Source organism: Callorhinus ursinus, unplaced genomic scaffold (genome assembly GCF_003265705.2).
Source record: "Callorhinus ursinus isolate GAN/ISIS: 27379988/994484 unplaced genomic scaffold, GSC_fseal_2.0 scaffold1, whole genome shotgun sequence".
NCBI classification, from domain to species: Eukaryota; Metazoa; Chordata; class Mammalia; order Carnivora; family Otariidae; genus Callorhinus; species Callorhinus ursinus.
The window spans coordinates 142,146,500-142,621,730 of NW_027397063.1; the positions used below are offsets into that span (position 1 = coordinate 142,146,500).

Consider the following 475,231-nt stretch of genomic DNA (forward strand, 5'->3'; position numbering starts at 1 on the left):
TTTGTCTGATATAAGGATTGCCACCCCAGCTTTCTTTTGGTGTCCATTAGCATGGTAAATGGTTTTCCACCCCCTCACTTTCAATCTGGGGGTGTCTTTGGGTCTAAAATGAGTCTCTTGCAGACAGCACATTGATGGGTCTTGTTTTTTAATCCAATCTGATAGCCTGTGTCTTTTGATTGGGGCATTTAGCCCATTTACATTCAGGGGAACTATTGAAAGATATGAATTTAGTGCCATTGTATTGCCTGTAAGGTGACTGTGACTGTATATTGTCTGTGTTCCTTTCTGATCTTTGCTGCTTTTAGGCTCTCTCTTTGCTTAGAGGACCCCTTTCAATATTTCTTGTAGGGCTGGTTTCGTGTTTGCAAATTCCTTTAGCTTTTGTTTGTCCTGGAAGATTTTTATCTCTCCTTCTATTTTCAATGACAACCTAGCTGGATATAGTATTCTTGGCTGCATATTTTTCTTGTTTAGTGCTCTGAAGATATCATGCCAGTCCTTTCTGGCCTGCCAGGTCTCTGTGGATAGGTCTGTTGCCAATCTAATGTTTCTACCATTGTAGGTTACATATCTCTTCTCCTGAGCTGCTTTCAGGATTTTCTCTTTGTCTCAGAGACTCGTAAGTTTTACTCTTAGATGTCGGGGTGTTGACCTATTTTTATTGATTTTGAGAGGGGTTCTCTGTGCCTCCTGGATTTTGCTGCCTGTTTCCTTCCCCACATTAGGGAAGTTCTCTGCTATAATGTGCTCCAATATACCTTCTGCCCATCTCTCTTTTTCTTCTTCTTCTTCTTCTGGGATCCCAATTATTCTAATGTTGTTTCCATCTTATGCTATCACTTATCTCTCAAATTCTGCCCTCATGATCCAGTAGTTGTTTATCTCTCTTTTTCTCAGCTTCTTTATTTTCCATCATTTGGTCTTCTATATGGCTGATTCTCTCTTCTGCCTCATTTATCCTAGCAGTTAGCGCCCCCATTTTTTATTGCACCTCATTAATAGCCTTTTTGATTTCGACTTGGTTAGATTTTAGGTCTTTTATTTCTCCAGAAAGTGTTTCTCTAATAACTTCCATGCTTTTTTCAAGCCCAGCTAGTATCTTTTAAAATCATCATTCTGAACTCTAGTTCTGATGTCGTACTAATGTCAGTATTGATTAGGTCCCTGGCAGTCAGTACTGCCTCTTGTTCTTTTTGTTGAGGTGATTTTTTCCATCTTGTCATTTTGTCCAGAGGAGAATAGATGAATGAGAGAACAAACTGCTAACAGGGTAACAACGTCCCCAGAAAATATGCACTAAACAAATCAGAAAAGACCTGAAACCGGGGAAAAAGAAAGGGAAAGAAAGAAAAAAGAAAAAAAAAGATAAAAAAAAAACAAAAACAAAACCAGAATATGATCAAATATGATCAGGCTAGTGCATAGATCAGTGCCACACACTAGATTTTGGGTGTATTTTGGTCTGTTAGAAGAAAGTGCCCCCCAAAATTTTAAAGAAAGACTTATATATGTACAAAAATAAGGGTTAATATGATGAAGGGATGGAATATGACTGTAAAGATGAAAAGTATAAAAGATTTTATAAAAGGAATTGATAAGAAGCTGGTTGAAAAACGAAAGAAGAGGATTTAAAAAAAAAGAAAAAAAAGGGAGAGAATGTGATCAGGCAGGAGACTAGAACAAAGCCATACACTAGAGATTTAGGGTATATTTTGATCTGTTAGAAGAAACTGTATCTCAAAATTTTAAAGAGAGAACAACTTATATATATATACTAAAAATAAAGGTAACTACTATGAAGGGATAGAATATGGCTCTAAAAATGAAAAATAAAAAAGTTTTTTTTAAAAAAGGGATTGATAAGATGTTGGTTGAAAAAGGGGAAAAATTTTTAAAAAAAAGAAAAGACGTTTAAAAAATTAACTTTGAAAGAGTAAAGAATCATGGAAAAAAAGCCATGAATTCTGTGTGCAGTATTCCCCTAGCGCTGGAGTTCTCCCGTTCTCATTGATCGGTAAACTTGGTCTTGGCTGGCTGTTCTTGCTGATCTTCTGGGGGAGGGGCCTGTTGCCGTGGTTCCCAAATGTCTTTGCCGGAGGCAGAATTGCCCCGCCCTTGCAGGTCGGGGCTAAGTAATCTGCTCGGGTTTGATCTCGGCAGCTTTTGTTCCCTGCAAGCTTTCCGTCCAGCTTTGGAGGACGAGAGTGCAAAAGGTGGCCTCCCAATCTCCACCCTGGAGGAGCTGAGAACTCGGGCCCCGCTCCTCAGTGCGCCCCCAGAGAAAAGCAGTCAGTCACTCCCATCTCCCCAGTCTCCGGCCGCACTCTGTGCTCACCCGGCCTGTGACCGAGCGTTTCTATCTCTGGCACCCGACCGGGTGTGGAGTCTCCAAACCCAGCAGATCACTGCAGTGCGCTCCCGCGCCGCTCCTCCAGAGGAAGGAAGGGGAGTCTCCCCAGCTCTGCCGCTTGTCGGGTCCCTGCTGGAGGAGCAGTGGCCCGACTGTGCTGCGGATCACGGTTTATGGCAACCCCGAGCTGAGAGCCCGCGCCTCGGCTCCGTCTCTGCAGCCGGCTTCCCCGCTCTGGTACCTGGGAGCTCTGCTGCACTCAGGCACCCCTGGTCTTTCTGTGACCCCGAGGGTCCTGAGACCACACTGTTCCATGAGGGTTCCACCCCCCGCTTAGCCATTGGAGCGATGTTCCTCAGCGGAGCCGACTTCTAAAAGTTCCGATTTTGTGCTCCGCAGCTCTATCACTTGCCAGAAGCAGCGGACAGAGGCCCCCCTCCCCCGCTATCTATCCTCCCGAATATCACCTCGGATTCACCTCTCTGCACATCCTACCTTCCAGAAAGTGGTCGCTTTTTGTTCAGAGAGTTGTTGCTACTCTCTTCTTCGATCTCCTGTTGAGTTTGTGGGTGTTCAGAATGGTTTGATCCCTATTCAGCTGAATTCCCGAGACCAGACGAAATCCAGGTCTCCTACTCCTCCACCGTCTTGCTCCTGAGTTTCCAGGCCCTATCTTGAGCCATACCTTTGCCCAGGATCTCTTTTCCCAGAATGTAGCTCCTTGGTCTCTGAGGGGAAATGCTGATTCCTTCCAGCCAGAGTGACCCAAACAGGACTCTGGAACCTCTCCCTTAGCCCCTCTTGGTGCTCTCCGTTCTCATGTACCTCAGCAAGGTGCTAAGGCCTTGGGGGGGAGGGTCCAGCCCACAGCAGGGACTATGCGTGCTAGTTTGCAAAGAACTGATGGGAGTGTGGACAATGAGGAGGACAGGCACTGCTGTAAGCTGATTGCCTGGCCAGCCACAAAGCAGGTGCATTTACTATGCAGCTAACACTGCACCAAGCATTTCACTGACCATTTTGTCTCACTTAAACCACCTAGTGATCTGATTAGGAAGATGCAGGCTAAGACTTGATCTCAGTTACCAAGAACCGTGTAAACTGAAGACTGCCTCTATTACCAGTTCATAATCCTTGCCCAAAACCGTTGGGGCCAGGTATATTTCTGAATTCAGATTTTTTTTTCAGAGTTTATAAGATAATATAGTATATTCACCACATATTACACACCTAGCCCCCAAATATAACTAGGCAGCAAAATGTGTAAATATTCGCACTGTGATTGGCAGAATGATGGCCCCGAGGCTGTCTATGCCCTAGTTCCCAAAATCTGTGAATATCCTACCTCACATGGCAAAAGGGACTTTGCAGATGTGATTAAGTTCAGGATTTTTTTAAAGATTTTATTTATTTATTTGAGAGAGAGAGAGAGAGAGTGCAAACAAGCATGGGGAAGGGGAGAGGGAGAAGCCAACTCCAGGCTGAGCAGGGAGCCCAATGCGGGACTCGATCTCAGGACCCTGGGATCATGACCTGAGCTGAAGGCAGACACTTAACTGACTGAACCACCCAGGTGCCCTAACTTCAGGATCTTGAGAGGGAGAGGATCTCTAGATTATCCAGGTGGGCCCAATATAATCCCAAGAGTCTTTTTAAGAGGAAGAAGGAGAAGCAGAGCCCAAGAAAATGATGTGACGGCAGAAGCAGTGGGTGGGATGATGTGGCCACCAACCCAGGGAAGCAGGCAGCCTTAGAAGCCGGAAAAGAGAGCAGAGAAATGAGTCTCCTTTAGAGACTCCAGATGGAAGGCAGCCTTGCTGACCCATTTTACACTTCTGACCTCCCAAACTGTAAGATTATAAATCTGCATTCTGGTAAGCCACTAGATTTGTGGTAATTTGTTACAGCAGCAACAAGAAACTGATACACTGTAGTATTATATCAGTTTGGGTGTGGTTTTGACACCAAATTATTTTTGAGAAACTTTCAGTTTTCCAAGCTTTTTCTGTTTTAGAATTGTGAATCTTCTCTCCCACCCCATCCTCATTTTACACATGGGAAAAATAAGGCAGAAAGAGGTTAAGGAGGGACACCTGGGTGGCTCAGTCGGTTAAGCGTCTGCCTTCAGCTCAGGTCCTGATCCCAGAGTCCTGGGATTGAGTCCCGTGATGGGCTCCTTGCTCAGCAGGGGGTCTGCTTCTTCCTTTGTCTCCTGCTCCCCCTGGTTGTGCTTTCTCTCTCTCTCTCTCTGACAAATAAATTAATAAAATCTCTTAAAAAAAAAAAGAAAGAGGTTAAGGAAAATATAGATATTAGTAACACTCTAAGTTTTCTATTAAATGAGATAATGCACAGAATAGTATGTGGCACATAGGAAATGCTCTGTAAGTATGAGCTGGTTCTCATTCATTCTTTTGACAAATATTTATTAGTACCTATAGTGTGTAAGACACTGTTCAAGGTTCTGGGGATTTAAGAATGAACAAAATACTAAAAAGTATAAGGGCGCCTGGGTGGCTCAGTCCTTAAGCGTTTGCCTTCGGCTCAGGTCATGACCCCGGGGTCCTGGGGTCGAGCCCCACATCGGGCTCCCTGCTCCTCGGGAAGCCTGCTTCTCCCTCTCCCACTCCTCATGCTTCTGTTCCTTCTCTCACTGTGTCTCTCTCTGTCAAATAAATAAAATCTTAAAAAAAAAATACTAAAAAGTATTCTCTCATCAAGCATACTTTCTTCCTGATAAACAATAAATAAGGTATGTAAGTAAACATAGAAAATATGAGATGGTGTTAAATACTATGGGAAAAAATAAAGCAGGAAAGAGAGAGTGGAGACAAGAGTAGTAATTTTAAATAGGATGGTCCAGGGGCGCCTGGGTGGCTCAGTCAGTTAAGCGTCTGCCTTCGGCTCAGGTCACGATCCCAGGGTCCTGGGATCGAGCCCCACATGGGGCTCCCTGCTCAGCGGGGAGTCTGCTTCTCCCTCTGCCTGCTGCTCCCCCTGCTTGTGCTCTGTCTCTCTCTGTTAAGTAAATAAGTAAAATCTTTAAAAAAATAAATAAATACATAGGATGGTCCGGAAGGAGCCATTGAGAGGGTGATAGTTTAAGGTGACTATTTTAGTTATTGTTATTATAATAAGACATACATAAATGCACGCCAAGAAAGGATTTTGTATATTTCTCAGTAACCCTTTTATCCTGCTTAGAATTCACCAGTCCTCCCGCCTTTGAAGACTGGCCTCTTTCCTCAGTTCTAGAAAGGTCTCAGTTATTACTCTTTGAATGTGACCTCTTCAGTTTTCTGTATCCTCTCCTTCCGGAACTCTAATTTGCTATATTTGTTTTAGGCCTTCTTTCTCTATCACCCATGGGTATAAGCCTTCATATTTGCCATCTTTTTGCCCCTTTGGCTGCATTCTGAGTAATTTCCTTAGCTCTGTTTTCTGGGTCACTCATTCTCATTTCAGGTATAATCTGTTGTTTTACCAGTCCTTTAAATTTGTAATTTTATTATTTTCTTTTAACCTTAAACATTCCAAAAAAAAAGAAAAGAAAAAAGAAAATAAATAAAATTAAAAGTTCTCCGTGGTCCTTTGAAAAACTGCCTTGTCATTTTGATGGTGTCTTGCTCCTTAATTGTACTTCCAACATCTTCCTTCATTTCTTTAAATAAATTAAACTTGTTTATTTTATATTCTGTTTCTGATAATTCTAATATCTGCATTCTGTACATTTGCTTCTGCAGTCTGCTTATTCTCTCTCATGGTGGCTTGTTTCCTTGTGCATTATGTAATCTTTGCTGTGAGCTCAGGTTCCTTGGAAATTTATCTTTGTTTAGAATATCTTCCTCCATGAATGATTTGTGTTTGCTCCTGCACGTTGCCTGGGATGCTGCTGCTTCACCACTATTTTCACCTAAATTTCTGCTGGGATTTTTTTCTGCTACATGTAGCATAGCACAGGCTATGGTTCACTGGGCTCAGCGGATAGTTTTTCCTCTTCCTTTTTTCATTCCACCAAAAGCCAAGGAGGCCAAGACAGGAAAGACTTCCTATAATCCCCGTCTGTGGGCAGGTGTTATCCTAGTTTACCCACTAAAGGGGTTCAGCTTGACTTGAGGTCTCCAATCTGACTATACCCAGGCTTGGGTTCCAGACTTGGTTTGCTGTCACTGGCATGTGTGAGAGCCACTTAAATCCAGATCTACTCAGGGTGAATGCTGACATCAGCACTCACTTTTTCCCCTACATTAGAAAAATTTCTTTCATTATTTCTGGCCTCTGAACATTTATTTCTTGCCAGCTTAGCAGACCATTATTCATTTTTATATGTTGTTCAGCAATTTTAGGTGTTTGGTACCAGGAAAGATCCCAATGTCTACCATTTATCCTACCATATTGCCAAAAAGGAAACCTCACTAATTTTTAAGTCAGTAAACAATAATTTAATAATAAGTCACTAAGAATGATGACCTAATCATGTTTTTGAACCTTTTATTCTACTAAGAGTTTTCATGTTGTTTCAAATCCTTAAAGAGGAGCCAGGATAAGTGTAGGGTCTTGGAATTTGAGGGTCAGTACAGTGTAAAGACAGGCCTTTGCCACTCGGGCAAGACGCTCTGGAATGAAATGACTGACTTGGCATCCTTGCCCTTTAGTGCTCCAGAATCAGCTGTAACAAGAGCAGGACACTTACCAGAGGACAGAAGAGGAGAACAGGTAAAGGCTTTTATGTGTGTGGCTGTTTACTTATTTGTTTCCTCAAATGTATTTGAATTATGCATTCATTAGTTTCAACTTTTTCAAACAGGAAAAAGAGTGACAAACAAGCCTCACTTCCACTCCTTTACTGCAAGCCTGCTGTTCCTAGAGACAAGCACTGCAGCCAGTTTCTCAGCGTACTTCTAGAACTATTTTGTGCATCTTCAAGGAAAAGGCTTTTTTACATGCACTTAGCACACCCCACACATTGTGTTGTGCCTTCACTTTTTAAATTTAGCAGTATGTTAGAAACATCCCATACTGATACTATTTATTTTTCTAATGGCTGCATGGATTGCCATCGTATGGATGAACTATAATTTATTTTTTTTAAGATTTTTATTTATTGAAAGAGAATGAGAGAGAGCATGAGAGGGAGGAGGGTCAGAGGGAGAAGCAGACTCCCCGCTGAGCAGGGAGCCTGATGTGGGACTCGATCCCGGGACTCCAGGATCATGACCTGAGCCGAAGGCAGTTGCTTAACCAACTGAACCACTCAGGCGCCCCGAACTATAATTGATTTAAACAACCTCTCCTCCTGCCAGCTGATGGACATTGCTGACTTCAGACATGTTGCGGCTGGGAACATTCTGGCATGTAGACCCTGTGACCATGGGTTAAGTATTTCCATAGAACAAATTCCTAAAGGTGAATTCCTTCCTCAAGGGGGGTGTATGTTTATATTGTGATGTATATCATCAAATCACCCTGCAAACAAGCTGAGCCCAATGGAATCCAGTGAGAATACCTGCTTCTGAGGGCTCTTTTGAAATCTCCTTCATATGTTCTCACTCTCTTAATATGCTAACAGTTTGTCCAGCTAATTGAATTCACCCAGAAAGCCCCTATATGAATGTGCAGTATATATTATGCCTATTTTTATTATTATGCCTATTATTGAACATACGAATACCTCTTCATAGGTATGTAGCTGGAAAATTGCATTTAAATTAATATGTAAAAGTAATAATGTTTTATTTTTAAATTACTTTCTGATTTTAATACCTTACTGATTGCTAGTCAATTGGAAATGGATCCTTAGACATTAAATCTGAGTTTATATATTTCCTCTTCCCCACTCTACCTCTTCTCTGAGCCACAAACTAAACCTCACATATTAACAATCTGATTATATTGTAAAGTCCTATCCTCCCTAGCAGTCACCTCTTAGGAATTTATTAGAAAAAAAATAATGGTATATAAGATTTTTAAATGTTTGGGGGCACCTGGGCAGCTCAGTTGGTTAAGCATCTGCCTTCAGCTCAGGTCATGATACCAAGGTCCTGGGATGGAGCCCCACATCGGGCTCCCTGCTCAGCAGGGAATCTGCCTTTCCCTCTCCATCTGCCTCCCCCTGCTCATACTCTCTCTCTTGCTCTCTCACTCTCTCTCTCTCCCTTGCTGTCCCTCACTCTCTCTCTCTCAAATAATAAAATCTTCTTTTAAAAAAGACTTTTAAATGTTTGCATAAAGATTTTTAGGGCAGTTTAGGGGAGTCTGGGTAGCTCAGTGGGTTAAGCATCCCACCCTTAGGTTTCAGCTCAGGTCATGATCTCAGGGTCGTGGGATCAAGACCCACATTAGGCTCTGTGTGGAATCTGCTTGAGATCCTCTCTCTCCCTCTCCCTGTGCCCCTCCCCCTGCTTTCACACACTCTTTCTCTAAAATAAATAAATAAATAAATAAATAAAATCTTTTAAAAAAAGATTTTCATGGCAGTTTTGCAATAGTGAAAATCAGAAATTACTAAATGACTGAATTCTATAAGAAAGATACTGGCTTATACTTTATGGACAGCCAGAGAATATAAAACTATGCAACTATCATAAAAAATGAAAAGGGTCTGTTTCATCTCAGCATGTCTATACGCATGAAATGGCTTTACCGTGTAATCACTACTACCATAGCCCACGATGCAGCAGCCTCTCCTGATAACATCCCAGTACAAATCCATAACCCTTCGGGCAGTTTGTCCATAGTCTCCTCCTCTCAGGAGGACTTTGTCTTGTTAATTTAAAAGCTCAAATTCAGGGGCACCTGGGTGGTTCCATTAAGCATCCAACTCTTGATTTTGGCTCAGGTTATGATCTTAGGGTTTTGAGATCAAGCCCGGTGTTGGGCTCTGAGTGATGGGCATGGAGCTGGCTTGAGATTCTCTCTCTCCTTCTCTCTCTGCCCCTCCACCCACCCCCTAGCTCAAGCACTCTCGCTTCCACTCCCCCCGCAAAAAAAGCAAAACAAAACCTCAAATGCATGTGTTTCAAAACAGTCATCTTAATCCCAGCTCAATGGCTATGAGGACTTGGAAGCTGAGTATGTGTGCGTGCGTGCGTGCGTGTGCCCACACTTGGGGGATACCTACTCCCTCACACACGCCCTTGTCCCCGTGCTTACCCCTCTAGTGTTGGAGTGGAGGTGAGGGAGAATAAAAAGGAGCCTCCTTACTCGACTGCCTGGGAAAGTTGGTGTTTGCTGCCCACTTTCTGTTGGTAAGCACACTCACACAGTGAGACGGCACACTCACTGCAGACGGGACAGATGGGTGGGACCCCAGTACACCTTGCTGCTGAGGGGCTTAATCCCAAGCAGGCCTGCAGGCACTGGCAATTCTCTGTGAGACCTGGCTCTGTTGTCACCCAGCTGGTGGCTTCGCTCCACAGTCTCTGATGCAGGCACTTCCTGTGCCCATGCCACAGTGGTCTCCCGTGAGCCCCCACTACACATTCCGACTGCCTTCTGCAAGGTGACAGAGACACCCATAAGTCTCAGGGAGTGAAACTCAAAGGGGCGATTATTGCCCCTCTCCAGTGCATGCCCATTCCTTCCCTACCATTGCTCTCAGCTCTAAGCTGGTAGCTTAGCATAACCAAGGGATAGGATACCAGCTACTCCTTATAATCACCTAGAAATTTTATGACCAGTTATATTGAGCGCCCCTTCCATAGATTTGAGGGAGAAAAATCTGGTAAGCCTCCCTCCCTCAGTCCTCCCCCCCATGGGTAAGAGAAGAAGAAAGACTATCTCCATGGACACTCAACTCAGTGCCCCCCAGAAACGTAAGGCCCACAGAGTTCACCGTCCCTAGCTCTTGGGGCACGTGGCATCTCATGCTAACAATCAGGTCTTCCTTGGAAGTTAGTCCTAAAGAACTTCACTTGGTTCTTCATAAGGCACAATCTAGGCTCTACTCTTGCCATTATTGGGTTGAATCTGCACTCACACAAGCCTGTAACAAAAGGATATTGGACAAGTGTATGTACTGACAAGGAAAGACATCCAGAGTACATGAAGGGAGAAACTCAGGCTCCTAACACCTGCCCAGTGTGGTCTGAAATAGGTAGATTTTCATGTATCTAAATGTGTACCCACACATCAAAGGAGGCCTGAAAGTTTATGTCAGGTGTTGGTAATGTGTATAGTTGAGATCATGGTCTGTTCTTGCTGATCCATCTACCTACCTGTCCTTTCGTACTCTTCGAGTTGTCTAAGAGAACCAGCGTGGATGTAGAAGACGCTATGCCCGAAGGCCAAAGTTACTAATCAAAAGAGAAAATCTGTTAGAGACAGAAAAGTGGATCAGAAGCCGTGCGCATGAAACTGTCGCTCTTCCAGATAAGAAGGAAACTTGACCTTCACTCAACAGGGGACCAAAGCAGAGCCAGAGGCAGCCCTCCTCACCTAACTATTGACGAGCCTCTGCTACGTAGGGGGCAGGTCTGGAGACGGCTGACCTCCCACGAAGGGGCTTTGCCAGCAGAGGCGGGGAGGAGACCGGCCAGCATGCAGAAGGAAGCGGTCAAAGCCAGATGCCTCCTTACGGTATTTTCAAAGGAGGGAGAGAGAAATAAAAAGGGCCTAGATCATTCGCACACGAGAGAATCATTCTCTAAGTGGTTGACACTTCGCTAAATGCACTTCTTAGTGTCAGTTCTTCAAAACTCGCCTGGCCTTATTTTTTTATACAAGACAAACTACACTTCCACATGGTTTTCAAATTCAGAAAGTTCAGGGGAAGGGCAATTACTATCACAAACCTTCAACTATAATAACAGGCAGAGACTGAAGCAAATACTTTCCCACTGAAGTATTTCACAAGCCGAAAGTCCAACCATTATTATTGGGTGCAACATTTCCAACCTGCTTCCACGCTCAAAAAAATTATTTTTCCAGAGATCCAAATTTAGCCAAAGTGCTTCAGGCAGCCACATCAATGTTAGAATACATCTGTCCACCATAGCACCAAGTTTTTAAAACATTTCTCACCTGAATTGAAATATTAAAACTAGCATGACCCTTGCCAAAACATAAAAATTTTAAATGATGATACTTCTAGGAGGCAGTTGAGGGCAAAGAGCGAAGGCTCGGGAGCTTGTGATCCCGGTGCAGTGGGCTGTCCGGTGTCTTCGTCAGGTGGGGCCATGACCACATACCACAGACTGGGCGGTTGCAACAACAGAAACATGTTTCCTCACGGTTCTGCAGAGCGGAGGCCCAATCTCAAGGTGCAGGCAGGGCTGACCCCTGGAGAGAGCTCTCCCCTCGGGTTGCAGACAGCCGCTTTCTCCCTGGGCGCTCATGTGACCTCTTCCCCGTGCTCATGCGCAGTGAGCGAGCTCACAGGCGTCCCTTCTTGTAAGGACACGAATCAGTTCGGGCCCCACCCTTCCACCTCATTTCCCCTTCATTGCTCCAAATACAGCCACGCCAGGGTTAGGACTTCAACATATGAATTTGGGTGGACACATATATTCAGTCCATAATATCAGGTATGCGACCTTGAGGCATTATCTAACCTCTCAAAGCCTCAGTTTCTCCGTTTGTAAAAAGGAGATCATTCCCAGAGGTTTGTTGTGAAGATTAAATGAGCTAAGCCACGTAAAGCCCATTACAGAGTATCTGGCCCATGGGAAGAAATTGATACATGTTAAGCAATTTAATACCATTATTACTGTGCTATTTATTTCACTCTTTTAATAATATGTATTTTTGTTTGGAGTAAAAGAGAAAACATTCGAAACCCTATTCTTAAGGTGGCTTCATTTTTTTAAGAAGATTTATTTATTTTAGAGAGAGCACTTGCCCTCACATGCACATGCATGTTTGGGGAGGGGCAGGAGGAGCGGGAGAGTATCTCAAGCAGCCTCCCGGCTGAGCGTGGAGCCTGATTGGGGCTCGATCTCATGACCCACAAGATCATGACCTGAGAGGAAACCAAGAGTTGGCTATTCAACCTTCTGAGCCACCCAGGCGCCCCTAGGTGGCTTCATTTTTAAGTGGGTTATCTTACAGCCTTCTTTGGCTTAAAAGTTCAAGACCTTGGGGCACTTGATGGCTCAGTCAATTAAGTCTGCTTTCCGCTCAGGTCACGATCCCAGGGTCCTGGGATCGAGTGCCACGTAGAGCTCTCAATCCCTGCTCAGCGGGAAGTCTGCTTCTCCCTCTCCCTCTGCCTCTCCCCTCTGCTCCTGCTCTTTCTCTCTCTCAGAAATTAATAAATTAAATCTTAAAAAAAAAAAGTTCAAGACCTCATGCTCCCAGTGTTTCAGGGGCACCTTGTGAAGAGCTGTGAAGTAAATGACCCCTGAAAAGCCACAACCTCATCCTTCATGTCAGTGGCCCACGCCAGCTGGGCTCCTTCCTCAGGGCTCGCTCTACAATCACTTTGGTGAGTTGTCAAAGCCGCATCTCACCAGTTTCCAGATGTGAACCATCAGTGGAAACTCCTGAAATGTCTTCCTTAGCAATTTCCTCAAGTTCCTACCCACCGTTTTCCTGGTTTAAATGCAGTGGCGTGGTAAGATGTTGCCCTTAGTGTGTGCGTGTGTGTGTGTGGGTGTGTGTGTGTGTGTGTGTGAGAGAGAGAGAGAGAGAGAGAGAGAGTTTCACTGCAATATCATTTGGTTCTGATGGGACATCCACAAACTGTGTCCAGAAGTGACCGTATCAGAAGTTGGCTAAAATCTAGTGGAGGGTGTCTAAAAACTAGGAATGGAGACTTGGGAGTGAGGGAGGGGGAGGGTGAAGCTTCCAGAGAAATAGAAGGGCACTTCTAGCCCCTTCTGTGTCTTCTTTCAGGCAGCCTCAGCTTACCCCAAAGTCTAGGTGGATGAGAATATCTTCAGGGAAGGGCAGGTTGTTGGACAAGGATTCTAGCAGTCATTTTCAGAGCCTACGACTTTGTGATGGAAGTGTTTATAGCTGCAAAATAGACATGTTATATCTTCTGAGTGCATCAATTTTTTCAGTGATGTGAAGGGGAAATAAATAAGAGGTAGTGAGGCTGGGATGACCCTGAGCTGAACCCAGGGACCTGTCATAAAAGCAAGGTGACCAGCCCATGTACAGTGTTGTGGTGAGCAGGGAACAGTGATTCTGAGTCCATGGGGTGAGAAGCAGGCTTACTCCCTGGACTAGGGCCAGGGGGAATATGTCTGCATTGATGACACCATAAGCTGGGCCACACTTGTTGAGGTGCACAGGGGGATAGAAGATAGGTCCCCAAACTCCAGGGACCACTGCCCCTATGAAAGAGTCAGTGCCAGCAGCTGTGAGGACAGCAGGAACAGTCCACTAAGCCCTTGTCCCAGTACCTGGGGTACCCATGGGGAGGTGTTCACGCAGGCATATGGCATCCCCTGGCCTCAAGGCCGGGGTTCTGACTCCGGTTTCCCTTCACAAGCCCCGGAACGGGACCCTGGTACCTACCCCAGGTACGTTGACTAAATGTGGGACAGCAGATGAGCCTCCAGAAGAAAACTCTATTGCTATTACCCCATACTGGTAACCAAAAGTCAACGCACATAAAACCATGTGTATGCATTTACCCAGTGAACACTTCAGATAATGAACACTTGTAAGATAGGATGTGTGCCATGCACTGGAGATGCAGTGATAAATAATGGTGGGCCTGGGCCCCACCGTAGGTTAACAAGATCGTCAGTTGAGAAGAATATCAGGTCAGCGAGAGGAGAGCAAGGACAAATGAAACCCACCAGTGTCCCTGCATCTGTCTGTCATCACATCCAACGACAACAACCTTCAGAGAGTGCTGGCCACTGCTTCTCTTTTGCCTTGCAAAGCTTGTGTGAATTCCTCTTTTGGCGACCTCCAGCTTGAAAATATAGAGGGAAGGAAGCTCTGGGAAACATACCTCCAGCTTAACCATGTTGATGGAGAACAAGCCGCAACAGAATCTCTTCACCACTATCGCCACAGTTGAACTATCTACTCTTCTGGAAAAAAAAAAAAAGATAGGCTTGTCAACGTTGCATCTGGCAAATACTTAAATTAGTGCTCCATATGAACTCACAACATGACTTTGGGATCATCTTCAACCTAAATACCCAGATCGATCTTAGCCACCAAATACTTGCTATTTGGTGCCTACTCATGGTTGTATGTGCAACGACTTTTGGTTACTCAGTATGGGGTGATAGCAATACAGTTTTTCTCTGGAGGCTCATCTGCTGTCCCACATTTACTCAATTACCAATTCACAACCACCTATAATTATAAGTTAGAATCTATAAAAATAAAAAGTATGGAAAGAACCTAAAAGTCTGTTGTGAACTAAGTAGCTCTTATAGGCCCAGATATAGAACTTGTTAACAATTACCTACAAATAGTGTTTCCCCCTTACTGATGTGAAATAATAATTATTAATAACAATTTTAATATATTATGTTTTGTTTTTATTTCTAAACTTTTGATGAGTTTTTAAAAACATGTACCTAGAAGTGCCTGGGTGGCTCAGTCAGTTAAGCATCTGACTTGAGCCCAAGGGCTCAGGTCATGATCTCAGGGTCCTGAGATTGAGTCCTGCATCAGGCTGTCTGCTCGGTGGGGAGTCTGCTTCTCCCTCTGCCTCTCCCCACACTCATGCTCTTTCTCTCTGTCTCTCTCTCTCTCTCTCTAATAAATAAATAAAATCTTAAAAAAAAAAAAAACATGTACTTAAACTTGGGGGTCTGCTCGCTCCTGGAACACCAGTTCCATTGCCCGTGGCTACTGAGGCCCCGAGAAATACTGGCCGGAAGGGCCTATCCAATGCTGAGAAAACTGGCCAGGTCTTTGTTTCTGTATTTTAAGGTGTAAATAGGCTGTGTGTCCTCCAGAAACTAACTTGCCATCCTCCTTCTGTGTGTTGTTGTTTGCCTTTGCTTTCTTTTTCTTCTTCCTTTTGTTGTGGTTGTTTCACTTGGTTTGAATTTGTTTTTGTCTTTTGAAGGGAATGTTTTCTTTTGTCATACTCGATCCAGCCACTCTGGTTCAGACGGAGGCACGTCCATCGGAAGCCTGGGCTCCCTGTCCACAAAGCAATGAGAGCCGAATGTCAGGAATGCACAGTCAGCTCATGAGGCAACTGTTGCTCAGATACACCCCTCCTGCCCAGAGCTGACTTCTTTCTGCGGGGTGCTGCGGGTGTCTGTGGTGAGGAAAGGTGACAGGGAGGGTGGGAGTGCTTGACGCAGCAGGACATCCATGTGTGGAGCTGGGGGCACTCCTGAGCCACCAAGATGCCAACAGTCACATTTGGGAGAGAGAGCTTAGGGAAGGAGAGCAACCTGCACATATAAGACTCATTTCTTGGTCAAAATAAAAGACAACATAAGTCAAAGCCCAAAGCTGATGTCTCTCCTAGTCACTGACCCAGGAGTCAGCTTCCTGAGTTTGAATCTGAGCTCCAACACTTACCAGTAGTCAAAACAAAACAAAACAAAACAAAAAAACACCCAAGTTACTTAATCTCCTGAAAAATACAATGTAAAACGGTAATAGTAAGTACCTACTCGTGGAATTATTGGAAGATTCGTGTAGCGTGGTTAAAACAATTCCTGGCATATAGGAAGCCTCCGCCATATTGGTGGTGGTAGTAGAAGTTGTCTGCGTGTGTGAGGGAGGCCTCAGAGATCAATGTCTCCATACCCAAGACTGCTAAGTGCTTAAGCATACCCATGAACTTGGCATGCCTTTCCGGACAGCAGTCTGGTGAAGGGAGGCTGATGGCCAACTGCTTAGTTACAACCATGGAGATGGTGGGTAGAGAGTGTTTAGGATACAGAGGAAGGGTCCTTGGTGGGGGTCCCTAATGGCTTCCCTCAAATGGCTTCTCAGTTGAGACCTGATGTGCTGAGAGTGGGCCAGGTAAAGAGGGGTGTGGTGCAGGCGGGACAGGGGATAAATGAGATGGTCATCAGAGGAATAAGGGAGGTCAAGGGAAGGTATTTAAAATTGTAGGGGAAGACTCGGGCAAGTCCCAACAATGGAGGGAAGAAGAAAGGACAAAGAAAGAGAGGAAATACCATACAGATGAAGGTTGCAAAGAAGCCCTGGGTGGAATATGAGGGCAACACACTGTGTAGCTGTGTCAGAAACAGGACGTGCCTTTGGAAAGTTTCTGTTTAGTTTTAAAATGGGGAGAATGGTGCCCAGGTTGCAGACTCAGTATCACCCAAGGAGATGGTGGCAGAGGTAGAATTAGAAGTGGTTTGAGGGGGAACTCTGGGTCTGGCTCAGTTGGTTAAGTGTCCAACTCTTGATTTCGGCTCAGGTCACGATCTCAAGGTTGTAAGATCGAGCCTGAGCTGAATGTGGAGTCTGCTTGGGATTCTCTCTCCCTCTTCCTCTGCCCCTCCCCTGCCTCTCTCTCTCTCTCTTTAAAAAAAAAAATAAGTGGTTTGAGGGCTGTTTGGTGTCGTGTCCTCTATGCAGAAGGACAAAAATTAACACGGACTCACAGGAGGTTTTCAGATGAAGACCTACTGTACAAGAGAGGGGGAAGTAAGTCCCAGTTGCCAGGGAATCATGTGCTGGAGGAGAAAGTCAGAGAAGGTGGGGTCAGGGCGATAGTCTCCCAAACCAGGCCACTTTTACATATTTCTCATGGCAAATGGAATTTCACATCAGAATACTCTGGCTCATATTTATTGAGCATTTATTATGTGCCAAGCATTTTGATCATCTATTGCTGCCTAACAAACTGCCCCAGAACTTAGTGGTTTAAAAAATATCAATTGTATTGGGACACCTGGGTGACTCAGTCGGTTAAGCATCTGCCTTCGGCTCAGGTCATGATGCCAGGGTCCTGGGATCAAGTCCCGCATTGGGCTCCTTGTTTAGCGGGGAGCCTGCTTCTCCCTCTGCCTGCCACTCCTCCTGCTCGTGTTCTCTCTCTCACTCATGCTCTCTCTCTCTGATAAATAAATAAAATCTTTTTTAAAAAAATAAATAAATAAAACAGTCATTGTGTTGTATCTCACATTTTTGTGGATCAGGAATTTGGACGGGGCTGAGCTGGGCAATTTTTTGCTTCTGTTTCATGTGACATCAACTGAGTTGAGTCAGTGCTACTCAGCTGGTGGCTGGGCTTCTCTGGAGGGTCCCAGATGGCTTTGCTCACATGTCCAGCACCTTCGTGGGAGTGACTGAATGGCTGGGCCTGGCTGGCACTGTCAATTACAGCACAGACCCATGGCCTCTCTGGTGTAACACTCTCATAAGGCAGAGAAATGTTCAGATTTTCGTTTCTAAAAATGGTCATTCTTTCCCCTCTACAGGTGGGCCCTAGTAAACTTTCCCAAAAGAAATGCAGATACCAAAGTTGCAACCAACTGTCACGACATTTGGCATATGTGGTCTGAGTTCATGGGCCTTCAAATATCAAGAGATTCTTCCACAGATGTGAATATTGTCCACAGGTTCAGTTCAGGATGGCGGACGGAGCATCAGTTACAGCCTTCCTTTCCACTACAAGCCTCTAAAAATGAGATGAAATGGCGTTTGATCTATAACAATGTTGAGAAATTAGAAGAGGTTTTCTTATGGATAATAAATCTTGCAAAATCCCTGAAATATGGAAGGTAGTCTAATCAGATTTTTAAAGGATCCCTAGACTGAGGCACACATGGGAGAGGACTCTTGCATAAAAGTGGAGAGTGGATATGGCTCCAAGGATGCTTAAAGCCTGAAGGTACCAGAGAGCAGGAGAGGAGCAGCTCTGAGTGCCTGATGGGGAATCAGCGGGGGCCCCAGAATAGGAGCTGTCAGGTCAACAGTCCCTGTACCCATAGCCCTTTGGACTAGGCAGCAGCTACAGAGGTATCTGCCTCCATGTAGGAAGAAAGAGTATGAGCCTTTTTTTTTTTTTGGAAGATTTTTTATTTATTTTTGACAGAGAGAGACACAGTGAGAGAGGGAACACAAGCAGGGGAGTGGGAGAGGGAGAAGCAGGCTCCCCGCAGAGCAGGGAGCCTGATGTGGGGCTCGATCCCAGGACTCTGGGATCATGACCCGAGCCAAAGGCAGACGCTTAACGACTGAGCCACCCAGGCGCCCGGAGTATGAGCCTTTAAACAGAGAGCCAGGACAGAATCCTACAGCCTGGCAACACCACGGAGGAATGAGGAGTTTCTGCCCCAAGAAAGCCTCTCCTGGTCAGACTATGTCTGACTCTCACCCCTTACCCTGAAAGGGCAGACTGCAATAAACAAAGACCAGCCAACAGAGGTCCTCAAATAAATGATCCCTCAGCTAAGAGTCACCAAGCAACTGCGAAAAATCGAGCACTGTGCAAGAAATTTGCCCTCTGACCCTCTTAACAACGTTACCAACATTACCCTCTTACTAAGTGCAGAACTTACACCCAGGGAAATAGAGCTCATAGACTGAATTGTACTGAATAATTGATATTCTCAGGGAGATGCAATATTGTCATAGTGCAAACTTTATGGGTGATTTTTATTTTAAAAATCTGATAATTGAAAGTAATTCAACATATGGGCTGAATAGAATAGGTTGCCGAAGACCGATTTTTTTTAGTTGTAAAATCAATCCAAAGGAATCTTCCAGAATGTAGTGAAGATTTTAAAAAATATGAAATAGAAGTGAAGACATGTGGAATATTTATTAGACTTCACCAGAATTAAAAACATGTTTTTCAAGAGACATTGTTAGGAAAATAAAAATACAAAACCAGACTTGGAGAAAATCTTTGCAAAACATATATTTATTAAAAGATTTGTATCCAGGGGCACCTCAGTTGGTTAGGCGTCTGCCTTTGTCTTGGGTCATGGTACCAAGGTCCTGGGATCGGCACATCAGGCTCCCTGCTGAGTGGGGAGCCTGCTTCTCCCTCTCCCTCTGCCTGCCACTCCCCCAGCTTGTGCTCTCTCTCTCTCTGTCAAATAAATAAAATCTTAAAAAAAAAAAGATTTGTAACCAGAATACATTAAGAACTCAAAATTCAATGATAGGAAGAGAAACAAATCAATTAAAAATATGCAAAGCATTTGAAGAAACACTTAATGAAGAAGATACATAGATGGTAACCAAGCACATGAAAACATACTCAAAATCATTGGTTATTAGAGAAATGCAAATTAAAACCACAGGAAAAGTTGATACCACTACATACTATTAGGATGGCAAAACTTTAAAAAGACTGACTGCCAAATTATAGAAGCAGCCCAAGTGTCCATTGATAGATGAATGGATAAAGAAGAGGTGGTATAGAGATATACAATGGAACATTACTCAGCTATAAAAAAATGAAATCTTGCCATTTGCAATGACCCGAAAGGAGCTAGAGAGTATAATGCTAAACGAAATAAGTCAGTCAGAGAAAGACAAATACCATATGATTTCACTCATGTGGAATTTAAGAAACAAAACAAACAAGCAAAGGAAAAAGAGAAACCAACAAACAGACTCTTAACTATAGAGAACTGAGGGTTGATGGAGGGGAGGTGGGTGGGGGGATGGGTTAAATGGGTGATGGGAATTAAGGAGGCCACGTGATGTGATGAGCACTGCGTATTGTATGTCAGTGATCAATCACCAAATTCTACACCTGAAACTAATATAACACCGTATGTTAATTATACTAGAATTAAAATTAAAACTTTCTTAAATTCCACATACGAGTGAAACCATATGATAATTGTCTTTCTCTGATTGACTCATTTCCCTCAGCATAATACCCTCCAGTTCCATCCATGTCAATGTAAATGGTTAGACTTCATCCTTCTGATGGCTGAGTAATATTCCATTGTATATATGAACCACATCTTCTTTATCCACTCATCTGTCAATGGACATCTTGGCTCTTTCCACAGTTTGGCTGTTGTGGACATTGCGCTATAAACTAATGATACACTATATGTTAACTAACTGAATTTAGATAAAAATAAGTTCAAAAAATAAAAAAAATTAAAACACTAAAAAATAAAGTAAAATAAAATTAAAAAACTGGCTATACAGTGCTGGTGAAGAGGAAATAGAACCCTATTACACTGCTGATAGGAATATAAGATGCAACCACTTTGGAAAACAGTTTGGCAGTTTCTTTAAAAGTTAAACATATACTCACCATACAGCCTAGCCATTCCACCCTTAGGTATTTATCCAAGAGAAAAGAGAGCTTATGTCTCAGGAAGACTTGACCACAAATGTACATAGCAGTTTTATTTGTATTAGCCCCAAACTGGAAACAGTGTAAATGTCCATCTATAGGTGAATAGACAAAGTGGGGCATATTCATACAATGGAATACTACTCAGTAAGATAAAGGAACAAACATGTAATAATGGGAATGAATCTCAAAATTATCATGCTGAGTGAAAGAAGACAGGCAAAAGAGAATATGTACTGCATGATTCCATTTATATAAAACTCTAGAAAATGCAGCTAATCTAGAGTGACAGATCAGTGGTTGTCTGGGATTAAGGGTGGGAGGGACAGATGGAAGGAATTACAAAGGGGCATGAGGAAACTTTTGAGAGTAATGGATATGCTCACTATCTTGACTGTGGTGATGGTTTCATAGGTTATAAACATATGTCAAAACATACCATATTGTATAGTTTAATTATGTATAATTTATTATACAGCAATTATACCTCAATAAGACTGTTACTATATAAATATGTATTAGATATATGAAGATAGCATATATGTATGTCTCTATATAGAAAGATATTATGTATAAATAAATATATATGTATCTCAGTGTTTCCCAAATTTATCTGACCAGGACCCTTTTTTCCTGCTCAACTATTACCCTAGTTTGCAGAAACACGACATATGCAGAGACAGACCTCAGACTGATCAGGGCTTCACTCTCTTACTGGCTGTATGCCCTTCAGTAAGTAATTTACACTTTCAAAGCCTCAATTTTCTTGTCTATAAAATGGAGCTGTGGTCAGGATTTGAGTAGTGAATTTCGAAGGCCTGCCACATTGTAGGTTCTTAACAACTTTAGTCCACCAGCCATCCTAGAAACCAAGCCAGCTATATTTATGGGTTTCCCCAACTGCATTAACTTTATTTTCAACTAAAGAAACCAGCATCAGTCATCTTGAGTCCAAAGGTCCGAGGGGAAAGATGTTGAAATGCTTAGCATTGCCCTGCAGGCCCATCTGCTCTGCATTAGCTGGTCTTCCTCTGTTTATTATTCCTGGTGTTAAATCTCCTCCAATTCTTGTGTGAAAAGTTCGGACACACAATAACCTCTTTATCACATTTTCAAACTCTGGGCTTGTTCTGGAAAGTTTACACCTTTTCCTTGTTGCCATTGTTTTCATGTGGATTCAGATTTCTGAAAAAGACATTTGGAGCACTTTACTGGAAACATTTATGTGTAAGCTGGATACAGACAAATATCATCAAAGAATGAAAATGGGATGTCAGAGGAATTAGAACTGCACTGTGTGGGCTCTGTGTTGTTCACTGAGGCTCAAGATGGTAGTCAGGAGCTGGAGCTGGTCAGCCCCCTCCCTCAGCTTCTCTCCTTTGGGGGTAGAAATTGAATAATACCAAAAAGATAAATAGAAACAAGCCAATGTTAGGGTATAGAATAAAAAGTGCACATAACTATAAAAATAAATACATCATAATAACAATACTGGTTACCATTCATTGAGAATTATTTGTGCTCCATGCTTTACTAAATGCTATTTTTTTGAAGTAATCTCTACACCCAACACGGGGCTCGAACTCATGACCCCAAGATCAAGAGTCACATGCTTTATGTACTGAGCCAGCCCTGCACACCTAAATGCTGTTTTACTTAAACCTCAAAACAAACCTGTATGTCAGGTGTAGAATCAGTGAGATTTCTTTCAGTCAAAAGGGACAGAAAATTCACCTCACACTGACTCATAATATAAAGGAATTTTTATTGGGTATGTCAATTAAAAACCTAGATTTAATCTTAGCTTCAAGTGATGACTTGATCCAGCAGCTCCAAAAGATGTCTCCAGAGACTTAGATTCTCCCTGCTTTCTTATGGGCTTTCTCTTTGGCCTTCATGAAGTCAGTCCAGAAGTTCCTGGCTTTCCCATGGTGGCAAAATGGCTGCAGTTGTCCCAGACCTCACACCTTTACACCACACATTACTCAAAGAAAGAGAGAGGGAGCCCTGGAATTCACTCTCACACTGGTCCCAAATGAGGTGTGTGTCTGTCCCTGAACAGATCACTGTGGGGGGGAGCAAAAGAAGTGAGTAAGAGCAGTTGACTGGATTAAGCCTTTGGGGTGGGGGAGTGGCCCATACCCAGGAACTAGTGGTGAGGACAATCCCAACCAAAGCTCCAGGCTAAGAAATTGGGAGAAGAGGTCTCTCAAAGGAAAATAGAAAAGAAGTTGATAAGTGAAATTGGGTGCTGGGGACATACTCACAAGGGTCTACTCTAGTATTCATTCATTTATTACAAAAAATTTAGGTGATGATACATTAGGGAATAAAAAACCAAAAATTCCTATGGTTGATGCTGTGGATGCTCACCCCTGCCCCCCACTACCACCATGCCCCCTTGACCCACCTGCAACGGTGGTGGACCATTCCCCCTCAGGGAGACTGTGTGCATCTTTCTGCTTCTCCCCCTGAAGACTTTTTCTGGCACTGGAAGCTTGTTCAGCCTGTTCACACGGCTGCCTCGATGTACTAGAGGTTTTGGGCCCTCCGGGCAGCCTGAAGCCAACAACGGACAGGAGCGGGGGGACAAATGCTCCAGTTTTTTGTTTGTTTGTTTTTGTTTTTGTTTTTACCTCTAGGAATGAGCAGATTAATGCATCCCTTAGTGGTTTTGCCCCCTTCCTTGTCTCTTCCCCAAACATCTCTCCTGGGCTCCTCGGGGTCACCTCCAAAATGAACAACTGGCACCAAAGCCTTTACCTCACAGTCTGCTTCCAGTGGAACCCAAAATCAGACTACCCCTGCCTTCATGGGCTCACATTCTGATGGTGGAAAGAGACACATAGTAAACAGAATAACTGAGCAAACTCTAATGTTTGATGGAGATGGTCATTATGGAGAAATATAAAGTGGGGAAGAGGGTAGAGCACCAGGATGCATATGGGGCTGCTATTTTATACTAGCATCCAGGAAGGCCTGGAGGAAAATGTGGCGTGTGAGTCAAGAACTGAGAAAGGGGTATCAGGTCAAGCTGCGTTATCTAAGTTAACGAGTAACCCCCAGATCATCGTTGCTTAGAGGTTCATTGCCCACTGAAACTATGTGCAGTGACCTTGCTCCACCCACCTTCACTTAGTAGCCGACTGAGGAGACATTGCTGGTTGTCATGGAAGGCAGAAAAATAATTCTGGAAGGTCTCACATCATCAAGGAAAAGTTCAGATCTGGGCTTTTGGGTTCTACTCACAACTCATGTGTAGAACTGGTCATGTGACCCACCAACCACAGAGGATGAAGGAATACAATTTACCAAGTGTCTGGGTGGTAGAGAGCTAAAAATGGTGTGAGGAACAAACCTAATAACACACAGTCCATCTTTCCGATCATCCAATAGTCAGACAAAATATACTTGCCCTCTCCCCAAGGTGGAAAAAGTCAATCATGGCATCAAACTCAAGGTCCATCTATGGATGACTTGTCTCTGTATCAGGAGTATTATGGTTTCTCTTGATCCGGAGACCTATGAACCAAAAAGACAAGTTGTCTGAACCCACCAGGCAATACCTGCCTGGCTTTCAACACAAATTACAAAGCATACTAAAAGGCAAATTACACAGTTTGGAGAGATAGGGCGAGCATCAGAACCAGACTCAGATATGGCAGGGATGTTAACGATCAGACCAGGAGTTTAAATAAGTCTGACTACTATGCTAAGGGCTTCAAATGGAAAAAGTGGACAGCAAACAACTACAGGTGGGTAAGGTAAGCAGAGAGATGGAAATTCTAAGAAATAGGTTTTTTTTAATGCTAGAGATCAAAACTACTGTAACAGAAATGAACAATGGCTCTGACGGGCTCATTTAGTAGATGGGACATGGCTGAGGAAAGACTCTGAGCTTGTGGTTATGTCAGTAGAAACTCCCCACACTGAAAAGCAAAGAGAACAAAGACGGGAAAAAATGGAACAGAATATCCAGGAACCGTGGCACAACTACAAAAGGTGTAACATACGCATACTGGGAACACCAGAAGAAGAAAGGAACAGAAGAAATATTGGAAGGAATAATGACTGAGATGTTCCCCCCAATTTATGTCAGATACAAAACCACAGATCCAGGAAGCTCAGAGAACACCAAGCACGATCAGTGCCCCAAACCCTACACCCAGGCATATCATATTCAAACTGCAGAAAAATCAAAAGAGAGAAATAGGTGAATCCACTATTGTAGTTGGAGACATCAACATCCCTTTATCAGAAACAGACAGGGGCACCTGGATGGCTCAGTCGTTAAGCGTCTGCCTTCAGCTCGGGTCGTGATCCCAGGTCCTGAGATCGAGCCCCACGTCGTGCTCCCTGCTCAAGCCTGCTTCTCCCTCTCTCTCTGCCCCTGCTTGTGTTCCCTCTCTCGATGTCTCTCTCTCTGTCAAATAAATAAATAAAATACTTAAAGAAAAAAAGAAAAGAAACAGATTCACCAGGCTGAACGAAAGTCAGTAAGGACACAGCTGAACTCCACAACACCAAGAGGCCAATTCTAAAAGGGAACAATAGAAGACACAGAGCAGGCGCCACTCCATAGCAATTCAGAAACCCTGATGAGCAGCCAAGACAAGGGCCTCCCTGCCAGGAAGTAGGGAGTGCTCCGTGAGTAGGTCCTGGTTCTGCTCCTTGGGGTATTGGTTTTTGTGTCCCTTGGCCCCCTGCTCTGGGAGATTCTTCTTTCTCCATTCTTCTTCTTGGCCAGATCTAAGTTGGGCATTGGAGAATATGCCCTCCCTGAGGGCTGCTGTAACACACAAACCTTTGCAACTTCCCAGATTCTGTTGATGGCTTCCTCCAACCACCATCCCAAAAATCCACCCTGAAGATATCCTTCCAAAGCACAAAATGACATATGCACAAGGTCATTAATTGCAGCCACATTTGTAATAACCAAAGACTGGGAACAACTCAGATGTTCATCAGCCGGGGTCTGGTTCAACAAATTACATCCATACAATGAAATTCTGATGCAGCTGTACTAAGAATGAGGAAGTTCTCTGTGAACTGGAATGATCCCCAGAATATACCATTAAATAGGGGGAAAAAAAGCAAAATACAGAACAATGCATTACAGTATGCCAACTTCTGTTTAAGAAAAAGGGGGAAATAAATATTTTTTGCTTATTTTTGCCAAAAGAAATACTGAAAATGGGGTAAAGAATATAGGGAGGGCAGGGAGGCCCCTGTAAGGATGCCTTTTAATACTGTTTTGACTTTGAACCAGATCATGCTTTACATATTCAAAAATAAAGTTAACACAGAAAGGGAAAAGTGAAAACCCCCAAACTGAAGGTAGTGTTAGGAGGGTTCAGTGACCGTAAGATGCAGTGGGCAAGTGGCAAGAAGCAGAAAGGCACACAAGAAATGGGAAAGATGACACTGCTTTAGCTGATTTGGGGGCAGCAGCAGGAGGACCAGGCCTGGGGGTACCATCGGGACCCCGTCTTGAATGTGCTAAGTTGGAGATGCTCATGAAGCATCCAGGCCGAGACACTGAACAGGCGCTTTGTGCAAGCCTGGGGACCGGCGGGGAGGTCTGGCTACAGATAGAAACACGAGTGTCACCAGCTTATAGCTGGTGTTTCAAGTCACGAGACAGGATGAGATCACCGAGGGGATGTAGATAAGAGAGGAAAAGCCTGTAGTCTGAACCTTAGGGCCCCACGTTGTCGGGGTCAGGGAAACGAGGATGCACCAGCCAGCCAGGTGGGAGAATAAGCAGGGGCCAGACACCCTGGAAGCCAAGCAAGGAGGGGGCGGATTTCTCAGAGGAGAAAGGGATCACCTGTGGCCTTTCAGATAGAGACCTAGATCGACCGCTGGTCATAGCAGCTGACCGGGCGGAGAGCAGCTCCCGGGGATGGGTGAGTATAGTTAACATACAGTGTTATATTAGTTTCAGGTGTACAGTGATCTCTTTTTGAAGAGTTCTCTAAAGAGTAGAGCAATGGAGTAACAGGTGGTGGGGGGATGTGGAGTCCCGACAGCCTTGCATTTTAAGGTCAGAGGCATAAAGCATGTTTGTCTGCAGATGGTCATGATCCGGTAGAGAGGGAGAAACATGATGGCAAGAGAGAGAGGCATTATTAGATAATTTATAAGATGAAGGAAATGACACTTTGGGGCGCAGTTGGCAGAAGCTGGAACACGGTGACTTGCCGGGGTCACCGGGCAGGATGTGCCCCATACCCCCAAGCCCATTGTGTTCCCCCATGAGCATCTCAGGGCTCTGGCTCTGCCCATAAATGGCCACAGACCTGCGAACAGCTTCTGCCCGGGGCCACCAGGAGACAGGCTGCTTCAGAGGGACAATTAAAGTGAAACCACCTCCATTAATCAGTGCACGGGATTAGATATGAATGTCTGAAGCCTTGCCAACAACTCTGACAGCTGACCAGGAAAGCCAGGAGGCTCTTAAGCACTAGCATGCCTCGGAGGACTTCCACGAAGCCTATCAGAGACAGCGGTCACATGGCTCACAGACGCAGCCATGGAGCCCAAGGTCAGAGGAGAGAGGACCCCCACAGAACCCGTCAGCCCCTGCAATCAGAGCAGCGCACCAAGGGCCTACAGAAACCAGAAAATGTGATGGTCTAGGAATGAAGGGACATCGCTTCCTTTTCTCGCACACACTTGTGGGATCTGCCCACTGGCCCTCTGTGGTCCAGAGTTTATAAACATGGCCAAAGTTTGCCACCCCGCCACAATGTCACTTTGCAACTCCTCTCATGAAGGGGTGGCGTCTGTCACACAGATCAGTGGAACAGAATTAGAGCTCAGAAATAAACTCATGCTTATATGGCCAAATAACCTATGACAGGAAGGAAGACGATCCAATGGACAAAAGACAGTCATTTCAACAAATGGTGTTGGGAAAATTGGACAGCTCTATGCAAAAAAAAAAAAAAAAGAAAAGAAACTGGACCACTGTCTTACATCATTCACCAAAATAAACTCAAAATGGATTAAAGACCTAAATGTGAGACCTGAAACCATACAAATCCTTTAAAAAGCAAAGGCAATAATTCCTTTGACATCAGCTGTAGCAACATTTTTTCTAGATAATGTCTCTGAAGGCAAGGGAAACAAAAGCAAAAATAAGCCATCAGGACTACATCAAATTAAAAAGCTTTTGCACAGCAAAGGAAACCATCATTAAGATAAAAGATAACCTACTGAATAGAAGAAAATATTTGCAAATGACATAGCCAATAAAAGGTTAATATCCAAAATTATAAAGAACTCATACAACTCAACACCAAAAACACAAACCATCTGATTAAAAAATGGGCAGAGGATCAGAATAGATATTTCTCCAAAGAAGACAACCAGATGGCCAGCAGACACATGAAAAGATGCTGCACATCACTGATCATCAGAGAAATACAAATCAAAACTACAATGAGTTATCACCTCACCCTGTCAGAATGGCGAAAACCAAAAAAACAAAAATAATAACTGTGGGTGAGGATGTGGAGAAAAAGGAATACACGCACACTGTTGATGGGAATGCAAACTGGTGCAGCCACTGTGGAAAACAGCATAGAGTTTCCTCAAAAAATTAAAAATAGAGCTACCCTATGATCCAGTAATTCCACTACTGGGTATTTCCCCACAGAAAACAAAAACACAAATTTCTAGCAGCATTACTTACAAGACCCAAGATATGGACGCAAACTAAGTGTTCACCAATAGACAAGCAGATAAGGAAGCCACAAACACACACACACACATGCACACAAACACACACACACAGAGGAATATTATACAGCCATAAAAAAGGATGAGATTGTGCCATTTGAGAAAACATGGATGGACCTAGAGGGTATTACGCTAAGTGAAAAAAGTCACACTGAGAAAGACAAATACCATTTGATTTCACTCACATGTGGAACATTAAAAAAAAAAATGAACAAACAAAAAGCGGAATGAGACCTGTAAGTCCAGAGAACTGACAATGGCTGGAGGGGAGGGGGAGGGGCATATGGGTGAGGGGAGGGGGAGCAGAGGGGGAAGTACAGGCCTCCAGTTACGGAATGTGTAAGTTACAGGGATGAAAGAGCACAGGGGATCTAGTCAATGGTATTGTAATCATGCTGTATGGTGACAGATGGGAGCTACACTTGTGAGCACAGGATAACATAGAGACTTGTTGAATCACTATGTCATGCACCTGAAACTAATGGAACATTGTATGTCAACTCTACTCAAAAAAAAAAGAAAGAAGTGGAGTCTGTGTACCCAACACTTGAATCTGGCCTGGCCTTGTTTTGCTTTGACTGACAGAATGTAGTAGGAGCAATGGAGTCCAACTCTGAGTCCAGGCATCAAGAAGCTCTACATGCTTGTACTTGCCCTCTCTCCACCCCTGCCACGTGAAGGAACAAGCCCAGGCTAGCCTATGGACGCTGGGGACCACACAGAGACCAGTCACCCTGGCCCCTGCAACAGCCAGACTCAGCCGACCCAGCACTTAACTCTGGTTGCATGAGTGAGCTAGCTGAGATCAGAAGACTTTCCCATTGATCCCAGCCCAAATGGCCCATCCACAGAGTTGTGAGCTCAATAAGTGGTTGCTATTTTAAGCAGTAAACAGTGACTTGTGCATCCAACTAATTGGTTCACAGGTGACCAAGTGGAATTCAGTCCTTGTTGGTTTACAACATATCTTTGGTGAAGAATTCTTCAGTGAGACCTTAAACCTCAATTTTTGGTATTGTCACAAGCGAGTCTGGGCTGTGGCCAGGTGTGGGAATGATAGGCAAAGCCCTAAGGAAAGAAACAGGAAGATGGGAGTGTGCCCAGAGGGGCGCATTTAGGATGGCACACCCACGCAGCCCTCTCTGCCACACCCTGAGTTAGGCCTATGGCCCATTCTTCTGCCCACCAGCCCCATCACATACAGACCAGGCCTCATAGGCCTTGAGGCAGGACCTCCCAATGCAACCCCAGATTACCCCTCCTCAAGAGGTCACAGGCCGCCAATCCACCAGAGTCTAGCCAGCATGGTCCCACTTCCATCCACAAAGACTCACAACCATGGGCATATTTTGCTTCTGCGCAGAACGCATTCCAAGGCTGTGGGCCAAGGAAGAGGGTCCAGAAGTCAACATGACTCCCTTACATTTTGGCAAACAGCCTGAGCTATTTACCCAACATCATTCTGCCCTTCTCCCCTACCCATAGGGTAACCATGCATGTGGAGTGGACATGTGTCCGTGAAAAGACTACATATCCCAACCTTCCTTGCAGCAAGGATCGTCATTCATTCATTCATTCATTCCTCTAGGACTCATTGAATACCTAAGTAAGTCCTGGAAACTCATTTTCAGGCAAGTTCTGGGTTCTGAAGATATCCCAGTGAACAAAACAGGGACTAAGTCCCTGTCCTCATTGAGCCACAGTCTGGTGAGGAAAGATGACAATAAACGAATGCCCAAGAAAAAAATCTAGAGAGAGAGTCATACGGGGTTGACTGCTGTGGGAATACACAGAGCAGAGTGAGGGAGACAGAATTTGCCCAGCAGGAGTGGGAACCCTATTTTTTGTAAGATACTCAAAGACGACCCCTCTGAAAATTCAAGTTTGAGCAGACACCAGATGAAGACGAGGGAAACATAACATATAATAACCAGTGGAATAACATTTCAACTGGAAAGAACAGCAAATGTAAAGACCCTGAGGTAGGAACAGGTCTCAAGGAAAAGCAAGGAAGGCAGTGGGACTGAGGCAGAAGGAGTATGCAGCAGAATGTTAAGAGATCACAGTGGTGATCATGTAGGGCCTCGCTGGCCACTGGAGGGACACTTTCCCTAGAGTGCTACAGGATCTGTTGGGAGAAGAGAGTTAAGCAGAGAGTGAAATGGTCTGACTTCTATTTTAGGAGAACTGTTCTGGCTGCCATGTTGAAAAAGGATGTTAGAGGCCAACGGCCCAGACAGGAGGCAGTGTAGGAGGCCACTGTCGTAATTCTGTTTAAAAATGATGATGATTTAGATCAGAGTAATGGCAGTGGGGATGAGCAAAGGTAGTTTAGAATCTGGACACATTCTGAAAGTAGAGAGAACAGGATTTGCTGATGGATTGAAATGTGCAATGTGAGTGAAAGAGAGGAGTCAAGGGTCATGGTGAGGTCTGGGGCTGAGCAATTAGGACAGAGTTTCCATTCACCAAAAAGGGGAAGGCTGCAATGGAGAACAGGTTTTGGAGGAAAGAGTAAGAGCTTAGTAATGGATACGTTAAGTCCGAGATGTCCACTACACATCTGCTACGGACTGAATTGTGTCCCTTCCAAATTCGTGTGTTGAAGCCTTAACTCCCAGTGTGACCGTATTTGGAGATAGGACCTGTGAGGACATAATTAAGGTTAAATGAGGTCATTAGGATGGGGCCCTAACCTGATAGCACTGGTGTCCTTATAAGAAGAAGAGGAGACACCAGAATTCTCTCCCTCCCTACACACGTGCAGAGGAAAGGTCATGTGAGGACACAGTGAGAAGGCAGCCATCTGCAAGCCAGGGAGACAGGTGTCAGGAGAAACCCACCCTGCTTCCAGAACCCTGAGAAAATAATTTCTGTTGTTGAAGCCTCCTGTCTGTGGTATTTTATGATGGTGGCCTGATACAACATCTAAGTGGGGATGTTGAATGAGCAGTTAGATCTACAAGTCTGGAGTTTGGTGGCAAAGTGCTGGGCTGGAGAGGTATGTTCTGGAGTTGTCAAGCACTTGAATGATGTCTGAAGCCACGACACCAAATGAGATCAGCTAGGGAATGAGTACGGGTGGAGAAGGAAAGTGGTTGCAGCAACAATCCTTGGGGCCTTTAAAAGGCTGGGGAATGAGACTGAGGAGAGAGGTGGCCAGTGGGGTGAGGTGAGAAACAAGAGAGGAATGTCCCAGAAGCCAAGAGGAGAGAATGGCCAACATCACATGCTGTTTGACAGTTTGAGCAAGATAAGTACTGAGAATCAACCATCGGATTGGACTCTTTGGAGGCCACTCATGACCTTGGAAAGAGTCATCCTAGTGCAATGGTGGAGCAAATCCCTGATTTCAGTCGTTTGGACAGAAACAAGGTGAGGGGCTTCTGGGTGGCTCTGTTGGTTGAGCATCTGCCTGTAGTTCAGGTCATGATCCTGACGTCCTGGGATTGAGCCCTGCGTTGGACTCTCAGCAGGGAGCCTGCCTCTCTCTCCCCCTCTGCCCCTCCCTGCACTCATGCGCGCTCTCTCTCTCTCTCTCATAAATAAATAAAATCTTTAAAAAGAGAGAGAGAGGGCACCTGGGTGGCTCAGTTGTTAAGCATCTGCCTTCGGCTCAGGTCATGATCCCAGGGTCCTGGGATCGAGTCCCACATCGGGCTCCCTGCTCGGCAGGAAGCCTGCTTCTCCCTCTCCCACTCCCCCTGCTTGTGTTCCTGCTCTCACTATCTCTCTTTCTGTCAAATAAATAAAATCTTTAAAAAAATAAAAATAAAAAGAGAGAGAGACACGTGAGGACATAGCAGTGATTTGTTGACATTCATTTGTATTGTTTCTGAAGAGGGGAGCTGCTACAGCATGGTCAAGGGCTGATGGGATGGGAGGGATCCGGCAGAGAGGAGCCACCCTTTTCAGTAGGGGGAGCTTTATCCTTGAGGAGGTGTGAGGGCACGGGCTCCACGGAAAAGTGGAGGTGTTGGCTTCAGATGAGAGAATTGGGCTCAACCACCATGAGGGGAACAAAAGCAGAATTGGTGGGGCGGATGGAATTGGGTTGTCGAAGTGGTGGGAAGAACGAGGCAGCTCTGCGGTTGCTCGCTTCTTCTTGGTGAAGCAGGAAGCTCAGGCCTCAGCAGAGTGAGGAGGGGGATGTGCCAGGTAGGGCCGTGGACTGACAAGGGAATGAGATGGGACCCAAAGAGCACAAAGGATCCCATTTGAAGTGGGTGGTCCTGACTCTCAAAAGAGCAAGTGAGCGTGGCTCAGCATGTTTCCCCAGCCACCTCCAGCTGCCAGGGTGCAGACCCGGAGTGGGTGGAAATCCACGGAACCAGGGGTTTGCCAGGTGAGTTTAATGAAGAGAACGAGATGGGTGCTGATAATGCATGACCATCATGCTAGGCCATACATCCCGGGCTGGTAGGACGAAGAGTGAGGGAAGAAATGATGGGGATGAGGTTGGGGGAAGAAGAGAGGTAGAATCAATCAGTGGGTCTTAGGCTGGGCGTTTAGTTTGGAATAATCATGGAGGTGTGCCAACAGAGGTAGCAGTTGATGGAAGAATGGGAGGCCTGAAAAATGACACCATGGGTACAGATGGCAAGGGGTGTCAGGGAGGGGGAGGGTCACGGGCTGGAGAGTACAAGGAGGGACGAGGTGGACAGTGATGCAAGGGGCATGAGGAAAAATGCCCCCCTGCCTCCACACACACAAGCTGGAGAAAGCTGCTGGGGAGTCAGAGTCCCCACAGGAGAGTAAGAGTTTCACTTACCCAAGAAAGCAGAAGGAGAGTTCAGAGCAGGTTAGGGTCCTGGGGATTTTGCTACTGATGGAGCGTGAATTGGCAAGGGCCCAGTGGAAGGTCTGGGATCACTAACCAGAGCTCAGAGTTCAGATCCTACCTTCTGGGTTAATGGCCACGTAGCTTTTGTCATACTTCTTGACTTCACTGGCCCTGTGAGCAGCCTGTGCCTCATGGTCAGTTTGGGCCTGGGAAAAACTGACTGTACTGGGGACGCCTGGGTGGCTCAGTCGGTTAAGCGACTGCCTTCGGCTCAGGTCATGATCCCCGGGTCCTGGGATCGAGCCCTGCATCGGGCTCCCTGCTCAGTGAGGAGTCTGCTTTTCCCTCTCCCGCTCCCCCTGCTTGTGCGCTCTCTCTCTCAAATAAATAAATAAAATCTTTTAAAAAAATGCAAAGGGAAACTCATTCCAGCCATGGGAGTGACCTCTCTTGTCCCTGTCTTTCACTAACCGACCAAGGACTGCCAGGCATCAGGGAACACCAGTAATGTAAAGAAAAACTAACAAACACAACTTACCCCAAGATTTAAGAGAAAGTTTCATCAGAAGACTACCTTAGTTCAGTATGGAACCTGGACTGGATCACCCAGCGGAAGAACCAAGCGGCACTCGGAGATCTTGGAGGGTCCGAGGTTTATTTAACCCCGGCAGGCTTAGCAGAGAGTGGTCTCCAAAGGTCTGAGCCCCGAGCACAAACAAAGCAGGTAATTTATACACTTCTACTTCTGCATACTTGGCGCTTTTGGCACGTGCGCGAAGCGGGGCAGAGAGAAGAACCCGGAAGAGCCGCGGGACAAGGACTGGGACTCTCTCACTGGCTCGGTCGGCCATCTTAGGACACAGATTTTCACTTATCCAAATGAAGAAAAACTAGTATTGAATTTATTAACATCACAAATGTAGAACTTTGTAAAGCTTAAGTTCGGCTAGTAAATCTCACTATTCTAATGACAAATCTAGCAAAATCCAAGCAATTATTTTAAGGAGGTTTTTATAACCTCATTGAATTCCCTTTAATAAACTTAAAATTGCTGCATTAATGAATGTATCAAACCTGATTTCTTTTATGAATATTTCACGTATTTACCTGACTCAAAAAAACTTCCAAGTACTTAAGTAATTCCTCATTTATCTGATGTTGATAAATCTAACCCATTAAACTTATAAATAACATATTCCTTAAGTTATCTTAAATATTCCAAAATTTAATAAAGTTTCAGTTTAAAATCACAAATCTAAATCAATTCTTCAGTCACAGCTTTTTAAAATGAATCCAAGGTTAATTTGTTAGTAACTTAACATGCTATCTTAAAAATACAAATAACCTCAAAAGATTAGGACCATGGATTTGTTTTACTTCAACATTTATATTTGGTTCTAAATTCAAAATCATCCTAGAGAATGATCATGTCCTTCTAAACAATTTTTGGCCAAGACTGAATACTGAATTAGCCTAAATTTAAGGGGTGCCCAAGGGATGAAAGATTTCAGTGTGGAGCCCCGTGTGAGCAGGTACTCAGGATGCTGCAGGGGACAGGGTGGGCTGTGGCCCTGTCTCAGCCTGGGTCCTGCTTCTCTGAGAGTCCAAGAGTGTTTTGGCTCCTGGCCCTTAGGCCCAGACCCGCCACCAGATCAGGCCTCCCCCTGGACTGCTGGCTGGAGAAACCACGCCTGGATTCACAACCCCACAGCCTTGGAGGGCCCTGGTGCCTCCACCCCCTTCTCTGCTGAGGATCTATCTGCCCGTCTCCGGCTGGGCACTGCCTTAACTGGCCCTGTGAGCAGCCTGTACCTCATGCTCAGTTTGGGCCTAGGAAAAACTGACTGTATCGGGGGCACCTGGGTGGCTCAGTCGGTTAAGCGTCTGCCTTCGGCTCAGGTCATGATCCCAGGGTCGTGGGATCAAGCCCCGCCTCGGGTTCCCTGCTCAGTGAGGAGTCTGCTTCTCCCTCTGCTGCTGTCTCTCTCTCCCTCTCTGTCAAATAAATAAATAAAATCTTTAAAAAAAAAAATTGACTGTATTGTACAAAAGAACAATCCGAGCTAGAGTATGCATATAGCAGAATCAGAAGGCAAGTCCAGGATAGAGGAAGAGAAGAGAAACAATGAAGCCATCAGGGGCAGCCCAGTGGTTCAGGCTGAAACAGAATCCCTGCAGTTGAAGCCTTGGAATCTGTATTTTAAAAGCTCCTTGGGCCATTCTAGTTTTAAGAGTTGTTTAAACTCATGATCCAAATTTGGCACCCAGCTTCCAGGTGGCCGAGGTGTAAAAGGATTCTACGTGATCCATAAAATAGTCGTCACTGTGGAGGAGAGAAAATATACCAAAATTTTAACTGGCGCTTGGCTGTGAAATAAATACTTTGCATACAGCGGACTCTCATAAAAGAGTTGTAAAGAACATACAACCGTTGATTCCCTGAGGTTCTTTCTCCCAGTGGCCTTTGAGGAGAGCCTAGGGTGCCATGGAGCAAGATGTTGGTTCTTCAGGGACCAAGGAACTCTGTGCTAAGCATGCTCTTCCTGTTGGTCTGAATACATTCAAGGAGAGGACACTTTTTAAAACCTTTTGATGGCAGAAACTTAAAAATTTTTTTTTTCATGTAGAACCCCAATATCTAAACCAAATCAAAGTGGAGCGGCTCTGAGCAGCGAAGGAGGGCCCAGAGCCCTGCCTTTTTGTCCGCCCCTGGCCCCTGCAGAGTTCCCTGAAGCCGCCCACCCCCGCCCCCGTTTGAAAGCGAAGGGCTCCACGATACCCTAGCTTGGAGACCGTGCATCCACAGTTGTGACGGCGAACAGGTTTGAGGTCATGTATGAACACAGATGATGGATGGGGGGAGGGCCTGGGGAATACAGAGTTCGGCAGTGTTCCCATCAATTGTTTGCATTAAGGGCCCCTTAACGCACGCCCTTAACTCCATTCAGTACACCCGCTTAGAATGTGACTTTCTGACTCCTCCTCTCAAGAGATGGTATTTCTCCACCCCTTAATTCTGAGTTTGGCCCCAGGTCGTGATACCTGCATAAGGTCCCAAAGCATCTGCAGGTGGCCATTTCCGCTCTAGCCTCTGCACCTACACGGGAGAACATGACCTGCCCGCGCGGCTGGGAGGAGCACAGGAGCAGAGGGAGCGGAGCTGAGTTTCTCCAGGCTGAGCCGCTAGCCGACAGGTTGCGCACCCCCGCCTCTCCGAGGGGGGGCGAGCCAACGCCAGCACCATCCAGCCTGAATCACTGATCTGCACGGGCCCTCGAGCTAAATAGAGGCGGAGGTTAAGCCACTGCATTCTGTGGGGTTTGCTCTCCAGCATGATTGTGTGTTGCTAGTTGTGTCTGGCAGGGCGCAGGAAGGGGCTTCCGTGCATGATCTGCACTCCCACCATCCCTGGTCTTCCCAACCCTCACCCGCCAGGGGGAATACCCTGCGTCAGACATTCAGCCGAGACGCCCTGCCCCGAGGCAGAGCCTGAACGCGAGTCCACTCCTGGCCACACTGTGAGATGCTGGGGAAGTCGGGGGCGCAGCTGAGGCTGGGCTAGGCACCTGCTTCTCAGCAGTCGTTCTGTAGTCCAGAACTGGGGCGGGGAGGAATATGCTCTTGAAAGGCACAACAATTCCCTCCTTCCCTTTAGATCATTCTCTAGTCATTCAGCTGGCTTGCTTTTAGTCATTCACACCTTCAGCTGGATGTGGACCAGGCTCCCCATCTTGAGAGTGGGATCCACGGAGCCAGCTGAGCGGTGGGCCAAGGGGCCAGGAGTCTGGTCTAAATCTTTGCCTGTGAAGCTGTTCAGACTGGGGGCCTTGGTGACAAAGGCCAGCTGGCTGTAGCCTCATTCTCCTGGGCCCAGACAGCGAGCAGTTGGGTGCCCGTAGCACCAGTAAACAGACCTGACTTCAAACAGCTCCTCCCCCCGCGCAGATCCCTCAGTGCATTGCATTCGGCTTGCGCAATGGAACACCCCATGTGCATTTCATTTTTTAGGGCCCACACTGGCAAAAGCTGCTTTTGCAAGATTCCTGGCAGCAGCCTTGGCCTTGAACTTTCAAGGAGGAAGATAAATGGCTTTGAGCTGAAAATATCAACACTGTCATGCAGCTCTCGCTCGTTACTGCTTGGGATGAAGTCTAAGAACTGAGCACGGAGTATGCAGCCTTCAGCGCCCCCCCCCCCCCCCGTCTGCCTCCAGCCTCGTCCCCATGCTGGCTCACACCTTGCTGTGGTGTCACACCCGCCCCCATGGTCCCTGACCCCTGCGCTTCCACTGTCCTGCCTTGGAGGCCTCCCCACCTTCCCTGCCTTATTCCTGCAGCTCCCCTTGGGACCCAAGCCAGCTGTCATCCTTGCAGGGCTCAGTTTGGGGTTTTCTCATCTCGCTCAGGGGTGCAGTTCTGTGTGTCTGCTGCTGTCCCCTCTCAGGGACCTGTTCCTCCTGCTCATTCTCTGTGGGTGTTCCAGCACCTGGCGTGTGCCAGCCTCCCTGCCAAGCAGCTCCTCGATGGCTGGTGCTGGGGCTCCCAAGGCTCCGGAGCTGTGTTACTGTTCCTTTCGTTGCTCGGGGTTCTGGCCTGACCCTGTTCTGGCATCATTTGAATGGTGGCAATCTGACCATCACATGCTCACATCGTGCAGGCTTGGCCTCGAGTCACTCTCAGAGAACATTTCTCCTGGGCAGCTCCAGCCCTGCTCCCCCGGGCCACAGAGCAGGCTTTTCCTACTTCTAGCTCAATGGACAGGCGGTCTTCAGTGGCTCCCAGCTTTATGCAGGAAGTTCAGGTTGAACCCCCCTATCTCACAGGGGTCTGGGGCCCACTCACGTCCTCCTGGGCTCACACCTGATTCAGCCATGGCTGAACTAGACAGTTCTATGTGGACTTAGGTTCATTTTATAGCTAAGTATATAAGCCAGGCCCCGAGAGCCAGTTCGTTCCCTCTCTGGGAGCCTCCCAGACCTGTGATGGGGCAGGGCCCAGGGGCCAGGTCTGGACCACATAGGATGATTTCCTGGGGCTGCTGGTATCAGGCCCCAGGGGCAGTTGGGAGTGGTATCGAGGAGCCCTGGAGGCCAGAATTAGGGTTAGCTCTGAGAATATAATCAAGGGTCTGGACAGAAGGGCAAGTGTGAGACTGAGCAGAGTTGAGGCGAAAAGAAAGGGTAGTCCCAGTGGCTAGGGCTGCAAACCTGGTCACCATCGACACAGATGGGAACAAGGTAAATACTGGCAGTAGGTTTCCTGGGCAGATGGTCACCTTGAAGACCTCAGGCAGAGCTGTACAGACCCTGATTGGCCCAGGAAGTTGGTCACCTCCAGAACAAATAGAACACCTGATGGTAATACTGGTTTGTAGGCCCAGGAAATCCTGAGTCTTCAACAGATGTGGAGCCAAAGTTAAAGGAGGGGTTGGCTCCCTCCTGAGCTCCCCTCCGGGCCAGAACCCAGAGAATTCCTGGCCTCTCCAAGTGACAAAGATCCTCAAAGATCCCTGCAGGATGAGGGCAAGGAGGGTGCAGTAGAGACCCAACCAACCCCGGGGGGTTGGAAAGGAAGGGAAAGAAAAGGAAACGTTGCTCTTGAGGCTGGGCAGCTCGTGAGGAGAGCAGGCACTGGTGAAACCACCCAGATCAGGAACACCCCTCCTCATGGTCTTTGCTGGGATTCCTCTTTGCCTACTTCCAGGCAGGATTTGGGCACCTGTTTTGCTTGAGCCCATTCTCTTTGAGGTCTTCCTGACGTGGGCAGGGATTGGTTCTGGGCGGTGTCGACCACAGTCATTAGCATCTTGCCTATCATGATAGACATATACAAGGACGCGTGGCTTCTGTTTTTTTCAGCTTGTATCTTCCCAGGCACCCTTGCCTGTTGATGGTTAATTTCAGTGTCATAAGCTATTTACTAAAGACCAGCAATAGCCAATTGTTCTCTAGCTCTTACCGTGTTTGAAATACCATTCTAGGCTTTTTTAAAATTTTTATTGTTATGTTAATAACATTAACTTATTTAATTAACATAATTAATAACAATACACTACACCATCAGTTTTTGATGTAGTGTTTCATGATTCATTGTTTGTGCATAACACCCAGTGCTCCACACAGAATGTGCCCTCTTTAATACCCATCACCAGGCTAACCCATCCCCCCACCCCCCTCCCCTCTAGAACCCTGTTTGCTTTTCAGAGTCCATCGTCTCTCATGGTTTGTCTCCCCCTCCGACTTACTCCCCTTCATTCTTTCCCTCCTGCTATCTTCTTCTTCTTTTTTTGTTCCTTAACATATGTTGCATTATTTGTTTCAGAAGTACAGATCTGTGATTCGACAGTCTTGCACAATTCACAGCACCACTCCAGCAACCCTCAGTTTGTTTCCTGAGATTAAGAATTCCTCATATCAGTGAGGTCATATGATACATGTCTTTTTCTGATTGACTTATTTCACTCAATATAACACCCTCCAGTTCCATCCACATCATTGTAAATGGCAAGATCTCATTCCTTTTGATGGCAGCATAATATTCCATTGTGTATATATACCACATCTTCTTTATCCATTCATCTATCGATGGACATCTTTCCACAGTTTGGCTATTGTGGACATTGCTGCTATAAACATTGGGGTGCACGTACCCCTTTGGATCCCTACATTTGTATCTTTGTGGTAAATACCCAGTAGTGCAATTGCTGGATCATATGGTAGCTCTATTTTCAACTGTTTGAGGAACCTCCATGCTGTTTTCCAGAGGGGCTGCACCAGCTTGCATTCCCAAAAACAGTGTAGGAGGGTTCCCCTTTCTCCGCATCCCCGCCAACATCTGTTGTTTCCTGACTTGTTAATTTTAGCCATTCTGACTGGTGTGACGTGGTATCTCATTGAGGTTTTGATTTGGATTTCCCTGATGCCGAGCGATGTGGAGCACTTTTTCATCTGTCTGTTGGCCATTTGGATGTCTTCTTTGGAAAAATGTCTGTTCATGTCTTCTGCCCATTTCTTGATTGGATTATTTGTTCTTTGGGTGTTGAGTTTGATAAGTTCTTTATAGGTTTTGGATACTAGCCCTTTATCTGATATGTCATTTGCAAATATCTTCTCCCATTCTGTCGGTTGTCTTTTGGTTTTGTGGACTGTTTCTTTTGCTGTGCAAAAGCTTTTTATCTTGATGAAATCCCAATAGTTCATTTTTGCCCTGGCTTCCCGTGCCTTTGGCAATGTTTCTAGGAAGAAGTTGCTGTGGCTGAGGTCGAAGAGGTTGCTACCTGTGTTCTCCTTTAGGATTTTGATGGACTCCTGTCTCACGTTTAGGTCTTTCAACCATTTGGAGTCTATTTTTGTGTGTGGTGTAAGGAAATGGTCCAGATTCATTCTTCTGCATGTGGCTGTCCAATTTTCCCAACACCATTTGTTGAAGAGACTGTCTTTTTGCCATTGGACATTCTTTCCTGCTTTGTCAAAGATGAGTTGACCATAGAGTTGAGGGTCCATTTCTGGGCTCTCGATTCTGTTCCATTGATCTATGTGTCTGTTTTTGTGCCAGTACCATACTGTCTTGATGATGACAGCTTTGTAATAGAGCTGGAAGTCCAGAATTGTGATGCGGCCAGCTTTGCTTTTCTTTTTCAAGATTCCTCTGGCTATTCGGGGTCTCTTCTGGTTCCATACAAATTTTAGGATTATTTGTTCCATTTCTTTGAAAAAAGTGGTTGGTATTTTGATGGGGATTGCATTGAATGTGTAGATTGCTCTAGGTAGCATTGACATCTTCACAATGTTTGTTCTTCCAATCCATGAGCATGGAACATTTTTCCATTTCTTTGTGTCTTCTTCAATTTCTTTCATGAGTATTTTATAGTTTTCTGAGTACAGATCCTTTGCCTCTTTGGTTAAATTTATTCCTAGGTATCTTATGGTTTTGGGTGCAATTGTAAATGGGATCGACTCCTTGATTTGTCTCTCTTCTGTCTTGTTGTTGGTGTATAGGAATGCCACTGATTTCTGTGCATTGATTTTATATCCTGGTACTTTACTGAATTCCTGTATGAGTTCTAGCAGTTTTGGGGTGGAGTCTTTTGGGTTTTCCACACAAAGGATCATATCATCTGCAAAGAGTGAGAGTTTGACTTCATCCTTGCTGATTTGGATGCCTTTGATTTCTTTTTGTTGTCTGATTGCTGTGGCTAGGACTTCTACTACTATGATGAATAGCAGTGGTGATAGTGGACATCCCTGCCGTGTTCCTGACCTTAGGGGGAAAGCGCTCAGCTTTTCCCCATTGAGAATGATATTCGCTGTAGGTTTTTCATAGATAGCTTTTATGATATTGAGGTATGTACCCTCTATCCCTATACTCTGAAGAGTTTTGATCAAGAAAGGATGCTGTACTTTGTCAAATGCTTTTTCCGCATCTATTGAGAGGATCATATTGTTCTTGTTCTTTCTTTTGTTAATGTATTGTATCACGTTGATTGATTTGGGGATGTTGAACCAGCCTTGCAGCCCAGGGATAAATCCCACTTGGTCATGGTGAATAATCCTTTTAATGTACTGTTGGATCCTACTGGCTAGTATTTTGGTGAGAATTTTTGCATCCATGTTCATCAAGGATATTGGTCTGTAATTCTCCTTTTTGATGGGGTCTTTGTCTGGTTTGGGGATCAAGGTAATGCTGGCCTCATAAAATGAGTTTGGAAGTTTTCCTTCCATTTCTATTTTTTGGAACAGTTTCAGAAGAATAGGTATTAATTCTTCTTTAAATGTTTGGTAGAATTCCCCTGGGAAGCCATCTGGCCCTGGGCTTTTGTTTCTTGGGAGATTTTTGATGACTGCTTCAATTTCCTTAGTGATTATAGGTCTGTTCAGGTTTTCTATTTCTTCCTGGTTCAATTTTGGTAGTTGATACATCTCTAGGAATGCACCCATTTCTTCCAGGTTATCTAATTTGCTGGCATAGAGTTGCTCATAATATGTTCTTATCATTGTTTGTATGTCTTTGATGTTGGTTGTGATCTCTCCTCTTTCATTCATGATTTTGTTGATTTGGGTCATTTCTCTTTTCTTTTGGATAAGTCTGGCCAGGAGTTTATCAATCTTGTGAATTCTTTCAAAGAACCAGCTCCTAGTTTCGTTGATCTGTTCTACTGTTCTTTTAGTTTCTGTTTCATTAATTTCTGCTCTGATCTTTATTATTTCTCTTCTCCTCCTGGGTTTAGGCTTTATTTGCTGTTTTTTCTCTAGCTCCTTTAGGTGTAGGGTTAGGTTGTGTATTTGAGACCTTTCTTGTTTCTTGAGAAAGGCTTGTATTGCATATATACGTTCCTCTTAGGACTGCCTTTGCTGTATCCCAAAGATTTTGAACAGTTGTGTTTTCATTTTCATTGGTTTCCATGAATTTTTTTAATTCTTCTTTAATTTCCTGGTTGACCCATTCATTCTTTAGTAGGATGCTCTTTAGCCTCCATATATTTGAGTTCTTTCCGACTTTCCTCTTGTGACTGAGTTCTAGTTTCAAAGCATTGTGGTCTGAATATGCAGGGAATAATACCAATCTTTTGGTAATGGTTGAGACCTGATTTGTGACCTAGGATGTGATCAGTTCTGGAGAATGTTCCATGGGCACTAGAGAAGAATGTGTATTCTGTTGCTTTGGGATGGAATGTTCTGAATATGTCTGTCAAGTCCATTTGCTCCAGTGTTTCATTTAAAGTCTTTATTTCCTTGTTGATCTTTTGCTTAGATGATCTGTCCATTTCAGTGAGGGGGATGTTAAAGTCCCCCACTATTATTGTATAGTTGTCAATGTGTTTCTTTGCTTTTGTTATTAATTGCCTTATATAATTGGCTGCTCCCATGTTAGGGGCATAGATATTTACAATTGTTAGATCTTCTTGTTGAATAGACCCTTTAAGTAGGATATGGTGTCCTTCCTCATCTCTTATTATAGTCCTTGTTTTAAAATCTAATTTGTCTGATATAAGAATTGCCATCCCAGCTTTCTTTTGGTGTCCATTAGCATGGTAAATGGTTTTCCACCCCCTCACTTTCAATCTGGGGGTGTCTTTGGGTCTAAAATGAGTCTCTTGCAGACAGCACATTGTTTTTTAATCCAATCTGATAGCCTGTGTCTTTTGATTGGGGCATTTAGCCCATTTACATTCAGGGGAACTATTGAAAGATATGAATTTAGTGCCATTGTATTGCCTGTAAGGTGACTGTGACTGTATATTGTCTGTGTTCCTTTCTGATCTATGCTGCTTTTAGGCTCTCTCTTTGCTTAGAGGACCCCTTTCAATATTTCTTGTAGGGCTGGTTTCGTGTTTGCAAATTCCTTTAGCTTTTGTTTGTCCTGGAAGATTTTTATCTCTCCTTCTATTTTCAATGACAACCTAGCTGGATATAGTATTCTTGGCTGCATATTTTTCTTGTTTAGTGCTCTGAAGATATCATGCCAGTCCTTTCTGGCCTGCCAGGTCTCTGTGGATAGGTCTGTTGCCAATCTAATGTTTCTACCATTGTAGGTTACATATCTCTTCTCCTGAGCTGCTTTCAGGATTTTCTCTTTGTCTCAGAGACTCGTAAGTTTTACTCTTAGATGTCGGGGTGTTGACCTATTTTTATTGATTTTGAGAGGGGTTCTCTGTGCCTCCTGGATTTTGCTGCCTGTTTCCTTCCCATTAGGGAAGTTCTCTGCTATAATTTGCTTCAATATACCTTTTGCCCCTCTCTCTCTTCTTCTTCTGGGATCCCAATTATTCTAATGTTGTTTCGTCTTATCTTTTCGCTTATCTCTCCAATTCTGCCCTCGTGATCCTGTAGTTGTTTCTCTCTCTTTTTCTCAGCCTTTTTATTTTCCATCATTTGGTCTTCTATATCACTGATTCTCTCTTCTGCCTCATTTATCCTAGAAGTTAGTGCCCCCATTTTTTATTGCACCTCATTAATAGCCTTTTTGATTTCGACTTGGTTAGATTTTAGTTCTTTTATTTCTCCAGAAAGGGTTTCTCTAATAACTTCCACGCTTTTTTCATGCCCAGCTAGTATCTTTAAAGTCATGATTCTGAACTCTAGGTCCAACATCGTACTAATGTCCGTACTGAGTAGGTCCCTGGCAGACGGTACTACTTCTTGTTCTTTTTGCTGAGGTGATTTTTTTCATCTTGTCATTTTGTCCAGAGGAGAGTAGATGAATGAGAGAACAAAATGCTAACAGGTTTACAACGTCCCCAGCAAATATACTCTACACAAATCAGAAAAGACCTGAAACCAGGGGAAAAGAAAGGGAAGAAAGAAAAAAGAAAGAGGAAAAAAAAAAAGAAAAGAAAGAAAAAGAAAAAAAAAACAAACAAAAACAGAATAAAAAAAACAGAATATGATCAAATATGATCAGGTTAGTGCATAGATCAGTGCCACACACACTAGAGTTTGGGCGTATTTTGGTCTGTTAGAAGAACGTGCCTCCTCAAATTTTAAAGGAAGAAAGACATATATGTACAAAATAAGGGTTGATACAATGAAGGGATGGAATATGACTGTAAAGATGAAAATTATAAAAGATTTTATAAAAGGAATTGATAAGATAAGAAGTTGTTTGAAAAAAGAAAGAAGATTTAAAAAAAAGAAAAGAAAAAAAAAGGGAGAGACTGTGATCAGGCAGGAGACTAGAACAAAGCCATACACTAGTGATTTATGGTATATTTTGATCTGTTAGAAGAAATTGTATCTCAAAATTTTAAAGAGAGAACAACTTATATATATATGCCAAAAATAAGGGTAACTACTATGAAGGGATAAAATATGACTCTAAAAATGAAAAATAAAAAATGTTTTTTTAAAAAAGGGATTGATAAGATGTTGGTTGAAAAGGGGAAAAGAAAAATTCAAAAAAAAACAAAACAAAACAGTTAAAAAATTAACTTTGAAAAACTAATGAATCATGGTAAAAAAAGCCATGAATTCTATGTGCAATATTCCCCTAGCGCTGGAGTTCTCCCGTTCTCCTTGATTGGTAAACTTGGTCTTGGCTTGCGGGCTGTTGGTGCTGATCTTCTGGGGGAGGGGCCTGTTGCCTTGGTTCCCAAATGTCTTTGCCGGAGGCGGAATTGCCCCGCCCTTGTAGGTCCGGGCTAAGCAAGCTGCTGGGGTTTGCTCTCGGGAGCTTTTGTTCCCTGCAAGCTCTCAGTGCAGCTTTGGAGGACCAGAGTGAAAATGGTGGACTCCCAATCTCTGCCCCGGAGGAGCCGAGAACTTGGGTCCCCGCTCCTCAGTGCGCCCCCAGAGAAAAGCAGTCAGGCACTCCCGTGTCCCCAGTCTCCGGCCGCACTCCGTGCTCACCTGGCCTGTGACCGAGCATTTCTATCTCTGGCACCTGATCCGGTGTGGAGTCTCCAAACCCAGCAGATCCCTGCGGTGCGCTCCCGCGCCGCTCCTCCCGGGGGAGGAAGGGGAGTCTCCCCAGCTCTGCCGCTTGTCGGGTCCCTGATGGAGGAGCAGTGGCCCGACTGGGCCGCGGATCACAGTTTATGGCAACCCCGAGCTGAGAGCCCGCGCCTCGGCTCCGTCTCTGCAGCCGGTTTCCCCGCTCCGATACCTGGGAGCTCTGCCACACTCAGGCACCCCTGGTCTTTCTGTGACCCCGAGGGTCCTGAGACCACACTGTCCCGCGAGGGTTCCACCCCCCGCTTAGCCACTGGAGCGACGTCCCTCAGTGGAGCCGACTTCTAAAAGTTCCGATTTTGTGCTCTGTGGCTCTATCACTTGCCAGAAGCAGCCAATGGAGGCCCCCCTCCCCCACCGTCTATCCTCCCGAATATCGCCTTGGATTCACTTCTCCGCACGTCCTACCTTCCAGTAAGTGGTCGCTTCTCTGTTCAGAGAGTTGTTGCTACTCTCTTCTTTGATCTGTTGCGTTCGTAGGTGTTCAGAATGGTTTGATCCCTATCCAGCTGAATTCCTGAGACCAGACAAAATCCAGGTCTCCTACTCCTCCGCCATCTTGCTCCGCCCCCCCATTCTAGGCATTTTATAAGTATTAATTCAATTTGAGACATAGATGCTATCATTATTATTATTATGCCCATTTTACAGATGAAGAAACTGAGGTCTACAGGTTAGGTCCCTTGCGTAGTGAGTGAATGGCCAAGCCAGGCCTGGAACCCTGGTCGTCTGGTCCCAGAGTCTGCACTCCTAGCCATCATGCAATGTTTCCTCCCCCAGAGATGAGGAAAAATTAATCTGTTTGGACAGATTCTTACCCTGGGCCTAACCTAATCTTCGAATCCTACATGGCTCAGTCTTGAAAGAAAAACATCTAGGAAATTAGGAATGAAAACACCAGGGAGGGGATTCTTTCCAGCAGTCTTCATTTCCACTGATAGGTCCTCAGGTGTTACCAGGATTTGGTTCCTTAAAATATCAGTCTTTGTAACTAACTGACTTGCAAAACAAGTGAAGGCAAAGTCCAGGTTCGGCCACGATTGTGACCCTCTTGCTCCCCGGCATTCCCATGTGCCTTCTCAGTGCGCAGAAAAAGAGGTCTTTAAAGAATGTTCCAGTCTTTTTCAAAAATTGTTTTTAATCTCAGATAAAGTGCTGGTACATTTTATCCTTTCTTAATTTACTTGTTCGTTCATTCATTCATTCATTCATTCATGCTTATTGAGTATTTACTACATATTCTAGATCCTAACAATACAACAGTGAAAAAGATAATGCAACTGCCCCCTTAGAGCTTTTATTCTAGTACAAGGAAAAGGACCATGTTTACTGAGGGCAGGCAATGCTAAATGCCAATGAAGAAAGCTAAAGAAGGCGAGAAATAGAGACAGGGTAGGAAGTGATCAGGGAAGACTAGTTTTAGCCACTATTGTGAATGAACTGTATGCCCCTCTCATTTATATATTTTATATAAATATAAATATATTATATATCATATATTTATTAAAAGTATGTGCATCTGTAAAAATACATAGAATTCTTTAAATTGAATAAATAATACATAATAGATACCTGCATAAAATCACATTGTGTAGGAGACTTTCACTTCTAGGAGCATGGATAGATGCACTCCTCCCTGTTCCTCCCACTAAGTACAACTAAAAACCCTGAACATTACATAGAAGACAAACTTGAGAAGACCCTGAAGGTGGGGGGAAGATGGCAGACTGGCTGGGGGCCTTGGGGGCCTGAGGAATGGCATGCTGTGAGTTCCTGAGGGTTTCTCAGCCTCATGCACATAGGCGGACCTGGGGCTGAAGGAGCTGGCTGCCTGGAAATGCTCAATGCTCTCTCTGGCTGGAGGATTGGGAAAGGAGCAGCCTGGCAAGACAGCTTTTAGACAACTGCCACTGTATTCTACCCAAACACCGCAGAAAACACCATGGCCCTACCCTCACCCCTGCCAGCAAAGGCCCAGTGGGGAGCCTAGACCTCTAACATTGCCACGCTGTAAGGAGGCACCCCAAACTCATGCCAGGGTGCTGTTGGAGAAGATTGAACAGGTAGCAAGGACTTTCATCCCTGGTGGATAGCAATGGGCCTTCCCCATCCCACCTCATCCCCACATCAGTGGAGAAGCCTGGACTTCCACCCCTGCCAGCAGCAAAAGTCCCCTCCCTCTCCCTGCTGGGGTGGGGGTGGGGGGTGGTAAGAGGAGACCTAGTGGAGAGTCAAGGACTTTCACTACTACCCAAAGGTAAAGAGGTCACTCTTCCCATTGCTCCTCCTGGGGGTCAGTGGGGGCTACATGGGGAAGAGTAAAGAGGCACTCATACCCTTCCTAGCCCAGGTGGTATCCAGTTGGGATCTGTAATTCTACACCCCTCCCCACCTTGGGTGTCAGTGAAGGCCAAGTAAGAGAATCTGGACTTCTATCCCCACCTGGCACTGCCCCAGCCCTTCCCCTGCCAGAGCAGTCTCAGAGGAGACCAGCTAAACAGGTTTAAATGTTTGAGTCTCGTAACATAATATCCTAAACGTCCAGGCTTCCATTGAAAGTCACTAGACATACCAAGAATCAGGAAAATCTCAAATTGAGTAAAAAAAGATAATAAATGTTAGCATCACAATCACAGCAATGTTAGAATTATCTGATAAAGATTTGAAAGCGCCTGTCATACATACATTGCTTCAATGAGCGATTACAAACATGCTTGAAACAAACAAGAAAACAAAATTTCAGCAAGGAAACAGAAAATCTCAGGAAAGAAATTGAAGAAATAAAGACCCAAGTGGGAATTTTAGTACTGAAAAATACAATGGCTGAAATTAAAAACTCAATGGATGGGTTCAACAGCAGAATGGAGGGGACAGTGGGAAGAGTCAATGAACTTGAGATAGAACAACAGAAATTAGTCTGAGTAAGAGAGAGAAAACAGGCTGAAAAAAGAAATGAACAGAGCCTCAGGGACTTATGGGACTATAAAAAAAGATCTAACATTGTGACACTGGAGTCCTGGACAGAGAGGAGGAAGTGGAGAAAGAGGGTATGGCTGAAAAGATACTCAAAGAAATAATGGCTGAAAACTTCCCAAATTTGGCAAAAGACAAACCTGTAGATTCAAGAAACTGGGAAAACCCCAAATAGGATAAACTGAAGAAATCTACACCAAGAAATAGAGTCAAACCTCTAAAAACCGAGCACACTATCCTGCAACTTGCTTTGCTTTTTTTCCTCCTTCACAATATACTAGTCAGCTTTCGCTAGGTTATGCTACAATAACCAGTGATCCCCAAATCTCAGTGACTTATAACAATAAATGTTTGTTTCTCACTCATGTTACAAGTCTAGTTGATGTGTCTTCACTATCCCAGGGCCCACGTTGAAGGAGCAACCACATCTCAAACTCATGGCAGAGGTCAAGAGCAATGGCTGACCTACGTGAGAGCTCTTAAAACCGCTGCTCAGATGTGGCATATATCATGTCCACTCAAAACCCACGGACAAGTCACGCAGCCACACTCAGTGTTGGTGGAGAAATGCACTGCGCCCACTCTGCTAGAAGGTACTATAAAGTCAGATGACAAAGTGTGTGAAGACTTGGAAACAGTCATCCAATCTGCTTACTGGATCATAAATATTCATTTCCTTCCTGGCTGCCCATAACATACACTCAGCCTTCTCCCAAAGGCATCCCAAAAGTCTCATCCAATCATTGCATCAGACATTATGGCCAGGCTCTCAGGATCCACACCAGACCTTGTGTCAACAGCTCCTGGAAACTGTGAATGAAAAGACAAATCATCTGTCTACCCACTCTCAACAGATAGCAGTGAAAGAGCAAGAGGGACATGGAAACACAAAATAGTCCCCGTTTAAAAGGGGAAGGCAGCCTAATCCGGGTGTGGGGTAACCAAGAGGCAGTCTTCCTGAAGCGGGGGGATGAGCAATTGGGGAAGTGTAAGAGATGTACCCATAGCTGCGTTTTAGGCTGATTTAGGGGAAAATATTTAAATTTTAAAGTGGCTGTACTGTTTACTGTGTCATTGAGGAAATTGTTTATATATGTTTGGTGTTTGAACACTTCTGAAGAACATAACAACAAAACCTAACTAAAGAGGACCCCAAATTGAGGCCCGAGAAATTGTTACTACTATAGAAACAGAGGGCTCGAGGACGGAAGGAAAGCCACCCGCTGCCATTTCATCTTTGATATTTCAAATCTGGGTGAAGCTCAGTTTTGAAATGTACTATTCTAAGAGTGTACAGACTCAGAATGTTCCCCCGTGCGTCACATTGTCGGAATGTTAGGGGAAGCGATGCCAGACAAATGGGGCATACAGTAATGTAAAATGTGTCCACTTGTTTGGAAACCAAAGGCTGTTGAGAGAAAGACAGGTTGGTCCTGGATTGTTTCTTTCAAGTGTGCTTACAATATGGACAGGAAGATCACCTTGGAGGTACTAAATGAAAGTGACTAATTACAAATAACCCAAATGTTCAACAGGAGAAAAAGGGATTAAACAATGATGTATCCACTGGGTAAAATAAGGAGCAACTGGAAATAGTTTCAAAGAAATTTTAATGGCCCCAAATGTAAATAGACATATAAATGTAGGTTACACACACACACACACACACACACACACACACACACACACACACACGGCCTGTTCTTCCATACATCCATTCACACATTAGAAAAATATTCATTTCCTTTGATTAAAGGCACCAAAAAATAAATAAATAAATAAAAATAAAGGTACCAAAGTAGTAATGGTGATGTTTCCTTTCAAGACTTTATTTATTCACGTGAGAGAGAGAGAGCGCGCGCGAACATGAGGGACAGCAGCAGGGGCAGAGGGAGAAGCAGGCTTCCCGCTGAGCAGGGAGCCCGATGCGGGGCTCGATCCCAGGGACCCCGGGATCATGACCTGAGCCAAAGGCAGACGCTTAACCGACTGAGCCCCCCAGGCGCCCCATGGTGGTGTTTTCTTGGTGGGGGATTCTGGAAGATTATTTTCTTCTTCAAATGTACTCTCCAAATTGTCTACAATGAACCTAAATTTTTTCCAGAATCAGACAGAAAATAAAATGAAAAGGTCTTTCCTGTTTAAAGGAACTTCAGTCCCAACACATTATTTTGTCCTTCAGCCTCGGACCCCTGCTTGCTGTGGAGGGCCAGGAAGCTACAAGGAAGCCATCCCTATCTTCTGGGGCCTGCAGCAAGAGAAAGGCATGAGCACCCTTCTAGCATCTGTGCCCTCCTTACTCCACGGGCAGTTTTTGCGGCCAGTGAATTTTTGCAAGAAGAAAACACACATCAGAAGATCATGAATGATGTTCTAGTCCTTTAATTTAGAAATGCCCAAGTCAAAAATGTTCAAGTTGCTATAGATTGAATGTTTGTGTCCCCCCAAAACTCATGGGAAAACCTATCCCCCAAGGCGATGGTATGAGGAGGTGGGGCCTCTGGGAGGTGATCAGATTGATCAGATCATCAAGGTGGAGCCCTCATGAATGGGATAAATGCCCTCATAAAAGAGGCCAGAGAAAAAAAGCTCCTGCTTTCCTACCACATGAGGTCAGAGCAAAAAGGCATCTATGAACTAGGAACCGGGCCCTCACCAGACACCAGATCTGCCGGTGCCATGATCTTGGATTTCTCAGACTATGGACCTGTGAGAAATAAATGTTCCATGTTTACAAGCCACCTGGTTTGTGGTATTTTTGTTATAGCAGCATAAACAGACAAAGACACAAGTCAACAAAAAGGTAGTTGTCTACCAAAAGTCGCATGCAGCTGACCTGAACAAAGTGACTATAAAATTAATTCCTGTAGCTACAAGTGAAATTTTTACCAAAAACTTGCTAATGTAACATCTTACTAGCATCTAACACCTGCAAAGTGAAATGCTGGTTTCTTGGCAGTAAATTTATCCCATCAACCTTTGTGTGCACTGCAGTCATGATGTCTTAGAGAACGCCTTGGGTTCGGAGCCCTAGCGTCTGCAATTCAAGTGCTGTGATCACAGCTCTCTCTGTGGCAAAGTACGCAGTGGTCTGTATTCTATGATGTAAGCATGTCCTGTAATATTTTTTGGAAAAACTCTTGTCATTTCCCAGGCATCGATCAGGGACAGTTATAGGGGGCTCTTCAAGAAAAGGTCCCAGGTGGGTCTGAGACCCTGACACTGAGTCCACCGTAAGACTTGATCCTTCTTGCTGAAGCAAGTCATTGAGAAAATGTCACCATCATTCTTTTTTTTTTAATTTTTTTATTGTTATGTTAATCACCATATATTACATCATTAGTTTTTGGTGCAGTGTTCCATGATTCATTGTTTGTTCATAACACCCAGTGCTCCATGCAGAACGTGCCCTCCTCAATACCCATCACCAGGATAACCCATCCCCCTCCCCCCTCCCCTCTAGAACCCTCAGTTTGTTTTTCAGAGTCCATCATCTCTCATGGTTCGTCTCCCCCTCTGTCACCATCATTCTTAATCAAGGCGAACTGAATTTGCTGTACTTTTTTCTGAAAGAGAGGCTGTAAGCCTGCACTGAGGAAAAAGAAGCAACCCCTGATGTTAACTGATTAGCACCCTTCCCCCAACTCGATGTTTAAGATCCAGCTTATTCACTTTCTCAGGGGCTGGCAAACCACAGCCTGTGAGCCAAATCCAGCCTGCCACCTGCTTTTATAAATGAAGTTTTATTGGAACATAGCTATGATCATTAATTTATGTATTACCTATGATCGTATTTGTACTCCAGTGACAGGGGTGAGGGGGTAGATTGTAGCCGAGACTGTATGGCCTGTAAAGCAGATAATATTTACTATCTGACCCTGACCCTTTCTAGAAAAAGTGTGCTGACCCCCGACACACTTTTTGATATGCTTGTCTCTGTAAGTAGTGAGTAGGAAGTTGTATATAAATTTTACTAGGAGTCCACAATTTCTACCTCAGGAAAAGATATATTAAAAAGTAAGAAGTTGGGGCGCTTGGGTGGCTCAGTCAGTTAAGCATCTGCCTTCAGTTCAGGTCGTGATTCTGGTGTCCTGCGATGGAGTCCCACATCGGGCTCCCTGCTCAATGGGGAGCCTGCTTCTCCCACCTCCTCTGCCTGCCTGTCTACTTGTGATCTCTCTCTGTGTCAAATAAATAAATAAAATCTTAAAAAAAAAAAAAGTAAGAGATGGTCATGTCTGTTGTCAGAAACCCTTCGGTGGCACAAAATTTTGCCCCCTAAGTGAATCCTAATTTTAAAAAAGGGGGGGTGGTAAGAAGACCCTCTTCCCTTGCTGAAACAGTAGTCCTCAAAGGAATCAGCTGTGGGTTATATAGGAAGACCCACTGGTCATTATCCCTCTGAGCTCCCCATTCTTGATCACACTATAGGATACACCAGCAATGCGAAGGTCCACACTGTCTGGATAATCGAGATGCCACCTTGAGGCAGAGGTTAGGCAATACCTACATACTGAATACTGTATTTGCTAGAATATAAAGGGTATGTGAAGCCCTCTTGAACAGTTCCCATCTCTTGCTGTCCAAGAGATGCTCTCTCTCATTAAGTTTAAAAAGAATCAAAGTATGGTCTACTCCAGAGAGAGGAGGCATCCCCAAGTTGGCAGACTCCTAAAACACACATCATGAAGTATTTTTTGTTTCCATACTTCTTCTAACTTGGTCATGCTAATTTTGAACATAAAAGATCTTCCCAAATGGTTAGCATTTAGCTATCTTGACAAACAGTTCCTCAAAATATTCACCCAGATAGAACATCATTTCTTAACTATATTGAAATAAGATTTCAACATAGTAAAAAAGCACAATAAGCAAATTTTATATAGTAAATAAACTTTATTTATCTGTTCTTCCAAGATGACATTGCCAACAGTCACAGATCTGCATACAATACAGTATGCATACAATACAATATTGATTATTTACAATTTACAGTAGTATTTTTTCCTCTGAAAAATATAAGTACAAAAGCTAAGTAAACAATGAGGTACTGCTGTTTGGATTTATCATATGTATAGCTTAAAGAACTAGTCTTTAGCAAATTTTCAACAAATCAATCTGGATAAAATACTCAATTTAAATGCTCTAATTTATCAGAAAAAATCTACTAAGTTTCACCTCAAAATGTATTGCACAAGTCTTTAAAAGAAATCACCCTAAAAATAAATAGGAAAGGCAAGCAGTTCTTCAAAAAGAGGGACAAAAAGAATGGAAGAAAGGAACATTAAATGAGCCCGTAAGTCAGGTTGAGTTATTCAAAATATCTTTTAAAACAACATAAAACTCCTCCCAACAAAAAAGAAAAAAACTATCACCATTTCTCCACTGATATAATCGATCTGAAAGGCAGTCTGCAATATATCTGCGGGCCAATGTCAGGTTTCTCTTGGTCTTTGGCTCCATATCGGGCCCTGAATAACAGCTTGCTTCTCAAAGAGGCAAACACAGACAGGGCTCCATGCCTGCCCAACACCACCACCCCGTTTCTTCAAGACGACGATCGGAGCCATGACTGGAAAAGAAGAAGGGAAAAGGGATAAAGAAAAAAAATTTTAAGCCAACTTTTTGGGAGATTTGTTTTTTCAAGTTAAAATAAAATTATATTCTATGGTCTAGGGATTAAAGTAGAAATATTCTCTAAATATTAAATCCTAAAAAAAATCTTCTAAAAATTCTTGGAATGATCTGACCTATAGATCCTACAGGTCAGCGATCCTGAAAGACAGGACGTTTCAGTGACATCTGGAACTGCCACCTTTCACATGTCCTGAATGCTACTGATCATAGCTGGAGAAGCCAGGAGTACGTGTGCTGACTTGGCAGAACCTCACAAGGATGCAGTTATTCAGATTTAAAGGGGACAGAGAGTTCTTCCCTTTTCTCTAATGTGTTGATTTTTCTACATATTGCAATTCTCCTAGGATGATACGCATGGCAGCAAAGGACAAACAGCATTTTGGTGTAAAAAAGCTATGCCTCATTGGAAATTAACAAACTCAATTTTAAAAACCCTAAAATGCTAAGAGAAATGACGCTAATGATTCCTAATAAGGCTTCTCTGATTAAAATGCTAAAAGCCAGTAGCTAGATTAAGTTAAAATGCCACAAAAATAAATTACCAAATAAAATTAATAGAGATAAACTTTTTATACATATTTAGTGGAAAGAGAAAGTTTTAAAGTCTTCACAATTTGTAAGTGAAAAATATAATCCACTGATACTCATGATGTATTCCCAATAGTGTATTATTTATAAAACTTGCTCAACAATCAGGTTGGTCCTAGAAACCTAGAGAAGATGAGAAAAAGATCTTCTGTCATATTTAAATTCCTATGTCAGTTATTATTTTGAAGCCTTAGCTTATACTGTTGTGGGAAAAGAAATTCACATATGATTTAATAATGCTGCTCAATGTCAATGTCATGAAAAACCAAAAAAAAAAAAAAAAGGCTGGGAGAACTTTTCTAGTGTAAAAGAAACTAGAAAAACATGACAATGACATGTGATGTGCAATCTCTGAGTGGATCCTGGAATTTAAAAAATTATGAAAGACATTATTTGAAAAATGGAAAAATGTGAATATTTACAATATACTAGGTAACAGTATGTTAATATTAAATTTCCTGAGAGTGATAATTGTATTGTTGAGTTTGTAGGAAAATGCCCTTGTTCTTAAAGATATTTTCTAAAGTATTTATTTTGCAAGTTTGTAAGTAAGTGTCAAATGCTTGTAAGCGCAAGTGTTTGCAAGCAATGGTCAAGTGTTAGGGAGGGGAAGATATATATGGAGAAAGAGCAAGAGTAAGACAGCAAGTGAGAAAATTCTGCAAAAGGTTAAGAATTGGTGAATATCGGTGAAGGGTATATAGGTGTTCACTGCACTATTTTTACAAATCTTATGTTTGAAATTTTTCAAAATAAAAGCTGAAAAGACAATCAATCGATAAAATGCTACATAGTACACACTTCCAGTGATAAATGATAGTATTTAAATGATACAAAGACAAGCATAATGGAGTATTTATAATACCATGAACAAAGGAAAATGTTAAGGGATTTACAAGACTAAAGATAGTTCTAGATAATCACTAAGGGAGGTTAACTGATGTACACTAAAATCAAAGTGAGACTCAAATGTAGGCATAAATGATTTTTAAAGCTAAAAGATTAAAAAAGAAAAGCTATACATTTGGCATTTTAAACCTTGATACCATTAGCTGAATACTAGCGGAATTAAGAATCACAGAGAATCTTTATCTTAATTCGATTAAGCTCTATTAATTGCAATCTAGCTTATTTGTCATTTGTAAAAATTGCAGCGAAGTCAGAGGTAAAGATGTACCGTAAATGTTAGGTGGTGCCAAGTCAAGCCACTAGCATGACTAATACACAGAGCTGATGGCGGGGTGTTTAAATGGTGAGGACAGTTAACTGTGTCCAAACAGTTTAGATGCCTTCACTTCCTAATATAACTACAAACAGCTGCATTCAGTCGAAGCAGGCTGCCTTAGGGTCTCCTCGGGATAGATGTTATACCGTATGCGCCCAGGAACTAATAAAATTACATTTGTTTTAAAATCAACTTTACTAGTTTTCATTATTTCAGATGGGCCCTGATAAGTGGGCCTTACAATATTTTAAATTCTGGTTTCGTGAAATATATCGTTTCACCTCTACCTAGAAAATGATTTTTCACTTCTAACAATCTTTATTAATTGCCAAGACTAATCTTGGGAAATAAAAACTAAAAAGATGATAAAATACATAAATTTTTTTGAATTAATAAAATTTTAAAGAGCAATTTTTTAACTTTCAATTATTATTTAAAGAAGCAAAATTTCCTAAGATTATGTAACTCTTACTGGTGGTGGTGATTATTAATCTATATATTATTAATCTATAAAACAGAATTAACAGAAAATACCTATATTAACCCACAGCATAATCATATATTCATTAAACAAAAGAGCAAAAGAATTCCAGCGAAATGGTTAGTATCATGCAATACATTTGATTTTTGCACAAAAGACACAAGACATTATTCTTCACTCACCACATGCTAACTAAGCACAGACTGATGGTTTACTCAGAAGATACCACTGCGAGGTGAAGTATACTACAAGCCAGGAAGAAAAAAAGCTTATTGGGTTAGTTTTAAGACTTAATATAACACAGAGATCATATGTGTATATGAATTTCAAAGGATTAAACAGAATGTACTTAACATTTTCTCAAATCTCCCCAAATCAAGGGAGCATAGGCAAAGTATAAGGAGTCTGTAACACCTCCCTCCCATTCTAAGTATAGTATTATGTAGCTTTCATTTGCAACTTTAAAAATTTGAACAACATAATTAAAGATACTTCACACTTTAAGTAAATATTTATACAGAAGATTAACTGGGTATGATTATTTGCTTTATAAAAAGATTTCTTTCATAGTTCCATTAAAGTACACATTAAACTTTGATTTATATAATCTCAATTTACCATCAAAAATTTGGGGGAAAATGTTGATGGATGTGAATACAGTATGTCTCTATGTTGAATTGTCCTTCCTAATATATGTCAGTTTTATCACTGAATAACCCTCTTGTAATTCAACAGTATATTGTCAGGAATGGTTTCAGGAATGATGACCCAAACTGAAAATTTCCAGTCAAGGGGACCCAATCTCAAACATACTTTTTACCGTTAACAACCTTCTTAAATAAATTCTTTGTCCTATCTAAAATGGCCATAATCTAAGATTATTAATGAGCTTTCTGGTTTGCTTCAAAATAGCATCAGTAAAAAGGGTTATTTATAAAATCTGAGTCTGTTCTTAGTGTAACCATCAGAAGAATCACTTTACTTTTCTATTATATTTAATGGTGCAGTTAGTAAGAAGCAGCAAAATCAAAAGACAAACTAGAAAATAATATTTGCAACACACAACACAATAAGGCCAGTATCCTATTGAAAAACTTGCAGAAGTGGGCAAACTATATATAAAGGGACACTCCCTGTGTGTATGCTTTGTAAGCACTGAAAACTGGAAATGGCTTACATGTCTATCAATGGGAAATTGGTGAACTAAATTGTAGGACATCCATATAATCATACAATCAGCCAGTAAAAAGATTAAGGTACATCAATTTGTAATGAGGTGGAATAAAATAAAAATAAATATGTTAAGTGAAAAAAGCAAGCTGTTGCATTCTGCCACTTTTATAAAATACTTAGGTGATTAAAAACATAATTATAAATATATATTTATAAATCTTATTAGAAAGCCTGGGGATATTCAACAAACTATTAAGAGAGATGATCATGACATGATAGAAAGTGTTGGGAAGCTGAAAACATGAAGGTCTCCCTCTCTATGTAATATGATTCTGAATTGTTTGCAATGTTTTCTTTTGCAATGACCACATATTATACAATTCTAAGAAAATCAAGAGTCAAAACCACTTTGAGACAACAAATAAGCACTTTGTACAGTATTTTTCACTTTGCATCAGTATCTATCTCTTTTTTTTATTTTTTTTAAAGATCTTACCTATTTTTTGACAGAGAGAGACAGCGAGAGAGGGAACACAAGCAGGGGGAGTGGGGGAGGGAGAAGCAGGCTTCCCGAGGAGCAGGGAGCCCAATGCGGGGCTCGATCCCAGGACCCTGGGATCACGACCTGAGCGGAAGGCAAACACCCAAAGACGGAGCCACCCAGGCACCCCTGCCTCTGTTTCTTGATCCACCTTCCATGCATCTACTGAGCCCACACAAAAGCAAAGGTAAGCCTCTTTTGGGATGGAAAACTTCTGTATCTAACAATGCTTGAAAAGTTCAGATGAATTATTAACTCAGAGGAGATTCTTAAAATTCCAACCAAAGGGAAAAAGTGAGAAACATTAACTTAAGTACAAGACTGGTCGGGCAAGAATCAATTTTTAAAAATGACAAGAGTGGATGGGGAATGAAAATAAGCCAAATCTTCTTCAATAGAAGAGAAAAAAATTTTCCTTCAATGGGAGTCCTCAAAAAAATAGCCATCTAGGTGAAACATGTCAGTTTGCTAGTACCCTAAAAAGAAAAATGCATTGCTAAGAACACTTTAAAAGAGATGTCTATATAACAAAAGAACCTCTCAATTCCAAGAGATGAGTTAGCACCTGATTGAAATAAACTTTAATAAAATTATCCTAAATAATAACACTCTCCTTAAAAAAAAAAGCTGATGGTGTACTCGTAGGGCAGTTTTATCCAGCAAAAAAATAGACAAGTCAAAGACTTTTGTACTCACTCTTGCTCTTACCCTGTTACTCAAAGTATCTAGTGTACTGTAGCCATCTAAGTTGCCTAAACCATCACAAAATGAAGTATCAGGCACAGTAAGCTGGAAAGCTAAGAGAAAGAAAAAGGCTGTTCTCACCAAAAACAGCACGCGCATTTGGTGTGAGTTTTCTTCTGATCTTCTGTTATACATAAGGCAATTTTTTTCCACTGGAAACAAATCTAAAACTTGAAAATCTACAAATATTTCAGTGCAGCCTATGGCTGGCACTCCAAGGCACTGGCATGGACACAGGGACATTTTCTGAGCTGCTATCATTCCTGCAAAATGACTTGGCTGTCCTCCTGACATCTGTAATGACTGATCTTACACACATCAAGATTAACTGACCATTTTAAGTCTCCTTTGCTAGGAAAGACATTCTACACACACGTATTGCTGTGTGGCGGCTAAGTGATCATCACCGCCCCCTCTACCATCATCTCAGAAACCCAATGCAAGCACTATATACTCTGGTCTTCTGACAACCTAATAAGGGGATGTTTGTTTTGTGAAGAAACAGAGGCTCTGACACTTGTCAGTGAAGGACTAGGATTCCTTCTCTACACATCACAGCCCTCAAATAAGCCAGCATTTAATTATGCTGTACAATTTAATCTTGACTGGTAACAATTTCTCATCTATGAAATATAATCCTGAAATTAGGTTAAACTCTGAAACCACTTATTAAGTAATAATCGTTGTTTTCTATAATGGGGTTTTCAAATACAGAGTGTAAAACTCACTGAGGGGAGGGGAGGTAAAGCAAAAAGAGGTATATTGAGAAATACCTTACCAGCAGTCACAGAAATTCTTTGATCAAGGCCAAAAAGCAAATACACAATCATCAGGGTCATGAAGCAAAGTTTTAGACTGCATTCCTCTTACAACACCCACTAAATAATGCAAATGCTGGCATGGCTACACATTGTCAGCACAAAGCGCGGTCCACACTCTCTCGAGCATCCCCGAAATTAATGGATGGGAAGGCAGCTCTGTAATGTGCTTGGGTTTGTTTTGGTTTACTTTTACCAGCTTTTTAGCGTCCAAAGTTATAATAACAAAGCATTCAAGGTGCTGATTTTAAATACAAGGGAAACTGTGCTGCTTATTTATAACAAATTACAGAGTAGATCCATCTGGAACACACATTTAAAGCTAATGTCAAAAATAAATAAATAAATAAAGCTAATGTCACTAAACAGTTTTTAAGTGCTCATTTAATAAACTCCTAAAAAAGCCCGTATTCTATACAGTTATATATCAAATGTAAAAACAACCATGAATCACTCTCAAGTACCAAGAATCTCAAACTAACAAAAGGTGACTCAAATTGACTTATAAGCCATCTTTGAGCCTCACTTCATGCTCATTAGACATTATTTCATATTTCCTAAGCATCTATTCTTATTACTTGATTTATATTACTAGAAATACCTTTTATTTGTGCACAATGAATGGGTGCTACCTCTTACCCCTAAAATTAAAGGCGCCCACAAGGTCAACAACCATTATCTTCCATGTCTTCAATTTTCCTATACCCACCACAACAAACAGAAGAGTAGGTGATTGCTGACTGAACTCATTCATTAAGCAAAAGCTAATGATGGATAAGACTCTGCTTGAAGTAGTAGTGGAAAGAGTGGGACTTTCTTCCTGGGCAGGTCAGCCTCTGGGACAAGGGAGAATTATTTCAAGAAGGAACGAACAGTCACCATTTCATCCCTATCTAGAATGAATACCACTTTATTCAGGAATAAAGAGTGTAATATTTTTCAAAGATTTCTTTTTAGTTAAAAAAATTTTTTTTCCATCTGCTTTAAAAGGTTTTTCTTTACATGGTTCACTATTTACACTATCAACTCACCATTTCCTTCAAGACAAACAAATCCAAGACTGCATGTGTGTATGGGGTAAAGGGGAATATTTCCCACCCTATTGCCAAAGCCATGATAAAATGTAGCCCAAGAGTAAGAGGAGAGTTTGCCATACCCCAATATCAAGATGATAAAGAGGCCATGGGAGAATGAACAAAGGTGTATTAGATCATTTAAAAATATTTTCTTAAACTGGGCCATAATGACAGAATCATGTCGACAGGTTCCAATTACATTGGAGAGTTTTATTTTCACAAAGACACAGCTGTTTTATACAGTGAGGAGGAAAACTACTCTGAGTAACTACATGGTTTTAGAATTAAAGTTTGCTATAATTTAAAACATTCTATTGACCAAGGGCATACATTATAGTGATATACTTCTTATAAAAAATATTTATCACCCGAAATAACTACAGAGGTATAACAATGTTTTTCAGGCCATTAGATACAGGGAGGAATGCTTTCCAAAAAACACTTAAATGCTAACCAAAATAATTGCAACTGTCTCAGAAAATATACAATAGGTAAATGATACAATGTGCAATGGAGTAATGGGACAAAGGTCAGGGATGCTGGGATGACTTTAGAGAAAGCAAGGAAGAGGAGATCAGGATGTGCCTGATACACTGGGGTTCCTTCACAATTGGCCCTGCGCAATGCGTCAGTGGAGAGAAGCATCACGCCTGGCTGGCTCAGTTGGTAGGGATGCAACTTTTTCTCTTTCTTGTAAGTATGCTCCACACCCAACAGGGGACTTGAACTCACGACCCTGAGATCAAGAGTCGCATGCTCTACCAACTGAGCCAGCCAGGAGCTCCAGGGTGCAACTCTTGATCTCAGGGCTATGAGTTCAAGCCCCACATTGTGCATGGAGCCTAACTTAAAAAGAAAATAAATAAAATGGGCAAATTAAAAAAAGAAAGAAAGAAATGGCTGACAGGTGCAGGGTGTCTGGCCTGGAGAGGAAAAGTCCTCCACTCAGGCTATCCACAAATTTTTGGTTGAGTTCCATGGGTTAGAACCAGAACAAACTGGTAACCACTACAGGAAGGAAGATTGGGGCTCAAGATAAGCAAGAGCTTTTGTAAGAGACACACTCTGTCGAGATCAGATGGGATGCTTCGGGAGGTTTATTGGCTTAGTCCTTCTTACTAGAGATACTCAGACATAGGCTAACCCATCATAAAGGAGATCTTTGCTTGCTTTAGTGAGAAGAGAACAGTGGTGCTGGGATCATGAAGCAAGTAAAGAAACGGAGAAGGATGTGAACGGTGCTGCAGGCTACCAGCAAGACAAGAAAAGGAAGCAGAAAGAGAAAGCTAGGGCAGGACCTGAGACTTCACAAATTTCACACTCTGCTTAGAATGGATCTTCTTAGTGAATTACTGGCCCAGGGCAAAAAGAAGTTAGGCTGGGGAATAATTCTGCATAATTTATGAAGTGTGTATTTGTTTCATTTCAATTACAGCTAACTTCACACAAAGGTTTCTAATAATACAATTATCTACATTTCCCTTGCTGGGTATGTCAAAAACTAAAAAATGCTTAAATTTTTCACTCAGAATTATTATATTTGAAAATAACTAAAGTGGGAAAGAGAGATGTAATCTATAGAACACCAAAATTCATGGCATAAACTGGTTTTAAAAAATTATTACTAGAGATACCAGAACAAATGCCTTTTCTGTACTTCCCAGAAATAGCCCAAGTTCTGGAAATCCCATATACAGCATATATGGGTGTCAACCTCATATATGCTATTGAAGAAGACTGCTCTTTCCTTGAGGACACCATTTCATATTTGCCCTTGGTTAAACTTTCTTAATGTAGATTCACTCTCATTTTTTAGGCTACGGTATAATAAAAACTAAACATTTAAAATATCTTCCATTAACTCAAAGTCTTTGTAAATTAAACAGGATATAAAAAGATGGGATAAAGTCATCTTCTATCTGTAGCCTACTTTTAAAGCTTACCATTAGCCGAGCATCTTCTCTTTCCAAAATTTTCTGAGTCTGATCATCAGGGAACTTCAGTACAGTGGTTATAACCTTTGCCATGGTCTACAAGAAAAACAAGAGATGATCACTAATAGACGGTGAAGCAGATGAAGTCTCACCCCATTCTGACATGTTCTGCTGGTGGGATTCTTTAGTGCTCTCAATGGAAGCCACGACCAAAGAAGTATGATGTGAAGGTATCAGTCAAGGAAATAACAGCCAACACTAGAATTTCAATTTAAAAGGACTCCTCACAATGTCTGTTGATATTATTTCAAGACGATGCAATTACAATAGCATGAAGCTATATAAAGTTCTAATGCTCTTGGCCCTTTGTCTTAATTAAGATGAAACTTTATTACTCATTCATTTTATTAGGTTTTTTATTTGTAGAAATCTATCTAGTAAGTGATGTATTGCCAAACATATGCTCTAGATAATCAGAATTAGATACTCTCAAGTTCAGCTTTAACTAAATCACATCATATATCTCATAAACATGGGCTACTGCATGAACATGAACATGCTTAGTAGGTATTTTTTACAACATGCAGCACATCAGCCTAATAGAAATACAAATTACATTTTAAATAAACACAAGATGTTTTGTTTGGTAGAAAACATGATGAATCAAAACATTACACATGGTGGCTTGCAAAACAAGATCATAAATTGTGCAGATCTAAATGAATATACCGTAAGTCAGACTGTCACCCAAAAGCTCGTGGAAAATTCTCCTCAAAGGTGGAAATTCCCTATTTTGTATCAAGATGAGATGTTTTGAGGGAGACAGAGAGGAAAGAAGATACCTTATGAAATAAGATACACTTACGAAATAAGTAGGATAACAAGTTCAGTGCTTACATACAAATTCAGGTGCTAGTGCTCTCCCCTGAGGATTCCTACAGAGGATGGCAGGGTCACCTAGAGAACTCACTCTAACATTCTTGGTTCACAGTTACACAGATTCTGTGTGTGTGTGTGTGTGTGTGTGTGTGTGTGTGTGTGTACGGGAGGGGGCCGGGGACTAGGGAAGGCCACTAAGGAAAATATGACATAATAGAGTTAACCAAAAATTTTACAAACTCACATCATATATAATGTATATGTATAATTATCTCCAGGAAGGAAAGAAACTAATGTTTTTTAAAATTCCTATTATGTGCCAAGCCCAGGCAAGGCACTTTACATACTTCTAATACTTATTTCAACTAATTCTGTTCTTCCACCACAAACCCCATACGCAGCAAGATGTCAGCCCCCTTCCTTCCTTTCATCTTTACCTCTGCCATTTTGAGGATCAAAAAAATACCATTTAAGGGGCACCTGGGTGGCTCAGTCGTTAAGCGTCTGCCTTCGGCTCAGGTCATGATCCCGGGGTCCTGGGATTGAGCCCCACATCGGGCTCCCTGCTCCGCGGGAAGCCTGCTTCTCCCTCTCCCACCCCCCCTGCTTGTGTTCCCTCTCTCGTTGTGTCTCTCTCTTTCAAATAAATAAATAAAATCTTTAAAAAAAATACCATTTAAAATAACGCAGTTCTTGGAGAATTCCAAAGGCATTTTACAAAACCCTCATCCTTTAAATTGTATTGCCTAGATAGAACAGAATCTTCCATGCTAAACCAGTCTAGAAACTAAGCATATGTGGCATGAAATGACAAGAGGAATATGAAGTAGAGACTATATCAGTATCTTTTTCATTAACACTCTGAAGCAATTTTTAATGGTTTTTGGTATATTGTCTAAGAAGACTGTTTTTAGGAATTAATTTCAATAGCTGGTAAGATTCAAAGTACCGAAAAGTCCACTTATATTCACTCTGAAACCACATACACGCACACACAAACATGTCTGTCAAAAAACCCCCAAACTGTCGCTAGTTGTCTCCACGTTTCTAGACAATGTTAATGAGAAACCCACCTCTAGATTCATCAGCAATCCTGAAATTGCAGCAGATTACCCAGTAAAGACTTAAAGCTCTTCCCTGGCTTGCCAAAAAATTTAAATGGAGAAGCCCAGGCTCTTTGCCATACCATGGGAGAAAACTCAGTCGGTCTATTCTATATACAGTAATATCCTCAGTCCCTGGGAGGTAAGGCAAAGTTCAAATGAGCCACCTGGTTTAGAGGTGGCATCTCCTGCCAGGTTTTCTTGAGGGAGAAGCTTTAATAAAAATTAGGGTGAGAAACACTTTCTACTGAAAAGGAAAACAGGCTGAATTTAGCATGGAGGATCAAAACCCAAGACAAAGAAAGTGAAGGACAGAAGAAAGAAGGGACACTTACTTAGCTTCATACTATAAGAATGAGTGTCCTACATGTGGTCTTCTTAAATAAATCATTTGCCTCATAAAATAAGGAACACTGTGTGCAAAAGCAGATGAAGAAACACAGGTGGGATGACATACATATCCTGCTGGACAAGATACAACTTCAGATGAGGATCAAATCCCAAAGGCCACAATATACTCTGGCTCACTCTAAAACCACAGCCTGGTCTCCATTTCAAATTCTTTAATGTGTAGAAATGAAGCAAATCCGTAAAAGATAAGTCTAAAACCAGCTCTGAGCTTGTCAATCTCTGCTCAAGGGCTAACTAACCCCCAGTCCCTACAGGTAAAACTCTGAAAACATTCCATGCCTTCCACACCCTGTGCAGCCCTAAAAGGAGTCACCACCACCATAGATCCAGTGTTTCAGTTGGACCAGACTACTTGTCATTCCAAAACCCACACTCAATTTCCTGCCTTGGACCTCCTGTCTAGGCTTTCCCTCACATCTGAGTTCATCTATTCAAATCTAACCACCCCCACATACCCCCCCACCCGGCTTTAAAGCCCAGCAGATACAACTGCTTCTCCACAATGTCCTCCTTGACCTTCCCACAAGTCAACAGGAGAACTCTGTGCCTCTCTTAATGACATTTTGTATCATGTTATGCTTAACTGGGAACAGGTCCACTTTCCTACTATATAGTAAACTCCTTAAAATTAGGGATGGGGTAAAAAAAAATTAGGGATAGTGTCAAATTTCATCTTTCTACCCATCGTGGTGATAAACAAAAGGCCGCATGTAGCAAGTGCTCAATAAATAAGTAGTAAATTAAGCTGAATATCTGCTACCAATTTTCTGTATTTACCTGTAAAATGTGATGGCAGAATGACAGACTCATCATTAACCAGATGCATTGAATGCTGACGATAAAAGACCAGAGAGAGCACTCTGCCACATGGATTCCCAGTCAGGTATTAGACGGGGCTGCCTGTGTCCTGAGGACACCCCTTCCAGCTGTTTCCTAAGTCACAGCCTAAAACAAGCTGCACAACCCTGGAAGCACAAGCTTGCACTTGGCAGCCTGGCACTGCCCCTGAACACATCTATGCTTGGGCTGGCTCTTTCTTCAGGATTCAAACTCTGTAGAGATCTCAGCCTCCACAGTTCCCAACCTCCAGAAGACACAGTTTGAGGCAGTTAGTCTCTTCATTCCACAGATCAAGAAAAGGTCAAATAATTTATTTAGCACACTGGATCACAGCTTTAGATTCAACAAATGAACCAATAGAGCTACAGTTCTGAGAAGCCTTTTTTTTTTTTTTAAAGATATACCCTTCTCCCTTCCCTGCAGTAACAAGGTAACATTAAATTATCTACCCCACCTCAGATACAGGCTACTATCCAATAAAGACTTAATAAGAGATTGTTATATTTCATTAGCTTTATTTTTAAAAAGCAGAAAATTCGCTTTAGCTATTCTTTGAATTTAAAAAAAAATTCCTTTAAGAAAAAAACTGAATTACTATGAATTAACATACCCTTCCTGTGTTACATGCTCAGGATCACACTAGATACTACTTTAATTTGAAACTATTTGATAAAATGAAATGAGATTTCTATAGATATTAAGGATTCAAATGACTTAGAGCCCTATAACTCCTAGTGTTTAGCTAATCTATAATCCATAAATTCATAATATTTTTTTAAGAGATTTTCTTATGCCCTTACTTTTTAGGCTTCAAATATATCTGCCAAATTAATCTCTGAACTGGTTTAGCCCTCTTTGACTCAGTAACCCCCAAAGACCCATTAATTAAAACACTGATTGCTTCTAAAAATGGAAAACTCATAATCCCATTCTCAGCCAACGTATATGGACAATGTAAAAGTTTATGAAGGTAAAAAGTTGAAGCAATGTCAGAAAAGAAATTGCTTTAAATGAAAAATTTTGAGGAAAGGCTCATGAATTTCCCTAAATATATTCAATTCAAGATACATTTATCAAAAGTCCAATATAAGGCTCTTTTAAGAACACTGCAGGGGATACAAACAAGAAAAAGACAAGACTATATACTCAAGAACCTTACAATAAATTTAACATTCCAGAAAACAAATTTAGCCAAGCACTATTACTTATATTATGTGGTGATTTTAATGATCGATATTCCATATGTATAGGAATGATTTTCTCACAGTGACTAAACTAAAATATTTCTAAATATCTCTAAGCAACTGCTTAATTATGTAGTCTACTACTTAATTCTTAATTATGACCATTTCCAATACTTCCACATTACCCTAAAGTTTCCATGAAAATGAAATCTATTCTCCTAACTTTAAGACTTGAGGTCAAAAGTAAAAATAGCCACATGTTTCACAAAGTATCAGTTAATGAAATGTCAATTTTTAGTACTCAGCATCAACCAACAGTATTTTTTAATTAATATTTTATAACTATAACAAATATAAGCAAGATCTGCCAATTCATTTTTGTAAACTAAGAACAATAACACAATTACCTATTATCTATTATTAGCATGTATGGTCTGCCAACAGTAAAAATACAGCATCAATATGTGTATTAAAGTATTAAAAATGCACACATTTCCTTTTAAATTAAGCCACATGCCAAATCATCAGAAATGATTTATACCTTAGTCTCACGACCCATCATATACTCAAAAAGCACTTTTCTCAAATACTCAAACTCGGTAGGTTCTCCAAAGAGCGAGACATCAGTATGGTACAAACTGCCACCTGTCAAATAAAAAAAAAAACAGATCACATTGTAAAGCAAAACCAGATAAGCTACTTATTACTTAGACACCAGACAAACTAAAGAACAATCCAAAGAATAAAGGGAGGCATCATTCTTGTATTAATTATATTGTACTGTATAGTACTGTACATACATACACAAAACATTCCAATTGGTATTTTTCCACTGGAAGAAAAAAATAAGAATTATCATAGCAATTTTATTTCTCATATCTTTTCCTCCTCCTCCTTTTGGCATGGCAATTTTAAAAGACTATACTTAGGGAATATAAAGATTCCTTAAATCCGGTATTTCTCTTCTCAGTATTATGTGGTTGGCTTCAGATATTCCACAATGACTAAAATTAATAATCATTTGTATTTATTAAGAACTTAGTATCTCAGAACAGAATTCTAGTTTTTCTCATATTCCAAATCTAAAAGCACCTAAGTTTAAATCAAGTTTTCAAAACTCTTTGGATACACAGGACAGATAAAATAACTTGAAAATGCATGAAATATTAATGCCATTTTAGTGGTTTTCAAATATTTTGGTTCAACATCTTAAAGCCTGTCATAAAAAGTTATAGTCCATCTGTTAACCAAGCCCCATTTCAACCTAAAAGTAAACAATAAATACAGATCAGGTATATGAAGTCACACTGAATATTATGTGTAAATTTATACCCTGGATTTTTAAAAAACTGAATATACGAAATCACACTGTGCAGCAAGATAATACATCAAGGCTTCAAATATTGTACGATGAACAATACGTGAGCCTCTAAATGTCAAAGTTGAAAGTGGCCTTTCATTGTAACTTTACATTTCTTTTGGTTGAGAATTTAAACCACCATTTGTTCAGTAAAAAGAAACAAATAAAACCTCATGGAGTATTATTGACACATATGAGATTAGTAAAATCCTGAAAGTCAGATAATGCCAAGAACTGGTGAGTGTGCAGGACAATGGAAATGGCTGTGCACCGACTGTGTAATGTGAATGGATGCGACCACCCTAGACAACTAAGCATTGCTTTGCAGAGCTTCATAAAGTGGAAGACAAGCATACTCTATGATGCCAAAATTCAATGCCTACCAAAACATCCTAGAGAAACGCTTCACATGTACACCAGAAGTCAATGTTCACAGTTACAGTGTTTATAAAAGCAAAACTGAGACAATTCAAAGGTCCACCAACAGGAGAATAAATAAAATATGGTATACAGATGGAATGTATTATTACTAAACTCAGCATTCAAAATGGTTAAACAACTATAGCTTCTAGAATGAAATTCAAAATCATAATGCTAGGTGAAAAAAGGGCAGGAATATGCAGAATATATACAGTATATCATTTCTATACAGCCCAAAACATGTAACACGTTAAAGTCAACTGTTTTAGAGAACTGTACATATGCTGTAGCATGTTACCAGTGGTTACCGATGGGAGAACAGGGAGATAGGAGACTGAAGAGCAGCACAAGGAGCACTGGCAATGTTCTGGAGGGCGAATTCATAAGTGCTAACCAGTCTTCGTACTTGGTATTTACTTTGCATGCATTTGTATGTTTGGAATATTTCATTTTTTAAAAGTGTACACCTTTAAAGTCCCAACTCACTCAAACCACACCTTCAGCTGCGCTCCCCTGCTAGAACCTCCAAACAAGCTCTCAAACCACGCTTTGTAAATACATAGCAACCAGAACTCAATAATGATAATGCACTACTTCCTCTTCAAAAGCCATTTATATATCATACTTAAGTGTTTCATTCCTCTAGATTGATGCAAAATGCAAGAGTTTACAATGTTGTACCCTTTTCAGAAAATAATTGATTTTATTATTATAAACACGTGGATTACTTAGGTATAGCCATTTTCCGGGACAAGTAATTAATATTGTTTTTCAATGCATATACCCCCCTTTCTTGTCTTTTCCCTAACAGTAGCATATAAAAGAAATTTCTTCCTCTCCTCATAATTCTTACTTTCGGTTTTAAGCAATGAGAGTGGAAATTAGTTATTCAAATAAAGATGCCTGCCAGGTTGTCTACCCACTGCTTCTTGTAAGTCTTTCCAAATAACTTTATCTGAGTACTACTCAGCATTTTTAATACAATACTTTACCTGGGCCCAATTCCAAAATGTACAACTGGAAAATCCATTTAACTACACTTGAAACAATCTTAATCAACTAAGTGTATTGCAGATAATTTTAGTTAACAGCAGGCTTGGCTCAGATTTTCTTTAAAAGTGTACATGCATTTATTTAATTGGAAGATAAAAATAAAAAACTAATTTTACTTTTACAATCACACCTAAGAATAAATGTAATAAAAGAGGTGCAAGAGAACTACTCAGGACAATAGCGACAGAAATCAAAGAAGACCTAAGTAAATGCTGAAAGATATCATGATTATGGGTTGGATACTCAATACCATAGAGGTACCAATTCTCTTCAATCTTTCTGTAAATTCAAAGCAATCCTAATCAAAATCCTCTCAGGTCTGGGTGTGTGTTGTGAGTGTAACTTGATAATCTCATTCTAAAACTTAAATGGACATTCAAAGAGCTAAGGATAGCTAAGACGCTTTTGAAAAACAAAGTGGGAGGGCTTCCCCAGCTAAACAACAAGAAAGGCTATGAAGTCATCATAATTAATAGAGTGAAGTGTTAGAGCAGGCATAGACAAATTCATCACTGGAACAGACTACTGGTGTTAAAAGAGACCCTCAAAAATGTGGAATAACTAAACTGGGTAAAAAGAACTTATCCTGCTTTCCCTGTATGAGCTTTACCTCAAGGTAACCACATAGATAATGTGGGAATGTTTCCATTTACAGAAGAATTCCAGTTAACATCTGCACAAGAAATGGGAGAATGTGAATATCACCACTACACAATAACTAGTGAAAAAGATCTTGGAAAACAGTCCCCACTGGGTGCTAAAATCAAGGTGAAAGGTGATGAGTCAAACTGATGACACCTGGAACTGTGTGAAAGCAGTTACAAAAGAGACATGTGTCGGGGCGCCTGGGTGGCTCAGTTGGTTAAGCGACTGCCTTCGGCTCAGGTCATGATCCTGGAGTCCCGGAACTGAGTCCCACATCGGCCTTCCTGCTCAGCGGGGAGTCTGCTTCTCCCTCTGACCCTCTTCCCTCTCGTGCTTTCTATCTCTCATTCTCTCTCCCTCTCAAATAAATAAATAAAATCTTAAAAAAAAAAAAAAAGACACGTGTCTTTTGATGTGAAACAACATACAGTTTGGCTCCCTTTGGGAGGTACTATTGCCAATAACACAAATCTAAATCTGACCAAGCCCCTCATTCTAACTACTAGGGGATGGAGGACCAAGAATTCAGAATGCCTTAAACTTACGCACAAGTAATTTGGTTTCTTTAACAAATAAACAACAAAAGGAGAGACAAAGGGAGAGGGAGAAAGACAAGGAATCTAGAGTTTTAAAAACAGACTTAAGTGATTTCTCAATCAAAGTAGTATGGGTACTACTTGGCTGATTCAAATAAATCAACTGTCTCCCACCATCACTGCCAGAAAACATTTATGAAACTACACGTGTCTGAACATTGACCAGTTATTTGATTAAGGAATTACTGTGAAATTTTTAAGTGTGATATTAGTACCATGGTTATTTCAAAGGAATCCTCTGTATAGATACATACTGAAATATTTACATATGAAATAAGATATAATACCTACCTTACTTTAAAATAATCCAATGGACTAAGGATAGGAAAGGTTGGGGTACAAATGAACCAAGATTAGATATGTCTTGATAATTCTGGAGGGTGGCTGATGTGTACATGTGTGTTCATTATATGCCATATTCATTATTTTTCTATATGTCTAAAAAAAATCCATAATAAAAAATTCAAAAGGAAGACAATAAAGAAAGAAAATACCAACTAGTACAATATCTTTATGATATATATAAATATTATACTATATAAATACTACATATATATATATACTACATAGTATATGTATTATATTCTGAATATTAATCCTTGTTTTTATAATGTGTAAACAAGGATTAATATTCAGAATTTTTAAAAAACTCTTACAGATCAATAAGAAAATGATAGATGATCTTAGAAAACAAAAAAGAAATGGAGAGGAACTTCACAAAAGAAATATACACAGCTAAAATGAATGAATAAAAAAAAGAACAATTGGGGCGCCTGGGTGGCTCAGTCGGTTGAGAGTCCAATTCTTGGTTTCAGCTCAGGTCATGATCTCAGGTCCTGGGATTGATCCCCACATCGGGCTCCATGCTTGGCACAGAATTTGCTTGAGAGTCTCTTCTTCTCCCTCCCTCTCTGCCCCTCCCCCTGTCCATGCACACTTGCTCTGTCTCTCAAATAAATAAAATCTTTAAAGAAAAAAGATCAAATAAGATGTTCAACCTGATTACTAATAAGAGAGATGTAATTAAAATTACAAGTCACAGCACAGAATTTAATCAGTGAAGCATTAAAAGGGCTTTAATAAATCCAGGACTGCTGAGGAGCTGGAGTGATGAGAGCTCTTATCCAATGCTGGTGAAAATGAAAATTAGTACAAAAATATAGAAAACAGTTTCCTACATTATCTTCAAATTGTATCTAGTTTGGCCAACCTAGGATAGGATGTGCACAAAAATGTTCATATCCTATGACTCAGCAAATCCAGTCTTAGTTGCATAGAGAAAATCTTTCACATGAGACATGTACAATATACAAAATTAATAAATGGAAATGAGTGAACCAGAGCTACACACAACATGGATGCACCTCAAAACTTATGTTAAGCAAAAGAAAAAATACAAGCTTATAGTATGATTCTATTACATGAAGTTCCAAAACAAGCAAAATTTAAACAAAGTATTACTTAGAAATACATACATAGGTGGTAAACAATAAAGAACAAGAGAATGGTTAACATAAAGTCAGGGGAAAAAAAGTCAGTAGAGGGGAGGAATAAAGCTATTATTGCAGAGGCCTACAGAGAGGTTTTGAAGAACTAGTACTTTTTATTTCTTCCTGCCTGGTGGATGCTCATTCTACTCTACTCTTTAAAGAGATAGCATGGTGAAGAGATTAACGTGCATATTCAACTAGACTGACCAGGCTGGTGAGAGAATTAAATGAGTTGATATGCAAAACAGTGCCCAGCACTTAGTGTTATTCTGGTATTCCCTGCCTTTCGAAAATTCATGTTACGCCACTTCGCTTTTACAAAAACCTACACTAGTACCTGTCTTTGCTAACGAAAAAAATCTAAAGAGTTTTTTGCTTTTATGAAAAAGGCGAGAAGTGAAAATAGTGTTCAGCATTTGTTTTGCAGTGAGCCATTACAGAGGCAGCCCGCACCCCCAGCAGAAGGGTGACTCTATCGAGCTCCTGCCCCCAGGAACTACGCTCGGCATCAAGCCGCCATAGCTCTGAACTGTGTCTGTGAGCATCTGTGCTTTATCTTGGTTTATTTGTGCATCTGTTAGCAAGATGTGTCCTAAGGTATCAGAAAAGCCTAAGAGAGGATATTTTTTGGGTCTGGGAATGCTAAAAATTTTTTCCATATAAACTAACTGTAATTGCTTCTTTGCTTTACACCATTTCGGCTTATGAAAGGTATCAAAGGAATGCTCTACTTTTGGATGGTAGAGGAGACTGGTATATGTGTTAGTTATTAAATACCCTGTACATGTGTGTTCAGTTTTACAATTCAAAACTGAGAAAAAAAGAAAATTATAAAAATCTTAAGTTGAAACTAATGAAAAGAATCAATATTATTCTCTATGCACTGCTGAGCACCAAGTCAGCAGTTGAGCTGACAATCATATGTGTTGACTTAGATATGGCAAACAATCCTTGTAGCAGGAATCTTTTCTGCAATGAGCCATGAGACACTTCCAAGCTGGTTTTCTCTTGTTTTTGAAGAGCATTTTGGAGAGAATCCAAAGCAAGTCCTTGTTTAATTTAATTGAAAATTATATAATATCTTGTGTTATTTCATTGCAGTAAGTAAGAGCTTTCAATAACACAAAGGGATGTAAAATGGTTTAGATTTATGCCCAAGTGCTTCCCTGAAAAAGCAAAAAGCTTTATAAGACATTTAGCAAAATAAAACTATTCTTAATGAAATGAGGCAGCAAAACAGATGGGGAAATTGTTATGAGATTATTCAAAGGTCATAGTTATCTCAAGGGAAACACTATGTAAACACTCAAGTTCATCTTTAAAATCCTTTGTAAGTGGCATATATTATTTCAATCAAGAGAATGTTTCCAAATCACCCTCTCCTACCTTGAGTATAAGAATTTTTATGAAATTATTTTCTCCTTAAATCAGAGTTTAAAATTAGTAAATATAACACTATGGTAATAGTAAAAAACAGTATCATAGAGGCGCCTGGGTAGCTCAGTTGTTAAGCATCTGCCTTCGGCTCAGGTCATGATCCCAGGGTCCTGGGATCGAGCCCTGCATCAGGCTTCCTGCTCAGTCGGGAGTCTGCTTCTCCCTCTCCCACTCCCCCTGCTTGTGTTCCCTCTCTCACTGTGTCTGTCAAATAAATAAATAAAATCTTAAAAAAAAAAAAAAGAATCATAGAGCTGTGTCTGTATGAGTACATGTAGTAGATTACATAAATGTTTGCATACATACAGAAGATACATACAGAAGAGTCTGGGAAAATATACATAAATTACCACTAGGTTGGTTCCATCTGGAGAGCGTAGAATAAAGTGGGAACCTGCAGTTCCACTTACACACGGCAGCTGTTTGATTTTTTTTTTGCAACAAATATGCATTATTTTTGTTTTAGATTACTATCATTCTTTCCTTAAAACTAGCTGTCATTGGTGAATTACAAAGGTAAAATATATTCATTGTAAAGAGCAGATTAGCAAAGACAAAAATAAAACTCCTCCATAAATCCAGCAATAAGAGATAACTGTGGAAAGCATAAGAGATCATTCCTACCTTTGTAAGGTGTTCCCACAGTTGTTGCATATACATTCTTTTCATATTTCTTCAAACGGTCTTCTAAATTGTGAATCTAAAAGTAACAAATACTTAAATCATATCATAAGATTCGTATGGAAACCATATGTAAAAGAAAGGACTGCTATAGCTACTAGATTCTTTAATACTTAGGACAGAATATAGGCAAATACAATTAATACAAATGGTTTCTTAGATATGACACCAAAAGCACAAACAAAAGAGAAAACATATAAAATGGTCTTATCAAAAGTAAAACTTTTGTGCCTCAAAGGACATTATCACAAAGTGAAAAGACCACCCACAAAATGGAGAAAATACTTGCAAATCACGTATCTCTTAAGGGACTTGTATTCAGAATAAAGAATACAACTGACCAAGAAACCAAATAACCCAACTAAAAAATTAGCAAAGGACTTAGACATTGCTCCAAATAAGACATACCCATGGCCAACAAACAGAATATAAGATGTCCAATCATTAGTCATTAGAAAAATGCAAATTAAAACCAAAATGAGATACTACTTCATACCAACTACTATGGCTATAATCAAAAACTTGTTGGTGAGGATGTGGAAAAATTGGAATCCTTATATAACTTTGTTGGTGGGAATGTAAAATGGTGCCACAATGTATTTTGGTGGTTCATCAAAAAGCTGAACATATAATTACCAAATGATCTAGCAATTTCACTTCTGGGTATATACCCCAAAGAACTGGAAATAGGTGCTCAAATAAAAACTTGTACACAATGTTCCTGACAGCACTATACGTAATAGCCAAAAGGTAGAAATAACCCAAACATTCATAAATTAGTGAATGAAGTATGATATATCCATATAACTAAATAATATTCAGCCATAAAAAAGAATAAAGTACTGATACATGCTACACTGAAGAACCTTAAAAACACTGTGCTAAGTAAAATAAGCCAGATAAGAAAGGCTATGTTTTATGTGATTGTATTTATATAAAATACAATAGGCAAATTTACAGACACAGGAGTAGAGTAGTGGTTGCCAGGAGGTAATGGGGAGTAACAGCTTCATGGGTATAAGGTTTCCTTATGGGGAGATGAAATGTTCTCGAACTAGATAATGGTGATGGTTTCACAACATTGTGAATGAACTACATGTCAATGAATTGTGCACTTTAAACCGGTTAAAATGGTCAATTTTATGTTATGTGTATTTTACCACCATAAAAATAACTAATACAAAAATTGCTATGCTAGCACAGTTTGAAGATTTGAGGATGCTATAAGAAGAGAGTTTTAAAGCAACAACCTTGAGAATAGATGAGAAAAGATAAACCACTGGGAAGTAGAAAAAAAAAGTAGCATTGGGACTTAGCATCTATTTTTATGATTTAAAAAAAATATATTGTGAAAGTTTTCAAACATAACCACAGAGAATATAGTACAATCAATGCCCATATATATCAATCCGTCACCTAATTTCAACAATTGTCAAGATTCTTGTATGTATGACTTTTAAGAAAACTGGAAAATTGGGGTGCCTGTGTGGCTCAGTCGGTTAAGCATCTGACTCTAGATTTCAGCTCTGCTCATGATCTCAGGGTCGTGAGATCGAGCCCCATGTTGGGCTTTGCGCTAAGTGGGGAGTCTGCTTGAGATTGCCCCCCTTTGTCCCTCCCCCACTTGCATGTGCACTCTCTCTCTCCCTCTCTCAAATAATTTTTAAAACAAAGCAAAAACTGGAAAATCCCTGAAGATATAGCCTTCAAACAGCCTGCTGACTTGTACACTATCCCTCTAGAATTTGGGAGAAAAGACTACTAAAGATGATGCACCACAGATACGCATATACTGGTATTTTCATGCTTATGCATGCTTGTAGACATATATACACAGTCCTATTTAAACCTAATTACTGGATAATATATGGACAAAATTTACAAGGCAATTTACTAGGAAAAAGTAGTAAAGATTGATGTCAACATATTTTCCCTCTGATAAAAGCAAAAACATTTTTTTTAAAACTTGTTATTACAAATAAAGACAAATTCTTATCCAAGATGTTAAACACTAGAAAGAATAAGATACAAATGTTCTTGTTTAAATACATGTGATCATGAATTTAAGAGATAAACTCCAGCACCTTCAGATTTGGAAATAAAATTTCCTGTGTAAGACAAAATTGCAAAGCCAGCTATTAAATCAGTATTATATCAGTTCGTTTTTAAAAGTGAGCTAAATGAGATCCAAGTACAAAAGAACATAAATTAAGGCAGTCAGTTCAAAATAAAAGGCACCAATTAAACCTTACCTGTTCTCTGAACTCTTGTTCTTTCAACTTTGAATCACTGATTAGAGTAGTCTTCTGTGCTAGTTGTGTCTAAAAAAACATAAAGTCAGATCTGAAATGCATATGGGTTTCATCACTGCCTGGATATACATTGTACTGCTTGGTAAATTATCTTTATGTTTTAACTTTTAAAACACAAAATACTCCTGGGGCACCTGGGTGGCTCAGTTGGTGGAGCACCTGACTTCAGATCACGTCATGATCTCAGGATCCTGGGATCGAGTCCCGTGTTGGGCTCCCCGCTCAGTGGAGAGTCTGCTTGAACCTCTGCCTCTGCCCCTCCCCCGACTCGTGCTCTCTCTCAAATAAACTCTTAAACACACACACACACACACACACACACACAATACTCCTGAAAATATACTGTCTTCAGTCAAATTCAATGAAGAACTAGTCTTACCTGTAACTCCATAATTGTTATCTGTAAATGGAAAAGAAAAAAATGAGTATATAATACACTAAAATCGATAAGAAGCAATAAAATGGAATATGAACTCACAAGAAAATAAAAATTTAGTATTTTAGTCTTAAGAGAGTGGTAAGATTTAAGAGTCTAGTTCCTCTCACTTTGTCATTGCCAGGGCTCTCCTCCTGCTGCAGCCTTTCCTGGTACTTATTCCGTAGCTCCTCCAGTTGAGTCTGCAGGTCCATTACTTTAGCAGTCATTTCTTCTTCACGAGCCTTTAAGATTAAAGAAAAAAGTGCTAATGAACATACCAAAAAGAACATCGTAGAGGCAACACAGTGTAAACTCCTCAGAAGGAGAAACAAATACCTAAATATTTCTGGAGACACAAACCATTGTTTCTATCGTCATTCGTGACTACACTCTAAATACCTTCCTTCATGTCCCACTTTTAACGTCAACCTTGCTATTCATGCCATATTACTGTTCCCTCTCTCACTCCCTCTGTCCCCACTCCATAAAGCCCATCAAGCAGTTTCTTTCCCTGTAAGCTTCCCAGGCTTGAATGACCATCAGGTATGTAATAATGTGGTGACAGAACTTGAACACAGAGCCTGTGTGTTAGGGACTCTGCCCTTTTCCACATTAGGATCTGATTTCCAGAAAACATCCATTAATACAAATACAAATAATACAGTAGATACAGTGAGGCACAGCACTGATCAACCAGCTGGCAACTTACTGATCACAAGAAGTTGTGGAGGTTTTTCCTAGCCCTTTGGATAGCTGTGTAAATCGAGAAATGATTTTTTGTCCTGGTTCAGCAAACCTCCATCTATACATCTGTCCCTAAACCACACCAGTGGTTCTCTGGGGTAAAATATTCAACTAAAGTCTATTAAAAAAAAAATTATTGTCCAATGTATTAGTAACCATGTAATGTCTCCATTTGCCCTGAACTTTGTAAAAAAATAGACAAGGCTGTAAAAGTATATGTGACTTATTGGTCCAAAAATCCTAACTTAGAAAATTTGGTATACAAATCATTTCTCTCTTCTGTTTTGATTGCCCTAGTAAAGGCTATTGCCCATTCTACATTTCTTCACTTGTCTTGATAACTGCCATCATTTATTGTACAGAGCAGTCCAGACCTCTTCTTGCTCTTATAAATCTTGTAATAACATCTTTACTAAAAGAACATTTGCAATTGAAATATTGATCAGATTGAGTAATGAAGACAAGTGTTTGCTGACTAAGAGACTGAACAGGAAAAACAGCAACAAATGGATATCTGATTTAACAGATGCTGACTTGACAGAACCAAGAAACATCATCCTCAAAAACAAACAAAAAAAAGAGAGGCCCCATGGCACAAAATAAGGCAATGAACCATAAGGACACTTGGAAAATCTACTTTGAAATACCCCACTGGTCATGAAACTTAGACCAACTGAAAAAGAACAAACTTCTTCTGGCAACATAAGCAAAGCAGGGATGTCTAGTAACCAGCCTCCTTAGGTATCTCCCCACTGAGGCTCACTTGAACCTAGCCTCCATCCCTAAAACACCATCAACCACAAACTCTTGCAAATATTTTACTGCCCACAGTTTACTGTTTTTAGTCTACCACAGCATATCCTGTGTGGATGTCTGTGTCAATGTGGTTTAGGCACCTTTGAAAGGATCACCTCTACAGCTACTTATTCAGTTAGGCCCCAATTTTTATTTTATTTTATTTTATTTTACTAATTTATTTATTTATTTGGTGAGAGAGTCGGCGGGGGGGCAGAGGGAGAGAGAAAATCTTAAGCAGACTCCGCACTGAGCATGGAGCCCGACGTGAGTTTCAATCTCATATCCCTGAGATCATGACCTTAGCCAAAATCAAGAGGCAGACGCTTAACCAAATGAACCACCCGCTGCCCCCAGGCCCAGATTTTAATATGACAATCAGCTATGTCTGACATTTCCTTTGACAGTCGTGGGATACTATCTAAATCAAGCCCACTAAGAATTAGGAAAAAATCCCTTCTGTGTTATTTCTAATTTAAGAAACAATTTTGTAAATTCCTTTTTAAGAGCTTTCTAGTATTGAAGGAGGAAAAAAAACAGTACTACTTACTTCAAAGTAAGAACAATAAGGAAAACCAGTTAAACTGAATGTTAATGCACATCCATGGAAATCATGTTTGAGAGTCTAGTTATTATTCCAAAGCCAAATCACTAAAATATAGTCAATGTCAAAAGGAAACCAGTTTTGTATCTAATGTAGCCAAGCTACCTCCTCCCAGTGGGACTGCTCTGAGTTGGGACCAGGCTATTACTTAAGCTCACTTACATGAGTACTCAGCTCTTCCTCTGAGATGTCATCAGTCCCTCTTCCCAAATGGGTTCTTCCCTGCCCTAGCACATGTCACCTCCTTCAAATTTACCAAGTGTCTAGTATGTGCCAAGTATCTGGCTAAGTCTTCAAGACTAGAGATGAGTAACAAAATCCCTGCCCACCAGATGCTTATAATCTAGGAGAGAGGACATACACATTAATATTCCCCTACACACATATGTATGTATGACAAAAATTCATGTTATAAGTGAAGTAATGAATACAGATGAGTACCAAAAGAACACTGATGCAATGAATTATATTTAAGGGGTTCTAAAAAAAACTATGTTAAAACAATATGATGCAGAAAAGAATATTCAAAAAGCAAACTTTTGAGTAGAAAAGGGAAAAAACATATTTCATTTTTGTTTCTGTTTACACAAAACACTGCAATATTATGAAAGAAACTAATCATTGATCTCTGGCTCAAGGTGGCAATACAGGAAGATCCTGAACTCACTTCCTCCCATGGACACACTGAGTGTACAGCTACATAGGGAACAATTTCCTCTTAAAAATAAAAAACAAAAAAGCCTGGCTGAGTGATGGCTACACATCAGGCAAATGAGGAAAAAAACCACACTGGAGTGGGTAGGAGAGGCTAAGACACAACCTGGTCATAAATCCCATCCCCAGCATGACAACCAACAACTGGGAGGAACCTCAAAACCCAGAATTTTTCCCTGAGGACTGAGCATTCCAACTTTTAAGATATATACTTGAGAGACAAGCCCCCAAAACATCTAACTTTGAAAGCCAACAAGGTTCACATCCTGAGACTCACAAAACTAGTGATCTGAGAAACCACTCTTAAAGGGTTCCTGTGCCTGCACTCACCCACCTCAGGGCCCAGCTCAGAGGTAGCCAGTTCCATCCAGACTTAAAGTGAAGGAGACTCACCTGCTTCTATTAAAGCACTGGCCTGAAGGGCAGACATCTAATTTAACACACACACCTAGGAGCCTGCTGGAATACTCTCTGGGCACACAGACTGGCAGGTGCCATCTTTCCATGCTCCTTTTGACATGTTCCAGAACACCAGTATCTCCCAGAAGGGTGCTTTTACAGGCATCTGGTGCCCTGATTTTTGCAGCTGCCACCTAGGGGGACACCTCTTGATCACATGGCTCTGGAGGCCAAGGGAGCTTGTGTTCCTGGTCCCATGAGACTGTAATAATCAGTATCACCCAGAAAGGAGCTCATATCTCCATTTGGTGCCCCAATTTTTGCAGCTGCTGCCAGGGAACACAGCTATACTGGCTCTGGTGGACAGTGCCCATGGATCCCACAGGGCTATAACAGAGGAAAAGTTCTTAAATAGCTAACCATCCCCAAGGGCACAGCAAAAGACAACAGACACAGGAGCTCAGACTGTGTGTGAAAGAGGCCTATTGGTTAATCATCATGACTGTGGCCTAAGGGGAAGGCTTCTACTTAAACATGCACCTAAAGGCAGAATGTAATCCCTTCCTCAAGTCATCTTTGAGCTCACCCTCTGCCATACTCCAGAGCACCAGTGTCTTCAGGAGGGGAACTTTACATGTGTCTGGTGTCCTGATTTTTGCCACTACTACCCAAAGACACCCCTTGATCACCTGGCTTTGGTGGCCAAGATGGCTTGCATTCCTGGATCCCATAGCACTATGGCAATTGGAGAGATGGTTCTTGGCAGACTACCCACCCCTGGGGCACTGTGCAAACAGTGGATTGAAGTATAACCCCCAATCTTTCTGTGAAGGAGGCCTCTTTGCTTGTCCTGGAGCTCTGGTCTAAGGGGCAGGCTTCAGATTTGGGACACATTTTGTGGCTTATGGACCTGCTCTCAGGGAACACAGGCTATGGATGCTACCATGGTGCTCTCCCTCCTTCTGCCTTGCTCTAGCTTGCCAATATCACCCAGAAAAGAGCTTATACACTCATTTGGAATCCTGATTTTTGTGACTGCCACTCAAGGTACACTTTCAGATGGCCTGCCTCTGGTGGCCTGCAGGGCTTACACTTGCTTGCAGTCCCACAGGACTATATATGTTTGCATATTTTTAAAAACTGATGCCTGAGGGTCTGGCTTCCAATCAGCATGAATCTAAGTGCTGAGAGCCTTCCTTCTGAAATACTGACAGGTTGGTAGCACATCCTCAACTATTGAGAACTATTAAAAATATAATAAGCTGCTCGGACAAGCACAAAGGTTTAAGAGACAACCAAGAGCTGAGGCAGGGCTGAACAATAAAGGCTCATCTCCTGCATGATGCCAATCCTTCAAGACTGAGAGAGGTGGTTGTTTCATCTACTGTATAATCATTTATAAAGCTAGTCTGAAGTTAAAAAGACAAAAGTAGTAAAAATAATTATGTTTACAATAATGAATTAAGGAATACACAAGACAGGGGCGCCTGGATGGCTCTGTCATTAAGCGGCTGCCTTTAGCTCAGGTCATGATCCCAGGGTCCTGGGATTGAGCCCCATGTCGGGCTCCCTGCTCAGCGGGGAGCCTGCCTCTCCCTCTCCCCCTGCTTGTGCGCTCTCTCTCTCTCAATAAATAAATAAATAAAAATCTTTAAAAAAAAATAAAAGGAATACACAAGATAAAAAGATGTAGAATGTGACATCAAAAACATAGAATGTCAAGGAGTAATTATAATGTTGAGCTTTATGATGGGATCAAACTCAAATTGTTATCAACTTAAAACAGACTGTTATAAGTTGTTCTATGTAAGCCCCATGGTAAACACAAAGCAAAAACTATAATAAATACACAAAAGATAAAGATAAGCATACCATCAAAGAAAGTCATCAGAATATAAAGAAAACAGGGAAAGAAGCATCAAACAGAGAGGAAGTACAAAAACAGCCAGAAAACAATGAACAAAATGGCAATAAGCACATATTTATCAATAACTACTTTAAACATAAATGGACTAAATTTTCCAATCAAAAGACTCAGAATGGCTAAATAAATTGAAAACAAGACCCATCTATATGCTGCCTGCAAGAGAATCTCTTTAGATGTAAGGACACACACACTAAAAGTAAAATGATGAAAAAAGATATCCATGCAAATGGAAACAAACAAAAAAGCCAGGGTAGCAAAACTTATATCAGATAAAATAAAACTTTAAAACAAAGACTATAAGAGACAAAGAAGGATATTACATAATGTAAAGGGGTCAACCCTACAAAAAAGACAAAATATTTACAAATATTTATGCACCCAACATACGAGCACCTAAATATATAAAGCAAATATTAACAGACCTAAAAGGAGTAACAGACAGCAATACAATAATAGTAGGGGACTTTAAACCCTACTTACATCAATGAATAGATCATCCAGGCAGAAAATCAATAAGAAAATAATGGCCTTAACTGACATATTAGACCAAATGAACTAAACAGAAATATACAGAACATTCCATCCAAAAGCAACAGAATACACATTCTTCTCGTGTGCACACAGAATATTTTCCAAGACAGATCATATATTAGGCCACAAAACAAGTCTTAATAAAGTTAGAAGACTGAAATCATATCAAGCATCTTTTCCAACCACAGCAGTATGAAACTAGAAATTAATTACACAAAGAAAACTGGAAGGCACAGATAGCACCAGGAATAGAGTCAGTGATACTGTAATAGCGTTGGATGTTGATAGATGGTAGCTACACTATGGTGGATGTAGCATAACATATAGAGAAGCTGAATCACTATGTTGTATACGTGAAACTAATGAAGCATTATGTGTCAACTGTACTTAAATTAAAAAATTAAACACACACACACACACACACACACACACACACACACACACACAAAGAAAACTGGAAAATTCACAAATATGTGGAGATTAAACAACATGCTACTGAACAACCAATGGGTCAAAGTAGAAATCAAAGGAAAAATTTTTAAAGATCCTGAGACAAATAAAAATGGAAATAGAACATACTAAAATTTATAGGATGCAGCAAAAGCAGTTCTAAAAGGGAAGTTCATAGTGACAAATGCCTACTTCAGGAAACATGAACATTCTCAAATAAACAAACTAACTTTACACACACCTCAAGGAACTAGAAAAAGAACGAAAGAATAAGAAAGGAAATAACAGATTAGAACTAAATGATATAAAGATTAAAAACACAATAGAAAATTGATCAATGAAACTAAGAGCTGGTTCTCTAAAAAGATACACAAAACTGACAAATCTTTTTCTAGACTCACTGGGAAAAAAAGAAAGGGGATTCAAATAAATTATATCAGAAATCAAAAAAGTTATAACTGATACCACAGAAATACAAGAATCATAAGACACTATAATGAAAAATTATACATTAACAAATTGGGGAACCTAGCAGAAACATTCCTAGAAACATTCAATCTACCAACACTAAATCATGATGAAGTAGAAAATCTGAACAGACCAATTACTGGTAATGAAATTGAATCAGTAATCAAAAACCTCCCAATAAACAAAAGTCCAGGACCAGACACCCTCACTTTGATTGTACTGCACATTCAAAGAAAAATCGTTCTCAAACTCTTCCAAAAAATAGAGGAAGGAACTTTTCCAAACTCCTTTTAAGAGTCCAGCATCACCCTGATACCAAAATCAGACAAAGACACCACACAAATATGCAAAAATTATAGGCCAAAACTCTAATGAACATAAAAGGAAAAATCCTCAACAAGGTATTAGCAAACCAAATTCAACAATACATTAAAAGGATCATATACCATGATCAAGCTGGATTTATTCCAGGGATTAAGGATGTTTCAACATTTGCAGATCAGTCAATGTCACATTAACAAAATGAAGGCTAGAAATCATACGGTTATCTCAATACATGCCGAAAAAAACATCTGACAAAATTCCACATCCATTTATAATAAAAACTCTCAACAAAGTGGGTACAGAGGGAATGTACCTCAACACAAAAAAGGCCAAATATGACAAGCCCACAGCTAACATCATACTTAATGGTGAAAAGCTGAAAGCTTTTCTTCTAAGATCAGGAACAAGATAAGGATGTCCACTCTCACCACTTTTATTCAACATAGTATTAGAAGTCCTGGCCAGAGCAATTAGGCAAGAAAAATAAATAAAAGCCATCCAAATTGGAAAGAAAAGGAAAATACTATTTGCAGAGTACATATTATATACAGAAAATCCTAAAGACTCCATCAAAAACCTGTTAGAACCAATAAAAGAATTAAGTAAAGTTGTAGGATACAAAAATCAATACACAAAAATCTACTGCATTCCTATACACTAATAAATAAACTAAAAATTTAAGAAAACAATCCCACTTACAATTGCATCAAAAATAATAAAATACTAGGGTGCCTGGTGGCTCAGTCGGTTGAGCATCCAACTCTTGATTTTCGGCTCAGGTCATGATCTCAGGGTCATGAGATTGGGCCCCACGTCAGGTTCTGTGTTCAGTGAAGAGTCTGCTTGGGGTTCTCTTTCTCTCTCTCTTTCTGCCCCTCTCCCTGTTTGTGCACTATCTCTCTCTCAAATGAATAAATAAATCTTTAAAAAACAAAAAAATATGTAGGAATAAATTTAACCAAGGAGGTGGAAGACATGTACTCTGAAAACTATGAGACATTGATGAAAGAAATAGAAAAATACATAAATAAATGTAAAGAGACTCTGTGCTTATGGACTGGAAGAATTAATATTGTCACATGTCCATACTACCCAAAGCAATCTAAAATTCAAGATAATTCCTACCAAAATTCCAATGGCATTTTTCACAGAACTATACAAATAATTCTAAAATTTGTATGGAACCACAAAAGACCCCAAATAGCCAAAGCAATCATGAGAAAGAACAAAGCTGGAGGCATCCCTGATTTCAAACTATTTTTGCAAAGCTATAGTAATTAAAACAGTATGGTCTTGGCATAAAAACAGACATGGAGATCAATGGAATAGGATAAAGCCCAGAAATAAATCCATGCATATATGGTAAATTAATTTATAACAAATGAGCCAAGAACATACAATGGGGTAGAGGATAGTCTCTTCATTTAATTACGTGGAGAAGACTGGACAGCCACATACAAAAGAATGAAACTGGACTACCATCTCACACCATCTACAAATTAACTCAAAATGGGGCACCTAGGTGGCTCAGATGTTTAAGCGTCTGCCTATGGCTCAGGTCATGATCCTGGTTCCTGGGATCGAGCCCTGCATCACATTGGGCTCCCTGCTCCACAGGGAACCTGCTGCTACCCCTCCCACTTCTGTTCCCCCTGCTTGTGCTCTCCCTCTAAAATAAATAAATAAAATCTTTTTTAAAAAAATGGATTAAAAACTTGAATGTAAGATCTAAAACCATAAAATTCCTAGAAGAAAACAAAGGCAGTAAGCTCTTTGAAACAGGCCTTGGTGATGGTTTTGAATCTGACACCAAAAGCAAAAATAACCAAGTGGCACCCCATCAAACTAAAAAGCTTCTGGATAGCAAAGGAAACCATTAACTGGAAAGACAACCTACTAAATGAGAGAAAACATTGACCTGGTATTTTGATAAGGGCTAATATCTGATAAAGGGCTAATATCCAAAATATATAAAAAATTCATATAACTCAACAGCAAAAAGAAAAAAAATCCAATTTAAAAATGGGCACAAGACCTAAATAAACATTTTTCCAAAGACACACAGATGGCCAACAGGTCCATAAAAAGATGCTCTACATCATTAATCACCAGAAAAATGCAAATCAAAACCTTAATGAGATATCCCCTCACAAATATTAAAATAACTATTATTAAAAAAAAAAACTAGAAATAATGAGTGCTGATAAAAATGTGGAGAAAAGGGAACCCTTGTGCACTGTTGGTGGGAATGTAAACTGGTGCAGCCACTCTGGAAAACAGTGTGGAAGTTCCTCAAAATATTAAAAATAGAACTACCATATGATCCAGCCAATTCCACTTGTGGGTTATTTATCCAAAGAAAACAAAAACACTAACTCAAAAAGTTAGTGTTCACTGCAGCATTATTTATAATAAATAGCCAAGATATGGAAACAACTTAAGTGTCCATCAGTAGATGAATGGATAATGAAACTATCACATACACACACACACACACACACACACACGAATGGATAAAGAAATTGTTACACACATACACAGAGGAATATCATTCAGCCATAAAAAAGAATGAAACCTTGCTATTTGTGACAACATGGAGAGGGCTTCAAGGGCATTACGCTGAATGAAAGAAGTGAGAGGGAAAAACAAATACCATAATAATCTTACTTATGTGGAATCTAAAAATAAGTAAAAATTTAAAAACCAAACTCAAAGACACAGAAAACAGACTGGTGACTGCCAGAGGTAGGGTATGGGGAGGTAGGAGAAATGGATCAACTCTTTTTGTTTGGGTTTTTACTTACTTAAATAAATTGAATTTTTTTAAAAAAGAAAAGAACAGGGGCGCCTGGGTGGCTCAGTGGGTTAAGTGTCCGACTCGTGATTTTGGCTCAGGTCATCATCTCAGGGTCCTGGGATTAAGCATTGCATCAGACTCCATGCTCAGTGCACAGTTTGCTTGAAATTCTCTCTCCCCCCCTCTGCCCTTCCCCCTGCTCATGCACCCTTGCTCTCTTTCTCAAATAAATAAATAAAATCTTTAAAAAAGAAAAAAAAAGAGAGAGAGAAAAGAAGAATGGTTACCTGTGGAGAGAAAAGGGGCAAGATGTAGAATAGAGCGAACAGGAATGGGTTTTCATTATAGACCATTCTCTATATTTTTTATATTATTTTGATTTTTGTGTGAAAAGATTTGATTCAAAAATTTTTTTCTAAATAAAAGCTAAGTTGAAAACTTATTTTTTAAAGCCAAATTTGAGAGATGGTAATAACTCACTAATTCACAAAGCTTGAGAAAGTGATCTTTAGGCACACAGAAAAGCATGACCAAAGGTAAAATATGATGAAGAACAAGATAAAGTTGAGTTCATCTAGCACAGGATGAACTGGAGGAGGTGTCACTGGGATAATGGGAAGCCACTGAAGGTATTTAAGAAAGTGATATATCACATCCTCATTTCAAGACAGAAAATAACTGACAAGAAGAGATGAATACCTTAGAAAAAAGACCAGTAGCAAAGACATCAGTTGGGTAATACAAAAGACCAGACCGAATGGAAGATGGCAGTCAGACGGTGGTAATAGCGTTGGCGTTGAGAGGAGAGGAACATGCAGTATGACTCAATGAAAATCTATGTGCTGAGAGTCTACTATACGTTGGTTATTGTGCTGGAGGTATACAATTAATGGGAAACAGATGATTTCTATGCCTAGTAAATCAGGGAAGATAAGCAGATTTCATGCCCTAACAGGTGTGGGGATACATATGTGTGAGGGGCTGAGAAAGACAGAAGGTCTTTCTGTCAAGGATGACAAAAGTTCCCAGCATCTTCAAATAGGGGAAAGAATAGTAAGAATGACTTAAGACTAAAGTAAAGGCAGGAAAATGAAAACGTCTCTGTGCACCACTTTGCTATTAACAAATCACAGAATTGTTCTAAAGGATGAATGAAAATGAAAATGAAAATACAACATTCTTCAATGCCATCATTCAGACACATCATCAATCTGATAATAGCTTTCCAGAGGGGGAAAATACACCACTACATAAAACATACAAATCCCATATAAAACTCTAATTCTGGATATTTTAAAAGGGGAGAATGGTAGAGAATATGTCTCAGAATCAAAGGAATATAGTATTTGCTAAGAACTGTTAATATCTCTTTTAGTAATATTTGTACTTTTTTTTTTTTTAAGTAGGCTCCATGCCCAGTGTGGAGCCCACTGTGGGGCTCAAGCTCACGACCCTGAGATCAAGACCTGAGCTGAGATGGAGTTGGACACTTAACCGACTGAGCCACCCAGGCACCCCGGTAATACCTGTACTTTTAAAAAGAAATTCTTCAAGACAGAGTTTGTATTTGGAGAGGTCAGATGGGAACTGCCTATTTGTCAAAGTCAGCCCTAGATCTGGCAGTTAAAAGTCTGAGGCCACACTGTCCAACAGAGTAGCCATAAGCTACCCAGAACTGTGGCTACGAGCACCTGAAATGTAGCTAATCCACACTGATGTGGGAGCTGCAAACAGAAAAACACACAGAATCTTAAATAATACATATGTAATTTTTATATTGACCACATACTGAAATGATAATATTTTGGATATAATGGGTTAACATATTACTATTAAAATTAAGTTCACCTAGTAAAAGTCAGAGAAAGACAAATACCATATGATTTCACTCATATGTGGAATTTAAGAAACAAAACAAATGAGCAGAGGAGAAAAGGAGGGAGGGAGGGCAGGAGAAAGGGACAGGGAGGGGGAGAGAGAGAAACCAAGAAACAGACTCTTAACTATAGAGAACAAATGGCTGGTTCCCAGAGGGGAGGTGGGTGGGTGGGGATGGGTGAAATAGGTGATGGGGATGAAGGAGTACACTATCCGTGATGAGCACTGGGTGTTGTACGGAAGCGCTGAATCACTGTATTGTACACCTGAAACTATTATTACACTGTATGTTAACTAACTGGAATTTGAATAAAAACTTTTTAAAAAATTAAGTTCACCTGTTTCTTTTTCCTTTCTTAATGTAGGTACTAGAAAATGTTAGATTACACGTATGGCTCCCATTTGTGGTCTACATTCTATTTCTAATGGACAGTGCTGGTCTGAGGCACAGGAAGGGGTTTTAGAGAAGAATCCACCCAACTCCTTCCCTCACTCTCCAATTCCTGTCTGCAAGCCTGAAACTTAGAGGATCAATCCTTTAATTTCCCAAATAAACACCAGATTTTCAAGAAGAACCATACCACAGGTTAACTTTCTTACCTGCCTTTCTGTTCCCTCACCCCTCTACCTACAGAGGTCTGTCATGACCTTGGAAAGTCTTCTGTCTGCTACCCCATACATCCAGAGACAGAGAAGTAATTCACAAAAGGGAACATTCTAGCTGCGGCACAGTTCGTCCCCTGCAAGTGAAGCTCCCTGACTTACTTATCCATGATGAATAACTAGTGCCTTCCCCAAGTTCCTTTCTTAGAGAGAAGTCTTTATAAATATATGAAGCTAATGAAGGGTCAATGCTCTCCCACTCACTGAAGTTTTAGGTAAATCACTTAACTATGCTGAACTTGCTTTGCCTTCTGCAAAAAAAAAAAAAAAAAAAAGATGAAACTAAACTGACTTTAATGTATCTTCCAATTCCAACATTCTCTAAGCATTCAAGAAACAACAGCTTTTTTAAAGCTTCGCACATATACACTCTACAGAAGTATAAGAAAATGAGTAAAATTATTCAAGCCTTTTCATAATAAAATCTAAAGTTCAAAAATTACACAAAGGTGGCATTTCTATGCATGTGCCTTATCCTGGAATTCCAGCCTTTTCAATTGCATTTAAAAATAATTATTATTATACTGTTCCTGGCTCAGCCTTCTATTGCTGCCATAGTCTGTTGAGGCATGATTCTCTGATTTATGCATTCTTAATCATCAAGTGGTTCCTGGCATATAGTGAAATAAGGCTTGGAGTAACTAAAGAATCTGCATCCCAACACAGCATACTTTATGTTGTTTTCATTTGAAAATTTTCTGGAGTCCAAAATACTGGCATTCATGGCTTATCCTGACCCACAGAAATGGCAATGCTAATCCACCACTAGTAGAGTAAGTACAGTGAACCAACCTTCCACTAAGTATAAAAGATTTGGCTGATGCATTCCATTTTTTTCCCATCCTTTTTCTCTCTTGAGAGCAACAAAAACTGTGAAAATTGGGTTGTGATGGAATAAAGTTAACTGGCCCTCCTGGAAAGACCCCAGCTAGGTGGCCAACGCATACACACACACTAACTGCCCCATTACTTAGATTTTACCTAAGCACAAGTTCTCAATTCTTAGTCTGGTTCTCTTACAATTTAGTCTGACTGAGAGAAAGACAAGAAGAGAATCCATTCTTCCCCTTAGTAACTCACTGTTGCTTCGATACCTGCCAAGTGGACTGAACTGCTGGGTTAGCAGAATCTGATCAGGAAACTATGATCCTGACAAAAATCAATCAGACTCCTTATAAATATGCATAGAGTGCAAATATTAAATTTGGTTAATATTGAGCCAAAACAAAAACCCTCTACATTAGAAAAGCAGGAAATCTGACAGCCCAATCTTTAGCACCACCACGAAATCCAGCACAGGTGAATTTCAAAAAAGAGAAAGAAAATAATGTACATCAAGGATTTCTTCATATCTTTTCGCTGTTCTTTGTAAATCATCTTCCTTCTCCGCAATTTTCTTATATAACTGATTTGTCTCTTCCTGATGGCTTTCCAAAAGTTCAGCTTCCACTTCCTGGGCTTTATCTAATACATAAAAAATGGGCACACACAAGAACACACATTAGGCAAGAATTAGTATCTACATCCCAAATTCAGTTCCAAATTAAATTTGATAAAAATCAATTGATCAAGGGTGTCTGGGTGGCTCAGTTGTTAAGTGTCTGCCTTTGGCTCAGGTCATGATCCCAGGGTCCTGGGATCGAGCCCCATATCAGGCTCCCTGCTCGGCGGGAAGCCTGCTTCTCCCTCTCCCACTCCCCCTGCTGTGTTCCCTCTCTCGCTGTCTCTCTCTCTGTCAAATAAATAAATAAAATCTTTAAAAAAAAAGTCAATTGATCATATATGTACCCTCCTGTACAGGGCAGGAATGTCTTTATAAGGCAATTAATTAGCTAATGTTTCAGGTTCTTTCACCCGCCCCTCCTCTCCTAAAGGCAAGCTGCTGCCAAGCAAGCACAGGTTCCAATTAGAGAACTTTCTTGGACAGGAACCATTTTTTTTCTCCAGTTCAATTACTTAAAAGCACTTAGCACAGTGTGAAAACAGTAAGTGTAAATTATAAATAGTCTCTGCTGATTCTGACTTGTTCTTTACTGAATTTAAAATTTGACTCACCAATGGTTTCTTTTATGGTCATTTCCAGCTCCTGGTCCTTTTGTGCCAGCTGTGTATGGAACTCCCTCATCAGCTGTTTTAATGTGGAATTGTGCTTCAACTCAAGATCTTCCTGCTCCTGTCTGTGCAACAAAAATATAAAGAGCTAACTGTTGTCAAACACATAACACGCCATATAGAGTTACCTAGTCTTCACAACAGTGCTCGTAAGATCTCATTGGTATAAAAACAGGTTCAAGGGTGCATACGTGTGTATGTGTGTGTCCAGGCACAGAAAACTCCTGGGAGGATACAGAAACTATGATTATCTCTATACAACAGTCCTGGGGATTTGAGAATTCTTTTCCCCTTAAAATTTTCATCATACACATCTATCTTATATCATAATAATGCTAATACTAAAAATAGTAAAACAAAAAGAAAGTAATGACTGGGATACGTACATAATAAGCATAATCATATATGCAAGAAATGTTTTTCTCCCCTCTAAACAGACATGAAAGAACAATGCCTCTTGCCTTAAATTGTTTTATATTTCTTCTCGGCATTTAACAACTTACTTGAAATCATGTTTCATAGTTTGGGTAGGTGAAAGTTAGGTGTATTAGGCACAATAAAAGGGACTTAATTAATAAAGACTGTCTTAAAAATATTCATGCTGGGGCACCTGGGTGGCTCAGTCAGTTAAATGTCTGACTCTTTTTTTGTTTTGTTTTAAGGATTTTATTTATTTATTTATTTATTTATTTATTTATTTATTTGAGAGAGAGCAAGAGAGCATGCACGTGCAGGGTGAGGGACAGGCAGACTGTGCACTGAGCACAGAGTCCAATGCAGAGCTCGATCCCACCACCCTGAGATCATGACCTGGGCCAAAATTAAGAGTCGAAGACTTAACCGACTGAGCCACCCAGACACCCCAAGTGTCCGACTCTTGATTTTGGCTCAGGTTATGATCTCAGGGTCGTGAGATCAAGCGCCAAGTTGGACTCCATGCTGGGCATGGAGCCTGCTTAAAATTCTCTCTTTCCTTCTCTTCTTCCCCACCCCGTCCCCCACTCTCACTCTCTCTCTAAAGTAAATAAATAAAATAAATATTCATGCTGAAAAACTTACTTGATTTTCTCTTCTATTTCTTGTTCATACTCTTTCTTCATGATATCTAATTCTTCCTGATGCTCCTTCCGCAACATTCGAAGATCTTTCTGCAACTTAACGATCTCCTTGCCCAGCTTCTGCTTCTCCTGCTCTGCCCCTGCTAATTTAAATTCCAGGTCATTGTGCTCGGCCGCCTCCATGTTACCAGGCAATCTGGGTTGGACTACGTGTGATTTGGACTTTTCTTCAGCACTTTCTTCCAAAGCTTCTGTGGGTTTATTTTTTCCATCCATCTGTTGTTGTAAAGCCTGTAATTTTTCAAATTTTGAGGTCAACTCTTCCATTTCAACTCTATGCCCTTCCCTCTCTCTTACTAAGCAGGAATCCAGTTCTTTTATCTTTTGCTCCAAGATCTGACAGGCTAGTTCCTTCCCCTGGAGTGTTTTCTGGACATCATCAACCACATTTTCCAAGTTTTGCTTTGCCCCTATGTTGTTTTCACCTCCCTCTTCTTCCACATGCTGGGATGCTATCAAGGAATAGTTCTTGCTTTTTTCTTCAAGTTCTTCCTGAAGATGATTTATCATAATTTGATCTTCATGCTGCTTTGCTTCAGCGTGTTCTATCTTTATTAAGAGCTCCTGGTATCTGCCCTGCATTTCAGAATGAGAGGATACCATCTCTTCTTTTTCCTGCTCTAGCCTCTGCAACAGCTTTTCTTTTTCCATTAGACTTCTCTGTAAAGCACTGATTTTGTCTTCGTATGCGTTCTGCACACAGCCTTGGAGACCCGCTTCCTCTTGCTTAGCACAGGCTGCCATGCGTTCTGCCGATCTGGGTACAGCTGACGCCTCTGACTGTGGTGGACCCTCCACTGACTGAAGTTTTCCTTCCAAGACATGAATTTCTCTCTCTTTCTCCTGCAATTTTGTGTTTAGCTCACCCAAATGGCCCTCTGTGTCTTTTTTATATTGCTGTTCTTTCTCTTCCATTTGAGATAACAACTGCTTCTTGATGGCAGCAATTTTTTGTTCGGCTTTTTTCTTCAGTTCTGCTAATTTTGCAGCACTTTCTAACTCAAGCCTATCTTCCAGTGCCTTCAACTCCTCTTCTTTGCCTTTCATACCTGAATTCGCATGTTCCAATTCTTTCTTCTTGGTTTCAAGTTCAGATTTCATGGAAGACACTTGCTTTTCAAGTCTTGAGACTTTTTCTTCAGCTTCTTTAACCCTGTTGTCCTTCTCTTCCCCTAACTCTTGAATGTGCTGAAGTTTCTGCAGCATTTCTTTCTGTTCAGTGTCCTTTTGTTGATTGTATTTGTTAAGAGCTTCATTTAAGGACTCAATTTCAGTTATTTTCTGAGTAAGATGCTCCTGTAATTCCACAATTCTTGCCGTCTGAGTTTTTAACTCAGTCTCTAAATTACACTCCTTTTTCTCCAGCTTACTCTTCTTATCTTCCATTTCACCCTTTAAACATACCAATCTCTCATTTTGCTGATCAAGGTCCTCCTTCAGTGCATGTATCTGCTCATCCTTTTCACCGGCTTCCTTTGTTTTTAACTCAAGCTGCATCTGCAATTCTTTAATAGTACTTTGATACTGTATGAATTTTGACTGTGCTTTCTTCTTCCATTCTGAGAATTTGTTGGACAAGTGATCTCCCTGTTCAAGAGCAGAGACCTTCTCTTTACTCAGAGTTTCAACTTTCAAAGATAAATCTTGCACCTGACCCAGCAATTCACGTTGTTGTTCCTCGTATCGCTTACTTAGTGATGAAATGGCTGCTTCTTTCTCAGTTAGGCTGATGCTGTTCTGAAGCTGGGTGTTCAAATCAGTTAGCTGTTTGCTAAGACTGCTGATCTCAGATTTCTTTTCTTTAAGCTCTTCTTTCATCAGTGTGACAGCATTGATGTTCTCTGATAACTCCTTCTTCAACTGCGTGATACAAGACTCCTTTTCAGAGGCAGCCTGTTGCTGGTTCCCTCCTTCCCTCTGTAAGGCTTCTTTCTCCATTACAAGACCTTCAATATCAGCCTTCATGCTCTTAATCTGATTTTCTTTTTCTTCTAATTGATGGGTAGCCTGTTGAAAAGAACTGTTTAGTGTGTTCTGCTCTTCCGTTAGCTGTCTGAGCTGTGCTTCTAATTCAGAAGCCTTGCAAGTTTTAATCACTAGTGCCTCCTTAACTTTTGTTGTGTGCTTCTGGCAGTGGGAAATTCTAGCAAGAATGGCATTAATTTTACTACTACTAATGTTGATGAGCTCATTTGTTTTAGCTTGTAACAGGGCTTCAGTTTTCTTAGAGTAAGTTTCCAGCTGAACTGCTAGTTCCTCGGACAGTTTTTTGAATTCCAAGCTTTTGTCTTCTAGGCTTTTCTCCTTTCTTTCATGTGAAGATTGCAAACTCTGGAATTGTGCATCTGTGGTTTTCAACTTGTCAGTCAACTCGGAAACCTTCAGCTTGTCTTTCTCTGCCAGCATCTCCAGTTCAACCATACGCTCTTGCAGAGAAGTATTTTCCCTCAGAGAATGATTCAAGTCACCCTCTAGCTTTTCAAGTTGTGCTTTTAGTTTAGTTTCATTTTGTGACAGAGAATTCGTCTGAGCAGACTGCTGGTGTAACTGTTCCTGTAATTCCCTTACTGCTGTGTTCTGCTTAATGCCTTCTTCTTTCAGCCATGCTAGTTCCTTGTTCATCTCTTCTGTTTCACATGCACTTCGGAGGATCTTTTGCTTCAGTTCTGCTACCTCTTGCTCTTTTTCCTGTAACTGGATTTCATGTTGTTCCTGGAGTTCTTCAGCTTGCTGATTAAGTTTCTTTTCCCAGACCGATATGACATCACTGAGTTCTCGTCTGTGTACCTCAGTGAGACCTTCTATCTGCTCCTTTTGGTTTGTTTCCAGTCTTGACACTGCATCACTGATTCCAGCGGAGTTAGCTTGTGCCATTTCCAAAATTTTGGCATTGAACTGTTTTTCTTTCTGACTAAGCTCTAGAACCGTATTTTCAAGCTCTTTTTTAAGTTTGGCTTCCTGATCCAGTAATTTTTTCTTTAATGTTTCTTGCATCTCCTTTGCTTTCTGCTTAATTTTTTCCATCTTTTTTTCTTGATTTTTGAATTTGGTTTCATATTCCTCATGTAAAACACTAAAACTGTCCTCCTTGGCTGATAATTTCTGTTTGAGTGTTTCAATTTCTTTGTTCTGTCCTTCTCTCATTTGTAAAATTACATTTTCCTTTTCTATCAAGCTCTGCTTTGTCTGTGCCTGTTCTGTGTTAGTATCTCTAAGTTGGGACTCATAGTGTTGGGTTAAAGCCTGTAGTTTTTCCTCCATTTCACTTTTCTGGTTTTCTAGTTGCTGCAGTAAGTCCCGTACCTGGATTTTGTGAGTGTCTAACTCAGTACAAACATCTTTCTTTTGCGTTTCAACTTTAGCTACCTGTTTTGTAAGAAGAATTCTTTCCGTTTCCAAGTCCAACAACTTCTGCTGCAATTGAGCCAAGTGCTCCTCAGATGCTTTGGCCTGCTCGTGTGTAGTACTTTGCTGTGACTGAAAAAGAGCCAGCTTAGCAGATGCCTGCTGGAGTTCCTCTTCAGACCTTTTAATATCTGCCTCTAAGTTTTCCACATGAGCCTGCTGCTCTTTCAAATGCTTGTCCTTTTCCTTCAGAAGAAGCCCAAGTTGATTAATTTCATCTTTTAATGCCTTCTCAGTTCTCTGGATAGATATCTCTTGTTCTTTAATGATACTCTCGACTTGCTGCTGGTGATGGCTTTTCTGTTCATCTAGCTTGGCCTCTAGCTCCTGCTTTACTTTATCTGCTTGATCCTTTAGTATAGAAAGCTCCTCTTCTAGCTTGTTCCGGGCTTTTAATATGTCTGATAGTTCAGAAGACAATGATTCCAGTTCTGTTTGCTTCACATCAAGCATTTCTAAAGTCTTTTCATTCATCTCTTCTATGTGGGCCTGGAAGAGACTCTCTTTGTCTTTCAACAATGTTTCTTTTTCTTGTTCATGCTTTTCTCTAAGTTTTTCCATTTCAGTCTGATGCTGTTGCCTTAACACTTGGAGTTTTTTAGTCCAAAGGGTATCCTGCTGATGCTGCAAGCTTTCCAATTCTGTCTTGTGTTTTTCAACCATGATTGTGATTTCTTTACTGTGCTCATTTTTTTCAGCTTCCAAATGAATAGCTAAATCTTCTGATTGATTTTTGCTTTCTTGCAAGCTTTTTTCCAAAGAACTTTCCAATTCAAGAATTCTCTGTTAATAAAAACAGATGTACTTTTATTAAAGTACAGACTTGCTTATTAGCGAAAATACATGACATAATGTCTACACCTGTTTAAAAATTAAAACTTAGAAAAATAACTCTATATATCATGCCAAACACTAGAAAGCACAGAGAATCTGTGCTCGATTCCTAAAGGAATCATGTAACAAAGAAAAGATTCTATTTTAACACAACTTAAAATTTCAGATTCTTTCTACCTACTTGGGTAACTATTTTAATCATGCATATTTTCAAGAATATTCTGAATGGATAGTCAAAAAGGAATAAATCATAAAGTAGATAACAGTAACTATTGGTAGGAAGATGGTTATTTTTTTTCTGTGTGTTTTTTAAGGCCCATTAATAGTATTCTATTACCTTCATAATTTGATTTTGGAAGATAAATAATGTATCTGGCTTTTCCACTGCAAAAATGATTATTTAGAAGATTTTTTGCAAAAAGCTACTTATACAAATTTTACCAAAGATTACTGTTAGCTCATGAAAATGTCAATCTTGGACTCTAAAGGAAAAAGAGCTAAGTAAGGCAGAGCCATGCAACATCAGAATGGAAAAAGTCCTAAGGAATTACAAAATCCAATTTCTCCGTAAGACAGGTGAAGAAATTAAGGTATAATTAATTTACAAAGCTAGCAAGCGGAAAAATCTAGGTCTCCTGAATATCTTATCTATTCCCCTCCACCATGCCACCTTACATAAATGTGGGACATGGGAAAGTAAAGTACAGTTAGAACTATGGGAAAGAAGTGTGATTCTTTCACTGTCTAAACCAAAGCAAAAATATAAATAACATCAGTTTATTCAAAACAGGTCATACATTCCATATATTGCTAAGGGAAGGGCCAGAGGGCCTTAAAAATGTGCACACTGAGACATATAATACAAATTTGTTCACATATATATAAATTTGTCCACCACTGTTTTAATATGGGAAAACTTTATGTTAAAAGCAGGGCACTGGGGTGCCTACACTGTGACAGAAACAGGGAACAAGGGGCGCCTGGGTGGCTCAGTCGTTAAATGTCTGCCTTCGGCTCAGGTCATGATCCCAGGGTCCTGGGTTTGAGCCCCACATCGGGCTCCCTGCTCGGCGGGAAGCCTGCTTCTCCCTCTCCCACCCGCCCTGCTTATGTTCCCTCTCTCGCTGTCTCTCTCTCTCTGTCAAATAAGTAAATAAAATCTTGAAAGGAAAGAAAGAAAGAAAAAGAAAGAAAGAAAAGGAAAGGAAAGGAAAGGAAAAGGAAAGGAAAGGAAAAGGAAAAGGAAAAGGAAAAGGAAAAGGAAAGGAAAGAAAGGAAGGAAGGAAGGAAGGAAGGAAGGAAAAAACAGGACGAATTATGTCCAGGACATGGCATGAGATGAAGTGCAGGTATGTGAACCTAACCCAGTAAAACAAAAGCTTCTCAACAACTTTATACTGACTGGAGAGATAACAATAGTTTCTATATACAAATAATTCCAACCTGAATATTATTTAAACTTACAGTTCTGTAAGTTTCTGCTTCTTGCTGAAGGTCCCGAAGTTTATTTTCACTTTCCATGAGGATTGCTTTTTTCTGCAACTCTAACTCTTCCAGGGCCAAAGATTCTTGCTGTTCTTTTTCTTGGGTGATCTTCAAATATTCTGATTGACTTTTTTCCTGTGCCAAAAACAATACCACCTTAGACCCACATAAATCTTCAGCATTCCCAAAGCACTTCCACAGGAATCATGTTTCATTTGATCTGCACACCAGCCCTATGAGATAGGCAGTATCATCACCTCTCTCTTCCCATGCCCTAGCCTGCAGAGACAAAGCACTGTGGCTATTCCAGTGTGGTCCAGCCAATATTTGCCACAATTACTACTGAAAAGAAAACTTTTGTTCCAGTAACCGCACTACATCTATTTTTCCACTATTTAAAATATTTTGCAAAACAGGGCTTAATGTGAAGGGTCCCCAAATTGTCACTACTACTTCTCTGCACTCCAGAGTTTGATTATTTCAACTCTAGGCCAAGAAACTAGATTGTAAGTTTATATAATTTACGAGAAATACCTCATTAGGGAACCCCACATAGAAAAACAAATCAAAATCAGAAGATTACATGTGAATATATGGATTAGATCAAGGAAATATCTATAAAAGCCTACATAACTCTCCTCAGATGACCTGGGCTCTTTTATCAATCCCAAAAAGCTTCTTCTTTGATTGCCCTTATTATATATCAACATCTATATTAAAACTGTTTACTGCTTTGAAAAGAGAAGCTCTAGAGAGCACTTTTAACATTTAGTGGCTTTGGACTCCAATTAAGAATACTTATCCATACCTATTGCATAGAGTTCCATGGTGCTAGCAGCAATATTTTCAGTTCACTACACTCTGGTGAAGCATATATTGCTTTAAGGAAAGGTGTTGTGCCCCATTATAAGCAGACTGATATGAGAATATTAGTTTCTAATCAATTTTAAAACATCATTTTAAATATACTACATTGTCTAATGTAAACTACATTTTATTTATTTTTAATTTTTTTTAAAGATTTTATTTATTTGACAGAGAGACACAGCAAGAGCAGGAACACAAGCAGGGGGAGTGGGAGAGAGAGAAGCAGGCTTCCCGCCAAGCAGGGAGCCCGATGTGGGGCTCGAACCCAGGATCCTGGGATCATGACCTGAGCTGAAGGCAGACACTTAACGGCTGGGTCACCCAGGCGCCCCTGTAAACTACATTTTAAATACATCTCTCTGTGCCCATAAAAATAAAAGAGGACAAATAGTCTGTTGAATTTTGACTATCAACGCAAAGCTAACTTCTTTGAGGAACTAGGTAGAAAGGGGAGCAGAAAGCAGCAAGTGCACACGTGTGTGCATGCTTCATGTGTATCTGTATCCTGCTCTCTTTACTCAGAATATATGAGTAGATCAGTTCTAGAATGCAGTCTTACCAAGGCCAATGTTCAAGTCTCAGTGTCCCCAAAGGCCAATTACTCCGGCATGAAAACACACAGATCTTTATGACAGGAATTTTTTAGAACAATTCCTGGCTTCATTTATGTCCTGCTTTGTTCTTTTAATTTTTATGCCCCTATGCTGTCCTGTTATAGTTTTAAGCATTCTCGTAAACTATTTTAAATCCTTTCTAGACTGGAGCGCCTGGATGGTTCAGTCAGTAGAGCATGTGACTCTTACCTTGGGGTCCCATGAGCTCGAGCCCCACGCTGAGGATAGAGTGTACTTAAAAAAATTAAAATAATAAATAAATAAATAGGGGCACCTGGATGGCTCAGTCAGTTGAGCGTCCGACTCAATTTTGGCTCAAGTCATGATCTCAGGGTCATGAGACTGAGCCCCGCACCAGGCTCTGCGCTCAGGAGGGAGTCTGCTTAAGATTCTCTCCCTCTCCCCCTGCCCCTGCCCCAGCTCGTGCTCACTCTCTCTAAAACAAATAAGGTCTTTAAAAAATAAAAAAAATTAAAATTATAAATACTATTTCTCATCCTTCTGCACTAAAAGATTTTTAAAATTATACATACTATCTTATAGATAATAATTTCATATAAAAACAATCGACCTACATTTTTGGCATTAATACTTCTTATGGTAACCTATATAAAAAGGCTTTTCACAATTTGAAAAAGAAAATTTTTTTTTTTTGTTTCAAACTTTCAAATTACACTATTCCCCCAAATCTTACCTCTGCTTTTCTGGATATTATTTTGGTTAGTCCAGTCAGTCATTTTTTAATTTTACTTTATGTTTTAAAATATAAGTATTGAAAATTACTACTGAAATTATTCTACTTAAAATGAAAACTACTTGGTCATTTTCACTTTTTCTTCTTTAAAATGCATTTCAGACAAAACTTTCTGAGCCTTGAACTGTTATATTCAGTCTGGTGAGTTTCTAGACATTTTTCCTGAGTTATGCAGTCACTGGCTCTTGGCTTCAATTAGCCTATCTTCCCCTTTACTTCTCCATAATCACAGCTTACTGCCAGGGTGAGAGGGATGACATAAAAACAAATAAACTGGTTACTGAGAGCATGTTAGTTAATATAATTTTCACACAATACCAAGTTAATAAGCTCTGACAACCCTCTTCCCTGCCTATATCCTATCCTCTCTGCACACGCAAAGGTCAAGGCTGCCAGTAGTCTGACCTTAAGCTGAAAGGCAGGAGCAAGATGACAATGTAATAAAGCTGCAAAGTTTACCTATAACAAAAACAAAATAGGTACTTACAAGAGCTATTTTCATTTGCTCCTGAAATTGCCTTTCTTGGGTCTGAAACTTCTTGGTCAGTTCCTGCTCTTTGCTGGCCAGCTCCTCTTCATGAAGCTTCTGTAGTTTAGCAATTTGTTCTGAGGATTTCTGAAAGTCAGCCAAATAGTTAAATTGAAACACCCAGAATAAAATATGTAACTCTACAATTAAATAAGACTTTATTACAATTTAATCATCAAGCCAATAGTGTAAGAGAAAAATCAAAACATATTTCCCACATAAATCAAAAGTCACCAAAGTCTCAATAATTAAAAGAAAAGCCAATCAAGTATTGCTCATTTATTCTTTTTATGTTTTTATTTTTTTTAGAGAGTGCAGGGTGGGGGAGGGGCAAAGGGCGAGGGGGAGAATCTTAAGCAGGCTCCGTGCCTGACATGGGGCTCGATCTCATGACCCTGAGATCATGACCTGAGCGAAAATCAAGAGTTGGATACACTTAACCGAGTCACCCAGGTACCCCAAGTACTTCTCATTTAAGACAAGGATGGCTATTGCTTCAGTAGTAAGTCCTGTTGGGTTGGAGCATTTCCACATCTTGCAGGGATGTTCCCTACCAATCATGATGGGGAAGTATAGGAGGAGGAATAAGGATGCTCTCAAAGAGGGCACTCCACTATGGTCAAGCTGCCCTGACTGTACCAATCTAATGATGCCTAGCTTTCCATGCATATACTATTTATTAAAAAGTACTGGCCTTGTTCTTTGGACAGGAAGACTTAATCTTATAAAAATGTCAAACCTCCCTAGATAAATCTAAAAATTTAATATAATTGAATAAAATTACCAACAGAATGGGGAGGGAGGGGCTCACTGGATAAAATAAACATGCAAGAACAGCCAGCACTCTTCTGAAAAATAAGAGTAATAAGGGGAAGCTACCAAATAATAGAATAAAACTGAGTAATTATAACAGTGTAATACTGGCACGTGGTCAGGAGAAGCAATGGAACAGCACTGAGAATTCAAAAAAGAGACCCATATGTAGCACAATAATTTAGTATGAAATAAAGATAGTGTGTCATACCAGAAGGGAAAACATGGATTATTAAATAAATTATTTGAAGACTACTTGGTAGTCAGTCATCTGGAAAAAAATTAAAGTTGGATCCCTACCTCACTCCTAATACCAAATAAATTCCAGTTGGATCGAAGATTTAATAATAAAAAATAAAAGCATGTAAGTGCCATAAGAAAAGTAGAATTTTAAAATGATCTCAGTGAGAATATATTTTTAAATCAGAACAAAAATCCAGATAGCATTTAAGAAAAAGAAAAAAATCTCTGCATGCCCTCTCCCAAAATAAACCAATCCCAAAGCTAAAACAAATCATAAACAAAGTCAATTTAAAAAAGACAGGGGAGCCTAGGTGGCTCAGTTGGTTAAGCGTCCGAGTGTCTTGGTCCGAGTATCTTGGTTTCAGTTCAGGTCATGATCTCTGGGCTCCATGCTGGGCATGGAGCCTGCTTAAGATTCTCTCTCTCCCTCCCCCCTCTGCCCCTCCCCACTTGTGTGTGTGCTCTTTCTCTCTCTCAAAAAAAAAAAAAAAAAAAAAAAAAAGAAGATTATTTGGACAAATGCATTATATATCCAAAGAAATAATTCCTACTCTAAGTGTAAAACATCTACAAATCAGTAAGACCAACTGTCCAACAGGAAAACAAGTTAAAGATCTGACCAACCAACTCAAAAAGAAAACTGCCAATTCCTTTAAAACATATAAAAATATGTTTATCCTATTGGTAAAAAGATAAGCACATTAAAACTATAACGTCAGGGTGCCTGGGTGGCTCAGTCACTTAAGTGTCCATCTCTTGATTTCAGCTGAGGTCATGATCTCAGGGTCGAGGGATTGAGTCCCACATTAGGCTCCACAATCAGCGTGGAGTCTGCTTGTCCCTCTCCCTCTGCTCCTCCCCTGCTCACTCGCTCTCTTTCTCTCAAATAAATAAAATCTTTAAAAAAACCTACAATGTCATTTTTTTAAACTGATAAGCCTGAAAAGATTAAAAAAGGCTAGGTAACACCATCCTTGTGAGGTAACACCTTGCTTGTGAGTGTATAAAGTGTCCTCCACAGAGCGTGTAGCAGCTATACAGTAATTAAAAATACATAATCTTTGCCTAATATTCCACTTCTAGGAATCTATCCTAAAAAAACATACAGGTGAACAAATATAAGGATATTCACCATTTGCAACAGCAAAAAATTAAAACCTAAATATCCATCAGATTTATTAAATTATGAAACATTCATACAGTGAAATCCTGAGCTGTCTTTAAAACAGCTGCATTTAAAAAAAAAACACACACACAAATATGGCACCATTACCAATTGTCAATGATGAGGAACATATTAAGCAGAAAAGCAAAACACAGAGCAGTATATATAACATGCCATCTTTTGTGTTAAAAATTTAAAGAGAGGATTAAAAAACATAAAAGAGAAATTATATGCAGAGATTATCTCTGGGAAGTATATCCAAAAAGATATAAATTCTTTTCTCTATCAAAGTGATTTTTTTCCTATATCCTGAACTCATGAAATGGTCAAGGTCTAAAACATAAATTAACTCTTCTTTACAATCAAAAATTGTAGGAAAAGCATATGACTTATGTTTCAAAATTGTTGTAGCCTGTTATAATCTAGAACTATTCTTACTTTCGTCACATCAACAGCCTCCTGTTTCACCCGACTTAATTCCAGCTGAAGACTGGTACGTTCTTCCTCCCTTGTTTTTTCAATAGCTTTTATTTGTTCATCCATCTCTGCCTTCATTTTTCTCCGTGATTCTTCTGCTTTTTGGGCTGTACTCAAGGCTTTTTCAAGTTCCTCAAAAGCTACAATGAAAACAGGAGAAAACAAGTATCTCAAGAAATACTATCATTGAGCTAAAGTAGTAATTTAATTTAATTCAGTTTATAGGAACTAAGGGCAGCAGTAGCAAGACAGGTTAAAATAGTCATTTTGTTTTAAGCCAAGAGATAGTTCCGAGCCGTTCAACAAAGCCACAAGAAGTGTCCAGTTACTGAAACCAATTTGTCCTTGAGTTCTGGATTCAGATCTTAAGACTGCTTATATGAACTGTTCAGGAGTCTGGAAAAAAATTAAATTACTAATGGCTCCCCCCGCTCTCTACCCACAAATAACAAATTCAAAGAAATGAAGACTTGTTCCTACTTCTGTATGATATAATTTCAACTGCTTTTTTGTTTGCTATGGAGTTCTTATCAATAATTAGGTAATATTATTATGCACTCACTAGGACATTTTTAAGAACAGAAAAATTATTCTTTGACTAATTCTATTTTTAAAAACCTCTTAACCATATAATACATAAAGAGCAGAGTTTTTTGGTTTTGGTTTTACCATTTACTAGCTGAATCACATATTTAAACAATGTATTCTGAAATGAAATCTACTATTTGTGTAAGTTTCAAACCAGGGTTGTTAACTAGAAAGAAATCTTTACCTGATTCAACAGTATATAGAAAGGCATAACCAGCAGGGAGTTCTTTGTGAGATAAGAATTCAGGCCCTACAAAAACAATCATCGGGGGTACAGTAGTATGATCTTTAAGAAGGCCAAATAGCTCACCCAGCTTCCAACAAAATCAGACGGGTTGGATACAACAGCTGGAACTCAGCACTGAAAATATGCATCTGTGTGTGTTTGTGTATATTTGTGTGTATATGCATCTGTGTGTGTCTATGTATGCATGTGTGCACTGTACACACTCTCTTTCTCTCCACTAGCATAGCGATACGCTGTCAAAATCCTACTGCTACTATCATCCTAGATTATTTTCTTTAGTCCTCACAGAAGACACCAGACTTCCCTTTACCATAGAGATGGACTATAAACAAAACATAAATTTTCAAGATGGGTTTTAAATCTGATCAAGAAACATATGTCCAGGGGAGAGACAGTTCATTAATATACATAGTATTTTCACCCTCAGTGGTATAAGAAAGGTACAACTTCAACCTATGGCATCTCAAAAAGTAGAGCCCTTTTACTAACCACAACTTGGCTTAACAGATGGTGGATTGGGCACAGGAATTTCATACCTGAAGACAAATATCTGTTCTATAGCATATTCTTAATGGTAAATTGCATTAGTACAGAAAAAGACAAAAGAAAGGCTGAATTCTGGTAACAATTGGGAAACACAACTTACTCTGCTCAACATTTAAAAAAAATAACTCTCTAGCAAACATTTTCTTTGATATGAAAACAAAACCTGTCCAATTTATTCCTTTTATATGTCCAAAAGATAAAACTGATGTTCAAATAAGGTCTAAATTACAAAGGAATATTAATTAGCTGAAATCATTTTTAAAGACTCCTGATCTAACTTTACTGGTATTTGCCTGTAAAGACCAAGATTCTCAGACATAATTAGGCTGGAAAATAAAATATTTAAAGAAAACTGTTGTTTTGTTTTTGTTTTATCTGGATATTCTTTTACTATAAATTTTAGTGTCAAGCATAAAGAAATATCTCTTGCTACTAACAAGAAATTAGTTTCCTAATTTCTTAAAAACCAGTTTCCTAATTTCCTAGAAATAAGTCAAGTGATCAATTATAGGAGAAAATTCTATAACAAGGTGCTTACTGCTCAGTTTGTGCTGAAGGTTTAAATCTGGGAAATAGAAAAATGGGAAAAGAAATGACAATTCTTTTTAATGGCTGGATGTCACCATCGTCTTTTCATTACTGTTATTATTCAGTATGTCAAATTGTATCTTAGGACTTTTAAGCACTTTACAGAAATTTCCTAAATTAGGCTCTGGAAAACCTGAAGGTAGTTTTGATACTCTTCCAACAAAATTGAGTTTTAAGCGAAAAACTTTTCTTGATTAAGCAAAATAAAACAACTGTATACAGGCAATACCAAGTGACTTTTCCTCATTTTCATTCTTAAAATTCCACAATCCAATACAGGATAAAAATAGATGCAGTGCTCTCACTTTTTGAAATAACAAAAATCTATGTCACAAAGTTCCTACTGAGAAATAATTTTCTAATAATTAAGTTTCCTAGCCACACTCAGTAAATTTTAGAATACTCTCCTATATTATATTCTAATTTTAGTGTTTTGTCCACTAAATCATTTTCCTAAGTCACTTGATTATCCATCATACAATGATTAAAGTAGGATAAATCTGGTTCCATTCATCTAAATTTAATCCTCTCTCCCACTTTCTGCTACCACGTCAGAGAACCACATAATTTTATACCTAGAAAGAAATCTTTTAATTCAACATTCTCATTCAAATGCAAGAAGTGAGGCATCCAACTTTTCCCTCAGATGATAAATCAACTTGAATATATTAGCTTGATGCCAGAACTTTAAAATAATATTTAAGGAACACTCTTTATCTTGCATTATTTTTTAAAAACTCTAAGAATGCTGACATTGATCCAGCTCAATTGGGCAATAATGTATCTTACTAAACCAGAATTTCTGAATCGATCAGTTGCTGGTGGCTTCTAACTCTCAACAAAATATAGCATGTTATACCTCTGACAGACACAGAAAACCTCCACTGCGTTCCATCTCCACCTTGCTTTCTGGAAATGTTAAGTATCCGGCGGGGGGGGTGGGGGGTGGTATTAAAACACATTACATATATTGACATACAGAAAACATATTTCAAACTCATTCTGGATTCCACACTGTACCACAAATGAAGCCACTTTCTTACAGGAAGTCTGCCTCCAACAATGAGTCCCATTTCAATGTTGAAGGAGAATATACTAAGAGTTTACTTACTAACTAGAAATGTCTCACCCTCTGATCTTACAACCATCAGATAGAAGAAAAGTGGTGCCCATAGCTTGTAATGCTCTAAAGATAAATTTCCCACACTTTCCAAAATGAAACTATTCTAGGATTTTAATGTGAGTAAAGAAGTATGTTGTGAATGTCTACATAATTTATTTTCCAATTACCAACAAAGGATAAGTGAGTGGGGAGAAAGAAAGCGTGCATCAGCCACAGCTGACAAGTCCTCTGCCAACATGCAAGAGAGCGCAGGAAAACTACAGTCACAACACACGACAACAGGAAGGCTAAGCACGAACTGCTGCCAAATCTTGCAAGAACACACTGTGTTCTTCCAAAGCAAAATTCAATGTATCTCAGGCACTTTTTATTAAAAAAAAAAAAAAAAAAAAAAAACTTTGAAAATATTTCTAGGCAAAAATTTAATAAACCTTAAGAATGGTCCTCTGTCAAAAGTAAAATGCAGGGGAGGCCTTTTATTGCTTTCCACTTCAGACGAGGTTCACTCACATCCATGGGGATTATAAAAATGGATAAATGCTCACTAGAATTAAATGGGAAAGGTTGGCAATCTACAGCTCAATAATCCAACCATTCATTCAACAAACATTGATTGGATGTTTGCCATCTGCCAAGCATAAGCGAGGCACTGGGTGACATGAAGACAAATTTTCCAAATTTTCCAGCAGTTGACGAAGTTAAAGGCAAGGGGAACAAAACTTAGGTAAAACTAGGAAGAATGTGATGTTTGCTTTTGCCACTTCACCACCTTTGCCTCTCCTCATCCTCAACATCCTTACCCATCGCAATAACAAATGCCAGAATTCCAAGATCCAGGGAGCATTACTGTTTTGTTGCACTATCCCAGAGTACACTTTACTATAAGGATAATAAGACCCATTTTTACTCCCTCTACAGGAAATAAACATAGATGCAGAAGTGCAGAAAGGCTGCCAACCTGCAGATTAACTGTTGATCCTAAGAAGCTGATTAATGACATAAGAATGAGTAAGTAAGCCAGTGCCCGTGTCTTCATCCCAGCAAAAAAAACTGCTAAAGTTCATGTTATTAAACTAAAAACAAAAACACAGGTAGTACTACAAAATGAATGAAATGCAAATTAGCAGAGAAAGGAATAAAATGAATTTTATCAGAATTCCCACCCATCATCAAGGCTCTTTTGTGAATAAAAGCAAAAGTCTAGAGCAGCAGTTTTCAAAGTGTGGTCCAAAGATCCTTGGGTCCTGAGGCCCTTTCAGCGGGTCTATGAGGGCCTCTTTTTTCCAAATACATATCTGCCTAAGGGCAGATTTTCCTTATATATTTCAACCAAAATAACATATCACAACAGACTGAATACAGAAATAGGCATGAAAATCCACTATTTTCTATTAAGCCAAACAATGAGATAAGCAAAAATGTAAAACAAGACCGCTCTTTATACTAAATTTTGTTTTGGAAAATATAGGTAATTTTTATAAAAATGTTTAGATTAATATGTAACAGGTTTATAGTTATTTTTAAAAGAGCTAAAAACTTTATTCATTTCTTAGTTTTAATTTCTAATAGAGTAAATATCACTAAATGTAACCCATATAAACAAAAGCTCTTTGGAATCCTCAGTAACTTTTAAGAGTGTAAAGAGGTCCTTGAGATCAAGAAGTTTGAAAACCGCTTGTCTAGAGTTTACAAAAATGAAAATAATACTACCACCCAGTGGCACAAACCAGATAGTGCAATACTTGTATATAAATTGGGGTCTTCGGAAATTTAGTATCACATTTGCAATGGAAATCTACTTTTTAAGCCACTTTCTGAAATACACAACAAGATTCACTCTACAGATTGACCAGGCTTTGACTTCTAAAAATTTCACAGATCTATCCAAATTTTCATGTACTCCTTACATTAACCATGCAAATTTATCTATTAAATACCTTGAAAACATTAGGCTAATCTTGAAAGGTATCAGGCTAAAGCTAAGTAAATTTAACTAAATTGAAAATATGATTCTGATAGTCAATGACACTGTAAGAGCGCTATATGGTGACAGATGGGAGCTACACTTGCGCTGAGCACAGCATAACGTATAGTCTTATCCAATCATGTTGTACACCTGAAACTAATGTGATATTGCATGTCAACTTCACTCAAAAAAAGAAAGAAAAAAAGAAAATGTGATTCTGTAGCAAAGAAATGGGTTCCTGATGCTTTCCAGTAACACTGACACTGCCAGGGACATGAGCACAGGATGACAATGATTGTGTATGTATGTAGAAACATATCAAGTACCTGCAAATATATGGCTATTAAATAAACCACGTATAATGAATGAAAATCTAATTCCATTTAAAATAAGAAATTTTTCCATCAGGTATACATTTAGTGCCAAAATATGTACATATTACTTACCTAACATGACAGACATAAATTCTACTTTGATTCAAACTTTTTTGCCTGAGAAACATGGAATTTTCTTTATAAAGCTTACTCTAAGTACCCATGATAAGAAAAAAATTGCCCTTACCCCAGTCCTGTTCATACAAGGCTTGGGAAAGGCACCATGATTCACTTATTGGCATGTGTGGATGCACAAAAATAAGATGTTTTGTGAGACTTAAGACTCCAAGAAAACTCTGTTACATAAATTATCAGCAACTAACAAAGCACTTAAATACACATCTGATTTTTATTATATAAATATGCATAAATCTTACATATTACTTAAACACATAAACTCTACTTAAGAGGGCCCTTCAAATGTCAAATAAACATATTCCACTGTATGTCTTTGATATATCAGGCCTACACTATACAAATAAATAAAAAACTTATTTCCTGTACAAACAGCATGGCAATAAAAAAGCAAAGAATGTTATGAGTTAATCTAAGTTTTTAAATGCAGCCAATCATAGAAAACACGTGACTTAGGCAAAGACAGGGTAAATGAAAAGGAAACAGGATTTACAAAAGATACTCTGGAAAGCACTCTGGAAACTCTCCTAATCCAAGTAGAATATTTTATTCACTTTGCATAAATTGTAGGCAAGAACATTTTATGGGGGGCAAAGGACTTAACACTGTGACATAGGTTTTTTCTAATAGCTATATTTAAATACCTAAAACTAACTTACAAAAAAGACTAGAAGTCTGTGGGCAAGAATTTATCCTGAGAAAAAACTCAAATATGGAATAAGCTATATCACAGTATTGTTATAGTTATTATTCATAATAGCAAAAATATAAAATTATCTAGATGATGATCAAGAGGAAAATGGTTAAGTGATGTACGTGCATTCTGACACAGCCATTAAAATATGTTAGTACTTTAGCAACATGTAAAAGTACTCAAAATAATGCTAAATGGAAAAAAAAAGGAGCAAACAAAACTATATGTACAATAGGATTACAATAATATAAAAATAAGGATTGGAGGAAAAACTAAATGAAAGTGTATTGAAACAACAGTGATGTGCTTTCATCTTCTCTCTGTTCCAATGTTTTTGCAATACATTGTATTAATAACTAGCCAGCTACCTCTACCTCCTACCCCACTTAAAACATACACATGCACACACAAAGAACAGCCAAAACCTAGGGCAAAATTTAGCAGCATTAACATTCTTCACTGTTGCACTGAACACTCTGTGTTGCACTGAAGAGATAATATTCTAGACTATTAATAATAATACCTAGCATCTAAAATATAGCATTATCCACTAAAGCTGAATCACCAGACTTCTCTAAGTTTAAAGTCTGGTTACTTGAAGATGTGGCCATCTGTTCTTAAGTGACACCTAGAAAGGAAAACTATCAACAATGGTAGTAAAATGCTTCTAACAAATATATTTGGTTTTGGTTTTCTTTATCCACTAAAACAAATAATTTTAACAAAACAAGAATGCTATAGTGTCGTGCTTCAAAAACCATGCCCAACAGTTCTCTAGAGAGTAAATAAGTCTACATGTTGGTACAGTGTATGTTGTAAAGTGGGCATGTCACCATATTTCACATAGTTTCCATCTTTTAGGGCAGAACTGTTCTTTTTAAAATCAGAGACATTTAGATTTCTGTGTCCTCCAACATATGGGAGGCATCACAATTCTCGTTTAAAAAAACTATGAGAACCAGCGCAATAGATTGTTTTCTAAGAAAAGTGGTGGGAAGTAGTGGGAAATGTGTTTGAGCTGATTTTTACCGCCAGAATAGGTGAGCCAAAAAAACGGGTTGTCTACTGAGAGCCACACGTCAAGAATTACTAAATATATCAGGGTTAAATTTTTATAGTTGAAAATTAATTAGGAGAGTTTATATTCTTTTATAATCGTTTTATGTAGACAAATTTACTTTTAAAAATCCTTAACAACCACAAGCTTTAATGATATTAATGCTGTCAATGCTTCTTTCTCATGGCCAGCTCTTACATGTTTAGTCTTTGAATTTTAAATTCAAGAAAGAGAAAGACAAATATTTCATAGAGGAATAGAATTCTCCAAGAGCCAGATTATGTTCACAGACTACAGAAACTCTACTTCCTTTAAATAAAAAGACCTTTTCCTACTTTGAGCACTAAATTGGAATTTTTCTGTCAACTGGCATACGCATTTTATATTTGAATTAAACATTTTATATTTTAAGAGTTCTGTTTAGACTTAACTACGATCATTAGATGAAATGCAGTTGTGCAAGACCAGTTTTCATTATAGATCATTATAGATTTAAAAGGCAGTATCTTCATTGTAGAATGAGTCTGTTATAACTTTCTGTTACAGTCCAATAATTAGGACTACAAATATAATTCTTAAAATATCTATAAAGGCACGTACAACCGTGTGATCCGAAGACTTTCCAAAGTTAGTCTTTACTAAATAACTAAATCATAATTCTCTTTAAGTATTTATTAATTTTTGATATTTTTATGGTACTATTAACAGGAAAGTTTCCCAACCTACAAGCCTTGAAATATTTACAAAAATATGGTTTTATGAAAATACCATTTAAAGACAAAATACAATCATGTTCTGGAGAAGCAAGAGAAGGAAGGCTGTACTAACTAATGAAATGACTAAAATGGGAGCCTGGGAGCCTACGTGTGAATTAACTGTATTCTGTCTACCTTTTTGTCACTCACCTCTTTCAACTTGATATTGGGTCACGGATTTCTACCTCCTCACAAACTACACTCCAATTTTAAAGAAAATTTAATCCCCTAACCAACATTATTTTCTCGTGACTGGCTACATTAGTCAACAAAAGCAGCCCTAAAAATGGAACAGCTTGATATGAGAAGCTGAGACCATGCATTAGGTTTCTTATTCCCTGAAAGCAAACCTGTTCAACAATGCCTCACACCTCTCAAACTGCTTCAGGTAATTCCTCAGAAATTATATTCTGAGAGTTGCTGTCAATTAATGCTCTCTGGAGAGAAATTTTCTTGGGTTTACTGGGAACAAATTCATTAACTAAATTCCCCAACCACTTATTAATAAAACAACTACAAAGAGATTTTATGAGCACATTTGGTATCAACCAACTAGCTCTCTTATCCAGACCCATTTCCCATCTTAAACCTTACAATCTGGTTTCTAAAATCATTTCTCAAACTGCACCCAGGGAATCAAATCCTCACCAAAATCGAAGACTTTTTTTTTTTTAAAAGATTTTATTTATTCATTTGAGAGAGAGAATGAGATAGAGAGAGCATGAGAAGGGGGGAGGGTCAGAGGGAAAAGCAGACTCCCCGCTGAGCAGGGAGCCCAGCCCGATACAGGACTCCAATCCCGGGACTCCAGGATCATGACCTGAGCCGAAGGCAGTCCACCTAACCAACTGAGCCACCCAGGTGCCCTCGAAGACCTTTTTTAAAGTCTTCAACCTACCTCTCCCACTTCTGGAAATGCCTCTTATATTCCCCCCAAAGCATAACTACCCACAATTCCTCTGACTTCTTGGGTAACTTTTTTCCCCCTCATTTATTTCTCTCTGCCAAACTCAAGATCTCTATGGTTAAGAGCACAGACTCTGGACTCAAAATGCTCAGACTGAAGTCCTGACTATACACTTACTCTCTGTGCATGAACATAGGCAAGCTACTTAACTTCCACATTCTTGGGTTCTCCTATTTGTACTAACAGTCCCTATTTCAAAGAAACTGAGAGGATTAAATACAAGCACACACACAAGTGAATACAAGTAAAGCATTTATAACAGAGCCTTGCATAAAAAAGCTAACTAAATGCTGGCTCTTAGTGGCCTTGGCAACGAGGCACGTGCAGGCTCATAGGTACTAGCAGCTGCTACCGCTACCTCTATAAGACTTAATCTTCTGGAGAAATCAGCCGCTCCCTCGGATTTAATCAAAGGCTTCCACCTTAGGCTACTGACTCCTTTAAAAAGCTTTAGTTTCTTTTCCACATTCTTAGAAGACAATTTAATTCGGAAAGCTCATGATTGACCAAATTCAAAGTATCTAAGCAAACTCATCACTCCACTCCATTCCTCAACGTCCCCATTTAGATTTCCTGTTCTGACTTCTCACTATTCATTCAATCTCCTAAGCTTAAAACCTTGGAGTCATCTTAGACTTCTACTATTCTTCTGCCCCTGCAAGTTGATCAGACACCAAGTTCTACAGATGCACTCTTCTTCTCTTTCCTAGATTCATGCCAGCCAAGGTGGCCAGAGCGCCCAATCCCTCACACCCAGATTTCTGCCTTTGCTTGTAGGTCTGACTTCCCACTTCATTTTTTTTCTACGTAAAACACTACTGGTTTCCTGTTGCCTTGTACACCAAAATCTAAGCTCAACGATTCACCTTTTAAGATTTTAACAGTTCTTTCAGATCCAACTTTATTTCCCACTTGAACAAGAACTGTTTGCAGCTGATTAATACATCCACTCTAGTCATTGGGCCTGCAATGCCCTTGTAAGTAATTGGAATGTATGCTGCCCCCACCTCTCTGCTTAGGCCCATTCTATTCATTCCTCCAGAGGCCCAACTCAAAACTCATACCCTAGGGGCACCTGGGTGGCTCAGTATTTAAGCATCTGCCTTCAGCTCAGGTCATGATCCCAGGGTCCTGGGATTGAGCCCCACATCGGGCTCCCTGTTCAGCAGGAAGCCTGCTTCTCCCTCCCACTCCCCCTGTTTGTGTTCCCTCTCTGGCTGTCTCTCTGTCAAATAAATAAATAAAATTTAAAACAAAAACAAAAACAAAAACACCTCACACCCCCACTAACCTGAAATGCTCCTTCACTCTGCTCTCTCCTCTCTTTCCCAGCATTACTCAGTATCGTACCTTGTAGAACACTATGCAGGTCTCCACACTTTCACAGCCTAGCATTTTATTATGTCAAAACATAATTCCGTTATGTTAAAAGGCTTATCTTATACTTTATCTTATATTTTTTGTTTACCCTTTTGTTTACTCTAGAGCATCTATCTACAAGGTAGCATTTATTTAATATATACTATGCTGTGCCTACTTGGGGAATTCCAAAAGTGTAAACCTGAATTTTGATACTCCAAGGCAGTAGTCAGCAAACATTTTTGTAAAGGGCCAAATGGTAAATATTTTTGGCTTTGCAGGCTACGTATGGTCTCTGTCACATATTCTTCTTTTTTTCAACTACATAAAAATGTAAAAAGCATGCTAAGCTTGAGAGTCCTATAAATGGGCCGTGCATGGGCTGGATTTCACCCACAGGCCATGGTTTACTAGCCCCTGCCCCCTCTAAGGAACAGTTCAGTATCTTATACAAAATCTCTGTATCTGTATCAATTTTAACTAATTTTTCTAAATGTTGGTTGGTCAGCACTTTACATGACTTTCGAGTTCTAACATAAAACAAATAATCCCTGAGTTCTTACCAGCTCTTTCAGACTTTTCTTTCTGTTCCCGTAACTCCTCTCCCTGGGTAGTCATCTGTTTGATGCGACTACGGAGTTGAGCAATTTCTTCTTCTTTCATTTCCAAGGTTTCATGCATCTGACGTTTTGTCTCTGCTATTACCATTCCCTAAACAGAAGTGCAGACACTGAAGTGTTTACATAACAAAACTGTATCATCAATAGCAAACTTACTTAAAAGGCAGAAAACATAGTATTTCTTACTAAGTACAGCATAAGAATTATTTTAGTATTTCACAAACTGAAGTCTGTGTTCTGCACTCTATACTACACTACATAGTATCACAACTCTGGTTACCTGGCAGATGAGGATTATTTGTTAATATAAAAAATTATTTTAATAGTAAGTTTAGTCTTTTGAGTATTAAAAACACATTTTAATTAAAAGTGTTACTTTATAATCTTTCTATAAATGTTTGCTATAATTTTCCCTATCTTAGTGAACAGTTTATAATGAACGAAATATAGCCTTCTGTACTTGGCTCAGGGCCACCATGAACTATGTTACTGATCTCTGCTGGAACATGCGGAGAGCCTCAGAGGCTACTGAGGGTAGACGGTTACGCTGCCACAAAGATGGGCCAAGCCTGTGGTACAGATCTACCTGCTTTTTCTTGTTTCTCTTATGACAGTCTCTGGTCCCACCGCCATTCCTCACTACTGTCAGGGAGGTACCCCCACTCCTCCAATTTGCTAACTGCTACTGTCTGCAAATTGTCTGCTAACTGCTACTGCTTCCCACCCTGGATAATCTACACATAAAATGAAGGTCACTAGGGGGAAAATATTATATCCTGAATCAGTCATTTGTGACTAACAAAAAACAGGATGATTCAACTTGTCTCTTGAAAAATAAGATTTTTGTGACAGCTATTTTATGGTCTTAAGAAGATTATTACTTTACTTGCAGGGTTTGTCAAACCTTGGCTTAGGGTTTGACTCTTCCAGATGGCTCATATTAATGGACAGATAAAAACCAGGTAAGTGGGGATTACACAAAATTTCAAAACAAGATCGCTGGGCTTCAGTTTCTTCAAAAACCAAATCACAATGGAGAAAAAGAGACACGGAGAGACAGAGGCAATGGAACCTATAGATTAAAAGAAGTCTTAAGAGTCATATCAACCAATTACAGTGAAAGAAACTTACTTAGATCGTGATCCATAAAAATGGAAAAAAGGTATGAGACAAAAGGCAAATCTGAAACTGATTAGTTGATGGTATTAAGGACTTATTAAATTTTTGGATGTGATCATGATAGTTACATTTTTATAAAAATAAAGAGTCCTTTATTTTAAAACTACATCAAAATACTTATGTAAGAAATTATGAGATTTCTTGAATTTGCTCAACAAGAAAATAAATTCTGGGTTGAGGATAGATAATAAAGGCTGGGCATGTACAGATAAAACAACATTAGCCTTGAGATATTAACTGTTGAAGCTGGGTGGTGGGTTCACTTTTTTTAAGTGGGCCTTCACGAAGTGTGCGGAGTAGAATCTAACAAAACGACATCATAGAATCCAAAGACTGCTAATACGTTTCAAAAAGCAGAACAGCCCTGACATGTTCTTAATTGCATGGCCACTTAAAATACTGTAGCGGTAAAGTGGCATACTGAAGAAAACGCTGGACAATGCGAACCAACTGGGAGCTGCTTTAGAAAAAGAACCCAAACACCTGAGGCTGAAAGACTTAGCGCAAAAGCGTCTGCCCATGAATTTTCAGTTGCCTCTGCTGCCATCACCACAGCTGCTGTTCTACCGCTACACTGCCAATCTCACCTGAAAGGAGTCCCAAAATTCACCTGCAGAAACTTCTGTTTACACTAATATATATACTACCACTTCTTCACTTTAGACAGCGTATCTGAGAGATTCTTCTGTTTCCGCTGAAGACAATATGTAATATCATTCACATTTAGTAATGCCTTAACTATAAAAAATTCAACTTTTCTCTGAAAAGTAGGTAGGTACTGTAAACAGATTTCTTTTGCAATAGCTATTCTAATCTCTGAATCAAAATGCTGACTGGGATCAAAAAATCACAGAGAATCAGCTTCACGTGATACACAACTAATGCTAACTGTTACTTAAATTTCAAACTTACAACAAAAAGATTTTTCATGGAAGCAAGCTACAAATAACTTTGGAAAGCATAAGCCTGAATGCTTCTAACTGCTTCCAAAAGGGAATGCTGGGGCCCCCTGACAAATTTTAGTATCGTAAGGTTTATTGGTTTACCTTATCTTGTTCAAGCTGTTCAATTAAGTTCTTTGCATCACGCAACTGAGTGATAAGTTTAGTCTTCTCAGCCATATGAAGCTCCTAAAAAAATTTTAAAAATTCATTTCCAACTCTAATAACGCTTCTCCTTGTATGAGAACTCTAAACATTTTATCGAATTTGGATATTTCTCAGTCCAGTAAGAGCCAAGTATACAGGAAGTCAGAAAAGGATGGTGCAAGTGCTCTGAAGCCCAGGGTGCGCGGGAGTTGTCTCCGTGCTTTCTATGGAGGGAGGGGAAGGCTCTGCAGAGGAGGGAGGTGCAGGCCACGCTGGGACCTGTGGATCTGGCTTCACAGGGTTACATAAACCAACCTCATTTGCTCTTTTACCTTCATCTTTTCTAGCTCTTGAAGCCTTTCATCTAGTTGTTCTTGCAGGGCTTCTTTTTCACTGGTTAAGAGCGCACACTGTTCCTTATGTGACTGAATGGTTTCCTTACAACGCTGCAGAAGATTCTCTTGCCGCTTAACTCTCTGCTGAAGTACCGCCAGTGTTTTAGCAGAAGCTCCATCTACCACTATCAACAATAAAGCAGCACAGGCAGGGGTGGTCAGTAAGGAATAGAAGGGCTCCCTGGGAACAGTTACTCTGTTAGTACACAGGGGTGTATTCCCACCCCAACGCTCTGAGCCAGACGGAGAAGGGAAGGGTACCCTTCCCAACTTTGACTCTCACTATCTGTATGATCCATATCCCAAAAAGCTGAGGAGCACAGTCACCTCCCTAGGGTTCAGGCCCACCACAAATGGCACAAAACACTCAGTAGTCAACTAACATTAACTGAATTCACCTTCCTTAAAAGACAGTTTGATAACCATCTTTTGTTATTCAAAAGTGCCCTCTGTGTCCTGGCTCCCATCCCTAAAAGACTAATAAAGAATTTTTTTCCAATGCATTCTAATCTGTCCCTGAGAGGAGTTCTGGTTAAGTACAGCTTTCTACATTCTCCACACATTTATGAGTTAAGTTTTCATACCCTAAGGGACTCTCAGGACCCTTTATAGCCTGGTTGCTCAGACAGCTGCTCAGCACCTTGCTCTGGCTCTGGCTGGACTAAAAGTTTATCATAAATGTCTTTGAGAGAAAGAGCCAGTAAATAAAAAGTGGGAATTTTACTGAATATGTACCTTAAAGCCTCAAAAAATATGGAGGGCTATAACTGGATTTTGAGACAAAATTTAACTATTTCTTCCTTTCTAATTAGAAACCAAATAATAGACTATAGATATCTTTGAATGTAGAAGTATGTAAGCAATATTACTCAAAAACTAAAACAGCCAAACAATGAAAATAGCAAATTCATTCATCTTAAACAGAACTGACCTGTATATATGAAATCTAGCTACTGCTATCAATAAAACAGTGTAATATAATGAATTTTAGTATACATGCTGCTGAAGAGAACACTAGAATGAATTTTAGTTACAACGAAAATGTGGTGCTACACACAGACTTTCAAGTCTTAACACAATTACTTAGCTTTGTTCTCCTGAAGAACAATAACAAGCAAAGAAACAAAACAACAAAAACTCTTGCATCTTCCTGGAGGATACTTCTACCTCAGCCCACATCATGCCCTGGAAACTATCAACATCCTCCTCTAGCTTTTAAATTAACCTTTCGACAAGATGAAGCTTACCTGCTGGCTCTATATCACCGTCTGTGTTCTCTTTAGAAACACCTTCAGCCTGTGGTTCCATCTGAGGGAATGGTTTTGCTAAATCAACATTCATTGGGCCATTTCGTAACCGCTGTTTCAGCAGAGAAACCTAAAAAAGAAAGGTGCCTTAGGAAAAAAAAAATGAGGGGCACCTGGGTAGTTCAGCTGGTTAAGTGTCTGACTCTTGGTTTTGGCTCAGATCATGATCTCAGGGTTGTGAGATCTAAACTAAACCCTGCCTTCTGGCTCCGTGCTGGGTATGGAGCCTGCTTAAGATTCTCCCTCTCCGTCTGTGCGGAACCCCCCCAACTCTCACTCTAAAAAAGAGAGGGAGAGGGAGAGAGAGAAAGAAACTACACAGTAGTACTTTAAAACACGGGGGCGGGGGGAGCGCCTGGATGGCTCAGGTCAGGATCCCAGTGTCCTGGGATCGAGCCCCGCATCGGGCTCCCTGCTCAGCGGGAAGCCTGCTTCTCCCTCTCCCTCTCCCCCTGCTTGTGTTCCCTCTCTCACTGTGTCTCTCTCTGTCAAATAAATAAATAAAGTCTTAAAAAAAATAAAATAAAACAAAACACAGAGGGGACAGAGTAAAAGATACTCTTTATCATTATACTGGGAGGAAAAATCAAAATAAAATGTTTACTCCCAATGAAGTTGATTTTTATATTTGCTATTTTCAATGATATCATAGTTAGCCAAAAGACAAAATACATTAAAAAAATATACTGAAAAGCAACTAAGAAAAAGCAAGAGTTTTAAAAATAGGTCATTTTGTAACATTTGGAACCTATGAGATATCCCATCAAATCCCCTTTAATTCTTCTTTATCTAAAAATTCCACTCTTTTTCTTTTACTCTTTTACCTGAGTCTGGAGAACACTGATATGCTGATCTTTTTCCTCTAAAGATGCATCAAACTCCTCTTGTAGATGCTTTTTTGCTTGCTGATCCATTTGGAGCTCCTAAAACATAAAAGGTTTTGTAAGTAGTTTTCAATAAAAAAAAAAAAATACAAACTTGAAGTTTTCAAAGTTTAAAAACATGATCAATACAGATTTGCATTTTTCTTAAGATGAGGTATCAGCACAATAATTAGAGAAGAATCAGCAGGTAAAACATTGGTATTTATCCCAGCGGATAATTCTGTTCCTTAAAAAATATGAGATCCAAGAAAAGAAAGTATATTTTTAGAGCTGTAATGACTGCTCTGTAATGATAATGTGGAGAGGATAAAACAATTAAGATAAAAAAAACTGTATCCTACTTTAAGACATATTACTACGTGTGCTACCTTATATGCACTTGATCTAAAAGTACATTGTTTTATACCAAACAGATAGCCATAGCCAACAGAACTTTCCTCCTCCCAATACACAACAGCAGTCAATAGCCAAAGTCAGAAGATTCCTCATTTGTAAAATGAAAAGTTTGAACTAGCTGATTACCAAACAGAAAAATTCCAAGTTCCTGAAATTATTTAGAATGCTACTCTCTTTAGGTCATTAATGAGGTTTCCTCACTAAATCCAATGATCTTTACCTCTCCATTACACTAGTCACCAGTAAGTCCCTCCTCAGCTGAGATACCCGCTCTCTGCGGCTTCAGGCTCCTGTCTACATTTGTATCTCTGAATTTCCTCTATCTGCCTCACGGATTCTATGGGCATCTATCCCCCTGGACTCAGTTTGCGTCCTCGGTCCTTCTTCCTTACACTTACTCCATTAGAATCCTAGAGAATAATATCTGGAACATAGGAAATATCCCATCAAAATCCCTCTATTTTTCTAGGATTCCTACTTTTCTAATTCCCTGAGCTCAAAATATTCAGTCACAGTTTACCTAACTTTGTCAATCCCTGCATATAATCAAATTCTTGTATTACTTTTTCTACAATGTTTAAGTCCTATCTTTTCCACATCCATAACCATAGTCCAGATCTTTATCATTTCAATGACTAATTTCCTTCGGTAGCCTTCTAGAGAGAATTCTTACCCCAAGTCTTCCTCTGGTTTAATCCATCCCTTACACATTTGCTAGAAAATTTTCCTCAAACAATATTTTCAAGGACTTACAAGCAACGCCCTCCTTTTGCATTGTTTCAAATTTACTAACTCTCAAAACACTGAAGCACTAACTGTCCTCTATTCTCCCCCACACCTACACTGCCCTAAGATCCCATTTGCACTGTTCCTCTCACTAAAGACTCCTGGCTTGACTCCTCCCACAGCAGTAGTCTCCAAATGCCAGTCTTTGAATCAGTACAAGTCCAGAATGAAGTCTTCACTGACCCATGGTGAAATAACAAACAGAAAAGCAACAGAGAGAGTTTTTCTTTCATTTAAACAACTGTCCTTTACTCTGAGAATATGTCCTTCCTCATCTTTCTTGATATTAAAAAAAAATCTTTCCCAGGGCGCCTACCTGGCTCAGTTAGAAAAGCATGTGAATCTTGATCCCGGGGTCCTGAGATGGGTGTAGAAATTACTTAAAAATTAAAAAAAAAGAAAGAAAGAAAGAAAGAAAAAGCTTTCTTTCATGAAATAATGACAATAAAAGAATTTGGTTTCTTCAACATCCTTACTTGAAAAAATAAAAGTTTGCAGCTCTGGGGAGGCTGGGTAGCTCAGCTGGTTGAGCATCAGGCTCTTGGTTTCAGCTAAGTGGCCAGTCGGCTTGAGATTCTCTCTCTCCCTCTGCCCCTCCCCCACATGTGCACACACTCTCTCGGGCTCTCTCTCAAATAAATAAATAAATCTTTAAAAGAAAGTTTGCAGGTCTATGACAATTCTCCTTTCCCCCATATCTGGAAGGAACTGGAAGGTAGTTTTTTCAGTCCATGAAATCCAAAAGTCTGGAAAGCACTATCTTCCATGACTTTGCATAGGCCAATTCTTTAGTATGAAACAGTTGCACATCTCCTTAATAGTAATGCGGTCCTTTACTTTCCTTAAAATTCATTTTTTCCAAATAATTTTCTACATCCTACCATACTAGACTCTGTTACATGCCATCCCTAACAGCCAACAAAAATTCCTCAATTTATATGATGGTTTTCAGGTTTTAAAACGTTTTCATCTCCCCATGTAGATAAGAAGTCCTTGGATACAATGGCAGCATCTTTAATCATATCTTCTTCTCCCTCCCCCTGCTACCTTACCCTATTCTACCAAAAAGCACTCCACAAACAGTAAAGACTACAAAGAAACTTAAGAACTGTCTACTTAGGGGCGCCTGGGTGGCTCAGTCCTTAAGCGTCTGCCTTCGGCTCAGGTCATGATCCCAGGGTCCTGGGACAGAGCCCCACATCGGGCTCCCTGCTCCACAGGAAGCCTGCTTCTCCCTCTCCCACTCCCCCGGCTTGTGTTCCCTCTCTCACTGTGTCTCTCTCTGTCAAATAAATAAATAAAATCTTAAAAAAAAAAAACTACTTATATCCCAACTAATTAACTGTTTATTTTTTATCTCAGCCTTAATGTTACCCATTATGTTTGGTTGTGTTTCAAGGTGAGAAACATGAACCCTCCCTCCCTGAAGTTAGCTTTGAGAACAGCAGTTGCTCGTAGCGAGCTGCATCTGGGTGAGCCTAGAAAAAGAACACACCATGCACAGACAGAAGGACAGAGAAAGGAGGAAATATCTAAAATAATGTCTTCACTTATTCCCCACTTAACTGGCCTTAAAAGGAAATCAGAGAACCCCCCATCTATTTGGATGAGCTCATAATTTTCATAGCTTCTCATAGTATGATATTCCTATTTATTATGTTTTGATGTTAAGATTCAAAATCAGGCGAAGAAAACTACAGGGTATCTGTTGGGGTATGTTTTCGCTTACCTTTTTACTTCTTTATCTGATTCATTAACAAATCTCTAATATGCTAGAAACTGACATAAGACATAATATTTGCCTATACAGAACTGTTGTTTTCTTTCATTCCCTAGAAAATATTAGGAGAGATGTTCATGGATTCTACTCGTGCATATACTCATAACAACATGAGGAATATATAAAATACTAAGGACTATCTTCTGAAAAAAAATTTTTTTTTCTTTTTACTGCCCATGGTATTTGTTAGTTGTTTACTTATAAAGGGAAACTATTCCATAACCCAAACAGGTCAGTGACAAACTTCCATGGAACTCAACCCAAAAAAATTCTTTACATTCCAAAATTATTTTACACCCTGAGTGATACCAGCCTTCTTCATCTCCTCAAACTCTTTCATGGAATCATAATTTCTGTAGAAATCTGCATATGCCTTCTTTCTTGGTTCGGCCACAGCAGACTTACAGAATGCTGCAACCCCCGGGGATACAGTGAACACTCCAACAATATGAAATCGCAGATGCTTGGCCAGAAGGCCTCGCATCTGAGGTTTCGTCAGAGCACGGGAAGTCATGGTAGTTACTCTCCTCAACACCAACCTCAAACCCAACATCTTTCCTGATACCTTGAGTATCTTGATATAACAAAATAGGGAACATTATACTGTTTTGCCCCAGTCTAAGTCAATAAAGTACTAATGAAACAGTATGTAACTTCTATTCGGACTTTAATTCCAAAGAAACAGAACATTTTATGACATATAGCACTTCGAATGTTCAATTAAATACTAGTCATGATTTAATGGGTTATACTATTTAGTTGAAGGAAATTTTTTTCTTTGTGAACAAAATTTAAAATATCCAGACCTTCACTTATCTACCTACTATTTACATATAAATTACTGAATAAATCTCTCTTCATGTAACTGTAACCAGGATTTTGATTCAGAAATATATCTTAGCTACTACAACAGTATAGATATGCACCAAACAGCAATTTACTATATGGCCTCTAGACCCCTTATTTCTCCTCCTTTCCTTTATAAGCTGTCTCCTGGCCATTTCGTTGATTATAGTCTTGACTAAAGGCAGTGTGGTAGGCAGAATATGGCCCCAAAGATTCCAAAACCTAATCCCTGAAACTGGAACATATTAGGAGTATTTGCAGATGTGATCAAATTAAGAGCCTTGAAACAAGGAGATTATCCTGGATTACCTGGGTGGGACCAATCTAATAACATGGGTCCTTAAAATCAGAACCTTTCCCAACTGAGTTCAGAGAGAAGGGGAGGAGTGATTATGGTAGAATGGGCAGAGATGCAACATTGATAGCTCTGAAGATAAGGAAAGAGACTATGCATCAGAGGACGTGGCAGCCTCTAAAAGCCGGAAATGGCAAAGAAATAGATTGTCCCCTTGAACCTCCATTAAGGAACAGCCCAACTGACACCTTAATTTTAGCCTGGTAAGACTTGTGTCAAATTTCTGAGATTTGTGTTGTTTTAAGCCATTAAGTTTGTGGTAATTTGCTGCAGCAGCAATAGAAAACTAATATGAGTAGGCAGATAATAAAAAAAGAACTAAGGGCGCCTGGGCGGCTCAGTTGTTAAGCGTCTGCCTTCGGCTCAGGTCATGAGCCCAGGGCCCTGGGATCGAGCCCCACATTGGGCTCCCTGCTCGGCGGGGAGCCTGCTTCTCCCTCTCCCACTCCCCCTGCTTGTGTTCCCTCTCTCGCTGTATCTCTCTCTGTCAAATAAATAAAATCTTAAAAATAAAAAATAAAAATAAGTAAAAATAAAAAAAGAACTAAAACTTATCAATCTGTGGCTCTGACTAGTATTTCCTACGAGGGTTTTCACAAGGGTTAAAAGGGAAAGAATACATATTTAATGGCTTATGATCTAACAGTATAGATATGGAAAAAGATTTTTAAAGGTGGAAAACAGAAATAGTATATAAAAATTTATTTAATCTCAGTAATCATAATTGATGGTGATAGTATTGTTATTCTAAGAGTGTTGTGTTTATAATGCTGGAATAAGGCCAATGAGTCATTTGGGGTCTTCTAATTTATCATCAGGTTCTTCAACAGGTGACCTGTAACGAAAACAGATGCAGCAGGGATATATAGATTTAAAGAAGACTTAAAAGATGTATCAAAACAATTTTTACATGGGCATGACTGTAGTACCTAGAGGCTCACATTTCGGTGATAAAACCTTAAAGAGACACAAGGAAGCACAACAAAAGTCAGTAGTTATTTTTGGAGAAAGGGAGGGGCTATGACTGGCCTGGGAAACACAGAGGGGCTCTCAGGGTGACTGGCGACATTCTATTTCTTGGCCTTAGTCATGGTTACAAGAGTGTTCACCATATACATATAAGCTATATATTTTTGTGCATGATTTTCTAAATTTGTGGTACTTTACAATTAAAATATTTTTACAATTAAAAGATTTCAAAATGTTTAAATGATATCACAGTGACATAGAATCCTACCCGCTAGCCAATATTCCATCCTTCTCAAGACCGGACGGGAACATAAATGAGTCAAGTATGATTCCAAATGATAAATATCTGCCTGGACTCTAATATTTCACTGTAAAAATTATCCCCCAAAATTACAAGGAACATAATTTTTATTTAATTTTATCAAGATTGTTGGCTAGGAACAATGAAAAGAAGCCTCAAATACCTAATAGAAGAGACAGGTTAGCCTTGGAAGTTGCCACTGACTGTCAAGCTGGCAAATGATATTCTGTTGCTAAATAAGGCATTCTTATGTCATAAATTCCACCAGCATATATCTTAGGGAAACCACAACACAAATAAAACCATAAGAATTGATCTCTGGTCTTAGGGGTTGGGCTGATTGGTTTTTACTATAACTAATGAAGTGAATATGAAACTATCCCAACAAGTATAAGAGTTCCGATAAAAATGAGAGATTTAATTCTCAAATAATCACTACGACTTACCTCTCTTAACTCTCCAATTCTCCGAAGTGCTTTATCTTGACTCTGACTTAATATACCCTTTAATTTTAAAAAGAAAAAAAAAAGCTGGTTCAAATAACTGCATGACATAGTAATGAAAAGCAAGTAAAAAAGAGCACAAGTCATTGAACTTTATCTTCAACATTCTTTACACTGGGACTATACAACCACAGTTCTCTACAGTTCTCTACCGCCACTTAGTGGTAGAATTACATACATCTAGAAATAAAACTCGAGAGACAATTCATAGAGACCCAAGCAAGGTACCCCCAAACAGTAGGAATAAGTGGGAATAAGATGAACTTTTAAGCATGAATTTATGGAATATTAATAATACAATGGATTAAATCAGAGCTACCCTCCATTTCAAAAGACCTCATGTTTAAGAGAACACTGTCAAACTAAAAACTCTATTTGTAATAATCTAATTTTCACACTTGTTATAGACAATGAGAACACTGAATCAGCAATAAATAACTGGTGTTACCAATTCTGAACTGATTATACTCCAGAACAAAGCCAGGAAATTTAATGTTGTACTTAATGGAGATTATTTATGGTAGATTAAATATTTTAAGATAATGTACATGGGGAAATTAATTTTACCAAAATTCACTTTACAAATAACTTTTTGGTTATGTAATTAGTGTTTTTAGATGGGACAAAATGCTAAACTGTTTTAAATAACTTCTACTGTAAAAAATAAGACTATATTTTTTGTGCATGATTTTCTATATATTTTACCATTAAAAGATTTAAAAATGTTTCTAAGTGATACAGCAGAGATACAGAATGCTATCCCCTAACAAATATAAGAATATAATTCTCCATCCTTCTCAAGACAGGACAGAAGCAGAAATTAGTAAAGCATTATTCTAAATGATAAATATTTATGTATCTTAGCACAGCAAACTGATGGGACTGTTTGAAGTGGAGTGGATACTTCCCCTTAGCTCTGACCTGTGAATTATCACCTGGGCTACCTGGTGGGAAATGTCTAGCCATGGAACAGGGTGACACAGTGGGGCCAAGGTGGGTCACCCAGAAGAGCTTAATGGCTTCCTCCTTCTCCACATACTTGACCAAGAGCTTTACAAGAAGCAGCCTCAGGAAAAAAGAGAGAGGATGCTTGTGTTCGGACCCTGATAGAATGATATGGAACAGAAATGTCTGCAGGTATTTCAAAAACAGAAGGGAAAGCTTAGAAGGTTGCATGTCTCTACAACTAAAACAAAGATTCAACCTGCAGACCAAGACACTAGAAAGCATGTTTGAAGAGGCAAACATGCCTTAAATCCAAACCTCTTGAACATTGCCGTGATCCAAAACAAAAAAAGCCCATCCCTACCAGAGGTAAAATCTCTGGAATTTTCCACTCACTCTCTTTATTAAAATCGCCAGTAGTAAAATAGGTTAAATACATGGATCGCATGGAGAATTATTAAAAGTGAGGGTCAGAACTATCTTACGATAAGACTCTAATTTTTAAATTATGTATGAATCAATATCACAGCCAAGATATCACTTACTTGTAACTTTTTCTTCTCTCTCTGAAGAGTCTGATAAGCTATAACAGACTAAAATAAAGACAAAATCACCAATAACATCAGTCATTCCTAAATAAATATTCTAAACTCTGCTAAAATATCTTTACAAAAGTAAAAAAATACACAAATCGGAAGAATCCTTTTATAGATAATTCAACCTAGATGCATATACAGTCAAAACAAACATTAGAAATGTTTCTAGAAAGTAAAATGTAACTTGACTATAAATAAAGATATTAAATCTGTACTTGATTTCACCTTAGACACATACATCTTTAAATTTCACTACTTAGGGGAGCCTGGATGGCTCAGTCAGTTGAGCATCGACTCTTGGTTTCAGCTCAGGTCACAATCTCAGGGTCCTAGAATCTAGCCCCACGTTGGGCTCCGAACTCAAGGGGGGAGTCTGAGAGTCTCTCTGTCTCTCTTTCCCTCTGCCCCTCCCCCGGCTCGGCTCAGTGCTCTCTCCCTTTCTCTCTCTCTCTCAAATAAATAAATCTTCAAATTTCAGTACTTAATTATGAATGGGGTAGGGATTAAAGCCAATTTGCCTAAGGGGAAGAGACTACTCAAACTGTAGTCACCACCAGCAACAGCATCCCCTGGGAGCTTGCTAGGAGAAATTTTTGGGTCCCACCCCAAACTAAGTGAATGAGACTGGGGGTGGAGGGGGGGACAGGATATGTGTTTATTTAGCAAGCTCATCAGGTGATTCTTGCTTTGGGCTATTACAGACCATGTAATTCATCTCTAAAAGTCTCTGATTATAGGAACTGTGACTATGGCTAGGTAAAAATCTGAGGAAAGGAACTTATAACCAACATATGAAAACTGGTAATTTGGGTCCTAAAGAGATGTTTAAACATTTAACCTAATTAAATAGGATATTTGAACATTCTAGCACAACCTGATGAAATTACGGATTAACAAATCTTTTAACCTATTAATTAGCATTATTCATCTGAAAAATAAGCACATGACTCCACTGAATTATTTGGACCCCACTTTAGAAGTACAAGAGGACTCTGAAGACATAGGCTACAGCTTTGGGAGGAAGTACTCCCCTGTTCTGAGCCCTGCCATTTCCCTTGGAAGGTTGCTGTGTGCCCCCAAACACATCTGCTGATGTCTTGAGTTGAGAGGCAAGCAGCAATGGAAGGTAAGTCCAGCAATAAAGAAGAAAAAAAATTCTGCCAAAGACCAAGATCCTCCTGCTCTTATGACCTTAAGCTAGGCACCCTTATTGCTGGATAGGAAAATGGTATTCAAAGAGTGGGGAGCAGGACAGGTGAAGAGTGACCTAACGATTGGATGTCCCTTACAGCGCTATTTTATCCTGGTTACCTACAGTGCCAAGGAAAGACAAAGACTACGTGCTCGGGGCGCCTGGGGGGCTCAGTCGTCAAGCGTCTGCCTTCGGCTCGGGTTGTGATCCCGGGGTCCTGGGATCGAGCCCCGCGTCGGGCTCCCTGCTCAGCGGGAAGCCTGCGTCTCCCTCTCCCGCTCCCCCTGCTTGTGTTCCCTCTCTCGCTGTGTCTCTCTCTGTCAAATAAATAAGTAAAATCTTAAAAAAAAACAAAGACTACGTGCTCTTTTCATCCCTAATAAGCTGCATGACTCGACTTGGGGTGGCACAGAAGAATGGAAAACACCAGAAAGACCTAAAATCAAATCCACAGTTTGTTAACTGCTACCTATGTGACTTTAAGCACATTATTTAAACTCTATGATTAAGTCTCTAGGAGTCTCTAATCCCTATTCTACAAAACAGAGCTAATTAATATCTACTTCACAGAGACGGTGTAAAATTCAATGGCACTATAAACATAAAATGCATAGTGTCTTGCATACTTAAATACTAATTATACTACTGCCCCAGCTTCAAACTCAGAAGCCATGGGTAAGTCAACAACAACAAATTCAGGACCATTATTAACTTGGATAGAAATAAAAAATAAATGGTGCACCTGGGTGGCTCAGTCGGTTAAGCGTCTAACTCCTGATTTTGGCTCAGGTCATGATCTCAGGGTCATGAGATCAAGCCCCGCATGAGGCTCTGTGGTCAGCCAGGAGTCTGCTTGAGATTCTCTCTCTCTCTCTCCCTTTGCCCCTCCCCCCACTCTCTCTTTCTCAAATAAATAAAATCTTTAAAAAAAAAAGAAATTTAAAGGAAAAAGTTGCCTGATTCCACAAGTACCTCATGAAATAGGTGGCTTTAATGCTCTGTTTACATCTCTAGAGTCCAGCCAACTGATAGATTTTCGCCTAATATTTCCTTTCTATTTTGTCAGTACTAGTTTTAAAAAGATATTTTATATGTTTCATTAGGGGTTTCTGTTGCTATTTTTGGCTGCAGGGTAAAACTACACATACTGTAGCCATAACTGGGAATAGAAGTTATGGCTAACTTTATATACGAACCTTGAACTTTATTATTCATTACTTAAAGTTAACTACAATGCTGGGTTACAAACTGTTAAGACAATAAAACATTATGCGTTGTCTTAAAAAAAAAAAAATCCATGGGCAACTTGATCCAGAAAGGCTTTCCTGAAGATAAATTGTTTTAACTACACAGGGCAACTAATATAATTCAGCCCGAAAGGAAGAACAGAAAAGAGAGATGGGGCAGGACTACTTCTTCCTCTCTTAGACCACAGAGAGTCATCCTCAGGGGGTTTAGCAGTTAAAGATTCATTTGAGGCAAAGTTTAAATGTAGGTATAATGAGCATGAACCAAATGTGTCAGAAAATCAGACTACCTAAAACATAACTGGGATCAGTAGTAATGAAAATCTGGTTGGCAGAAGAGGTCACTTTGGAACTACAGCACTTAGAGGATGAACAAGGGAAGGGATGTGAGGAGGAAAGACGATGCACTGTGCACTAAGTGTCCAAGCGATGTTGGAGAGAGGGGCTGGGGGAAAAAAGGGGCACAGAATGTGCAAACCAGAAAGCTACAGACAGTGATCCTCTCCAAAATTTTACTAAATGTCTTGCCAAAGGGCTTCTGTTCACCTGAAAATCTTTTAACTAGATAATGCCACAAACTACCCACCCTTCGTAATCAGTGTATCTAGGGAATCAACAGTTTAAGCAACCACAAGAATAAAAGCCATACAGTAACATGAATCAGAGAACAATGGGAAAATTTTTCATATAGGCAAAAAAGTCAGCCCCTACCTCAGAACATTTTCCTTTGTAGCTATTCAACCTTCGTTCCATTCTTCGCAACCACTGAATCAACTGTTCTTTGCTGAGACTGTCTAAATTGGGGAGTGAGTCTTCGGGCTCACTCTCCATATCAGACGATGGATCAAAGGTGGCCACAGAGGAGTCCAGGTCAAATCGATTCAGGGACTCTCTGGAAGATGTTCGTACCAAAGACTCTTTAGAAGAAGATCGGAAGAGAGATTCCTTTAGTGGACTTCGAAACAAAGACTCCATAGAAGGCACCCGGAGCTGGAGCTTCTGTGCAAAAGACTGCATGTCACCAGACTGTAACCGAAATCCAACGAAACATGGTTAAAATGCACATTTAGACTTTCAGTATTCTCTATCACCATAAATAATCTATTAAAAACTCTAACATGGGGTGCCTGGGTGGTTCAGATGGTTAAGCGTCTGCCTTCAGCTCAGGTCATGAACCCAGGGTCCTGGGATTGAGCCCCACATTGGGCTCCTGGCTCAGCAGGAAGCCTGCTTCTCCCTCTCCCTCTGCCTCTCCCCCTGCTCATGCTCTCTCTCTCTCTCTGTGTCTCGAATGAATAAAATCTTTTTTTAAAAAAAGCCTCTAACAAATTCAATTTATACTCCTGACATTGTACATAATACATTGTTTTCTGAAAAACAAGAGACATCTCGTTATTTCTGAAAAAGCACTGGACCTGGAGTCAGAGGACTCAGGTGTAGGTTCCAGGTTCGTCACCGAACAGTGGAACAAGCTTCACTAAGTCACTTCCCTTCAGTTTGCACATCTGTAAAAAAGACGGATGCCATGCTTTCCCAGCTGACCTCACAGGTATGCTGTGAGGATTCGTCCCCTCAACTCTAAGATCCTTGGAAGCAGTGTTATCTGCATCAGCAGTACATACCCAGTGCCTAAAAGCAGAGTATATAATATGAAGTGTGAAGTGTGTGGCTGAAATCAAGTGGGCTTTACCTTGAGTCTGTATGGAGGTGCTAATTCCTCATCACTCCCTTCAACAAAAGAGGGGAATGGGGGAAGGGTGAGGGTAATGCTTAGTGAGCCCACTTTGTTCAATAAGAGAATGCCAGGCAGAGTTGACTAGTGGCATCCAGCTCTGCTCTAATTATCATTCTGTCTACTGGGAATAAAAATAAATATAAGATAAAAAATAAAAATAAGCATTAAAAAATCATGGAGGGCAGCTGAAAAGTCTGAGCTTGAGTCCCTCTGCACAGAGTCCCTCTGCAGAGATCACTAAGTCTGATGTTAGAAATAGTAATAAGCAGGGGTGCCTGGGTGGCTCAGTCGGTTAAGCAGCTGCCTTTGGCTCAGGTCATGATCCTGGGGTCCTAGGATCGAGCCCCGCGTCCAGCTCCCTGCTCAGCAGAGAGCCTGCTTCTCCCTCCGCCTGCCACTCTGCCTACTTGTGCTATCTCTCTGTCAAATAAATAAAATCCTTTAAAAAAAAAAAGTGATAAGCAAGAGCTGTTCTCTTAATTTGAGTAACATTCATTTCTTTTTTTTTTAAAGATTTTATTTATTTATTTGAGAGAGAGAGAATGAGAGACAAGAGAGCACGAGAGGGAAGAGGGTCAGAGGGAGAAGCAGACCCCCCCGCTGAGCGGGGAGCCTGATGTGGGACTCAATCCCGGGACTCCAGGATCATGACCTGAGCCGAAGGCAGTCGCTCAACCAACTGAGCCACCCAGGCACCCAAGTAACATTCATTTCATTAGTAACAATGAAAAATAGTGTAATTCAACAACCTGCTTTAAACTACAGTATTTTGTTCAGGTTACAGCAGTCAGTATTTAATAGGTGCTTCCAACAAACTCATTCTCATTAGTGCCACAGGGTCACCTGCAAGATCTCAGCAATGCCAGGAATGAATGCTCAGAGAAGACTGAGGTCATGTGTGGGCAAAGATTACAGGAAAAGAAAAAGATTCTCTTTAGTATCCAATTTTAAAAATCAAACCAAGAATACTTTACTCATGGATTTTAGAGATTTAGTAATAGTATTAGGCAAGGTGGGAGTAAGTAAGAGGGGATAACATGCCCCACCCCCTTCATATGCACAGAGATTTATCACAGGTTGTTTGTAATAGTCAAAACTGGAAGAAACCCAAATGTACACCACTAGAGGATACATGATGTAAATTAAAATACATGAAGGGAGGTTCAAGACATACTATTAAATGGGAAAAACCAAGTTAGAAAACAATATGCATATTGTGAACTCATTTTGATTTAAAGCAACGACATGTACTTTTCAATATACATGCATATGTGTAAACATATGTGTATGTTCACACAAACACCCTTAGAATCAGGTCATTAAGAATAAACACCAAAAGTTAACAGTGAGTGATGCCGTGTGGTAAAATTTTAGGTGGTTTTTTAAATTTTCATTTTTTGTATTTTTTTGTACTTTCTAGGGTTTTTTTTCATAATGTGTAAGTTTTGCCCGTATATTAGGGGAGGGGGGAGATGGAGAAAGTCTTAAGGAAGAGGAGAGACCTTTATGCTCAAAAACCTTTAAGAACTGCTTTACTGATATTCCATTACCAGCCACTTCTGACCTAAGCCAAAAGTGCTTTTCCCTTCACACAGCAAGTTGCCCTAGGACAAACAGGTGAAGCAAGTTTGAATAACACTAGAAATAGCTGGTTTAGAATCAGCCAAAAGCTAATGAACAATGTCAAAGACATGTATTTGCAGAAGCTGATACACTTAATAACTGCCACCTCCACCATACTGGGAAGTAACATGTTTGAGTATAGTGATTCAGCCTGTGGACTGTTGAGTAAGGGTGCCTGAGTTCAAACCCTGGCTCCACCACTATGTTCTACATGACCCTGACCAAATCACTTCACTAGTCTTATTTCCCCCTCTGTAAAATGGGGATGATAAAAATAATTATATGATGATAATAGTCATACCAGCCATCTCATATGGAGGCCACAAGGACTAATGAGTTAATACATGCAAAGTGCTTACAATGTAGCAAATACTCAATAAACATTAGCAATTGTCATTAATATTAGAGAAAGAAGAATAAAACAAAAAACAAACTTACAAATAAGAATGTCATATACAAGCTTATGTGGCAGAGTCTTCTGATTATATGATGTGGTAGCTAAGAGCACAGGCTATGAAACCTGACATCTTGGGACCAAATCTTAGCTCTCCCATTTACTGGCAATATGACCTTAAACAAGTGACTTAACCTTCTGTGCCTCTGTTTCTTCATATGTAAAATGCGGATAGCAACTACTCACCTCATAGGGTAGTTGTGAGGAGTAATAAATCAATACATATGCAGTACTCCGAAGTATGACTGGCTTAAGGTGAACAACATATACTGGCTACCATCTGATATCCAATCTTCTTTTCTTTCTTTTTACCAGACCCCAATTTTGTTCAGAGTAACAATACACCCAGGTAAAAACATTCACCTTCCCAAATTCAAATTAAAGCCACAGGAGATACGACCGTACGTCCACCAAAATGGCTAAAATTAAAACTATGGAAAATACCAAGTATTGGTAAGGATGTGGAGCAGTCCACTTTGGAAAACTATTTGTCGGTATTTACTAAAACTAAACACGTGTACACAATCTGAATCAGTAATTTCACTACGATGTATATACTCAATAGAAAGGTGTAAATATGTTCAACAAAAGACAAACTAGATAGTTTATAGCAAACTTATTCAAAATAGCTCCAAACTTGAAGCTACTGTTGATGACTATGAATAACCAAATAGATACATTGCAGTCTGTTCACCAATGGAATACTAGACAGCAATGAGAATGGTTTACAACCACGACAATATAGATGAATCTCATAAATAAAGTACCGAGCAAAAGAAGACAGACACAAGAGTACCCATTTTTACTCTGTTTACATAAATTTCAAAAACGGGCAAAATTAACCTAGATGAAAGATAGAAGTTACCCCTGGGAGTAAGAGCAGGGAATGGAAGGGAGCACAAGGGCTTCTGGGATACTGGTAATTTCTGTTACTTGATTTGGAGCGTTGGTTACAAAGGTATAATAAGTTCAGCCACTATTGTACTATTTACACTAAGTGGAAATCTATAAAATAGAACCTTCTAGGACAGGTATTATTTTCTTTATAAAAAGGAATATGGCTTTAGTCCTTGTCTTCAGTCTTTCCTCCTGTCTAAAATGAAGGTGCAATTCCTGGAGGACAACTTGTAGTAGTGAGGGTGAAAGGCAGTGGCAAGGATGTGGGGGGACAAGAGGCTGAAGGGAGAAGGGCCCTTAATCCTCAGGCCTTCTGATATGTGAAAAACTAAACTCCCACTCGTGCCAACTGTTGTCAGGTTTCTGATCCAAAGACATTCACCAATTTGGAATTCATTTTTGAAAAAACTGAAGGGGGTTAGAGAAGGAAAAATATATATGCAAAAGTAAATGAACACATCAGAGTTACTTTTAATTCCTTTCTGTCTCCCGTTTGACCCTGTTTTCAACCCCTCCTTTTATTCCCCCAACACTGTTCTTGTTCAGACCCTTATCCTCATATCAGCTGGATACCTGCAGCAGCCTCGTGTTCTCTTGCCTCTAATCTCTTACCCCAATCTACCCTGTTGCACTGTCACCACAGAATTGTCTTCCTAAAACATCATCCAGACCATTTCATTCCAATTCTTAACCTGGGTTCTCATTTAATATAAAGTTCAAAATCCTTAGCTTATATTTAAGGTTCCCATTTCCCAAGACCCTTTTCTGTGTAAATTCACCCCTCCATGTACCAAAACCTTGAGTCATAACAGGCAACTTCCTGCCCCGGAACAAATGCATCATTGTGTGCCTCTGTACCACTGCCCATAATTTTCCTGCATAGGAAAATCCAGACATCCTTCAAAACTCAGCTCGAATGTCAGCTCTTCTAGGAAACCTCAGATCTCACTCATCAGAAGTAACCTCTCTTGATGGCCTTAGCTTTTACTAGAACCATTACTGGAGCACTTATTGCATTCTGACTCACCATTAGTTACTTACATGCTGGTACAACAACTGAGTTGTTTATGCCCCAGAATAACTACAGTGACATCACAGCACAGTGATTAAGAACACAGACTCTGAACCAAATTCCCTGATGTGAATTGCAGCGTTACCACTTGGTAGTTTGTAGTTTTAAGGCCTCTGTGTTTCAAAATGGAAATAATAAGAGTACTACCCTAGTAGGATTGTTATATAAGAATTAAATGAATGAAAACATTTAAAATATTTAAAATAATGTATTATATGCAGTAAGCACTAAGTTTTCCTGTCATTATCTCTTCCTCACACACACCTTCACCCCAGACTTCATGCTCATTTAGAAAAGAATCCATATTCCCCATCTCTGTCTCCTTGCCACAGTGCTTTCCATAAAGCAGCTGCTTAGTACACACTTGTTCAGTTATATCTTAATCTATCAAAATGATAATGATGATCTAATAAGAGATATTTAAACATTCAGTGCTTTGGTCAAAACGAGATGTATCAAGCACATCATTTTACAGATAGAGTATATGTTATTCTAGAAATCATCAAAAAGTATTAGTACACAATCCATAAGTCAAAAAGAAAAAGGAAGAAATGAAAACACACATCCACAAAAAGATTTCTACAATAATGTTTAGTAGTTCTATTCATAATAGTCGAAAACTGGAAACAGCCTAGGTGTCCATTAACAGGTAAATAAACTGTACAATATCTCTTCAAAGGAATCCTATACGAAAATGTAAAGGAACAAACTACTGATAACCACAATAACGTGGATGAAATCTCAAAAACACTATGGTGAGTGAAAGAAGTCCTACAAAAGAGTACATACTACATACATGAGGCTACTTTATATATAAAGTTCTAAAACAAGCAAAACTTGGTATGGTGGAAAAAATTTTTAAAAGATTGCCTCTAGGAGGGAGAAGAACCATAAAGGAACTTTCTGGGGTGTTGATAATGTTCTATATTTCTGTATGCGTTTAGCATATGGGTTTGGCATATATATTTGTTAAAACTCAGTTAATGCACACTTGAGGATTATATATTTCATTTTACTTAAAATTTACCTCAAAAAAGGACACAACTCCTAGAAGAAAAGATAGGCAGTAAGCTCTCTGACATCAGTCTTAGCAGTATTTTTTGGGGCCAGTCTCCTCAAGCAAGGGTAACAAAAGCTAAAATAAACAAATGGGATTACATCAAACTAAAAAGCTTTTGCAGCACAGTGAAGGAAACCATCAACAAAACAAAAAGGCAACCTACTGAATTGGAAAAGATATTTGCAAATCATACATTTGATAAGGGATTAATATCCAAAATATATAAAGAACTTACACAATATAAAGAAATTTTTTTAATGGGCAAGGACTTGAATAGACATTTTTCCAAAGAAGACATGCAGATGGCCAATGGGCATGTGAAAAGATGCTCACCATCATCAGGGAAATGCACACCAAAACCACAACGAGGTATCACCTCACAGTAGTCAGAGTGGCTATTATCAAAAACACAAAAAATAGCAAGTGCTGGTGAGCATGTAGAAAAAAGGGAACCCTGGCTCACTGTTGGTGGGAATGTAAACTGGCACAGCCACTATGGAAAACAGTATGGAGGTTCATCAAAAAATAGAAATTAAAAATAGAACTACCATACGATCCAGCAATTCCACTTCTGGGTACTTATCTGAAACAAAAAAATGAAAACACCAACTCAAAGAAAATATATGTATCCTTACATTCACTGCAGCATTATTTACATTAGCCAAGATAGAGAAGGAACATCTAAGTGTCCTTCAATAGATGGACAAAGAAGATGTGATATATATATATGTATTATATATATAACAGGAATATTACAGGAATATATATATAAGAATATTACTTAGCTACATAAAAAGAATGAAATCTTGCCATTTGTGAACCTGGATGGGCCTAGACGGTATTATGCTAAATGAGGTAACTCAGACAAAGAAAGACAAATGCCCTATGATTTCACTTATCTGTAGAATCTAAAAAAAAAATAAAACAATACAGACTCAAAGATACAGGAAACAAACTATTGGTTGCCAGAGTGGGGAGGGGTCTGGGGAATAAGGCAAAATACGTAATGAGAATTAATAGGTAGAGCCTTTCAGTTATAAAAGAAAGAAGTCAGGGGGATGTAATGTACAGCATAGGGAACACAGTAATACTGTAATAACTTTGTATGGTGACAGATCCTGGTAACTAGACTAATCAGAGGGATCATTTCCTAACATATAAAAATATCAAATCACTATGATGTACACCTAGTATGAAACTAAAGGTATATTGTATGTCAATTATACTTCAATCTAAAAAAAAATCTAGGGAGATAACTCCCTTTTCGTCAGATAAATTAACTAAAGTAAATTTTCATCATGATTCATTACTATAGAACCACTAGGCTGTGTGTCATGAGTAGCTATATACATAATTATACCACTAATTAAACCTCTGAAACTAATCAATTCCATATCAAGGTCCCTTAAAATTTGATTTAACTTGTTTTTTTCAACTTGATAATTAATTCTTATATATGGTATTTCTCTCTTCTTAAATTAATTAAAGCATTAATACTTAAAAACAAATACTGAACTCTGATTAATGATGTACATGCTAAAATATTAGGGGGAAGGATACTGTGACCTGCAACTTACTTTGAAATACATCAAAAACGTAAAATGGATTGAGGGGCAGATAGAAGAATGTATACTGGGACAGATTTGTGATAAAGCAAGTATAGTAAAGTACCAATGATAGAATCTGGGTGGTACACAGATGCTCACACTAAAGTTCTATTTCTCTATGTGTTTGAAAATTTTCATAATATACTGTGATGAAAAGAAAAAAGGAGTAAATGCTTGTTAAATCATGATATTGTGTGCCAAAACCAACTGATTTACGTAGGATGTCTGACCCAGTAATAAGGGGATCACAGGCAGCTATGCTTACGAACTCTTGGGCTTGCTTTGTACCATCTCTTCTTCTACCTTGGTGTCAACTCTGATTTCCTGCTGCTGTCAAGATGCCCAATTATAGTAAGCATTCCACCCCCTTTAAGAATATACATTATTCCCAATTTGCTAATAACAGCCAACAACCAACTTGTCAGAAATGTGTTTAAAAATACACTCTGCGGGGCACCTGGGTGGCTCAGTTGGTTAAGCATTTGCCTTCGGCTTAAGTCATGATCACAGGGTCCTGGGATCGAGCCCCGCATCAGGCTCCCTGCTCAGTGGAGAGCCTGCTTCTCCCTCTCCCTCTGTGGCTCCCTCTGCGGCTCCCCCTGCTTGTGTGCTCTCTCTGTCTGTCTCTCTCTCTCAAATAAATAAAATCTTTTAAAAAAATGTTTGAAAAATAGACTCTGAGTAAAGGCATCTCCCTTATTAGAATCAAATGAGATCATATATGTAAAATGTTTAACAATGCCAGACACATACTAAATACTACTTTATTATTTTTTAGAAAAATAGTTGTATTTCTTAAAGAAATTTCAAAGCCTTCAGTGGGCTTACTTCCTGAATATTATGCATGTTCATTCTTCACCTTAATGAAAACTTAAATTTCTCCTGAATGTGTTATAAAGCTGGTTATCATTCATTCTAGTTTTTGTATTCATAACAGTATTTAGTCTTTTTGGACTATTCTAAGAGAGAGGAAAATAGGCATTCTAAATAATATTTTTTAATAATATTCACTAAAGATCACTGGATCTGTCCAGTACCATTGGTGCCTCCAAATATTTTACCCCTACTTCATGGCGCTCATAGAAAATGATATATTTGTAGAGGACTTTGAATTAACTAGGGAGTCTGGGCAAAGCCAGAGTCAACAAGCTCAGGGACTTGGACTATGCCTAGAACTTAACCACCCCCCAATGAAAGGAATGAGGTTCTCAGTTCATAGAATCTGTTCATGGAGTTTGGGAAGCTATAATCCGTACGCTTGCTAGACAATACTTTAGAATGTTTAGTTTACATAATTTAGTTCATAAATCATTTAGTTCATAAATCGTCTACATATATGCTCCAGGTTCACAGATTAAAAATGTTTTTGCCCTACATTAGAGACTGCTGAGAATGGCCAGGTTAATGATTATATCATCATCAAAGGCAAAGTAAACAGATGTCCATCTCAGACACTGCTGCCATTATGACGTTTTTAATGAATTTTTTTCTTTCTTTTTTGGAAAGAGTCAAAAAAATGTCACTTGAGCTGTACTCCCCAAATAACTTCTAAATCAAAGATAACACAAGTTTTCTAGTAGTAAAATACTATGCATTAGAGCCAACTTTAAGAGAAATCCCATTTCCTCCATCTCCCCACCTTCTAAATTAAGAACTCAATGTCTTTAGATATAAACTGTTCATAATCTTTTACAACTATAAAGTCAGATTCCTTTTTTTCAAAATTTTTCTCTTCACTGCCGTTAATTTTTTAAGTGAGTAACAATGGCATGTTACATGACTGGTGTATATACATGAACTACTTTCATTTAAAACTGTTTCCAAGAAAGCATCAACCAACCTGGATTTACCATACATATTATATGAAATGTATGGACATCACTATTTCAATGAAAGTCAGGTGCTAATAATACAGATTGACCAACACTCTGAAACGAATTGCTATTTTCTAAAATAACATCAGTAACAGACCTGAGGAGTTGTTGGTTCACTTCCATTAACACTGTCGGAAGATTTCGTGGCTTGGATAGATGCATTCTAAGAAAAACAAAGAAACATCATAAAGAAAAGAAACAAAAAGCTAAGCTTTTAAAACTGTTAAGAACAAAAACCAAGTACCAAAACCTATTAGATACATTTATCAAACAAAATTAGTTCATTTATTAGAATGTTTTCATGCAAGGCAAAACTAGTATGGTGAGTATTTAGAAAATTTATTTTGCTCTATGTAACTAAATAGCAAAGATTAGTATGTAGCAAAGTTTATTTTAAACTAATCACATACCTCTCCCCATTATAATGTCCCCGGTTTTGTCCCCCATGACAAAATTAACATCAGGGATTCAATTAGCAAAACTCATTCAAATAGACAACTATCCAGGAAAATGTCAAATGTTCCCTATGATAAGATAATACTCAAATTAAAGTTATTTGGGCTAAGACCTGAAACACATCTTCCTAACAAGAAATGGAAATGCCTCATTCATCTGAAACCAGCAATCTAAATGAAATTATTATGGCAATTTTCAGAAAAACTTATAAAATCTTCCACACGTGAAAGCTTTTTGTTTTGTTCTGTTAGTATGATGAATGTTCTAAGTGACACTACATCATTCTGGCATTGGTTCCATGATAATGAATGAGATTGTTCGAGATTCAAAATTCTATACTGCCTTCGTAATACACTAACCAAAATTAGAGCTATATAAGTAGCTCATGATAAAATAACTTTCAAGTTTTAAACTAAGCATTAGAGCAAATACTAGCCACTATGTTTCAGTAAGTTGGTAGTTAAATTAGACATTCCCCATACATTTCCATAGTGGACCAAGGAAGGGTCAAATACCTGACCTTACTTATTCTTAAATATAAGTGGAGAAGGCACTTGGCTTTGCAAGTGTTCTCAAATTTTTGAACTCTCATTAGGTATTTGATACTAAGAAATTATTAATTTTTAGATGTGATAAATGTATTGTTATATATTTTTAGTCATTATCTTTTAGAAATATATACCAAAACATTCAGATGGAATAAGGTTTTGAAACTTGCTAATAATGCAACAGAGATGGAGGCAGGGGAAGGGAGGTGTGCATGTGTGGGTCGGTGGTTAGAGAAGCACAGGTGTATGACAATAAAATAAGATGGCCATGAGTTATTAACTGAGGATATTGGGGGACGTGAGAGAGTTCTTATACCACTATCACTACTTCCACTTTTGGTTTGGATTTTTCTCTAATAACAACTGAAATACCTTCTCCCTCTAATATAAAAAGAGTTTTGGGTGGAGAGCCTGCTTAAGATTCTCTCTCTCCCTCTCCCTTTGCTCCCGCTGCCCCCTGCTCGTATGCAGACACACTCTCTCTCTCTTTCAGGGCAAGAAAAAAAAAAGTCATCAAATTTTATCAGTCCAAGACATTTTCCTTTGAGTTACACAGGGGAGAAAAGTTGGGGGAACATAACTTTTATCTTCCTGTTCTCTGCCATTTCAAAGAATTGCAAGTTGTATATATGGCTATATTTGTGTAGCGTGATAATTAATGCTTGCTGGCCCTAAAAATATACTATGCTACACACTATACAATAAAAAACATACTTTATAGAGTCTGACAAGTCTTTCAGTCCATATGTTGAAAATTAACAGTTAAATTATGGAGAAAGGAAATGAAATGGTTCCCTAAAATATTTTAAGTTAGGAGGAAGACTGGTGAGAGAGTCCATATTCTACTCTTAAGTTACTTGACACATGATTGTGATCCATACGAAAAGCTATTCTATAATTGTTTGACCTATCACCCTACCAGACAAACACAACCTAACATTTAAAAACTTTCCCTCCCTGCATATATATTTCAATACATGTATTATACCATATATCTAAATAAATGCAGGGCAGTTAAAGAAAGAATTGGTCATGTTATCTTGTAAATTTAAATTACAAAACTGTATAACCAAATTAAAGATTATTAAACTACCTGAAATGCCTTCTTCATTTCTGCCCAAATTCTCATTTACCTTTCAACTCTCAAATGCAGCTTCTTTAATGAAGCTTCATATGGCTTGCCTGAGGGCTAACACATTCCCTATGCCTGTATTTTCTTCTGTGAAGGTTTAATTCCTTTGTATTTCAAGCATATGTCTCCATACTAAACTATAAACTCTTGGAGGGCAGGAACCCTGTATTTTCGTCTTGGTCCCCAGGACCTAACTTCTGCCTGACTGGTGGTAGAAGTTCAGTATATGCTTGTCAAATCCTTATGCAGTTACTTCCTTCAGTATAAAAAGACTTCTGAAGTCCTTCTCCCAGAGAGAAGCTCAACTCATGTTAATACTCAACTGTCACCAATACTTTCTCCTGGGGGCAATCCTAAGACAAGAGAAAAATTCTTCTATTCTAACGTGCATCTAATTTAAGAGCACACACAGGTTCCCTGCCAGACTTATCTTCAATTATGTTTTGTTCAATCTTTCAACAACTATTTATTGACTGCTGAGCACTAAGCAATTTTTAGAATTCGGGGTCATTTTTCAAAAAACTGAATTAGCTAAAAGTCAACAGCTGATGAACTCATAAGTACACCCTCACTAAATCTGTATTCCATTATAGGTCATGTTATGGTTTCCCTTTGTTACATGGAGAGAAATTTTTATCTGAACAAAATTTAAATAAGATTAATGAAGACTTTTAGTCTACTTAAATTATTTTTAAATAGTTAAAAAGCCTCTATTCTAAAATCATTAGCATTTTTCATAATAGAAGAGGTACTTAAGTTACTTTTATGTAGGGCGCCTGGGTGGCTCAGTTGGTTAAGCAACTGCCTTCAGCTCAGGTCATGATCCAGGAGTCCCTGGATCGAGTCCCGCATCGGGCTCCCTGCTCGGCGGAGAGTCTGCTTCTCTCTCTGACCCTCCCCCCTCTCATGTGCTCTCTCTCTCATCCTGTCTCAAAAAAAAAAAAATCTTTAAAAAAAAAAGTTACTTTTATGTATATGGAAGTGGGCCTTGGAGTTCTTTTAAGTCTCTGTTACTATTACATGAAGTATAAAGTAATATCATTTTGTGTTTTTAAAGTAAATTGGTAAGTTATCTTTAACTGGGACTCCTGTCTCCCTCTCAAACCAGTTTTGAAAATAGTGAGGTGTTACTTATAGCCAGAACGAAGGAGAGACCCTCTGCCCTAAGATCCAAGCTAGGGCACCACTAAAACCCTCAGGTGCTTTCTTCTCTAAAACCAAACTCAGGGTGCCTGAGTGGCTCAGAAGGTTGAGCATCTGCCTTTGGCTCAGGTCATGATCCCAGGGTCCTAGGATTAAGCCCCATGTTCGGCTCCCTGTTCAGCGGGGAGTCTGCTTCTCCCTCTCCCTATGCCCCCACCCCATTTGTTCTCTCTCTCTCAAATAAATAAAATCTTTTAAAAATTAAAAAAAAAAAAACCCAAGTACAGAATGTAATTTAGGATTGCTACTGACCATATGCAGACCAAGTTTTTACTGGCTGCCTGGATTAAGTACAGAAATGTTCTAATTTCATCACAAGCTACTTTGTAAATTAAACCAGTTCTCATCATTTAAGAAAACCTTAATCCCAAATCAGTCAGTGTGCAATGCAACAAAAAAAGCTATCCTTACTGGGTAATCAAACATCTGTAAGTTTTTAATTTTCCTATATTAAGAACTTAAGACACATATAAAAACAGTCTACTTTCTCAGAGTGAAATCATACACAAGATTCAAAATTATATGAATTCAGTCAATTGAAAAATAATGAGATAATTACTTCCTTTCAGATGTATAATATATAGAAAACTGGTATTCTCCCAGAATAAGATGCAATTATTTGTTACAGTAGAATCCACCTACCTGCTCAATGTTGTTCAATTACGGATTTACATACAATGCTTTTTTTTTTCTTAAAATTTGAGTCACATCTCAAAATATTCTTGGCCTCCTACCAATAGTAAGACAGAGATTTCTAGTAATACATACCATTTTTAGTTAATGTGCAAACATTCCCTAGAGAGAAAATTTAGAGTTTAGACCAAGTTGAAGGTAGTCTTCACCACGTTAATGAGAACAGTGTTATTTTGTTGTTGTTAAAAAACTACCAGAAAACACACCAGCCATCAGAATTCAGCAATTCACTCTGATTTTTTAGAGCAGGGTTAGCAACAAGGCACTGAAGATGCTTTGAGAGACAGTGACAAGCAGCATGAGATTTGCTTCTAGAATTATCAAATTACTTTGCTTCCCCACAAAGGGAATGCAGAAAGCGGTGGAAGGACTCACCACACTGTCAGTCTGTGTTTTAGGCTGTTTGGAGGAATCCAAAGCAAAAATAGTATACTCAGAGAGAAAAGCAGGCTCTGCTATCATCCCGGCTAGTAGCTGTCTCATTCAGTGTAAGAAGCAGAAGTATAAAAATAAAACAAATAATGAAAAAGAGATCACAATAAGAGCATGCTGCAAAGTGTTCTCTCCACGCAGCATAAACAACACTACAGTGGCCTTGCCCCACCGCAACTGCTACCATCTCTCCACCCACAGAAATAACAAGTTACTGGGAAGGTTAGCAATGGAGAGGAGTTGAGCAGTTTAGAAACTCAAAGCCCAACCTGAACCAACTTGCTTACTGGCATACAAATGATATATGCAACAGCCACCACTGCACACCGCTTGTCTGCCAATTTGGTGTAAGAGTCTAAACCAATAAAAAACCATACATGGTAAAGAACACAAAGCCTTAATATAACAAATACCAACCATTTTTATGCATTCAAAAAGACAGCATTGAAATTTATGGGGAGGACAAAACACATAAAATTTTAAATCATTTATTTTGTACTTAGAAACAAAAATAGTTTTCTCCAACATGTACAAAGGAAACTTTCGAAACTGAAATTCATATAACAAGTTTTAAGGATAAATTCTTTTATACTAATTCTTGTAATATGTATTCTCTTCTGTCCTTCAGTCTTCTTTCAGAAACTATATACACCAAAATATTAATAATCATGAATTAGATTTAGAAGAAATTATAATTAAAATGAACTTTTAAATGTAAAACTGCTGAAATCTGAATAAGCTCTGTGGATGTCACACAGTTTACCAATGTCAATTCCCCCATTTTGATAGCATACAATAGTTATACAAGACATCTTTGGGAGAAAATGGGTAAAAGGTACATAGGCCCTCCCTAAAAAAATTTTAAAACCTGTGGATCTAGGATTTTTTCAAAATAAAAACTAAAAAAAACTAATCTTTTGCAAATATTAACACTGCAGTTAATGTATATTATGTTATAATATTATATATAAAGAACTTGTATCAGAAAATAAATGTTGCACAAGCTTAAGAACTTACACTTTTCATCTTAGTATGGTAGAGTTATGGATATGACTATAGAGCCTCCACTAACTCTTCATCTGGTCCTAAAAGTTGAGTATTAGTGGTGTACTAAAATGTACTAGATGCCTGTTTGGCTCTGGGCACTCATCCTATCCAAGTTTCTACTCTTGTTGAAAATCTGAACTCTCCTGGCAATTCAGAAAGGTCATCCTTGAAATGGATGTGATTTTAAATTAAGGACTATACAAATTCACTCTTCTTAGGCTTCCAAAATTAACATTTGAAATGAAGTCACTCTGGCCCACAACAAAATAATTTAAAATTTCACAGTAAAGAGTATATTTGAAATCTTAAAAAAAAAAAAAAACACAAAAGCGGATACCCAGTATAGAAAAACATGCTGACCGAACATTTCAAAGGAAGATGCTGCCAAAGAGCAATTTACACTCCTGCCCCTAGCCCAAGTAAAAGCCAAGTGTATCAAAATTAGTTTCCATTGACAGCTACCTCAAACCTAAAGAGCCTTTCTTCCCACTCGCCTGTCTTGTCATTTGCTTCTTATGCCTATGAAAATCTTACATCAGTTCCCAAATATTCTCAATCAAATTCTGTCTCAACTCCATATCTCTCAAACTCTGTTCAAATTCTAATCCAAATCTATTAAGAACTTAATTCACCTCTTCTGTGGTCCTTAGGTGAAGCCATCAGTTGAACTAACACTGACTGAAGTTATATTATGTCTAAACATTTATGAAGATACCTAAAACTCCCATTAGATATCTGCTGAAGGCTTTTGATCTATCCTCCATGTCTCTTATTCTCACATATATATATTTCTTTATCTCTATGAGTTTTTGGTGGAATTACTCTGTATTCTTTTTAAATACCCTGATTTTCCCCATGAATTGGGACTTGTCTGAGTTTTATTCTATGTTTTTATATCAAATTTTTTTTCACTTCAAGGATTTCTAATTGGTTCTTTTTCTTATCTACCTAATCTACTTTTGTTTTGGTCTGTTTTTCCCCCCACAATTTTATCTTCTTTTTCAGAGAATTATTACTGCGTGTATCTTATTAAAGATATTTGTTTTTTAAAGTCTTTTCTCGACTATTATTTGAATTTCATCTAGGATAAATTTATATTCCAATTCCTGTTTTTATTGGCTGCCTTCCTAGCATTTGTTTTAGAATTTTCATTTACAGGTTCACTTTGAGGAAGGTATCATCTTTCTTCTTCCTTCTGCACTCATCTTTCCTTATCCAGTCAATCTGATTCCCTAGGCTCCAGTTTGAGTTTCCTGCCCTATGGCAACATGGGGTTATCACTGACTCAGTCACAATAAGCCAATGTGAGTTTGCTTCAGTTCTTGGTCATGAAGCCTCCCTAGGGACACCAGCTTCTCATAATGGGCCACAGAGAGCTCAAGGCAACAGTTAGCGAAAGCTTTTCTCAACCTCTTTCCTCCAGGGCTGGGAGCCCCACTTCAGCCCCTGTCTTGCAGCACTAAATCTAACTTTGGCGGCACAGAACCCTCCCAGTCCTTCTTTTTTTTTTTTTTTTTTTTTTGCATTATTAGTTTTTGATGTAGTATTCTATGATTCATTATTTGCGTTTAACACCCAGTGCTCCATGCAGTATGTGCCCTCTTTAATACCCATCACCAGGCTAACCCATCCCCCTACCCCCCTCCCCTCTAGACCTCAGTTTGTTTCTCAGAGTCCATAGCCTCTCATGGTTCATCTCCCCCTCCGATTTCCTCCCCTTCATTTTTCCCTTCCTACTATTTTCTTCTTCTTTTCTTTCTTAACCTATAATGTATTATTTGTTTCAAAGGTACAGGTCTGTTATTCAACAGTCTTACAGAATTCACAGCGCTCACCATAGCACATACCCTCCCCAGTGTCTATTACCCAGCCACCCCATCCCTCCCACACCCCCACCACTCCAGCAACCCTATTTGTTTCCTGAGATTAAGAATTCCTCATATCAGTGAGGTCATATGATACATGTCTTTCTCTGATTGACTTACTTCGTCCTTCTTAACCAGAGTTCAAAGAGAAAATTAAGTCCTAATGACTGCGCTAAGGCATCCACTAGCATTCACTGTATGTAACAAATTAGCATATCTCCTATGAATTAATGTGTCTCCTAGTAGAGGAGGGTCTCTAAAAAGTTTAGTACCTTAGCAAGTGTGTATAAGTCTTGTTTCTAACTTCCTAGATACTGTTATATACAGATGTCAGCTACAACACTTACTTACTAGTAGGGGACATTAAACTCATTCTTTTTATTTCCAACAATGTACATTTTAAGAAGTATTTGTCATAATATACTCTATCAAAGATTCAAGAATAAAATTGTTTACAGCATGTCGATAGCAGCAGCAGATGAGAAAATATTCATTCAGTACAGACCATGGGTAAATCATTTTGAATAAATTCAAGACCATTTTGTCTATATAAATATATCTACTGTATATAAGGTCTCTAAACAAAAAAGTAGCAAATCAGCACAAGGTGTTAACATTCCCTTGCCCTAATCACTACTGAAAAGACCAACGGTATATAAAAGTGGGAAGAAAGTTATATTGGGCTAGGAAACCAGGAAGCAGCAATATGGATTCAAGGAATTTCTAGTAAGTCCTAGGGCACCTGCTTAAGAAAAATAAGTCTTCAAAGATCAGCTAGCAGGGTGCCTGGATGGCTCAGTCGGTTAAGCGTCTGCCTTCAGATCAGGTCATGATCTCAGGGTCCTGGGATCAAGCCCCACACTGGTCTCCCTGTTCAGGGGGGAATCTGCTTTTGCCTCTCCCTCTCCCCCCTGTTCCTGCTGTCTCTTTCTCTCACTCATGCTCTCTCTCTCTCAAATAAAATAAACAAAATCTTAAAAAAAGAAAGAAAGATCAGCTCGCCATTCTAATTCTGAAAATGCTCAGCATACTCAACAAGCAGGGAGTCTGCTTGAGGATTCTTTCTCTCTCCTCTCCCTCTGCCCCTTCCCCAGCTCATGCCCACTCATGTGCACTCTCTCAAATAAATAAATAAATCTTAAAAAACAACAACAACAACAACAAACAACACTTCCCACAAAGAAAAGTCCAGGATCAGATGGCTTCACTGGCAAATTATACCAAACATCTGAATAATTACTACTAATCTTCACAAACTCTTCCCAAAAAATATAAGCAGAGGGAACACTTCCCAACTCATTTTATAAGGCTAATATTATCCTGATACCAAAACCAGACATCACAAAAAAGAAAACCACAGACCAACATCTCTTATGAATATAGACACAAAAATCCGCAATAAAATACTAGCAAATCAAACCCAGCAATATAAGATGTACACCATGAACAAGTGGGATTTACCCCAGGAATGCAAGGTTAGTTTCACATCCAAAAACCAATTAATATAATACACCATATCAACAGAATAAAGGACAAAACCACATGCCCATTTCAATAAACACAAAGAAAGCATTTGATAAAATTAAACATTGCTTCTAAGAATACTCAACAAATTAGGAAAGGAAGGGAACTTTCTCAGCATAATAAAGGCAATTTACTAACTCCAACAGATAACATCATACTTAAAGACAAAAAGACTGAATACCTTCCCCCCAAGATCAGGAATGAGACAGGTACGTATGCTTTCACACTTCTGTTCAACACTGTACTAAAGGTCCTAGACAGAGCAACTAGGAAGAAAATGTTATAAAAGGCAACCAGATTAAAGGAAGATATAAAACTACCTCTGTTTGCAGATAACAGGATCTTGTACCTAGAAAATACTAAGTAATCTACTAAATAACTATTAGAACCTAATAAATGAGTTCTGCAAGGTTGCAGGATACAAGATCAATGGACAAAAATCAATTTTATTTCTACAGAGTGACAATGAGAAAACCAAAAATGAAATTAAGAAAACAATCCCGTTTACAGTAACATCCAGAAAAAAATACTTGAAAATAAATTTAACAGAAGTAGTACAGACCTTATATTCTGAAAAGCATACTTTTTTTTTTGAAAAAAATTAAAGAAGATCTAAATAAATGGAGGGGGAGAGGGAAAAAAGAGAGGGGGAGAAGATAAAAAGCTTCCCAACTAATAAAAACTGATAAAGACAACACAAAAAGAAAAGTACAAGCCACTCTCCTTACAAATAGATTTGGGAGACATGTATATAAAGTAACTACCAAAGTGAGTACAGCAAGATATTAATAATGCAATCTGATCAGTTGAGTTGATTTAAGGAGTGAACAATTAGCTTAATATTAGGAAGCCTATTAATATAACTCATATCCTATCATTAGAGCAAAAGAAAAAACTATGAGAACTGAATAGATAACTAAGGCAACTTGACAGGGATAAAAGACTTGCATTAACTGACAGAGGGTAGGGACAGGTAGCTTCCAATCTAATGTCTAACAAAGTAAAAGCATATCAGCTTTGAAAGTCAATCTATTTAGGGGCAAAATCCATTCCAAACTTAAGGAGAAATGTTTCTCGCCCATTACTTTCAAGATACTTCTCAGTAACTCCTAAAGAACAATGCCTGTAGCCCTGAAATAGAATAAATTTATAAAATGTGCTTAAGAATTATCAAAAGCTGAGAGTGTCATAGAATAGTACAAACTGACTTGGAATGGCAAAGACAACTAGAGAAGCAGTATTTTATTTCTGAAAGATGTCTCAGATCAAGAAGAATAAAAAAGGGGGCACCTGGCTGGCTCAGTCAGTGGAGCGTGCAACTCCTGATCTCAGGGTTATGAGTTCAAGCCCCATGTTGGGTATAAAGATTGTTTGAAAACAGAATTTAAAAAAGGCGGGGGGGAGGAGGAAGAAGAAAAAGTGACATCTTTCTCAACATTTGGGAAAGCATTCCAATCCGAAGCAGGCCGACGCTTCATTATTTCTTCCCTTGTAATGTCACAATTAAAAATTTAGTGTCTGTGCTATCCAAGAGCTGACAGATACAGAAAAAGCCTTTTCGTTTCTGTATCATAATAATCTTTTGTATGTGATTCAAAAATCATGAGTATTTTCATACTTCTAAATTCACTTGCTCCTCACAAGAACCCTATGAGAGGAGATATTCATTATAACACAATTCTAAAGATGAGAAAGCTGAGACTCTAAGAAGTTAAAAGCAGTTTTGTCCAAAGTCACACAGCAAGTAAGGGATGATATCCTGTGATCCTTCCACCATTCCAGGCTGTCTCTCTGCAGGCAGGGAGGCAAAAAAGCATATGGTATTTATGAACACACATCTACTAAACAAAATGGAATCCATCAATCAATTAACCAGAGCTATTTATTTCTATGCATCATTTTTTTAGCAAAACAAACAAACAAACAAAAAAAGGATCCTAAGAAAATAAACTGATTTCTGGAATTTAATTTTAAAATAATATGAAGGGGCACCTGGGTGGCTTAGTTGTTAAGTGTCTGCCTTCAGCTCAGGTTATGATCCCAGGGTCCTGGGATCGAGCCCCACATCAGGCTCCCTGCTCTACAGGAAGCCTGCTTCTCCCTCTCCCACTCCCCCTGCTTGTGTTCCCTCTCTCGGTGTCTCTCTCTCTCTGTCAAATAAATAAGTAAAATCTTCAAAAAAAATAAAACAATATGAAAATGTTGGCTAGACGAGTCCCTAGGATAAGGATAAGAACGGACATGCCTAAACTATGAGGAAGTGTGTCCAAAAAACAGCAAATTAGAGAGCAGGGTAAGTAAAGATATCAATCCTTCCTTCAAAAGTTCAGCAAGTAAAGAGACAGAGAGATAACATCCCTAGGACCTTAGTCTACATAATGGTCCTTCTGTTTCCATCCCTTCAGGCAGGGACCTAAGCAAAGTAAGCTGAGCAGACCTTCCCATCTTCCATGGCTGCCCCCAGAAACTACTTAAAACTTAACGAGCACCTAGTACATGCAAAGCACCATGCTAGGAGACTTACATGCTGGTAAACCCCCACAAAACAAGTATTATTATTTCCATTTTATAAAGAGAAAATCTGAGTTACTGGAAAGTTAACTTTCAAAGGTCCTTCAGCCAGCAAGTGACAAAGCCTGGATGTAAATCCAGGCTGATCCAGATGACTCCAAACACTATCCTCTTCTCAGTAGTCTACACCAGGTCTTACTCCAAACAAATTACATAAACAGATCTTCACGCTCTTAGAGAAATCATTAGATTCGGCCACAAAAAGGAATGAAGTATGAAACATGCTACAACATAGATAAACCTTCAAAACATCATGCTAAAAGAGTCAGACACCAAAGGTTACAAATTGTATGGTTCCATTTATACAAAATATCCAGAATAAATGGATCCATAATGACAGTAAACAGATTAGCAGTCACCTGGGGCTGGGGGAGAGGGAGCATGGGGGAGTAACTGCTTAATGAGTATGGGGTTTCTTTTTGGAATAATGAAAATGTCATGGAACTAGAGAGATGTGATGAATGTACAACACTGTGAATATATGAAATGCCACTTTGAAATTGTAAATGTTATGTTATAGGAATTTAATCTCAATTAAAAAACATCATCAGAGTGGAACAGAGCGCAGGAGGCTATGGTAGCCTCATCTGCCTAGTCAGCTTTTCACATGATCCTACACTCTCTACTACTCTAAAGCATCCAGCTCTAGAGAGGCAAAAAAGATTCATCTCAAGCAACAAAAGGGGAAGAAGGAAGCTCTATGCTGAAGATAACAAGGCTATGCCCAGGATCACCGGAAGAAAGCGGATGGTCAACGTGCATGTGCACAGGATGAGAGAGTGCCAGAGCCCTGTAGACCTTAGTGTCAGCACAATCTCAGTCTGTTCTCCTTTGCCTTCAATGTCTGAATCATATAGATGATTTTTTATATCCTTATAAGGAAGCCTGCAACCAAAGACAGACTTATTTAGATTTACATATAGTATTTATTAACACAGTAAAATAGACATATTAGGAGGTATATAAAAACTTTAATTATCCAGGAAATTATTTAATGAAACTATCTACTTCTGAAGCATTCTGGATAACAAAGACTACTGTATTTACTGGAGAGGTGGACAAATATTTATATTTTGAGTTAAACTTCCACATTTTACTAAAAAGGAACATTATAACATTTAAAAACAGAAAGTTGGGATCTTCTATCTCAGAGATTTAACAAAATCAAAAACCCAGGGAGTGGGAGGATGAATAAAAAGGTAATTCTTATGTAATGCCCATTTAATCAATAACTTGATTATGAAATTAGGAAGTCCTTTAATTTTGTAAAATAAATTGAACTGACCAATTACATTGGTCAAAAATAGCTTTTAGAGTTGTTAGGAAACACTTTAAAAGCAAGGAGATGAAGGGATGATGCTGCTCTTTGAATCAGAAACCACTTCTTTAGTTAAACCTATGAAGTACAGGATCTTTAGGATTGAAATTTGGGAATTTGGGAAAAAATAAAAAATAACCTTTAGCTCACTTAGCCTATTGTAAAAGGATATTCAAATCATCCCTTTCAAAAAGGATTATTTTGTAAAGATATATTCAATTAAAAAGTTTTAGAGCATCCTAGATAAAATAAATATTTTTTAAAAAGTAATAGTAGGGGTGCCTGGTTGGCTCAGTCAGAAGAACATGTGATTGAGGATCGTGAGTTTGAGCCCCATGTGGGTGTAGAGATTGCTTACACAAAAAAGCTTTAAAAATATATAAAAATTAAAAAAAATTAAAAAGCAATAGTAGCAATCAACAAGTTATTTTCAGGGTTTCAACTGTATTGTGTGTAAACCAATATACTATAAAATCAACCAATATACTGAGTATAGTAATGATGCTATCAACACTGATTGCCAAAATGGTTCTACTCAGTACTGCAGCTTTCATTCAAATTGGTTACATGTATAAACTAAGTTCAACAGCATTAAATTTGAAATCACAAAGAGATGTAATACTGCAAGTGATACACAAGAAAATAAGATCCCAAAGAAAGTATGCACATACTTCATACTTTAAACAACTTTGTCAGATCATTTAAATCTATGCACCAAGGACATAGTATAATATGCCATTAACTTTGAATGCAAAAACTATACTAGGGCACCTGGGTGCCTCAGTTGGTTAAGCGACTGCCTTCGGCTCAGGTCATGATCCTGGAGTGCCTGGATGAGTCCCGCATCAGACTCCCAGGGAGTCGGCTTCACCCTCTGACCCCCTCCATGTGCTCTCTCTCTCTCATTCTCTCTCTCTCTCAAATAAATAAATAAAATCTTTAAAAAAAAAAAAAAACTATACTATGAAGTGTTTATTTTGCTATCAACATCTACTATAAAGTTTTAAAATTTTGTGTTAAAGTAACCTTAGAAAAAATTAAAAAATAACTTTCATCAAAACAACCTGGAAATACCGCTCAAATTTTTAAATTTGAAATCCATCCTATAACCCAGCAATCCCATTCCTAGGATTCTATCTTGCAGAAGAATAGCATTATAAATGTTTATGTACAATGCTCAGTACAGTACTGCTTATAATACTGAAAAGGTTATAAAATTTGATTTATAATACTGAGACTCTCTCCAAACTAATCTATAGAATCAATACAATCCCAATCAAAATCTCCACAGGTTTGTTTTGTTGTTGTCATTGTGTTTCATTTCGTTGTGAGTTTGTTTTTCTGAGATGTGAAAATCTAATTCTAAAATTTATATGGAAAGGAATAAGAATAGCTAAGACACTCAAGAAGAACAAGGTAGGAGTACTATGGATTGAATGTGTCTCCCCAAATTCACATATTGAAGCCCTAGGCCCTCAATGTGATGTTATTTGGAGGCAGAGCCCTTGGGAGGTAATTGACTAGAGAAGGTCAAGCGGATAGGGCCTTCATGATGGGATTAGTATCCTTATAAAAAGAGAAAGAGACAGAACTGCCTTTCCCCTACTCCCACCCATCCCTTTCTTCCTAGGTGTCTGTACCAAGAAGGGCCATGCTAGGACATAATGAGAAGATAGCTACCTGCAAATCAGTAAGAGAGCCCTCGCCAGACAGCCAGTCTGCTGGCACCTTGATCCTGGACTGCCCAGCCTCCAGAACTGTGAGAAACAAATGTCTGTTGTTTAAGCTACTAGCGTATGGAATTTTGTTAAAGCAGCCCACACTGACCAAGACAGCAAAGACCTGCTCTACAGAAGACAAGATTTAATATAAAACTACTGTTATTAAGACAGTGTGGTATCAGATCAAAGACAGACAAAGCAAACAAGGGAACAGAATAGAGAGCTCAGAAACAAATCTACTCAAATATAGATACTTAATTTCTGAAAAAAGGTAGCACAGTAGAGCAATGTGGAAAGAATGGGACAACTGGATAGCTATACGGGCGGGTGGGGGGTGGGAGGGAGACACACAGACTTGATCCCTACCTCACACCATGCTGAAAAAAATCATTTCCAAATGGAATGTAGATCCAAATGTGAAAAGTGAAACAGGATATGGGAAGATGGGCAAAATGGGTGAAGGAGAGCAAGAGGTACAGGCATTCCGTTATGGAATGATTAAGTCACAGGAATAAAAAGTACAGCATAGAGAATACAGTCAAAGATATTGTAATAGCACTGTATGGTGACAGATGGCAGCCACACTTTTGGTGAGCACAATGTAACTTATAGACTTGTCAAATCACTATGTTGTACACTATACTTCTTAAAAAAAATGATTTTTGAAAAGTAAAACAGGAAAATACTCTCAGAGTAAAAAAAGAATTCTGTAATAAGAAACAAAAACACTAGCCAGAAAATAAAATATTAATAAATTGTAATAGATTAAAACTAAGAATTTCAGTTCATCTAAGGACACCATTAAGAGAAAAGGGCAAGCCACAGGCTAGAAGAAGATATCTGCTAGGCATATAGCCAATAAAAAACTCCTATCTGTATATGTTAACTGGAATTTAAATAAAAACTTGAAACAAAAAAAGAAGAAGAAGAAGAGACATCAAGATACAGAAAAAGAAACTCATTACAAAGAAAAAAATATGTGACTATGTATGGTGATGGATGGTAACTAGACTTATTGTGGTGATCATTTCAGTGTATTAAAATATCAAATCACTATATTGTACACATGAAATTAATGTTATATGTCAATTATACCTTAATTAAAAAAACTCCTATCCACATAAAAAAGAACTACAAATCAATAAAAGACAAGAGAAAAATGAGCAAGATACATAAACAAGCACTACATAAAAAAGAACTACAAATCAATAAAAGACAAGAAAAAAATGAGCAACATACATAAACAAGCACTTCACAAAAAAAGACATCAAATGGCCAATACAGAGATAAAAAGTGCACAATCTTATTAGTCATCAGAGAAATGCAAATTAAAACTACAATAAGAGAACACCAGACATCCATGAGAATGGCTGAAATTAAAAAGACTAGCAAGAATAAGAGCACCAGCAACTTTTAGAAACTCCTGGTAGAAAAGTAAAGTTCTACAACTATTCTGAAAAACAGTGGGCATTATCTTCTAAAGTGTTAAAACTCTATATACCTTTTGATTCAGTGTTCCACTCCTAGGTACAAAGCAAAAGAAATGCAGGTACATGTGTACCAAAGGAAATGTACAATGATGTTCACAGGAGCATAATTTATAATAACCCCAAACTGTAAACAACCCAAATGTTTATAATGTTTACAACAGAAAGCATACTTAAGTGGTACTATAAAGACAAGGAAAGAAACAAGTACCAAAAGGTCAGGATGACAGTAATCTTCTGGGGGGGGGGGAGAAGGCAGCGCTATAATGCTGGCAGGGTTCCTTTTGGAACCTCAGTGGTTTCCTTCATAATAATTCATTGATTTGTGCATTTCTGTTTTACTCTCTTCTGAACCTGTGTGGCAGTTCACCACAAGAAAAAGAAGTTGAAAATAATCTAATCTGAGCTATGGGGCTAGCTGCAAGTCACACAAAATCAGTTAGGTTCACAGATTCCAATCAATAGCTTGAAAATATAGAACTTTTTTCTATTTGATGCTATGTTAAACAAATTATTATCAAATTATTATAAACCTCAACCATTAAAGGCAGAGTATATTGTCCTCTCAAATTAAAATTCTCAAAGAAAACATACTTTACAAAAGCATTACTATTTACAAAGAAACAATAATGTTATGTTATTAATAAAAATACCTAACAATTAAAAATTGACCTGTCAAAATAATTTTCCATTTTGTTATCAACAGTAGCCTGCATTCTAGATTAGTAAGCTTCTTGTAAGAGGTTTATTAAAGAAGAAATTCCAAACTTACCTCTCTATTGGGTGTACCTTCATCAAGTTGCTCTGTAAATGAAGATGTCCTGCTCCTGGTTCTTGTTGGTGTTGAAGAATTGGAGGGAGCCTAGATTAAAAAATTATTGCATAAATTACAAAAACTACATTGGCTAGTGGACTACGTATTGTGTAGTCTTTCTCTCAGTTCATGCCCAAAGAACCCCATGAAAGAAAGGAAAAAACAAACACACGAAAAAGAAAACACTGAAAACAATCAACTAGAAGACCTAGGCTGCCTACTGGGTCCTTGGGTCTGACTCTACCACCAACCAGAACTGTAACCTTAGCTAAACTAACTTTTTGAGGGCTATGTGTCCTCATATATAAAATAAGGTTGTGCTGTTAACATAAGATGATAACATTAGGGGAAAGTGAAACCAGCTGAGGAGTATATGAAAACTCTCTGTACGATTTTGGCAACTTCCCTAAAATCAAAATTATTCCAAAATTAAAAGTTCATGAAAAAAATAAGGTTGTCAATTCAATCTTTAAAGTGCCTTCCAGGGACGCCCGGGTGGCTCAGATGATTAAGCGTCTGCCTTCAGCTCAGGTCATGATTTCCAGGTCCTGGGATTGAGCTCCCAGCTCAGCGGGGAGTCTGCTTCTCCCTCTGCCTCTCCCCCTGCTTGTGCTCTCTGTGTCTCTGTCTCTCGCAAATGAATAAATAAAATCTTTAAAAAAATAAAAAAATAAAGCACCTTCCAGCTCTAATATTCAATACTATGTAATGCACAAGTAAACATCTCTCTAGTCAAGGGCCTTGCTTTAAGTCTACCTTGCACACCACAGCTAGATCCTAAGATGCCAATCTATTTAGTTCTGTAAAGGAGAGCCTGACTCCTATCATTTTCAGTACAAAAATCCTCAGGAGAAAAGGCCCAAAATTTAAACCAGAAGGTTGAAATCTACTACTCTAAGATGAACTAAAAAAATCCTAAAAGTATAAAGCCAAAACTTTAAGACCCTCCCTCATGGATAACAAAACAGATCTGAACTTATCTACACATAGAAATAAGCCCTGATGTCTTACCCTTTTGTAGTCTGCAAAGCATTACATCAATAAAAGGCATTTAATAAATATTTGTTAAATAAATGAGTGAATGAATGAACCAATGGAACCCTGATCTGTTGAGTGGGCACATACTGCTGTGGGTAGGCTGGAACAGAGAGGTCATTAGGAATAGTGTACACACATACACACACATACATACATACACACATATACATATTTACTTCACAATGAGTGCAACATTTCAAATTAAGACAGATGTCCCATAAATGGTATTGGGACAAATGCCATCCATATGGGGGGAGAGACACCAATCAGATGCTTACTTCATACTTAAGCTATATTAAAGATTGAATTTTTTTAAGTTTTCATTTAAATTCCAGTTAGTGAACATACAGTGTAATATTAGTTTCAAGTATACAACACCCCGTACTCATCACAAGTGTACTCCTTAATCCCTATTACCTATTTAACTCATGATTTTTAAAAATTGAAATATAAAAGAAGATATGAGAGTTTATTTCTATAATCACTGAATAGAAAAGAGACTTTTCTGTCAAAACCAGAAATCAAAAGTAACAGTTTAATTGGGAGGAGGGGGTAAAATATCAACAAAATAATGACAAAAATTTAATAACTTTTTTTTTCTAAACAGCTCTTGTAACTCCGTAAGCTAGAACTCAGAAAACTTACTCAGTCTCCCTTTCATCTAGGGCAGGTGACCTGAGCTCCACCAATGAATATACCCACATGAGACTCTGAGTCATAAGTGAGGGATGTGAGAAAATAGACACACAAATTTGAAGTTCATCATCTGGTGAGCAATGGAAACAGAGCTTTATGCAGTTGTGCAGAGGAATTATTGATTCAGCTTTCCAGATACCAGGAAAGGGCTACTTTTAGACAGTGACCATCCAATGACTCAAAAAGTATACCCCCAATGTAAATATTTAAGATCTTTATACTTTGGCTTCATGTGAGCCTAATCAGTAACTGAGAACCTCATCAGCTCTGGATTAACTAGCAAAATCAAATGTTGGAGTGTGCAATAGGTAGGTCAGAAAACACACTGTATTCAGAAAAGTAGTACCACCTGCAGGCTTGGCCTGATGGCTGGTAGGTCTTACCCTGGAGTTGCAAGAGTAAGGATCACATATGTTACGTATGATTGTAAAATACAAAACATGCATAAAAAACTAATTGTACTTGACCATTTATCGGAAGGTCCTGGATCTTTAATGGGCTATCCTCACTTCAAAATATAAAGGGATTTAGATTCCTCCAAACTACACTTGGTCTAATTAATTCTCATAGCCATGAGAAATCTGGACTGGTTTCTAAGCTATTTGTCACAATTAATATCTTTATTGCCCACCAATGGATTATTAACTAACCACTGGCCTCTATTTCAGTATAGGGAAAACCATTTTAGTCACTGTGGTAGGTAGAGTTCTAAGATGACCCCAAATGACCCTCACCCTGTGAATATGATGAGCTCACTCCCTTGACTATCTCACACTGTATACATAGTAAAAGGGATTTCTACAGGCATATTTAAGGTTTCTAATCAGTAGTCTTTGAGTCAATCAAAAGATTACCTAGATGGGTCTAGCCTAATCACAAAAGCCCTTCAAATAAGAGTCCTGAGTGCAAAGGCAGAGGCAGAAGGCAGAGAAATGCACCCCTCCTGTCCTGAAAGAAAACAAAATGCCTATCAGGGCCAAGTGACAAGGAACTGCAGGTGGCCTCAGGAGCTGAATGGCCCTCTTCAACAGCCAGGAAGAAATAAGGACCTCAGTCCTATAACCACAGGGGACTAAATTCTACTACAGCCACATGAGCACAGAAGAAAACCCTAAGCTCCAGATAAGAACACAGTCTGGGGGCACATGGGTGGCTGTGTCAGGTTGGTGTCTGCCTTCTGCTCAGGTCATGATCTCAGGGTCCTGGGATTGAGCCCCGTATCGGGCTCCCTGCTCTTCGGGAAGTCTGCTTCTCCCTCTCCCTCTGCCCTACCCCCTCTCCATTCATGCCCTCTCTCTCAAATAAATACATCTTTAAAAAAAAAAAAAAAGAACATAGTCTGGATGACACCTTGTGTAACTCTGTGCAGAGAAACCATCGCCCATGCCAGACTTCTGACCTACAGACTATTAAGTAACAATTGGGTTATTAGACACTAAGATTGTAGTAATTTGTTATGCAACATTAGAAAATGTATACAATCAACTTTGGGAATAATAAGCCTTGAGTGGCTTGTCCCTATACCATGACTTTTCATTGTCCATTAAGACTCTGTTCAGATGTCACCCTCTCTCCAAAAATGCTTTCCTGTGTGCAGCCCCGGCACCCTGTGCACACTACTACCATATTAGGAGTACTTGTCTCTCAACCCCATGGTACAGAGACTACATCTACCCTTCAAGGCTAATGCAACATCCAACAAAGCAATTTAGAAGGCCCTGTTCAATAAATAAGTGCTCTAAAATTACAAATATATTTGACTGATTGATTGATTGGCTCTACACCCAATGTGGGGCTTGAACTCACAACCCTGAGATCAAGAGTTGCATACTCTACCAACTGAATCAGCTAGGTGCCCCAATAAATGTTTTTAAATACTTTTTGTTTTGATCCTCACAACCAATCTGAAAGATAAGAAGGACTGATATTCTCATCCCCAATTTCTCATCTCTGATGAGAAAATAAGGTCAGAATGCTTATGTCGCTTGCTCAGGTTGCATACAAGATCTGTGTTATGGGTTAGGACACAGGTCTTCCAATTCCCTCATCCACTTCCCTGGTATTCATTAAAGATTTTATTTATTTATTTGAGAGAGAGAGAGAAACAGCATGAGAAGGGAGAGGGTCAGAGGGAGAAGCAGGCTCCCCGCTGAGCCAGGAGCCCAATGAGGGACTCCAGGACTATGACCTGAGCGGAAAGCAGTCACTTAACCAACTGAGCCACCCAGAGGCCCTTCCCTGGTATTCTTAAATCACTGTTTCTCAGATTTTTTTTTCTACTGGGACCCATGATGTAAACAGACAACACAAAGCACTCATTTTACATACAGATACCTCTAAGACAAAAGTTTTACAGAACCTTAATCTTTATGACAGAAGGTGTCATATTTCCTGACCCAGTTAATTCTTTCATTACAAAAAAAAAAAAAAAAAAAAAAAGCTAGGGGGGGCCTCGCTAGCTTGATCCCAGGGTTGAGTTCAAGCCCCACACATGGTGTAGGGTTTACTTAAAAAAAAAAAAAAAAAAGCTGATCTCAACCCACTAAAAGATTCCACAACCCTCTTAAATGCTTTCACCATACCATGTCCTTGGAAGAACAGTGTAAATAAACACAGCCACTAACTCTTAAATCTAGACTACATCAGATATATCTACTATATTTTAGTTATCTTAAAAAATAAAAATTAAAAAGCACTAATCCTAGGCTGAACAACACAACCTAAAGATAACAAAAACACAAATTTTGGATATTCATATTACTGAAAAGTTCTACATTAGAGTCAAAACTATGTTAACCAAAGTTTACTCATTAGGGGCTCTACTATCTGGGAGTATTCATGGAAAGAATTAAGATAGCTGAATTATTAGATAGATTTAGAAAAATATAGATATAAATATAGACATTGGTAGAGATGCAGATATCTATCTGAAATTATAGATTCAAAATGGTTACACCTCATTGAAAACCTAAAGGGCTTTGGAGATATAATGAGTTGTAACCATTTTGAATCTACAACTTTCTGAAATCAATTAACTAATTCTAGTTTTTAAAGATAAAAGGAGGGGTACCTGGCGACTGATCGCTTAAGCGTCCGCTTTGGCTCAGTCATGATCCCAGGGTCCTAGGATTGAACCCCACTCAGCAGGGAGCCTGCTTCTCCCTCTCCCTGCCACTCCCCCCTGCTTGTGCTTGCTCTCTATCTCTTAAATAAATAAATCTTAAAAAAAAAAAGGAAACAACATAATTTAACATTTTCTTTTTTCTTTAACATTTTCTAGGTTATCACTCTTGTAAATATGCTACTTATAGTAAGTCTTCTCTACTCATTTTAGCCTGCTACTAGTTTAGAAACTGGATAACTACATTTATTGGAATTGTATACAAAATAAGCATAAGGAAGCTCTAAATGAGGGTTTTTTAAGTTTCCTAATTAATAACTTAAGATTAGCTGTGTAATGTGAAGTTGGTGACATTAAAATCTGGGATGCCTTTTGACTTATTTCCTGGTTCTCAAGCTATGCCCCAAAGAGATGAGACATTATTCTTACACATGTGTAACAAAATCTGGCTTCATTTCTCCCTCCCATACCTGTGGACAATCAATCATGGCAAGGACACAACCATAGAATCCTTCTCATCACAGCCCTGCTGAGTGTCTCTCTCCAATCTATTTAATATCACACCTCTATAGAGGTGGCCAAAGTAACCTGGAGTTAATTCTTCACATAAACTTTTATATTCTAATTACCAAAATTATTAGAGATTATTAGATATTTTCACCATGTCCTTCGTAAAACACCTTCTGCATCCTGACATCTAAAATAGTAGTGCTGGAAATGAAATATTGCTGTTCATGTTATAAATGCTTACCTCAAAACCAGTCCTTTAATATAGTGAAATCCACTCACCCAAAAGTAATTTAAGGAAACTTCCAGTTAAACATGGCAGAGGGAGTATATGCTCCTATTTTCTCTGCCTCCCAAAGAGCTAAGAAATTTCAACCAGGGGAGCCTGGGTGGCTCAGTTGGTTAAGTGTCTGCCTTCAGCTCAGGTCATGATCTCAGGGTACTGAGATGGAGCCCCACATTGGGCTCCCTGCTCCGCAGGGAGTCTGCTTGTCCCTCTCCCTTTCCCTCTGCCCGTCCCCACTGCTCACTCTCTCTCTCTCTGTCCTCTCTCTCAATAAATAAAATCTTTAAAAAGAAAGAAAGAAAGAAAATTTCAACCAATGTTCAGAAGATTGGTATAATTGGAAGAACAGTAAAGGATTTAACACAATTGAGAACACTACAACCCCAAGGAGCTACAAAAGAGAAAAATGATGAGAAGCAAGCTTATTTTCTCCCCAGAACCATGAAAAGACCTAGGACTTAAAGCAAAAATATAACACAAGATGCAAAAGTGAAGAGACAAGACCAAAAACAGGAAGACTGGTTGAAAGATCCCCAGATCCCTATCCAACCTTTCAGAGCCTCTGAAGAACCAGAGGTTTATTTTTGGAAGCCAATAAGGCTCCAAACTGGGCAAAACCAAGCACAGTAAGATAGGAGTAAAGGGCAAAGTATATGACTAACCTTAATGGAATTAAGTGGTATCTGCACAGTGAATCAGCCCTGCTTCCAGAAGGTTGGCAGCTTGGCTTATAACCCCCTCACCCTTTCTCCAACGCACACTGTGCTTCTCTGGAGAAACCAAATGACCTCCAGACCTGTGGTTACCAGTATGAAGGTATTTCTCCCAATAATAACCCAGTAGAGAACCCCATTGTCTCTGTCACATGCTACTTCCAAGTAGCACCAGATTTCTAGTGCCTCACCCTTAAATATGAATGGGAAGCCCAGAGCATGCAATAAAGTTTCCAGAGTAAAAAAGTGAGCCAAAAACAAGCAAAAACACAAAAACTAGAAAAAACAAAACAATAAAGATTAAAAGAAAACTTCAAAAAAAATCAGTATTCTGAAAGATAAAAGATATTTTATCTGTATAACAAGAACAATGCTATGAAAAAGGAAAAGACAGTAAGAAACAGCCCTTAGAAATTTTAAAATAAGATAGCCAAAATTAAAAATTCAATTGAAGAGTTAAATAAATTGAAGAAATCTCTCAAAAGTAGAGCAAAACAAAACCCAAAACAACAAAAAACCCAAAACAGAACATAAATGGTAAAAAAAAAGAGAACCTATCCTGAAGGCATAAAAGCTACCAAATTGCACCTCAAGAAAGAAGAGAAAAAATAAAGGGGAGGGAATTATCAAAGAAACAATATGTAAAAGTTTTGAAGAATTTAAGCACAGGAGTGGCACCATACACCCACTGAGTGTCCAGCACAACGCATAAAGAAATCCATACGGGGCATATCTACCATGAAATTTCAGACAACAAGATGTAAAGGGAAGATCCTAAAATCTCTAGAAAGAAAAAAGCAGCAGAATGACAATGGACTTCTCAATAGCAACACTGCAAACAGAAAATGGAGCAATGCTCCCAAAATCATCTACCTTGGCAGGAAATCAGTAAATATGGTTTATAATGTACAACTCAGTAAAGAGCAAAGCAACAAAAGCTTATTATTAGAAATATGAAGTTAAGGGATGCCTGGATGGCTCAGTTGTTAAGCGTCTGCCTTTGGCTCAGGTCATGATCCCAGGGTCCTGGAATCCACTCCTGCACAGGGCTCCCTGCTCAGCGGGGAGTCTGTTTCTCCCTTTCCCACTCCCCCTGCTTGTGTTCCCTCTCTCACTGTCTCTCTCTCTGTCAAATAAATAAAATCTTTAAAAAAAAAAAAGAAATATGAATTTAAATATCTGAGCAAACAAAATGTTGAGAACATGGAGAACAGAACTGGAGAGTTGGAGCAGACAATGGTTTTTTGCATAATATCATTTCCGTAGTACTTCACCTTTTAAAACCTTGTAACATATTACTTTGATAAAAATAAAAGCAAAATTTTTATTTAAAATTTTAATTAAAATCATAAGTATTTAGTATGTTCAATACAAGATACCCAATAAAATTTAAAACATGGCATAGAGATTAAAAGATGGCTGATAATGAATAGTAAGTGCACTGATATTCTCAACATTTCAGACACTAGCTATTGTTAACAGCGTATTTCAAGGCCAATCACATGATATATGCTAACTTAACCAAGTGTTTCTACAAAATAAATAAGATAGAAAAATCAGATAATATCTTTACAATCTAAGGAATATATACTTGTTGAGAATTTATAATTTAAAAGTCAAATATTTCAGGGGCGCCTGGGTGGCTCAGTCGGTTAAGTGTCTGCTTTTAGCTCAGGTCATGATCCCAGGGTCCTGGGATCGAGCCCCGCGTCGGGCTCCCTGCTCAACGGGGAGCCTGCTTCTCCTTCTCCCTCTGCCTGCCACTCCTCCTGCTTATGCTCTCTCTCTGTCAAACAAATAAATAAAATCTTAAAAAAAAAGTCAAATATTTCAGAAGATGAACTTATGCTGTTTTTTTAAAAGATTTTACTTATTTATTCATTTGAGAGAGAGCAAAAGTAAGAGAGCACAGGCAGGGGGAGCAGGAGAGGGAGAGGGAGAAGCAGGTTCCCTGCTGAGCAGAGAGCCCGATGAGGGACTCAATCCCAGGACCCCGGGATCATGACCTGAGCCGAAGGCAGATGCTTAACGGACTGAGCCACGCAGGCGACCCCTGAACTTATGTTTAAATACATCATGATGATGGGCGCCTGGGTGGCTCAGTTGGTTGGGCAACTGCTTTCGGCTCGGGTCATGATCCTGCAGTCCCAGGATTGAGTCCCGCATCGGGTTCCCTGCTTGGCGGGGAGTCTGCTTCTCCCTCTGACCCTCCCCCCTCTCATGTGCTCTCTTTCTCTCAAATAAATAAACAAATCTTAAAAAAAAAATACATCATGATGATTAGGTTTCCAGTACAAGAATGTAGACTGAATACTGTTTGCCTCCTCTCCCTCCTAAAAACCCACTGAAATGAAAGTTAAAAAAAAAAAAAAGGTAGAAAAACATAGATTAGTTAAAACTCAAGAATAAGACAGAGAATATCAACAGTGAAAAGATAATGACAGGGGTGCCTGGGTGGCTCAGTCAGTTAGGCATCTGCCTTCAGCGCAGGTCATGATCCCAGGGTGCTGGGATCAAGTCTCATGTCAGGCTCTCTGCTCAGTGGGGAGCCTGCTTCTCCCTTTCTGCCGCTCCCCTTGCTTGTGCTCTTTCTCTCTCTGTCAAGTGGATAAATAAAACTTTTAAAAAGAAAAGAAAAGATAATGACAAATTTCTGAAGAATCGAAGGCAAAAGGATTCAAACTGGTGGAGAAATAAGGACAAAGGTAGCCATAACTCCAAATTTGCACAGAAGGCTGAAGTAGTAGCAGCAGCAAATTCTTCCAATAGGGGAAAAAAAAAATCACAGGTTTAGAGTACTAGAATGGGAGATACTGTTCTCAGGGATTAATTAAGGGTTTGTATGACAAACAGGTACTGGAGGTCAGCCTTCTTCTACCCAAACATATGTCCAGACAAAAGCAACTGCAAAATGTAATAAGCAACCTACCTTGTAGGAGTTAGATCTTCAGAAGTGGGGGCTGGTACCACAAAGTATCAGGGTAATAATACACTTGAGTTTGCCCACTGCAACCCAGTCTTACCCAGTTTATGCCAGTTTATGTTCCAAGATCATTATTAGAAGTAGTGTCCCCTTTCATTCTCAAGATGTTTGCATGATAAATTATACGGTCACCTTTCAAAGTAGGTAGACCCTCCTTGTTTGGGCTGGCAGAGAGGAATCCTGATTGTTCTCTTCCCTAACCACTCTCCACACAGGGGAGAGGCACATAAGAGCAGAGAAAACCCATGTCAACTAGCAAAATAAATCACCCACCAGGACTTCATAAATATAAATGAACAACCAACAATCACAAGACATTTTTCTTAACAAACAAAAAAACAACAAAAAACCAAGATGGCAAGTAAGAATAAGTGACCCCCCAAAAAATCAGATAAATCAAGAAACAGAACTTAAATATGTGTGTGTGTGTGTGTGTATACACACACACAATATAATGCTTATCCTCCCAGTTTTGATAAGCTCTAGTTTCTTTAAACAAACATAAGCTGCTACTAAAAAGTAAAACAAAGCAGTAAGTACAAGCCCAGTGGTTAAAAAAATGGGCTTCTGAGCCACACTACCCAAGTTCATCTCAGCTTTACCACTGATTAACTGTGTACCAGAAACAAGTTACTTTACCTCCCTCAGCTTCAATTTCTTATCTGTAAAATGGGGATAATACAAGTCATATGTTATATTATTTCATGTTTCAATTTAGAAATCATGCAATAAAACCAAGAAAAGTACCTGATTAATAATAATTACTCAATAAATGTTTACTACTGTTATTATTTGTAGAAATTAAATGATTACTAAATAAATTTAATAATTTAAATAAATTTATTCTAGTAATAAAATTTGAAGAAATCTCTCAAAACAATAGAGCAAACAGGAAAAAAGGAATATATAAAAAGAAAGTTAGAATACACAAAGAGGGGCGCCTGGGTGGCTCAGTCGTTAAGCGTCTGCCCTTGGCTCAGGTCATGATCCCATGGTCCTGGGATCGAGCTCCACATCAGGCTCCCTGCTCAGCAAGGAGCCTGCTTCTCCCTCTCCCACTCCCCCTGCTTGTGTTCCTTCTCTTGCTGTGTCTCTCTCTGTCAAATAAACAAACAAAATCTTAAAAATATATATATATATACAAAGAACTTGTCCAGAAAGATTAATAAGATTTTTAAAGGGGGGGGCAAAAAACAACAACAAAGAACTAAAAGAAGAAATTTGGGAATTTCCTAAAATCAAGGGAGGAAGAGAAGATTCAAACATCAGGTTAACTACCAATGAAGAAAGAACAGGTTTGGAATTAGACTTCTCATCTCAAACACATGATGCTCGAAGATGAAGAGAAAGACGCTCAACAGTCTGAAGGAATATTTCCCACGTAAAATTGCATAAATAAATGAGAAAGTCTTACTAATATCTTGTGATTTAGAAGGTAAAGGAACCAACCTCTGTTGGTTAAAATCTTATACTTTTAGAGCCCTGACCTTCCATATTAACACATTAACTGAATTCTACATCAGTTTCCAGCCTTGCTCTCTTGTCTGGGCCCTGCAGGATGCCCTTTGAATTTTCCTACAGTTTCCATGGGATGTAAAGTTGAGGTGTGTAAAATTACATCCATGTCCTGGGATCTTTGAATCTCACAATTTAACAAATTGGGTTAATTCACCCCAAAAGCTAGAAAGACAAAACTTCTCTTAGAACTTTTTCCTCTAGCTCTATCAAACTAAGAAGCAGATGAAAGAACTTTGTATGACCAGTACTCTATTCAAGTTTCATAGCACATTTTTTTAATCCCATAAACTAGGATTATTTTATTACTTAAAACATGAGAACTTAATGCACATTCTATCTAACGAATTACCAACAGCCACTATGTGCTACTGGTCAAAATACAGATTATTGTACATTAATGTTCTCCCTGGGAATTATGGTTTCCCCAGTTTCAAGATGGAGGGTAATTATTTAGTACACATGGATTTACAATAAGTCTATGTTCCTTCAGAAAGGGACTCTTTTCCCTGCTATCGGTGCATTTTTTTTAAATTTCTATTACATAAACTATTATTTTGGAGTCTCACTTTCTGCTGTTTTTAATTCTTTTATTGTGGTGAAATATATATAACATAAAAGTTACCATTTTAACCAGTTTTAGGTCTATAGTTCAGTGGTATTAAATTATTCACATTGTTGTGTAACCATCATCATCATCTATCTCCAAAACTTTTTCATCTTTCCAAACCAAAACTCTACCCATTAAGCAGTAACTCCCTACTTCCCCCTCTCTCCAGCCCCTAGCAACCACCATTCTATTTTTTGTCTCTATGAATTTGACTAATCTAGGTACCACAGATAAGTGGAATCATACAGTATTTGTCCATTTGTGTCTGTACTTTTAAGTTTTAGTAATATTTGAAAAAGGCTGAAAATGTTTAAAAATAGTTTTATTTATGCTGGGGTGCCTGGCTGGCTCAGTCAGAGGGGCATGCAACTCTTGATCTCAGGGTCATGAGTTAGAGCCCCACACTGGGTGTAGCGATTACTTAAATAAATAAATAAAATTTAAAAGTATATTTTTATTTATGTATTACATATATCCCAATTACAAGATATTCTATATTATTTTTTTTAAAGATTTTATTTATTTATTTGAGAGAGAGAATGAAATAGAGCATGAGAGGGGGAGGGTCCGAGGGAGAAGCAGACTCACCACTGAGCGGGGAGCCCGATGCGGGACTCGATCCCGGGACTCCAGGATCATGACCTGAGCCGAAGGCAGTCGCCTAACCAACTGAGCCACCCAGGCGCCCCTATTCTATATTATTTTTAATATTTATTTTATCCAACTCATTCTGTAAGACTGCTTTTATTTATTTTTTTAAAGATTTTATTTATTTATTTGACAGAGAGAGACACAGTGAGAGAGGGAACACAAGCAGGGGGAGTGGGAGAGGGCGAAGCAGGCTTCCCACAGAGCAGAGAGCCCAATGTGGGGCTCGATCCCAGGACACCTGGATCATGACCTGAGCCAAAGGCAGATGCTTAACGACTGAGCCACCCAGGCGCCCCTGTAAGACTGCTTTTAGACAACAGGCTTCAGCAACAGAAACTTGATCAAGGCAAAAGGGCCCACAGCGACCACCTACCTAAATACAGGCAGGCCCATCAGGCAACCCCCCTCAAAATATCCATAGGCCCTAACTGACCAATGGGCTACTTACAACCAGGAACAGTTACCAAAAAAGTGAAAATTCCCTACGTCCCCATATGTCCTCACCTTCCTGCTTTAAATATAGCCCCCACTCACTGCCTCCTTGCAGTCTGCTTTGCTGTCCTGCAGCAAAGGTGTATTCAATAAATCTCTATCATCATCATCATCATTTTATTTATTTATTTATTTGCTTATTTATTTATTTATTTTGAGAGAGAGTACGTGCATGAGGCGGGGCAGGGAGAAGAGGGAGAGAGAGAATCTTAAGCAGGCTCCACATCCAGCACAGAGCCTGACCCGGTGTTGATCTCAGGACCCTGAGATGAAATCAAGAGTCAGAAGCTTAACCGACTGAGCCACCTAGGCACCCCACTTACATTATTTTTTTATGTATTCAATAAATTTCTATCTCCTTTGTTCTGCCTTGTATGAATCCTTTCACCGCCCATGCCACTGGCGCCCACCTAATCAGGATGCCCCACATTTGGGGGGCCCCCATCCAATCGAGACAGACATCACATAGGAATTTAAGAATCCAAAATAGATACTCATTGTTAAAAAAATAATGTAAGTGGGTGCCTACATGGCTCAGTTGGTTAAGCTTCTGACTCTTGATTTCATCTCAGGGTCCTGAGATCAACACTGGGTCAGGCTCTGTGCTGGGTGTGGAGCCTGCTTAAGATTCTCTCTCTCCCTCTTTCCCTGCCCCACCTCATACACATACTCTCTCTCTCTCTCAAAACAAAATAAATAAATAAAAAATGATGATGATGATAATAATAATATAAGTGGGGGCACTGGGTGGCTCAGTCAGTTAAATGTCCGCCTCTTGATCTCAGCTCAGGTTTGGATCTCAAGGTCGTGAGTTCAAGCCCTGCACTGGACTCCGTACTGGGCATAGAGCCTACTTCTAAAAAATAAATAAATAAACAAATAATAATAGTAATAAGTGAACCTTTATTTAAAAATTTTTTAACTTCATTTTTAATTAGTGATTAGGCTTCAAGTCATCATCAGTGTTAAATAAATAATTACTTAAAATATTTGTCAAGGAAAGATGCAAATAATCTTAGTACCAACCAAATAGAAGTGATTGGGGAATATTAGAAGGCTATTTCTTGTTTTTATTGAATGTTTTCAAAACCTTAAGAAACCCTATACTAGGCGCCTGGGTGGCTCAGTCGTTAAGCGTCTGCCTTCGGCTGAGGTCATGGTCCCAGGGTCCTGGGATCGAGCCCCATATCGGGCTCTCCCCTCAGCGGGAGGCCTGCTTCTCCCTCTCCCACTCTTCCTGCTTGTGTTCCCTCTCTCGCTGTTTCTCTGTCAAATAAATAAAATCTTTAAAAAAAAAAAAGAAAGAAACCCTATACTATATCATTATTATTTTTGCTGGAAAGTTTTACAAATATTGTGATGCAAATGGTTTATCCCGGAATTATCTATGCCTGACAATTCAATCTATTGGAAAAATACCTCTCAGGCCACCACACCTATGAAAAGCAAGCTAAGAAACAGAAAGTATGCACACAAAGGCCTCCAAACACTCAAAATTTGTATTAATACACTACACTGTGCTAAAGAATCCCTCAGGTACTTGCCCTTATTTCACACAAAATTTTATGAGTTTATGTATCTTAAAAAAAAAAAAAGAAGCTGCTTATGTGCCTTGATTCAAAGCCCACAACAGTTCAAAGGCAGAGAGAAGAAAGACACAGAGGTTACAAAATTACAAAAAATAGACCAAGAACAAACAAATCCTCTTGAATGGGTAAAAGGAAAATGCCTTTCACACCCAGGTAAATTCTTGAGGCATGGTGCCTTCAAAACAAAATAATTTATACTCAAAATTTAAGAAATGATAATATTATACAAATTCAAGATCTTTTGCTTAAGAAGACAAGGATACATGTAATCTGTTGCAAAAGGACTGTCATCAAAAAAGGGTTTTTGTTTTTTTAATTCACCCTTGAAAAAAAATCTTTAACTTTGAAAACAATAATCCAGAACTTCTCATCCTGAAGGGTTCATAACAGCTGAAGATCTGAGACCAGAACAGAATCAAGTTTCTATGAGTAGATGATCACTAACAATTTAACTTTTATCTTCTTGATATACATATTATACATATTGTCAAAGTTTTAAATCTTTTACACATAAAGTGATTTTATTTGATCCAGATGCACTGTCTTACCTAATATGTTAGCTCGTTAACTTTTTTACTATTCTAAAAACCACCTCTCTCTGTTAATGCACAAAATCAATTCATTTTCATGAAGAAAAACTAAACATTATAAGAAAAATAATCATGATATCTCATGAGCACTTCCTTCTTAAACTATTTTCAGTGCCTGTATATAAATATACTTTATATACATATGGGGTACCTGGGTGGCTCAGTCTGTTAAGCGTCTGCCTTCAGCTCCAGTCATGATCTCAGGGTTCTGGGATCGAGCCCCACGTCGGGCTCCCTGCTCCGCGTGGAGCCTGCTTCTCCCTCTCCCTCTGCTGCTCCCCCCTGCTTGTGCACTCTCTCAAATAAATAAAAAATCTTAAAAAAATAATTAAAAATACATATATACTTTATATACATATTTTTTCCCCACAAAACTGGGATCACACTTTACATGCTGCTTCTTAATCTGTCCTTTAACACAAATATCTTTGCATGTTGTTATTACTTTCCTGCAGGTTCTAACAATAGGTGTGTTAGGCAAGTTAATCTCTTTGAACCTCACTCCATCTATAAGAGTATCTACCTCTTTGGTGTATGTAAGAATTAAATAAAATGATCCGTGTAAAATACAAAGCAAAATGCCTCTCACATAGTAAGAGCCCAATAAATGTTGGTTTTTAAGGCTGCATAATAACCAACTATCTTAACCTGTTAATCAATTTTCTATTTTTAGCCAGCTTTTACCTATTAAAACAACACTGAAATAAAAATCCATGAAGTTAAATCTTTAACACATCCTAAACTGTTTTTTAAAGGCTTTATTTATTTGAGAGAGAGAGTGGGAGGGAGAGAGAGAGAGAGAGAGAGAACGAGCAGGGGGTAGGGGCAGAAGGAAAGAGAAAAGCAGACTCCCCGCTGAGCAGGGAGCCCTATGCCCCACTGGAACCCAGGACCCTGGGATTATGACCTGAGCCGAAGGCACACACTTAACCAACTGAGACACCCAGGCACCCCATCCTAAACTTTCTTAGAATAAATTTCTAGAGGTGGAATCTTGGACCAATGATTCTTTATACATTCCCAAATATAACTGTTTCATATTCGCCAACATGGTGTTTCCCCACATTCCTCATCTCTACCTCACTCCTAAGTTTTTTGTTTCTTAAATAAATGTGTTTTGTAAAGTTAGAAAAGCTGGCAGTAAATAGTATGAAAAGTAAGGTATTTACTATCTAAATTTTAATCATTATTTACATTTTACTTAGAACAAACTTTCAGTGTCATATTCCAGTGTATTTCAAGCAGTTTTACTCTACATGAGCTTTAGCTTTTAAGAGAACAACTTCAATTTATAGTTGACAGTTGTTCTAATGCAATAGCTGATTTAATAGTTGTTGGTTGCTTAACAGTTGTTTAAAAGCTGTATAAGAAAAACGTATTTTTAAAATTACTTTTAAATGTCTCCAAATTCATTAAAACTCAGCCTTTCTTACAGAAACTAAAATTTGAGAGAGGGAGAATTGCTCAATCTGTTGAGACTGAGAAAGGCTGGGAAGAAATTTAGCAGAAGCCCTCATCTTTGCTCAAGAGACAAGGGCTGCGAGCACCAAAACACACATTCTCATTGGTGTCTAGGAGACTGTTCTTTAAATTAACACTGCTAACACGCCCCCTTTTTCCTAGAAACTGTCATTTCCTGAAGCAACAGCATTCATGAAAAAAACTGAACAAGACTCTTGAAGAAGCAGAAGCCCGGCTGGCGTTAGGCCGAAACCCGGCCTGGCCTCAGAATGTCTGTCCCTACGGCCCGTCCGGGATCAACCAAGTTATGCGAAGTGACTAACTCGTGACAGCCTCAGGCGTTGGACGCCGGCCACACTGCCACCTCTTTCAGGTCCAACGCTCCGGCAGGCAGCCTGGTCTGGAATGGCTCGACCCTCGGCCCACACCTCTGGACCACGGTTTGACATTAGACCCCCGTAACGGGTCGGGAGTCTAGAGGGATCCAGACCCCTCCGTACTCAGTCTCGGGTCATGATGGGAGAGGGAACTTCAGACAAGTCAGATATTACAAGGGACCCAGGTTTTCCCATCCCGCCCCCACTCCTGAGTTGGGGTCTCGGATGGGTGGGGGAACCTTCGATAGGGTCAAAAGTCACGCAAGATCGGAGCCCTTCTAGCTTATTCTCAGGCCAGGGTCTTGCGCTGGGGGAAAACTAGAGGTCAGACGTCCCGAGGGATCCGGCCACCCCCTCCCACTCTCCTGCATGGAGTTTGGGGTTGGGGCCCCAGGTCCCCAGTACAGAGGACCCGGGCCGCCCTGGACTCATTCCCAGTCCAGAGTTTGGGGGAGATTCTCAGGTCAAGGGTCACGGAAGAACCTTTCCTCCTCCTGGCCCCCCGAAGCTGTGTCAAGGGGTGTCGGGAACTAGACGAGAGCAGCGGCCATAGTACCTGAGTCGAGGCCAGCGCCTGCTGGAGCTGCTGTTGCTCCTCGCTGATCTTTTGCTTCAGTTTCTTGAACATGGTGCAGCGCGGGGTCCTGAGTGTGAGACCTGAGGGGCGAGCGCCCAGGGAGACCCGGCCGCGGCGGCGACGGCGGCCTCTCTATACCAGGGACAGTAGGGGCCGGGCCTCACCGCCTCCTCCTTGGGCTCGCGGGCGGATCGAGACACTCGTCCTGCGGGTGTCGACGTCGCCGCCGCCGCGTCTCTTTCTTCTGGGTGCCACTGGCTGGCCTATGCCCCCCATCCAGCCCCGGCAGCGGCGGCGGCGGCGACAACGGCAGCAGGTGAACGGTGTGCCAAAGACGCCTGCGCGGCCTACGTGGAGCTCGCCAAGGGAGCTCTACGGAGCGCCGGAGGGGCCAAGCACGAAGTCGCGCCGGCACATGCGCGCTCGGGGTGTCGCTCCCGAACGCGACACCCGCGAGTAATACGCGGTGTCCCGCACTGCTCCAGTTCATTCCTTGCGGAGCTGCCCTCCGAGTTGGGGCGAGGGCTGGTCTGAGCGCCGCAGTGACGCACACCCGCACTTCGGCACTGCAGAGTCCTGGGGGAGGGTGCTGCTTCTATTAAGGACGGCCCGGTGGACTGGCCCACGGTGAAGAGCGGCGTGTGTGAGCGCCTGGGCTGGGAGAAGGCGGGTATCCAGGGAACCTGCTTTGCGCTCTGAAGGATAGTGTACTTTTTGTTCAGTATTTGTAGTTAGAGTCTGCATCTTCAGTGCCTGGTACTCCTACTGCTCCCCAGAGGGACCGTCTTTCCTTCCCTGGACTTTTCCAGAGGTCTCAAGAAGTACCTGACACAGACTCCCAGGGTCCAAACGTTTCAGGACGATATTGTAAAATCTCAACCGTTTGGACATCTGCCTGTATTTTTTATTTAACCGAAATCGTATATTTTCACGTATTCATTCCAAAATCCTTATTAAAGTGCCAAGTCCTTGGGGATGTTAAAAGAATTCACAGCTGAGGGAATGCAGAAATTTCCAAAGGGGTCCAAGCATCCGCATCTGCAATCATCCTAGAGAGTTTAATGTTTATGTGCTTAATTCTTCCAACACCCTTAACTTGGGCCATCTGTGAACCCCCATATCCATCTCAGCAACTACCTCTGCATGCTATACCAAATTGCTTCACATTGCCTCGTGTATCAGAACCTGAGAGAATATATGCTGATCTTCACATTTTAGCAAATTTTATTTATTAGCAAGTTCCTCTGTAAGATTCCATAGCTTGATCCCTAGATGTAGTAGAGCCAGAACAGGGCCTAGTCTGAACACTGCATTGACAGCTGGGCCAAGTCCTCTCTTATCTCATAGTGAACACCTACATATTCACCAAGAAAGTAGTAGCACTGTGACCTTTGGCCACATAGTACAAAGTCAAATGCCTGAAGGGAGCAGAAAGATTATGAGTGACACACATATGGTATAAGACAATGGAGAATGAGGGAAAGTAACAAACTGGGTAGTACAAACTTATCCAGAGGTATTTTTAAATCACTGCAGCAAAATAGCTCTTAGAATAAAATTCAGCCCAAAGGCCAGATTGTGACCTCTGAGTCTCAATTCTCTGCCCCTCGTTTTCCTCATCTATAACATTTTAATAATATTTCATCGGAATGTTGCGAAGTTTGATGTGTCTAGAGTATAGTTCATAGTAAATGATACTTAAAAATTCTAAGAGTTTCATTCTCTTCTTCTAACACTCTCCCTTTCTGTGTTGAGAGCGCTAGCCTAGACCCTCTCCCCTGAGCTCCAGATCATACCATCTTCATTAGGCTGTCAGGTTCGGGAGGGCAAAAACCATGGCTATTATACAACTCAACCAGTGCCTACTACAGGGCCTGACACTAAATTTCTACAGAATTACTTAGTCTTAATACAGCCAGCTGCCTACTGAACAGTTTCTCTTAATAGTGCATAGGCCCCTCAATTCAACTTGTCTGAAACTGATATCATCTCCTACTACATCCCCTACCATCACCATCCAGATTTGCCCCTTCTACATTTCTTCTCGCCCTCTTGCATCTTCTCCTCTTCACAAGCTTGCTTTGCCATCTGTATTTTCTGCCTTTGCTGGTGTCATCTCCATCTGCCCAGTTACCCAAGTGAAAACTGCTGAAGTTAGTCAAAACATTCCTCTCATTCTTCACCCATATCCAGCAAATCACCAAGCCCTCTGTCTTTTACTCTGAAATATTTCTCAAATCCATTCTCTTTCCTATTCACCCTGCCACTAGCTGGTTTCAATCTTCATTACATCTCACTGCTTAAATGATCTCCCAGTTTCCAGATTGGCTTCTCTCCAATCAATCTTCTATATAGCTGATGTTACTGTCCTGCCAAAACCCCATCAGTGACCTCCTTGTTCTGCAGGACACCATTCAAATTCCCAAGGAGTACAAGAAACCCTTAGCAGCCTGGCTCCTGCTTTCTCTCTCGCTACCCCCTTTCCATACTTCACACTTGAGACCTCCAGAAATTTCAAATTGACTTGTGGTTCCCTTGCACATCCAGCTTTTGTATACCTCCTTACCTTTCTTTTTTTAGTCCCCAGGTTATATATAGTAGCTTTGAACACCTTAATGAATCTAGTTTACTTATTATCCTCCATGACTTTGTACATTTCTTCTTTTCCCACCTTTCTTATCTATCCTTGATAATGCTGCCCACATGTCATCTTCCCTTTCAAGCATTTCCTAACACCATCCCTAAAACCACACACACGTCAGTGGACTTAATCATGCTCCCCTCTCTACAACTTCAATCTTACAAGCTTTAGTGTATGTATCACACTGTATTTTTATCTTTTCTTACAAGAGTAACATACACTCACTGTAACAAAAACAAAAGTACAGTCGACTGTTGAACAACACAGATTTGAACTGCACAGGTGAAATTATACATGGATTTTGTTTTCAGTAAATACAATACAGTACTGTAAATGTATTTTCCTTATGATTTCTTTTCTCTTTGCTTTATTGTATGAATACAGTCTATAATACATATAACATACAAAATACATGTTAGTCGACTGTTTAATAAGGCTTTTGGTCAACAGTAGGCCAGTCATTATTGGTTAAGTTTTGGGGGAGACAAAAGTTACACACAGATTTTTCAACTATGCGGGAGGTTGGTGCCCCTAACCCCCGCATTGTTCAAGGATCAACTGTATGATCTTATCCCCCCAAAAAACCCCTACTAATAATTTAGTTGTATTCTTTCCATTTTGTTTCTGTATTAATGAAAATATAGAGATGTGTAAATGTAATTATGTATTTGTGGTTTTATTTTATTTAATTTTATTCATTTTGCTTTTCTCAATTAACACGCCATGAATATCATTTCTAATCAGTACCTGTATTTCAGTCCATTTAATGACTGCATAGTATTTTATACTATAGATAAAGTATTTATGATTTGATGTATCGGTTTCCATGTTAATGGATATTTCACTTCTCCCCAGTTTTTGCTATTAAACAATATTAAAGTGAACAACTTTATAAATATGTTTGTGTACTTTTGTGTACGTTTCTGTGGAAAATAATGGATTCCCAGAAAGGTAATTGAAGAATCCATTCATTATGTACAGTTAATGCCAACTTGATCTCCAAAATGAATACCAATTTTTCTTTTTTTATTTTTTTAAAGATTTTATTTATTTATTTGAAAGAGAGAGAGTGAAAGACAGAACACGAGCAGAGGGGAGGGGCAGAGGGAGAGGGAGAAGCAGACTCCGCACTAAGCAGGGAGCCTGATGCGGGGCTTGATCCTAGGACCCTGGGATCATGACCTGAACCGAAGGCAGACACTTAACCGACTGAGCCACCCAGGTGCCCAATACCAATTTATGTTTCTATCCACAGTGGAAATGCCCAGTTCCATTTTTTTTAAGATTTTATTTATTGGACAAAGAGAGAGCACACAAGCAGGGGGGAGGGGCAAAGGGAGAGGGAGAAGCAGACTCCCAACTGAGCAGGGAACCTGATGGCAGGGCTCGACCTCAGGACCCTGGGATCAGGGCCTGAGCCAAAGGCAGACACTTAACTGACTGAGCTACCCAGGCACCCCCCCCATTTCCATATTTTAAAAAAGTTTTGACAACAAAAAGATAACAAATGGTATTTTGATTTCCATTTAATTATAAGCAAAGTTAAAATTCAGTCACAAGTATATGTTATTATAGATCTCTCAGGTTATATTATAAAATTCATGCAACCCAGATAATAGCTTTTCCTTTTCCCCTAAGGGACAACTCCCTCTAAGTAAATTTGGGGAAATAGAGTGTTCCTTGATCTTCCAAGGTTCTTCTTAAAGTCTCTCCTAAATCCCCATTCCACCATGAGAATGCTCTTCATTTGTTATTGTTATTGGTCTCAGTCTGGAAATCATGAATGCAGTCTCCCTGGGTACCTTGATGCTATACCTCTAAGGGACTTTGTAGGATGAGAATCAGGAGGGAGGAGAAAAACAAGTTGCATTTGGAGGAGATATCAAATATCCTTATGGATCCAGCTCTCATTTCCTTCCATTACAGCCCTACTCAAGACATGCAGACTTAGAAGGGGTGCCTGGGTGGCTCAGTTGGTTAAGCGTCTGCCTTTGGCTCAGGTCATGATCCTGGAGTCCCAGGATCAAGTTCCACATCAGGCTCTCTGCTCAGCGGGAGTCTGCTTCTCCCTCTGACCCTCCCCACTCTCATGCTTTCTCTCTCTCACACTTTCTCTCTCAAATAAATGAATAAAATCTTAAAAAAAAAAAGACATGCAGACTTACCAAATGCATTAGCAGACTGGAAAACACTAAAGGAATTATGGCATATTAAAGGAAGAAATTTAAACTATATGCTAAATAGGGGGTGGGGGATTGGGCAAAATAGATGAAGGGGAGTGGGAGATACAGACTTCCAGTTATGGAGTGAGTACGTCATGGGAATAAAAGGCACAGCATAAGGAACCCAGTCAATGATACTGTAATAGCGATATAATGGGACAGATGGTAACTACACTTGTGCTAAACGTATATAACATATAAATTTGTCAAATCACCAAGTTGTACACCTAAAACTAATGTAACGCTGTATGTCAACTATATTCAAATGAAAACAAAAAAACTATATGCTAAATACAACTTTTCCCACAGTTTAAGGAAAAAAAAAACCTCTTCAAAAGTTATAATCTTGGGGTGCCTGGCTGGCTCAGTCAGACAAGTGTGTGACTCTTGATCTCAGGGTTGTGAGTTTGAGCTCCATGTTGAGTGTAGTGATTACTTTGAAAAAGAAAAAAGAAACATTTTTTTAAAAAGTTATATCCTATCAAGGATATAACTCGAAATTATCCATTCCCAGATCTTAATCTTATTCCCTTATCTCTGTCCATAAGGACCACTCTGCTGGAGCATCCTCTTCTAGCTTCTACACTGCAAATCTCTACTAATCTTTAGGAAAACTTTTACCTTTACCCACAGAAGTTGACCCATGCTGCTTCAACATCTGGGCAATCTTGGAGACTCTGTATTCCTTAACTCTACATTTATCCTACTCTGAGCTCTTCAGACTAAAATAATACCACATGGGAAGGGGACTGAGCTTCCAGTAGTAGATTCCATGGTAGACTGTGGCACTCCAGCCCATCCTCTTCAAAGTGTCCCTTGAGAATTGAAAGTATGCCACTTTATTCTTCTCAACAGCATGGAAGACCTTAAAAAGCAGCCAGAAAAAAAAAAAGACATGTTATATGCAGAAAACAAAAATGACTTCATGGAACAGCATCTTTAAAATGCTGAAACACACTAAAAAGTGCAGAGAAAGCATTTATCTATAGCAAAAGCAAACAAAGACATTTTCTGAAAAAGAACAGCTGAGAAAATTCTTTACCAGCAACTTGTACTATAAGAAGTGCTCAAGAAATTATACCAGATGGATATACAAGAGGGAAGGAAGAGCTCCCAAATATGCAGATAAATGTGAAAGACTATTTTTTTCTCCTCTCTTAATTTCTTTAAAATCAAATTGACTGTTGGGGCACCTGAGTGGCTCAGTCAGTTGAGCGTCCAACTCGATTTCAATTTAGGTCATGATTTCAGTCAGGGTCGTGGGATTGAGGCCTAGGTTGGACACTACACTCAGCACAGAGTCGGCTTGGGATTCTCTCTCTCCCCCTTCTCTGCACTTCTCCCTGCTTGCATGTTCTCTCTCTCTCTCTCTGAAATAAATAAATAAAATCTTTTGGGGCGCCTGGGTGGCTCAGTCATTAAGCGTCTGCCTTCAGCTCAGGTCATGATCCCAGGGTCCTGGGATCGAGCCCCGCATCGGGCTCTCTGCTCGGCAGGAAGCCTGCTTCTCCCTCTCCCACTCCCCCTGCTTGTGTTCCCTCTCTCACTGTGTCTCTCTCTGTCAAATAAATAAAATCTTAAAAAATAAATAAATAAAATCTTTTTTAAAAAAATCAAATTGACTGCTTAAAACAAAAATCATGACCATAAATTGTGGAGTTTTTAACATACAAAGAAGTAAAATCTATGATAATAATAGCACAAAGGATAAAGAGTTGATAAATGGAAGTATACTGCTGTAAAGTTCTCACATTATATATGTAGTACAACATTAATTCAATTTGGACTGTGATAAGTTAAGGATGCATATTATAATACCTAGAACAACCATTAAAAAAAGAAACAATAAAGCAGAAGATTTAACTTAAAGTCCCATTAGAAGATATAAATTACAATCCTAAAAACTCAAGTTATCAAAAGGAAGACAACAATGAAAAGAAAAGGGAACAAAGAACTAATGTGACTAATAGAAAACAAGGAGCAAGACGGTAGACTTAAACTCAATCATATCAAAATTACATTCAACATAAATTGATTAAATACTCTGGTGAAAAGGCAGAGATGGTCATGATGAATGGAAAAACAAGATCCAACTATACGTTGTTTTTAAGGCATGTGATTTCAATATAAAGACACAGATAAGTTAATAAAAACATGGAAAAGAACATACTGTATATCACACATCAAGATCCCCTGGTAACAGACTCTGAGATTTACTTACAAGAGATTTGTTAGAACCTGTTAGAGGGGAAAAGGGTGGAGGTGGGGGACAATACATACAGGTGTGAGCCATCACCATCTGTAGCCACACTATTAGCTGCTGGTGAAATTAATGCCTCAGTTCTTTTTTTTTTAAGGATTTTATTTATTTATTTATTTGACAGAGAGCTAGAGAGAGAGCACAAGTAGGCAGAGAGGCAGGCAGAGAGAGAGGGAGAAGCAGGTTCTCTGCTGAGCAGGGAGCCTGATGTGGGACTTGATCCCAGGACTCCAGGATCATGACTTGAGCCAAAGGCAGCTGCTTAACCAACTGAGCCACCTAGGCACCCCAATGCCTCAGTTCTGAAAGCACATCTGAACAATGCACCAGAGAATCCAATATACTATGCAAAACTGAATCATAGGAAAGCTGTATGACTATATTAATATCAAATAAAATAGACTTCAAGACAAGGAGTATTACAAAAATAAAGAACTTTTTAAAAGATCTTATTTATTCGAGAGAGGGAGGGGGAGGAGCAGAGGGAGAAAGAATCTGAAGCAGAATCCACGCTGAGTGCGGAGCCAGATGCGGCACTTGATCTCACAACTTTGAGATCTTGACCTGAGCCAAAACCAAGAGCTGGACGCTTAACCCACTCAGCCATCCAGGTGCCCCTAAGGAACATTTCAAAATAACAAAAAGATTTCATCTTTTTGATGAAACAATTCATCAAGAAGACATAATCCTAAATACGTATCTACATAATAACATAGCTTCAAAATCATGAAGCAAAAAGTGACTGAAATGAAAGGACAATTACAGTTGGAGATTTTAAGATACCTCTCTTAGTCTTTGATAAAACAAGTAGACGAAAAAGTAGGTAAGGATATAGAGAATCTGGGTCAGCTAACTCTGCCTAATTGATCTTTTTGGAAAACTACTACCAACAACTGCAGAATACACATTCTTTTTTGAGTACACATGGAACATTCACCAAGATAGAAAATATGCTAATTCATAATACAAGTCTCAATAAATTTCAAAGGATTAATATCATACAGCATATTCTCTGACCACAAAGGAATTAAATTAGAAATCAATAACAAAAAGATATCTAGAAAATTCCCAAATATTTTGAAATTAGGCAGCTAACTTCCAAATAAGTGATGGGTCAAAGAACAAAACTCAAGGGAAATCAGAAAATGTTTTAAATGAATGAAAATGAAAATATCAAAATTTGTGAGGTGCAGCTAAAGCAGTGCTTAGAAGGATTTATAGTATTGCATGTTTATATTAGAAAAGGAAAAGATTAAAAATAAATAATCTAATACTCCAACTTAAGAAGTTAGAAAAAAGGGGTGCTGGGTGGCTCAGCCATTAAGTATCTGCCTTCAGCTCAGGTCATGATCCCAGGGTCCTGGGATCAAGCCCCACATCGGGCTCCCTGCTCAGCAGGAGGCCTGCTTCTCCCTCTCCCACTCCCCCTGCTTGTGTTCCCTCTCTCACTGTCTCTCTCTCTCTGTCAAATAAATAAATAAAATCTTTTTTTTATTTTTTTAAAGATTTTATTTATTTATTTGAGAGAGAGAGAATGAGAGATAGAGAGCACGAGAGGGAAGAGGGTCAGAGGGAGAAGCCGACTCCCTGCTGAGCAGGGAGCCCAATGTGGGACTCGATCCCGGCACTCCAGGATCATGACCTGAGCCGAAGGCAGTCGCTTAACCAACTGAGCCACCCAGGCGCCCAAATAAATAAAATCTTAAAGAAAAAAAGAAGTTAGAAAAAAGAGAAGAAAATTAAAACCAAAGTAGAAGGCATTAAACAATAAAGATAAGAGCAAAAATCAGTGAAATAGAAAACAGAGAAATAGAGAAAAACCAACAAAGCTAAAATTTGGTTCTTAGAAAAGATTAATAACATTGATAAGCCCCTAGTAAGACTCATTGAGAGAAAGAAAAACACTAATTATCAGTATCAGGAATCAAAGAGAGGCTATCACCACAGATTCTACAGATAGTACCAGAGAGTACCACGAAGAGGCTTAGGCCAACAAATTCAACAATGTAGAAAAAGGGACATATTCCTTGAAAGACACAAATTATCAAAACTCTGATGTTTCTCAGCCAGTGAATGGATAAATAAATTGTGGTACATCCATACCATGCAATACTAGTCTAAAATACAAAGAACCAATTGTTGATACCCACAACAACCTGAGTGGATCTCAAGCAAGTTTTGCTAAGCAAAAGAAGTCAGATTCAAATGAAGCCATACATATATATGATTCCATTTCTATGACATTTTGGAAAGACAAGATGGTAGGGAGAGAGACCAAATCAGTGTTTTCTAGGACCTGAGAAGGGTGACGGGTGGGGGTGAGGTGGAGGAATTATTAAAAGGGCATAATGAAGGAATCTTTGGGATGATGAAAGAATTCATATCATAACTATAGTGGTAGACATACAACTCCGTGCACTTCTCAAAACCGAAAAAAACCTATACACAACAAACACTGAATCTTACTGTATGAAATTTTTAAAATAAAAGTTAAAAACCTAAAGCTCAGAGAGGTTAAGAATCTCACTCAAAGTAACACAGCCTGGACATGGTAGAGCAGCATTTGAACCCAGAGCTCTCATGGCTCTAAAGCCCATGGCACATCACCACCCATACTACCTCTGGATCCGTTCCTGTGGAGGCACAGACTTTCAATGACATTGATTTCTCTGTGCTCTCCAACTCTGCTCCAAAATGATTTACTGATTGACACTGAAGTGTGCTCACTAAAATTCTTTCTTGGTTGTCAGAAAAGAAATATTTTACTTTTGTACATGCAGAGCACTATCCTCAAATGTGAAAGTGGTACCTCTGTGTTGTTCTTCACACACCAGATTTGTATGGGAAAGGGGGATATATATGTATAGGTATAGTATATATTTGTACACACACACAATTTGGCTGTAGCAAGAAACAGATCTGGAACACTTTGAAATACTTCATTACACTGTTTTAATGCACTTCATGAGAACACTTAAAACATATTATGTTTTTAATATTTACTTTTGCAAAAGAACATTGTATGTCTATGTAAAGTATAGTTATAAAACAGTTGGAAAGCCTCCCATGAAAGAAAGGTCTCCATATCTTTGTCTAAACTTAGACTATGACTCTCAGGAATTTAACCTACTTTTCTGCCTACAGCCTTTTCTTTAAATAATTTTGGGGGGGGGTATCTTTGTTTTAATTTAATCCCTACTGTAGGCAGAAAGTAAGTAAACTAGGGAAAAGTGAAGGGTTACATTGTCATTGCTATTGCCCCTGTTTGACAAACAGTCACAAAGAAGAGCAAAAAAATTACTCTTCTAAAGTCATATGATCTCGGTGACAGAACTGGAAAGTGACCTCAGGCCTTCTTGCTATTTATCCTGGCCTCCCAACTGTCATAAATTTAACACTTTCTTCTCTTCTCTGAGACATACCCTGCTCAATTTTTAAAACTTCAATGTCATCTTTAGCAGTTTTATAATTGTTTACATAACATGTCCTGGGACTGTTTGCACAGCTGATGGCAACAATTTAATGAGAAGAATCTTTTGAAGGGAAAGCCCAACACTGAGCTGAGAAAAAAATCATTTCAAGAATGAGGTCTTGGTAACAAAGAGAAGGGTTGAGGGAATAAAGGTGAGAAGTGGCAAATTCCTTGCTCCTTACTAAGTAACTGCTTGATAATCAGATTCTAAGTAAACAAATTCACTCTTGCAAACATTTGGATACTGTGTTTGTGTTGCAGGAAAAACAAAAAGAGCCCTCCCCTCATATTCAAGATATTGTGTTGGTAGGTTACTCCCATAGGGAAAGGCTGGGTAGGATTAAGGAATAGGCACACAGACATTAAACTCAACCGACTGGGTTCAAATCCCAGCTTCACATTATTCTGTGATGGGGGAAAGTTACTTCGCTTCTGTTTCAGTTTTTTCTTTTTTTTTTTAATTTAAGATTTTACTTATTTATTTGAGAGAGAGAGAGAGAAAGGGAGGGAGAGCATGAGTAGGGGGAGGGGCAGGGGGTGAGGGAGAAGCGAACTCCCCACTGAGCAGGGAGCCCGATGCGAGCCCCAGGACCCTGAGATCATGACCCGAGTCAAAGGCAGACACTTAACTGAGTCACCCAGGTGCCCCTGTTTCAGTTTTTCATCTGCAAAATGAAGACACATAATTATATCCATCATAAATTTCCTGTGAGGATTAAAGAAGTAGTTGGATAATAAGTCAGTATCTTGAAGAAAAAAAAAGTTGGATTCATTCCTCACACCTACAAAATGAAATTATTAAAGCACTAGAAGAAAACATGGGATGGTTTATTCTATAATATTTTATTCTATAATCTTGGAGTGGTAAAGGCCTTCTTTTTAAGTATAACACAAACACAGAAACCATTATAATAAACAAAGTTGAATTTATCAATCTATATGTTTTTTCTTAATTCTGCATGTCAAAAAATGCCATAATATAAGGAAATATTGTGCAATGCATTGCTCTGTAGTAATCACATGGCAACAGAATGAATCTTATATAATGTTAAGCAAAAGAAGGCAAACAACAGAATGTATACTATTTGCCTGATTGCATGCCTGATTTGCCTGAATTGCCTGATTCCATGCAGGCAAAACTAATCTATGGCATTGGAAGTCAAGGAAAATATTGTCTTGGGGTGTAGAAAAGGCACTGCAACAAGGAGGGGAGATTGCGGGAAGATCCTAGGGTACCTGAGGGTAGCACTCTATCTTTGCTATTGGTAGTGCTTACATGGATATGCTTGAAATACTTGTTTCCTGATGATGGTCGTGGGTATACAGATCTACACATACGTTAAAACTCAGAGAACTGTATACCAAAAGTAAAATTCAATTTTACTGTATGTAAGTTTTAAAATAATTAAATAGTTTACCATGAAAATAATAGGCACAAAAGATTTTTAAAAAATGAGGCAGCTCTATACATACGAATGTGGGAAGATCTCAAGATTTTTTGTTACGTGAGGTATCAAAGTGCACTACACCGCATACAGCATGCTACTTTTAATGGCATTAAAAATTGTATTCGTGGGCGCCTGGGTGGCTCAGATGGTTAAGCGTCTGCCTTCGGCTCGAGTCCCACATCGGACTCCCTGCTCCTTGGGAGCCTGCTTCTCCCTCTGCTTCTCTCTCTCTCTCTCTCTCATGCATAAATAAAATCTTTAAAAAAAAATTGTATTCGTGGGGCGCCTGATGGCTCAGTCAGTTAAGTGTCTGACTTCAGCTCATGTCATGGTCTCGGGGTCCTTGGGTTGAGCCCCACGTCAGCTCTGTGCCCAGCGAGGAGTCTGCTTCTCCCTCTCCCTCTGCCCTTCCCCTGCTCATGCACTCTCTCTCTTTCTAGGAAATAGATAAAATCTTCGAAAAAATTTGTATTTGTATACACATATATGTTATGTTGAGTCTCATGAAATTGCTGATTTTTTAACTTCAAAATGGTAATTTCATATGTTTCTACATATATGCATGTATATATATTTATAAAGGCATAGATATCACAAAATACATCTCAAAAGATACATAAAAAAACCAATGACGTGAAGGAAAGGAAACTAAGTGAAGAAAACTAAGCAGCTGGAAGTATCAATGGTGAGGACATTTACTTTCATATGCTTTTCTATCTTTTGAATTCATATCCCAAGCATGTATTAACTATCCAAAAATTACTTTTAACACGTTCAGAAAGAGGTAGGCAATGGAACACTATCTTCACAATTTTAAAGGGAAATTGTTTTCAACCTCGAATTCTTTTTGAACCAAATAATTAATCAATCGTGTATGTGTCCACAAATGCTTAGGAAAAATACTTAAGGATACACACCAAACTATTAGTTGTGGATGGGTTAACCCTGAACAGTATAATTCATCAAAACGGGGGGTGGGGGGAATTTCACTTTTTACTTTGTGTGTTTCTGTATGTTTTGAATATTTAAAATGTATATATAATATACATATATATATTTTATATATAGCCATGTGGATGAGCCCCAGAGGCAGGCACTGTCCCCTTCCTGCCTATATCTCAGAACAATATATACTTCAACTGACTCTCCAAAGGAAAACAGACTCCTCTCTATGCAATAGCAAAAACTGGATGTTTCACTTCAGAATCTAGAATTTCCAAAATCTAGATTTTCTAAGGAGAACCCAGGTTACAGTTTACACATTCTAGTGCACACTATTTTACTCTGAATCATTTTATTAAACGTATCTTTTCTCCCCAAACCACCCTATCTGCTGCCGTCTGGGTGGATGTCTTAATCTCCCCCTGCATAGGTCAGCCCGGTTTGGCTCAGCTTCCTCGGCCTGGGCCTCCAGCCATTTCTGTCTCATTCCTGAAGTAGGGCCCCCTCTGTCCCACCTCTCTAATCTTGCATTCCCACATCTAACACTTAACTCTGTCCTCAGGGGCAGGAGAGGCAAATTGCTACAGGGAAGTTGATTTGGAACTGAGCAAACAGAAGAACTTCTGGTTGATTAGGGACCGCCTCCTTAGGAAGAAGGAAGGGGATCATAAACTATCAAGCTTTTTCTGTCATCAATTTGTAAAGGATCACACTTGTAATTTAAGAAAATCAGAGCTAGGGAGCATCTCTCTATTTGCTAGATGGGATTCCGCCCGATTCATGAATTGCTTAATAAAGCCAATTAGATCTAAAAAAACAAAACCAAAAACAAACAACGAAAAAACCAACACTAAAAAAATACACTTTTTAACTGACATTTTCTTAACCATGGAAATTTGTTTTCAACAAAAGCTAAGGATATGTATCTTAACCAGGGTTTGCAGGAATGAGGCTCCTATAGGAAGAGATGAATAAAATCAAAGTCAATGAGGCATTATTAAAAAGAATGAGGCCTGAGTTTCAGGGACAAAAGAACAAGTGTCCCACATTTGTGAGGGGCTGGGATGCTCCCGGCTGCACCTTTTAGACTTTTAGAGGAGAAACCATGTGTGCCCACCTGCTACCAGGGCCCCCAACTGCCCTCCATGATTCCCATGGCAGCCAGGAGTGTGTCGGATCACCTCTCCTCACACGGGGCAGATAGTTGGGGCCTCTAGTCTCAGCCAAAATCTCTACTGCCCCACCTCCAGGTTAAGCTGTGTCTTCAGCTTGTGAAAGGTAAAGAAGCATTCCTTCCCACAGAGTGCTCTCACCTTAGACTATGCCCCACACACCTGTTCAGCAGCTCTCCAAGGGGAGTGCCCAAGACCGGCAGTTCCTGGTTTAACCTCCAGAGGAAAAGGAATGGAGAAACACCTTGGTTGATGAGCGTCCTTATGCGTGCAATTCCTACCTGCCCTGCACTCTCAGCCTTAGCTCTGTCTATATTTCCAGGCATGGTATAATTGTCATCTTGATCATGGGACACTTGAAGGATGATAACATACATATACATACACATACAAACATGCAATATTCTGAGTAAATACACTATTTCTGACTTTGAGGCTTACATTTCATTACAGAATCTTCTTGCAAAAAACATACTCAGTAAATTGCCATCTCTAACTGTTCCAGGAGTATGTGATTCTAGAATTCTATTCTTCTTCCATTTGAAAGGGCATTATTCAGAGCGCACTGGCCTTCTACTTTAACAGTCTTTGAGAGAAAAAGACAGTCTCTCTTGTATCTTTTCCCATTATGTATGAAAGAATTGCCTGTCCTCCCAGGGCCAAGGGACAGATGCCAGGGCGAGCTGTAGCTCGGCAATGTGGGATGATTGTGAAAATATTGACATTTGACAATAGGCCCCAACCACCAACTATGACAACTCAGCAGCTGGTCCAACCCAGACCGGTTACGCATGCAGCCAAAAGAGTTGTTCCCAACCTGTTCCCAGATGAAGAGGTTTCTGTTGTGAGACAACTCCTCTGACCCCGCCCCAGGCAACTACACAACAGCACTGATTTATTTGTGACTTACAACCAGAGTCACTCATGTGCAGGGAGATTGACTGTCCTCTGTAACTGCCCTTTTCCCTATTCATAAAACTTTCCCACACGCCCCAGAGTAGAGGACATTAGCTTTCAAAGGAATGTACTATTGGAGTGATGGTAGGTAAGAACTCATGACACAAATATGCTGTCATTGCCTCCTGGGCCCCATTGCGTGGGCCTGGACTTCAAGGTTTTCTGTCGAGTCAAGTAGAATTTGCCTGTTTCTCTAGGGGTCCTGGGTGGCTCAACTGGTTGAGTGTCCAACTCTTGATTCTTAGCTTGGGTCATGGGCTTGGGGTCATGGGATCAAGCCCCACATTGGGCTCTGTGCTTGGCCAGCATCTGCTTGGGATTCTCCCTCTCTCTCTCTGTCCCTCCTCTCTCTCTCTCAAATAAATAAAAATCTTTAAAAAAAAGAAAAAAAGAATTTGCCTATTTCTCAAATGTTCTCCCTCCCCCAAACTCCATTTTCTGATACTTCCATGTATCAGTCAGAGTAGTCACTCAGGAAAGCATAAGCCATCACAGGTGTAGGGAACTAGTTATGTAAGTACTGGGAAAATCAAAAACCCAAACAAGGGATGGTGAGGCCACAGAGAGATTGGTAAGAGCAGGGAGCTCTTATGATCCCTGGAGCTGGAGGACCAAGGGCAGGAGGCAGTGTTAATAGAGTCCAGGAGCAGGACCAGAACTGCAAAAGTGGTGCCGCCTCCATGGAGACACTCCTATCCTCCCACCCTCAATCTTCCGCCAGTGCTTCCCACTGGCAGCACCCAGTTGGCAAGGGAGCCTGGAAATACAGTTGTAGGGTGGGCCCCTTGCAATAGCAAGAGCGGAGAGTATACCTGAGAACAAACTGGAAAATGACTGACTCTGAGAATGTCATTTCTGCAACAAATCAGAGCTCAAAATCCTCAAGTGGACTCTGTACTCTGATCACATAGTGCAAAATTCACAGGGCAAGGGAGTCAGGTGCTGTCACAAAGCTGGGACAAATGACTGCCCAGTGTTTACCAAAGAGGGTCCTTGGAAAACTCATTTTAGGAAATTAGCAGTAGTGGAAGCGAGGGAGGGTGGGAAAGAATCTGGGAGAACAGGATGTTTCTGGTGGAGATTAGATAAGATGTGATATGCATTTTTACCAGAGAATCTTGGTTGTGGTTTAGAGCACATTAATGTGCATACAGATCTCCTGGAGATTTTGTTAAACTGCAGACAATCAGCAGGCTGGGGTGGAGCTTGAGATTCTGCATTTGTAGCCGGCTCCTAGGTGATGTTGAGGATGCTGCTTCATTGACCACATTGAAAGCAAGGATTTAGGCTCTTGAGTTTGTGGAAATGCTGACTGGAAAGATCCAGGAGGGAGAAGGTGTTGATCCTGAAAGAGATAAAGAGATGCACCCTGGCAGTCCCCCAGATCTATCTCTTGCTTCAAGTGTTTGGATGGGACCCAGGGACATGCCTTCTTTCAGCCTCCAACCACCCTCCAACCTCTCTTCCAGCCATCCCATCGTCTCAGCCATCCTCTGCCTCCGGGATCAGCCAACAATGTTGTGAGTGTGTGTGTGTGTGTGTGCGCATAGCTTTTTATTGCCAACCAACCATGAACTCCCAGATTTGTCAGAATTATACCAGCAAGGTGGAAGCCGCTGTCAACCACCTGTCAACACGCATCTGTGGGCCTCCCATCCCTACCTCTCTCTCTGGGCTTCTATTTCAACCCAATGATGTGGCTCTGGAGAACGTGCGCCGCTTACTCCCGGAGTTGGCCAAGGAGAACCATAAGAGCAGGAGCCGTGCCCTCTTCCGGGACACGCAGAAGCCATCCCAGGATAAGTGTGGTAAAAGCTTGGACGCCAGGGAAGCTGCTATGATCCAGGAGGAGAACGTGAACCAGGCCCTTCTGGATCTGCATGCTGTGGGTTCTGTAACTTCCTAGAGAACAGCTTCCTAGATGAGGAGGTGAAACTCATCAAGAAGATGGTCAACCACCTGACACACCTCTGCAGGCTGGCCGGCCCTCGTGCTGGGTGGGTGAGTATCCCTTCTATAAGGCTCACCTGCAAGCACAACTAGGTGCTTTGGGGGATCAGTGGCCCCTTTGGTACCCCCCTGGTGTCAGGGTTTCTGCCCAAACTTCTCCCCGCAGCTTTTTTTTTTTTAAGATTTTATTTATTTATTTGACAGAGAGAGAGACAGCGAGAGAGAGAACACAAGCAGGGGGAGTGGGAGAGGGAGAAGTAGGCTTCCCGAGGAGCAGGGAGCCCAATACGGGGCTCGATTCCAGGACCCTGGTTTCATGACCTGAGCTGAAAGCAAACGCTTACTGACTAAGCCACCCAGGTGCCCCTCCCTGCAGCTTTTTAACCACCCTGGAACCCTCCCAAGCCTGGGACCAAATGGAAACAATAAAAGATTTCTTGCAGCAAAAAAAGAAAAGAAGATTCCTGAGGATGGGGGCGGGGGCGGAGATAAGATGCTGGGCATAGATGAAGGGACTGGTTTTAGGTGGAAAGAGATAGTCGGGGAAAACAGGAGGGAACAAGAGAAGATGGATGCAAGAAGGTTTAGCATCCAATAGTTTTGCAAAATCTTTTCGCTCAACATTAAAATGAGCTCAGTTCATATAAGTTTCATAATTATAGTTTCTTTCAGAACCTTTAATATACTAGCATGCATTGTGAATCGATCAAAGGTTTCCTAAACATAATTGACTATGGAACCCATTTTCATGGATACTCAGGGAGCTCACATTCTGGAAAAGAAATCCTGGAAAATAGCAACCTACCCAATGTATGCTTGGACTTTCCTAGTTAGTGAATAGAGACAGTAAGACCTTATCTGACAATGACTTCACAATGATACTGTGAAAATAAGTTTGAAAACTATGTTTCATAGTTAAGTTCTCAGTGTGAAGATTCAAACAGCAACAGGCATAAATTCCATCAACAGCATAGTCCAGACTGATACCTGAGAAAGTAGAGCAGACTGTGGTCCAGGAGACCTCCCAGGGTGGCATTTACTAACCGAGCTGAATTTAGCAAAACTCTCAGCCTTGCAGGCTCAGAGACTGTTTCCTCAACACTCCAAGAGCAGACATCTCTGGGAAGCAAGTGCGTGCACATGAACCAGGATCTCGAGATAGAAACATCAACTACAATTTATTAATATATAACAATGGGGCTATATCCACCACATGGGCCATGATGATGTTATTCGTTCATTCAAGAATATTTACTGATTGCCTGTTATATGCTGGGCCATGAAATGGGCATAAGGTCTAGGCAGCACCTATCAGTGTCCTTCCTGGGAACACAGACCCCTTTCTGCTGACATTGGTAAACTTGGGGATTAAAGGTGCTGGGGGATTAAAAGTGTCCTAAACGCCTGCCTGTGGAGAGAATAAGATGAACATGCAAAGAAAAGCGGGACAAAGGGTGTTGAGAATTGGATGGAGAGAGAGTCCTACTGGCAATGAGTCCACAGTTCCATTTTATGACACCCTAGGTTCTATCCCTTGTAACTGATAGAGCCCTGACCTGTATACCTGTTCTCTAACTTGTCTGGAACAGAACAGATTTGAAGTCATTTAGAGCAGCCGAGTTCCCCTCATGGTTCATGAACCCTGGCAGAGAAGATTAAAGATACAAGCTAAGCAATGAGCTCTGGTCTCATCAACAGGATCACATCCCCAGCATCCCCAAGTGCTCTGATTATTTGGTTTTTGCCTTGTCTCTGTTCCTGAATTCTTATTCCGGTATGCCACCTACTACCTCATTCTGCCTCCTCCTCTGTGGACCGGCATCTAGCCACCCTCTGACCCATCTACCTGGATTTTGCTCATCCTGAATTGCTACCTTTCTACCATGCTTGTTGCAACAGTTTCAGGAGACTCAATTAATAACCTCCTACTCTCGGGTGCCTGGGTGGCTCAGTTGGTTAAGCGACTGCCTTCGGCTCAGGTCATGATCCCGGAGTCCCGGGATCGAGTCCCGCATCGGGCTCTCTGCTCGGCAGGGAGTCTGCTTCTCCCTCTGACCCAACCCCCTCTCATGCTCTCTCTCTCTCTCATTCTTTCTCTCAAATAAATAAATAAAATCTTTAAAAAAAATAATAATAACCTCCTACTCTCCTTTCAAGTTCTCAGCCAACCTAGAAATAAACAACAGGAGTTGGAGAACAAAGTATCAGCTTTATAGCTAATAAGAGTGATGGGGGGGGGAGTGATACAGAGCAACTGGCATGTTGTATGCCTCATACATTTGCTAATAATCTTCACTCCAGAATAAAACTAACTATTCAGCAGAGGGGGAGACAAGGCATTCCCCTTCAGCCCCTGTGCCCTGATGATGGTCCTAGGGCTCAGGTTGGGCAGCAGTCTCCAGTGACAACTGGCCTGGTGGACTTTACCTAGGATATTCATTGGGTTTCCCCGGGAGCAGATGCTGAGACAATGACTCAAATACAAGTAGTTCATTTAGGAGCCAAAAAAACAAAAACCACCAGTAAGAGGGGAAGTGAGACAGTATGGGAAAGGCAGTCAAATAAAGGGAGCTCAGACATTATCAAGCCAGTTACCATGAGGACGACTAGAGCTCAATCATGATGGGGCACTCAGAGCCCATGTAGATTCACACTCAAGTATCCTATCCAAGGGATGAGGATCTTTGGTATTTATACACTAACTTCCATTAATCATTGGTTGAAGACTAGTGGGGAGTAGGGTTCAGGTGAGGGGAAGGACAGCACTTTCTGGACACCTGCGGCCTACCACACAGGTGAGCAAAATGGCCTTCCGTGGCCAGAGTACAGCCCTCAGACAAAGTTACAGGTGCCCACAGTTGGAAGTTGGGCTGTTGTGCACTGAGGAAAGGTGAATAGAACACCACTACGGTCACTTAGTCTCTGGGTTCTATCTTTGACCCAAGGAGAAGAATCTGGAATGAGAAGCTCCTTTGCTTCCTGCTCAGGGGTGACTACGACTTAGGCTCACGCTATCTCCCCCTGCTCCACCACCACCACCCTGCTTTCAGGGACCAAACCAGTGATGGAACAGGTGCTCAGGGCAGTGAGGACCTGATCTGAGCTAGACCGGCCACTCTGGCAGCAGCTTTTGGGAGGTCAAGGAAGAGTGAAATCACAGGCTTGTGTTACCTGAGGACTTTCCCCTCGAGAGGAATTAACTCCTGATCAAGGAACCGAGGAGGAAGGTACGGATGTGTCACTTTCCCTAACAAACTGTGGAGCTAAAAGAAATGTTTCTAAAGCAGCAATAATAAAACATGTTGATAAACCATGCAAGATAAAAGACTGAATTATCTGCTATTCTCTTTATGGAAGATGGCATTACAAAAATGGTGTCATAGGAAGAGGTAAACAAAGAGTAGACAGATGTAAAACATAGGACAACGTGTTATGGAAGCATAATGAGCACTTAATAAGAATTTATACCCTCATGTTCTTTCTAGTAGGGCACAGGGGCTAGATGTGGCAGCAGCTCCAGGTTCTGTGCAGAGTCACCACCCCTCTTTGACACTCGGGCGCTTTTTGTAGGTCTTACTCACTGGGCCATGTGCCTTTCTCCCTTAGAGGCTGCTCTCTGAGCCCCCATTGTCTCCCCTGAAATCTGAGTATCTCTGGAGTTGGTACACATCTGACCCAGGGGTGGCTATGGACCAAAGGTGCTCCCTAGGAGTAATCCCAGGAGATGGTGAATTCCCAGATTCTGGATTAGCCTAATCACTCTGCCACAAGTATTGCATCCCAGCTCATGCTTGCTTGACACCACGGCGGTAGTCATTATTGGTATTTCACCTAGGTCCCTTTACCTAATGGCCAATCTGGAGCGGCTGTGGGTGCTGCGACCTTCCGTGCTCCGTTCTGAGGTACTGCCCTTGGCTGACAGGAGCCACCTCCTTGGATCTCCCTGGAGGGGTTACCTCACCACTCCCCGCAGGGCAGCAAAGACTGACCAACACTGCAGTGCAAGAGCATCAGGGTGGGGCAACTGTGTGTTATCATTTACACTCCACAGAGCTGTCCGGTAGAATTTTCTGTGATGATGGAAACGCTTCTGTCTGCTCTGTTCAGTATGGGAGCCACCGGCTCCCATGTGGCTAACTGAGCACTTGACAGGAGACGAAGAAACTGAATTTTAAATTTTAATTCCTTTTGATTAATGTAAATGTAAATAGCTGCATGTAGGTGGTAGTTACCATATAAGACTGTGCAGATCCAGGACCTCCCATGGATCAGGCTGAGGATAGACTTTGCCTGAGACTGCTTGTCTCTTCCCTTTTTATCCTCGCTCACTCCCTCCTCTTCTACGGGCTTGTCCTGAGATCACAACCTCCATAAATCACGTACGCTCGAACTCGTATCTCAGAACCTGCTTCCAGGGAGCCCACGAAGACGCTATGTTACAATTCTTCAGTAGTAGGTTACAGAAAGCTTAAACCCTGAATCAAAAGTGCACATACGAATTCGGGACCTGTCAGAATGTTTTTAGCGGGAAACATACAAGAACCTGAAACTTCTCCGGCTGAACAACAAGGAAATACCTGAAAGTCCAAGGATAGGACAGCTCCAGGGTAATTCTGTGACTCAATGACATCTGGCCGCTCTGTCACCCTGGTGGGCAGGCCTCACCCTTGTGCTAGTCCCCCTCTCATTGTCACAAGGCGGCTATCCCAGTGCCAGCCTCCACACCTGGATACAGCCACGTCCAAGGGAAAAAATAAATAAATAAAAGACCATCTTCCCCACTGAGTCTTGTATTAGGAGCAAGAAAATCTTTCCCAGAAGCCTCCGGCCGCCTGCTCCTCAGTTTCATTGGTCAGAACTGTATCACGTGGCCATGTCTAAGCCAATCCCTGAAAAGGGGGAAGGAAAACCGTGATTGCCATAGACCAATCAGGCCCTCCCTGTGGGTGGGTGGCCCGCCTCTCCTGGAGCTTGTGGAGGAGCAGAGAAGGGTGGATACCAAACACAACTTCCCTTCTTCGTGCATGGGCCGGGAGCGGGATAAAATGGACGTTAGCGAGACAACCACAGTTATCGGTTACAGGTTTCTTTAGGCTAGCTTCTCCTACAGTGTTCTGTGAACCACCTACATGAAAATCAGTAAGAGGGCTTAGTAATATGCAGATTCTAGGGCTCGGTCATTGTCCGATACACTGGGAAGGAAGGGAGGGTGAAAAAGTGGCCTACCGAGTTAGAGTCACCCTCGGATGGTTTTTCTGCTGGTTAATACTGAAGAAACCTAGTGGTTTCTTTAGCTGAAAGCTAAAGATTCCCCTCTGGTCCCTTCACTACCAGTCTCCCTGCAGAAGGGATGCAGCGCATGACCATGTTGCCACATGTACACCTCCTGGGTCTAACACTCTCGGAGATGTTAAGATGACAAGAGTGCCTATCAGTTGTACTTAACATGCATTATTAATATGACTTTCAGCTTCACTTAATGAATCCACATTCCTGATAGAACACTTCATGAAAAATAAACGAGTGTGGTAATGGCTTCCATTTTATGAGCTAATATACTGAAAAACATCTAAGAAGACGTAAGTATGAAATTTGTGGAAAGCAGCATCTGGGACCATTTTTTTAATGCAATAACAGGTCTCAGGGGTGATTCTGGCATCTGGAGAGCAACTGCCACCAGCAGTAAAGCCTAGCTGTTTATGTTCTCCATACTGCTAAATGGAGTCTGATACAACGCTCAGTCTCGAGTTAACCGACATCAATCCCAGGGAAAGAAAGCCTGGGCAGTGACTGAGAATATGTCAGAGGAGGGACTTGTTGCTGGAGCAACTAGATAGTGATCAGATCCAAGCAAATAACTTGACTCTTTTTGCCAAGTGCCTGCTTCAATTCTTCATTGGGTGTCTAAAGATCATTTCAAAATTTAATATATCTAAAATAAAATTCTTTTCTTAAGATTTTATTTATTTATTTGAGAGAGAGTGATAGCACACAAGCAGGGGGATGAAGGGAGCGGCAGAGGGAGAGGCAGGCTCCCTCCTGAGCCCGGAGCCTGATGCAGGGCTCAAATCCAGGACCCTGAGATCCTGACCTGAGCCAAAGGCAGATGCTCAACAGACTGATCCACCCAGCCACGCTTCCAAGATAAAATTCTTGATTCTACCTTCACTGCAGATGTTCTTATCTTAGTTCTTCTCCCTTCTTTTTTGCCTCCACTCCTTCATGCTGAAACTGACCACCTCCCTAATTCAGCGCTTCACCCAAGTCCTTCCTTGTTTCAGTTTCTGCTTTTGAGGAAACCCCAACTAAGACAGGTGACATGAAACACAGGTTTCTTAAGATTTTACTGGAACATTATTTCAAAGAATTATGGATAAAGGATGTGTACAGCACAATGAACATATACTTAGAAGGATAGTCACGATTAAAGACGCTCGAGAAACTGGCAATAACATTGACGTCTGGAGAAAGGAACTGGAACCAAGAGAGGGAATGAGAAGGGAACTTAGTCTTCATTGTGACCTTTTCTAACTTGAATGCTTTTGCCTAGTTAAAAATAATCACCTGTTTTAAATGTAGGCAGACATAGCGACTCTGAAATCAAGGGCCTGGATTGAATCATCCCAGTATGGAATTTGCCTCATATCAGCATTTGGAGTGTGTCCCTTGCTCCTGGAATCTCTGCTTGCTGTGAAAACCACAATTTAAGTTATTTTGTAAAGAGAGCCCAAGTATGTAAAGACCTACTGAATTTGGTGAACAGAGTAGCAAATACGAGAGGATATGTTATATGTAAAGCCCCATGGCTCTAACTAGGGGGAAAAAAGGGTATTTCACAATCCAAAGGTAATTAATACAATAAGTTTCTACTGTGGTTTCCACTCTGTCTCATTATTCTCAAGGTTTTTAGGTCTTTGGTCTGGAAGTGACTCAGGGCCTGGAGGATGGAATTACCAAGGAATAGTTAGATGATTCTCCAGGATATATGCTGCAAGTTAGTGTTTCCCAAATGGTGGATGGGACACACATATCTTTAGGGTACAGGAGGTGATTTTAGGTGATCCCTGGCCTTTCCTAACTGATCTGCCTTTCATGGTGACTCATTTCATATGTGCCCTCTGGGGGAAAGGATTTACTAGTTCTGGACAAGGCTGGCAGAGAGAAATATGTTAGCAGGACCACTGACAGCACGTATCCCTTCTACTGATGGAGGCCTGGGGAGCGGAGGCTGACCAACACCTCAATCAGGGTCACAGATGAGGGTGACCTCTCCATCCCAGTTCATAGATGGAGGGAAGGAGAAAGCATCATGCTGCCTATGTTCTCTGGATCTGACACTGAAAGTGATGCTGCAGTTGGATACATGGAAAACATTATCCTAGACAATGAAGGAGACCAATTATCAAGGGTAATTCTCTACACATTGTAAAATTCAAGGCAATCATACACCACTCTGCAATGCACTTAAGTAAGTTTAATATTAGTTGAATACATTCCCTACGTTATTCTCAGACACCTCTCTACCTCCTGTCAAGCTACCCAAAAGGCTCAGGGCTACTGTGCTGATATCCCTGAGTTTTTAGCGTTGGTCACTCAGTATAGCCTTGAAATCTAGCTGGGTTCCTGACTCTTTGCTTATCTCGAACTCGGGTTTCTGTGAGACCTTGGCAGACTCTCTTGAGCCCTGGCTTCAGGAATGCTTCTATCCATTTTTAACCAAAGTTAGAAGGGGATGCTGAATGGGCTGCAGCAACAGAATAGGAATTGTCAGGCAGGGGCAATGAGCCAGACATCAGAAGAGCCAAATATTGAGAGATGACCAACCATTAAGTGTCAAGAATGGACAAGAAAGTTGAAAGTCAACCAAGAGATACACTTATATCTGTGGGTAAGAGCAGGCAGTGCTGGGTTAGGCAACAAAATCTAGATTCAAAAAGAACTCAGCCAGCTAGAATGTGAACTTAAAACATCAACATGATATTTTAAAGTAATAAAAGTGCTTTTGCTTCTGATATTCACCATGCCATACGCACTGATGGAAGACACTTGGCTTGGTAACAATTTTACATGGAAAACATCTTAGGGGTTAGATTAGCACAGCCCCCAGAGTGAGCCTAAATTATGGATCCTGGGCTAAGAAGAATGGGATTTAATGGCCCCCTCGAATTTTACAGGTCAGACTGCGTCTGGAATATGTGGGTCTTGGTCTGAGTATTACGACTGAGACAGGATCTTAGCAGAAGGTAGACAGATCCCCTTTTCTGGGCACCCATTCCCCACAAACCATGACTGTTGGCTGCTAACAGCGCCCAACTGTACCTTGTTCCTGAGAACCCCTTACAACGGGAACAGGAACCACTTTACTCAAGAAGGTTGCTCCTAACTCCCCACACTCCCAGAGCTAGTGACTGAGTGGCACAGAATACAAAAGGCTGAACCACACATCTCATGGTGAGATCTCTGTGGTGCTATTCATGCTCCAGAGCCCTGGGGATCACCCTCAGCCTAGTCTCCAGCTGAAACCACATACTTGCTCAGCTCTGTCCCCTTTCCCATCCAGCATCCCTTATTTCCCTACAGGTGTACCCTGAGGGCTCGCCTCCAGTAAATCACTTGCACTAGAACCCCTGTTTCAGATTCTGCTTCTAGGGAATCTGACCTGAGAGAGAAGCACAGGATGATGAGGCCTCTGGAAATCGTATCATGTAAAGAGGGATAGAGGAGCTGAAATAGTCTAGGAATAAAAAATGTGGAAATATGATAAGCAACTGCCTTCAGATATGAAAAAAAATACACAATAGGAAAAGGACAGGTTGGATGGAAATGAGACCAAGGCAGAATTTGGCTCAGTATCAGAAAGAACTTTCTAATACTCAAATATTTACAACGTAGGTATAGACTGCCTTGCAAATTGGCATCCTGCATAGGAAATGTCCATTCGGAATCCAGAGGACCATTGGTTGGGGTGTAGGAGGAGGAACTCTGGGCATTGTCTTGTGGGTGATTCCTAAGCCCAAAGGCAACACTCTAGTTGTTATTATTCTAAGTGGCCACAAGATGGCAGCAGCGGCGAATTCCTCAAAAGATGATTAACCAGAAAATTTTAGTTGTTTCCACAAATTTAATTCAGATCTTCAGACATTATAGGAGGTGTTGTATACACCATTTTAAGCTCTTATAGATTTATGACACACAAAATTGAAAGTAAAAACATTTTTCCCAAATTGCATATTTTACTACTGGAAAAAACAAAATCTCAGAGGTCAAAAGAGGTAAACCTTAATCATTAAGGTCACACTGAATCAGGGTAAGCACACCTCTTACATTCTGATAATGATGCTACTTCTGTCTTGTCACACAGGCTTCTAGGTCCTGTCATTGTGTACCTTCCAGGGGAGGGGACTGTGTTTGAAATAGGCTCAACAATGGCAGGCCTCAGCCTGTCCCAGCCCATGGTCCTCACAGAAAAAATTCTCCACATTGCTAGGCCTCTTCCTGCATCCACCTCGAAGTCTGCACGAAGATGTACTGGTGCTGAGGGCCTAACACAACTCTACTGGGGACCCCAAATATACCAGTGAGTCCATGAAACAGATTTACATCAGAGTTCTGTTTGCAACCCTGAGGCCAATTAATCTCACCAGGCCCCACAACAATCCATGTCTGGTCTCCATCTGTGGTAGCCGGCCTTCAAGATGGCCCCGTAGTGATTCTTTCCTCTTGGTATCCATGCCCTTGTATCATTCCCATCCACATTGAATTATGGCTGGTGAGACCAATAGGATTTTATAGAAGTGACGGTATATGTCTTCCGAAGCTAGATGGTGAAAGACGTTGTATTTCTACTATACTCTTTTGGGATCACTCGCTCTGGAGGAAACCAGCTGCCATATTGTTAGAACATTCAAGCAACCCTATGCAGAGTTCCTTGTGGGGAAGAATGAGGCCTCCTGCCAACAGCCAGCACTGACTTGCCATCCACATGAGTGAGCCATCTTGGAAACAGGTCCTCTAGATCTAGATAAATTGTCAGGTGACCACAGCCCTGGCCAAGATCTTAACTGCACCCTCATGAGAGACTCTAGGTCTGAACTACCCAGCTATGCTGTTCCTGAGTTCCTGACCCACAGAAGCTTCGAGACAATGTTTATTGTTGTTCTAAGCTACTAAGTTTTAGAGTAATTTATTATGTAACAGTAGATAACTAATACAACACCTCCTTGAGAATCACTACTCCCTGGCTTCCATGACACTCTACCAACCTGGTTCTACAGATTTTCTCTTTCAGGTCTTCCTGCCTCCTTCTCTTCTCCACAGAAGCTCCTTTTCCACATGCCACATAAATGTTGGTCTTGTCTCAGAGTCTACGCTTGTTCTCTTCATTTGACCCTGAGCCAACTCCGTGGGCCATCTTGTCGTTCCCCTGACCGTCACTCTGCAGATGACCACCGAATCCATCTCTCCAGCCCACATCCCACTCCGGAGCATGACACCCTCACATCTACCTGCCTGTAGGCAATGGTGTGCAGGAACCCACTCACAGCGACTCCTGAGAACCGATTGTACACATATCTTCCCGACTCTCTGTTTAGCATTGTCACACACCCTGAAATGGGCCACGGTGGGAGTCCTTACATCGTGGCATTCAACAAATTCTCCTAATCAGGGCTTTATCAAGAGCTAGTTGATAAACACCAGCACATCACTGTTCAACCAGGTGCTTCGCTTTCTGTGTCCCATAAACACCTTAATTCAATATGTCCCAAACTTGAGTTTTATTTCTTCATTCATTTATTCAAAAATGTATTTCTTTTATTCAAAAATATTTCTTGCAGTTTTTTTCAGGTTCTAGTGAAGGAGAAACGTTCTGTCCCTTCGATAAACTTGCACTCTGTTGGAGTAGACAGAAGGGTAAACGGGCAGTTCCAGTGGCATGGTAAAGGCCCAGTAAGCACAAGAGACTCAGTGGGCACAGAGCAGGGAAGACTTTAAGGAGGCTGTCTCATCTAAGCCAAGACCTGAAGGGTAGGAAATGTGCTCTGGGTGGAGGAAGAAGCACGTAAACGTTCAGGGTGAAGACACAGCCTCCCATGTTTATGGAGCAGCAGATGCTTCAGATAGGGATAGGCCTGGCATGAGCAAGTAGAGATCAGCGGTGAAAGTCTTTATAAGCCTGATAATTGCCTTGGACTCTTCCGTGGGAAGTCACTTAAAGGTTTTAAGCCTAACGACATGACTTGGTTTGCTTTTTGGAACATTCACCGCCATTGGAGTCTTGGAAAGGGGCTAAATAGGACCCACTTTCTCCTTTGAAAGTCTTTCTTCTTTTGGCTTCCGGGAAAACAGACTCTCTGGTTTGTTTCCTATTTCTCTGTCCACTCTTTTGCTGATTTCTTGTCTTGTCCTTGACCTGTTGGTGAACCCAGAGGCTTCTGCCCTTGCTCCCTACAATCTCCTCCCAGGACAGCAGCCAGAGTTATTCTTTTAAAACGTGAGTCAGACCATGTCATTCTTTTGCTTAGCACCCTCCAATTGCTTACTATTTCACTCAAAATAAAGTCAGAGCTCTTACAGGGGCCCATGAGACCCTAATGGTCTGCCTTACTTATCCCTCCTAACCTCTTGCTTACTCTACTATAGCCACCCTGTCTGTCTTTGCACACACTAGAAATGCTTCTGCCTCGGGGCCTTTGCACTGGCTCTTCTGTCTACCGAGAATCCTCTTTGCCCAGAGAGCCCACAGTTCGGTCCTTGATCTTCTTCAAGTCTTTTTCTCAAATATCACCTTTTCAATGACACCTTCCCTGACTACTCTGTTTAAAATTGCAACACTTCCTCCCATCCTGATACCCATTCTCCACTCTAGGAGTGAGATTAGGCTCCAGACAGAGTTGGCCATGGTCACAAGTCCACGTAGGTGGAGGAGGGACATGTATGTCATAGTCAGGGGCTACTGATATGGGACATATCCTGACATACTCTCTGTGGAATCTAGGACTTCTAATTCCCAAGTCAGCACTTTCTCCATTCCATCTTCTTAAACAGTGATACATGAAATACTGTAATAATACAATTATATTTTCAAGTCCAGTTCCTTGGGCTCACTGGGTACTTCCTGGACCATCATTCTCCTGTTGAAGCGCTATGTACTGTATCTGTACCTAGTTTCCAAGGATCTTTTTTTTTAAGATTTTATTTATTTATTTGAGAGAGAGAGAGCACAAGAGGGGGGTCAGAGGGAGAAGCAGACTCCCCGCCAAGCAGGGAGCCCGATGTGGGACTCCATCCCGGGACTCCGGGATCATGACCTGAGCCGAAGGCAGTCGCTTAACCAACTGAGCCACCCAGGTGCCCTCCAAGGATCTTTATTAGAACAGGAATTATTTTAGATTTTGTCCCAACTCTGCCAGTTACCTGGCTCCTTGTCGATGGCATAATTCTATGTGTTGGATCACCATTTCCCTTTTAACACAGTGGTAGAAGTCTCTGCCTGTTGGATCTTTTCTTTTATAATATCTTATTGGCTTTGTCTCAGGTTTATTAGTCTGTAATGTCAGGCTGGGCCCCAGGGGCATTTCTGAAATATAATTGTGTTTTGTGCGTGGGTGGCTGTGCACATAGGGATGGTCTGGGGCTTTGAATCTTAAGTTTAATTTGTGATAATGATAATTGATAATTAACAATTTGTATTCACATAATCAAATTTTATTGACAATAATAATAATAATAACCACCATTTATTGAGTGCTTATTATTGGCCAGCCACTACATTAGATTGAAGTAGGGACTGTTTCAGGGTAAGGAATTCATTCCCACACAGTCACTGATGGAGCCAAGATTTAGACCCAGGCAGACTGACTCAGGAGTCTGTTCTATCCTTTGACAGTCACCACCTCCTTATATTCTCCCCTCCTCCATAGGTCTTATTTCTCATCATAGAGGTTCCCAACTTTTTGCTGCCTCAACCTACCAGACAGGTGATATTGCCCAGCATGACCGGCTTCCCTGGCCCATCCCCAATTACTAATATGTGCAGTCCAACTCTGCTGGCTGGCTCTCCCTCCATCTGCAGCTCTCACTGATTATGGCCCAGAAGTGTGTCCCACAGCATCGTAGGAACCTCTGCTGTGGAAGAAAGATGAGTAGGAAATTTCCCACACTAGCCCCACCCCAATCTCCTACCTGATTTCTCATACTTTCTCCCCTGAAGTCTGCCCTTGAACCAGGCCAAGCAGAGTTCTTGAGAGGCTTTGCTGATACTGTCCTTCTCACCTGGAGTATGTCCCCTATCCTTTCCAGCTGTATTTGTCAGCTCACATCCCACATTTTCTAGGAACCTTTCTGTACAAGGTAGGGTTCTCAGGGTGCCAGCAATAGAAACTGACCCTAAAAGACCTTATTGGAATGATATTGGAAAGCTCACAGAATATATAGAATCCGACCTGGCAGGCCCCTGAAAGAAGAGGAATTTAGGTTCCTGAGGAGTCCAGGTAGTAGGAATTAATGGGTGGTCCTTTTAGGGAGCTTCAGGATAGATTTTTCCACACTATGTTCCTGTGCTCTGGATTCAAATTCCTGGAAGAAAGAGCATAAATGGCCTGGTGTGTCACTTGGCCACAGCACTTTAATTGACAATCCTATCAAAACTGTGTGCAATCGATTGGGGGCAGTTTTGGGGGAGGGGGGATAACCAAAGTGCTACAACCAGAAGGGGGAAGGGAGGCCAGGCAGGTCAGACATGAGGACCACAGCCTTTTCTTCCTTCTCTCGAGACTTAGACCCACACTGCTGTCTTCTCTTGGGATGGCCTCTTGCCTGCCTGTCTTGCCTACAGTTGTCACTTAAATTATGTGCAGCGAAATCACCATCAGGGCCATCATTATTCTTGTGTCAGAAGCACACTTGTTGCCTTCCTCCAAATCTGTAAACCTCTTGGAGCCAAGAGCTGAGGCTCCTAATTCCATATGTTTGCTCAAAGCCCCACCATTGCTCAGGTATCAGCTGGGTGATCTGCTGCGTATTGGGTGGAAGCACAGGACACCAAGGAGGGCTCCAAGTAAATAGGAAGCTTTCCCTGGGGGACTCCTGTACCCCCAAAATATACCTATTCCCAGGTAAGAGCAACTAGTTCAAGAAGTTCTGGGGGTATTTTTATAAATTATGTTCAGTTCAAGGCAGCTTCCGCCAGATCAGGCTCCTCTAGACGTCTGCCATGGTTAGATGTGCTTCTGAAACTGTCCCAGTCATTGAATCTTCTTTTATGTTCTTTTTTACTCACTTAGTCTTTTATTTAAAGCCCTTATGAGAACCACTGGCTTTCCCTTTGCTAACCTGTAGTTTGGGGGAAGAGACTGGCCAGGGATTCAGGATATGTTCATCCAGGGCCCACTCTGCCACTAACTGCTTCACTCGTTGTCCGTTCATTCGTTCAACAAATAAGCTATTCAGAACCTACTATGTGCCAGGCACTGTTCAAGGCACTGCTGGGGATGCAGTAGCGACCAAAGAGACCAAGTTCCTAACCTGCTGGAGCTTATATCCACACATCTGGGTCTCCATTTCCTGGAGGTGGGAGGCCTTCATCAACTCTCATGGCTTCTTCAGAACTATCATTCTAGAATTATATAAAGGGAAGACAATTTTCTATATCTTGTTCAAGGCAAAGGGGTATTCAAATTACCCGAAGAGGTAAAACAGGGTGGTGGTGTTTCCAAATCTGGATGAAAAGATGGAGAAAGGGATACCTGGGTGGCTCAGTTGGTTAAGTGTCTGCCTTCAGCTCAGTTCATGGTCCTCCCAGGGTCCTAGGATCAAGTCCCACATCAGGCTCCCTGCTCAGCAGGGAGTCTGCTTCTCCCTCTACCCTTCCCCTCTGCTCATGATCTCTTTCTCTCTCTCAAATGAATAAATAAAATCTTAAAAAAAAGGAAAGATGGAGAAAGACAGACAGACAGAGACACAGAGAGACTAAATAGTAAAAGCTCCACAAAAGTTTATTCAGTGGCATATCCCCAGCCCCTACAACAATGCCTGACACCTAATGAATGTTTAATAAATATCTCTTCAGTGGATGAATCACATGGGAAAAACAAAAAGGGTGGTTGGGAGGGAAAATTTCCTCACCGTGACCTTAGGCCCTTACATATACCTCTCTCCCTCTTTGCTGTCTTGGGAATCCTGCTCCTTCAAAGTAGTGCTTTCTGTAACTCCCCCACCTCCTCAGACATTTGGAGCCAAGCAGTGTCCAGGCCTGGGGGTTCAGAATTAAACTGTGGACTCTGCTTCTACTCCTTCTCCATGATTCTAAGAGGCTCTGACTCATCATTGCCCATAACCTGGGGCTTTCCCTCTTCTGATGGAAAACCTCCCTCTCTTAATCTTCCTGTTCCTTCCTCAGAGAGGACAATGTTCACTTCCTGGGCACAGAACATGATCTTCCTTAATGGGTTTGGGCCTAAGGTCACAGATTTGTGTGCACACAGAAATAAGCCAGGCAGGTAATGCGACAGACAATAGGGAATGCTGGGGACTGTGGCAAACTGTGGCCAAAATCAGACTTTGAGAAAGTACTGTGTGGACAAAAAGAACCTTCTCTGTAAACACTCTAAGACCAGTGGACCCTCATTTATGGCCTCTACCAGTCAGTAAGAGGAAGCTAGAAAGACTTGTCAACTTCCCACTTGTCACTCTACACCAAGTCCCCTCCTAAGACCACAGGACTGTCAGCCTGAATGGAGTGACGGGAGAGGAGGACACACTCCCTGGAAAATAGAATGTATGTTAATATCTTAAACTATCATTCTGCTAGATCCTCATTTGGCTCCAGTAGCAACTTGTCTTGGGCCAAACTACTGAAAATTGCTATAGAGGTGCAAATAGCGGCTCCGACAAAAACTGCCTTTGACTATTGAGAGGGGGGCGTCTGGGTCAGAAGGATCAATTTTCTGATGAATCAGTGAACAATTCTGAGTGGAACTAATCAGGCTTGTGTTGTGTCACTCTTTCTTTATAACCCATAGCTTAGTGATCTGAACTCTGACTCCCCCTGCCCCACCTCCTCCTCCTGCCTCCCTAACGTGTGTGCAAACACCCTGCATATGCTTGGCACATACGTGTGCAGACGGAGAATGTAGAAAAGTATGTTGGAGGGATCAGAAGTGTCCGAGAGATGCTAGAGCCTCCTGGACAGAATTGGGACAAAGAGAGATGCAAGAGGATGATGTCCAGTGGAAGGAATTTAACTTTTCCTGCCTCCAGGGAATCCAGAAGGTCTCAGGGAAGTATAGTCCTGGGTAACAAATTAGCTCCTTAGGAAGGCAAATCCCTGGAGGATTACAGGATGGGGAGCGTGCCCAGCAGCACTTCTAGTTACTGATGCCAAGAGAATAGGAAGGGTAATCAATTATTTTTTTCCCTCAGGATTCCAACTGATGTTATCCCACAAAACATTGGGTCAGATTTCCAAGGCCATGTTAGGTCAGGCCTGGATTACCCATCATATTAGTTAAGGTGGTACTGGTTTCAGGGCAGAGAAATGGACTTTGGCTGACTTAAACAAAAAGGGGGATTATCAGAAAGCTCCTGGGGGCTTTTATGAAATCAAAGGAAAGCTGAATAACTGCAGCTCAGCAAGGGAAGGACTGGAGCTCTAGGAGTTCATGGTTGTGCTGACATTGATATGATTATTTCAGCCTGCCTAGGCTCTCTGGCTCTTCAGGGGAAGAAAATCTTATGGGCCCTGTGAGTTAGGTCGGGTTCCCTACAAGCAGAGGGATTGTGGTGCAAGTGATTTTTGTGGGGAGTGCTCTTAGCAGAAACCTACAAAACAGTGAGGGAAGCAGGATGAGGCAGGAGCTAGTCTAGTCTCAGCCTGATCTTAAAGTGGGATCTGCAGAGTTATCCCATCTTGAAGCAAGGGAGTGTGCCTTTTGCATCCCTATGTCCATCAGTTATTGGCTGTGGGCATAGTTTCTCAAACATTTTGGGGCAAGGCTATTCAAGAGAAGGGGGTAGCTGTAAGCCACTAGCAGCCAACATTCACAGCAGTTGGGGGTTGGTGCACTGCCCTCCCAAGGGGATCTGGGATCTAGGCAGAGCACCAACTGTATCCACACATGGCACCCAGCTTGGGTAAGGTGTCCACCCAAGAGCAATCAGTCATTGAGAGAGAGAGAGAGAGAGAGGCCAAAACCTGAGATCTAGACAGGGCAGCAGGGGCTGTTTCCAGAGGTAAGTGAACGGAAGAGTGAAGGGCAGTCATGCCAAATGGTGTCCAGCATATCTACTTGTACCACTTCCACTGAAAATGTCCTTCTGGACAGAGTGCAGAGCTGTGGCCAGCTGGAGAACGTTTGCTTCCCAGGCCCCTAACGTAATTTTCCTTAATGGCTTTAGGCTTGGAGTCACAAATTCCAATGTCAACAGAGATAAGCTAGCCATGTTGTGTCAATTGTGATAGATAATAGGGAGTGGAGACAGTTTACCACAGTCTCTGACACTCTGTATTCCTATCACAATTGTTATTATTGCCTGACCTCTCTTTGTATGCATTTGAATGTATGATCCCAAGCCTAAACCCATTAAGGAGGGTTTATGCTAGGTGCCTAGGTATGAACCTAGAAGTGGAATCTGTAAGAGTATAAATGTGTTGAGCTTTAGTAGACATTGCCAAAGAGTTTCCCAAAATGGTTGTACCATTTGATACTGCTTTTGATAGTGTATGACAGTTCTAATTGCCCCAGATCCTTACCAGCACTTGGTACTGTTTGTCTTATCTCATAGTGATATTAATCTGCATCTCTCTGATGACTAATAAAGTTAAGCACCATTTCATATATCTTTTTTATTGTTTATGGGAATGCTTTATATATTCTGTATATGAGTCCCTTGTCAGATATATAACAAACAATATATAGAGATATGTAGAGCTATATAGACACATATATGCACACAGACACATAGTAGAAGAAGATATATGTAATTTTTATGTAAAAATATATTTGTTATACATAACTTTATATTTGAAAGTAAGTATTAACATATTTATATTAAAATATTTATTTGAAATACATTAAATAAAATATTTAATACAAATATATATTTATTTATAATATATAATCAGATATACAATATACTTACATAAAAATCACTCTGTGACTGGCTGCTTTTTAAATATTATCTTAAATAATTTTTTTTTAAGATTTTATTTTTGGGGCACTAGGCTGGCTCAGTCAGTTGAGCATCTGACTCTTGGTTTCGGCTCAGGTCATGATCTCAGGGTTCAGGGATGGAGCCCCGGGTAGGGCTCCAGAGTCAGCAGGGAGTCTGCCTTAGTATTCTTTTTCTCTCCCTCCCCCCGACCCCTCCTCCTACTCATGATAGCTCCCTCTCTCTCTAAAATAAATAAATAAATATTTCTTAAAAATAAAGATTTTATTTTTGAATAATCTCTATACCCAATACAGGGCTTAAACTCACAACCCCAAGATCCAGAGTTCCATGTTCAACCAACTGAACCAGCCCCTCTTAAATTATTTTTATGATTTTATTATATTTATTATTATTTTATTATATTATTTAAGGTACCCCTCTTAAATAATTTTTATAATGAAAACAAGAATTTGGGGTGCCTGGCTGGCTCAGCCGGTGGAGCATGGGACTCTGGATCTCAGGGTTGTTGAGTTCAAGCCCCACATTGGATGTAGAGATTACTTAAAAATAAAATCTTAAAAAAAAGAAGCATTTAAATTTAATTTAGTCCAATTTATCAATTTTTTCCTAAATGTTTAGCATTTTGTGTTTCCTATTTAGGATATCTTTGTCCATATCATGGTCATATAGATAATCTCCCATTTTTTTCCTAAAAGTTTTACCACTCTACTTTTCACATTTAGAAATACAATTTATCTAGAATTTATTTTCTGTGTTTTGAGTTACGAGTTGAGCCCCCAACCCCCATATTGATAGCCAATTACTTAGCACCATTTACGGAAAAGACCATCCTTTCCCAAATAGACTACTGTTGTGCCATATTTGTCAGAATCAGATGATAAAACATGTATGAGTCTATTTTTGGCCTCTCCATTTTCTTTCATTGGCTTATTTGTTTAAACTTATGCCAATATCACACTATCTTAATAACTATAGTGCTATAGTCTTAGTGTGATAACTATAGTGATATATCACTATAGTGCTATTAAGTCTTAGGGTGACTGATTGTCCTGGTTTTCCTAGTACATTCTGCACACATACCTCCCCTTCCATTTGAGATATTATTGACATATAATTGTGTATTGGTTTAAGGTATACAACATAATGATTTGATATATGAAAATTTCTGGGTTCTAAAACTGAAAGTATTGCATCTGACAAAACTCCTCAGTCTCTGGCAAACTGGGATGGTTGGTTATCCTCCTAAGTTCTGATATTTGGTGGCATTGATCCTCCTTTGTTTTTCTTCTTCAAAATTGCTTCAGCTATTCTCCACCCTTTGCATTTCTTTAAAATTTTTAGAATCAGCTTTCCAATTTCCAGGAAAAAGAAAGAAAGAATGAAGGAAAGAATGAAAAAAAGAAAGAAAAAGAAAGAAATCAAGCCTTCTGGGATTTTCATTGGGACTGCCTTAGCCTATAGATAAATTTGAGGAAACTGGCTGCACTTCTTTCATTTAGTCCTACATATTTAATGTTTTTTCATGCTATTGCAAATAGTACCATTTTTTTAAATTTTTATTTTATTTTTGTTGTTATTGTGTTCCAGTATAGAAATAAAATGAAATTTTGTAGGTTGACCCTCATCCAGTGACTTGACTGAATTCACTTATTAATTATCATGATTTATAGATTCTTTTGGATATTATATGTATACAATCACTTTCTGTAAAAAATGATCCATTTTTTTCTTCCTTTACAAATTGTAGGTTTATTATTTCACTTTCTTGTCTTATTGCACTGGCTGAAAACTCTAGTGCAATGTTGAATAAAAGTGGGGATGAAGACACACAATTATCTTTTAATTTGATCCTATGGAAGATATTGGGTTTTTTTAAAGATTTTATTTATTTATTTGACAGAAAGAGACACAGCAAGAGAGAGAACACAAGCAAGGGGAGTGGGAGAGGGAGAAGCAGGCTTACCGAGGAGCAGGGAGCCTGATGCGGGGCTTGATCCCAGGACCGTGGGATCATGACCTGAGCCAAAGGCAGACACCCAACGACTGAGCCACCCAGGTGCCCCAGATATTGTTTGTTTTTAAAAATATTTTATTTGTTCATTTGAGAGAGGGAGAGAAGGAGAGAGCATGAGCTGGGGGATAGGGAGGGGCAAAGGGAGAAGGAAAGACTCTCAAGCAGACTCCCTGCAGAGTGTGGGGCTTGATCTCGTAACCCTAAGATCATGACCTGAGCCAAAACCAAGAGTCAGATGTGCAACTGACTGAGCCACCCAGGCACCCCAGAAAGCATTGTTCTTTAACTTTAAAAAATAGTGTTTTGAGTGGTGCCTGGGTGGCGCAGTGGGTTTAGTGTCCAACTCTTGGTTTCTGCTCAGGTCATGTCTTGGGGTTGGGAGATCAAGGCTCCATGATCCATGTGGAGTCTGCTTGAGATTCTCTTTCCTTCTCCCTCTGCCCCTCACACTTGTGCCCCCCCTCAAATAAGTAAATCTTTAAAAAATGTATATTGTTCCAAGGGTAAGAATTTTATGTACAGTGGCCAATGAATAGTTTTATGGCAGGTGGGTCTAACTGTACCCCTCCTTTTGTACAAATAAGTTCAATAAGATGACTTATTCTCGCATTCACCCATTTGCTGCTGAAGTTGGGATTAAAGCCCATGTTTCCTGACAAGCTTCCTGTGAGTGCATCTGTTGGTTTTTGTCTGCCTGTAATCCCTACCCCTTTCTTACTTCCTCTTTATTTCTCCATTCCAACCATGTAATTCCAGAAAGACTCCCAATCACGTTACTCTATCTCTTTAGCTCCAGGGTCTTACACCAGGCCCATCAGTTTATTTCTCCCCAAAATTCAAATGGAAGGCTCCTGAAGTCTTGTGGAAATGCCCTGAGAACAGGCACAGGGTCTCTTGCTGTTGCAGACCTGGAGGTCTTCTGATTCCTGTCCTTTCAAAGGTTATAATCTCTAGCTCTCCCATCAACTCTGGAATTGTTCAAGAATCTTCTTTCCAGTGAACTACCTTTTCCCCTTAGCCAGAGTCAGTTTCTACTGTGTATTAATCAGAGAATAGATATACCCCCTATTTTCTTTACTCTGCCAGCAACATGGGGCAAAATGGGAACATGCTTTTAAGGATTTAACGGTATTCCATTTATACTTTATTTATCATATTTTTAATTTCTTCCTAATTGACTGAAAACAGTCATTGTATATTAAAACCATAACTTTGAATTTCTCTTATTGCATATGCATAATTTAAATCCATATATTCCAGGTTTATTTATCCCCGGGAAAGTTAGCAAGTTAGATATTTTATTTTTAAATTTTTGTCCTTTCGACTCCTCTTTTATAAGGATAAGAAAACATTTCTGTAAAGGGCCAGACAGTAAATATTTTGGGCTTGAGTTTAGACCATGAGCCATATGGTCTCTCTCACAACTACTCAACTGCTGTTGCAGCCATGGACAGTACATAAATGAATGAGTATGTCTGTGTTCCAATAAATGGACACTGACATTTGAATTTCATGTGTCATAAAATATTCTTCTTTAGATTAAAAAAATTCAAAATGTCAAAAACAACTCTTAGTTTACAAGCCATAGAAAAATAGTGGTAGCTAGATCTGTTGCATGAGCTATAGTTGGTCAACTTCTGATCTTTCTCCCAATTGTGATGCATTATTGGACAGGAGAAATATTGACTTATGAAGTTGAGATTATAAAGTAGTATGCATTATTTATGGGATATAGAGCAACTTGTTTGTCTCCTAAATTGATAAGCACATATTCAAGGATATAACTAGAAAGGAGATATATATCTATAAAGGATATAAGTAGATAAGATCTTCCTATTCCCCGGAATTCCTATGTAACATAGGAGAAAGCAGAAAGATCACACTATATACTAAACTTCTCTGTAGTTATTTCTTGACTTTCTAATTTTATAATGTACTAATTAAACATTCATTGTTAACACAAAATCAAAGGAAATAAGGGGCTTTGAGATATAGATCACCTCATCACTTACAGTAATAATGATGCCTTATATTTGTACAGCATTTGATCGTTCACAAAAATTATAGTTCCACATATTATCTTTTCAGATCCTCAAAACAACCCTGGAGGTAGAGAGGCAAGCTATTATTATCCTAATTTCAAGAAGAGCAACCTGCTCAAGATTACACAAGGGACGAGGGAGTGGGAGGAATTTTCTAGTCATACCTCTGAGTCATAGTCAGACTAATTTCCATCAAATATAATGATACAATCATGCAATTCAAGAGCTGGGTAATGAGTAAATCCTGCTTCACCAGTCGATGAACACACAGTGATTCAACATAGGGATGCCTTTGGTTTGTCAATGCAAGCCTCACATGTCTAGATCAGTGGGAAATCCAGACCTCCTCTCCTCTCCTCCTTGCTCCACCTCTTTCTCTTGTATATCTAGGAATCACAGCAATCAAAATCATGGCTGATTGTTCTGGGGAAGGTGTTACCCTAGCTGCTGTAGCAGCTGGGAGTCTAGTGTCATTGCTGACTCCAGAGCTTTCCAAAGCTATGCCCTTGGAAAGCAATGCCCTTGTCAACTTCCACTGCTGCCCACAGGATTTGAACATAGTGTCCTTGTAACTACTGAAGCACCAGTCTGAGATAATCACACTCCAACTCAGATCCAAGCTCCAGTGTTGCCAAGACCTTTGGCTACCATTACTTTGATTGCCTATGAATACACAGGCCATCAGAAGGAAGGGACTTGGAGTGTGCTTCCTGTCCTCACTGTGGCTATTATGGAACACTTCCCTTCAGGGGTTCCACAAAAAAGAGAGATGCTCCTTTCCTCAGGATCATACTTTTAGACAATGCATCCACACCAACTGGCTCAGAGATCCTAATATTACAGGTCTTTGGATTCATTTACTCAGTAACTTCCCCAGGGCACAAGTCGGGTATAGAAATAAGCTGCCCTAAAGCCTTTATGTATGTTTGTATGTTAAGTATGTATGGATGGACTGATTGATTTAAATTTAATTTCCAGTTATGGAAAATTTAAAATACACACAAAAATAGAGAATATGGTATTAAACCCCATTTGTCCCTCCTGTACCCATCACTCAGCTTTAACCCTTATCAATTCTTGCTTAATCTTGTTTTCATCTCTCATGCCACTTCCCCCTTCCCTCTGGAATATTTTGAAGGAAATTCTGTAGATTATAGAATTCTGTCCTTATTCAGTATATGACTCTAGTAGACTATTTGCAAAAACACAACCACAGTATCATTATGACAAGGACAAAATTACAAACCCTTAATTAATAATTCCTAAATATCATCTAATAACAGCTTAAAGTCTACAAATTTCTCAATTGTCTCAAAAATGTCTGTTTATAACTTGTTTGTCAAATCAGGATCCACCTACCTTATTTGGTTGTTAGGTTTCTTAAGTCTTTTTTAATTTATTAAGGTAATTGTTTGGTTGGGCGCCTGGGTGGCTCAGTTGGTTAAGCGACTGCCTTTGGCTCAGGTCATGATCCTGGAGTCCCCGGATCGAGTCCCGCATCGGGCTCCCTGCTCGGCAGGGAGTCTGCTTCTCCTTCTGACCCTCTTCCCTCTTGTGCTCTCTCTCTCTCAAATAAATAAATAAAATACTTTTTAAAAAAAGGTAATTGTTTGGTTGAAGAAATCCCATCATTTGTCCTGTAGAACTTTCCACATTCTGGGTATAGTTGATTGCATCTTCTCTAGTGTTGTTTTGACACTTTCCTATATTGCTCACTCTCCCTTCTCCTCCTCAACTGTTACATTAAGAGGTTTGATTGGATTTAAACTCAAAATATTTGGGGGAGTAGCAAAAATACTTCATAGGTGATTCAATATATTTTGAATGCACCACATCAGATGCATATGATTTATGGTCGTTCGACTCTTAGTGATGTTAAATATTGATCAGTGGCTCCAGGTGTTTTCACTCTACCCATCAATCTTTCATCTAATGTTTTAGCAGCCATTGGTGATTGGTATTTAAGTCAATTTTATTAGGAGATTACAAAATGATCTTTTGTCATTTCTTTTATATTTATCAGCTGGAAATATATTTTTTTTAAGATTTATTTATTTATTTTGAGAGAGAGAGCGCATGCTCACGTGCGTGGAGGTGGGGAGAGGAGAGAGAGAATCTCAAGCAGACTCCGTGCTGAGCACAGAGCCCGACAGGGGGCTTGATCTCAGGACCCTAAGATCACCACCTGAAAATCAAAATCAAGAGTTGGGCACTTAACCGACTGAGCCAACTAGGTAACCCTCAGTTGGAAATATTTTATACAAAGAGGCTTTTTCTTAACAACTCTGGTCACCCTAAAATACAATTTGTACAGGAGAAGCAGAATGTTTGATTCTTCTCCTTTATTTACCAACTGCCATTACCATATAACTTAGCAACTTACTATGGCAACTTCCACGTGACTTGTATATTTTCTTTTCCTAATGTCATCATAAACTTGTGGATTTTAATATCATTGATGTGATAAGTGATCTAAAATATATTCTGTAGGGGCGCCTGGGTGGCTAAGTCAGTTAAGCGGTTGCCTTCAGCTCAGGTCATGGTCACACGGTCCTGGGATCAAGTCCCTCATCCGGCTCCCTGCTCAGCAGGGAGCCTGCTTCTCCCTCTGCCCCTCCCTCCACTCCTGTGCTCTCTCTCTCAAATAAATAAATAAATAAATAAATAAATAAAATCTTATCAATCAATCAATCAAATCTATCCTGTAGGCAATGGTGAACCAGGCAACTTTCAAATATAAATAAAGCATACCTGACCATGGATCTAAAAATCAAACAGTAAATTTATTGTTTTAGGAGGAATCCTTCCTTATGGAACTAAAAATTAAGATCAAAATCTCCAAACATCCCTAAACTTTTAGTCACAACATTTAACAATGAATATTTCCAGGATTTTATACTTGTTCTCTGATTTTCTTCTTTACTTTCACTCAGTTTATTCGACTTCATATTATGAATGTCTGAGTTATCTGACTGAGGCTAGAGATTCAGTTTCTGGCACGCCTAATGATTTCCATCTTTATTGCATTCAAATTACATTTATAAGACCTACATTTCCTATAACTAGTATTTGCAATTTCATTTTTATAAAATAAGAGCAAATTAACACCCAAATAATTGGCCAGTACTCTGGTAATTGAGCATGAGTGTGTAGACAATGGAGACGAAGCTCAAATGGAAGCATTGACAAATAGTGAGTGCCTGTGTGTGAGTTGAACGTGCTTGTCCGCTGACATACCAAAGCCGGAATTTGATGTGCAAAAGGAGGGTTAGGTGTTTTAGCAGAGTATGCATGAAACTCTATTATCGACTGTGACAGGCTGGACTGTTTGTCAGCTTGCTTGTTATATCGCCACCAGACAGTTAGTTCTGAGAGGGCAGAAGCCACACCTGTATTGTTCATTTACTCCTAGCATCCAGTACATGATTTTTTAAAATGGAAGAAAAAAATGGTATATGCAAGGCAAGAGAAAAATCTACAATGGTTTTGAGCAGTGAGAGTCATAATTAGATCTATTTTTTAGTTGTACCTTTTGCATATTTTGACTCTGGGGTATGGTATGATACATATATTTATTTATTTATTTATTTATTTTTTAATTTATTTAAAAATTACTTTGAGTAATTACTTTGAATAGAGTACCTTTCATCTAGGAATATCCTGAACAGTAAACAAATCAAATAAAATCACTGGTAGTTCCATTCCTTAAGGTTAACATTTGGGTGTCTATGTCTGTGTAATATTAAACAGTATAGGAATCATCTTGAACATATTGTTTAGCAGTGTACTTCTACGTTAAATACATGGCTAATACTATCCTATGTTACCTTTTCCTACGATAGAAATTTTAATGGCTATATTCCATGATCATATCTATTTTTAAAGTAACCAGACCCAAATCCAATTTCCAGACATGAGATTCTGATGAACAGGACCACAGAGCAGTGATTCTGATCAGAATCGTGCTTGTTAATAACAGCAGGCGATTCCATGGCACATATAGCTCCAGGATGTGAGATTAACTTCAACAACTATTCATTTAGTTCGGTTTGATTTTCTGCCAGTCTTATGACCAACTTGAAGCAGGTCCTAGAACAGAGAATGTTATGTTTGGTGTCCAGGGAAGTAGCAAACTAGAGAAGCCATCCCAAATTCCAGAATAATAGAGAGAGCCAACATTCTCTTTATACCCATGTTATCCATTTTCTGCAGCAAAATTTGAACTAAAAGGATAAAAATGCCATACAGGTCAGGTTAAACATCTTGTGGGGAAAGTAACCTATTAGTGTAGAAAGGAATGGAAATGGTGATACCAAAAAGAAATCGGAAAACTAATCTGTTGATATATTTTGCTTTCAAGCAAAATTTCTACACTGTGTAAATAGGCTTCAAGAAGATAAACTTAAGCTGATTCATTGTCACTTGCTTCTGCAGTGGTTTCTCAGGCATCTTAGCTAGCAGCCACCCTGCCCCCAGGGTACTGAGGGCTAGTAAATATTTTTCAGGCACACTGACAATAGGAAAGAATTGTAGGACAAGAAACCACCTGCAGTACTTAGGTGGGACTATCCTGGAAAGTGATGTGCTGAAAAACTGACCCTTCCAGCTGGCTAACTTTTATATTCATGCATTTATTTACTTTTTGTGACATTCACTCATCAATGACAAGTGAATATATGACAGCCTAATGATACAGGGGAAATAGTGCAGTATTGTGTATAGAATTGGCAGAGATGTAAAATGAGTGCTGTGGTATTTCTTCTTTCTTTCCTTTTTTTTTTTTTTTAGTAATTTCTACATCCAAGGTGGGGTTTGAACTCAGGCCACTCAGGCTTAAGGAAGGGTTGTCTGGGTGGCTCAGTTAAGTGTCTGCCTTTGGCTCAGGTCATGATTCCCCTGTCAGGCTTCATGCCCAGCGAGGAGTCTGCTTCTGCCCCTCCCCCTGCTCCTTCTCTCACACTCTCTCTCCCAAATAAATAAATTAAAAAAAAAAAAAGCTTAAGGAAGAATGCTTTAGGCCTTTGTTATTTGATACAGTATGTATTATTTTCTGACCACCAGTATCCATTTCTTTATTTTGGTGACAGCACCCCATTTTTTCTTCTAGGGAACCACTCCTTTGCTATAGTCCATGTTCTTTGGATGAAACAGCAGTGAAATGTGACTCACGTTTGGCCAATCACAGCATAGAATTTTCCTAGCTACAGTAATTTGTTAAGGGACAGGCAGATAATCTGTGTTGGTTTAATTAGTGAATCCAGGGACTTCTGAGAAGGATCTCTTTCTTGCTGGACTTGGACAAGGATGGATGCAGACTTGAAATTTTGGGGAACCCTCTTGCTACCACATGAAGCCTGAATATAAAGGCAATACGGAGGAGAGCTGAGACTTTTTCATTGTTGCTTTTTTTTTTAAAAAAGATTTTATTTATTTGAGAGAGAGAATGAGAGAGCACGAGAGGGAAGAGAGTCAGAGGGAGAAGCAGCCTCCCTGCTCAGCAGGGATCCTGATGTGGGACTCGATCCCAGGACTCCAGGATCATGGCCTGAGCCGAAGGCAGTCGCTTAACCAACTGAGCCACCCAGGCGCCCTGTTGCTTCTTGTTTTTCAGAAGGCTCTCTCTGATCTGATCTGAAATGGGCATGAGTAGCAGTAGGTTCAAAGTTCTAATTCTACCCTTATTTTCACAGGACAGCTAGAAGTGTTTTATAAGAAAATTGATACTTTATGACAACAAGAGAAATGAAAAAACTGTATTGGAAGAGTTTATTATATAAGCATCATAAAATGTTCTAGGGATATGGCATTGTGGAGTGTATAAAATAAAATAGATCTTTTCTCAAGAAATGTATAATCTGCTTAGAAAGACATGAACATTAAAAATGAAACCCTTTAGAACATAAATGAATTGCAAACAGTATGCATATAAATATTCTGCATGGCAATATAAAGTGATATCTGGCAACAAAACCAACCTACAACAAAAGTATGGGTAAAGGGTTTAGGCTAAACTCTGAGTACTTCCATTTAATTCTCAAGGCACTGGTCCTCATATCCCTAATCTTTAGGTAGATTCACCTGTCTGGACGTTTCCTCTGAATTACTGACTTGTATATTTAATTGCCTATTTAATATCTTTACTTCGATGTCCAAAAAAAGTCTTTTCCTCCAAACTTGCTTGATCTAGACTGTTTTCCAAATTTCAGTAGATGGCAAGCCCTTCCTTCCAGTTGTTCAGGTCTAAAACCTTACGGGTTGTCTTTTACTTTTCTCTCTTTTTAAAGGTTTTCCTTATTTATTTGAGACAGAAAAAGAGAGAGAGAGTGCATGAGCTGGGGGAGGGCCAGAGGGAAAGTGAGAAGCAGACCCCCGTTGAGCTCGGAGCAGATGTGGGGCTAGATCCCAGGATCCTGAGATCATGACCTGAGCTGAAGTTGGACACTTAACTGAGCCCCAGGGACCCCTACTTTTCTCTTTTTCTTGCATCTTGAACCAATTCCATCAGCAAATCTTAGTGTCTTTATCTTCAAAATGTATTCAGAATCTAACCACTTATCTCCACTGCTGTCTGAATTATTGCAATAGTCTAACTGGTCTTCTTGATCTCATCATTGTCCCCCTAAAGTCTGTTCACAATACAGCAGCTAAAACAGTCTCATTTTATTAGGTAAATTTTCAAATATACGGCAAAGGTGAAAAAATTTTTTAAATGTTTTATTTATTTATTTATTTATTTATTTATTCATGAGAGTCAGAGAGAGAGAGAGGCAGAGGAAGAGGGAGAAGCAGGCCCCCCCGCCTAGCAGGGAGCCCGATGCGGGACTCGATCCCAGGACCCTGGGATCATGACCTGTGCCGAAGGCAGACGCTTAACCATCTGAGCCACCCAGGCGCCCCCAAAGGTGAAAAAATTTTACATTGCTCCATCTGTATACCCACTAGCTAGATTCTACTATTAGTGGAGCATTCCTGCTTAAGATGACAGATTGTGTAGCTCCTCTGTCCAAAACCCTCAGATAGCTTACCTCATTCAGAAAGGGAAAGGCAGTTCCTTATGATAGTCTTCAAGACCTACTATGAGCTGGTCCCTAATTCCATTCTTCCCTGTTGTCTATTACTCTTCAGCCACACTGGTTTCCTGTTGCTACTCAAACATGGCAAGTGCATTTTTGCTTTAGGGTCTTTGCATTTTCTGTCCCTTTGCTTGGGTTGCTCTTCTCTTAGGTATTTGAATGACTTGCCTCTTTCTTTGGATCACTTCATCAGAGGTCTTCTCTGACTCTTCCGAGTATTAGGTGTCATTCAACCATGTTGAATCAAATGAACCTAATATTGTTCTGAGTTTAAAAACAAATGTAAAAAATATCAGGAATTTCATATGGTTCAAGCTAATAAAATAGCACCACCACCCTACCCTTTTATTCTCACCTGGGTTCCAATATTCTTTATAGAGCTTCTCACGATTTTATGTGCTATCATTGTATACTGTCTAGAAGATCCTCAAAGACTGGGGATCTTTGTTTTGTTCAGTGCTGTGTACTCAGCATGCAGACTGGAACTTGGCCTTTAGTGGGTACTCAGGACTTATTTAAAGAATGAATTCTTCAAGTTGAAGCGAGAGTGATCTTTTGGAAACACAAATCTGATGTCACTCCCACTAAAAACTCTTAAATTGGTTTGTATCACTTTTGAAACAAAGACGGGAATCTTTACCAAACCTATAAGACCCTGCCTGATGGATCCTTGCTTAATTCTCCAGGCTCATTTCACATTATCTTCCTCATTTCTTTTCAGGCCCTGGGACTCAGCTGATTCCATTATGAAGTCTTTATGTTTTCCCTTTATGATACTTCTGTATCAAGTTCACTCCGAGTCATTTTTTTTTTTAAGATTTTATTTATTTTAGAGAGAGAGCGTATGCAATTGGGGGTGGGGTGGGGTCATGCAAAGGGAGAGAGAGAATCTCAAGCTGACTCTGAGCTGAGCACGGAGCCTGATGCTGGACTTGATACTAGGATCCTGAGATCATGACCTGAGCTGAAATCAAGAGTCAGATGCTCAACTGAGCCACCCAGGTGCCCCACCCTGAGGCAGTTTTAAGTCTTGGCTCAAGGCATCTCTTGTGAGAAGCCATTTCGGACACCCCAGATTAGGTTGAGTTTCATTTCAATGCCCTCATGCACCACCTCCTTACCCTTAGTAATACCTATTTGGATTATAAAGTTGCTTTTGTGTGATAATTTGTCTCCCTTATCAGACTAAGTTTCATAAGAAAACACAGCTTTCTTTTTATTTCCTACTGGATCCCTATCATCTATGAAGTATCTGGCACATAGTAAGAGTTTAATACTCCTTTAAAAAAAATCAATCCTGTTGTGTCCCTGTTACTAGTGTCTAACTGGGTACCTGGTACACAATAGATGAATACCTTTGCTAAACGAGCCATAGTATGAAAGATGTTTGACTACTCGTTTACAATAAATATAATGCAGAAGAGCCATCATTTGATTATCTGTGATTAGGCATTTATACATAATTGATACCTACACCAAATCCCAAATTCCCTCATCAACTTTTCCTCACCACTAAGACTGAAGAAAGTAAGTTACACTTCTTTTCTTTCCTTTGTTTACTCTCTAGTGGAGTAAAGGGTGAGCTGTCTGGCTAGGAAAATCCACATAGAGCCAGAATTAGCCTTAAGTGAGATTTGGCTTCTGAGCCAATAGACCGTGGCATTCTCACTTGGATAGTCAGATATTTAGAAACTTTTTAATTTTTATTTTATTTTTTAAAGATTTTATTTGAGAGAGAGAAAGAGACAGAACACAAGCAGGTGGGGGGGGGGCAGAGGGAGAATGAGAAGAAGACTCCCCACTGAGCAGGGAGCCCAACACAGGACTCAATCCCGGGATTTCAGGATCATGACCTGAGCCAAAGGCAGACACTTAACTGAGCCACCCAGGTGCCCCGAAACTTTTTTATTTTTAAAGATTGTACTTATTTATTTATTTATTTAGAGAGAATGAGCAGGGTAAGAGGCAGAGGGAGAAGCCGACTCTCCACTGAGAGGAGAGCCTGACACAGGGCTTGGGTCTCCATCCCATGACCCCAGGACCATGACCTGAGCCGAAGGCAGATGCTTAACTGACTGAGCCACCCAAGTGCCCCTAGAAACATTTTTTCCCCAAATGAAAAGCTTTGCATTATTTTTATTTTTTTGAAGATTTTATTTATTTTTTTATTTACAGAGAGCTGGGGGGGGGGCAGAGGGAGAGAGAGAATTCTAAGCAGACTCTGTGCTGAGCTTAACGTGAGGCTCAATCCCATGACCCTGCAATCATGACCAGAGCTGAAATTGAGTCAGACACCCAACTGAGCCACCCAGGTGCCTCTATTTTTCTTTTAATTTTAACAGCAATCTCTTTGAAAACATTTCAGTAGTCAGAGGATATATAAAAACATACACATCACAGGTTATATACATTTACAGGTTTATTAGGGTAGAATGACATGGAACAGTATAAGCAGAAAAAAAGCAGAAATCTTACAAATGACTTCTTTTTACGTGCGCTGAAACAGAAGTTTTTAGTAAACTTGTAATTCCATGAGCACTGTGGCAAGCTTATTGACTTTGTCATTTATTAATTTAGGAAAGGGAGAAGAGCCAAATCAAGTACAATAAAGATGAATTTACAAAATGGTATAAGATGGTAATTTTTGGATATAATGAAACATAAAAAGAAACTAAAAACCTAAAGAAGATAGCAAGATGTTAATTTTCTAGTTTTAATAATGTATTATGGGTATACAAGGTGCTACCAGTGGGGGAACCTGGGTAAAGGGTACATAGAACCTTTCTGCATTATTTTTGCAACTTCTTGTGAGTCTATAATTATTTCCAAATAAGTGAAATAAATAAATTAATAAAAAAAGACAGGAGGAAAAATAGTAAAGGGAGATAAGGTATTTTTAGAAAGAGAATTTAAATATACATAGTTGAAGACTTGCTTTGCCAAATTTCCATAGGTTTGTGAGGAGTTAACCAAAATTTTAAAAAATGTGTCCAAGACAGACAGACAGGCACACACTTTACTAATAAAAATATTAGGCTCTGAAAACTGGCATCCTATTTTTAATGTTCGAACTAATGATATTTTCCAGAGACATGTAGAGAGTGAAACATAGTACCATTTCCAAAAAACAACTTAATTTTGCAAAAACCACAAAAATGAGTGTTTGCTCTTGAGAAAGGAAAACTTGTATTTCTTGACATCATCAAAGAAAAACGTGGAAGATCTGATATGAAAGGAACAAAAATGTACAAATCCTACCACTTCATTCCTCAAAACTGTATAAACATTTGCAAGATTTTCCTTCATCCATTAAATGTCCCTAGAGCAGCCAGCCTACACAGACCTGGGGGCATTCACATGTCACGATATTCCATAAAAATCTGGGAACACATATTTTTGGCAGAAAGAAATTACTTGATGTGCAAGGAAAGACTGCTTGTGAAAGAATTCAGAGGGACACATTTAGGCAGGACCCCCTTGCAATGATAAAACGTTAGTGTCATAATTTACCACATTCCTGGGAGCATTCAAAGGACACACGGCATTATGAACTTTTATGAGTAGCTTTTTCAGTGCCAAATAGATGGCAAATATCCTACAGAGGGAGAACTGAAAACCCAGAGAAGCTCCCAAATTGCCTCATCTCACTGTACCTTAAAGCTTATTAAAGTAACATAGAAATCTGCTTGGCTGAACACTTATATTTCCTTCTTAAATATTAGAGCTTAGCAACTCTGTACAAAGTAAAAGGGGAATTAGGGCTAGAAGACCTGAGTTCAAATTCTGACTCTTCCAGCTACTAGTTTTGTTACCTTAGGCTAGTCACAGTCTCTGAATCTCAATGTCTTTGCTCCTAAAATGGGTATAATAATCACCATATCTCAAGGTTGGTCCTAGTACTGAAAGGGATAATATATTTAATTGCCTAGCACAATGCTGTGCAAACAGTAGGTAGCAGTAAGTGTGAGGTCCTTCCCAATTTTCCCAGAAGACACAACAAAATATTTCTTTCCCTGTTAGTGTGGTATGTGTCAAAACAAATGGCTCAGGGGTAAATAAAAAGGGCAAGAGAATCTAATCCTACTATTATCCAAACAATTGTTCTATTAATTATGCAGTTATATAAACAAATATTTAATAAACATTATTGGATTTATTGGTATTATTCAGGTAATGCATTAGTACCTGAATAGGTCCTCTCTTTTGCAAGTTGGCCTTTTATTTTGACTTTAACTGATTTAGCAAAATAGGCCATCATTCTTTTATTCAGATCATAACAGAGTATATAACCTTTTGGGAAGATTAAAGCACCTCTTTTTTTTTTTTAAAGATTTTATTTATTTATTTGAGAGACAGCGAGAATGAGAGAGAGAGCACAAACGGGATGGAGGGGGAGAGGGAGAGGGAGGGGGAGGAAGAGACTCCCCGCTGAGCAGGGAGCCTGACGGGGGTTGATGCCCAGGAGCCTGGGATCATGACCTGACCGGAAGGCAAACACTTAACCAACTGGGCCACCCAGGTGCCCCAAACTCCTCTTGATCCCAGGTAAAAATAATAATTTTAATGTTTACTCATGGGTCTGAGAAAAAGTGACATGGAAAAAGAAATGGTAAAAGGTTAAAGAATTTATCTTTCAAGGCTGATGGTGTAATTCTCCCCCGGAAGCGCCTGTTGACGTTGGTCTCTCTGTCTGGAGACCAACGTTCCCTAACTCATGCCTTGAACCTCCGCTAAAAGAGCCATATTCCCGGGCTCCATCAACTCGAAAGGGTGAGCAACCTTGTGAAATTGCAAGGGTGGACAGCACACAGACAGACCTTAGAAGGCTTTAGAGACAGGTTCTTCACATGGAATCCGTGGGCTTACTCAAGCAGGTTCTGGAACCTGTAGTCTCTGTCTATAAGATTGTGGCTAAGTGTATTTCGTGCCTTTTCCCCAGGAAGCTGCTCAACTATCACTTCCCTCCTCTAGGTTGGTTCTCTAGCCATCCTATCTTGAAAAAGGGGTCTCGCCCACACAATCTCTCACATCATTCTTATGTATTTCCTGTACAGTCTTACCACAATCTGTCATTACCTTGTCTGTCTGCTTAAATCCCTCTACCCCACTAGAAGGTATGCTTCCCAAAGAGCTGGGCCCTGGCCTTTCTCCAGCGCCTTGAACCTGCTGAGTCTCGAGAGACACTTCTGGAATGAATGACACCTCCGTGTCTAGCAGATATTTAATGGCCTCTACATCCTTCCATCCACCCCACCCCCCAACCCCGCCGCATTTTTCTCCGGAAATCATTTTAAAATCACGCGTTTTCATTTTGGAAATAAGGCTTTTCGCGTTGCCATTACACCCACTCGCTCTCGCACACTCGTTCTCTACAGTCGGAACCGCCGCCCCGGCCCACTTACCCAAGCCCACCAGGCCGGACAGTTTAGGGGCGACCAGGGCAGGTGCAGCCGCGAGCGGGCGCCCGCCTCATTTCACCTTCCGGGCTCCCGGTCCTCCGCCCACCGGGGTCGCACCCAGCCACCCTCCCTCCAGCGCGGCGCCGGCAGCTCGTAGTGGTGGCGCACTGCGGCGGAAGCACCGCTCCCGGAACGGCACGCAGCTGGCTGCGGGAGAGCCAGTCGTGCTCCGCCAGGCCGGGATCCTGCCCGTCCCGCAGCGCGCGCCGCCGCAGCCGCAACTGCTTCCGGGTGAGCGGGTCACCGACCCTGTGGCCCCGCCCCTCCTTCGCCTCCGTCGCCAGCCGCTCGGGCTGCGGCTCCTCCCGGGGGCCGGTTCCGCTGTCTCTGCCTCAGCCACCGCGCCGCGGGGCCACCGGCGTGACTGACTGACCGGCCTCGGGTGCCGGGAGCCGCCGCGTCCAGCCCGGCCTCCCTGGCCGGGAGCCTGGGACCCAGTTCGCCGTCCGCGCCCCTCGCCCTCCGCTCCTCGCTTTTCGCCCGGCCGGCTCCCGGCGGCCGACCCGCGCCCCGGCCCTTCCCGGGCGGCGCCACAGCCACAGCCCGCGCCCAGGGACAGGTAAGGGCCGTCCCTCCCGCCGTCCCGGGACCCCCTTCCCGGCCTCTACAGCCCGTGCGACCGGCGCCGCCGCTGACCCCTGGTGGGGGACGGGCTTCCCTGCGGGCTCTCGGGTCGGGGTCGCCCCCCGCCTACTGCGTTCGCCGGCAGCACGCCTGATTTCTAACGCGCACCCTCCGTCTGTGCCAGGGGAAGGGGTTACTCCCATTGTGGGAGAAATTACATTGGGCCGCTGTCCCTGTGCCTCGGTGCTCGAGGCTCCTTCTCTCCCCCGGCGCGGCACTCCCTCGCTTCTGTCCCTGGACCGGCACCCCAGCGAACGGTGTCAGGCCGGTGGAGGGCGTAGCATTTTTATGGGATTTTTTTTCTTCCTTGACCCGAACTGAAGCGCGGGCATAACAGGCGCTTGCTAGGAGTGTCGGGGTTAATGCTTGACTAATATGGGTGTTATTCACACCCAGATTGTTAAATTATACAGCTCCAGTCAGGCCTGCTTCTCTTGCCTGTGGATATCCAGCAGGAAGCAGGCGGACATAAGGGAACGCACCTCTTTTCCTTTCTTAGAGGGAAAAAGTTCAAGTGTTTGCTCTACTTTTCCACCGTGGGAGATACAAATATTAGGCTGCTGAGACACGGCTAGGGAAATATTGTATCCTAAACTTTAATTGTTTGTAGCTCATTTTCTTTGAGTTTCCATTTAATGACTCAGCACTTCTCCGGTAAACAGAAAAACTGTAGAGTAGGTTAATTGACTAGGAGATAATGTGTAAGAATAACTAAGTAGCCACTAATTTTTTATGTTATCACAATGGGAAGAGAACGTGGATGCAATGAATGGAACCAGAGAGATGGTGAACAGGTACGGGTGGGCGAGTTCATAATATAAAATAACATTTTTTTCAAGATAACATTTTATATGGGGATGAATCTATATATAAAGGTGCAATTGTTGGAGAATGTAGTGTTGCAGATAAGAGTTAGTTGGCAGAGACTTGAAGTTTGCTGTGGTTTGGAAGTCTTGCAGTATTAACCCTTTTTAACCAACATCATGCTCTCTTTAACAAATATAGAGATGATGACCTAGTATTCATGTTAGAGTAAGAATTTTAGAAAGCGTGATTCATTTAGAAAGCTAGGTCACTCTGTGAATCATTGATATGGATCTTAAAATTGGAATAGAGGAAAGCTAGAAGTTTGTTATTGCCTGTTTAGATGCCTTCAGTCATTTTATATGAAGTGTTGTATTATGCTTTGTTAGGTTTGTTGCTGCATACTTATTGTCATGAAGTGTGGTAAGGACATAAAAATTGAACTTTTGCAGAGTGTTTGGCTTTAGAATAGTTAGTTCCTAAGTGAATTGTTGTTATTTTACCCTCCCCCACTCCCCCTATTTTTTTTTTTTTTTTGCCAGATGTGGGAAGATAAGTGAAGGGGTCTAGAAACAAAATAAATGAGAAAAGGTATAAAAAAGTTTACTGAAAGAATCTACAGTATACAAAATAGTCTTTTCAGTGAAAGGCCTCACCTATTTTGTGAATCCTTAAAAATGTGGAATGAGACTACACTGAGTTCTTACATAAGTTCTGTTATAGAAGAAAGTGGGTATTGAAGTTGTGATTTATTATTGGAATGAATTCATTGTAAACTAGAAATAACTTTTTATTGCTGAAATGTAATTTGATCACTTTTGGCTTTAAAAATATTGTTAAGCAAAATAACCTCGAATCACAGAGAACTTGATACACTTAGCCTTGTTTTCTTTTACTTCTTTTTGGAATTCAGCTTATTTTACCTTGATTTTCATTTGTAGGGAACTTTAGTTATCAGCTATAAAGTAATGGTAAGTTGGTCTTGCTTACCAGGTTCCTTTAATTATTTGACTAAATTTTATCATCTTATTTTCTTGGATATTCATTCTTATATATAGAGTGTTCCCTAATGTTGCTTTTGATTTTTGTCCAGTTAATAGTGACTTAATTAAGAGTTTCAGTTCCCAGTAAAGAGAGATTCCCTTTTGGAAAATCCCTTGTGGAAAGCACCATAACTAACAGTCTTGATAGGTAGATATGCAAGAGAAGCCTTCCAGCCTTAAATGTCATGATTTAAGCATCTCCGTAATGAAGGAAAAAAAGTGATAGGAGGGTATATTTGGCAAGTAGATTCTTTTTCTCTAAAAACAAAACCAAAAACATATTTGTACTAGAAATGAGAGCTGTGTCTTGCTAAGCTTTTTGTGAATTGTTTTACGGTGCTCCTAGTGTGAAAAGGAACAGAATTGATGATGTATAGAAAAAAAAAATTCTGGCAGCGTGCTGGGAATGTTGATGAGGATCATTTAAGAGGAGATACAATTCTGTCTTTACCATAGGAGCACTATCCATTGAACCTATAAAATAGAGGCCGTTTCATAGCCTTTTCCTTTTAGGTAGTTACTTTCTTTCTGGAGACTTTGAATGGTGAGATGGACCTTTAACCAGGAAAATGTACTACCTTATCCGGTTTGCAATAGACTTAATAGACTTTATGATCATTATTCAAAACTCAACTTTTTAAAACTTCAGAGGGAAGGGATTGAGCAGAATTTGCCCAGTGAGTAGAATAATTTTACCTTTTTCTCCATTTCTCCTTTTAAGATACTAGATAGACACCTTTGGAAATAATTTTTTTGTGTTGCACATTGCACTTCACTTTTAAAACTTTTTGCCCTACAAGAAATTAGGCCAGACTTAAAAGGAATCAAACATGGGGCTAAAAACAGGGTTTAGTATAAGTTATACTTTTTCGTTTATTCTATTATTTCTTTATTCTGGTGGGGGGATGGAAAAAGGATTCTGTTTCTTGGGGGGAACTCTGAGATTTGCTAAATGTGTATGCTTTTGTTTTGGTTTAGTGGTCGGGAGAGCAGTAGGTAAGAGTAAAAATGGTTGAGAAGACAGAGGACATGGCATACATACATGGAAAGAGAATGCCCACTTCATGGGTACAGTAGATGTTTGTAGGATTTTTAAAAATTGATAAAACATTTGAAAAGAAAATGTTATGTGGTGCAAAGGCACAACAAACTTCTAGCCTTTTCTCACTCCCCCACCCCCAATCCAGGCAACTACTGTGAATAGTTTCCTGTATATTCTTCTCCAAATTTTCTGTTACATATGTAATCACCTATGTTTAGGAGAACTTTCTTCTATCTTTCATTCTTACCCTTGATATAATCTTAGAGACTTTTCTGTATTAGTACATGTGTCCATCTGATTTTTAAAAAAGACTGGATGTCTTGCCTAGTGTAGATGAACCACAGTTTATTCATTTTCCATGATTTGTTTTACCATTCCCTATTAACAGACATTTAGGTTGTTTTTAGCTTTCTATAAATGTTGCTATAGTGAACAACTAGTATATAAATGTTTGCACTAGTCCATAAGTATGTATATGGAATATATTTCTGAAAGAGTGATTGCAAAGTTGGACCTTAAATTGTGAAGATTTATAAATTTGTTTCAATTTTATGTTGGATTTTATTTTATAACAGAAGTTAACTTCTTTCTCAGCCTTGTAGGAGAAAGGAACTCTTACTTTGTATTCTGTCCTCTCCATTTTAAAAAATATTAAAATGTATTTTATAAGGCAATCTTAATTTAAACATTTAGAGTGACTGGTGGTTAATTTTGTTTGTACTTTGGTAAGGGTGAAAATACTGTGGCTTGAAGACTGGTGTTATAGACAAACCACTTCACTTATATATTGGGTAATAGTTAAATGAATACCTTTTGTAGTTGGTTGATTGTTTTAGGATTTTATGACCAATATCAATTAAAAATATTGTGTATAGTTTAACTTCTTGCCCTGATGAAGTCTGCTACTATATTATTAGTCACAAAAAATAAATAGTCCACCTTCTGTCTTTCTTTACCTTCCACATCCTAGTCTATTCATAATAAAATAAACCTCTGTAGAGTTTGAGATTCCAAAATCCTTTTGCAAACCAGAGTGCTATGGATGGATTAATATCCCAAGGCAGGGGGTAGGTACAGCTTCAGTTTTTATTCTGCAAAGTGTTTGTGAGCAAATTAAAAGTTTAAAAGTTTAATTTCTGTATTATACAGCTCACTCATGACCAGGAGGAGGGGGGTTCAGGAACTTTTGCCCTTTGAAAATGAGAGATTCTAGGGGAGAAAAAATAAAGTACTGATGTATGATGATGAAGTTGGAACTTGTGAGTGGCAATGTCTCTGGCTTGTGCCCAGCTTCTATTTTGAGGCCTTGTCAGAGATCGTCCGACAGAACCTACCACATAACTGTAATCTGTCCTGGCCCGGCTGCCAGTCAGGAAGGCCTGCGGTTCAGGAAAAGCGGCAGCCACAGAAAAGTGAGCTTATAAAGGACATTTGCCTCCAGAAGATTAAAGCTAAGTTTTGGGGTGAAAATCTGCTTAGCGTGCATATCCTAGGATCATTTTTTTTTCTTTTTGTCTTTCTTTTTTGAGAAAAGAGCGTGATTAAGGAAAACTAATGAGAAAAGTATTTCAGAGGAATGTGCAGAAGGAGGAGCACAGGATTGTACCATGATGTTATGGTCTGGGTCTAAGAGTGATCAGTCAAATGTTTTACAACAGAAGAAAACCATTACTGATACTGGCATAGGGAGGCCATGGCCCTAGTTGAACTAGTCCACTTCAGAGACTTGCACACATATCTTTGGATCAAAAGGACACTGGGAATGATGGGCTGTTTTATAGGATTATTTTGAGTTCGTACAGAGAAATTAGCTTCTTCCCAAATTCTCGTGCTCTTCTTCCCATGGAACTGCTACAATCTCATGTACATTATCATGAAGTTATCTCTTTAAAAATAACTCGAGGCTGTTACCAGATGCTATCTCCCAGCACAGCTGCCTCTGTGTATCATGTGCTTTCTCATGAAAACCTTGGTGTTTTCTATACTTAGTGAATGAGGCCCTTGGGTTTAAAGTTCTTTAACTGATTTCACTACTTAGTCTAGAAAACTGTTTAAAGGGCTTAGTACTCCACCCGTGTACCCAAGGTTCCTGTCACTATATTAAACTGCAGCCTTGTATTACAGTCAAGGTTATTTGAAGAACTCTGCATGCAGTGCAAACTTAATTTACAGATGCAAAGCTGCAGATGGTTTCCTTTTTTTGCTTTAGATTAGGTTGTAACTCCAAGAAATTTAGTTTTTCCTTGCCCTCAGAAATTTGGATTATTTGCATTTGATAATGATGTACTTAGTACTGTATTGAGTGTGAGGAGAAAAAGTAAACTGGAGTATTTTCCCTTTTTTTTTCTATTCCTATTTGATTTATTCCTATTTATCCCTTGCCTGTCTCAAGTCTCAGCCTTTCTCTACCAAAAAAAAAAAAAAAAAAAAAAAGTACAATGTACTTTTGTACATTTTGTACAAATGTGTATCAGGTTGTTTTTATTTCCTCAGAAGGGAACTATTAAAACCCTTCTTAAAAAATCGTAGTTCATCTTTTTCATTGTTTTCACTTTGAACCTTGTATGTTTCAGTTGTTTTTTCATTATGAACACCAAAACCTTAACTAGTTTTGATATAACATAACTTTACTGTTTTAGGAAACTCTTTTTAAAGTTACTTGTTCTGATCACTTTGTTATTCTTTCTATATCCCCCACTTTCCTAAGTTGAAACATTTTAACAGCCAGGAGCACTTTTTTGGCTGTTTTCTAAGTAAAATAGAGTATACTGTATGCAGAGGACTAGGATGTTAAAATATTTATTTCCCTGTTAAATGGTTTAAGTAATTTATAACAATAAAGAGTACAATTAGTAAGCATACAGGTTGCTATTAAAAAGAAAAAAAAAAGGATTTCAGTAAAGTGACCCAAGGATTATAGGATTAAAGATAGAAAAAAAAATTCAGTTTTAGATTGGCTGTCTTCCCCCCTGTCATGGATATTGCCATATCTCAGCAGATAGTCAAAGAAATGAGAGAGTCATTGTCTGCCTGTCTTACCCAACTCACCCTTTGTTATCCATCCAAGTGGGGTTTTTAAAAAATTGTGTTAAAATATATGTAATATAAAATTTACCATTTTAATCATCTTCAAGTGTACAATTCAGTGGTGTTAAATACATTCACACTGTTGTACAACCTTCACCATCATCCATCTCCAGAATTTTCTCATCATCCCAAACTGAAACTCTGCGCCCATTAAAAAATAATTCCTCGATCCCCATAGCACCTGGCAACCGCTATTCTACTTTCTGTCTCTATGAATTTGATTACTCTAAGTACTTGATATAAGTAGAATCATATATTTCTGTTTTGTGTCTGGCTTATTTCACTTAGCACAATGTTCTCAAGGTTCATCCGAGTTGTAGCATGCATGAGAATTTTTTTTTTAAGATTTTTATTTATGAGAGAGAGAGAGAGAACATGAGCGGGGAGGAGGGGCAGAGGGAGAGGAAGAAGCAGACTCCCTGCTGAGCAGGGAGCCCAATGCAGGACCGATCCCAGGATGCCAGGATCACGACCACAGCTGAAAGTAGATTCCTAACCAACTGAGCCACCCAGGCACCCGCATGCGTGAGAATTTAACTCCTTTTTAAGGCTAATATTCCATTGTATGTATATTCCACGTTCTGTTTATCTCTTTGTCCATTGATGGACACTTAATTAGCTTTTACCAAATTGTGAATAATGCTATTGTGAATAATGCTGCTACCTATGAACACAAGTGTATAAATATCTATTTGAGTCCCTGGTTTCATTTCTTTTGGGCATATACCCATAAGTAGAATTGTTTGATTATATGGCAATTCTATGTTTAATTTTTTGAGGAATTGCCATGCCCGTTTTCCACAGTGGTTGATCATTTTACAGTCCTACCAGCAATGTACAGGGGTTCTAGTTTCTCTGCATCTTTGACACACTTATTATTATTTTTTAAAATAATAGCCATTCTAATGGATGTGAGGTGGTGTCTCATTGTGGTTTTAATGTGTATTTCCCTAATAACTAGTGATGTGGAGCATCTTTTCATGTGCTCATTGGCCATTTATCTGTCTTTGGAGAAATATCTGTTCAATTCCTTTGCCCATATTTGAATTGGGTTGTTTGTTTTTTGTTGTTGAATTTTAGGGGTTCTCTATATATTCTGGAGATTAATCCCTTATTAGATGTACTATTTGCAAATATTTTCTCCCATCCTGTGGGTCACTTTTTTTCTCTTGATATTGTCCTTTGATGCACAAAGTTTTTATTTTGATGAAGTCCAATTTATCTACCTTTTGTTGTTGTTGCCTGGGCTTTTGGCATTATATTCAAGACATCATCACCAAACCAATGTCATGAAGCTTTTTGTGTATGTTTTCTTCTTAAAGTTTTGTAGTTTTAGCTTACCCTTATTTCTTTGATCTACTGTGAGTTATTTTTGGTTGTGGTATATGCCAGTAAGGCACTGTTTTGGTTACTGTAGCTTTCTAGTTAAGTTTTGAAATTAGGACGTGTGATACCTCCAACTTGTTCTTTTTCAAGACTGTTTTGCCTGTTCATGATCCCTTGAGATTGCATATAAATTTTAATTTTAGGATGGGTTTTTCTATTTCTACAAAAAATGTCATTAGGATTTGATATAGAGAGTGCATTGAATCTGTAGATGGCTTTGGGTATCATTGACATTTTAACAATGTTAAGTCTTCCAATCCTTGAACAGGGGGTGGCTCTCCATTTATTTATGTCTCCTTTAATTTCTTTCAGCAATGTTTTGTAGTTTTCAGTGTACAAGCCTCCTTGGTTAAGTTTTTTCCTAAGTATTTTATTCTTTTTGATGCTATTGTACATGGAATTGTTTTCTTAATTTCCTTTTTGGATTGTGCATAGCTAGTGTATGGAAATGCAGCTGTTTTGTACATGTGTGTATGTGTTGATTTTTTTATCCCTGTACCTTTGCAGAATTTATTCATCCAAAGGTTTTTTTTTTTATCCAAAGTTTTAAAAGCTGTTGCATTTGTTTTCTGTATTGTGTAATAAGTTACACAAATTTAGAGTTTAAAACAACACAGATTTATTATCCTACGTTCCTGTGGGGCAGGAGTCTGAGCGTGGCTGAGTTGGGTCCTCTGCATAGGGTCTCATGAGGCTGTAATCAAGGTGTTGTGTGTGGCTGGGCAGAATCCTCTTCTGAAGACTTACATGATAAAAATCCATCTCCCAGCTCACTGAGGTTTTTGGCAGAATTAATTTATTTGTGGTTTTAGGACTGAAGCTTCTTGCTCACTAAAGATTACTCTCGGATAACTAAAGGTTATGTAGAGGCTGTCTTCAAGCTCCTAAAGGCTGCTCTCAGCTCTTAAGAGGCAACCTGAATGAATTTCTTCGCCCCATGGAATTTCCTGATATGACCACTTGGTTAAATCATTAAGGAGAGCCTAGAGCAAGTCGGCTAGCTGGCTAGTCTTATATAATGTAACATAACCATGGGAATGACATCTCATAACCTTTGTCATATTCTGTTGGTTAGAAGCAAGTCACAAGTCCTGGCCACATTCTTTGAGAGGTGTTTACACAAAGGTAGGAACAGGAGGGGGAATAATGGTGGGGAGCCACCTTAGAGTCTGTCTGCCATAGCTGATTACAAAATAGCACATAATTTTTAAACCCATTTTTGTTTAAAAAGCATGTATGTGCAGTTAAAAGACGTATCTTACAAAATAGCACATACTTTATAAACCTGTTTCTCTTTGAAAAACATGTATGTGCAATTAACTAAGTATTACTGGTGGTTTTTATTGTTAATTTTCTGTTCCTTCATTATTCCCCTCATCTCCTCTCTGCAACATTCCAGTTTTGCAATTTTAAATCAATAGTTGGTGTTTTCATTATAACTAAATAAATATTATTTACTGCTTAGCCAAGTATTGTACCATGATTGCTTTCTTTCTTGTTTAACTCAGTTTTTCCAGGGGGGCTGCCAGGGGGTTTCCTTTCTTTACTTAGTTTTCTCTTCACCTTATTTTTTCCCAAATACTCCAACATTTTTTTTAAGTGCCTCATCCTATGTATCTGATTTATTTTGAACAAAATAATTAGTTTATTTGTGAAACATGGAGAGATATAAAACAAAAATACAGTTTGAGGAAGAACAATAAAATGAGCATCTGTGTCTCGCTACCTAGGCAAGAAATGAACATTACAATTATCCTAGAAGTTCCTGTACATATTCTTTAATGTGTGCCTTCCTTCTCAGGCAATCACAATGCCATTTTACATGTTAATCGCTCTCTTGGGACCATTCCTTGCCCAACTGTGCCGTCCCACTCTCCAAACATGTATTTCTAACCAATATGTGGTTCAGTTTTGAAAAGTGGAATAGCTCTATCACCTTTTTGTGTCTGGTAGTCAGAATAGACTAACCATCTTAAACAACCCCCAAGTTTCAGTGGTTTAACACAATTCAGGTGTATATCTCGCTCACATCTCTATCAGCTGCGAGTTGGGAAGCAGGGGTAAAGGAGTAGTCACTGGCGGAAAGGAACCTGAGTCCCTGGCCGACTCTGCAACAAACTACTCCTTTGATTTTTCTCTTTTATTTGGTGAAGTATATCTTCTAGTAGCTTATTGACAAAGGGCATAAAAGAGGTAAGTTTTTGAGGCCTCAAATGTCTAAAAATGTCTTTAATCATCAAGTATGGGAAATAGAATGGTTTGACTGGGCATAGTTTATAGGTTGTCTGTAGTTTTCCTTCAGGAGTTTGAAGGCATTAATACAGTGATTGTCCTCTTTCCAGAATTACCTTTTTTAAAAAAAAGATTTTATTTATTTGTTTGAGAAAGAGCAGAGGGAGGGAGAGAGAAAGCATGTCAGGCAGACTCTGTGCTGAGCGGGGAGCCCTATGTGGGACTCGAACCCACCACCCTGAGATCATGACCTTGAGCTGAAATCAAGAGTTTGGTTGCTCATCTGATTGGGCCACCCAGGTGCCTCATTTCCAGAATTACTTTTAAAAGTTTAAAGCCATTCTAATTGTTAATTCTTTCTATGTAACCTGATTTTCCCACCCATGGAAGCTTGTAAAATCATCTTCAGTGTTTGAAATTCACTATGAAATACTTTGGTATCGACTCAGGACTTGTGTTGAGCATTCTGTGGGCCCTTTGAATCTGGAAACTTATGTCCTTAACTTCTGGGAAGTTATTAATGATATCTTTCTCTCTCTTTGTGTGTGTGTGAGGCTGTGGTGGATGAGCAGGTATGGGAGGAGGGATGGTCAGTTTGTCTTTATTTGTATAAAAAGGAGCTACCCAAATGTTGATGTTAGGTCTTTTATGAGCAAAGTCATGCATCTAAAGTGGAGCTCATTGCATGTGGCTTTAGATTGGATGGCACTTGGATTAGCTAATCTCACAGCTGTGCTGTCAGCTTGGCTTTCTTCTCTAATTATTCCCTTGTGAACATTGTACTTACATTGCATTATATCTTGTTGACTTCCTTTTATGGGCCTGATTGGTATCTTGCCTACCATTTCAGAGTATTACTTTGCCCTTTCTAAGACAGGTTTAAGCTACACAAACCTGACCAGCATGGCTCAAGAGAGGGGAAATGTTGGCCTCTCCCATTATGAGCTATAAAAGTATCTCATGGCACTATTTTATTATCCATTCAGTGAGCTAGCTACGTGGGTGGAAGGATTCATAGAATAGAGGTCTTTAGGGAAAGCTGATAATTTGAAAGGATTTTGCTTTGTTAATAAAAAGTTGTAGACTTAAAAATTGTTGTTTTCCCCCAGGACTTTAGAGGACATTAATGCTTGCTTCTTTGTTCTAATTTTGACCTGTTGATTCAAGTTAGATTTTTAATTTTAAAGGTTAATCCAGTGGTACTCATTCTATTTAAAATTAGCAATGTGTTTTTCACTTACTTACAAGTCATTATGCCTGTAAAAGTGTTGTTGGTCACTGTGAAATCTATTAGGAAATTACAGTTTTACCAGAGATGACCAACATAGATTTTTATAGTCCTACTTTGCAATTGCTCTGACAGACCAATGAATCTTTCCCCTTTATCAGTTCATTAATATTGTTTCAAAGTTGGTTATTCTTGTAAGTTTGTATTTTCATACTATGAAGTAGCCCATAATTGTAGATTTTAGCTTAAATCATTTTTTATATCAACAGTATATAAAACTTAAGAAAAAGGAAAATTCTTTTTATACATATTGTCTTTATTCATTATTTGTATGTATGAAGTTTTACGTATTTGCAGTTATACTTTACATGGCATTTTATTATCTTTTTGCACCTTATAGGCATAATATCTAATGTGTCCTTGTCTTTGCTTCCTTCCTATGAGTTTTCTCCTGCCACAATTTATTACATCATGTTGACTGGCCTTGACTTAAAGCTGTTGTTGTCAGCTTGGGTCATTTTCAGTTTTATCTTTGGTTTTACTACAGACTAACAAAAAATTAAAATGATCATATTTATTAATGTAATTTTTTCCTCTTGTTGCATTATATTCTAAGTTTTATTTTTGTTATTAGAGTATAGTTAATATAAGTATTGTCAATAGAGTTCATCTTAATCAGAAGGAGAGCCTAAGGTCTAAGGCTAGTCTAAGTTCTTTTTTCCTTTGGAACTTAATTCCGGTTCCTTCTATTTTCTTATTAGTAACAGAAGTTACTTACTTCTATCATGTTAGTTTTGATTTTCATTTCTTTTGGTGGAAGAAATATTTCAGTAATAATTCTCTATACCCCAGATAGAAAACACAGCCTTGATTAATTCAGTAAAAGGACTTTCAGTTCCTTTTATTATTGCTACATATCTAGTAAATTGGAAATAGTGAAAAATGCCTTCCCACTAAGTATATAGGTGTAGTGTTGGATTATATTTGTGTTTGAAAATATGCAATTCCCCTGCCCACCCATGGCTCAACTAAGATTAACCTTAGCCACGGGATTTACTTCTGAATTTTACTTTACTACCTTCTCTTTTGCTTATTGTGATTTTAGATGTTTTGTTTTTTGGTGTTGGTGATACAGTATATTTCCATAGCATTTTATACTCTATAGAAACTTTTTAAAGATTTTATTTATTTATTTGTCAGAGAGAGAGAGAGAGAGAGAGCACAAAAGCAGGGGGAGTGGTAGGCAGAGGGAGAAGCGGGCTCCAGTGTGGGACTCAATTCCGGGACGCTGGGATCATGACCTGAGCAGAAGGCAGATGCTTAACCAAGTGAGTCACCCAGGAGTCCCTGTAGAAACTTTTATATCTACTTGACCTAGGAATAAATTTAATAAAAGAAGTATAAGAATTCATTGAAAGCCACAAAACATAGTGGAATGAAATTAAAGATCTGAATAAATGGAAAGACATCCCATGTTAATGGATTGGAATCAATATTGTTAAGATGGCTATATTTCCCAAATTGATCTATAGATTCAGTGTAATCCCTATCAAAATTCCAGCTGCCTTTTTTTTTAATTGACATGCCAGTCCTAAAATTTATATGGAAATATAAGGGACTTAGCATAGCCAGTAAAATCTTAAAAAGAACAAAGTTGAAAGACACACTCTTCCCAATTTTATTTTATTTATTTTATTTTATTTTTTTTTAAGATTTTATTTATTTATTTGAGAGAGAGAATGAGAGATAGAGAGCACGAGAGGGAAGAGGGTCAGAGAGAGAAGCAGACTCCCCGCTGAGCAAGGAGCCCGACGTGGGACTCGATCCCGGGACTCCAGGATCATGACCCGAGCCGAAGGCAGTCGCTTAACCAACTGAGCCACCCAGGTGCCCACACTCTTCCCAATTTTAAAACTTAATGCAGAGCTACAGTAGTAATCAAGACAGTGTGATACTGACAGAAGGATATCTATATCTATTTATATATATAGATTTATGTAGATAGATCAATGGAATAGAATTGAGGGTCCACACATAAACCCTTATTTTTATGGTCAATTGGTTTTTGACAAGGCTGCCAAGGTCATTCAGTTGTGGAAAGAATAGTTTTTCAACAAACGTTACTGGAACAAGTGGATATCCACAGGCAAAAGGATGATGTTGGGACCCTGCCTCACACTATGTTATAAAAATTAACTCAAAATGGATCATAGACTTAAAGGTAAGAGCTAAAATTGTAAAACTCTAAGAAGAAAACATAGGAATAAATCGTTGAGATTTTGGGGTAGGCAGTGCTTTCTTAGAAATGACATCAGTGGCTGGGTGATGGACATTGGGGAGGGTATGTGCTATGGTGAACGCTGTGAATTGTGTAAGACTGATGACTCACAGACCTGTACCCCTGAAATAAATAATACATTATATATTAATAAAAAAAAGAGAAATGACATCAAATGGGGGCGCCTGGCTGGCGCAGTCGGTTGAGTGTTGGACTCTTGGTTTCTACTCAGGTCTGATCTCAGGGTTGTGGGATCGAGCCTTGTGTTGGGCTCTGTGCTCAGCGTGGAATCTCCTTGGGACTCATTCTCCCTCTCCCTCTGTGCCTCCTGCTTCTGCCCTCTCTCTCTCTCTTTCTCACAAGAATAAGTAAATAAATCTTAAAAAAAAAAGAAATGACATCAAATGAAACGAAAGAAAAAAATAGGTAAATTGACTTCCTCAAAATAAAAGCTTTCATGCTTCAGAGAACACCATTAAGAAAGGATATGTAGAAATAGTATAAGTACTTTTCTCTGACTTTTTCTTTGCCATTTTCATTTTCCCATTTACTCTTTTGTCCACTTACAAGCCAATGTACATAGTGCTTTGCAAATTCACAGTACGTATTTGTTGGAAAGAGAAAATTTAAAGGTATGTATTTTATTTTATAACAGTTTTCTAATTTTAGAACCTTCTTCATATTAATTACATTAAAAAATCACATCTTTATTACATGCTTCCCTACTTCTCCCTCGTCTTTGGTTTTATCTTTGTTTTTTGCTGCCTGAGCTTCTGTTGTTTTCCCTAGTACTTCTGTTCTTTTCCTGTTTTCTGCTTTATTGCACACTTTTAAGTCTGACCTGTCCTCAGCGTATGTAATTTTCTCTTTCCCTCCTTTCATCCTCTGAATGTATGTTCATACACACATTTCTGATGTGTGTGGTTTTTTTTTCTTTCTTTCTTTTTTTCTTTCTCTCTCTCTCTCTCTTTTTTTTTTTTTTTAGTATAGTTGACACTGAGATACTTTTTAAAAGGCATAGGGAAAGGAGGGAATTTGAATGGTACTAGAAAATGGTTTACTTCTCAGGGCATACTGAGAATGCAGTTGTTTGGTAAGAGCACATCTTCCTAATTTGGGTTCTGCACAGTTATTGAAAATAGTATTGTAAATCATGTCGAACATACAGCCCATTAGAGTTCATTTATTTAAACATGGTTAGCCAGGAAGGAAGTGCAACCACTGGCATGTCATCTTATGAAAGGAGGAAATGGAAAAATTATCAGTTGTTTTGGGTGTATGAGAATAATATGTATTCAAAATATGAGACTTTAAGAAACATTTTTGTTAATTCTTAGGACTACCAAATGTGGAAGTTGGAGATGGGATTATACAGGTTCTCATTGACCCTTTATAGGCATTATATTTTGTAAAATATGAGTTTAATTTAACCATTACAGGTTCTCCTATTCTCCTGAGATTTAGTTTATGTTTAGCATCTACCTTTCATGTTATGCCAGGTCTTCCAGTTTTGCCTCATAGTACATATTTTCATTTTGTACTTTGCTTCAATTTCTAGATGTACCTTTTATTCTTTCTGTAGGTTCTGTTAATGATTTATTCATTTTACGTAATGTCATTTAGCTATTTACAGGAATTGATGTCTTTAAGTGTTAATTCTTTCCTCCTGCCTACCCGTCCCCCCTCTTTCCCTCCCCTACCGCTTTGCTCATACCCTTGCCCTTCCCCCTTCCTTTTTTTTCTCTTCTAACCAGTAATTGAGGCATTCTCTCCTTTGCCCATAATCTTTCTAATGTATACATAATTATTGGTATTCTTCTGTACTGTGATTACCTCTACCTTCCTTTTTGGTTTCAAACCAGGATTTTTTTATTGAAATTACCAGTTCCCATGCCTTTTGTTCACTTACTCATCTACCTTTCTCAACTAGTTATTTTTTTCCAACACTTTATTATACACATTTTGCAACTTACAGAAAAGTTGAAAAGAGTTCTACTATGAACACTCGTGTACTTACTACTTGAATTCCACTGTTAATATTTTACTGTACTTGGGGCTCCTGGGTGGCTCAGTGGGTTAAGTGTCTGCCTTTGGCTCAGGTCACGATCCCATCCCGCATGGGGCTCTTTGCTCAGTGGGGAGCCTGCTTCTCCTCAGCCTGCTGCTCTTCCTGCTTGTGCTCTCTCTCTGTCAAATAAATAAAGAAAATTAAAAAAATAATAAAAAAAGATATGCACAGATCTTAAGTGTACCATTTAATGATTTCTGTCTTCTGAGTCACTTGTGTTCTCATGAGAGAACTAACTCCCATTATAAGGCCACACTTCTAAAACTTGTATATATTCATTTGGATTTTCAAAAATAGACTTTGAATGCCACAAAATACCTTAAACATTTCTTCTTTTTAATTTTTTATTATGTAAATGTGCTACAATCAAAAGTATAATGATTATAGTTAAAGGTATTTTTATTTTTATTTTTTTAGATTTTTCCATGCTTCAGCAAATATTCTTAGCATTGCTAATGATAATCACATAATGCATGCTGGAGAAAGTAACTTGAGGATGTTTTAGTTCAGTTAAAAGTATGAGAATGTAATGATAGGCCATGATTGCCCTTTTGTCCACTTTATAAGCTGAATATGTAAAAGAGGTAATTAATTCAAGGCACTTGAAACATTTATGGAGTGCTTTCTAAGTTTATTGGGTGCTTGCATTTACCTGAACTCACTTGAGCTCCCATTAACCATGTTGGATAGGCAGACAGTTGTGTCTGCTCTGTAAGTGAAGAAACCAAGCTTCAGGTAGGGGAAAGGGCAGTGCAGCAGTTGAACTCAGATCTTCTCACTTTAACTTTAGTCCAGTGGCAACAGCTGCAGTCCCACTCAGTCTTTAGTTCAAGTGCCATTCCAGATACTGCGATTTGCTGATGAATGAAGACCAAATGTTTTAGTGCATAGACTAGTGTTAACTGTAATGACAACTCTGATGCAGAGGCCTATGCCAATATTTTGAGTTCCCCCATGATGAAATACTCAGATATAGAGAACTAACTGCAACTATTGGGATCCAGACAGAACTCTCTAAGTGTCTATATTTAGAATGTGACATACGTTATTACATACCCATTCTGTTCTCACAAGAGTGAACAATATCATGATTGAAGTGCCACTTAATGTGGCAAAGTGCCTATTTTTCAGAAACGTATTATGTGAGAAGCTCATTGGAGAAAAGAAAGCCTTGTTGATATATCTATCGTGGAAGGTTTCTATTTCACAATATCCTTGAAGGTACTTCCCTTCTTTCCCTTAGGTAGACAGATCCTTAATGACAAACCATCTGGAGAAAATCAGCTTGACATTGTCTGGGTAATGGACTTGACAGAATGTGGGCAGTTTTGTTTTTGTCAGTGGTTGTAAAGGTTTAGCTCTTAGTTTGGTCAATACCACCAAGGAAAAGCTGGAAGAGATTAACACGGCTCCTGAAGAAAAGTATTCTTTTTTTCTTGAGGAAACCTCTTTGCGATAGTAATTTACTGAAAGTCCTTTAGGATCAGAAACTGGAAATAATCTATTTGAGATCACCTTTTGAGTCTGTGTCCTTATTTTTGTCATTTTGAAGATAGATTGCCTAGGAGCCGAAAACCTTTTACTTTTTCTAATATTAGTAAGGATGTCTGCCTAAGAATACAAATCATGTAATTCTTTCAAAAACATTGGATTGTTTTTTGACATAGGTAATGGTTGATCTGCCTTATGTGCACCTGAAAAAGGTGACAGGACCTGGCCAATGAGTCATGTAAACCCCTAGATATTCTCTGTGGATAGGACAAGAAGGACAAGGAAGACAGGAGGTTGTTCCCATTTCCTGCTTATCCTGTGCCTCTGTCTCTTTTCTTGTCATCTTTCTCTCAGGTCTGGCTATCCTGGATCCTGTTGAAACAGTTTTGTTTTGAGGCGTCTTTAAGGAAAGATAATTCTTTGTAAATCTGTGTGCTAGAAGTATCCTGAGGTTTAAGGCAGTGTTCTTGAGAAAGAAGGAAATGGATTATGGAAAAAGAGGAGACAGAAATCCATTCAAAAGAGTGCCACCAGGAGTGGCTTCAGGTAGTGTGTCTTAGCAGTGTACCATATGGTGCCTAATTTGGGTGTGATCCACTTTGGGGCCACTTTATTCTTTGAGTCTTGGATCTGGATTGATTGATTGATTGATGCATCTCTCTTCTCCCCAATGTTATTGGAATGTTAGAAAATCAAGAAGAAGAAAAAGTGCAGCCATAATTCTTTGCTCCTAATGAAATCACTGTTAAACTTTTGATAAAATCTTTATTTCTTCCTCTATAATTGTTATTATGTTCCTGGAATTAGAAAAATGCCTCTTTTTGTTTCCTGTCTTTGTGAAATGTCTTTGAATGTGTCCTTGGAAGGCCGGCTGAAGGACAAATATTGGGTGATATTACTGTGCATCAGTTAAATTGTCACTCCAGTCTTTGAAAAGTACTACATGCTGCTTTTTTCTCAGTAGGTGACTAATACATGTACATCGTTACTATTAAGTGTATGATCTTTTTAAAGTGATGCTGAGGGTGAGGATGATGGAAGACTTCTGAAAAAACAACACTGAGCTTTTTAGAAATTGTCCTGATTTGTGGCTGGGACTTCTCAGCTGCTGCTTTCAGACATAACATTCCTTCTCTTCGTTTCCATTTGAAGGAGTCCTTTCTTATCATATCCAGATAGATTTTCTATGGCAGAGTGATGAACTATCATCAGTCTTCATTCTGATTGACAAACATAGAATGCCAGCTATGGGGAATAAAAAATGGTGTCAGATAAGAGGGGAATGGCCTGAATTTTCATTGGAGAAGACTTTCTTTGGAAGAGTGAATTGATGAAATGGTTCTGTTTTATTTTGCCTGAAACAAGTAAATTCCAACACATTAAAGTCACTTGGAGTTTTAATAGAGTTCATTCTACTGGGGCAAACTTACTTGAAAATTCCTTTGTGAGTCACCGTGTAATAAAATTTCACCAGTTTATTTTGTTAAAGCTAGGAAAAAAAAATTTAAGTTAATGGGTATTTTGCTAAATGAGCTGTACTCAGGAATGTGTATAGGAGAGAGGGAGGTCATGCAAATGCATTTTCTTATGGGAATCTTTAATTTCAAATACCACGTGTTTGGAAGGCCAGATGATCTTTACTATCCTTATTATTAAATCCTGGCAGATGAATTTTTCTTCTCTTTTTTTGTAAAAATGGGTCTATTTCATAATAACGGCAACAATAATAGATCCATAGATATATTCTTAGTCGTTGGCCTACATCAGTTTTGTTTGTCACCTTATCTTTGGCACTTTCCACAGTACCTGGCGGTAACAGGCACTCAGATATTGTTGCATGGACAGTGTTGGTAATTGTTAATTGCGGAATAATAAATCTTCATTTGTTCTTTTATGTGGTAATAGTTTAATTGGAATTGTTTTTTAAATTACACTAAAAAACCAACTTATCTTCGTAAGTTTAAGGTTCTGTATTAAAATTTCTTGAATATGTTCTTTCAAAGCTTTAGAATGGATGACTTTGCTGAAATGTTTTTTGCTCTGGGTTGGAAATAAGTTTTAGAAATAGCTGTAGTAATTTTAAACTGTTAAGTAGAATTACTGTTGACTGCAGTTTTCTGAGGCTAATGTTACAACACATTCTTTTTTTTTTTAGACTTTATTTATTTGAGAGAGAGAGAGAGAGCGCGCGTGCGTCCGTGAGAGCATGCGAGCAGGGGTAGGGGGTGGGAGTGGTTAGGGGGGTTAGACAGGGGGAAGGAATCTCCAGCAGACTCCTTGCCAAGGCTGTAGCCCGAGGCTGGGCTCGATCTCACAACCCTGAGCTGAAATCCGAGATTCAGCGGCTCAACTGACTGAGCCACCCAGGTGCCCCTACAATACATTCTTATAGGTTGCTGTCTATGGGTAGCATGGTAAAAAAGAATTGGGAGGTTTAATAATTAGTATAAATTTAAATATTCTGAAATTTGTTGGAATAATTTTATACTGAGGAAAATGTATTTGGTGACTTATTTATATGTAAATACATAAATATAATTTTTCTTTTCTAAAAGTGAATGTATTAAGGAGCTTTAAAATGGTACAAAGAGAAATGTCCTAAGTTAATTCTGTTTCTGTTTATTTCAGGGCCGAAAATAGTGAAATCACGTTTCACGGTTAAAAAACTATTAAGAAGGCAATATGGGGACTCCTGGTTCTGGAAGGAAAAGGACACCTGTAAAAGACCGATTTTCTGCAGAAGATGAAGCTTTGAGTAACATTGCCAGAGAGGTGTGTCTGGAAAACCCCCTCTCAATGTTGAGTTGCACAGTTGGGAACGTTGTGAAAATGTTGGGGGGGAGATAGACTTTCATTCACTGAGCTGGTTTCAGAATGCTTACTGTGAATAAGATGTTATATATGGCCTCTAAATACTGTATTAGAATAGAATATAGTTACCATCTCTTTATTTGGATATCTGTTTCTCATCTAAAATTTTTCATTTTTTGTGGATTACTTTGAGGTACCTGTAATGTTTTGAAATTTATAATGAATCTTAAGTATTGAAACTTAAGGTGATTAGAATGTGGAAAATATGATAACTATATTATAGAAACACTCGTAGGCCATACAGTTAACATATTCCAGGAGGCACTGTATAAATGTTGATAGAAACAGTCTTTATTTGGTGTCTGCCCAGATTCAGTTGTTTTAGCTGTTTTTTGAAATACTGCAGTGGAATTTTTATGTTTAACTTTCAGCTAGTACCAGAGCTTCTGGAGCATTTTTGTTTCAGTTTGTTGACAACTCAGAAGAAAGAAAAAAATGGAAAGGGTTGTCACCTATTGAATCACTGGCAACATTTCCTGTTGCATATTGGAAGTTTTAAGATAACTCCCAGCTGTGATTTCTTATTGAGGTGCCAACTTTGTTTCAGACTCTGACTCTATCTGCATCTGTAGACCTGAGCATAAATCAATCTGGTACAAAAATTGGTTAGAGCATTATTAAATTATATTCTTTTTGTGAGGATTAGTCCCTCACCACTTCCTCTTTGTTATTCTTAGTAAATAGATCATTTAGGACTAGTGCTATTTCCTTTTGACATATTATACAGTCTCTTTTTGGCCCAGCTCATTGTTACATTTTTTTCCTCTGGTGAGCTACTCCGTTAGCTTTTGAATTAGAAGTCACATTCCATAGAGGGATGTTTGAAGCAAAGAAAAGTTGTCTAATAATTGTTGGCAAGCTTGTGATACTTTAACAAAATCACTTTTAAAAAATCAAGCGAGATATTTTCAGATAAAGGGGTAAAAGATTCTTTAAAATGAAGCGAAAATGAGATACAAGGATTTTAAGTATTTGCACAAATGAAGCATTTTAGAAGCCACATAGTTTTATTTGAAAACTGAAACTACTCAAAATGTTTACTTCCCAAATTGAGGGATTTACCCAGATTTCTATAAGGAGAGAAAATGTTGGCACCTTCTGGGCTTTATTGTACCGTCACTAAATATTTGAACTCTTTTTTTGGATCTGTGATGCTTTGTTCGCAAAGTGGATGCATTCTAAACATTTAACACTTGAGTGCTTTCTATGTGACAAACACTTCTATGCATTTAAGTTGCATTAATTCATTTAATCTTTTTTTTTAAGATTTTATTTATTTATTTGACAGAGAGAGACACAGCGAGAGAGGGAACACAAGCAGGGGGAGTGGGAGAGGGAGAAGCAGACTTCCCGCGGAGCAGGGAGCTGGATGCGGGGCTCGATCCCAGGACTCTGGGATCATGACCTGAGCCGAAGGCAGACGCTTACCGACTGAGCCACCCAGGCGCCCCTAATTCATTTAATCTTCACAAAATTCTGAGATTGGTTTTATTATCTCCGATTTAACGAAGAAATGTTTGCACAGAAGAGTTAAAGTATCTTTCCTAAGGTCACACAGCCAGAAAATAGCAGAGCTTGGGTTCAAACACGTGAAGTCTGGCTCTAAGGTCTGAGCATTTAACTACTTGCTGTGTTGTGCTGTTTCTCAGTAGTCTCCAACTCCCCCATTAATAGTTTCTTTTTTGGTAACTATTCATGATTTTGAAGGTGCTTGCACATCTTGATTCTCACAACAACCTTGTGAGTTAGGAAGGATAGATATTATTATTAACCTTATTTACAGATGAGGAAACAGACAAAACTGAGAGATAAATGTCTAAAAGATACCAGAGCTGAGGCTCAAAATCAGCTACTTAAAGCCATTGTTTATTCTACTGTACCATACTGCTTCCAGAAGAGACAGGCTTTGGAGAGTTCTAAGTGTGGCTTTGAATCCTGCCTCTACTAGTTGCTTCTTGAGTAATTTTGTTAAGTAACTACTATGGACTTCAGTTTCCTCATCTGTAAAATGGGAATAATATTGTCTTCCTGTATTACAGGGCTGTTGTGATGATTAAAGGACACAAAGCATGTAAACCTTTATCATAGTGTTAGGTTTGCAGTGGGCTATTTTGTTGCCTAGTAATAAGTCAGAATTAAAAGTGAGAGTAGAGGTAAAATCGTCTTTTTTAAAAAAGAAATTTATTAAGATAGGTGTTCTAAAACATGGTTGATCACTAGACTCCCTCAGGGAACCTTTTTAGTGTACAGAGTCCCAGGCTTTACTTGTACTTGCTAAATCAGAATCTGTGGGGGTTGAGCTCAGAAACCTGTATTTAAGTGCGTGTGTACCCATGCATGCACACATACACACAGACACACTTCTTCCTGGGGGATCTTGATGGCCATTCAGATTTGGGAACCATGAACCAAAATGCGGAGAAGAAAACAACAACAACAACAACAACAAAAACAAAAAAAGAACCCAAAACAAAATACAGAGAAGATCCTATCCTGGATGGTCTGTTTTTTATACCTACAGGTTGTTTTCCTCCTTGTACGTTATTATTTTGCTATGAAATAACTTAGTTTAATACAGTTATTAATAAGTTATTGTATAATAATAAAAGTTATTATTATAAAAGGATTTAAAAGGCCAGTATTTTTAGTTTTTATTTCTATTTTCAGAGCTCTGAATATGAATGTGCCGACTCTTAATAACCTGGTCAAAAGGCTCAGCTTAACCTTCAATATGAAAGGGTCAGTTTCTATTAAGATTCAAGATTTTTATTTGTATGAGTGCCTAATGTGTGATGTAGAGTTTGAAAATTTTAGAGGAACTAGGTTTAGCAGTTTTAATAATTCCTTCATATATTTCTTGTGATTCTTTTTTTTCCTTTAAAGTTTTCATAGCTAATTCTCAGTTGTGCATTCATACATTACATGGTTGACATTTGCAGATCACCCCAATCCTTATTTTCTCCCATATGATCATCCCTTTCACAAAAAACATGCCTGAAACCAGAATGAACAGAACCCCCTTAATGATTAAAAAGGACAAGTAGCTTAATACCCCCTTTTTAATTGTTAAATCTCAACAGTTTAATTTGTCTTTTCTCACTTCAAATTGTTTTTTGAGATAGGGAATGCCACAAATAAAGAAAAATAACCTCTTTTTCCTCCTGCATACTATTTGCTCAGGTTTCTTTGCTCCTCAGTTGGCCACAAGTCAGGGAACTAGAGGGAATGAGGAGGAAAAGAAAGAAAAGGCATAAACATATTCTGCAAACTGGTAATTTGCATGCTAAAATATAGAACTGAGTACATTGTGGTAAAACATACATAACATAAAACTTATCTTACCCATTTTTACAACTATAGGATTCTGTGGCCTTAAGTACATTCACATTGTTGTGCAACCATTATCACCACCCATCTACAGAAGTCTTCATTTTGTAAGACCTGTGTACATTTTAAAAAGATGTTTGGATGTTTGAAGACTGCTCTGATGAAGTCAGGAATGTGGATGGATTTAGAAGCCCCGTCCTGTCTGTAGTCGTGTTGCTGCTCTGTGCGGGGAGCATGGGCTGTCATAGCTCTTTGAAGAGCTCAGAGGAGCAGTGTCAGAAGGGGTCACCAGCAAGTCCTCTCGGGTGTCAGAGGACCAATTCACATGCTTTTTTTTTTCTTTTTTCCCTTGCTTGTTTGGCTTTGATTGTTCTACAGGTTTGGGGGAAATGCAATTAGAGAGTTGACTTTAAGTGAAAACTTACCTGAAAGCACAGCGTGTATCAAACTGGGAACCCTTAGGCAGCTAGCTCTCCAAAGGAGAAAGATGAGGGTAGCATGGAAGCTACTTATGCCCCCTTACTGCAGTTAGTTTGGCAAATATTATGGTGAGTGTTCCCAGAAAAAGAAATTAAGCCTTTTGAAGGGATAGCAAACAGTCTTCTTAAGGCATCACAGAAGCCTGGAATATAACTGTTCTCCTTGTTTTAGAGCTGCAGATATGAAGAAAACATGTTCCATGCACATCTCTCCAAATGGAAGTTATCAGAATGTTGCTTATTTTTGGACCTTATGATCTAAAAGTCCTTTTAGCTCTAAAATTCTTTGAGTTCCCTTGAGATCCAGGACCCAAAGAGATTCATGCTCATAATGCGCAGTTCTCTGAGATCTAAAGGATCAATGACAAGCATAGAAATTGATAATCTTTTATAGGAGTTAGAGTTTAGCAAATGGAGTGTTCAGAGACTTGTTGAGCAGAATGTACATGTAGATATTGGGTGCATACACCTACTTGTGATAAAGAAGAAAGGAAGCTTTTACGGCTTTTTGACATTTGTGGCTGCTAGGACTTTCAGAATTCTTTTTTTTAAAAAAAGATTTATTGAGAGTGAGTGCATGAGTGGGGGGAGGGGCAGAGGAGAGGGAGAGAGAGAATCCTCAAGTAGACTGATGTCATGGAGCCTGTTGTTATGACCTGAGCCAAAACAAGAGTTGGACACTTTGAGCCACCCAGGCACCCCCAGATTTCATTTTTCAAAATAGCTTTATTGAGATATATTTCATCCACTTGGAATGTATAATTCAATGGTTTTTGGTATTTTACAGTATTGATTTTTTTTTTAAGTTGTGATTATAACGTATAACAAAATTTGCCATTTTAACTATTTGCAGACTACAATTCAATGGCATTCATTGCATTTACAATGTTGTGCAACCATCACCACTGTCTATTTCTAAAACCTTTTCATTACCCCAGAGATAAACTCTGTAACCATTAAGTAATAACTCCCCATTCCCCTTCTTCCAGATCCTGGTAAACCTTTAATAAACTTTATGTCTCTATGAATTTGTCTAATTCTGAATATTCCATGTAAGTGGAATTATACAGTATTTTTCCTTTTGTATCTGGCTCTTTTTCACTTAGCATAATGACTTCAAGATTCATCCGTGTTGTAGGGTGTATCAGAATTTCATTCCTTTCCCCTCCTTCAAATAACTTCATTCCTTTTTTAAGGCTGAATACTTTTCCACCGTATGTATATATTACATGTTGTTTATCCATTTATCTGTTGATGGATGCTTGGTTGGATTTCATTTTGCTGCCTGTGGAAATAACAGCCATCCCAGGCATCTAGTAGTGAGAACCAGAAGTTTGCAGGTTTTGATATTATGTATTAGCAGCCTGAACAGAAGGATGCAAAGGCAAGAATTGTGCTTAGTTTAAAAGATACTGTCCAGTGTTACTGTTTTATGGAACGATAACCATGATAGCTTGGTAGAACTGATGATCTCATAGTTATCTCACTATTTTACCTGAGTAATTTATTCATTTTTAGGGCATGGCAAATTAAGGATAAAAAAACTTGGTAGCAGTTTTTGAAAATGTAAAGAATTACCATAATCACAATAATTGATCTCAGCTCAGGTCTTGATCTCAGGGTCATGAGTTCAAGTCCTTTATTGGGCTCCATGCTGGATGCGAAGCCCTAAAAAAGAAAAAGAAAGAAAAAGGAATAGAGTTTTTAAAAAATGCACAAATTTTGAATGTCATTCATTCAGTAAATGTTTTTTGAGCATCTGTCCTCTGCAAGTGCTGTGTCAGATGTGAGGGATAGACAGTGGACAGGTCTAACATAGTCCTTGCCCTCATGGAGCTTACTTTCTATAGGGGGAAATAGACATTAAACAAAGAATTACAGAATGGACTAGTTCAATTTTCAGTTCCTTTTTTTCTTTAAAATTAATGTCTACATTTAACATGGTAATGAAAGCTATGATTGTCAGTGTATGTCACAGTGGCATTTTCAGAATTGAGGAAATACAGTAATCTATTTACAACTGTGTTAAGCGCTTTGAGTGGACAGTAAATGATTTTATTAAAAAGTGTGTGATAGGGGACTTGACATGTTTGGGGGCTTTGGGAAGGCTTCCCTGAGCCCTTTCAGCTGAGTTCTGAAGGATGAATGGAATTATTGAGGGGAAAGAGTTGTCAGATGTGGGAAAGAGCTTTCCAGTCAGAGGGAAGAATGCGTGACAAGCTTTTGAGCCTGAAAGAGTATGGAGAATTCGAGGAATAATAACAACAGCTAACGTACTGATTACTGAGCTCATATTACGTACCAGTCACTGTCCTAAGTTCTTTATTTTATTGATTATGAATGCAGGGCATGGAGAAGTGAAGTAACTTGCCCAAGGTCACATAGCTAGAAAGGTAAGGCTGAAATTTGCACTTAGGCTCCTCTGCTTGTAAACGATTGTGCCTCCTCTGAGGTACTGTTAACACTAACATGCACAGCAAGGAGGGGAGTAGCCAGGGGGTAGGCAGGAGCCAGATCACATAAGCCAGTGGTTCTCAACCGAGGGTGATTTTGTCCCCTACAGGACATTTGGTAATGTGTGGAGATATTTTTGTCTGTCCTAACAGGAGGAGGGGTGTTGCTACTGGTGTTTGTGGGTAGAGACCAGGGATGCTCATACACATCCTACAATGCCCAGGACAGCCCTCCACAACAAAGAATTATCTGGCCCAAATAGTCAGAAGCTGAGAACCCTGTTACAGGTTCTTAAAGAGTGTATTTAGGATTTGGGTCTGTGTCCGAAGAACAGTGGAAAAATATTGTGAAGGGTTTTGTGTAGGGGTATGACATGATCAGATCTGTGCCTTAAAAGGATGACTTCAGTGCAGATTGGAGAATATATCTATATCAGAAAGGATATTAGTGGATATGGGGAGATGAGTTGTGAGACTTTCAGAGGCAGTGGGGGCCTGGCCCAGAGGGACGGCAGTGGGGATGGTAAGAGATGGTTGGAACGGAGAAGTAAGTAGTTGATGCTCAGTGAGTGGTTGTGTTTGAGTAGTAGAGAGGGGAAAGTTTGGATTGTGCGTCTGGGTGGTGGTAGGGATCATTTGAGTGGGAAGGAGTCTTGGAGAGGGAGGACCATGGACTTAACGTGGTATGTGTTGTATTTAAGGTGCCTGTGAGGCATCTAAGAAGAGACTGAAGAGGCAGTTTGCGGATATGGATCAAGAACTCTAAGGAGAGGTCTGGGCTGTAGATAAACATTGAGACCTGTGAGCATGTAGAAGGTAATTGAAATCGTGAGTGTGGATGAAATTTGTCTAAGGAGGAAGTGTAGAGTTGAAAATAATCACTCCTCAGGCTGAGTCCTAAGGCCGCTCCAGGACTTCAAGGTCAGTGTTGAGTCTTTCTTAATTCTGACACTTTTTTGGTCATCCTTTTGTGCTCGGTTCAGATTGTTCTGTGCAAATCAGATTTGTCTGGAAAGCTAACTCCACAGGAGGCATAATGACTCTTATTTAAAATGCTTTTGCGTGTTCTCAATGGTGGTACACAAAAATTTATAAAAATTATGAAATGTAAATTAATTTTTTAGAGTTATGAAAAGTGACTGTTTAAATTTCTCCCTGGTTAAAAAAAATTCTCCCCCTTTGTGCTTACTGTCTTTATTAGACAAATCCTTTGAAAGGGTAAATCTATATTGTTGTTTTTGGTCATTTAGAATTCCTTCCAGTGGCATTAGTGCATGAATTCAGCCAATTCCCATTGCATGCAGACCTTTGTCCATTTTTTTCCCCGTTCACCCCTAGAACTAAGTCAGAGCTCAGGCTCTGTGATGGCCAGCATTGCTCTGAGTATCTTGCTTTTCCTTGATTTATTGTTCTAACCAGAATTAACAGGACTGAGTTTGTGTGAGTGTGACTGAAAAATATCTGGTGTAGCATTCAGTTGTCATAATTTTCACCATTCCTGGGACTTAGAGGAACTTGGAGAAAAAAATTCAAATAGCACAATATCAGTAACCTAAATGTGAAGACGTTATTGGCAACACCCTTTTTCTTCCCCCAAAGTATTTCTGTGAGAACTATGATTCACATTTTCCCCTCTGGTTAGATATGTCACTGCAGATCCAGAATTTCAATTCTCCTGAGCTGTCTATTTATTAGCTTGTATTCAGACCTGAGTAATATAGTCTATAATCTTAAATTTCCTCTCTCATTCCAAAAGAATATTTTGCTATCAAACGGTCTCTGAGTAAAAGGAAGATACAGTTTTTTGACATCAGAAGAAAATGGCTTAAAGTCCTTAGATTTTTATCGAATACATACAGGTATTTGTACTCAGAATTTATATAGTTGGTTTTCAACTACGAAAAGCTTTTTAAAAAAGTAGTTAACCATAATTACATTGTAAGATCTAATTAAGAAAAATGGTACCTGAGATTTTTCTACTAAAGGGAAGTTGTTAAGAAATTGAGTAATGATTTTGTTAGTCTGGAAACCATAGCAACACAATAAATATTATGTCTCTCAATTTGTCTTTCAGGGTTCTTTGGCATGACTCAGTGTCATGGAAAAATAAACAAAATTAAACACAGTAAACTCTGAGTCCTAGCTACCTGAATTAGTCATTTTCCTTGAATGTTTCACTTTCTAGAATTTTGTATTATACATTTCTTGAAATTAAAGCATAGTCTGTAAAGATACAGATTATTTTTTGTATTTCTTACGCCAGTTGCATGGGTTTTATATTATGGGTATACATGCAAGTTGGCAGCTCTGCACTTGGCTTGATTAAGTGCATTTCTGTCAAATTATGAATTTTTTAATATATTTTTTTAAGATTTATTTTAGAGAGGGAGAGCGAGCTTGTGCATATGAATGGAGGGGCAAAGGGAGAGGGAGAGAGATCCTCAAGCAGACTCTTGGCTGAGCATGGCGCTGACTTGGGGCTAGATCCCAGGACCCTGAGATCATGACCTGAGCCAAAATCAAGAGTCGACAGCTTAACCTACTGAGCCATCCAGGCACCCCTCAAATTAAGAAATTTTAATTTGCCTCTCTTGAAAAGTGTTACATGATCACAGTAGGACAGAATTTTAAAGCTAGAGGTTTCCTTTCTTTTAAAGGCATTTGAGTGTGGGTTTTCATGTACTTCTCTTTGAAAATATTAAATGCAGGAAGGTTTTGATAATAGTATAGCTACCCATGAGTCTACCACCCAATGTTAACTGATATCAGTGTTTTTTGATAATTGCTTTAGGTTAAAAAAGCTAAGGAAGGGAGAAAGAAGACATTATAAACGAAGTTTAGGGCCCCTTTTTCACTTCCTAGGCCTCTCTTTCCACCCCCACCCTTTACCCAACAGTGAACCACTATGATAAAATTTCCTTCCTGTCTGTTCTAAAAGCTCGAATACATATCTCCATAAACAGTATTGTTTTATGGGTTTTTGTGTATTGTTTTCCAAGTGCTCAATAGGCATGCGGGTGTGAAACAAGTAGAACCATGTGGGAAGCTGCCAGAATAACAACTCAGTATGGCTGGAGAGAGGTTGGGGAATAGGAGGAGATAATGCTGGAGAGACTGTAGGGCCAGTCATGAAGGGATTTGTGTGCTGAGGAGTTTAAATCTGATTTTGGAAGCTGTGGAGGAGCCATTGAAGAGTAAAAGATTTTTCGGATTTGATTTGTAACACAATTGCTTTAGCCATCATATGAAGAATGACTGGTGTAGGAGGCAGAAAACTAGCTGGGAAGCTGCTGTGGTCATCTTGGCAAGAGGTGCTGAGAGCCTGAATTAAGGCAGTAATAGTGACAATGGAGAGGAAAGTTTGGATGGCAAGAACAGTAAAGAGAATCTTGAAGGGAGCTATGTAGTTGAGGTTTGGTGACTGTGGAGAGAGAGTAAAAAAGAAGGAGGAGCCTTGTGATGATTCTTTATCTCAGTTTTGGGGTAACTGCACAGCTACCAAGGAATATAAAGAGGAAGAGGAAGTTGAAGGGAAAGATTATAAAGTCAATTTGTGATACACCGAGTCTGAGGTTCCAGTGGGACAGCCTTAGTGGTTCATAGCTAGTTGGAGCAGGACTGTGGGAGAAAAGTCTGAGTTGGACATAAAAGATTTGCAGATAATCAGTATCACGGTGAGGGGTGGGGGATGGAGGGAGAGCATAGAGTGAAAAGGGAGATCAAGCCCAGAAGCTTTAGAGCTTTGGAGCTCATGATAAATTCTGAGGAAGAGAGGTCAGAGAGTCAGGGGTAAAACTGGGCGATTAGTATTGCAGAAAGCCAAGAGATGGGAAATTTAAGAAGGAATTGAGTGGTCAGGGATGTTGGAAGTCCAGAAAGGACAAGTGAGGTAAGAATAGAAAAATCCTATTGGGTTTGGTAGTTAGAGGTCATTAGTGACTTGTAGGAGCAATTTCAATAAAATTATTTGGGCAGAAGCCAGAATGCAGTCACGTGGAGAAAGTGGGAAGTGAGGAGGAGGTGTAAGAAAAGTTGGCTATGAAGAGAAGACAAGGCAGAATCGAACCAGGTTGGGATTGTTTATTTTTATTTGTTTTTGGAAGATGAGAGGGAGTTTGAACCTATCTAATGAGAAGAACAAGGAGAGAGTGAAGATGGAGAAGGGAAATCACATAGTTGAGGCAACCTCCCTCGGGAAGATGGATTTCACATCATAACATGGAGTGTGTGTGTGTGTGTGTGTGTGTGTCTCAGGAGGGATATAGTTATATATGTTTTATATTTATATTAAGTTATATGGCTTATAATTCTCTTGCCTTTGAATCTTAGGATGATGGATTCAAACTATTTTTTTTTTTTTTTTTGGATCCCAATGAGGGGATTGAACTTACAAACCTGAGATGAGATTGTGTTGGATGCTTAACTGAGCCATCCAGGTGCCTTTTTTTTTTTTTTTTTTTTTTTTAAGATTTATCATTTGAGAGAGAGCACAAGTGGGTAGGAGAGGCAGAGGGAGAGGGAGAAGCAGACTCTCTGCTGAGCAGGGTGCCCAGTGCAGGGCTCGATCCCAGCATCCTGGGATCTTGACCTGAGCCGAAGGCAGACACTCAGCCAACTGAGCCACCCAGGTGCCCCAGCAGGATTGGTTTCAGTATATGTGCTGCCGAAGCGAGCACCCCAGCAGGATTGGTTTCAGTTGAGTTTCTTACTTGGAATGCCACTGGGAGCCACAATGAGTTTATTTTAGCCTGTTCTCCTATGCTTATTTTACCAAAAGAGTAACAGAATCCAGATTTGTATAAGGATGCTTTTGGGCGTTGGAAACCATAAAATACATTATGGCTAATCGTATTTTATTTTGGGATGTTTTATCTTGCTTGTTCCTTGGTGTTTTAGGCAGAGTAATTCAACAGTGTGTAGTATGGAATAGCAAGGGTAGGAGGAGAGTGGGAATGGAGAAAGTGAAGTTAGAATTAGGAAATGAAGTATTCTAGCTGAAAGTGGTAAGAGCCTGCTTGGAAGAGTGGGTGGAGTCTCTTGGAATGGAAATTAAAGGTGGTTGGAAATGGAAAATCAAGGGATATTGCAAAGTAAGATTTGGTTAGGAAGTAGGAGGCCCTGAGACCTTGGGTTTTGAACAAGTGTGACAAGAGTTCCATTTCTGGAGATTGGAAAATAGGGAAGCAGAGCCTATGCCCTGGAAGATGAGGTCTCTATGGTCTATGTTTGATGTTTTAAAGATCTCCTAAACTATTGTACCTTTCCAGTGTATAGGGTTCTGATTTCTCCACATCTTTGCCAGCACTAGTTATTTTCTCTTTAAATTTTTTAAAAATTTTAACCATCCTAACGGGTGTGAAGTATCTCACTGTGGTTTTGATTTGCCTTTCCCTAATGGCTAATGATGTTGAGTATCTTTTTATGTGCTTATTGGCCGTGTGTACATCATCTTTACAGAAATGTGTATTCAAATCCTTTGCCCATTTTAAAATGGAGTGATTTATATTTTTTATTGCATCTCATCCACTTTCTTCTCTTTTCCTTTTCTTTCCCTTCTCTTCTCTTCTCTTTTCTCTTATCTCTTCCCCCCACATTTTTATTTAAATTCCAGCTTCCTCGATGTGGCTTCTTCTCTCCCTCTAGTTATACAGTTTGTTCTGTCAGTTCTCAGGTCCATTTTATGGGTATTCAGAATGATTTGATAGTTATCCAGTTGTGTTCTAGGGATAGGCAAGCATAGGGTCCATATGCTGCCATCTTAGCTTGCAAATCTGCTTTGTTTTCTTAAATTCCAGAAGAGCATAATATAAAATCCTGATGGTAAAGGAAAAGTCCTTAAAGTAGAAGTACTCAAACCATAGTATGTCGTTAGTTCTCAGCTTTCCTAGAAGTTCTTTCTAGAGAATTTTTTAAAATTTATTAATTTTTAGAAGTTTTTAAGAGGGAGAGAGAGTGCAAGCGGGGGGAGGGGCAGAGGGAGTGGGAGAAGCAGACTCCCCACTGAGCAGGGAGCCTAATGTGGGGCTCTCTCCCAGGCCCCTGAGATCACAGCCCGAACTGAAGGCAGACGCTTAACCGACTGAGCCACCCAGGCGCCCCCAGAATTTTTTAAATTTTTTTATTTGAGAGAGAGATTGAGAGAGAGCAAGCATGAGCCAGGGAGGGGCAGAGGGAGAGGAAGAGAGAATCTTAAGCAGGCTCCAAGCTCAGTGTGGAGCTGGTTTTTGGGCTCGAAATCACAACCCTGAGATTATGACCTTAGCTGAAATCAAGAGTATCAAGAGTTGGATGCTTAACCAACTGAGCCACCCAGCACCCCCCTGAAGTTCTTTTCTTTATCTCTTTCGTTTCCTTTTTTTTTTTTTTTTAAGATTTATTTACTTATTTGAGAGAGGGAGAGAGAATGTGTGTGTGTGGATGCACGTGCAAGTGGAGGGAGGGGTAGAGGGACAGAATCTTCAAGCAGACTCTACTCTGAGTGGGGAGCTTCACGTGGGGGCTTGATCCCAGGACCCTGAGATCATGACCTGAGTGAAACCAAGAGTCCAGCGCCCAACCGACTGAGTCACCCAGGTGCCCTTAGAAGTTCTTAGTTATGATTGTATGATTCCTAATTAATTAGTTGAGTTGCGAAGTGAACAGCCAACAAATTTAGAAGGTTTCTGAATTAATACAACCTAAAGCAATTGGTTCCAGGGGGGGATCAAGTCCCATGATTTTTGCTATCATTTTATTTTTCCATTTCCCCAAGCATTTAGTGGGAAATGGATTTAATTCTATTCAAATATATCTTTGCTTTTTGTTTTATCATTTTCACTGTTCTAAGAAGAATAGATTTCTTTTTTTTTTTTTTAAAGATTTTATTTATTTATTAGAGAGAGAGAATGAGAGATAGAGAGCACAAGAGGGAAGAGGGTCAGAGGGAGAAGCAGACTCCCCGCCGAGCAGGGAGCCCGATGTGGGACTCGATCCCGGGACTCCGGGATCATGACCTGAGCCGAAGGCAGTCACTTAACCAACTGAGCCACCCAGGCGCCCAGAAGAATAGATTTCTATACTTATATGATTACATATTTCCTTTAGTCATTCTTACTGTGCCTAATATTTGAAAGCATAATGATGAGAAAAATTTTTAGAAACCTAGTCCATTGACCTACTTGATTTCACAAGTAACTTCTGAACCTGAATTTCCAGTTCCTAAATTTTCCTATTAACTTTATTTTAAAAGTGTGAGTCATATAGAGCTTAAAGACTCTACAAATACTTAAATGAATTAGGCTCCTGAATAATTCTGATTTCATGTCTTATGGTAACTTTAACTTTTTTTGTGGTAAAATACATAACATAATTTGCCATTTTAATCATCTTTAAGTATACAATTCAGTGGCATTGAGTACATTTACATTGTTGTGCATCCAGCACTATTCTCCATCTTCAGAACTTTGTCATCATCCTATACTGAAACTGTGTACGCATTGATAAAAATTCCCCATTTCTCCCTTCCCTCCAGCCCCTCAGAACCACTGTTCAACTTTCTGTGCCCAGGCCATTTGATTATTCTAGGTACGTCAAATATGTAGAATCATACAATATTTGTACTTTCGTGTCTGGCTTGTTTCACTTAACATAATGTTTTCAAGATTCATCCATGTTTTAGCATGTGTCAGAGTTTCCTTCCCTCCTGGATCATATTCCACTGTATGGATATAACACATTTTGTTTATTCATCCATTGATGGACACTGGGTTGTTTCTACTTTTTGGCCATTATGGGTAAGGCTGCTTTGAACATTGGTATACAGATATCTGTTTGAGTCTCTGCTTTCAGTTCTTTTGTGTATGTACCCAGAAATGGAATTACCAGATCAAATGGTGATTCTATGTTTAACTTTTTTTTTTTGCCAACTTTGTTTTTAAACTTCTTTAATTTTTGTGATCCTTTTTTCTTATGTCTCATTTATTTTATATCTATGTGTAAAATGAATGTGTAGAAATCATGCAGTTGTATTCTGAGGGAAGATACTACCTGGAAGTATGCTTTATGTACCTATAATTTATCTATTTAAAAATGCATTGGTACAAGTATAGAGTACCATGTTTTGTCTACTAGATTGGAATCACCTTTTGCTTTTTGCTACTCCTACTCTCAGTACTGCTTCAGGCATCTGGTAGCAATGTGTAGAAAAATACTAAGATGAAGTACTTTTATTTTTATTATTTTTTTAGGATTTTATTTGACAGAAAGAGAGTGAGAGAGGGAACACAAGCAGGGGGAGTGGGAGAGGGAGAAGCAGGCTTCCCGCGGAGCAGGGAGCCCCATGTGGGCCTCGATCCCAGGACCCTGGGACCATGACCTGAGCTGAAGGCAGATGCTTAATGACTGAGCCACCCAGGCGCCCCAAGATAAAGTATTTTTAGATCTTGTTTACCTTTTTTAAGCTTGTTTAGTGGCCTTCTTCAGTACCATCTCCAAGGGAGGCATATCTGAGTTTGGATAAAGTTGGCTAAGGAACAAAGGGAAGGGTATTTTTGTGGCTCTGAAGCCCGTGTTCTTTCTGTTACACAGCAGCCAGGTTCCCTTTCCTTTTGTTGTGAAAGAAATCTTATCAGAGAGTAGATTTCATTTATCTGTAATTTAGGTTTGGTGAGAGAAAACTGGTGATCTATTTTAGCATAAATTGTACAGAATTGGCCATCGATCTTGGAAGGATGAAATGGGCATCCTGAATACATTTCTAAAGAAGGCTACAAGTACAAAGCTAGTAACATGGAAATGACAATCCCTACACATTGCCATGGCTTTGCTGAGATTAAAAAAAAAAAAAGTTTGAAAATTTTCCCCAGAAAAATGATACTTTGTAATTTAAAAATGTATTTGCTATCTGCTGAACTTAACCTTGAAGTATTTTTCTATAAAATACGAACTCTAGTAAGAAAGTGGTGTCTACCAGTAGTCAGAGGGGTAAAGAAGGTAAGAATAGCTTTTTTAAAAGATAGAGGCCAATGAAAAATTCATGTGAGAAGATTAATTGCTCTGGTCATGTTATTGTTTAGAGCTTGAGGTTGGCAGATACATGTTTAGGGTTTGTGCTACTAAAAGGCCAGCGAGGCATACTGGGAAAGTGCCAAAATTGGGGTAGTTGAATAAGTGTTAACTCTTAAGCTGTCTCCTCTTCTTAGAAGCCTGCCAGGATCTTGCCAGGGAAAACGAATTGCTCTCTACTTCATGCTCCTCCCCTTAGCATTGTGTTTCCATGTCCTTCAACTAGATTGAGGACTTCTTTGGGGCGGAGATGTCACATCTTACCCTGTATTTTCAGCACTGAACATAATTGCTTCCGTACAATAGACCCTTTTAAACATTGGCTGAGTCTCTTAATGTGAGACTTGGGCACAAATACACCACCACAGGAAAAGCAGCTATTGTAGTTATCAGGGGGCAATCTGAATCAGAGTTAGGATGTGGCTGAGAACAGAGGAAACCACTGCAAGATAGAAATCACTGAGGAGATTTTTAAGTTTCATGTGGTACATCAAGCTTTTTCCTTGTCTCATTTCCTAGATGCGTTGGTCCATGGCCTGAAATTCTTCTATTTATTTAGCAGACATCTGTTGAGACATGGACGTTGTGGGGGTGACAGAAGCATGTAATTTTGTTTTGTATTTCTTAATATTTTTTGAGAGAGAGAGTGTGCACACAAGTGGGCACAGGGAGGGGCAAAGGGAGATGGAGAGAGAGAGAATCTTAAGCAGACTCTGCTGAGCATGGAGCCCAATGTGGGGCTCCATCTCATGACCCTGAGATCGTTACCTGAGCTGAAGTGAGGCTTAATGGAGCACCGTGAAGTCCTGGATGGAGGGAGGTGGCCAGCAGCTGTTCATATGGAGCAAGTCCTGGGAAATAAGGGGGAGATCTGACTGGGAGGAACCTTATTTCTGTTTCTGCTTTTCTTCTCTCTCTCTTGTCTTTGTACTAGTCTGTGGAATTTTGCTTTAACCAGAAGTAATGGGGAGCCAGGGGAGGGCTTTACACCGCTTACTGATATGATCAGAAATGTGTTTTGAAAGGCAGATTGGCAATCCTGTAACATTGTAGAAGGGAATTATAGGGCAGCTTCTGGAGGCAGGTAGGTGAATTTGAAGGCAGTTGCAGTTGTTTGAAGGCAGTTGCAGTTGTAGTGTTCAAACGAGATGAAGAGTTCCTATTGTGTAATTTCACTGATACGAAATTTCGAGAATGGGCAAATTCGTAGAGACAGGAAGTACCATTAGTGGTTTCCAGGAGCTGGGAGGAGGTGGAATGAGGGGTGCCTACTAATGGGCATGGTGAGGAACAGATGATGGTAGTGGTAGTTGTGCAAACTTGTGACTGTAGTACCGAAAGCCACCAGATTGTCTAGTTGGAAGTGGTGAATTTGATGGTATGTGATTTGCATGCCAGTTTAAAATGAGAAAGATATGAAGAGTTCCTGAAACAGAAACAGCATAATGGCCGTGGGGGTGAGAGAAACCCAGCGGTAGAGAATTGGCAGTACTTTAAGACTGGATATTGGCAATGTCCAAAATGAAATAGAGGCTGGTTCTGAAGTTTCTAATTTGTATGACTGAATTTTGATAGGGAAAGAAATTTTGGAAAAAGTGAGTTTGCAGAGACATAATGAATTGTGTGAAATGTTTTGAATGTGGAATCAAGGCAAGCAGTTAAAAATAAAGGCACAGATTTCAGGAGAGCCTCTGGGCTAGAACAAAGAAACGAGTGTACAGGAGCTGACTGAGGCGGTCACACAGCTGAGCGAGAGGGTATCTTGTCCGCCCACCTGCTATGGACGGTCGTGTCCCATCTGCTCCTTACCCTCGCAGCTGGTGTGCAGGTTGTTATTTGTTGTTCGTAAATAAAGCTGAATCTTAATATTACATTTCAGGCAGAGGCAAGGCTGGCAGCAAAACGGGCTGCCCGGGCAGAAGCGAGGGATATTCGCATGAGAGAACTGGAGCGACAACAAAAAGAGGTAATCTGGGGGGGATGATCTTCATTCTGTGCTAGTCTCAAATAAATTAATACTTGGCTAGTTTCCTTCTGAAATAAATCTGGTTCCTGTTGAAACACTGGGAATAGTATAACCTGATGTGTATATTTTAACAAGCCATTCCATGTCAGCAAATTAAATATTTGCTTTAAATAATAACAGCAAACACATAAATAGCTCTTACTGTATGCATTGTAGCAAGTTGTTATGGTGTGATGAGTGCTTTACTTATATTAGCTAAAGTCAGCTTAGAGATGACAAAGTTATTTACTATAGTCCTAACTGTCTTAGAGTTTAGGTTAATTATATTATTATATCTACATAGTAAAACACTGTGAAGTCATTCAACCTTACAGTTTTGAAGCATATTTAATAATGGAGGAAGATATTCATGCAAGAAAATTAAAAAAACAACAGTTGTTAAGACTGGTAGGACTCCCATTGTGTGTTAAAAAACTAGTATCATATATAGGGACCAAAACTACTTAGAAATGATTACTATTAATACTTTGGTTTGTCAGTGGTGGAATTGATTAGTTTTGTTTTTTCTTCGTGCTTTTTTGTAGATAAATTTCAATACATTTTTATCGTCAGAAAGAAAAGCAAAAAATAGAAAAATAAAATAGGCATATAGAAATTGGGCTGCTTTAAAATGAAATAAATACTCTTTTTAACTCTTTCCTTCTGACATCAACCTGACTCTGAAAATTCACATAAAAAATATTTCTGATGCCATATTGGTATAAAGGGGAAAAAGCCTGCAGGATATTATTAATAGTATTAAACACTTTATTTTGGTGTTGGTGGTGGACTGCTGCTAATGTGTTGAAGAGAACTGTATAGATTTTATTCACAGCTCAAAAACTAAACCACAAAACAGTTGATATCTATGTTGCTATTTTTGTTTTTGATCTCATATATAGTTTCAAATATTGAATGCAATTCTTGGCTTAAATTGAAAGTGTTGCAATGCACTGTCTTTTATACTCCTAAAATTATAGTAAAATTATAAGAAGATTGTTGCTAAGTATAAATTCCGTTTCCTCTAAATTGCAGAAAGCCATATATCTCTTCATTGTTGAGCATATTTAGCTTAGTAATTATCTGTATTTTGAATGTGTAACTTATGTTGAGCTAACGATCACTGCTCTTCAGGGCAAATGTATAGGATTAATTTAAGACTTTTCAGATCATGCAGTATGTTGGAAACTTCAGTTGATGAAACTTTTGCATTTGTAGCACTCTCATTATTCCTTTGATCGGAAATGGGGACAGATTCAGAAGTGGCTGGTAGGCCAGGATTGCCTGCCCTGCATGTTGTGATCAGTTGCTGAAATAATGCAATCTTGAAGTAAAACATTGACTAATAGTTTGCCAAGTAGGAGTGTTTGCCATGTTTGAACTTAAAGGTCAGAGTGTGTCTCTTCTGTCTGTAGTGGACCAAATATGTACTTGGAGTCCATCCATTTTCTGTTGTAGTCTATAGCCTCACACTTTTGTCATGAATGCTCTTGACCAAGAAAGACTGAGTAAATGGATGTGTTTTCTTTCTCTGAGTTTGTTCTTGTCTCCCTCAAATTTGTCCCCCTCTCCTTTCCCTCTCTTTCACTCCCTCCTCCCCCCTTCCTTTCTCTCTTTTTTAAAAAAACTAGGCAGAAATGTCCTCATTGAGAGATGACCCAAGTCATTCTTTAATTTTCTATGAAAATTACTCTTATGTTTTCACTTCTCTCAGTTCTTTTTCGAATCTTCTACCACCACTCCCAAATTTTTAGTTACAAGAGCAAATCGTGAACCAGTAAAATATTACTTATTGGGAATCATTCCTAAATTTGAACTTTTTTCAATGTTGGTGATTTCACCAGTTTTCTCCTATTGCAGAGGTTCTTCCTCCATGTGAATAGGCTTGGGAGATGGAGCAGGAAGCCTTAAAGTCTCACGCAGACTTTTGAATGTATGTATATTTTTAAGTGAAGTGCCCCACAGGTGTTATGAATACAAGATTCTCAAGGGAGTCTGTGATCCCTAAAGGGTTAGGAACCACTAATTGCTATTAAACAAGAAATTTTTATAAGCAAATTCCTTCTGTAGCAGCATTTTGAAGTACAACTAGAATTAAAATATTTATGAGTGTAAAAAATATTTATGACTGTACTGACCTACAGATTTAAAACTTTATCATACTTCTCATTGTGATATTTTAGAAAGGAGAGAAAGATGATGTTTGGTTACTTATAATTAAGTGATTCCTCATGAATGTGTTTGTTACTTTGGAGTAGAATCTGTCCTTTCTTGTTACTAAAGCTAGCCTAATTGGTTTTATTTAAAGTGTCTTCTGCATGAAACTGGGTTATCTTACTGTTGATGCATTAAGAACATTTTGTGTGAATAAAAGAAATCACTTTTGCTTGCAAATTTTCCATGGAAATATTAATTTCATTTTTAAAAATTATGTATTATAGATCTAAAATTAAACTGCCTGAGATTTTATTATCTTAGGGTGCACCAAAACATTAAATAAGAAGAAAAGCCTATATTGAAAGTCTCATATTCCAAGGCCATGAAGATGAAAACATATTTTTTATCTCTGAAATGTGTGCAGTTCAGGAAGTGAGTGCACTAGATTTTCATGGAAGGGTGAACATTTTGGGTTTAGAGGTTTAGAATGTAGACGGTGACTAACTCAAGTTCTAAGTGATAGCTCCGACTGGCAGAGAACATGGATGGGGTTTAGTTTCAGGTGGGAATGATTATCACTTAACCCCTTCTGACACTTGCTTTTACTCTTTTCAAACTAATTTTTCGTCTCACTTTTCAGCTTATTTGTCTCTCTGGCTGCATTGTCTATGAGCCTATAGTAGAAGTTGGCATGTTGTAGTCACAATATATAAGATATAAAGAACAATAAATTTATAATAAAATAATGCATATACAAATAATAGGGTTGTCAGTTATCAGAAGGAAAAATCTACCCATGTTAAACATTTCTCCTAATTTTCACACTTTCTAGGTGTGGGGGTGGATGTTGGGGGATGTGAACAGGAAAAGCCAGGGCATGAGGCTCGGGAATGAAGCTAACAAATGAGTGCGATTTGTATGCCAGCACTGTGCTAGTGGTTTTTACATATGTCTCCATTTCACATGATAAGATAGGGACCACTATCTCCATTTTACAGATAAGGTAATGAAGGATTGGTGAAGCCAACAACTTGCTCAGTCATTGGCAGAGCCAGAATTCAAAGGTCAGAGAGCGCGCCACACCTGCTAATGGGTTGGAAGGTGAAAGGACCAAGATGAAAGGGCCCAAGTTTTTGTAGGCCTTCAGATAGCCCTAGTGAGGCCAGTGTTTCCGTTTTTAAACCGAGTGTCTCCATCAGCATGTCGTGACCTGGAAGAGAATGTGCGACTTTTGAGGTTTCCTAATTTGAAACTGAGGGAATGGCTCTAGCCTTGACTTAAATATTACTTGTTGACAGAGAACAGGGCCAGATGTTTTCAGTGGGCTGTGGTCTTCTTTCATTAAAATCACTTCATCCCCACATCAAGTGAATTTTTAAAAGCAGTCTATGTTTCATTTCCATTAATTTAAAAGTATCAAAACAGTTTTCCAGAAAGCCTTGAACAAATATACGTCCATTTATTTATTCATTTGACAGAGAGAGAGAGTGAGCACAAGCAGGCAGAGCAGCAGGCGGAGGGTGAGGGAGAAGCAGACTCCCTGCTGAGCAGGGAGCCGGACACGGGACTCTCTATCTGGGACTCCATCCTGGGACTCAATCCCGGGACTCCAGGATCATGCCCTGAGCTGAAGGCAGTCGCTTAACCAACTGAGCCACCCAGGCTCCCTTATACATCCATTTTTTAAGGCATTGTCCTGTTATTTTCTGCCTTGAATCCTTTATACTGCTAATGATTTCCAGGACAATGAAAATGGATTGTTTCCCAGACTGTGGAAGAGAAGGATAGTCAGCCTTGTAGTTGGTACCTAGAAACACAGTTGCTGAAATTTTTTCTCTTGGCCCCTGATGCTATTAATTCAGGAAAAGCCAACTGGCAGTTTAAAATACTATTCTAGAATACCTGGGAAATGAAGTTGCTTGTTCTTACAGAGAAAGAGAAATCTTTGAGTAAAACCCAGGTTACCTGGCCATTTTCTTCATGCTCTTGTTTTGTAATCAGTGTAGATTTAGCCAGTGTAGGATGGTCTCTTTATGGTTTGGTGGTCTACTGAGTCAGAAGATTTGCATGCTGGTCCCAGCTTTATGTCTTTGTGGATTCCTACTTAATCTTTTTGTGGTGCAATCTTCTTTACTTTAAAATGAAGGGATCGGATTATATAATCTCTAGGGAACTTTCTAGCTCTTAAAAATAATTCTAGGGTCTTTCATACAAGAGTTTCCTTCTCTTTCTCTCATATTTGTCGCTGTGCAGAAGTATTCAAGGTAGGGGCAGTAATTCACAACTACCTGAATGCCTGTCTCTTTATATGAGTGGCGCTACATGGCAGCCTCTTAGTAAAATATGTGCTTTGTGGGTGTTTTGGTATAATGAAAATTTGCTTTGAGTTCGCCTTACTGTTTGAACAGTAGCCACCAGCCATATGTGGGTAATTACATTTAGACTTAAATAGATTAAAATTAAAAATTTAGGTCCTCAGTTATACTTATAGCATTTCAGGTGGTCAATAGCCACAAATGGCCATTGGCTACTGTTTTAGATTGCACAAACACAACATTTCCACTTTGTCACAGAAAGTTCTGGTGGACAGTGCTGGTTTAAGGTGTAGTTTATGAGTGGAGTAAACTGTATTCTTGCAGTTCACATTAACTGGCCTGTATGGGGTTTACATTTTATTCTGTAGTCTTCTAAGGTCTTTTTAGGCCATTTTTTCCCAAATGGGGCTAAAAAATAAGTTGTTTAAGATATTTTTATTAAGAATTACTTTTATAAGTATGGGCGCCTGGGTGGCTCAGTTGGTTAGGCGACTGCCTTCGGCTCAGGTCATGATCCTGGAGTCCCAGGATCGAGTCCTACATTGCGCTCCCTGCTCAGCAGGGAGTCTGCCTCTCCCTCTGACCCTCTTCCCTCTCGTGCTCTCTATCTCTCATTCTCTCTCTCTCAAATAAATAAATAAAATCTTAAAAAAAAGAATTATTTTTATAAGTAGCATAATTGAAAATAAATATGAATTCATCTGTCTTTGCTACATCTTTAATGAGCTGTGGTTTTTAGAGGTCGATTTTAAAAAAGTGCTCTTGTGTGGTAGGTGGAATGAAAAAAGGTTAAAGGGAAGATTGAACATTAAACTATGTAGGTTGCCCTAGTACCCCAAATAAGACTGGGAAGGGGTGTGTAGAATTAGGCTGCCTGCATAGCACAAGGTTCTTTAAAGCTAACTAGCCTAGAACTGGTTACCACTCAATAAACTGTGCCTACTCTGCTGGGTTTATGCACATGCTCCCAAAACTTTTGTGGTATATAACCTGATAGGGAAAAAGGAAGAAATTTGCTTGGCTTCTTGCAGATTACATGTGTCTATTATATAACAAAAATGTAAACCAGTGATGAACTCCTAAAGTTCAGAACACTCTGTTGGGTTTTATATCATTGAATCATATTGGCGCTTATACAGACTTCTGAACAGATTTGATCACATGCATCAGTGTACACAGCAGATGACAACCAGGAGTGTTTTTGAAGGATGCTGAAAGATCATGACCAAAATAAGGCATTAGGTTGTGGTGTTTATGTAATTTGAAATGGATGATCAGACATAACCACATCTATTTGTTCCACCTGTGTAATGATCATGCCGTAGTGCCACATGGTGTTGAGGTATTGATTCATTTTGGAAGAGACAGCATTGATTAGCCATGAACCCAACTGGACAGTTGTGTGTAGATTCTTACTTAGTGCAAATTACTTTACCACTTTGGACTTTGAAATTCTGAAAGATCAGAAGTTCCTTACTGTTGCAGTGATTAGACTCTAGGAACTAGTCATTTGATCTCACAGACAGGACTTAATGCTCCATTGCTAATAGCTGACTGTCAAAAAGTTTAGAATTGCATTTAATTTAGTCAGCTCTTAGGCTGTGGTCATGTTTTTTTTTTTTCTTTTTTTACCATCTTCATGAAGCATAACTCTTGAAATAATTTTACCAGCTCTAAAATATTTATGTAGTTTCTTCTAATTATAAGTAGTTTTTCATATTAACCAGACACAGGGGCTATTTTATTTAGTTATTCTTTTCTTTTCCAGGTAGAGGGGTGCAAGAAAACAAAAAGAAATTCTTTTGCAGTGAGCACAAAATTATTTATCACCCAAAAATTTTTAAGTTCTTAAACTATCTTTGTAATAAACATTTCTTCCTGCCTTGCATAAATGAACATTCACAATGAAAAAAGAATAGATAAAAGTCTACTTTTTTTTTTTAAAGATTTTATTTATTTATTTGACAGAGAGAGAGAGACAGTGAGAGAGGGAACACAAGCACGGGGAGTGGGAGAGGGAGAAGCAGGCTACCAGCAGAGCAGGGAGCCCAATGTGGGGCTCGATCCCAGAACCCTGGGATCATGACCTGAGCCGAAGGCAGATGCTTAACGACTGAGCCACCCAGGCGCCCCTTAATGCTGAACTCAATTTCTGTTTGTTAAGTATACTTGCTTATTTTTATCTTGGTATATTGAGCTCTCTTGGTCGTTTATAGATTACATTCTACAAGTGGTCAGACACACATACACAAAATTATTATTGCTACTTTCTTTCCACCTGAAATATGTGGCTGCCCCAGAACCAACTTTAGAAGCTGAGTTGTCCACACCTGCTTGCTATAAGGAAGGTGCTGCTGTGCTCCTAACTGATAGTTGTTTGCGCAGTTCTTCTGATAGACAACCCTCTGTTTGGTGATTAACGCTCCATGTACTTTCTCCTTTCCCAGGAAGATTCAGAAAGGGCCAGGTATTCCAGTCATCATCGACCTTATCTGGTTTGTAATAACCAATAAACTTGCCCCTACTTGCCCCTTTTTAACTTCATGCAGTCACCCACAAACTTATGCTATGTTTGTTTTTGTTCTTATCAGGGAGTTGAGGATGCATTGTCCATTCGAAGTCTTGGCAGTCACAGGGTTGGTAATTTAAGTTGTTTGCACCATGATAGCAAAGCTTATATGTTTGAGCTTTCTGCAGCATTATTGCCTGAACAATCTGACAGTGTTCATATTCCTTTGCCTTAAAAAAAAAAAAAAAAAAAAAATTGGCAAAGTCCTTTCATTGGAAAGTGATCTTTCTCTTAAATTATTGCTATAATCAATATAAATCAATTCTACAATCATGAATATTTTAAACTATTAACATATGTATTACTTTTTGTATAAAAGGACCTTTGATTTTGGAAAAGTATCGCAAAATAAGAAGATTGATTTTTATGGAATGACATCTGTGTGGTTCAACTTTCAGATTTTCCTACTTTCCTATTTTTTTAAATAATTTATTAAATGGGTAATAGCTTTGGGGCTTGGTTGACTAATTCTAGTTTTATTACATGGAAAAATTGAGCTACTGATTTGAAAAATTCCCTGCTTATCATATTTATAGTAATTACCAAACCTCAACATTTTGATTAACATTTTGTAGTATGCCTTGGCTTTTTAGCATGCATTGCTGTAAATCAAGGTAAATGAGACTTCGTTCATTAAAGTCTTGTATATTGTGCCAAGACACTGATCTCTTTTTAAAGAATTGTGCTTTAAACCTTAAAGCAATTCGTTTAATTTTGCATTGACAATATTATTATGTGTATATCTAGATTTTTCATCAGTAAAATGATCTTTCATGTTGCGGTCTATATTGGTTAACTTTCCCTAAGTCTAGTTTTCTTTCTGTCTTGTGTAATACAAGAAACCAAGTGTGTTTGGTATATGAGTTACAGATGTGTTTGTACTCTGAAATAGTCCTTTACTCTAGTCATATTTCTTACTGGTGAATGTAATCTTTGTCTTTTTACAGAAGTCAGTACACTTTGAATCATAAATATTTTAGTTAATTGCAAAACTTTAGATTTATAAGAATATTAACAAGCCTTCACAGCAACCTAATCAGCAACTTAAGAATGATTTTACAGGAGAAACATTTTTTAAGATAATAAATTCATCCTGCTTCTCCCTGGAGATTTTTTTCTCTTTAAACATCATACAGGGAGTTAGTCAATAAAAGCTTGAAAGTTGAGTGTTGAGAGTTTGAAAACAATCTCTCCTCATTTTTAAAAAATTTCTGGCTTTTTCCTTTGCTTTTCATTATAATGTTCATAGTGTGAAGTTTCACACAGTTATCAAGCTGGTTATTTATAATTTTCTATGTGGTCTCAGGGAAACTTGATTATATATTGATATTAGTTTAACCGAACAGTAAAACAATCCAAGTTTGACCTAATTTAAGAAACTTTTTTTATCATTTTTTAAAAAGATTTTTATTTGTTTATTTGAGAGAGAGTGTGTGTGCACATGAGAGAGCGAGCAAGGGGGGAGGAGCAGAGGGAAAGGGAGAAGCAGACTTCCCGCTGAGCGGGGAGCCTGATGCGGGGTTCAATCCTGGGACTCCGGGATCATGACCTGAGCCAAAGGCAGATGCTTAACTGACTGAGCCACCCAGGCACCCCTAATTTAGGATCCTCTAAAACAAATCTGCAAACAAGCACAAGAGAAATTAAACCTGCAATTAAGCTAATAAGGAATTGGTTACCATGAGTGTCTAAAGTAATGATGATGATTTTCTTTTTATGGAAATTATATCATTAAATAAATTTAAGATAAAACTAGAACTCTCACAGCATTTTATTTCACTGTGGTAAGTGTGAAAATTTGCTACTGTGGTAAAGAGTAAAGCTCACAGTATTTTAAAAAATCTGAGTGTGAACATGAAGATTAATAAAAATTTTACACCCTAGAGGAGACTCTAGTACATTATTGTGTACGAGTGTATACCCAGCACATTTTAAGTAGTTAGATTTCCTGGAAATAAGTCTGAAAGCTCACTGATAACATTGTTTAAAAGAAATATAATTGGGGGGGTCACCTGGGTGGCTCACAAGAGTCGCATTCTCTACTAACTGAGCCAGCTAGGAGCCCCCAGATTATTTACTTTTTAAAAAAAATAACTACCACAGGACACCTGGGTGGCTCAATTGGTTAAGCGTCTGCCTTCGGCTCAGGTCATGATCCTGGAGTCCTGGGATCGAGTTCCGCGTTGGGCTCCCTGCTTAGCGGAGAGCCTGCTGCTCCCTCTGCCTGCCACTCCCCCTGCTTGTGCTCTCTCTGTCTCTCTCTTTCTTTTAAAAGATTTTTATTTATTTGAGAGAGAGACAGCCAGAGAGGGAACACAAGCAGGGGGAATGGGAGAGGGAGAAGCAGACTTCCCGTGGAGCAGGGAGCCCAACGTGGGGCTCGATCCCAGGACCCTGGGATGATGACCTGAGTCGAAGGCAGACGCTTACCGACTGAGCCACCCAGGCGCCCCTCTTGATCTCTCTGACGAGTAAATAAAATCTTTAAATAAAAGTTTAAAAAAGTAAAAAATAACTACCACATACATTAAGCTGAATATGTAGACAGCTTTTGTTCTCTTTTAAAAATAAATGTGATGGCCTAAACACTGACCTAAACTTTATGGGGATTTGCTATATAATTTGGGAGTTTTGGTATTTCTTTGTCAGTTATTTTTTAAAACGTATGAGCTGTATATTAAAAAGGTCTGACACTTTAGACCTTGTATTTGATGTGTGAACATAAGCAGTACCTGGATGTGAGGCAGATGTATTTAAGGTTTTCTGCCGTATTCTTAGGACTTTAATCTTTTTTTATCCAATTAACTTCAGTTAATACTTTCTTGAAAGATGACCTGCCAGAAGGTATTTGGGCTGGAAATGGTGTCCATGTTATAGACATTCTATAAAAAATAAAAAGAACAAAGATAGTTCAAGACTGTGAATGATAGGTTTGGGGGAAGGAGGAAGAAATCAAAGCCCTGAGCTTAGAATTTAAACAGTCTGTTTCTTTAAAAAACAATCTGCCTTGGGTGCCTGGGTGGCTCAGTTGGTTGGGTGACTGCCTTCGGCTTGGGTCATGGTCCCGGAGTCCTGGATCGAGTCCCACATCAGGCTCCCAGCTCAGCGGGGAGCCTGCTTCTCCCTCTGACCCTCTCCCCTCTCATGCTGTTTCTCTCTCTCTCTCTGTCAAATACATAAATAAAATCTTAAAAAGACAACAACAACAACAATCTGCCTTTGAAAAACATCTTAAAAATGCCTTGTCACTGCTTTTTATATTGAAATTTGAGAAGACTATAAGGTAGAGGTCCAAAATTAGAAAATTGAGTCCATCTTGAACCAGAGTAGTAGGGGTACATTGCAATTTCTTATTGGTGCAGATTTTTACTGTTGTGTATATTAGTTCCTCTTTAATTATCAATACCCTTGATATAATTTTAATGAATTTAACTTTAATATGCTTGCAATTTGTGTTTTGTCATTTACTCCTACACTGTTTAATTCCATGGAAGAACCCATCGAAGGACATAACTGGGACACACTGGAGCAGAGCCAGTACACCCAAAAGGAAAGACATCATGGTGTGTAGTTCAGAAAAATGTGCAGTGTTAATATTATGCACTTTGACTTTCAGAGTTCTGTGGGCTTGAGTAATGGGTATATTCTAATGGAAATTGACACTTGCTGAACTTTGTTTCACAAACAAAAAGTGGCTCTATTTCTTTTAATTTTATTTCAAATGAAGACTTTCAGGTAACTTTCTGTGGGAGTTAAACAAATTCTTTCTGATAGACTGTCAAAGATTTGGAAATGTTTTAGCTAGAGCCCTTAATATCTTCAGTTCTCCCTCTGATGAATTATTTGTTTTTTTTTTTTTTAAAGATTTTATTTATTTATTTGATAGAGATAGAGAGAGGAGAGCACAAGCAGGGGGAGCGGCAGGCAGAGGGAGAGGAAGAAGCAGACTCCCTGCTGAGGAAGGAGCCCGATGTGGGGTTCGATCCCAGGACATCTGAGCCAAAGGCAGCCGCTTAACCGACTGAGCCACCCAGTTACCCCAAATTATTTGTTTTTAAACAACATAGATACCAATTGGCATGTACTAGGGCGATTCTTTTCGTTTACCCAGTTGTTCTAGTAGCAGTTGGAGTGTCCAAACTATGGATTTCTTATCAGATAGATTCAGCAGTTTTTTTAAAAACCATCTGAACTCTGCATTATATTTTGGAAAAGGAAAATTGAAATAGGTCAATTTCAATTCCTTTGTTAAATTCTATGCCTTTGTAAAATGCCATTGGTGCTACAGAGAGGATCAGAAAACATAAGACGTGACTGTTTTCTTCAGTGAACTTATCTGGTTGGGAGGGCAGAATAGTTTATATGCAAGAATGTGTGGCTTTAGTAATACATATTTTAGTGATGGTATTTTTTTTAAACAAAAAAGATATTTTGTTAATGGAGAGGAGACCTAAGTGAAATTTCTACAGAGAAGGAACTTTACTTTTCAGGGAAATGTCACTGACTATTTTACCATTGCACATAATTTACTAAATGTGCACCTTTAGGCATCTTAGAAAATTTTAGATAAACAAGATTTTTGTTATACATGTAATAACAGTCTTTGTTGTTTGCCTCTTCTGGGTAAGATTGCTTAAAAGGTGTAAGCTAGAATGCTTAAAAAACAAAATTAGGAAATCACAATTCTAAGTAGTTACTATTTAATTCAGTTTCTTGGACTTGAAATGTGGTATTATGCCTATTATTGTATTTTCTTAAAGACCCTACATGAAATGTGGTTTTTCTGGTCTTATCATAAATTTTATGTGTTTTTCTTTGATTGATATTTAATCGGACACTTGTATGTATACTGTGCATATTCCGCACTTTGCTTGGACTAAGTTTCCAGTTTTGTTCAGTGTTTTTAATAGGGAAAGTTCTTGAGAAAGGAAGTTTTTCAGCTGTGTGTCCACAGGCAGATCCAAGGGAACTTCCACATTTTGATGCTGCAATTGTTTTTTTTGTAAGCCTGATTATATTAGTTATGTGCTCTCACTTCGTTGTCCATGCCTTCCTTGCTTTTGCCCTGTTTCAAACAATGGGAAATGATGGTAACAGCCACAATAATAAAAAGTAAAACATCTTTTTAATTTCAAAATGTTTAATTCCTGCATGTAAAGGCTCCCTGCGGGTGTTTTGTGCGGGGGTATACTGAGGTTGAGTCATCTCGCCATTATTGACTAGGAATTCTGTGTTTGAAAGAGAACATGCAGCTTTACATGTACAAAGAGTTTAGCAATCACTTATATTAGGAAAGTGTGGGTGTGGGGAAGAAGATTCTTTAATTCAAATGTATTAGCCTTTGTGTATAATAATTTTTAGCTTTTAAAGTAGTGCTGGATTTTTTTAAATTGTTTTATTTAAATTACAGTTTGGATTTTTAGTAACTTTACAAATGTTGCTTTTTTCCTCTTTATATTTCTGATTTGGGGAATACAATCAACATTCAACTTTTTCTGAAATCCAGTATGATGCTCTCAAGGATAGATCATCAAGACTTTCATCATTAGTATGTAGTGCATGACTTTGTGTTAAATGTAGAGTTTTACTGTATAAATGCCTGATCATGCTAATCATAGATTATGACTAACTTTCCACAGGTTTGTTATTATGTTTTGGGGAAAGCGTATGGCCAACAATGCAAAGACTGTTTTGCAATGGTGGCATAATTGAACATTTGAATAATTTTTTGTTTTAGAATTTCAGGATCAGATAAAAATGATTTGCTTCCTTATCCAGGACTAAGATTGGTAGTAATATCTTTTCTTAAAGTGATGAGCTCCTCAAATGACACATATGCGTTGCCTGGAAGACATGTTTCTGGCAGTGTTTGATACCCACTGAAATACAGGCCCTGCTGTGTTTCTTATTATGTGTCACAAGCCGGCAGGTGTGAAGTTGCTAAACAGGAAATAGCCAGCAGTGACAGGTGATACCTGAAACATCAGTTATACCTGCTCATTTTTGCTTGATTTGGTTGGTTTTTTATGTATGTCAATTTTAGCCAAGGAAGTTTAGTTATAGCATGTTTTCCTTGGGTTAATATTATGTCAGTAGATTCCCTGAGTTTCTAGACAATATAGTCATCTCTTAAAATGTTCAGGGTAATGTATAAAAGGAAGGATATGCATATTCAAAAAAGAAAAATGAGTGGATGGATTCAGGATCTAGCTGTGCATATGACAGATGATTTGCCTGGAGCAGACTGCTGTTAAGTAGGACGTTGCTAGCACCTCCTCATTTCAGGTGGGCAGTGTATAGCTAGATTGGATTTCTTGTCTACCTAATGATCTTTATAGTAGTATTTCTGTCCTCCTTCATTCCCTCATATACACTTGTCTTTGTGCTCCTGGGAGAAGTTATGTATTGAGACAGTGCTGTCTTCAGAGGACCTGCGTGTAAGGTCATTGTCTGATAAAGTTGTTGCTACAAGGGGCAGTCCATACCATCTTGGCTGTTTTCTTCCTGAGCAGCATGTGCTGTGGGACCACTAACTTGGGTCAGGAGTATTTTCTTGGGCAAAGCAATGCCATGTTCTTTCTCTCTCAATCTTGTTTTGGTTGATCCCAAAAGATTGCCTTTTGGCCTTTTGCTAAGGAAGACCTAGAAGGAGGTCAACCCTCTTGTGTCCCATACCTTTATAAAGAAGATAGAAAGGACTCAAATAAGATGTGGGGTGAACATCTTCACAAATGCCCTGCGTGGCTCTGAGTCCTAATTACATCTTTTTGAGCTGGCTGTACATGGAGATGGGATGGCACAGGAGAAAGTGAGGGGGAGTGAGGATGTGTAGAGGTGCTAGATACCTTAGCTAGTCAATCAAGTGCCATGAATCATTTACTAACAGCTGGTAAATATATTCCATGGAGACTGCTCTGTATCTCATATGCATCTTTCTGTGTATAATTTTAAGACGAAGTTTATTAAGTTATTTTTTAAACTTCACTATGTGATCATGAAAGTTAACTTCACATGTTTACTTCCAGAATCATTCTTACAGTCATTCTTATGGAATGAAGAGGAGGTCTTCTGGTTCTCATAAAGACCCACTGGTTAGTTATGTTCTGTCTCATGTCCCACTGTCTTGTGCTGCTGTAAAATTCCCTGATTACTTTTAGGGAACTTAAGAATTATGACTGCTTTGGTGTGTGCCTTAGGTATTGTTGAAATTTGATAACATACTGAAACATGATTTATCAGAATCTTATTTAAAAGTAATTTTGTTTTCACTTACAGGATTTAATATCAAGTTAGTACAAGAAGTTCATTAATCACCTATTTTCATTTATGAACTGTCCTTTGGAATATACTTCAAGAATAAGTTTAGTGAGAGTATTTATTTATTTATTTTTTGAAGATTTTATTTATTTATTTTGACAGAGACAGAGAGAGAGATAGCAAGAGCAGGAACACAAGCAGGGGGAGTGGAAGAGGGAGAAGCAGGCTCCCTGCATGGGACTCGATCCCAGGACCCTGGGACCATGACCCAAGCCAAAGGCAGACACCCAAACGCCCCAAGATTTTTCATTTATTTTTGAGAGAGAGAGAGAGAGGGAGAGAGATAGCATGAGCAGGGGAAGGGGCGGAGGTGGAAGCAGAGTCCCCGCTGAGCAGGGAGCCCGATGCGAGACTTGATCCCAGGACCCTAGGATCATGACCTGAGCTAAAGGCAGACACTTAACTGACTGAGCCACCCAGTCACCCAGGTTTAGTGAGATTTGTATCCTTATTTTAGAAATTTTATTTAGTTGTGGTGTTATAGGCAGTGCCAAACTCACAAATAGGTTTCATTGTGAGAGTTTGTTTTTAGGTTAAATTTTGGGAACGTGGAATGAATTTTCTGGTAGAAACAACGAAGTGTGTGTTAGCAGAGTTCCCATGTTGTCTTGCAGAAAACTCTTTAACCTAGAATGCCATTAAACTGCAGAACTAATAGTGCTCCATTCCAGCCACCTTGCTAAACATTTCTGTGGGGTAAAAATATGTCCAGAATGCCCATTTGGGGTATTAGGAATGCCTCTTTCTGTTGGGCTGCCACAGTACTGGCGGGAGAATCACTCCCAAGCTCCCTGTTAACTGGTTCCTGTGGAAGGGGCTCCGACCTTTGGTGGGGTGAGAGAGGATCAGTAGACTTTGGCAGGTAGAAGGGAATATAATGGAGAGGACATTAGTGAGAAGCGCTGGAGGGCGAAGCCTTGGGAGCCCTGGGGAGAGGTGAGTCCTGGTGCCTTGTTGAAGGGATGGTGTGGGGAGGCCAGGCCAGGAGTGGCAGGAGTCAGTGGGAACAGGGATTCCCCCACCGCCCCCCACCAATTGCAGTGTCAGCAGTGCAGGAGGAGTCTGTCAGTCAGGGATTGCGGACATTTCCTTAACTCTGAGTGAAAAAGATGGCTGGATAATTTAGAAAGGGAGTTTTATAGATGACGTCCTCTTTGCCAGGTAATCACAATCCGTATAATGGCCCCTTTGTGCGGCGTATTGAAGATGAACCTGCCATAGATGTTTTAGGCCAAACCTATTTCGTACACACTTGCACTGTGTCTTTGGTAACTTAATTCGATATTTTGACAAATAATGGGACTAGGAGAAGTTTGAAGAAAAAGACTACTATTTTCTGTGGCATTGCCAAGTGGATTATAAAAGTGGTAATTACTCAGTTGTCTTGGATTTTTCAAGGATGTTACTAAGTATGACATGAGAATAAATCACTTATCATTTCCATTCCATTTTGACTGAGGGTTTATGCTCATGTTTTTAAAGTAAAAAAAAATTAGTAATGACTTGGTTTGAATACAGTTAACCTTTAATATTAGTCTTTTTTTGGAGACTTGAGATAATTATTATTTTGACTTTTACTTAATGCAATTCAGTGCTTTAAAGTCATTGTTTTGGAGGAGAGAGGGTTTGGCAGTATTAGAGTTTGCCTTTGTGTATTGTCAACAATGTTTAACCTAAGGAAAATGTGTTTAATTTTACTTTTTGCAGAGTGGACTCTACTTTGACCAGAGAAACTATAGCAGTCTTAGACATAGCAAACCCACCTCTGCCTACTACACTCGGGTTTGTCTCAAGCTTTTTGGCTTTGTGTGTTTTATCTAACTTTAACGCACTTCTAACCCCTGGTTTTTGCATTTTGACTAGTTAGAACTAATCTGTGAGTGGCTGTGTGTACACTGATTTATGGTAACTGAATTCATAGAGCCTGTGTATCTTTAGATGATGTGAACTATTGAACCACCACATTTATAAATGAGTACCATTTACCCCAGTTTTTTATTTTTTTATTTTTTATTTTTTTAAAAGGTTTTATTTATTTATTCATGAGAGACAGAGAGAGAGAGAGAGAGGCAGAGGGAGAAGCAGGCTCCCAAGGAGCAGGGAGCCCAATGTGGGACTCGATCCCAGGACCCTGGGATCATGACCTGAGCCGAAGGCAGACACTTAACCATCTGAGCCACCCAGGTGCCCTTCCCCAGTTTTTTAAAATAAAAAATACTTAACATACAAAAATGTTCAAAGAATTGTGTATTAACCACCCACATGCCTACTACTTAGATTCTACAATTAATATTTTACTGTGTTTCCTTTATCGTATTAATGTCTATCCATCTGTCTGTCCATCGATCCATCTTTTTTGGGGGGATGTATTTCAGAATAAGTTGTAGGCATCACTACACATCATGGTGGTTTGCCTTTTAATAAAAGCTTACGTGTAAAAATTTAAACTGTAAATGGGATGTAAAGAATATTATATTTGTTTAATGTTAGAATCCTTGTTTTTTCAAGACATTTGGCACATCATACATTTAAAACATAAATATGTGGCACATAGTACATGGAAAATAATTCAGTTGTCAAAACCTGCACACGCAACTTAGATATTCTTATTTTCCCTGTCTGATGGGCTTGGAAAAAAGAGTTGAAAATTATTTTCAGATGACGTCAGAAGAGGAAAGATTTAATTCCATTTTTAAAAATGCTGTGCCTTGTTAGTGACTTGAATTCGTTGTGACCAGTACATTTTTTTCTGATTAAACTAAGATACTTTGTCCACGGGTTATGTATTTGTAGTGTAACTTGGAAATCATTTACCTGGTTCCTCAGCAGTCAGGCTAAGCTCATCAAGAGTCTGCTGTGAGATCTCAGAAAGTGTCCCAGGAGCTTCTGGTGACCCGGGTGTGGTCGCTGTCCTCCACACTCTCTGTGCCGTGGCCCTCTTTTCTTGAGTGTTTTCTTAGGTTGCCACCCCATCTCCTAACATTACTATCGAAAGCCCAGTAAGACTTAAGCACATTTATAGAAAACTATTCCAGGTGTTTCTCTTATCCCTTAAAATGGGTATTCAAAAAGATTTCTAATGGCTAAGTTTTCTTCACCTTATGTGTTACTTAACTATCGTAAGCACTCAGGAATTGCTCATCAATTATGGAGTGTAGAATAAACACAGCTTCTGCTCTCGTGATGGAGAGACCAAGTCTCCTTTTGCTGAATTATCTTGTTCTGTTTTGTTTTTGTTTCTTAACAGTCTTCTTCCCTGTGTAGTGACCCTCTGGCGACCTCAAAGAGTACCAGGGTTAGTACTTTCTAAGAAGTGTGTTGCCTTCAGAGCTGAAGTTGCTTTTCTTTGGGTTAAATCATGCACTTTTTTCATAGGCCTCCTCTACTGCAAATTCTGGTCTGCTGAGAAGTACCAGCCTGGTTTGTATTTTTCTCTTCCAATGTGTATACTCCTGGTGGATCCACTCTCATGGTGCTGACCCTGGCTTGACAGCTTTCCTCCAAAATAGTCAAGGACACATGGCTTTGATGCTATGTACACTGCAGAATGTGCTGCCAATGCTTAAAATGCAAAACTTTAGGGTAGTAAGAAAAAAGAAACCCAACCAGCCCTATTTTCCAGATACTGCTGGCTGTTGGTAGGCCCTTGCTTACAGTTGGTTTCCTGTAGAGAAGACAAACTTGCATGGGCCCCACTACACTTGTATACTTTTGTGAGATGGTTGCCCATGCACAGATGTCATATTTCCTTTGGGACAGCTCTGGCCTTGGCCGTGTTAATACTAGGCTCTAATAAAGCAAGCTGACTAGGAAGCAAAAGCCATTATCTGTGTAACGTGCGCCATAGCTCTGTGTAATGTGCAAGTTGTGAGCTGGCTGTTGCTTTGTTGTCCTGTGGCCTGTTCTCGTAGACTGGCAACTGGAGGCTTTGTAGGTTCATTTTATTGTGCCAGTGGGCAAAATGCTTTATGTCCCTCACTTTCCTTTTCTGCTCAGTCCCCTCTTGAGAGAGAATAAATTCATAAATGTTCCTTCTAGTTTCATAACATGATGGTAAAAAGAAGTACTGTAATGGTGCTTTTTAAAGGAAGTGTGAGTTTGAAGTTTTGGGACTGATGTAGGACTTTACGCATATCAGTGAGTTTTCTCACCTGACACACTACACTACAACACTTTTTTGGAACTGAGTACTTCGAAGAAGTTGTGACATTTTCAAAACAACTTTGATACCTGAATAAATAGATGAGTGGTATTTCCTCTGTTCTTTAGGTGTCATTGTATGATGGTGGATTATATAAACCTTACGGGTCTCGAACTGTAAGTCCAACCAGGGGAAGGTGGTGAGGAGGGCGGTGTGTGGGTGGGTACAGTTTACTTACAAAGAAAAAGTCATTTAATCTGACCTGCAGTTGCTCTATAAGCTCTGACCCGTAAGCTAGCCAACTGTGACTCTCAGCCAAGTTGTGAGGAACTGCCTGCCGGAAATCATGGCTCAGAGTATGAAGGGAATATAAGTGGAGAAACCTCCTTTCCTGCTCATTAGTCCCTGAGGAAGAGGATGGGAGCAGTGCTCCTCAGGGCATCCTCTTCCCCTCCTCACCCTCCAGCTGAGGGCTGCTGGATCTGGGGGGTTGGGAGGGAGGTAGAGTTCCAGACCTGGGAGGACAGTCACCTTCACCCCGGGACCCAGCGGCCACTTAGGTGCAGGGTCACGAACGTATTCCCCCAGCAGGCAAAGGAGGTGGCCATTATTGTAAAACCTTTCTTCTTGGAAACTTTATAGCCATCTGAATACAGTTATTACTCATCAAGAACAAGTTCGGCCCGAAGCAGTCCTGTGGTGAGCTGTCTGGTCTCTTTGCATGCTTTATAGATACTTTCAGTTGTTTCCTTAATCTGTACTCACAGTTTGGAATATTGAGGATGTGTGTTTCACTCTTTTGTGCATGGATTATCATTTTCCTTCAGTACACAGACTCAGGTATATTAATTTGTCCTAATTGGTTTTTGTGTGAATGTGACTTAGCACACAATTTCTGAAATGAGTCTGGAACCAGTGCCATTAGAATTTTTAAAAATTCTGTATTGTTGTTTATGTGAACTTCTTATCTTTTCGTGGTGATGATTCACTGTATGGGTTGGTTATCTTATGTTTCTCTTTTCTGTCTCTGCTTCCTGCATTGAGCCATTTCACTTGCTTGCCAGCACTTCAATCAATGGAGTGAAAGGAGAAGTAATAAAAAAAGTCAGCTTTTTTTTTTATGTTGAAAATGTAATTTTAATAGATAATTCTTCATCTTACATAGGAGCCCAGTAAAATACACCACATTCTGAAGAAACTCCAGAAGTTATGAGAATCAAGAGTGGGGCAAATTCAGACGGGCTACAATATCCATTACCTTAAATAGTGAGAGACAAAGGTTCCAACCTGCGGGTTAACATTTACATACTCAGGACTGGCTACACTGATGACTTACAAAGAACAAGGATAGGGAATTCGATATGGAGAAGGGTGGGAAAGAACAGTTTTTTGAGGGGAGCAACTCTGTCAATGCAGAAAAAAATTACTGAATATCACAACAGGAGCTCCCATAGCAAATACTGAAGGATGAAAGAATCATTACTGAGGATCTGATACTTTCAAAGGAAGAAACCTTTCAGATGACACTTACGCAAGGTGGCTGCTTGAGATCTGCTCATCAGGTCTATAAGGAAGCCTCATAAATGCCTCAGCAACCCCAAATGATTATCAGATTGGTGTTTCCTAGTAGCACATACCAGTGGTTACACAGGAGGTTTCCAGACAAGAACTAAGAAAAAGGTCATATCCCAAATGCCAGACACAAACAAATGTGGCACAACATGTGAGTCCTGCACAGTCACAACTGCCGCTTTGCTGTGACTCTCCTGTACAGTAAGTTTCAAACATCATGGCAAGACACCTATGATCATCTAATCAGACAACACAAACACATTTATTCAAATTTCTAGGAGGTAAAAAAAAATCAAATACCAATGCTTTATGCATGCTCAGGGCCAGCTTATAAATACTCCGTTCAGTGACATCTTAACACAAGTTTGCATCAGGGAAAAGAAACTGGCAAAATCCACCTCCTGCCGGATCAACTTGTCAGATGGTGAAGACCAAAAGAGAATGTTCCATCAGTTTTAATTTTTAAATATGATTGTCACATTGGGAAAATGAAATAAACACAGTAAAATAAACTGTACAAAGGCAAAGTAGAATAACAAAAAATATTTTACTAAAACATAAGATTTACAGAAGTTTCCAGACAAGCCATACAAAATGGTCACAAGCTTTTTCTTGAAGGAAGGATTCTACACTTGACAGCAAGTCACAATGGTATTAGTGAGGGCTGTGATGTTTGTTTAATGTTCCCATTTTGGTTCAAACAATCAAGCTTGTCCATCTACAGCGTCTAAATAAAGTTAGACTTGGCTAGAGAGCATATTCTAAAGAACTGGTTAGCTGCTTTTAACCAATGCAATTAGATCACCATAAAAGGGGGGAAAGGAGCCCAAAAAATTAAAATAAAACTACCTCTTCCCCTCAAAAAAAGTAATAAAGAAAAACACCCACACCCCTGCAGCTAACCCTGACAACTACCTTCATTCACAGTGCTTTATACTCAAACCATGATGGGGAAATGAATAAAAGCAGAGAAGGGCCACTGCTTTTAAACGTTTCACAACAATCCGGATGGTACTTCTAGCCTCTGCTCATGCTTTACAACAGTGAATCAGGACAAGACATAGGTTTGCTAATGTGCATTTAATCACCAAAGGACTGAAGATGTCTGGGCTTTTATTCTGTAATGTTTCTAAGACTGTGTCCATTAAATGCAAACAAAAAAGGAAGAAGTCTTGGCAGAACAGGAGAACAGGAGAACTTGATGATCAGATCGATTTTAAATATTATTCATGGCATATAGCCTAGTCCATGCTCTAGCTGTTTCTATGGCTTGGGCTTCGTTGGTCTTCCACTGCTCCGCTACATCATTTGCTAATGGATCATCTGGATTGGGAGCACTTAACAAAGCCTGGATCGATAGCAGAACTGTGCGGATCTGCAGTGCTGGGGACCACTTATCTTTCAAAATATCTAAACATATTCTTCCCAACTTGTCTACATTAGGATGATAAATTTTGGTCATGAAACGTACTTTAGGGACTGCCATCGGGTATTCTTCTGGTAGGAATAGTTCAAGCTTAAAAGTCCCTCCCTCAAAGGGGGAATCCTGGAAGCCAGCAATGACCACATGAAAATAACGGGCGTTGCTCTCATCTGGTTCTGCTTTAATGCCAGGAACTGGTTCTGCCAGCAAACGCTGGGTTTCCTTGATAATCCTGCGGGGCAGCCCAGCCATCTTGTCAGATCCCGAGTTCGGCCTCTGGTCTCAACAAGTCAGCTTTTAAAAATTGTTTACATAAAAGACAAAACTGGGATAATTCTAATCTCCTAATCTTTCTGGAATATTAAAACTTTTTTTTTAAGTTATAAAAGTAGTATTAGCTTAAGGAAAGTCCAAAGTAAAAGTCCCCTGATCCTTTCCCTATGTTCCATTTTCTACTGAATGCATTTTGGAGATAGTTTTATGTCAGCACATTCTTTTTAATGGCAATATATTATCCCACTAGTGCATGGGTTGTTCATTTCTTTTTGAGGATTTCTTGGATAGATTTATTTTTTTCGTAGGTATTGTTTTTGTTTTTTTGCTTTTAAATTGGAAGTATAGTTGACACACAAGGTTACATTAGTTTCAGGTGTATAACATAGTGATTTGACAACTCTGTATATTATGCTGTGCTCGCCGCAAGTGTAGCTCCCATCTGTCACCATACAGTGTGATTACAGTACCATTGATTAGATTTTCTATGCTGTGGCTTTTATCCTTGTCAATCATTAAATAACTGGAAGCTTGTATTTCCCATTCCCTATTGATGGACATTTAGGTTGCTATATTTTTGCTACAGCAAACACTTGAGTAATGGACTTTCGTATTCAGGTGTATTTTTGTGTACTTATGAGTAGATCTCATGTAAGGTAAATTGCTAATCATTAAATGATGGGGGTCAAAGAATATATACGTTTAAATTATGATGCGTATTGCTGTATTGCCCACCAAAGAGACTAAACTAATTTACATTTCCAATGGCAAATGATGACTTTAGGAACTACTTTGTTATTCTTGACAGTGTCAAAATAGGAGAAATTACTAAAGCAGTTTCTTAATGGTCAATACAGATTGCTCTGTGGAGTGGAATAGGTGAGCTATATGGATTTTATTTTATATTCATGTTGGGCTCTGTTCTCCTGCCATTTCCAAGTGGCACTTCTCAAGAATTCCACTCCTATACTTAACAAAAATGTACACAGGAATGTTTAAGGAGGTAAATGCTTTTTGATCTAAGTAGGAAGTTTACTTTTACCTCACTCCGTAATAAAATTCCACTTGGCAATTCTTGGGCCCGGTAGCATTTTTAATGTACCAATATGATGGCCCCTTGCAAACAAAATTATGGCAGTACATTTTCAGTCAAGTGTAGAACCTTGTCCTTCCTTGTGTGCTGGCTACATCTTGTTTCATTTGCAAGTTGGGTTCAGAGTTATTATCTCGGTGATGCCAGAATGGTTCCTCAGTGATGTCAGAATGGAGGTAACTTATACACACGGAAGATGAGTCTTCTGCTGCTCGTGAAATAGGAAGAAAACTGTAGGGTGATGTTAGAAATATCTCCACCCATTGCATAGGAATGAATAAAGGAAAATAAGAATCATCATTTCAGTGTCCTTGCTGGTAGGAAATTCTGTCTTTGACTTATTTCACTTGAAGATATTCTTATATTTTCTCTCCCAAACTTAAGCATTAAGTATACTTGTTGACCCCCTGATGGGCTCCAAAGGGCCTAGTGGTTTAAAAAGCATGAAATCCCTAGCTGGTTTTGGTTGGTCTATTTATGCCCTAGCCCTCCACTCCTGTCCTCTTTTTTTCTACAACTTAAATAAAAGAGAAAGTAGTATTTTATTCTTTGTGCTTTTTAGAAATATCGTTTGGTTTTTAACGATAGTTTATTATACTTTGAAGCCACTTTTCTGTTTGATGGTGCACAACAGATGGTGCTAATTATATGCTCATGTAGAGTAATTGCATGCTTCCCCAAACCTTACCTAATGTGCTTACAGCCAGGTAAGACCTGTAGTGAAATCACATGTTTTTCATTATCTGCTTTTAATATCTGTAGTTTACCGATGATGACACTGCAAGCATTGCATCTTCTGGTCGTGCCAGTCGTGGGCGAAGGGACAGTGTGGTGAGCGTGGTTTGCATGCAAACTCATACAATAAGTTTTTAAATTGCCCCCCTATATGTGGTCCCATGAAATCTACTGGAAAGTGAAATTTGCATTTGACAAAAATGAGCATTTTCCTCAAATTTAGCTTATCTGAATAATTTGCCTTCAAAAATGTGTTCCTGTGAATATGTATTCTCTGTTGGGCGATGGAAGCTTTCATCAGTAACTTGCCTCTTTACACCTCTTATGTGCTGGTCTTTGTGTATTTGAAAGATTTTCACTTTTTATTCTTTGTTGCTGTTTTATGCACATGCATTTATGTGCACAGTTCACCAGTAACAAAAGTTACTGGAATGAAAAGTTATTCATTCCGGCAAAATGAATGTTCCACTAAAACTCGTAACTATGGATTACAAATCATGTTGCCATCAGTTGCTTTCTTCGCTGTGTATTTTAAGATGTATTGTTTATAGTTTATACATCTTTTAAGACCTGTGAACTTTTTAAGAGTCGTTGATGGCAAAATTTAGAAATTCTGGCCAAAAATTCAGCTAGCGTAGTAATTGTAGAGACAACAAATAGCTAGGTCAAAATACAGATTGGTGTAATTTCAGATTATTCTTTTGATGATGCTGGAAGTTTTTCAGAGAGCTGATGACATTTTTGCTATATTTAAGAATTGATTTGAAAATTACATTGGTAAGCATGATATGTCAGCTTAGAGCTAGAAAAGAGCCATGTTTTGTGAAAGATTGTAAACCTGAAGTTTTCACAGAAAAGGGGAACACCGAGTGTTTGTGAGATTTGTTGCCAAAAATGCAGTGACTTGTTTAAGGCAATTGTGGTCAATTGGTGAGCCAGTTAATGCTCATACAGCTGAAGGAGAAAAAACAAGCCAGGACACCTGAAAGCACCTTGGAAAGTGAAGGAGTAGAAAGGGCAGGCAGGGACTTTAAAGTAATGATGCCTGGGTTTGAGCCACTTCTACAACCTGTTAGTTGTGTTAATGGCAATTTATTTGTAATGGGGATGTTAATGACTGTCTTTGTAGGTAGGCTTAATATATGCAAATGAATACTATATGGAAAAAGATCTAGAAAATTCTTGAGACAGTAGGAACCAGTAAAATATTAGGTATATGTAAATCTAAGTTGTATTACTATTACTATGAATAAAAATATTGTTGCTTGACTGCATTAGCCCTTAGCAAAACTTCACACTTGTAAGCTGCCTTTGTCTCTGTGGATGGACTTCCAAATTCCCTTCCTGGAATGGAAGAGTTTTTAAGCAAGGTAATCAGACAGAGCTGAGGTAAGGAAAGCTGATAAGTGAGGTAAAAAATACTCCTTACTTATTAGTTCAACAGATGTTTATGGAGTACCTGTTATATGTGAGGCACTGTATTAAGTGCTGGGAATAATGTGGTAAGCTAGACCAGATTTCTGATTTCGTGGAGCTTATATCCTAGTGAAAGAAAGAGAAAATAAGTAAACAAAGGAAGAAAAGAGAAGTAACCCCAGGCATTGTGAAGAGAACAGCAGGTGATGGGACAGGGAACATTGAGGGATGCATGTGCGAGTGTGCATCCCTTTGGATGGCGTGGTCAGAGAAGGCTTCCCCCAGAGAAGTGACCTTTGAGCTGCAACTTGGAATGGGAGGAGCCAGCTGCCTGAAGAGCGAGAGAAGAGCTTTCTAGGCCAATGAGAAAGTCTCAGGTGGGAAAAGACTGAGTTTGGGGAACCAGAAAGGGGCCAGTGTAGTTCTTCCATTATTTTGTCTCACAGTTCCTGGTCTTGAGGAATATGAAAAAGGGGGAAGTGTAGAAATTGGGCAAATAGTGCAATAAATACCCTGCAAAGAATGCTGCATTGAGCATATATATGTGCTTAACAGAGTTGATAGCTGTAATGAACTCTAAGTTTTTGAAATATGGTAGAGGCTTTGGGTAAATATTATCCTAGTGAGGATGATGCATGTGCTAAACACGGGAGCCTTTGCTGGCCCTTGGCAGTAAATGATCTCTGTGATATACAACTCGAGTTAAGGTGCATAAAAGCTTGTTTAAGGGAGCTGTGATTTCCTTTAGGAACCCCTTTACATTTCTTTTCTACTTTTTTTGAGTAGGTTAATTGCAGCGGTATCGTCATTGCATGATACTTTATCAAGCACCAAAACAATATTTTTTCCCCTCATTTGACAATGTTCTTATCCTTCTCCTCTCTCTTTTCTTGACCTTTAAAGCATTTCATTTTTTCTGATTGAAAGGTTTCTACCGCTGATTATTTTAGCCGCTCCAATCGTAGGGGGAGTGTAGTCTCTGAGGTGGATGACGTCAGTATCCCCGATTTGACCAGCGTGAGTGTATTGCATGGGGGTGGTTTTGGTGTCTCAGGCTTGTGACTAACGGCTAATACATTAGCTATTTGAAAGTTAGGAACTTAATTTACTGCTTTAATTTTTATTGGGATACAGTAACATAAAGTATAGTTATTTGTTTTGTTTTGGAATGTATATACTGATATGCTCTGATTTTTTAAAAAAACTTTTCTGTGAAAAATTTCCCCTGTAGAGCCCATCAGTAGCTCCAAAAATTACCAGTGTTTTGCCAGTTTTGCTTCATCTCTTTCCTTCCTTTTCCTTTTTTTTCCTGAATTATTTTAAAGCAAATCCCTGTCATTTCCCAGTAGTTTAGTATGCATCTCTAATTGAGAATTTCTTTTTCATATTTATTCTACCATTATCATACCTAATAAAATTAAAAATAATTCCTTAAAACCTCTAATACCTAGCCCATATTTAGATATCCCTGATGAGTCTTAAAATTTTTCTTCCCTTTTTATTTTGGTGAATATATAAAGTATTAGACAGACTTTGAAGGTTGAACAATCGAAGATATTACTTAGTAAAGTGTCACTAATTTGTGGTAACTGGGAAGAATCTAAATAGATTTTAAACATCTGCACTATGGCATTATTTTGAAGAAATGCCTGTCCATTGCTTTCACATGCATTGGGAACTGAATTTAGGAAAGATTGTCCTCGACGCCTTGAGGCATTTGTCTTAATGAAGGAACTCCAACCAGCATATATCTCCCTGCCTGATCTAATAGCCTCTTTTTCTCTTTGACACCTCCTGTCCCTTGCTGGGATTAGTTTTGTTTTGCCCATAGACCAATGCTGTCTGATTTTCAAGCACTTTGAAGCAGGTGAGAGGCAGTGTTTCCTAACCAAAACGTTAGTTTTTGAATGAAGAGATATTATTTATATTTAGCACATTGCTCGTTGTATTTAAATAGCTATTTTTGAATGACTTTAATCCTGGAAAATAATTTTAAGTATGGTCCGTAAGTATCCCAGATTGTTGGATCTCAAACCTGGCTGTTTAGTAACCCTGTCTTCTTGCCCTCTGTTAGATCAAGGAACCTCTGCACGCTGAGTTGGAAGATTGGCTCCCAAGTCTTTCCCCTGAAATATTGCTCATTTTATTGGTTTGCTTAGCAACTTATTCTTTTTTTTTGTAGATATAAACAATTTAATTTATTGTATACACCTTTTTTTCTTAAAAACTTTGAATTCTATTAGCCTTTAATTTGTGTTGGTGGTTATGTCCTCCTTATATATATTTCTTGGCAATTTATTTTAGTAACTACACAGAAGTGATAAGCTTGATAGTTTAAAAAAAACTCTCCCTGCTTCTACTAATTTAATATAACTCTTTTCTTTACCCAGGTAGTTATTTTGGTTTATTTACATATTTTTAAATAAAAATTATACATATTTAAGGTGTATAATGTGATGATTTGATATGTATATGTTATATCAAATCATCATGCTGTACACCTTATAACATAAACAAAAGATTCTCTAGAGCAGTGATTAGCAAATATGGCCAGCAACCTCTTATTTTATAGCCTGTGAGCTAATGGTTTTTATATATTTTTTCATTATTATCTAAGTACCTATATGATATCCTTAATTTTGCCTTTTGGCAAAGCCTAAAAATTTGCTGTTCCCCTCTCTAGAGCAAGAATTTTCTCTAATATTATTTCTTTTAAAGGGTAACTATACAGCTCATTGTAGACAAATGAAAAGTGGACTTGACATTGGTAAGATCCCCCAACACACACCACTTTTTGATATGATAAGCTAGGAAATCTGCATTTTTATGTGAAATAGCCTGATTTTAAAATGCTGACAATGAATTCAAAATTTTAAAAGTCACTTTCAGGCTTCCCCATTGTGGATCAGATACATGTATACATTCTGCTCCATTTATAACTTCTGAGTTAGGAGTGCTGAAAAAGGGTGCTAGGCCCTGATTTGGCAAGACTCATTATACGATATTTATGATTGCTCAAGCCTCTGGTCTTTTCTTCTGCGTTGTTCCTTTGTCCCATCAGTCAGGCTGGGGAAAAGGATGTAAATGTGCTTTCATTTTACTGATTGTTAATAATCAGACTATTTCTGAATGAAATCCTCAGCCATTTTGGCTTTAGGAGATTATTAAAATTAATTGCTCCCTTCCCTTCTGTGGTTAGGGAATCAGTCGTCAGTTTTCTGGGTTTTTTTTTCCTCCATTAAACAGAATTTTTGATGGATATTATTACATCCATATATAAAATTAGAAGTTAAAGGATTAGACTCCAATAACTACATTAAACAACAGTATAAATACTTTGTTTGACTATAATTTTATAACTTAAAAAAGTTTATTCAAATGCCTTAATATGGATACCTTTATCTTCTGATCATATATATTACATTAGATTTACTGATACAGTTGACAGGAATGGGTGCAGCGTGATATACATCAGATATGCATAGCTCAATTACATCAAATCTCTGATACTTTTTTAAATATATTTTTTAAGATTTTATTTATTTGAGAGAGAGAGAGAACATGAGAGTGAGAGTGAGAGAGAAAGAGACCACAAGCAGGGAGGAGTGGTAGAGGGAGAGGGAGAAGCAGATTCCCCACTGAGCAAGAAGCCTGATGCCGTACTCGATTCTAGGACCCTGGGATCATGACCTGAGCTGAAGGCAGATGCTTAACCTACTGAGCCACCCAGGTGCCCTCAAATCTCTGATATCCTTTTAAGAAAAAAATATAATTAGAACAAGATGTAAGTCTTTATTTCTGAACACCTCTTTTTAAAAATCTTTTTTATTTTTTCTTTTGAGAGAGAGAGCGCACACAAGGGGAGGTGGAAGGAGTAAAGGGAGAGGGAGAGAGAATTTTAAGCAGGCTCAACACTCAGCATAGAGCCTGACCTGGGGCTTGATCTCACAATCCTGAGATCATGACCTGAGCTGAAATCAAGAGTCAGATGTTTAATCAGCTGAACCACCGAGGTGCCCCTCTGAACAACTCTTTTAAATGACAGTATTGAAATGTATTTACAACTAGAATTCTTTCTGTTCAAAAGGTTCAGTTGTATTTTACCATTTTAGTAAGGTAAAATTATCTGTCAAACTAAGTAGCCATATGCTGAAATGAAGTTCAAAGGGCTTTTTAACCAGAGAATAAACAAACATCTTTCTTTTAAGAAGAAATAGAGTTTCAAGGATTTGACAAGATATGTATTCTAAGAAATATTTCTCACATGTACTAATTTCAACAAATATTCAAGGAGTTTAGATTTAAAGAGAAACAATCCATAATTTTAATGTCAAGAGCAAAGCATTTTCAGATGTCCCAGACATAAATAAGGCAAAGGCATTTATCACTGAAATGTGGGAAAGATTATATTTATTTAAGATTTTGTTTACTAGTTGATAATGTGAAATTCTTTAAGGAAATACTGCTTTTGAACTTTAAAGCATTCAAATTGGAATACAAAGTCTGCTACCATGTGTTCTTTTTTGAAGAGTTGTTTGTTAGAGAGTATGGACGCACGGGCATGTATGCTAGCAGGGGGGACAGAGTAGCAGGGGAGGCAGGCAAAGGGGAGAGGGCATCTCCAGCAGACTCCCCACTAATCAGGGAGCTGGATATGGGGCTCTGTCTCAGGACCCTGAGATCGTGACCTGAGCTGGAATTAAGAGTCCAACTCTTAACCAAGTGAGCCACCCAGATGCCCTTGCTCTTCTTTTCACATTAATATGAATATGAAATATTACAAGCTTGTTAGCTGACTTCTAAGTTCCATCTATCAAAGAAACCTTTTCTTGATTGGAGAATTACCTACTTAATTATTTAAGGATACAATGACATGATATTTACTTGAAACTTTTTGAGAATAGTAAGCTATAGTTAACATTAATGGCTAAGTCCTGAGGGCCATATTTGGGAGAAGGGGGGAAGATTTGCTTAGTGTTTTTTTGTTTTGGGTTTTTTTTTTTAAATCTACTTTTTTATTAGCAACTTTCTTTTTTAGCAACTCGATTTACTTTTAGTATTTTTTCTATCTCGGTTTAATTTGCATGTTTTACAGAATTGTGACCATATAGTATATATAGCCTTTGTTTTCTGATTTCTCACTTACTAATCTTATAAGATCCTCTTAATTCATCTTATAGCTGAAAGCTTGTATCCTTTTACCAACCTTTCCCTATTTTATACCTTAATATATTAAAAACGATTAAATTTTATTCCATTTAAAAGCCTTTTCAGGATCCGGCAGACTCTGGGTCATCATTACGAACATTAGTGTGTCATTGCAGAGCAGTTGTGTAGAGCTCCTGGCTGCTAGAGAGAGCCCTGGGGCTTTTAGAACACCAGGTTTCAAGTAGTGTTTTGTCTAAGTGGAAGACAGCACATAATATAGCACAATCTGAGAAGTGAGAACTGGAGTCTCTGGCCAAGTCACTGCAGCCCAAATGACTGGACTGCGGCATGGCTGCTCTTGGCATTTTTTGCTGCCTTAACAATCCCTGAGGTTTGGCGCATGATCAGTTTGGGTTGCGACAGTTGGGATCTGTCAGAAGACAGTGAAAGCAATAGAATCAACATTGCGATGGACTAGTTCAATGATGCAGCCTCTGAAATGTAAGATTATTCCAAGTTGACTGTTAAAAAAAATGAGTGGACTTGGGGGTCATTTTTGTGAGAGGGGAATATGAGCCAGGATTTCAAATAGACCTAGAAGAGTGTTTCTGAGTGTTGCTTGTTTTTGTCTTTAACTCATTAGTAGAAGAGAGTTGGGAGATACTCTGAGGAAAATATGGCAGTTTTATTCAGATACAGTATTTCTTTGATTCTGAAGAATAACATTTTAAGTATCAGGCAATGTGTTTTACTAGTATAAATGTGATGGAAGGTTATTCCTTTTTGCGACAATAATTGTTAAAAAATACTGTAATTGTTTTTGAACATTTTATATGCGATTTAAAAAAATCAAAGTTAACTAAAATCAATTCCTTTTTAAGAGTATTATAATAGGGTCTCTTTGTCAAATAAATAAATAAAATCTTAAAAAAAGTATTATAATAAAAAGTAGCAAAAAGAGATCAAAGCCTGAGATAGTATTTATATTACTGATATAGTACTTCTAATAAAGTAAACACCTTTTATTATAAACAGTGTTTGTTATATAAACACTGAGGAAAAAATGAACATGATAAATGTGGGCAATGAAAAAGAACAGAAAAACTTTCAATTATGAGGAAGTTAGAGTGAAGTGATCTGAATAGAGCCAGAAATAATGGTATTTTGTGTTTCAGTAATTAACGAGGAAAGTTTTCAAATCTTTTTTCTAGATTGGGCTGGGAGGGTTGGTCTAGGTGTTGGAATCTGGGTATATTTTCATTTAGTTAAATCTCTCTGTGACTTTTTCCCCCTAATGGTAATTGGGACAGTATATACAGGTAAATTATATGAACACAGGGTTAAAGATTCACAAAACTGAGATCTGGACTCAGCCCTGACATTTAGCAGTAGTTCAGCTTTCAGGAACATCTTTTGCCTCTGAATTTCTCTTTCCTCAGCTGTAAGGTCAGCATTTAGGATTAGACCTATGAGGTACCTCTCTTTATGAAAGAAACACTAATCCTATCCACAGAAGGTAGGATAACTCAGTTATGCGTGCCCAGATGATAGGACACTATGTTGTTGTTAAAGTAAATGAAGTAAGTCTGTAAGTACAGATGGGGTATGATTCATTTACTCATTTGCCCAACAAATATTGAGTCCTTCTATATGCCAGGTGCTATTTTTGATGTTAGGAATACAGAAATGAACATATAGACATAGAACATACATTAAAGAGATCAAACAATAAATAAACAAATAAATATCATGGGATTAGGGAGTGATCAATGCCATGAAGAAAAATGAGGTAGTTTCTTTAATCTTTGAAACTTGGTAAGGAGAAAAAGAAGGTATAGAATGTATTTGGGACATTACTTTAGAATTTGTTAAATACACGGGGGCTGGTTGCCCTTGGATGGAGAATTGGAAGGTTTGGGTGTGGTATAGTAGGGAGAGAGACTTACTTCACATACCCTTTTGTGCTGGTTGATTTTTTTTTTTTTATTTTTGACATATGTGCATGTATTGCTTAAAAAAGCAAAAAACAACAAAGCCAAAGAACTGAATCCTTAAGAGCTGTGGGGGAAATCTTTTTTGATGATATATTTAACTTGCTTTAATCGAATTTGAACTTTTTTTGGCTAAGTATACTGGTCTTATCTATGTGTCCCGTGTGCTAATAATGTTTAGATAATAAAGTTTTTTGGCTTTCGGTTTTATCAGTCTTTTTCTTTTGATGTGTACAAGTTTTTGTGTGTGTGTGTATGTGTGTTAACATTTGCATTGCCAAAGCTCAAGTTTACATATATTTTTCTTTAACATGTTTCAAATACCATGAAAAGGAAAATCTACAGGTTCTAAACATGCATAATGACAACTTGCTTACTGCATGTCATCCTTAGGATAAGAATTGAAGTTGACATTTTGTCTTAATGTGTCTCAACTTTTATTTCAGTTTCAATATGTTTACTTTTAGGTTCCAAACATCAGTTGAACTTGGAGAACTCAAATGAGGTCACTTCTTTTTTTCCTCTAAAAAAACCCCCAGCATGCTAAGCATCTCTCCTGATTTTTATCTCTGTTTTTTTCTAGTTGGATGAAAAATCTGACAAACAGTATGCTGAAAATTACACAAGGGTGAGTACATAAATTCCTAAGGGAATTAGATTCTCAAGGTCAATTAAACTTAATTTCTACTGCTATGTCATTATTTTACTGCATTTGAACTGGTGGGGCTACTCCCCCTTTCTTCATCTATTTCCTGTCCTTGACCCCCCAAATTCCTCTGAGGTTGAATCATGTGAAGCACTGGGAAGAGAAAAGACACTGCATTTTATTTCCTTGAATGTCACTTCTTTAAGCTTTTGGCTGCTCTTTTGATTTTCGTTCCCTTAGAATTTGATCCTGAGAAGCCATTAAACGCTGAAAATGAGGTGTCTTTAGGAATGGTGGTGACAAACTCTGAGGGTTTTTCTTTCCGCCCTTAATAGTTAATTTTTTTTTTTTTGAGGTAAAATAACTCCTTTCTAGGAGTTGTTTTGTGTTAAAGTTTCTAACTTCTAGAGTATTTTTAGAAAGTCATCTTTGGGAAATTATCAGGATTAATTTCATGCTATATCCCAAAAAGATATACCAGTTCTGTGTGATAGAGATACAGTGTAAGCCACAAGTGTACCCACGTATATGTAAGTTTAAATTTTCTAGTAGCCTCATTAAAACAGTAAAAAGAAACAGGGGCACCTGGGTGGCTCAGTCGTTAAACGTCTGCCTTCGGCTCAGGTCATGATCCCAGGGTCCTGGGATCAAGCCCCGCATGGGCTCTCTGCTCCGCAGGAAGCCTGCTTCTCCCTCTCTCCCACTCCCCCTGCTTGTGTTCCCTCTCTCACTGTGTCTCTCTCTGTCAAATAAATAAATAAAATCTTTAAAAAAAAAACAGGTAAAATTTATTTAAATAATATATTTTATTTAACCCAAATATGTCAATGTAATCAATGTGAAAAATTATTAATGAGATATTTTACATTCTTTTTTTCCATACAAAGCCTTTGAAATCTGGTTGTGTATTTTACAATTAAAAATAAAATCTCAATTTGGACTAGCCATGTGTCAAATGCTCAGTAGCCCCATGTGGCTAATGGCTACTGTTTTAGACAGTATAGATCTGTGCCATTTATTAATCCAGTAGCATAATCTCACATTTAAACTAACTGTGGGAATAGCAGTCTAAATTCAGAGTGATATACAATTTGCTTCAGCTGCAAAGTTTGTGTCCAACTTTATCAAAATACTAGAAAAAGAAAAGATTCTGAAGGAGCATCTTCAGGAACTCGGTAGGAGGGCTGCTAATCAGCATACCAGTTATAAGTCCTGAACTGTTTTAAATTAATCTGATGTGCTCATCCCAGTGTTGTTTATGATGTAGAAAAGATAAACTTAGAAAACAACTTGCACACGAACTGTTTTTTTTTTTTTGTGATTTATAGGAGAGATTTATTTGAAGAAATATTACAACATATAAAAACTACATAAAGTCTTAATTTCCACTCATACAGTGGTAGATTTGATATAACGCATAATAAAAAACTTTTAAAATCCAGAATGCACAAAGTACTGCACAGTTTGATCACTAAGTCATTAGTTGATAAGCAAACCTCACAGAACAGCTTCATGTCAGCCAAGGCCACAAACACCGTGAACGACACATTTGAACTGACAGACCGACATGTTAAAAATACAACATCAGTGCATGTTGGGGATCCCTGGTGCCAGAAACAAGGGCGACGGGAGGGCAAAACTAGTCCTTCGTAGTTTCCTCCTCCTTGGTTTTAACTGAGGCACTCTCTCGAGCTTTGGCCAACATACAGCGCTTGATCTCCAAGCCAATGGCTTTGGCCAGGGGCGGCGGCACAGCATTCCCCACCTGTCGGTGCTTATCTAGGATGTTGCCAAACAGCCGGTAGGTGTCCGGGAAGCCCTGGGAGCGAGCGCACTCCCGCACACTCACGACGCGGTGCTGCTCGGGGTGCAGGACACGGCCCTGCTTGCCCATGGGCTCAGGGTTGGTGACGGTGGTGCTGAAGAAGCCATTCCCACTAGAATTTATTATGAATTCTAGATTCCCATAAAGTGTTGGAGTGAACTAAGTTTTGCGTAGCATGCCTGGGCCCTTCTCTGGATACCCTCTTCCCATAGCAGTCTGCACTCTCCCCGTCTTCTCACCCATACCCCACCCTGGGCCCAGTTTTAGTTTCCACAGCAAACGCATTTGGAAAGAAGCAAGACTCAGATGTGTCCTCTTCCTCTTTTTCTAGCCGTCATCTCGGAATTCTGCCTCAGCAACGACCCCGCTGAGTGGAAACTCATCCAGACGAGGGAGCGGAGACACCAGCAGCTTAGTAGATCCAGACACCTCATTAAGTGAATTGCGGGTAAACCGCAGTCTTTGGTTTGCTTTTTAAAAACTGTTTTTTGGCTTCTTTGTAGTATAGTATACTGGAACTATTTAACATTTAATGTGACTTAGTAGAAAGAAAAGGAATATGAGTTCTTTAAAAAAAATTATTAAAGATCAGGAATGTGACTCAGATTTGAAAGGAAGGAGATTAGTTAATTCTTTTTTCTGTTCTCTTTCCTGAATATTTGATGGTATTGGAAGGGGTTCTGCTAATTTACAGATGCCAGAAAAACTTGTTAATGTATGTAAAGTAATTCTCTCAGAAATAATTGGCCATATTTTAAATGGAAAATATGTGGATATACAAGGAACCAGACTCTAGGAATTGTCGGTCTTTTGAGCCATTATGTATTATTTGGCTGCTTGAATATAGTTATCTATCAATTTTTCATGAAAAGTGTAATATTGGGGATAACAGAAATACCTGAGTTGAGTCCCCTCGGTTGAGTCCCTGTTCTTATTAACCTTTTTATTTAAAAAATGAGGACTTTCAAAATGTATTTGAATGTTTATTTGCTGAACCTGCTATTTGTGAGCAATGGGGGAAGGGTAGTAATAAAAATTGCATTTGTTCATTCATTCATGCATTCAACATTTATTGAGCCTTTGGCCCCAGAGATTTAGGCCGTGAAACACACTGTGAACTTCAGGAGTTCACTGTTTCATAGGGAAGACAAACTGATAGAAACCAGTAAAACCAGCTCGTGTTATAATAGGTAGTAGCCAGAATAGGGCTATTAAGGGAATTCAGAGAAGTGTCAGCTACATTGGACTAAGGTATGAAAGAAGAATACACATGAACCAGGCAAAGTTGAAGGACAAAGCTTTTCTCAGAACTTCAGAGAACCAGAAGATACTCTGTATAGTACAGTTGCCTGAGGGTAGGATAAGAAGTGAGGAGGAGAGGTGGGTGAGGGGGAAGACCGGGGAAGTAGTTCTGGGCCAGACCACAAAGCATCATGTATAGGAGCCTAGAAGGCATTTGGTATTCCCCTGGCAACTGTGGGATATTAAATAGGGGAGTGAGAGTATCTGATTTGCATTCTTAAAGAGTGACCCCAGATTGGAGGAAGCACTGGAGGCAAGGGGAACAATACCCTGTGGTTGAATAGTGAAGTCAAAACTGTGATGCAAGAAGATGGAAGAAATTTGCTCTGAAGAGAATACTGGAGGATACTGGAGTTGATTGGTCAACAGCAGAGAGAGATAGGAAACTTAAGAGAAGGTTTTTGTTTTCTTTCAAAGGCGGACTTGATTATTATTTTCATTGCTTGACTTGAGAGAGGACAGGAAGGCAAAGGAAGGAGAGGGTGACTGAAGAGCAGAGTGCCTGAGTGGGCGAGAGGAATGCCTAGGGCGCAGATGGAGGAGGGCCAAATGTGGAGGTTCAGTGCTGCTGACACAGGAGGAGGTGGGGACTGGGGTACTGAGTCAGATTGTAGGCGGGTAGGAGCAGGAGTCTGGCTTATGAAGTGGGCAGCCTGTAAAAGTGGGCCAGTGGTTAGAGGGTGGAGAGGTTTGCAGCAGTGATGGTGGCAGTCGAGAAGGAGAGCTGCCCCAGGCCGACATGGCATGACTTTGCGTGTATCAGTATTTACCAAGCTCTTACTAAGTACCAGGCATAGGTGCCGGGGGTGCAGAGTTGAGTAAGATAAACTCTTGCCTTCAATGGGACAGAACAAAGGAGGGAAAGGCCCTCCAGCCTCACAGCTTAGCTCGTGCTTGCCGTTTCCTCGTATTGCTTCTTTAAGGGAGTGACTTCCTGAAGGAAATGAGAGCTTTGTATCCTTATACTCGGCTCCTCGTAGCCCTTCTATATATGTCTGTTGAATGAATCAATGGACAGAAGACAGACAAACCTACAAAGGAGGGAATGAAGAGGGCAGGGGAAGAATAATACAGAAAGTGTGTGTGACTGGCCTTGGAGAATTGATCCTGTCTATATTGCAGAATGGTACTCAGGGAAAATAACCATGGCAGTTATTTTCTCCCTAAATCAAGCATCTGAATAGATTGTATGTAGCAGGGTCAGGTATAAGGGAAACTGTGTTTTCCATTTAAAATTTGACCTGCTTTACTTTTTAAGGATTATGGTTACATTTGGAGCAGATGCTCTTTTCTCATCATTTAAATGCCATCCTCAGCATAGACTTTCATTTGACATAATGTTTAAAATGTTGGTGTTTAACTTCCTTCCCTTTACTTTCTTTCTCCCAAATTAATTGTGGTTGGTAAGCAAGTCATTGAAAGACAACGTTGTTCATATCCACTTATTACAGTTTTTAAAACTTTTGCATGAGTCAGTAAAATTTGCTGCTTATAATTAATTTACTACGTGTTTTACTAGTTCTAGGTGAAGCATTATGTTAATTATTTGAATGATTTATAAAATTTTTAATATTATATGTTAAGCATGTTATAATTTATACAGCTTTTTTCCATATACACCCCCCTTTGCTAATGCTGTTTCAACAAATGTTAATGCCAAGAAAATAGTGAACACTTTAGATTGATTACTCCAGACCTTCTCCAGCCCCACTATCCCCTGACCTGTTTGCCCTATTCCATGGTTTGGAGTGGCAGTTAGGCTTGTGTACTTTGATTTCTTTGCTTTTAGTCTGGAATATACAAAAGTAGTTCGTGTTTTTATCTGAATCTCTGAGACTTAAGATATGTTTGTGCATGGTTTTATGCAATGGTTCATTCCTATGTCCTGCAGGATATCTATGACCTTAAGGACCAGATACAGGATGTAGAAGGGAGATACATGCAAGGGCTTAAAGAACTAAAGGTATCAGCGCCCATTCTGCAGCCCAAGCATGCTGTCTGTACGCAGAAGGGTTGGGTAATGGTGGTTTCACAAGTTCTGTTAACCCCGGTGCACAGAGCTTTACTAACAGTGTTTGTCTTTCAGGCATGTGCTTAACCTGCAGTGCATAGGAAAGGCGAACTTTTAGTCTCTGCTTTGTCTAAATGTTTAGTATGGTTTTTGGAATATTCAGTAAAAGATATTACACCTTAGAGTTTTTAACTTTGTAAAATACTTGCATGTCCCTTGTGTCTTAGCCATACAAAATTGAATTGGGCAAACTCTTAGAAAGTGTTCTGAGAATGAATATATATATATATATATATATATTTAATTAAAAATTAGACCTTAAAATTCTTCCATGCTAAATGACAGAATATTGCCTATTTCTGTCACCAAATTCAGTCAATATTAAAGGCAGGAGGAAGAAACATCTAAGAGTGCATTATTATAAATACTCCTTTTGGAGGAAGGACCCTGAGATAGGAGGCCTGTGTTTTTGTTTTGTTTCTTCTTCTTCTTTTTTAAACTATAGGTCAAAAAGGATTGTACAGATTCAGTGCTTTAAAAAATTTGTAGGTAAATTTAAATGGGCCTAAATCTTTTCTGAGCAAGGATGGCTACCAGTTTTCAATATAAGTGTCTGAGTGAGGCAGACAGTTTGGTTGTCAGTGGCACTTGGTTTATCATGCTCTTCCCCATGTTTTATTTTGAAGTTCAGATCTAATATGAGGAAACTAAAAGTTTTCCTGAACACATGCATGTCCCTGTTTGAAATAAAAAATACACGTCAGGCCTCTAAAATCACATAAGTAAGGCATTCAAAAAGGTGATTCGGAATATGCTCAAAGGACAAAGCATAGGCCTAATACGCAAGGCTTTCATCAGCTTTCCTGGCGTGATGTGAAGTAGCCCAGTTACCAGTCAAAACCTTCATGTGGATGATTATTGTCCATAAGGAACTTATGGTTAAGACTCAGGACCAAAAAGGGTAGGGAGTCCTATGGAGAGTGTCCGGGAGGGAAGTGTGGAGGCCGCTGATACGGCAGTGTGAGGCTATCAGTAAACATCAGGAGAATTATAGAAGTCATATGTGGATGTGCTCAGTTAGTTTTCATGGCTCTAATCTTCAGGATTTAATCCCCTCTTAAGGTTTTAGAGATAAGACTTTTGGAAATATCTTGGATCAAGGGAACAAATCCTATATATTAAGTAAATACATTCATGTTGAAGTCTTATAAGTATCAGGAAAGCAAGCGATTCAGAGGCATTCTTACTTGCTTTTTATTTTATTTAAAACATTTTTTTCTTATGTTTTAGATCTACCATTTATTACATTCTTTGAAGGATACAAAAGAACAGATTAAATTTATTTGAGACCAGATACAAGATCCCTTTTTTTAAGAGAAAAAAGCAAAACTTAATGTTTCTCACATAAATGATACCATGCTAAGAAAAACTGTAAAAAAATACGTTAAATATATCCATGTTCAGTGCAACAGTTTTAAGCATATCCAGAGTAAAGGAAAAATTACTTTGTGATATACAGTGGTGTACCCTACTTAATTTTTTTCATTTAGAAGAGATCTATTTTATTTATTTTTATGTTTATTTTATTGGAGTATAACATGGTGCTATATCAGTTTTAGGTGCACAACATAATGATACAAGAATTCTCTACATTACTCAGTGCTCATCATGATACGTGTACTCTTAATTTCTTTATCTATTTCATCCATCCCCCCTCACCTCCCTTCCCCCCCACCTTTTTTCATAATTCATGGTCAGCATAGAATTGAGCTTGAGTTCAGGTTATATTTATACTTGAAATGACTTTTTTAAGTGGAAGAAAAATCATTTTTTAAAAAAGATTTTATTTATTTATTCATGAGAGACAGAGAGAGAGAGAGGCAGAGGGGGAAGCAGGCTCCCAAGGAGCAGGGAGCCCAAGGAGGAAAAATCATTTTTTTTTTTAAAGATTTTATTTATTTATTTGAGAGAGAGAGGGAGAGAAACAGCATGAGAGGAGAGAGGGTCAGAGGGAGAAGCAGCCGGGAGCCCGATGTGGGACTCGATCCCAGGACTCTGGGATCATGACCTGAGCCGAAGGCAGTCGCTTAACCAACTGAGCCACCCAGGTGCCCGGAGGAAAAATCATTTAAAAAAATGGTCTGATTGGTGATCAAGCATGGTGGTGTGAATGTATCCTGTTAAAAAAGGATACTGGGTCATTGCTTATGACATTATTCTTGATTAAGTGAGGCAGCCTTTGGGGTTCTTTTCCTCATTCTAGCCTCCATGCAGAACCACCTGGGTTTTGTTAAATCACAGACTGCTGGACCCTACTCCCAGGTTTTTTCATTCAGTGGGTCTGGGATGGGGTTGAAAATTCGTTAAGTTTACCCAGTTAATGCTGTTGCTGCTAGTCTAGAATCTACACTTGCAAAATCACTGCCTTAGACACATTTAAGTAAAATTAATTCCTAATAGATACCACTATGTAAGCTAGATTGAAATAATTAAAACTACCTTGACACAAATTTAAAACCGTCTTCCATGGTCTGTTTAAAGGAAGAGTACATGCCATAAATGTTACGTCAAATTTATTGTTGCTGTATTTTTGCATCTCTTGCTAAACTATCTTAGATTCTGATGTTCATGAAGTTATGCTCCATTTTCTATGGGACTGAGCTGTGAGGAAGACTTTTTTTTAATGTTCTTGGCCCCTGAGATGGATCAGAATCATTCTATTCTGTATTATATTAGGATCCCACTATATTTAAACCATTATACAATTGACTTTGCTTATATTTTTTATTTGTTTTATATTTGTTCCCAGTCCTGGTATAAATGTTGCCTGTTAATACAGCCCTGGTTTATGAAGCATTCTTCTTGTGTGTATATATCCTTATTGAGATATACTTCACACACTGTAAAATTTACCCATTGAACGTGTACACAATTCAGGTGGGTTTTAGCATAGTCACAGAGTTGCACAACCATCACCACAACCCTATTTTAGAATGCTTTCATTACCCCAGAAAGAAACCCTGTACTAATTAGCAGTCATTCCTCACCCTTCCTCTTCCTCTTACACACCCAGCCCTGGGTAACCACTAATCTACTTTCTGTCTCTGTGGATTTGTCTATTCTGGACATTTCATATAAATGGAATCATATAATACGTAGTCTTTTGTGATTGACCTCAGTTAGTATAATGTTTTCAAGATTCATCCATGTTGTAACTTACTTTCTTTGATTCTTTCGTCCGTCCGTCCTTCCTTCCTTCCTTCCTTCCTTCCTTCCTTCCTTCCTCCCATCCATCCATCCATCCATCCATCCATCACGACTGGTTTATATTGCAGTGTATAGATTTACCACATTTTGTTTATGTGTCAGTTGAGGGACATTTGGGTTGTTTCCAGTTTTTGGCTGTTATGAATAATGTTGCTATGAACATTTGTGTACAAGTTTTTGTATGGACATACCTTTTCATTTCTCCTAGATAGATACCTAGGGATAGAATCACTGGGTCATATGGTAACAGTATATTTAACACTTTGAGGAATTGTCAAACTGTTTTCCAAAGCAGCTGCACTATTTTACATTCTCCCCAGCAATGTATGAGGCTTCTAGTTTTTCCACATCCTCATCCCCAACACTTGTTAATCTTGTTTCTGTTTTTTTTTTTTTAATTATAGCCATCATAGGTCTGAAGTGGTATCTCATTGTGGTTTTGATGTGCATTTCCCTAATTACTAATGATGTTGAGCCTGTCTTCATGTGTTTATTGGCCATTTGCGTATCCTATTTGGAGAAATATCTAATCAGATCCTCACCCATTTTTAAACTGAATTCTGTGTCTTTTTATTATGGTGGTGTGAGAGTTCTTTATATATTTTGGATACAAGTCCCTAATCAGATATATGATTTACAAATATTCTCTCCCATAGTATGGATTTTTTTTAATACTTTCTTGATGATATTGTTTGTACCACAAAAGTTTTTAATTTTGATGAAGTCTTTCATTGATAGTGCTTTTGGTATTGTATCTGGGAAACCTACTCTGTCTACTCTAAGATCATGAAGATTTAGTGCTATATTTTCTTTGAAGAATTTTGTAATTTTAGCTCCTACATGTAGGTCTCTGATCCATTTTGAGTTAATTTTTGTGTGCGCTGTGATGTAGGAAGCCAGCTTTATTCTTTTGCATGTGGATATCCTGTTTTCCCAACACCATTTGTTGAAAAACTATTCCTTTCCCATTGAGTTGTCAAAAGTCAATTGATCAGATTTCTGTATCATTTAGGGAGGACGTTAGGTTTGAGGTTGGTGTTGAGGAGAGTAACTACCGTGACTTCCAGTGCTCTGACGAAACCTCAGATGCCAGGCCTTCTGGCCAAGTGTCTGCGATTTCATATTGTTGGAGCGTTCACTGTATCCCCGGGGGTTGCAGCATTCTGTAAGTCTGCTGTGGCCGAACCAAGAAAAAAGGTATACGCAGATTTCTACAGAAATTATGATTCCATGAAAGAGTTTGAGGAGATGAAGAAGGCTGGTAGTTTTCAGAGTGCAAAATGATTTTGGAATGTAAAGAATTTCTTTGGGTTGAGTTCCATTGAAGTCTGTCACTGACCTGTGTTCCTGAACTATGAAACACGAATATTGGGTTATGGAATAGTTTGTCTTGATAAATAAACAACTAACAACAAAAAAAAAAGTCAATCAATCACAAATGTAAGGGTTCTGGACTATCAGTTCTGTATCTTTGATCTTGGTTTGTTGAACATTTACATTAGTATTTTTAAAATTTATTTCTAGAAGTAATGACTTTTTTATGTGAAATGCTTCTTTTAAGATTTTATTTATTTGAGTTAGAGCAAGAGTGAGCGAGAGAGAGAGAGCTCATGAGCCGGAGGTAGGGGCAGAGGGAGAGGGAGAAGCAGGCTCCCCACTGAGCAGGGAGCCTGATGTGGGGCTTGATCCCAGGACCCTGGGATCACGACCTGAGCTGAAGGCAGACATTTCACCGACTTAGCCACCCAGGCACTCCAAAATGTTTTTTCTTTTTAGCCTTAAAAACTATTACTAGGTAGTAATAATCTACCAAATTAGATAGTTATTAAAAAATAGACTTGTAAGCTGTTTTAAGCAGAAAACTTTGAATTATATAAAATTTCAGGCATTTTGTTTTTGCTCTTTTTTTGTTGTTACTTTTTTAAAATCATTTTTGTGTTGCTTACTTATTAAAGAATGACCAGAATGTGAATAATTGCTAGAAAAAAATGTTTATGCCTTTACATTAGCATTATTATACAGAACAAGAAAGTACTGAAAACAGATGTCTGGAAAGTAGCAAAAATCAAATGAGTAGTAAGTTTACTTGTGTGAAGAGAGGCTGTATTTTGTTCTGTCATTGCATTCTGAATACCAAAGAGCTTGTTGTTTAAAAACAAGAGTAACATTTCTGAAAACATCGATGCTTCTTCATTTTATGACTCTTCACAAATATATGTGGTCTGCATACCTTTATATCTTTCAGAGGCTACATTGCTGCTTGATTTTGTTTTCTTGGACAGCAGAGAGCATATAAAGTTCTTATCCTGGCATAACTGGCTTATTACCATCCTTCCGTTTCATGTGCATGTTACTAAACCAGGAATTCCCTCAACCGCTTGCATTTTGCAAAAATGCATCTTCATGTGTTTGTGCCAGTGCTGTATTTCCTGTTATATTGATTATAAGCAATGAACATATTTTAGATATCAGGCTGATGGCTGTGACTTTCATCTAGGAGTCTTTATCCGAAGTGGAAGAAAAATACAAGAAAGCCATGGTTTCCAACGCACAGTTAGACAATGAGAAGAACAATTTGATCTACCAGGTAGACACCCTCAAGGATGTTATTGAAGAACAGGAGGAACAAATGGCAGAATTTTATAGAGAAAATGAAGAAAAATCAAAGGTAATTGTGCATCTTGTATCATCCCTTTCTCTGGGTCAGAAAATTAGAACCTGCCATTTCGGAGGTGCTGGGCTTGATGGAAGAGCGCAGCATACCCGGGCCTGAAGCTGCAGTCAAAACTGGTCCAGGGAAATTGACAAACATGAGATACCAGGTCTTAAGATATTTTCCTTTTTAAATTTTTATAAAATCTATTTAATTTTCTTAAGGAAAATCTTATGACCTTCATTTTCTGAAGATAGAATACAACTCAAATTTTATCTTTATTTTCTATCTCTTAATTTCTTCTTGTTTTAACTGGCTAGAATGCCACAAAGCTCTGAGGACTTTCAGTGAGATGGTTCATTTTTTCTTTTCTATAATTTTTTAAGATAATCTGTTTTCTAAATGATTGGAGAGAAGTTTTTAACCAGTTACTTAGAAACAGCAGGATGGAGACATGGGTCAGACGTCAACAGATGTTTTCTTTAGAGGTTTGTAAGTTATATTGTTAAAATGTGCAGATGGAAAATAAAAGCCACTGTCCAAGGTTCAGATTTGCCCTTTGACAACTGCGGAAAACAAATTGGCTTCTCTTACTGGATTTGGACTTTTTAAAGTGTTGATGTCAGTCCAAGCAGAGGACAAAAGGTTATTAGTGCCAAAAAAATGAGTTGTGACTACATTGCAAAAATAAAAATAAAAAGCCCAGAAAACAATTTAGGAAATGTACACACAGTGAATTGTTAAAAACATCAGTAATCTGAAGGGAGAGAAGCTGTTTAATATAACCTCAAAGGGACTGGTATTAATACTATACACTCTAATGGGGATTTATTTCCTTGAGGACTGAAAATGTTCATTGCAGTCTGTTTTGGTCATGTTTAAAATGTGTTTGGAAGTGTTTGTCAGGGGCTTGGGGGAAGGAAGGATGAATAGACAGAATATAGAGGATTTTTAGGGCAGTGATACTATTCTGTATGATACTATACTAGTGGATACATTATTTTTGTCAAAGCCCATAGAATATATAACACCAAGAGTGAGCCTTAATGTAAACTATGGACTTTGGGTGATAATGATGTGTCAGTGTGTGCTCAGCACTTGTAACAAATGTACCACTCTGGTGCAGGATGTTGATAGTAGGTAGGAGAGGCTCTCTGTGTGTGGGGACAGGGCTATATGAGAACTCTGTATTTTCCACTCAACTGCACCAACCTAAAAGTGCTCTAAAAAATAAAGTCTATTAAAAAAAAAGTTAGGATAAGAAGACTTGTGTCTATATAAGTGAAAAAGAGACCTCCGGATATTTTCATACTGGATGACAGGGCTCATTGAAGACTATGATTTGGTGGCATAGGTGGTTTCCTCTTTGATTCTTCCTGTTTCTCAAGGGCCAATTTCTGAGATTCTGAACTGTCATATTTTATGTAGAGCCCTTGGACTCCTTTTTTGCCTTTCCACGCATTTGTCATGTCTGTTTCTGGCTCTTTGTTTCTAGTAGATTAGAAGAAAATCTCATGGTAAGTATTTAATGTTCAGCACTAAAATGAGTTATTCCATCTTCTCAAATGCCCTTGAGCATTAAAAAAAACCAACAACCCACAAACCTCTATGATTAACTTACCTAGGCAACTTAATATTTTTTTCCTTTTGTCTTTTTCTAGTATCTAGAGATGTGTTAGTCTACATAGAGCTGTGGTTTCTAATTTTTATGTAAAAAAAAAAAACCTGTGCTTTTCAAATTAAAAAAATCCCAAGCAGGAGGAGGAACAGAGAGGGAAGGAGAGGGACAAGCAAGGGGCTCTATCTCAGGACCCTGGGATGATGATCTGAGCTAAGTCAAGAGTTGGCTGCTCAACTGACTGAGCCACCCAAGTGCCCCTATAGATATTGCCTCATGCAGTAGAATGTTCACGTTCAGAGACCTACAGAGAGGTCAGGCACTCAGGTATGTTTCATTATAGCTCAGAAGGAAAGGATAGAGAAGGACCATTCAATTATAACAACAATGATATTAATACAATTTTTCAAAATGTCTTCAGTGCTTCCTGCTGGGATTATGACTGTATCTTAAATATTGTCTCTATACCTACTCTGGGGAAGAATGCCTGATTAGGAATGTCTGAAGTATATTATTTCCTTAATAGCTATTTATTTTAGTAGTGGATTCTTTTTTCTTTTTTTTTAAAAACGTTTTTAAACATTTTATGTTTAAAGTTGTTTTAACATTTTTAAAAAATGTTTTATTAGAGTTTTTATTTTATTTTTTTTTAAGATTTTATTTATTTATTTGACAGAGAGAGAAAGAGAGCACACAAGCAGGGGGAGCAGCAGCAGAGGGAGAGGGAGAAGCAGACTCCCCATTGAGCAGAGAGCCTGACACGGGGCTTGATCCCAGGGATCATGACCTGAGCGGAAGGCAGATGCTTAGCCAACTGAGCATCCAGGTGCCAGAGGTTTTAAAAATACAGAAAATAGCGGACTATTCTGAACCCTCCTAAAGCCCATCATCTACCTCCAGCAACCACCAACCCATGGCCAATTTTGTCCTATTTCCCCCACTCCTGTTCTTTGAGACAAGACCTCGGTAGGTCATATATTTTTTTAAGATTTTATTTATTTATTTGAGTGGGTGAGCGAGATAGAGCGAGCATGAGCCAGGAAGGAGCAGAGGAAGAGGGAGAAGCAGACTCCCTGCTGAGCAGGGAGCCCAGTGTGGGGCTTGATCCTGGGACCCTGGGATCATGACCTGAGCCGAAGGCAGATGCTTAACCGACTGAACCACCCAGGCGCCCCTCAGTATCTCATATTTTAATATGAGTTTAGGTATGACTCTAAACGAGAGGGACTCCCTCTTTTTTTTATAACCACAAGACCATTCACATCTAAAAAATTAAGAATAATTCCTTCATACTACCTATCCAACCATTGTTAAAAATTTAATTGTCTCAAATGTCCTAAGTGGTTTTCTTTTTTACACTTAAAAAAAAAAAACAAAAAAAACCCCTGAGGATCCAGGTAAGTTCCATAAGTTGGAATTAGTTGTCATGTCTTTAAGTCTCTTTTTATTTATAGCTTTCCTTTCATCTCTCTCTTTTTTTTTTCCTCCCTTGCAATTTGTGTGTTGAAGAGACTGATTGCTTGTCTTAACAGTTTCTGACAGCCTTAGGGATTTTGCTGTTTCATTTCTGTGGTGTCTTTAATGTGTTCCCTTTTCCTCTGTCTTTTCTGTAAACAGGTAGTCAGGTTTAGAGGCTTAACCAAATACAGGTGCAGCATTTTTGGCAAGTCTGCTTCACGGGTTTATCTTCTGGCAGGAGGCCCTGATGTATGGCCCTTTCTTTTTATAATGCTGTTGCTAGATGCTTCGATCTGTTAGTGGATCAGGGGTTACAAAATGGGATATATTAATTTTATCATTACTGTTTCATATTTCTTGTATTGTTTTAAAATGGATTGGAGATAAAATTCACATACCATCTAATTCGTCCTTTTAAAAGGGTACAATTCAGGGGCTTTTGTATATTCATATTATGTGCAGCCGTCCCAGTTAGTTTTAGAGGACTGTGGTCATGTCAGAAAGAAGCCTTGTACCCTTTAGCTGTCATTGCTCTGTCTCCTGCCCCTCAGCCCTGAGTAACTCGTCCACTTTCTGTCTCTATAGATTTCCCCATTCTAAACTTGCAGTCAATAGAGTCATAGCCTATGAAGGTGGCTTTTGAGACTGGCTTCTTTTATTTAGCTGAACTATTTTTGACATTCATCTGTGTTGTAGTGTGGGTGACTACTTCATTACTTTTTATGGCCTCATACTACCCCATTGCGTGGGCATACCACATTTCTTTGTTCATTTGTGTGTTGATGCACATGCTATGATGAATAATGCTGCTGTAAACATTTGTGTACAAGTCTGTGTGTGGACGTATGTTGTCCTTTCTGTTAAGTGTGTACCTGGGAAGGGAGTTAGTTGCTGGATCATATGGCAGCTCTATGTTGAACCATTTGAGGAATGCCAGACCATTTTCCACAGTGGCCGCACCATTTCATGTTCTCACCAGTGGTGTATGTGAGTTCTGATTTCACCACAGCCTCATCAACACTTAGTATTGTCTGACTTTTTTTTTTTTTACAGCCTTCCTAGCAGCTGTGGTTTTGATTTGCATTTTCCTGATGACTAATAATTATGAGTATATTTTCATATGCTTCCTTGGAGAAATAGCTATTCAGATCTTTTGCCTATTTTTATTTTATTATTTTTTAAAGATTTTATTTTTTGAGAGAAAGAGAAGAAAGAGAATGAGAGAGAGAGACCACAAGCAGGGGGAGGAACAGAGGGAAAGGAAGAAGTAGACTCCCTGCTGAGCAAGGAGCCTGATACGGGGCTCCATCTCAGGACCCTGGGATCTGAGCTGAAGGCAGATACTTAACTGACTGAGCCATCCAGGTGCCCCTCTTTTGCCTATTTTTAAATTGGATTTTTTTTTTATTATTGAGTTGCAAGAGTTTATATATTCTAGATACAAATCCTTTATCAGATACAACTTAAAAAATATTTTAAAATATCATTATGAAGTCAAGAATACAAGCGTTTGATGATCTGAATTCATTGTAGCTTTTATTCTTTTGATTTTCAAATTGTTCAACCTTTAACTAATCTGAACATGTTCAGGTTGATTACCAAATAATTTTGACATGAGTCTAAGTTGGTTTTTTTTTTAAATAAATTCTGTCTAGCACAAGAAAGTGTTCCAGGCTCATCTGGTACATTTCCTGCTCCAGACCTGGAGCTGTTTGTCCAAGGAGCCTTGGTTCTTTTAGTGGGGTGGTGTGGGCGCTGGAGAGCTCTTGCCACCAAGAAGATAACTGTTTATAAAGGCCTTTTTAGTGGAATATCAGGGAAATATTTATGTGGGATACTTTTTTGTTTTTAAAGTCAAAGTCAAAATATATTATGAATTTATGCTGGTAGTTCTAGTTCATGTTCAGGACTCTGGCATTTTTCCTTACCCTCTCTGTTTTACATATGTGTATCTCTTTTTTCCCACTGCCATGCCAGTTCTCAAAGTCACTCGGGGATGATAGTAATTATGTTATATTCTGTTCTCTTTGCTCTATCCCACAGTGCTCAGAATAGCAATACCAATGTTGCCACAAGTGATATAATTACTGAAAATAGTTAAAAGTTTTTTGTTTTGTTCTGGTTGGCTGTTATTTTGCTGCTATACTATGTATAGTCCAACCATTGTTTTTTAAGTACTCGAAATAGTTTCTCTGTGCTTATGCTGCTAACTGGATGTATAATTTAGGCTCACTGCATTTTATTTTCAATACTTAGGAATTGCTTTAAAAATTTTTATCTTTAGACTATTTTTGCTTTTAATTGTGATAAAAATATAACAAAATTTACCATCTTAACCATTTTAAGGTGTTACAGTTCAGACAGTTCAGTAATATCAAGTATATTCACATTGTTGTGCAATGGGAACTTTTTTATCTTGCAGAACTGAAACTCTGTACTCTTTAAACAACAGTCCCCCCGCCGCCCCCAGCTCCTGGCAACCACCATTCTACTCTCTCTCTCTCTCTCTCTCTCTGACTTTGGCTACTCTAGGTATCTCATAAAAGTGAAATCATGCAGCATTTGACTTTTCGTGACTGGGCTTCATATAATGCTTTCAAGGCTTATCCATGTTGTATTGTAGCATGTGTCAGAATTTCCTTCCTGAATAATAATATTCCGGTGTATGTATGTACCACATTTTGTGTATCCATTCATCTGTCTGTGGACACTTGGGTTGCTTCCATTAGGAATTGCTTTTTGAATTTAATTTTGTTTTACAGTTACATAAGATATCTACATGTATCTGAAGTGAAATCAACCAAGAAGTCAATCTTCTATCTCTGTTCATCCCAATTTCTTGAGGGGATTTTTTTAAATTAAATGCTTTATCCTTCCATTTTTTAACTTAAGAAGATCGATATATTTTGGTATTTGAAAAAGTATATACAAATAAATGTTTTTTATCCCCCCTTTCTTAGAAAATGGTAGCATACTATAAATACTGCTCGACACCTTGCTCTTTATCACCTTATGACTGTGGGTCTTCTTCATTCCTTGGTATTACTCCATAGTGATTCCATGGTGCACATGTACTATAGTTTATTCCACCAGCTCCCTGTTGATGGACATCTGAATTGTTTACAGTCTTTTGCTGTTAAAAATAGTGCTGCAAAAATGATGTACTACATAAATCTTTTTGCATTTTTGCCAGGATAGCCAGGGGAGTCATCAAAGTGGGGTTTATTGGGTCAAAAGGCATGCTCATTCTGCTGGATACTGCCAGTTTTCCCTTTGTATTATACCGTTTTGGATTCCTGCCAGAATGTATGAGAGGGCCTGTTTCCATCCCCATAGTATTTTCCTGAATACGTTGTCAAGTTTTTGGACTTCTACTAGTGTTTAAGTGAGACATACAGTTTTAATTTATTGTTCTTTTAGTACGATCATCTTTTTATATTCAGAGTGATTTTCTTTTTCTGTGAACTGTCCATTTCTTAACTATTTTACTGTTTTTTTCTTTTTAGAGGCTCTATATAGAAAGACAATAACCTTCTGTTTCTGATATAAGTTGCAGGGGGTTTTTTTTGTAGTTTATCATTTGTGTTTTTACTTTGCTTAGAGTGCCTTTTGCCATTCAAAAGTTTTTATGTAGTCTAACATTACCCATTTACCTTTCTTGCTGGTGGATTTTTAGGTCATTTTTCAGTAACATTTTTTTCCTACTCTTTGGAATTCACTCATTTTTTTCTCAAGTAACTGTATCCTTCTTTCCTTTTCTCTTTTTTTTTTCTCTCTTTTTTCCATACACTTCCAATCCATTTGAAATTTGTCCTGGTGTATAGTGTGAGGTGTGGTTCCAATTTCCTTTTTCCATTTGGATATCCAGTTATTCCAGCCTCACTTACATAAAACTATCTTTTCTCATTGATTTGAGATTATCTTTTTGTTTTGTTTTTGCTGAGTACATTTGCACATGTAACTGGGTGTATTTCTGGATTTTTCTCTTCTCCTTTCATCTGTATTCAAAAGCCCTTACAAACATTGTTTTAATTATATTGACCTTACGTCTAGTGAAGCTGGCTTTCTTCTTTATCATTATTTTTTTCCTGGCTGTTTTTTCTTATGTTTTTCTTCCAAATAAACTTTATAATCAATTTGTCAAGCTCTGGTGAGAAAAAAGCGTAATGGTATTTTTATTTGGACTGCATTAAATGTATAGATTAATTTGGGGGAGAACTGACATTTTATGATACTACGTCCTTTTATCCAGGATAGTGTGCCTTTCTGTTTGGTCCTACTTCTCTGTCCCTCAGGAATATTTTATATGATTTTCCTCATACTGAGTTTGGGTATTTCTTGTAAGTTTACATGTGTGTTTTTAAAAATTTTATTTTTTGATATTGTGTTTATTATATTTTCTCTCTAGATTTTATTTATATTTGTGAGGATTATTGGATTTTATATGTTAATTTTGTAACCTCTTTATTAAGTCTTCTCATCGTTCTCAGTAACTTTGCCATTGATTAGTCTGGGTTTTCTAGCTATATACTCCTAGGAGATGAAAAATGTTAATTTTCTGAACCTTTCCATTGAATACAGAATTTTTCTAAGTTATTATGCATGGGAAGTCCAAGTATGTGTCTGGAGGTCAGTCTTAGTCTCTGTATTATTATATTGTAGATGTGCCAGTTTGTTGTGTGCCATTATCTGTATAAGCTGTATCATTTGTTTATTAACAGGAGTTAGAAAGGCAGAAACATATGTGTAGTGTGCTACAGCATAAGATGGATGAACTTAAAGAAGGCCTTCGACAGAGAGATGAGCTCATTGAGGTATGTGCATGAACTGTGGAAATACTTAATTTTGAACAAAATGCATTGAATGGGACAAGGGGGTTGGTGTGTGTTGGGAGGGAAGGGAGTTAAAATGCCACAGAGTTTCCTTGTCTCTTCATCTTGGGTGTACCCTAAAATTTCACACTCATGAAACATAAAGTCAGGCTTAAAAAGTTAATGCTACCAACCTTTTTTTTTTTTTTTTAATGCTACCAACCTTATAAACATTCCCCCTTGTAATAGCAAAAGCTTTGTAATTATCTTTTATTCCTAAGCACATTGTTTCCTAAAGATATCTTAGGAGATGGGCAAAAGGAAAAATTATGAGTACCATTATTCTTTGGAATGTAGTGAATGCTGTGCTGGGACAGCATTCTTGGGGAATTAGATGTTTGCTCTTCACTGAGGTAGATCTGTACTGCGGCAGCTAAAGGAAAAGAGCTAGGCAAGAAAGACAACTTCTGTACGCAAACCTGGAGGTTGGCAGGTTGTGCTGGTGGAGGAACCCCTGAGTGCCCCAGTGTTGGCAGCATCCTTAGGAATGTGAAGCTGTGGGGTCCACCAAGAAATCTTTGAAAGCATTTATTGTCCTTTTGTTCCTGCTACCTTGTGAGCATCTCTGTTTTTCTTTAAATGTGGTTTTTCCTCTTGAGGAGGGTTTTCCTCGTGTATTATAAGTATGCCGGGAAGGGCTCTTGCACACTGGCATGCTGTGGTTATCAAAGGTGTCTTATGTTAACTTAATGTTGATGACAAGGGGAGTTATTTCAGGAAGGCCAGTTCTTCCTGATCCCTGGGAGATGCCTCCCGCACCACACGCACCACACTCATACTCATCCACGTTCCTGTCGCTCAGGACCCACCCCGCCCCCACTTTATTCCCCTCCCTTCTCCTCTCTTCCCTGCCCCACTTAATCTCTCACCCTGTAAATGACTTTAAAAAAAAAAATTTACTAGAGGAAAACAAATGACTACTTTTCTATTTGTGGATTTGTGTTAACTTTTCTTCATTCTTGAGAATGATTGAATTGAATGTAGCCTGCAGATTCAGTTTGTGAATGCTAAATGCAGACACACATAACCCTTTGAAAATACCAGATTACACGTGAAGTTAGTTGTCTTAGTTTTTCCATTTTTGGCATGAAAGCATATTATCTAAATTTTGTATCCTCCTGGTATTTAAAAATAATGAGAATTCCTCTCCTTTTTTGTCCTTTTGTGTTTTTTGTGTCTATATGCCAGCCACTTGCTATTTCTTTTTCTAATTAAGATACATACTTTTCCCCACTTTTGATTTCAAAAGAATAATAAAACTGCTTTGGCAGCTGCTTCTCAGATTTAGTAGTTTAAGTTAGAATTGGTTAAGTGTTTTAGTTTTTAATTTGATGATTGTGCTTAAGAGGAATTGTAATGCTTGATTCCCATAACTTGGCACTGTGGTTTCTTTAAAAGCGGAGGGTGCTTTAGTGCGAACTTTAAAGACCTTAGTTTTAGGAGTTTTCCCGTTTAGAATTAACATCTCTTAGATGTTCATACCCATGCGTATGTGTAACTCAAAAACCTCGAATATGACAAAATAATGCTTTTTGGTCTTTCACGGTAAAGTAGGTAAGAAATGTGTAAGTAGGAAAAGTAGGAAATGGTAATTTACCAATAATTCTTAAAAGAAAACCTGTTACATATTCAAGGGTATAAATTGAGCCTTGTTGTTTAAGAATTGCTACATGCTGAATTCTAGTTTTTCTAAAAAAATAAAAATATGACTGTTCCTTCAAATTCATGATATTCTTGCTGTCGTAGGTTCTGCTAACAAATTCAAAATGATTAAGCTGAGATATGTCTTGTATTTTTTAGTTCTGCTTAAGAAAATAAAGTTTAAAACTACGGCTTGTTCTCTGTGTTAAGGATCATGTGTTCATGAGCAAATCTGAATTTCCCTCTCTAGAAATGTAAGTTGCTCCATGTTTGGAAAAAAGGCAGTTCTCAGAGGAAGAGCACACACACGGAGCTGCGTGTACACACAAACCCTAACTGGCTTGCTGCCACAGAGCTGTTCTTCCCGCTTCCCTTGTGGCAAGCCAGCGGGAGTCCTGTCGCCAAGACACTGGATGTCATCTTTCCCTTTAGCGAGTAACTCTTTGCCTGTTGAGCACAGACTTTCTTTCTCCCTTTGTTAAGTTTCTTTATCAGCTTTATTTTTTTGTTCTCTTTTCCTACCTCTGACCCCCTCCGTTTTTTCTTTCTGCTCTTTTATTACTTCTCTCCCCACTTCCTCTGCAGGAGAATCAGCGAATGCAGCAGAAAATAGACACCGTGACAAAAGAGGTGTTTGACCTTCAGGAGACACTTCTTTGGAAAGATAAAAACATTAGGGTATGAAATGAAATTGGGCTTTGGTCTGAAGCTCATCGATGAGGAATAGACCAATATAATTTAACTTAGAGATTCCTAAAAATCTGTCCTTTTGGTTATTTTTGAGCATTTATACACTGAAATGGGAATAAGGAGAAGACAGAAAAAAACTTCCAGGGGGAAAACTTGATACTGTGCCTGGAAAGAACTCTTCTTGCTAGCAGGACTCTGGGCTTTGTGAAACCTACAAAGTAGGAACTTTCTAGGGAAGTTTATTTCCCCAGGATTCTCATCCAGAAGCAGCCACAGGCATTTAATTCAAACTCTGTGGGTAAACTTGATATTCTTACATTGCAAGAATTTTGGATGAGAAGCAAGAGAACAGTGAGTAGGGGGTGGAGGACAAGTAATTAGCCTCCCATAAATCCTTGGTGAATAAAATAGGAAGAGATTAACATCAATTTAGTTACGGAAGTGGATAGGAATGTAAGATTTGCCAGAGTTGCCAAACCATGACATCATCTCTAATTATAACCCCATGACTCCCCAAAGCGGGGGCCCAGATAAGGAAAGTCTTCAGTGTTTTTTTTGCACAGGAGGCTCGAAAAATTCCCACCAGTTCATCCTGTGTCACCCTTTGACATGCGCCCCATCTCACGCTGTGAGCTCTCTGTTCCCTGTCCTGCACTGGGGGTGCCACACAGCCATAGCTGCCAGAGGCTTACCTTGTCTGGGAAGGGCTATGGCCGAGGAAGCAGAGAGAAGGAAGGAATCCCTTGTCCTCAGAACACAGAAAGTTTTGTTCTCTTGAGGTTAGGTGGTGTAGGGAAAAGTTGGCAAAGATCCCCAAGAACACCTGTGATAGACATGCCTGGATGAGCAGTCTTCTGGGTCATAGCCTTCATTGTTGGGGGGAAGGGTTCTCGCATCTAGTTCTTTTCATACATCCAAGGACATATCCTCTTTTTTTTTTTTTTTTTTAAGATTTTATTTATTTATTTGAGACCACCAGCTTGGGGGTGGTGCAAAGGGAGAGGGAGAAGCAGACTCCCCGCTGAGCAGGCGCCTTACTTGCTGGATCCTAGGACCCCAAGATCATGACCTGAGCAGAAGACAGACACTTAACCGACTGAGCCACCCAGGTGCCGCCTCCCATCCTCTTATTAATAAACACATGGGAAACAAAATTACTTCTTAAGAGCTTTTAATATTTAAATACTGAGTTTCTAAAATTCTACCCAAAATTAGAAGAGCCTTCTGGAATATAACAACTGTTGAGTTTTGAAATTTTGATTGTGAACTACTGATCTTATTTACATTTTTACTTGGGGAATTTAAAATGAGATGTGAAAAAAATGTATGGCACAAAGTAGGTCATTTGTAAAGGTTAGTTAAAGTCTGGTCACTAGAATGGTCTTCTTTTAGGACCTTAACATAATTTTCTTTATGTTATTGTCCATGATTTCTATTTTGTATAATTATCTTAGTATTTACACCGATTATTTTGGATCTGTAGGTCCATGATTTCCATTTTGTATAATTATCTTAGTATTTACACCGATTATTTTGGATCAGCCATAGGAAAACCCCAAACCACTCAGTCCAATAAAATAGCTATTCAAAATAAAACAAAAATTTATTTTCTACCAAAAAGATGGTGCTCATAGTTAAGACAAGTTATTTGACTTTTAAATATTCATGGCATTGTTGAATGAGTAAGTGGCTATCTTCTTTCTGTATGGTATATAATAATGTGTTCCTTTGGCTTTTTAAAAAAATTAAACTTAAAAAATCTTTTTGAGGTAATTGTAGATTCACATGCAGTTGTAAGAAGTAATACAGACAGGTCCTGTATGCCCTTTATCTAGTCTTCCTCAAATGGAACATCTTGCAAAAACTATGGTACAGTATCACAGCCAGGAAACTGACCTTGCTATAGGCAAAATACAGAACATTTTCACTACCACAAAGGATGTCTCCTGTTGCCCTTTTATGGCCTCATCTACTACCTTTCCTACTCCTCCCCAAGCCCTGGCAACCACTAATCTGTTCTCATTTCTGTAATTTTGCCATTATAAGACCATTATATAAATGGAATAAAAAAGTATTTAACCCTCTGGGGTTATGTTTTTCCCTCAGCATGATTACCTTGAGATTTATCCAAGTTGCGTGTATCAGTAGTTGGTCCCTCTGACTTTTTAGGAAACTCTCTCAATTGTGGTAAAATACAAATAACGTCAAGTTTACCACTTTAACCATTTTTCAGTGTAGAGTCTGGTGGTATTAAGGACATTCACACTGTTGTGCTGCCGTCACCACCATCCATCTCCAGAGCTCTTTGATCTTGCAGAACCCAAACTGTGCCCATTAAACAGCTCCCCCCGTCGTCCTCCCTATAGTCCCTGGCAGCCACCATTCTACTTTCTGTCTCTCTGGATTTACTCTTCTAGGTACCTCATATAAGTAGAGTCCTAGAGTCTTTGTCTTTTTGTGACTGGCTTATTTCACTTAGCATCATGTCCTCAAGGTTTAACTGTGGTCGGGCATGTGTCAGAATGTCCTTCCTTTTTAAGGCCGAAGGATAGTTCATTGTACGTGTGTACCACGTTTTGTTTATCCATTCATCGGTTGGTGAACAGATAGTTGGTTTGCTTCCACCTTTTGGCTATTGTGGATAATGCTGCTGTGCACATGAGTTTGCAAATACCCCTTTGTGGCCTTGCTTTCATTTCTTTGGGTTGATACCCAGGGATGGAATTGCTGCATAATATGGTAGTGGTATGTTGAAGTTTTTTGAGGAATATCCAGACTGTCTTCCACAGCAGCGGTACCATTTTCCATTCTCATCAGCATTGCACAAGGGTTCCATGACGAGCACTTGTTTCTGGTTTTTCTGATAGCCATCCTAGTGTGGTCCTCCCATGACTCGCACAAGACACATTTTCAGTTTAGTCAGTGACTACCTCACGTATCCCTTGTCTCCAGTTTCATTTTCAAGATTTAAAGTTAGTAACTTAATAAAGGAACATGACCTTTATTCTCATGTTAAGAGTTTGGTTTTCTTTGGCTCTCCTTCATCGATCCTTGTGGTCATGCTCGTAGCCCTAAAGCAGTTCCAAGTGCCAGGGGGCTACATGTGGAATAAGCACATACAAAGGACTGGACTGGTGTATCTGGATAGCCCCGTGTGAGACTCCATCCCATTCTGACTAAAGATATTTCTGGCCCCATGGAATTACATGGAGAAATAACCTTTTGCCCCCAGAGTTCAGCCTGTTACACATATCTTTCAGGCTTCTTGACACTAGAATTTGAGGTTAGGTCGGGGTAAAGAATTATTTAGGTCTCCACAAGCATGTAGTTTTTATTCTAAGCGGGGAAAAAAAACTATAAGAGCTATTATTGAATGCAAACACAGGGTAGCGGTTTTATGGTCAGGTGCTACAGAGGATTTCAGATCCGGTGTGACTACATTTGCTCCAATTATAAGGTATTTCAGTAGCCCCCAAACTTTGTGGTGAGATGGGAGAACTTATAGGATGTATTTTATTTTCCTGTCCATAATTATGGGAAGATGAAGTTAAAAAGTCCAAAAGCAAAGATAAAACCCATTGCTATAAGATGTAGGAAGAAGAGCAAATGGCATTTTGTAGCATTTGCTAGAATTTCTAGTTTCAAATTGGTCTGTTCCTAAAAGATCTTGTGTATTTAGTGGTGTTGTTTATGTACAGCATGTTGTGGCAGTGATCACTGACCCGGTTATACATGGTGATGCATGGCATAACTATGCACGCAGATACCGATAACCCACAAATATCTAACCCCACAGAGGTTAAAGTGTCTGTCAACAGATGGGAAAATATTGCTTGTGCTTTTTTTGTCCTGATGTTAACATTTGTTATTAATGTAATGGAGTAATAGTAGCTTGAAGTGTTAGGGTAAATGCCTCGTGACGCTAGAAACTGAAATGATTAACACAAAGGCAGACTCAAGACATGCCATATGGTGTGAATGTAAATTGCTGGAAGGAAATTAGATATTGGTGTTGTAGTTTGGGTAAGTACGGGGTAGGGCTACTTATAGGCTACTTTTCCAGCAGCATCTGGGATGACAGTAAGGAAACATAATTGTGGCCTTCTTGGGGCTGTGATATAGAAAAAGTGTGCAAAGGCTTTGAAACCAAAAAGAACTGGATTCACTTTCTGACTTTGTCACTTACTGCGACTTTGGGCAAAAAAAATATATAAAACCTCTGAGCTTCAATTTTCTGATCTGTGAAATGGGGATAAGACAAGTGCAGGATATATACGGGAGAAATTATATATATATAAATATATTAGGGCAAGATTATATGTCTTTGTAGCAGTGCCTGTTGTATAATTTGAGCCACATGGTTGGTGGTCGCTAGCGTCCCTTATCGCCAGTTCGGGTGCACGGTAAGATTAGAATGATTTAGAACATTGTCCAACTACTCAGCAGTCAGTAATGAAGCAGTTGGCTCATTTCTAACCCCATAAGGCTAGAGGAAAGTTACCTGTTGTAGTTTAACTTTGTGGCCTATTGGGGCTGTTGGGAGAAAATATGAAATATAGGAACACTTGTGTAGAGAAAGGCTTTTTCAGAATGGTCCAGCCGTCAGGTGTCTGCATAGATTGCCTGCCTGGGGTATGTTTTGAATTCTGGGTTATTTCATTACATAGAACAGATCCGATTTGTCACTGATGACCCAGGCGTGTGTCTGCTTCTGCCCCATTGGCCACAGCTCTGACAGTTGTGATTCAGGCGGGGGGCGTGGGGGGGCGGGGTGCTGGCGATCCAAGTGGAAAGAAAGTGGTAGGCTTTTCCTGAGCCTTCCGGGATTTGCACAGCAGCAGTGCTTACGCTGTGTACGTGGGGTGGTGCTGCTGTCGTCCCTTCTGTCGCTCAGATGAGAGATCTGAGGCTTACGTAAGTGAGTACGTGCCGGGACTCGAAAGCCTGACCCCCAAACCCATATTCTGCGGCACTCCATAGGTGGGCTGTATTTATTTTGTCAGGGTTTTATTTTCTTTTTCCCATTTAGAAAGGTGTATCAGAAACCAGATTCTTAATTGTATTTAACTAAATTACAAAACACAGGTCCTTGGGAATCCCTTTGGAGATTAGCTATTTTGAATTAAGTGGTATTTGAGGAATATTTTGTGGCACTGCTTGGAGAACACTCACTATAGCCAATATTTAATTAAAATACCTTGTACGTACTGGTGATTTTTTCTTCCAGGGCCATTAAAATTTTTTTAACTATAAAATTAGTCTTCCTAGTTAAGAAATTTCACTGTGTTCTTGAATGAACAATTTTAGTTAAACGTGAAATGTATTTGTTTGCTTGTTTGGGTCACCATATGAAAATGTAGTAAGGTCAGTAAGGAAAACTTTAATATGACTGCTGTCTTCATCTTCCTTTTCCTGTTTTTTTTTCATCAACTGGAAAAGAAAGATCACTTCTCCTGCCTGATGTGACAAGCATGTTTTGACGAATTGATGCACGATTAATCAGTTTCTGTTAAAACTCTCCTTTGGAGATGTGTGTCCATATGACTTTGTACTTCTTCCCATATCTAACTGCCGGTCTCCAAGCTTTTACCGCCCCCTTGTCTTTTATGCCCTCGTCTTTATTTATTTGAAGTAGGTGCTAGGTGCTCTCTGCTACCTCTTTCACTTGCTCTTTTTCTGTGCCATTCTTTCCCTTGCTGCCCTGTCTAAAACCAGGCCCTAGAGAAACAGAAAGGATACATTGCCTGCCTTAGGAATGAGCGAGATACGCTCAGAGAGGAGCTGGCTGACCTGAAGGAGACAGTGAAGACAGGAGAGGTACGTTAGCTTTAGCCTGGAGTTCCAAGTCCCTCACTGCTTTAGTCTTCCTTCCTTTCATCCTGTTATTTTTCTCAGCCCGAAGACAAACCAGTGTTCATTCTTCAGTGCAGATTTGGTAGGTTTCAGTCATTTCTTCTACGGACCTGTATTCCATGTAACTAGTTCTAACCTGGTGTTATCTGTGGCAAACATATTGTCACAGTCACCTCACAGAGCATACTGCCATGTGGGCCATGTTTTGTGACCTTGGGTTTTCTCCTTCTCCACAGAAACATGGCTTAGTTATAATCCCCGATGGCACTCCCAATGGTGATGTCCGTCATGAACCAGTGGTTGGAGCCATCACCGTGGTGTCTCAGGAGGCTGCTCAGGTCTTGGAGTCTGCAGGAGAAGGTCCACTAGGTAGGACATGGTTGCTGCTCTGTTGGCTTGGGTTTACTGTTTGGCTAGACTTCCGGCTTACTCATAGCCCATCTTGGAAAACAAAAACAATACAAGGGCTGTCTGAGGTTTAACTGAATTCTTCACAGGAAGAAATCTGGGCACAGTGTCTTTAGGCACCCTTGAACTTGGGAAACCAGCATCTGGGTCACTGTAAGGCCTCTGGATGGAAGCACGTTGGTGGATACACATTGCTTTTTTACTTAAATACAAAGCTTCCTGGAAGAGAGAATCCAGTGTATGTGTCCCAAGGAACCGGTGGGCTGGTAGGGGACTTCCCCAGGTGTGTTTTAAGTTTCTGCTTCCTGGAGAATCTGGTTTTATGCTCTGCTACTTATCCCAGGGTCCTGTAGCTCTTTGCTACTGCATTTCTTAAGGCAAGAAACAGGTGACCAAGAAGTCAGATCTTAGAGGAGTGTTCTTTCTAGAGCAGGGCTTCTGAGCCTCTTAACATCTAAGCCTCTTAAATTTAAACTTTGGAGACTTTAATAACACCTCTCCCAGGAAACCACACAGATGCCCATCCACTGGCTCCACGAAGAATTCTGCTCTAGAGGAAGGAAAATAGCACAGATACTCTAACGCCAGCTCACTTTTTTTTTTCTTTTGTTTTCATATATGTGTAGGTTTCCTAGAGGAGTGGGACTTTGTCAGAGTTAGTAAACACATTCTCCGATGCACAGAATTGCAGAAACAGAGCACTTTGATATAGCAGAGGATGCGGGCTAGGCAGTGGGAGCTGCTCTAGAGAATGCACTGAGTGTGTGGCTGGGGGCAGCCCAGGGCTTCCCCTGCTTGCTTGGAAGGTACTGGGGAAGCCAGCACTTAACATTTGGCCGTGACCCTAATTGGTTGTGGGAGGCACTGTCTCGGTGGGTGTCGCCAGCTGCTTGTACTCATCTGTGGTCCTCCTCACCCTGAGGGGCTTGTGTTAATGGCATGCTTGGGAAGCAGCGGCCCTCCCCCCAGGCCAGGAGCAAGCCCTGGCAATCCTGCCGCCAGGCCTCAGATTAGCCCTTGACTGCCTGCACCTCTGAGTTGGGCCCCTGCTCGCCTGTGTAGGCCTTTGCTTCTTCCCTGTCGTGTTCTCATTTTCCCTGTTCCACTCTCCCCACCCAGGCCCCTTTGTACCCTGTCTGTCTTCGCTCCCAGATTTTGTTTGCTCCTATGAGAGCACCCCAGCATTCTAGTTGTCTGTCTGCTGGTGAAAGCTTGCACGTCTTTTTTTTTTTTTTGTCTTTAAGATTTTATTTATTTTTCGACAGAGAGACAGTGAGAGAGGGAACACAAGCAGGGGGAGTGGGAGAGGGAGCAGCAGGCTTCCCGCGGAGCAGGGAGCCCGATGCGGGGCTCGATCCCAGGAGCCTGGGATCATGACCTGAGCCGAAGGCAGGCACTTAACGACTGAGCCACCTGGGCGCCTGCTTGCACATTTTTGAAATAAGGAAGTGATCTTTGTACTTTGGTTTGTCTTTCAGGGGAAAATCACTGCCCTTGGGAGCAAATGTTGTATTTAGTGCCTTGATAGCTATCCGTTGTGTGGAAATATGTGTTGAATAATTAAGTACTTTTCCTTAGCACCTTTAACTTAAGCCTTCATTTCTTTTGATATTGAAAGCTGTAAGTTATCAGATAATGTATGCTGCTTTTGAATTTCAAGAATAATTTTTAATTGTTTTGGTATTATATCCTCACAAATTTAGTTTACAACCTTTTCCATTTGTTTTAGATGTCAGGCTACGAAAACTTGCTGGAGAAAAGGAGGAGCTACTATCACAGGTAAAGGCATTCTTCTCACGGGAAGGTAATGTTAATTTAACAGACTAAATAAATCACATGGCAAAACATTAGTGAATTAAAATATACACAAGAAAGAAACATGCTTATTTCAAACACCAGTACTCAAGATTTGAAGGACAAAAAGATAAATTCATATTTTGCCTTTGTTGTTTCCTGTTCTTAAAAAAAAAAAAAAATGTATCAGACGTGGAGTTTAAGGAGTTAAATAGTGGTACCACGCTTGTTGTCAAGACAGGAGTTCCGTGCTCTGCCTCCTCACGTTTACCCCTGGCCACTCTGATTGGTTTAGCACGTTCTCTCCGTGTGTCCTGCTCTTGTGTATTTCCATCCCACACGCTCACGTTGCTTCCTGATGGTTCTCTCTGAGGTGCTGTTGACATCCTTCTGTGGAAGAAGACCATCTAGCCTTCTGTCCCCAGCACGCACACCCTTCCCATCCCCTGTCGTCCTGGTGAAGGCCCAGCGCACCTCCTGTCTGCGTGTGTTCTCAGGGCTCATGAGTGCCACTTGCCGTGGAGCCCCGCAACAATGCAGGGCCACCTTTCCTCCTCTTCACAGCTCTAGCTCCCCCGGAGTTAATCCTTTGGCTTTTCTTTTCCTCTGCTTGGTTTCCTGTGTATTTAATACCAGTGTAGCTGCCGCATCGGCAACGGTAGTTAAATCTGCTCTTAGCGTTTTCAGATGCACCAAGTACTCTCTCAGTTCCACTTGCTGAGTTCTTGGAGCATCTGACCTGGCCCAGTGGGAACATCATGGCCCGCTCTGTCTGCACCCAGCCAGCATGCCCTTCGTTGCTACCTAGGCTTTCCCCTGCCTGTGGTTCAAGTTGGATTCCCTTTTTGCAGTGCCTTAGGCCTTCCTCCTTTTTTATTTGTTCTCTTTTTGGTACACCCCCCAGTAACTTCCTGAGAAAAGGGTATATAGGCTGTAAATTTTTCTTAACTTTGGAGGCCTGAAAATGGCTTCATTTTACTCTATTACTTGATTAACAGTTTGGATATAGAATTCTTCATTGCAATCATTTTCTTTTTTTTTTTTTAAGAAATTGCTTCATTGTCTCTGGCTTCCAGTATGGAAGCTAGCACGTTGAGGATTTCAAGGGCATTCTGATTTTTCATCTTTTGTATGTGACTCTTTACCCTCTCTGGTGGCTTATGTCGTACTTTCTCCTTCCTACTTGGAAGTTTCACAGTGATGTGGTTTGGGCCCCTGTCAATTCTAGGAATTCCTATCGTTCAATCCTGGGAAAATTTCTTGACTGGTTTTCCCCCTTCCCATATTCTGTTATCTCTTTTTGAAACTCCTATTCAGTCATGCAAATGTTGAATGAGATTCCACTCTTTAACAGGCTCTATTCCAGGCATTTGGCATATTTCTGTGAACAAATCAGTTAAATAATCCCTGCACTAGTAGACCTTACATTCTAGTGGGAGGAGACCAGACAATAAACAAGAGACGGAATGAATACGTAAGTTATATGGTATGTTCGAGGTCTGTGTGACCGCACTTACTGTACATTGAGTGGCCATAGGTGCAGGCGTGGGTGGGTGGAGTTGGATTTTACCCGGGAGTGTAATTGGGCAGAGGAGGTGAGGGCATGTGGAGGACAGTATTGATAATGATGACCGCAGAGATGAAGTGGGTAATGAGGCTAATGGGTAATCCAGGAAGATGTCAAGGCCCAGTGGAAAGAAGATGAGCAATATCAGTGGGATTGAAAGACTGGGATTTGGGTTCCTGAGAGAGGGAGCTGGAAAGACCAGGAGTAGAGGTTAGAGAGCAGATAATGGGACTGACTCATGGAGGGCCTGCACTTAATCGAGTGGGAGATCGAGTACGTGACTTTGGGAGAGTAGTGAGGGCAAGAAGAGAGAGACGTCAAGGTCCTTGGGAGAGGAGGTGTTCTGGAAACTGCCATCGGTTGTAGGAGAAATCCGCTACCTAGATGAATCTTGAAATTGCTCAGGCTATACTTGAGGGAGCACAAGTCAGGAGCTAAATGGTGAAGAAGGAGTGGGGCGAAGGTGAGGGGTGGTTGCTGTGTGGAATTGGGAGGGGAGGAGGTCAGGAAGCCGGAATTTCAGGGAGCACTGAGGGAGAATAGTTGGGCAACAGCACAAAAAGCAGGTCATGTGTTGTGTTCTCAGGCTCAGTGGTAGTAGGGCTCTGGGAGAAACCACCAGAAGGTCAGAGGGCTGCAAAGGGAACAGGCTTCTCAGGGGAGAGTGGGTTTCTGCTAATGCACTAGGTAAAGGGACCACTTAGAGAAGAAAATGAGGATGAGGGGAAATAGTAATCCAGAGTTTCAGGCGTTGGGAAGGGTTAGGAGGTGCAGATGGGGGCGATGGCTGTACAGAGCCCTTTGGGGAAGAGTGTAGGAGGATGACTGTTTTTGAGATGGACATGATGATGGGGATAAAGAAAACTCAAGGCAGATGTTGAAAGGGTAGAGGTGTCTGGGAAGCATGGGTTTCCTCCCAGTGCAGAGCTCGCCCTTTCCCCAGTGGGGATGTGGCCCACTTGGTCCTAGTGCCCAGGCTTTCCCTTGACCACTGTTGATGGGGTCCCAGCTAGGGAAGCCCCCTTAACTCTGAGCATCACACTCACCCTTGACCCTCGATGATGAAGGGCGAAGGAGGCCTGGGGAGGTTTGGTCTTGGTCCCAGAGGCAGCTCCCCGCTGTAGTTCTGAGCTGTAGTGCTCCCCAGATCTCTGCTGATAAAAGAGTTGTAGGCATTCGGGGAAACATGGCTCCAATTCCTGAAGGAAGGGGCAGTAGACCTCTGGGATCAGCTCTTTAACTTTTTTGTTTCTCTCCTGTTTGTCCATCCCTTTTGATCTCTTTTGCTCTACTTTTAAAAGATTTTCTCAACTCTGTCTTTGAATACTTCCATTGGGTTTGTGTTTCTGTAGTCATTTCCAGGATATAGATATTTTCACTTACCTCAGAGCCTATTTAGTTTGTCACTGTTCTCTGCTGTTTCCTTCCACATGCATAGTTTATTTCCTAACTGATGCTCTTCTGTGTGTATTTGTTTGGCCCTACGTTTCAGGGCGGGGTGGGGAGTACTAAAACGCTGATGGGCAGCTCTGAGCATAGGTAAGGCTGATGGGTCTGGGTGTTTTGTTGGGAAATTTTGACGTGGATATGTTGGTCTTTACTCTAGACTAGGCAGACAGTTCTACAGGGAGACATCCGCCAGTCCTCTTATGCGGAGAGCAGTCTTGCTGGCAGCATTCTGGGGACTGAGGCCAGACTGGGGGCCTCAGCATCAGTACGCGTCTATTCACCTGATCTTGTTCTCCGTGTATGCGGGACTCCTGTCTCCATTGGGCCTTGTCTTTTCCCAACCCTGAGTCCCTTTGCATTTGATTCATTTTTAGTTTCTTCAGTTTGCAAATGAAAAAAACCCCACAGCTTTATTAAGGTGTAACTGGTGTAGAATAAGCTGCTTGTACATAAAGTGTACAAATAAATGTACCTACCATATTAGTTTCTGAGGACTGCCCTAACAAAGTACCACAAACTGGGTGACTTAGAGGAACAGAAGTTTCCTGTCTGCACAGTTTTGGAGATTAGCAAATGCCCAAGGTGGGGCGGCAGCAGTGTTGGTGCCCTCTGAGGCCTGTGAAGGGCAATCTGTCCCACCCTTCTCTTCTGGCTCCTGGTGGTTTGCTGGCAGTCTGTGGCATTCCTTGGCTTGTGAGGAGCATCTGTGCGTCTTCACATCTGTCTTCCTCTGTGCATGTCTTTCTCTTTTCATCTGGCATTCTTTTCAGAAGGACATCAGTCAGATTGGATTAGGGGCCCACCCTATTCCAGCATGATCTCATCTCAACTTAACTAAATGCATCTTCAGTGACTCCATTTCCAAATAAGTTCACATCCTGAGGTACTGGGAGTTAGAGCTTCAACATATGAATTTTACAAGGACATAACTCAACCCATAACAATACTCATGGAACCATGACCACAGTCAAAATGGTGAAAATACTCATAACCCCTCCGAAGTTTCGGTGTCCTTTGGTGTCCCTTCCTTCCTGAGCCTCCCTCTCCCCCCCACTCCAGGCAGCCACTGATGTGCTTTCTGTCGCTGTGGATTAGTTTCCATTTTGTGGCATTTTATATAATTGGAATTATAGAGTATGTCCTCTTTTGTCTGGCATCTTCTACACAGCGTGCTTATTTTGAGACTCAGCCGTGTTGCACGTATCGGTAGTGCTTTCCCCTTTCTTGCTGGGTAGTAATTCCACTGTGTAGATGTGCCATAGTTTGTTTATCCTCCTGTTGATAGACATTTGGATTATTTCCAGTTTGGAGCTATTATGAATAAGCTACTATAAACATCCTTTATTTTGGGTAAAATAAGGTAGATCAACTGTAGCCGAACTCAAAAATACATTTCCAATTATTTCTGCATACAAAAGGTTTTCTAAATATTTAACCTAATATTTAAGTGTTAATATTTAATACTTAACTTACTATTTTAATTAAATTTACTTAATATTTAATTGACTTCAAGTTTTAAAATATTTAAGTTTCCTAAATATTTAACCTACAGTATTTACCCTAATTCTAAGACAAACCCTGACAAGATCTGCCATTCCACCAGCCTACACAGATCATAAAATAGGGCTGCTTTGATTGGGACACCTGGTCCTGGAACTTCACTCCTTCTGATGTTCCCAGTTTGTCGCTAGCATGTGGGCAGTGTGGCCCCGTGGTAGGCACTCAGGTTCTGGGCGGATCACTTGTGGGGCTGAGGACCCACCATGCCCTGTGGATCTCATGACGGCCTTCTCTTTCTGCTTCAGATCCGGAGGCTGAAGCTGCAGCTGGAGGAGGAGCGGCAGAAGTGCTCCCGGAGCGAGGGCTCGGCAGCTGACGTGGCGGGCCTGCACAACGGCTCCGACCTGCAGTTCATCGAAATGCAGAGTAGGTACCGTGGCCAGGCCAGGGCCACTCTGTGGGGAGGCTGTGTTCCAGGAGTGCGACTGCAGGCACGCTGTCGGTCTTGATGTGCATTTCTCTCGGGGAGCCAGGTTACAGAGATTGCTTAGTCCTCAGCGAGCCCAGATAGTAGTCCCGATCAGTGGTGCAGCCGGGTAGAGGCTTCTAGTAGCCTCTGCACTTCAGGGAATGGATTACAAGAGGACCGGGTTAACGCAGTGATTTCTAGAGACATTTTGGAAACGGTGTCCTCCTGGCACTGTCCTCTCCCACACCTGGGTAGTTCAACTGTCAGCTCCCATATAGCACCCTTCTTGATGAGATTTTTCTTGTGGAATCTATCTTGGATAGTGAAGGATATTATTGGAACTAACTCACACTAATGCTGAATAGTTCCAGAACTTTGCCAGAAGTTTTATTAACCAAATTAATCTTTATAGCTGGAATTTAAAACAAGGCCACAAAGTAAGCCTATTCATGCAGTTTTTCTCCCTTTCTGTTTTTGACCCCATGTTGTTTTAAAATGCCTGCTGTGTTCACAGTAATCTCCATGGTCGGGGGAGGTCAGCAGCCATTCATATATAGCTAGACAATGTATCGTTTGTGGAGAGGGGAGACTTACTTTTTATTCAGTTTGAGTTGTGGCTTTTCTGATAATTTATTTTAAAATATAAGTTATTTCATGGCTTTTTCATCTAAATATTTTTGCATTAGGCTAAATAGAAAAGGCTTCTTGGATTAAGGCTTATTGATACTATTAATACTGGCTTTTGAGGTTAGTATCATGTCCTTTATTAGAGATCAGTTGGGACCCTCGTGACACTTCCTGTTGAATATTTTATTCTAGAAATACTTTGGTGTGGAGGATAGATGAAGATGGGTATTAGAGGCAGACTGACTAGCTGGGAGGCTGTGATGATCAGCTGGACCAGTACAGTGGCTGCCAACAGTCTTAGAGAGAGGGCAGGGGGTAGATTGGCCTAAAGCAGCAAAATCAAAAGGAGTCCCACTGAGGGAGAACAGGCATGCCTTACATGTGAATGCTCCTAGGGCAGGTGGGCGTTATGGAGCTGGTATCTGGGAAGGACCCAGAGTGACTGTAGAACGAGGTGGGCTCAGCGGGACCCAGTAGACAGGCCTGGCCAGCAAAGGAAGCCCGGGGACATGAGCATGGTGTGATTGAATGGAATTTCATAGCAAGCACGAAATGGCAAAGATGCAGGACTTACACTCTTGAAAACAGGAAGGAAAGGGAGGTTTGCCATGAGAAGGAAGCAGCACATTGTGATAATTAGTAAGTGCTGGGATGAAGAATTAGCTAGATCCTGAAGCTTGTGTTTTAGAGTCCAGCAGTAGGAACTCTTGTCTCTCACTGCCAGAGGGGCCTTTGGGGTGAGAGTTTTATAGCCCCATTACTTTTCAGGTGACAGTAACTACCCGTGAGAAGAACCTCTCGCTCAAGATTATATAAGTAGTTGTAACCTCAGTGATGTGGAAAAGCAGAAAAGTTCTTAAGTTAGATAGCTTAGATTTGGTTTATCTCCTTTAGGCCTTATGATTCCTACCCTATAATCATTTCAGAATGATTTTTGTTAAATTTGGTTTGCTGGAAGGAGTTTTTTTAACTTCTCATTTTAAATGACTTCTTAGGTCAGAAGTACAACTGATGATTTAGAAGTCTACCTATCATATTATCACAACATGTTACTGAAAAGCATTTCTTTGAGCAAATGTTTATTAAGCACATGCACAAAGCCCTTGGCAAGATACAGAGGTAGACTGAGGAAGGCAGAGCCAGGGCCCCTCTCCTCACGTACAGTGTTCAGAAAGCACGATTAGTGTTAGCAAAAACAGTGCCAATAAAACGCCACGGGGAAGGTGAAGTTACAGGGGACTAAGCAAGAGTCATGCTGGAGGGTGCTGAGGACTTCATTCAGAGGCGGGGAGAGCAGGACCCTCAAGGTGTGGCAGCCAAAGGGAGCGCGGAAGGTAGGAAGGTGAGGAAAACTGGAGGCTCCTGGGGGAAGGGCAGCACCTAAGTTTGGCGGGGGCCACTGATGCACTTGACAGGGCTCCTTGCTCATCGGCCTCCCCCCACCATGGGGTAAAGAGTAAATTTTCTTCCACCTCCCTGGTCCAAGGGATGCTTGGATCAGGGGCTAGAGCTTCTCGCAGGAGAGCCGTTGTAGAGCCCAGGCTGCGGGAGGTGCTGTGGCCGCCACTTGGGCGTTTGCGCTCGGTCCCCTTCTGGGCTGCAGAGGCTGTCACTGCCTGAGGTCACACCTGCTCTCTGACAGGTGATTCACTATTCTCTTCTCTTCTAGGAGATGCCAATAGACAAATTAGTGAATACAAATTTAAGCTTTCAAAGGCAGAACAGGATATAACCACGTTGGAGCAGAATGTAAGTACTTCAGTGTGCTACCAAGTGATTTACACTCCCTTGGAAACTACCTGCATCCGAGTGGCTAACTCCAGGAGTACCTGGCTTTTCTTTGGGCTGCCTCTGCAGTGGGGTCTCTATAAAAGCTCTCTATTAAAGTAGAAACGCCAGCAGAGAGAACCTGGCAGGTCACTTCAGCCTTCTGTTAGCTGTAAAAGTGCAGAAGACTGAAGCTATAATTCTGTTTTTTCCAGATTATTTCAAGAGACTTCAGGAAGACTGTAGTTTGAAAATCCCTTATTGTACATTTCAAAAAGTCTAAAAGCTTTTCCATTTAGTGAGTTTTGCCCTGCACTGTTACTTTGGCACTTAAACAGTATGTTCATCATAAACTTAACATGGGAAATCGGCTTGATAAGGACTCTCCAGCCTTATCCCTCTCCGGGGACATTTCTTGATCTATAAATAGGCGTCAGGTGCTGAGAGGCCCTCTGACTCACCGTGAGGGGATGACTTGGGATTTGTAATGATGCTGTGTTTCCATGTGGCTGCGAGAAAGGGGCCCCCGGTGGCCATTAGCAGAGGCTCGTGTTCTTTGTTGACAGATCAGCCGGCTGGAGGGCCAGGTGCTGAGGTATAAGACGGCCGCGGAGAACGCCGAGAAAGTGGAAGACGAACTGAAGGCCGAGAAGAGGAAGCTGCAGCGAGAGGTACCCGCTTTCGCATGCTCGCATTCCCACAAAGAACAGATCCTTCGCTGCCTGAGGAACTGAATCCTGGCTCAATCTTAAGGGAACCGCCGTGGAGTCTCTCACTCTTCGGTGTTGGTTTTCGACCTGTGGGGTGACTGCCATTTACTTTTAGGTTTCGGCCAGTTAGAGACTGAGAGGAAGGATAGGTCTCCCTTTTGTTGTGGAGCCGGTCTGTTCCCCCACCCGCCGGCTGTCCTTTCTGGGGTTGAGGCTCAGTGTCCCTGCTCGGTGCTGCCAGCTGGCGAAAGAGAGGCGAGGCCGCAGGGCACTGTGCGGGGGCGGGGGGGGGAGTGCTTCCGTGTCGCAGGCAGGGGGCGGGGGCACGCTCAAGTGGCCCTGGGTTTCGTGTGTGACGGTGTGAAGTGACTGCGCCCTCCCTGTCTGCAGTTACGAACGGCCCTGGACAAGATTGAGGAGATGGAGATGACCAACAGCCACCTGGCCAAGCGGCTGGAGAAGATGAAGGCCAACAGAACAGCACTTCTGGCCCAGCAGTAGGCGGCCACCCTGCGGCCCGGGCGCCGCTTCTGGGCCCCCGCCAGGGGGACTGACTTTTTGTCCATTGACACAGACCCCCTTCAGTACTGTTTGAGTTTTGTCATTAAAATAGCCACCTTTGTATTTTATAATTTATGAGAGAATGAAACAGGTTTGAATCTTCATGAATGAACACTTTGGATTTCGTTTGTAGTTTGATTCTAGACTAAGAACTGGTCCATGCTGGGTTTTGTTTTGTTTTTTTAATTTCCATAATTTTAGAATCAAGTTTACTCACCATTTTCCCCCAGCTGCCTCAGTGACTGGGCACTCGGAGGCCTTGGCACAGGTTCCGGAGGACAGCGACTCTGTGAGTGCCCAATGAGGTAACTCGGCTGGAGACCTCGGAAAACACAAGTGCCTTCTCCATGGTGCAATTCAGACTTCAGTCATCCCCAACGGTCAAAAGACACTTACCCTTAATATCAGATGGCATTTATATTTTAGTGAAGAAACAAGTTCACAGGCGGGGAATATATGTTTCACTCAAATTTCTATGTTTGGAGGAAAAAGCCTTTTTTTGTAAAATATTTAAATTTATATAAGAAAATGTTAGAAAAAGATATGGGGAGTGTATATAAAACTTGCTTTATTGCATGTGGCCGGGAATGTCCAAAGCCTAACACTCTTAAAGTAAGAGTAGGGCCCTTCGTCTTCAACGTCAGCTGTGCTGTATCTCATGTAAAGTATCTCATCTGCTGCTCATCTGTGGAGTGACCCCTCAGACGAGCCCAGTGGGGGTGGGGACAGGCAGGGGGAGGTCGGCCTGAAGACTCTATTAAACGCACCCTCTTGCTGACCATGGCTGGCTGCTGACACAGTCATTTTTGTTGGGGGAGACTTTAAAACACCTCAAGGCAGCCACACACACACCCCTGTTACCTTGCCCCTCTTCTCTCCTCCGCAAGAAGAATGATCTGGAATGTACAGCTTTTTAAGAACTTCAGTCAGTTTCATCTTTAAAGGCACCTAGTTCAAGGGGCTTTTATCATCGAGTGTGGCTACTCTGCAGGATTTGTGATTCTCTTTTGCCCTCAGAACCAAGGTGGTTTTATGGAGATGGTGGCTGTTATCTACAGAACAAATGCAAGGGGAAGTCTCATGAATTAAAGGCACATGAGATAAAGTTTAGACTTGAAGCTAGATGCTAAAGCTAACTTGAGTGTGAAAATCTCTACGAATTACCCCCTTCTTCAGAGCAATGAGCTTTGTAGTTGTATTTTATTTTTAAAATATGGAAACCGCTGTCCTGAATGGAGGGGATTTCCTATAAATTCTCTCTAGTCATAGTGGGTGCAATCACCTGTGCAGGAGCTGCGAGAGAGGGAGAGGGGGGCAAAGTTCTGTTCAGCCTGTACCCCGCTGGGCTCAGCAAGCCCCACTGCTGAGCCGCCCTGTTGTTGACTTTTTGGAAGTTCTACATGGTTGAACCTGACTTTGCCCCTTTTGCGGTACAACAAATTTGTCTCTTCTGTTGTCCCAGTCTCTTCCAAAGGGAATGGCTGTCTTCACTCGGTAGAGTTCCCTGTTCTTTCCCATGGAACGTTCTTCACTGAGTCTTGTGATCTGATTTTACCTCTGTACTGAAGGCGTTCGTCCTCCCCATGCTCACTGCACTTTTCTGTTAACGCAGGCTAGTGTTAAGGCAGCTTCTTATAATGGTACCTACAGCTTAAGTGTGTATTTTTATGTCATTCTTCAGACAAGAATAACTAGAACGTAAGCTGGTAGGATTCAGATCCATTAACAAAGGGGGCTTACTTAAAGGGCACACTAGTTACAAACTCCATCAGGACTGCTGTCCTCTTGCAAGTTTTTCTTTCATTACAGATTAATTAGCTTTGGTTACATAAGGTAGTAACAGCTTATCATTTCAGCCTTCTCCATACTCAGTGTCACCAGAGCCTCTTACACGTTCGGGACCTCTTTCCAAGGCAGGTGAACCAATGTAATTCATATCAACTGATATTAGAAATTTACTGGAGTACACAAAGAACCAAACCAGAGCAAGATCTATAAAATCTTCAAGGCCTTTTTAGAATTCTTATCAGATGCCCAGAGGGCTTTCAAACTGCTTTTGGATTCTTCAACACAATCAAGTATACTGTAGGTGAAAATGGATCTAGAAAACCTTTCAAGTGTAGTGAAATTAAATAAGAAATCATGTTAGGACACATCTGACAATTTATTTCTGGTCAATCCACCAAGCATGAAAGAGTGCTACTAGTTAGAGGGCAAACGGGAGTCTTCAACCCTAAGACCTATCCTCGTCAGGATGCAGTGCAAGAACCACACAGCCCAGAGTCCGCAAGTGATCGTGGTCAGCACCTCTCGAAGACTTTGTACAGATCAGGCAGGTTAGCAAGCTGTAGGATATTTCCATCTTCTGTGAAATGTTTAGGAGGCAGAAGGTGGGAGCGGAAGGCTTTATAAACAATGTGTTCCACAGTCCACTTCCAGGGGTTTGCAGAGGAGCCTGACACTTCGCTCTGGAAAAGACACGTTCAAGGTCACAAGCCTGCCTGTTCGCCCCGCTCACATCCCAGCATTTGTGGTTTCCTGGCTGACCTGTACTGGGCCTGGAAGTCTTGCTGGTTACAATGGGCTGTTTTACCTGCTGCTGGTGAAACATCCTCTCTGGTCAGCCTCTCAGGGATCCTACAGCCCTGAAGGAGACAAGGGGAAAGGCAGGCAGAGACCTCCCATGGAAACTTTGTTTCCATTCAGGAGAACTGTTGATTGTAGCAGCATCTAACATAAGGTCTGATCCTGACTATGAGGTTCAGCCCACAATAGTAGGAAGTGTATTCACCCAGGCCCTTTCTGTGTACAGCTGATCTGTAAGAAGAGCTAGGGATCTGACCTTAGTACTGCCCTGTTTGCCTGGAAGAGCAGTGGTCAGATGTATAATGAGCCAAAGCTAAATGAGCGTGGGGAGACTGGGGCAGAACCTGAAGACTGGGGCTGCACACCTGAGGGCTAACGGTGGGAGACGACAATTCGCTAGCCCTGGATCATCCACCAGCTCAGCCTCCCAGCTCTCACGGTGACGGCTTGTGTTTTCACATTTGACAGGTACTGAGATCATTCTAGAGGGACCTTCCAAACCAGCAGAAGGAAGTGAAATTCATGAATAAAAGCTGACCATTATGTTGAAACCTTATGTGCAGTGAAATCCTACAAATTCAGAGGTGGCAGGTTTCATTTGCTAAAGGTTGTGTGAGGCCCATCCCCATCCTGGGTGCTAATGTGCATCACCACAGTACCTGCTGGCCCGAGAGGGTTGACTCCTCAGATATATACTGCTTCCGAATGGAGTAAAACATAGCACATTCTTTACTAAGGCTTTCAAAACATTCCTTCTCTTCATCCCAGTTCACCTGGTCCAAAGAGAGAAATTAATACCTCAACATAGGTACTTGCTTTAACAAACATTTCATTTCGAAGTGGAGGTTACAGACTACTTAAAGCTTTTTTCATGTAACGTTTTCAGCATTAAATCTGTAAACCGGAACTGCCGAATACGGCTGGGGTAGGTGGGGTAAAGGGGGGCCTTCAACTGTTGTATCCTTTTCATCTCCATCATTCCATGTGAAGGTGTGGCCCCGTGCCCTCTCCCGCCAGCCCACACGCAGGTACCCACATACTTAGGAATGGCTTGACCACTTGCCTCCGTGGCGAGTCGAAGAATGAAGATAGGCAGACCCTCCAAAGGGGGCACATAGCTGTCGATGAGCAGGGGTAATCCAGTCAAGTTCCCTTCCTGCTTGTGCAGAAAAGGCCACGACAAGGGACAAGAAGTAAATTGTTAGAGTTTAATCTAGTTCCATTTCCCCAGTGCTCCCTCCAGGTCTTGTCCGCATGTCTGCACTCTGGGTGACCAGGTGGCCTGACTGGGCTGGGCACCGAGGGCAGGAGAGCAAAGTGCTTAAAAAGAGCTTTTTGTACAGAAAAACTTCTTGTTTCAATATGCTCACCAGCTAAAGAACACATCGAGATGGAAAGCCCCAAAGTTTAAGGGATAAGAGGAAGAAACAAGGAAAGCAAGTGGCCTGGCATCCTCTCATTCGCAGGGACTGTGGGATTCAGCTCTCCCTTGTTGGGGTACTTCACCCCGGGAACAGGAAGGGGCATGAATGGATGAGAAAGCAAACAGGGAGTGAGGATGTGAACGGATGTCACATGCTGCATCTCACAGGGGCGGGCAGCCTTCTCCCTTCTCGTCCTGATCTCGGACCAACTACAGAACTTGACTCTTACCTGAGGAATGCAACAGAGGCATAAAAATGGCTGTCACACACCTCATCGATTTCCAAAGAGAAATAGTCTGCGAGCATCTCAGCCTTCTTCCTCAGAAACTCAACAATGTACTCGGCAAGTCCTTCTTTGGGACCATCTTCCTCTGTCCAGCCACTCTCAGGACTATCCAAGGCAAGCATGGCCAGGTCAAACAGCGGCGCTGGCTCCTAGAACAGAGGAGATGTCAACCGTGCATCCAAGTGAAGCCTGAATTCCTTCCCACAAAACCACCACAGGCACACCTCGGCGGTACTTGGGGTTTGGTTCCAGACTGCCACAGTAAAGGAGTAGCACAACACAGGGAGTCAAACGAATTTTTTGGTTTCCTAGTGCACATAAAAAAAAGTTACGTTTACACACATATGTCTAAAAAAACAATGTACACCTTAACTAAAAAAAAACTAGTCAGCTGTAATCATCAAGACAGTATGATACTGGCACAAAAACTGACACACAGATCAATGGAACAGAATAGAGAGCCCAGAAATGAACCCTCAAGTCTACAGTCAACTAATCTTTGACAAAGCAGGAAAGAATGTCCAGTGGAAAAAAGTCTCTTCAACAAATGGTGCTGGGAAAATTGGACAGCCACGTGCAGAAGAATGAAACTGGACCATTTCCTTACACCAAAATAGACTCAAAATGGAAGAAAGACCTAAATGTGCAACAGGAATCCATCAAAATCCTAGAGGAGAACACAGGCAGCAACCTCTGTGACCTCAGCCGCAGCAACTTCTTGCTAAACCCGTCTCCAGAACCAAGGGAAGCAAGGGCAAAAATGAACTATTGGGACTTCATCAAGATAAAAAGCTTTTGCACAGCAAAAGAAACAGTCAACAAAACCAAAAGACAACCGACAGAATGGGAGAAGATACTTGCAAATGACGTATCAGATAAAAGGACTAGTATCCAAAATCTATAAAGAACTTCTTAAACTCAACACCCAAAGAACAAATGATCCAGTCAAGAAATGGGCAGAAGACATGAACAGACACTCCAAAGAAGACATCCAAATGGCCAACAGACACATGAAAAAATGTTCAACATCACTCGGCATCAGGGGAATACATATCAAAACCACAATGAGATGCCGCCTCACACCAGTCAGAATGGCTAAAATTAACAAGTCAGGAAACAACAGATGTTGGCAAGAATGCAGAGAAAGGGGAACCCTCCCACATTGTTGGTGGGGATGCAAACTAGTGCAGCCACTCTGGAAAACAGTACGGAGGATCCTCAAAAGGTTGAAAATAGAGCTACCCTACGACCCAGCAATTGCACTACTCGGTATTTACCCCAAAGATACAAATGTAACGATCTGAAGGGGCACCTGCACCCCCAATGTTGATAGCAGCAACGTCCACAATTAGCCAAACTATGGAAAAAGAGCCCAGACGTCCATCGACAGATGAATGGATAGAGAAGATGTGGTATATATATACAATGGAATATTATGCAGCCATCAAAAGGAATGAAATCTTGCCATTTGCAATGACGTGGATGGAACTGGAGGGTATTATGCTAAGTGAAATAAGTCAATCAGAAAGACAATTATCATATGATCTCACTAATATGCGGAATTTAAGAAGCAAGGCAGAGGATCATAGGGGAAGAGAGGAAAAAATGAAACAAGATGAAACCAGAGAGGGAGACAAACTATAAGAGACTCTTAATCATAGGAAGCAAACAGGGTTGCTGGGGGGAGGGGGGTGCTGGGATAGGGGGAGGGGGGTGGTGGGATGGGGTAACTGGGTGATGGACATTAAGGAGGGTATGTGTTGTAATGAGCACTGGGTGTTATGTAAGACTGATGAATCACAGACCTGTACCCCTGAAACAAATATACATTATATGTTAATTAATTGAATTTAAATTTAAAAAAAGTGAAAAAAGAAAATGTGTGCTTCTGGAAAAAAAATTATTGCTAAAAAATGCTAACCATCTGAGCTTACAGTGAATTATAATCACTGATCACAGTTTGTATTATACACAAATACAATAATAAAAAAGTTTGAAATATTGCCACAACTACCAAAATGTGACACAGAGACAGGAAGTGAGCAAACGCTGTTGGAAAGCTGGCGCCAACAGACTTGCTCACTGTGGGGTTGCCGCAGACCTTGAATTTGTAGAAATGCAAGGTCTGTGACGCACAGGGAAGCACAGACTAAAACGAGGTGTGCTTGTGTGAAAGCCACAAAGCCATGATCCTGACAGCAGCTGAGAAACCCCAAAGCTAACACTCACTCGAGCCCATCTCCCACAAAGAAAACACCTGAAAATCCATAAGAAAACCTCTTCCCCCTCCTCCCCGGTGGCCATTTCAGCAGCGAGGATGTGCCAGCCTGCTGAGCAGGTGGGAGGGGGAGGCTGGGTGGAGGCACTGCCCTCCCGTGGAGCTGCAAGTCTTCCACTGCCTCACTGAGAAGGAAGCCAGGGGAGGGGAGAAGTTCAGTGACCTCTCAGCTAAGTCATCTGATTAGGAAGAAGACTGAAATACATGGTTAAAAGTAAGATGCCTCAATTTTCTTCCATTTCTCCCCTTCTGATGTTACTATGGTCATTCATTTTACATGTTATAAACCCACAGAACACTGTTCCTATTTTTTTATAATAGAGGAGTCAATGAAAGGACCCGACAATCTAAATGTTAATGCACTTGGTACCAGAACTTTAAAATCTATGAAGGATCAAACTAATGGAACTGGTAAAGAGAAAAAGACAAATCTGCAATTACAGTCAGAGGTTTCAATATCACCCTTTTTAAAAAATAAACTGGAACAAATAGAAAGTCAGGATATAGAAGATCTGAGCATCACTGTCAACTTGCTATTCCTGCCACTCAGAACACTGCACTCAAGCAGACCAGAATACACATTTGTTTCAAGTGTGCGTGGGTCATTTAGCAGCACCAACCATACTCTTAGTGATTTCTAATTCAGGAACAGGTATCAGGAAAATCTCCAAGTAACTGGAAACAACACACTTCCCAATAACCTGTGAGTCAAAGAAGAAATCAAAAAGGAAATAAACTATTTTGTCCTGGATGAAAATGAAAACTTATCAAAATTTGTGGGAAGCTGCTAGAGCAGCACTGAGGGGAAATTTATTAGCACTTAACACCTATATTAGAAAAGGATGATGTCCAATCAGTGACCTCAGCTTCTACCTTAATAAATTTGAAACAGAAGAGCAAATTTAACCCAAAATAAGTAGAAAGGAAGTAATAAAGATCAGAGTAAATTATCAGTGGAATAGAAAACAGAAAAACAACAGAAAAATCAATGAAACCAAAAGTCAGTTCTTTGAGATCAATGAAAATTGGTAAACTTCTAATCAGACTGATTAGGTTAAGAGAGGATACACATCGCCAATATTAGGAATGAGAGAGGATCTACTTATTAAAAGAATTATGAAAAATACTATGAACAACTTCATGCCAATAAATTCGAAAACTTCAATGGACAAATTCCTTGAAAGGAACCAAAACCAAAGCTCTGTCAAGAAGAAAAAAATCTGAATAGTTATCTAGGAAAGAAACTGAATTTGTAGCTAAAAACCTTCCTTTGAGGAAATCTGCAGGCCCAGATGGCTTCACTCACTGTTGAATTCTACCAGACATTTAAGGAATAAACCCCAATTCTATACAGACTCAGATGATGAAAAAGGAGGGGATAGCTTCCAACTCATTTTATGAAACCAGCGTTAATGCTGATACCAAAACCAAAGACTACAAGAAAAATAAAAACCAGTATCAATTCACGAACATATATGTAGCAATTGTAAACAAAATTCTGGCAAATCAATTTCAATAATATATAAAAAGAGTAACATATCACGTACAAGCACGGTTCATCCCAGGAATGCAAGACTGGTTTTTAACATGAAAATCAATGTAATTCATTATATTAAGAAATTAAAAAAGAATACCATGCAATTATCTTAACAGACGCAGAAAAGGCATTTGAAAAAATTCAATATCCATTCCTGAATAAAAACAAATGTAAGCAAACAAGGAACAGAAGGGAACTTCCTCATCCTAATAAAGGACATCTCATCTCTACCTATGGCAAAAAGCATACTTACTTTCAAAAGACTGAATGTGTTTCCCTGTATCAGCAACAAGAGAAGGATTTCCATTCTCACCACTTCTATTCAACATTGTACTAAGGGTCTAGTCAGTGCAATCAGACAAGAAAAAGAAAGAAAAGCCATCCAGATTGGATAGGAAAAATAAAACTGCCTTTATTGCCATGATCATTCATGCAGAAACTGATGGAAATCTGTAAGAAAACTAGTAGCACTACTAAGTGAGTTTGGCAAGGTTGCAAGGTACAAGATCAGTGTACATAATAAACACTTGTGTTTCCACTGGACAACTTTTAAAATGCGATTAGCGTCAAAAAATGTGGGATATTAAGGGATAAATCTAACAAAAGATTTCCTCCTCAAATTGCTCTGTAGATTCAAGACAATCCCAATAAAGATCCCAGTAGGCTTTTCTGTAGCGTTATGTCAGCTGTACAAAGATAATATGAAACTACATAGATAAGTAGTCTGATTTTAATTCTAAATTAAAATTAAGCATTGAAAAGGTCCTGGAAGAAATGACCTAATACTGTCAGCTGGGGTTGGTTGTGTTTGGGTCATAGGCTTTAGAGAATGTTTATTTCTATTTTTATCTCTTTACAAGTTTTCTTAGATATGTATTAACCAATATCATACTAAAACTTTGTTTAAGCTGACTACCAAATGACTGTTCTGCTTTGTATAAAACTGTGTTATAACTAAAGATACTTCCATACACAAATCATACAATACAGAAGCTGTCCTAGGCATATTTGGAAAAACCTAATATACTGCAAATCAGACATTAGGGTAGAGCTATTATTTTCAGAAATGACCAACTGTTGGAAGTTTCAGAAGTGAGAAGCAGGAAGCAAACTTACCGACAGCCTCAGAACACCGAAATTGGCAAAATCATAAATGAGTATCTGGTAGAACAGTTCTTCACTGAAAATAAAAATGAAGTGACTTTAAGGAAATGCTGAATCCATGCCTGAGAGTCAAGCAGTCAGGACAAACGGGAGAAAGAACTCCTGCAACATGGATGAGACATGCTGTGGAGCCTTCCTGACAGTCTATGAGACTCCTTCTCCTCTAAGGAGCTGGGACCCGCTGCATGCTCCAGCTAGGACTCTGGCTGGCGGGCCTCTGCACGTGGCTTAGAGCACTAAGACTAAGTCTCTAAGTCACTCAGGCTCTGTCCCCACCCCCTGGTGCTGTAAAAGGCTGTTGAACGCCCTGTAGGTGAAATGTAAGAAATTTTTGCTTGCTTACTTTTTCCCCACTTACAAAGAATCCTCCTACAAGTCACCTTTTCTTTTCTTTTTTTTTACAACTCACCATTAAAAATAGTATGGAGTGTATAGGGAGGGCAGGAAACGATAAATAATCACAAGTAGATACAAGGCAGAATCAGACCACCCGGGTGTTTGGTGTAGGATGATGCACTGTCTGGCAACACTCCAAAAGCAGCTGTCAGGTGTACAATACACTGACCTCCTTACATAACACGGTGCTGAAATAAATGGTACTTTATAGTTCTTAAGCAATCTGAACCATATAGGTCTGTTTAAAGACTTCTCATTATCAAAGTAGACAAGGCATCTGCTACACCTGTATTACAAGGGGGAAACTGAGGCACCCAGCGAATACCTGACTTGTCCCGAGTCAAAGTTAATAAGGTGGAAAGGAAGGAGCTGAATCCAGATTCTGCACTCTGAACCTGGTTCTCAATCTGTTTCTTTTACCTTCTCACTGGGAAACCATTCACATTTATTAATAGCTGAAATTCTTGGACTGGCCTGGCTTTCTGTTTGTAAAATGAAAGAACCTGAACACAATGTGATCTGGAGCCTTGGAAATGTACTTACAGGAGCTGGAAAAAAAAGAACAAGGGCAGCAGAATTCCCAACACATTCTTAAGAGACAGCCCACTGCACAAGCCAAAGGATTCTCAAAGCAAAGACAAGGGATCTTGAACAGAGCTGCACGAAAAGGGCCCAAAAGGGGTGAGTTCTGAATACCCAAAGAGGTATGTGTGCCAGCAGTCAGCTCTGGGCCGGGCAGTTTCTGGGTGAGGGAGGAAAGCAGTTCTTATCTTGTGCACCACCCCCAAGCAACGTATGGTGGCTGCCTTGCTCCACGGGCTCGAGAAGCACTGCAAGGCGACAGCAGGGCTTGGTGGGAAAGGGCCCCCACAGTGGCCAGGTGATGCCTAGTAGATGCAGGGTGGCAGCACCCTCCCATCTGTGCCACCTAATTGAGAACAAATTTGATACAGGTTCTAGACTCACTAGGAGCTCATCCACGAAAGCCTCTGAGAACAATCAATAGAAAGGTCACTGGCTACGTACTGGGCAAATGGCACAGCTTGTCAACCCCGCTGGCTCATGTGATGGTGAGAGTAAGCCTTGGTGACATTCCCTAAGGAGGAAAGGGGGCATCGGGTCTTTTTGTCTCTTGCATCCCACAGTACCCCGCTGCACACAGCAGATGCTAGAATTCTCTACTGGCACTAAGCCCTTGACACTTGGTTCAACTACATTGGTCAACATTTACTGAGGACCAAGAACCTGCCAAACATCAGGCTTCTCATGTCATTTCTTATGCTCACAAAACTTAAGTAGTAATTTCCAAATTTGCAGATGAGACATCTGAGACGCAGTTTAGGAAAGTATCTTGTCCACCGTGACATAAACGGTAAATTGTTGGGTCTGGACTGGAAACCATCTCTGTCTGTCTCCAAAAGCCAGGAACCTTTCCAAACAGCTCATGCCGCTGTCCCTGGCTTTTTGCACTTGCATCTCCAGGACCATTCTTGTAGCGGTCCTGCTTGTGTCATGCACTCACTCGTTTACCTCAGTTTGGTGGTGTTGAGAAGGTACAACTTGGTCTGATGCTGCACCAAGGCCCACTGTGGATTCACGCAGCCTACAAAGGAGTGGTTATGCAGCATCTCCCGGAGTGCTGGAAAAGAAAGCGCAGGTCAGGAACGGCATCCCAAAGCGCCAAGCACCAGAGCTAGAGACCACAGATGAGCAACGATGCCTGCAATGTACCTCTTGCAGCAAACACACACAAATGAGGAATAGATTATAACTAATCTTTCAAAATGCAACAAAAACATTGCCCAAAGGTAAAGGAGAACTTGGCCCGCAGATCACACCCCGAGGCAATGCAGGAAGCCAGAGAAGTACTGCGAGCTCGGAAGCCAGCTTCACCCAAAGACACCAGAGGAACCTTGGGAATCATGAGTGCAAGTTTTCGCCGGCTCTCAGGTACGGGGAAAGAAAAACAAAAAGGTAGGAATGATTTGAAACGGGGAGTCTAACAGGAGGCCACTTCCCCAGCACGTGAAGCTGAGACACCAAGGGCCACACCCTCAGGCAAAAGAAAAGAAATCCTGCCATGTCCCGGGCCCCAGGGCAGGGAGCCCAAATGCCCACCCATCTCAAGCCTGGGTGTTGGGGCTGAGAAAAAAATCATAACCCCGAGAATCTGGAACCACCGCTGGTCCTCACATGTTTTTGCAGCAAGACTCACGCTAAGCACTGCCTTGTATGGAGATTTTAATTTAACGTTGATTCCAGGGCTGACTGATCCTCCAGGTCCCTGATAGAATCAAATGCAAATTCTCTGTGGAGAAATTCAGTTTCAGTCCAGGCTTCAAATTATACCCCACAGATACAACACCAGTAGCTAGCAGTCAAAAAATTACAAAACACACAAAGAATGCACCAAGAATTAGAATCCAGAAGAAACCACACGACCTCTGCAAAGGTTCAGAGACTGGAAATACCAGCAGAGAAGAGAAAATAAGTATGTTCAGCATGCTTCAGAGGGATTAAACAATGAATGAGCAGCAGGAGACTATCAGAAATGATCAAGATCTCCAAAAAATCCAAATTTCTAAAAATGAAAAATATAGTAATTGAAATTAAAACTCAAGACCGACTTCACAACAGATGAGACAAAGTTGCCAAGATAATAACTGGTAGGTAGATCTGAAGAAATTATCCAGAATGCAGCGCGGAGAGACAAAGAGAGGAAAACTATGGAAGCAGCTTATGCAACATGGAGGATAATAAATATATATAACTCAAGTTCCAGAAGGGAGAGAGGGCAGGGGGGAGATGATATTTACAGACTTTGAAGCCAAAAATATCTGAGACTATCCCAGAAATGATGGAAGACACCAAACCTCAGTTCTAGGAAGCCCAACAAAACCCACACTTGGCACACAGAGATACTGGACATTAAAGAAAAGAGATCTTAAAGGCACTCAGAGACAAAAGAGAGATTCCTCACAACGTAATAAAATATAAGACTGATAGCTGGATTTTCAGCAGTAATAGTGGAAGCCAAAAAATGACAGAACAACACCTTTGATGCATTAAGAAAAACTGTCAATCCAGAATTTTAAACCCAGCAAAAAACACTTTTCAAAATGATGAATTAGACAAAACAAAACTCAGTCGGCCACCCAAGACCGCACTAAATGATATGCTTCAGGCAGACCATGAACGATCCAAGGGAAAGAATTATGAGCAAATAATATTCGCTAAATCCAAACAAGCAGACAATAACAATGTATTATGGACCAATCTGATATCTACATGAAAACCCTGACTCTAACACCATACACCAAAGACGAACTCCAGGAGGACTAGGGCTTTATGTATAAGCATTTTAGGAGACAATATAAGAATATGTCTTTAATTATCCCAGAGTTGGGAAGCATTTCCTAAATAAGATTTTAAGAAGCCAGTCTAAAGAACAACTCACAAAATCTGCCTATGTTAAATCTAAGAATTTCTGTTCATGAAACAAGTATTTGTTTAAAAAAAGAAGAAGAAGAAGAAAATGGGTAAGTCCTAAATTGGGGGAAGATGTTTTCACGTAACTGATTATTATCTGGAATATATGAAGAACCCCTTGAATCAGTTCAAAAAGACCAAAAACCCACAGAAAAATGGGCAAAAAACTATAGAAAAGGCACTTACCGGAAGGGGAGACATCCTTAAGTTCAGAGTAATCAGGGAGATGCGAATAAAACCACCATTAGCTACCATTTCACGAACACCAAACTGGCAAAAAGTCTGACAAGGTCAAATGTTGGAGAGGAAGCAGAACAAATGCAGCTTCCGTACACTGTTGGTGGGACCAACCATGGGTATATTTATCTGACCCCTTTGAAAAACAGTTTATCATTTTATGACCCAGCAGCAGCTCTGCTGAGTGTATACCCACAGCCGAGCTTCCCAACTAGTGTGCCAAGCTCTTGAATCTCTCATGGCCAGGAGCGGGACGGGTACGAGGAGGCAGAGATGAGGCCATATGAATCCAAATGTCCTTCAACAGCAGAATGAACAACCAAGTCACCAAGTGGAATCTATTACACAGAAAAAGCAAACCAGAGCTATATGTAGTAAGATGGATGAATTCTAGGAACAGAATGTGCGTGTATGTGTGTTTCATATATATATTACACACACACACACACACACACACACCAAAAAAAACCCCTTATAATACGATTCCATTTATGTAAAATTTAAAACTTGCAAACTGAACAAATTTTTTAGGGCTACAAATATGGGTGGTAAAACTATATTGAAAAGAAATAACAATCATAAAATTTAAGATAGTGGTTACCTCTAAGGGAGAAGGGAAGGGGACAGTTTAGGGAAGAAGCACCTGAGAGCTTCAAAGGGGATGAAACCCACAATGCTCTATCTCTTAAGCAGGTGTTCACGTGTTTTCTTGTGTAGATCCTATGTATGTATTTTATAAATTTGATTTTTGATTTACGAATACATCTGTGTGTGTGTGTATGCGTGTGTAAGTAAAAATACCACCACCATAAAGGGGGGTAGGGGAAGAGGGTCTGCGGACCACAGGGAAGGGTCTGTATACCACGTTTTCACTATACTTTTCTTTTTTAGCTTGGGCACCACAAATGAATTCTCATACTGTTACATAAGTTCTGTAACACTCTCTGTCCCCTCAACCCCCAATAAAAAGAGACTTATTTTCTTCATTTTTAGAATGAAGTGTTCCCCTCTGTTCCCACTGGAAACTCAATGTCTCTACAGGATGTACTGCGTAGGCGGAAAATGATTATTTTAAAAGCTGGAGAACATCGAATAATCTTGAATAATGAGGCACTGGAGGAAAGAGAAAGCAGTGTAATCCACTAAAAAAAGGGTCAGAGATTTTTCCATACGAATTTTTCATGGAACCCTCTGACGCATCCTAGCTACCGAGGTGCGGCCTTGCCAGCCTGGGCAGGGAAGGGAGTAAGCGGCTGCCGGCTTGGCCTGGGGCTTCCAGAGTCGCTCCTTCAGCCAGGCAGGCCTTTTCTTCCCTGGGCTTCCTGAGGCTACTTGGACCTCCTTCACGACTTCTTATCAGGACCCAAGGGCCTCTGTTTCATCTGTCTTCTAACTATCTCCACAGCATCAGAAGTCTGTGGGCATTTCCCTGCCATTCTGCCAGCAGCAAAATGGACAAGATCCTTCTGGCTTCAATGCCAAACCACACAGCTGAGTTCTCAATGGAGGCCCTGGTCTCACTCAGGAGCGAGGAAAGCCAAACCCGAAGGAAGTGCGACGGGTCCTCTAGTTCTTCATGGCCATGTGCAGAGCAGGAGCTTGGCGCCATGCCAGATGGCCTTGCAGAAGCCCCTGGGTGCACAGCCTCTGGTGGCTGTCAGGAGATGATCTGAAGCCCTCCCCGGCAGGTCTCACCCTGGGCTCGGCTGATGTGGCCTTCTAACTCTGTTACTTTCATTTTACCTGATGTTGTAGCCACTTATTTACTCAACACTCCCCACACCACCACGGTATCCTGTACGGCAGGGGTCAAGGCTCATTCACCTCCCCCTATGCTTTGGGCCCCGGCACCAGGCATTCTGTGCAGAGAACATACTTGACAAATGTCTGCCAAGCTGATTTCATGTACCAAAGGAAACGATCACCTGGGAACAAGCCATATGAAAGTATGAACACTGACACCCAGGACCGTTCGCCAAAGACCAAGAAAATAAAGTAAAACAGTGGGTAAAATGTTAAACACATTCACATTCAAACGATAGCAAAAAAATTACAACATTCCTTGTCCTCATTAATTAATAGATCCAGGCGCCTGGGTGGCTCAGTCGTTAAGCGTCTGCCTTCGGCTCAGGTCATGATCCCGGGGTCCTGGGATCGAGTCCCACATCGGGCTCCCTGCTCAGCAGGAAGCCTGCTTCTCCCTCTCCCACTCCCCCTGCTTGTGTTCCTGCTCTCACTCTCTCTCTCTCTGTCAAATTAATAAATACAATCTAAAAAAAAAAAAAATTAATAGATCCAAAGTTTGGGACTCGCACGTAAATTCAGTCATTACTAATCTGAGATGAGCCGAATTCCGTGGAACTGAGTGGATACTGGGCCAAAAACTACTCTCATTTGCTGATCAGTGTGCCCACCAAGGCTGCGGAAATCCAGCAGACTCAAGAGAGCTGCCTGGTTGAGTGTCCGACTTTAACATCCTTTAGAAGAAAGATTCACCTCTCAGGCGACTCCTCTCAATCATGTACACGCTGTATCAGCAAATATCTATGAGTCCACCTGCCAGGCACTCTGTGGACAGCAAGGGTGACGCAGTGTGTGCGACAGACACGGTCCCCGCACAGACAATACACTGATCGAACAGTCACACAAATGAGCACAATGAGGAACTTCGGTCCAAGGAGAGCACCCCTTACTTCTCTCCTGGGCTAGGGGCATGGCTAGCCCCTGTGTGGGAACAGCCGGGCTGTTGGAGTGCTAAGGCAAGTGGCCTTCCTCACCAAATTGGAGCTTCAGGGCAATCCTGTACAGCCTTCACCTTGAGGACAAGCAGCTTGCCCCACCTGGGGCCTCAGGCCTAAAACACATGACAGGGGGCAGGACCCAAGGCCCCTCCCGTCAGACAGAGGCCCAAGCTTACGACGCATGCGTGCGGTATCCCGGCTGATCATCACCAGGGCCCTGTAAAGGCTGTAGCAGTGCTATCGTGCTGTGGAGCAGGAAGACGATGCCCCGAAAAGGTTCACAACTTCCCACTGGGCAAGCGAATGGTGTGGCTGGCAGGGGCTGCCGCAGAGCCTGTCTGGCTCACTCCACTCCCACACGACAGGCACTACATGCTTTCCCTGAGACTCTACACCGGCGCACCTGAAAAACCAGCCTCGGTGGCAGGGATCAAATCACCAGGGGCACATGCCCCCACACGCCACTGGTTTGGTTAGCCTCTGAGTCCTGGGCCAGCCACCTCGTGTGCAGGCCATGCCAGTCACCACCCGCCCGTGGTGACATGTGTCCCTGGGCCCGCTTCTGATCGCGGGGATGTTCCAACTCGTCTGTCCTCTCCTGTCCTCTCCATCTTCCATTCCATGTCCTCACCTTCAAAACAGGTAACAGCAGCTGCCCTGCCTCCCGCACAAGACGATTCTAGAATTAAATGAGATAACGTGTACAAATACATAGTTCAGGAACATTTAGATTCATCATCCGAGCCTCAGCAATAGACTCCAAACCTGACCAAACTTGACGCAGGTTAGCTTGACAATGCACTGAAAATAGTATGCAACTAGTCAGAAATTTCTCGACACTCTAAATAGCCTGCTTTACATAAGGGATACAAACTCTTCAGGAAGTTGAAGTAAACTCCAACTCTGAGGGAGGCTGTCAATTGAAACTACTGTGAACAAGCCCCCTAAATAAATCAAGGAGCAGCCCACCTCTCTTACATTGTTTCAAATGGTTTTAAAAGCTCCCAGCTTGAAAGCCAATAACCGGAAGTAAAGAACAACTGGAGCAAGTCTTCCTGGAAATAAAAATCAGAGGCCAACTGGCAGCTACTTCTACAGCTGGCAAGACCTCAGTCACAGGAAGCTTTTACCCCTCCCACGTGTAGTGACACCTACGGCTCTGCCCACATGTGGACAAAGGCCCAGAGTGCTGAAAAAGAGGGGAGGAACAAGGAAAGGCAAACAAACAGAGGCTTTCCTGAACTCGTTCAAACAAGAGGAGACTGGGACAGAGGAAAACATAGGGGCCAGAGTCAGAGCAGTGCTTTAGAAGGTGGAGGATCGGGGCACCTGGGTGGCTCAGTCGGTTAAGTGTCTGCCTTTGGCTCAGGTCATGGTCCCAGGGTCTTGGGATTGAGTCCGCATTGGGCTCCCTGCTCAGTGGAGAGTCTTTTTCTCCCTCTCCCACTGCCCCTCCTTGTGCTCTCTCTCATAAATAAAATCTTAAAAAAAAAAAAAGGTGGAGGATTAGTGTGAAAAGTGCTAACCTGCTCCCCGGCCACTCAGGGCTTTACAATCTAATCTAGATTGTCATATTTTAAGACACAGCGCTGAAGCACAACTATTTTAACCAGGAAACGTGTTAGAGATGAAACGTGGAAAGGCCATGACTAACCCGTGTGGACCCAACTGCAGAGCCGCTGTGTGGAGCCCGGAGCCGTGCTGTCTACACTTGGAGCACGAGTGTCTGACTCACCAGGTGCGGATGGCCCTTTGGGCCAAGCTGCTGTTCTACTCCTCAATCCTTGCTCAGTTCGTGCCCGGGACAGGACTAGCCCCCTTGAATTCCTAAAACCACGGTAGCTAGTTTTGAAGTAACAGGACCAAAACGGAGCTCTATACTCAAGTATTCTGAAACACTAGTTCTGAGGAAGGTGATACTGATTTATGGCTTTGTCTTCGGGATATAAAAATATCTATTGACTCCTTACTCTGTAACAAGTACTCCTTACTTACATTTCATCTCTAATCAGCACAATCAGCTTCAAGAGCAAAATTAATCCCATTTTACAGATGAGGAAAAACCGATACAGAGCAAGGTTAAGTCACAACTCCAAGGTCACACAGTGGAAGTGGTAGTGCCAGGATATCCCCTCGGGGCCCTCCAAAGCCTGTGCGCTTTAGCAAGAGCACACACCGTGTAGGCCACAGATTAGACTCTTGTGGGTCATCACACCGCTTTAAGCTAAGAAACGAATTGAAGATTATGTAAATGACTCCTTTACTCTGGCTGCTAGGCTTTAGTGAGAATACAGATCAACTATAATTAAAACCAGAGACTACTTTTTCCCTTCCCTCCCAGTTGAAGATGGTCTTTCAGGGCGCCTGGGTGGCTCAGTTGTTAAGCGTCTGCCTTCGGATCAGGTAATGATCCCAGGGTCCTGGGATCGAGCCCCGCATCGGGCTCCCAGCTCAGTGGAAAGCCTGCTTCTCCCTCTCCCACTCCCCCTGCTTGTGTTCCCTCTCTCACTGTGTCTCTGTTGAAAAATAAATAAAATCTGTAAAAAAAAAGAAAACGGCCTTTAGCTGCTGCCGCTGCGGCTGAGGAAAGGGAGGTGTGCTCGGCATGCGCAGTGGCTGCCCTACTGTCAATGCTGCATTTCCTACAATTTGACGTTGGCAGCTCTGGCCCTCGGAGGCCCCACAACCGCCGGCACTCACGTACTCTCATGTCCCCGCTCACTGATTTCCTCCTGGAGGCTCAGCACACTGGTGAGGTTGATGACCCTCCGCCGAGGGGTACATGCTGCTGTCATTTCCTTTCGGGAATCATCTTCCACCATTTCCACATCAGAGCTTTCCCGAGGCCTCTTTCTGCAACGAAGATAAGGAGCCGGCAGATCATGACTATCCTTAAAAACATTTTTTTTTTTTTTTTTAAGTCAGCCAAATTTTGCATACTGCATTTTGGAAAAGGGAGCAGCTTCTCGTGCTGGCTCTGCATGTCTGGGGCGGGGTCCTTGTGTGGGCGGCAGACTAGCAAGATCGGTCTGTTCTCCTGCACCCCACACCCTGCCATTCGGATTGACCCTGAGCCTGCCGCGGCCACGCACCAGACAGACAAGGTGCCGGCCCTCAGCATGCTTACTTTCTAGTTGGGGAGTCAGCCACAGAAAAAGGATCATTTGAAGTAGCAGAAAATGCTAAGAAAAATAAACAAGGTAACAGGATGATGGGGCAGTGAGAGGGCCTCTGGCAAGAGGTCACGCATGAGTGGAGGCCTGAGTGGCAAGAAGGTAGTTTTCCTAGGCCCAGAGCACAGGGAGAACAAAGGGGGTGGGGGAGCTCAGGCAGTTCAGGCCAGCCACACAGTGGAGTGGCCGAGCACCCCGCAGGAGAGGGAAAGCGGGGAGGCTGAAGGGGGAGCAGGGCAGGTGCACCCAAGTGCAGGGGGAAGTGTGGGTTTTCAGCTGAGGAGTGATACAGTCTCATTTCTGGTTTCACAGATTTCTTTCGACTGCTATGTGGTAAAGAGCTTGGTGGTGTTAAGTTCCCCCAGTGACAGAGAGACACGTAACCCTGCCCTGCATGACACGAGATAGTGTACGTAAAGTACCTGGCACAGAGTGGGCTCCCCACAGGTGGCAGCACCCTTGATGATTCCCTGGAGACATCCCTACACACTGTATTGCTAGATGGGCTTGGCAATGAGAAACTGGAGTCAAGTAACCCATCCAAACCCCGATAGCCACTCAGCGCTGGGCAGATGCACAGCCCTGGGCGGGCGCCTTCACCCTGAGCCCAGGCGCGTCCCCGAGCCTGCTGGGGAAGGAGCGTCCCGGGAAAGCAGGGAAATGACAGCCGCTCTTCCATCCGCCCTTCTCCCATGCTCACCACCAGCCCCCAGGCTTCGGGGGCTTCATAATTTGAACTGAGAAAATGCGTTTTTCTTGAGAGGAGTGGAAGCAGCTTTGAGGGCGATGAAGGAGAATCCTCTGGATATTTTAGGGTTCTCTCTGGCCACCTCTGCTATTGAGGCGTTATCAAAACCCAGTACTAAAAATAAAAGATACATCTTATTTTTTTTTCTGATGTGTGTTTAACTCATGCTTGGAACCACGGACATTTAAGATATCTCAAAGGCCACTGACTGGGGGACTCTCAAGCCATGGTCAAAGGTGGAGAGCGGACAAGGCAGAGCACTGTCCCATTGGAGGCAGAGGGCAGGTGAGGCAGAGAGAAGCGGCAGGTGCTTCATGCCGAGTCAAGACAGAGGCGGTTTCAGTTAAGAACAGCAGAGGCAGGCTGCACTCCTCCTAAAGTCCATACCTGGGGTTGCCCGGGCTGGAAGGGGGCCCTCTCTTCTCTGCTGTTTCTGAAGTCCCCTCTGTTGCATCTCCCTCCGTGCCCTGATTTCTGGCAGCCACTTGAGCAGGCTCTGGGAGTTCAAGCATTTCCTCATCTTGCTGCCCAGCCCTGCCACTGGAAGCATCGGTCCTGTCTTCTAGGACAACGTCCTGAGGCTGAATGGACACGGCCTTGCTCCCGGGCTGTAGAAAGGCATCGAGCTTCTGTTCCCGTGAATCTGTGCGGACCATCTGGTGGGCATAGACCTTGTCGCCACTTCCAGAAGTAGATGAGGGGGTCACACCCATTGTGGATTTAACCACCTCCCCAGAGGGGCCAGCAAGACCTGGTAGTAAAGTCTGTGTCAAAAAAGAAGGTAGTGGGTTAAAAAAAATTTTATTTATTTTTTATTTTTTTTATTTTTTTAAAGATTTTATTTATTTATTTGAGAGAGAGAAAATGAGAGATAGAGAGCACGAGAGGGAAGAGGGTCCGAGGGAGAAGCAGACTCACTGCTAGGCAGGAAGCCCGATGCAGGACTCGATCCCAGGACTCCAGGATCATGACCTGAGCCGAAGGCAGTCGCTTAACCAACTGAGCCACCCAGGCACCCAAAAAAAATTTTTTTTAAATAAATAAGATTCCTAGCCACTGTGGTTTTTCAAGCTCAATGGCATTTATGTAATATATGATTCACTTTATGTTTTTGCTGAACTCTTTCTATATTCTGTCCTATATGTTTCAATAGAGTAGAATCCACATGGAAAAAAAAAAGGCGGCAGTGGGACGATTCAGAATATGAAATAAATAAGTTCAGGTCCCAGGGGCGACTCTCGATCTTGGGGTTAAGTTTGAGCCCCAAACTGGGTGTAGAGATTAGTTTAAAAAGTAAAATCTTTAAATAAAAAAAAAGAAGTCCAGATCCCAAAGTGGAGCAGTACTGGAGAAAGAAGCTAGAACCAGGTATAATCATCATTACAGAAGTATTAATATAGAAGCAATTCTGAAAAAGATACACCAGTAAAAATACAAAAATTCAGAAAAATCCTTATAATTTTAAAATTGGTTTGAAATGGGGAATATTAGTGTAAAGTCCTTATATTTTTGTGTTTCCTTTTTTTTTTGCTTCCATAAGAGGATTTCATTTTTTAATTGTAGTAATATATACATAAAATTTATCATTTAACCATTTTTAAGTGTACAGCTCTGTGGCATTAAGTACATCACATCATTGTGCAGCCATCACCACTATCTATCTCTAGAACTTTTTCAATGTCCCAAACTGAAACTTTGTACCCATGAAACAAAAACTCACCATTCTCCCCTCCCCACTAGCTCCTGGCAGCCACTAGTTTGTCTATTTTTAGATATACAATTTCCTAGCTCTGTCCACTGGAAAGGCCTAAAGCAATGACCACCCAGCAGCAATAAGGACCCCCTGATCCCAGATTATAGTCTCTAAATACCATCCCCACTAAAATAAACCAGAGTTCCTTAGAGAAATGGCCAATTCCAGGGCTTGGGCTTGGAAAGTACAGAGTGAGCCTACAACATCTTCTCTTGAGAAACAAGAAACCATCAAAGACTAATGGAATTGGGTCAAAATGACAAGAGCACCAGTTTGAAGGGGTTTTTGTTGGTCTAAGATTGGATAATTTGGGGATCCAAAAGAAAAATGACTATAATTAACTAAATTATATTGCTTTGTTAACAGCTTTGATAAAATATTAAGAGAAAAAGAAAAAGATGGTAAGGGAGAGGGAAAGAGAGAGGACAAAGTCATTAAACACCACTGGAAATCGCTCGGACATGAACTCATTCCTTTGCACACAGATAATTAAAGGGACAGAACTCAGCATTTACCCTTACTTTCTACTGTGAACTGTATTTCAGGATAACCAAAAAGCTCTAAAGTTATTGTACACAGAAGAATTACAATCAATTGAGAGAAAACGATAAAATCAGAAAACCATAATCTTGCGATCCTAGTGAAATAACTGATTCAGGTAATGGTCATCAATGAGTGGTGAAACCATTAAGCTAAATATTCCTGGGGAACTTGACAATGAAGGAAACAGGCTGTCACCAGCTGAACCCACAGATGAGTCTTATCACCAAAATGACATAACAAGTCAGTATGCGCCTCCTGCTGGGGCGTGACAGAAAGTACATGGCATCATCTATCAAAAATTCTCACACAGAAATCTCATTCACAAATCTGAATGTAATCATGCCAGTTTATAGGAATTCCCAGGTTACAGGAAATGTGGAGGATTAGAACAAGTTAAATGACACTAAGAAGCAGCAATCAGCCAGAAATGTGCATTATTCTACAAGAAGCCTTTAGAATAAGCCAATAAGAACAACAAAAAAAGTGTACAGGGACTTTTCTGGTTTCAAAGAGACTTAAAAGAGATTTAAAAGACAACAATTATAGTGAGTAGAACTTAACTGAATATGTATTTCAATGAAGCTACTTTATAAAAGGATCTTTTCTGGACAGTTGGGACATTAGAATATGGACTAGATATTAAATGATATTACTATTAATTTTGTTATGTATAAAAAAGGACGTTGTGATTATATAAGGAAAAGATATTTTTAAAACGCATAATAAAATACTAGGGAAAAAAGTAAATGCCTGAAGTGCGCTTAAAATATTCTTTTCCCGGGCGCCTTGGTGGCTCAGTTGGTTAAAATATTCTTTTCCCTTGGGGCACCTGGGTGGCATAGTCGGTTAAGCGTCTGACTCTTGGTTTCAGCTCAGGTCATGATCTCAGGGTTGTGAGACTGATCCCCACATTGGGTTCCATGCTCAGTGCAGAGTCTGCTTGAGATTCTCTCTCCCTCTCCCTGCTCCTCCCATTTGTGCGCGCTCTCTCTCTAAAATAAATAATCTTTAAAAAAAAAATGCTCCACATCACTTGCCAACAGGGAAATACAAATCAAAACCACAATGAAATACCACTTCACACCAGTCAGAATGGCTAAAATTAACAAGTCAGGGAACGACAGATGTTGGCGAGGATGTGGAGAAAGGGGAACCCTCCTACACTGTTGGTGGGAATGCAAGCTGGTGCAACCACTCTGGAAAACAGTATGGAGGTTCCTCAAACAGTTGAAAATAGTACCCGATGACCCAGCAATTGCACTACTGGGTATTTACCCCAAAGATACAGATGTAGTGAAAAGAAGGGGCACATGCACTCCAATGTTCATAGCAGCAATGTCCACAATAGCCAAACTGTGGAAGGAGCAGAGATGCCCTTCAACAGATGAATGGATAAAGAAGATGTGGTTCATATACACAATGGAATATTACTCAGCCATCAGGAAGAATGAATACCCAACACTGGCTTCAACATGGATGGAGCTGGAGGAGATTATGCTAAGTTAAATAAATCAATAGGAGAAACACAATTATCACATGGTTTCATTCATATGTGTAATATAAGGAATAGTGCAGAGGACCATAGGGGAAGGGAGGGAAAACTGAATGGGAAGAAATCAGAGAGGGAGACAAACCATGAGAGCCTCTTGACACCAGGAAACAAACTGAGGGTTGCGGAAAGGGAGGTGGGTGGGGGAATGGGGTAACTGGGTAATGGGCATTAAGGAGGGCACGTATTGCAATGAGCACTGGGTGTTATACGCAACTAATGAATCATTGAACACTACATCAAAAACTAATGATGCATGATATGTTGGATAATTGAATTTAAATTAAAAAAAATTAAAAAACAAAAACAAAAACAAAAAACTGCCACTCTTTCCCCACCCTCAAGTTAGAAAGGGAAAGAGAAAACATATATGGCAAAATGCTGATGGCTGTTGAAGCTCGGTGACAGGTACATGGATTATTTGTATAATATCTACTTCCATGTGTACTTAGAAATATTCAATAATGAGCTAAATAACAAAAAGTTAAATAAAGTAGCAAATGTGCTCAAAAAGGAAAAACCTCCCTTCATGGATAATATAAAACCCTTGCAGAGTAAACACGCAAATGAAGTGACTATAACTGACCCTTGAACAAAGCAGATTTGAACACAATGGGTCCACACTTGTATACAGAATTTTAGTAATACAGTGCTGTAAATGTATTTTCTTTTCCTTATGATTTTCTTAGGAACAGTTTTTTTCTAGATTATTTTACTATAAAAATACAATATATAACACATATACAAAATATGTGTTAGTCGACTGTTTATGTTATCTGTAAGGCTTCTGATCAACAGTAGGCTAATAGGAGTTAAAAGTTTTGGAGAGTCAGATTTTTGACTGCCTACAGGGTCGGTGCCCCAACCCCTGCGCTGTGTAAAGGTCAAATGTATTTGCTTCATTTGCCTTGCAATAGCCACAGAAGCAGAAATTAACAGAACTACTTTGCAGATAGTAATTTTAAGGTCCAGAAGAGTGAAACACCTTGTCCAACAGGATAGAGTTGCCACAAACCCCAAGAGCCCCCAGGCTTCCTGATTTCCATACCAAAGTTTCCCTGCAAACCAGGGCTTGTGCCGTAGGCCCTGGGCAGTGTTGTGCAAGACAAAGCTGTGGAGTGGGAGAGAAGGTATTCTGATGCCCCCAGCAGAGTGGGGACAGCTCTGAGTTTGGACCCCACCACCCACAGCAATGCTCCAAGGCTTGTGCCACTGCACCAACAGAGGCAGGCTGTCTGATCCAGAAACCCACTTTCCTTCTGAAGGCACACAGGTCAGGACTATGCAGAATTCTCTGGGAAAATACAAAGTAAGCTAACTAAATGAACCTGACTCCTGCAAAATAAGACAAGGAGGAAGACGAGAAGTTCCTTCCCCAGTGCAGCCACAGACACACTCCAGGACCTCTGGCAAATCTTTCTTTCGATCTCAGCTAGGACAGAGCAAGACAACCACTCTGGCCCAGACAATGTGCTCCTTATTTTCACCTCATACTTTGAGGCTGTCTTCCCGCTCCCCGCCAGCCACACCTTTGCCAGGTCCTGGCAATTCCAGATCTTCAACCATCTGGGAGTGGAGCCACCTCCAGACCAGACCCCCCAGACCCCTCACTGCTTCTCCCAAATAGCTGCGGACCTCCATCATGCCCCTCTGCTGTCCTTTCCCCACTTGACCACAGGATTCTTCCTAAAAGTTTTATATCTCAACCACCGGCACTGCAAGGATTTGTGTGGCACCAGGGGTCCAGCAAAACTAACAGAAGACTGAGCGCTGGTTCCCAGGCAGAACTGCCTTCTGCCCACCTGCCACACACACCTCTCAGGTGGCATCAGCAGCGACCCTCGCGGACTCACCACCCAAGCCTCGGCCTGGGCTCCAGAGGTGGTAGGGCTGCCCCCACGGCATTTACCCTCACTGCTTTGTGCCCATGGCGCCTCCCAGAGAGGGGCTTTCCATGAAGTTTCCTATGGGAAGCATTCACTGGCTTGGGAACTTAAAACGTTTTCTGTGAAGTAGGCTCCCAGAAGCCCACTCTCTGCTTGCAGGACCCGGTGCTTCCATTTCTTTTTTTCTTTTTCTTTTTTTTTTAGGGGGGAGGAAGAGGAGAGGGAGAGGGGGAGAGAGAATCTCAAGCAGGCTCCATGCCCAGTGCAGAACCTGACTTGGGGCTCAATCCCACAACCCTGAGATCATGACCTGAGCTGAAATCCAGAATCAGATGCTTAACCAACTGAGCCACCCAGGTGCCCCGACACCCCCACTTTTTTTTTTTTTTTTTTAGAGAGGGAGGGAGGGGAGAGGAGGGGGGATATTTCTGTTTATTTCTGTTTCTCTAGTTCTGGGGTCTGTTGTGCTTCTGAACACACTCTCACCATGTGCTGCCTAGAATCCCATCCTGGCAGAACTGGGATGGGATACTGGAGATCGTATTATCCCCCATTTTACAGACAGGAAACCTGAGGCCCCGGAGAGCTGGGAGTAGCTTAGAACCATAAGCACTTAGAACCTGGGTAATTATAATAAGGTGGATGGTGCCAGGCCCTGCATCGGGACACTTCCACCTACTGCTTGTCACCACCCTCCGAGATGATGATGACCAATTCAGTCCTCAATGAGGGAGCCAGGGAGACCAGGGAAGGTTAGTCACATGGTGGTAACCCAGGCCCGTCTGACACTAAGGCCCTGCTCCTCCCACTGTCCCACTGCCTCCCAGGGGCCCCGCCCCTCCACTCTGCCCTGTGAATGTGGGCTTAGCCCCCTCCATCCCCAGGGAAGATGAATGCATGGAAGAGGTGCCCTTATTCTGCTTCAGACAGCTTGTATGAAAAACTGAGAAGTCAGTCGAAGGTCGTAGATGGAGGCAGAGTGAGACCGCAGGCCTCCTGACTCTAGGAACAGGGATAACATAATCCTTTCATGGTTAGGTTCAAAAAAGGAAAAGTTACCAAAGGAAAACTATCCGAGTGATCCTTGGAAAGACAGTCCTAAAGCAACAAGCAAAACTCTGGGCTCTCGTGTCTGATGGGCCACATTTTCAGGTGGTGGCAAAAGCACCAGAGGCAGGGCCGGACGGAGAGCACCCTCACCTGGGTGAAGTACATCCTGGAGGAGTTGGAGCCTAGGAGCTTGCTCTCAATGTGCTGCTGCACCCGCTCCAGGATGCTGTCCTCATGCAGGAAGTGAACTTCGTGCTTTGTGGGGTGCACATTGACATCCACGTTCTGGGGGCTGATCTCTAAGCTGGCAGGAAGAAAAGCAAACTATTACTTCGGGTGGCGGGGAATGGGGAAAACAATTCTCGCCAGCAGACTTGTGGGTTCAAATGACATAGCGGTCAAAACTTCCGGGTCAAGTCCTAGCGACCTGGATTCTGAAGCTGTGTAGCCTGGGCTCAGTGACATCATCTTTCTTTGCTTCAGTCTCCTCATCTGTACAGCGGATATAACACGTGGTGGGGCTTAAATTCATGCAAAGCACATTGCGTGTTTTTACCTGGCATATTTATTATACATCAGCTGTTACCATCGTTCCAGAACTAGTGGAATTTCTTATTGCATGACCTGGAGCAAGTCACTTAACCCCTGTGGATGGGTTTTCTCATCTGTAACCATGAACCTGTTCCCTACTTACTTTTCAGTATTATGAAGATCGAAATAAGAGTACACGTGAGAGAATGTTCTATCATCAAAATGTAATGTAAAAGTCAGTTTAGACGCTGTGCCAGCTATCACCTGACTGCCTCGGCTCCACATCCATCTTTCACTGTTTGCTCCGTGACCGCAAGGTGAATCTGTGTCAGGAGAGGGCACTGGAAGGACCGTGGAGAAGGAAGGGGTTTTTCTGCCAGTTAGGGGGCAGCTTCTGGCTGGTTCGGGGGCAAGATCCGTTATTCACCTTGGTTTCACCAACACGGGGGCTGGCACACGGGAGGCCCTCAGTGAGACTCTGTTGCGTGAGTAAATGAAGGCAAACTATGCCCTTCACCTGTGAGAAAGGACAGAACCTCCTTTTGCCAGTGGCGGATGGGATCCACTCTGCTAGAGCTATGAGCAAGCCCATCTCTTTCAAGAGGACAGCTGGACAGAATTTGTTCCTTGTGAGTCTCGGGTGAGGAGTCTGACGCTGCCTTACCTGAGGTACAGGAATGGGTGTGTGTTTTTGGGCAAATATGCAGCATACACTGTTTCAATGGCTTTTCTTAAGGAAGCTGACTCTACCAGACGATCTAGAAGATAAAAGGAACATAACCAGCTCAAAACTGTCCTGAAGGGAGAGGCAACAGGTGCACGTTTGTACCATGCCATGAAATCATTCACAAAAAACACTTCTGGAGAGACATCTTCAGCAGACCCCGGGAAAGAAAGGCCTCTTTTAATGTGTTGCTATCCACCAGCATCTGGCTCTGGGCTTCGGGCTCTCTCCTCTCAGCCAAGTCACAGGACCATGGGAGGCAGTAAGTTCTGCCTCCCCGCTTCCCTTCCCTCAGTCAGCCCGGGAGGACTACCTTTGCCCTTGCCCGGCACGGTGGGCAGTGTGTGCTGTCAGCTCTCAGACTTTTCAGGCTGCACATACACACTGGCTGCCTGTCACATATGCAATGGGCTTGGGGACAATACGCTGGCGACTACATGAACTCCAGTTCCAGGTGGTAAGCACCACAACAGATGTGTGTGCCAAGTGGTGGGAGGATGGAGTAACCAACTGTGCCCGGGGGACGGGGGGTTCCCAACAGTGGGGTATCCCAACTGAGCAACAAGGGTAAGAAAGAGTTTTCCAGGCACTTCAGGCAGTACAACTATCTGAATGTATGTTTAAGGTAATTCAGGAAATGAGCCAGGGTTGAAGAGGGTGGGAAAACACTAAAACCTGGGGGAGAGAAGACAAAAATCAGAGGAAAATCTGTTTTCAGAAAACACAGCCCTCCTTTCTCCCCAGACAGATGACCTGCTGGTGGTCTGTTCTCCTGGGTTGGTGTAGCCAAGGATATGTCCCATGGTTTTACTTCCAATGGGAAGAGAGCCTGTGATCTTACCAATGAGGAGACCATTATTTTCTGAGCGCTCACCACCTCCACGGGCCCTCAACAAGGGCACTGGCCTCGGTGACACGTGCCACGAGCATGCAGGTCTAGGTCCTGCAGGTGTGGACCCTGACAAGGGCATGACCAGAGCCCCTCTGCTGCGATTTCTGGACTGGAGACACGCCGAAAGAGTGTTCCTTTGCCCACCACCTAAGTGAGAGCGCATGGTGTGGAGATAACTGGACGATACACCTAAGAGTCTGACGTCTGGGCTAGTGGGAACTCGGTGCGGTGACAAACTCGCTAACGCTGACGCAGAGCCCGTGGGGTAAACAGCTCGCCAGCAGAACAGACGGGCTCCGCATGCGGCACTTACCCTGATTTCTGCTCATCTATTCTGAAGCCAACACATGTGTCACAAAGCAGTATTCTTCATGGTTAGAAAAACAAGTGAAAATCGTTTCTGAGCCTTGATTAGAGCCAGCTTTATTACAGATCAGGCTTAAGTCCTTCTTAATGAAGTAGGAAAAACCCTACTAATATAATATAAACCAGTTTAACAGAATGTGTCTATAAAATATTGACTCCCTCTTCTCTGTTTCTATATGGCCTGGAAAACTGTTGTAAAACATGTATAATCTGGGACACTTCTGGCTGGCTAGCATTATAAACGGAACAGGGAAATATACCATTTTCAATAGCAAGCCAACAAAACTATGAAATAATTACAAATTGCTTTGAACAATAAAGGTAATGGACCGATATGATAAAAATGTAAGGACTGAACAAATGGCAAGATGCATGATGCATTTCTGGCTGGAAAATTAAAAACTGAATTAGACCCATGTGTGGCTCCCTGTCACACTCTCTCAAAATCATACTATACGCAATCAAGTAAAAAGAAACAGAATGCAAAATAGTATTTACTCAACAAGCAGCAATCATGTAAACAATATGCCTGCAGTGAGATAAAGACCAGAGAGGAATCTGACAAAAATCCAAATTTAGTTAATTTCCTCCCTGATTTCTAGTACTGCTCATTATCATAAATAACTCATTCTTTAAAAAGAAAAATCCCAAGGGGTTTAACATTCCATTTCTTTACTAATGACACTGCCTACACCCAAGGGACCCCCTCCCTGTGTCCCGCTGTGCGATTCAAACAGCTGACTATTGATCTAGGGCAAGAACAAACAAAGGCCTGGGGCCTGCTTGTAAGGCTCTGAGGCCAGCAGGGAGGAAGCTGTTCAGGCTCATAGGCGTCGGTGATGCCCTCTCCCAGAGGCAACAACCACACTCTGCCAACAGTAGGCCAGCAATGAGCACATATCAGAGGGCTGAGTAGACTTGGGCTAGAAATTATAAATGCTTCCTAATCAAGCCACACTTCGGCCTCCTCAGGCTGGGTGTAATCCAGCTGGGTGTAATTAAGCCTGTCGATTCGGAATTTTTCCACGGTCCCATAAAATTCCCTGTGGACAGACTTCCCCACATGGTTCTTTTTTACTTACGGTTGATGAAGAGTAAGAAGATGCACTTCTTCACTGAGTAATTTGCATTGGATATGTAGCCATTCATTTTGAAGGCTAGGGTTTTATCCTCACACCCAACTTCTATCAGTTCTCTGGTTGAAAAAGAGAAATTTTGCGTGTCTTGAAAATAATGGAAAATTCAAACAGTATAAAGAATCAGAGTTGGAAAAATCAGGGCTCCTTCATAAACTAATTCGGCCAAATAAGGACTCCTGAAACTTGGTTTGTTGAGGTCCTCTGGGCCCATCCATCCATCCGTCTGTCTCTCCATCTACCCAGCTACTCACCCTATCACTGTTTTCAAGCACTTATGTTCTATGCTAAGCACTGCTCTGACTGCTGGGACATATGACAAATCCAAGCTCTGAGACCTTATTCTGCTGAAACTTTTATGTATCTTAGTAACTAAACCCCAAAGATGAAATTCCAAAACGACTCATTTCTACTGAATCCCTTACTATATGAACATCACAATGGGGCTCCAGTGTGGTGTCCTCAGGGTTGTGCTTATGGGGGGGGTGAGGTTAATGGGTGAAAGGTGGTCCCCACATAAGCCACACTCATCTCTGCCTGAGGATCCTCCCAAGTGCGGGTCCCTCTGCCTGGGAAGCTCCTACTGGTAGCTAGTTAATTCCTCCTTATTCCTCATATGTCTGGGCTTACTCCTTCAAAGAGCTTTCTCTGACTATCCCTCTCCCTGACCTTGAGAGATTCTCCTGTTGTGCCTTCTATTGTTCCTTTGAGACATCTAGCACAATCACTAATGAATGGCATAATTATTTCATGTGTCTTTCCAACGGGATAGGAGTCCTCTGAGGGCAAGAAGCATCTCTGCTTTATGCCCTACTGTATTTCTCAGCACAGCACCCAGCAAACAGTAGGCATTCACTGAGCATTTGCTGAACGTACGGCGGAAGCTATCAAGTAGTACTGTGTACTCTGAGTCTGAGCAGAGAATGCAGCTTGCCGTGTTTCTCCACACACAGTAAACCAGCAGACCCTTTCTTCCCCAAAATGACTCAAGAGGCTGGTGTTCTGGAAACACCCTTTGGGAACTGCTGCGCAGTGAGATTTCTAATCTCTTATAGTCCCTAGGAATTTCCTAACGACTAATTCTGAGTCTTTAAATAATAAAGAAGCCCTTACAAGTTTCATTGTACAATAGTGTTCTCTCTCTGCTCTGGGAAGAGAGTTTAAAAAACTTAATTGATTAACAATTAGTAAAGAAGAGGGCAATTAAAAGCAAATTGACTGTTCCCTAGTTAGGAGCTTGGTTTTGCTCAAAGAAATGAGTAATTTGTCCTCTGAAGTAGAAAACTGGGCTCTGGGACTACTGCTGCTTCTAAGATTTTTGGAAAAAGTGAAGCCAGGGGCTATCTTCTTCATCTGTGTATGCCCCTCATCTGGGCCATGCCTGGCACATAGAGGGCCCTTAGTATTTTTCCCCTCAGATTATGACATGGGCACTTTGGGCTTTGCAGAGTCCTGAGATTTAGCTAGGACTCTGTGATAGAAATGGTGGTTTTTGCCTCCCAGGGAGGGCCGTGAGGCATCTATACTGCAAGTTCACCTCGGAGGCTTTCCCTGACAATGAAGATCTTAGATCTTCACTTAGAAGTCTGCTCACCACCAGACAGGGAATATTTTATTTGTCTTTACATCCTTAACTCCGACACAAAGCCTAGAATATGGGAAACAGTAAATGTTGAACAATAGTAAGTGAAATCCCAAAGTGACGATAAGGGAAGTATCAGGAAAAGAGGGAGCGCTGGAAGATGAAAAAATTCTACTAGGGGGGCGCTGGGATGGCTCAGTCGTTGAGCGTCTGCCTTCGGCTCAGGTCATAGTCCCAGGGTCCTGGGATCGAGCCCCGCGGGAAGCCTGCTTCTCCCTCTCCCGCTCCCCCTGCTTGTGTTCTCTCTCTCACTGTGTCTCTCTCTCTCTCAAATAAATAAAATCTTTAAAAAAAAGAAAAAAAGAAAAAATTCTACTACACTGTGAATATTTTGAAGACAGAGACTAAAGAGAACACACTGATTTACAGCCAGAGCATCTGGGAGATAACACGCACCCAAGAAGTGTGGGTTCCCTGAAATCATGACTCCACGAACAAATGTGGAGCATGGAAATAATGCCTGCCTATTTCATTAAAGCAAACTCTTAAAGCAGGTGCTACTTTGATAGATTCCAAACTCATGTGATAAATGGTAAACCAAGACATGGAAAGTAGATTTTTCAAAATATGATGAATTATCAACATACCTGCTAACAGCATTTCCAAAGATGGAGCGAATATTATCCACTGTTGTGGCATTAGGCAGTGTCCTAACGTCAGCTACAGTCTCACCTTGCTGATAAACAGAGCAGAAAATACAACTTACTGTCTCACAGTTGTGAATGAAACATCCTAATCTTATCTCCTCAGGAGAACTATTAAAAAAAAAATCCCTTTTTCTAATACATAACCATCCCTTATAAACCAACCACTTACTTTTTTAACTGAGAAACTAATGCCTGAATTGTGTATTGAATACCTGGTAAAGAAAAGACAACAAAAGAGTAAGCAGAGTGGCCAAATGCACAATATAAGGCAGAACTCCCTATTGGTTAAATGAATTGGTGGGGTGACGTAATTTAAACAAAGATATACACAGTCAAGAATATCTCCATATATCAAATTTTACCCACAGGAAAAGAAGCCAGCAGACTTCAGGGAGCTATCAATGCTAAATGTGGCAGAAGCAAATAAAAAACAGGGTTTTTTACTTTTGTAGGGTTCTGACTAGACTCAGGGTATTTCAATACAATCTCCTCCTTGCCTACAGTTTTACTTTCGTAAACCCACTAGGTCCAGCTTGCATCTTGAGAATATAGCCTTTACAACTCCTGGACTCTTTTATTCTCTCCCAGAGCCCCTCAAGACACCCCCCTCCTCACCCACTTCTTTTTCGGCCCCTGGCCCTGTTTCAGCATCTCCCAGTCTTTTCTCAGTTGGCTATTATTTATTTATTATTCCTCCCTCATGGGCCCCACAAACTGAAGGACTATGTCTAGCAAAATGCATTCATTCAGCTGACAATTAAGAATTCACTTGACCACACCTAGAACCAAAAGAGCCAACTAGAACTCCTCTATTTCCAGGAGATAATTAATATTCTGATGCTGATTTATACAACTCCAGGGAAAAGCAAAGAAAATTGATGTGGAAGTATGTTCCACTTTCTGAGGAGCAAATGTTTTATTCATTTTGGACTTTTCAGAAATACTGAAAAATAGTTAACAGATCTCTGCTACGATTCAAGGATGTGCAGGCTTAGACAGCCCACGCTGGATCCACTGAACCAGCAGATGAAGTCAGTCTACAGTGGACATAATGTTATTTTCACCTGCCCTGAACCCTTTCTCCTTCTTCTTTTAACAGGCCCTAGTCTTCCTTTGGGAAACTACCTCTTCCCCATTCCACCTGATTACCCTCACAGTGCCAATCTAAGGAATCTCCCCACAGACAGACTGGGGTGGGGTGGGGGATGGGGAAGCCATACCAATCAGATGTACTCTCCCAGGAAACAGACTCTTAAGTAGAGTCAGGAAAGAATGAAAACAACTGTATCAGGGCCACTATCTAATCCCCAAAGCCAGCCTGGTTCTCATCCTCTCCAGGGAGCAGCTGCTGACATTTCTTGCCATTCTTAGCCTTCCAATAAATTTCTTTTGGGCTCAAGTTAGCTGGAGACTATCTGTTTTGCTTTCCACCAAAGAACCCTCACTGATGCAGAGACCAACTGCTCTCTCCCAGGGAGATGAGAAAAAGCCCAGAACTAGCAACTACACCTTGACCAGAAACAATCCAGAGGCTAGAACACGATGTGCCATTTTCCATCTAGCTCACCAACTGTTCTCAATTTACAAGCACCGGCACAAATTCCTTCGGTGAGAGATGGCAAAGAACCACTCCCAGATTGTGGACTGTACCTGCCAACAACTTCCAAAATTTTCCCATACTCTTCACTTGGATTTTTTAAAGCTTTCCTCCTCGTGGATATGTTGTAAAAAAGGTCCTCCACCTGAAATGAAGATTGATTTTTTTTCCTTGTAAATTCACAGAAATACATGGAAATAAAGACCCAAGCAGTCTACCTAAAGCTGGCCAGCAGAGAATCCAACTATACTTACCAACAGTACAGTTCTAAGCACTGATTGGGGGAGGGGGGCAAGAGATAAGTCAGCCTTAACAAAGGAAATAAAGGGTATTTTTCCTGCTTCCCATATTCATTCACTGATTTCTCAAATAGGTACAGGGGGCTATCTCTAGGTCAGGCTCTTTGCTTTGTACTGGGAATACGAAGACAAAGCACAGTCTTACCCAGGAAAGCACAAGATTCAGTGGGGGCAAACATGTAAATTTACCATAATTATACTATCACATGGCATCCAAGCATATTTTCCAAACTAAGAATTCTTATAAAATTTCTGAGATCATTTGGGCTTCTTGGAAATCACACTGTGGCCACCCTGTGTACCAGATCTGTCTCAACATGCGCTTAGAAGCACATTCATTTCTGCCTCCTGCCTGCTTTATCAAGGCTAGGGTTTAGAGACTTCAGGGAAATGTGTGCCAACTGGGGCTGAGGTAGAGGGGTGGGACGCATAACATGACAGTGGGAGGCTTTGTAGGATCACACAACGGGAAGAGACCAAATGTGGCACCATAGACATAAGGCAGCATACAAGATTTTCTCTGATTAATGATACAACTGTATTACTCAAACACCCTCTGAGTGGGCAGATATTCTTTGTTCCATTTGAGAGACGGGAAAAGTGAGGTTAAGAGACACTAAACAACTTGCCTCTGGACACACAACCACTGAGTGGCAAGGCTGAGACTCTAACTCACATCTTCTGGAGCCAAGTTTAAAGGGCCTTTCAATGCCAACTACTTTGCCACTGATTTCTGCCATCCCAATAAAAGAATCTGCCAGTCTCTGAAAAAAGATGGCGGGAGTACACACAGGCTGCCATGCCATAAAAGCCAATAATCAAAAAAAAAAAAAAAAAAAGCCAATAATCAGTCCTCTTGTTTAGAGAGAAATATCTTGCTATTTCTTTTAACCAGCAAAGATTCATTTTATTATTACTTTGAAAACTCAGAGACAATTTTATTTTTTTTTTGAGACAGTTTTATTCTTTATTTCAGCATTTCTACAAAGCTCTTTTTCAACAATTTATACTCCCTTGTACCATTCTTACCGTGATCTGGGTCCCCTGATTGCCTGCACAGGGTTTAGGAGGAGCTTTCAGCTTTCCATCTGAATAATTTGCTCTTAACAGAAAATATAAGAGATTAATATCCAATAGAAGCAGAATATCTATCCAAAGGGTAAAAAAGAAATTATATCAAGAATAAGGTATAACCATGTTATCTACTGTCTTAATTACCATTTTCCTCTTTTTCTACTATTCCATTATCATTCCAATTGGATACCAAAAAAAAAAAATCCCTATTCTTCTAGCAAATGTTGCTTTTTAGTTCCTGAATTTTGAGCTACAAAGCAATAGTTTTGCCATTGCCTACAGTGACAGTAAAATTTTTTCAGTAATTCTGTAATCATTTATGGAGGGGCTACCACATGACAGGCCTGCAGAGGCCCTGGTAACAAAGAAAGGCCCTGGAGAGCTCTCAATCTAGGGGACACACTTTTCCCTAAAGTGGAGAACATCGTGCTAAGTGATCTGGGAAGCAAATATTCAGCTGGGGACTGGGGAGGGGGTTGAAAGCATCACAGAAGAGATGACAATTCATCTGGGCTCTAGAGAGGAAGAGTTTCAGGGAGAAAGCACCAAAGACCATCCAGGAAGAGAAAAACATAAAAGCACAGAAGCTTTGGAACACCTGGCACCTGGGAATTTGTGCAGAGAAGAGGCTGAAAAGGTGGATGGAGAGCACAGTGCGGGGGGGGGGGGGGGTTGCTGTTTAGGGATGGCTCTGGATTTCATACCACCAAGGAAGGGGAGCCACTGGAGGTCCCAAGCAGGAGCATAATATAATCTCAGTGGTGAAGGACCAGAATTTGCACCCCAGGCTATTTAGGAAGACATTAATTCACAAGTATCTCCCTGTTTTGTGAGAAGGAATTCTGGTCATATCAGCACACCCAGATCCTAGGGCAAGTATAATTCACATAGTGTCAAAATCCCCCAGCAACAGTGAAGTATACTCTAGAATGCTCCCTGTTCCATCACATTACACATCTGTCTGCTGAAGATTGAGAAATATGCAGCACTTTCACTGTTGGAGCTATTTTCCATATTAATTTATGGACAATCTGTATGATTAAAAAAGAATTCTTTTCAAGGTACTCCTAAATTAGGTACTCCTGTCTTCCACTAGTAAATGGCCAGTGCTTATAAAAACAGAGGTCTAACTTTGATTCCTCAAATCCTGTTTTTGTGCTGTTCCAAGGCTGTCTGTCAGCTTCTGAAGACTGTGCCAGCACAAGAGAGGGCCAGCGGCTTCCGTGGGAGGGCAAGCCAGCACAGGCATGCACGTGCGGCAGGGAGCCGGGGGCTCACAAGCCAGCTAAGGAACCGTGAGCCTCCAGCACCCCAGCCACAGCCCTGTCATCAAAGTAATATCCTACTAAAGGGCACAGGGGCAGAATAACATCCGCATCTACCACCTACTTAGAATACATCTGTATAACAGAGCTTATAAGCACTTATATATGTCACATCTTATCTGATTCTTAACAGATGTTCAGCAAGATTTTTACCTAATAATCATCCCTGTGGATTATCAAGTAGTCCATAGGGAGGAAAGGAAACTACCCAAGATCTTGGTCAAAAAAGATGACATTGGTGTTTAGATAGGGTCACTTTGAGATCTAGGCATAAAGCATGTTTCAGGATGAATACATGAATAAAGCAGACTGCGCCATACCTGTATGCACACTTTGCATCAGCTGTTTTGGTTGTAATAGTAACATGAGCCACGTGGCTGATGCTGGCCAAAGCCTAAGGAAGAAAATGAATGAAAGAAAAACATTGCTGGGTCACCCACTGGCAGCTTATTAAGGAGAAAGGTGATCTAAATTACCCCTTCCATTTTGTATTAGCAAATGGTAACAATGGGTATTTTGCTCATTCACTTTCATGACATGTTAACAAAAGGATATCAAATTGAATTTGTAGCATATTATTAGACCAAGGGGAAAATACATATTAGAAAAAGTCCAAAAGGAAACAGCAGAGTATTTTTTTAAAATTTATTTTAAATCCAGTATAGTTGGGGTGTCTGAGTGGCTCAGTCGGTTAAGTGTCCAACTCTTCATTTTGGCTCATGATGATCTCAGGGTTGTGAGATCGAGCCCCACATTGGGCTCTGAGCTCAGCAGGAAGTCTACTTGAGATTCTCTCTCTCCTTGCTCCCATGTGCACACGTGCACTCACTTTCTCGCTCTCTCTCAGATAAACAAATAAATCTTAAAAAAAGAAAAAAAATCCAGTACAGTTAACATACATTGTTGCGTTAATTTCAGGTGTATAATACAGTGATTCAATAATTCTATACATGACTCAGTGCTCATCACAATAAGTGTACTCTTAATCCCCTTCACTTGTTTCACCCATTGCCCCTCACCCCCTCCCCTCTGGTAACCATCAGTTTGTTTTCTATAGTTAAAGAGTCTGCTGTTCGGTTTGTCTTTTTTTCCCCTTTGCTTGTTTGTTTTCTTTCTTAAATTCCACCTGTAAGTGAAATCATACAATATCTGTCTTTCTCTGACTTATTTCACTTAGCCTAATGCCCTCTAGCTCCATCCACGTCATTGTAAAGAAACACTCCAGAGTATTAATGTGTTAGCAGGTGCATTCAGGCAGCAGAATTACAGGCATGCTTAATATTATTCTCAATGATTTGCCTCCCAACAATTTGAAAACTTGCCTTCAGAAATGGGGGCACTCCAAATACATAATGTTGCACACATACACAAAACTATTTTCTGTAAGCACTTATAGGTTTAGAAATGTAAATTTAAAATTATCTAATTAAGACAAAACAAATTTTTTAAAAATTACCATTTTCCCCCCTTGTAACCCAGACTGGTTTCCTAGCCCACTGGAACCTGCCTCTCCTTTCACCAGAAGGACATCAAAGAATATAAAAATACAACCAGGCACTGTGATGGGGTCTGTGTGACAGCATCTCGGAAGACAGTGAACACAGCCTGTGGCAGGTTCAGTTCATTAATAAGGAACATGGCTTAGGCTCAGAGATTACCAGGTTCTAGCTGGATTTCCCTAGTTTAGGTGACTGAGCTAATTTTCATCATTAAAAATGTAAATGATTTTGAGACCTGTATAAGGAGAACATTAAATATATACAGTATATAGTCCATCCCAGAACCCCGAGATCATGACCTGAGCCGAAATCAAGAGTCTTGGATGCTTAACCGACTGAGCCACCCAGGTGCCCCAGGAATGTTATTTCCATAAATTTACCCTGAGACAGTAATTGAACAAAACACATTGTATATGAATATATGAATATTCACCAAGAAAATGGCAAAAAGCATAAATGTTCAACAGGAAATCATTTAAATAAACACAGTATGTTCATATATAGGATAAGATGGAACTATTAAAATTACACAGGACTGTATATATACTGAATGTAAAGATATCCACAGCGTATTGTCATAATATTATCTTATTTTAGTCTTAAAATGTTTTTATGTAGTTTCTATATTGTATATTCCTCCGATGCATCATATAATTTTATTTGTACTTTTTATATTGTATACTCCTCTGATGGATCACATAATTTTATTCACAAATATTCCCATATGTATTTGGGAATACATAGGACTCCTCCAAAAAACATGGTCTTATTTTCTACACCAAGAAAATCAACAATTTCTTTTCTTTTTTTTTTTAGGATTTTATTTATTTACTTGAGAGAGAGAGAGAGTGTGTGCTCGAGAGAGAGCACAAGTGGTGGAGGGAGAAGCAGGCTGCCCATCGAGCAGAAAGCCTGACGTGGGGATGGATTGCAGGACCCAGGGATCATAACCTGAGCCTAAGGTAGCCGCTTAACCGACTGAGCCACCCAGGCATCCCAACAATTTCTTCTTAATACTATGAAATAACCAGTGTGTTCAAATATCTGTCTCAAAATTTTTTTTTTACATTTTGCTCAAATCAGAATCCAAGTAAGCTGTTCACATTGGAGCTGGTTCATATGCTTCTTAAGCCTTTTTTTTTTCTTTAGAGAGAGAGCAAGAGATGCGTGGGGTAGAGGAAGAGGGAGAGAGACTCTTAAGCAGACTCCATGCCCAATGCAGAGCCCAAGTTGGAACTCGATCTCACGAACTTGAGATCATGACCTGGGCTGAAATTAAGAGTCAGACACTTAACCAACTGAGCCACTCAGGTGCCCCAAGCCTCTTTTAATCTACAGGTTTTTTGTTCCATTTACCATGTTCCCTTGCCTCCTATATTTTCCCAATACTGGCACTTAGTAAGTATTAATCAGATTCACATCTGATAATTTGACAAAAAAACTTTGTGGGTGGTGTTGCATTCTCCATCAAAAGACACTTAACATCTTGGCAGGAGGGGAGGGGGGTTTTATCTGTCGATAAAATAGTTTTCAGTGTATTAAGTACTTATGAACAATCCTTGGTTTTGGAAAATGAAATTTAATTAAGTTTGTTTGATTTGCACATATTTAACAGGTAAAAAGAATCATATCTTATTTACTTCTGTTGAGAAACATATGTTGACAGATGGCAGAAATGTCATTCACAGGACAGTTTACACATTTCTTTCATCTTCAGCTTACCTCACCCCGAAAGCCATAGGTAGAAATACGAGCTAAATCCTCAAAGGACTGCAGTTTACTTGTAGTGAACCTCTCACACACAATATCCAGATCTTCTTTCTAGAAGATACCAAAAAATAAGTAAATAACTATGTTATTCATTTTTTCTAAATCCTGAATTTCCCTTTTCTTGACTGAATCCAAGAAGAAAACCCTCTTAGGAGGAGTTTTAAAATCAGCAGTAACTTCCTCATGTGGCATCCAGAATGCCACACTGTCCCGGTGTCCCTTCTCTCTCATGAGTCGCATTTCTCATCTGCATTTGCTGGTTCCACCTCATCTCTGACAGCAGAGTAACCCAGAACTCCAGCCTTGGACCTCTTTGTTGTCTACACTCATTCTCTTGATGAATTCTCCCAGGCACACAAATTTTGAAAAATCATTATTATTATCATTAGAAAACTTCTTTATTAAAAATCTACAGAGGCGGGCGCCTGGGTGGCTCAGTTGGTTAAGTGACTGCCTTCGGCTCAGGTCATGATTCTGGAGTCCCGGGATCGAGTCCCGCATCGGGCTCCCTGCTCGGCAGGGAGTCTGCTTCTCCCTCTGACCCTACCCCCTCTTGGGCTCTCTCTCTCTCACTCTCTCTCTCAAATAAATAAAATCTTAAAAAAAAAATCTACAGAGGCATTTAATTACAGTAAAATATACATCACAAATTTTACCATTTTAACCATCTTTAAGTGTACAGTTCTGCGGCCATAAATACATTCGCACTGTTGTACAACCATCACCACTATCCATCTCCAGAACTCTTTCATCCTTCCAAACTGAAACTCTGTCCCCATTAAACGATAACTCCCCATGCTCCCCTCCCCCAAGCCCCTTGCAACCACCATTCTACCTTCTATGAACGGGACTACTCTAGGAACCTCCTAGATGAGGAATCATACAATATTTGTCCTTTTGTGACTGGCTTATTTCACTTAACGTGTCTTCAAGGTTCATGCATATTGCACCATGTGTCTGAATTTCAATCCTCTGTAAGGCTGAATAATACTCCATTATGTGTATACACCACATTTTTAAATCCACTCATCTATGGAACCCTGGGTTGCTTCCAGCTTTTGGCTATTGTGAATATGCTGCTATGAACATGGGGGCACAAATCTCTTCAAGACCTTGCTTTCAATTCTTTGGAGTACATACTCACAAGTTCTGCTGAATTGCATGGTAATTCGGTTTAATTTTTTCAAAAATCACCATACTATTTTCTATAGTGGCTACACTGTAGACTGCATTAGGGTTCTAATTTCTCTATATTCTTATTTTATTGTTTTTTTAATAGCCATCCTAATAGGTGTCAAATGGTAGGTCACTGCTTTTATTCATATTTCCCTAATGACTTGTTACGTTCAACACCTTTTCATGGGAGTCTAATGGTTTTTAACACCATCAAAATGCAATACACTAAATTTTTATCTCCAGCCCAAACCTCTATGCTGCCCTTCAGACTCACATGCTTACTCAACTAAGAGCCATCTCAAGGTTACCATGGCCCCAAACGAATTTCTGATCTGCCCTCAAGTGTGTTTTTTCCATAGGCTTTCCCATCAGTAAATGGCAACTCTGCCATTTGCATAGGCCAAAACCTTGAAATCATTCTTGACTTCTCTTTCTCTTATACCAAGCATCAGCAAATTCTGAGAGCTGTGTCTTAATAATCAATGCAGAATCTCACTGCTTCTTGCCTCTCTACTGCAACCAAACTGGTCCAAGACATGGTCACCCTGAATTGCTCCAAGAGCCCTCTTACTGCCTCTGTACTGTCCTGCTACAGTCCATCTTCCATAATCTAGACAAAAGGGTCCCTAAAAAACTCACCAAACCATGTCACCTCTTTGCTCAAAACCCTTTAACAGTATCCCACCTTATTCAGAGTAAAAGCCAAAGATTTTACAACGGCCCACAAGGTCCTACGTGACGAGCCTACTTATTTCTCAGACTTCATCTCCTATTATTCTTCCACTCCCTCACCCTGTTAGAGACACACTGGCCTCCTTGTCGGTCCTTAAACAAGTCAAGTGCGCTTCCATTTCGTGGTCTTTGCATGTTCTGTCTGCCCAAGAACATTCATCCTTTAAGCAGCCTCATAATTCTCTCCTTCACCTTATTTTCCTGAATAACTGTCCAGCTTAGAATAGGTGCTCAATATATATTTAACACTGGTATTGAATTATTTCAGTTAAAAATCCCATCCACAAAAAGCCCAGAGTTTCCCGAACAAGGAAAAGCTCTGTCGCTTCCTGTTAGATATACCCCACAAAGCACACAAACAGCCTGCTCCTCTGAGGTTTTACTTACCCTGATCCCGGTGCCATTGTCTTGGATCTGAATCAACTTGAGGCCTCCCTCTTTAACAACCACTTGGATACTGGTGGATTTTGCATCTAAACTGGCAAATTAAACAGAAAAAATTTTTTATTATTCTGCAACTATTCTAATGTACATATTTTAAGATGAGCCAAGGTATAAGAACAAATTCCAGATAAATACAAGACTGTCTGGTTATTGTGTTTTTCCTCTGTTCTTTAGGCTCTGTGACTACACTGTAATGAGTTTACATGCTGTGTGAGAGAGGGGGAAGAGAGAGGCAGGAGGGGGCAATCATCATTTTCAATAAGACATTCAACACCATTTCTGTTCCTCTAGGAAAGAAAGTGAAAAGTAGGATCCTTTTACCACATGCCTATTTCTTACCCTCTTCTCAACTAATTTTGCCATTTATTACCTCAATTTTATTCAGTCTCGGGTTCCCAAGTGACCCTAATAAGATGCCATTTCAAAAAAATCATAAATGTGTTTTTCTACTATTTATTCCCTTTTAAGAAAATACATTTTGTTGGGGAAAAGAGAAAAAAATGGCAATGCAGAAAGTTCTTTGAGAGGCCAAGAAATCTTTCATACTTTCAAAGAGTAGCCAATATCACAAGAGCACAGGCTACAGAAAACAAATTCAGTCTGTGGCTGCTTGAGAAAGAAGTAATCTGCTCCACACAAAGAAAATTCTTTCTTCAAAAATAAGACAATAAGTTACTTAAATATTAAAGACCTTTCTCAGAAGCCCTTGAATTGAGGTTGTATTAGCCATCCCGATTTACATATTAAAAAGAGCATAACTGGACCCCACACAAAATCCCTGCTCATAGAACTAATTATAAACCACTTAGCTAATATGTTCAGTTTGGTTGTGCAGTAGTCTGGGCCATCAGATAATAGGCCCAGGTTATTCTGTCAGTGAATTGTAACATCGTAGAAACAAAAGCCAGCCTTTACAATTGGTGAAAAGAGAACCTGTTCCCATGTTCCCTGCTCCTTCTTTTGTCTACCTCCTAATTCTGTTCCTTTCCCTCAGTGGTCCTTTCTACACTGTTCTTTTAGTCTCACTACCCTGAGCGGTTATGTTTTCACTATCTCCCTACAAACCCACCATTCTTCACTGGGTCATTTTGTTTTCTTCGTGTATTTATTTTATTAACATCAGATGATTTCAACACGAAGGTAACGTTTAGGTACATCATGAGCATGTCTTCTTGAAGTTAATAGTTTACACCCACCTTTCTTTCCAGGTTTTTAACCTCTTCCTTCCACACTGTGACACTTCTAAACTTCAGAATCCACGGGATACCCTGATGAAATCAGGTATCTTCGATGTGCCCCCCCCAAAAGGTAAAGGGGAGGAAAACACTAAGTTGGGTCACTAATTTGGCAATAGGGCAATCACAAGTTAAACCCAGACAAAGTCCATCGGCCTGTCTAAAATCTCGACAATTTGTTTGGAATAAAATCAAACGAACTGTACTCTTGAATGTGCACGAGTTATTTTTGGAATATGCAAGAAACGTTAACACGCATAACACGGTACTCTCTGAAGTATGGCTGGAGATCGCCCCCCCCGAAAATGTTTATGCATTAAAAGTTTTGCACCTTCTGTACATATAATTTTTTTAAAAGTAGTTCCCTTAAATAATGGCGCCATTAAAACAATAAAATGTAGCCCTTCATTTGGACCCCCGAACAATCCTACTAAAGTCTCGCGAGAGCGCTCAGAAACTCGCGGCACCCGGGAAGGGAAAAGGCAGGACCCCGCGGCCTCCGGTGCCATGGGCATGCGCCGTACACGCCTCCGCCCGGGGCAGGGAGGCGTGTCCGCGCGCCATCCTGAAGAGGGGCCTGTTAAATCGTAGCTGATAAGGAAGCCCGGCTCCACTCCCTCCCTACCAGTTCTCAATCATCTCCTTGATGGCATTAGCCGGCCGCTGGATAACTTCCCCTGCCGCGATGCGGTTCACCACTGTCTCGTCCAACCGCCGAATAACCCCCGCTACGAGCGACATTTTCGCGCCAGAGGAGCCTAAGCCACGTCGAGAGGCTCACCGGAAGTGCCTTCAGCCAATCACCTCAGGGCTTCGTGCCCACGTCTTTCCACCAACTCTGTTTACGCGGTCTTGTCCCACCTTCCCGCGGCAGACGCTTCGGGACCAGGGAGCTATTGATTGGGCAGCTGGATGCCAGTCAAGTTTCTTAAGTCCGCGGGTTCCTGGGTCTCTTGGTCCCTCCCTAGCGGGCAGCTTCAGGCCCCGGGCTAGAAGGGTATGCGCCTGCGCGCTGTCCGCTCTCCCCATTGGCTCTTTCCTGGGCTAGGGAATACGAAATCTCCAGCCAATAGGAACGCAGGTGGCGTAGCCGGAGGTTGGTGTCCCCCTGCTGGGGTGATTTGGCGCAGAGTGGAGGAGGTGCTTGCTCCTGCCCCTGCTCCTCCCCTCTCCTTGCGGCCTCTCGGAGGTCGGCCCTCTTCTTGTGGCCTGCTGTAAAATGTGGATGACGCCCAAGAGGAGCAAAATGGAAGTCGACGAATCTCGGGTTTTCCGGACCGAGTGGACCCAGCGTTACTTGGTGGTGGAGCCTCCGGAGGGCGAAGGGGCCCTGTGCCTGGTCTGTCGCCGCCTCGTCGTAGCCACCCGCGAACGCGACGTCAGGCGCCACTACGAGGCCGAGCACGACTACTACGAGCGGTATGTGGCGGAGGGCGAGCGCGCGGCCCTAGTGGAGCGTCTGCGGCAGGGCGACTTGCCCGTGGTCGCCCCGCTCACTCCCGAGGAGAGAGCTGCTCGTGCAGGCCTCGGGCTCGCCCGCCTTTTGGCCTTGAAGGGTCGCGGCTGGGGTGAGGGGGACTTTGTGTACCAGTGCATGGAGGTGATGCTGAGGGATGTACTGCCCGAACACCTAAGCGTTCTGGATGGCATTGATTTATCTCCAGAGGTCACGCGGCAGAGGGTCCTGAACATTAACAAGAACCTACGCAGTCAGCTTTTTGACAGAGCCAAGGACTTTAAAGCCTATTCCCTTGCCTTGGACGACCAGGCCTTTGTGGCCTATGAGAACTACCTCCTGGTCTTTGTCCGCGGCGTGGGCCAGGACTTGGAGGTCCAAGAAGAGCTTCTGACCATAATCAACCTGACTCGTCACTTCAGTGTTGGTGCCCTTATGGCGGCAATCCTTGAGGCCCTGCAGACAGCAGGGCTTAGCTTGCAGCGAATGGTTGGACTAACCACGACCCACACTCTGAGGATGATTGGTGAGAACTCAGGACTGGTGTCGTACATGAGGGAAAAGGCTGTAAGCCCCAACTGTTGGAATGTTATCCATTATTCAGGATTTCTGCACTTGGAACTCTTGAGCTCCTACGATGTCGACGTTAATCAGATCATAAATACTATATCAGAATGGATAGTTCTGATTAAGACCAGAGGCGTTAGGCGCCCCGAATTTCAGGCTTTACTAACTGAATCTGAATCAGAGCATGGCGAAAGGGTTAATGGACGATGTCTGAACAATTGGCTTAGAAGAGGGAAGACTTTAAAACTGGTATTTTCCCTGAGAAAAGAGATAGAAGCATTCTTGGTTTCAATAGGGGCAACAACGGTCCATTTCACAGACAAGCAATGGCTGTGTGACTTTGGCTTCTTGGTGGATATTATGGACCACCTCCGAGAACTCAGTGAACTGTTGAGAGTCAGTAAAGTCTTTGCTGCTGCTGCCTTTGACCATATTTGTACCTTTGAAGTGAAGCTGAATTTACTGCAGAGACATATTGAGGAAAAAAATCTAACACACTTTGCTGCCTTCAGAGAAGTTGTTGATGAGCTTAAACAGCATCTTAAAGAAGATCAAAAAATATTTGATCCTGATAGGTATCAAGTGGTGATCTGTCGCCTACAGAAAGAATTTGAGAGACATTTCAAGGATCTCAGGTTCATTAAAAAGGACTTAGAACTTTTTGCAAATCCTTTTAATTTTAAACCTGAATATGCACCTATTTCAGTAAGAGTGGAACTAACAAAACTTCAGGCGAATACCAACCTTTGGAATGAATACAGAGTCAAAGACTTGGGGCAGTTCTATGCTGGATTGTCTGCTGAATCTTACCCAATTATCAAAGGGGTTGCCTGTAAGGTGGCATCCTTGTTTGATAGTAACGAAATCTGCGAAAAGGCTTTTTCATATTTGACTCGAAACCAACACACTTTGAGCCAGCCATTGACAGATGAGCATCTCCACGCCCTGTTTAGGATTGCCACAACTGAAATAGAGCCGCATTGGGATGACCTTGTGAGAGGAAGAAATGAATCCAATCCATAAGCCTTGGTAGTACAACATTGAGACACTCAAAGAGAATCTCATTCTAAAAGCAAACATTTGTCCGATTTTTCAAGTGAACTAATTTGGATTGTGGCAAAGCACCAAGTTTATTCATCCAAATTGATCACGATTCAGATTCTTCTGACAGATGTTTTTTTTTCATCTCAAGAGGCAGCATGGGACTGAGACATGCAAACACCTTTTTTAAAATTTAATTTAATGACAAAGTCATTGTATTTTGCTTTTATGATACGATTGTTTTTAAAGAAGTTCAGTACTGATAATGTGAGTTGAATTAGAAGTCTGTTTTTCAGATGTTTTAAAGAAATTTTAGGTTTTAACAAAGTGCTAAAATTCTGATGCATATGGTCTGAAGTTATAATTCCTTAAATGTATGTTTGAGCCAGTTTGCAGAAACTCACATAGTAAGTTCAGAAGTTTTTGAGAAGGAAGAACGTACATACATGGAGGTATTTTGTCTTAACTACCAAAATGTTAGTATTTTTTTTTTAAACATTTTTCTGAGTCTGAAGTCAACACTGACAGATTTCCTCTTCTCACCCCCCAACCTGCCCTAGTGATAATATTACTAGTAGAAGAGAATAATCTTAAAAATTTTAGTCAGAGGAGTAAGAATTATTTTTAAATTGCTGGTTTAGGACGCTTCCTGCATTTTGGAGATCATACTATCCAGTTATTGGGGGTCTCCCCTGAATTTTTCACAGTTGGGTGCTGTTTTATCAGCTTGCCTATTAAAGGACTACGGTAAGTATAGAATCTTAATAGTTGCCCATTAGTTATTCTTTATTCTACTCCAGACAAGTTTGGCCCTGTCAAAAAAGGATGACAGAATAAGATTATTGCCCTCCAGGATCAGGAGGTGTGAGATATTTTAGCTTATTATGCATGGGTGTTACTGCTTTATAAAGAAATCCTGTTTAAAGGAAACCCTTTATTTTAAAGTGATATGATATCAGATTGTGTTAGCTGCTGGAAGTGGATTTACTATAGAATTTAAAACTGTCCCACACATTCTATATTTACGATAGTGCACAAGTAGAAATACTTAACTCTCAAGAAGCAGCTTTATTAACAGATTGTAGCAATTCCGTATTTCTAGTGAGACATCTGCTTTGTGGAAAAACAGTACTTTCCAAACTTAAGTTAACCATGAAAAGGAAATCTTACAGTAAAGCCAAATATATAAAACGATTTAAAAGCAGGACCCAACTGAGAGGTCCTCTCAAGTACAATTTGCAAACCTGTGCTGAAGTCCGGTCTTAACTATTATAACACATTGTTCTTGGTCACTAATCCAGCAAATTCATGGAACCAGGATGCAACCAACAATTTAGAAGGAACTGATTCCCGAGCAACCAAAATAGATGCCATGAGAGCTCAGGAACCAAAATTGTGTCAAGGGTTCTTGACCAGAAGCAGTAACCCCTCTTTCCAGAGGTTGTTTGAAAATACAGGGGACTTTTGGTTGTCAGACTTACCTGGGGGGATTCTGCTGGCATTTAAGCATGAAGGACCCCCCCCCCCCCCCCCCCGTGGATAAGGCAGCCAGGCACAAAGGAGAATTATCCTTCCCAAAGTGCCAGTAGGTCCCCCGTTGTACCTTTGTAGATTATTTTATTTTGAGGGACAGGGCAAATTACCGGTAGAAGCAGAATGAGAAAAGCAAGTCGGGCAAACTGACACTAGTCGATAGGGGAGACTCATTCCAACGTTCCAGGTTTGGCTGGTAAGATGAAGTAAAGGCCTTGATAGATTCTGGTAGCTCACAGTAGCATTTAAGTCAGTGGCTTATATTGAACCAGACTAAAGGGCTCAGTTCTGTTAAACGGAATTAGAACAGAAAAGCAAGTATTAACAAGCTAGTAATTGAGGATGGTCAAGTTGAGATTTTCGGTGAACGGGGAGTAAGCTTAAATATCTGGAAAAACAACAATGAAAAACCAACCCCTCCCCCCAAATCTACCGGTAATTTGCCAGTAGTTTAGAGTCTTCTTTTTCATGGCAAGTGCTTTATTGAAAGAATGTTTGGAGGACCTGCTTCTGCTTTCCTACCCTAGTTCCTAAAATATTGAAGTCTTGTACATTTTGTGCAGTTCCACTATATATTTTGCTTAAGGTAATAAAACTAGTTTGCATCATGTAGTCACTGAGTTGGGGGGAGATATAAGCTAAGGATTTAAAACTGACCCTAAATAATAGAGAATTTGCTATAAATTAGTCTTGTTTGTAATAAAGAAAACTGTGTATATTATTGTTTTCTGTATTAAGTAATTCTGTAACTGCATGGCAGTCTTTAAAATTTTTTTTTTTTTACAAAATAGTTGTTACTGGTCCTATTGTATCAGTGGTTATAGTTAAAATAAGCACTATTTTTTAAAAACCCTATGTCCCTGTATCTCCCATTCCTACTAGTTTTCTTAAAAGATCTGTCTGTATTCCCAGTCTTAGTGCCACTCAAACTGCTCTACCCAGCTAGATCCTTGTCAGCATTCTTAACCCTCTTTGACACCACTGACTACTCTTCCTTGAAGTACTTGTATATGTTGGCTTCAGGGGTAGATACTATCTGCAGGTATGCTTTCTCAGTCCGCTTCGTAGGTGCACCCCTTTCGCCTGACATGTTTGTGTTGTGATTTTAAAATTTTGTTGTAGAGTCTCTTTCTACGTCATCTTAGCTGCTCTCATCCCTGACCATGGCTTCTGTTACCATCTGTATGCAAATGATCCCCAAGTTCATATCTCCTTTCTAGGCCTTTCCTAATTCATGTATCTAATTGCTGACGTAGTCACTCTGCTAACTTAAGTCCCCTCTTGTAGACACCATAGCATGTCATTGATCTTGCCCCCAAACCTTCTCTTCTGTTCCGTCTTTGAGTAGACGGCACTGCTGCTACCAGTTGCCCTAGCCCAAGCCAAAAACTGATCTGTCCATGACCTTATCATATCCACTCACGAAAACCTTTGTGTTAGGTCTACTGTCTCAAGTTTTTCTCACTTCTCCAGTGCTACCATCCTAATTCAGGCCATCAGTCTACCTAAATTAGAGCAACAGCATCCTTGTTAGTCTCTTTTTCTCTGGTTTTGATCATTTTTTATGCTGCAGCCAGATTGTTCTGAAAGACATACCTGGTCATATCTCTCCACTGCTTTCACCATGACATAGGATAAGGTACAATTTCTGTTCATCTTTGAGGTCTCAGTTTAAGTACCACTTCCTCTAAGAAGCCTTCACGGATGCCCTTTAGACTAGTGCCCCCACTGTGCACTCTCTAAATACCCTTTACTTTTCCCAGCCATACACCTGTCACATTTTGTTGCTACTTTTTATCTGTCACTGCTAGACTGTAAGCTTTACCAGGGCAGGGACTGTGCCTTGCTAGCTGTTCTATCTGTAGTGTTTAGCACAATGCCTGGCGTTCCAATAAACGTTTGGATGAATAAATATGTGTGTAGTGTTATGATCTTTGAAGCCCTTTCATAGTCTTATTTGACCTTTACTGAGGTCTTCCTGCCTTAGCCTGCTTGTTGGGTAATTGTTATTCACATATTATGAATTAAGAAATGAAACTAAGTTCTTTGTGACTAGGGAATTGTATTCCCAGAATTCAGCTCAGTGCTTGGCATGTGGCTCAAATATTTATTATGTGAATGTTGTTTGAGGAAACAAACATAGATTGCAATTTGCCCTAGTACATGTAAGTAGTAAAGCCAGGATTCAAACCCAGGTATACTTATATGAACCTATGGAATATTAAGTCTTTACCTCCTTTATTTAGAAGTCTTCATTTCTTTTCTTTTTTTTTCTAATTTCCAAAGATAGACTTCCAAAGGAACCTAGATGAAAAAGATTGGACAACTATTTAGTGGACTAAAATAATACTTTGGTAATCAAAAAGTTACACTCAGTATCAGAAAAAAATGCAGCAAACATGCATACTATTTACTTGCCACTTTCCTTTACAGATGATTTTTGGCTCTTCTGGGATTTAAAAGTAAATAAATTTAATAAGATATTAGAAGAGTGACTCTGTCTTCCTGGTCCCTAGATACCCAGTTCTCTTGCTTTCTTGCCTACAGAATGTCCTTATCACTTCTCCAAGAAAGATGACCCAAAAGTGACATGTAATCAAGGTGTACTTCTTAGATTTGCTATATTTCTTTGCTTTCCTGTTCACGTGCCTCTGAACTTAATTTCTGGGTAACCAGGGCTTTTGGGATTCGTGGAAGAACTATACTCACAGTCTTTTTCCTTGAGCCATTTTGTCCAATTTAGGGGATTAACCAGTGTTACACTAAGTTGGACTTTTAGTCTGAGGCACATTAACTTATCCAGAAATCTTAACAGTAGGTGTGATAGTCATCCAGTGATCCTTGCTGCAAAACTGGGTTTTAATGGGTTTCTTTAATCCTTTGGATTAAGGAATTTCTCATTTTTATCTTCTCATAATTGAGAAGTGGCCTCATCCTATCCAATAAGTACTCAGATTTGTGAACTCTACCCCCTTTCATTTCTGCTTGCAAATTGATGAATTCTGAGGTCATCTCTTTCTTAGACATTTTGTCAAATGCAGCCAACAGCAACCATAAAACATTTTGTTTTACTCCGCCCCCCCCCCCGCCCCTTAGTAAAGGATAGATTCTGTGCCTTACAGGCTTTCCCAAGAGATGGTTTCACCACTCCATAACATGAGTTGCCCCCATAAGTTACTTCTTCCATCCTCCAATAGCAATTTCCTGAGTGCCTACCAACTAAGCCAGTGTGTAGTATGTTGAGTTTTTTTTTTTAAATGGAGCCAATTTCTCTATCAGGATAGGCGAGGTTGTCATACAGTAACAGCAAAATCTCAATGCCTTGGGAACTTTTCTCTTGCAACTTGGCTAGGGACTTTGCTCGAGGTCGAGGGTCAGCAAACTACAGTCCACAGGCAGAATCCATCCTGTGGCCTGTTTGTGTAAATAAAGTTTTATCAGAAGAGAGCCTTGCCCACTTATTTATGTCTATGGCCGCTTTTGCTCTATAATGGCAGAATTGAATAGCTGTGACAAGGAGTGTACAACGCACAGAGTCTAAAATATTTGCTACATGACCCCACAGAAAATGCTCACTGATCCCTGCTCAAAGTTCTCACTCTGGGTCTCAGGTTAACCAGATATCATGTATGGTGTGGCTGCTCATTTTGGGAAATGAAAAAAAAATGCAGCAAATCACTTAGGCCTGTAAAGCGCTTTCACTGCCCAAAACAAATCCCATGGCCACACCAAAGTTCCAGGAAGACTGTAATCCTTCCCTGTGCCTCAGAAGAAAACCAGAACTATTTGGAAGACGACACTAGATTAACACGTGGTTATATCTATCCATTTCTCTAATTTCTTTAAAAATGTTTTTTATTGAGGTAAAACTATTGAGTACAGTGTGTAAATATTAAATGTATGCCTCAGTGGATTTTTTTATACACTCTTCAACCCATCACCCAGATCAAGATACAGAACATTTCTGGTACCCTGGCAGATGCTCTCATGTCCCTCCTGCACACAGATACACTATTCTGACCTTTATCACCAGAGTTTATTTTTGTCTTTTTAAAGCTTCATGTAAATGTAATAATTATATGTGCTCTTGTGTCTTTTGTTCAATACTATGTGACTCATCCACGTTGCATGTAGCAGCATTTTTTACTTCTGTGCAGTATTCCATTGTATGACTGTATTGCAATTTATAAATCCATTCTGCTGTTGATGGAAATTTTGGTTGTTTCCAGTTTGTGATTATGAATAAAGTTGCTATAAACATTTTCGAATCTGTCAGTGAACATGTGCACCCATCTCTCAGTATACTCTGGTATATACCCAGCTTCCATGCTTTCCTGTCATTATTCAGACAGCAACTAGAGTGATCCCTATTGTAAAAATATAAATCAGACCATGCCAACCTCTGCTCGGAATCCTCCCAATGGCTTAGTAGTATAATTAGAATAAAGTCCAATATTTTTATTGTGGTCTACAAAGCCCTGCATGATCTGCACCCCACATAACCCTTTTTCTTCCTACCCTGTCTTCCGTCACATCCTTCAATCCCTTTCCCTATCCCTAGTCACTGTACTGGACACTGCTTGCGAATTGGGGAATCAAGATAAATGATTTGACCCTGTCCTTAAAGTGGTTGTTACCTATAATTTTAACAAGCCGTAACACTAGTTTGTGTTAAATCAATTACTGTACGGAATAGGAGGCAAATTTGCACTATGATTCATTAGTGTAAAATAATTTAGAATTATAAAAGTGTAAAGTAAATTGCAACCCTGGGAAGGGATTTAGAGAATAAGATTAAAATGTAAAAGCTTCCTGATAAATTTAAAAAAATGTGTATAGTCTTGCATTTTAGTTCTGTTGATTATGAATTAGAGTTCACCAACTTGACTACTCTTACAACCTAACTGTTTGCTATTACATGTTCATTTCCTTGAGGGATAAGAGGGAGATGGTGGGGATGGGGGTGAGAAGGCATTGGAATAAATAAAGAAGTGTTGATACTAAGCACGTTCCAAAAAAGCACCCTCATAACAAAGGGCCTCCTTTAACATCGTACCATTATTGATATATTGATTATTGTAAAATAACTGAAAGAATTTGACTTAAACTCTTTCCACATTTTTTTTACTTTCTTAATATATAATTGAAGTACAATAAACTGCACAGCTTAAAGACACATGCGTGAAACTCACCACAATCAAGATAATGAACATTTCATCCTCCCCTAAAGGTTGCCTTTTGGTTTTCACTAGTGGGAAGGGAAATTTACTCCAATTTAAGTGGGGGTGGGGAAAAAGGACATTATTAAAAGAAGATGAGGTTCTCTCAGAGCCACTTTTGTTGACTTCCCTCTCTGAACTTTTTTTAAAAAAGATTTTATTTCTTTATTTGAGAGAGAGAGAGTACAAGCAGGGGGAGTGGAGAGGGAGAAGCAGGCTCCCTGCTGAGCAGGAAGCCAACATGGGGCTCGATCCCAGGACGCTGGGATCCTGACCTGCGCCCAAGGCAGACTCCTAACTGACTGAGCCACCCGGGCTCCCCTCTCTGAACTGTCGTATCACTTTTGCCAGCCAGCCTTTGAACATCTCCCTGGCTGTCTAGCACCACTCCACTCCAGTGCCACTGACCACTGACCCAGTCTCCTACTATGCCAATTCCACATTCTTGGGCAGGACCTGTGACAGTGCAGGCTGGTGATGTCTTCCCTGAGGCGAGGTTTGTTTACCCATAGTGAAGTGAGTAATGCCTGTGAAAGGAAGAGGCCACTAATGTATTTGGTAGGGCTTTCTGGTTGTAAGAAACCAACTTGTGCTAGCTAGATTAGAGAAAGACAAGAGAATCTCATGGAAACCAAGTAGGGGAATAAGATTCAGTGGTCATTTGACAATCACTAAATGAAAGCCTACTAGTGCCAGGCACTTGTCTGGGCACCAGAGACTCAGATTCCTAAGCCAAATAAATTTCCTGCCTTCATGGGTCTTGTTTGTGTCCTCCTTGCTCACCTGCTTCTTTGTCTCTGAACACCAGCTTCCCCTGCATGTATGTGTGTGTATAAATTTTTATAATGGGGGAATATGGTTGTTGTGATTGCAGAGATGTTTTTCTCTAAAGGGATCTATAACATGCAGCTCTAGGCCCAGTGCTTTAGTCGAGGTGGGTTGAAGAGGAAGCCTCTTTAGGAGGGTTTGGGCTGGGCAGATGCACCAAAAGTTGCCTATCACATCTCTCAGTGCTTAGCAACCACTGATATTTTAAAGTTATTCCAATAGTTTATGGCCTTCCGTCACCAGCATTCTCATTGACCCTTCTCAATGAGAATTTATAGAACTGAATATTCAAGAGTCCATAGAAAGATCATTTACGCCAACTCCTTTACAGGTGGAGAAATTGGGTCCCAGAGAGGTGGCTAAGGTTATTCTGAATTACGCAGCAGATCCAGGGTTGAAAGCTACTTCCTGTTCCTGTGCTTTTCGCACTCTGCCATTCTGTCATTGCCAGATTGGCTCTTTGCCCCCATTCCTTTCAAGGAACTACCTGTTTGCCAGGAGGGGGACCCCAGAGTCCTCACAGTCTTGGCCTTTGGCTCTGGCTAGCTATGGCTGAGACAGGGTATCATCTTAGCGCTTAACAGAAATCCTTTAGGAATCCAGAATTCTTTGAGATATTGTTACATTAGATATACAGTAAAAATTATTAAAATTTTCATATTTTGATGGGTATTCTGAAACAGTCTAAGTAGTGTACAGTACCTGTTTCTAGAGGGTTTGAAAAAAATCTGAAAAGAATGGGACTGGTGCCACTTAGGTAGTTTTTTTTTTAATTCTTTATTTAAATTCAATTAATTAACACATTGTGTATTATTAGTTTCAGAGGTAGAATTTAGTGATTCATCAGATGCATAGAATACCCAGTGCTCACTCCATCAAGTGCCCTCCTTAATGCCCATCACCAGTTACCCCATCCCCACCACCAACCTCCTCTCCAGCGACCCTCAGTTTGTTTCCTAGGGTTCGACGTCTCTTATGGTTTACCTCCCTCTCTGTTTTCATTTTACTTTATTTTCCCTTCCCTTCCCCTATGGTCATCTGTTTTGTTTCTTAAGTTCCACATATGAGTGAAATCATATGGTATTTGTCTTTCTCTGACTGACTTATTTTGGCCTAGCGTAACACCCTGTAGTTCCATCCCCATCATTGCAAATGGCAAGATTTTGGGTTTTTTGATGGCTGAGTAATATTCCATTGTATGTATATGTACCACATCTTCTTTATCCATTCATCTGTCAGTGGACATTGGGCTCTTTCCATAGTTTGGCTATTGTGGACATTGCTGCTATAAACGTTGGGGTGCATATGCCCCTTTGAGTCATTGTGTTTGTATCCTTTGGGTAAATAGCCACTTAGGTAGTTTTTTTACAATTTTTCAATTTCTTCTTATGACTCTTGCATATTGAATTAATTTCAATTTTTTATTTTCTTAGGAAATTTTCCATTAAATTAAGGTTTTCATATTTATTTCGAAATAAATATTTCATATTTATTGCGTTGTTCATAACATTTTAATTTTATCTCCTCTGTTCTTCTGGTTATATTCCCTGTCTCATTCCCAACGTTTGGGCTTTCTCTTTTTCTTAATTAGTCTCACTACAGATTTTTATTTTCTTGTCCTTTTCAATGAATTTGCCCTTGTGTTCTATAAGTGCTATTCTACTAAGTATCCTATAAAATAATTCTATTTTTTAATTCATTGATGTCTGCTTTTATTTTCTTTAATTAATTCTTCCTATTTTCTTATTCTTTTTCTCCCTTCAATTATTTTTTCATATCCTTGAAGTGAATATTTGTACACTTTGTTTAACAGCTAACCTATCTTCATCATACATCAAACCTATTATCAATATAAAGTAAATTTCTAAGGCCTTTATTATGCCTTTGATTGACTTGAATTCTTCTTTGACTGACATGGATGCTGTACCACACCACCTAGATACCTCAGTCAGCACTGAGGTTCTTATTTCATCTCTAAAAACCAAGAACACTGTCATATGTAATTATAATACTATCATCATAGCAAATTAATTCTTCGACAAAAACTAATGTCTAGTCCATATTCAGTTTTCACCAGTTGTTCTCAACATGGACTTTTTAAAGATAGTTTCTTCAACTCAGGATCCAAGCAAAGTCCACACGCTGTATTTGGTTGTTGCGTCTCTCACATCTCATTTAACCCAGAGGAGTCCCTCTTCCTGCTCCACATTTCCTCATACCATTGTTCTGTTCAAAAAGCCAGGTCTGCTGCTGTAGAGACTGTCCCACAGGCTACATTGATCTGTCTTCTTTCTTGTTGTATGTAATTTGTTCTTCTATCCCCCATATTTTATTTAGTCTTGAAGTTCATGCTAAAGGCTTGATTTTTTTTAATTTTTTTAATGTTTTATTTATTTATTTGACAGAGAGAGAGAGAGCACACAAGCGGGGGGGGGGCAGCAGAGGGAGAGGGAGAAGCAGACTCCCCACTGAGCAGGGAGCCTGACATGGGGCTCAATCCCAGGACCCTGGGATCATGACCTGAGCCAAAGGCAGATGCTTAACCTACGGATCCACCCAGGTGCCACTAAAGGCTTGATTTGATTCCGGTGGGACTGTTGTGGCTAGAAGGCTGGAAATATGTTAGTGTGAGCTTTCTGCTGCTTCACAACAGGATCACAATCTGCCCATTTCTAGTAAGACTGGAACTGGTCAGTGGGGCCACGATTGCAACTCCATCCTTCTCCTGTCAGGCTCCCTCCCAGTCTCTTAGCTGATGGCTTTGATCCACTGGATCCAATGATCCAGTGACCATCCACTGGTCACTTAACCAACTGAACCACCCAGGCGCCCTCTTCTGGACCCTTTCATTCATTAGGACTTACAATATCGTTGTCTTTCTAACTCTATCATTTCTTCTATACTTATCAGCTGCATTCTTCTGGAAAGTAGAACTTTTCCTTAATAATAGGACTATTTAGTTACCTTGAAATATAGTTAGATGCCAAGGAGTCACAGACAAGATCCCCGAGGGTAGGAATTCATTTTGCTTTCCTGACGAATCTTCAGTACCAAGGCCAGTGCCTGACACCAGTAGGCCTCCACTAAACCATTGTTGAAAGAAGAATAAATGGGGCGCCTGGGTGGCTCAGTTGGTTAAGCGGCTGCCTTTGGCTCAGGTCATGATCCTGGAGTCCCCGGATTGAGTCCTGCATCAGGCTCCCTGCTCAGCAGGGAGTCTGCTTCTCTCTCTGACCCTCTTCCCTCTCGTGCTCTCTCTCTCTCTCTTTCTCACTCTCTCAAATAAATAAATAAAATCTTTAAAAAAAAAAAAAAAAAGAGGGTGCCTGGGTGGCTCAGTTGGTTAAGCGACTGCCTTCGGCTCAGGTCATGATCCTGGAGTCCCGGGATCGAGTCCCACGTTGGGCTCCCTGCTCGGCGGGGAGTCTGCTTCTCCCTCTGACCCTCTTCCCTCTCGTGCTCTCTATCTTTCATTCTCTCTCTCTCAAATAAATAAATAAAATCTTTAAAAAAAAAGAAAGAAGAATAAATGCATAATTCTTCCCCTTTAATTACTAATTTTCAGAGGTAGGTGCTGGTGTCTCCGTTTTTGTTTATTTGTTTTTATTTTTTACTTGTGAACTTTTTACATTTCAATAAAAACTTTTATTTATAAACTTGAAGACTTATTTTTTAATTGTTTCAATCAGTTTGCAGTCACTATTGTTCTTCATGCTCATGTTGACTCATCTTTGACCACTGGCAGCTTCTTTGCATTGACTCCTGTATCCTTTGCCACAATCCCATTAGTCTTTGGTAGCTTCCATGCTTTTGTGTATCAGATGTTCCAGGTTCATCTCTATATTCCTATCCATACTTGGTTGGGAGTCCCAGTTCCTCAAAGTAGAGAATGGTTGGTGGTCAGAGATCACTGTTAGAATGTTGGTGTTGCTCATTCATTAGCTGTCATTGCTTCTAGGCCTTTCCGGTGCACAGAGCTAAGAAATACATATTTTATGGCCATGTTAGTTTTTACAGTTTAACTTAACATTGCAGAGTTTTTATTTAACTTTTATTCAACTTCTTTGATTTTGTACTAATATTTTTTGGGGGCTGAAAATACTTGTTTCTAAAACATTAGCATAGTAACTTATTTGCTTTACCACAGTACACATAAAATACTTTCAAAATAACAACAGTTTAAATAATTTAGTAATATTAATAATAGTAAGATAACCAAATGAAGTTGAGATTTCTGTACAGTTCTGGTTGTCTTTACAATTGTCTTTAAAATATATTCCATTAAGAATGTACAGTCAAAATACTGTGCTATAAAGTTAATTTAAATTATTTTTGTGTGTATGGTTATGTCATTGACTTGATAGTCATTTAAGATTATTTGTTTCAGTTTGGGACACGTTTTAGGTTAATTTTCACTTTTTATTTAATTTTATGTTTATATATAAAGGGAAGTATTGCTTCTGAAGGTAAAACTGTATGATGTCTTGGGGCACCTGGATGGCTCAGTCGTTGGGCCTCTGCCTTTGGCTCAGGTCATGATCCCAGGGTCCTGGGATCAAGCCCCTCATAGGGCTCCCTGCTTGGCAGGAAGCCTGCTTCTCCCTCTCCCACTCCCCCTGCTTGTGTTCCCTCTCTTGCTGTGTCTCTCTCTGTCAAATAAATAAATAACTAAATCTTAAAAAAAAACTGTATGATGTCTTGTTTCTACCCTGTTCCTTGTTATGCAGGGAGTAAGACTGCTCAAAATTAACCCTGTGTTCTCACCATGGATTGTCTAGAAAATGAACTAGCTAGTTTCTGGTCCTTTTCGTTGATGGGATGATAGCACCTGTGAAGAGTCAGGGCCAACTACAGAATTAGAGGGATACCATCCACACAAGACTGCTCTCCCTTTGAGACAAAAGCAAGTTCAAGGGGGCTCCCAAAACCAACTCTCAGGTTCAGTTACACACTAGAAGGACTGAGAACTCACTGAAAGCTGTTGTACTCATAATTATACTTTATTACAGGGAAAGGATACATACACAACTCAGTCAGGGGAAGAAGCATATGGGGAAGAGTCCAGCAAAGTATCAGACATGGAATTTCCTTTGTCCTCATCCCATGGAATCAGGATGCATTTCCTTCCTGGCATTGATGTGTGACCAAGGGCATAGAGTATGGTCACCCAGAAAAGCTCCCCTGAGCCTCAATGTCCAGAGTTTTTACTGGGGTTCCATTACATAAGCATGACTGGCTGTCCAAGTGGCTCAGTCCCTGGTCTCCAGTCACTCTGGGTGTGATTCAAAGCCTGTGACCTAAATTACATTGTTGGACTACTGGGCATGACCAAAGGCCCCCAGGTAAACAAAGACACTTCTATTAGGCATAGTGTTCCAAGGGTTTAGAGATCACTTCCCAGAAGCCAAGGGCAAAGGCCAGACCTCTTTCTGGGTAAGGTAAATTTTTTTTAAGTTGAGATATAATTAACACAGCACCACATAGCACCTAAGCTCAGTTTCTCATGGTATCAGTAGCTTTCCTCCTGCATAAAGGATTTGTAAAATGCCACAGGCTTCAGGGTCTCTGGGTAAAGGATAAGTAACTTTCCCAGACAACCCTTGTGAATAACTGGTACCTCCAATCCCAGACAGCCTGTCATCAAACAGCCTGTTCACTCCCCCACTGATAAGATCACTTTACTACTTGTCCCACAGTCGGGAGGAGTTCCTCTGATGGAATTGAACACACACTGTGTCTAGCAGATACTCTGGCCCTGGTACATCTGTCCATGGATTATGGAGAGACTGGGTGATTGTATACATCTTTGTTTTGCTAAGTCTGGTCTTAAATTTTTCCCCAGTAAAGCCAATTCTTCATCTATGCTCTGTGAGGGCATAGACTTTATCTTAACCTCTTGTACAAAAAATGGCAGCCCCAAAGGGACCAGACACATGAAGCAGCATGATACCAACTTTCTTTGGCCCTTTTATTTTATTTTATTTTTTTAAAGATTTTATTTATTTATTTGACAGAGAGAGAGACAATGAGAGAGGGAACACAAGCAGGGAGAGTGGGAAAGGGAGAAGCAGGCTTCCCGCTGAGCAGGGAGCCTGATGCAGGGCTCGATCCCAGGACCCTGAGATCATGACCTGAGCCGAAGGCAGTTGCTTAACCAACTGAGCCACCCAGGCACCCCTTTAAAATGAATACGAACATCATTATCTTGGAGATTACTACAAATTGATATAAAGATCTTCCTCATTCTTTTTAATGCTACACAGCATTCCTTTGTGTGAATGTATCTAATTTATTCAACTACTCCTGTAGATTGTTTCCAGTCTTCCATTTTTTTTTTTTTTTTACAAATAATGTGTTTATGACTTACTTTATGCATAGGTCATTTCATTGTTTTGTCAGTGGAATTTTGAGATAGATTTCTAGAACTAGAACTTCTAGGTTAAAGCATAAATGCACTCATTATTTTCCTAGATATTGCCATATTTTCCTCCTTTGTGGTTGCTTTATTTTGCATCCTCACCAGCAATGTATGTGTATCTGTTTCTTCACAGTCTTACAAAAAACAAAAGTTGTAAAACTTTTGGATATTTTCCAATCTGATGGTTAAGAAATGGCATTTCAGTGTAGCTTTACTTTACTTATCTGTTTTAAAGATCTTTATTTATTTGTCAGAGAGAGAGAGAGAGAGAGACAGCAAAGTAGGTGGAGGGGCAGGCAGAGGGAGAAGCAGGCTCCCACTGAGCAAGGAGACCAAGGCGGGACTCGATCTCTGGACTCAGGGATCACAACCCGAACCGAAGTCAGACGTTTAACCAACTGAGCCACCCAGGCATCCAAGTGTAGTTTTACTTTATGTTTCTCTTATGAATGAATGAACTTTCAAAAAATATAGTAAGATTATTTGTGTTTTTTTTCTGTGAACCATCTGTTCAAATCTTTTGCCTATTTTTCTATTGGGCTGTTGACCTTTTACAATTTTTAGGAGATCTTTATATATTAGGGATATTAATCCTGTGTGATGTAAGTTACAGATATTTACCCACTGTATCATTTTTTCCCCTGATCATATATATATTTTTTCCTATGGGAAAGTTGATTTTTTTTTTGACAAACCTCTAACTAGATTGACCAAGGAAATAAGAGAAGACTCAAATTACTAAAATCAGAAATGAAAGAAGGGAACATAACTTACAGAAATAAAAAGCATTGTAAAGAAACACTATAACAACTGCATGGCAATAACCTAGATAACTTAGATGAAATGGACAGATTTCTAGAAAGACACAAATTACCAAAATTGACTTGAGAAGAAATAGACAATCTGAACAGACCAATAACAAGCAAAGACATTGAAATAGTGACCAAAAAATTACCCACAAAGAAAAGTCCAGGCCCAGATGGCTTCACTATTGAATTCTATCAAACATTTAAAGAAGAATTAATACCAGTTCTTCACAAACTCTTCCAGAAAATAGAATAAAAGGGAATACTTCCCAACTCATTCTGTGAGGTCAATGTTACCTCGATGCCAAAACCAGAGACACCACAAGAAAACTACACACAAATATTTATTATGAATATAGATGCAAATATCCTCAACTAAATACTATCAAACTGAATCCAGCAACATATGAAGAGAATTAACCACTATGAACATGTGAGATTTGGCCCAGGAATGCATGGTTGGTTTACCATCTGAAAATCAATTAACATAATAATAATAATAAGATAAAAAGAAAGACCACACAATGCAGAAAAAGCATTTGACAAAATCCAACACCTTTCATGATAAAAACACCTAGCAAACTTTGTCAACATGATAAAGGGCATCTATGAAAGAACCCACAGCTAACATCATACTTAGTGGTGAAAGATTGGATGCTTTCCCCCATTAGGAAAAAATAAGGTTGTCCCCTCTCACCACTTCTATTAAACATACTGATGGTTCTAGCCAGGGCAATTAGGCAAGAAAAAGAATTACAGGTCATGTTATTGGAAAAGAAGAAGTAAAACTATTCGTAATTCTAAGATAACATAACCTCACATATAGAAAATCCTAAGAAATCCACTAAATACAATTCCAACTAATAAACAAATTCAGCATGGTTGCAGGATACAAGATCATTATACAAAAATTAATTGTATTTCTATTAATTGTATTTCTATACAGTAGCATTGAGAAAACCAAAAATGAAATTAAGAAAACAATTCCATTTACAATAGCATCAAAAAGAATAAAATACTTAGTGATAAATATAACTAAAGTAGTGCAAAACTTACATTTTGGAAACTACAAAATATTGTTGAAATATTAAAAATGAAAAATCTTTAATTTGTTTATTCTTTCATTTTGGGGTAAATCTTCAAGTAACTTTTTCTAAAAGTATAGTTTTTTAACTCTGCATTTCAAAATCTATACTTCACAACATATTCTGGGATGTATCTAGGTATGGGTGTTTTCACTGACTTTTTTTTTTCCCTATGTAGGAGCTAACTTGCAATGAACTATTTGTCTAGTTCATTGGCCTTTTGGGTGAGAAGTTAGGGGTGAAGAAGGGATGTTTTAAAATGCAAGTTTTGTTATTATTCAGTTATGATGAGACCAAGAGATCAGGAGATGACTGCCACTGAAAAGATAATTTATTACTGAACAGTTGCCAAGAATAGGGGGCCCTCCATGCCATGCAGGGCAACATGGGGGGGGGCACCAGGGTAGGTCAGGATTCATAAGGAACGAGGGGAAAGCATAGGCAGAACACTTGTGGTTTCCATGGGAAAAACAAAGCAAGGCAGGGTAAGCACGCTTAGGATTAGCTAGTTTGAATAATTTCAGCTGGTTATGGGACATAGGGGATTTCTCTAGTTGTCTAGTACCTGGCCATGGGATGATTAGAACAGAAGAGTATGGACTCTTGGGGTGTAAGCACCAAAAGACGGTCCAGAGTATAGGCTCTGGATTAGTTGGTTTACATATGACAGACATGCTCAAAGGAAGTCATTTGCTAAGTCTAGGAATTAGCTAGCCCTGGGCACTAGCCCTGGACACTTTCCTGGGTCAGGAAGGACCCGGACAGCAGAACATCAGGAAAACAGAAAATGAGAAAATACAGTTAATATGATGGGTAACTGCCATTCCCGATCCCATAATTTTCTGGTGGGAAAAATGCAAATGCCAGCTCAGGGATAGCTGACTTACTCTTGCAGATGTTCAAGGGACTCATTTCAGGAGTTTCCTATTCAAAAGGATACTGGCTCTTTCTTCAAGCATGAATGTGTCAATCAAGGGCCAGCCAGTGTCTTGATGGAGAATTCAGTTCTGGCTTTTGTGCTTGGCTTGGGTTCCTCCAGTTTCCATGCAACTAGGCATGAACTGACTAGCGCTGTCAGGTTACCAGATACCTACAGCATCTGGTTTAGTCTCCCCCTGGTGGATGACATGGGTCACCAAGACAAATCAGAGCCTTCATCTCCTATAAAAGGGAAATCATTTGTTAGTTGGAATATGAAGGATGGTGGTGAGGGTTTCTTTATGGCCCTTGATTGTAACCTCTCTCTGCTGCTCTTTTACCAAGTATGCTTGACTGTTAACCCATCTTTCTCTCTCTTTTTTAAAGATTTCATCTATTTATTTGAGAGAGAGAGAGAGAGCGAGCAAGCGTGCACCAGCAAGGGAAGGAAGAGGGAGAAGCAGACTCTTGCTGAGCAGGGAGCCTGATGTGGGACTTGATCCCAGGACCCCAGGATCATGACCTGAATGGAAGGCAGACACTTAACCGACTGAGTCACCCAGGTGCCCTTAACCCATCTCTTGAACACAGGCAGAGAGACTAGACACTAGTTATCCAGCCTTTATTGGGCCAACAGCGTGCAAAGCACTATCCTTAGTTGGTGGTTCCAAAGAAATCTTTGTTTGCCTCTGCTCTCAGAGCTGCTTTAGAGAATGTATGTCCTTCTGTGCCTTCTATCAAAGCTTGTGGTGGGCACCTGGAGGTCTCTCATCTTTTGTGTATGTTTGAAAATTCCATAGTAAAAATATTTTAAATATTTTATTTATTTATTTATTTGAGAGAGCGAGAATGAGAGAGAGAGAGAGAGAACATGAGAGGAGGACGGGTCAGAGGGAGAAGCAGACTCCCTGCTGAGCAGGGAGCCTGATGTGGGATGCGATCCCAGGACTCCAGGATCATGACCTGAGCCGAAGGCAGTCGCTTAACCAACTGAGCCACCCAGGCGCCCCCATAGTAAAAATATTTTTTAAAAAATGAATCACAATTTATATCCATTAGGATGGCTACTATAAAAAGAAACAGAAATTAAGTGTTGGCAAGGATATGGAGAAATTAGAGCCCTTGTGCACTTTTGATGAAAATATAAAATGGTGCGGTCCCTATGTAAAAAAGTCTGGTGGTCCTTCAGAAAATTAAAAATAGAAATATCATACGATCCAGCAATTCCACTTCTGAGTACATACTCTAAAGAAGCAAAAACTGGGACTTGAAGAGATGTTTGTATGCGGAAGTTCATATCAGCGTTATTCACAATAGCCCAAAGGTGGAAATGATGAATGAATGCATAAGCCAAATGTGGCATATACATACAGTGGAATGTTATTCAATTTTAAAAAGGAAGAAAATTCTGACATATGCTCCAACATGGGTGAACCTGAGGACATCATGCTAAGTGAAATAAGCCGATCACAGAAGGACAAATACTGTTTGATTCCACGAGAGTGTCAAATTTTGACACTTAGAGTGTCCAACTCATGGAGACAGGAAGTAGAAAGATGGTTGCCAGAGGCTGGGGGGGGCGGTAATATTTAATAGGTCCACTGTTTCAGTTTTGCAACATGAAAGGAGCTCTGGAAATGGACGGTGGTGAGGGTTGCACAACAATGTGAATGTACTTAATACCACTGAACTGTATCCTTAAAAACAGTTAGATGGTAACTTTTGTGTTATATTTAAATTCTACCACAATTTTATTTTATTTATTTATTTTAAAAGATTTTATTTATTTATTTGACAGAGAGTGAGAGAGCGAGCACAAGCGGGGGTGGGGGGCAGGCAGAGGGAGAGAGAGAAGCAGGTTCTCGGCTGAGTAGGGAGCCTGACATGGGGCTCGATCCCAGGACCCCAGGATCATGACCTGAGCCGAAGGCAGATGCTTGACTGACTAAGCCACCCAGGCGCCCCTTTACCACAATTTTAAAAAAGAATCAAGTTTCACTACTCTATAAACATAAGCCTATCCCATGACTCAGCAATTTTACTCCTAGATATTTAGTCAAGAGATATGAAAACTATGTGACAAAAATGTTCATTGCTAAGGAATATTCATAGCAGTTTGAGTCATAATAACCAAAATCTGGCAATAAACCAAATGCCCATCAATAAGAAAGGGATAAACAAATTGTGTTCTATTCATACAATGAAATACTAATCTGGAACAAATATGCATACACATTAAAACATGGATGAATGTCAAAAGCACTATTCTGAGCCAAAGAAACCAGATGCCGAAGGAAACATAATTGTTAATACGAAGGTTAAGAACGGAAGAATCCAAATGGTGATACTATGATGATAGAAATCAGAGCCTTGGTGGGGGCGAGGGTGGGATGCAGAGAGGGTAGGAGGTGGAAGTGTGTGAGTGTGTGTGTGTGTGTGTGTGTGTGTGTGTGTGTGTTGTGTGTTGTGTGTTATTGACTAAAACAGTCCAAAAAGGAACTCACCAGTTTGATGCAAGAATCCTATATCTTGACTGGGGTGGTGGTTCTACAGTTGTATGCCTTTATCAAAACTCATAAAACTGTATACTTGAGATCTGTGCATTACTATTTGTTATTTATACCTCAACATAATTAGTATAAGAAAAATGTCCTCTCTCGGCTCCCCTCCTATGCCCCTGGGGTCAGTGAAGCAGGCTGAAAAAAAAATAATGTGGCTTTTACACTATGCTCCGTGCTTTGATGTATATCATTTAAAAGAGAACCGCTAGTCATTTCAAATGAGCAGGTTTGCTTGTAACAAAACAAAGGCAGCAGGTCAACGTCAAGCTGACTGGTGCCGCCCCCAGCCAGTGTGGCAGGCCACAAAGAGGGAAGTGAGAGAGAGCAGGTGTGAGCTTCCTACAGCTAGGCAGCATCACACAGGGGCAAGAGATAGTCCAGGAAGGTGGCGTGGCTCAAGAGGACGTTTGCTTGGTGAATAGCAGGCCTCAGCATTATTCTTGGTATCAGTGAAAAGCTGGTTTCCCTAGCAACAGAGGCCTCCCTAAGGAGTGGTGCCGGGCAGCAAGCACGAACACGTCCGTAGCAAGTGGGCAGACAGACAGGGAACACCTCCTCACCAAATACTCCCTTCTGTACTCTGCATACTCAGCCCTAGTGATGGTTAAAAACAAATCAGAATATGCCAAAAGACATGATTAGAAGCTTTGGTGCCCCCAGCCACTTCTCTCCCTGTCCCTGCTATGCTCTAGTAATAACCGCTTGTAGGCTTTTCTTATGTTGGTCCTTTTGGTTTCATATGAATCTCTATATATCATGAACTCCACTGATCCACTGTTGACATTGTCTCTTTATTGCGTATTACAATAAATAAGGACTTTTAGAGGATCCGTACCACCCTATTTCTCCTTTCCTTCCTCTTGCTTCACTTTTTTCTCTTGCATCATTGGTTTTCATTTCAGTGGTTTCTCTTGCAAATTCAGATGCTATTCTAAAACTATTTGTTTTTCCTGGGTCAGTTTTCACCAGCTTCTCTTGGCTCTGCCCCATCTGAGCTTCCATCTCTCCTCCCACCTCTACCTCCTAGTGTCTCTGGCCGTCAGCCTGGGGCTAGAATTAGGGGACCTCACTCTTGTCTTTACGTGGTCAAGGTTGAAACATTTTATGTTCTGTTCAGGAATCAGAACTATTCCCCACACCAGGTCCCTAGGTGATGATACAAGCTTTAAATTAGTAAATAATCGATTGCTATGACATATGATTAGTTACATTTTCTCCTATCCTTATAATGTCATGACCCTGGGCCCTTCAAGGGACAATGTTCCTAGCAAATCATCAAATGGAGTCTCTTTTTTTAAACTACCACAGTTGCTCAAATTCATACCATATTTTAGTTTGCTTCGAATATGGATCATAACTTTCCTGTCTTCTTTGACTTTTTTGTTGCTCCTCCCCCTTTCTGGGAGAAGGAAAAGAGTTTTTCATCATAGCACTGATAGTCTTTTTTTCATTCTAAATAGTGCAGGGCCTATTCTAGAACTCTTCTTAAAGACATCTCTTTGGAGATGACTGACCTCCTGTTTTAATTTGGACAGATTTCTTTCAAAACCTGCTGCAAGCTATCATCCCAGGATTTCTTTTCATTAGATTAGCAAGGTTAGTTCTGTCATTTCTTGTTTGCTACATACAGCTTACACTTGATTTCTTGGCCAACAGCTTCGATTATCTCCTTCACAAAGGCTAAATAGTAGACTATTTTATCTCTGAATCTTTACAGGTATAAAAATGGTCTTAGTTCTCAATTTTTTTAAAAGACTTATTTATTTATTTGAGAGAGAGAGAGCATGAGCGGTGGGGGGGGGGTGGGCAGAGGGAGAGGGAGTCTTAAGCAGACCCGTCACTGAGTGCGGAGTCTGATTTGGGGCTTGATCTCACATCCCTGAGATCATGACCTGAGCTGGAACCAAGAGTTGGAAGCTTAACTGACTGCACAACACAGGTGCCCCTAGTTCTCGATCTTGATAGCTAATGTGGCTAGGTATAGATTTCTAGGTTCAAAATTATTTTCCCACAGTACTTTGAAGGTGTGCTTCACTAATTCATTAAAACAATTTAAAAATTGTGAAATAGAATCCATATACAGAAAGGTACATAAACACAAATATGTATCTTAATGAATTGTTATAAAAGTAAATACCCATCTAGGCCATAAAATGACATTTCATCAAAACCCTAAAGGTCTACACCAGCACCTCCATCCCCAACTCATATGTTCCTTTCCAATTGCAAAGATATCCACAATTCTGACTTTTATGGAAGCAACACTTGCTTTTAAAAAATAATGTTATTACATAAGTGTGTATCTGGAAACACAGTCTAATTTTGCTTATTTTTGAGCTTCACATAAACAGAATACTACAGCATGTATTATTTTATAACTGACCTCATACACTCAACATTATATTTTGAAATTCATCCATGTTGTTGCATGTAGCGGTAGTTCATTCATTTATATTGCTGTGTAGTATTCCATTGGATGAATCCATCACAATTCTACTAATGATGGAAAGTTACGTTGTTTCCAGTTTGTGGCTATTGTGAATAATGCTGCTATAAATATCTCTATTACATGTCTTTTGGAGCTAATGATGTATAGGAGAATTTTTTACTTCTTGTTCCACAAGCTAGTGATGTAACATGATTAAAATCTCCCACCAGCATTATGAATTTCTCTTTGTGGGTCTGGCACCTCTTGCTTTACACATATGAAGATTGTTATTTGGTACATACACATTTAATATTGCTAATTTGTCCTGATGACTTGAACCTTTTGTCATAATGAAGTGGCCTTCTCTAACGCTTTTTTGATCTTAATTCTGTTTTGCTTCATGTTAATAGAACTAGATGAGCTTTCTTTCATTTCTTTATTATGGTAAATTACACATAATACAGAATTTTCCATTTTAGCCATTTTAAAATGTACAGTTCAGTGGCATAAAGTACATTCACAATTACTGCTGTCTTATCCCAGAACTTTTTCATCATTTCAAGCAGAAATGCTAGACCCATTAACAACAACTACCCTTCCGCCTTTCCCCTCAGCCCCTTTTAGCCAGTGTTGTACTTTCTGTCCTTACAAATTTGAGTATTCCAGGTGCCCTCATAAGTGGAATCATACAATATTTGTCCCTCTGTGTCTGGTTTATTTGACTTGTTTTTGGTGCTTTAAACAAACAGGTTATATCATCTACATATAAATGCACTAAGCGGAGATTCTTTTTTTCCTTAAAACACCTGCAGTGTGTAAGGCCCTGTGGGGAAGCAAAGACAAAGAAATCTCTGTCCCTAAATCCTTTGGGAAAGACTGGGGGGAAAGCAAACACAAGACAAGGGATAAGCATCAGGAAGGGACATGATGGATTGTGAAATGAGTATTGCAGTCTTCCTTTTGCTTGACCTTAGCTGATGTAAAAAAAAATCTGTATTATATTTAAATGTTATTGAAGTTATTGGATCTATAGACGTGCTGGGCTTGAGTAGGGTTTCACCTGCCTGGAGGTGAAGCCAGAGCCCGCCGCCTGGTGGTGTAACTGCACACTACTGCCGCAGGGGGGCGGCAGACCGAAACGCCGGTTGCCTAGTCCCTCCAGGAAGGAAGCTGGGGAAAACAATCAGCCAGGAGCCAGTCACCCGAGGAAATGAAACCCTTTCCAAGTTTGGCACCGCTCACGGTGGCTGTCAGAAGGGTGCTGCAGGCACTTCCCCTCCCAAAAGATTTTACTTATTTATTTGACAGAGAGAGACACAGCGAGAGAGGGAACGCAAGCGGGGGGAGTGGGAGAGGGAGAAGCGGGCTTTCCGCGGACCGGGGAGCCCAACGGAGGACTCGTTCCCAGGACGCTGGGATCATGACCTGAGCCAAAAGCAGATGCTTAACGACTGAGCCACCCAGGGTACCCCTGCAGGTGCTTTACTAATTCTTATCCCCCACCACCTGGTTTGCCCCTGCACCCTATAGCTCCCTTTTAATACCCCTCCATTACAACTGCTTTGTTTCATCTGTCGCCTTACTGTCCCTACATCCTCACCATGAGAGCCGACGAGGCTTTTCTGCCCTTCGAGGCTTTAGTTTCATTCCAGGAATTGTTCTTTTTTTCTTTTCTTTTTTTTTTTTTTTCCTGCTCCACCTCTTTCCCCTCTCCAATGAAAATCAGTTTCCCAGTCCTTGGCCATTCTGCTGGACATTATATTGCCCCATTCCTAAACTCTGATAATGATGATGAACTGATTGCCACAAATAGCAGTTTGGAACTACTGTTGACCCTTGAACAATGCAGGGGTTAAGGAACCCACTTTACCCAGCTGAAAATCCGCCTATAACTTTTGACTCCCTCAAACTTAATAGCCTACTGTTGACCAGAGGCCTTACCGATTAACATCAACAGTCCATTAACACATATTTGTATGTTTTATGGATTATATATTCTATTCCTACAGTAAAGTAAGGCAGAGAAAAGAAAATGCTGTTAGAAAATCATAAGGAGGGGCTCCTGGGTGGCTCAGTCAGTTAAGTGTCTGTCTTCCTCTCAGGTCACCATCCCAGGACCCTGGGATGGAGCTCAGCAGGGAGTGTGCTTCTCCTCCCTCTGCCGCACGTGCTGCCACTCCCCCCTGCTTGTGCTCTCTTGCTCTCTCAAATAAATAAATAAAATATTTTTTAAGAAAATCATCAGGAAGAGAAAACATATTTATAGTGCTGTACTGTGTTTATGAAAAATAATCTGCTTAAAAGTGGACCAACACATTTCAGATGGTGTTGTTCAAGGGTCCACTGTATACCCAGCAGCTTTACGACACGGCTTTCATTACTGATATGTATTGTTTATTCATTCACTCTTCAGGCATTGCCAGATAAGTGCCGGGGTGCTAGGAACACAGAATAAACAAGATAAAACCGTAGCCTTGGAGGCACTTATGGTCTAGTACTAGATGACGAGTAAACAGTTCCGAAGCCATGTGGTATGGGCTGAAACTGAGACAAGAGTAAGGAGCAGGGAGCAGGAAGTGATGAAAATGGAGAGGCTGGCTGGGGGGATGGGTCAGTCCAGGCGCTCACATAGGAGGTGATGACAGAGATGAGTCATATAGGGACTTGTGGGGTTTACCAGATAGAAGAGGGTGGATGCAAAGGTTGCATCAGGCCGCCAAAATAACAACACGTGAAAACATCATTAGTTCCTCAGTGAGGGCAGGGCAAACCACCAAGTGGGGTACCTCCCAGCTAGCCTCAGCCTGACAGCTGGATCTGGTATGGGTGTTGAGCTGTATTAGTGCCAATAAACTTGGCTGTCCTATGTGGCTTGTCTGGGGTTGGGTTTTATTTGGTGGGAACTTCTTCACATAATAAAATCAAGATTTCTGGTTTCCACCAAAAAAAAAACCCCACAAAAAACAAAAGATTTTTTTCACATCAGGCCCACCTTCTCTATGGCAACCACCAGCTGAAGCCAGTGATATTGAGCACCTCTTCGTGTACCAGTTGACCATTTGTATGTCTTTTTCAGAAAAATGTCTATTCAACTTCTTTGCCAATTTTTAAATCAGATTATTTGTTTTTTGTTATTTAGTTGCTTAAAGTCTATTTTGTCTGATGTTAAGTATAGCAATCCTTACTCGCTGTTGGTTTCTATTTGTAGGGAAAATCTTTTTCCATCTCTTCACTTTGAGACTGTGCATGTCTTTAAAGCTGAAGTGAATCTCTTTTAGGCAGTGTCTTGCAGGCCGGGTCTTGCTTTTTAATCCATCCAGCCACTCTGTGTGTTTTGATTGGAGAATAATCAATTCACATTTAAAATAATAATTGATAGGTAAGAACTTCCCATCTTATTAAATGTTTTCTGGCTGTGTAGTTCCTTTTTCCTTTCTTCCTCTTTTACTGTCTTTCTTTGAGAATTCATTACTTTTCATAGCAATATGTTTTGATTCCCTTGTCTTTATCTTTTGTGTATCTACTGTAGGTCTTTGCTTTGTGGTTACCATGAGGCTTACACAAAATGGTCTAAGCTGAAAACAATTAAATTTGGACTGCATACAAAAACAAAACGCTTTTACTCCCCCCATCTCATTTTATGTTTTTCATGTCACAATTTACATTTCTTTATATTATGTATCCATTAACAAATTATTGTAGCCATATTTAAATATTTTTGTTCTTTTGTCTCTATACTAGAATTAAATGATTAACACACCACCATATTACATTATTAGAGTATTCTGAATTTGATTATATACTTTTATTTTATATTTTTATATGTTTTCATATTACTATTCAGCATCCTTTCATTTCAGCTTGAAAAACTCCTATCAGCCTTTGTTAGAAGGCAGGTCTAGTGGCGGTGAACTCCCTCAGTTTTTGTTTTTCTGGGAATGTTTTTATCCTTCCTTTGTTGCTAAGAACAGCTTTGCCGGATAAAGTATTCTTGGTTGGCAGTTTTTTCTTTCAGCACCTTCCGTACATCATCCCACTGTCTCCTGGTCTGCCAGGTTTCTACTCAGAAATCTTTCCCTGATAGCCTTATGGGGGTTCCCTTGTGTGTGAGAGGAATTTTTTTTTTCTCTTGCTTCTTTAAAAATGATCTCTTTGACTTTGGACAGTTTCATTGTAATGTGTCTTGGAGAAGATCTTTTTTGGGCTGAATCTATTTGGGAATGAGAACTTCCCAAACCTAGGGAGACCTTTGAACATCCACGTTCATGAAGCTTAAATCCATGTTCAACCCGTCCACAGAGGGCAGACTGGGGAGTACAAGGTCAAAGGCAGAGGAGGAGGACCCTGCTGGGATGTCAGCCTCCCTTTGTGGGCTGGAGAATTTATCTCTGACTTGACCCTTCACATACTCTGCTTAGTACAAGCTGAGTCCTACACTTACTAGGATCCACCCTCTTTGGAAAACAGTGACCATCCATTGTTAGTGAACTTGTCCTTAGGGTTGCTCTCCATCCTTCCTGCCCCTAAACCCCCAACCAAATTGTGTTTCCAAATACTCATTAACATTCCATATAAAACTCTTCCTGGAGTTTGGGTAGATACAACCTTTTCCATCTTTGGGGCTCCAAGGTTTTGGGGCTCCTTAGAGGTAACACGGGCAGGTGTGCAGATAAATCACCCCTTGATCTGGCTCTGCACTCTAAGGCCATAAAGAAGGGATATGCAGTGTCACAGAGCAAAAGCACCGCTGCGGGTGAGAGCAGGGTTGTGGGATGGGAGAAGCAGTGTTATTCAGCACATTCTTCAAAAGGCAGAACTTTCAACCATTTAAAAAGAATATTAGAAGACAATAGTGGACAGAACACAAGTATATGGTTTCATTGGCTCCTGAAGCCCTACAAAACTATAGTAAAGAGATTTTTAAAAGGCATATGGAGAGAGAGAACAGGAAAGAATACAACAGCAGTAAAAGCTTGGTGCTGGAAAGCTACTAGAAGAATGGGAAATGACTTAGCAGACACAAGAGAAATGATGGTGAGTTGGCAGAGGGGAAGTCAAGGGCCAGCTCATTTTACACAACAGAATCTCCAAAAGTCTCAGAAACTATTGGCAGCAGATATTTTTGGAAGTAGGGCCAATGAACAGGATAAGTAAGTTTGGTAGAACGTCTATTTAAGAAATGTAGGATCTCTAGATCCCGCCCCAACTCAGCAGAGCTGCCCACTGCCCCTTCCTCACCTGGTCACAAGGGCTTTGTACTCTGTGGAGGCAGAAAGGCAGGTCTCAGGACTGGAGGACACCAGGCAAAGTTGAAAATAAAGGTACCACACTGCAAGCAGTCAACACGTGTATACTGGATGCTGAGGCCCCTAACTCCCATACATCCCTTAGGTGCCCATAACGCAGCCAGACCTTCATCTTCTGGAAAGGAGATTGCTTACTCTGACCAGGCCCAGAGGGAAAACCCAAAGACCCTGATGTCAGAGATTCTTTATCTCAGAGGCTCACTGACTGCTTGCAAGCTAATAATCACACTCACTTGCTTTGAATTTCCAATTAGCTTTTAATCCATCTCTCTCTCTGTATGGAAAAACTTTCAATTTCCCAACAGTAGAAAGAATAATATAATGAATCCCTGTAAAACCCATTACCCAGCTTCAGTAATTATCAATATTTTGTTAATCTTGTTTCATCTATACCTCCACTTTTTATTGGTTTTGTTTTACTTGAGTATTTTATTTTATTTTTAAAGATTTTATTTATTTATTTGACAGAGAGAGACACAGCGAGAGAGGGAACACAAGCAGGGGGAGTGGGAGAGGGAGAAGCAGGCTTCCCGTGGAGCAGGGAGCCCGATGTGGGGCTGGATCCCAGGACCCTGGGATCATGACCTGAGTCGAAGGCAGACACTTAACGACTGAGCCACCCAGGCACCCCTTACTTGCGTATTTTAAAGCAAATACCAGGGGCACCTGGGTGGCTCAGTTGTTAAGTGTCTGCCTTCGGCTCAGGTCATGATCCCAGCGTCCTGGGATCCAGCCCCGCATCGGGCTCCCTGCTCAGCGGGAAGCCTACTGCTCCCTCTCCCACTCCCCCTGCTTGTGTTCCTGCTCTTGCTATCTCTCTCTCTGTCAAATAAATAAATAAAATCCTAAAAAAAACCACAAATACCAGACACCATATCAGTTCACTGATTAAAAAGGAGAGAGAGATACCTGGTATGTATCTCTAATAAAGACTTAAAAAACAACCACAATACCATTATCATACTCAACAAAATTAACAACAAATAATTCCTTAATGTCATCATAACATGCAGTCTGTGTCATATTTCCCAGATTGTCTCAAAAATTTACTTTTACAATGGGTTTGTTAGAATCAGGATTCAAACCAGGCTAACATGTTGCATTTGGTTGATATGTCCCTAAGTCTCTTACACTCTATTATAATTACCCCTCCTTCATTCTCTCTCCATGTTGTTATTACCATTATTTTTGGCTGAAGAGAGGAAGTCATTTTCCCTGTAGAATTTTCCACACCATGGATTTGGTTGATTGCATATTGGATGTGTCCTGGTAACATGTTTCTCTATCCTCTGTGAATCCTATAAAATGGTTGATAGATCCAGAGCAGGGATTCTTTATCTTTTAGGGATCACGGAGCCCTTTGGAAATTTGACAGTGTCCATAGATCCCTTCTCAGGATGATATATTTTTTAAGATTTTATTTATTTATTTGAGACAGACAGAGAGAGCGAGAGAGAGAACACGAACTGGGGGAGAGGGGCAGAGGGAGAGGAAGAGTGAGAAGCACACCTCCCCACTGAGAAGAGAGCCTAACGCAGGGCTCGATCCCAGGACCCTGGGATCATGACCTGAGCCAAAGGCAGATGCTTAAGCAACTGAACCACCCAGACACCCCTCTTAGGATAATATTTTTAAATACATAAAACAAAATGCATAATATTACAAAGAGAACTATTTACATTGAACTATAATTCTCAAAATAGCAAAAACACTAATTTGTGATATAATGATGCATCTTCTTTTTTTTTAATTTTTTTATTGTTATGTTAATCACCATACATTACATCATTAGTTTTTGGTGTAGTGTTCCATGATTCATTGTTTGTGCATAACACCCAGTGCTCCATTCAGTCCGTGCCCTCTTTAATACCCATCACCAGGCTAACCCATCCCCCCACCCCCCTCCCCTCTAGAACCCTCAGTTTGGTTTTCAGAGTCCACTGTCTCTCATGGTTCGTATAATACATCTTCTTGATTAACACGTTAAATAGCAAGACCTTGCAGCAGGTATAATAATTAGCATAATTGTAAAGTAGGTATAAACAAAAACAATATTTTGAGGTGTACACAACAATGATGATGGGATAGGAAAGAATCTTTGATTTCACTGTCAACAAAGCCTTATGTACTGGTTTTAGTGTAGTTTTATTTTTTGTTTGAATTTGCCTGTATTCATAATTGAAGACAGTGTTAAGTTTCAGTTAAATGTTAGTGAAAATTAAAATGATAATTACATTCTTGTTCAGATTCACAGACCTGAACTCTATCCATGGATCCTTGGTTTAACATCTCTAATTTACAGACTAGCTTAGGTTCAGATTTAATTTTGGGAGACAAAAATTCTTCCTTGGAGTTGCTGGGTCCTTCCTTTTGCGACACAGCAGGAGGTACCTAATGTCTGGCTGTCCCAGTTTTAGTGATGGTAGGACTGACAAATGGGGTTGAAAAGAAATAGCCAGATTCATCTTTTCTCCAGTGGTTTTACTACCACTGGTGATCTCTGGTAGATGGGCTCCTACTGTTCAAATACGGGAACTTAGAGCCTTAAAAAGAAAGACGATTGTAATGATTGAAGTACATGAAAAGTACATGACATGTTTTTAGAAATTCATGAGAGTTCATAAAAAAAAAATTGTTGGCTACTAGTGTACCAACTCATTATTCTGAAAGCTAGTCAACAAAGTGGGGGAACAAGCATTTATTCTGCTTTTTCTATATGAGGTGTTTTTTAGGGCAACCAAATGATTATAGATGGAAAGAAGAACTCTACGTAATAAATGCAGAAAGAAGGATAGAGTTAAAAAGTCACTACAAAATGCTTAAATTTCCCATGTGTGATCAATGGAAGCCTCTAGAAGTCTAGGTTGTTTGACATAACCCCATTCTCCTTTGGTAGCTTCTTTGCTTTCCAGAACAACAAAATCTCCCTGGCTCAACTTGCACATCTCTGCCCCCAACATGGAATTAGTGATTTTTTTTTTAATGAGTCTTTGTTCCTTCTAGAGAGGAATGATGTTTAGAGATCACCTCGTGGGTGCTGGGGTTCACAGTATTATTCAATCCAGCAGTATGGCATCATTACATCAAGGATGGACGGAATGAACAAAGGGAGGAAATAAACCACAAGTTCATACTGATATTTCCAGTTCAGTTAGATTACAGAATTTTTCCTTAACTTTTTTGATTTTATATTTGCATTCCTTTGCTCTTACACTGAAAGTCTTGGTTCTGGATAACATTATCATAATTATTTGCTTATTCTAATTTATACACAGTCTGAGTAATAAAAATATCACTCAGTAGTATTTTTAGATATATGTTTTAAAAACATATCAATATTGAAACTTGAAATAATTTTTGGGTGGTTAAGCTACATTTGATATACAGTTAAGGTCATTTGTTTCAGTATGTTTTCAATTTTAAGAACTACTTTTTAAAAATTAGATTTAAGTTGGGGCACTTGAGTGGCTTAGTCAGTTAAGCATCTGACTCTTGATCTCAGTTCAGGTCTTGATCTCAAGGTGATGAGTTCAAGCCCTGCATTGGGCTCCATGCTGCGTGTGAAGGCTACATTAAAATTAGATGTAAGTTTTCAATTATGTTAAATATTCACATGGTTCCAGTGTCAAAACTGTAAGACAAGGAATATATGTTTTTATTTTAATTCCAGTTAACATACAATGTTATATTAGTTTCAGGTTTATGATAGAGTGATTCAACACTTCTGTACATTACCCTGTGCTCATCACAACAAGTGTACTCCTTAATCCCCATCACCTATTTAACTCATCCCCCCACCCACCTCTCCTCTGGTAACCATCAGGTTGTTATCTATAATTCAGAGTCTTAAAACAAGGTATATTTAAAGAAACTCAGCTCCCCTATCTTTCCCTCCTGCTCTGTTCTTCCTTATAATTAACGATTTGTCTTAGTTTTTGTTTTTCCTTCCATTGTTTTGTTCAGAAAATATAAGCAAATAAATGAAAATATTCACCTTCCCTTCTTACCCCAAAGATAACATACTATCAACACAGTTCTCACCTAGCTTTTTTCACTTGACAGTATTTCCTGGCCTCAGCCCATAGTGTTATACAGCAATCCTCTTCGTTTCTTAGTATAGCTGCATGGTTCTTAATGGTGTGGGTATACCATGATTTATTCAATCAGTTCTCTACTGATGGACATCTTGTTCCCTTAGTCTTAATCCTGAGCAGATAACATCTGAGGAAAATCCATAACAAGGAGAATAAAACAAGAAACATTAACAAGAAAAGGAACCCAGAGAATGGAGCCTATGTAGAAAAACAAACAAACAAACAAACAAACAAACAACACTATTGATATCTGCAGGGAGATGAGAAAATTTATGTAACCATGAAAAAGAGAATGGGGTATCCCAACAAATCACAGAATAAGAAAGAGCTCTTGGAACAATCAAAGTATGTTATCAGAAATAAAAAAATAACTCATTAAGAAGAATCAGAAGATAAAGTTGAGGAAATCTTCCAGCAAAAAAGAAAAAATAAAAGTGATTTAAACATCAGGGAAACTTATCACAGGGGCCAATCCTGGAAGTTCAATTTTTGAATAACAGGATTTCCAAAAAAAGAGAATGGAGAAAATGGAAGAGAAGAAACAATCCACAAAATTATTCAAGGTCATTTCTCAAAACTAAATCACTTGAGTGTCAAGAATTAAAGAACCCACCCAGTACACAGTGGAATAGATGGATGAGCCTACATCAAAGTACATCACCGTGTAATTTCAAAACACTGGGGAGAAAAAGATTTTTCAGGTTGCCAGAAATTTAAAAGAGGTCACATAAGATGGGTAACTGGATGTGTTGAGATTTTCAACAGTGGTACTGGAAGACAGTGGTCACTGGAGTAATAGTTTCAAAATCTTGAAGGAAAGTCATTTCCAACCTAGAATTTTATACCCAGTCAAACTACATCAAAGGTGAAATTTTTTTCAGACAAGCACACTCTAAAAAAGAATTACCTGATGATGCATAAGACTGAGGGGAAAACCACCCAACAAGGAGTAGCAGTGTTATTTAGAGGCAGGAACAGAGCCAACAGAATGATTAGATAGCAAGGGTAAAAGTGGTTGCCTCTGGAGAATAAGTCAGGTGGTGGGGGGGACTGCTCTTTTAATTGTGAGAATGTATAATTTTGATAAAAATATTAAAAAATCAGAAAGAGAAGAAACGATTTTAAAAAGAAGGGTGACTGTTTTGAGGTCTGTTTTGAGCTGGTGTGATTGTTTTGAGAACCATGATAAAAGATACAGAGGAAGAAGGAGGACAAAAAGATTGTTTTTTTTTTTAATTTTATTTATTTATTTGACAGAGAGAGACACAGCAAGAGAGGGAACACAAGCAGGGGGAGTGGGAGAGGGAGAAGCAGCCTTCCCACAGAGCAGGGAGCACTATGCAGGTCTCAATCCCAGGACGCTGGGAGCATGACCTGAGCCAAAGGCAGATGCTTAATGACTGAGCCCCCAGGCAGCCCAGTAGGACAAAAAGATTCTAATAGGCTTGTGAAAACTGGTCAAAGGGTAGTGAAGGTTTAGAGGCACCTTCTTAACCTACTGTACCCTCACCAACTTCTTGACTTGCTCTCCTCATGTAAGAACCTGGAAGTCTTCTGGAAGCAGAGACTCCTTGAAGTTGGCTAAAAAGAAGAGCCATGCTAGAAGTGGTGGCATGGACCTTTCCCAAATATAGAACTGGGGGATATTGAGAAAAAAATTGGAGAAAAGATTTGTCAAGTTTCCTGAAAGTGAAAGGATGAATGATGTCTGGGAAATGGGAAGTGGCTCCAAGTATTTGGAGACTAGAAGTGTTTCCCAAACTGCTTTATGTTATCATCACCCGAGGAGCTTTGAAAAATCTCAAAGCCCATGTCATACCCCATACCAATTAAATCAGACTATTTGGGAGCAGGAGTCAGAGAACAGGATTTTTAAAAGGCCCTCAGATGATTCCTATGTGCAGTCAGAGTGGGAACCACTGGAGTGGTCTGTGTGTGAGGAAGCTAAGACTGGAAGGGTGAGGCAAAAATTGTGAAGAGTCTCAAATGCCCAGCTACCTAATCTGATCTATAGTAGACAATGGGGGTGCCACTGAAGAATTTGAACTGGAAATGATGCAATGTGACATTTGGGGAAGATTAATGGACAGAAGAAATGGGAGGAGCTGAGACTCTAGAAGCAAAAAGACCACTAGCTAGACCGAAAAGCTGGTTTTTGACTCAGAGTAAGCAGTGCAGAGAAGAACACGGGTTGTGTGCATTAGGTGTGTCCATGTGTCACCAATGTGTGACATTGGTGTGACACCGCATGACACACCATGTGTCACCTCCTTGCCTCATTGGAAACTGTACTGTCCCTCTCAGAAACCTCTGTGGCATCCTCCTCCCCGCTACGGGGCTGCCCTGTGTGGTGGCCCTCAATGGGTGAGAGAATTGCCAGGAGCAGTGTAGGCCAAAGCCTTGTCCCAAGAGAGGACTATGGGCTTTGCTCCCGGATTGGGTCAAATCCCTGGCGTATGGGAAAGTGATCCCTGTACCAGACAAGCTGGGCGCCGAACCCGAATGGTGGGTGAGAGGCTGTGCGGCCTGTGGCGCCGACGACCAAAGGCGAAATGGCAGCCTGAGGTCGTCCTAACCGTCCCCAGCACTTTCACTCATCACTGCCCTTCCAGGAGCTTCCCCGCCATTCCACCTGAAGGGGAGGAGATCACTCCAATGCAAACACCTTGAACGCGGCTGTGAGCGTCAAGACACCAGGGGCCTCGCTGGCCTCTTCCCACCTGAATGCTCCGCGTCCCCAGAATGGAGGCCGGAGCACACAATAAGTTCTATATAGCCAACCAGTGACTGCCCGAGGCGACCGCGGAGTGGGGCATAGTATTGGTTGACAGAGGTTGGTGTCCCTAGTTTCTTTGTTGGAGGGGACCGGAGGGAAGAGAAGAGGTGAGCCAGGCCCCTCAGCTAACCGTGTTCTCAGTTTCCCCCACCATCGCGGTGGGCCCAGCCTACGAAATTCCAAGGACCCAAACGCGTCGCAGGGTCGTGTGTGTGCGCTCGGTCCGTCGTGGAAGCCGGCTCGAAGCACTTGTTTTTCAAAGGCGGCCGTGAGCCACCTCATTGGAGCACTCGCATGCCAGATGGGCGACATCGAAACGCCTCTTTTGAACACGGTGACAAACACGCCCTCCCACCCAGCGGCGACGTGCACGTGACAATTTTCGGGCTCTTGCAACTACGTGGAAACTTGGAATAGGGCTGCAGCTGACACAGCCGGGGCGCTGGGGTCCCCACGCCCCCGCCCCCTCGGCACAGCGGGGGAGCCGCGCCACCGCCAGCAGGGGCCCCGCGCGGCCGCCGCTCGCGCCGCTCCCGCCCCCCGTGCCCAGGGCCGCGGCTTTCGGGCTTCCGCGCCTCCCGCCGCGCTCTGCCCCGGGGAAGCGGCCCCGAGGCGGCGGCCCGGGCCATGTGGGACCCGCGGGCAGCTAGGTGCGTAGCGGCGCGGGAAACGCGGGGGACGCCTCCGGCCTGCCTGGCCCCGCGTCTCTTCCCGGCGGGAAGCGGCGGCGCGCGGGGGCTGGGGACCCCCGAGGCGGCGGCCGAGCGATCGTCCCCGTGGGCCCGGCGGGCCCCGCGGTCATCCGGGGGCCGACCCGGGCCTGTTGCGCGGGGGCGCGCGCGGGGGGCGGCTCCGGCCTTCCCGGCCCCGGGGGACGAGGACATGCTCTGCGACAGGACTGCGGCGGCTCGCGGCCTGCCCCGTCCCCACCCCGGCACCGAAGCTGCGGCTCCCGGGCCCACCTCCCACCTCCCGCGCGGGACCCCGGGGCTGCTAGCAGGTGGCGATGAGCGGGCCAGCGGACGCGCCCCCGGGGCACGCAGTCGGGCTGGCAGGTCCGGGCTCGGGGAGGGATTTGCGGGAACTCGGACAGCGCTGGCCGCTGCCCAGCGGGAAGAGGTTCGCGATTCCAGCCCCGGGCAGGCCTCGTCCCCAGCCCCCGCGATCGCGAGCTGGGCTGGCCCGAAAGGGGCTGTCCAGTCCTCTATCCTCGGCTAACGGAGTGTAGGGGCGGGGTAGCAGCGGGGCCCCCCGGCTGAGAAGCGGAGGGTTCAGCTTGCGAGCGTTTGCAGTCGTGGGCTCCGAGCTGGTAGGTTGTGCGGCGCACTCCGCCCCCGTCTCCGCGCCCCCCCCCTCCGCCGCCCCGGGAGTCCAACAGCCGGGCTGGAATAGCGCCTCTCTTTCGGTGTGCAGCGCGGGCCAGCTCTGCTCCCAGCTGGAGGCGTTTCCGGGAGCCTGCGAGCTTTCGTGTTTCCCAGGGACAATTTCTAGGGAGATGTGCACTTTGAAAAATTAAAGAGAAAAATTTTGAAAAGAGGGGGAGAGAGGGGGGCTCCTGAGGTTTCTAGTCCCCAGCCCAGTTGCTGTTGGCCCAGTCAATCCTTAGGCGGGGAGAAAGAGCTGGGAGCAAAGGGTCCTGCATTCCCAGTGACAAGGTTCTCCCCGGCTGCCTGGTGTTGAGCCTCCCCGGTGCCAGGCACCTTTTTGAGGCAAAACTTTTACCTGGATGGCTTGGTCTTTTGTTGAGCATCCCGTTTTGTGCCTTAATGAACGTGCTACCTTGTAAGAGAGTCAGAAGTTTGTTTCAACTGTTTTCCAGTCTGGTCTGTTGCCTAGAATTGCAGGATGGGCCTTTGAGTTCGAAGTAACATTTGCTGTTCTTGCATCCTCCGCAAGGGCTGGAGATAGGATAGGTGTGTGTGGCATTCACCCCCAGAGTAGGATTCCACTGCCTCAGGATGTGGGTTTCTCCGTCTTTTTTTTTTTTTTTTAACCAAGCCCCCAATAGAGACCCACACCAACCCACATAAGTATAAAATTGCAACAAGGGCTTTACAGTATATTTATTCTCTCTACATTATTCTCTCTCTTTATTCTCTTTCTCTCTCTCAGTGCCCAAACCAAGAGCCTGGCAAGCTCATAAGGATGGAGCATTCTATTAAAATCCATAGAATCTAATAGAATCTATAGAATATTCTATTCTATTTTCTCTTGTTTAAAAAAACTAGTCATAATCCATGAACTTGATGTTGTGTTCGACTAATCAGTTTTAGGTGGCAACTGCAAGCTTTCTTTGGGACACCCCAAGAGAGGCTGAGGAGAACCTCAGCATTTCACTGAGAAAGCAACTTTGGAAGGGAGGGAGTTGGTGTAGGAGAGATGAAGGAGGCTGAAATTCGTACCAGATTAAGGAAATTCATACTTGGGTAATAAGAATACCATAGGAATGACTGTGTGGTTCCCACCAGTAGCATCTAAAAACGCAGACCAAGGAATGCTTCTGGTTAATCTAGGTCTGTCTGTCTGTCCACACAGAGCTAGCTGGCCGCCTGACATGGAGCTTTCGAGAGATAGGGACATAATGGCTCCTTGGCATTAGGCCTTTTTTGGGGTGGTGAAGTATGAAGGCAGGTGCTGCACAGCTGGCCACAAACTCTGGATTCATGAATTCAGAAGAGGATTCTTAAAGTCTCTGCGCAGAATTTCACAGCAGCAGTGTTAGGAGCAGGGCCGTGAACATTTTATAGATGGAGAAACTGAAGCCCATCACCCAGTAGTCATTAGCTAATTAAAGGTACCTCTAGGATTGGACACCCACTGTCTTGCTTTTCCAGCCCATGGCTCTCAGGGACCAAATAGAGACTTCGCTCTTGTGGAATTCTCAAATTTCTCTTTGCTGATTAGTTCTGTTTTCCTGGGTTGCTGCCAAAGGCCCATTTCTATGGCATATACCTTCTTCTTGTTTTATTTTTGTTTCTTGGGATGATGATTCTTTTTTCCACCCCTTCTTTTTGCTTAGGTTTCCCCTGAATGTGCTAGGCTCAGGAAATGATTTTTGGCAGTAAATTGTGACAACTATAAGGTTCGCTGTCATTTATTTTTTACTTATTTTTAAAAGACATTTATTTTAGAGAGCAAGAGAGAGCTGGGGGGAGGGGCAGAGGGAGAGAGACTCTCAAGTGGACTCCTCGCCGAGAGCTAGCCTGTCCCAGGGCTTGATCGCACGACTCTGAGATCACAACTTGAGTCAAAATCAAGAGCCTGACGCTTAACTGACTGAGCCACCTAAGCGCCCCAAGGTTCCCCCTCATTTATTTCCCATCTCTCAGGACCACTGCCCCTCCCCCCTTTTTTAGGTCTACAGCTGCTGACTTTATTATTATTATTATTGTTTTACTTTAGGTTCACTTAAGGTGTGGCCCCATCTTTCATCTCAAAGTCTTAGCTGTCACTGGGAAAATGTCACTAAGAGTTTTCTGGACTATTGTCCCACCTTCCTTTTATCCTCCTTAGACACAAAAGATAAATGCTGTAAAAATAATTTTACACATATGGTTTTTTATCAAAACATTTGGTGAGCATCTACCATATCCTCGTCACTATTTTAAGGGCTAGCTTATGTTTTGGCATTTATCATATGCCACTCATATAGCCTCATTAACTGTCAATTAAGATTTGAAGTTGTACGGAAGGTGGAGACCATGTCTTAGACATCTGTGAATCCTTTTCTGTTCATAGAGTGGGTAAGAGCATTTTGTACATATGGGTGTTAAGAGTTAATTGAATGATGGAAAACAAAAATAAATGAAAGTCTTTTCTCCAGAGTGAGGTATGCAAAGTCAGATCAGTTATGCTGTTTTTGTTTTTTAAATTTTCTATTTAATTAATGTATACCCCCTTCACCCATTTCTCCCATCCTCTTTACCTACCTCTGGCAACCGCCAGTCTGTTCTCTGTATCTATGAGCCTTTTTTTTTGTTTTTTAAAGATTCCACATATAAGAGAGATCATACAGTACTGCAGATTTTTTTAGTAGCCAAAGTGGAGCCTGGAGGTCCCGTGTTTGAGAAGGGTAAAGCGATCCTGTGGATGTTTTTAAGAACTGAAGTGGAGGTTGGGCTGTGGGCCTCCGGCCGTTGTCAAGAGTGTGGCATTATTTCACTTGACCTTGAGGAATAAACTCTCCTTTGCCTTTCCAGCTGGGGAAGTGGAGCTGACATTGGCTTGCCTCTGGTTTTCCAGTCAGTGACACAGCTGAGTATGGCCTCATGGCTTTGGTAACAAGCTTCCTTGGAGTGCAGCCTGAAGTTCTTATGGCCATCAAATCCTTGTTATAAGAAATCTTTACAGGAAAGAGGAAATAGGGGAAATGGACAATTTCCTTACCCAAGATGACACTTCGAGTTATGGCAGAGACTGATGGTGGGGACAGTGGCAGTGGTGGGGGCGAACATTCAGGTTTAAACTTAAAAAGTATTGAACCAGACATCTTGGGACCCCAAAATGTCACAGTGCCCAAACCGAGAGCAGTGTTCTTCTTTTGGTCAGCATGGTTGTCCATTCTGCCTGACCAGGCATTCTTCTTGGTCTCAACATTCATACGTAAAGCATTGCCTTGTTTCCTTGCTTTTGTTGAATATCTGGAAGGGTGAATGAGCTTTACCTGTGATACCTTGGACCCAGTTTGCTTGAACTGACTCCATCTTTTGCCTTGTCTGTATCATTGCCCACCTGCACTCACCGTGATGTGTTTACCTGAGCTCTTATGAGCCTGGCAAGCTGGTGGGACCCTCTGTCTGTCAGAGGCAGGCTGGGTCTGAATTTGGCTCTGTCTGTGTCTGATGTTCCAACACCGCTTAGACTGAGATGTTTTTATTTTGAAGCACTGGGTCCTCCTATCAGTGGAGTAGCATTTGGAAAGGGAACAAGATTGCTAGCCCTGGAAAATGCTGATGATATTTTGGGGGAATCCAAGCCAGCACTACACAACATAGAAAATATAGGGAATTATAGTGCTGTACTGGGCAAGTTGATTGCCGGTGACAAGAACACTTGGCTCACAGCCCTGAACGGGAATGAGCTTCATACCCAGCTGTGGCCTCCAGGGCGCTCTCCTTTGGTCACCTTTGGGCCAGCTTATCCTCTGCCCTTTGGGGTCCACTCTCCCTGGCGGCTCAAAAATTGGTAATTTTGAGGGCTCACTCAAGTCTAAACTTATTGGCCAGGGACTAAGGGTCCTTATAGTCTGGCCCTTAGACTTTCTCTCTGATAGGCCCTTTCTTCTCCCCTCAGGGTCTTACCTATTCTCACCTCTTTTTGCTCTTCATTGTCCAAGTCAGTTCTCCTCATATACTGAGGGCTCTGCATTGGCCTATGGAGGTGCTTCTGGTGGTGGTAGAGCAGAGTTAATGCCAGGCAGACCTGTGAGAAAGCATCCGTGGAGATGTAGACAAACACTCTAAGACAGTTGCTAGCTCCTGAATCCTTCCCAGGAGGAAGTAGGGGAGGTTAGTGTTGAACCATGCCTGGGCAGATAAAGAGAACTTCCAGTGGGCAGATTGAGGGGTGCCAGGGGGGAGAGAGGGACAGTCCAGGTAAAAGAAACAGCTTCTTCTCAAGAATAACAGTGAGCAAAAGGGCTTAGACTCTAAATATCAATATAATAATAGTAATAATAATAATAACAGTTGCCCTTGAGCTGGGCTTTATGCTGGGTGTGTTTCAGATATTCTCTTATGTAATTGTCATGGAAGTACTATGAACAATTCCCATTTTACAGATGTCCTTGCCCCAGAATGTAAGCTTCTGGGCAGCAGCGTTTCGATCGGTTGTGTTCATCCATATATCCCAGGCATCCAGCAGCTTCGCAGCACATATTAGGCATTCAACTAATGTGTGTTGACTGACTGAGGAAACGGGAGAGTCCAGTGCTTTAGGTGATGTTGTCCCTGTTTTCCAGGAAGGAAACAGGCCTAGGCTTATGTGGCCTGGAAGAGGTAAAGGGTGACTCTGATCTCCCGTTTTTGGCCTTTCTCATACGAGGACACACCCATAACCTTATATTCTCCTTCTGGCATTAGCTCCAGCACTGCAGAGGCATATGAGAGAGAGGGAGCCAGAAGAATTTGGGGTTATGTGGCTACAACATGGCAGGCACATAGGGTTGGAGAATACTGGAAAGCTAAGATGAAGGGTGTGTGTGTGTGTGTGTGTGTGTGTGTGTGTGTGTGTGTGTGTGTGTGTGTCTAACTCTGTGTTTTATTTAGAAGGCTGAGGCTGTGGATGAATAATTGTTCAGGCTGGCCAAAGTTCATCCTTTTTAAAGGCCAAGTTCAAGTTCCCAGTGTTTCAGGAATCTGTCAGCAGTGTTAGAGCTGAGGACTCAGGTCCTCCCAGCACTGCTAAGGGACCTCCCTTCACCGGGTGTGCCTTTCAGGGTCCCTGCCTGGGGGAGACTGTTTTGTTTATGGGGAGCTCCTGGGCACCTGTGGACCCTCCCCAGGCTGCAGTGGCTGGTGTTTTAGTCCTCTGCAGGGTTTGTCTTGCCTTCCAGATTGAGGGGGAAGCAGACTGCTGTGGATTTGAGGGTGGGAGTTGGAATGGGGGCCATTAAGTAGTATTTAAATGATTAAAGAGAGGCTTGGGGTGGATCTGGAGGAGAAGATGACAGGGCTGCTGGTAACCAAACTCCAAATTCTCCTTTGAATGAATGAGAAAGCACCTTTTTTCAAGGGCTGTCATAGGAGGGCCTTGTGTCCTCCTTGGGGGCTGCCCCTGACTTCGCAACCATTTATAGCTCCCAGGTGCTCCAACGGAGAGTGGGAAAGCTAACTGAGGGGAATGTGGCAATTATTGGGCAGCCCGGATTTAGCACGGACACCGAGTCTGGATTTGTAAGCAACCTGTGTTGGCTGATGCTTACCTTCCTCATCTGTCTTGAGACAGAGTATGGAATGCTCATTATTCAGTTTCCTTCAGGTTTGCTTTTGTAAAGACTTTATTATCTTTTTTAAAGATTTTATTCTTAAGTAATCTCTACACCCAATGTGGGGCTCGAACTTACAACTGAGGTTGGGAGTTACCCGCTCTACCAACTGAGCCAGCCAGGTGCCCCTGGATTTGATTTTAATTTTGAAGGCCATCCTTTCTGTTTTCCCCAAACACCCTCACCCTTTCTGCATCTATCTGCTCCGAAGAGTTGTGAACAGTTGGTATCAGACTTGGGTTTGTACCTTGCTTAGAGAAGTCCTTTCACCTTGATGAAGCTGCTTCCCGACCTGTACTATTGGGATAATAATTATACCTCCCTCACTAGCATTGTTAGGGATGTTCCATGAGAAAATGCCCAAGAAGGGCTTAGCACAGGGCCTGGCACATATTAAGTGCTCAGTAAATTTCAGCTGTGATTACACAGCTGCCTCGGACTACTCTCATTCAAATAGCAAAATGGAAGGATGCTAGTCTGTGCACACACTGAGGAGAAATCATGCCCATCACTGGCTCCCAGCTGGGAGGGAGGTCAAGTGATCGGGACTCCACTTCAGAACTAGGAGTTATAATTGATCCGTCTTTGCCTTTAGTGATATATTTCTTGAGTACCTTCTGGGAACCTGGCGTAATTTTAGGCATTTGGAATGTCTACTCTCAAAGCTCATACTATCTGCACACCGTCCAAGCCTATAGTGTATCTAAGGTTCTTGGTGCATCCTTTTGCAAGAATCGTTAGTCTGAGCTTACATTCTTCCTCCCCCCCCCTTTTATTTGGTGAGTTAAAAATTCCTTCTTTTGTGAAATTCTAGGGGCAGTAGATGGTATACCTTTAAAATTTTTTTTTATTAAAAAATGTTAAAGTAAACTATGCCCAACATGGGGCTTGAAATCACGACTCTGGGATCAAGAGTCACATGCTCTAGTGACTGAACTGGCCAGGCAGGTCTTCCTTGATGGTACGCTTTTTAAAAAATGTTCTTATTTGGCAAAATAAAGAGTTGGCAATTCTTTCTTTCTCTCTCTCTCTCTTTTTTTTAGAGTGTGCATGAGTAGGGGGGAGGGGCAGAGGAGGAGGGAGATTAAATCTCAATCTGAGCATGGAGCCTGGTGCAGGGCTCTATCTCAAGACCCTGAGATCATGACCTGAGCTGAAATCAAGAGTTGGAGGCTTAACCGACTGAGTCACCCAGGCCCCCGGTACCCTTCAGTTTCTTTTCTCTGTGTGTAAATGTTTCTGTTTGTCAGTTCCAAAAGTCTAGGAACCACTGATCTATAGGATTATTCCTTGCTTTCAGTATTTCTGAATCTCCAGGAATATAATTTCACATGGGAATATATGGCCCTGTGTGTGTCTGTTGAATTTTCAACAGATGTTTATAAATTTGTTTTCCCCAAGTAGCTGACAGCTTTGGCAGATTTTGGTTGGACTTATCTGGTTGTTTCTGGTTTGTCCTTTATGCGGTTGACTTTTATTAAATTTGTGTCCTTTTCCACAGGAGCAGCTGATATTCTTGGCTTTCCAGGAGATGGTCAGAAATCTGAAACCAGGAGTGACATTGCCTAGTTCGAATTAAACTCCAGAACCTTTCTTCCTTTGCCATTCCTCTAGCTTAATCTGATGAGTAAAGAAATAGCCAGAAAGTCATTTATTCATTTAACAATGCTGAGCCCTTGGTTGCAGACATAATAAGACTCAGTAAGACTTAGTTTCTCCCTTAAGAGTTTAGTTTACTGGGGAAGGCAGAAAAACCTAGCACTGGGTGTGAAGCATAAAGGCTATGTGGGAGATACATGTCGAGAGGAGTAGATAGATTGTAACTCAGGGTGTTAGACTGTATAAAAGCTGCACACAGGGTCTGAAACCTTTGGGAACTTTCATGGAAATGTTGCCTGAGAGGAGGTGGAATGGGAGATCCCGGAGGCTTTCAACCACCCCGCCCCCCGCCCCACAGCATGAGGTCTGATGGATTTGGGGACTGTCTTACCAGTGATGGTGAGGACGCTGAGCTGGAGCTGGGTGAGGCTGGGGCAAGAGGAGGATCACAAGGCAGATGATGTAGTAACCCAGGCCAGTGGGGAAGGTGTCTCTAGAGGGTGTGTGCAAACTGGACTTGGGCCAGCTGTTCTGAGGCCTGGGTGCCTCTTAGGGATGATGAAGCTGAGGGAGAGGTGGGGAGCAGTTGCCTTGTCTTCGGCCTATTGTTTCCTGGTTAGGGCACTTCTGGTGTTCATGTTTGGAGGCACAAGTTGATTTTTGGCCCAAATCTTTGGTGTGCAACTGGGAATGGCACATAGGATTCGTTTGGGGCATGGATGTGTGCCACCTGGAGTGAATGTTGGGGAAGGATTCTGAGGCCTTTTCAGGCCCTGAAGGAAGGACTACTGGGTGATTGGAGATGTCTGGAGTGGGATGGGGTCAGGACACCCCTGGTAGAAATCTTTGTCTAATGTGAACCTGCAGAGAGGGATGAAATGGGCAAGCCGCTCTCACTTCCTCTCTTTCTAGTGAATGCAAATAAAAACTCAAATTGTTTAGGTAAAAGGGGGAAAGTTCTAGAAGGCTGCTGATGTCTCTAGTAACTTGAGAAGGGGTAGGGAAGGAGCTGGGCCTCAGAGGCAGGGAAATGTGGAGGGAGCCCCTCTTTCTGCTCTCTCTGGGTGTAGGTATTGTATTCTCTCAGCCCAGAGTGGCTTCTTCTCAGGGTGGGGGATAAGGCTGTGGCCCTCTGGAGCCTCCTGCATCAGCTGCCAGTACCAGAGGAGGCTCTTCCCAAAGTTCTGATTCAAAAGTCCCGGGGAAGGGTTCTGTCAGGGAATTCTGGCCCATAGGTCTGGCACATAGAGCACGTGGGAGGCCCTGGGGCCTGCCTCTGTGCACCCCAGACCTCCCCTCAGTAGGCCTCTGTGGTGAGCCTAGCAGCCATTCCCGAGCATGCTCACCCTGGTGACTGTCCAGCTGACAAGAGTTTATTAGGGCCTGTAAGCAGGAGGTCGGCCCTTCTTTTCAAAGGAACAGTCCCAGTAGAGAAAGCTTGGGGCCATTTTCAGATGCTACAGGGCTGACCCCCTCCCACTCCTCATCCAAGGAAGGCCTGGAAGCTGAGATTTTCTCAGCTGTAGCGGTTTAACTGACTGTTAATTTCAGGGAACCCCTGTGGAAACAGGCCAATACTAGGGCTGTATTTTTTACCAAATATTTTCTCTTTGCTGGGTAAACAAAGCAAAGGTTCTGTAAATGTTGCAGGGATTACACTCAAATAACCTACAGAGGTCATCACGGCCAGTACCATTAACCCGAACCTTCGCAGACCAGGGGCAAGGCGTGGCTTCTGGTCCTGGCTTTCCTGCCGCCCCCCCCCCCCCCCCCCCCGTGCTGTGGACCAGGGCACCGGGGCAGAGGCTGGGAAGTCAGCCCGGGTTTCAGCTCTGGTGCTCACCACGGTGTGACCGTGGTCAGGCCTCCAAATCTTTGAGCCTTGGCTTCCTTGCTCCAGAAATTTTAGTCCAACCATCTCACTTTATTAAGTCCTTTCTATGTATATGATTCTGTGAGCATATTCAGAAAGGTGTCACCTTCGTTTCCTAGGGCTGCAATAACTACTTACCACAACCTGGGTGACTTACCTCAACAGAGGTTCATTCTATCATTGTTTGGGAATGTTCTCCCCATTCCCAGACCTACACCCCAAAGATCACCATTCTTGTTCGCTTTTTAAGATCTTCCAGAAATTCTCCCGGTAGGTCAAGTGTATACACACACACACGCGCACACACACATCCTTAAGCTCTCCAAGTACCTCTACAAATTGGTCTCCAGATTGCTTTATTCACCTTCATTGTGCACCTTGACATGGCTTCCTCTTACTTAGATCAGCTCATGGTTTTAACAACTGTATCGTGTTCTGCACTCAGCTGTACCTTTCTTTGTATAAAGGTCTCCACTTATTGGACTTTCGGATTTGTATCACACTTCTGCTTTCACAAAGGACGAGGCAGTTAATATCCCATGTACGTGAAAGAAATATGTTTGTAGAATACATTCCCATTTGGCTAACTAGCTGTGGGGAAGTGTGTGCATTTGTTTCCGAAGACAGACGCTCCCCCACCCCGCCCTTTACCCGGCCATCAGCTCTAGGTGAGTGACTCTCCACCCATCATCTCGCCGACTCACAGTGTTTGGGGGGCTTTTTGATGTACAGAGGTTTTTAATTTTTAATGAATTCTTGTCTATGGTTTCTGCTTTTGCTATAATAAGAGTGGCCTTCTTGAGTGTGAAGATTACATAGTGTTTTTCATTGCATTAAAACTTTTTTGAATTTATCTAATTCAAGAATCCAAAAATATAAAATGTTCCCATGGAAAGGAGAGAGTAGGTCCCCCTCCTCTGCCCTTTGCCCCATCCCCCAATAAAGGTAAATAATTTTATTTCTGGTGGATCCTTCCAGAACTTCTTTATGCACATGTAGGCAAATGCGAGTATAAATTCTTATTCAACTCTTCCCTCTGTTTTTTTTTTAACTTGTACAAAAGGTAACGTGATATACACACTATTCTGCATTTGCTTTTTTCAAATATATTTGGAGATTATCCCAGATCAGTACATAGAAAGCATCTTTATCCTTTGTTTTTCTTTCTTTCTTACTTTTGTAAGGCTTTGTTGTGAGGGCTGCACTATAATTTATTAAACCAGTCTCCTGTTAATGAGCATTAATGCTCGTCCTACTCTTTTATAATTACAACTTGATAAGTGAATAATCTTGTACATTTTCCATTTCCGGTGTGTGCAATCCATCTGTAAGATTGGTTCCCAGAATTGGAATTGCTGGGTCAAAGGCTCTATGTATGTGTCACTTGGTTCAGTATTCCCAAATTTCCTCCTAGAGCAGTTGCAGATGATCTAAAATTTGTACCTATGTTTTCTCTTACTGCCTTTATGATCTCTTTTTCTCAATGGTTTTTTAAAAAGTGAGATATTTGCATGTAATAAAAGGTGCAGATTTTAAGTGTACTGTTCGATGAGCTTTAATATAGAACATTTCCTTTCCCCCCAAAAGTGCAGTCATTCCCTTTTCCAGTCAATAGCCCTCCCTCCCTAGGCAACCACTGTTCTGCTTTCTAAGATTTGCCAGTTCTAGAACTTCATCCAAGCGGAACCACACAGTAGACATTCTTTTGAGTCTGGTTTCTTTTGCTCATCATACTATTTTTGAGGTTCTGTATGTTGCTGTGCATTTCATTACACAATTTGTATTGGTTTTCTGTTCCTGCCATAACAAATGACCACTGACTTAGTGACCACATAAATGAATTGTGTCACGGTCGGGAGGTCAGAAGTCTGGGTTAACTTGGCAGGGTCCACAAGGCTGAAGTCAAGGTGTTGGCTGGCTGGGCTCTTACCGGGTGGGTCTGCAAAGAAGCGCCTTCTAGGCTCATTCACGTTGCTGGCAGGATCCAGCTCCTTGCAGCTATAGCATTGAGGGCCCTGGGCCCTTACTGACTGTTACCCAGGGGCCTCTCTCGGGTGCCAGGGCCACCGGCCTTCCTCTTGATGTTGCCTCCTCTCCATCATCGAGGCAGTCAGTGATGAGTCTGGGTTTTCTCTAGTTTCACATTTTCTGCTGCATCTCTCCTGCCTTCTTCTGGCATCATCTTGATTCCAGCCAGAGAAGGTTTTCTGCTCTTAAGTGTTCCTATGATCTGACTCTGCTCTCCTGGGTAATCCAGGATGATATCCTTGTCTAAAGGCCTATAATCTTAATTACATCTACAGAGTCCCTTTTTGCATTCACAGGTTCTGGGTTTGGGGCATGGACGTTTTTGGCAGGGGTGTGTGTGTCTCCTGTTCGGCCTATCACATGGTACCAGTTACAAATTTAACTTCTTTTCCAGATGTACAGTCCGTTGTACCAAACCAATTCATTCTTTTCCTATTAAAAAGCCATCCTTACCACACGTGGAATTCTTTCATAGTATATATTTGTTTCAGGATATTCTGTTTTGTTCCGCTGGTCTGCCTACTCTCACATTAGTATCATCCTTTAAAAATTAGATAAGTTTTATAAAAACATGTTATTTATTTTTTAAAAAGATTTTTATTTGTTTATTAGAGAGAGCAAGAGTGAGAGAGCACAAGCAGGGGGAGCAGCAGGGAGAGAGAGAGAGGGAGAAGCAGGCTCCCCACTGAGCAGGGAACCCAATGTGGGGCTTGATCCCAGGACCCCGGGATCATGACCTGAGCCGAAGGCAGACGCTTAACTGACTGAGCCACCCAGGTGCCCCTATAAAAACATTTTAAAGTGGTAGAGAAAATTTTCTCTAGATACTTCTTTTTCTTCCCCTATAGAATATAGAAATATATTTCTACCTGGTATATCCCTGATAGTCACAGGGGATCCATCCTCAGGCTTTTGTGTATTTCCCCACATTGTGTACTTCACAGAGCATATTCTTTACCCCATTTGATTCAGTGTCATCAGAATGGCTGTCCTCAGGGGCTAGGCTGTGTGTGTGTGTAGAGAAGATAATTCAACATTACATGTATGTGTTTGAAATAGGAGCTTTTATTTCTGTAATGCAAGGTAAGGTTTGACTAAAAGCTTTGGTGTTGACTTTCCCTGCGCTTTCCTCCCGTGGAGTCTGTCTGCCTCCTGACTTGGTCTTACAGTGGCCCATTTCTCTCCATCCTGCCCAAAGCCAGCATTGATGCAGTTAGTTCTTAATCCCCCGCTCAAAACCCTTTAGCTCTGTGCTGTGCAGCATGGCAGCCACTGGTCACCTGTGGCTGTATACATTAAAGTTAGTGAAAATTAAATAAAATAAACAATTCAGTTCTTCAGCTGGACCAGTTGTATTTCAAAGGTGTCATAGCCACCTGTGGCTAGTGGCTCTTGTATTGGCTAGTACAGAACAGAACATCCCCATCATCACAGAAAGTTGTAATGGACACTGCTACTTTCCCAACTGCATTTAAGATGAATTCTAGAACCCTCGGATGGCCTCCACGATCCCAGGTTGTCTAGCCCTTGGCAGCCATTACCTCCTCCCCAGCTTTACTTCTGTCCCCTACCCCATGGCAGGCTGGTGAGACAGCTCAGGGGGGCCAACACAATGGTCTGGTCTTTCTTGTTCTATTTAAAACACCCAAGTAGGAAAAGCTTGAGCCCAGCACTTCATAGTTTTCCACAGGCCTTTTGAAAAAATATGAGTGAGTTTCGTAAGAAAATCTCTATACTCTTCTTCCCCATTTGCACCCTTCCCCTCAGGAAAAAAGAAAGGCAAAGAAAACTAATTGAAGTCCCCAGAATGAGTTCTGACTTTGGACTTTCTTTCTTTCTTCCTTCCTCCCTTCTTTTTCTTCTTTTTTTTTTTTTTTTTAAAGTACGCACCATGCCTAGCACAGAGCCCAATGTCGGGCTTGAACTCACAACCCTGAGATCAAGACCTGAGCCAAAGCCAAGAGTCAGATGCTTAACTGGCTGAGCCACCCAGGTGCCTCCTGACTTTGGATTTTTATCCCGGACCATTTGTGGCTGCCTTCTCTCTTGTGGGGAGTAGGAAGGAGTCAATTTTAAGAACTGTTCTCCCTGGCCTCAATTTGGAACTCTCTATTCCCAGCATTCCAGATTTCATCTTAGATCATTGGCTGGTTTTGGGGTCTTTTGAAAAGATTTTAATAAAAAGGGGAAAAAAAAACCCAAAACAAGAAAAGTGAATTTTCTATCAAGATTTCGAGTAGCAACGCAGATAATGTATGAAAGTGAAGCCTCCCTCTGCCCATTTTAGTGGCCTCAAGCCCACCCGTTTGCAGGTTTCACTCTATTGCTGTAAGTCAGTTACAGAATTTCATGTGTTAATACACAAGTAATAAAAGACACAATAACCTGGTTCTGCTATGTTTCAGATTTGCTTGTTTCGAAATCTGAGTGCATTTGTATTTTTCTTGCTTCTAACTTCCTTGGGTGTAAGTAGGCAGCCCATGACACCTCCCCACAAAAGGACCCTGAATTCTGATAGGGACACAGTCAAAGTGTGAAACTGCTGTCATACCACCAGCAAAACTGGAAGTGAGTGCTGGGTGTCAACCAAATCATCACATGCCTGGGGGATTGACTGGGTGCTGACCTTTGAGCCTCTGTATAGCTTAAAGTCACACCACCTGGGTTTGGATTCTAGCGCCACCACCTTCTAGGTAACTGTGGCAAGTAGCCCCAGTTTCCCTGTATGTCAAATGGGGACGATCATGACTACCTCATGGGCTTTCTTGTAAGGACAGAGTGGCATGATTGACATAAAGCACATAGTAGGTGCTCAGTACCTATTAGCCATCAAGCACATTGCCTTTACCACTTGTATTCAACGATTTCATCTTATAAACAGACGGCCCAGTTGTTAAAAAAAAAAGTTTCAGCAACTGAGCCCTGTGTTCTAAGGAAGAGATGTAAAACATTCTTCCCTATAGTGAGAATGTGACGGCCAATAAATCCTATTAAGAAGCAAAAAGCCTTCTGGGTGGTTGGCAATCCCCCTCTTTCCTGTGATGTGATTTTACCAAGAAAAAGCAGAAACAAGCGAAGGAATACTTTCGATATTTGCTCACTTAGCCTTAAGAGCTCACTCTTGGTGTCTAGAGGAGTATGAAAAAAAACCCAAATTCTCTCATGAATAGTTTTTATTGTATTTGTAAATACAGTGGAAATGTTTTGCTTTTAAATTCTTCAATTAAGCCCTTAAAGAGTCTCATTTTAATAACATTTATGTTCTGATTATTAATGTTGTACATTGTAGAGCAGTTGAAAATTCAGAAAAGCACAAGAAGGAAAATTAAAACCCTGCCTCATCCTTTTTTTTAAGGCTTTTCTTTTTAAGATTATTTATTTATTTATTTATTTGAGAGAGAGAGAGAGAGAGTGAGAGAGAGAGCACAAGTGGGAGAGGGAGAAGCAGACTCCTAGCTGAGTAGGGAACGCAATGTGGGGCTCGATCCCAGCATCCTGGGATCATGACTGAGCCACCCGGGCACCCCAAAACCCTGCCTAATCCTAATGGTGTGGCTGTTAGTTAACATTTTGGCATATTTTCAATATATTATATGTGTTTAGAATTCAATTGGGGGGGTGCTTAGGTGGCTCAGTTGGTTAAGCATCTGCCTTTGGCTCAGGTCTTGATCTGGGGGTCCTGGGATTGAGCCACGCATTGGGCTCCCTGCTCAGTGGGGAGTCTGCTTCTTCCTCTCCCTCTGCCCCCATCCCCCACTTGTGCTCTCTCTCTCCCTCACTCTCTCAAGTAAATAAATAAAATCTTGAAAAAAATTCAATTTGGGGTTATACACCTATTTATGTAGACTGTATTTTTCATTTACTAACTTAGCCAATCATTAAATATTCTTTTACAAAATGATTTTTGAAATAACTGTGTGGTGTTCTACCATATAGATATTCTATAACTGATTCAAATCCATTACAAGTTGTAGGACATCTAGGGTTATTTATACTTTTTCACTGTGGCAAACATCCATGAGACTAAATCTGTCCATGACGTAGTATATTTCCCCTGTAAGCAACATGATGTAGTATATGACCCCAACATTTGGGGTCATTTTTTAAAGTATTTTCCAGTGATACCTTGTTGTTGTAATTCTTTATTTCTTTGCTCATCAGTGAGGGGGATTCTGTTTATCTGCTCTCCATATACTTAGAAATTACTTGTATTCCTGTGTGAATTGTGTGTTTAGGGCCTTACACATTTTGGACAAATTCATGGCCTTTTCTTGCAGTGGAAAGGTATTTCTAAAAGAGGCATATTGGGGTGCTGGGCTGGCTCAGATGGTAGAGTATGAGACTCTTGACCTTGGGGTCATGAGTTCAAGCCATACCTTGAACATAGAGATTACTTCATAAAAAAAATTAAAAGAGGCATATTTTTTAATAGATTTTATTTATTCATTTATTTGAGAGAGAAAGAGAGAGAGAAAGAGAGCACAAGCAGGGGGAGCAGCAGAGGGAGAGGGAGAAGCAGGCTCCCCGCTGAGCAGGGAACCCAAAAGAAGCATATTAATCTTTGTCAGTTGTTAATGGTGATTTCTTTTTCCTAGTTGTCTGGTTATGGCCAGTGTAAAAAACTGGACAGATAGCTGACAATACTCAGAAGAGAAACATGTTTATATCTGTAGTCAATCAACTCTTGAACATTTTTTCATGTTCAACTCAGTCATCTCTGTGTAAATTTGAGTCAGGGCATTGAGAGATTATTTAACGGAAAGTATAGGTGCAATTTTGTACTCTCACTTGTTTAGGAACCATGAGCCTCATTCAGATTCAGCTCTGGCTGAGGAATGCAACGCTGTTCCAAAACCCCATCCTTGGTAAGCTCATATGGGTTTAAAATAGGCCACCACTTATATCTGCTTGGATCTGCTTCCCCTGTCCCAAAACCCCTCACCAAGATTTGAAATGATAAAAATAATATGACTCATTAGCTAAGATCAATAATATCCCCCCCATAGATTGTGTGACCCCCCCCCCACTCAGGTACATGGCCTATGCAAACACCTGAATTGTCCTCGCTTGTATTTCAGACTCCCCTTCCTACTGCCACCCTGAGAGGAGGAGATCCTAAGGGACATCTCTTCTGAGCCCCACCTTTTCTCTGCCTCCTTGGTGGCTGCTTCTCCAGGCTTCCCTAGACGCTCTCCTTTCTATTACCTTTGTACAGCAAACACTCCTGGGCTCCACCAGCAGGTAGGGCTCCAGTCACTTGTCTCCGACTCCCCAGGCCACCCCAGACAGAATCAGTAACAGGTAACCGTCTGGGTCCAGCCTTCACATCTGTTACACCACAAATATTTATGCACCGGTTATATGCTAGTCTGTGGGCTACAAAAAGAGTAAGACAAAAGTCGTGACCTGCAAGAAGTAATCTGAGGGACAAGTACTCTGAGGCTTACTTTAATAAGTGTTTTAGGCAGGGAGGAGGGCGGGAGAGGCGGTGGTTGTGGCCCTGTGACCTAGCCCCTTGTGTATGGAGGCCTTTGGAACTGCCCTTCCGCTCCCTTTTCCCCCTCCCAAGAGAATGAGAGGACTGCCCACTGAGTTTTGCTTGTACCGATAGGCGGTGTGGTGCAGTGGTCAAGAGCAGAAACTTGGACGTGATGTCAGAACCGGGGAATGCCATTAGCAGATGCTTGGGCAAAGTGACTTGAACCTCCGTGAGCCTCAGTTTCTTCATCTGAACAGTGGGGACAGTGCCTCCTTATGGGCCGTAGCGGTGGGTAAATGAGAAAGGAACACTAGTGCCCGTTTGGGGAATAGCTGCCACTCCACGGGCGCACGCTACCCGCGAGGTTGTGAGTTGTCTCGTGCTTGGCAGCAGCCTCCTCCCTCAGTGCTTGGCTGATCATTGCCACGGAGTACATGGAATCGCTCTGGCCGCTGCCGCCCAGGTCAGACGAGAACTGAGGAAGAAATGGGCTCAGCAGACGCCCCGTCTGGTCCCCGGGGCTTGAGGGGCGTGGTCAGGATGTGCTCTCTGCGGGTGGGCGGGGCCAGAATGAACAAACTGCGTCTGCAGACTTCCAGCAATGCAGACGGGAAGGGAGACGGGTTTTGTGCGGGGCCGGGCGGCGAGCCCTAAGTTCGTCTCCTCACAGGATGGACCCCACAGCTTACGCCGAGCAGCTCAAAGAGGCTGGCAACCACGTCCTGAAGAACGGGAACTTCTCTCTCGCCATCAGAAAGTACGACGAAGCCATCCAGATTCTCCTGCAGTTATACCAGTGGGGGTAAGTGCTGGGATTTACCCCGCACCTTTGGTTTTTGTTTTTGTTTTTTTCAGTAAATGGAAACTCCCTCTGTCACTTATGTTTTCTTCCCGTTTCTTACCACACCGCCTAGTTTCTGTTTTCTTTCTCCGCCCCCTTCCTAAGTATCCTCTCAGTTCTGTGAGCTCAGAAACTGCACAGAGAATACTAAGTGATAGGGAAATGGAAAGTGAAACACAGGGGACTGTTGCACAACTTCCCCCTTCGTCTGGTGATGGGAATCAGAGTTCCTGGGATGATCCAAGGCCCCAGCGTCTCCGCTGTCATTTATTTCGTTTTCCTGGTTCTCTGTGCCCTTTCCCGCCCTGGCTACAGTGCGTTCCCCGGGGAGCTCAGGCTCACCTCTTTCCCTGCCCCTTCAAGTCGACCTGTACCCAAGCATTTAAGTACCATGACATGCTTAACGATTATGGAGGACCCCTAAGAGCCTTTTGTTTATGTAAGCTGTAGCTATCACTATAGCCAGGATTCGAACTTAAAACTAAGATAAATTTAAAATATGTATTCATCACCTCCTTAAAATTTCAGTAATAAACTCATTCCATGTCAACCTCGGGAGCATATTTTAATGAAAAATAAGTGTATTTTCCAAAACCAGAAGCTTCGTGAGAAGAGTGGCACATTTTTCATTTTTGCAGAGCTCTTTCTCAATAGAAGACATCTGACTTCTCATATCTGCTTCTACATTCAGTCCTTTGGGATATCACACATCATGTAGCCTGGAAGATTCCTCGAGTACATGTGAGAGAATGTGTGAAAAAGGCACATAATATCTTAGTTCCTTGTGACCACTGTAACCAATTACCACAATTTAGTGGCTTAACACAATACATGTTTATTATCTTACAGTTTTGGAGGTCAGAAATCTGAAATGTGAGTCTCACGAAGCTAAAATTGAGGTGTCGGTGGGGCTAATCTTTTGCAGAGGCGAATCCATTTCCTTGCCTTTTTCTGCTTTGAGTGGCTGCCTGCACACCTTGGCTTGTGGCCCCTTCCTTCGTCTTCACTGTGCATCCTTCCAGTGTGCTGTTGCACTGTCTCACTGTCTCCTGTTCCGTATCACGTCTCCCCCTGTCTCTCTCTCACAAGGACCCTTGTGATTGAATCCTAACCCAGGATAACCTCCCCCCACGATCTAGAAATTGATCACATCTGCAAAGGTGGTTTTTTTTTTTGCCAGTAAAAGGTAATATTATTTAGGGACCATTATTCAGCCTGCTACCATTGTGAAAATATTTGACCTTGTGGACCACCTGAAATGGTCTTAGGGGTTCCCGCATCATGCTTTGGGAACAGCTGCAATAGAGGTTGTCATTTGTGGGGTGCATGCAGCCTAAACTTGTGCTGGGAAATGCCACTGAATGAAATTACTGAACCATGCCTCCCACTTCCTACCTTCTAGCACCTTGGTGTCTACACTCTAGCTGGATGTGAGTTGAGTGTAATTGGTTTGGGTCTGTAATTCTGCCACTCCTGGCTCAGATCAGAACTGTGTCAAAGCTGGGCCTGGAGTGCAAGGCATCTTTCTTTCTTTCTTTTTCTTTCTTTCTTTCTCTCTTTCTTTCTTTCCTTCTTTCTTTCTTTCTTTCTTTCTTTCTTTCTTTCTTTCTTTCTTTCTTTCTTTCTTCTTTTTTAAAGATTTTATTTATTTATTTGACATGGAGAGAGAGAGCACAAGCACGGGGAGCAGCAGGCAGAGGGAGAGGGAGAAACAGGCTCCCCGCTGAACAGGGAGCCCGATGTGGGGCTCGATCCCGGGACCCTGGGATCATGACCTGAGCCAAAGGCAGATGCCTAACCAACTGAGCCACTCAGGTGCCCATAGCATCTGACTTTCTTAAAGAGGAAGTGTTGTGTAGTGGTTATGACTGTAGACCGACCCCACACTGTGGGGCCACTAATGGGACTTCTGCCTGGACCCTCACATATTGTCTTTCATGGCTTTCCTGACACTGCTGCCCTTGCCCATCACCTGCAGCCTGCCTTCCGGCCACTGCCAGCTGACATAGGGATTTAGTGCTTGTGGTTTACTGAGCATATGTTCTCAGGAGGAGGGGGCCGAGGGAAGCAGGATGGGTCAGGGGAAGGTTCCAGGCAGGGATGGTGTGTCAACCAGAGGCAGCTTCAGCCTGACCCTCTGGGGGAGCTCCGGAGCATGAGCTCTACTGCAGAGCTGGTCCCACTTTGGGGCAAGGGAGCTGACCTTTTGATTCTCACTTCAGCCAGCCATCTATTGATGGCTGTCTGGTCCCTAGGAGTTGTCCTAAGGAGTGGGGTTGTACTAGTCAGCTTGGGCTGCCGTAACAAAATACCATTGACTGGGTGGAGTCAACAACAGGAACTTACTTCTCTCAGTTCTGGAGGCTGGTAAGTCCGAGATCAAGGTGCTGGCCAGTTGAGTTTCTGGTGAGAGCTCTCTTCCTGGCTTCCAGATGGCTACCTTCTCACGGTGTCCTCACAGGGTGGAGAGAGAAAGAGGAAGAGAGAGAAAGGAAGCTCTCTGGTGTCTCTTCATATCATGAGGGCTCCACCTCATGACCTCAGCTAAACCTAATTACCTCCCCAAAGGCCCCATCTCCAAATACCATCACAGTGGTGGGCAGGCCTTCAACATATGGATGGAAGGGCACAATTTAGTTCACAGCAGGGGCATAACTTCCTGGGGAGAGGGCAGATCCCATTAGGCTGAGGGCAAATCTGGAGAACAGGGCACTGGGAGCCCCTAGCGGCAGCCAGTGTTCACTGCAGCTGGGGATGACTGCCCTGGCCAGGGTATCTGGGCTGGACACCTGCAGTAACAGCTTCCTTGCCAGTCACCCCTTGGCTGTCCCACTGCCCCTTCTGTGCTTCTCGGGCCCTCGTCCCTTCAGCTAGCGGGAACGATGGGCAGTGACAGAAGCCGGAAACATAAAGCACTGAGGATGGGGCAGTAGTAGAGATGATTTTTACTTTGCTTTTTATTTGTGCTTATCTGCATCACCTAACTTTTCTATAATGATTTTGTAGTACTTTTGCAATTAAAATATTCAGTAAAAAAGAGGTATAAGCCTGGCTTTTTTTTGCTCATGTGTTTTGAATCCAATGACACCTGGGCTTTATTTAACATATTGTGGTACACTTTGCATTTGTCTTCAAATTCTGTTGTGGTTTGGCACCAACCTGGTAGTGTTATGCCCAGACCCAGGCAAGAGGGACCCGCCCTGACATGCTTTAGAGGGCCCTCCTGTGGCTTCCCTCCAGCTGGGCCCACCACCCAGGCAGGAGTCTGTGGGGCCACAGGCTTTACCCACCCAGAGTCTTTTCCTCCCCTTTGGTTCATTCCATAGGTACCAAGACCCTGGAATTCTTGCCCATGGACTCTGCTTCCAGGGTCTTCACAGACCTCCTACCCATAGCCCATTCTTCCCAGGGCTGACCAAGTTCAGGGGTGTGGACAGCACTTGGAATCGTTCCTCCTGCAGTGCAGGATGAAGGCTGAGGTGGAGGGAGTGGGCAGGGGTGCAGTCCTGGATCACTCTGCCCTGACACATTTCCTACCGTTCTAAATTTGAACCAGTTATTGTAAAGTAGGAAGATAGAACGTATTTTATGGAACACTTTGTGAACTTGATTTATGATCTTCAAATACTTAGGCTAGCACTGTCCAATAGGACTTTCTATGATGATGAAGATGTCCTATAATACAAAATGTGGGTATCGAGTACTTGAAATGTGGCTAATACATTTAAGAAACTGAATTTTAAATTTTATTTAAATTAAATTAAATATGAATAGTTACACAGAGCCAGTGGCTACCATATTGGACAGTGCGGATTAGCCCCAGGGTGTGTGAGCCCCATTTGCACTCTGGCCCTGGGTCCTGCAAATGTTAGGGCTGCCCTGTCTCTACACTACAACGGTGCTCATCCTGCACCTGTCATGGTAGGTGCGTGGGGATGGTGTGGTCACATGTTCTGAAAGGCCCTTCCTGTGATACGCTTGCATCCATCCAGCGTGGACATGCACGTGGAGGGGCTCACCCCACACTGCACCAGTCAGTGTCTGGTCTCTGCTGAGGCTCAGTGGGAACTCCCATCCTTAGGACCGATCAGCACCTTCACAGCATCTTCACCAAGGTGGTCTCTAAAAAATGAAAAGATCCATGGAGATGAGTCAGAGGTAGAACTGAGGTGTTGAGAACATTTGTCATGAAAAGGAGGGGACGATTTGGGAGTGAGGAGGGACAGACTTGTCCCGGGTTTTCTGGGGCAGTGGGGGCTGGAGGGCCAGACGTGATAGGTGTAACTGGGACGTTAACTGGTGATGGTGGCAGCCAGGCCCAGCATTGTGGCCTTCAAGGGTGGTTTCTGTATTTGCAGAAAGACAGCTCTACTGACCGCCGATCCGGTCTGTTCTTTCTGACAGGGTCCCCCCCAGGGAGCTGGCTGTGTTGCTGTGCAACAAATCCAGTGCGTTTTACAGCCTTGGGAAATGGAATGAGGCCTTCGTGGCAGCCAAGGAATGTCTCCAGTGGGATCCAACCTACGTGAAGGTACGGTGACAGCCGGGGACCCTGCCTGTCTTCTCCTCACCTGCTGCCTCTCCTCCCTTTCTTTTTTTTTTTTTAAAGATTTTATTTATTTATTTGCCAGAGAGAACACAAGTAGGCAGACAGGCAGACAGTGGGAGAGGGAGAAGCAGGCTCCCTGCCGAGCAGGGAGCCCAATGCAGGGGTTCGATCCCCAGGACCCTGGGATCATGACCTGAGCCGAGGGCAGACGCCCAAGCGACTGAGCCACCCAGGCGACCCTCCTCCCTTCTTTTTTAAAAATGGAAATATGAGGAGAGCTTTGCATTCAACTCTTTGCACTTCAGACAGATACCCCTAGGGCATGCGAGCCCCTCGGGAGAAGACTAACGACAATGATGGTGGCCCAGTGTGGAAATGCCCGTGTGTGTGCGGGGAGCTCTTGTGTTCTGATGTAGTTACCTCCCCGCTGGGAGTCTAAAGTGTTCTTTGGTGCTTTCAAGTTTCATCGTAGCAAAGTTTCACTTCACATCATTGTTTCACTTGCTAGCTGCGGGGACACATGACACGGATTCTTCAGAAAGAACTTCTTACGTGGAGATCAGGGAAGGTTTGGGAGGCCAGTCAGCCAGCCCCTCTCTGGTGTTAGCCAAGGTCAATAAACGACCATTTGATTGTTTTTCTCAGCTGAAATGCTGTCAGTGCCCATTCTGTAAGGCACCTCAACGTTCTTCATGCCTGAGGCAAACAAACGGACAGGCAGACACCATCCCAGCTTTTGAGTAACTCACTATCGGTTTGGAGGAGGACGGAAAGCAGAATCAGAGACCATAATGGAGTTGCCATTCAGGAGCCACCTGAGGCACATACAGTGACGTGTCCCGTTAGTGATATAGACCACTGAGAGCGAGGCGCGGAGGTGGGAAAAGCGCAGGCCTTGTTGCGGACTGGTTTCAGCAGCCCGGAGGAGCGCCTTTTCCCTCCTTAAGCCTTCCTTCCCCCCCCCCCCCCACCCCGGACTGTAGAGGGAGATGCCACCAGGATCCTAGAGTTGCTTCAAGGATTCAGAGACCTTAGTTCAAGTTGTTGGCACTCGGTAAACAGGAGTTTGCATGATTTCCTCAGGGGTCTGCATTTTGTGTACGACTGCTAGAAGTGGAACAGCGGGAAGTGGCCAGGGGCTTTGACCTACGGATTCTACATCCCTGAGGGAGCGATTTGTCTGTTTTACCTTAGGCCTCTTCTATTGGAGGATGGATACTTTAGGAATTATTGAATAGTTTTAAAAATGGGAAAGCACTCCTGAGGAAATCTCCTCAGAGGCATTTTAGGATTTTCCCCATCCCCCAACTGGATTGGGGGCAGGGAGGGAAGGAGTTGGGGGCATCCGCACATTCCTCAGGCACATTCCTCAGGCGGTGGCCGGACTTCCTTGAGGGGCCAGGCCTGCCTCAGTCTGTGGCAGCACAGCGACCAGGACCCGCCCCCATTCTTACTCCTGGGTGTCTTCCTCTTTCCCCATTCTTTCCCACCTCCGGTTCTCTCCCAAATGTCCTCTGTAGGGGGAGAAGAACGCTTTCTGTCTTCCTTCTTTTGGTTCAGTGGCTGGGGCCCTGCAAATTTGACTGACAAGAGACAAATTAACAAGAGAAAAACATACAAATTTTATTTTGTGATAATTTTTACATGACACAGGGGCCTTCCTAGGAAAGACCCCAAGAAAATCAGATAGGCTTGAGAGCTCATATACATTTAAAAAAATATTTTATTTATTTGAGAGAGAGAGAGAGAGAGTAGGAGGAGCAGAGAGAGAGGGACAAGCAGACTTGGCACTGAGAGCAGATCCCTACGAGGGGCTTGATGCCGTGACCCTGAGATCATGATCTGAGCCAAAATCAAGAGTCAGAAGCTTAAAACTGACTGAGCCCCGCCCCTAGAGCTCATATACATTTTTAACAGAGAGCAATAAACTGTGGAGACAGGTCAGACAAAGGAAAGGGGTTTAGACATCTGGAGCCCCGGACTGTGGGAACACACGTACATGGGGGAAACTAATGGGAGGGAAAGCAAGGCTATCTTAGCAATGCTTAGCAGTGTTGGTCCCACAGTGCCGATTTCTGTCTTCTTCATGGCCATAAAAATTCCCTGGGAGAGGGGATTTATGGCAGTCCTCGTTTTTTAGACTTTCTGCTTTTAGTCAGATAAGGGAAGCTCCAAGAAGGCTTCTTTCTACATCTGTTGAATCTCAAATGCCTTGGGCTCAAGATAACCCTTATGCCAAAGTGTCATATTTTGGGGTGGCATATTCTGATCCTCTTCATTCCCCTGCCAAAGTAAAAGATGAAAGAAACTTAAATCTGAGTAGGGCAAGGAAGTGGGGAATTCTGTATCCAGCTTACCGAGTTGGGGGAAAAAAAAAACCCACCTTCTCCCACCCCTTTTTTCTGATTGTTATCTGAGGTTCTAGACTTTCAAATGAAGGTGAAAACAAATCGATAAATAACCAGAGATTTGGTGTCAAGTGGAATTTTTAAGTGCTTGCTTTTTTTTTTTATTAAGCTGGTTGGTGAACACTTTTTATTTATTATCTTAGAATGCTGTCTTGGTAGGTCCTGGTGTGGATTCCCTTAGAGAATCAAAGAGGAGAAAAGCAGTGTCATTTTGTTCCTACTCAACGTACGCAGTTTGTATATAGGCAAAACTAAACCATTTTCCTCTGTTACTCATTGTAATTTTCCTCTACAGAAAGAAAAAAAATTTTGCCTCTGGTGTACATGGCCCACAATGTGGAGCTCAATACATCTCAATGCTTGTCATTACCATTTTCATTTTTTTTTTTTTCCCTCGGCTACATACCCAGTGGAAATTGTGTTTACTTTGATTGAAAGGAACAGGGAACAACTTCTGTGTTTACATGACAATCTCATTCTTTTCTGGAACTCTGTCATCATAGGATTTTTTCATTCTCTTCTTGCCCGGGCTGTGACTGGAGGCATGAATAAATAAGCCACACATATAATTGGAACCAGTCCTGCTTCCTCGCTCCGTGTCATGTGTTAGATGCTGTATCAGTCATGGATTTGAAAGTGATTATTTTCTTCGCGGTTAAAAAATGACAGGAAAAATGTGACACACAGCATGATGTGGGAATGCTGTCTCCAGTGCTTGTTAGAAATCTGTGTTTTCATAGAAGTGAAACCTCTACGGTCCATTTCCCCAGCTCATCAATCTTGCCTTTCCTTTTAGCAGCTGGTTGGAAGAGATGGGCGAGTTACGGTTTTGCTTTTCTTCTGTCCCAGGGATACTACCAAGCTGGCTATTCCTTACTGCGGTTGCGCCAACCTTATGAAGCGGCTCGCATGTTTTTTGAGGGTCTGCGACTTCTGCAAGGCACTCCAGACCAGATCCAGGTTGCTGATTTCCTCGTGGGAGTCTTCACCACTATGGGCAGTAAGTTGGAAGGGGGAGGGGGAAGCCTTTGTTCATTCTTTCTTTCCTTTTTTTTTTTTAAGTCCTTGTTATTTTATTTGAACGGCTCCTGGGGAGATAATTTCAGGGTGTTTCTTTGTGGCTTATTTATGTCGTTAGACTGGAACTGATTTTCACATTAGAAAGCATTTTGGAAGGTTTGGTGGCTCATGTCCTTGTAAAAACAAGAAAATCCTTTCGCAGAAACCACTTAAAGCTCTGCCAATCAGACTTCAGTTTTCTCTGTTGCTACTTAGAGATCTTTCCCCCTCTATGCTACTGATTTTATGTGATTTGTGCTCTTTCCTGTGATGTTTGCATGTGTTTCTCCAATATGCCGAGAAATAGTCCTGTTTGCTATCAAAATACCCTGGCAGGGCTGATGGAGGTGTCTCAGGATTTCTCTGCCTTAAATGCCCGTGGTTCTTGGTCATGCCGCTTGGAAAAAAGAAGAGGTAGGTCAGACGAAGAGTGGTGGTCAGCAGAGCAAAGTCTACTGAGGGATAGTACAAAGCTCCTGGAGAGGGAGGGGGACCTGAGTGGGTTGCCCCTGGAGTTTCTAAGTTTAGCGGTTTTTAATGAGTTCTTCTGTGGAACTATCTTAAGCAGCCAGGTTGTGCTGAGTTGTGCCAATCAGGGCTTTGGTCACATTATCTACCTATTAGGTTAATGTCAACATGCTGATGGTCTTTTTTGCTGACATCTGGGGGCTTATGTCTTAACTGCCCCTTGCCTGTGATAGTGACAAGTGCTTTGTGGTTAATTGTCTTATTTTAGGACGTTTTGCAGAAGTCAATTCTGCAAAGGCTGCAAAGCAGAATGCTAGTGCGCTCCTGTCTAAGCTGTGAAACAGGATGTTAGTGCTGTTTTATCTTAGCTGTCCTGACTCCGTATTTTCTTGTTGGGGACCCTGGCCAGGACTACTTCACTGTCCAACTAACTGCTCACAGAGGGTGCTGTGGAAGCTGACGCGGTGCTCAGGGCCTCACTGGCTCTGCTCACTGCAACGGAGGACCCAGCCACTCCGTGTAGGAGTGACGCATGGAGGACTTTTTGCATCACTGCCTTGAGTTATTACTCTAACGACCTGGCCGTGAGCTGGCTTTGTCAGTGGCCTGGATTAGGCAAAAACTGAAAACCATAAAACACGATGTAACATATCCTTGCCAGTGACAAAGGAGCTCTCTTGTGCTTATCTTGGCACGGACTAAAGTTCTGCCAATGACCAGGCCATTGTTTTCAAATATTGCGTTTGATCGCATTTAAGATTGTACTGACTTAAGATGTGCCGTTGGAAAATGTTTTGCCACTGAGAGTCAAAATCAGTTGTCACACATGTCCCGATTGTAGAGATGTTAGAATGTGAAAAATGGCACATGTCAGAATTGCGGGAAAAAGGTCTTTGGCTTTCAGAGGTGGGGAAATTGATTCAACTGTTGCAGATCCACCTGTTCCCACTGCGATTGTGGGAGAGCAACTCTTGTGGTCTGTGGCCGACATTCTACAAATTTGGGCAAGTTTGGCAGATGGGGGAGTGGGGGGCGTGAGAGCCATATCAGGCAGGCAGTGGGAAGGGGTTGGAGGTCGGCACAGCCGAGTCCCTTGGACAGAGAGGTGGAAGATCCCCAGATAAATGCTGACGGGTCCCAGGTTTCCAGTCAGCCTTTTGCTGGCAGTGACCGAGCCTGTTTCCCTTTCCTCTGAGTGTGATGGCTTGGCGTGTTCCCTACCATCCCTCATGTCGTCTCTGCATCTTTGTGAAGTCACTGTTTATTTCTGGGGGACTGCTCCCTTAAGAAATCTGGATGGTTTCCCTTCTGCCACCATCCTGAGAGGGGGCACTTCTTAGAACTTCATAGGGCAATGCATCCCATACTTGTATACCAAAATATTTCTATTTGTAGGGTGAATGTATGTCCACGGTCCAATTTCTAAAATTTGAAAAATGTATTTGTGGAAATTTTGTATCCTTTTGTGCAATACTGTTTATTTTGATATTTACTTATTTTTGGAAGTTGACAATCCTGGAGGAGGTGCCGTGTTATTCTGGCACCTGCCCTTGCTCCTTGGATGATCTCATCCATGAGTTTGAGAAATGTGGTTTGGAGGATCATGAGATGCAATGGACCACTAGGTTAGAAGAATGTGTATTGACTAAGAGAGTTGGTAGATCTGGGTCCCCGTCTTTGTTTTTGTTGTTAACTAGCTGCATGATATGCCGTGAAGCCTGACCTCATTTGTCATCATTTCTCATCAGTTGGGTGACAATAATATTTGTCAACATCTTTCTTAAAGGATGTGAGGTGCTATTTTTTAAATTTTTTTTTAACTTCTTTTGAGTTTCTATTTCCTCCTCTATAAGTGGAGATAATAGGGCAGTGCCTTGTTGGTCTGTTTGAGGGGTTAAATATTAGCGCGTATTGCGGGGCTTGGCATATGGAAGAGCTAAATCCCACTGCCTAACTCTTGGGGCATTGAGTTTATAGATGAACCTAAAGTGTTTCCACTTCGTTCCATTATAGAGTACTTTTACTTTGAAAATGCCTTTGACTTTACTTTTACTTTGAAAATGCCTCTCTTTCTGATATCTTTAATTTTCCATTTGTCTATCTGTGGACCTTTTCCCAAATGTTCTAGACTCTGCCCGGGTTAAAATTTCTAAACTATGGAACTTTCTTTCAGGTGACCCCATTGTTTTGCAAAGTTTCTTGCCCTGTTTTGATCATATTTTTACTACCGGATTCTCAACAGAAGTGTGGCAATCTGTAATAGAAAAGTTGGCAAAAAAAGGATTATGGCATGTAAGTAAAAGAAGATGGCTCTCTTGTGGGGAAAGTACATTCTTGGTTAAATGGATTTTTTCTGCCTGCACTGGGGAAGGGATTTTAATTTATTATCTGTTTATTTTGATGCCAAAATAACTTTTTAACTGCACCATCATTAAAGATAGAAAGTCACTGAGAGATATTAATTAGTCAGTTTCTGTTTTTTTTTAAAGATAGGAAACATATTCAGAACACCTAATAATAATATTAGCTAATGTTTATCACCCTCAGATTATCACATTATATATACTATATATATTATATAATGTATTATATATCACATTATATATAATGTATTATCTCCCTTATTGCTCTGTGTCTTCATTGTCATCACAGAAGTGTCAAGTTCAAGTGCTAATGATAATGTGGAATGAGGAAAATAAACGATTGCATGTTCATCTTCATCATCTTTTTTTTACTGCATTTGCTAGTGTGGGCTCAAAAGACCTGCCTGTGTTGCTCTGAGCAATTCTGTGCTGCTTTTTTTTTTAATTAAAAAAAAATTTTTTTAAGATTTTATTTATTTATTTGAGAGAGGGTGCGTGTGTGCGAGAGAGCACGAGAGAGCAAGAGAGAGAGAGAGCGAGAGCGTGAACATGGGGGTTGGTGGGGGAGGAGCAGAAGGAGAAGCAGACTCCCGGCTGAGCAGGGAGCCTGGGATCATGACCTGAGCCAAAGGCAGGCGCTTAACTGACTGAGCCAGCCAGGCGCACTGCGTCTGTGTAGCTTTAAGGGACTGCTGCCCACAGATCATAGTGAGGCTGCAGGAACCAAACCCAGGGCTGGGAATCCAGAGAATGGAGGAACAGAGTGGACTGTGAGCCTGGGCTTCAGTGTCACACAGATGCCTCCTCAAATCATAGTCTTCCACTTTCTATTTTGGGCTAATTACTTCCCCTCTGAGCCTCATTTCCTCATTTGTAAGATGCAGGATATAAACTTACTCTTCAGGGTTTTGGTGAGGATGAGAAATAAAGGACCAAGAACACCTACTAATAATATTAGCTAATGTTTATCACGGGCTTACAGTATGCCAAGCACCGAGCTAACAGAGCTTTATGATACCTGGCGTGCGCCGAATGCCCAGTGAATAGTAGTTGTCATTGATGGTGGGCTCTCAGTCAGCATGGAGAGGGCTGGTCAAGGCTGGCAGTTAGATCAGGAAGGGCCTGCTGGGCTTTCTAAAGCTGGGCAGTGCAGAAAAGTCACCAAAAGCAAGGGCAACCCAAAAGCTCTCTAGAGCCAGGCAGGGCAAATGACTTTAGAATACAGAATTCTTCAATTTTTAAAAAGCTCATGGATTCCATTGGAAATCTAATGAAATCGATGGGGTTCTCTTTGCATACACACACAGTTATGGGTATAGTTTCAGGTGGTTCATGGGAAATCCCCTAAAGTCCAGCAATGAGTTCCCTGAAGCTCACTTCCATATTAAAAGTTCTTGAGAAAGCAGGCAGGCAAGGGAAGGCCCGAGAATGCAGCCCAGTGGTAGGTCTACTTGGTCCAATATTCCAGCTGTGGGGCCCCAGTCATTTTTTTCACATACTGGAAATAGAGACATCTTGTTAAAAAAAAAAAAAAAGGCCAGGTCAGCAATCAGGATTGGCAGAATCCTGAGCATGTCATTTGAGATTGGGGTCTGTTCAGGGCGAGCAGCAAAGAGTGGGCATCAGGCTGAAAACCCGGAAGCAAGATGTGGTCATTGGCTCAGTCCCTGGGGTCCCACGTCCACTAGCAGGTGCATACATGATGGAGGTTGAGGCTGAGCCTGGGTCTCCAGTTGTGGCCATGCCAGAGCCTGGAGCCCTTAGACCTGTTGGCACACCTGGATGATTTCAGTAGGGACCTCTTAGGACATGCTGTCTGTGTGACCTAGGAAAAATTGCTTAACCTTTCCAGGATTCAGTTTCTTCAGTGACTTTAGATAGCGTCAGTGGTTTAACAACTGGCTCTCTGAGAAAAAAAATGTTTGTCAATTTCTGTAGTGTCAATACTCTCACCGTGGCCCAATCTGAATTCATTAATAGGGCTACAGGATGTGGCATTGGGAATTCTGAACTGCAGTTGGTGCTCATTAGCTGCCTCGACAGGGTCTAGCAGACCCCAAACACTTGGGGCTTATGAAACACTAAAGTGCTAAAGAATGAATTGGAAGGAGCTACTTGTAAAGGATTGGATTCTTCTGCTTGCTAAGTAAGCCTCAAAACTTTGCACAGAATCACTTTTTTACCCACTGGTGCTGCTATCCTCAGCAGGCTTTGAGGAAAGGTGGAGAGAGCTTAGCTCTCAGCAGGAACAGGACATTGGCTGGACAGAGGGACTTCGATTATAGCTCAGGCTGTAAAGGTTGGCAGGTAGCTTAAAAAGAGAGGGCTGGAGGGTATTTTGTTTTTTGTTTTTTTGCTTGTTTTAACCCTGAAGATAACTTTTGCTCTAATAATCTATGTGGAGAACATGATTATTCCAGCTTTTTCTTTTTCTCCCTTCTCATCAGTCATTCCTACTTCTGTCGGCGAGAAAAGACCGGCTACCGAGAGATATCCATGTCCCAGGGTTAACACTGAAGAGTCTCTTTGAGGTAAGGTGGCTTCTTAAAACATACGGTTTCAAGTCAGGCTACTCAGGCTTATATTTGGGACCTCAGCTTGTATAAGGGGACTTCAGCTGTCTCACTGCAAATTTATTATTTATAATCATCTCAGGCTTGGGCCACAGCTATCCAGGTTTTACTGAACCCCAACGTTATGAATGAAGGAGTTTGAAGTTTCATATTGACGGAGTGACTTCCATGATTCTTCCTGTGTGTTTTTTCCCCAGCAATACGTCTTCATTGGACTTTATGAGAAGATGGAACAGGTGCCCAAATTAGTTCAGTGGCTCATCTGCCTTGGTGCAAGTATTGAGACTATAGGACCATACCCTCTTCATGCCCTCATGCAACTCTGTATCCGAGCAAGTGAGTGTTCTTCCAGTTACACGCTGTCCGAGCTGCCCTCCCAGCCCTGAGCTCCCACGTGCTCTGCTGAGCTCAAGAGAAACCAGAATTTAGCCACCTGAAGGTGGAATATTCAAATGATCTGAATATGCAAATAGTTTGATTATTCAAATGCATGCAGGCAGCCGGGTAAACAGCATTGTTTTTATTTCACCTGGGACCTGGTAGCTACGGGGCCCAAGTTGAAAGGAGTCTGTGTTCCTAGACAGATGCTAGGGGTAGAGGAGTCCTGAGACCCATGCAGGGGACTTGGGACAGACAGCCTTTGCTGGGCAGAGCTCCCTGAGGCTGTGGAGTTTCTTCCAGCTGGCCAAGGCACAGGTGGTCTTTCCCCCTTGTTCAAGTTCATTTTCTCTCTAGCCAGAGGGCTGACTGCCATGGTGGTGGTGGTGCGGGGGGGCTGATACCAAGGGAAACACTGGTTCTGGCTGAGACAGAATGCTTGTGGTTCATCTAAAGAACGCTGATGTTCGTAAAATTCTTTTTTTCTTTTTTTAAGTCTTCACCACTTGGCGATAGGATTTAAATTTTAAAATATTTAAATTTTTTCATTATCACATACACACGTTAGATAAAAAAGCTTGTTTTTCTTCTTTTCCAAGCGTGTTTGGCATCAGCGTTCGACATGTACCCATACTGTTTTAGAGCCAGAAAGGGCCAAGAGAATTTTCTAGACAGTCTTCCTCTTCTAGGCTGGGTTGCCTTCCCAGGAATGAAGGAGTGAGGGGGTTGGCCAGGGGCTTCAAGACCTGGGCCGCTGCTTTGCTTTAGCCACGTTTGCCTTGCTGTTATCCATTTCCTACTGGGGAGTCCATGAGATGTTTTATTCTCACACAGGAATTGGCGGATCAAAGGTTTAAAAGTAAAGTCTGATTAAAAGCAATCTGATCCAGTCCTACCAGTTTTCAAGTAGGAATCTGGAGCCCAGAGAAGTGTGTCTCTGGTTGTGAGAGTCACGATTCCCCACTGTGTCTGCTCTTTACGTTAGCTCCTGGGGGGACAGGCAGGAATCAGTAGGATCAGCTGTTTAACTTTATCCCTGATTTGTTTCTCAGAGGAAAACTCTGACATGGTGACAAATGGTGTTTGCAGAGTTGGCAGAAGCATGTGGCATTCCTTGAGCCCAGGAGCTACAAGGAAGGAGCCTGGGAAAATAATTTTTTAAATATATGTCCTATCGATAGTAATGAGTAGGGTAGTCTTTTCAGATATTGACCTGATTCCTGACATGGGTGCTGTTGATGCCCTGCCTGGAGCCTCTTTACCACCAGGGCCCCCATCACACCCTGCCGGTTCACAGCTGCCTCCTTCCCCAGAGGCTGCTTTTTGCCAATATGCACCATGTCCTACAGAGGTTCTCCCTCAACCTCACCCCCTCCTTAGAGGTGTTTTGTAGCTCTTGACTAACTGACATGCGGTACAAAATGTTAGCCCCCGCCTCATGGTGGGTCAGCAATGGTGCTGTTCATGCTCCAGAGCTCCCTGTGGGATCGGGCTGAGGCCGAATCAGCTGAGACCACATCTCTGCTTGCCTCCTTCCCCTGCCTTGTCCTGCTTCCCGCAGTCTCTTTCCTGAGCTCCCTGTCAATAACTCACATGTACAGGAATCCTTGTCTCAGGCTCTGCTTCTAGGGAAACTGGCTGAGTTTATTATGAATAACATTCTAGAATTCATCCTTTTAATTTACAGACTCTGTGTCTCCCGGGCCTATTTGTGTTGAGTGTCAAACGTGTGTGGGATTCCCCATTTGGTTCCCTCATGGCGCTACACACTGATGTGCGTTATTGATTTTCTGTCTGTAGAAAATAACATCAGTCACTCATTTTAATTCCCTTCAGAGGAAAACCATCTTTTCAGGTGGTTAATGGACCACAAGCCCGAGTGGAAAGGCCGCATCAACCAGAAGGACGAGGATGGCTGCACTGTCCTCCACGTCGTCGCCGCGGCCCCCTCCCCAGGATACCTCATCAAGCGTAAGTAGGCTGGAGGGTGCGCTATGGGCTGGAGGGTGCGCTATGGGCTGGATGACCTCAGGCATTAGAGAGCCCACATGACCGACCGCACGTCTTTCCCATCCATCCTGGGACAGGCTCAGGACTAAACCTCACCTTGAATTAAGCATGACGGGGAGGGCAGGCTGTACGCAGAAAAGACGGGTGGGGGGTGGCGAGAGAAGGAAGAATGGCGGGGTTCCACGTGCTCTTTCCGCTTCAGTGGCTTCCGTGGGATTGAATGTCTCAAGGACAGGGGCTTCTGGCTGCACTTGTTCTCGCCCTCATCACGCGGTACTAAGTGCTTTATTTCATGTCAAATCTGCACTTGTTACCAGAGATACGCTGTGAACCAGACCACAGACATGGTCCTGCTTCTTGGCCACTGTAGAATCTAACACAGGGATTTCATCCACCATACTCACCAGGGCCAGACAGACCACGACGAAGAGTGAGGCTGATGCATGCAAGGATAAGCTGCTTCTTTTGATGCAGACATACCTTGTTAGCCTGTGAAACAGGAAGGCTCTCTGATGCCTCTCGCCTTTCTGGAAACCCATGGAGATGGCACATTTTGTTCTATAATAATGTTACAGCTGTGATGATGAATGGTAATGGACTCCTAGCCCCCGTGGAAGGGAGGTGACAGGGAGGGCTGGGGAGTTTGGCTCGGTGTGGCCACAGCCTCCTGCCGATCATGGGAACTAGGCCATCTTCTGATGGCAGGAGACGTTGGAAAGATGTTTTTTTTTAAAAAATAAGACAACTCATGATTATAAAATGTCTGCTCAAAATTAAACATGCCTATGGACTAGACAGAGCCCAGAGGCGTCCGGTTGGTGACCCCTAGCCTGCTGGGTCCTCCTGGGAACTTAGAGTTTTGTGTCTTCAGCGTGTCCTGGAGGAGCACAGTGAGGGGTATTTCTCTAATGTTATTCCCCACTGGACTGTGTCCCAGGAACCCACATCTGGGCAAATGGAGAAAGGGTGAGCTGTAGATACTGTTTTGAGCTTTATTGAAATATAATCCATATACCATATAATTCACCTGTTTAAAGCATCCACATCCATGTTTTTAGTACATTCACAGTTATGCAACCATTACCACAATCAACCTTTAAAACATTTTCATCATTTTCAAAAGAAACCTCGTCTCCATTAACAGTCACTCCCCATTTCCCCCTCCCTCTCCAGCCCTAAGCAACCACTAATCTACCTTCTGTGTCCGGGGACTTGCCTATTCTGGGTATTTTATAGAAATGGAATCATACAGTCTTGTGACTGGCTTCCTTCACCGAGCATGCTTTCAAACCAAATAATATCCCATTGTATAGATGAAGCACATCTTATTTGTCCATTCATCAGCAGATGGACATTTGTTCAGCTATTATGAATAATGCTGCTGTGAATTTTTATATATATGTCTTTGCTTTTGGAATATATTTTCATTTTTCTCAGGTAGATACCTAGGAATGGTATTGCTGGATCACTTGGTAACTCTATATTTAATCTCTTGAAGAACTGCCAGACCAGTTTCCAAAGTGGCTGAACCATTTTATGCTCCCACCAGCAATGCACAAAGATTCTAATTTTTCTAAGTCTTTGCCAGCTCTTGGTACTGTCTGTCTTTTTGGTGTCCTTTGAATTTTAGTACCCTCTGAGAGACCATGGTTTTCTGGCAAATGTTTGACAACTGGGTCTTCAAAAAGAAAAGCCCCGAATTGTGGTGTTTGCCCATTTCCTTGGTATAAATACTCCCACCATGGTTGATTTCAAGCTATTAATGTGATGTCTTTGAACATGGGGCTGGGACATGTGCAGTAGCATACCATCATATTGTATTTTTACCACACAGATCAATTTTTTAAAGATTTTATTTATTTATTTGACAGAGAGAGACACAGTGAGAGAGGGAATGCAAGCAGGGGGAGTGGCAGAGGGGGAGGCAGTCTCCCTGCTGAGCAGGGAGCCCGATGCGGGGCTCTATCCCAGGACCCTGGGATCATGACCTGAGCCGAAGGCAGCCGCTTAACAACTGAGCCACCCAGGTGCCCCCATACAGATCCATGTTAAGATAGATGTAAAGAAACCTCATCATAGACAATAGCAAAGCATAGTAAAATAACTGGGAAGTGATGAGTTTTGTTTTTAATATGATTTATTTATTGTAAGTTTAAATAAGTTAGTTGTTAATAATGGCCATGTTTACCAACCATCTTGTAGCATTTCTAGATATTCGACAGTTGGCGCTTGTGGACTGGTGTGAGCTGGTTCCAGCACACCTCTGTGCTAAAGCTCTCGTTAGCCTGGTAATTTACGGTTAAAATCTGTGCCTCCAATCACTGTGCTCTCCTTACACTTCTCCAGCCAGAAAATGCCCAAGAAAAAGGATTTCCAGATAAGACTCTTTGGTTTGCAAAGAAACACAACTCCAAGTCTCCTGAAATCCAGGTGGTTTGAGCAGTGTTTGGGTAGTTATCAGAGCCTTAGATTCCTACTGTATGCATCGATAACTTGGCAAGCATTCCATTTCCTGGGACTTAAACGAGTGCTTTCCAGTACAAGCATAATGAGAGCCACATACAAAATTCTAAAAATTTCTGGTAGTCCTATGAAATAGTAAAGCAAAATAGGTGAAATTAATTTTAGTGATATATTTTATTTTATTTTTAATATTTTATTTATTTGAGAGAGAGAGAGAGAGAGAGAGAGCATGAGAGGAGAGAGGGCCAGAGGGAGAAGCAGACTCCCCGCTGAGCGGGGAGCCCGATGTGGGACTCAATCCTGGGGACTCCAGGATCATGACCCGAGCCGAAGGCAGTCGCTTAACCAACTGAGCCACCCAGGTGCCCTAGTGATATATTTTAACCCATCTATCCAACCCATCTATCCAACATATGTGTAATTAGTATAAAAAGTATGGAGACATTTTACATTCTGTGTTTCAGTTTTGTGCTAAGTCTTTGAAATCCAGCATATATTTGCTCTGCTAGCCCATCTCCTTGTTGGCTAGCCACAGGTGCTCAGTAGCCACCTCTGTGCCTCGTGGCTGCCATATTGGACAGCACAACTTAATACTATTTCTTACAAATGCTGAAACCTTCCTGACTTTCTGAAACATGGGAGAATAAACATAAGAAGTCAAGAGATGGCCCTTTCTTCACGCAGGTGTAAAATGGCCTGCCCCCCCGGCCGCTACCGAATGAGCCTTCACGACTCTTAATAGGCTGCTTCTCCTCTTAATTCTACCTCTCTCTCACTACCCACGTCCCCTTTCTCTCTTTCAGGAGAGCTCACCTTTTTTTTTTTTTTTTAATCTTCAATTTGAACTAATTTTAGACATACAGAAAAGATGCAAAAATAGTTCCAAGAGTTTCTGTGTATCCTCACCCAGCTTCCCTTAATCTTAGCATGTTATATGTCAGGGTTTAGTTATCAAAATCAAGAAGTTAACATTGACAGAATGCTGTCAACTAATACACAGATCTCGTGCGAATTTCACCCTTTTTTCACTAATGTCCTTTGTCCGTTTGGAGACCCACACTGCATTTACTTGTCAGGGCTCCTTAGTCTCCTCCAGTCTTTGACAGTTCCTCAGTTTTCCATGCCCTTGACCCTTTTGAAGAAGATTGGTCAGTTGTTTTGTAGATGGTCTATCAATTTGAGTTTGTTTGATGTTTTTCTCATGATTGGAATAAAGTTATGCATTTTTGCTAAGAATACAACAGAAATGAGTTTGTGGTCTTCTCCGTATTATATTAAGGAGTTCATCATGCCAATATGTCTTGTGATGTTAACCTCAATTAGTTGGTTGAGGTGGGATCCATGGGATTTCTCCCTTGTAAAGTTACCATCTTTCCCTTTGTAGTTGTTAAATATCTTGGAGGAGATACTTTGAGGCTATGCAAATACGCTGCTTCTCTTTAAATTTTTGCACACTAATTTTATTTTCGTTGGTGGATCTTGTCAGCATCAGTTATCACTGTGATCTTCAATTAATGTTGATTTTTTATTTTCTTCTTTCCTTCTACATTTATTACTTGGAATTCTGTTGCAATGAAGAGCTGTCCCTTCTCTGTATGTATGTATGTATGTATGTATGTATGTATGTATGTATGGACTCATGGATATTTATTCTATGGGATAAAATCCATAGTTGCTCAAATTGTTCCAGCTTTGGCCATTAGGCACTCCTTTCTTCTGGTTGGCTCCCGTGTTCCTTTGACAAGCCCCATCCTTTTCTGAGCACTTCCTTACTTTCAGATACCACAAGTTGCTTCAGGCTCACCTTGAATTTTCTGTGTCTCCCATTCCTCCAAGGATCCCCAGTTCCTTTTGTTAAAGAATGGTGTAGAAAACAAGGTCTGCTACTTGGTGTGATCATTGCTACTGAAGTGTCATTATTTCTAGGCCTTCTCAGCAGACGGAGGGAGGAAGTATATGGTCATGTACTAACCCATGAATACACACATCTGTATTACTGTGTCTCTGTATTAAAAACCATGAGTTTATGCTGATACCTCTGATTCTGGTCCAACACCATGGTCATTTAGCTTTTTAAAATTTGTAACATCTCTCATCTATAATATATTTATTTTTTCAGTTTTAGGAGTTTCAAACTTGCTAACCCATGTCCCTTTGAGAAACACATCTAAATAGATGTATGTTTGGTTTATGTTCATTTTATGTTTGTGTTCAGTTCTTTTTGTCTTCAGTTTTATAGCATCTAGTCAAGATACTAAGTTATTTTCCTCCCCACCCTATTTACTATGGTTATTTTGCTCATTTGTAGTACACTTAGGTATATTTTTCAGTGTTTGCATTCTGTTTTAGGGTTCTCTTCACATCCTGATTGGTTTTGTTTATATTTTGGTATGTGGAAGGCACATATGTGAAAAGTTACTATGGTTCTAGATGTCTGAACTTCGCAGAAAGATATACTCAGAGAAGTGTCACTTCTTCCTCGTCCCTTGACCCCCCTAAGTTTCCACTTACCCCCTTTTTCTGCCCCTTTCCCATTCACCCCCTGTAGGTGATCAGTTTCTTTTTCTTTCCTTCTTTCTTTTTTTTTTTTTAGGCTCATTCTTTCTGGATTCCTTTTGCAGTAATGAGCAGACATATGTGTATTTTCTTACACCTCCTTTTTTACATGGAGGGCCCCATTCTATAGATTCTGCCTGGCACCTGGCTTTTTTTTCATTAACAGTATGTCCTGGAAATCACTCCATATTCGTTCATATGCATGAATGCATATGTAGGTCTGTTAGATATTGTCAAATCTCCATTCGGAAGGATGGCACCAATTTGCACAACCACCCGTAATGGAGGAGAATGCCTCTTTCCCCACAGTCTCACCAACAGAATTTTGTTGTTGTATTTCTAAGTTTTTTCTGGTCTTGAGAGGTGTGAATTGGTATCTCAAGTTTGTTTTAATTTGCATTTCTTTGTTTATGTGTGGGTTTGGATTTTTTAAAATACAGTTGAGAACCATTTTTTAATCTTTTTTTGCCAAGTTATATGTTCATGTCTGTTTCCCATTTTTCTACAGAGATTTTGGTCCTTTGTCCTCAATTTTTAAGAATTCTTTGTTCATTAGCTCTTTGTCTGTGGTATAAGTTATGAATTCCCCCCCTCCCAGTTTGTCACTTGTCTTCTGACTTTGGGCTTTTTTGTCATGGAGATGTTTTCTTTTTATGTAGTCAAATTTATCAATCTATTGATTTGTTGTTCCTGTATTTGGAGTCAGAGTTAAAAAAAACCTTCTGAACATCCAAGTTAAAGAGTTATTATTTTTTTCTGGTGCCTCTATGGTTTCCTTTTTAATTAGATCCCTGATCCATTGGAGTTTCATGTAAGGATCTAGTTTTACCATTTTCCAGGTGGCTACCTATTTGTCTCAGCATCATTTGTTTATAAGTGTTCTCATGACCTCAGGAATTTGAGATGCCACTAATTCTGGACTTTCTGTTCTAGTCTACTGGTCTCATTGTTCATATAGACTTCTCTTTTTTAAAGATTTTATTTATTTGACAGAGAGAGAGAGAAGGAGCACAAGCAGGGGGAGTGGGAGAGGGAGAAGCAGGCTTCCCGCTGAGCAGGGAGCCGAACGCGGGGCTCGATCCCAGGACCCTGGGATCATGACCTGAGCCAAAGGCAGACGCTTAACCAACTGAGCTACCCAGGCACCCCTTCATATAGGCTTCTTTGAATCACCTTTCAAAAACTAGTTTAAAAATCAGAAGTACACTCCACACCAAGATGGCTGAAATAAAAAAAGGTGGACAGCAACAAGTACTGACAAGGATGTGGAAAATTTGGGACCCATTGCTGGTGGGAATGAAAAATTGTGCATCTGCTTTGGAAAAAAGTCTGGCACTTACTCAAATAGTTACCATATGATTCAGCAACGCTACTCCTAGGTATTTGCCTCACAGAAATGAAAACATATTCAAACATTTGTACATGAATGCTCATAGCAGTATTACTCATAACAACCAAAATCATGCAGACAACCCAAATCTCCAACTGCTGAATGGACAAACAAAATGCGGTACATCCAGACAATGCAATATTATTCAGCCATAAAAAAGAACAAAATACTGATACACGCTATAATAAGGATGCCCCTTAAAATGTTATGCTGAAGGAAAGAAACCAGACACAAAAGGTCACATATTGCATGATCTCTTTTATATGAAATGTCCAGAATAAGGAAATCCCTAGAGACAGAATCAGATTACTGGTTGCCCTGGGGGTGGGGCAGGAGGAAATGTGGAGTGACTGCTAATGCATATTAGGTTTCTTTTTGGGGTGATGAAATGTTCTGGAATTGGATAGTGGTGATGATTACACAACTTCCTAAATACACTGAAACCCACTGAATTGTATACTTTCAAAGGATGAATTTTATTCAATCAAAAAAATTTAAAAGTAAAAAAATAAAAAGAAATTGAAAGGCACGCTCTTGGTAAAAAAAAAAGAAATCAAACACGTTAAAAAGATATGTGATAAAAAGTAAATTCTCTTTCACAAAGTCTACCAAGCATTTTTTTGGTGAGTCTTGCCAATTTTTCTTTTCCTCTTTTAAATATGAATGTGCACATACTCTACATTCTGTTCAGCAACTTGCTTTTTCCCTGAACAATAATCTTGGCCATCTGTCCCTAACTGTACCTGCATAACTATTTCATTTCTTTTTAACAGCTCACAGTGTTCTCTGACATGACTATACTGTGCTGATGGATGATTAAATGGTTTTCAAGTTATTTTGCTACCAGAAACAATGCTCAGAGAATATTTTCCTATATATATCTTTGTGAACTGGTGGGAATATATCTGTAGGATTATTTCCTAGTTGAGAGATTGCTTGTTCAAAGAACTGTACATTTTATTTATTTGGATAAACTCACTTTATTTAAATTTTAAATAGATTACATTCACAAATCAAAAGATACAAAAAGTATACATTGAGAGTTTCTGTCCTTTAACCTGAGAAACCAATGTTAGCAATATCTTATGATTTTTCCCCACAAATATTCTTTTTATTTATTTATTTGAGAGAGAGAGAGAGAGAAAGTGAATGAGAAGGGGTAGGGTCAGAGGGAGAAGCAGACTCCCTACCGAGCAGGGAGCCTGAAGCGGGACTTGATCTCGGGACTCCAGGATCATGACCTGAGCCGAAGGCAGATCTCGGGACTCCAGGATCATGACCTGAGCCGAAGGCAGTTGCTTAACCAGCTGAGCCACTCAGGCGCCCCCCACAAATATTCTATAATGTATAAGTAAAAACATATGTGCAGTTTGAGGATGTTGTTAGCATGGTGGGATGTATTTGGCTTTTGAAAACTATTGTTAACTTGAACCCTAGAAAGGTTGCCCCAAAAGTGTATGAGATTATCTCCATCTTTTTTTTTTTAAAGATTTTATTTATTTGACAGAGAGAGAGATAGCAAGAGCAGGAACACAAGCAGGGGGAATGGGTGAGGGAGAAGCAGGCTCCCCGCGGAGCAGGGAGCCCGATGCGGAACTCGATCCCAGGACCCCGGGATCATGACCTGAGCTGAAGGCAGACGCTTAACGACTGAGCCACCCAGGCGCCCCAGAGATTATCTCCATCTTGAATACTTTTCTGATACATGGAGAGTCAGGAACTTTCCAGATACTTTAATGTGGCCCAAATTCCAAATTCACCACTTAAAATAATTGTAGCATCACAGAGCCTCTGAAATCATCAGTTCTGTTGGCATTTTGGTGGGTGGACGTTGTTATGACGGTCCTCCTGGCTCCCGATCCATGTGGTTTGGGAGGCCCAGGGGTTCAGGCTCAGGGAATTACCAGGACCCAAAGCTTAGAAATGATCACCTTCTGGAACTGCCATGAGGCCAGATCAGTAGTTGTGTCTGACTTGGTTATAGGTTACAGACACTCAAACTGGTTTAGGCAAGAAAGGGAATTTATTGGCTCAGGGGACTCAGTCGTCCAGAGTTTGCTCCAGGTGCTCCAGAGACATCTTCAAGAATCTGCCCTGTCTCCCAGCTCTGCTTTCTTCTGCGTTAGGGTTATTCTTAGGCAGCCTCTCTTTCCGTTGAAGCCACCTGATAATAGGTTTATATTATGCCTATTTGTCAGTCTCAGCCAAAGAGGATATTTCTACTCGGTATTTCAGTTAAAGTCCTAGGAATGCGCCTCCGTGACTTGACTTTGGTCACATGCCTCCAGGAACCAATCAGTAGAGCCAGAAGGATGGAATGATCTGATTGGCTAGATCCTGATCAGGTGTTCACCCCAGGATCTGGGGCTGGGGGCAGAGCCAGAGAATGGAATGATCTGGTTGGTCAGATTCTGATCAAATGTTTATCCCCCCCCCCCCCCCCGCCCCCCGAGCTCGGGCTGGGGCAGTGGTTGAGTATGTCGTGGTGACTGAATGTGTTTACTCGGGTCAGATCAGGTAGGCTAAAAATGGGGGGGGAAGGTGCTTTTCCAAAGGAAAACTGAGGTGGTGTTATCAGGAAAAGGGCTAATGGATGCAGTCAACTAAAAAAAAAAAAAAAGTCTAGTATGTTTTCAAATTTTGCTTCCTTATCCTCAAGAATTTTGAAAACCTATGTACCTCTTTACATGTTTTTATATTGACGCATAGACTTTTTTGTCTGTGAGTCAAAAATATGTAAGAAAAGGTAATTTTCAGAATTGTGTACACAGATATTTTAAAATAAGACTATTATCTCACTCCTTTAGTTGCATATAATAGAATATAAATACTACAGCAACTTGATACCCTCTAACATGTATTTAAAAAATTGTGGACCAGCTCTTTAATAGTCAAAAATATCAAATTGTACCTTCCTTTTTTTGGGATCATATCTCTAGTTTACTTTTCAGAAAGAAGTTTACCCTCATATAGTTTATGCTTGAAAATCTTATTAGTCATCCAGTGATCTTCTTCTGGAATAGAAGTACTTGTATAGCTTTAAATTAGAAAAAAATTTCTGTGATTTAAGACTCTAGGGGTTAATTTTTTTTCTAGATTTAATTATTACAAAATTATTACTACAGATATCAAAGCAACAGAAATACATTAAAATCTTCTGTAATTAATTATTAAAGAAGAAAATAATAATTTTGGAGGGCAGTAAGAGGAGGGTAGATTATAGTACCTTTTATTTTTTTATTTTATTAATTTTTTAGAGCTTTACTTAGAGAAAGAGGGAGAGCACTAGAGCAGGGGGAGGGGCGAAGGGAGAGGGAGAGAGGGAGAGAATCTCAGACTCCCTGCTGAGCATGGAGCCTGATTTCAGGGCCTGATCCATGACCAGAGCCTAAATCAAGAGTCAGATGCTTAACCGACTGAGCCACCCAGGTGCCCTGTAGCGCCTTTTAAAAGGGGCTTGGCAGGCACCTAATTTTCCCTTCAGTGGATACTCTGGAAGTCAGGAATTTTCACTGCCTTTGGGGCAATACATTAATTAGTAACTAGTTCTCTGTAACAAATCACCATAAACTTGGTGGCTCAAAATCATTACCAGCTCACAGTTCTGTAGGTCAGTAGTCTGAAATGATGTGACTGAGTTTTCTGCTCAGTGTCTCCCGAGGCTGAAATCAAGGTACTGACAGAGGCTGTGTTCTCATCTGGAATTGTGGGCTTTCTTTCATGGTCACATGGTTGTGGCAGAATCTAGTTCCCTCTGGTTGTAGGAATGAGGTCCTTGTTCCCTCGTTGGCTGTCAGCCGGAGGCTGCTCTCAGCTTCTGCAGGCCACACACAGTCCTTGTCATGTGGCCCCCTCTCTCTTCAAAGCCAGCAGGGGAGAATTTTTTATGCAATCACTCATATTTTATTTATTTTTTAATAAATGGACCTTTGACCTTTATGGCTCATGTGATTAGATCAGGGTAATCTCCCTATCTTAAGGTCAGCTGCTTTGGGGCCTTGATTACATTTGCAAAGTCTCATCACGTTTAGATTCATATTTGATTGAGTAACTGGGGGAGAAGGTGTGTGTGCACCAGGGGTTGGGAATCCTGGGGACTGTCTTGGAATTCTGCCTGCCTCAGTGAGATACTCCAAGGGTAAAACGTTTGACTTTTTAATTTTGTCTCATTTTTGTAAATGCGAGAAGGGCAGTTGTGACTGGGGAGATGCAAAAGGAGAGCGCCCTGAACAGGACGATACCTGGAGTACAGGTGCCTTGTCCAGGCAGTGGATTTTAGGAAAGCATGGGGATCAGGCATTGATTTGCTGAACTCTTTGTGCCCATGTCAGTCTTTGTACCCCCAGGGATACACCCGTTCCATTCGGAAAACTGTTGCCTCTGTGATCATGGAGACACCTTGATGCTTGGCAAATAGATATGTCAAAGCAGCAAATGGAGCTGGCAGCCAGAGGGTTGGGGCTGGGAGGGGTGGAAACGGTGACAACAAAAAGACCCTGATGCAAAGGCAATTGCCACTTTCTTTTCCAATCCCCGGACAGGCTTTTTTTTTTTTTTTTTTTTTTTTTTTCTGGAAGAATATTCTGTTTCCTCTCTAGGGAATAAAGAAATCTGAAGTCACAGCTTGCTGTTATCCTTACAGCTGTAACTGTTGCCTAGTAACCAGATTCCCCCTCTCCTTGCTTGTTGCCAGGGAGAGGGCAGAAAGGTAGAGAGGAGTGCACTTCTGAACCTCTTCAGAGCTATTGTCCTGCTCACTCCACACAGGACTCCTTGCTTCAGGGAGTTGGGTGGATTGCCCAAGGCCAGCAGTTTAGATTCTATGAGCAGAGTGACACTGGTCCCCTTGCCCCAGGCTGCTTGGGCAGGGAACTGGGAGGAAGAGCACTCATGGGGACGTCTCCTTATGGAAGGGACCATGACAGCCCCCCTTTCTCCTTTTGGCCCGGTCTAGGGCAAACAGAGGATGTGCAGATGCTCCTGAGCTTTGGGGCAGACCCTACCCTGCTGGATCGACAGTCCCGTTCTGCCATGGATGTCCTGAAGAGGAATAAGAACTTCAAAGCCATTGAGAAAATCAACAGTCACTTGGCAAAGCTGGCTGCATGTTCTAAGGACCTATCAGGTACAGCTTCTAGTGAAATAACTTTTTGGGAGATGGGTGGTAAAACGGGTCCTGTGACATTAGATACAAATCAGTTTATACTTTCTTAGTATATGAAGATGGAAGTGAGACCCCCAGTCTTAGAAAACTTGTTTGCTTTTTTTTGAAAGACAGAGACAACTCTTTTTTTTTTTTTTAAAGATTTTATTTATTTATTTGACAGAGAGAGACACAGCGAGAGAGGGAACACAAGCAGGGGGAGTGGGAGAGGGAGAAGCAGGCTTCCCACCGAGCAGGGAGCCCGATGCGGGGCTCAATTCCAGGACCTGGAATCATGACCTGAGCAGACGCTTAACGACTGAGCCACCCAGGCACCCCTGTGAGACAACTCTTATTTAGAGAGTGTCTGTGACATCCCGATCACTTTGCCAGGTCCACCTTTGGGTAGTTTGGGTGTTTTTTTTTTTTCCCCATGCATGCACACAGTATAAAAAGGAAAAAAAGTCATACAGAAGAGGGGCTAACAAAAAATCAAGGCTACTCCTCAGAAGCAACTACAACCAACAATTTAAAATATGTTCATATCTCTGAAATAGATACGGTTTATCAGTTTGGGACAGCATTTATTGACTGGCTGCTGTATAGGATGAAATGCAACAAGTTCGCTCCAACTGATGAATTTTGCCCAGTAATGTCATTTGTGTCATTTACATTCTGTTCCTTAGCTCTTGAGTTTTCTGGGCTTCATCCATAGATGAACTGTAGAAATGAAAAACCAGTAAATGGCATTTATATGGTGGTAGTATGATTATGTAAATGGTTATGTAAACTACGTTCTACAACTGGTAGCATAACAGAACCCATAGAAAAGAACCACCAAACGTCCTGAAAACTTCGCTCTTTCAGTGTGATACCATTGAAGCATCCCAGTTTAATGAACCCTATGTGTATACACATATGTACGTATATATACTGTTTGGACCTTATTTAGACTTCAGCCCCAGCGTGTGTGTGTGTGTGTGTGTGTGTGTGTGTGTGTGTGTGTGTATAAATGCTTCCTTTGGTTCTTGCACTCATATATGACTTCGTGGCTCATGTTGTCTGTTTAGATTTCTCTCTTGATTTGTTAGTATACCTGCTCAAGTTTCTTCTGGAGGAGGCATGGACTTACGGAGTTTTTGAAAATGTCTTTATGTTGTCTTTATATTGGTTGAATATGGGCATCGTGTTTTCGAATATAGGCATTGTATTTCATCGATTCTAAATTGCAATTTCTCTCCACATCTTTAAAATTGGAATGTTTCACCATCAGTGATGGGTCAGTTTGATGCAGCTGTTTCTGCTGTGTAGGACAATGCACAGGATCTTAGGTTTATGAAATATGCTGTAAAACCTCATTCCTCCCAACTTTGAGGAAATTGTGTCATTGTATTCTAACCTCCATTTGCTACTGATTAGAAGTCTGATGTCAGTCTCATTTATTTTCCCTTCTAGGATTTTCTCTGTCCTTCGAGTTTTGAAATGTCCCTGGGAAGTTTCTTGGTGTGGGTCCTTATACATTCTTCTCACTTGGCTCTTGTTGGCCCCTCTCAATCTAACTTTTTTAGCTCAGGGAAATTTATCTTCTATCATTTTATTCCCTTCTGATGTCTCTTTGCTGCAAGTATTAAATGGCTGAGCTTCCTGAATTTATAACAAGTCTCTCTACTTTTCCCTACTGTTTTCTAGGTATTTTTTCTTCCCAGACCTTTAACTTGATCTACAGCTTTCCCTTTTATAACTCAGCTTGCCCATTGCATTTGTCTTAATTTGGAAACTCAGTTTTAATTTCTAAGAACTCTTGCTCTCTGATTTTTTCTAATCTATGGCAGCTTTTGCTTGTTTTATATGTGCCGCCTCTTCTTGAGTGGCATTTAAGAATATTGAATTTTTTTTTTTCCTAAAAGAACATCTTCCTCTTCTCTGAATTATTTGTTTCTTTTGGGGTGAGTAGATTCACTTTCTTGTTTCTCTTTTGTGCTATTGCTTTTCTTTAATAATCTTTGGCCCTTTGGATGGTCTGTGTGCATGAATGAAGGACTGGACTGATTAATACTTAATAGATGGTTAGTGTGTTTACTGAAGTTATGTGGATGTGTTTCCCCAGAAACACTCCCCCACCCCTGCAGTGGGTAAGTAGGTGGCAAGTTGAAGGCAGCCCGTTGGGGTGTATGTGTTGGAGTGGGATGCAGTTGGACAGGTGGGGGTCATCGCAATTGCCAGGGTCAGGAAATTTTCACATGGGGGAGAAGCTGTTTTTCATTTAACGTCCCTGCCCCACATTGCCCCATCTATGTTTTCATTTTCATTTACTTATTTAAAATATCGTTTGTTGTTTCTGTGACATCACGGGAATGAGGGGAAAGAAGGGTATTTGCAGAGTTCTCTATTTTTCATGGATTTTTTAAAAAAGTGACATATATTTAGTTTTTAAAAGACCCCCGTGTTAAGGACTTGTGATTTCTTCTGTGAAGTAGTATAATTAATAAGTCACTGTGAAATGCTTTCTGAGAGTTTATGCCTGTAATCTCAACTCCAGGATGGGTTCTACTGTTTGAGAAATTGAAACTAACCGAACAGATTTCTTTACCAGCAAATTTCCAGTTTTAGTGTAACAACAAAAAAGGACCACCAGTTAATGGTGGAAAATGGCTGATTTGTTTGCAGATTTTTTGCTTGCATTTAACTTTTTTGTTTGCAATTATTTCTAACCTTAATTCTTAGAATACTGTATATGTGTATGTGTATGCTATATCTAGTGGTATGGGCTTTAGCATAAGCCATGATATTCTGTTTAGTTTTTTTTTTTTTTAAGGATCACTTCCTTTCTTTTTTAAAGGTTTTATTTATTTATTTGAGAGAGAGAATGAAAGACAGAAAGCACGAGAGGGAAGAGGGTCAGAGGGAGAAGCAGACTGCCTGCTGAGCAGGGAACCTGATGTGGGACTCGATCCCGGGACTCCAGGATCATGACCTGAGCCGAAGGCAGTCGCTTAACCAACTGAGCCACCCAGGCGCCCTTCTGTTTAGTTTTTAAAGTTTTGATTTTTTTCAGTTTTTTTTTGGTGGGGGAAGAGCATAATAGAGAATATCTGCTAATCCTAAAAACAGTTCAGTTTCTGAGATAGAGTCTAACCCTCCTTTCCTCTCTCTTTACCTTCACCAACTAGATTTGTGGCCCAGATTTGGAACCAGGAGAAGAGACTCAGTAGAAAAGCAGCTGGTTCCCTTCCCTTTTTACTTATTAGAATTCAGTTATGCTCACTTGGGAAGAAAAACACATTCAAGAGGAATGTGCCTCCTTCCAAGCCTGCCTTTTGGCTCACTGGGTAGTTTGTGATGACAGTGGATACAGCGAAGCCTACAGCCCCCGATACTCCTTGGTAAACTTACTGGATGTTTGGTTACTTTAAAATATTCTAGACCATCCACCATGAATTTTTCCTTGCCATGCTAGAAAAATATTGAAAGACTATAGGGAAACATGGAATCAAGAAAAGCAAAAGAAACTGATAAAAATCGGACAAGTGGAGGATGACCAGTTATGAAGCAGGGCTAGTGAGTTGGAGTCTTCCGGGTAGCATACTTCCCAAAGACCCCTAGCGGTGGAACCCTTGTAGACGTCGGTATTGGAATCTGACGTCTGTACTGAGTAGCAGGTTACTTTGTGCATCCATACAGCTGTATAGAGTTGTATGCACACATTTTGTTTCAAAGATTTTGCCAGTGGCATAAACTTTAAAACCTAAGGTGGGGCTGGGGAATCTTTGTAGTTGAGGACCATGCAATATAACTTTTGGTATTGATGTAAATGTTCTATATCTGCTCTGTCTCATAGGATAGCCTCTGGCCACATATGGCTTTTGAGCACTTGAAATCTACATGACTCACGCAACAGAAGAATTGAAATTCTAATTTTATTTTAAATACAGTGCCACTGTAGTGGATAGTGTAGTTTTAGACTTTAGTCCCAGCATGGTCTTTTATTTATTTATTTTTTTAAAATAAATTTTTATTGTTATGTTAATCACCATACATTACATCATTAGTTTTTGATGTAGTGTTCCATGATTCATTGTTTGTGCATAACACCCAGTGCTCCAGGCAGAATGTGCCCTCTTTAATACCCATCACCAGGCTAACCCATCCCCCCACCCCCCTCCCTTCTAGAACCCTCAGTTTGTTTTTCAGAGTCCATCGTCTCTCATGGTTCGTTTCCCCCTCCGACTTACTCCCCTTCATTCTTCCCCTCCTGCTATCTTCTTCTTTTTTTTTTCTTAACGTATATTGCATTATTTGTTTCAGAGATACAGATCTGTGATTCAACAGTCTTGCACAATTCACAGCGCTCACCATAGCACATACGCTCCCCAATGTCTATCACCCAGCCACCGCATCCCTCCCAGCCCCCCACCACTCCAGCACCCTCAGTTTGTTTCCTGAGATTAAGAATTCTTCATATCAGTGAGGTCATATGATACATGTCTTTCTCTGATTGACTTATTTCACTCAGCATAACACCCTCCAGTTCCATCCACATCATTGCAAATGGCAAGATCTCATTCCTTTTGACGGCTGCATAATATTCCATAGTGTATATATACCACATCTTCTTTATCCATTCATCTGTCGATGGACATCTTGGCTCTTTCCACAGTTTGGCTATTGTGGACATTGCTGCTATAAACATTGGGGTGCACATACCCCTTCAGATCCCTACATTTGTATCTTTGGGGTAAATACCCATTAGTGCAATTGCTGGATGGTATGGTAGCTCTATTTTCAACTGTTTGAGGAACCTCCATACTGTTTTCCAGAGCGGTTGCACCAGCTTGCATTCCCACCAACAGTGTAGGAGGGTTCCCCTTTCTCCACATCCCCGCCAACATCTGTCGTTCCCTGACTTGTTAATTTTAGCCATTCTGACGGGTGTGAGGTGGTATCTCATTGAGGTTTTGATTTGGATTTCCCTGATGCCGAGCGATGTTGAGCACTTTTTCATGTGTCTGTTGGCCATTTGGATGTCTTCTTTGGAAAAATGTCTGTTCATGTCTTCTGCCCATTTCTTGATTGGATTATTTGTTCTTTGGGTGTTGAGTTTGATAAGTTCTTTATAGATTTTGGATACTAGCCCTTTATCTGATATGTCATTTGCAAATATTTTCTCCCATTCTGTCGGTTGTCTTTTGGTTTTGTGGACTGTTTCTTTTGCTGTGCAAAAGCTTTTTATCTTGATGAAATCCCAATAGTTCATTTTTGCCCTGGCTTCCCTTGCCTTTGGCAATGTTTCTAGGAAGAAGTTGCTGCAGCTGAGGTGGAAGAGGTTGCTGCCTGTGTTCTCCTTTAGGATTTTGATGGACTCCTGTCTCACGTTTAGGTCTTTCAACCATTTGGAGTCTATTTTTGTGTGTGGTGTAAGGAAATGGTCCAGTTTCATTCTTCTGCATGTGGCTGTCCAATTTTCCCAACACCGTTTGTTGAAGAGACTGTCTTTTTTCCATTGGACATTCTTTCCTGCTTTGTCAAAGATGAGTTGACCATAGAGTTGAGGGTCCATTTCTGGGCTCTCTATTCTGTTCCATTATCTATGTGTCTGTTTTTGTGCCAGTACCATACTGTCTTGATGATGACAGCTTTGTAATAGAGCTGGAAGTCCGGAATTGTGATGCCGCCAGCTTTGCTTTTCTTTTTCAAGATTCCTCTGGCTATTCAGGGTTTCTTCTGGTTCCATACAAATTTTAGGATTATTTGTTCCATTTCTTTGAAAATGGTGGATGGTATTTTGATGGGGATTGCATTGAATGTGTAGATTGCTCTAGGTAGCACTGACATCTTCATAATGTTTGTTCTTCCAATCCGTGAGCATGGAACGTTTTTCCATTTTTTTGTGTCTTCTTCAATTTCTTTCATGAGTATTTTATAGTTTTCTGAGTACAGATCCTTTGCCTCTTTGGTTAAATTTATTCCTAGGTATCTTATGGTTTTGGGTGCAATTGTAAATGGGATCGACTCCTTGATTTGTCTCTCTTCTGTGTTGTTGTTGGTGTATAGGAATGCCACCGATTTGTGTGCATTGATTTTATATCCTGCTACTTTACTGAATTCCTGTATGAGTTCTAGCAGTTTTGGGGTGGAGTCTTTTGGGGTTTCCACATACAGTATCATATCATCTGCAAAGAGTGAGAGTTTGACTTCCTCTTTGCCGATTTGGATGCCTTTGATTTCTTTTTGTTGTCTGATTGCTGTGGCTAGGACTTCTAATACTATGTTGAATAGCAGTGGTGAAAGTGGACATCCCTGACGCGTTCCTGACCTTAGGGGAAAAGCTCTCAGTTTTTCCCCATTGAGAATGATATTCACTGTAGGTTTTTCAGAGATGGCTTTTATGATATTGAGGTATGTACCCTCTATCCCTATACTCTGAAGAGTTTTGATCAAGAAAGGATGTTGTACTTTGTCAAATGCTTTTTCTGCATCTATTGAGAGGATCCTATGATTCTTGTTCTTTCTTTTGTTAATGTATTGTATCACGTTGAACCAGCCTTGCAGCCCAGGGATAAATCCCACTTGGTCATGGTGAATAATCCTTTTAATGTACTGTTGGATCCTATTGGCTATTATTTTGGTGAGAATTTTTGCATCCATGTTCATCAAGGATATTGGTGTGTAATTCTCCTTTTTGATGGGGTCTTTGGTGTGGGGATCAAGGTAATGGTGGCCTCATAAAATGAGTTTGGAAGTTTTCCTTCCATTTCTATTTTTTGGAACAGTTTCAGGAGAATAGTTATTAATTCTTCTTTAAATGTCTGATAGAATTCCCCTGGGAAGCCATCTGGCCCTGGGCTTTTGTTTGTTGGGAGATTTTTGATGACTGCTTCAATTTCCTTAGTGGTTATAGGTCTGTGCAGGTTTTCTATTTCTTCCTGCTTCAATTTTGGTAGTTGATACATCTGTAGGAATGCACCCATTTCTTCCAGGTTATCTAATTTGCTGGCATAGAGTTGCTCATAATATGTTCTTATAATTGTTTGTTTGTCTTTGGTGTTGGTTGTGATCTCTCCTCTTTCATTCATGATTTTGTTGATTTGGGTCATTTCTCTTTTCTTTTTGATAAGTCTGGCCAGGGGTTTATCAATCTTGTTAATTCTTTCAAAGAACCAGCTCCTAGTTTCGTTGATCTGTTCTACTGTTCTTTTGGTTTCTAGTTCATTGATTTCTGCTCTGATCTTTATTATTTCTCTTCTCCTGCTGGGTTTAGGCTTTATTTGCTGTTTTTTCTCTAGCTCCTTTAGGTGTAGGGTTAGGTTGTGTATTTGAGACCTTTCTTGTTTCTCGAGAAAGGCTTGTATTGCTATATACTTTCCTCTCAGGACTGCCTTTGCTGTATCCCAAAGATTTTGAACAGTTGTGTTTTCATTTTCATTGGTTTCCATGAATTTTTTTAATTCTTCTTTAATTTCCTGGTTGACCCATTCATTCTTTAGTAGGATGCTCTTTAGCCTCCATGTATTTGACTTCTTTCTGACTTTCCTCTTGTGATTGAGTTCTAGTTTCAAAGCATTGTGGTCTGAAAATCTGCAGGGAATAATCCCAATCTTTTGGTACCAGTTGAGACCTGATTTGTGACCTAGGATGTGATCAATTCTGGAGAATGTTCCATGGGCACTAGAGAAGAATGTGTATTCTGTTGCTTTGGGATGGAATGTTCTGAATATGTCTGTGAAGTCCATTTGGTCCAGTGTGTCATTTAAAGTCTTTATTTCCTTGTTGATCTTTTGCTTAGATGATGTGTCCATTTCAGTGAGGGGGGTGTTAAAGTCCCCCACTATTATTGTATTGTTGTCGATGTGTTTCTTTGCTTTTGTTATTCATTGCCTTATATAATTGGCTGCTCCCATGTTAGGGGCATAGATATTTACAATTGTTAGATCTTCTTGTTGGATAGACCCTTTAAGTAGGATATAGTGTCCTTCTTCATCTCTTATTACAGTCTTTGTTTTAAAATCTAATTTGTCTGATATAAGGATTGCCACCCCAGCTTTCTTTTGGTGTCCATTAGCATGGTAAATGGTTTCCACCCCCTCACTTTCCATGTGGGGGTGTCTTTGGGTCTAAAATGAGTTCTTGGAGACAGCATATTGATGGGTCTTGTTTTTTAATCCAATCTGATAGCCTGTGTCCTTTGACTGGGGCATTGAGCCCATTTACATTCAGGATAATTATTGAAAGGTATGAATTTAGTGCCATTGTATTGCCTGTAAGGTGACTGTTACTGTATATTGTCTGTGCTCCTTTCTGATCTATGCTGCATTTAGGCTCTCTTTGTGCTTAGAGGACCCGTCTCAATATTTCTTGTAGGGCTGGTTTGTGTTTGCAAATTCCTTTAGTTTTTGTTTGTCCTGGAAGCTTTTTATCTCTCCTTCTATTTTCAATGATAGCCTAGCTGGATATAGTATTCTTGGCTGCATATTTTTCTCATTTGGTGCTCTGAAGATATCACCGGCATGGTCTTTTAAACCAGAGTAGTAGTTGAGAAGACAGGCAAAGGGAGGGCCTGGGGCCATGGGCATAAATGTAGATCTCCAGTCATAAAAATGAAGATATTATGGACTTTAATCCCTCCCCATCCTCACACATTAATGGGCTTGATGGACACCCACTATCTTTGGGAAGAGCTTCTGCCGGGGAGTTGGGTACCCTGGTTCCTGACCTGAGTCCACGGACTTAATGATTTTTGGTTTTTTTACATCTGTGGCCCCAAGTAAAGCACCATCAAGGATGCTAGCCTTTTGTACCCAGACGAACAGCATTCTAACTTAGAGACTAGGATAAAAGATGTTCTCACCCTTTCCTTATCCTGAGCATTGCTGTGCAACATTTTGATGATTATGGTGATGATGACTTTGGAGAGGGTGGCTTTTGCATCGAGGTGAGACATGAAGGGTCTTGCTGATGATTTCTGCTGTTCTCTAAACCAGAGCTTCCCATTGTTAACAGGAACCATTTGGGAGCCTGTTAAAATGCAGATTTTGATTTAGCAGATTCAGGGCAGGACCTGAGATTCTGTAGTTCTTGCAAAGTACCAGGGGAAGCCAGAGCCTACTTGTAGGAACAAGGCTTTACCTCTAAGTAGTCAGGACTATATACCGCAGTCCCCCTTTATCTGCAGAGGATACTTCCAAGCCTCGCAGTGGATGCCTGAAACTGTGGATAGTACTGAACCTTGTATGTACTGTTTTTTCTTATACATACATCACATCAGGTTCGATTTATAAATTATGCCCAGTGGGAGATTAACAACTCATAATAAAATAGAACAATTATAACAATCTACAGTAATAAAAGTTACATGAATGTTGTCTCTCTCTCTCTCTCTCTCAAAATACCTGACTATAGTACTCACCCTTCTTGTGATAATATGGGATGATAAAATGCCTGCCTGGTCAGGTGAAATGAGAATGACGCAGGCACTGTGACAGAGCATTGGGCTACTACTTACCTTTTCTTTTTTTTTCAGGTTTATTTATTTATTATTTGAGAGAGAGAGAGAGAGAATGGGGGGAGGGGCAGAGAGAGAAGGAGAGAGAGAATCTCAAGCAGATTCTGTGCTGAGTGCAGAGCCCGGCACAGGGCTCGATCCCACAACCTTGAGATCATGACCTGAGCCGAAACCAAGAGTCAGATGCTTAACCGACTGAGCCACTTTGGCCCCTGTACTACTGACCTTCTGACGATTTGATATAAGGAGGATCATCTGTTTCTGGACTGAGGTTGACTGGGTGACCTCTGTGGAAAGTGAAAACTAACTGCTTTTAGCTGCCTCTCACGGCCACCACTAGGTGGCAGCACATCTACCTCTCTGGCCGCTGTCGATTCTCTTTTCTCAGGACCAAGAACAGGATTGGAACCTTCCTTCTCAGGGTTTGTAATCTGTGATTCACTCAGAGAACCATTCCAGGTGTCTGAGGCCTTCTCTCTGCTGCTCCAGTGGGAGCCGGCTGCTTTCTGCTCTGTGCTCATGCAGGCACCTCAGACACAGCGCTCAGAGGACCCTGGAACTTTCTCTCTCTGTTGGTTTTCCCCACTGACGGGGCCTGGGACTCAGAGGCCCTGGTTCGTCATCTTACCATCCCTCAGCACCAAAGACGGTGCCCTGTTTTCAGCAAATGCAGGCATCTGGAATCGACCTAAAGGATGCTCAGGATACTTTCTCCTTACTATAAATGCAATGTTTTCTTTAAAAAAATTACAAAATATAGAAAAGGAAAACAAGAAAATATGAATTCTCCATAAACTCATCTGCCCCCCCAAATTAATATATTTGTGATTTGGTCATTTAGTCTTATTCCATGCTTTCATAATTATACATTTTTCTTTTCTTTTATAAAAAATGAAATAGGGACATAAATTTGAATTGATAAAATGTGTGTACTAAAACTTAATCAGTTTTGCCTTTTTTAGCTTGAAAGAAAAATTTCAGGCTAGGGCAAAATCTCTTTTTGAAATGATTTATTTCTATTTTCTAAACTTCTGAGCACTATTGCAATTTCAGAAGATCTCTTTTTGTTTTAATTTTTAATTTCAAATCTTATATGTCTACTAAATATCACTGTAGAAAATTTGTAAAAACATAGTTTTATGTAAAAAGAAAAATTTATTGTGATTATACTTTGGCATAGTTTATCCAGTCTTTTTGTTGGTGTTGTTCAGCACTTATGTAATCATCTTTTAAAAAGCAATCTGTGACTATAATATATAAGCGACTTTATATTCTGATGTTTCTTTTGTCTCTAACTAAGCTTATAGAAAACTTAGAAAAAAACTAGACAAATTCAGAGTAATAAATAAGCCACCCACGTCTACCCAGGGGTACCGTTGCCAGCACCTTTCCTTTTATGTGTCTTTACATTGTTAATATCATTCTCTGGTTTCTTTCCTGACATGTGGAACTTTCTCTGACCCATTGTTTACCTATTTTGAACCACACAACCATGCGTTTATTATACAACTGCATCTAATTGTACTGGCCATCTTAGTCTATTTCTGTTCAGTGTCAAGTAACTTTTATACTAATTTCCCTAGTGGAAGAATGATGTTCTAGAAAAGATTTTAATGGCATGAGGCTGGGGGACAAGTAACACATGATAGTGAAGGAAGTTGCTCCTTTTCCAAGGATCCTATTTCTCTGTAATGTGAGCTTTTCACCATTTCTGTGTGTTCATAGGTATTTTAGAATGAAGGTGGAAGGGACGAGTCACTGTTGGAGCACATAGATGTTTTCTGGGCTTCCAGATGAGGTGATGTAGGTCTTCCTTTGCTAAGTGGTTTCCATTTCTTTTTCTCTGGAGGATGGTGCTAAAGTGGGTCTTGCTTCTCTCTGGCACCTGAAGGTCTCTTGAGTAGAGGGCAATGAACCCTTGAAGTCAGTGTGTGTGCGTGTGTGTGTTTCTTGTGTTCTGACTTGATTTGTTGAAAGGTGACGCAGGTGTGCATCAGAAGGCACAGCAGGTAATGTTGGAGCTCTGCTTGGATCCCCTGGATCCCTTTCACCATTGTTGTGTGCCCCTCGACATGGGGGTGCCTTCACTTTGGGAAGCCAGCATCTAAGGCTTCCTCTCAAGGAGAACAGTGTATGGAGCCAGTTTTGCTGGGGCTCCTTCAAACTAGAAGTGCCTGAGAACTTACATCCTCCCAGGGCAGCCTATAGCCAGTGATAGATCGAGGTGAGAATTTGAAAGCCCGTCTTCCTGGCCTTGGATGGGGATAGCTGTGAGGGGTACTCTCACTCCAGAACTCCCCTGTGGGATCAGGCAAGGCCACCTGGCTTCCTTCTGACCCCTAATCTGCTTCCCACCTGTCACCTCCTTTGTGAATTACTTGCACACAAATCCTTGACCCAGGGCCTACTGCTGGGAAACCTGATGAAGGTAGGATGTTTTTCATTTTTTTCTCATTTTCAAATAGTCCATCTCTTTTAAAGTGTTCCTACTTTGTTAGAACACGACATTGAATATTTGCTCATCTCTGCACAATGTGACAGCACCTAATGCTGTGGGCCAGGCCCTTTTCATTGGGTGTGAAAACACGTCCAGTTTTGCTCCCTTATGTGCTCAGTAATATTCTATTTTAAGCAAGAGTGCTTTTTGAGTGTATCATCTGATAGCAAATAAAACATTTGTGCATTTCAACATTCTGTCAGGGGGGGTTTTCTAATCCTGACTACTTTCTCAAATAAACTGAACCAAGGAGATACTGTCTTCCCTTCTTTGGCCAAAGAGGTGGCTCCTGCCTCTTGGGTTTTTCTGCTGGCCAGTGAGACGCATGGGCAGCTGGCATGTGGTGCTAATCCCTCCTGTTGCTGTCACTTCCCTCAACTCTTATGTCAGTTATCTATTGCTGTGTAACACACTGCTCCCAAAATTTAGTCGCTTTAAACAACAAGCATTTATTTCGTCCGTGACCCTGCAGGCCAGCAGTTTAGGCTGGGTTGTTCTCATAGCTTTAACTGAATTCCTCCAGGAGGCTGTGGTCTTGCTGATCTTGGCCAGGCTCTTTCACATCTATGGACCCCCAGTTTGGACATCTGGACTGATTACTCTTTGTTCTATGCTGTCTCCTGTCCCCCCGAAGTTGAGACTGGACCTGTTCACTTGGCAGAGGCCAGGGTCTCAAGAGAGTGAATAGAACTAAGCCAGGCCTCTTGAGGCCCCACCTCAGAACCAGGACAAAAATCACACTGCCTTCTATTGGTCATACCAAGTCCAGAAGCCAGGCTGGAATCCAGGGTGGGGAAGAGAATAGGCTCCACCTCTTGATGGAAGGAGACCCGAAGTCATGGGGCAAAGAAGGGGCTCCGTGGAGGGGTGGCAAACTGGGGTAACTTTTGCAATCTCCCACAGCTGTGATCTCTGTATTCGGAGGCATCATGTGCTTGTTTTGCAGGACTGAACAATGGTGATGGACCTGTTAGTGAGACTGACATTTTCCGGAACGCCTCTGAGCAGCTGGTGAAGTACATGAACTCAGGAAACCGGCTACTGCATAAAAACTTTCTGAAGCAAGAAGTCGTTCAGAGGTTCTTGCGCCTTCTTTCTTCTCTGCAAGGTAACTTTCCTCACAACATTCAGTTGTGCCAAAGATGATTTATGCCCATTAGAACTCTTTTCTGACATCTGTAAAACAATTAATTATAAAAACATGAAAGTGATGAGCTATGTGTGAAACATTCAAATAGCACAGAACATTATTCAGCAGAAAGTCCGTATCATCCACCCTGAACATTAGTACCTAAGTCCCATCCCCAGCGTCAGTCTCTGTGTCTGGTTTTTCATGTATCCTGCTAGAAGTACTTTTGCCTATATGATCCCTTTTTATTTTATTTATTTATTTATTTATTTATAAGATTTTGTTTATTTGACAGAGAGAGACACAGCGAGAGAGGGAACACAAGCAGGGAGAGTGGGAGGGGGAGAAGCAGGCTTCCTGCGGAATGGGGAGCCCGACGTGGGGCTCGATCCCAGGACCCTGGGATCATGACCTGATCTGAAGCCAGACACTTAATGACTGAGCCACCCAGGTGCCCCTATACGATCCCTTTTTAAATATCCCGAGGGTGACTGGGTGGCTCAGTCG

General features: G+C 40.7%; 6 protein-coding genes and 2 long non-coding RNA genes across 32 annotated transcripts in view; 3 read left to right on the forward strand and 5 right to left on the reverse strand.

Moving 5' to 3' along the window:
* Window positions 1-53,356: 53,356 nt before the first annotated feature.
* Window positions 53,357-174,708, reverse strand: GOLGA4 (golgin A4). 9 transcript variants are annotated; one of them, XM_073902133.1, is made up of 26 exons: window positions 174,329-174,708; window positions 157,102-157,191; window positions 144,740-144,838; window positions 140,430-140,495; window positions 130,722-131,036; window positions 127,521-127,568; window positions 125,974-126,030; window positions 120,035-120,133; window positions 119,151-119,280; window positions 117,841-118,028; window positions 117,467-117,550; window positions 115,185-115,332; window positions 104,184-104,362; window positions 101,483-101,611; window positions 98,740-98,895; window positions 92,978-97,224; window positions 91,862-91,983; window positions 91,140-91,270; window positions 77,641-77,754; window positions 77,474-77,494; window positions 77,035-77,103; window positions 74,726-74,801; window positions 67,642-67,745; window positions 62,693-62,779; window positions 56,580-56,642; window positions 53,357-54,038 (listed from the first exon to the last, which is right to left on the reverse strand). In XM_073902133.1, exons 1-25 carry the CDS (start codon window positions 174,398-174,400, stop codon window positions 56,613-56,615), a joined length of 6,861 nt encoding a protein of 2,286 aa, XP_073758234.1. In that variant the 5' UTR covers window positions 174,401-174,708; the 3' UTR covers window positions 53,357-54,038; window positions 56,580-56,612. The 9 variants fall into 9 exon arrangements, with proteins under 9 accessions (XP_073758234.1, XP_073758244.1, XP_073758241.1 ...); XM_073902143.1 differs by lacking the exon at window positions 117,467-117,550; XM_073902140.1 differs by lacking the exon at window positions 56,580-56,642.
* Window positions 174,709-178,515: 3,807 nt separating this feature from the next.
* LOC112833440 (uncharacterized) lies at window positions 178,516-226,361 on the reverse strand. The gene is made up of 3 exons (XR_012381109.1): window positions 226,116-226,361; window positions 190,573-190,808; window positions 178,516-180,077 (listed from the first exon to the last, which is right to left on the reverse strand). It is a non-coding gene; the product is annotated as an uncharacterized lncRNA (long non-coding RNA).
* Window positions 226,362-226,476: 115 nt separating this feature from the next.
* Window positions 226,477-335,252, forward strand: LRRFIP2 (LRR binding FLII interacting protein 2). Of its 14 annotated transcripts, none has more exons than XM_073902188.1 (29): window positions 226,477-226,731; window positions 246,084-246,227; window positions 263,507-263,593; window positions 264,851-264,901; window positions 270,552-270,599; window positions 270,696-270,740; window positions 274,168-274,236; window positions 276,180-276,221; window positions 277,699-277,764; window positions 279,698-279,772; window positions 281,238-281,285; window positions 281,366-281,410; window positions 282,260-282,307; window positions 282,774-282,830; window positions 287,255-287,323; window positions 289,571-289,660; window positions 296,366-296,410; window positions 298,585-298,701; window positions 301,447-301,518; window positions 307,331-307,501; window positions 315,284-315,376; window positions 317,660-317,752; window positions 323,480-323,581; window positions 323,854-323,986; window positions 325,755-325,804; window positions 330,641-330,761; window positions 333,101-333,180; window positions 333,765-333,869; window positions 334,299-335,252. In XM_073902188.1, exons 2-29 carry the CDS (start codon window positions 246,138-246,140, stop codon window positions 334,407-334,409), a joined length of 2,223 nt encoding a protein of 740 aa, XP_073758289.1. In that variant the 5' UTR covers window positions 226,477-226,731; window positions 246,084-246,137; the 3' UTR covers window positions 334,410-335,252. The 14 variants fall into 14 exon arrangements, with proteins under 14 accessions (XP_073758289.1, XP_073758295.1, XP_073758293.1 ...); XM_073902190.1 differs by lacking the exon at window positions 226,477-226,731 and adding an exon at window positions 227,215-227,590; XM_073902194.1 differs by lacking the exon at window positions 301,447-301,518.
* Window positions 284,765-285,404, reverse strand: LOC112833432 (ubiquitin-conjugating enzyme E2 N-like). The gene has a single exon (XM_025884601.2). The coding sequence runs from the start codon at window positions 285,376-285,378 to the stop codon at window positions 284,920-284,922; it is 459 nt and encodes a 152-aa protein (XP_025740386.1). The 5' UTR covers window positions 285,379-285,404; the 3' UTR covers window positions 284,765-284,919.
* A 1,362-nt stretch (window positions 335,253-336,614) lies between the features above and the next one.
* MLH1 (mutL homolog 1) lies at window positions 336,615-379,173 on the reverse strand. 4 transcript variants are annotated; one of them, XM_025884520.2, is made up of 21 exons: window positions 379,024-379,173; window positions 377,107-377,197; window positions 374,764-374,862; window positions 371,863-371,936; window positions 370,173-370,245; window positions 368,898-368,989; window positions 367,417-367,459; window positions 367,188-367,276; window positions 364,905-365,017; window positions 362,505-362,598; window positions 361,460-361,613; window positions 354,916-355,292; window positions 353,312-353,460; window positions 351,239-351,286; window positions 345,671-345,779; window positions 343,697-343,760; window positions 338,750-338,914; window positions 338,119-338,211; window positions 337,715-337,828; window positions 337,063-337,114; window positions 336,615-336,937 (listed from the first exon to the last, which is right to left on the reverse strand). In XM_025884520.2, the coding sequence occupies exons 1-21, from the start codon at window positions 379,137-379,139 to the stop codon at window positions 336,876-336,878; spliced, it is 2,271 nt and encodes a 756-aa protein (XP_025740305.1). In that variant the 5' UTR covers window positions 379,140-379,173; the 3' UTR covers window positions 336,615-336,875. The 4 variants fall into 4 exon arrangements, with proteins under 4 accessions (XP_025740305.1, XP_025740280.1, XP_073758285.1 ...); XM_025884495.2 differs by lacking the exon at window positions 337,063-337,114; XM_073902184.1 differs by lacking the exons at window positions 337,063-337,114; window positions 379,024-379,173 and adding an exon at window positions 378,360-378,406.
* A 333-nt stretch (window positions 379,174-379,506) lies between these two features.
* On the forward strand, window positions 379,507-387,257 carry EPM2AIP1 (EPM2A interacting protein 1). Its single transcript, XM_025884621.2, has one exon. It carries the CDS (start codon window positions 379,618-379,620, stop codon window positions 381,442-381,444), a length of 1,827 nt encoding a protein of 608 aa, XP_025740406.1. The 5' UTR covers window positions 379,507-379,617; the 3' UTR covers window positions 381,445-387,257.
* A 46,717-nt stretch (window positions 387,258-433,974) lies between these two features.
* The window catches only part of TRANK1 (tetratricopeptide repeat and ankyrin repeat containing 1), an 82,909-nt gene continuing 41,652 nt past the window's right edge, over window positions 433,975-475,231 (forward strand). The window contains exons 1-9 of the mRNA XM_025884638.2: window positions 433,975-434,200; window positions 438,644-438,770; window positions 442,046-442,196; window positions 444,897-445,015; window positions 447,534-447,617; window positions 447,857-447,995; window positions 449,874-450,008; window positions 461,411-461,581; window positions 474,542-474,703. Coding sequence (XP_025740423.1) covers window positions 434,070-434,200; window positions 438,644-438,770; window positions 442,046-442,196; window positions 444,897-445,015; window positions 447,534-447,617; window positions 447,857-447,995; window positions 449,874-450,008; window positions 461,411-461,581; window positions 474,542-474,703 — 1,219 coding nt within the window. The 5' untranslated portion in view covers window positions 433,975-434,069. The remainder of the gene's footprint in view (window positions 434,201-438,643; window positions 438,771-442,045; window positions 442,197-444,896; window positions 445,016-447,533; window positions 447,618-447,856; window positions 447,996-449,873; window positions 450,009-461,410; window positions 461,582-474,541; window positions 474,704-475,231) is intronic.
* LOC141371511 (uncharacterized) lies at window positions 457,584-457,796 on the reverse strand. Its single transcript, XR_012376514.1, has 2 exons — window positions 457,737-457,796; window positions 457,584-457,697 (listed from the first exon to the last, which is right to left on the reverse strand). It is a non-coding gene; the product is annotated as an uncharacterized lncRNA (long non-coding RNA).

What these genes read in the sequence shown, in the direction of transcription:
- GOLGA4 (XM_073902133.1), bottom strand. Translation starts at nt 174,400, where the DNA reads ATGTTCAAGAAACTGAAGCAAAAGATCAGCGAGGAGCAACAGCAGCTC. An exon ending in AGGCGCTGGCCTCGACTCAG is followed by an intron (nt 157,192 to 174,328) that starts GTACTATGGCCG and finishes TTTTTAATCTAG; the next exon opens with GCTCCCTCCAATTCTTCAAC. An exon ending in TAACAATTATGGAGTTACAG is followed by an intron (nt 77,104 to 77,473) that starts GTAAGACTAGTT and finishes ATGTTTTTTTAG; the next exon opens with ACACAACTAGCACAGAAGAC.
- LRRFIP2 (XM_073902188.1), top strand. Translation starts at nt 246,138, where the DNA reads ATGGGGACTCCTGGTTCTGGAAGGAAAAGGACACCTGTAAAAGACCGA. An exon ending in GGAAAGATAAAAACATTAGG is followed by an intron (nt 317,753 to 323,479) that starts GTATGAAATGAA and finishes GTCTAAAACCAG; the next exon opens with GCCCTAGAGAAACAGAAAGG. An exon ending in AGAGGAAGCTGCAGCGAGAG is followed by an intron (nt 333,870 to 334,298) that starts GTACCCGCTTTC and finishes CCCTGTCTGCAG; the next exon opens with TTACGAACGGCCCTGGACAA.
- LOC112833432 (XM_025884601.2), bottom strand. Translation starts at nt 285,378, where the DNA reads ATGGCTGGGCTGCCCCGCAGGATTATCAAGGAAACCCAGCGTTTGCTG.
- MLH1 (XM_025884495.2), bottom strand. Translation starts at nt 379,139, where the DNA reads ATGTCGCTCGTAGCGGGGGTTATTCGGCGGTTGGACGAGACAGTGGTG. An exon ending in CCTATGGCTTTCGGGGTGAG is followed by an intron (nt 371,937 to 374,763) that starts GTAAGCTGAAGA and finishes TTTCTTCCTTAG; the next exon opens with GCTTTGGCCAGCATCAGCCA. An exon ending in TCCAGCCCGGGCAACCCCAG is followed by an intron (nt 353,461 to 354,915) that starts GTATGGACTTTA and finishes TCTTCGTTGCAG; the next exon opens with AAAGAGGCCTCGGGAAAGCT.
- EPM2AIP1 (XM_025884621.2), top strand. Translation starts at nt 379,618, where the DNA reads ATGTGGATGACGCCCAAGAGGAGCAAAATGGAAGTCGACGAATCTCGG.